Source organism: Lonchura striata, unplaced genomic scaffold (genome assembly GCF_046129695.1).
Source record: "Lonchura striata isolate bLonStr1 unplaced genomic scaffold, bLonStr1.mat Scaffold_106, whole genome shotgun sequence".
In the NCBI taxonomy this organism is placed as follows: domain Eukaryota; kingdom Metazoa; phylum Chordata; class Aves; order Passeriformes; family Estrildidae; genus Lonchura; species Lonchura striata.
In genome coordinates this window covers 435839-988764 of record NW_027461078.1, presented here as the reverse complement: position 1 = coordinate 988764, position 552926 = coordinate 435839, and the positions used below count along the sequence as shown (strand labels likewise).

Here is a 552926-nt window from a genome sequence, read left to right as displayed (position 1 = left end):
CGGGGCCCGGAGGGGCGGCGATCGGCCGGGCCCGAGCCCCTCCCGGAGCCCCGGGACCCCCGGCGGGCCCTGCCCCGGAGCGCGGCCGCCGCACGGGACGGGAGCATGCGGATCCTCCTCCTGTGCCTGCTGACTCTCGCCGGGACCCGCGGGCAAGGTGGGCACCGCCGCGGGCACGGGACCGGGCGCTGGACACCGGGAGCGGCGCCGGGAGCGGCACCGGGAGCGGCACCGGGAGCGGCACCGGGAGCGGCACCGGCGGCGGCGCCGTTCCCAACTCCGCGGGCATCGCTCCAGCCCCGCTCGCCGCCGGTCCCGCCCGTTCCCGGAGGGATGAGAGCGGCTCCGGCCGGGCCCGGGGCTCGGGGGTACCGGGGGGTACCGGGGGGTACCGGGGGGTACCGGGCGGTGCTGGCGGGCCCGGGCTCGGTGCTTCTGGAGCCGCCGTTGTGGTACCGGAGGGTTCGGATGCAATCGCGGCCGGTTCGCCTCCGTCGCGGGCCCGGTTTTACCAAATCCCGGGGTGGGTTCTCGTGGGTTCCCCCGATCCAGGACCGGGAGATCCCGGTGGAACCGGGCCCGGTTCTCCCAAACCCCAGGGTTGCTCCTCGAGGACCCCCCTTCGGTACCGGGGGGCCCTGATGGAACCGGGCCGATCCTCCTGGATCACCCCCTCCGGTACCGGGGGGTCCCGGTGGAACCGGGCCCGGTTCTGCCAAACCCCGGGGCTGCTCCTCGTGAGCCCCCCCCTCGGTACCGGGAGATCCCGGTGGAACCGGGCCCGGTTCTCCCCGGTCCTGGGACTGCTCCTCGTGGACCCCCGTTCCCTACCGGAGGGTCCCGATGGAACCGGGCCCGGTTCTCCGGGACCACCCCGCTCCGGTACCGGGGGTCCCGCCGGAACCGGGCCCGGTTCCATCGGTTCTCCCCGCCCGGTGCCGCTCCGTTCCGCCCGGTTCCGGTCCTGCTGGAGCCCCCGGGGCGGCACCGGGGTTTCGGGCCCCCATCCCGGTGCCCGGGGCCGGTTCCGGGGGGGGTTCGGGGACCCGGGGGTCAAACGGGACCCCCGGGGGGGGCACGGGGGGACGGGGCTGGGGGTGATGGGGGGGCTTGACCCGGCCGGGGGGGTCTGACCCCAAATCCGTCCGTCCGTCCGTCCGTCCGTCCGTCCGTGGCGAGAGCAGGGGCCACCTCCGGGGGGCCCCAGGACCCCAGTCCAGCCGTTCCTTGGAAATGGGTCTGGGGGAGCCCGGAGCTGCCTTGGCCCACCCCGTGCCCACCCCGTGCCCACCCGGAGCCCCCACCCGGCGTGGGGGTTCGGAGCAACCCGACCCCCCCCCCCCCACGACCCCCCAAAACCCGCGCCGTGCCCTCCCCGGGGGAAACTGAGGCACGGGGAGCTGCTCTGCCAAGGTCACGCTGAGGAAAAGCTGCGAGCCTGGGGAGGGGGGCTGGGGGTCCCCAAAACCTCTCGGAGGGAAGGGTGGGGGGCACCCCCATCCCCGCGGGATTTTGGGGGGTCTCCCCCCGTCCGCGGGGCCGGGGCCGGGCTGTGCCCCCCGCCCGGGCAGCCCCGGCGCGGCCTCCGGCGCTTCCCAGCTCCAAAATCCAATCTAATTTTTAATTAAGGGGGCGGCGTTGCTAAGATGCCGGGAGGAGAGAGGGGAAGGGAGAGAAAAGGGGGAAAAAAGGAAAAAACACCAAAAAAAAAACCGCCGGGACCGCGGTTTGAGGAGGAGCGAGCGGAGGGGTCGGGGCAGCACCGGGACCCCCGAGGGGCCGCGACCCCCGGGACCCCCGAGGCCCGGGGCAGCACCGGGACCCCCGGGAACAAAAAGCGGCCGCGCTCCCGCCCCGGGGCCACGCGGGGAGCGGCGGGAGCGGCGCCGAGCGCCGGGGGGCTCCGGGAGCCCGGTGTGGGGAGGGGGCTCCGGTGTGGGGCGGGGGGCTCTGGTTTGGGGTGAAACGGGTCTGGTTTGGGGTGGGACGGCTCCAGTTTGGGGTGGGAGGGATCCAGTTTGGGATCAATGGCTCCGATTGGGATCGATGGCTCCGATTGGGATGGGAGGGATCCGGTCTGGGATCAATGGCTCCGATTGGATGGGACAGGGCTGTTTTGGGATCAATGGCTCTGTTTGGGATCAATCAATCCAGTTTGGGGTGGGAGGGATCCGGTCTGGGATCAATGGCTCCGATTGGGATGGGAGGGATCCGGTCTGGGATCAATGGCTCCGATTGGGATGGGACAGGGCTGTTTTGGGATCAATGGCTCTGTTTGGGATCAATCGATCCAGTTTGGGGTGGGATGGCTCCGATCGGGATGGGAGGGATCCAGTCTGGGATCAATGGCTCCGATCGGGATGGGAGGGATCCGGTCTGGGATCAATGGCTCCGATTGGGATGGGAGGGATCCAGTTTGGGATGGGATGGCTCCGATTGGGATCAATGGCTCTGTTTGGGATCAATGGCTCCAGTTTGGGATGGGACAACTCCAGTTAGGATGGGAGGGATCTGGTTTTGGATCAATGGCTCCGATCGGGATCGATGGCTCCGATCGGGATCGATGGCTCCGATTGGGGTGGGCCAGGGCTGCTTTGGGATCGATGGCTTCGGTTTGGGACGGCTCCAGTTTGAGATGGGAGAGATCCGGTTTGGGGTGGGAGGGATCCGGTTTGGGATCAATGGCTCCGATTGGGATCAATGGCTCCGATTGGGATAGGAGAGATCTGTTTTAGGATCAATGGCTCCAGTTTGGGATGGGAGGGATCCGCTTTGGGATCAATGGCTCCGATTGGGATCAGGGCTCAATGTCCCTACGTGACAATCCCAGTGATCCCCAAACCCATCCCAAACCCAAACCCATCCCAAACTCATCCCAAACCCATCCCAAATCCATCCCATCCCAAATCCATCCCATCTCTTCAATCCCAACCCCAAATCAATCCCAAATCCATCCCAAACCCATCCCATCCCATCCCATCCCAAACCCAAATCCATCCCATCCCAAATCCATCCCATCCCATCCCATCCCAAACCCAAATCCATCCCATCCCATCCCATCCCATCCCATCCCATCCCAAATCCATCCAAATCCATCCCAAACCCATCCCAAACTCATCCCAAACCCATCCCAAATCCATCCCATCCCAAACCCATCCCAAACCCATCCCATCCCAAACCCAAACCTATCCCAAACCCATCCCATCCCAAACCCAAACCCATCCCAAATCCATCCCAAACCCATCCCATCCCATCCGATCCCAACCCATCCCAAATCCATCCAAATCCATCCAAACCCATCTCAAATCCATCCAAACCCATCCCAAACCCATCCCAAACCCAAACCCATCCCAAACCCATCCCAAACCCAAACCCATCCCAAACCCATCCCAAATCCATCCCATCTCAAATCCATCCCATCTCTTCAATCCCAAACCCAAATCCATCCCAAATCCATCCCAAATCCATCCAAACCCATCCCAAACCCAAACCTATCCCAAACCCATCTCAAATCCATCCAAACCCATCCCAAACCCATCCCAAACCCATCCCATCCCAAACCCATCCCAACCCATCCCAAATCCATCCCAAATCCATCCCATCCCATCCCATCCCATCCCATCCCAATCCCCCTTTTGCTCCTCCATCACCTCTGAGACGAGCCTGGCTCCCAACGCGCCGGGCCAGAATTTGCGGGTTTTTTTTCAGGAAAATTTGTTTTTTTCAGGAAATTTTTAGGGTTTTTTTTTCAGGAAAATGTGGGTTTTCAGGCAATTTTGGGGATTTTCCGGGAAATGTTGGGGATTTCAGGCAAACATGGGGTTCCCACTCGGGCCAGGCCGGGATCTGGGGTGGCTCCGGCCGGGCTCTCGTTCAATCCTTTCCTGGATCCGAAAGGAAGCCGCTCGTCCTCGCCGGGATTGCGCCCCAGACCAAATATCCAATGGATATTCCAAATATCCATTCGTTCCTGGGCCGCCCTCTGCCTCCTGCGGGGCTTTTATTGATCTCATTGGGCCTTTTCTTTCATTTCTTCTTTTCTTTAGTTTTTATTTTATTTCTTATTTTGGTTTTTTAATTTTTTTAATTTTTATTTGATATTTTATTTTATTTTATTTTACTTTATATTTTTAATTTATTTTTTTTATTATTTCATATTTTATTTTATATTTACATTTTCTTTTCTTTTCTTTTGGTTTGGTTTGTTTTACTTTGTTTTATTTTATTTTATTGTATTATATTGCATTGTATTGTATTGTATTATATTTTATTTTCATCTTCCCACCTTTTCCTCCTTCCCTCGCATAAGAGAGGTGACATTTGGGATCCCAGAGATTTGGGATTTCAGAGGATTTTGGATCCTGTGGGATTTGGGATCTCAGAGATTTGGGATCCGGGGGATTTGGGATCTGGAGGATTTGGGATCCGGGGGATTTGGGATCTGGAGGATTTGGGATCCCATAGGATTTGGGATCCCAGAGGATTTGGGATCCCAGAGGATTTGGGAACCTGTGGGATTTGGGATCTGGGGGATTTGTGGCCCCTTTGGTCAGGGACTTGTCCAGGATGAACTGGGATGGACTGGGATTGAACTGGGATGGACTAGGATGGACTGGGATGGACTGGGATGGACTGGGATTGAACTGGAATGAACTGGGATTGAACTGGGATTGAACTGGGATGGACTGGGATTGAACTGGGATTGAACTGGAATGAACTGGGATTGAACTGGGATGGACTGGGATGAACTGGGATGAACTGGGATGGACTGGGATTGAACTGGGATTGAACTGGGATGGACTGGGATGGACTGGGATTGAACTGGGATTGAACTGGGATGGACTGGGATGGACTGGGATGGACTGGGATGGATTGGGATTGAACTGGGATTGAACTGGGATTGAACTGGGATGAACTGGGATTGAACTGGGATGGACTGGGATTGAACTGGGATTGAACTGGGATGGACTGGAATGAACTGGGATTGAACTGGGATGGACTGGGATTGAACTGGAATGAACTGGGATGGACTGGGATTGAACTGGAATGAACTGGGATGGACTGGGATTGAACTGGGAGGGACTGGGATGAACTGGGATGGACTGGGATTGAACTGGGATTGAACTGGGAGTGAACTGGGATGAACTGGGATGGACTGGGATGGACTGGGATGGACTGGGATTGAACTGGGATGTGACCCTTGACCCCAGGTTCGGTTCTGGGGGGCGGGGCCAGGGCCCGGGAACTGAGGGGGGGGGCTGCTGATTTTGGGGTGATTTGGGAGATTTTGGGGTGATTTGGGCCAGTTGGGAGATTTTGGGGTGATTTGGGGTCATTGGGGGTTTCCTTGGTGAGTTTTGGGGTGATTTTTGTGATTTGGGGTGATAATGGGGTGGGTTTGGGCTGATTTTGGGGTGATTTGGGTGATTTTGGGGTGATTTGGGCCAGTTGGGAGATTTTGGGGTCATTTGGGGTCATTGGGGGTTTCCTTGGTGAGTTTTGGGGTGATTTTTGTGATTTGGGGTGATAATGGGGTGGGTTTGGGCTGATTTTGGGTGATTTGAGGGGATTTCAGCGTGATTTCATGTGATTTTGTGAATTTGGGTGATTTGGGGTGAATTTTTGTGATTTCAGGATGATTTTGGAGTGTCCCTGAGCTCATTAATGGCCCAGCTCATTAATTCATTAATTTATTCATTTACTCATTCATTCCTTCAGTCATTAATGGTTTCCTCAGTTCACGCCCCCGATTTGTGGGAATTATCGGGTATTTTGGGGAATTCTCAGGAGTTATCAGGAATTCTCAGGAATTATTGGGAATTAATATCCCAAATTACTGGGAATTTGGGGAATTCTTGGGAGTTATTGGGAATTTTGGGGAATTCTTGGGAGTTATGAGGAGTTATCAGGAATTCTCGGGAATTCTCAGGAATTATCAGGAATTCTGGGGAATTATTGGGAATTTTCATGAATTCTCAGGAATTTTTGGGAATTCTCCCCCTCCCCCCGCTGCCGCCAAGCCCCGCCCCTTTTCCCTCTCCCGGCTCCTTCTCTCTTCATTATCTTCTAATTAATCGCTCTGGTTTTAGCGTTAATTGCGCTCTCTTGGGCACGCGGCTCATTTGCATAAAGCGGGGGTTTGGGATTTGGGATTTGGGATGGGGATTTGGGATTTGAGGTCCGGGATTTGAGGTTTGGGGTTTAGGATTTGGGATTTGGGATCAGGGGTTTGGGGTTTGGGATTTGGGATCAGGGATTTGGGGTTTAGGATTTGGGATTTGGGATCAGGGGTTTGGGGTTTGGGATTTGGGATTTGGGGTTTGGGATTTGGGATCAGGGATTTGGGGTTTGGGATTTGGGATCTGGGATTTGGGGTTTAGGATTTGGGATTTGGGATCAGGGTTTTGTGGTATGGGATCTGGGATTTGGGATCAGGGGTTTGAGGTTTGGGATTTGGGATCAGGGGTTTAGGATTTGGGATTTGGGATCAGGGTTTTGTGGTATGGGATCTGGGATTTGGGATCAGGGGTTTGGGGTTTGGGATTTGGGATTTGGAATCAGGGATTTGGGGTTTGGGATTTGGGATCTGGGGTTTGGGATTTGGGGTTTGGGATTTGGGATCAGGGATTTGGGGTTTGGGATTTGGGATCTGGGATTTGGGAAAAGCCACACCGGGAGCCCGGGCAGGGAGGGAGGAGGGGAAAAATGGGGGGAAAAGGGGGGGAAATGGGAAAAAATGGGGGGAAATGGGGAAAAATGGGGGAAATGGGGAAAAATGGGGAAAAAAGAGGAAAACATGGGGGGAAAGGGGGGGGAATGGGAAAAAATGGAGGGGGAAATGGGAAAAAATGGAGGGAAATGGGAAACAATGGGGGGAAATGGGGAAAAATGGGGGGAAATGGGGGAAAATGAGGAAAAATGGGGAAAAAAGAGGAAAACATGGGGGAAAAGGGGGGGGAATGGGAAAAAATGAGGGGAAATGGGAAAAAATTGAGGGGAAATGGGGGAAAAGAAGGGAAGATGGGGAAAAGGGGGGAAAGGGGGGCGGAAAAAAGGAGGAAAAATGAGAAAAAAGGGGGAAAAGGGGGAAAAGGGGAAAAAGGGAAGGAGCCGTGTCTGCACGGGCTGGCCGGGAAGGCTGGCGGCGTTGCCATGGCAACGGGCGGATTATGATCCAAATGGAAATCAAAATCCGGGGGGGTTTGGGATGGGAATGGGAAGGGAAGGAGGAAAAGGAGGAGGAGGAGGAGGGGGGAAGGAAAAAACAACTTTTATTTCCAAGGCGAGAGCGCTCGGAGGCGTTGCCATGGGAACGGGGGGGGGAAAAATTTAATTTTTGTAATTTTTTTTTTTTTAATTTAAATTAAACGCGAATGGGAAGGGGCGGGCAGGGGGAGGAGGAGCGCGAGGAAGGCTCCGGGATCGGGATCGGGATCGGGATCGATCCTTGGGGTGTCCCGTGGGAGCCTTGCCCGGCTGGATTTTCCCCCAAAAAATTCACATTTTCACCCTTCAGCCAGGTGAGGTTTTCCCAAAAATCCACCTTTTCCCCCCCAAAATCCACATTTTTCTTCTTTCCCCAGTTGTATTTTCCCCAAAATCCACTTTTTTCCCCACCCCGAGGTGCATTTTGCCCAAATTCCACTTTTTTCCCCCTTCCTCCAATGGATTTTCCTCAAAATTCACATTTTCCACCTTTCCCCATGCGGATTTTTCCCAAAATCCACGTTTTCCCCCAAAAATCCACATTTTTCCCTTTCCCCAGTTGGATTTCCCCCAAAATCCACATTTTCCCCATCTCCAGTTGGATTTTGCCCAAATTCCACTTTTTTTTCTCCTTTCCCCACTTGGATTTTCCCCCCAAAATTCACATTTTTCCAACTTTTCCCCCTCTCCGGGGCTGGAAATGGGAATATCCCGATGCTGGGGCCGCTCTGGGGGGGACAATTCCAGGCCCTTTTTTCTTCCTCTTTTCCCTTATTTTGGTGAAATTTCAATTAAAAAAAAAAAAAAAAAAAAAAGAAAGGAAAGAAAAAGAAAGAAAGAAAGAAAGAATTCAGAGCGGATTTAATTTAAGTAAAGTTGGGGAAAAGGGAATTTCCCACCCAAATTGGGATTTGGGATGGGCAGAGCTCCCCCGGGGCGGTTTTTGGGGCGGTTTTTGGGGGTTTTTAGGTGGATTTGGGGCAGGAACGGAACCCTTGGGATCAAGGAGAGGGAAACTGAGGCAGGAATTGTCGGGTTTTCCATGGACAGCGGCGATCCCCGCCCGGAAAATCGGGGAAAAATCCGAATTGATCCTCAGAGGGACGCGAGGGGCCGGCCCGGCGCGCAGGGGGTTAAAAATTCGGCGTTTTTGCCTTTCCAGAGGAGCCTTGGCAGGAAATTCCTGAAATTCCAGGAGTGTGGGATCATCGCGCGGCGGGAGGGGAGCGGGGCGGGAGGGCTCGGGACACCCCGAAAAACCCGGAGCCCACCCCAAAAAAAGCGAATTTCACCCCAAAAAAATTCCCGAATGCAACCCCAAACAAACCCCGAGTTCCACCCCAAAAAATCCCACCCGAAAAAACCCGAATTCCATCCCGAAAAATCCCGAATCCAACCCCAAACAAACCCCGAGTTCCACCCCAAAAAATCCCGAATCCAACCCCAAACAAACCCCGAGTTCCACCCCAAAAAATCCCGAATCCAACCCCAAACAAACCCCGAGTTCCACCCCAAAAAATCCCACCCGAAAAACCCCGAATTCCACCCCAAAAAAACCCGAATTCCACCCCAAACAAATCCCAAATCCCACCCCGAAAAACCCCGAATTCCACCCCGAAAAACCCCGAATTCCACCCCAAATAAATCCTGAAATCCACCCCAAACAAATCCCAAATCCCACCCCGAAAAATCCCGAATTCCATCCCGAAAAATCCCGAATTCCGTCCCGAAAAATCCCGAATTCCACCCCAAACAAACCCCGAATTCCACCCCAAAAAATCCCACCCGAAAACTCCCGAATTCCACCCCAAGAAATCCTGAAATCTCACCCCAAAAAAACCCGAATTCCACCCCAAACAAATCCCAAATCCCACCCCGAAAAACCCCGAATTCCACCCAAAAAAAAAAACCCGAATCCCACCCCAAAAAAACCAGATTCCCATCCTAAAAAATCCTGAACCAAACCCCCCGAAAAAACGCCCTGACCCCCCAAATTCCCCCTGACCCCCCCAAACTGAGTCCCCCGCAGGCCCCCAGGACCCCTCCCCAAATCAGAGCCCCCAAAACTGCCCTGACCCCCCCAAAATTTGGACCTGACCCCCCCAAATTCCCCCTGAGCCCCCAAAACTGAGCTGCCAGAGGCTCCAGGGACCCCTCCCCAATTTGGAGCCCCCAAAACCACCCTGACCCCCCAAAAACTGCCCTGATCCCCCAAAATTGCCCTGACCCCCCAAAAAACGCGGACCTGACCCCCCCAAATTCCCCCTGAGCCCCCAAATTCAGCCGCCCAGAGGCTCCAGGGACCCCTCCCCAAATCTGAACCCCCAAAACCGCCCTGACCCCCCAAAAAACGCGGACCTGACCCCCCCAAAACTGCCCAGACCCCCCAAAAAACGCGGACCTGACCCCCCAAAACTGCCCTGACCCCCCCAAAAACCGCCCTGATCCCCCAAAACTGCCCTGACCCCCCAAAAAACGCGGACCTGACCCCCCAAATTCCCCCTGAGCCCCCAAATTCAGCCGCCCAGAGGCTCCAGGGACCCCTCCCCAAATCTGAGCCCCCCAAACCGCCCTGACCCCCCCAAAACTGCCCTGACCCCCCAAAACTGCCCTGACCCCCCAAAAACACGGACCTGACCCCCCAAAACTGCCCTGACCCCCCAAAACTGCCCTGACCCCCCAAAAACACGGACCTGACCCCCCCAAATTCCCCCTGAGCCCCCAAAATTGAGCTGCTAGAGGCTCCAGGGACCCCTCCCCAAATCTGAGCCCCCAAAACCGCCCTGACCCCCCCAAAATTTGGACCTGACCCCCCAAACCGCCCTGACCCCCCCAAAATTTGGACCTGACCCCCCAAACCGCCCTGACCCCCCCAAAAACCGCCCTGACCCCCCCAGAATTTGGACCTGACCCCCCAAATTCCCCGTGACCCCCCCACCCGCCCCTCCCCCCGCCCCTCGCGCTCCCACTGGCGCCGTTTCATTAATTAGCGCAGGAACAATCTCTAATTAAGACTTTTGTTCGTTCGCTTGAGCGGGGGGGGGATGGGGAGATTTTTTGGGACGAGCGGGGGGGGGGAAATAAAAAATTAAAAAAAAAAAAAGAAATAAAAATCCCGAATTTAATGAGAGGGAAACTGGAGAAAATTAAAAAATAAAAATAATAAATTTTAAAAAAGCGCTGGAACCGTTCCCCCCCCTCCCCGCCCCCCCGGAGCTGCGGCCTCGTTAGCAGATGTCTTAATGAGACAGCGCTAATTAATGGCAATAACGGCCCCGGGTCGCGGCAGAGGCGCCCCGGGGCCGCGGGGGGAGGAGCGGCACCGCCCGTGCCTCAGTTTCCCCCACGGAATAACCCCCGCCGTGCCTCAGTTTCCCCCATGGAATGACCCCCTCCGTGCCTCAGTTTCCCCCACGGAATAACCCCAGCCGTGCCTCAGTTTCCCCCATGGAATAACCCCCTCCGTGCCTCAGTTTCCCCCATGGAATAACCCCAGCCGTGCCTCAGTTTCCCCCACGGAATAACCCCCGCCGTGCCTCAGTTTCCCCCATGGAATAACCCCAGCCGTGCCTCAGTTTCCCTTTAGAAATCCCCTCCGTGCCTCAGTTTCCCCCATGGAAATCCTCTCCGTGCCTCAGTTTCCCTTTGGAAATCCCATCTGTGCCTCAGTTTCCCCCATGGAATGACCCCAGCCGTGCCTCAGTTTCCCCCATGGAAATCCCCTCCGTGCCTCAGTTTCCCCCATGGAATAACCCTAGCCGTGCCTCAGTTTCCCCCATGGAATAACCCCAGCCGTGCCTCAGTTTCCCTTTGGAAATCCCCTCCGTGCCTCAGTTTCCCCCACGGAATAACCCCAGCCGTGCCTCAGTTTCCCTTTAGAAATCCCCTCCGTGCCTCAGTTTCCCCCACGGAATAACCCCCGCCGTGCCTCAGTTTCCCCTATGGAAATCCTCTCCGTGCCTCAGTTTCCCCCATGGAATAACCCCAGCCGTGCCTCAGTTTCCCCCATGGAATAACCCCAGCCGTGCCTCAGTTTCCCCCACGGAATAACCCCCGCCGTGCCTCAGTTTCCCTTTAGAAATCCCCTCCGTGCCTCAGTTTCCCCCATGGAAATCCTCTCCGTGCCTCAGTTTCCCTTTGGAAATCCCCTCCGTGCCTCAGTTTCCCCCATGGAAATCCCCTCCGTGCCTCAGTTTCCCCCATGGAATAACCCCAGCCGTGCCTCAGTTTCCCCCATGGAAATCCTCTCCGTGCCTCAGTTTCCCTTTGGAAATCCCCTCCGTGCCTCAGTTTCCCCCATGGAAATCCCCTCCGTGCCTCAGTTTCCCCCATGGAATAACCCTAGCCGTGCCTCAGTTTCCCCCATGGAAATCCTCTCCGTGCCTCAGTTTCCCCCACGGAATAACCCCAGCCGTGCCTCAGTTTCCCCCACGGAATAACCCCCGCCGTGCCTCAGTTTCCCCCATGGAATAACCCCAGCCGTGCCTCAGTTTCCCTTTAGAAATCCCCTCCGTGCCTCAGTTTCCCCCATGGAATAACCCCAGCCGTGCCTCAGTTTCCCCATGGAATGACCCCCTCCGTTTCCCCTCATGGCAGGGACGGGGCCACGGGGCCAGGGACGGGGCCACGGCGGGACCGGCCGTGCCCGGTGGCACCGCGGGGACACCGCCCGGGCCGGCCCGGCGGGGATCGGGGCTGCGGCCGCAATTAAGGAGGAATTAAGGCTGGAATATTTAATGACGGCGGGATTGGGGACGGCGATTGCGGCCAGAGCGGCGAGGGGGAAAAAGGGGGGACACCGGGGCCGGGGGGACACCGGGGGCGCGTCCAGCACCGGGGGCTGGACCCCCGAACCCCGAAATTCACGGGATCCCGAAATTCCCCGAACCCCGAAACTCCCGGGATCCCTGAAATTCCCGGGATCCCCGAACCCCGAAACTCCCGGGATCCCCGAAACTCCCGGGATCCCCGAAACTCCCGGGATCCCTGAAATTCCCGAACCCCGAAATTCCGGGATCCCCGAACCCCGAAATTCCCGGGATCCCCGAAACTCCCGGGATCTCCGAAACTCCCGGGATCTCCGAAACTCCCGGGATCCCCGAACCCCGAAATTCCCGGGATCCCCGAGCCCCGAAACTCCCGGGATCCCCGAAACTCCCGGGATCCCCGAAACTCCCGGGATCCCCGAAACCCCGGGATCCCCGAACCCCGAAATCCCCGGGACAGACGGGCGGCATCACCCGGCTGCTGACAAGGCGGGGACAGTTTGGAACCCGGAATTCCTTCCCCAGCTCAGAAAATCCTGGAATTCCGTGACCCCACAGCTCCCCCCGGGCGCTTTTCCAGAGGGAAGAGGCGCCGGGAATCTCCCGGGGCCGGGAATTTTGGGAAGCGGGGAGGGACCGGGGCTTTCGGGGGCGCCCCCAAGGCCGGGATGCGCCGTTTCCCTCTGGAATTCTCATCCCGGCGGGCTTGGGTGGAACGGGGAGCCCGGGACGCGGCCGTGGCTTCGTGTCCCCGCCCGGAGCCGAGCTGGAATCCCAAATTCCGCATCCCAAAATAGTTCCCGGCGGGGCGGGGGAGCGCGGATGTGCCAGGGCTGATCTCGTCTGCGAGCCCGGGCGGCGCGGGGCGGATTCCCGGGAAACGGGGCCGGGATTGCCGGGAAAACGGGGCTGGAAATCCTGGGAAAACGGGGCTGGAAATCCTGGGGAAACAGGGACAGAATTCCCGGGAAACGGGGCCGGGATTCCCGGGAAAACAGGGCTGGAAATCCTGGGAAAACGGGGACAGAATTCCCGGGAAAATAGGGCCGGGATTGCCGGGAAAACAGGGCTGGAAATCCTGGGAAAACGGGGCTGGAAATCCTGGGGAAACAGGGACAGAATTCCCGGGAAAATAGGCCGGGATTCCCGGGAAAACGGGGCTGGGATTCCCGGGAAAACAGGGCCGGAATTCCTGGGAAAACAGGGCTGGAAATCCTGGGGAAACAGGGCCGGAATTGCCGGGAAAACGGGGCCAGAATTCCTGGGAAAACAGGGCCAGAATTCCTGGGGAAACAGGGACAGAATTCCTGGGGAAACAGGGACAGAATTCCTGGGGAAACAGGGACAGAATTCCTGGAAAAACAGGGCTGGAAATCCTGGGGAAACAGGGCCGGAATTCCTGGGAAAACAGGGACAGAATTCCTGGGAAAACGGGATCGATCCCTGCTAAAATGGGATCCCAAATCCCGGCCGAATGGGGGCCAGAGTTACCGAGAATTCCCCGGCAGGGTGGGACCCCAAATTCCCATCGGGATGTCGTCCCCCATTCCCAGCAGGATGTGATCCCGCTCTTCTGTCAGGGTGGGACCCCAAATTCCCATCGGGATGTCGTCCCCCATTCCCAGCAGGATGTGATCCCGCTCTTCTGTCAGGGTGGGACCCCAAATTCCCGGCAGGACGGGACCCCCACTCCCAGCCCTGCCGGGGTCTCCAGTTTGGGATCCCTCCGCATCCCATCAATCCCATGGATCCCATAAATCCCATCCCATCCCATCCCATGGATCCCACTGATCCCACCCCATCCCTTGGATCCCATAAATCCCACCCCATGGATCCCATAAATCCCATCCCCTGGATCCCATAAATCCCACCCCATGGATCCCATAAATCCCATCCCCTGGATCCCATAAATCCCACCCCATGGATCCCATAAATCCCACCCCATGGATCCCATAAATCCCACCCCATGGATCCCATAAATCCCATCCCATGGATCCCACTGATCCCATCCCATAAATCCCATCCCCTGGATCCCATAAATCCCATCCCCTGGATCCCATAAATCCCACCCCATGCATCCCATAAATCCCACCCCACGGATCCCATAAATCCCACCCCATGGATCCCATAAATCCCATAAATCCCACCCCATGGATCCCACTGATCCCATCCCATCAATCCGATCCCATGCATCCCATAAATCCCACCCCATGGATCCCATAAATCCCACCCCATGGATCCCATAAATCCCATCCCATGGATCCCATCCCATAAATCCCATCCCATGGATCTCACTGATCCCATCCCATCAATCCCATCCCATAAATCCCATCCCATGGATCCCACTGATCCCATCCCATAAATCCCATCCCCTGGATCCCATAAATCCCATAAATCCCACCCCATGGATCCCATAAATCCCATAAATCCCACCCCATGGATCTCACTGATCCCATCCCATAAATCCCATCCCATGAATCCCATAAATCCCATAAATCCCACCCCATGGATCTCACTGATCCCATCCCATCAATCCCACCCCATAAATCCCACCCCATGGATCCCATAAATCCCATCCCATGGATCCCATAAATCCCATAAATCCCATCCCCTGGATCCCATAAATCCCACCCCATGGATCCCATAAATCCCACCCCATGGATCCCATAAATCCCATCCCCTGGATCCCATAAATCCCACCCCATGGATCCCATAAATCCCATAAATCCCATCCCATGGATCCCACTGATCCCATCCCATAAATCCCATCCCATAAATCCCATAAATCCCATAAATCCCACCCCATGGATCCCACCGATCCCGCCCCATCCCCTCGCTGTCCCCGCCCCGCGGTGCCACCCCCGGAGGTGCCCCCGGTGTCCCCTGGGGACACGAGGGGACTCGAGGGGACACGATGGACACGAGGGGACACGAGGGGACACGAGTGACTCGAGGGGACAGCGGCGGCACCCGCAGCAGCCCCGGCCTCTTCCCTTCCCAAATCCTCTTTCCTTCCCCGCAGAAAGGGGGAAAAACCTGGATTTTTTATTTCATGATTGGATTTTTTAGCGCTCCCCTCCCTCCTCGCCTGCTTCGGGGTTTGGGTTGAGTTGGGTTTTATTTGAATTTTTTTGTTGTTGTTTCACGTAAAAATAGCAGCGAAGAACTCGGGAAGGGAAGAGGGGAAAGGATTCAGATCTGAAAGGAGAGGGGAGGGACGAGGGAGGGATAAAATAAGGATGGGAGGATGGGAAAAAGGGGGGAAGAGAATGGGGAAAATGGGGAAAAATGGGGGGAAAAGGGAAAAAACAGGGAGAAAAGGGGGAGGAATGCGGGAAGCGAGAGCTCCGACGGGCCGGGGGACACGGGGGGACACGGGGACACGGGGGGACACGGGGGGACACGGGGGCACGGGGACACGGGGACAGACACGGGGGGACACGGGGACACGGGGGGACACAGGGAGGGACATGGGGGGACACGGGGACACGGGGACACGGGGAAACGGGGAAACGGGGACACGGGGGGACACGGGGACACGGGGAGGGACATGGGGGGACACGGGGACACGGGGACACGGGGAAACGGGGACACGGGGGGACACGGGGACAGACACGGGGAGACACGGGGACACGGGGGGACACGGGGGGAAACGGGGACACGGGGGACACGGGGACACGGGGGGACACGGGGACACGGGGGGACACGGGGACACGGGGACAGACACGGGAGGGACACGGGGGGACACGGGGGGGTGGCACTGGATGGTGGCACTGATGGTGGCACTGGATGGTGGCACTGGATGGTGGCACTGGATGGTGGCACCGGGGGTGGTACTGGAGGTGGCACTGGGGGTGGCACTGGATGGTGGCACTGGGGGTGGCACCGGGGGTGGCACTGGATGGTGGCACTGGATTGTGGCACTGGATGGTGGCACCGGGGGTGGTACTGGAGGTGGCACCGGGGGTGGCACTGGATGGTGGCACTGGATTGTGGCACTGAATGGTGGCACTGGGGGTGGCACTGGATGGTGGCACTGGATGGTGGCACTGATGGTGGCACCGGGGGTGGCACTGGATGGTGGCACTGGATTGTGGCACTGAATGGTGGCACTGGGGGTGGCACTGGATGGTGGCACTGGATGGTGGCACTGATGGTGGCACCGGGGGTGGCACCGGGGGTGGCACTGGATGGTGGCACTGGATGGTGGCACCGGGGGTGGCACTGGCACTGCGGGGACCCGGCGCTGCCGTTCCGGGGTTGGGGACAATGTGTGGGGACAAAGGGATGGTGGCACGCCGGGCGGGTGCCACCAGTGCCAGTTCGGGTTGGAATTTGGCCGGGCAGGGGACGGTGACACGGGGAATGGTGGCACGGGTGGCGCAGGGCACGACTTCCCGAGCTGTGCCCGTTTTCCCCTCGATGTCCCCAAAATCCCGGTGCCAGCCCGGTGCCCGTTTCCCCTCGGTCTCCCCGAAATTCCCGTGCCATTCCCATGCCATTCTGTGCCATTCCCGTGCCATTCCCATGCCATTCCCGTGCCATTCCCATTCCCTTCCGTGCCATTCCCATGCCATTCCCATGCCATTCCGTGCCATTCCCGTGCCGTTCCGTGCCATTCCCGTTCCCTTCCGTGCCATTCCGTGCCATTCCCGTGCCATTCCCATTCCCTTCCGTGCCATTCCCGTGCCATTCCCATGCCATTCCCGTGCCGTTCCGTGCCATTCCCGTTCCCTTCCGTGCCATTCCGTGCCATTCCCGTGCCATTCCCATTCCCTTCCGTGCCATTCCCGTGCCATTCCGTGCCATTCCCGTGCCATTCCCGTGCCATTCCCGTGCCGTTCTGTGCCGTTCCGTGCCGTTCCGTGCCGTCCCGTGAATATTTATTGCCGTTATTCCAGAACTAAAGCCTGGGCTGGGAGCGGGGGGGGCGGGGGTCGCGCTGTCCCCTCCCCGTCCCTCCCCCCGTCCCTGTCCCGGTCACGTCCCGCTCGATCCCCGCGGGCCGCGTGACAGCGGAGCGGGGCCGGTATCGATCCCCGACCGGCACCGATCGATCCCCGGGAGCCGCCGGCAGCAGCGGCGGGGCCGGGCTGGGGCGGCTCCGGGGGTCCCGGGGGGATCCTGGGGGGATCCTGGGCAGATCCCGGGGTCCCGGGGGGATCCCGGGGGGATCCTGGGCACCTCCAGGAGGATCCGGGCAGCTCTGCAGGATCCTGAGAAGCTCCAGGAGATCCTGGGGGATCCTGAGGGGTCTCGGGGGGTCCTGGGGGGGTCTCGGGGGGATCCTGGGGGGATCCTGGGCAGATCCCGGGGTCCCGGGAGCTCCGGGGGGACCCGGAGAGGATCCTGGGCACCTCCAGGAGGATCCGGGCAGCTCCGCAGGATCCTGAGAAGCTCCAGGAGACCCTGGGGGATCCTGAGGGGTCTCAGGGGGTCCTGGGGGGGTCCTGGGGGGATCCCAGCGGATCCTTGGGGGTCTCAGGGGGTCCTGGGGGGATTCCAGGGGATCCTGAGGGGTCTCAGGGGGTCCTGTGGGGGTCCTGTGGGGATTCCAGGGGATCCTTGGGGGGTCTCAGGGGGTCCTGGGGGGTCTTGGGGAGATCTCAGGGGATCTTGGGGGATTCCAGGGGGATCTCAGTGGATCTCAGGAGGTCCTGGGGGGGATCTTGGGGGATTTCAGGGAGGTCCTGGGCGTTCTCAGGGGGTTCTTGGGGGGATCTCAGGGGGATCCCGGGGGTTCTCGGGGGGATCCCGGGGTTCCCGGGATGGCGGGGCACGCGGCGCCGCGGTGCCGGGCGCCGGGCGGTGACGGCGGCGCCGTGGCCGCAGCGGTGCAGACGCGCTTCGTGGAGGAGCCCGAGGACCGGACGGTGGTGGCCGGGCAGAGAATCGTCCTGTCCTGCGTGGTGCTCAACTACTCCGGCATCGTGCAATGGACCAAGGACGGGCTGGCCCTGGGCATGGGCCAGGGCCTCAAAGGTGCCACGGGGGCTGGGGGCTGCGGTGGGGACGGGTGGCTTGGGGGACACCACTGGGGACGGGTGGCTTCTGGGGACACCACTGGGGACGGGTGGCCCTGGGGGACACCACTGGGGACGGGTGGCTTCTGGGGACACCACTGGGGACGGGTGGCCCTGGGGAACACCACTGGGGACGGGTGGCTTTGGGGGTGGCACCCCAGGGCAGGGGCTGAAAGGTACCCGGGAAAGGGAGGGTGGCCCTGGGGGTGTCCTCGTGTGACTCCCCAGTGCTGTCCCCACAGCCTGGGCGTGGGATTGGGGTGTCCCCGTGTCGTTGGGGTGTCCCATGGGTGACCCATGGGATTGGGGTGTCCCTGTGAGATTGGGATGTCCCTCCATGCCCGCGGTGTCCCTCTGGGTTTATGGTGTCCCTGTGGGTCTGTGGTGTCCCTTTGTGCCTGCGGTGTCCCTCTGTGCCCATGGTGTCCCTCTGGGTTCATGGTGTCCCTTTGTGCCCGTGGTGTCCCTGTGGGTTTGGGCTGTCCCTCCGTGCCCGCGGAATCCCTCCGTGCCCGCAGTGTCCCTCCGTGCCCACGGTGTCTGTCCATGCCCATGGTGTCCCTCCGTGCCCGTGGTGTCCCTCCACGCCCGCGGTGTCCGTGTGGGTTTGGGCTGTCCCTCCGTGCCCACGGTGTCCCTCCATGCCCACGGTGTCCCTCTGTGCCCGCGGTGTCCCTCCGTGCCCATGGTGTCCCTCCGCGCCCGCGGTGTCACTCTGGGTCCATGGTGTCCCAGTGGGTTTGGAATGTCCCTCCGTGCCCACGGTGTCCCTCTGGGTTCATGGTGTCCCTCCACGCCCGCGGTGTCCCTTTGTGCCCGCAGTGTCCCTTTGTGCCCGCAATGTCCCTCCATGCGCACGGTGTCCCTCTGTGCCCATGGTGTCCCTGTGGGTTTGGAATGTCCCTCCGTGCCCGCGATGTCCCTTTGTGCCCGTGGTGTCCCTCTGGGTCCATGGTGTCCCTGTGGGTTTGGGATGTCCCTCCGTGCCCACGGTGTCTGTCCGTGCCCGCGGTGTCCCTCTGTGCCCGTGGTGTCCCTCTGGGTCCATGGTGTCCCTCCGTGCCCGTGGTGTCCCTCCGTGCCCGCGGTGTCCCTCCGTGCCCGTGGTGTCCCTTTGTGCCCGTGGTGTCCCTCCGTGCCCGCGGTGTCCCTCCATGCCCGTGGTGTCCCTCCGTGCCCGTGGTGTCCCTCTGTGCCCACGGTGTCCCTCCATGCCCGTGGTGTCCCTTTGTGCCCACGGTGTCCCTCCATGCCCGTGGTGTCCCTCCGTGCCCGTGGTGTCCCTCCGTGCCCGCGGTGTCCCTCCGTGCCCGTGGTGTCCCTTTGTGCCCGTGGTGTCCCTCCGTGCCCGCGGTGTCCCTCCATGCCCGTGGTGTCCCTCCGTGCCCGTGGTGTCCCTCCGTGCCCGCGGTGTCCCTCCATGCCCGTGGTGTCCCTTTGTGCCCGCGGTGTCCCTCCATGCCCGCGGTGTCCCTCTGTGCCCGCAGTGTCCCTTTGTGCCCGCAATGTCCCTCCATGCCCACGGTGTCCCTCCGTGCCTGCGGTGTCCCTCTGTGCCCGTGGTGTCCCTCCGTGCCCACGGTGTCCCTCCATGCCCGTGGTGTCCCTCCGTGCCCGTGGTGTCCCTCCGTGCCCGCGGTGTCCCTCCGTGCCCGTGGTGTCCCTTTGTGCCCGCGGTGTCCCTCTGTGCCCACGGTGTCCCTCTGTGCCCGCGGTGTCCCTCCATGCCCGCGATGTCCCTCCGTGCCCGCGGTGTCCCAGTGGGTTTGGGCTGTCCCTCCGTGCCCGCGATGTCCCTCCGTGCCCGCGGTGTCCCTCCGTGCCCGTGGTGTCCCTCCATGCCCACGGTGTCTGTCCGTGCCCACGGTGTCCCTCCGTGCCCGCGGTGTCCCTCCGTGCCCGCGGTGTCCCTCCGTGCCCGCGGTGTCCCTCCGTGCCCACGGTGTCCCTCCATGCCCGTGGTGTCCCTCCGTGCCCGTGGTGTCCCTCCGTGCCCGTGGTGTCCCTCCGTGCCCGCGGTGTCCCTCCGTGCCCGTGGTGTCCCTCTGTGCCCACGGTGTCCCTCTGTGCCCGCGGTGTCCCTCCATGCCCGCGATGTCCCTCCGTGCCCGCGGTGTCCCAGTGGGTTTGGGCTGTCCCTCCGTGCCCGCGATGTCCCTCCGTGCCCGCGGTGTCCCTCCGTGCCCGTGGTGTCCCTCCGTGCCCACGGTGTCTGTCCGTGCCCACGGTGTCCCTCCGTGCCCGCGGTGTCCCTGTGGGTTTGGGATGTCCCTCCGTGCCCACGGTGTCCCTCTGCGCCTGCGGTGTCCCGGTGGGGCCGGGCTGTCCCCGGTGACGCGCCGTGTCCCCGCAGCGTGGCCGCGGTACCGCATCGTGGGCACGGCCGACTCGGGCCAGTACAACCTGGAGATCCGCGACGCCGAGCTCTCCGATGACGCCGTCTACGAGTGCCAGGCCACCGAGGCCGCGCTGCGCTCGCGCCGTGCCAAGCTCACCGTGCTCAGTGAGCCTGTCCCGCCGGCCCCACGGCTCCCGGTGCCCCACGCGCTGCCCGGTGCCCCACGCATGTGCTCCCCGGTGCCCCACGCGGTGCCCGGTGCCCCATGCGCTTCCCGGTGCCCCACACGGTTCCCGGTGCCCCACACGGTTCCCAGTGCCCTACACGGTTCCCGGTGCCCCACGCGCTGCCCGGTGCCCCACGTGCTCCCGGTGCCCTACATGGTTCCCGGTGCCCCACACGGTTCCCGGTGCCCCACGCGGTGCCCGGTGCCCCATGTGCTCCCGGTGCCCCACGCGGTGCCCGGTGCCCCATGCATGTGCTCCGGTGCCCTACACGGTTCCCGGTGCCCCACGCGGTGCCCGGTGCCCCACGCATGTGCTCCCCGGTGCCCTACATGGTGCCCGGTGCCCCACGCATGTGCTCCCCGGTGCCCCACACGGTCCCCGGTGCCCCACACAATCCCCGGTGCCCCACATGGTCCCTGGTGCCCCACACAATCCCCGGTGCCCCACACGGTTCCCGGTGCCCCACACTCTCCCCCGTGCCCCACACGATTCCCAGTGCCCTACACGGTTCCCGGTGCCCCACACTCTCCCCAGTGCCCCACACTCTCCCCGGTGCCCTACACGGTTCCCGGTGCCCCACACTCTCCCCAGTGCCCCACACTCTCCCCGGTGCCCCACACAGTTCCCAGTGCCCCACACTCTCCCCGGTGCCCCACACTCTCCCCAGTGCCCCACAAAGTCCCACATCCCCTGTGCCCCCCCTGTCCCACCCCTGTGCCCTCCAGGGCCTCTCATGCCCCCTCACCATTCCCCAGTGCCCCACATGTTCCCCAGTGCCCCTCACGGTCCCATGTCCCCCCTGTCCCACCCCTGTGTACTTCTGGGCTTCCCATGTCCCCTCACCCTTCCCATGTCCCCTCACCCTTCCCATGTCCCCTCACCCTTCCCTGGTGCCCCACACAATCCCCGGTGCCCCACACAATCCCCGGTGCCCCACACGATTCCCGGTGCCCCACACGCTTCCCGGTGCCCCACACGGTCCCCGGTGCCCCACACAATCCCCGGTGCCCCACACGGTTCCCAGTGCCCCACACAGTCCCCGGTGCCCCACACGGTTCCCGGTGCCCCACACAGTCCCCGGTGCCCCACATGGTTCCCGGTGCCCCACACGCTTCCCGGTGCCCCACATGGTTCCCAGTGCCCCACACAGTCCCCGGTGCCCCACACTCTCCCCAGTGCCCTACACGGTTCCCGGTGCCCCACACTCTCCCCAGTGCCCCACACTCTCCCCGGTGCCCCACACAGTTCCCAGTGCCCCACACTCTCCCCGGTGCCCCACACTCTCCCCAGTGCCCCACACAGTCCCACATCCCCTGTGCCCCCCCTGTCCCACCCCTGTGCCCTCCAGGGCCTCTCATGCCCCCTCACCATTCCCCAGTGCCCCACATGTTCCCCAGTGCCCCTCACGGTCCCATGTCCCCCCTGTCCCACCCCTGTGTACTTCTGGGCTTCCCATGTCCCCTCACCCTTCCCATGTCCCCTCACCCTTCCCTGGTGCCCCACACAATCCCCGGTGCCCCACACAATCCCCGGTGCCCCACACGATTCCCGGTGCCCCACACGCTTCCCGGTGCCCCACACGGTCCCCGGTGCCCCACACAATCCCCGGTGCCCCACACGGTTCCCAGTGCCCCACACAGTCCCCGGTGCCCCACACGGTTCCCGGTGCCCCACACAGTCCCCGGTGCCCCACATGGTTCCCAGTGCCCCACACGCTTCCCGGTGCCCCACATGGTTCCCAGTGCCCCACACAGTCCCCGGTGCCCCACACTCTCCCCAGTGCTCCACACAGTGCCCGGTGCCCTACACGGTTCCCGGTGCCCCACACAATTCCCGGTGCCCTGCACGGTTCCCGGTGCCCCACAGGATTCCCGGTGCCCTACATGGTGCCTGGTGCCCCACACACTCTCCAGTGCCCCACACTCTCCCCAGTGCCCCACACAGTCCCCGGTGCCCCACACGGTCCCCGGTGCCCCACACGGTCCCCAGTGCCCCACGCGGTGCCCGGTGCCCCACATGGTTCCCAGTGCCCCACACAGTCCCCGGTGCCCCACAAAGTCCCCGGTGCCCCACAAAGTCCCCGGTGCCCCACACGGTTCCCGTTGCCCCACACAGTCCCCGGTGCCCCACACGCTTCCCCGGTGCCCCACACTGTCCCCGGTGCCCCACACGGTCCCCGGTGCCCCCTCCCCGCCCCCAGGCCGTGCCCCCAAGCCGGTGTCCCCTCTGTCCCCCCGCAGTCCCCCCGGAGGACCCCACCATCGACGGCGCCCCCGAGATCCTGCTGCGGGCGGGGACCCCCTACAACCTGACGTGCCGCGCCCGCAGCGCCAAGCCCGCGGCCACCATCGCCTGGTTCCGCGACGGGCTGCAGCAGGACGGCGCCGTCACCAGCACGGTACGGCGTCCCCGCGCTGTGCCCGCGGGCACGCGTCCCTGTGCCCGCTGCCACCACCCCGTCCCTGTGCCCGGTGCCACCACCCTGTGCCCGCTGCCACCACCCCGTCCCTGTGCCCACTGCCACCACCCCGTCCCTGTGCCCGGTGCCACCACCCTGTGCCCACTGCCACCACCCCATCCCTGTGCCCACTGCCACCACCCCGTCCCTGTGCCCGCTGCCACCACCCTGTGCTGTCCCCGCAGGCACCCGTCCCTGTGCCCGGTGCCACCCTGTCCCTGTGCTCACTGCCACCACCCCGTCCCTGTGCTCACTGCCACCACCCCGTCCCTGTGCTCACTGCCACCACCCTGTGCTCGCTGCCACCACCCTGTGCCCACTGCCACCCCGTCCCTGTGCCAGCTGCCACCACCCCGTCCCTGTGCCCACTGCCACCCCGTCCCTGTGCCCGCTGCCACCACCCTGTGCCCACTGCCACCCCGTCTCTGTGCCCACTGCCACCCCGTCCCTGTGCCCACTGCCACCACCCTGTGCTGTCCCTGCCACCACCCTGTCCCTGTGCCCGTTGCCACCACCCATCCCTGTCCCCGCGGCCACCCTGTCCCTGTGCCCCCGGCCACCACCCTGTGCTGTCCCCACAGCCACCCTGTCCCTGTGCCCACTGCCACCCTGTCCCTGTGCCTGCTGCCACCACCCCGTCCCTGTGCCCACTGCCACCCCATCCCTGTGCCCGCTGCCACCACCCTGTGCTGTCCCTGCTGCCACCACCCTGTCCCTGTGCCCACTGCCACCACCCTGTGCCCACTGCCACCACACTGTCCCTGTGCTCGCTGCCACCACACTGTCCCTGTGCTCACTGCCACCACCCTGTGCTGTCCCTGCTGCCACCACCCTGTCCCTGTGCCCGTTGCCACCACCCATCCCTGTCCCCGCGGCCACCCTGTCCCTGTGCCCACGGCCACCACCCTGTGCTGTCCCTGCTGCCACCACCCCGTCCCTGTGCCTGCTGCCACCCGCCCCGTGCTGCCCCTCTGTCCCCCACCCCGTGCTGTCCCCAGCCCCTCTGGAGCTGTCCCTGTGTCCCCAGCCCCTCTGGAGCTGTCCCCAGCCCCGCTGGAGCTGTCCCCATGTCCCCAGCCCCTCTGGAGCTGTCCCTGTGTCCCCAGCCCCTCTGGAGCTGTCCCCAGCCCCGCTGGAGCTGTCCCCTCCCCGTGTCCCCAGCCCCACTGGAGCTGTCCCCATGTCCCCAGCCCCTCTGGAGCTGTCCCCAGCCCCGCTGGAGCTGTCCCCTCCCCGTGTCCCCAGCCCCTCTGTCCCCCTCCCCGTGTTCCCAGCCCCGCTGGAGCTGTCCCCTCCCCGTGTCCCCTCCCGTGTCCCCCGCGCAGGAGCTGCTGGCCGATGGCAAGCGCGAGAGCACCACGAGCCTGCTGGCCATCAACCCCACGGACCTGGACATCGGCCGCGTCTTCTCCTGCCGCAGCTCCAACGAGGCCGCGCCGGCCGGCAAGGAGACCTTCGTCCGGCTGAACGTGCACCGTCAGTGGGGACGGGGACGGGGACAGGGGACAGGGGGACAGGGACAGGGACAGGGACAGGGACAGGGACACGGGGACATGGGAGACCTTCGTCCGGCTGAACGTGCACCGTCAGTGGGGACGGGGACGGGGACAGGGACAGGGGGACAGGGACAGGGGGACAGGGGACAGGGACATGGGACAGGGACATGGGGACATGGGAGACCTTCGTCCGGCTGAACGTGCACCGTCAGTGGGGACGGGGACGGGGACAGGGGACAGGGACAGGGACAGGGACAGGGGGACAGGGGACAGGGACAGGGGGACAGGGGGACATGGGAGACCTTCGTCCGGCTGAACGTGCACCGTCAGTGGGGACGGGGACGGGGACAGGGGGACAGGGACAGGGACAGGGACAGGGGGACAGGGGGACATGGGAGACCTTCGTCCGGCTGAACGTGCACCGTCAGTGGGGACGGGGACGGGGACAGGGGACAGGGACAGGGACAGGGACAGGGGGACAGGGGGACATGGGAGACCTTCGTCCGGCTGAACGTGCACCGTCAGTGGGGACGGGGACGGGGGAACACGGGGACAGGGGGACACGGGGACAGGGACAGGGACAGGGGGACACGGGGACATGGGAGACCTTCGTCCGGCTGAACGTGCACCGTCAGTGGGGACGGGGACGGGGACAGGGGGACAGGGACAGGGACAGGGACAGGGGACAGGGACAGGGACAGGGACAGGGACATGGGACAGGGACAGGGGGACAGGGACAGGGACAGGGGGACAGGGGAGACCTTCGTCCGGCTGAACGTGCACTGTCAGTGGGGATGGGGACGGGGACAGGGACAGGGGACATGGGACAGGGACATGGGACAGGGACATGGGGACATGGGAGACCTTCGTCCGGCTGAACGTGCACTGTCAGTGGGGACAGGGACAGGGACAGGGACAGGGACATGGGACAGGGACACGGGGACATTGGGGACAGGCTCAATGTCCACTGTAAATGCGGACAGGGACAGGGGACACCAGGGCTGGATGGAGATTTTGGGGGATTTTTAGGGACTTTGGGGGGATTTTTGGGGTGCCACAGGCGGGAGCGGTGCCGGTGGAAGGGATTTGCTGGAGGGGGTGGAGGAGGAGGAGGAGGAGGAGGAGGAGGAGGAGGAGGCAGGGCCGGGACTCGCTGGCTGCTGCGGGCAGGGGCGGCCCCCAGCGGGTGACAGCCCGGGGCGGGCGCTGCCCCAGCCCGGAGCTTTGGGGACCCCCCGCGCCCCCCTGAGCCCGGCCGGTGCCCGCAGATCCCCCGACGGTCACCCTGTCCATCCAGCCGCAGACGGTGCAGGAGGGCGAGAGGGTCGTGTTCACCTGCATGGCCACGGCCAACCCCGAGATCAAGGGCTACAGGTGACCCCGAAACCGCCGCGACTGCGCCGGGGCCACCGGGGGTCACCTGGGGTCACCTGGGGCCACCTGGGGTCACCTGGGGTCACCTGGGGTCACCTGGGATCACCTGGGGCCACTTGGGGACACCTGGGGTCACCTGGGATCACCTGGGGTCACCTGGGGTCTCCTGGGATCACCTGGGGTCACCTGGGGTCACCTGGGGCCACCGGGGGTCACCTGGGATCACCTGGGGCCACTTGGGGACACCTGGGATCACCTGGGATCACCTGGGGCCACCTGGGGTCACCTGGGATCACCTGGGGCCACTTGGGGACACCTGGGGTCACCTGGGACCACCTGGGATCACCTGGGGCCACCTGGGGTCACCTGGGGTCTCCTGGGACCACCTGGGATCACCTGGGACCAGCTGGGATCACCAGGGATCACTCGGGATCACCTGGGACCACCTGGGGTCACCTGGGGTCACCTGGGATCACCTGGGGCCTCCTGGGGTCACCTGGGATCACCTGGAGTTGGGTCACCTGGGGCCACCTGGGATCACCTGGGATCATCTGGGGTTACCTGGGATCACCTGGGGCCACCTGGGATCATCTGGGGCCACCTGGGGTCACCTGGAGTTGGGTCACCTGGGATCACCTGGGATCACCTGGGATCACCCGGGACCACCTGGGGTTACCTGGGGCCACCTGGGGTCACCTGGGATCACCTGGGGTCACCTGGGGCCACTTGGGGACACCTGGGGTCACCTGGGGTCACCCGGGGTCACCTGGGATCACCTGGGGTCACTCAGTGTCCCCCCATGGCTCTGCGTCCCCTCCCCACCCCAAACCTCCTGGGACTGGGAATTGGGATTGGGAATTGGGATTGGGAATTGGGATTGGGAATTGGGATTGGGATTAGGGTCAAAGGTCCCCACCATGGCTCTGAGTCCCCTCCCCAAAACCCCCTGGAAATGGCAATGGGGATTGGGAATTAGGATCAGGATTGGGATTTAGGATCAGGATTGGGAATTAGGATCAGGATTGGGATTTAGGATGGGGATGGAGATTTAGGATCAGGATTGGGAATTAGGACGGGGATTGGGAATTAGGATGGGGATCAGGATTTCGGATGGGGATTGGGATTTCGGATGGGGATCGGGATTTCAGATGGTGATCAGGATTTAGGATGGGGATCAGGATTTTGGATGCGGATCGGGATTTCGGATGCGGATCGGGATTTCGGATGCGGATCGGGATTTCGGATCAGGATCAGGAATTAGGATGGGGATCGGGATCTCGGACGGGGATCGGGATTTCGGATGCCGATCGGGATTTCAGATGGGGATCAGGATTTAGGATGGGGATCGGGATTTCGGATGGGGATTGGGATTTCGGATGCGGATCGGGATTTCGGACGGGGGCCGGGGTGCCACGGTGTCCCGGCTGTCCCAGGTGGGCCAAAGGGGGGGTGATCATCGAGGAGGCCAAGGAGAACAGGTACGACACGCAGGTGGACTACACCTTCTTCACGGAGCCCGTGTCCTGCGAGGTGCACAACGACATCGGCAGCACCAACGTCAGCACGCTGGTGGACGTGCACTGTGAGTGAGCCCGAAGCGCCCCGAACCCCGAAACCGGCCCCAAAACCGGCCCCAAACCCCAAAAGTGACCCAAATCCCCCAAAACCGGCCCAAAACCCCAAAACCGGCCCCAAAACCGGCCCCAAAAGTGACCCCAAACCGGCCCAAACCCCAAAACCGGCCCCAAAACCGGCCCCAAAACCGGCCCAAATCCCCCAAAGCGCCCCGAACCCCGAAACCGGCCCCAAAACCGGCCCCAAACCCCAAAAGTGACCCAAATCCCCCAAAACCGGCCCAAACCCCAAAACCGGCCCCAAAACCGGCCCCAAAACTGGCCCCAAACCCCAAAACCGGCCCTAAAACCGGCCCCAAAAGTGACCCCAAACCGGCCCAAACCCCAAAACCGGCCCCAAAACCGGCCCCAAACTCCAAAAGTGACCCCAAACCGCCCCAAACCCCGAAACCGGCCCCAAACCCCAAAAGTGACCCAAATCCCCCAAAACCGGCCCCAAACCCCAAAACCGGCCCCAAAAGTGACCCCAAACCGCCCCAAACCCCAAAACCGGCCCCAAAACCGGCCCCAAACCCCAAAACCTTCCCTAAACCCCAAAACTGGCCCCAAACCCCAAAACTGGCCCCAAACCCCAAAACCGGCCCCAAACCCCAAAACTGGCCCCAAAACCGGCCCCAAAAGTGACCCCAAACCGGCCCAAACCTCAAAACCGGCCCCAAAACCGGCCCCAAAACTGGCCCCAAGCCCCAAAAGTGACCCAAATCCCCCAAAACTGGCCCCCAAACCGGCCCCAAACCCCAAAACTGGCCCCAAACCCCAAATCCGGCCCTAAAACCCCAAAACTGGCCCCAAACCCCAAAACTGGCCCCAAAACTGGCCCCAAACCCCAAAACTGGCTCCAAACTGGCCCCAAACCCCAAAACCGGCCCCAAACCCCAAAACCAGCCCCAAACCCCGAAACCGGCCCCAAAACCAGCCCCAAACCCCAAAACTGGCCCCAAAACTGACCCCAAACCCCCAAAACTGACCCCAAACCCCTCCCACCCGCTCCTCGGGTGTCCCCGCAGTCGCGCCCCGGATCGTGGTGGACCCCAAGCCCACGGTGACCGACATCGGCTCCGACGTCACCCTGACCTGCGTGTGGTCGGGGAACCCCCCGCTGACCCTCACCTGGACCAAGAAGGAATCCAACATGGTAGGACCCCCTTCCCGGGGATTCCGGAACGTTCCCCATCCCCTCGGGGTCAGGGGCACTCCGTGTGTCCCGAAATCTCCAAAAAAAAATCCCAAAAGAAATCCACAGAACTATCGGAAAAGAAATTCCAAAAGAAATCCCAAAAGAAATCCCGGATTGGGATTGGGGTTGGGATTCGGGATTGGGGTTGGAATGGGGATTGGGATTCAAGATTGGTGTTGGGATTGGGTTGGGATTGGGGATTGGGGATTGGGGATTGGGGATTGGGGATTGGGGATTGGGGATTGGGTTTGGGGTTGGGGTTGGGATTCGGGATTGGGGTTGGGATTCGGGATTGGGGTTGGGTTGGGATTGGGGTTGGGGTTGAGATTGGGATTCGGGATTGGGGTTGGAATGGGGATTGGGATTCAAGATTGGTGTTGGGATTGGGTTGGGATTGGGGATTGGGGATTGGGTTTGGGGTTGGGGTTGGGGATTGGGGATTGGGGATTGGGGATTGGGGATTGGGGATTGGGGATTGGGGATTGGGTTTGGGGTTGGGGTTGGGATTCGGGATTGGGGTTGGGATTCGGGATTGGGATTGGGGATTGTTTGGGGTTGGAATTTGGGATTGGGGTTCGGTTTGGGATTGGGGTCAAACGTGACCCCAGAAGTTCCCCACCGTTCCTCCGTGCCCCCTCCGCACCCCAAATCCCCCCAAAGCCGGGCCCGGGACTGGGATTCCCCCGGGAACGACTCCGGGCGGGCTGCCGGGCATTGGGGTGTCCCCAGTATCCCCCGGGTGTCCCCAATGTCCCCCAGGTGTTCCCTGGGGTGTCCCCAATGTCCCCCGGGTGTCCCCAATGTCCCCAGTGTCCCCCGGGTGTCCCCAGTGTCCCCCGGGTGTCCCCAATGTCCCAATGTCCCAATGTCCCCAGTGTCCCCCAGGGGTGTCCCCCGGGTGTCCCAAATGTCCCCAGTGTCCCCTTGGGGTGTCCCCAGTGTCCCTCGGGTGTCCCCCGGGTGTCCCCAATATCCCCCGGGTGTCCCCAGTGTCCCAATGTCCCCAATGTCCCCTTGGGGTGTCCCCCGGGTGTCCCCCAGGTGTCCCCAGTGTCCCTCGGGTGTCCCCAATGTCCCCCGGGTGTCCCCAATGTCTCCTGGGTTTCCCCAATGTCCCCCGGGTGTCCCCAATGTCCCCAGTGTCCCCCAGGGGTGTCCCCAATGTCCCCAGTGTCCCCTTGGGGTGTCCCCAGTGTCCCTCGGGGTGTCCCCAATGTCCCCAGTGTCCCCTTGGGGTGTCCCCAGTGTCCCTCGGGTGTCCCCCGGGTGTCCCCAGGGGTGTCCCCGGGGTGTCCCCAATGTCCCAATGTCCCCGTGTCCCCCGGGTGTCCCCAGTGTCCCCTTGGGGTGTCCCCAGTGTCCCCAGTGTCCCCGTGTCCCCCGGGTGTCTCCAATGTCCCAGTGTCCCGCTCGGGGTGTCCCCAGTGTCCCCCAGGGGTGTCCCCAGTGTCCCCGTGTCCCCCAGGTCCTGAGCAACAGCAACCAGCTGTACCTCAAGTCGGTGACGCAGGCCGACGCCGGCCAGTACGTGTGCAAGGCCATCGTGCCACGGATCGGCGTGGGCGAGAGGGAGGTCACCCTCTTCGTCAACGGTCAGCCCAAAAAAACCCCAAATCCCCCCAAAAAACCCAAATCCCCCCCAAAAAAAACCCAAATCCCCCCAAAAAACCCAAATCCCCCCAAAAAACCCCAAATCCCCCCCAAAAAACCCCAAATCCCCCCAAAAAACCCCAAATCCTCCCCAAAAATCCCCAAATCCCCCCCCCAAAAAAACCCAAATCCTCCCCAAAAAACCCCAAATCCTCCCAAAAAACCCCAAATCCTCCCAAAAAACCCAAATCCCCCCCCCAAAAAAACCCAAATCCCCCCCAAAAAACCCCAAATCCCCCCAAAAACCCCAAATCCCCCCCCAAAAAACCCCAAATCCCCCCCCAAAAAAACCCAAATCCCCCCCAAAAAACCCCAAATCCCCCCAAAAAACCCCGAATCCTCCCAAATAAACCCAAATCCCCCCCAAAAACCCCAAATCCCCCCTGTCTCCCCACAGGGCCCCCATTCCCCATTCCCAATTCCCCATTCCCAATTCCCCCATTCCCCATTCCCAATCCCCCAAATTCCCAAATTCCCATTCCCATTCCCGTCTCCCCGCAGGGCCGCCATTCCCCATTCCCAATCCCCAAATTCCCCATTCCCCATTCCCAATCCCCATTCCCCATTCCCATTCCCATTCCCATTCCCGATCCCCATTCCCGATCCCCCAGATTCCCAAATTCCCAATCCCAATCCCATTCCCATTCCCCATTTCCCATTCCCATTCCCCATCCCCATTCCCATTCCCCATTTCCGATCCCCCAGATTCCCAAATTCCCAATCCCCATTCCCATTCCCCATTCCCAATCCCCCAAATTCCCCATTCCCATTCCCGATCCCCCAGATTCCCAAATTCCCAATCCCCAATCCCCATTCCCATTCCCCATTCCCCATTCCCCATCCCCATTCCTGATCCCCCAAATTCCCAATCCCAATCCCCCAATTCCATTTCCCATTCCCATTCCCCATTCCCGATCCCCCAGATTCCCAAATTCCCAATCCCAATCCCATTCCCATTCCCATTCCCAATCCCCATTCCCCATTCCCATCCCAATCCCCATTCCCAATCCCCATTCCCCATTCCCATTCCCCATTCCCATTCCCCATTCCCATTCCCATTCCCATTCCCAATCCCCATTCCCCATTCCCATTCCCAATCCCCATTCCCGATCCCCCATTCCTGATCCCCCAGATTTCCAAATTCCCATTCCCCATTCCCATTCCCATTCCCATTCCCCATTCCCCATTCCCAATCCCATCCCATTCCCCATTCCCCATTCCCCAATTCCCATTCCCCATTCCCATTCCCATTCCCAATCCCATCCCATTCCCCATTCCCGATTATTCCCCATTCCCCATTCCCATTCCCATTCCCCATTCCCGATTATTCCCCATTCCCCATTCCCGATTATTCCCCATTCCCCATTCCCGATTATTCCCCATCCCAATCCCGTTCCCGTGTCCCCGCAGGGCCGCCCATCATCTCGAGCCGGCCGGTGCAGTTCGCGGCGCGCGGCGGCCGCGGTTCGGTCGAGTGTTTCATCGGCAGCACGCCGCCGCCCGACCGCATCGTGAGTCCCGCCCGGGCACCACCACGGGAACCCAAAGCTGACGGTTCAAATCCAAAATACAGACATTCAACATTCAACATTCAACATTAAAAACGAAAAATTAACCATTAAAAATTAAACATTAAAAATTAAACATTAAACATTAAAAATTAAACATTAAAAATTAAACATTAAAAATTAAACATTAAAAATTAAATATTAAAAATTAAATATTAAAAATAAAAGTTAAAAAATTAAGAATTAAAAATCAAAAATTAAACATAATTAAAAATTAAACATAATTAAAAATTTAACATTAAAAATTAAAAAGATAAAAATTAAAAATTAAAAATATAACAATATAAAAATTAAAAATTAAAAATGGAAAAATTAAAAATAAAAATAAAAAATTAAAAATTAAAAATATAAAAATTAAAAATTAAAAATTAAAAATAATAAAATAAAAATAAAAATAAAAATATAAAAATTAAAAATATAAAATATAGAAATAAAAATTTAAAATTTAAAATTTAAAAATATAAAATTATAAAAATTAAAAATTAAAAATATAAAAATTAAAAATTAAAAATTAAAAATATAAAAACTAAAAATTAAAAATTAAAAATAATAAAATACAAATAAAAATAAAAATAAAAATAAAAATAAAAATAAAAATAAAAATATAAAAATTAAAAATATAAAATATAAAAATAAAAATTTAAAATTCAAAAATTAAAAATATAAAATATAAAATTATAAAAATTAAAAATTAAAAATATAAAAATTAAAAATATAAAAATTAAAAATTAAAATATAAATAATATATAATATAGAATACATAATATAGAATACATAATATATAACGTATTAAAAATATAATAAATAAATAATAAAGATAAAAATAAAAGAAATTAATAATAAAAATCATATTTAATAAAAATAATATAAAATAACATAAGAAATACATAATAAAATAATATTCAATGACATAAATATCTAATAATAATAGTACAAAAATTAAATAAAATAAATATTGACTACAAACATTATCAACTGAAATGATAAATAAACAATCACACTAATAGAAAACAAAACACCAATAATCGCCGTAGCAGCACCAAATCAATCCCCAAGAGCCAATCAAAGGCCAGGGCCCGGAATCGTTAATGACCCGCCCAGGCCCCGCCCCTGACGCGGCCCCGCCCCGCAGGCCTGGGCGTGGCAGGAGAACGTTCTGGAAGCCGGCACGCTGGAGCGCTACACGGTGGAGAGGAGCAGCACGGGCAGCGGCGTCCTGTCCACGCTGACCATCAACAACGTGGTGGACGCCGACTTCCAGACGCGCTACAACTGCACGGCCTGGAACAGCTTCGGGCCCGGCACGGCCATCATCCAGCTCGAGGAGAAAGGTGACACCAAAAGGGACCTTGGGGACAGCTTTGGGTTGGGCATGGCCATCATCCAGCTCGAGGAGAAAGGTGACACCAAAAGGGACCTTGGGGACAGCTTGGGGACAGCTTGGGTTGGGATGGGACAGCTTTGGGTTGGGAACGGCCATCATCCAGCTCGAGGAGAAAGGTGACAATGGAAGGGAGCTTGGGGACAGCTTTGGGTTGGGCACGGCCATCATCCAGCTCGAGGAGAAAGGTGACACCAAAAGGGAGCTTGGGGACAGCTTTGGGTTGGGCATGGCCATCATCCAGCTCGAGGAGAAAGGTGACACCAGCACGAAGCTTGGGGACAGCTTGGGGTGGCCTTCGGTTGGGATGGGACAGCTTTGGGTTGGGCATGGCCATCATCCAGCTCAAGGAGAAAGGTGACACCAAAATGGAGCTTGGGGACAGCTTGGGGTGGCCTTGGGTTGGGATGGGACAGCTTCGGGCCCGGCACGGCCATCATCCAGCTCGAGGAGAAAGGTGACAATGGAAGGGAGCTTGGGGACAGCTTGGGGTAGCCTTGGGTTGGGATGGGACAGCTTTGGGTTGGGCACGGCCATCATCCAGCTCGAGGAGAAAGGTGACACCAAAAGGGACCTTGGGGACAGCTTGGGGTGGCCTTGGGTTGGGATGGAACAGCTTTGGGTTGGGCATGGCCATCATCCAGCTCAAGGAGAAAGGTGACACCAAAAGGGACCTTGGGGACAGCTTGGGGACAGCTTGGGCTGGGATGGGACAGCTTTGGGTTGGGCACGGCCATCATCCAGCTCGAGGAGAAAGGTGACACCAAAAGGGACCTTGGGGACAGCTTGGGGTGGCCTTGGGTTGGGCACGGCCATCATCCAGCTCGAGGAGAAAGGTGACACCAAAAGGGACCTTGGGGACAGCTTGGGGTGGCCTTGGGGTGGGATGGGACAGCTTTGGGTTGGGCACGGCCATCATCCAGCTCGAGGAGAAAGGTGACACCAGCACGGAGCTTGGGGACAGCTTGGGGTGGCCTTGGGTTGGGCATGGCCATCATCCAGCTCGAGGAGAAAGGTGACACCAGCACGGAGCTTGGGGACAGCTTGGGGTGGCCTTGGGTTGGGTTGGGACAGCTTTGGGTTGGGCATGGCCATCATCCAGCTCGAGGAGAAAGGTGACAATGGAAGGGAGCTTGGGGACAGCTTGGGGTGGGATGGGACAGCTTTGGGTTGGGCATGGCCATCATCCAGCTCGAGGAGAAAGGTGACACCAAAAGGGACCTTGGGGACAGCTTGGGGTGGCCTTGGGTTGGGATGGGACAGCTTTGGGTTGGGCACGGCCATCATCCAGCTCGAGGAGAAAGGTGACACCAAAAGGGACCTTGGGGACAGCTTTGGGTTGGGCATGGCCATCATCCAGCTCGAGGAGAAAGGTGACACCAGCACGGAGCTTGGGGACAGCTTGGGGTGGCTTTGGGTTGGGATGGGACAGCTTCGGGCCCGGCACGGCCATCATCCAGCTCGAGGAGAAAGGTGACACCAAAAGGGACCTTGGGGACAGCTTGGGGACAGCTTGGGTTGGGATGGAACAGCTTCGGGCCCGGCACGGCCATCATCCAGCTCGAGGAGAAAGGTGACACCAAAAGGGACCTTGGGGACAGCTTGGGGACAGCTTGGGTTGGGATGGGACAGCTTTGGGTTGGGCATGGCCATCATCCAGCTCGAGGAGAAAGGTGACACCAAAAGGGACCTTGGGGACAGCTTGGGGTGGCCTTGGGTTGGGCATGGCCATCATCCAGCTCAAGGAGAAAGGTGACACCAAAATGGAGCTTGGGGACAGCTTGGGGTGGCCTTGGGTTGGGATGGGACAGCTTCGGGCCCGGCACGGCCATCATCCAGCTCGAGGAGAAAGGTGACACCAAAAGGGACCTTGGGGACAGCTTGGGGACAGCTTGGGTTGGGATGGGACAGCTTTGGGTTGGGAACGGCCATCATCCAGCTCGAGGAGAAAGGTGACACCAAAAGGGACCTTGGGGACAGCTTTGGGTTGGGCACGGCCATCATCCAGCTCGAGGAGAAAGGTGACACCAAAATGGAGGTTGGGGACAGCTTTGGATGGCCTTGGGTTGGGATGGGACAGCTTTGGGTTGGGAACGGCCATCATCCAGCTCGAGGAGAAAGGTGACACCAAAATGGACCTTGGGGACAGCTTGGGGACAGCTTGGGTTGGGATGGGACAGCTTTGGGTTGGGAATGGCCATCATCCAGCTCGAGGAGAAAGGTGACACCAAAAGGGACCTTGGGGACAGCTTGGGGACAGCTTGGGTTGGGATGGAACAGCTTCGGGCCCGGCACGGCCATCATCCAGCTCGAGGAGAAAGGTGACACCAAAAGGGACCTTGGGGACAGCTTTGGGTTGGGCATGGCCATCATCCAGCTCGAGGAGAAAGGTGACACCAGCACGGAGCTTGGGGACATCTTGGGGTGGCCTTGGGTTGGGATGGGACAGCTTTGGGTTGGGAACGGCCATCATCCAGCTCGAGGAGAAAGGTGACACCAAAAGGGACCTTGGGGACATCTTGGGGTGGCCTTGGGTTGGGATGGGACAGCTTTGGGTTGGGCACGGCCATCATCCAGCTCGAGGAGAAAGGTGACAATGGAAGGGAGCTTGGGGACAGCTTGGGGTGGGATGGGACAGCTTCAGGCCTGGCATGGCCATCATCCATCTCGAGGAGAAAGGTGACAATGGAAGGGAGCTTGGGACACCTTGGGTTGCGTTAGGACACTGATCATGGCCATCATCCAGCTGGAGGAGAAATGTGACCCGGGACACAGCTCGGGGACAGTCTGGGTGGCCTCGAGCTGGAAGTTTGCAGGAATTCCTCTGGGAAGGGCGGTCAGGCTCAGAAGGGGTTGGGTTCTCCATCCCCGGAGTGTCCGAGGAATTCCCGGAATTCCGGGTGACCACCTGGGGACGGGCCCCTCTTGGTGACCCCACAAATCTCCTCGGGGCCGCTCCGTGGGGGTGCCGGGACGAGGGCCCCGGCGCCACCCCAAGCTCCCGTGTCCCCGCAGAGGTCCTGCCCGTGGGCATCATCGCCGGGGCCACCATCGGCGCCAGCGTCCTCCTCATCTGCTGCCTGGTGGCCCTCGCCTGCTTCCTCTACCGGCGCCGCAAAGGAAGTGAGTGAGGGACAGCGGGTGGCCTGGCGGTCACTCCGCGGTCACTCCGTGGTCACTCCATGGTCACTCTGGGGGTTTCTGTGGGCGTCACTCCATGGTTTACTCTGGGGGTCTCTGTGGGCATCACTCCATGGTCACTCACTGGTCACCTTGGGTGTCTCTGTGGGGGTCACTTCATCGTTATTCTGTGGTCACTTCATGGTCACTCATTGGTCACCTTGGGTGTCTCTGTGGGGGTCACTTCATCGTTATTCTGTGGTCACTTCATGGTCACTCTGTGGTCACTCTGGGGGTCTCTGTGGGCGTCACTCCATGGTCACTCTGGGGGTCTCTGTGGGCATCACTCCATGGTCACTCATTGGTCACCTTGGGTGTCTCTGTGGGGGTCACTTCATCGTTATTCTGTGGTCACTTCATGGTCACTCATTGGTCACCTTGGGTGTCTCTGTGGGGGTCACTTCATCGTTATTCTGTGGTCACTTCATGGTCACTCTGTGGTCACTCTGGGGGTCTCTGTGGGCATCACTTCATGGTCACTCATTGGTCACCTTGGGTGTCTCTGTGGGGGTCACTTCATCATTATTCTGTGGTCACTTCATGGTCACTCTGTGGTCACTCTGGGGGTCTCTGTGGGCATCACTCCATGGTCACTCATTGGTCACCTTGGGTGTCTCTGTGGGGGTCACTTCATGGTCACTCTGTGCTCACCCAGTGGTCACTCCATGGTCACTCTGTGGTCACTCAGGGTGTCTCTGTGGGGGTCACTTCATGATCATTCTGTGGTCACTCCGTGCTCACTCACTGGTCACTCAGGGGTCACTCAGGGGTCACTCTGGGTGTCTCTATGGGGGTCCCTCCATGGTCACTCTGGATGTCTCTATGGGTGTCACTCAGTGGTCACTCAGTGGTCACTCTGTGGTCGCCTGGCAGGCCGCAAGGACGTCACGCTGCGCAAGCTGGACATCAAGGTGGAGACGGTCAACCGGGAGCCGCTGACGCTGCACGCGGACAGGGAGGAGGACACGGCCAGCGTGTCCACGGCCACCCGCGTCATGAAGGCCATCTACTCGGTGAGGGACAGCGGGGACAGCGGCCGGGGACCTGGGAGGGAATTGTCACCTGGGATGGTCGGGGAATTGTCACCTGGGATGGCCGGGATGGGACCTGGGAGGGAATTGTCACCTGGGATGGCCGGGATGGGACCTGGGATGGCCAGGGAATTGTCACCTGGGCCAGGCCAGGGAATTGTCACCTGGGACAGCCGGGATGGGACCTGGGAGGGAATTGTCACCTGGAATGGCCGGGATGCAACCTGGGAGGGAACTGTCACCTGGGCCAGGCCAGGGAATTGTCACCTGGGACGGCCGGGATGGGACCTGGGATGGCCAGGGAATTGTCACCTGGGATGGCCGGGATGGGACCTGGAGAGGGAATTGTCACCTGGGATGGCCGGGATGGGACCTGGGAGGGAATTGTCACCTGGGATGGCCGGGATGGGACCTGGGAGGGAATTGTCACCTGGGCCAGGCCAGGGAATTGTCACCTGGGATGGCCGGGATGGGACCTGGGAGGGAATTGTCACCTGGGCCAGGCCAGGGAATTGTCACCTGGGATGGCCGGGATGGGACCTGGGAGGGAATTGTCACCTGGGATGGCCAGGATGGGACCTGGGAGGGAATTGTCACCTGGACCAGGCCAGGGAATTGTCACCTGGGACGGCCGGGATGGGACCTGGGAGGGAACTGTCACCTGGACCAGGCCAGGGAATTGTCACCTGGGACGGCCGGGAGCTGCTGGCAGAGGTTGTCCCCAGCCCTGGGAGTGTCCCCAGGGACTGGCTGGAGGCACCTGGGATGGTGGGAACGTCCCTGCCCCGGATCTTTGGGGTTTTTCCCATCCCAAGGAATTCCAGTGTCCCTGATCCCACAGGTTCCCCATCCCTGGGAGCGCCCAACTCCACCTTGGGTCCACCTGGGCTAGCGGGAGCCGCCCCTTCCCACCACGGGATGGCTCTCAAGGTTCCTCCCCGCCCATCCCATTCCGTAATTCCATAATTCCATAACTCCGTAATTCCATAACTCCATAATTCCATAATCCCACGGGTTTTGCAGTCGTTCAAGGACGACGTGGACCTGAAGCAGGACCTGCGCTGCGACACCATCGACACCCGCGAGGAGTACGAGCTCAAGGTCCGGTCCCGCCGGGGTTTGAGGGTGGGAAAAGAGGCAGATCCCAAATTTTTCTTTTTTCCCCCTGGAATGGGTGGAAAACTCCTGGGATTTCAGGCGTGGGGAGCTGGAATTGTTGGGATGGAGAGGAGATTTTGGGAATGTGCAGCTTGGATCTCCAGGATCAGGGATGAGATTGCAGATGGAGATGTTCCAGGGAGGGATTTGGGATGGATTTTAGGGAAAAAAGCGCGGTCGGGCTCTGGAGCAGCTCCCAGGGGAATGGGCACGGCCCCAAAAATTCCGGGAGCGTTTGGACAAGGCTCCCAAGGGACAGGGTGGGACTTTGGACTTGGATGGTCTTGGCGTGTTCCATTCCAACCTCGATATTCTGGGATTCCAAGAGATCCGGAATTCCATGAAATCCAGCCCTGCCCTAGTGCTGCCTCCCAGGAAATCCCCAAGGATTCCCAAGGAATGCCAAGGAATTCCCACCCTCCCAAGGAATTCCCACCCTCCCAAGGAATCCTAAGGAATTCCCATCCTCCCAAGGAATGCCAAGGAATTCCCACCCTCCCAAGGAATCCTAAGGAATTCCCATCCTCCCAAGGAATGCCAAGGAATTCCCACCCTCCCAAGGAATCCTAAGGAATTCCCACCCTCCCAGGGAATGCCGAGGAATTCCCACCCTCCCAAGGAATCCCAATTCCCACCCTCCCAAGGAATGCCAAGGAATTCCCACCCTCCCAAGGAATCCCAAGGAATTCCCACCCTCCCAAGGAATGCCGAGGAATTCCCACCCTCCATTCCCGCCGCCCCACGCGCCTCCACGTCCTCTCCCGAGTCCAACCCCAGAATTCCCGGATCCCGCCGGACCTTTCCCCCGTCTCCTCGCAGGACCCCACCAACGGCTACTACAACGTCCGCGCCCACGAGGAGCGGCCGGCCTCGCGCTCCGTCCTCTACGGCGACTACCGCGTGCCGGGCCCCGGCCGCTTCGAGGCGCGGCCGCCCTCGCGGCTCTCGCACTCCAGCGGCTACGCCCAGCTCAGCTCCTACCCCCGCGGCGGCCCCGAATTCCCGGCCGAGGCGGCGGCACCGGCACCGGCACCGGGGGACACGGCCAGCCAGCTCTCCTACGAGAACTTCGCGGGCGGCGGCGGCGGCTTCGCGGGCGGCGCCGCGTTCCCGCCCTACCGGCTGGGCTTCGGCGGCGCGGCCGCGGGGCTGGAGCGCGGCGCCTACGAGCCCTTCGACGTGGCGGGCAAGTTCGGCGGCGCGGCGCGCTTCTCGTACACCTCGCAGCACTCGGACTACGGGCAGCGCTTCCAGCAGCGCATGCAGACGCACGTTTAGGGCGGGGAGGGCTCCGCGGGTACCTCACGAGCGTCCCCCTGATATTCAGGGGTTCGCCCCGATTTCCCCCCCGGCCTCTCCTCGGAGCTTCCGTTCGTCGCCCCGGTTCTCTCGCCGGTACGTTCCCGTCCCTGCGGGGCGCGGGCAGGGGTCGGCGCCGCGCTCCTCGTGCCCCTTGCGGCCCCGGCGCCGTTCCCGGAGCTTTCCCAGGGAGCAGCTCTGTGCCAGATCCAGAGGGGCGCGTGAACCCCAAAACCAGCCCAACCCGAACCATTCCCACTGGGATCTGCGTGTTCCCAAATCCAGAGGGGCGCGTGAACCCCAAAACCAGTTCCATCCAAACCATTCCCGTTGGGATCCGTGTGTTCCCAGATCCAGAGGGGCGCGTGAACCCCAAAACCAGCCCTATCCTGAACCATTCCCATTGGGATCCGTGTGTTCCCAGATCCACAGGGGAGACACAAATCCCAAAAAAACCCATCCCGAACCATTCCCGTTGGGATCCGTGTGTTCCCAAATCCAGAGGGGCACGTGAACCCCAAAACCAGCCCAACCCAAACCATTCCCACTGGGATCCGTGTGTTCCCAAATCCAGAGGGGCACGTGAACCCCAAAACCAGCCCAACCCGAACCGTTCCCACTGGGATCCGTGTGTTCCCAAATCCAGAGGGGCGCGTGAACCCCAAAACCAGCCCCAACCCAAACCATTCCCACTGGGATCCGTGTGTTCCCAGATCCAGAGGGGAGACACAAATCCCAAAAAAACCCAACCCGAACCATTCCCGTTGGGATCCGTGTGTTCCCAGATCCAGAGGGGCGCGTGAACCCCAAAACCAGCCCAACCCGAACCATTCCCATTGGGATCCGTGTGTTCCCAGATCCAGAGGGGCACGTGAACCCCAAAACCAGCCCTATCCTGAACCATTCCCGTTGGGATCCGTGTGTTCCCAGATCTAGAGGTGAGACACAAATCCCAAAAAAACCCAACCCGAACCATTCCCGTTGGGATCCGTGTGTTCCCAGATCCAGAGGGGAGACACAAATCCCAAAAAAACCCAACCCGAACCATTCCCGTTGGGATCCACGTGTTCCCAAATCCAGAGGGGCACATGAACCCCAAAACCAGCCCAACCCGAACCATTCCCATTGAGATCTGTGTGTTCCCAAATTCAGAGGGGCACATGAACCCCAAAACCAGCCCAACCCGAACCATTCCCACTGGGATCTGCGTGTTCCCAAATCCAGAGGGGCACATGAACCCCAAAACCAGCCCCATCCCGAACCATTCCCACTGGGATCCGTGTGTTCCCAGATCCAGAGGGGCACATGAACCCCAAAACCAGCCCAACCCGAACCATTCCCGTTGGGATCCGTGTGTTCCCAGATCCAGAGGGGAGACACAAATCCCAAAAAAACCCATCTTGAACCATTCCCACTGGGATCCGTGTGTTCCCAGATCCAGAGGGGCACGTGAACCCCAAAACCAGCCCAACCCGAACCATTCCCACTGGGATCCGTGTGTTCCCAGATCCAGAGGGGCACACCAATTCCAAAAAAACCCATCCCGCACCATTCCCGTTGGGATCCGTGTGTTCCCAGATCCACAGGGGAGACACAAATCCCAAAAAAACCCATCTTGAACCATTCCCGTTGGGATCCGTGTGTTCCCAAATCCAAAGGGGCACGCCAATCCCAAAAACGGCCCCATCCCGAACCATTCCAATTCCTCAAACCATTCCCCAAACCATTCCCGTTGGGATCTGTGTGTTCCCAAATCCAGAGGGGCACACCAATCCCAGAACCAGTTCCATCCCGAACCATTCCCGTTGGGATCCACGTGTTCCCAGATCCACAGGGGAGACACAAATCCCAAAAAAACCCATCTTGAACCATTCCCATTCCTCAAAGCATTCCCACTGGGATCAGCATGCTCCCAAATCCAGAGGGATGTGCAAATCCCAGAACCAGCCCCATCCCAAACCATTCCCATTGGGATCCGTGTGTTCCCAGATCCAGAGGGGCACACCAATTCCAAAAAAACCCAACCCGAACCATTCCCGTTGGGATCCGTGTGTTCCCAAATCCAGAGGGATGTGCAAATCCCAGAACCAGCCCCATCCCGAACCATTCCCATTGGGATCTGTGTGTTCCCAGATCCACAGGGGAGACACAAATCCCAAAAAATCCCAACCCGAACCATTCCCATTGGGACCCGTGCATTCCCAAATCCCGAGGGATGCGCCAATCCCAGAACCAGCCGCATCCCGAACCATTCCCATTGGGATCCGTGTGTTCCCAAATCCAGAGGGGCACACCAATCCCCAAAAAACCCATCCCGAACCATTCCCATTCCCTGTGCCTTGATTTTGGGGCCGCCCCTGGCTCAGGGCCGGCTCCCCTCGTTTTCCCTCGGCGCCGGGAATTTGGGGTTTTCGGGAGCCGCCCCGCACGCACAGCGATCCCCCGGGAGAGGCAGCGCGGGATCCCAGAGCTGGGATCGGGGTCCCCCCTGAACCCCCGCGTTCCCGGGAATTCCGGGAATTCCGACCAAAACTTTGGGATCGGGAGCTCGGCCCTGCCCCGAATCCCAGTTCCGGGCACCGGGGGGAACCGGGGACCCCAGCGTGGCGTGGGGGAATTTGGGGGATGAGTTTTGGAGGGAATTCCCAGCCCCAATTCCCAAATTCCCAAAGGGGTCCCAGTTTGGGATGGGGGAATTTTTGGGGGATGAATTTTTGGGGGAATTCCCAGAGGATTCCCAGCCCCAATTCGGCATGGGGGAATCTGGGGAGGAACAATTTTGGGGGGATGAGTTTTGGAGGGAATTCCCAGCCCCAATTCCCAAATTCCTGAAGGGGTCCCAATTCGGGATGGGGGAATTTGGGGAGGATGAATTTTGGGGGGATGAATTCCTGGCTGATTCCCAAAAACCCCTCAAGGATTTGGTACGAGACCCCTGCCCACCCCTCCGGGGGCTGCCTCGGGATCAGGATCTTCCCCAAAATCCCCCAAATCCCCAAATTCCCGAATTCCCAGTGGCCAATCCCGGTACGAGCCGTGGGATCTCATTTCCCTCTGCCGAAATTCCCCAAAACCAACACAGAAGGTCCCGAAAGGCCCAAAGGTGCCTGAATTCACCCCAAAAGCCCCGAGGGGGGAGGGAATTCCCGCTCCAGGTGCTGCACCCCAAATTCCAGAGCAATATCCCGCGGGAAAAGGGGGAGCCCCGCCCGGCCACGGGAAGCTTTAACATTCCAACCCCACTTTGGGGCTGGAAAATGGAATTTCCCCCTTTTGTTTTTTAGCACAGGTTGGTTTAGAGACCCTCCCCCGTCCCTTTCCCCCCAAAATTCCGCCATTTCTCCCCGATTTTTTTTTTTTTATGTTGCATTTTCCTTTTTTGTTTTTTTAAATATTCTGTACTATATTTTTAGTCTTAAACATGATATATTATATATATTTAATTTTTTTATATATATATATATAAATATAAATGGTTAAAAAAAAGAAATTAAAGCAGCTCAGAGTTTTCCTTTTAACTTTTTGGGGGAGTTTTACCTAAAGAAGGGGGATTTTTGTCATCCCTCGATAGTTTTTCTGGGAGAATTGAGGAACGGATGGAGGGAGGGAGGAATATTTTCCTTTTCCATCCGTAATTCCCACAATTCCAGCATTCCCAAATCCCTGGAGGGATTTTGGTGGCAACCACATTTCCAAACAAACAGATTTCCATTTATTCCAGGGATTTATCTGATTTATTCCTGCCTTTATCCCGATTTATTCCCCGGGAATTTTCACCACAAATCCCTCGCCTCATCCTTCCTTGTGCTTCCTTTTATACAAAAACGGTTTTAATCCAAAAATTAAATCGGGATTCCCTCACGGAATCCGGAATTTGGCTTAAGAAGCAAAATTCCCTTTTTTTTTCCCCCCCATCCCGCTGGAATTTCACCTTCCAGCCCTTCCATTCCCCGCCTTGGAGACAAATTCATTAATTTTATTGGAATCCTCCTCCAGCCGGGAGCTGCTGGAAGGGGACAAGGAGGAATCGGGCGGGATTTGTCCCGGATTTCATCGAAAGAATGGAAAAGCGGGATCCACCGTGCCTCAGTTTCCCCCGGCCAGCGACCCCCGAGGCGGGGCACGGCGGGACAGGGGCACAGCGGGGTGGCTCCGAGGAGGAATTCCCGAATTCCTGGAGCGAATTCCCGAATTCCCGGAGCGAATTCCCGGGATTTGGCCGCCATGAGGGGCCTGCCCGGCCCCGCAGCGCAGCACCGCCCCCCCCCCCCGCGCCCGCCCCCGGCTGGGCGGGCTCTGAGCGCCGCGGCCTCAGGCGGGGCTATTTATAACCTCGGCGACCCCGCGGATCTCGCGAGATTTCCCGGCCCGCCGGCGCGTCGTGGGCGTGGCTCCGCCCCCGTGACGTCATCGGGGGTTTGGGGTCCCGAGGGGATTTGGGGACCCCGGGAGGGGCCGGGGGTGACAAAAAACCCCAAAAAACACCAAAAATTCCCTTTTTGTCCCCCTTGGGACCCCCGCGTGCGGCCCCGGCAGCGCCGCGGCCTCGGGGAGCGGCCCCGGGGGGGTTTGGGGGTCCCCCCAAATTCTGGGGGTTTGGGGGTGTCCCCCCCTTCCCGGGGTTTGGGGGCCACTCCTGGTCCCGGGTTCCAAAACCTAAATTTGGGGTCCCCATCCCGAAATATGGGGTCCCCCATTCTTGGATTTGGGGTTCCCGCTCTTGGATTTGGGATCCCCATCCCTAAATTTGGGGTCCCCGTTCCCTGGGTTTGGGATTCCCAAACTCTGGATTTGGGTCCCAAACCCTCGATTTGGGTTCCCTAAAAATCCCTTAGAATTCCTGAAAACACCTGAAAATTCCTGAAAATCCCTGAAAGTCCCTGAAAGTTCCCAAAAATCCCTTAGAATCCCTGAAAATTCCCTAAAACCCCTTGGAATTCCTGAAAACACCTGAAAATTCCCTAAAATCCCTGAAAACTCCTGAAAATTCCCTAAAATCCCTGAAAATTTCCTAAAAGCCCTTAGAATTCCTGAAAACACCTGAGAATTCCCTAAAATCCCTGAAAATTCCCTAAAATACCTGAAAACTCCTGAAAATTCCCTAAAATCCCTTAGAATTCCTGAAAACACCTGAGAATTCCCTAAAATCCCTGAAAATTCCCTAAAATACCTGGAAACTCTTGAAATTTCCCTAAAATCCTTTAGAATTCCTGAAAATTCCTTGAAATCCCTGAAAACTCCTGAAAATCCCTTAAAATTTCCTGAAATTCTTTTAAATGCCTCCGAATTCCATAAAATCCCCTAAAATCCCTTAGAACTCCTGAAAATCCCTGAAAATCCCTGAAAATTCCTGAAAATCCCCTCATTTCCACATGACCGGGTCGCCCACCAGCGTGATCCAAGGAAACGGGGCTGGAAAAAGTCGGGAATTCCTCAAAATTCCTCAGAATTCCTCAAAATTCCTCAAAATTTCTCAGAATTCCTCAGAATTCCAGCTGGGAGCATCCCGGGCCGCCGGGACTCTCCCTGCCCATGGAATTGCGGCTCCTTCCAACCCAAATTATTCCAGCATTCCCTAAAAATCCGGGATACTCCTGGCCCTGGGAGGGAACTTTTCCCTGGATCCTTTTCTGGTTTCCCTGTTTTTTTCCGGCTCTGATCCAATAAAATCCCAAAGAATTCCCAATTTCCTGTGTCCTTCCACCTCAGGATCCCTGCAAATTTTTGGGAAAATTTTCAATTTTCCTTCCAGGAATTCTCCGCATCCCGAATTTCCCAGGCTGGGTTTGGCTCCAAACCCTTCCCTTTAATTCCAGAGGTTTTATTCCCCCTTCATTAACCCTTAATTGCTGTTAATTAACCCGCTCATTAAGGCAGGACCCCTCGGGCCCGTTTTCCCGGAGATTTTTCCCGTTTTCCTGGAGTTTTTTTTGGGATGAGAAGTGGAAAAGGGGAATCCCGCAGGGATTGGGGCACCCAAAGGCGCCAAAAATCGACTTTTTGGCAGCCCTGGATGCTCCCGTGGGAATTCCTCAAAAAAATCCGGGAAAAAAGGAAAAAGACGGATGGGATTAACCCCTTGGGTGCCAACCCGCGATTCCCTATTTTCCATTCCCGCTGGGAATTCCAGCCTGGATAAATGGGATTCCCAAATCCCCCACCGGGAATTCTACCCAGGATAAATGGGATTCCCAAATCCCCCACCGGGAATTCCAGGCAGGATCAATGGGATTCCCAAACCCATTCCCTATTTTCCATTCCCACCGGGAATTCCAGGCAGGATCAATAGGATTCCCAAAACCATTCCCTATTTTCCAGTCCCACCGGGAATTCCAGGCAGGATCAATGGGATTCCCAAACCCATTCCCTATTTTTCATTCCCAGCGGGAATTCCAGGCAGGATCAATGGGATTCCCAAACCCATTCCCTATTTTCCAGTCCCACCGGGAATTCCAGCGGGGACAAACGGGATTCCCAAGCCCATTCCCTATTTTCCAGTCCCACCGGGAATTCCAGCCGGGACAAACGGGATTCCCAAACCCATTCCCTATTTTCCAGCCCCACCGGGAATTCCAGGCGGGACAAACGGGATTCCCAAGCCCATTCCCTATTTTCTATTCCCACCGGGAATTCCAGGCAGGATCAATGGGATTCCCAAACCCATTCCCTATCTTTCCTCCCCACCGGGAATTCCAGGCGGGACAAACGGGATTCCCAAACCCATTCCCTATTTTCCAGTCCCACCGGGAATTCCAGGCGGGACAAACGGGATTCCCAAACCCATTCCCTATTTTCCAGTCCCACCGGGAATTCCAGCGGGGACAAACGGGATTCCCAAACCCGGCTGGAAAAGCGGCAGCAGGGAGGGAGGGAGGGGGGCAGGGATGGATTCCGGCTTCTCTCCCCCCAAACCTCCCGCGGCCCCGGGGGCTCTGGAGCCGCGGGAATCGGGATCGGGAATCCGGGAATCGGGAATCGGGAATCGGGAATCCGGGAATCGGGAATCGGGAATCCGGGAATCGGGAATCCGGGAATCGGGAATCGGGAATCGGGAATCCGGGAATCTCCGCGGGCCGTGCCCGGCGCGGCCGCCGCTGATCCGGGCTCCGCTCCGGGCGGGGTCGGGGGTCAGCGCGCTCCGCCCGCCCGCGAGCCCGGATTTTCTTCCCCATTCCCGGATTTTCCCCCTCATTCCCGGATTTTTCCCCCCTTCCCATCGTTATCCCCCCCCCCATTCCCGGTTTTTTCCGCCCCCCGTTCCCGTTTTTCCCCCCCGTTCCCGGGTTTCCCCATGGGGAGCCGCTCGCTCTGAGCCCCGCGATGCTCCGCGCCCCGGGGTGGTCGCTCCTCCTTCCTCCTCCTCCTCCTCCTCCTCCTCCTCCTCCTCCTCCTCCTCCTCCTCCTCGCCGCTCCGGCCGCTGATTCCCGCTCCGAGCCGAGCCGAGCCGAGCCGAGCCGAGCCGAGCCGAGCCGAGCCGAGCCGAGCCCAGCGAGCAGCCGGGATGGGGCGGGAGCGGCGGGGCCGAGCGCGGCTGCCCCCGCTGCTCCTGGCGCTGCTGGGGCTCGGCCCAGGTGAGTGCGGGGAGCCCCGATCCCGGGAAACCTCTGGAATTCCTCCCGCCGGGCTCTGCCCGCCCCTCCCGACGCGGATTTTGGGGGGGTTTCATTGGATTTGGGGGGCGCTGCGATTTTTTTTTTCCTCCCCTCGCCCGGGGTTGCGAAGCGGCTCCTTACGTAAAGCCCGGGAGCGAGGGATCCCCTCCCGGAATTCCCAAGCATTCCTGAATTCCCGCAAATCCCCTCCGGCGGGATTCCTGCGGGCAAAGCGTCCCGCCGGACGGGCAGGTTAATTAAGGGTTCATTAGCCTCGGCGATTAATCGGCCTCGCGGGGCCGGGCGCCGATGCTGCCGCCAGGTGATGCCCCCAAATCAGGCCGGGAGAAGTGGGAAAAGCGCGAATTCCCGGGATTTGGAGCGCCGGGATCGCAGCCCGGAGCGTGGGAAGCGAGGAAAAGCAGAACCCGGCCGGGGGGGACGAGGCGCGGGGCTGAGAGCGAGGCTGGAGTTGGGAATTTGGGAATGCGGGGCGCTCTGGGAGGCAGCGGGAGCAGGGATGGATCCCGCTGCTCCTCCTCCCTCCTCCCCGTGCTCCCAAAAACCATCAAAATCTGGGATAAACAGCCTGAGCGGGGAGGCGCTTGCAGCGGGAGGGGCCCGGACCCCCCCGGCCGCTTTTCCCGGCCTGGGAAAAGGGAAAATCCCGGGAAAGGCTCCGGGAGCGCCGGAGACGATCCCCGAGGGGGAGCGAGGGCGCCGATTTTGGAATTGCGGGGGGATTTGGGGATTTTGGGAAGCCCCTCCCCAGCCCCTCCCCGCTCTCAGCATCCCCCCCCGGGGTCGGGGGGTGCTGCACCCCCAAAAAACTTCACCGAGCGCCGAAAAATCCCCTCAGATCTAAGGTGGAAAAGCGGGAATCAAACCCTGGAAAAGCAGGAGTGAAAGCCGGGAAAAGCAGGGATAAAAGCGGGATGAGCAGGGATCGATCCCGGGGTGAGCAGGACTCAAATCCCGGAGAAGTGGGAATGAAAGCCGGGAAAAACGGGAATCAAAGCCAGGATGAGCGGGAATGAAACCTGGGAAAAGCAGGAATCAAAACAGGGAAAAGCGGGAATGAAACCTGGGAAAAGTAATGAAACCCGGGATGAGCAGGAATAAAACCTGGGAAAAGCAGGAATCAAACCAGGGAAAAGCGGGAATGAAACCTGGGAAAAGCAGGAATAAAACCTGGGAAAAAGCAGGAATCAAACCAGGGAAAAGCGGGAATGAAACCTGGGAAAAGCAGGAATAAAACCTGGGAAAAGCAGGAATCAAACCAGGGAAAAGTGGGAATGAAACCTGGGAAAAGCAGGAATCAAACCAGGGAAAAGCGGGAATGAAACCTGGGGAAAAGTGGTAATGAAACCCGGGATGAGCAGGAATCCAATCCTGGAAAAGCAGGAATCAAACCAGGGAAAAGTGGGAATGAAACCTGGGATAAGCAGGAATCCAATCCTGGAAAAGCAGGGATCAAACTCAGGAAAAGCAAACCTCAAGCCAGGGAAAAGCGGGAATGAAACCTGGGAAAAGCAGGAATTAAACCTGGGAAAAGCAGGAATCAAACCTGGGAAAACCGGGAATGGAGCCCGGGAAAAGCGGGAATTAAACCCGAGAAAAGCGGGAATGGAGCCCGGGAAAAGCGGGAATTAAACCCGAGAAAAGCGGGAATGGAGCCCGGGAAAAGCGGGAATTAAACCCGAGAAAAGCGGGAATGGAGCCCGGGAAAAGCGGGAATTAAACCCGAGAAAAGCGGGAATGGAGCCCGGGCCAAGCGGGGCTCGCAGCGAGCGCCGCCCGGGTGGAACCGGGACAGGACCGGGACAGGACCGGGACAGGACCGGGAGGGGACACCGGGAATGTCCCCACGGCGGGAGGGACCCGGGAGGGACCCGCCCCGTCCCCGCTGGTCCCGAAATCCCGAAAAATTCCCGAAATCCCGAAATTCCCGAAATCCCGAAACTCCTGAAATCCCCAAACCCCGAAAAATTCCCGAAATCCCGAAACTCCCGAATCCCGAAATTACTCCAGAAACCCCAAAACTGAAATCCCGAACTCCCGAAATTCCCAAAATCCCGACAAATTCCCGAATTCCCAAAGTCCCGAAAAACCCGAACTCCCAAAAATCCCGGCAGATTCCCGAACTCCCAAAATCCTCACAGATTCCCGAATTCCCCAAATCCCGGCAGACTCCCAAATCCCGACAGATTCCCGAATTCCCCAAATCCCGGCAGATTCCCAAATCCCGACAGATTCCCGAATTCCCAAATCCCGGCAGATTCCCGAATTCCCCAAATCCCGGGGGTGGCGCAGGTGGCAGCTGGGGGGGGAGGCGGCGCCGAGCGGAATTTTTCCAAGGAAATGCCAAAAAAAAGGGAAAAAAATCCCAACTGGAATCTCAGGAGCTTCCCCTGGGGCTGCGATCAGGCCCCATCCCGGGGGGAATCGCCGATCCCAAAATTTTGGGGTTTTGTCCCTGCCTGGAGCTGCCCAGCGGCTCCGGGGAGCAGGAATTGGGCAGAAACTGCCCAAAATGCCAATTTTGCAGAAATTCTGCCCCCAAACCCCAATTTTGCAGTAATTCTACCCAAAAAACCCCATTTTTGCAGAAATTCCGCCCCAAAACCCCATTTTTTCAGAAATTCTACCCCAAAAAAACCCCAATTTTTCAGAAATTCTACCCCAAAACCCTAATTTTGCAGAAATTCTGCCCCAAAACCCCAATTTTGCAGAAATTCTACCCCAAACCCCAATTTTGCAGAAATTCTGCCCCAAAACCCCAATTTTGCAGAAATTCCGCCCCAAAACCCCAATTTTTCAGAAATTCTACCCAAAAACCCCAATTTTGCAGAAATTCCGCCCCAAAACCCCAATTTTTCAGAAATTCCGCCCCAAAACCCCAAATTTTTCAGAAATTCTACCCCAAAACCCCAATTTTGCAGCAATTCTGCCACCAAACCAGATTTTGCAGCAATTCTGCTCCAAAAAAAAAACCCCAATTTTTCAGCAATTTTACCCCAAATCCCCAATTTTGCAGCAATTCTACCCAAAAAACCCCAATTTTTGGCAGAAATTCTGCCCCAAACCCCAATTTTGCAGTAATTCTACCCAAAACCCCAAATTTTTCAGAAATTCCGCCCCAAAACCCCAAATTTTTCAGAAATTCTACCCCAAAACCCCAATTTTGCAGCAATTCTGCCACCAAACCAGATTTTGCAGCAATTCTGCTCCAAAAAAAACCCCCCAATTTTTCAGCAATTTTACCCCAAATCCCCAATTTTGCAGCAATTCTGCTCCAAAAAAAACCCAATTTTTCAGCAATTTTACCCCAAAATCCCCAATTTTTCAGCACTTCTACCCAAAAAAACCCCCAATTTTTCAGCAATTTTACCAAAAATCCCCAATTTTGCAGCAATCCTACCCAAAAAAGGAAAACCCCCTCTCGGTTTCCGCAGGGCTGCTGCAGGAGGCGCCTTTTGAGGCAGAAAAGGAGGTTTTGGAAATTCTGGCTGGGAATTCCACCCAGTCCCTGCTGGAGCGTTGTTCTGGTGAGAGCCCCGAGCTCCGCTGGGGCCGCAGCTGAACCTGTAGCTTTTAGGTTTTGACCTTTTTGGCCGATTTTTCCCCCAAAAAAATCTCCGTTTCCCCCTCTCTTTTTCGGAGGAAATCCCTTTCCTGCAGTCAATTCACCTTTTTAGCTGATTTCCCCCCAAGATTTCCATCCTTTTCCTCGCTTTTTTGGGGTTCACCTCAGAGCCAAACCCGTAGTTTTTAGTTTTTGACCTTTTTGGCTGATTTTTTCCCCCAAACCTCTGCTTTCCCCTCTCATTTTTGGAGGCTCAGAGACCCCACATTTGTTAATTCACCTTTTTTGCTGATTTCCCCCCAAAATTTCTGCTTTTCCCTCTTTTGCTCGCCAGACGCTCCAATCCCGCAGTGATTTCCCTTTTCAGCCGCTTTTTCCCCCAAAATTCCCGTCCTTCCTTCTCGTTTTTGGTGGGAATTCCTCTCCTGGCACCGATTCACCTTTTTGGCTGCTTTTTCCCCCAAAATTTCTGCTTTTCCCTCTTTTTTAAGGACACAAACGGCTCCGAGCCCGGCCAAGGCCGCTGCCAGGACGCTCCTCCTCCTCCTCTTCCTCCCCAAATGTCCCCAGATGTCCCCAAATGACCCTAAAATGGCCCCAAATGACCCAAAAATGGCCCCAAATGACCCAAATGGCCCCAAATGTCCTAAAAACGTCCCTAAAATGTGCAAAGTGTCCCAAAAACGGTCCCAAAACATCCCCAAGCATCCTCAGAACGCTCTCCAAATGTCTGGAAAAGGTCCCCAAGTGTCCCCAAAATGTCCCCAAACATCCCCAAACATCTCCAAAATGTCCCAAAATGTCCCCAAATTGTCCCCAAACATCCCCAAATTGTCCCAAATTGTCCCAAATTGTTCCCAAATTGTCCCAACACCCCATTTTCTGTCCCAGAGCTGCTCTTTGGTCATGCCCGTGCTGTTGGGCCACGGCCGGTGCATGGTGTGCTCGGCGGCTCGGTGCTGCCGTCACCCCAAAAACCATCCCCAAATGTCCCCAAACATCCCCAGATTGTCCCCAAATGTCCCAAATTGTCCCAAATTGTCCCAACACCCATTTCTCTGTCCCAGAGCTGCTCTTCGGCCATGCCCGCGCCGTGGCGCCGCGGCCGGTGCACGGCGTGCTGGGTGGCTCGGCGCTGCCATCACCCCAAAAACCATCCCCAAATGTCCCCAAACATCCCCAAATTGTCCCCAAATGTCCCAAATTGTCCCAACACCCATTTCTCTGTCCCAGAGCTGCTCTTCGGCCATGCCCGCGCCGTTGGGCCGTGGCTGGTGCACGGTTTGCTCGGTGGCTCGGTGCTGCCATCACCCCAAAAACCATCCCCAAACATCCCCAAATTGTCCCCAGATTGTCCCCAAATGTCCCAAATTGTCCCCAAACATCCCCAAATTGTCCCCAAATTGTCCCAACACCCATTTCTCTGTCCCAGAGCTGCTCTTCGGCCATGCCCGCGCCGCGCCGCCGCGGCCGGTGCACGGCGTGCTGGGCGGCTCAGTGCTGCCGGCACCCCAAAAACCATCGCCAAACATCCCCAAACATCCCCAAAATGTCCCCAAATGTCCCAAATTGTCCCAACACCCCATTTTCTGTCCCAGAGCTGCTCTTCAGCCATGCCCGCGCCACGGCGCCGCGGCCGGTGCACGGCGTGCTGGGCGGCTCAGTGCTGCCGTCACCCCAAAAACCATCCCCAAACATGCCCAAACATCCCCAGATTGTCCCCAAATGTCCCAAATTGTCCCCAAATTGTCCCAACACCCATTTCTCTGTCCCAGAGCTGCTCTTCGGCCATGCCCGCGCTGTTGGGCCGTGGCCGGTGCACGGCGTGCTTGGTGGCTCGGCGCTGCCGTCACCCCAAAAACCATCCCCAAACATGCCCAAACATCCCCAGATTGTCCCCAAATGTCCCAAATTGTCCCCAAATTGTCCCAACACCCATTTCTCTGTCCCAGAGCTGCTCTTCGGCCATGCCCGCGCCGCGGCGCCGCGGCCGGTGCACGGCGTGCTGGGCGGCTCGGTGCTGCTGGCACCCCAAAAACCATCCCCAAACATCCCCAAACATCCCCAAACATTCCCAAATTGTCCCAAATTGTCCCCAAATTATCCCCAACACCCCATTTCTCTGTCCCAGAGCTGCTCTTTGGTCATGCCCGCGCCGTTGGGCCACGGCCGGTGCACGGCGTGCTCAGTGGCTCAGTGCTGCCGTCACCCCAAAAACCATCCCCAAATGTCCCCAAATGTCCCAGATTGTCCCCAAATGTCCCAAATTGTCCCAAACACCCATTTTCTGTCCCAGAGCTGCTCTTCGGCCATGCCCGCGCCGCGGCGCCGCGGCCGGTGCACGGCGTGCTGGGCGGCTCGGTGCTGCTGGCACCGGCGCTGCCGCCCAACCGGACGGTGAAGGAGATCGAGTGGAGCTTCTCGGGCGGCACCGGCGCCACCATCCAGGTGGCCGAGGTGGGCCCGGGCGGCTTCGAGCGGCCGGACCCCCGCGACCGCTTCGGCCGGCGCCTGGAGCCCGTCAACGGCACGGCGCTGCGGCTGCGGCAGCTGCAGCGCGGCGACAGCGGCGTCTTCGGCGCCAGGATCAAGCTGCAGCCGGCCCTGGTGGACGACCAGGCCTTCAACCTCACCGTCCACGGTGCGCCGGGCTCGCGCGGTTAATTAATCCCTTAATTAGTTCGGCGCTCGTTCGGTTCGCTTGGGTTTTTGGGTGGGGAAACTGAGGCACGGGGCAGGAGTGGGGTCTTAGGCGGCGCCGGTGGGCGATCAGCCCTGCGGCCTGCGTGTCTGTGGTGGTGGGGCTTGGTTAATTAATGCAGTTTGTTAATTAGCTAATTCATCATGGAGTTAAGGCAGGTTTTGGGTGGGGAAACTGAGGCACGGACCCCAGATTCCCTTCACCGGAGCCGTTTCGGCCCTGGGGGGATTTGGGGTGAATTTGGGGTGATTTTGGATGATTTGGGGTGATTCGGGGTGATCTGGGGTGATTTTGCTGGATTTGGGGTGATTTTTGCTGATTTTGGGCTGCTTCTGGCTGATTTGGGGCTGATTTCGGACTGATTTTTGGGCTGATTTGAGGCTGATTTTGGGCTGATTTTTGGGCTGATTTGGGGCCGATTTTTGGGCTGATTTGGGGCTGATTTGGGGCCGATTTTTGGGCTACTTCTCGCTGATTTTGGGCTGATTTTTGGGCAGATTTTGGGCTGATTTTAGATGACTTTTTGGTGATTTTTTGGCTGATTTGGGCTGCTTCTGGCTGATTTGGGGCTGATTTTGGGCTGATTTTTGGTCTGATTTGGGGCTGATTTTGGGCAGATTTTGGGCTGATTTTAGCTGATTTTGGGCTGATTTTTGGGCTGATTTGGGGCAGATTTTGGGCTGATTTTAGCTGATTTTGGGCTGATTTTTGGGCTGATTTGGGGCAGATTTTGGGCTGATTTTAGCTGATTTTTGGGCTGATGTTTGGGCTGATTTGGGGTGATTCTGGCTGATGTTTGGGCTGATTTGGGGTGATTCTGCCTGATTCTCTCTGATTTTAGCTGATTTTTAGCTGATTTGGGGCTGATTTTGGGCTGATTTTAGCTGATTTTAGCTGATTTTGGGGCTGATTTTGGGCTGATTTTAGCTGATTTTAGCTGATTTGGGGCTGATTCCGGGTGATTCTGGGCTGATTTTAGCTGATTTTGGGGCTGATTTTAGCTGATTTTAGCTGATTTTGGGCTGATTTTAGCTGATTTTAGCTGATTTTAGCTGATTTTGGGGCTGATTCCGGGTGATTCTGGGCTGATTTTAGCTGATTTTGGGGCTGATTTTAGCTGATTTGGGCTGATTTGGGGCTGATTCCGGGTGATTCTGGGCTGATTTTAGCTGATTTTGGCTGATTTTGGCTGATTTTGGCTGATTTGGGGCTGATTCCGGGTGATTCTGGGCTGATTTGGGCTGATTTTGGGGCTGATTTCAGCTGATTTTGGCTGATTTTGGCTGATTTGGGGCTGATTCCGGGTGATTCTGGGCTGATTTGGGCTGATTTCAGCTGATTTGGGCTGATTTTGGCTGATTTGGGCTGATTCCGGGTGATTCTGGGCTGATTTGGGCTGATTTTGGCTGATTTGGGCTGATTCCGGGTGATTCTGGGCTGATTTCAGCTGATTTCAGCTGATTTTGGCTGATTTGGGGCTGATTCCGGGTGATTCTGGGCTGATTTTAGCTGATTTTGGCTGATTTGGGGCTGATTCCGGGTGATTCTGGGCTGATTTGGGCTGATTTTAGCTGATTTCAGCTGATTTTAGCTGATTTTAGCTGATTTTAGCTGATTTGGGGGCTGATTTTAGCTGATTTGGGGGCTGATTTTAGCTGATTTGGGGGCTGATTTTAGCTGATTTTGGCTGGTTTTGGCGGATTTGGGGCTGATTCCGGGTGATTCTGGGCTGATTTTAGCTGATTTCAGCTGATTTTAGCTGATTTGGGCTGATTTGGGCTGATTCCGGGTGATTCTGGGCTGATTTGGGCTGATTTTGGCTGATTTGGGCTGATTCCGGGTGATTCTGGGCTGATTTTGGCTGATTTGGGCTGATTTGGGCTGATTCCGGGTGATTCTCTCTCACTGGGGCCAATCCCGCGTGCCTGGGCGCAGAGGCGGTGCCCAGCCCGCGCACCCGCAGCCAGCTGCTGGCCAGCACCCTGCACTGGTGCAACCTGACGCTGCAGTGCCAGGGCAGCGGGCACGGCGCCGTCAACGTCAGCTGGGCCTGGGCCGAGCCGGGCCCCGCGTGGCACCGGCTGTCCCCCGACGGCACCACGCTGCGCGTGGCGCTGCCGCCCGCCGCCACCAACGCCACCTACGCCTGCACCGTCAGCAACCCCGCCGACAGCAAGGTCGCCCTGTTCCACCTGCACAGCCTCTGCCAGGGCGCCGGTGAGCCGGGCACGGCTGCGGGCACGGGTGACATAGGACACGGGTGACACGGGACACGGCTGGGGACACGGCTGGGGACACGGCTGCGGGCACGGGTGACGGGGGACACGGGTGGGGACACGGGTGATGTGGGACATGGGTGATGTGGGACACGGCTGGGGGCACGGGTGATGGGGGACACGGGTGACATGGGACATGGGTGACACAGGACACGGCTGGGGGCACGGGTGATGGGGGACACGGGTGACATGGGACATGGGTGACACAGGACACGGCTGGGGACACGGGTGACGGGGGACACGGGTGACATGGGACACGGCTGGGGGCACGGCTGGGGGCACGGGTGACGTGGGACACGGGTGATGTGGGACACGGGTGACACAGGACACAGGTGACACAGGACACGGCTGGGGACACGGGTGACGTGGGACACGGGTGATGTGGGACACGGCTGGGGGCACGGGTGACGGGGGACATGGGTGACATGGGACACGGGTGACACAGGACACAGGTGACACAGGACACGGCTGGGGACACGGGTGACGTGGGACATGGGTGACATGGGACACGGCTGGGGGCATGCATGGGGGCATCGGTGACACAGGACACAGCTGGGGACACGGGTGGGGACACGGGTGGGGACACGGCTGGGGACACGGGTGATGTGGGAAATGGGTGACATGGGACACGGATGGGGACACGGATGGGGGCACAGGTGACACAGGACACGGGTGGGGACACGGGTGATGTGGGACATGGGTGACGTGGGACACGGCTGGGGGCACGGCTGCGGGCACGGGTGACACAGGACACGGGTGGGGACACGGGTGACATGGGACACGGGTGACACAGGACACGGCTGGGGACACAGGTGACGTGGGACATGGGTGACATGGGACACGGCTGGGGGCACGGATGGGGGCACGGGTGAGGGCACGGGTGACACAGGACACAGCTGGGGACACAGGTGGGGACACGGCTGGGGACACGGGTGATGTGGGACATGGGTGACGTGGGGACACGGCTGGGGACACGGCTGGGGACACGGCTGGGGACACGGGTGATGTGGGACATGGCTGACGTGGGGACACGGCTGGGGGCACGGGTGACGGGGGACATGGCTGGGGACACAGATGGGGGCACGGGTGACGTGAGACACGGGTGATGTGGGACACGGCTGGGGACACGGCTGGGGACATGCCTGGGGACACGGCTGGGGGCACGGGTGACGTGGGACACGGCTGGGAGCACGAGTGGGGACACGGCTGGGGACGGGTGGGGACACGGCTGGGGACATGCCTGGGGACACGGGTGGGGACACGGGTGACGTGGGGACACGGCTGGGAGCACGGGTGGGGACACGGCTGGGGACACGGGTGACGTGGGACACGGGTGATGTGGGGACACTGCTGAGGGTGGCACAGGTGACACGGGGACATGGCTGAGGTGACACAGCCAGCGGGACAGGGCTGGGTGGCACTGCTGGGGTGGCACAGGTGGGTGGCACGGCCGGGAGTCACGGCTGGGTGGCCCAGGTGGGTGGCACACGTGGGTGTCACAGGTGGGTGGCACAGGTGGGTGGCACAGGTGGGTGGCACGGCCGGGAGTCACGGCTGGGTGGCCCAGGTGGGTGGCACACGTGGGTGTCACAGGTGGGTGTCACAGGTGGATAGCACAGGTGGGTGTCACAGGTGGGTGTAGGTGGGTGTCACAGGTGGGTGTCACAGGTGGGTGTAGGTGGGTGTCACAGGTGGGTGTCACAGGTGGGTGGCACAGGTGGGTGGCACAGGTGGGTGGCACAGGTGGGTGGCACGGCTGGGTGGCACTGCCAGGGGGACAGGGCTGGGTGTCACAGGTGGGTGTCACAGGTGGGTGTCACAGGTGGGTGGCACAGGTGGGTGGCACAGGTGGGTGGCACTGCGGGTGGCACTGCGGGTGGCACTGCGGGTGGCACAGGTGGGTGTCACAGGTGGGTGTCACGGCCGGGTGGCACTGCGGGTGGCACTGCGGGTGTCACGGCCGGGTGGCACTGCGGGTGGCACAGGTGGGTGGCACAGGTGGGTGTCACAGGTGGGTGTCACTGCCGGGTGGCACAGGTGGGTGGCACAGGTGGGTGGCACAGGTGGGTGTCGCGGCCGGGTGGCACTGCGGGTGGCACTGCGGGTGGCACGGCCGCGAGTCAGGCGCGTCCCTGGCGGGCAGGGGGGCACTCGGCTTTCTCCACCTCGGGCTACGTGGTGCTGGCGCTGGTCCTGGTGGCCGTGAGCCTGGGCGGCGCCTTCTGGTGCTGGAGGGTCAACAGCGAGAAGGCGGCACGGGCAGGTGGGCACGGGCACGGGGGTGGGCACGGGCAGGTGGGCACGGGCACGGGGGTGGGCACGGAAATGGGGGGAACCAGGGCAGGGGGACAAGGAAACGGGGGGTGGGCACGGAAACGGGGGGTGGGCACGGAAACGGGGGGTGGGCACGGGCACGGGGGGTGGGCACGGAAATGGGGGGTGGGCACGGAAATGGGGGGTGGGCACGGAAACGGGGGTGGGCACGGAAACGGGGGGTGGGCACGGAAACGGGGGGTGGGCACGGGCACGGGGGTGGGCACGGAAACGGGGGGTGGGCATGGAAACGGGGGGCACCGGGGCAGGGGGTGGGCACCGGGGCAGGGGGGCACCAGCCCCACACCAGTTCCCAGTTCCCAATTCCCAATTCCCAGTTCCAATTCCCAATTCCCCAGTTCAAAGTTCCTGTTCCCATTCCCAGTTCCAGTTCCCAATTCCCAATTCCCAGTTCCCAGTTCCCAATTCCCAATTCCCAGTTCCCAGTTCCCAGTTCCCAATTCCCAGTTCCCAATTCCCAGTTCCCAACTCCAGTTCCCAGTTCCAGTTCCCAGTTCCCAGATCCAGTTCCCAATTCCCAATTCCCAGTTCCCAGATCCAGTTCCCAATTCCCAATTCCCAATTCCCAATTCCCAGTTCCCAATTCCCAGTTCCCAATTCCCACTCTCCAATCCTCGGTTCCCCAATTCCCAATCCCCCCTTTTTCCCCCATTTCCCCTGTTGTTTTCCCCGGATTTTCCCCCATTTCCCCAGGATTTTTTCCCCACTTTCTCCGTTTTTCCCAATTTCCCCGTTTTTCCGCCCGTTTTCCGCAGCCACCACGCCCACGGCGCCGCCCGAGGAGAGCCCCGGGGAGCCCCAATACAGCGACATCGTCTGCAGGAGCCCCCCCGAGGGCAACGACCAGGTGGGGACCCCAAAAACTGCGGGGAGACCCCAAAAACTGCGGGGAGACCCCAAAAACTGCTGAGAGACCCCAAAAACTGCGGGGAGACCCCAAAAACTGCTGAGAGACCCCAAAAACTGCGGGGAAATCCCAAAAACTGCGGGGAGACCCCAAAAACTGCGGGGAGACCCCAAAAACTGCTGAGAGACCCCAAAAACTGCGGGGAGACCCCAAAAACTGCGGGGAGACCCCAAAAACTGCGGGGGGACCCCAAAAACTGCTGAGAGACCCCAAAAACTGCGGGGAGACCCCAAAAACTGCTGAGAGACCCCAAAAACTGCGGGGGGACCCCAAAAACTGCGGGGAGACCCCAAAAACTGCGGGGAGACCCCAAAAACTGCGGCGGGACCCCAAAAACTGCGGGGGGACCCCAAAAACTGCTGAGAGACCCCAAAAACTGCGGGGAAATCCTAAAAACCGCGGGAAATCCTAAAAAAAAGTGGGAGTCCCAAAACCGCCGCGGGAAATCCTAAAAGCCGCGGGAAATCCTAAAAGCCGCGGGAAATCCTAAAAAAAAGAGTGGGAGTCCCAAAACCACCGCGGGAAATCCTAAAAACCGCGGGAAATCCTAAAAACCGCGGGAAATCCTAAAAAAAAGTGGGAGTCCCAAAACCACCGCGGGAAATCCTAAAAACCGCGGGAAATCCTAAAAAAAAGTGGGAGTCCCAAAACCGCCGCGGGAAATCCTAAAAGCCGCGGGAAATCCTAAAAGCCGCGGGAAATCCTAAAAAAAAGAGTGGGAGTCCCAAAACCACCGCGGGAAATCCTAAAAACCGCGGGAAATCCTAAAAACCGCGGGAAATCCTAAAAAAAAGTGGGAATCCCAAAACCACCGCGGGAAATCCTAAAAACCGCGGGAAATCCTAAAAAAAAGAGTGGGAGTCCCAAAACCACCGCGGGAAATCCTAAAAACCGCGGGAAATCCTAAAAACCGCGGGAAATCCTAAAAAAAAGTGGGAGTCCCAAAACCACCGCGGGAAATCCTAAAAACCGCGGGAAATCCTAAAAAAAAGAGTGGGAGTCCCAAAACCACCGCGGGAAATCCTAAAAACCGCGGGAAATCCTAAAAAAAAGTGGGAATCCCAAAACCACCGTGGGAAATCCTAAAAGCCGCGGGAAATCCTAAAAACCGCGGGAAATCCTAAAAAAAAGTGGGAGTCCCAAAACCGCCGCGGGAAATCCTAAAAAATGTGGGAATCCCAAAAACCGAGGCAGGATCCCAAAAAACCAAGGGAGGATCCCCAGAAGAATCACGAGAATCCCAAAAAACCGTGGGGAGATCCCCACAGAACCCGCGGAAATCCCAAAAAACCTCGGAAATCCCAAAAGCTCGGGAATCCCAAAAACCACGGGGGGACCCCAAAAAATGCATGAATCCCAAAAACCGTGGGGGGACCCCAAAAACCCCCGGGAATCCCAAAACCGTGTGAATCCCAAAACCTCGGGAATCCCAAAAACGGGACCCCAAAAACCTCGGGGACCCCAAATTTCGCCCCGCAGGGTCCCAGCCCCCCTGAGGCCCCACAGGAGCCCAGCGCACCCCAAAAAGCCGAGGCCAAGGAACCCCAAAAGGCCGAGCCCAAGGAACCCCAAAAATCCGAGCCCGGTGAACCCCAAAAATCCGAGCCCAGCGCACCCCAAAAATCCGAGCCCGACGAACCCCAAAAATCCGAGCCCGACGAACCCCAAAAATCCGAGGCCAAGGAACCCCAAAAATCCGAGCCCGACGAACCCCAAAAATCCGAGGCCGCGGCCCAGGAGGTGACATAGGACAGGTGAGGGGACCCCAAAAACGGGGCACGGCCGGGACACCCCAAAACCGCCCGGGGGAGGGGGAAAGGGGAGCGGTGTCCCCAAAAAGGGACATTTGGGGACCCCAAAAGAGTGAGGGATAAAGGGTTGGGGTGTCCCCAAAAAGGGGACCCCAAAAGAGCCGGGGTTAAAGGGTTGGGGTGTCCCCAAAAAGGGGACCCCGAAAGAGTGAGGGATAAAGGGTTGGGGTGTCCCCAAAAACGGGACCCCAAAAGAGCCGGGATTAAAGGGTTGGGGTGTCCCCAAAAAGGGGACCCCAAAAGAGCCGGGGGTAAGGGATTGAAGGGGTTTTTTGGGAGGGGTGTCCCCAAAAAGGGACATTTGGGGACCCCAAAAGAGCCGGAGTTAAAGGGTTGGGGTGTCCCCAAAAACGGGACCCCAAAAGAGCCGGGGTTAAAGGGTTGGGGTGTCCCCAAAAACGGGACCCCAAAAGAGCCGGGGGTAAAGGGTTTCTTTTGGGAGGGGTGTCCCCAAAAAGGGACATTTGGGGACCCCAAAAGAGTGAGGAATAAAGGGTTGGGGTGTCCCCAAAAACGGGACCCCAAAAGAGCCGGGGTTAAAGGGTTAAAAGATTCATTTTTTTGGGAGGGGTGTCCCCAAAAAGGGACATTTGGGGACCCCGAAAGAGCCGGGGTTAAAGGGTTGGGGTGTCCCCAAAAACGGGACCCCAAAAGAGCCGGGGGTAAAGGGTTGGGGTGTCCCAAAAAGGGACATTTGGGGACCCCGACCCCCAAATCGGGGCCTGTCCCGCAGGTCCCGCAGCGCCGGGACCCCGCAAGGGCTGGGAAGCGTCGAGTGCCAAACCCCGACCCCAAACTGCGGGACCCCCGACCCAAATCCGCGGGACCCCCGACCCAAAACTGCGGGACCCCCGACCCAAAACCGCGGGACCCCCGACCCAAACTGAGGGACCCCCGACCCAAAACCCGCGGGACCCCCGACCCAAATCCGCGGGACCCCCAACCCAAAACTGCGGGACCCCCGACCCAAAACTGCAGGACCCCCGACCCAAAACTGCGGGACCCCCGACCCAAATCCGCGGGACCTCCAACCCAAAACTGCGGGATCCCAGACCCAAAACCCGCGGGACCCCCGACCCCAAAACCGCGCCCCGACCCCAAACTGCGGGACCCCCGACCCAAAACTGCGGGACCCCCGACCCAAAACCCGCGGGACCCCCGACCCAAAACTGCGGGACCCCCGACCCAAATTGCGGGACCCCCGACCCAAATCCACGGGACCCCCGACCCAAACTGCGGGACCCCCGACCCAAATCCGGCCCCGCGGGACCCCCGACCCAAATCCGCGGGACCCCCGACCCAAAACCCGCGGGACCCCCGACCCAAACTGCGGGACCCCCGACCCAAAACTGCGGGACCCCCGACCCCAAAACCGCGCCCCGACCCCAAAACTGCAGGACCCCCAACCCCAAACCCGGCCCCGCGGGACCCCCGACCCAAACCCGCGGGACCCCCGACCCAAAACTGCGGGACCCCCGACCCAAAATCCGCGGGACCCCCGACCCAAAACCCGCGGGACCCCCGACCCAAATCCGCGGGACCCCCGACCCAAAACCCGCGGGACCCCCGACCCAAATCCGCGGGACCCCCGACCCAAAACTGCGGGACCCCCGACCCAAATCCGCGGGACCCCGAACCCAAACCCGCGGGACCCCCGACCCCAAACCCGCGGGACCCCCAACCCAAAACTGCAGGACCCCCGACCTCAAATCCGGCCCCGCGGGACCCCCGACCCAAAACCCGCGGGACCCCCGACCCAAACTGCGGGACCCCCGACCCAAACCCGGCCCCGCGGGACCCCCGACCCAAACCCGCGGGGCGGATTTCCCCTTCCCGACCCCAAACCCCTCGGCTTTGTCCCCAATTCCTGCCTGGGACTGTTTTGGGGAGGGGGCTTCGGGCGGGGGGGGTCGCGGCTGGGCCCTGGGGGGGTTTTTGGGGTCCCCGGGGGGGTTTTGGGATCCTTGGGGGGTTTTTGGGTCCCCGGGGGGTTCTGGGGTCTCGGAGAGGCTCCCCTGGGGGTTTTTGGGGGTCCCAGGGGGTTTTTGGGGTCCCTGGGGGTTTCTGGGGGTCCCGGGGGGATTTTTGGGTCGCCGGGGGGATTTTTGGGGGTCCCGGAGGGATTTTTGGGGGCCCCCGGGGGGTTTTTGGGTCCCCGGGGGGATTTTTGGGGTCCCTGGAGGGGTTTTGGGTCCCCGGGGGGTTTTGGGGTCCTGGGGGATTTTTGGGGTCCCCGGGGGTTCTGGGGTCCCTGAGAGGCTCCCCTGGGGGTTTTAGGGGGTCCCGGGGGGTTTTTGGGGTCCCTGGGGGTTTCTGGGGGTCCCGGGGGGATTTTTGGGTCGCCGGGGGGATTTTTGGGGGTCCCGGAGGGATTTTTGGGGGCCCCCGGGGGGTTTTTGGGTCCCCGGGGGGATTTTTGGGGTCCCTGGAGGGGTTTTGGGGTCCCGGGGGGTTTTGGGGGGTCCCAGGGGGTTTTTGGGGTCCCAGGGGGTTTTTGGGGTCCCTGAGAGGCTCCCCTGGGGGTTTTTGGGGGTCCCCGGGGGGTTTTTGGGGGGTCCCAGGGGTTTTTGGGGTCCCTGGGGGGTTTTTGGGTCCCGGGGGGTTTTTGGGTCCCGGGGGGATTTTTGGGGTCCCCGGGGGTTCTGGGGTCCCTGAGAGGCTCCCCTGGGGGTTTTTGGGGGCCCCCGGGGGGTTTTGGGGTCCCCGGGGGGTTTTGGGGTCCCTGGAGAGGTTTTTGGGGTCCCCGGGGGGATTTTTGGGGGTCCCGGAGGGATTTTTGGGGTCCCCGGGTGGGTTTTGGGGTCCCCGGGTGGGTTTTGGGGTCCCCGGGGGGGGTCCCCGCCTGTTTTGGGGTTCTCCGGGACCGAGGGACAATCGGGAATTCTCCGACCCCCCAAAATCCCGCGCGGGGGCGGCGCCCGCGGCAGCTCCTCCCCCCCGTGTAAATACCAAATAAATGTGGATGTTCGCCCACTTTGGGGCATCTGGCCGGTTTTGGGGCGCTTTGGGCCGGTTCCGGCTGCTTTTGGGGCGCTTTGGGCCGGTTCCGGCTGGTTTTGGGGCGCTTTGGGCCGGTTCCGGCTGCTTTTGGGGCGCTTTGGGTGTTTTGGGCCGGTTTCAGCTGGTTTTGGGGCGCTTTGGGCCGGTTCCGGCTGGTTTTGGGGTGGCTTGAGGAAATTTGGGGCGGTTTCAGCTGGTTTTGGGGTGCTTTGGGTGTTTTGGGGTGGTTTCAGCTGGTTTTGGGGTGGTTTGGGTGCTTTGGGGCGGTTTCAGCTGGTTTTGGGGCGCTTTGGGTGTTTTGGGGCGGTTTCAGCTGGTTTTGGGGTGGTTTAGGATGAGTTTTGGGGTGGTTTGGGTGTTTTGGGGCGCTTTCAGCTGGTTTTGGGGCGGTTTGGGTGCTTTGGGGCGGTTTCAGCTGGTTTTGGGGTGGCTTGAGGAAATTTGGGGTGGTTCCAGCTGGTTTTGGGGTGGTTTGGGTGTTTTGGGGCAGTTTCAGCTGGTTTTGGGGTAGTTTAGGGTGAGTTTTGGGGCGGTTTGGGTGTTTTGGGGCAGTTTCAGCTGGTTTTGGGGCGGTTTGGGTGTTTTGGGGCAGTTTCAGCTGGTTTTGGGGCGGTTTGGGTGTTTTGGGGCAGTTTCAGCTGGTTTTGGGGTGGTTTAGGGTGAGTTTTGGGGCAGTTTCAGCTGGTTTTGGGGTAGTTTAGGGTGAGTTTTGGGGCGGTTTGGGTGTTTTGGGGCGGTTTCAGCTGGTTTTGGGGTGGTTTAGGGTGAGTTTTGGGCCGGTTCCGGCTGGTTTTGGGGCAGTTTGGGTGAGTTTTGGGGCGCTTTCAGCTGGTTTTGGGGTGGTTTAGGGTGAGTTTTGGGGCGCTTTCAGCTGGTTTTGGGGTGGTTTAGGGTGAGTTTTGGGGCGCTTTCAGCTGGTTTCGGGGAGGTTTAGGGTGAGTTTTGGGGTGTTCTGGGCTGGTTTTGGGACCGGTTTCGGGGCTATTTGGAGCCAGGTTTGGCCCTGGGATTGGGGCTCCATTTTGGGGCCATTTTAGCTCAATTTTGGGGCCGTTTTGGCTCCGTTTTAGCTCCATCTTTGGGCCGTTTTAGCTCCATTTTGGGGCCGTTTTAGCTCCATTTTTGGGTCTGTTTTAGCTCCATTTTTGGGCCATTTTAGCTCAATTTTGGGGCCATTTTAGCTCCATTTTTGGGTCTGTTTTAGCTCCATTTTTGGGCCATTTTAGCTCCATTTTTGGCTCTGTTTTAGCTCCATTTTTGGGCCATTTTAGCTCCATTTTTGGGCCATTTTGGCTCTGTTTTGGGTCGGTTTCAGGCCCGCAGCCGTTCCCTCTGTTCACGCCGGGCTCGGCGCCGCTTTTTGCCTCCTCCAGCCCCGTTGGTGCCACGGCTGCTCTTACCCCGCTTTACCCCTTTTATTATTCCCTGTTCACTTCCCAACTTCAGCCCCGTTTACCCCGCTTTTGGTGGCTTTTACCCTAATTTCCCCATTTTCCCATTCCCAGCCCGCTTTTGGTGGGTTTTACCCCAATTTCCCCATTTTTCCCCATTCCCGGCCCGCTTTTGGTGGCTTTTACCCCAATTTCCCCATTCCTGGCCCGCTTTTGGTGGCTTTTACCCCAATTTCCCCAATTTCCCCATTCCTGGCCCGCTTTTGGTGGCTTTTACCCCAATTTCCCCAATTTCCCCATTCCCAGCCCGCTTTTGGTGGCTTTTACCCCAATTTCCCCATTCCTGGCCCGCTTTTGGTTGGTTTTACCCCAATTTCCCCATTTTTCCCCATTCCCAGCCCGCTTTTGGTCGATTTTACCCCAATTTCCCCATTTTCCCCCATTCCCGTCCCGCTTTTGGTCGGTTTTACCCCAATTTCCCCATTTTTCCCCATTCCCGGCCCGCTTTTGGTGGCTTTTACCCCAATTTCCCCATTCCAGGCCTGCTTTTGGTGGCTTTTACCCCAATTTCCCCATTCCCGGCCCACTTTTGGTCTGTTTTACCCCAATTTCCCCATTTTTCACCATTCTTGTCCCGGTTTATGCTGGTTTGGCTCTGTTTTAGCTGGGTTTTCCCGGTTTTTTTCCGGCTTTCCCCCGTTTTTCCTCGTTTTACCCCGTTTTTTCCCGGTTTTCCCCCGTTTTTCCCCGATTTTTCCCCGTTTTACCCGTTTTTTCCCGTTATTCCCCGTTTTCCCCCGTTTTTTCCCGGTTTTCCCCCGTTTTTCCCCGTTTTTTTCCCGGTTTTCCCCCGTTTTTCCCCGATTTTTCCCCGTTTTACCCCGTTTTTTCCCGGTTTTCCCCCGTTTTCCCCCGTTATTCCCCGTTTTTCCCCGTTATTCCCCGTTCTCCCCCGTTTTCCCGGCCGCTCTCCGTGAGGGGCGGCGCCATTTCCCGCCCCCCCGGCCCCGGCGGGACCGGAAGCGGAAGCGCGTGGGCGCGCGCGCTGCCCGGAAGCGCGTGGGCGGCGGCGGCGGTTCCGGTTCCGGCGGCGGCGGCGGCGCGGGGGAGGCACCGGGAGAGGAGAGGGAGAGGAGGAGGAGGAGGGAAAGGGGAAAGCGAACGACGAGAAGCGGCGGCGCCGCCGACAACACCGGCAGCGGCGCCAGCAGCGGAAGCCGAGCCGCTCCTCTCCCCCCCCCGCCCCGCGCTACCGGGGACGATCCGCCCCCCGCCCCCCCCTCCCGGTCCCCGCCCGCCTCCTTCCCCGTTTCCCCCCTCCCTTCCCGTCCTCCTCCTCCTCCTCCTTCTCCCGGAACCCGCCTCGCTCCTCCCGGCCCGCGCCGCCCCCGCAGGTTCGTCCCGGGGGGATCCCGGTGTGTGGGGGGGCGGAATTACCGAATTACCGGGGGTTACCGGAGCGGGGGGAGCGGCTCGGGATGAAGGCAAAGCCCCGCAGGCCGCCGGGGAGGGGCCGCGGGGGCTGCGCGGCGCTGCCCGGTGGGCGGCGAGGGCCGGAGCGCGGCCCCGGTAACGGCGGGGGGGTCCCGGTAACGGGGGAGGGGGAGGGAAGGGGAGGGGGCGTTGGGTAAACACGGAGCGGCCGCACGGGCGGCTCCGGGCGGGCGGGGGCTCCGCAGCACCGCCCCGCCCGGCGGGGGTGAGCCAACACCGAGCCCCCCCGCCGGTCCCGGGGGCACCGGGAGCGGCACCGGGAGCGGCACCGGGGCCGGGCCCCCCCGTGGCGGCGGCGTGGGAGGCCCCGGCCGCGCTCCGGGGCCGGCGGGGCGGGCGCGGCGCCGCCCGGGGCCGGGCCGGGCAGGCCGGGGCAGGCTGGGACCGGCGCTAACGGAGCGGGGCAGCCCCGGGCACGGCCCCGCCGCCGCCCCGGCGCCGCTCGGCCCCTCCCGGCGGCCATTTGGGGCCTTTGAAGCGGCTGCCGGGAACCGGGAACCGGGATGGGCCCGGGGGGCGTCAACGGCACCGGCCGGGGGCTGCGGTGCTTCCCCGGGGGGCGCCGGTTCCCTCCGGGGGGCTCCGGTTCCCTCCGGGGGGCTCCGGTTTCTCCCGGGGGGCTCCGGTTCCCTCCCGGGGGTCTCCGGTCCCTTCCCGGGGGCTCCGGTTCCCTCCGGGGGGCTCCGGTTTCTCCCGGGGGGCTCCGGTTCCTTCCCGGGGCTCAGATGTGAATTCCAGCCCCGGAAATTTCCCTTTTCCCCGCTCCTTTTCCCGGTTTATTTTGGTTTTCTTTCCCCTTTTCCCGGTTTATTTTGGTTTTTTTTTCCCTTTTCCCGGTTTATTTTGGGTTTCTTTCCCCTTTTCCCGGTTTATTTTGGGTTTTTTTCCCCTTTTCCCGGTTTATTTGGGATTTTTTTCCCCTTTTCCCGGTTTATTTTGGGTTTTTTTCCCTTTTCCCGGTTTATTTTGTTTTTTTCCCCTTTTCCCGGTTTATTTTGGGGTTTTTTTCCCCTTTTCCCGGTTTATTTTGGGTTTTTTTCCCCTTTTCCCGGTTTATTTGGGATTTTTTTTTCCCTTTTCCCGGTTTATTTTGTTTTTTTCCCTTTCCCCCTTCCTCTTTCCCCCTTTTTCCTCCTTTTCCCCATTTTTCCTCTCTTTACCCCCTTTTTTCCACCTTTTCCCACTTTCCTCCCCGTTTTCCCATTTTCCTCCCCATTTTCCCCCTTTTTTCCCCATTTTCCTCCCTTTTTTCCCACTTTCCTCTCCCTTTTCCCCTTTTTCCCCCTTTTCCCCCATTTATCTCCCCCTTTCCCCATTTTTCCCGTTTCCCCCATTTTTCCCTGTTTTTTCCCTATTTTTCCAATTTTTTCCCTATTTCCCCCCATTTTTCCCATTTTTTTCCTATTTCCCCCTGTTTTTCCCCTATTTTTTCCCTATTTCCCCCCTGTTTTTTCTCTATTTTTCCCTGTTTTCCCCCTGTTTTTTCCCTATTTTCCCCTGTTTTTTTCCTATTTTCCCCATTTTTTTCCTATTTCCCCCTGTTTTCCCCGTGTTTTTTCCCTATTTTCCCCTTTTTTTTCCCTATTTTCCCCATTTTCCCCCTGTTTTTTCCCTATTTTCCCCATTTCCCCGTTTTCCCCCTGTTTTTTCCCTATTTTCCCCATTTCCCCATTTTCCCCCTGTTTTTTCCCCATTTTCCCCCTGTTTTTTCCCTATTTTCCCCATTTCCCCATTTTCCCCCTGTTTTTTCCCTTTTTTCCCCATTTTCCCAATTTTTTCCCTATTTTCCCCCTGTTTTTTCCCATTTTCCCCCTGTTTTCCCCCGTTTTCCCTCCCTCCCTCCTCCCTGGCACATCTGGGCGCGCTCCCAGCTGTGGATTTTGGCAGCCGAGCCCGTCTGGAGCTGAGCTGGGTTTGTTTTGTCTCCTCCCTGCACCTCCAGCCAGGGAAATTTCCCTTTTTCCCCCTTTTTTGCCTCCTTTTCCACATTTCTCTTCATTTCCCCCCTTTTTCCCCCTATTCCCCCCCCTTTCCCCCCCTTTTTTCCCTTTTCTCTCATTTTTGCCCCCTTTTCCCATTTTCTCCCATTTTCCCAACTTTTCTTCCACTATTTCCCCCCTTTTCCCCCATTTTTCCTCTTTTCCCCATTTTTCTCCCATTTTTCCAACTTTCCCCCCCATTTCCCCTAATTTCCTCCAATTTCCCCCAATTTTCTCCCATTTTTTCTATTTCCCCCCCTTTCCCCTCATTTTTCTCCCATTTTTCCCCCATTTTTCCCCCATTTTTCCCATTTCCCCCCCTTTCCCCTCATTTTTCTCCCATTTTTTCCCTTTTTTCCCCCATTTTTCCCCCATTTTTCCCATTTTTCCCCCTTTTCCCCCATTTTTTCCCCATTTTTCCCCTTTTTCCCCACCCCGGGGTCTCTGAGCTCTCTCTCCCCACAGGAGGAAGAGGATGAAGGCCGGCTGCAGCATCGTGGACAAGCCCGAGGGAGGAGGGGGTAAGGGACCCCAAAATCCCAAAAATCCCAGAAATCCCAATTCCCATGAAGGATAAAAGCATTCCCTGATTTTCCCAAAAAAAAAAAACAACACTCCAAATCTGATTTTTCCCAAAAAAACCCCGACCCCAAACTAGATTTTTCAAAAAAAAACCCACCCAAAATCAGATTTTTCCCAAAAAAAATCCAACCCCAAACCAGATTTTTCTCAAAACAACCCCAACCCCAAATTAGATTTTCCCAAAAAAACATCCCCAAATCAGATTTTTTACCAAAATTTAAAAAAAAAAACAAAATCCCACCCCAAATTGGGTTGTTTGGGTTTTTTTTCCCTAATTCCGTCCCTGGGATTTTGGCTGGAATATTGAGTGGGATTCCAGGCAGGTTTTATCAATTTTTGGGATTTTTTTGGTGATTAGTGGAATTCCAGTCCAGTTTTTTGGTGGTTTTTTGGTGGGTTTTTTTGTGGGTTTTTGTGGGGTTTTTTGGGGTTTTTGTGGGTTTTTAGTGGTTTTTTTTGGGGTTTTAGTGGTTTTTTTGTGGGTTTTTAGTGGATTTTAGTGATTTTTTGGTGTTTCTTGGGTGGATTTTTAAAGAAATGGGTCTGAAAGGAGTCAGAAGCAAAGAGCTGGATGGGAAACCTGGAATTCCCTGCTCCCACGTGGAATACTGAGCGGAATTCCAGGCCCCAGTGATTAATGGAATTCCAGCCCAGTTTTCCCGATTTTTTGGTGGGTTTTTGTGTTTTTTTTCACAGGTTTTAGTGGGTTTTTTGTTAGTTTTTCACGGATTTTAGTGGGTTTTTTTTGGCGTTGTTTGGGTGGATTTTCCATGGAAATGGGGCTGAAAGGAGCAGCTGGGTGGGAAATCTGGATCTGCCTGCTCCCACACGGAATATTGAATTCCACCCAAGTTTTACAATTTTTCTGTGGTTTTTCACGGGTTTTAGTGGGTTTTTTGTGACTTTGAGTGGTTTTTTTGGTGATGTTTGGGTGGATTTTCCATGGAAATGGGGCTGAAACGATTCAGAAGTGAGCAGCTGGGTGGGAAACCTGGAATTCCCCACTCCCACAGGGAATATTGAGTTCCACCCGAGTTTTAAATTTTTTTGGTGGGTTTTAGTGTTTTCTTTTTGGGTTTTAGCGGGTTTTTGGGTGGTTTTTGGGTGGATTTTCCACGGAAATGGGGCTGGAAGGAGTCAGAAGCGAGCAGCTGGGAGGGAAACCTGGAATTCCCCACTCCCACAGGGAATATTGAGTTCCACCCGAGTTTTAAAATTTTTTGGTGGGTTTTAGTGTTTTCTTTTTGGGTTTTAGCGGGTTTTTGGGTGGTTTTTGGGTGGATTTTCCATGGAAATGGGGCTGGAAGGAGTCAGAAGCGAGCAGCTGGGAGGGAAACCTGGAATTCCCCAATCCCACAGGGAATACCGGATGGAATCCCACCTCCAGCCCCATCCCCACTGATCCCCCATCGTTCCCTAAACAACATTTCCCATTTCCCTCCATTCCCCCCCATTGTTTTTCCCCATTTCCCCCCCTTTTCCCAGCATTTCTTCCCCCATTTCCCCCCATTTTTTCACTATTTCCCCCCATTTTTCCACCACATTTCCACCATTTTTTTGCCATATCCCCCCGCTTCCCCCTCATTGATCCCACAGTTTCCCCCCATTTTTTCACCATTCTCCCCAATTTTTTCACCATTGATTCCCCCCTGTTTTCCCCTCTGTTTCCGCCCCATTTCCCCCCCATTTTCTCACCATTTCCCCCCCATTTTTTCACCATTCCCCCCCATTTTTTCACCATTCCCCCCCATTTTCTCACCATTTTCCCCCCATTTTTTCACCATTTTCCCCCAATTTTCCCCCCATCTCCCCCCCCATTTTCCCCCCATTTCCCCCCATTTTTTCCCCATCTCCCCCCCATTTTTCCCCATTTTCCCCCCATTTTCCCCCATTTCCTCCCCATTTCCCTCCCATTTTTCCCCCATTTCCCCCCATTTTCTCCCCATTTCCCCCCATTTTTTCCCTATTTCCCCCCATCTCCCCCACCATTTTCTCCCCATTTCCCCCCATTTTTCCCCCGTTCCCCCCATATCCCCCACCATTTTCCCCCCATTTCCCCCCATTTTTTCCCCATTTTCCCCCCATTTTTTCCCCATTCCCCCCCCATTTTCCCCCCATTTTTTCCCCATTCCCCCCCCCATTTTCCCCCCATTTTTTCCCCATTTCCCCCCCCATTTTCCCCCCATTTTTTCCCCATTTCCCCCCAATTTACCCCCATTTTCTCCCCATTTCCCCCCCCATTTTCCCCCCATTTTCTCACCATTTTCCCCCCATTTCCCCCCAATTTCCCCCCCATTTACCCCCATTTTCTCCCCATTTCCCCCCCATTTTCCCCCCATTTTCTCACCATTTTCCCCCCATTTCCCCCCAATTTCCCCCCCATTTTCCCCCCATTTTCTCACCATTTCCCCCCCATTTCCCCCCAATTCCCCCCCATTTACCCCCATTTTCTCCCCATTTCCCCCGCCAGGCTACCACTTCCCGGAGTGGGCGTACAAGACGGAGTCGAGCCCGGGCTCGCGGCAGATCCAGCTGTGGCACTTCATCCTGGAGCTGCTGCAGAAGGAGGAGTTCCGGCACGTCATCGCCTGGCAGCAGGGCGAGTACGGCGAGTTCGTCATCAAGGACCCCGACGAGGTGGCACGGCTCTGGGGGCGCCGCAAGTGCAAGCCCCAGATGAACTACGACAAGCTCAGCCGTGCCCTCAGGTGACTTAATTTGGGGTTTTTTCCCTTTTTTTTCCATGAATTTTGGGGTTTTCCAGCTGGCATCATGCTGGTGTTGGCTCATCCATCAGGGTTTTGGTGGCACGGCTCTGGGGCCACCAGAAATGGAAGCCCCAGATGAACTACGACAAGCTCAGCCGTGCCCTCAGGTGACTTAATTTGGGGTTTTTCCCTTTTTTTCCCATGAATTTTGGGGTTTTCTAGCAGGGTGTCATACTGGTGTTGGCTCGTCCATCAGGGTTTTGGTGGCACGGCTCTGGTGGCACCACAAGTGCAAGCCCCAGATGAACTAGGACAAGCTCAGCCGCGCCCTCAGGTCAGCCAAATTGGGGTTTTTTCCCTTTTTTTTCCATGAATTTTGGGTTTTTCCCCATGAATTTTGGTTTTTTTTGGCGGGGTGTCACAGTGGTGTTGGCTCGTCCATCAGGGTTTTGGTGGCACGGCTCTGGGGGCGCCGCAAGTGCAAGCCCCAGATGAACTACGACAAGCTCAGCCGTGCCCTCAGGTGACTTAATTTGGGTTTTTTCCCTTTTTTTTCCATGAATTTTGGGGTTTTCCCCATGAATTTTGTTTTTTTTTGGCAGGGTGTCACGGTGGTGTTGGCTCGTCCATCAGGGTTTTGGTGGCCTGGGCCTGGTGGCACCACAAACTACGAGAAGCTCAGTGGCGCCCTCAGTTCAGCCAAATTTGGGGTTTTCCACTTTTTTTCCCATGAATTTTGGGATCTTTTTGCCTTTTTTTCCCATTAATTTTGGGGGTTTTTTTCCTCGTGAATTTTGGGGTTTTAGGTGGGATGTCGTGCTGGTGTTTGCTCATCCCTCAGGGTTTGGGGTTGGGGTGTGGTTTAAGGTCCTTTTCCACCCCAAAAATATCCCAGGATTCCATCAGGTGGGATTTTAGGGATGAATCTCTCCCTGCTCTGGGTGATTCCAATGGATTTCCCATCCCTGGGAATGCCCAATTCCAGCTTGGAGCCACCTGGGGAGGTGGGAACTGCCCCAGCCCTGCATTTTTAAGGATATTTGGGCAGGAAATTAGGAAGGAATTCCTCAGGAATTCTGGATTTTTCAGGATATTTGAGCTCATTCCAAACCAAACCATCCCAGAATTCCATATTTTGGTTAAACAGGATATTAGGAAGGATCCCTGAGGAATTAGGAAGAAATTCTGGATTTTTGAGTGCTTCGATCCATTGTTTGTTTTTTTTTTCCCCACTTAAAAAAACCAATTTATTTGCAGATATTACTACAACAAGAGGATCCTGCACAAGACCAAGGGCAAAAGATTCACCTACAAATTCAACTTCAACAAACTGGTGATGCCCAATTATCCCTTCATCAACATCCGGCCCAACGGTGAGCCTCAGGAATTTGGGAATTCCGGGTGGGAATGGGGCAGAAAAACCAAAAAAAAACCCAACTCGAGGATGTGGAATATTGTTTTTTCCCCAGCCAGCCTGGATAAAATAAAAAAAGCAAAACCTGGGAGCAAATCCCCGCTGTGGAGGGGGATGAGGGGTCGGGTTTATCTTTCCCCGGGGATTTTTGGGATTTGTGGGATAAGAGGATCAGCCTCGGGATGCAGTCCCGGGGTGGCTCAGGTGAGTTTATGGTGTAAAAATCCACGGCTTTTTCTCCCTTCTCTCCCCCTTTTTCCCGCTCCTTTTCACCCCAAAATTGCAGGTTTTTAACCCATTCCTGCCCCAGGGTTGGGAGGGATTCCGTAGGGACGCGGCAGGAATTCCTTGGATTTTGGTTAAAAATCAGAAATTCTTCCCTGGAGGAGAGAGGATAACGAGGAAGGGTTTGGGAATGGAGCATAAATGTCCCTTTTTTACCCTAAAATGGTTCTGCCAGGTTTATCCTGGAATCAGCAGCGGTTTCCTGGGAAAAGGGTCTTTCCAAGGGGATTTTTAAAGGAATTAAACCTCTAAGAGCCAAATTCCCATAGCTGAGGGATTGTCCTCATCAGGCACAGTGGGAAAATGAATCCATAAAAACAGAAAACCCCTCTGGAAGTCAATATTCCCAGAAATTCCAAACTTTTCTCCTCACAAAATCTCAATTTAGAGGAGCCGGGCCTAGCAGGAGCTGCTCCAGTGGAAAGCCTGGATGGCAAATCCAGCAGGAAAAAAAGCAGGAAAAGTGGGGAAATTGGTGATTATTTAATTCAAAAAGATAGAAAACCCCTCTGGAAGTTGATATTCCCAAAAATTCCAAACTTTTCTCCTCACAAAATCTCAATTTAGAGGAGCTGGGCCTAGCACGAGCTGCTCCAAGGGGAAAGTGTGGAGCCCCAATCCAGCAGGAAAAAAAAAACAGGAAAAGTGGGAAAATTGGGGATCATTGAATCTAAAAAGATAGAAAAACCGCTTGGAAGTTGATATTCCCAGAAATTCCAAACTTTTCTCCTCACAAAATCTCAATTTAGAGTTGACCAGCCCGGCACACTCTGCTGCAGGGCAAAGCCTGGAAAGCCAATGCAGCAGGGAACAAAACAGGAAAAAAAGCAGAAAAAGTGGGGAAATTGGTGATTATTGAATCCATGAAGATACAAAACCCCTCTGGAAGTTGATATTTCCAAAAATTCCTAACTTTTCTCCACAAAAAGTATAAATTTAGAGTAGCTGGGCCTAGCAAGAACTGCTCCAGGGGAAAGTGTGGAGCACCAATCCCTTAGGAAAAAAACAGGAAAAAATTGGGAAACTGGTGATTATTTTAATTAAAAAAGATAGAAAAACCCTCTGGAAGTTGATATTCCCAGAAATTCCAAACTTTTCTCCTCACAAATTCTCAATTTAGAGGAGCTGGGCCTAGCATGAGCTGCTCCAGGGGAAAGTGTGGAGCTCCAGTCCAGCAGGAAAAATGGTGATTGTTGAATCCATAAAGATAAAAAAACTGCCTGCAACTCGTTGTTCCCAAAAATCCCAAGCTTTTCTCCACAGAAAAGTCCTGATTTGGAGGGTCCTGATCCAGCTTCCAGGGCAAAGCCTGGAACAGCGACCCAGGAGGGAAAAAAGCAGGGAAAATAGGGATAAAAGCAGGGAAAATAGGAATAAAATCAGGTTCTGTGTGAGGGAAAAAGGGATTTTTCCAGGCTCCGGCGCCGCCGCCTCCCCTCCCTGAGGGAATCTCCGAGGTTTTGTTTTTCCAAGGCTCCGGGAAGGCCAAAAAACAAAAACAAAAAGGGAGAAATTCCTCCAGGTGTTGCTGTCTCCTTCACCTGTGTGGGCCCTTCTGGGGTTTGTTTTATTTTCTTTTTTTTTTGTTTGTTGGGAGAGGGGAATGTCTTTTCCAAGCCAAGGAACGGGGGTGGGAAGATGTGTCTGGAGCTGTAATTCCGTAATTAACTGGGAGCAAACGAGTTCGGGCAGTTCCCAGCTCCTGCTCCCTCCTGGCCCTGGGGCGCTGGGGAACAAAAATAATTTGGGAGAATTTGGAAGGCTCCTGGTTAATCCCAGCCCCTCTCATTCCCGCCCCCGTGGGGGTTGGGGTAGCAAACCTGGAATTTGGGGTTTTTCTCCAGGATTTCCCCTCCCTCACCGAGATTTTGGGTGGGAATTTGAGGGATTTGGGGTGGGAATTTGAGGGATTTGGGTGGGAATTTGAGATATTTCTGTGGATCTTTGAGATATTTCCATGGATTGATGAGATTTCCCCCCTCAGAGGTCAGATTTTGATGAATATCCAGGTATTTCCATGGATATTTGGGATATTTGAGACATTTCCATGGATTGATAACATTCCCCCTCAGAGAAGATGTTTCCATGGACATTGGAGATATTTCCATGGATTTTTGAGATATTTTTATGGACGTTGGGAGACATTTCCATGGATTGATGAGATCCCCTCTCAGATGAGATATTTCCATTGATATTTGGGTCTTTTCCATGGGTATTTGAGACATTTCCATGGATATTTGAGGTTTTTGCATGGCTTTTTCAGCCATTCCCACAGATATTTCAGCCATTTCCATGGGTATTTGAGGTTTTTCCATGGATATTTCAGACATTTCCATGGACATTTGAGTTTTTTCCATGGATATTTCAGCCATTTCCATGGACATTTGAGTTTTTTCCATGGACATTTGAGTTTTTTCCCATGGATATTTCAGCCATTTCCATGGACATTTGAGTTTTTTTCCATGGATATTTCAGCCATTTCAATGGACATTTGAGCTTTTTCCATGGACATTTGAGTTTTTTTCCCATGGATATTTCAGCCATTTCCATGGACATTTGAGTTTTTCCCATGGATATTTCAGCCATTTCCATGGACATTGGAGTTTTTTCCCATGGATATTTCAGCCATTTCCATGGACATTTGAGGTTTTTCCACGGATATATCAGCCATTTCCATGGACATTTGAGTTTTTTCCCATGGACATTTCAGCCATTTCCATGGACATTTGAGTTTTTTCCACGGATATATCAGCCATTTCCATGGATGTTTGAGTTCTTTCCATGGACATTTCAGCCACTTCCATGGACATTCGAGTTTTTTCCATGGATATTTAATTTCTCTCCATGGATATTTCAGCCATTCCTGCAGATATTTCAGCCATTTCCATGGACATTTGAGTTTTTTCCATGGATATTTCAGCCATTTCCATGGACATTTGAGTTTTTTCCATGGACATTTGAGTTTTTTCCCATGGATATATCAGCCATTTCCATGGACATTTTTTTTGAGTTTTTTCCATGGACATTTGAGTTTTTTCCCATGGATATATCAGCCATTTCCATGGACATTTGAGTTTTTTCCATGGACATTTGAGTTTTTTCCCATGGACATTTCAGCCATTTCCATGGACATTGGAGTTTTTTCCATGGATATTTCAGCCATTTCCATGGACATTGGAGTTTTTCCAATGGATATTTAATTTCTCTCCATGGATATTTCAGCCATTTCCATGGACATTTGAGTTCTTTCCATGGACATTTCAGCCACTTCCATGGACATTCGAGTTTTTTCCATGGATATTTAATTTCTCTCCATGGATATTTCAGCCATTCCTGCAGATATTTCAGCCATTTCCATGGACATTGGAGTTTTTCCAATGGATATTTAATTTCTCTCCATGGATATTTCAGCCATTTCCATGGACATTTGAGTTTTTCCCATGGATATTTAATTTCTCTCCATGGATATTTCAGGCATTCCTGCAGATATTTCAGCCATTTCCATGGACATTGGAGTTTTTCCCATGGATATTTAATTTCTCTCCATGGATATTTCAGCCATTCCTGCAGATATTTCAGCCATTTCCATGGACATTGGAGTTTTTCCCATGGATATTTAATTTCTCTGCATGGATATTTCAGCCATTTCCATGGACATTTGAGTTTTCCCCATGGACATTTCAGCCATTTCCATGGACATTTGAGTTTTCCCCATGGACATTTCAGTCATTTCCATGGACATTGGAGTTTCCCCCATGGACATTTAATGTTTTCCCCCAGATATTTCAGCCATTCCCATTAATGGATGCGACCCCGGCTCGGCTCAGAGCTTCAGCCGGACATCTCAAACCCTCCCCGCCATCCCCGGGGATTTCAGCCAGCTCCTCCCCGATCCCCAGACGCTCAGTGCCTGTTTTCCCCGTCTCCCCGCAGGCGTGGTCCCGCAGAGCGCGCCGCCGGTGCCCACGGCCTCGTCCCGCTTCCACTTCCCGCCGCTGGAGCCGGCGTCGCCGGGCGAGGAGGCGGCGGCGCGCTTCGGGCCGGGCGCGCTGCTGCCGCCGCCGCGCGCCGAGGCGCCGCCGGACGCCGAGAGGAAGCCGGAGCCCGCCGAGCCGGAGGAGAGCGGGCCGGACTGGCGCCGGGAGCTGCTGGCGCCGGCGCACGCGGCGGCCGGCGGCGCGGCGCCCAAGCGCAAGCCCGAGGTGGTGCTGCCGCTGTTCCCGCGGCCCGGCGTGTTCCCCGAGCACCCGCACAGCCCCTTCGCCGCGTCGCCGCTGCCGGGCCGCCCCGGCGTGCTCAACGTGCCCATCTCGCCGGCGCTGTCGCTGACGCCCACGCTCTTCTCCTACAGCCCCTCGCCGGGGCTCAGCCCCTTCGCCGCCGCCGGCAGCAGCTGCTTCTCCTTCAACCCCGAGGAGATGAAGCACTACCTGCACTCGCAGGCCTGCTCCGTCTTCAACTACCACCTGAGCCCGCGGACGTTCCCCCGCTACCCGCTGGTGGTGCCGCCGCTGCAGTGCCCGGTGCCGCTGGAGGAGCCGCCGCAGTTCCCCATCAAGCTGCAGCCGCCGCCCGCCGGCCGCAAGAACCGCGAGCGCCTGGAGAGCCCCGAGGCCGCCGGCCCGCCGCGCGTCAAGGTGGAGCCGGCGGCGCCCGACAGGGAGGACGAGGAGGAGGTCCCGCGGAAGGAGGAGGAGGAGGAGGAGGAGGAGAAGGCGGCGGTGTTCGCCCGCCCCGCGGCCCCGGCGCGGGCGCCCGGCGCGGCTCAGCCCGGCGCGTGCGGAGAGGAGAGCGCCGAGAAGGCGCCGCGGGAGTGGCCCGGCGAGGCCGGCGGCCAGGAGCGCCGGGAGGACGCCCTGATGCCGCCCAAGCTGCGGCTGAAGCGCCGCTGGAACGGAGATTCCCGGCAGGAAGCGGCCGAGGATTCCCGGCCCAACGGGATCTGGCACCTGCCCAAAGCCGTGGCCGCCGCCTCCGACACCTAAAGGCGGCCGGAGCGCCGGAGCCGGCCGGAGCGGCGTCCGTGTATTTATGTAGCAAGGTTGCCGAGCAGTTCGGGGTCCAGGCGGGGAGGGGGGCGGGCCAGGCCTGGGAATTTTTAGGGAATTTCGGGGGTGGGAGAAGGGAGGGGGGTGCGGGAAGCTTCGGGCTTTGTGTTGTTTCTGTTGTTGACTTGCAGGTGCAGACGCCGCAATTCCCGCTCGCTTTTCCCGGGAAAAGCCGGCTCCAGCTCCAGGACTGGCGCGGAGGAATTCCAGGCGCGGCCTCGGGGCCGCTCCCGGGCCTTTCGGGACACCGGGAATCTCCAGATCCGAGGACGGGGGGGGGGGATTTTTTTGGGATTTTTCGGGGTTTTTTTACGGATGAGAGGTTTTCCCGGCCATCCAGGAGCTGGTTTGGTTCTTCTTTTTTTTTGTTTTGGTTTTTTTTTGGTTTTTTTTTTGGGAAAAGGAGGAGCTTGGGAATTTTGCATCGGGAATTTTGCACTGTCCACGGAGCGGGGCTGGGGCGGGGGGGAAAAGGATTCAGGAAAACTCTCGGAGAATCGGGATGGAGGCCGCGTCGTTCCCGGCGGATTTCCGGGGAAAATTCCCCTTTTCCCGCCTTTCTTTCTCTCTCTCTTTCTCTCGCAGAAGCCATGAGCAAAACTCCAAACTTTTTCAGGGAATGGGAACGGGAATAACACAAAATTAACCGGATGCCTTTAATCCTAACGCATTAAAAATGTTGGGGTTTGGTTTTTTTTGTTTCTGTGTGCCCGGAGCGGGGATTTTTTTCCCGCTCCGGAATCCGTGTGGGTGGAATTTTTGGGAATGCTTGGAAGGAGCGCTGGAATGATTGTGGTGAGTCCCGGGAACGCCGGAATTCCCGGCGCCATTCCCAGATTTTTGGACCCTCCCCCCCATTTTTCTCCCCGTTTGACTCATGCCTTAAAGAAAAAAAAAAACACAAAAACCAACAAACCACGTTTGGACTTTTTCTGGGAATTTTTTCCGGGAGCGCTCGGATGTCGTGGATCCTTCCTGGTTCTTGGGGGGAAATGCCAAACGCCGCCGTGCCCCCGCGCAGCAGCGGAATTCCGAAGGCTCCGGCTTGGCTCCCAGCGGGATCGACCCTCGGGAAGCGCCGGGAGCTGCCCAGGATTCGCTCTCGGAGCTCGGATTTTGGGAATTCCGGGCTGGGGGAGGAAATTCCCCGCCGGGATCCCGGGAGCGATTCCCAGATCCCAGCCCGGCCGGGCGTGGGACCCTTGGAATGTGGAGTTGGGGTGGAGAAGCCCTGGATGATCCCAAAAAACGCGACCGGAGAGGCGCCAGGACGAACTCAGGAATCACACGAGGGGCCTTGCCCGGAATTCCCGCCGATCCCAAATCCCAGCGCCGGAACCGTCGGGAGAAACAAAAACAAAAAACGGGGGGAAAATCCCGGATTTTCCCCACCCCTCCTCTCCAGTCCTTTGGAATCGGAATCCCACGGGAAGAGAAGGAACAAAAAAAAAAAAAAAAAAGTTGGAATTTTTGTGGCTTTAGAAAAGGATTTTTTGGGATTGGGAGTTTTTTGGGAAGGGTGGGAATGTCGGGGTTTCCTGTCACAGCCATTGCACTGCAAAAAAAAAGGAAAAAAAGAAACCCAAGATGAAAAGTGGAAATGAAAATAAAAAACTTGGGAGAGTTCAGGGAATTCCGGACTCAGGACGACGGATCCGGCGCCTCTCGGGAATTCCAGAATTCCCAACGGAGCCCGGGAGGAGGAAAAACAACGAAAGAAAAAGCAGGAAGAGGAGAAGGAAAAGGTCAAAAAAAACAAAAACAAAACAAAACAAAACAAACGGATTTAAAGGAAAAAAACCAAAACAACCAGATCAAAATTTTGTGGAAAAAAATCGGAAGTTTCAAGGAAAAATTCCTAAAATTCCACCGTGCCAAACCATTGAACAACAAACAAACCCTCGGGAAGTTGGGAATGGTTGGAATTCTCTCCCGGATGAATTTGCCCCGGAGCATGATCCCGTTTTTTCCAGCAGTTCTTTTTTTTTTTTTTTCGTTAATTTTGCTTCTTTTTCGTAGCAAATCCGTAGGAAAAATGTTTAAAAAATTAAAAAATTAAAAAAAAAAAAAAAGACTTTTTGATGGGACAGCCCCAAACGGGGGGAATTTCTGGGGAGGAATTTCCCCAAAAAAGGAGGAAAAGGAGGAAAAATCCAACAGCATTAATGGGGTTGTCCCGGATTTTTTTATTTATTCCATAATTATGTTGAGGTTTTTTATTATTTTAAGCTGTTTTTCCGTTGGTTTCTTTCTTTTTTTTTGCGTCTCAGCATCCTGGTGGGATTAAAAAGAAAAACCCAGGAATTTTCTCTCGGTTGAAATCATCAGAACTCCGGAAAAACTTTGGATTTTCCGGGAAATACTTTGATTTTTTAGCGCTTTTTAAACCGATATTTACGCTTTTGTTTTCGGGTTGATAAAACCCCTTTTTCGAGGGATTTCGAGGGATTTGAACTCTCCCCGGTGGGAATCCGGCAGGAATCCTTCGGGAAAATCGATGGAATTTGGGACGGGGAGCGTGGCTTTGTACATAGGGTGTAAAGTAGAGGGGCAAAAAAAAAAAAAAAACAAAACAAAAAAAAAAGACAAAAAATCCGAAATTTGTGCCTTTAAAATTAAATTCCGATTTCTATAAAAATCAGATTTAAGAAAGGGTTGCATATATATATTATATATATATATGATGGAATGCTAGAGAAATTTATGGATAATATACATATTTTTTTCCAGGGGTATCCCATAGCTCCGTATTTTGTTATGGAAGTTGAAAAAAAAAAAAAAAAAACACGGAAAAAAGGAAAAAAAAAAGCGAAAAATAAAAGTATTTTACCTCGAATTCAGAACGTTAAATAAAAACCTTTTAACAGAGAGGCGCCGCTGCTTTCTTTGGGGCTTTTCCCGGGGTTTGGGATTTTTGGGAAGGGATTCCCGGGATCCCGGAAATTCCCCAGTTCCCGCTGCTTCTGTCTTTGGGGTTTTTGGGTGTCACCAAACCCTCACTGTCCCCAAACCCTCAGTGTCCCCAAATCTTTGATGTCCCCAAACCCTCACTGTCCCCAAATCTGATGTCCCCAAATCCTCAGTGTCCCCAAATCTTTGATGTCCCCAAATCCTCACTGTCCCCAAATCTGATGTCCCCAAATCCTCAGTGTCCCCAAATCTTTGATGTCCCCAAATCCTCACTGTCCCCAAATCTATGCTGTCCGCATGTCCCCAAACCCTCTGTCCCCATGTCCCCAAATGTTCCATGTCCCCAAACCCTCAGTGTCCCCATGGGTGTCCCCAAATCTTTGGTGTCTCCAAATGTGCGCTGTCCCCATGTCCCCAAATCTTCCGTGTCCCGAAATCCTCAGTGTCCCCAAACCCTCCCTGTCCCCACACCCACACTGCCCCCATGGGTGTCCCCAAACCTTCCCTGTCCCCATGGGTGTCCCCAAACCCTCCCTGTCCCCATGGGTGTCCCCAAACCTTCCCTGTTCCCATGGGTGTCCCCAAACTCTCAGTGTCCCCATGGGTGTCCCCACACCCTCCCTGTCCCCATGGGTGTCCCCAAACCTTCCCTGTCCCCATGGGTGTCCCCAAACCCTCCCTGTCCCCATGGGTGTCCCCAAACCTTCCCTGTTCCCATGGGTGTCCCCACACCCACACTGTCCCTGTGTCCCCCTCCGTGTCCCCATGGGTGTCCCCAAACCCTCCCTGTCCCCAAACCCACACTGTCCCTGTGTCCCCTCCCTGTCCCCGTGTCCCCCACACCCGAGGTCTCTCTGTGTCCCCGCGGGCGCTGCCGGGCTCTGAGGGCCGGGCCGGGGATCAGAGCGGCCCCGGGGCTGTGCGGGCTGAACGAGCCCGGGGGTTGGAGCTGCCCCAGGGCCGGGGTTGGAGCTGCCCCGGGCCGGGATTGGAGCTCCGGTGCCGGGGTTGGAGCTGCCCCAGGGCCGGGGTTGGAGCTCCGGGGCCGGGGATTGGAGCTCCGGGGCCGGGGTTTGGAGCTCCGTGGCCGGGGTTGGAGCTGCCCCGGGCCGGGGTTGGAGCTGCCCCGGGCCGGGATCGGAGCGGCCCCGGGGCTGTGCGGGCTGAACGAGCCCGGGGATTGGAGCTCCGGGGCCGGGGTTGGAGCTCCGGTATCGGGATTGGAGCTCCGGGGCCGGGGTTGGAGCTCCGGGCCGGGATTGGCGCTGCCCCAGGGCCGGGGTTGGAGTTCCAGGGGCTGAACGAGCCCGGGGATTGGAGCTCCGGGCCGGGGTTTGGAGTTCCCGGACCGGGATTGGAGCTCCGGGGCCGGGGTTGGAGCTCCGGGGCCGGGATTGGCGCTCCCGGGGCTGGGCCAGGCCGGGATTGGAGCTCCCGGACCGGGATTGGAGCTCCGGGGCCGGGATTGGAGCTCCAGGGCCGGGGTTGGAGCTCCCGGGGCTGAACGAGCCCGGGGATTGGAGCTGCCCCGGCCGGGGATTGGAGCTCCGGGGCCGGGATTGGCGCTGCCCGGGGCTGAACGAGCCCGGGGATTGGAGCTCCGGGGCCGGGGATTGGAGCTGCCCCGGCCGGGGATTGGAGCTCCGGGCCGGGGTTGGATCTCCCGGCGCTGTGGGGGCCGGGCCGGCCGGGATTGGCAGCAGCCCCGGGCCGGGATTGGCGCTGCCGGGCCGGGGCTGGAGCTGCTCCCGGGGCTGGAGCTGCTCCCGGGGCTGGAGCTGCTCCCGGGGCTGGAGCTGCTCCCGGGGCTGGAGCTGCTCCCGGGGCTCTCCGCAGCCCGGCCCCCGGCGGGAGGGGCCGCGCCCCAGAGCCGGGCCGGGCCGGGCCGGCACCGAGCGCTCCGGGACAAGCACCGAGCGCTCCCGGACCGGCACCGAGCGCTCCGGGCCCGGCACCGAGCGCTCCCGGACCGGCACCGAGCGCCCCGGGACAAGCACCGAGCGCTCCGGGACCCGCACCGAGCGCTCCGGGACAAGCACCGAGCGCTCCGGGACAAGCACCGAGCGCTCCGGGCCGGGGCTCGCTCCGGGCCGGTACCGAGCGCTCCGCCGGGGCTCGCTCGGGCCGGGGCTCGCTCGGGCCGGTACCGAGCGCTCCGCCGGGGCTCGCTCGGGCCGGGGCTCGCTCGGGCCGGTACCGAGCGCTCCGGGCCGGGGCTCGCTCGGGCCGGGGCTCGCTCGGGCCGGGGCTCGCTCGGGCCCCGCGGCCGCCGGGCCGGGGATGGTGGCGGGGCCGGGGCGGCGGCGCCGGGCCCGGCCCTGAGGGAGCCGCGCCATGAGCGTGCGGCCTCCGCAGGCCCCGGACAGGTACGGCCGGGGGAACCCGGGGGAACCGGGGCTTGGGGAAACCCGGGGAACCGGGGGGTTGGGGGGAAATCGGGGGAACCCGGGGAACCGGGGCTTGGGGGGAACCCGGGGGAACCCGGGGTTTGGGGGGAATCGGGGGAACCGGGGGGAACCCGGGGTTTGGGGGGAACCCGGGGAACCGGGGCTTGGGGGGGAATCCGGGGAACCGGGGCTTGGGGGGGAATCCGGGGAACTGGGGCTTGGGGAAATCCGGGGCTTGGGGGGAAATCGGGGGAACCGGGGTTTGGGGGGGAATCCGGGGGAACCCGGGGGTTTGGGGGAACCCGGGGTTTGGGGTGAAATCCAGGGGTTTTGGGGCTGTGGGAGCGGGTGAGGGGTTTGGGGGGAAATCAGGGGGTTTGGGGGAAATCGGGGGGACCCGGGGTTTGGGGGAAATCCGGGGGTTTTGGGGTGAAATCCAGGGGTTTGGGGCTGTGGGAGCGGGTGAGGGGTTTGGGGGGAAATCAGGGGGTTTTGGGCTGAAATCCGGGGGTTTTGGGGGGAAACCTGGGGGTTTTGGGGCTCTGAGAACGGGTGAGGGGTTTGGGGTGAAATCCGGGGGTTTTGGGGCTGTGGGAGCGGGTGAGGGGTTTGGGGTGAAATCCGGGGGTTTGGGGGCAAATCCGGGGCTTTGGGGGGAAATCCGGGAGGTTTGGGGTGAAATCCAGGGGTTTGGGGGCTCTGGAAGCGGGCGCGGGGCTTTGGGGTGAAATCCTGGGATTTTGGGGCTCTGGGAGGAGGCTCCGCTGCTCCGGGAGCTGCCAGGGCGGTCCTGCGGGGAAAAGCAGCAGTTTGGGGTGAAATGCCGGGATTTGGGGTGAAATCCTGGGATTTGGGGTGGTTTGGGGTGAAATCCTGGGATGTGGGGTGGTTTGGGGTGAAATCCTGGGATGTGGGGTGGTTTGGGGTGAAATCCTGGGATTCGGGGTGAAATGTCAGGATTTGGGGTGTTTTGGGGTGAAATTCTGGGATTTGGGGGCTTAGAGGAGGGGGCTCAGCTCATCCGGGACTCCGCACTGGGTCCCTGCGGTGTTTTGGGGTGAAATGTCAGAATTTGGGGTGAAATGTCAGAATTTGGGGTGTTTTGGGGTGAAATTCTGGGATTTGGGGGCTTAGAGGAGGGGGCTCAGCTCATCCGGGACTCCGCACTGGGTCCCTGCGGTGTTTTGGGGTGAAATGTCAGAATTTGGGGTGAAATGTCAGAATTTGGGGTGAAATGTCAGGATTTGGGGTGTTTTGGGGTGAAATTCTGGGATTTTGAGGCTCTGGGAGGGGGCTCCGCTCGCCCTGTAGCCCTCACCCCATTCCTTAGGGGGAAAGACGGGAATTTGGGATAAAATTCCAGGATTTTGGGAATGGTGGGACTCAGCCCATCCCGTATTTCCATGAATCCCTCAGGGGAGCAGCGTTTTGGGATAAAACTCCCGGATTTGGGGAGTGGGGGGGAATATCCCGAACTTCCCTGATTTTTGGGATATTTCCAATATCCACCACCAGGGATTGGCTTTTTCCCAGTTTGTTTGGCTCCATTTTACACCAAATTTGGGGATTTTTTTTGGTGGGATAAACCCTTGGAAAACCCTGGAGCTTTTTCTGGGATAAATTCAGGAATTTGGCCGAGAATTCTTGGATTGGGATCTTTGCTCCAGCCACGGCATTTCCCACGTGGATTTGGGTGGGAAATGAGGGATTTGGGGGCCTGGGAGAGAGGCAGATCCCGGGAATTTCAGGGATCGTTTTCCCACCAGATCCTGGGGATTTTTCCTGCTTTTCCCAGCCCAGAGAATTCCAGGATTCCCTGGGCTGGTTCATTTGGGATTCCAGGGCCCATTCCTGGATCCTGCCCAGGTTATTCCATGGATTCCCCATCCCTGGAAGTGCCTCATCCCGGGGATTTCAGGATCCTCCCAGCTGCGAATTCTGCGGGAATGGGGAGAGGATCCCCCCGGGACAGGGAATTCCAGGAGCCGGAATTCCGGCCCAACCAGCTCTGCCACTTCCCACTTCCCCAGGAGCGGCTCCGTTAATCATTACCCCGCCGGGAATTCTTCCTGGAGAATTCCCGTGGAGAATTCCCGAAAAAACCCCGACCAACTGAAAAAAAAAACGGGAAAAACTCCCGTTTTCCCAACATTTGGGATCGCTCCGGACGGTGGCGTTCCGTTGGGATCCCCTTCCCAAAAAAGGCTTTGGGATTCCCAGCTGGAAAATCCCATGGAAATCTGGGATAAATCAGGGTTTCAAGCGGGAAAAATGGGGAAAAAACCCGTTTCCCAACATTTCTGACCCCTGGCCTCCTTCCCATCTCTTCCCACAGCAGGATTGGAATTCCCAGCTGGAAAATCCCATGGAAACCAGGGATAAACCCGGGTTTAAAGCAGGAAAAATGGGAAAATATTCCCGTGTTTCTCCGGTCTCTCCGTGGTTTTCCTGGTGTTTTTCCAGGGAGAGCAGCGGAGCCGCAGCCCCCGGCAGGGAGGGAACCAAATGTTGCAAATCCGAGGAGAAATTCCAGCGGGATCCAAACTCCCGGAATTCCTCCCAGGACTCGGCGGCCGCCCTCGGAATGTGGGAAAGCAAAAACTTTCCCTGAGATCCCGAGTTTTTTGTTAATTTGGGAATGGAAGGCCAAAGTTGTGTGGGAAAGGGGTTTGGGAATTCGGGGTTGTTCCCGTGAAATTCGGTGGCGGCTCCTCGGAGATCCCGGATTTCCTGGGGGACATTCCCAAAAAACAACCCGGGAATGAACGGCAGGGTTTGGGGTTGAGGGAAGAGCCGGGAATTGCGGCTTTGTCCTGCAGCATTCCCGATAAAAACACTCGGGAATTTTCTGGGAAGAGCCCTCCAGGTCCTCCCAGCTGCCCCTGGAATTCTGCTTTTCCTTGGAAAGCCACGGCGTGGTCAGAAAAGTCGGAAAATGGGATTTCCCCCCTTTTTTCCTGCTTTCAACCCTGGTTTATCCCAGGTTTCCGTGGGATTTTCCAGCTGGGGATTCCAAACCTGTCTCCGGAGGGAACCCGGTGGGCAGAAATGTTGGGAAAAGGGAATTTTTTCCCATTCCAAGCTTCGGTTTTTTGGGAATTTTGAATTTTTGGGACTTGGGAAGGGAGAGCGGGGCTGGGTCCTTCCGGAGGTGCCGCTGGAATGGGAATTGTGGGAATTGCCCTGGCTCGGCCGCCCCCGAGGCAATTAAGGAGCTTTAATTAAGCCGAATTAAATGACTTTTTTATAGCCTCGTTAAGCCCTGGCTGCTTCCAGAGGGGCAGGAGAAGCCTCTGGATCCCTTTGGATCCCCTGGCTGGGATTTGGGCATTCCTGGAATTGCGGTTTTGAAGGAAAAGCGTCTCGGGAATGCCGCGGATCCCGGAATTTGGGGATTTTTGGGGAAAAACAAGGGATTTTGGGTGGATACAAAGGGCTGACCTGGGCTGGGCCCTGGATAATCCCGAGGGTTAATCCCGATTTTCCTGCGGATTGGCCGGGAATGTCCAGGGCAGGGCCCAGCTCTGCGGCTGCTCATGGAAAAGGGGCTGGAAAATCCTGAGGGGCTTTTCCAGGGATTTTTTCCTTAGGGGGAGCTGATCCCGGAGAAAAGGGGGATCCAGGGGGAATTTGGGATCTGCCAGGGGAATTTGGGATCTGATCCCAGGGGGAATTTGGGATCTGATCCTGGGGGGATTTGGGATCTGATCCCGGGGGGATTTTGGGATCTGATCCCAGGGGTGTTTGGGATCTGCCAGGGGAATTTGGGATCTGATCCCAGGGGGGATTTGGGATCTGCCAGGGGAATTCGGGATCTGATCCTGGGGGGATTTGGGATCTGATCCTGGGTGGATTTGGGATCTGCCAGGGGGATTTGGGATCTGCCAGGGGGATTTGGGATTTACCAGGGGGATTTGGGATCTGATCCCAGGGGGGATTTGGGATCTGCCAGGGGGATTTGGGATCTGATCCCAGGGGGAATTTGGGATCTGCCAGGGGGATTTGGGATCTGATCCCAGGGGGAATTTGGGATCTGCCAGGGGGATTTGGGATCTGCCAGGGGGATTTGGGATTTACCAGGGGAATTCGGGATCTGATCCTGGGTGGATTTGGGATCTGATCCCAGGCAGATTTGGGATCTGATCCTGGGTGGATTTGGGATCTGCCAGGGGGATTTGGGATCTGCCAGGGGGATTTGGGATCTGCCAGGGCTCCTCTCCGGCTCTCTGGGGGTGACCGGGGGTCGTGTCCGGCGTTCCCGAATTCCCGAATTCCCGAATTCCCGAATTCCCAGGCTGAGCGGCCTCTCCTCGGCCCTGGGCGATTCCCCCTCGGAGCGAAGATCCCCCGGCCACGGCCGGCAGCCCTCGGACGCCTCGGAATCCACAGGTGGGAACTGCCCGGGAATTCCGGGAATTCCGGCACTCGGGGGCACTCGGGGTCACTCGGGGTCACTCGGGGTCACTCAGTGGTCACTCAGGGTCACTCAGTGGTCATTCAGTGGTCACTCAGGGTCACTCGGGGTCACTCAGCAGTGACTCAGGGTCACTCATTGGTCACTCAGGGTCACTCAGTGGTCACTCAGGGTCATTCAGTGGTCACTCAGGGTCACTCGGGGTCACTCGGGGTCACTCAGCAGTGACTCAGGGTCACTCATTGGTCACTCAGGTCACTCATTGGTCACTCAGTGGTCACTCAGGGGTCACTCAGGGTCACTCGGGGTCATTCAGTGGTCACTCAAGGTCACTCATTGGTCACTCAGGGTCATTCAGTGGTCACTCGGGGTCACTCAGGGTTACTCAGGGTCACTCAGTGGTCACTCAGGGTCACTCAGGGTCATTCAGTGGTCACTCAGGGGTCACTCAGGGTCACTCAGTGGTCACTCAGGTCACTCATTGGTCACTCAGGGTCACTCAAGGTCACTCATTGGTCACTCAGGGGTCACTCAGGGTCACTCAGGGTCATTCAGTGGTCACTCAGGGTCACTCAAGGTCACTCATTGGTCACTCAGGGTCATTCAGTGGTCACTCGGGGTCACTCAGGGTTACTCGGGGTCACTCGGGGTCACTCATTGGTCACTCATTGGTCACTCAGGGTCACTCAGTGGTCACTCAGGGTCACTCAGGTCACTCAGTGGTCACTCAGGGTCACTCATTGGTCACTCAGTGGTCACTCAGGGTCACTCAGGTCACTCAGGGTCACTCGGGGTCACTCACGGCCAGGATGCGGATCCAGACCTTCCGTTGGGATTTGGGGTCCCACAAGGGACAATGCAGTGACCACGAGGCCAGGGCTGGACAGTGGGTGGCCAGAGGAGCTGGAGGTCAGGGCTGGACAGTGGGTGGCCACAGGGGCTGGAGGCCAGGGCTGGACAATGGGTGGCCACAGGGGCTGGAGGCCAGGGCTGGACAATGGGTGGCCACAGGGGCTGGAGGCCAGGGCTGGACAGTGGGTGGCCACAGGGGCTGGAGGCCAGGGCTGGACAATGGGTGGCCAGAGGAGCTGGAGGTCAGGGCTGGACAGTGGGTGGCCACAGGAGCTGGTGGCCAGGGCTGGACAGTGGGTGGCCACAGGAGCTGGTGGCCACAGGAGCTGGACAGAGGGTGGCCACAGGAGCTGGTGGTCAGGGCTGGACAATGGGTGGCCACAGGAGCTGGTGGTCAGGGCTGGACAATGGGTGGCCACAGGAGCTGGTGGTCAGGGCTGGACAGTGGGTGGCCACAGGAGCTGGTGGTCAGGGCTGGACAATGGGTGGCCACAGGAGCTGGTGGTCAGGGCTGGACAATGGGTGGCCACAGGAGCTGGTGGTCAGGGCTGGACAGAGGGTGGCCAGAGGAGCTGGAGGTCAGGGCTGGACAGTGGGTGGCCACAGGGGCTGGAGGTCAGGGCTGGACAATGGGTGGCCACAGGAGCTGGTGGCCACAGGAGCTGGTGGTCAGGGCTGGACAATGGGTGGCCACAGGAGCTGGAGGCCACAGGAGCTGGAGGTCAGGGCTGGACAGAGGGTGGCCAGAGGAGCTGGTGGCCAGGGCTGGACAATGGGTGGCCACAGGAGCTGGAGGTCACAGGAGCTGGAGGTCAGGGCTGGACAGTGGGTGGCCACAGGAGCTGGTGGCCAGGGCTGGACAGTGACCCCAAGGCCTTGCAGGCCCCGGTACCGGGGGTTCCTCAGGGCCAAAGCCGGACTGCAGAGCCTCATTCCTCACCTTGCTCCTGTCCCTCTGTCCCCTGTCCGTGTGTCCGTGTCCCGTGTCCGTGTCCCGTGTCCGTGTGTCCGTGTCCGTGTGCGCAGGGCTGGTGCAGCGCTGCGTGATCATCCAGCGGGACCAGCATGGCTTCGGCTTCACCGTCAGCGGCGACCGCGTCGTGCTCGTGCAGTCCGTGCGGCCAGGTGGGCGCCGCCGGACACGGGGACGGACAGACGGACACGGGGATGGACGGACGGACACGGGGATGGACACGGGGACGGACAGACGGACACAGGGACGGACAGACGGACACGGGGATGGACACGGGGACGGACAGACGGACACGGGAATGGACACGGGGATGGACACGGGGATGGACAGACGGACACGGGGATGGACAGACGGACACGGGGATGGACAGGGGGATGGACATGGGGATGGACAGACGGACACGGGGATGGACAGACGGACACGGGGATGGACGGACAGACACGGGGATGGACAGGGGGATGGACATGGGGATGGACAGACGGACACGGGGATGGGCACGGGGATGGGCACGGGGATGGACAGACGGACACGGGGATGGACACGGGGATGGACATGGGGATGGACACGGGGATGGACACAGGGATGGACAGACGGACACGGGGGGGACACGGGGATGGACGGACGGACACAGGGATGGACACGGGGATAGACAGTGGGATGGACAGACGGACATGGGGATGGACACGGGGATGGACAGACGGACACGGGAATGGACACGGGGATGGACACGGGGATGGACAGACGGACACGGGAATGGACACAGGGATGGACAGACGGACACGGGGATGGACACGGGGATGGACACAGGGATGGACAGACGGACACGGGGATGGACACGGGGACGGACACGGGGATGGACAGACAGACACGGGGATGGACACGGGGATGGACATGGGGATGGACAGGGGGATGGACACGGGGATGGACACAGGGATGGACAGACGGACACGGGGATGGACACGGGGATGGACACGGGGATGGACAAACGGACACGGGGATGGACACAGGGATGGACAGACGGACACGAGGATGGACAGACGGACACGGGGATGGACAGACGGACACGAGGATGGACAGACGGACACGGGGCTGGACACAGGGATGGACACAGGGATGGACAGACAGACACGGGTTGGACATGGGGATGGCCAGACAATGCCCAGGGGTGCCCTCATCCATCCCCAGCCTCAGCTTGGGGGAGAAAATGGGGGAAAAAGGAGGAAAATGGGGGAGAAAATGGAGAAAAATGGCGGGAAAACAAAGGAGAAAATGGCGGGAAAACGGGGGAGAAAATGGCGGGAAATTGGAAAAATGGAGAGAATGAGGGAAAAACGGGCAGAAAATGAGGGGGAGGTGGAGGGAAAACAGAAAAAATGGGGGAAATGTGGGAAATTGTGGGGAAAACCGCAGGAAAATTCAGAAAATGGGCAAGTGTGGGGAAAACGTGGGAAAACTGGGGGAAACGACAGGAAAAAGGCGGGAAAATAGAGAAAATGTGGGAAAATGAGGGAAAATGTGGGAGAAATGGGGTTTTTCTTGGGAAGTGCTCCGGGTTTGGGGGTTTTGCTTTGGGATTGGCAGGGATGGGGATGAGGGGGCGGCGGGTCCCTGTGGAATATTCCGGAGGAAATGTGGGAAAATGGTGGGGAAATAGAGAAAATGAGGGAAAAGCATGGGGAAATGTGGGAAAATGGCGGGAAAATAGAGAAAATGTGGGAAAATGAGGGAAAACGTGGGAGAAATGGGGTTTTCCTTGGGAAGTGCTCCGGGTTTGGGGGTTTTGCTTTGGGATTGGCAGGGATGGAGCCGAGGGAGTGGGGGGTCCCTGTGGAATATTCCGGAGGAAATGTGGGAAAATGTCGGGGAAATAGAGAAAATGTGGGAAAATGATGGAAAAGCGTGGGGAAAATGTGGGAAAAGCGTGGGGAAAATGTGGGAAAATGGCGGGAAAATAGAGAAAATGTGGAAAAATGTAAGGGAAATGTGGGAGAAATGGGGTTTTCCTTGGGAAGTGCTCCGGGTTTGGGGGTTTTGCTTTGGGATTGGCAGGGATGGGGCCGAGGGAGTGGGGGGTCCCTGTGGAATATTCCGGAGGGAATGTGGGAAAATGGTGAGGAAATAGAGAAAATGTAGGAAAATGAGGGAAAAGCGTGGGGAAAATGAGGGAAAAGCGTGGGGAAAATGTGGGAAAATGGCGGGAAAATAGAGAAAATGTGGGAAAATGAGGGAAAATGTGGGAGAAACGGGGTTTTCCTTGGGAAGTGCTCCGGGTTTGGGGGTTTTGCTTTGGGATTGGCAGGGATGGGGCCGAGGGGGCGGCGGTCCCTGTGGAATATTCCGGAGGAAATGTGGGAAAATGGTGGGGAAATAGAGAAAATGTGGGAAAATGAGGGAAAAGCATGGGGAAAATGAGGGAAAATGGCGCAAAAATAGAGAAAATGTGGGAAAATTAGGGGAAATGTGGGAGAAATGGGGTTTTCCTTGGGAAGTGCTCCGGGTTTGGGGGTTTTGCTTTGGGATTGGCAGGGATGGAGCTGAGGGAGTGGGGGGGTCCTTGTGGAATATTCCGGAGGAAATGTGGGAAAATGGTGGGGAAATAGAGAAAATTTGGGAAAACGAGGGAAAAGCGTGGGGGAAATGAGGGAAAATGGCGGGAAAATAGAGAAAATGTGGGAAAATGAGGGAAAAGCGTGGGGAAAATGAGGGAAAAGCATGGGGAAAATGGTGGGGAAATAGAGAAAATGTGGGAAAATGAGGGAAATGTGGGAGAAATGGGGTTTTCCTTGAGAAGTGCTCCGGGTTTGGGGGTTTTGCTTTGGGATTGGCAGGGATGGGGCCAAGGGAGTGGGGGGGTCCTTGTGGAATATTCCAGAGGAAATGTGGGAAAATGGTGGGGAAATAGAGAAAATGTGGGAAAATGAGGGAAAAGCGTGGGGAAAATGAGGGAAAAGTGTGGGGAAAATGGCGGGAAAATAGAGAAAATGTGGGAAAATGAGGGAAAATGTGGGAGAAATGGGGTTTTCCTTGGGAAGTGCTCCGGGTTTGGGGGTTTTGCTTTGGGATTGGCAGGGATGGGGCCGAGGGGGCGGCGGTCCCTGTGGAATATTCCGGAGGAAATGTGGGAAAATGGTGGGGAAATAGAGAAAATGTGGGAAAATGAGGGAAAAGCGTGGGGAAAATGAGGGAAAATGGCGGGAAAATAGAGAAAATTTGGGAAAATGAGGGAAAAGCGTGGGGAAAATGAGGGAAAATGGCGGGAAAATAGAGAAAATTTGGGAAAATGAGGGAAAAGCATGGGGAAATGTGGGAGAAATGGGGTTTTCCTTGGGAAGTGCTCCGGGTTTGGGGGTTTTGCTTTGGGATTGGCAGGGATGGGGCCGAGGGGGCGGCGGTCCCTGTGGAATATTCCAGAGGAAATGTGGGATGTGCTCCTGACCCCTGCCCGTGTCCAGGTGGGGCTGCCATGAGGGCCGGGCTGCAGGAGGGCGACCGGATCCTCAAGGTGCGCGTTCCCGACTCCCGCGTTCCCGGCGGCCTCCCCGCGTTCCCGGGGAAAATTCCCGTTTCCCGGCCCTTGCCCAGCCCTGTCCCGGCTCTTCCAGGTGAACGGGACCATGGTGGCCAACAGCTCCCACCTGGAGGTGGTGAAGTTGATCAAGTGTGAGTTTGGGCTGGAATTCTGGGAATTCTCGTCCCGTTCCGTGGGGAAAGGCGGGGCTGTGGGAAGGGGAGAGGGTTTTCCATCCTTTGGGAATTTGGGGGGAGCCTGGAGGTGTTTCCAGCCCCTTTTTCCCCGCGTTTTTTTAATCCTTCTTGTCCCTCATCCCAAATTCTCCCTGGAAATGCTTCCCACTCCCAGTTCTCCTGGAAATATTTTCCTGGAAATTCTCCCTGGAAATCCTTCTCGCCTCTTTTCCCAAGTTTTTCCTGGGAATCTTTCTCACCCCCTTTACCCCAGGTATTTCCTGGAAATCCTTTTCCCCCCATTTTCCTGGAGATCCTTCTCACTCCCTTTTCCAAGCTGATTTTTGGAATCCCCCTCATCACCCCAAATTTTTCCAGGAAATCCTTCTCCTGGAATTTTTTGCCTGGAATTTCTTCCTGTGTCAGTTTTCCCTGCGAGCCCCGCTCCCAGCCCCTTTATCCCAGACTTTTCCTGGAATTCCTGCTGACGTTCCCGTGTCCCGTTCTGTTTCCAGCCGGCGCCTACGTGGCCCTGACCCTGCTGGGATCCGCGCCCGGACCCGCGGGAATTCCGGGATCCCAGCCGGAGCCGGAGCCCTCGGGGTGTCCCCAGGGGCCCCCCCAGCTCATCACGGAGCCCAGGCCCCTCCAGGTGAGCCCCGCAATTCCAGAGGGAGCCCAGAATTCCGGAGGGAGCCCGGAATTCCAGAGGGAGCCCGGAATTCCGGAGGGAGCCCAGAATTCCAGAGGGAGCCCGGAATTCCCTCAAGTGACCCCAAAACTCCCCCAGGAGATCCCGGGATTCCCTGAGCGGATCCCAACCCCCTCATACCCGTTCCCATTGCCATCCCATTCCCATTATTCCCATTATTCCCATTATTCCCATTATTCTTGTTCCTGTTCCTGTTCACATTCCCATTATCCCATTCCCACTATACCCATTAATTCCACCCTTCCCCCCATTCCTGTTATTCCCATTATCCCGTTATCCTATTATTCCCATTATCCCACCATTCCTGTTATTCCCATTATCCCATTATCCTGTTATTCCCATTATTCCACCATTCCTGTTATTCCCATTATCCCGTTATCCCATCATTCCCGTTTCATCCCCCCATTCCCATTGTCATTCCCGCCGTCATTCCCGTCGTTCCCGCCGTTATTCCCGTCGTTCCCGCTGTCATTCCCGTCATTCCCGCCGCATTCCCGCCGTCATTCCCGTTAATCCCGTTGTTCCCGCTGTCATTCCCGTCATTCCTGTTATTCCCGCTGTCATTCCCGCTGTCATTCCCGCTGTTATTCCCGCTGTTATTCCTGCTGCCATTCCCGTCATTCCCGCTGTCATTCCTGCTGTCATTCCTGCTGTCATTCCCGCCGTCATTCCCGTTATTCCCGCCGTCATTCCCGTTATTCCCGCCGTCATTCCCACCGTCATTCCCGCTGTCATTCCCGCTGTTCCTGTCGTCATTCCCGTCATTCCCGCCGTCATTCCCGTCATTCCTGCCGTCATTCCCATTGTCATTCCCGTTATTCTTGCTGTCATTCCTGCTGTCATTCCCATTGTCATTCCCGTCATTCCCATTGTCATTCCCGTTATTCCCGCTGTCATTCCCGCTGTTCCTGTCGTCATTCCCGTCATTCCCACCGTTCCCGCTGTCATTCCCGCTGTCATTCCCATTGTCATTCCCGTCATTCCCATTATTCCCGCTGTCATTCCCATTGTCATTCCCGTTATTCTTGCTGTCATTCCTGCTGTCATTCCCACTGTCATTCCCGTTATTCCCGCTGTCATTCCCATTGTCATTCCCGTCATTCCCGCTGTCATTCCTGCTGTCATTCCCATTGTCATTCCCGTCATTCCCGCTGTCATTCCCGTTATTCCCGCTGTCATTCCCGCCGTCATTCCCGCTGTCATTCCCACCATCATTCCCGTTATTCCCGCCGTCATTCCCGCCGTCATTCCCATCATTCCCACCGTCATTCCCGTTATTCCCGCCATCATTCCCATTGTCATTCCCGCCGTTCCCGCAGGACCCGGAGGTGCGGAGGCACGCGGCGCAGATCCTGCGGAAGATGCTGCGCCAGGCCGAGGCCGAGCTCCAGGTGCCGCCTCGCTTTCCCTCTTCCCGCTCCTCTGGCGCCTTCTGGGGAATTCCCTGGGAATGTCCTGGGGGTTTTCACTTTTTTTGGGATTTCCTGGGGTGTTTTTTCTGGGATTTCCTGGTGGTTGTTTATTTGCTTCTGGGGATTTCCGGGTGACTGTTGTGTGTCATTCCCGTGTTCCCTGGATTTCCCAGTGAGTGTCCTGTCCCATTTTCCGTGTTTTTTGTTGTTTCCCGGGTTTCCCGGTGACTCTTTCCGGGTTTCCCGGTGACTGTTGTGTGTCATTCCCGGGTTTCCCGGTGACTGTTGTGTGTCATTCCCGGGTTTCCCGGTGACTGTTGTGTGTCATTCCCGGGTTTCCCGGTGACTCTTCCCGGGTTTCCCTGTTGTGCCTCATTCCTGCCTTTCCTGCTGACTGCTGTGTCTGATTCCCGTGTTTTCCCGGATTTCCCGGTGCCCGTTCCGTGTCCCATTCCCGAATTCCTGGTTCCCTCTGTCCCATTCCCACATTCCCGGTGCCCATTCCCGTGTCCCATTCCCGGTTCCCGTCTCTCATTCCCATGTCCCATTCCCGCATTCCCGGTGCCCGTTCCATGTCCCATTCCCACATTCCCGGTGCCCATTCCCGGTGCCCATTCCCGAATTCCCGGTGCCCGTTCTGTGTCCCATTCCCACATTCCCGGTGCCCGTTCCCGTATCCCATTCCCTTATCCCATTCCCACATTCCCGGTGCCCATTCCCGGTGCCCATTCCCGGTGCCCATTCCCGAATTCCCGGTGCCCATTCCCGGTGCCCATTCCCGTGTCCCATTCCCGAATTCCCGGTTCCCTCTGTCCCATTCCCGGTTCCCGGTGCCCATTCCCTTATCCCATTCCCACATTCCCGGTGCCCATTCCCGGTGCCCATTCCCGGTTCCCGGTGCCCATTCCCGGTGCCCATTCCCAATTCCCGGTGCCCATTCCCGTGTCCCATTCCCGTATCCCATTCCCACATTCCCGGTGCCCATTCCCGTATCCCATTCCCACATTCCCGGTGCCCATTCCCGGTGCCCATTCCCGGTTCCCGGTGCCCATTCCCGGTGCCCATTCCCGGTTCCCGGTGCCCGCAGCGCTGCCAGGCGGGCGCGGCGGGGCAGGAGCAGCTGGAGGCGGCGCGGCGGCGCCTGGGGCAGCTGCAGCTCAAGGTGCTGCAGGAGGTACGGGGAACCGGGAATACCGGGAATTCCGGGAATACCGGGAACGCCGGGAACGCCGGGAACACTGGGAATACCGGGAATGCCGGGAGTGGGCCGGGAATGTGTGTGGGAATAGGCCAGGAATGCTGGGAGTGGGCTGGGAATTCCAGGAGTGGGTACGGGAATGGGTACGGGAATGGATCTGGGAATGCTGGGAATGGATACGGGAATTCTGGGAGTGGGTACGGGAATGGGTCTGGGAATTCAGGAGATGGATATGGGAATTCTGGGAGTGGGTGTGGGAATTCTGGGAGTGGGTCTGGGAATTCCGGGACTGGGTACGGGAATGGGTACAGGAATGGATCTGGGAATGCTGGGAATGGATACGGGAATTCTGGGAGTGGGAATACGGGAATGGGCTGGGAATTCTAGGAATGGGTACGGGAATGGGCCGGGAATGGGCCAGGAATGCTGGGAATGGGCTGGGAATTCCGGGAGTGGGAACGGGAATGGGTGTGGGAATTCAGGAGATGGATATGAGAATTCTGGGAGTGGGTGTGGGAATTCCAGGAGTGGGTCTGGGAATTCCGGGAGTGGGTGTGGGAATTCCGGGAGTGGCTCTGGGAATTTTCCCATCGCTGCCTTTCCGGGAGCTCCCGGAATTGCCCATTCCTGCATTGGGAATTCCCGGAGCTCCCCTTTCCTGCCTTTCCCACCTGCGCGTTTCCCGGGAATTCCCCATTCCCGCCGTTCCCATTCCCAGGATTTGGGGTCCCGGCCCCTGGAAGGGGAATTCCTGCGGAGCCTGGCGGGGTCCCCGCAGCTCCCGGGGCGATTCCCCCGGGATTCCCGGGATTCCCGGGATTCCCGGGATGGGGACCCGGGGCTGGAATCCGGCCCCGAGCGGCTCCCGGCCCTGGCAGAGGTGAGGCGGAAATCCGGGAAAAATCCGGGAAAAATCCTGGAAAAGAGGGAGGAACTGCAGGGAAAATCTGGGGAAATTCTGGGAACAACTGGGAAGTGACAGGGGAAATTCGGGAAAAGGTGGGGGGTGAAAATCCCAAGGAAACTTCGGGAAAGTTCCAGGTAAGGTTTGGGGAAATGGGGGAAAACTCAGGGAAAAGAAGGAGAAATAATTCCAGGAAAAATGTGGGAGAGGGGATGAAAATTCTGGGAAAAACTCCATGAAAAGTTTGGGAAAAGTGGGGGGGAAATTCCAGGAGAGGGAGAAACTCCCCCCGGAATTTGGGATCCCCCAGAATTCCCGGCTCTTTTTCCTTCTCTGGGCGTTTTCCCTGGGAATTCTGAGGGAATTTGGGATTCCCGCCTGCCCTGGGGGGTTTTTGGGGGTCCTGATCCCGAAATTTCTCTCCCCAGGTATCCCGGAATTCCGGCTTTTCCCAGCCCGGCAGCCCCCGGAGCTCCCCCGTGCTCGGCCTCGCCACAGATCCGGTGGGGCTGGAAAATCCCGGGAGAATCCCAGGAAATCCCGGGAATCCCCACGGGGACCCCCCAGAGCCCTTCCCCGGAGCGTGATCCCGGTTTTTTTTTTTGGGATAGGGATCGGGGAGGCCCCAAATCATCGGCCCCGAGGAGGATTGTGACCCCGGGAGCGGCAGCACCGAGGTGGGAATCCCGGGAAAAGTGGGAATTCCGGGGGGTCTGGGAATTCCGGGGGGTCTGGGAATTCCGGGGGGAATTTGGGAATTCCGGGGGGATTTCTGAGGGGATTTCGGGATTTCTGAGGGGATTTCGGGATTTCTGAGGGGATTTCGGGGATTTCTGAGGGGATTTCGGGATTTCTGAGGGGATTTCGGGATTTCTGAGGGGATTTCGGGGATTTCTGAGGGGATTTCGGGGATTTCTGAGGGGATTTCGGGAATTTCTGAAGGGAATTTCGGGATTTCTGAGGGGATTTCGGGATTTCTGAGGGGATTTCGGGGATTTCTGAGGGGATTTCGGGGATTTCTGAAGGGAATTTCGGGATTTCTGAAGGGGATTTCGGGATTTCTGAGGGGATTTCGGGATTTCTGAAGGGGATTTCGGGATTTCTGAGGGGATTTCGGGATTTCTGAGGGGATTTCGGGATTTCTGAGGGGATTTCTGGGATTTTGGGGATTCCGGGGGGATTTCTGAGGGGATTTCGGGAATTTCTGAGGGGATTTCGGGGATTTCTGAGGGGATTTCGCGGATTTCTGAGGGGATTTCGGGGATTTCTGAGGGGATTTCGGGAATTTCTGAGGGGATTTCGGGATTTCTGAGGGGATTTCGGGATTTCTGAGAGGATTTCGGGATTTCTGAGGGGATTTCGGGGATTTCTGAGGGGATTTCGGGATTTCTGAGGGGATTTCGGGATTTCTAAGGGGATTTCGGGAATTTCTAAGGGGATTTTGGGGATTTTGGGGATTCCGGGTGGGATTTTTGGGATCCCAGCACAGCCGCCACTTTTCCCTCTCCGTGTTCCCAGATCGACTCCGTGTTCCAGGATTTGGGAATTCTCAAATCCCGCCCGGCCCATTTGGGAGTTTTCCTGAGGTTCCTCTTCTCCCAGGCCGACCCCACTCCTCTGGTGAGCAATTCCCAAAATTCCCGGGATTTTCTCCATCCTGGGATCCCATTCCCAAGCCCTGGCGCCTCCCAGGGTGTTCCCAGGGGTCCGGATGGAGGCGAATTCCCGGGAATTCCTCAGCATTCCCGGAATTCCCGCTTTTCCCGCAGCTGTTCCACCTGTGCTCCGAGGTTTGCTGCCAGCAGAGCAATTCCAGGGATTCCCGAGCCCTGGGAAGACACATCTGGAACATCTTCCTGGACAGGAGCGCGGTCAGCAAATTCCCGGGATTTCCCCGCAATTCCTGGGATTTTTGGGGGATTTAAAGAGATTTTGGGAGGATTTCCCAGGATTTTGGGATGGATTTCCCAGGATTTTGGGATGGATTTCCCAGGATTTGGGATGGATTTCACGGGATTTTTGGGATGGATTTTCCAGGATTTTGGGATGGATTTCCCAGGATTTGGGATGGATTTCCCAGGATTTTGGGATGGATTTCCCAGGATTTTGGGATGGATTTCACGGGATTTTTGGGATGGATTTCTGGGATTTTGGGATGGATTCCCCAGGATTTTTGGGATGGATTTCTGGGATTTTTGGGATGGATTTCACGGGATTTTTGGGATGGATTTCTGGGATTTTGGGATGGGATTTTGGGATGGATTCCCCAGGATTTTTGGGATGGATTTTTGGGATGGATTTCCCAGGATTTGGGATGGATTTCCCAGGATTTTTGGGATGGATTTCACGGGATTTTTGGGATGGATTTTTGGGATTTTGGGATGGATTTTGGGATGGATTCCCCAGGATTTTTGGGATGGATTTCTGGGATTTTTGGGATGGATTTCCCGGGTTTTTGGGATGGATTTCTGGGATTTTGGGATGGGATTTTGGGATGGATTCCCCAGGATTTTTGGGATGGATTTCCCGGGTTTTTGGGATGGATTTCCCGGGTTTTTGGGATGGATTTTGGGATGGATTCCCCGGGATTTTTGGGATGGATTTCTGGGATTTTTGGGATGGATTTCCCGGGTTTTTGGGATGGGATTTTGGGATGGATTCCCCGGGATTTTTGGGATGGATTTCCCGGGTTTTTGCGATGGATTTCCCGGGTTTTTGGGATGGATTTCTGGGATTTTGGGATGCTTTCCCCTCTTTTCCAGCCCCTGCGGGTGAAGGTGCCGGAGCAGCTCCTGGCCGAGATCGGTGAGTTCGGAATTCCGGGAATTTCCCCTGGGAAAAGGAGCCCAGGGCCGGGTTCGGGAATCCCAAACTTTTCCCGGAGCCCAGGAAAGTTGGGAATGAGAGAGGAGCACCCGGAGCATTCCCAAAACCTGGAGAATTCCCAAAAGAACTCCAATTGGGATCCCAGAATTCCCAGACTTTTCCTGGAATCCCAGGACACCGGGAGAGGTTTGGGGCTGAGCCCCGGGAATTCCCGAATTCCCGAATTCCCGGATTTCCCCATTCCCAGAGCTCCGCCTGCGGAACGGCGACGAGCTGCAGCCGGCGCTGCTGGAGGCGCAGGAATTCGTCATCCCGGAAATCCAGGAGCAGCTCCAGGACTACAGGTGGGAAAACCCGGGAAAAATCCCAGGAAAATCCCAGGAAAACTCTGGGAAAAGCCCAGGAAAAATCCCAGGAAAAATCCTGGAAAAAATCCCAGGAAAACTCTGGGAAAAGCCCAGAAAATCCCAGGAAAATCCCAGGAAAACTCTGGGAAAACCCCAGAAAATCCCAGGAAAAATCCTGGAAAAAATCCCAGGAAAACTCTGGGAAAACCCCAGGAAAATCCCAGGAAAAGTCCTGGAAAAAATCCCAGGAAAACTCTGGGAAAATCCCAGGAAAAATCCTGGAAAAAATCCCAGGAAAACATCCCAGGAAAACTCTGGGAAAACCCCAGAAAATCCCAGGGAAAATACTGGAAAAAATCCCAGGAAAACTCTGGGAAAACCCCAGGAAAAATCCCGGAAAAAATCCTGGAAAAAATCCCAGGAAAACTCTGGGAAAACCCCGGGAAAAATCCCAGGAAAAATCCTGGAAAAAATCCCAGGAAAACTCCCAAATTTTGGGAATTTTGGGACTTTTTGGGTGCTGCTAATCCAGTTTTTTTTTTTTGCTTTTCCCAGAGAAGCATGTGGCAGACCTGGCATTTTGGAAATTTTGGGAATTTTGGGACTTTGGGAGATTTTTGGGATCTCCCCATTCCCGTTTTTTTGGCATTTCCCGGCAGGGCCAAGCAGCAAATCCTGCATTTTGGGAATTTCGGGAATTTTGGGAATTTTTGGGCGCTGCCATTCCCGGTTTTTTGGCATTTCCCAGGGCCAAGCGCACGCTGGGGCTGGGCGGGCTCTACGGGGAGAACGAGCTGCAGCAGCTGGAGCAGCTGGAACAGCTGGAAAAACACCTGGAAAAACACCTGGAAAAACACCTGGAAAAGGCTCCGGAGCCGCGGGAATCCCGGGAATCCCGGGAATGTCGGGAATCCCGGGAATGCCGGGAACGGGCGGCGGCCGAGCGGCAGCTGGGGCACCTCGGGGACATCCTGTGAGTGTGGAGCAGCCGGAATTCCCGGGGATTTGGGAATTCTGGGATTTGGGAATTCCCGGGGATTTGGGAATTCTGGTGGGATTTGGGAATTCCGGTGGGATTTGGGAATTCCGGTGGGATTTGGGAATTCAGGTGGGATTTGGGAATTCTGGGTGGGATTTGGGAATTCCGGTGGGATTTAGGAATTCCCGGGGGATTTGGGAATTCCGGTGGGATTTGGGAATTCCTGGGGGATTTGGGAATTCCGGTGGGATTTGGGAATTCCGGTGGGATTTGGGAATTCCCGGGGGATTTGGGAATTCCGGTGGGATTTGGGAATTCCGGTGGGATTTGGGAATTCCCGGGGGATTTGGGAATTCCGGTGGGATTTGGGAATTCCGGGGGGATTTGGGAATTCCCGGTGGGATTTGGGAATTCCGGTGGGATTTGGGAATTCCGGTGGGATTTGGGAATTCCCGGGGGATTTGGGAATTCCGGTGGGATTTGGGAATTCCCGGGGGATTTGGGAATTCCGGATGGGATTTGGGAATTCCGGTGGGATTTGGGAATTCCGGTGGGATTTGGGAATTCAGGTGGGATTTGGGAATTCAGGTGGGATTTGGGAATTCAGGTGGGATTTGGGAATTCAGGTGGGATTTGGGAATTCCCGGGGATTTGGGAATTCCAGGGGGATTTGGGAATTCCGGTGGGATTTGGGAATTCTTGGGGGATTTGGGAATTCCTGGGGGATTTGGGAATTCAGGTGGGATTTGGGAATTCTGGTGGGATTTGGGAATTCCGGTGGGATTTGGGAATTCCGGGGGGATTTGGGAATTCCCCACGGGATCGGGGGCTGGAATGGAAATTTTGGGATTGGGATTGGAAGAATCCAAGGAATTCCTTTTCCCGCAGCTCCAAGTACGAGGAGGAGCGGAGGTGAGCGGATCCAGCGGGGAAAAATCCGGGAATTTGGCCCATTCCCGATTTTCCCTGTGGAATCTTTTCCCTTTTTCCCTTCCCTCTTTTCCCTCCCATTCCCAGTTTTCCCTGTGGATCCTTTCCCTGGAATTCCCAGTTTTCCCTCTTTCCGCTCTCCCGGCGGATCCCCTCGGAATCCCGGGATTTCTGGGAATTCTGCCCTTCCCACCCTCTGGAATTCTCTTCCCAGCGCTCCCATGGCCTTCGCCCTCAGCACCTTCATGGCCCACGCCGGGATCCAGCCCCGGGAATTCCGGGAATTCCGGGAATCTCGGAATCCCGGAGCCTCCGAGAAGATCCCGGACAAGGACAAGTGGCTGCCCTTCTTCCCCAAGGCCAAAAAGGTGGGAATTGCCGGGAATTCCCGGGAATTGCCGCGGATTCCCGGGAAAAGCTCCGGGGGGAGACCCCGGAGTGCAGCCCGGGGCTTTTGGAGGGAATCCCGGGAATTTTCTGGGAATTTTCACCCAAGTCCTGGGAATTTTAGACCTGAATTCCAGGATTTTTGGAGCCAAATCCTGGGATTCGGGATTTGGGATGGGGAATTCGGGATTTGGGATGGGAAAATCGGGATTTGGGATGGGAAAATCGGGATTTGGGATGGGAAAATCGGGATTTGAGATGGGAAAATTGGGATTTGGGCTGGGAAAATCGGGATTTGGGATGGGAATTTGGGATTTGGGCTGGGAATTTGGGATTTGGGCTGGGAAAATCGGGATTTGAGATGGGAATTTGGGATTTGGGCTGGGAATTTGGGATTTGGGATGGGAAAATCGGGATTTGAGATGGGAATTTGGGATTTGCGCTGGGAATTTGGGATTTGCGCTGGGAAAATCGGGATTTGGGCTGGGAAAATCGGGATTTGAGATGGGAATTTGGGATTTGGGCTGGGAAAATCGGGATTTGGGATGGGAATTTGGGATTTGGGCTGGGAATTTGGGATTTGGGCTGGGAAAATCGGGATTTGGACTGGGAATTTGGGATTTGGGCTGGGAAAATCGGGATTTGGGCTGGGAAAATCGGGATTTGGGCTGGGAATTTGGGATTTGGGCTGGGAATTTGGGATTTGGGCTGGGAATTTGGGATTTGGGCTGGGAAAATCGGGATTTGGGCTGGGAATTTGGGATTTGGGCTGGGAAAATCGGGATTTGGGCTGGGAAAATCGGGATTTGGGCTGGGAATTTGGGATTTGGGCTGGGAAAATCGGGATTTGGGCTGGGAATTTGGGATTTGGGCTGGGAATTTGGGATTTGGGCTGGGAATTTGGGATTTGGGCTGGGAATTTGGGATTTGGGCTGGGAATTTGGGATTTGGGATGGGAATTTGGGATTTGGGATGGGAAAATCGGGATTTGGGCTGGGAAAATCGGGATTTGGGCTGGGAATTTGGGATTTGGGCTGGGAATTCCCGGCATTCCGAGCGCTTCCAGGACTTTTTCCCAGCAGAGCAGCAGCTCCAGGAAGGAGAAGGAGCAGAGGCAGAACCCGATCCTGAAATACATCGGGAAACCCCGGAGCTCCTCCCAGAGCAGTGAGTGCTCCGCAATTCCCAAATCCGGGAATGCCGGCGGCCGCCTGGAATCCCCTGGGAATTTCCTGGGAATTTCCTGCCATTTTCCTGGGAATTTCCTGCCATTTTCCTGGGAATTTCCTGCCATTTCCTGGGAATTTCCTGCCATTTTCCTGGGAATTTCCTGCCATTTTCCTGGGAATTTCCTGCCATTTTCCTGGGAATTTCCTGCCATTTTCCTGGGAATTTCCTGCCATTTTCCTGGGAATTTCCTGCCATTTTCCTGGGAATTTCCTGCCATTTTGTGGGAATTTCCTGCCATTTCCTGGGAATTTCCTGGGGATTTCCCCTGGAATTCCCTCAGCTCCCCTGGAATTCCCAGATCCTGGCCTCATTCCCGCGTTCCCATCCCGTTTTTTTCCTGTTCTCATCCCATCAGCATTCCCTAATTCCCGGTTTTTCCCTGGGATTTTGGGAATTTTGATATCTCCTCTTTGTTTTCCAGCATTTCATGTCCCCCTGTCCCCCACGGAAGGTAAAAATTCCCAAATTTTTGTTGCTTTTCCTTCATTTTTTCCTCATTTTTTTTTCCTCTCTTGCTTTTGGGGCTTATTCCCATTCTTTCTTCCCCGATGAAATTCCTGAGAATTTGGGGGAGTTGGGATTTGGGATTTAGGATCAGGATTTGGGATTTAGGATCAGGATTTGGGATTCAGGATCAGGATTTGGGGGAGTTGGGATTTGGGATTTAGGATCAGGATTTGGGATTCAGGATCAGGATTTGGGATTCAGGATCAGGATTTGGGATTCAGGATGGATTTGGCAATTTGGGATTTAGGAGGGAAATTGGGGGTTTAGGATTCAGGGTGGAAACTTCGGGATTTAGGAAGGGAAATTCAGGAATTAGGATCAGGTTTGGGATTTGGGAATTTGGGATTTGGGAATTTGGGATTTGGGAATTTGGGATTTAGGGGGGAAATTGGGAGTTTAGGATTTAGGATGGAAAGTTCGGGAACCAGGATCAGGTTTGGGATTTGGGAATTTGGGATTTAGGATCAGGATTTGGGAATTTGGGATTTGGGAATTTGGGATTTAGGAGGGAAATTGGGGGTTTAAGATTTAGGAACCAAAATTTGGGAAGCAGGATCAGGTTTGGGATTTGGGAATTTGGGATTTAGGGTCAATATTTGGGAATTTGGGATTTAGGGTCAATATTTGGGAATTTGGGATTTGGGGAAGCAGGATCAGGTTTGGGATTTGGGAATTTGGGATTTAGGGTCAATATTTGGGAATTTGGGATTTAGGGAAGCAGGATCAGGTTTGGGATTTGGGAATTTGGGATTTAGGGTCAATATTTGGGAATTTGGGATTTAGGGAAGCAGGATCAGGTTTGGGATTTGGGAATTTGGGATTTAGGGAAGCAGGATCAGGTCTGGGATTTGGGAATTTGGGAATTCGGGCGGGGAGTTTGGGCTTTGGGCCTGGGCAGTGGGGCTCATCCCGGCCGGAATTCCCGCTTTTCCAGCCGGGAAGCCGGGCAGCGTCCGGACCATGATCCGGCACTTTGAGAACGGCGAGCGGCCGGAGCCGGGCCCGGCGCAGCGCCGCTCCACCGGCAGCGTCCCCGAGGGGCTGCTGGAGGCCAGGTACCGGCCCGGATCCCGGGAATCCCGGGGGTCCGGAATTCTGGGGGGATCCGGAATTCTGGGGATACCGAATTCTGGGGATCCGGGATCCTGGGGGTCCGGAATTCTGGGGGGATCCGGAATCCTGGGGGGATCCGGAATTCTGGGGGGATCCGGAATTCTGGGGGGATCCGGAATTCTGGGGGTCCCGAATTCTGGGGGTCCGGAATTCTGGGGGTCCGGAATTCTGGGGGTCCGGAATTCTGGGGGTCCGGAATTCTGGGGGTCCGGAATCCTGGGGGTCCGGAATTCTGGGGGTCCCGAATTCTGGGGGTCCTGAATTCTGGGGGTCCTGGATCCCAGGGATCCGGAATCCTGGGGGTCCGGAATTCTGGGGGTCCTGAATCCTGGGGGTCCCGAATTCTGGGGATACTGAATTCTGGGGGTCCGGAATTCTGGGGGTCCAGAATTCTGGGGGTCCTGGATCTCGAGAATCCCAGATCGCGGGAATCCTGAATTCTGGGAATCCCGGATCCCGGGGATCCCGGATCCCGGGGATCCCTGAATTCTGGGGATCCTGAATCCCAGGAATCCCTGAATCCTGGGGATCCCGGATCCCGAGGAATCCTGAATTCTGGGGATCCTGAATCCCAGGAATCCCTGAATTCTGGGGATCCCGGATCCCGGGGGGTTCCTGAATCCTGGGGGGTGTTCCCTAAATCCTGGGGGGTTCCCGAATCGCGGGGGGGTTCCCGAATCCTGGGGATCCCAAATCCCGGGGATCCCGAATCCCGAAGGGTGTTCCCTAAATCCTGGGGGGTTCCCGAATCCCGGGGGGTTCCCAAATCCCAGGGGGTTCCCAAATCCTGGGGGGTTCCCCAAAATCCTGGGGGGTTCCCTAAATTCTGGGTTTTTTTTCCCTAAATTCTGGGGTTTTCCCTAAAATTCTGGGTTTTCCCCTAAAATCCAGGGGTTTTCCCCAAAATTCTGGGCTTTTCACCTAAATCCCATGGGGGTTCACCTAAATCCCAGGGGGTTTCCCTAAATCCCGGGGGTTTCCCTAAATCCCAGGGGTTTCACCTGGAATCACGGGATTCCTGCTGTAATTCCTGGAGAGTTTTGCCTGGAATCGTGGGATTTTTTTTTTTTTTCCGGAATTCTTGTGGAATTCCAGAATTTTCCCTGTTCCCAGCACCTCCCGCTGCGAGGTGCAGCTGATCTGGGGGTTTCCCTCTAATTCCTGGGGATTTTTGCCTGGAATCCCGGGATTTTTGCCTGGAATCCCGGGATTTTTGCCTGGAATCCCGGGATTTGTGCCGGAATTCCGGGATTTTCCCCGTTTCCCAGCAGCTGCCCGCCCGAGGTGCGCCTGGGCCGCTCGGAGTCGCTGAAGGGGCGGGAGGAGCTGCGGCGCTCCCGGCGCGCCGAGCCCGTGCCGCGATCCCGCAGCGACGTGGACATGGACACCGGGAATTCCGGGAATTCCGGGAATTCCGGGAGCACCGGGAGCGACACCCCCCGGCTGCACTCGGCCTCCTCCTCCGCCTCCAGCCTCTCCAACAGGTGGGAAATCCAGAAATTCCCAAAATTCCCACAATTCCAGCCCCGGGTTTGGGGATTGGGATGGAGGTCTGGGAAAGGAGGGGAAATTGGGATGGGGGAATGTTTGGGATTTGGGGTTTTCTGGGAATTTTCGCACCTCCGGCCTCTCCAACAGGTGGGAAATCCAGAAATTCCCGAAATTCCAGGCCCAGATTTGGGAGTTGGGATGGAGGTCTGGGAAAGGAGGGGAAATTGGGATGGGGCAATGTTTGGGATTTGGGGTTTTTCGGGAATTTTCGCACCTCCGGCCTCTCCAACAGGTGGGAAATCCAGAAATTCCCAGAAATTCCCAAAATTCCAGCCCCGGGTTTGGGGATTGGGATGGAAGTCTGGGAAAGGAGGGGAAATTGGGATGGGGGAATGTTTGGGATTTGGGGTTTTTCGGGAATTTTCGCGCCTCCAGCCTCTCCAACAGGTGGGAAATCCAGAAATTCCCAAAATTCCAGGCCCAGATTTGGGGATTGGGATGGAAGTCTGGGAAAGGAGGGGAAATTGGGATGGGGGAATGTTTGGGATTTGGGGTTTTCTGGGAATTTTCGCACCTCCGGCCTCTCCAACAGGTGGGAAATCCAGAAATTCCCAAAATTCCCACAATTCCAGCCCCGGGTTTGGGAGTTGGGATGGAAGTCTGGGAAAGGAGGGGAAATTGGGATGGGGGAATGTTCGGGATTTGGGGTTTTCTGGGAATTTTTGCACCTCTGGCCTCTCCAACAGGTGGGAAATCCAGAAATTCCCAAAATTCCAGGCCCAGATTTGGGAGTTGGGATGGAGGTCTGGGAAAGGAGGGGAAATTGGGATGGGGGAATGTTTGGGATTTGGGTTTTTTCGGGAATTTTCCCGCCTCCGGCCTCTCCAACAGGTGGGAAATCCAGAAATTCCCAAAATTCCCACAATTCCAGCCCCGGGTTTGGGGGTTGGGATGGAGGTCTGGGAAAGGAGGGGAAATTGGGATGGGGGAATGTTTGGGATTTGGGGTTTTCTGGGAATTTTCCCACCTCCGGCCTCTCCAACAGGTGGGAAATCCAGAAATTCCCAAAATTCCCGGCTCAGATTTGGGAGTTGGGATGGAGGTCTGGGAAAAGAGGGGAAATTGGGATGGGGAAATGTTTGGGATTTGGGGTTTTCGGGAATGGGACTGAGGGGGATGGATGGAGGGTTTTTTTCCCTTCGGGTCCCAAATTCCTGCGGAATCCTTGGAAAAATCCACGGACTGTAATGGGGTTTGGGGTTGAATCCCTGGATTTTGAGGGTGAACTCGTCAGGATGGGGAAAAATTGGGAATTTTGGGACACCCCAGGGGGATTTTTCCATTCTTTTTCCAGATCCCTGGAAAATCCCACCCCCCCTTACACGCCAAAGATGGGGCGCAGGTGAGCGACCCCCCCAGAATTCCCATTCCCAGTTTTCCCATTTTCCCCTCCTTTTTTCCCCATTTTTTCCCTATTTCCCCCATTGTTTCCCATTTCTCCCTTTCCCCCCCTTTCCCTCTCTTTTCCCCCCCCAATTTTTCCCGATTTTTCCCAATTCCAGGAGCATGGACTCTCCCTTCGGGGCCGACCCCCTCCTCCCGCACCTCCTGGAGGACGAGCAGGGCCCCGTCCCCGACCTGGAGGCGGATCCCGAATCCCAAAATCCCCCGAATTCCCAGAGCTGGCAGCAGAATTCCCCAAATTCCCAGAGCTGGCAGCAGAATTCCCCAAATTCCCAGAGCTGGCAGCAGAATTCCCCAAATTCCCAGAGCTGGCAGCACTCGGTCGGCCGGGAGCTCCTGGCCAGCCTGAGCCAGCGCGAGGTGGATCGGCAGGAGGTCATCAACGGTACCCAAATCCCGGAATTCCCGGAATTCCCGGAATTCCGGGGTGGTCCCGGGACCTGGGGAGGCTGGAAATGCGGGCAATGCTTTTGGGGGGCTGATTCCTGGGATTTGGGGGCTCATTCCTGGGATTTGGGGGCTCATTCCTGGGATTTGGGGGCTGATTCCAGGGATTTGGGGGCTGATTCCTGGGATTTGGGGGCTGATTCCTGGGATTTGGGGGCTGATTCCTGGGATTTGGGGGCTGATTCCAGGGATTTGGGGGCTCATTCCTGGGATTTGGGGGCTGATTCCTGGGATTTGGGGGCTGATTCCTGGGATTTGGGGGCTCATTCCTGGGATTTGGGGACTGATTCCAGGGATTTGGGGGCTGGTTCCTGGGGTTTGGGAGATCATTTCTGGGATTTGGGGGCTCATTCCTGGGGTCTGGGGACTGATTCCTGGGATTTGGGGACACATTCCTGGGATTTGGGGACTGATTCCTGGGATTTGGGGGCTGATTCCTGGGATTTGGGGGCTGATTCCTGGGATTTGGGGGCTCATTCCTGGGATTTGGGGGCTCATTCCTGGGGTTTGGGGGCTGATTCCAGGGATCTGGGGGCTCATTCCTGGGGTTTGGGGACTCATTCCTGGGATTTGGGGGCTCATTCCTGGGATTTGGGGGCTGATTCCTGGGATTTGGGGGCTCATTCCTGGGATTTGGGGGCTGATTCCTGGGATTTGGGGGCTCATTCCTGGGGTTTGGGGACTGATTCCTGGAATTTGGGGGCTCATTCCTGGGATTTGGGGACTGATTCCAGGGATTTGGGGACTGATTCCTGGGGTTTGGGGGCTCATTCCTGGGATTTGGGGACTGATTCCTGGGATTTGGGGACTGATTCCTGGGATTTGGGGGCTCATTCCTGGGATTTGGGGGCTCATTCCTGGGATTTGGGGGCTCATTCCTGGGGTTTGGGGACTGATTCCTGGAATTTGGGGGCTCATTCCAGGGATTTGGGGGCTGATTCCTGGGATTTGGGGGCTCATTCCTGGGGTTTGGGGGCTGATTCCTGGGATTTGGGGGCTCATTCCTGGGATTTGGGGGCTCATTCCTGGGGTTTGGGGACTGATTCCTGGAATTTGGGGGCTCATTCCAGGGATTTGGGGGCTCATTCCTGGGGTCTGGGGGCTGATTCCTGGGGTTTGGGGACTCATTCCTGGGATTTGGGAGATCATTCCTGGGGTTTGGGAGATCATTCCTGGGATTTGGGGGCTGATTCCTGGGATTTGGGGGCTGATTCCAGGGATTTGGGGGCTCATTCCTGGGATTTGGGGGCTCATTCCTGGGGTCTGGGGACTCATTCCTGGGATTTGGGGGATGATTCCCGAGATTTGGGGTCTCACTCTTGGATCTGGGATCTCATTCCCGTTTTTTTCCTGGGATTTGGGGCTGGTTCTGGGTGTCGGGTTCTGCTCCGGGGGCGGCTTTTGGAATCGGATGTCCCCAGTGTCCCCAGTGGTGTCCTCGATGTCCCCAGAGCTGTTTGTCCCCACTGTCCCCAATGTCCCCAGTGTCCCCACTGTCCCCATTGTCCCCACTGTCCCCAGAGCTGTTTGTCACCGAGCTGTCCCACTGTCCCCACTGTCCCCACTGTCCCCAGAGCTGTTTGTCCCCACTGTCCCCACTGTCCCCAGTGTCCCCACTGTCCCCAGTGTCCCCACTGTCCCCTGAGCTGTCCCCACTGTCCCCACTGTCCCCAGAGCTATTTGTCACCAGTGTCCCCTGTGCTGTCCCCACTGTCCCCACTGTCCCCATTGTCCCCAGAGCTGTTTGTCCCCACTGTCCCCACTGTCCCCAATGTCCCCTGTGCTGTCCCCAGAGCTGTTTGTCACCAGTGTCCCCATTGTCCCCACTGTCCCCAGAGCTGTTTGTCACCGAGCTGTCCCACTGTCCCCACTGTCCCCACTGTCCCCAGAGCTGTTTGTCCCCACTGTCCCCACTGTCCCCACTGTCCCCAGAGCTGTTTGTCCCCACTGTCCCCAGTGTCCCCAATGTCCCCTGTGCTGTCCCCAGAGCTGTTTGTCACCGAGCTGTCCCCAATGTCCCCTGAGCTGTCCCCACTGTCCCCACTGTCCCCAGAGCTGTTTGTCACCGAGCTGTCCCACCTGCGCATCCTGCGTGTCCTGGACTCGCTGTTCCTGCAGCGCCTGCGCCGGGAGCAGCTCCTGAGCCGGGAGGAGCTGGGGCTGCTCTTCCCCAACCTGCCCGAGCTCATCGGCGTGCACGGTGAGCGGCCCAGCCCCACATCCCGAAATCCCAAAATCCCAAAATCCCAAATCCCAAATCCCCAAAATCCCAAATCCCAAAGCTGCTGACCTCTTTGGTTCCCAATGGGATCCCGCTCTTCCCCAACCTGCCCGAGCTCATCGGCGTGCACGGTGAGCGGCCCAGCCCCACATCCCAGATCCCAGATCCTGAAATCCCAGATCCCGAAATCCCCAAAATCCCAAATCCCAAATCCCAAAGCTGCTGACCCCTTTGGTTCCCCACATCCCGGTGGGATCCCGCTCTTCCCCAACCTGCCCGAGCTCATCGGCGTGCACGGTGAGCGGCCCAGTCCCACATCCCAAATCCCAGATCCCTGAAATCCCAGATCCCAAAATCCCAGATCCCCAAATCCCCCAAATCCCCCAAATCCCAAATCCCAAAGCTTCTGACCCCTTTGGTTCCCCACATCCCGGTGGGATCCCGCCCTTCCCCAACCTGCCCGAGCTCATCGGCATGCACGGTGAGCGGCCCAGCCCCACATCCCAGATCCTGAAATCCCAAATCCTGAAATCCCAGATCCCAAATCCCAGATCCCGAAATCCCAGATCCCAAAATCCCAAATCCCAAATCCCCCAAATCCCAAAGCTGCTGACCCCTTTGGTTCCCCACATCCCGGTGGGATCCCGCTCTTCCCCAACCTGCCCGAGCTCATCGGCGTGCACGGTGAGCGGCCCAGCCCCACATCCCAGATCCCGAAATCCCAGATCCCAAAATCCCAAATCCCCAAAATCCCAAATCCCAAATCCCAAAGCTGCTGACCTCTTTGGTTCCCCACATCCCAATGGGATCCCGTCCTTCCCCAACCTGCCCGAGCTCATCGGCGTGCACGGTGAGCGGCCCAGCCCCACATCCCGAAATCCCAGATCCTGAAATCCCAAATCCTGAAATCCCAAATCCTGAAATCCCAAAATCCCAAATCCCACATCCCAGATCCTGAAATCCCAAATCCCCAAACCCCCAATTCCCAGAATCCCAAGCCCCAAATCCCAATCCCAAACCCCGGTCCCCGGAGGCGGCGGCTGATCCCGCTCTTCCCAGATTCCCTCTGGGAATCCATGCGGCGCCTGCGGGAGGAGCAGGGCCCCGTCATCGGCGCCATCGGAGACCTCATGCTGGCCCGGGTGAGCCCGGGAATTTCGGGAATTTCGGGAATTTTGGGAGTGCTGGGAATGCTGGGAGTTTTGGGAATGCCAGGAGTGCTGGGAATGCCGGGAATTTTGGGAATGCAGGGAGTGCCTGGAGTTTCAGGAACACCAGGAATTCCAGGAATTGTGGGGATCTGGGGAATCCCAAGGAATTTTGGGAACGCCGGGAATTTCGGGAATGCCGTTTCCCGTTCCCAGTTCGAGGGCGCCGCCCAGGAGGAATTCCAGCGCGCCGCCGCCGCCTTCTGCTCCTCGCAGTCGATGGCGCTGGAGCTGATCCGCAGCAAACAGCGCAAGGAGGCGCGATTCCAGAGCTTCATCCAGGTACGGATTGGGAATGGGATTGGGATTGGGGATTCGGGACTGGGATTGGGATTTGGGATCTGGGATCTGGGATTGGGGATTGGGGATTGGGGATTGGGGATTGGGGATTGGGGATTCCAGAGCTTCATCCAGGTACGGATCTGGGATCTGGGATCTGGGATTCGGGATTGGGGATTCCAGAGCTTCATCCAGGTACGGGATTGGGATCTGGGATTGGGGATTCGGGATCGGGACTGGGGATTCCAGAGCTTCATCCAGGTACGGATCTGGGATCTGGGATTGGGGATTTGGGGTTGGGATTGGGGATTCCAGAGCTTCATCCAGGTACGGATCTGGGATTGGGATTGGGATTGGGATTGGGATTGGGATCTGGGATTGGGGAGCGGGATTGGGGATTCCAGAGCTTCATCCAGGTACGGGATTTGGGGTTTGGGATTTGGGGTTTGGGGAAGCAGTGAGGTCAGGAATTCTGGGATTTCAGGATTCCAGGAACCAGAGAGATGAGGAACTCTGGGGTTTGGGGCACCAGAGGAAGGGTCAGGAATTTTGGGATTGGGGGAAGAAGAGGGGTCAGGAATTCCGGGATCTGGGGGCTTGGGGAACCAAGGAGGTCAGGAATTCCGGGATTTTGGGACTGGGGGAAGCAGTGAGGTCATGAATTCCAGGATTTCGGGGTCTGGGGAAGCAGGGAGGTCAGGAATTCCGGGATCTGGGGGCTTGGGGAACCAGGGAGGTCAGGAATTCCGGGATTTTGGGACTGGAGGGACCAGGGAGGTCAGGAATTCTGGGATTTTGGGACTGGGGGAAGCAGTGAGGTCAGGAATATCGGGATTTTGGTGTCTGGGGAACCAGGGAGGTCAGGATTTCTGGGATTTTGGGACTGGGGGAAGCAGGGAGGTCAGGAATTCCGGGATTTCGGGGTTTGGGGCAGCAGAGGGCTCAGGAATTCCGGGATTTCGGGGTCTGGGGCAGCAGAGGGCTCAGGAATTCCGGGATTTCGGGGTCTGGGGCAGCAGAGGGCTCAGGAATTCCGGGATTTCGGGGTTTGGGGAAGCAGAGGGCTCAGGAATTCCGGGATTCGGGCCCGTCCCTCTCGCAGGAGGCCGAGAGCCAGCCGCAGTGCCGGCGGCTGCAGCTGAAGGATCTGCTGGTGGCCGAGATGCAGCGCCTGACCAAGTACCCGCTGCTGCTGGAGAACATCCTCAAGTGCACGCCGGGTACGGCCGGCGCCGCGGGAACGGCCCCGGAGCCTCATCCCTGCATCCGGAATGTTCCGGGAACGGCCCCGGAGCCTCATCCCTGCATCCGGAACGTTCCGGGAACGGCCCCGATCCCTCATCCCTGCATCCGGAACGTTCCGGGAACGGCCCCGGAGCCTCATCCCTGCATCCGGAACGTTCCGGGAACGGCCCCGGAGCCTCATCCCTGCATCCGGAATGTTCCGGGAACGGCCCCGGAGCCTCATCCCTGCATCCGGAATGTTCCGGGAACGGCCCCGGAGTGTCACCCTGCTTCATCCGGAACGTTCCGGGAACGGCCCCGGAGCGTCACCCTGCTTCATCCGGAACGTTCCGGGAACGGCCCCGGAGCCTCATCCCTGCATCCGGAATGTTCCGGGAGCGGCCCCGATCCCTCAGCCCTGCTTCATCCGGAATGTTCCGGGAACGGCCCCGATCCCTCATCCCTGCATCCGGAACGTTCCGGGAATGGCCCCGGAGCCTCATCCCTTCTTCATCCGGAACGTTCCGGATCCCTCATCCCTTCCCCTGCCCCGATCCCTCATCCCTGCTTCATCCGGAACGTTCCGGATCCCTCATCCCTTCTTCATCCGGAATGTTCCGGGTTCCTCATCCCTGCTTCATCCGGAACGTTCCGGGAATGGCCCCGATCCCTCATCCCTTCTTCATCCGGAACGTTCCGGGAATGGCCCCGGTGCCTCATCCCTTCCCCTGCCCGGATCCCTCATCCCTGCTTCATCTGGAACGTTCCGGGAGCAGCCCTGGAGCGTCACCCTGCTTCATCCGGAATGTTCCGGGAATGGCCCCGATCCCTCATCCCTGCTTCATCCGGAACGTTCCGGGAACGGCCCCGATCCCTCAGCCCTTCCCCTGCCCGGATCCCTCATCCCTTCTTCATCCGGAACGTTCCGGGAATGGCCCCGATCCCTCATCCCTGCATCCGGAACGTTCCGGGAACGGCCCCGATCCCTCAGCCCTTCCCCTGCCCGGATCCCTCATCCCTTCTTCATCCGGAACGTTCCGGGAATGGCCCCGATCCCTCATCCCTGCATCCGGAATGTTCCGGGAACGGCCCCGATCCCTCATCCCTTCTTCATCCGGAACGTTCTGGGAATGGCCCCGATCCCTCATCCCTTCCCCTGCCCCGATCCCTCAGCCCTGCTTCATCTGGAATGTTCCGGGAGCCTCATCCCTGCATCCGGAACGTTCTGGGAACGGCCCCGGAGCGTCACCCTGCTTCATCCGGAATGTTCCGGGAATGGCCCCGGTGCCTCATCCCTGCTTCATCCGGAACGTTCCGGGTGCCTCATCCCTGCTTCATCCGGAATGTTCCGGGAACAGCCCCGATCCCTCATCCCTTCTTCATCCGGAACTTTCCAGGAACGGCCCCGATCCCTCACCCCTTCCCCTGCCCGGATCCCTCACCCCTCCTTGTAAATCCCACCCTTTTCCCTGTAAATTCCACGTTTTTCCCTGGGTTTTCCCTATTTTCCCTCCCATTTTTCTCCCCGATTTTCCCTGGATCTTCCCTTGGATTTCGCCCCGTTCCTCTGTGGATTTCCCCCGTTATCCCCTGGATTTCCCCCGTTACCCCACGGATTTTCCCACGGATTTTCCCCATTACCCCATGGGATTATCCCGTGGATTTTCCCCGTTATCCCATGGACATTCCCGTTTTCCCCGTTCCCAGCGGGCGGCGCGGAGCAGGAGAAGCTGCGGCGGGGCGGGCTCAGTGCCATTGATCCCGTTATTCCCGTTGTTATTCCCGTTGTTCCCGTTCCCAGCGGGCGGCGCGGAGCAGAAGCTGCAGCGGGCTGGGCTCAGTGCCATTGATCCTTTTATTCCCGTTATTCCTGTTATTCCTGTTGTTATTCCCATCCCAGCGGGCTGGGCTCAGTGCCATTGATCCCGTTATTCCCGTTGTTATTCCCGTTGTCATTCCCGTTGTTATTCCCGTTATTCCCGTTGTTATTCCCGTTGTTATTCCCGTTGTTATTCCCGTTTTCCCTCATTCCCAGCGGGCAGCGCGGAGCAGGAGAAGCTGCGGCGGGCGCGGGATCAGTGCCATTGATCCCGTTATTCCCGTTATTCCCGTTTTGCCATTCCAGCGGGCTGGGCTCAGTGGCGCTGATCCCGTCATTCCCGTTATTCCCGTTGTTATTCCCGTTGTCATTCCCGTTGTCATTCCCGTTTTCCCTCATTCCCAGCGGGCAGTGTGGAGCAGGAGAAGCTGCGGCGGGCGCGGGCTCAGTGCCATTGATCCCGTCATTCCCGTTATTCCCGTTGTCATTCCCGTTATTCCCGTTGTCATTCCCGTTGTCATTCCCGTTGTCATTCCCGTTGTCATTCCCGTTGTCATTCCCGTTTTCCCTCGTTCCCAGCGGGCACGGAGCAGGAGAAGCTGCGGCGGGCGCGGGAGCGCAGCCGGGCGCTGCTGCGGGCGGTGGACGAGGCCGTGCGCCGCGCCGAGAACCGGCAGCGCCTGCGGCAGCACCAGCGGCGCCTCGACGCCTCGGCGCTGGAGCGCTGCAGCAACCCGCTGGCCGCGGAATTCCGGGTACGCCGCGGCTCGGGACGGCCGGAATTCCGGGTGGGCCTGTTCCCCGGGGCTTGGCACGGGCGGAATTCCGGGTGTTCCCACTTTCCTGGGATTGGCACGGCCGGAATTCCGGGTGGTCCCGCTTCCCGGGGATTGGCACGGCTGGAATTCCAGGTGGGCCCATTTCCCAGGGATTGGCACGGGTGGAATTCCGGGTGGTCCCTTTTCCTGGAGATTGGCACGGCCGGAATTCCGGGTGGGCCCTTTTCCCGGGGATTGGCACGGGTGGAATTCCAGGTGTTCCCACATTCCCGGGGATTGGGACGGGCGGAATTCCGGGTGGTCCCTTTTCCTGGCGTTTGGGACGGGTGGAATTCCGGGTGTTCCCGTTTCCCAGGGCTTGGGACAGGTGGAATTCCGGGTACGCTGCGCCCCACAGCTTGGCATGGCCGGAATTCCGGGTGTTCCCACATTCCTGGGGTTTGGGACGGGCGGAATTCTGGGTGTTCCAGCTTTCCTGGGGTTTGGCACGGGTGGAATTCCGGGTGTTCCCGTTTCCCAGGGCTTGGGACGGGTGGAATTCCAGGTGTTCCCTCTTTCCTGGGGTTTGGGATGGGCGGAATTCCGGGTACACCCGTTCTCCGGGGCTTGGCACGGGTGGAATTCCAGGTACTCCCATTTCCTGGGGTTTGGGACCGGCAGAATTCCAGGTGTTCCCACATTCCTGGGGATTGGGACGGGTGGAATTCCAGGTGTTCCCGTTTCCCGGGGCTTGGGATAGGCGGAATTCCGGGTGTTCCTGATTTTCTGGGGTTTGGGATGGGCAGAGTCCCGGGTGTTCCCATTTTTCTGAGGTGAACGACCGGAATTCCGGGTGTTCCCGCTTTTCCCAGGAGGGACGAGCAGGATTCCGGGTGTTCCCGCTTTTCCCAGGATTTTGGGTTGCTTCCCTGGATTTTGGGCTGTTTCCCTGGATTTTGGGGTGTTTCCCATGCGTTTGCAGTGTTTTCCCAGGATTTTGGGTGTTTCCCGTGGATTTTGGGTGTTTCCCGTGGATTTTGGGGTGTTTTCCATGGATTTTGGGTGTTTTCCCTGGATTTCGGGGTGTTTTCCATGGATTTTGGTCCCACAGAACCTGGACCTGACCTCGCACCGGATGATCCACGAGGGACCCCTGGCCTGGAGAGTGGGGAAGGACAAAAGCGTGGGTACGGACTGGGAGGGACTGGGAATGGACTGGGAATGGACTGGGATAGACTGGGATGGACTGGGAATGGACTGGGAGGGACTGGGATAGACTGGGAATGGACTGGGAATGGACTGGGAGGGACTGGGATGGACTGGGAATGGACTGGGAGGGAACTGGGATGGACTGGGAATGGACTGGGAGGGACTGGGATGGACTGGGAATGGACTGGGAATGGACTGGGAGGGACTGGGATGGACTGGGAATGGACTGGGAGGGAACTGGGATGGACTGGGAGGGAACTGGGATGGACTGGGAGGGACTGGGATGGACTGGGAGGGAACTGGGAGTCACTGGGATGGACTGGGAGGGACTGGGGATGGACTGGGAGGGACTGGGAGGGAACTGGGATGGACTGGGATGAACTGGGAGGGACTGGGAGGGAACTGGGATGGACTGGGAATGGACTGGGATGGACTGGGAGGGAACTGGGAATGGACTGGGAATGGACTGGGATGGACTGGGACATACTGGGACAAACCAGGTTCAAAAGATCCCCAAAAAAACCCTCCAAAAACTGTAAAAAAAAGCCAAAAAATCCCCTAAAAATTAAAATAAAAAACCCCCAAAGCCCCCAAAACCCCCCAGCCCCCCAAACCCCCAAAACCCCCCAAACCCCCAAAACCCCCAAGCCCCCCCAAACCCCCCCAGCCCCCCAAACCCCCCAAATCCTAAATCCCCCCCACACCCCCCAAACCCCCCAAATCCCCCAAAACCCCCCAAACCCCAAACCAGCTCCCCCAGCCCCCCAAACCCCCCCAAACCCCCAAACCCCCCAAACCCCCCAAACCCCCCCAAACCCCCCACACCCCCAAACCCCCCAAACCCCCCCAAACCCCCCCAAATCCTAAACCCCCCAAACCCCCCCAAACCCCCCAAACCCCCCAAACCCCCCCAAATCCTAAATCTCCCCAAACCCCCCAAACCCCCGCAAAACCCCCCAGCTCCCCCAGCCCCCCAAACCCCCCAAACTCCCCAAACCCCCCCAGGCCCCCAAGGCCCCCCAAACCCCCCCCAGCTTCCCCAGCCCCCCAAACCCCCTCCAGCCCCCCCAAACCCCCAAATCCTAAACCCCCCCAAACCCCCAAACCCCAAACCCCCTCCAGCCCCCCCAAATCCTAAACCCCCCCACACCCCCCAAACCCCCAAACCCCCCCCAGCCCCCCCAAATCCTAAACCCCCCCACACCCCCCAAACCCCCCAAACCCCCAAACCCCAAACCCCAAACCCCCCCAGCCCCCCCAAACCCCCCCAAATCCTAAACCCCCCCAAACCCCCCAAACCCCCCACACCCCCCAAATCCTAAATCCCCACAAACCCCCCCAAACCCCCCAAACCCCCAAACCCCCCAAATCCCCCAAACCCCCCAAAACCCCCCCAGGCCCCCAAGGCCCCCCAAACCCCCAAACTCCCCAAACCCCCCCAGACCCCCAAGGGCCCCCAAACCCCCCAAATCCCCCCAAACCCCCCAAACCCCCCCAAACCCCCCCCAGCTCCCCCAGCCCCCAAACCCCCTCCAGCCCCCCAAACCCCCCAAACCCCCCCAAATCCTAAACCCCCCAAACCCCCCCAAACCCCCCAAACCCCAAACCCCCAAAACCCCCCCAAAACCCCCCAGCCCCCCAAACCCCCCAAACCCTCCCAAATCCTAAATCCCCCCAAACCCCCCAAAACCCCCCAGCCCCCCAAACCCCAAACCCCCAAACCCCCCAAAACCCCCCAGCCCCCCAAACCCCAAACCCCCAAACCCCCCAAACCCCCCAAACCCCCCAAACCCCCCAAACCCCAAACCAGCTCCCCCAGCCCCCCAAACCCCCCAAACCCCCCCAAAACCCCCAAACCCCCCAAACCCCCCCAAATCCTAAATCTCCCCAAATCCCCCCAAAACCCCCCAGCCCCCCAAACCCCCAAAACCCCCGCCACGCCCCCCCAGCCCCCCAAGCCCCCAAACCCCCCCAAACCCCCCCCAGCTTCCCCAGCCCCCCAAACCCCCTCCAGCCCCCCAAACCCCCCCAAATCCCAGCCCCCCAAACCCCCCCGTGTCCCGCAGAGCTGCACGTGCTGCTGCTGGAGGAGCTGCTGGTGCTGCTGCAGCGGCAGGACGAGCGCTGGCTGCTGCGCTGCCACAGCCGCGGGCTGGCGGCCGACACCAAGCAGAGCTTCAGCCCCGTGCTCAAACTCAGCTCGCTGCTCGTGCGCTCCGTGGCCACGGGTGGGCAGGGAAAAATCTGGGAATTCCGGGAAATTCGGGAATTCTGGGAGTGGAGCGGGGGTTTGGGGAAAAAACGGGGGGTTTGGGTAAGAAAATGGGGTTTTTTTGGGGGGAAATGGGGGTTCAGCCCCATGCTCAAACTCAGCTCGCTGCTCGTGCGCTCCGTGGCCACGGGTGAGCAGGGAAAAATCTGGGAATTCCGGGAAATTCGGGAATTCTGTGAGTGGAGCAGGGGTTTGGGGGAAAAACATGGTATTTTATGTAAAAAAATGGGGTTTTTTGGGGGGAAATGGGGGTTCAGCTCCACACTCAAGCTCAGCTCGCTGCTCGTGCGCTCCGTGGCCACGGGTGGGCAGGGAAAATCGGGAATTTTGGGATATTCAGGAATTCTGGGAGTGGAACGCGTTTGGGGAAAAAAACGGGGGGTTTGGGTAAGAAAATGGGGTTTTTTGGGGGGAAATGGGGGTTCAGCCCCGTGCTGAAACTCAGCTCGCTGCTCGTGCGCTCCGTGGCCACAGGTGAGCAGGGAAAAATCTGGGAATTCCGGGAAATTTGGGAATTCTGGGAGTGGAACGCGGGTTTGGGGAAAAAAACGGGGGGTTTGGGTAAGAAAATGGGGTTTTTTGGGGGGAAATGGGGGTTCAGCCCCGTGCTCAAACTCAGCTCGCTGCTCGTGCGCTCCGTGGCCACAGGTGGGCAGGGAAATCCGGGAATTCCAGGAATTCCAGGAATGAAATTAAGGGAAAATTGGGGTTTTCTGTAAAAAACTGGGGGTTTTGTGTAAAAAAATGGGGGTTTTGTGTAAAAAAATGGGGGTCTTGGGTAAAAAAATGGGGGTTTTTTTTCAGGAAATGGGGGTTCAGCCCCGTGGCCACAGGTGGGCAGGGAAAACCTGGAATTTCATTAATTCTGGGAAAAAAATGGGGAAATGGGATTTCTGTGTAAAAAATGGGGATTTTGTGTTGACAAAAAGGGATTTTTAGTGGAGGGAAAAGGGGTGTGGGCATGGGGGTTCAGCTCAGCTTGGTGCTCATTGCTCCGTGGCCACAGGTGAGCAGGGAAATCCCGGAATTCCGGGAATTTTGGAATGCTGGGAATGGGAATGGGAGGAAATTTGGGAATTCTGGGGCTGGGAATGGGAGGAAATTTGGGAATTTTGTCCCCCCCTCCCAGACAAGCGCGCCCTGTTCATCATCTGCACCTCGGAGCTGGGACCCCAAATCTACGAGCTGGTGGCGCAGACGTCCTCGGAGAAGAACACGTGAGGGAAATCCTGGAAAATCCCTGGGAAGGGCTGGAAAATTCCTTGGGAAGGGCTGGAAAAGACCCTGAGGGGTGAAATCCATGGGATGAGAGGGAAAATCCCTGGGAAGGGCTGGAGTTCCTGGCTGGGATGGAGTTCCCAGTTGGAGTTCCCATCTGGAATTCCCATCTGGAGTTCCCGGCTGGAGTTCCCGGCTGGGATGGAGTTCCCACTGGAATTCCCGCTGGAATTGCAGGTGGATGCAGCTGCTGGAGCAGGCCGTCCAAGGGGCCACCAGGAGCCTCCCGGGGCCACCGAAAGAGGAGCAGAGCGAGGCCGGCGGGGACGGAGGCGCCGGGTGGGAGCGGCGGCCGGAGCAGTGGGATGGCGGGAATGGCGGGATCGTGGGAATGGGATCATGGGATCATGGGATCATGGGATCATGGGAATGGGAATGGGGATGGGGTCGGGAATGGTGGGATCATGGGATCATGGCAGTGGGAATGGGGATGGGGTCGGGAATGGTGGGAATGGCGGGATCATGGGATCATGGGAATGGGAATGGGATCATGGCAGTGGGAATGGGGATGGGGTCAGGAATGGTGGGAATGGTGGGATCATGGGAATGGGATCATGGCAGTGGGAATGGGGATGGGGTTGGGAATGGTGGGATCATGGGATCATGGGAATGGGAATGGGATCATGGCAGTGGGAATGGGGATGGGGTCGGGAATGGTGGGAATGGTGGGATCATGGGATCATGGGAATGGGATCATGGCAGTGGGAATGGGGATGGGGTCGGGAATGGTGGGATCATGGGATCACGGGAATGGGATCATGGCAGTGGGAATGGGGATGGGGTCGGGAATGGTGGGATCATGGGATCATGGCAGTGGGAATGGGGATGGGGTCGGGAATGGTGGGAATGGTGGGCTCATGGGATCATGGGATCATGGGATCATGGGATCATGGGATCATGGGATCATGGGAATGGGATCATGGCAGTGGGAATGGGGGGAGCTCAGGAGGTTCCTGGTGGCCCCAGAGGGTCCCTGGGACGGGGACTCGGGGCTGCCTGTCCCTGTCCCTGTCCTGATGGCAGCCATGTCCTGTTCCCATTCCCATTCCCATTCCCATCCCGTTCCCATTCCCATTCCCATCCCATTCCCATCCCATTCCCATCCCATTCCCATCCCATTCCCGTTCCCATTCCCATCCCATTCCCATTCCCATCCCATTCCCATCCCGTTCCCATTCCCATCCTGTTCCCATTCCCATCCCATTCCCATCCCATTCCCATTCCCATCCCATTCCCATCCCGTTCCCATTCCCATCCCATTCCCATCCCGTTCCCATTCCCATCCCATTCCCATTCCCATTCCCATTCCCATTCCCATCCCATTCCCATCCCATTCCCGTTCCCATTCCCATCCCATTCCCATTCCCATCCCATTCCCATCCCGTTCCCATTCCCATCCTGTTCCCATTCCCATCCCATTCCCATCCCATTCCCATTCCCATCCCATTCCCATCCCGTTCCCATTCCCATCCCATTCCCATCCCGTTCCCATTCCCATCCCATTCCCATTCCCATTCCCATTCCCATTCCCATCCTGTTCCCATTCCCATCCCGTTCCCATTCCCATTCCCATCCCATTCCCATTCCCATCCCATTCCCATCCCGTTCCCATTCCCATTCCCATTCCCATCCCATTCCCGTTCCCATCCCGTTCCCATTCCCATTCCCATCCCGTTCCCATTCCCATTCCCATTCCCATCCCGTTCCCATTCCCATCCCGTTCCCGTTCCTGTTCCCAGCCTGCTGCTGCCAGACCCCGCCGTGTCCCCGGAGCTGGCCCGGGACACCGAGCCCGAGGATTGTTCCTCAGGTACTGCTGGGCCTGTCCCCGCTGTCCCCGCTGTCCCCACTGTCCCTGTCCGTCTGTCCCTGTCCTGTCCCTGTCCCTGTCCCTGTCCCTGTCCCCACTGTCCCTCTGTCCCTGTCCCTCTGTCCCCCTGTCCCTGTCCCTCTGTCCTGTCCCCACTGTCCCTGTCCCTGTCCCCACTGTCCCTGTCCTGTCCCTCTGTCCCTCTGTCCTGTCCCCACTGTCCCTGTCCCTCTGTCCCTCTGTCCCTCTGTCCCTCTGTCCTGTCCCCACTGTCCCTGTCCCCACTGTCCCTGTCCCTGTCCGTCTGTCCCTGTCCTGTCCCCACTGTCCCTGTCCCTGTCCCCACTGTCCCTGTCCCTGTCCCCACTGTCCCTGTCCCCACTGTCCCTGTCCCTCTGTCCTGTCCCCACTGTCCCTGTCCCTGTCCCCACTGTCCCTGTCCCTCTGTCCCTCTGTCCCTGTCCCCACTGTCCCTGTCCCTCTGTCCTGTCCCCACTGTCCCTGTCCCCACTGTCCCTGTCCCTCTGTCCTGTCCCTCTGTCCCTCTGTCCCTCTGTCCTGTCCCCACTGTCCCTGTCCCTGTCCCTGTCCGTCTGTCCCTGTCCCTGTCTCTCTGTCCCCGTCCCTGTCCCTCTGTCCTGTCCCCACTGTCCCTGTCCCTCTGTCCCTGTCCCTCTGTCCGTGTCCCCTCTGTCCCTGTCCCTCTGTCCCTGTCCCTCTGTCCCTCTCTCCCTGTCCCTGTCCCCTCTGTCCCTGTCCCTCTGTCCCTGTCCCTGTCCCTCTGTCCCTGTCCCTCTGTCCCTGTCCCTCTGTCCTGTCCCCACTGTCCGTGTCCCCGTCCCACAGCCGGCAGTGACCCCGAGCCCCCGGGACGGGCCCGAGCCCTGCAGGAGCTGCTGGAGGAGCCAAGGGGGGCCGGGCCGGGGGACCCCGACCCCATCCCGGGAATCCCCGACCCCATCCCGGGAATCCCCGACCCCATCCCGGGAATCCCCAAATCCCCGGGAAGCGCCGGAGTGGCTGAGGCAGCGCTGCAGGATGGTGAGAACTCGGGAGAACCCCGAATCCCCAAATATCCTCTGCCCATTCCCTGGGGAAACCCAAATCCCCAAATATCCTCTGTCCATTCCCTGGAAAAGCCCAAATCCCCAAATACCCTCTGTCCATTCCCTGGAAAACCCCAAATCCCCAAATATACTCTGCCCATTCCCTGGAAAAGCCCAAATCCCCAAATACCCTCTGTCCATTCCCTGGAAAAGCCCAAATCCCCAAATATCCTCTGTCCATTCCCTGGAAAACCCCAAATCCCCAAATATCCTCTGCCCATTCCCTGGAAAACCCCAAATTCCCATTCCCCATTCCCTGGAAAACCCCAAATTCCCAAATATCCTCTGCCCATTCCCTGGAAAACCCCAAATCCCCAAATACCCTCTGCCCATTCCCTGGAAAACCCCAAATACCCATTCCCCATTCCCTGGAAAACCCCAAATTCCCAAATATCCTCTGTCCATTCCCTGGAAAACCCCAAATCCCTTCTCCCACCCCAATCCCAGTGGAGACCCTGCGGCTCCTGATTGTCCGGAGGCTCCGGCCGGGCCGGGACCCCGACGTGTCCAGCTGGGAATTCCCGATGTCCAGCCAGGATTCGGTGATGTCCAGCCAGGAATTCCCAAAGTCCAGCCGGGAATTCCCAATGTCCAGCCAGGATTCCAGGATGTCCAGTCGGGAATTCCCAATGTCCGGCCAGGAATTCCCAATGTCCAGCCAGGAATTCCCAATGTCCAGTCGGGAATTCCCAATGTCCGGCCAGGAATTCCCAATGTCCAGTCGGGAATTCCCAATGTCCGGCCAGGAATTCCCAATGTCCAGTCGGGAATTCCCAATGTCCGGCCAGGAATTCCCAATGTCCGGCCGGGAATTCCCAATGTCCGGCCAGGAATTCCCAATGTCCGGCCGGGAATTCCCAATGTCCAGTCGGGAATTCCCAATGTCCGGCCGGGAATTCCCAATGTCCAGCCAGGAATTCCCAGTGTCCAGTCAGGAATTCCCAATGTCCAACCAGGAAGGGCCGGAGGGGCTGGAGCCCAACGGGATCCGAATCAACCGGAAAGGTAAAAGGGGATTTTGGGCAGGAATTTGGGATGGATTTGGGGCAGGAATCTGGGATGGATTTGGGGGGATTTGGGGGAATTTGAGGCAGGAATTGTGGTGGATTTGGGGTGGATTTGGGGCAGGAATTTGGGGGGATTTGGGGCAGGAATTTGGGGGGATTTGGGGCAGGAATTTGGGGGGATTTGGGGCAGGAATTTGGGGGGATTTGGGGGAATTTGAGGCAGGAATTGTGGTGGATTTGGGGCAGGAATTTGGGGGGATTTTGGGGGGATTTGGGGCAGGAATCTGGGATGGATTTGGGGGGATTTGGGGCAGGAATTTGGGGGGATTTGGGGCAGGAATTGTGGTGGATTTGGGGCAGGAATTTGGGATGGGTTTGGGGGCAGAAATTTGGGATGGATTTGGGGCAGGAATTTAGGGCAGGATTGGGAGAATTTTGGGGGATTCTGATGGGATTTGTGAGGGAACCCCCGGGAATTCCCTGCGTTCCTGATGGGATCCCTGCTGGGATTTGGGGTCTCTCTCATTCCCAGGATTTGGGGGCTCGTTCCCCGCCCCTCTCTGGGGTTTGGGGTTTTGTTCCCTGCTCCTTCCCGGATTTGGGGTCTCCTTCCCTGCTCCTTTTTGGGATTTGGGGTCTCATTCCCTGGGTGCTGATTTCGGGTTCCCGATTTCGGGTTCTGGGCCTTGGTGCTGATTTTTGGGTGTTGATTTCGGGATTTTTGATTTTGGGATTCTGGGTTTTGGTGCTGATTTTTGGGTGTTGATTTCGGGGTGTTCATTTGGGATTTTTGATTTTTGGGATTTTTGATTTTGGGATTCTGATTTTGGGATTCTGATTTTGGGATTCTGGGTTTTGGTGCTGATTTTTGGGTGTTGATTTTGGGGTGTTCATTTGGGATTCTGATTTTTGGGATTTTTGATTTTGGGATTCTGATTTTGGGATTCTGGGTTTTGGTGCTGATTTTTGGGTGTTGATTTTGGGGTGTTCATTTGGGATTCTGATTTTTGGGCGTTGATTTTGGGATTTTTGATTTTGGGATTCCGATTTTGGGATTTTGATTTTGGGATTTTGATTTTGGAATTCTGATTTTGGGTCTTGCTGCTGGGTGCCAATTTTGGGGCGCTGCTTTGGGGTGCTAATTTTGTCTCCCAGTTTTGGGTGCTGGGTGCTAATTACTTTCGAGTGCTAATTTGGGGTTCTGGATGCTGATTAATTTGGGGTGCTGATTTTGGGGTGCTAATTAATTTCAGATTCTGATTAATTTTGGGTTCTGATTTGGGGTTCTGAATTCTAATTTTGGTCATTTGGGGTGCTTCTTTCCAGTGCTGGCTGTTAATTAATTTCAGTAGCTAATTTTGGGTGCCGATTTTGGGGTGCTGGGTGCTAATTAGGGGCGCTAATTAACTTTGGGGTTCCTATTTGGGGTGCAAATTAATTTCGGGTGCTAATTGGGGGTGCTAATGAACTAATTGAGGTGCTAATTAACTAACCGGGGTGCTAATTGCCGCATTGCGGTGGCGGGGCCGCTCCCCCCCTTCCCCTCCCCCCCCATTTTTGGGGGCCCAGCCCAGGAGGAGGGGCCGGAGGAGGCCACGCCCCCGCGCGGCTGCAGCCAATCAGAGCCCGAGCTGCGGGAAGGAGGCGGAGCCAGCGCCGAGGGTAACCGGCCCCTCCCCCACCCCAAAAACCCCGAAAGGGCCCCAAAAAAGGGGCACCCAAAAAGGGCCACCAAAATCACAAAGGGGCCACAAAAAAAACACCAAAAATCCTTTGGGGCCACCAAAAACCCAAAAAAGCCACCAAAAACCCAAAAAGGGCCCCAAAAACCCAAAAAGGGCTCCAAAAACCCAAAAAGGGCCCAAAAACCCAGGAAGGGCCACCAAAAACCCAAAAAAGGGCAACCAAAATCACAAAAAAGCCACCAAAAACCAAAAAAAGCCACCAAAAACCAAAAAAAGCCACCAAAAATCCTTTGGGGCCACCAAAAACCCAAAAAGGGCCACAAAAACCCAAAAAGGGCCCAAAACCCCAAAAAGGGCCACAAAAAACCCAAAAAGGGCCCCAAAAACCCAAAAAGGGCCCAAAAACCCAGGAAGGGCCACCAAAAACCCAAAAAAGGGCCACAAAAAACCCAAAAAGGGCCCCAAAAACCCAAAAAGGGCAACCAAAAACCCAAAAAAGGGCAACCAAAATCACAAAAAAAGCCACCAAAAACCAAAAAAAGCCACCAAAAATCCTTTGGGGCCACCAAAAACCCAAAAAGGGCCCCAAAACCCCAAAAAGGGCCCCAAAAACCCAAAAAGGGCCCCAAAAAACACCACCAGGAGACACCAAATGCCCACCTGGGGCCACCAAAAATCCTCTGGGGCCACCAGAACCTCCCCTGGGGCCACCAAATCCCCTCTGGGGACACCAGAACCTCCAGCAGGGCCACCAGGAGTCCCCGGGGCCACCAAGGGCCTGGCGGGGGCCACTGAGGTGCCCCCGTCCCTTTGCAGGGAATTTCTTCTACCTGAGCCTCCCCAGGGGCCACCCCCGGCCGGGAGGGGACGTCGGGGACACCCCCGGGGACGTCGGGGACACCCCCGGGGACACGGAGCTGATCCTGGGCACCCTGGAGGAGCTGCGGGGGAAACTGCTGAGCCTCAGGGTGAGACTGGGGACACTGGGGACATCACTGGGGACACTGGGGACACCACTGGGGACATTGGGGACACTGGGGACACCACTGGGGACACTGGGGACACCACTGGGGACACCACTGGGGACACCACTGGGGACACTGGGGACATCATTGGGGACATTGGGGACACTGGGGACATTGGGGACACTGGGGACACCACTGGGGACACCCGTGAGAAACTGCTGAGCCTCAGGGTGAGACTGGGGACACTGGGGACACTGGGGACATCACTGGGGACATTTGGGACACTGGGGACATCACTGGGGACATCACTGGGGACACTGGGGACATCATTGGGGACATTGGGGACACTGGGGACATCACTGGGGACATTGGGGACACCACTGGGGACACTGGGGACACTGGGGACATTGGGGACATCACTGGGGACATCACTGGGGACATTGGGGACACCACTGGGGACACTGGGGACACAGGAGACATCACTGGGGACACTGGGGACATCATTGGGGACATTGGGGACATCACTGGGGACACTGGGGACATCACTGGGGACACCCGTGAGAAACTGCTGAGCCTCAGGGTGAGACTGGGGACACTGGGGACACCACTGGGGACACAGGGGACATTGGGGACACTGGGGACATCAGTGTGGACATGGTTGGGGACACCGCTGGGAAGCTGCCGTGGCTCAGGGTGAGGGGACGTTAATGGGGACACGGAGGGGACACCAAGGAGGGGATGGGGACATGGAGGGGACACTCGGGTGTCCCCGGGGCTGGCCCAGTGTCCCCCTGTCCCAGTGTCCCCCTGTCCCAGTGTCCCCATGTCCCAGTGTCCCCATGTCCCCTGTCCCCCAGGCCCTGGAAGCCGCTCACCGGCAGCTGCTGCGCTCTCTGCGGGGGGACAAGGCCACCGTCCCTGGCGTCCCTGGTGTCCCCGGTGTCCCCGGCGTCCCCGGTGTCCCCGGTGTCCCCAGCCCCGTCCCCAGGCGGGCCCCGCCGCCCCCCGGCCCCCCGGGCACGGCCCAGGCCCCGCGGGGACACGGTGCCACCCACAGCGCTGGCAGTGCCACCAAGGGCACAGGTGAGAGCCCGCCACAGCCCCGGTGTCCCCGGGGTGTCACCCGCCAGTGTCCCTGCGTGTCCCCCACGCCCCCGGTGCCCGGCGCTGCCGTTGGCCCACGTTATTTCCCATTCATTTCCCATTTCCCCCATTATTCCCATTATTTCCCATTAATGTCCCATTTCCCCCATTATTTCCCCATTATTTCCCATTCATTTCCCATTTCCCCATTTTTGCTGTTATCCCCCATTATTTCCCCATTATTTCCCATTAATTTCCCATTTCCCCCATTATTTCCCCATTATTTCCCATTAATTTCCCATTTCCCCCATTATTTCCCCATTATTTCCCCATTATTTCCCATTTCCCCCATTATCCCCCCATTCATTTCCCATTTCCCCATTATTGCTGTTATCCCCCATTATTTCCCCATTATTTCCCCATTATTTCCCCATTATTTCCCATTAATTTCCCATTTCCCCCATTATTTCCCCATTATTTCCCATTAATTTCCCATTTCCCCCATTATTTCCCCATTATTTCCCATTTCCCCCATTATCCCCCCATTCATTTCCCATTTCCCCATTATTGCTGTTATCCCCCATTATTATTTCCCCATTATTTCCCATTAATTTCCCATTTCCCCCATTATTCCCATTATTTCCCATTAATGTCCCATTTCCCCATTATTTCCCATTCATTTCCCATTTCCCCATTATTGCTGTTATCCCCCCATTATTTCCCCATTATTTCCCATTAATTTCCCATTTCCCCCATTATTCCCCCATTCATTTCCCATTTCCCCATTTTTGCTGTTATCCCCCCATTATTTCCCCATTATTTCCCATTAATTTCCCATTTCCGCCATTATTCCCATTATTTCCCCATTATTTCCCATTAATGTCCCATTATTCCCATTATTTCCCCATTATTTCCCATTTCCCCCATTATCCCCCCATTATTCCCCCATTCATTTCCCATTTCCCCATTATTGCTGTTATCCCCCCATTATTTCCCATTAATTTCCCATTTCCCCCATTATTCCCATTATTTCCCATTAATTTCCCATTTCCCCCATTATTTCCCCATTATTTCCCATTTCCCCCATTATCCCCCCATTATTTCCCATTAATTTCCCATTTCCCCCATTATTTTTCCCATTATTTTCCCCATTGTTTTCTCCATTAATGTTCCCACTTCTCCCATTATTTCCCCCGTTAATTTTCCCATTCCCCCATTAATTTTCCCTGTTAATTTTCCCATTTTCCCCATTATTTCCCCCATTTTCCCCCTTTTCTTCCAGGCTCCGAGACCCCCGCCCACCTTTAACCCGGGAGGGGGGGGATGGGCTGGAATTTCCCTCCCCTCCCCGAAACCCCCGGAAGATTTTCCAGGGAATTCCGGCCGGGAATTCCCCCGGACAGCCGGACAAATGCACTTTGTTGGGAATTCCCCCTTTTTCCCCAAAAAAAATCCTATAAATATGTACGTACGCCCCTCCCCCACGCTGTAAATACCCCCGGGTGTCCCCTCCCCCCCCCCGGTGACAATTGGGGGTGACACGGTGACAATCGGGGGGTGGCACCCCCAAAACCCCGGGATTTCCCCCAAAATCCCGGGATTTCCCCCCAAAATCCCGGATTTCCCCCCAAAATCCCGGGATTTCCCCCCAAAATCCTGGATTTCCCCCCAAAATCCCGGGATTTCTCCCCAGAACTCCGGGATTTCCTCAAAACCCTGCGTTTTCTCCCCCAAATCCCGGATTTCCCCCCAAAATCCCGGGATTTCTCCCCAGAACTCCGGGATTTCCTCAAAACCCTGCGTTTTCCCCCCCAAATCCCGGATTTCCCCCCAAAATCCCGGGATTTCCCCCCAAAATCCCGGGGTTCCACATATAAATATTATAAATAACAGAGCCCGGGCGGGCGCTGGAAGCTGGGAAGAATTCCTGGATTTTGGAGTCGATTTTTGTGGGATTTGGGGAATTTTTTTAATGGGATTTGGGGTTTTTTTTTCCATGGGGGAGGGGGGATTTACGGGGAGTTTGGGAGGGGCGCCAATCCTGGGACGGGGATTTGGGATTTGGGGATTTCTGGGATTTGGGAATTTGGGATCCACGTTCTCCGAGGCACAGGGAGGTTCCCAAATTCCTGCCCCTGCTGGGGTTTGGGGTTTGAAGTTTGGGATTTGGAGTTTGGGATTTGGGGTTTGGGGTTTGGAGTTTGGGATTTGGGGTTTGGGATTTGGGATTGGGGTGGGGAATTTTGGCATCCGGATGCTCCCCAGGGATTTGGGAATTCCGGGATCCAGCCCCGCGCCGGCGCGGTGTCCCAAGTGCTGCGCTGTCCCCAAACGCCCCTGGGGGTGTCACAGTGTCCCCAGGGGTGTCACAGTGTCCCCAGGGTGTGTGACCCTGTCCCCAGGGGTGTCACAGAGTCCCCAGGGGTGTCACAGTGTCCCCAGGGTGTCACAGAGTCCCCAGGGGTGTCACAGTGTCCCCAGGGGTGTCACAGAGTCCCCAGGGTGTCACAGAGTCCCCAGGGGTGTGACCCTGTCCCCAGGGGTGTCACACTGTCCCCAGGGTGTCACAGAGTCCCCAGGGGTGTGACCCTGTCCCCAGGGGTGTCACACTGTCCCCACGGGTGTCACAGTGTCCCCAGGGTGTCACACTGTCCCCACGGGTGACACAGAGTCCCCAGGGTGTCACACTGTCCCCAGGGTGTCACACTGTCCCCAGGGGTGTCACAGAGTCCCCAGGGTGTCACAGAGTCCCCAGGGGGTCACAGTGTCCCCAAGGGTGACACACTGTCCCCAGGGGTGTCACAGAGTCCCCAGGGTGTGTGACCCTGTCCCCAGAGGTGTCACAGTGTCCCCAGGGTGTCACACTGTCCCCAGGGTGTGTGACCCTGTCCCCTGGGGTGTCACAGAGTCCCCAGGGTGTCACACTGTCCCCTGGGGTGTCACAGTGTCCCCAGGGTGTCACAGAGTCCCCAGGGGTGTCACAGTGTCCCCAGGGGTGTCACAGTGTCCCCAGGGTGTCACAGAGTCCCCAGGGGTGTCACAGTGTCCCCAGGGGTGTGACCCTGTCCCCAGGGTGTCACACTGTCCCCAGGGGTGTCACAGTGTCCCCAGGGTGTGTGACCCTGTCCCCAGGGTGTCACAGAGTCCCCAGGGGTGTCACAGTGTCCCCAGGGGTGTGACCCTGTCCCCAGGGTGTCACACTGTCCCCAGGGTGTCACACTGTCCCCAGGGTGTCACAGAGTCCCCAGGGTGTCACAGTGTCCCCAGGGTGTCACAGAGTCCCCAGGGGTGTCACAGAGTCCCCAGGGGTGTCACAGTGTCCCCAGGGTGTCACAGAGTCCCCAGGGGTGTCACAGTGTCCCCAGGGGTGTGACCCTGTCCCCAGGGTGTCACACTGTCCCCAGGGGTGTCACAGTGTCCCCAGGGTGTGTGACCCTGTCCCCAGGGTGTCACAGAGTCCCCAGGGGTGTCACAGTGTCCCCAGGGGTGTGACCCTGTCCCCAGGGTGTCACACTGTCCCCAGGGTGTCACACTGTCCCCAGGGTGTCACAGAGTCCCCAGGGGTGTCACACTGTCCCCAGGGGTGTGACCCTGTCCCCAGGGTGTCACACTGTCCCCAGGGGTGTCACACTGTCCCCAGGGGTGTCACAGTGTCCCCAGGGTGTCACACTGTCCCCAGGGTGTCACAGAGTCCCCAGGGGTGTCACAGTGTCCCCAGGGTGTCACAGTGTCCCCAGGGTGTCACACTGTCCCCAGGGGTGTCACACTGTCCCCAGGGGTGTCACAGTGTCCCCAGGGTGTCACACTGTCCCCAGGGTGTCACAGAGTCCCCAGGGGTGTCACAGTGTCCCCAGGGTGTCACAGAGTCCCCAAGGGTGTCACACTGTCCCCAGGGTGTCACACTGTCCCCAGGGGTGACACAGTGTCCCCAGGGTGTCACAGTGTCCCCAGGGTGTCACAGTGTCCCCAGGGTGTGTGACCCTGTCCCCAGGGTGTCACACTGTCCCCAGGGTGTCACAGAGTCCCCAGGGGTGTCACAGTGTCCCCAGGGTGTCACACTGTCCCCAGGGTGTCACACTGTCCCCAGGGGTGACACAGTGTCCCCAGGGTGTCACAGTGTCCCCAGGGTGTCACAGTGTCCCCAGGGGTGTGACCCTGTCCCCAGGGGTGTCACACTGTCCCCAGGGGTGTCACAGTGTCCCCAGGGTGTCACACTGTCCCCACGGGTGACACAGAGTCCCCAGAGGTGTCACACTGTCCCCAGGGGTGTCACAGTGTCCCCAGGGGTGTCACAGAGTCCCCAGGGTGTCACAGTGTCCCCAGGGGTGTCACAGTGTCCCCAGGGTGTCACAGAGTCCCCAGGGGTGTGACCCTGTCCCCAGGGGTGTCACACTGTCCTCAGGGGTGTCACAGTGTCCCCAAGGGTGACACAGAGTCCCCAGGGGTGTCACACTGTCCCCAGGGTGTCACAGTGTCCCCAGGGTGTCACACTGTCCCCAGGGTGTCACAGTGTCCCCAGGGGTGTGACCCTGTCCCCAGGGGTGTCACACTGTCCCCAGGGGTGTCACAGTGTCCCCAGGGTGTCACAGTGTCCCCAGGGGTGTCACAGTGTCCCCAGGGTGTCACAGAGTCCCCAGGGGTGTCACACTGTCCCCAGGGGTGTGACCCTGTCCCCAGGGTGTCACAGAGTCCCCAGGGTGTCATACTGTCCCCAGGGGTGTCACAGAGTCCCCAGGGGTGTCACACTGTCCCCAAGGGTGTGTGACCCTGTCCCCAGGGGTGTGACACTGTCCCCAGGGTGTCACAGTGTCCCCAGGGGTGTCACACTGTCCCCAGGGGTGTGACCCTGTCCCCAGGGGTGTCACACTGTCCCCAAGGGTGTCACACTGTCCCCAGGGGTGTCACAGTGTCCCCAGGGGTGTGACCCTGTCCCCAGGGGTGACACAGCCCAGCCGGGTGACAATGCTCCGGTTTATTTACAAGCTGTCGGGGGGAGGTGGCACCGTCCCTGTCCCCGTCCCCGTCCCCAGTGGCTCCCAGTATCTCCCAGTTGCCCCGGGAGTGGCCCTGCGGCCCCAAGGGGGACAGGGAGGGGACACCAGGACACCTCCCCGAAGTCCCCGTGTCCCCTCGGGCTCCACGGCCGGGAGGAGCGGTGGCACCTCTGGTGGCACCTCTGGTGGCACCTCCTGGGTCACCTCCTGGTGTCTTCAGTGTCACATCCTGGGTGTCCCCAGCGCCAGGTTCTGTCTGTCCCCTGGCTGTCACAGGGTGAAGATCTCGTCCTGGATGTCCCCAGTGTCCCATTCCAGTGTCCCCAATGTCCCCACTCTGTGTCCCCTGGCTGTCACAGGGTGAAGATCTCATCCTGGTGTCCCCAGTGTCCCATTCCAATGTCCCCTGGCTGTCACAGGGTGAAGATCTCGTCCTGGTGTCCCCAATGTCCCATTCCAGTGTCCCCTGGCTGTCACAGGGTGAAGATCTCATCCTGCTGTCCCATTTCAGTGTCCCCAATGTCCCCTGGCTGTCACAGGGTGAAGATCTCGTCCTGGATGTCCCCAATGTCCCATTCCAGTGTCCCCTGGCTGTCACAGGGTGAAGATCTCATCCTGGTGTCCCCAGTGTCCCATTCCAGTGTCCCCAATGTCCCATTCCAGTGTCCCCAGTGTCCCCTGGCTGTCACAGGGTGAAGATCTCATCCTGGATGTCCCCAATGTCCCATTCCAGTGTCCCCAATGTCCCATTCCAGTGTCCCCAATGTCCCATTCCAGTGTCCCCAGTGTCCCATTCCAGTGTCCCCTGGCTGTCACAGGGTGAAGATCTCGTCCTGGTGTCCCATTCCAGTGTCCCCAATGTCCCATTCCAGTGTCCCCTGGCTGTCACAGGGTGAAGATCTCGTCCTGGTGTCCCCAATGTCCCCTGGCTGTCACAGGGTGAAGATCTCGTCCTGGTGTCCCCAATGTCCCATTCCAGTGTCCCCAATGTCCCATTCCAGTGTCCCCTCACTGTCCCTGCTGTCACAGGGTGAAGATCTCGTCCTGGTGTCCCATTCCAGTGTCCCCAATGTCCCATTCCAGTGTCCCCAATGTCCCATTCCAATGTCCCCTGCTGTCACAGGGTGAAGATCTCGTCCTGCTGTCCCATTCCAGTGTCCCCAATGTCCCATTCCAGTGTCCCCAATGTCCCATTCCAATGTCCCCTGCTGTCACAGGGTGAAGATCTCGTCCTGCTGTCCCATTTCAGTGTCCCCAATGTCCCCTGGCTGTCACAGGGTGAAGATCTCGTCCTGGTGTCCCCAATGTCCCCTGGCTGTCACAGGGTGAAGATCTCGTCCTGGTGTCCCATTCCAGTGTCCCCAGTGTCCCATTCCAGTGTCCCCAGTGTCCCCTGGCTGTCACAGGGTGAAGATCTCATCCTGCTGTCCCATTCCAGTGTCCCCAGTGTCCCGTTCCAGTGTCCCCTCGCTGTCCCTGCTGTCACAGGGTGAAGATCTCGTCCTGGTGTCCCCAGTGTCCCATTCCAGTGTCCCCTGGCTGTCACAGGGTGAAGATCTCGTCCTGGTGTCCCCAATGTCCCATTTCAGTGTCCCCAATGTCCCCTGGCTGTCACAGGGTGAAGATCTCATCCTGCTGTCCCATTCCAGTGTCCCCAGTGTCCCCTGGCTGTCACAGGGTGAAGATCTCGTCCTGGTGTCCCCAATGTCCCCTGGCTGTCACAGGGTGAAGATCTCGTCCTGGATGTCCCCAATGTCCCATTCCAGTGTCCCCAATGTCCCATTCCAGTGTCCCCTGGCTGTCACAGGGTGAAGATCTCGTCCTGGTGTCCCCAGTGTCCCCTGGCTGTCACAGGGTGAAGATCTCGTCCTGGATGTCCCCAATGTCCCATTCCAGTGTCCCCTGGCTGTCACAGGGTGAAGATCTCGTCTTGGTGTCCCCAATGTCCCCTGGCTGTCACAGGGTGAAGATCTCGTCCTCGGCGTCGCGCAGCGCGGCCGCCCGCGGGCTCCGGCTCAGGGGCCGGGGTCCCAGGCGGGCGCCCCGGGGGGACGCGGGGCCGGGGCCGCCCCCGGCGGGCGCGGGGCTGCGGGGACAGCCGGTGACACCGGGGTGGCACCGCCACCCGCCCCCCGCCCCTGCCGGGCACCTCCGCTCCGCCCGCGCCTTCTCCCGTTTCACCCCAGTTCCCCCAGGTTTTCCCCCCCACATTTTCCTTCCATTTTTACCCAATTTTTCCCAAATTTTCCTCCAATTTTCTCCCTATTTTTCTCCCAGTTTCATCCCAATTTCCCCCCTCCCCCCCAGTTTTTCCCAAATTTTTTCCTCGAGTTTTTCCCCAATTTCCTCCCAGTTTCCCACCGATTTTTCCCCAGCTGTCTCCCTGTTTCATCCCAATTTCCCCCCAATTTTCTCCCAGTTTTCCCCCAGTTCTTCCCGAATTTTCCCCCCATTTAACCCCAATTTCCCCACCAGCTCTCCCCTATTTTTCCCCCAATTTCACCCCAAATTTTTCCCCAATTGTCTCCCATTTTCATCCCAATTTCCCCCCAGATTTTCCCCAATTTTCTCCCAGTTTCACTCCAATTTTTCCCCCAAGTTTTCCCAATTTTTTCCCCAATTTCTCCCAGTTTCACCCCGATCTCCCGCCCAGTTTTATCCCGGTTTTTCCCGGTCCGCACCCGGAGCTGCGGCCCCGCAGCCGCTGCGCCGCCGCCTCCTTGGAGCGGCCGATCTCGGCGTCCAAGCGCCGCAGGAAATCCGAGCACGACAGCTCGCGGCGGGGGGGTCCGGGCCGGTCACCGGGGCTGTCACCGGGGCTGTCACCGGGGGTGTCACCGGGAGGGTCCCCGGCCGTGTCCCGGTGTCCCGGGATGAGCAGCGTGGCTCGCAGGAAGATCGAGTCCGAGGAGTAGAGGCGGTTGGCGCGCTGGATCTGCTCCATCTGCGGGGCGGGACCGGGATGGCAACGGGACCGGGACCGGGACCGGGATGGGACCGGGAACGGGATGGGACCGGGAACGGGATGAGACCGGGATGAGACCGGGACCGGGAACGGGATGGGACCGGAAACGGGATGGGACCGGGACCGGGATGAGACCGGGATCGGGATGGGACCGGGACCGGGATGAGACCGGGAACGGGATGGGACCGGGACCGGGATGAGACCGGGATCGGGATGGGACCGGGACCGGGATGAGACCGGGAACGGGATGGGACCGGGATGAGACCGGGAACGGGATGGGACCGGGATCGGGATCGGGATGAGACCAGGACCGGGACCGGGACGAGACCGGGAACGGGATGGGACCGGGATCGGGATCGGGATGAGACCGGGAACGGGATGGGACCGGGATGAGACCAGGACCGGGATCGGGATGAGACCGGGAACGGGATGGGACCGGGATGAGACCAGGACCGGGACCGGGACGAGACCGGGAACGGGATGGGACCGGGATCGGGATCGGGATGGGACCGGGACCGGGACCGGGACGAGACCGGGAACGGGATGGGACCGGGATGAGACCGGGACCGGGACCGGGACGAGACCGGGAACGGGATGGAATTGGACCGGGACCGGGACGAGACCGGGAACGGGATGAGACCGGGACCGGGACCGGGATGGAACTGGACCGGGATCGGGATGAGACCGGGACAAGAACGGGACCGGGATGAGACCGGGACCGGGACGGGGATGGGACCGGGACCGGGATGGAATGGGACCAGTATAGGGACAGGGATGGGCACAGGGATAAGGACATGAAGCGGGCAGCGGACGCGAACCGGGCCAGCACGAGCCCGACAAGACCCCTGGGGACCTCCCCTGCCCCCGGTGTCCCCCCGGTGTCCCCGGCGCCGCTCACCGTCACCCCGTAGCGCAGCGCCAGCCCCGGCAGGGTGTCCCCGGGCTGCAGGCGGTGCTCCCGCGGGGCCGCCCCGGCTCCGCCGCTCCCCGCCATGGCCCGCCCGGGGGTCCCGGCCCGGGGGTCCCGGCCCGGCCCCGCCGCTCACGGGGAGCGCTCGGCCCGGGCCCCGCCGAACCGGCGCGGCCTCGCGGCTCCTTCTGGGAGTTGTAGTTCCGCCCTGGCCATCTCCGCCGCCATTTCCACGAGAGCTTCCCGCGCTCGAACTACAACTCCCATGGCGCCGCGGGGCCCGCGCCGAGCGCTCGCTGATTGGTGGTTCCCCACCCCGGCTGCCGGCCGGGAAGCGGAACCCGGAAGCGGCGGCGGCGGCGTTGCCATGGCGACCGCGGCCTAGCGGGGCCCGCCATGTCCTTCAAGCGCGACGAGAGCGACCCGGGGCCGCTGCGGGCGCTGCAGGTGGGGCCGGCACCCCCGGGACCCCTCCCCGGGCACCCCCGGGACCCCCGGCACGGCCAAGCCCAGCCCCGCCATCCCCGGGCCTCGGCAGGAACCCCGCGGGTCCCCCGAGGCCTTCCCGGACCCCTCAGTGTCCCCTCAGTGTCCCCTCAGTGTCCCCTCAGTGTCCCCAGGCCCTCCTCGGTCCCTCAGTGTCCCCTCAGTGTCCCCTCAGTGTCCCCAGCCCCTCCTCGGTCCCTCAGTGTCCCCTCAGTGTTCCCAGACCCTCCCTGGGTCCCTCAGTGTCCCCCCCAACCCCTCCTCGGTCCCTCTGTGTCCCCTCCAGGTCCCCAGAACCTCCCTGGGTCCCTCTGTGTCCCCTCTGTGTCCCCTCAGTGTCTCCTCAGTGTCCCCAGCCCCTCCTCGGTCCCTCAGTGTCCCCAGACCCTCCCTGGGTCCCTCTGTGTCCCCTCTGTGTCCCCTCAGTGTCCCCTCAGTGTCCCCAGCCCCTCCTCGGTCCCTCAGTGTCCCCCCCAACCCCTCCTCGGTCCCTCTGTGTCCCCTCAGTGTCCCCAACCCCTCCTCGGTCCCTCTGTGTCCCCTCTGTCCCCTCCAGGTCCCCCCGGCCCCACTTTGTCCCCTCAGCCCTTCCCAGGGCTGTCCCCGGGTGGCTTTGCCGTGCGGGGACGGTCTGGGCACAGTCTGGGGATGGTTCGGGGCCGGTTTGGGGACAGTTTGGGGACAGTTTGGGGACAGGGGTGACCTGGTGGCCGCGCTGTCCCCAGAGGCGCCGCGTGGCCGAGCTGCTGGCCAGTGCCATCCCCGAGGACGAGGCGCTGCTGCTGCGCGACGGCCGGTGAGTGTCCCCAGGGTCCCTCAGTGTCCCTGCTGTCCCCAGGGTCCCTCAGTGTCCCCTGATGTCCCCAGGGTCCCTCAGTGTCCCCAGGGTCCCTCAGTGTCCCCGCTGTCCCCAGGGTCCCTCAGTGTCCCTGCTGTCCCCAGGGTCCCTCAGTGTCCCCTGATGTCCCCAGGGTCCCTCAGTGTCCCCAGGGTCCCTCAGTGTCCCTGCTGTCCCCAGGGTCCCTCAGTGTCCCCTGATGTCCCCAGGGTCCCTCAGTGTCCCCAGGGTCCCTCAGTGTCCCTGATGTCCCCGCTGTCCCCAGGGTCCCTGATGTCCCCGCTGTCCCCTGGTGTCCCCACTGTCCTCTCTGTCCCTGCTGTCCCCAGGCTGGCGTGCTCGCTGTGTCCCCAGGGGCCCTGCTGTCCCCAGGGTCCCTCAGTGTCCCCTCTGTCCCCGCTGTCCCCAGGGTCTCTGATGTCTCTGCTGTCCCCTGGTGTCCCCGCTGTCCCTGATGTCCCTACTGTCCCTGATGTCCCCTCTGTCCCCGCTGTTCCCAGGGTCCCTGATGTCTCTGCTGTCCCCTGATTTCCCCTCTGTCCCCGCTGTCCCCTCTGTCCCCGCTGTCCCCAGGGTCCCTGATGTCCCCGCTGTCCCCAGGGTCCCTGGTGTCCCCGCTGTCCCCTCTGTCCCCGCTGTCCCCAGGGTCCCTGGTGTCCCCGCTGTCCCTGATGTCCCCTCTGTCCCCGCTGTCCCCAGGCTGGCGTGCTCGCTGTGTCCCCAGCGCCCCGTGTGTGACACTCTGCAGACGCTGCTGCTGCACCGGGCGGGCCGCAAGCACCTGGACAGTGAGTGCGGTGTCACCTGTCACCTGTGTCCCTGTGTCACCTGTGTCCCTGTGTCACCGGTGTCCCCTGTCACCTGTGTGTCCCTGTGTCACCTGTGTCCCTGTGTCCCTGTGTCACCTGTGTCCCTGTGTCACCGGTGTCCCCTGTCACCTGTGTACCTGTGTCACCTGTGTCCCTGTGTCACCTGTGTCCCTGTGTCCCTGTGTCCCCTGTCCCCGTCCCTGACGCCGTCCCCGTCCCGTTCCAGACCTGCGCCGTTCCTTCGGGCGGCCGCGCTGCCCCCAGGTGACCCCGCAGGAGGCGCCGGGCGTGGCCCCCGCCGAGCAGGTGCGCGTGGCCACAGGGGGCGTGACCAAAGTGGGCGTGGCCTCTGTGGGCGTGGCATCTGTGGGTGTGGTCTATGTGGGTGTGGTTTCATGTGGGCGTGGTCTATGTGGGTGTGGTCCCTGTGGGTGGGGTCTCTGTGGGTGTGGTCTCTGTGGGTGTGGTCCCCGTGGGCGTGGTCTATGTGGGTGTGGTCCCTGTGGGCGGGGTCTATGTGGGTGGGGTCTCTGTGGGCGTGGTGCCTGTGGGCGGGGTCTATGTGGGTGGGGTCTCTGTGGGTGTGGTTACTGTGGGTGGGGTCTCTGTGGGTGTGGTCCCTGTGGGTGTGGTTACTGTGGGTGTGGTCACTGTGGGTGTGGTTTCATGTGGGCGTGGTCTATGCGGGCGGGGTCTATGTGGGTGGGGTCTCTGTGGGTGTGGTTACTGTGGGTGGGGTCCCTGTGGGTGTGGTCTCTGTGGGTGTGGTCTCTGTGGGTGTGGTCTCTGTGGGTGTGGCATCTACAGGTGTGGTGTCCATGTGGGCGTGGCTCATGGTGTCCCCAAGTGGGTGTGGCCTATGCGGGTGTTGTCCCAAGTGGGTGTGGTCTATCTGAGGCTGTGGTCAGTGTGGGCGTGGTCAGTGTGGGCGTGGCCTGAGGCGGGCGTGGTCAGTGTGGGCGTGGTCAGTGTGGGCGTGGTCAGTGTGGGCGTGGCCTGAGGCGGGCGTGGCCTGAGGCGGGCGTGGTCAGTGTGGGTGTGGTCAGTGTGTGTGGGGTCAGTGTGGGTGTGGTCAGTGTGGGTGTGGTCAGTGTGTGTGTGGTCAGTGTGGTCGTGGTCAGTGTGGGCGTGGCCTGAGGCGGGAGTGGTCAGTGTGGGCGTGGTCAGTGTGTGTGTGGTCAGTGTGTGCGTGGTCAGTGCGGGTGTGGTCAGTGCGGGTGTGGTCAGTGTGGGCGTGGTCAGTGTGGGTGTGGTCAGTGTGTGTGGGGTCAGTGCGGGTGTGGTCAGTGTGGGTGTGGTCAGTGTGGGTGTGGTCAGTGTGGGCGTGGCCCGTGTGGGTGTGGCCAGTGTGGGCGTGGTCAGTGTGGGCGTGGCCAGTGTGGGCGTGGCCTGAGGCGGGTGTGGTCAGTGTGGGTGTGGTCAGTGTGGGTGTGGTCAGTGTGGGCGTGGCCCGTGTGGGTGTGGCCAGTGTGGGCGTGGCCTGAGGCGGGCGTGGCTGTCCCCAGGCGCCGCTGCTGGCCCGGACGCGCCGCCTGGCCCGGAGCGCGCTGCTGCCGTCGGCGCCGTACAGCGGCTGCTGCCGGAGAGCGTGAGGCACCGGGCACGGGGAAATGGGGAAAAATGGGGGGAGATGGGGGGAAATGGGGGGAAATGGAGGGAAAATGGGGGGAAATGGGAGGAAAATGGGGAAAAATGGGGGAAAAGTGGGGGAAAATGGGGGGAAATGGGGGAAAATGGGGGGAAATGGGGGAAAAATGGGGGAAAAGTGGGGGGGAAATGGGGAAAAATGGGGGGGAAATGGGGGAAAAGTGGGGGGAAATGGGGGAAAAATGGGGGAAAATGGGGGGAAATGGGGGAAAAATGGGGGAAAAGTAAGGGGAAATGGGGAAAATGGGGGGAAATGGGGGGAAAATGGGGAAAAATGGGGGGAATGGGGAAAAATGGGGGGAAAAGGGGAGAAAATGGGGGGAAAATGGGGGGAAATGGGGAAAAATGTGAGGAAATGGAGGGAAATGGGGGAAATGGGAAATGGGGAAAAAATGGGGGGAAATGGGGAAAAATGTGAGGAAATGGAGGGAAATGGGGGAAATGGGAAATTGGGGAAAATGGGGGAAATGGGGGGGGAATGCGGAAAATGGGTAAAAAAAGAGGGAAGATGGGGAAAACTGGGAAAGATGGGAAAGGAACTCAGGGATACCAGGAAAAACCCAGGAAAGGGACACAGGAAAAGCAGGGAAAAGTCCTGGGATTCCCAGGAAAGGGCCTGGGAAGGATGGGAAAAGCTCTGGAATTCTTGGGACAGGGATGGGTGGGATGAGGAGAACTGGGGAAAAACCCCGAAATTCCAGGAAAGGGAAAGTTTTGGGATTCACCCCCTCTCCCTTCTCCCTCCCAGGACGAAGGGCAGCAGCTCCCAGGCCGGAATCCCCAGGATGATCCCGAAAAATTCCCAGATGCTGCCAGAGTCCTGCCAGAACCCCGGGAACTCCGGGAATTCCGAAACCCCCAGCCCCGCACACACAGAGGGTGAGAGCCCGCCCGTGCCAGGGGGTTTTCCCGGGAATTCCCCATTCCTGGAATTCCCAGCAGCCCCTCCCTCGCTCCCGCAGGCGTTCCCAAGGACAGGAAACAGGGAAGGAAAGGAAATTCCCGGATTTCCCAAGGGCCGGAGGGAAATTCCCGATGTTCCGAAGGGCCGAGCCCGGAGCGCCTGCGGATCCTGCGGCACCACCTGCACCTGCGCAGGTGGGTTGGGATCTGGGAATTCGGGGAAAAATCCCAAAAATGTCCCCCAGAAGCATCCCTACAAAGATCCCCACAAAAATATCCCCCAAAAAATCCCCACAAAAATCCCCCAAAATATCCCAAAATACTTCCCAAAAAAAAAAGCCTCAAAGAAACCCAAAGAAACCCCCCAAACCTACTAAAAACACCCCAAAAAATCCCCAAAATCCCCGAAAAACCCCTTTCCCTGCGTCCCAGCCGGGGCTGGCTCCAGGATCCCGCTGGGAATTGGGTGAAGAATGGGAACGCCGAGTTCGACTCCGACGAGGAGGAGCCGCCCCCGCTGCCACCGGCCTGACGTCCCCAGGCGTCCCCAGAGCCCCGGGAATAAAGGGGGAATTTTTTGGGAAAATTTTTCCGCTTTATTCCCAGCGGCTCCTGAGCTCGGGGCGGGCACGGGGGAATTTTTAGGATTTCTTCTGTTGGCGACCTGAGGGGACAGAAAAGGGGAGGGTCAGGGGTGGGGAGGGGACACCTGGGGACACTGAGGGGCTGACTCTGAGCTGGGGACACTTGTGGGGACCCCTGGGTGGCCCCGGGGACCCCCGGGCACTCACGGAGCTCGCTGTTGCGGGTGAGGGCGGCGGCGGCGCGCGCCCGCGGGCCCTGCTGGCTGAAGGTGTAGCCGAAGCGCAGCAGGGACGGGCACTGCTCCAGGGTGGCCGCCATGGCCATCTCCACCGTGTCCCCCAGGCGCTGGCACTGCGGGGACATTGGGGACAGGGGCAGGGTCAGTGTCACAGCCCCGTCGCCACCGTGTCCCCCAGGCGCTGGCACTGCGGGATTGGTGACAGTCAGGTCACTGTCACCTCCCCTGCTGTCCGCCTGTCACCTGGCTGTCCACACAATGTCCCCGCTGTCCCTGTCCTGCTGTCCCCCTGTCACCTGGCTGTCCACACAATGTCCCCGCTGTCCCTGTCCCTGCTGTCCCCAATGTCACCTGGCTGTCCACACAATGTCCCCCTGTCACCTGGTTGTCCACGCGCAGCCCGCTGTCCCTGTCCCTGCTGTCCCCAATGTCACCTGGTTTTCCACACAATGTCCCCACTGTCACCTGGCTGTCCACACAATGTCCCCGCTGTCCCTGTCCCTGCTGTCCCCAATGTCACCTAGCTGTCCACACAATGTCCCTGCTGTCCCTGTCCCTGTCCCTGTCCCCCTGTCACCTGGCTGTCCACACAATGTCCCCGCTGTCCCTGCCCTGCTGTCCCCCTGTCACCTGGCTGTCCACACAATGTCCCCGCTGTCACCTGGCTGTCCACACAATGTCCCTGCTGTCCCTGCCCTGCTGTCCCCCTGTCACCTGGCTGTCCACACAATGTCCCTGCTGTCCCTGCCCTGCTGTCCCCCTGTCACCTGGCTGTCCACACAATGTCCCCGCTGTCACCTGGTTGTCCACGCGCAGCTCGCTGAGCGTGGGGCAGTGCCCGATGGCGGCCAGCAGCCGCAGCATGCCCGCGCTGGTGATGAAGTTGGACTCGAGGTTGAGGCTCTGCAGGCTCCGGTTCTGCTCCAGCATCTCGGCCACCGCCTGGGGACACCGCGGTGGCACCAGGGTGGCACCGCGGTGGCACGGTGGGGACAGCCCCCCCGGTGTCCCGGGCGTGGGCGGGCAGGCGCGGGGACATTTGGGGACATTGGGGGGGGGACTCACGTTGGCCACCAGGTCGTTGCTGCGCGTGGCCACCAGGCTGAGGCTGCGCACGTGCGTGTTGGTCTTGATGGCCTCGCAGATGGCCTCGAGCGTGGCCACGGGGATGTCCTGGGGACGGGTGGGGACACGGCGTCACCCGGCTGGGGCTGGCACCTCGGGGACACGCCGGGGACAGGGACCAGCCTCGGGTGCTGGCCCTGGGGACCATGGGGACGTGGGGACACGGCGGCAGCGCGGTGTCACCTTGATGTTGTTGAGGTTGACGTCCTGCAGCTCGGGGTCGTTGTCCTGCAGCCGCCGCAGCGTCTCGGCCACGTCCGTGGGGTTCGGGGGCTCGTCCGGCACCGGGCGGTACCGGTCCGGCTGCACCACGCCTGGGCAGCGCGGGGACGGCGTGGGGACGGCGTGGGGACGGCGTGGGGACATGGGGACGGCGTGGGGACAGCGTGGGGACATGGGGACAGCGTGGGGACAGCGTGGGGACATGGGGACAGCATGGGGACATGGGGACGGCGTAGGGACATGGGGACAGCATGGAGATGGCGTGGGGACGGCGTGGGGACAGCGTGGGGACAGCGCTCAGGGACATGGGGATGGCATGGGGACAGCGTGGGGACAGCATGGGGACGTGGGGACGGCGTGGGGACATGGGGACAGCGCTCAGGGACATGGGGACAGCGTGGGGACATTGGGACAGCATGGAGATGGTGTGGGGACAGCGTGGGGACATGAGGACAGCGTGGGGACAGCGTCGGGACATGGGGACAGCATGGGGACGGCGTGGGGACGGCGTGGGGACATGGGGACAGTGTGGGGACATGGGGATGGCGTGGGGACATGGGGACAGCATGGAGATGGTGTGGGGACAGCGTGGGGACATGGGGACAGCGTGGGGACATGGGGACGGCGTGGGGACGGCGTGGGGACATGGGGACAGTGCTCAGGACACGGGGAAACACGAGTTTGGTCCCCAAATGCTGCCCCAGTCACCCCGTGGAGGCGCTTGTCCCTCTGTCCTTGTGTCACCCACTGTGGATTCCCTGTCCCCTGTCACTCCCTGTCCCTGTCCCCTGTCACTCCCTGTCCCCTGTCACTCCCTGTCCCCTGTCACTCCCTGTCCCTGTCCCCTGTCACTCACTGTTGATGCCCTCGGTGTTGCAGATGTTCCCGCTGCAGATGGCATCGTAGTACTGCTTGTTACTCATCAGCGTGTACATGCCCAGGATGGCTGCGGGGACACGGGGACATCAGGGGACATCAGGGGACATCAGGGGGACACGGGGACCCCGCTGTCCCCCCAGGGGGGTGGCACTGGGAGCCAAAGGTGGGGATGGAGCCACTTTAACTGAGGGGACACAGAGGGTGAGGGGGGACAGAGTGTGACACTGTGGGACAATGTGTGGGACACTGGGGTGTGTGACAGTGACACGAGGACAGCTGTGCTGTGCTGTGCTCGGTGTCCCTCCCGGGTGACACCGTGTGACACTCAGGTGTGTGACACTGGGGTGTGTGACAGTGACACGAGGACAGCTGTGCTGGGCTGTGCTCGGTGTCCCTCCCAGGTGACACTGTGTGACACTCAGGTGTGTGACACTGGGGTGTGTGACAGTGACACGAGGACAGCTGTGCTGTGCTGTGCTCGGTGTCCCTCCCGGGTGACACCGTGTGACACTCAGGTGTGTGACACTCGGGTGTGTGACAGTGACACGAGGACAGCTGGGCCGTGCTGGGCTGTGCTCGGTGTCCCTCCCGGGTGACGTGTGACACTGTATGACACCGAGTGACACCGTGTGACGCCGTGTGACACGCGCAGCCCCTCGGGGACAGCGTTACCCTCGGCCAAGGCCCTTCCTGGTGCCGCTCCCGGCCCCGCGGGGATCCCGGCCTGCGCAGAGTCCGGCCTCGTTCCCATCCCATGGGAATGCCATGGAGATCCCATCCCATCCCAATCCCATGGAAATCCCATCCCAACCCCATCTCATCCCATCCTTTAGAAATCCCACCCCCATTCTAACCCCATCCATGTCCCCATTCCCAATCCCGATCCCATTCCCATCCCGCTCCTGGTCCCATCCCATTCCCATCCCATTCCCATCCCATTCCCATCCCATTCCCATTCCCATCCCATCCCGTCCCGCCGTCCCCACGCACCGGCGATGTCGCACATCTCAGCCTCGGTGGCGTTGGCCAGCGCCTCCTCCAGCTCCGGCTCCAGCGTCACCTGCTCCTCGCGCGGCAGCGCCGGCCCCGCCGCCTTGGGGACAAACGGCTTCCCTGGGGACAGGGACAGGGAGCTTGGGGACACGGGGACACCGACAGCTTCCCTGGGGACAGGGACGGGGAGCTTGGGGACACGGGGACCTTCCCTGGGGACAGGGACGGGGAGCTTGGGGACACGGGGACACCAGCGGCTTCCCTGGGGACAGGGACGGGGAGCTTGGGGACACGGGGACACCGACAGCTTCCCTGAGGACAGGGACGGGGAGCTTGGGGACACGGGGACCTTCCCTGGGGACAGGGACGGGGAGCTTGGGGACACGGGGACACCGACAGCTTCCCTGGGGACAGGGACAGGTCACAGGGAGCTTGGGGACACGGGGACACCGACAGCTTCCCTGGGGACAGGGACGGGGAGCTTGGGGACACGGGGACCTTCCCTGGGGACAGGGACAGGTCACAGGGAACTCGAGGACATGGGGACACTGGGCATGGGGACAAACAGCTTCCCTGGGGACAGGGGACACGGGGACAAACAGCTTCAGGTGGCATCATCGGGGCGGCCTCCCTGAGGCTGGCACTGCTGTCCCTGGGTTGTGACCATCCCGGGCTGGCACTGCTGTCCCTGGGGGTGACACTGCCAGGGCTGGTGGCCGTGCCCGGGGCTGGCGGGGGCCCAGCTCGCCCAGGACACCCGAGCCGCTGGCGAGGCCGAGCTAAATATACCCGAGCCTGGGGGCCCGGTCCCCTGGGTGTCCCCACGCTGTCCCCAGACTGTGCCCAGCCCATCCCCACACTGTCCCCACGCTGTCCCCTCGGTATCCCCAGCTCGTCCCCACGCTGTCCCCCCACTGTCCCTGCTGTCCCCAGCCCATCCCCACGCTGTCCCCGCTGTCCCCACGCTGTCCCCACGCTGTCCCTGCTGTCCCCGCGCTGTCCCTGCTGTCCCCAGCCCATCCCCACGCTGTCCCCGCTGTCCCTGCTGTCCCCACGCTGTCCCCAGCCCATCCCCACGCTGTCCCCACGCTGTCCCCGCTGTCCCCACACTGTCCCCGCTGTCCCCAGCCCATCCCCACGCTGTCCCCACGCTGTCCCCGCTGTCCCCAGCCCATCCCCACGCTGTCCCCACGCTGTCCCCGCTGTCCCCACTGTCCCCAGCCCATCCCCACGCTGTCCCCACGCTGTCCCCGCTGTCCCCATGCTGTCCCCGCTGTCCCCAGCCCATCCCCACGCTGTCCCCACGCTGTCCCCGCTGTCCCCAGACCTTTTTTCTCGCCGGTGAAGGGCACGAGGTCCTGGCGCTCCTCGGCCTCCAGCGCCTGCCGCTCCAGGTGCTGCAGGAGCGCCTCGCGGTCCAGCGGCCCCGTGGGGCTCTTGCGGGTCTGGTCGCGCTGGCGCAGCCCCGCGGGCAGCAGCACGTTCTGGGCAGGAGGCACCGCGCCGTCACCCCGTGCCGCCCGCGGGGACCCCGCGCCCCCGGCCCGCGCCCACCTCGGGGTCCATCTCGGCCAGCTCGGCGTCCAGCTGCGCCAGCTCCTCCGGGGACAGCTCCTGCAGGATCTTGTCCTCGTCGATGTCGCGGTACTTCTCCAGCTCCTGCCGGTACGGCGTCATGGCCGCGGGGACCTGCGACAGCGGGGTGGCACCGTGGGGACAGCGGGGGGACAGTGGGGTGGCACCGTGGGGAACGCGGGAGGACAGCGGGGACAGCGGGGGGACAGCGGGGACAGCGGGGACAGCGGGGACAGCGGGGACAGCGGGGGGACACCGGGGACAGCGGGGACAGCGGGGGGACAGCGGGGACAGCGGGGTGGCACCAGTGGGGACAGCGGGGACAGCGAGGACAGCTGGGTGGTACCGTGGGGACAGCGGGGGGACAGCGGGGACAGCGGGGGGACAGCGGGGACAGCGGGGGTACACCGGGGTGGCAGCATTGGGGACAGCGGGGTGGCACCGTGGGGACACCGGGGGGACAGCGGGGACAGCGGGGACAGTGGGGGGACAGCGGGGTGGCAGCAGTGGGGACAGCAGGGGACAACGTGGGGACAGCAGCGAGGCACCGGTGGGGACAGGGGGTGGCACCGTGGGGAACGCGGGGTGGCACCGTGGGGACAGCGGGAGGACACCGGGGACAGCGGGGGGACAGCGGGAGGACACCGGGGACAGTTGGGGGACAGCGGGGGACAGCTGGGTGGCACCGTGGGGAACGCGGGGTGGCACCCAGTGGGGACAGTGCCGGGACAGCAGGGGGACAGTGGGGTGGCACCGTGGGGACACCGGGAGGACACCGGGGTGGCACCGTGGGGACAGCGGGAGGACACCGGGGACAGTGGGGGGACAGCTGGGTGGCACCGTGGGGAACGCTGGGTGGCACCCAGTGGGGACAGTGCCGGGACAGCAGGGGGACAGTGGGGTGGCACCGTGGGGACAGCGGGGGGACAGTGGGGCGGCACCGTGGGGACACCGGGAGGACACCGGGGTGGCACCGTGGGGACACCCTGGACACGGGGGGACCCCTCCGTGCCGCCCTGAGCAGGGATCAGCGCTTGGGGACACCGAGCGCACCCCAGGAGCGTCCCCAGAAGTTGTCCCCAACCTTTGTCACCTGCCAGGGTCACACCCCGCCGCGGGTGACAGCGGGGACGAGCCGCGCGTCCCCAAATGTCGCGACCCCCGCTGTCCCCGGGGCGGCGGTGGGGACGCACCTGCCGGCCCACCCCCGTCGGAGCGGGGGAATTCCTTTGGGAAGGGGGAATTCCTTTGGGAAGCGGCTCCGGGACCCCCAGACCCCAAAATCCCTGTGGGGGAGGGGGAGGTGACAGCGGGGACAGCGCGGGGACAGCGCGGGGACAACGGGGGGACAACGCGGGGACAACGGGGGGACAACGGGGCCGTACCTGGGGCCGATCCCGCGGCCGATCCGAAAGCCGGGGGGGATCCTAAAGGCGATCCCGGAGCCCCGGGGCCGATCCCAAAGGCGATCCCAAAGCTGCGGGGCCGCGCGGGGCATGAGATCAGCGCTTTCCTGGGGCCGGAGGGGCGGATCCGCCGCCCGGCCCTTATCGGGAACGGGGGGCCCCGCCCCGGCCCCGCCGACCCCAAAAACAGCCAGGGGAACACGGCAGAGCGGATCCTCCCCGATCCTACAGATCCCACAGGGCTCCGACCCCAAAAACAGCCAGGGGAACACGGCAGAGCGGATCCTCCCCAAATTCCATAAACCCCACAAAGCTCAAGGAGGTTTTGGCCCCACAAGCCCCGAATTCGGGGGGTGGAGGGGGTTTGGGGGAGCTAGGAATTAATTTTGTAGGGTTTTCTGGAAAAGAGAATCCCATGAAGTTTATTTTAGGCTTCTCTGGTGAAAGGAATCCCACATTATGGTGGGACCGTGTGGAAAATAATGGGTTTGTGAACCTTGTTTATTGTAGGATTTCTTGGAAAAAGGGTTCCCAGCCTGTATTTTCTGTAGAATTTCCTACGAAAAGGTGCTCTCACTCCCTATTTTTTATAGGATTTCTGGGAAAGGGTTCTGCAAGCTACTTTATTTATTGAATCCTGAAGAAAGGGGCTCCCACCCCGAATTTTTGTAGGATCTCCCACCACCTCACACAAACCAACCCCCAAATCATCTTTATTCCCTCCTCCAACACCTTTTGAGCAGTGACCCCAAAACAACATCCCTCCAGGTGATCCCACATCCCTAAATCCCAAATCCCAACACCCCAGTATCCCAAAATCCCAGGATTCCGGGCAGTGCCGACACTTTGCTGAGGAGGATTTTCTGCTGCTCTGGGATGGAGCCCCTCAACAAAACCCTCACCGCTGTCAACGCCAAAATCCCGACATCCAAACCCCAAATCGGGATCTCAGGCTGGGGATGCTCTGCCTGATGACGATTTTGGGAGGAACACTCCCACACCCCAAATCCCAAATCTCAGGCACTGGGAATGCTCTGATGATGATTTTGGGAGGGACATTCCCAAATCCCAAATCCCAAATCTCAGGCACTGGGAATGCTCTGATGATGATTTTGGGAGGGACATTCCCACACCCCATATCCCAAATCCCAAACCCCAAATCTCAGGCACTGAGGACACTCTGTTTGATGACAATTCTCTGCTATTTTGGGAAAGACACTCCCATACCCCAATACCCAAAATCTGAAATCCTAGGCACTGGGAACACTCTGCTTGACAATCTTCTGCCATTTTGGGAAGGACTCTCCCACAACCCAAATCCCAAATCCCAAACCCAAAATCTCAGGCACTGAGCACACTCTGCTTGATGACGATTCTCTGCCATTTTGGGAAGGACTCTCCGGTACCCCACACCCCAAATCCCGAATCTCAGGCTGGGGACACTGTTTGATGACGATTTTGGGAGGAACACTCCCACACCCCAAATCCCAAATCCCAAATCTCAGGCACCGAGCACACTCTGTTTGGTGACAATTTTCTGCCATTTTGTGAGGAACACTCCCACACCCCAAACCCCGAATCTCAGGCACTGAGCACGTTCTGCTTGATGACAATTTTCTGCCATTTTGTGAGGAACACTCCCACACCCCACACTCCACACCCCAAATCTCAGGCACCGAGCACACTCTGTTTGATGACGATTTTCTGCCATTTTGTGAGGAACACTCCCACACCCCAAATCCCAAATCCCAAATCTCAGGCACTGAGCACGTTCTGTTTGATGACGATTTTCTGCCATTTTGGGAGGAACACTCCCACACCCCACGCCCCACAGCCCAAATCTCAGGCGCTGGCGACGCTCTGCTTGATGACGATCTTCTGCCGGCCGGGCCGCGCGGCGGGGCCGTCGGCGGGCGCGGCGGCGGCGGCGGCGGCGGCGCTGGGCAGCCCGTGCGCGGTGACGTACTTGCGGTAGGCCTCGCGGATGATGCGGAAGGCGCGGGCGTTGGAGTAGGGGATGTCGGTGATGGGGTCGCGGTACAGGGCCGGCTTGTGGGTGACGGGGCACAGCTCCCGCACCGGCAGCCGCGGCGCCTTGGCCCGCGGGAAGCAGCGCTCGAAGGTGGCGTCGTCGCTGAAGGAGATGAAGGTGCGCGAGCACTTCCCCGGCGATGGCGGCGCCGCGGCGGCGCCGGGCTGCGCCTCGGGGTCCAGCCTGCAACGGCACCGGGACCGGCATGGGGGGAGCCGCGGGGCCGGGGCGGCGCAAAGCTCTGAGCCCAGAGGGGTTCGGGGGCTCGGGAGCTGCGGCTCCAATGGGGGATTTGGGGTTTGTGGTGGCGCCCAAAAACTGCAACTCCCATGGGATTTGGGGCCTCAAAAACTGCGGCTCCAATGGGGGATTTGGGGTTTGTGGTGGCGCCCAAAAACTGCAACTCCCACGGGATTTGGGGCCTCAAAAACTGCGGCTCCAATGGGGGTTTGGGAGTTGTGGTGGCGCCCAAAAACTGAGACTGCCACGGGATTTGGGACCTCAAAAACTGCGGCTCCAACGGGGGATTTGGGGTTTGTGGTGGTGCCCAGGAACTGTGACTGCCATGGGGGATTTGGGAGTTGTGGTGGTGCCCAAAAACCGAGACTGCTACGGCATTTGGGGCCTCAAAAACTGCAGCTCCAATGGGGGATTTGGGGGTTGTGGTGGCGCCCAAAAACTGAGACTGCCATGGGATTTGGGGCCTCAAAAACTGCGGCTCCAATGGGGGATTTGGGGCCTCAAAAACTGCGGCTCCAATGGGGGATTTGGGGCCTCAAAAACTGCGGCTCCAACGGGGCATTTGGGGTTTGTGGTGGTGCCCAGGAACTGTGACTGCCATGGGGGATTTGGGGTTTGTGGCGGTGCCCAAAAACCGAGACTGCCACGGGATTTGGGGCCTCAAAAACTGCGGCTCCAATGGGGGATTTGGGGTTTGTGGTGGTGCCCAGGAACTGAGACTGCTACGGGATTTGGGGCCTCAAAAACTGCGGCTCCAATGGAGGATTTGGGGTTTGTGGTGGTGCCCAGGAACTGTGACTGCCATGGGGGATTTGGGAGTTGTGGTGGTGCCCAAAAACCGAGACTGCCACGGGATTTGGGGCCTCAAAAACTGTGGCTCCAACGGGGGATTTGGGGTTTGTGGCGGTGCCCAAAAACCGAGACTGCCATGGGGTTTGGGGCCTCAAAAACTGCGGCTCCCGACGGGGGATTTGGGGTTTGTGGTGGCGCCCAAAAACTGCAACTCCCACGGGATTTGGGGCCTCAAAAGCTGTGGTTCCCATGGGGGATTTGGGGTTTGTGGTGGTGCCCAGGAACGGTGACTCCCATGGGATTCGGGGCCTCAAGCCTGCCACCTGAGCTGTTCCTCCTGTGGGGTTTGGGGGTTCCAAGGTGGTGCTCAGGAAATGCTTTTCCAGCGGGATTTGGGGCTCCAAAGTGCTTTCCCCCTCCCCAAGTGGGACAAAGCCAAGGGAAGGCTCCAGGCTGGGATTCAGGGCCCAAATCCACCCACCCGAAGTGGAATTTGGGGATTTGGGAGCTCTGCCCAGCCCCTCCGGGGCTGCTCCAGGGGAGGCTCCAGGCTGGGCTTTGGGGTTCTGGTGCCACTCACCCCTCGACGTCCACGGGGTCGTCGCGGCTGGGCTCGGGCAGGAGGGGCATGGTCAGGGACCAGTAGCGGATCACGGGGCCCACGATCTTCCTCTTCTTCTGCACCTGCTTCTTCTTGTCCGCCTCCAGCCGCTCGTAGTTCTCTGGGGCGGGGAGCGGGGTCAGGAGCGGGGCAGGGAAAGGGACAGGGAATGGGATCAGGGAATGGGGCAGGGAATGGGATCAGGAACGGGGCAGGGAACGGGGCAGGGAATGGGATCAGGAACGGGATCAGGAACGGGGCAGGGAATGGGACAGGGAACGGGGCAGGGAATGGGGCAGGGAAAGGGGCAGGGAATGGGGCAGGGAACGGGGCAGGGAATGGGGCAGGGAACGGGGCAGGGAATGGGGCAGGGAATGGGATCAGGGAATGGGATCAGGGAATGGGATCAGGGAATGGGGCAGGGAATGGGATCAGGGAATGGGGCAGGGAAAGGGGCAGGGAATGGGATCAGGGAACAGGGCAGGGAATGGGGCAGGGAATGGGGCAGGGAATGGGATCAGGGAATGGGATCAGGGAATGGGGCAGGGAATGGGGCAGGGAATGGGATCAGGGAATGGGGCAGGGAACAGGGCAGGGAATGGGGCAGGGAACGGGGCAGGGAATGGGATCAGGGAATGGGATCAGGGAATGGGGCAGGGAATGGGGCAGGGAACGGGGCAGGGAATGGGATCAGGAACGGGGCAGGGAATGGGATCAGGGAATGGGGCAGGGAATGGGGCAGGGAACGGGGCAGGGAATGGGGCAGGGAATGGGGCAGGGAATGGGATCAGGGAATGGGGCAGGAACAGGGCAGGGAATGGGGCAGGGAATGGGGCAGGGAATGGGATCAGGGAATGGGGCAGGGAATGGGATCAGGAACGGGGCAGGGAATGGGATCAGGGAATGGGGCAGGGAATGGGGCAGGGAACGGGGCAGGGAATGGGGCAGGGAATGGGGCAGGGAATGGGATCAGGGAACGGGATCAGGAATGGGGCAGGGAATGGGGCAGGCAATGGGATCAGGGAATGGGGCAGGGAATGGGGCAGGGAACGGGGCAGGGAATGGGGCAGGGAATGGGGCAGGGAATGGGATCAGGGAACGGGATCAGGAATGGGGCAGGGAATGGGGCAGGGAACAGGGCAGGGAATGGGGCAGGGAATGGGGCAGGGAATGGGGCAGGGAACAGGGCAGTCCCAGTATCCCAGTCCCAGTCCCAGTATCCCAGTCCCAGTCCCAGTATCCCAGTCCCAGTCCCAGTATCCCAGCCCCAGTATCCCAGTCCCAGTCCCAGTATCCCAGCCCCAGTATCCCAGTCCCAGCCCCAGTATCCCAGTCCCAGTATCCCAGTCCCAGCCCCAGTATCCCAGTCCCAGTATCCCAGTCCCAGCCCCAGTATCCCAGTCCCAGTATCCCAGTCCCAGTCCCAGTATCCCAGTCCCAGTACCCCTCACCCAGGGAGCGCAGGTTGATCTCCTCGGTGATCTTGGCCTCCTCCAGCAGCTCCTCCTGGGTCAGGGGCCGCTCGTGGCTGGTGCCTCCCTTTTTCCTCTTGGACTGCACCTGGCGCTCCTGCAGCCGCAGGAACGTCTGCCGCGTGTGCTCCGTGGTGGACTGCCGCATGTGCTTCCGGCCTGCGGGCACGGGAGCTCCGGGATCCATCCTGGCACTGGGATCCGGCCCAGCTCCGGGATCCATCCTGGCTCTGGGATCCAGCCCAGCTCCGGGATCCCATCCCAGCCCCTGGGATCCCATCCTGGCACTGGGATCCAGCCCAGCTCAGGGATCCAGCCCAGCTCAGGGATCCCATCCCAGCTCCGGGATCCCATCCCAGCTCCAGGATCCCATCCCAGCTCCGGGATCCAGCCCAGCTCAGGGATCCCATCCCAGCTCAGGGATCCATCCCAGCTCAGGGATCCATCCCAGCCCCTGGAACCCCATCCCAGCACTGGGGATCCCATCCTGGCACTGGGATCCGTCCCGGCACTGGGATCCATCCCAGCCCCTGGGATCCCATCCCAGCTCCGGGATCCAGCCCAGCTCAGGGATCCATCCCAGCTCCGGGATCCCATGCCAGCACCAGGATCCAACCCAGCTCCTGGGATCCTGGCCCAGAGCACTGGGATCCATCCCAGCCCCTGGAACCCCATCCCAGCACTGGGGATCCCATCCCAGCTCCGGGATCCATCCCAGCACCAGGGATCCCATGCCCAGCCCTTGGAGAACCAGGGGCACTCCCCTGGGATCGCATTCCCAACCCCTGGAGCACCCATCCCGTCCATCCCCACCCATCCCACCCCATTCTCACCCTATCCCACCCCATTCCAACCCCATTCCCACCATCCCCACCCCATTCCCAGCATCCCCACCCCATCCCACCCCATTCCAACCCCATCCCGTCCATCCCCACCCATCCCACCCCATTCCCACCCCATTCCAACCCCATCCCGTCCATCCCCACCCCATCCCACCCCATTCCCACCCTATCCCACCCCCTCCCACCCCATTCCAACCCCATCCCACCCCACTCCCACCCCATTCCCACCATCCCCACCCCCTCCCACCCCATCCCAACCCATTCCCACCATCCCTACCCCATCCCCACCCCATCCCACCCCCACTCACTGTCTGCCCCATCCTCCTGCAGCTCCAGGGCCGGGGGTTTCACCTCCCGGCCCCTCTGGCTCGCTGCCCGCGGCCCCTCCGCCTTCCTGGCCCGGAGGCTCCTGAGCGGCTCCTGCGGGGCGGAGCGGCTTTGAAGGCGCCGGACTTTGGGGATTTGGGGTTTTCGCCCCAAAAGGGCCGGGCGGGGCTCGCTACCCGGTAGGCCTTGGTGAGCACGCGGCGGCGGCGCCGGGGCTCGGCCTCGTCCTGCTCCGAGCCCGGCTCGTCGCCCTCGTCGATGTCGAAGTCCGAGTCCACCTCGTCATCGCTGTCCGAGTGCTCCCCGCGGTACTCGTCGTCCCCAGATTCCTGGGAATGTGGGAATGGTGGGAATGTTGGGAATGTGGGAATGGTGGGAATGTTGGGAATGTGGGAATGTGGGAAAATAAAACTGGGAACCAGGGAACCCCAGCGAGTGCTCCCCGCGGTACTCGTCGTCCCCGGATTCCTGGGAATGTGGGAATGTTGGGAATGTGGGAATGTGGGAAAATAAAACTGGGAACCAGGGAACCCCAGCGAGTGCTCCCCGCGGTACTCGTCGTCCCCGGATTCCTGGGAATGTGGGAATGTTGGGAATGTGGGACTGGGAACTCCGGAATCCCACCCAGGGAACATCGGGAATGTGGCAATATTGGGAATATTGGGAACGTTGGGAATGTGGGAGTGGGAACTGTGGGATCCCACTGAGTGCTGCCCCTGGTCCCCACTGTCCCGGGACTCCTGGGACAGGGAACATTGGGAATGTGGGAACATCAGGAATGGGGACAGCCCCATTCCCTGAACACCCCCCCGTTCTCAGGACAGCCCCATTCCCGGTGCCCATTCCCAGTTCCCCATTCCCGGTGCCCATTCCCAGTTCCCCATTCCCGGTGCCCATTCCCGGTTCCCTGCCCCATTCCCGTGCCCATTCCCGGTTCCCCATTCCCCGTGCCCCATTCCCAGTGCCCATTCCCAGTTCCCCACTCCCAGTTCCCCATTCCCGGTGCCCATTCCCCATTCCCAGTTCCCCATTCCCGGTGCCCCATTCCCGGTGCCCTTTTCCAGTGTCCCCATTCCTGGTGCCCCATTCCCGGTGCCCATTCCCGGTTCCCTGCCCCATTCCCGGTGCCCATTCCCGGTTCCCCATTCCCGGTGCCCATTCCCGGTGCCCATTCCCGGTTCCCATCCCCGGTGCCCATCCCCGCCGCTCCCCGGTCCCGGTTCCCATTCCCGGTTCCCATTCCCGGTGCCCATTCCCGGTGCCCATTCCCGGTGCCCATCCCCGGTTCCCCATCCCCGGTGCCCATCCCCGGTTCCCTGCCCCATTCCCGGTGCCCATTCCCGGTGCCCATCCCCGGTTCCCTGCCCCATTCCCGGTGCCCATTCCCGGTGCCCATTCCCGGTGCCCATCCCCGGTTCCCTGCCCCATCCCCGGTTCCCCATTCCCGGTGCCCATCCCCGGTTCCCCATCCCCGGTGCCCATCCCCGGCCCTCCCCCGTCCCGGTGCCCATCCCCGGTGCCCATCCCCGGTTCCCTGCCCCATTCCCGGTTCCCCATTCCCGGTTCCCATTCCCGGTGCCCATCCCCGGTTCCCCATTCCCGATGCCCATCCCCGCCGCTCCCCGGTCCCGGTGCCCCCGGCCCTCCCCCGCTGCGCTGCCGTTTCCCGCGCTGCGCTCCCGCCCGGCGCCGCTCGGTGCCTCGTTGAAGCCGCCGTAGGTGGTCTGGTAGAACTCGTCGTCGTCGTGCGCCAGCAGCAGCCCCGGGAGCCGGTTCCCCGCCGTGCGCCGCGGGGCGCGGCCCTCGGCCAGGCTCATCTCGGCGATCCGCGCGCCGCCTGCCGCCCGCCCGCGCGGCCGAGCGCCGAAACATCGATCGTGACGTCACCGGCCGGCTCCGGCGCGGCGGGCGGAGTGACGTCACGCGCCATGGGCGGAAACCGTAACGCGCGCTGTGACGTCATGGGTGCGATTGCCTCGCGTGTGCGGTGACGTCATGGGTGTGACGATACTATGCGCATGGTGGCATCAGATGTGTGGTGACGCCATGGGTGCGCTGATGTCACGGGGCGGGTGAGCTGTGACGTCACAGGCAGGGCCGGAGCTCTGTGACGTAATAGGGCAGAGGTGCAAGAGCCTGCGCTGTGACGTCACAGGACGGGGGTGTGTTCCCGTGACGTCACTGACTGGGAGTGTGGTGCAGAACGGTGACGTCATTCAACATGTGACGTCACCCCGACCCACGCGCCGCCCGCCACGCGACCCAGCGGGGCCCCGAGCTGCGCATGCGCCGTGCGGGCCCGCCCGCGTGGCCCCCGCTCCCCCCCACACCGCCCGCGGCCGCGTGGGGCGCGCCGCGAGGGGCGGGGTTTAGCACAGAAAGGGGCGTGGCCGCGCCTGATTGGCGGCGCTCAGCGCGGAGGGGGCGTGGTTTCGCGCCGAGAGGAAGAAGAGGCGTGGTTTAGCCGCGAGGGGCGTGGCCTCGCCGCGGGTGGGCGTGTCCGTGCCCGCACACAAAGCCTTGTCAATGGGCGGGGGGCGTGGTCTGCGCGGAAAGGGGCGGGGCCCGCGGGGCGGGGGCGGGGCCGGGCGCGGCGGGCGGGGGCGCAGCGCGCGCTCCAAGATGGCGGCGGCGGGGCCCGAGCCCGGCGGCAGCGGCGGCGGCCCCGGCGGTACCGGCCGGGAACGGGGCCCGGAGCGGGGGCCGGGGCCCGGGGAGGGGCCTGGGCGGCTCTGGGGGCGCCGGGGCATGCGGGGGGAGCGCGGGGGCGAGGGGGCTCTGAGGGCGTGGGGGGCTGAGGGGGGCTCTTGGGGGGTCGTGAGGGGGATTTGAGGTGTTTTGAGGGGGATTTGGGGGTAATGAGGAGGCCTGGAGGGGTTCTGAGGGGCATTTGGGTGGTAATGAGAGGTCTGGGGGGTTTTGAGGGGGATTTGGGGGTTTATGAGGGGGATTTGGGGATTATGAAGAGGATTTGAGGGGTTATGAGGGGTCTGGGTGGGGGTTATTGGGGGATTTGGGGGTAATGAGGGGGATTTGAGGGGTTCTGAGGGAGATTTGGGGGGTTATGGGGGAATATGGTTGTAATGAGGGGGATTTGGGGATTATGAAGAGGATCTGAGGGGTTATGAGGGGTCTGGGTGGGGGTTATTGGGGGATTTGGGGGTTATGAGGGGGATTTGGGGGTTATGAGGGAGATTTGGGGGGTTATGGGGGGATATGGGTGTAATGAGGGGGATTTGGGGGGTTATGAGGGAGATTTGGGGGGTTATGGGGGGATATGGGTGTAATGAGGGGGATTTGGCGGGTTATGAGGGAGATTTGGGGGCTTTGAGGAGGATTTGGGGGTTATGAAGTTGATTTGAGGTGTTCTGAGGGGGATTTGGGGGTTATGAGGGGTCTGGGGTCGTGAGGGGTTTTTTGGGGGGTCTTTGGGGTTGTGGGTGGGTTATGGCTGGGAGACTGAGGGGGTTTTGGGGGTCTCTTTTGGGGGTGTAGAACTGTGGGGCTGAGGGGGATTTTTGGGGGTCTTCAGGGTTTTTTGGGGCATAGAGCTCAGGGGCTGAGGAGGATTTTTGGGGGTCTTTAGGGTTTTTTGGGGGATGTAGAACTGTGGGGCTGAGGGGGAGTTTTGGGGTCTTTATGAGGTTATTTTGTGGGGGAACTTTTTTGGGGAGGGGGCTTGGAGCTTCCTGAGGGAATTTTGGGGGATCTGGGGGTGTCTGAGGTGCCGTGGGGGGTGGCTGGGCCCAGATTTTCCCTGGAAAATCCGAATTCCGAGCTTCCCTTTCCCTGTGGAACACCCGGGAACGCACGGGGGGCACTCCAGAGGCCCGAAATTCCCAAAAAAAAAGGAAAAGCAGAGTGGGACTGGGGCGGGGAGGGAGAAGTTTGTTGGTGCCAGGGAAATCCGATTCCCGTTCCCGTCCGGTGACTCACGGGGGTGGGCAGGGCTCGCGGGGATCCCGAATTCCCAGAAAAATCCCGGGAAGAGCCGGGAATGGGCAGCAGACCCGCGGGGTTTGTCTGGCTCAGCGGGAAAAGCAGCCAGGGAAAGGGCTGGAAAAGAAAAATCAGGAATTCGCCGGCTCGGAGCCTTTTTTCTGGGATAAAAAAGCAAACTTTCGGCTTTTAGAGCCGGCGTTTTTCCTTTTCCTGCCTTTTCCTGAACTTGGCGGGGTTCCTGGGGGAATCCAGCCCTTTATCCCACTTTTTCCAGCTCCAAATCTCCTTTTCCACCTTAAGTGTTGGGCCCAGGTCCATGGAGATTCCATCTGGGAAGGAGTTCCCTGCTCCTCGGTTTTCCCTGGAAGGATCTGTGGCCTGATCCCTGATTTTCTGGCTCTGCATCCGTGGGGTTTTTTGGGAATTTGGAGTCATGAACCCCAGGAGAGCAGCGTATGTGGGCGGGATAATTGTGTTTTTGTGTTTTGTAGGGTTTTTCCCAGTTTTTGTGGGATTTTTCCTGGGGTTTTGCTGGGATTTTCCCCTGCTTTCCTGGGATCGATCCTCTCTGAGCGTGGATTTTCCCTTTCTTTTGGCAGGATCCAACACCTTCAAGAAATCCCTGACTCCTGAGGTGAGTTCCAGCCTGGAAAATTCCCAAATTCCAGCTTTTCCTGCTCTTTTATGCAAGCCTGCCTGACCCTGGCAGCTTCTCCCATGGGAATTTTGGGGATTTACCCTTCCCAAGGGAATTCCTGCTCCAAAACCCAAATTTATCCTGGAACCACCTCCAAAATCCTTGGAAAAATTCAATTTTACAACTCCTGGATGAATCCTTGGATCCCTGGGCCAGGAATCACCGGATTTGGATTCTCAGCTTTCCTAAAATTCCTTCTGGAACCTTGGAATTACCATGGGGGGAAACCCAGCCTAGCTTTCCATGGATTCCAGGAATAAAACCAAACTTTTCCAGGAGGTTTTGGATGGGAAAAATCCTGGAAGAAATAAAATTTTCTCATTTTTCTCTCTCTTCCCATTTTTTCTTTTCCCAAGATGCCGGGAGGATCCCAAACCATCCGGAAAGGCCACAGAGGAGTGGATTCCACAGGGGAGACCACCTACAAAAAGGTAAATTCCCACTTTTTATTCGCTTTTCCCAAGGAATTTTGCCCAGGATTGCTGTGGGAATGAGAAGAGATTCCACGGAAACAACGGAAGTGACAGAAGAAGGGAATTTTTGGGGCTTTTTTCCGATTTTAATTGCCATTGAATTCCTCCTGTTCCCACTGAATTCTGTCTGTTCCTGTTGGATCCTTCCCATTCCCACTGAATTCCCACTGAATTCCCACTGAGCTCCTGTTACCATTCCCATCAAATCTCTCCCATTCCCATCCTGTTTTTCCTGTTCCTGCTGCACCCCGGCCATTCCCAGCCCCATTCCCACTGTAGTTCCCACTCTTGCTGTAATTCCCGTTCCCAGCCCCATTCCTACTGCAATCCCATTGTTCCCATTCCCATTCCTGCTGTAACCCTTGTCCGGTCCCATTCCATTCCCATTCCCACTCCCATTCCCATTCCCATTCCTGCTGTAATCCCCTCCGTTCCCATTCCCGCTGTAACCCCGTTGTCCCTGTTGTGCCCATTCCCGCTGTTTCCCTGTTGTTCCCGTTTTCCCGTTCCCGCTGTAACCCTGTTAGCCCCATTCCCATTCCCGCTGTTATTCCCATTTTTCCTGTTGTCCCCATTCCCATTCTCGCTGTTTTCCCGTTTTTCCCGTTTCCCCATTCCCACTGTAACCCTGTTACCCCATTCCCATTCCCGCTGTTTTCCTGTTGTTCCCGTGTCCCCGTTCCCACTGTCACCCCATTGTCCCCATTGTCCCCGTTCCCATTCCCGCTGTTATTCCCGTGTCCCTGTTCCTGCTGTAACCCCATTGTCCCCGTTCCCATTCCTGCTGTTTTCCCGTTGTTCCCGTGTCCCCCTTCCCACTGTCACCCCGTTCCCATTCCCGCTGTTGTTCCCGTTGTTCCCGTTTCCCTGTTCCCGCTGTAACCCCATTGTCCCCATTGTCCCTGTTCCCATTCCCGTTCCCATTCCCGCTGTTTTCCTGTTGTTCCCGTGTCCCCGTTCCCGCTGTAACCCCATTGTCCCCATTGTCCCCGTTCCCATTCCCGCTGTTTTCCCGTTATTCCCGTGTCCCCGTTCCTGCTGTTACCCCATTCCCATTCCCGCTGTTGTTCCTGTTGTTCCCGTGTCACCGTTCCCGCTGTAACCCCATTGTCCCCATTCCCATTCCCGCTGTTGTTCCCGTGTCCCCGTTCCCATTCCCGCTGTTGTTCCCGTGTCCCCGTTCCAGCTGTCACGCCGTTCCCGTTCCCATTCCCGCTGTTGTTCCCGTGTCCCCGTTCCCATTCCTGCTGTTGTTCCTGTGTTCCCGTTCCCATTCCCGCTGTTGTTCCCGTGTCCCCGTTCCCATTCCTGCTGTTGTTCCTGTGTTCCTGTTCCCATTCCTGCTGTTGTTCCCGTGTCCCCGTTCCCATTCCCGCTGTTGTTCCCGTGTCCCCGTTCCTGCTGTCACCCCGTTCCCATTCCCGCTGTTTTCCCGTGTCCCCGTTCCTGCTGTCACCCCGTTCCCATTCCCGCTGTTTTCCCGTGTCCCCGTTCCAGCTGTCACCCCGTTCCCATTCCCGCTGTTTTCCCGTGTCGCCGTTCCCGCTGTCACCCCGTTCCCATTCCCGCTGTTCTTCCCGTGTCCCCGTTCCCATTCCCGCTGTTTTCCCGTTGTTCCTGTGTCCCCGTTCCCACTGTCACCCCATTACCCCGTTCCCATTCCCGCTGTTTTCCCGTGTCCCCGTTCCCATTCCCGCTGTTTTCCCGTGTCGCCGTTCCCGCTGTCACCCGTTCCCGTTCCCAGACCACGTCGTCGGCGCTGAAGGGCGCCATCCAGCTGGGCATCACCTACACCGTGGGCAGCCTGAGCACCAAGCCCGAGCGCGACGTGCTCATGCAGGACTTCTACGTCGTGGAGAGCATCTTCTTCCCCAGGTGGGCGCTCCGGGGCCAGCCCGCCTCCGGAATGTCCCATCCCTTCAGTCCCATCCCATCCCATGGATCCCATCCCATGGGTCCCATCCCATGGAACCCATCGCATGGATCCCATCCCATCCCATTGATCCCATCCCTTCAGTCCCATCCCATCCCATCCCATCCCATCCCATCCCATCCCATCCCATCCCATCCCATCCCATCCCATCCCATCCCATCCCATCCCATCCCATGGATCCCATCCCATGGAACCCATCCCATGGAACCCATCCCATGGAACCCATCCCATTGATCCTATCCCATCCCATCCCATGGATCCCAGCCCATCCCATCCCATCCCATCCCATCCCATCCCATCCCATCCCATCCCATCCCATCCCATGCCATGGATCCCATCCCATGCCATGGATCCCATCCCATGCCATGGATCCCATCCCATCCCATGGATCCCATCCCATGCCATGGATCCCATCCCGTGGATCCCGTGGATCCCATCCATCCCATCCCGTGGATCCCGTCCCGCGGATCCCGTCCGGAACGTTCCGTGTCCCCGCAGCGAGGGCAGCAACCTGACCCCCGCCCACCACTACAACGATTTCCGCTTCAAGACCTACGCGCCCGTGGCCTTCCGCTACTTCCGGGAGCTCTTCGGGATCCGCCCCGACGACTACCTGGTGAGCTGGGCGCCGAATTCCCTTTGCCTTCCCCTTTTCCCTTCCCTGGAATTCCCTTTTCCCTTTTTCCCTTCCCTAAAGTTTCCTTCTCCTTTTCTGGTTTCCTTTTTTCCTTCTCTGGACTTCCTTGAAATTCTCTTTTCCGCTTTTCCCAGCCCAACCCCAGACCATTTCCAGCCCATGCCCAGCCCAATCCCACCCCATTTTCATCCCAATCCCTATTCCTGTTCCCAATCCCCAATCCCATTCCCAGTCCCATCCCTGATCCCGTTCCCAACGCGCTGTCCCCGCAGTGCTCGCTCTGCAGCGAGCCCCTGATCGAGCTCTCCAACTCGGGCACCAATCCCCGTTCCCAATCCCGTTCCCAATCCCATTCCCAGTACCCAATCCCATTCCCAGTACCCATTCCCGTTCCCAATCCCAATCCCATTCCCGTTCCCTGTCCCCACAGTGCTCGCTCTGCAGCGAGCCCCTGATCGAGCTCTCCAACTCGGGCGCCAATCCCCATTCCCAATCCCATTCCCAATCCCCGTTCCAATCCCCGTTCCCAATCCCATTCCCAGTACCCAATCCCATTCCCATTCCCAGTTCCCAGTACCCATTCCCAATCCCAGTCCCAATCCCATTCCCATTCCCAATCCCATTCCCGTTCCCTGTCCCCACAGTGCTCGCTCTGCAGCGAGCCCCTGATCGAGCTCTCCAACTCGGGCACCAATCCCTGTTCCAATCCCATTCCCAATCCCATTCCCAATCCCCGTTCCAATCCCATTCCCAGTACCCAATCCCATTCCCAGTTCCCAGTACCCAATCCCATTCCCAGTACCCATTCCCGTTCCCATTCCCATTCCCGTTCCCTGTCCCCGCAGTGCTCGCTCTGCAGCGAGCCCCTGATCGAGCTCTCCAACTCGGGCGCCAATCCCCGTTCCCAATCCCGTTCCCAATCCCATTCCCAGTACCCATTCCCAATCCCAGTCCCAATCCCATTCCCATTCCTAATCCCATTCCCGTTCCCTGTCCCCGCAGTGCTCGCTCTGCAGCGAGCCCCTGATCGAGCTCTCCAACTCGGGCGCCAATCCCCGTTCCCAATCCCGTTCCCAATCCCATTCCCAGTACCCATTCCCAATCCCAGTCCCAATCCCATTCCCATTCCTAATCCCATTCCCGTTCCCTGTCCCCGCAGTGCTCGCTCTGCAGCGAGCCCCTGATCGAGCTCTCCAACTCGGGCGCCAATCCCCGTTCCCAATCCCATTCCCAATCCCATTCCCAGTACCCATTCCCAATCCCATTCCCATTCCCATTCCCGTTCCCTGTCCCCGCAGTGCTCGCTCTGCAGCGAGCCCCTGATCGAGCTCTCCAACTCGGGCGCCAGCGGCTCGCTCTTCTACGTCTCCAGCGACGACGAGTTCATCATCAAAACCGTGCAGCACAAGGAGGCCGAGTTCCTGCAGAAGCTCCTGCCCGGGTACTACATGGTGAGAGCTCGGGAATGCCAGGAATCCCCCGGGAAATCCTCGGGAATTCCTTGGGAATTCCCAGGAAATCCCTGCAAACTCCTTCACATGGCTGGAGGCAGCAGTCTTGGGCTGGCGGCTCTGGGTTGGGGCCCTTTCCAAGCCCAAAACACCAGGAATCCATGGAAAACCTCCAACGGTTCATGGGAAACCCCAGCAATCCATGGAAAACCCCAACAATCCATGGAAAACCCCAAAAACCCATGGAAAACCCCAAAAACCCATGGAAAACCCCAACAATCCATGGAAAACCCCAACAATCCATGGAAAACCCCAAAAACCCATGGAAAACCCCAAAAACCCATGGAAAACCCCAACAATCCATGGAAAACCCCAGCAATCCATGGAAAACCCCAACAATCCATGGAAAACCCCAGCAATCCATGGAAAACCCCAACAATCCATGGAAAACCCCAACAATCCATGGAAAACCCCAAAAACCCACAGAGCGGAATTAGAAATCATAGGAATTTCTCTAGGAATTTTAATATACATTTCTGTAGAAATTTTAGTAGAAATTTTCATAGAAACGTCAGTAGAAATTTTAGTAGAAACTTCTGTAGAAATTTTAGTAGAAATTTCTATAGAAATTTTAGTAGAAATTTTGGTAGAAATTTTTGTAGAAAGAGATTTTAGTGGAAATTTTAATAGAAACTTCTGTAAAATTTTCAGTACAAATTTTAGCAGAAGAAACTTCAGTAGGTGTTTCTTTAGTACAAATTCCAGTAGAAACTTCAGTAGGAATTCCTTTGGTACAAATTCTCATAGGAACTTCAGTAGAAACTTCTTTAGTACAAATTCCAGTAGGGATTTCTTTAGTATAAATTTCAGTAGGAATTTCTTTAGTACAAACTTCAGTGGTAATTTCTGTAGTACAAATTTCAGTGGCAATTTCTTTAGTACAAATTTCAGCCACGGAAACTTCAGTAGGAATTTCTTTAGTACAATTTTCAGTAGGATTCTTTAGTACAAATTCCAGTAGGAATTTCTTTAGTACAAATTCCAGTAGGAATTCCTTTAGTACAACTTTCAGTAGGAATTTCTTCAGTACAAATTTCAGCAGAAACTTCAGTAGTAATTAATTTAGTCCAAATTCCAGTAGGAATTTCTTTAGTACAAACTTCAGTATGGATTTCTTTAGTTCTCATAGGACCTTCAATAGGAATTTCTTTAGTACGAATTCCAGTAGGAATTTCTTTAGTACAAATTTCAGTGCTAGTTTCTTCAGTACAAATTCCAGTTGGAATTCCTTTAGTACAAATTCCAGTAGGAATTTCTTTAGTACAAACTTCAGTAGGAATTCCTTTAGTACAAATTCTCATAGAATCTTCAGTAGGAATTCCTTCAGTACAAATTCTCATAGGAACTTCAATAGGAATTTCTTTAGTAAAAATTCTCACAGGATCTTCAGTAGGAATTCCTTTAGTACAAATTCCAGTAGGAATTTCTTTAGTACAAACTTCAGTAGGAATTCCTTTAGTACAAATTCTCTTAGGAACTTCAATAGGAATTTCTTTAGTAAAAATTCTCACAGGGTCTTCAGTAGGAATTTCTTTAGTACAGATTCCAGTTGGAATTTCTTTAGTACAAACTTCAGTAGCAATTCCTTTAGTACAAATTCCGATAGGATCTTCAGTAGGAATTCCTTTAGTGCAGATTCCAGTCGGAATTCCTTTAGTACAGATTCCAGTGGTAGTTCCTTCAGTACAGATTCCAGTGGTAGTTCCTTCAGTACAGATTCCAGTCGGAATTCCTTTAGTACAAACTTCAGTATGAGTTTCTTTAGTACAAATTCTCATAGGATCTTCAGTAGGAATTCCTTTAGTACAGATTCCAGTTGGAATTTCTTCAGTACAAACTTCAGTAGGAATTTCTTTAGTTCAAATTCTGATAGGATCTTCAGTAGGAATTCCTTTAGTACAAATTCTCATAGAATCTTCAGTAGGAATTCCTTCAGTACAGATTCCAGTCGGAATTCCTTCAGTACAGATTCCAGTGGGAATTCCTTTAGTACAAACTTCAGTATGAGTTTCTTTAGTACAAATTCCGATAGGATCTTCAGTAGGATTTCCTTCAGCACAGATTCCAGTCGGAATTCCTTTAGTACAGATTCCAGTGGTAGTTCCTTCAGTACAGATTCCAGTGGTAGTTCCTTCAGTACAGATTCCAGTCGGAATTCCTTCAGTACAGATTCCAGTGGTAGTTCCTTCAGTACAGATTCCAGTCGGAATTCCTTCAGTACAGATTCCAGTGGTAGTTCCTTCAGTACAGATTCCAGTCGGAATTCCTTCAGTACAGATTCCAGTGGTAGTTCCTTCAGTACAGATTCCAGTCGGAATTCCTTTAGTACAGATTCCAGTCGGAATTCCTTCAGTACAGATTCCAGTGGTAGTTCCTTCAGTACAGATTCCAGTGGTAGTTCCTTCAGCACAGATTCCAGTCGGAATTCCTTCAGTACAGATTCCAGTCGGAATTCCTTCAGTACGGATTCCAGTCGGAATTCCTTCAGTACAGATTCCAGTCGGAATTCCTTTAGTACAAACTTCAGTAGGAGTTCCTTTAGTGCAGATTCCAGTCGGAATTCCTTCAGTACAGATTCCAGTGGTAGTTCCTTCAGCACAGATTCCAGTCGGAATTCCTTCAGTACAGATTCCAGCAGCCATCCCTTTAGTTCAAACCTCACCAGAACCTCCACTCGGAATCTGTCCCCGCTCTGCCACGCCGCCCCTGACCCGTCCCCATCCCCATCCCCGCAGAACCTGAACCAGAACCCGCGCACGCTGCTGCCCAAGTTCTACGGGCTGTACTGCGTGCAGGCGGGCGGGCGCAACATCCGCATCGCCGTCATGAACAACCTGCTGCCGCGCTCCGTGCGCATGCACCTCAAGTACGACCTCAAGGGCTCCACCTGCAAGCGCCGCGCCTCGGCCCGCGAGCGCGACAAGCCCTGCCCCACCTTCAAGGACCTGGACTTCCTGCAGGACCTGCCCGACGGGCTCTTCCTGGACGCCGACATGCACAGCGCCCTGTGCAAGACGCTGCAGCGCGACTGCCTGGTCCGCGGCGGGCTCGGGCGCGTGCCGGGGGGAGTCGGGGGGTTCTGGGGGTTTGTTATTGGGTTTTGGGGGGGAATCGGGGGGTTCTGGAGTTCTGATATTGGGTTTTGGGGGGGAATCGGGGGGTTCTGGAGTTCTGTTATTGGTTTTGGGGGGAAATCGGGGGGTTCGGAGGGTGTTCGTGGGGTTTTCAGGGGAATTGGGGGGGTCTGGGGTTCTGTTATTGGGTTTTGGGGGGGAAATCGGGGGGTTCTGGAGGTTTTCATGGGGTTTTCAGGGGAATTGGGGGGGTCTGGGGTTCTGATATTGGTTTTGGGGGGGAATCGGGGGGTTCTGGAGTTCTGATAGTGGTTTTGGGGGGGAATCGGGGGGTTCAGGGGGTGTTCATGGGGTTTTGGGGGGGAATCGGGGCGTTCTGGGGTTCTGATATTGGTTTTGGAGGGAAATCGGGGGGTTCAGGGGGTGTTTGTGGGGTTTTGGGGAGGAATCGGGGGGTTCTGGGGTTCTGATATTGGTTTTGGGGGGGAAATTGGGGCATTCTGGAGGTTTTCATGGGGTTTTCAGGGGAATCGGGGGGTTCTGGAGTTTTGATATTGGGTTTTGGGGGGAAATTGGGGGGTTCGGGGCATGTTCATGGGGTTTTGGGGAGGAATCGGGGGGTTCTGGAGTTCTGTTATTGGTTTTAGGGGGAAATCGGGGGGTTTGGGGGGTGTTCATGGGGTTTTCAGTGGAAATCAGGGTGTTCGGGGGGCTTTCATGGGGTTTTGGGGGGGAATCAGGGGGTTCTGGGGGCTCTCATGGGGTTTTCAGTGGAAATCGGGGCGTTCTGGAGTTCTGTTATTGGCTTCTGGGGGAAATCAGGGGGTTCAGGGGGTGTTTGTGGGGTTTTTGGGGGAAATTGGGACGTTCTGGGGTTCTGATATTGGTTTTGGAGGGGAATCAGGGTGTTCGGGGGGCTTTCATGGGGTTTTAGGGGTGAATCGGGGGGTTCTGGGGTTTTGTTATTGGTTTTGAGGGGAATTCGGGGTGTTGTGGGGTTTTTTAATCAGTTTTTGGGGGGAATTTGGGGCGTTATGGGGTTTTTAATCAGTTTTTTGGGGGAATTCGGGGTGTTGTGGGGTTTTTAATCGGTTTTTGGGGGGAATTCGGGGTGCTGTGTGGTTTTTAATCAGTTTTTGGGGGAATTCGGGGTGCTGTGGGGTTTCTTCACGGGGCTCGTGCCTCTCCCGCCCTGCAGGTGCTGCAGAGCTTCAAGATCATGGACTACAGCCTGCTGGTGGCCATCCACAGCCTGGAGCAGGCGCAGCGCGAGCGCGCGGCCGCGGGGCAGCGCCCGGGCGACGGGCGCGGCCGGCCCGCGGCGCAGAGAGCGCTCTACTCCACCGCCATGGAGTCCATCCAGGGCGAGGCGCCGAGAGGGGGACCCATCCACACTGACGACCAGTGAGAGGGGCTGGGAGGGGCTGGGATGGACTGGGATGGACTGGGAGTCACTGGGATGGACTGGAGTTTACTGGGATGGACTGGGAGTCACTGGGGATGGACTGGGAGTCACTGGGAGTCACTGGGATGGACCGGGAGTCACTGGGATGGACTGGAGTCACTGGGAGTCACTGGGATGGACTGGGATGGACTGGGAGTCACTGGGAGTCACTGGGATGGACTGGGAGTCACTGGGAGTCACTGGGATGGACTGGAGTTTACTGGGATCCGTTCCCCATTCCCGATCCCATTCCTCATTCCCCGACCCCATTGCCATTCCTGACCCGTTCCCTGCTCCCCGTTTTCCCAGGATGGGCGGAATTCCCGCCAGGAATTCCCGGGGGGAGCGGCTGCTGCTCTTCATCGGCATCATCGATGTCCTGCAGTCCTACAGGTCACTCATCAATGACTGCTTAATTACCTGTTAATTAACCCGCATTTCCCAAGCCTTGGGATCCCCCTGGGTCACGAGTTTCCACTGGGCTCTGAGTCCCGGGAATTCCATGGGAATTTCTGGGAATTTCTGCTCCATTCCCTCCCCACAGGTTCGTGAAGAAGCTCGAGCACTCCTGGAAGGCCCTGGTGCACGATGGGGTGAGTGGAAAACAAATTTCTATGGGAAAAGTGGGAATTTCCATGGAAAAACGGGAATTTCCATGGAAAAATGGGAGTTTTAATGGAACAAATGGGGAGTTTTACAGAAAAGCAGAATCTTTTGAGGGCAAAATGGCCTTTTTAAGGAAAAATGGCACTTTCTCATGGAAAATCCACAATCTTTATGGAAAACTCCCCATTTCAAAGGAAAATCCCTAACTTTTGAGGGAAATTCCATATTTTAAGATTTTTCCCCCCTGAATCCCTGGGATTTCCCACCCTGAATTCCTGGGATTTCCCCCCATGAATTCCTGGGATTTCCCACCCTGAATTCCTGGGATTTCCCACCCTGAATTCCTGGGATTTCCCCCTATGAATTCCTGGGATTTCCCACCCTGAATTCCTGGGATTTCCCCCTATGAATTCCTGGGATTTCCCACCCTGAATTCCTGGGATTTCCCCCCATGAATTCCTGGGATTTCCCACCCTGAATTCCTGGGATTTCCCCCCATGAATTCCTGGGATTTCCCCCCATGAATTCCTGGGATTTCCCACCCTGAATTCCTGGGATTTCCCCCTATGAATTCCTGGGATTTCCCCCCATGAATTCCTGGGATTTCCCCCCATGAATTCCTGGGATTTCCCCCCATGAATTCCTGGGATTTCCCACCCTGAATTCCTGGGATTTCCCCCCATGAATTCCTGGGATTTCCCACCCTGAATTCCTGGGATTTCCCCCCATGAATTCCTGGGATTTCCCCCCATGAATTCCTGGGATTTCCCACCCTGAATCCCTGGGATTTCCCACCCTGAATTCCTGGGATTTCCCCCTATGAATTCCTGGGATTTCCCACCCTGAATTCCTGGGATTTCCCTCCATGAATTCCTGGGATTTCCCACCCTGAATCCCTGGGATTTCCCACCCTGAATTCCTGGGATTTCCCCCCATGAATTCCTGGGATTTCCCCCCATGAATTCCTGGGATTTCCCCCCATGAATTCCTGAGATTTCCCACCCTGAATTCCTGGGATTTCCCCCTATAAATTCCTGGGATTTCCCCCCATGACTTCCTGGGATTTCCCCCCATGAATTCCTGGGATTTCCCACCCTGAATTGCTGGGATTTGTTCCCAAAACCCTGGGATTTCCCACCCTGAATTCCTGGGATTTCCCCCCATGAATTCCTGGGATTTGTTCCCAAAACCCTGGGATTTCCCCCCATGAATTCCTGGGATTTCCCACCCTGAATTCCTGGGATTTCCCCCCATGAATTCCTGGGATTTCCCCCCATGAATTCCTGGGATTTCCCACCCTGAATTGCTGGGATTTGTTCCCAAAACCCTAGGATTTCCCACCCTGAATTCCTGGGATTTCCCACCCTGAATTCCTGGGATTTCCCCCCATGAATTCCTGGGATTTCCCACCCTGAATTCCTGGGATTTGTTCCCAAAACCCTGGGATTTCCCACCCTGAATTCCTGGGATTTCCCACCCTGAATTCCTGGGATTTCCCCCCATGAATTCCTGAGATTTCCCACCCTGAATTCCTGGGATTTCCCCCCATGAATTCCTGGGATTTATTCCCAAAACCCTGGGATTTCCTTCCTTGAATCCCTGGGATTTCCCCCCGCAATCCCCGGGTGGGAAATTCAGGTGGGGAATGTTGGGAATTGATTCCCAAACCCCTGGAGTTTCCCGCGGTTCCTCCCAGAGCCCCCGGGATCCGCCCCGTCCTGCCCGGAATTCCCGGAATTCCCGGATTTCGGGCTCATTCCCGTTCTCCCGGCCCCCAGGACACGGTGTCCGTGCACCGGCCCAGCTTCTACGCCGAGCGCTTCCAACGCTTCATGTGCCACACGGTGTTCCGGCGGATCCCACGTGAGTGCCCGGAATTCCGGCATTCCCAGATTTTTCCTGGCCTTTTTCACCTTTTCTCCCTCTCTATCCCCGAAAAAAAGGCTGGAAAAGTTCTTTTTTAATGGTTTTTTTTTTTCCCCCCTCTTCCTGCTTTTTTATCGCTTTTTCCTGGTTTTTTTTTCAGCTCGTTGTTCTTTTCCATGGCATAAAAATTGCCTGGAAAGGTTGGAAAAGTGCATTTTATATTTTAGGGATTTTTTTTTCCCCCTCCCCACTTTTCCAACCTTTTCCTTCTGCTTCTCTTTCCCTAAAAACTCCCTGGGAAAAAAAAAAAAAAACCCAACAACTCCCTGAAAAAGCGCTTTGATTTCCCTGGGAAACGCTTTCCCTACGGATCTTTTCCTCCTCCGTGGCCCGGAGTGGCGGGAAGATCCCGTTTTCATGGAATTCCCGTTCCCAGTGAAGCCCTCGCCGTCCAAGAAGAGCCGGGGCGGCGGCGCCGTGCCCCGGAGGAGCTGCCAGGGCGGGATCCCGGCCCCGATCCCGGCCCCGATCCCGATCCCGATCCCGATCCCGATCCCGGGGGACGCCGCGGCCCCGCCGGGCCCCGAGGGGGACCCGGAGCAAGGTGAGCTGTCCCAAGATCCCGCTCTTATCCCGAAAATCCTCCTCTTATCCCGAAAATCCCTGCTTCCCTCCCACAGAATCCCCCTTTCATCCCAAAAATCCCGACTCCGTTCCCATTTCCTGAGCCCGGTCCTGCTCCCATTGCAGGTTCCCGTCCCCACTCCCGGTTTCCCGATCGCATTCCCGGTTTCCCATTCCCATTCCTGGTTCCATTCCCATTCCCAGTTCCTGTTCCCATTCCCAGTTCCCATTCCTGTTCCCATTCCCGGTTTCTCATTCCCGGTTTCCCGTTCCCGGTTCCCATTCCCAGTTTCCCGTTCCTGTTCTCGTTCCCATTCCCGGTTTCCCAACCCCGGTTTCCCGATCGCATTCCCGGTTTCCCATTCCCAGTTTCCTGTCCCTATTCCCAGTGTCCCATTCTCAGCTTCCCAATCCCATTCCCAGTTTCCCATTCCTGGTTTCCTGTTGCAGGTTCCTATCCCCATTCCCGATCCCATTCCCATTCCCCATCTCATTCCCATTCCCAATCCCATTCCCAGTTTCCCATTCCCATTCCCGGTTTCCTGTTCCCATTCCTGGTTTCCCATTCCCGGTTTCCCATTCCCGGTTTCCCGTTCCCATTCCCGGTTTCCCATTCCCGGTTTCCCATTCCCATTCCCGGTTTCCCATGCCCGGTTTCCCGTTCCCATTCCCGGTTTCCCGTTCCCATTCCCGGTTTCCCGTTCCCATTCCCGGTTTCCTGTTCCCATTCCCGGTTTCCCATTCCCGGTTTCCCGGCAGGCTCCCGGCCGGACGTGCTCCCGCGCTCGCTGCCCGGCGCTGCCCCGGCCCCGAGCAGGTGGGATTGGGAAAAAAGGGATTTGGGATCATTCCCGGGGTTTGGGATCATTCCCGGGGTTTGGGATCATTCCCGAGGTTCGGGATCATTCCCAAGGTTCGGGATCATTCCCAAGGGTTTGGATCATTCCCGGGGTTTGGATCATTCCCGGGGTTTGGGATCAGGAAAGGGTTCGGGATCATTCCCGGGGTTTGGGATCATTCCCAAGGGTTTGGATCATTCCCGGGGTTTGGGATCATTCCCGGGGTTTGGGATCAGGAAAGGGTTTGGGATCATTCCCGGGGTTTGGGATCATTCCCGGGGTTCAGGATCATTCCCAAGGTTCGGGATCGTTCCCGGGGGGTTTGGGATCATTCCCGGGGTTTGGGATCATTCCCAAGGTTCGAGATCATTCCCAAGGTTTGGGATCATTCCCGGGGTTTGGGATCATTTCCAGGGTTTGGGATCATTCCCGGGGTTTGGGATCATTCCCAAGGTTCGGGATCATTTCCAGGGTTTGGGATCATTTCCAGGGTTTGGGATCATTCCCAGGGTTTGGATCATTCCCGGATTTGGGATCATTCCCAAGGTTTGGGATCATTCCCAAGGTTCGGGATCATTCCCGGGGTTTGGGATCATTCCCAAGGTTCGGGATCATTCCCGGGGTTTGGGATCATTCCCAAGGTTCGAGATCATTCCCAAGGTTTGGGATCATTCCCAAGGTTCGAGATCATTCCCGGATTTGGGATCATTCCCGGATTTGGGATCATTCCCGGGTTTGGGCCCGGCTGATCCCGAATTCCCGCAGGTCCGTGGGGGTGGAAGTTCACCCGGGGCCCGGAGCAGCTCCAGGAGCGTCCCTGCCCAGGTGAGGCCGGATCCGGCGTTTTTACGGAATCTTTTCCAGGAAATCCCGGGATTTGGAGCTTTCCGGGCTCCCTTCTTTCCCAGGGAAATTCCTGGGAAAAATTCCTCAGGAATTTTTGGGAAATTCCCAAAATCCGGGATGTGTTCACGTGTCCTGCTCCCAGCCTGGCCTGGAATTCCCATGGTATTCCCAGGGAATGCTCCCTCCATCCACAAATTCCAGGGAATTCCCAGAAGGAAGTATCCTGGAACATTCCATCTGTCCGTGGGATTTTAGTCTGGGAATTCCCGAGGACCCTCTTGGCTAAAGAATTCCATGGAATTTTCATGGAATATCCTCTTTCTCCACGTTTTCCATGGGAAAAGCCGGATTTTCCAATGCTTTCCAGGGGGGTTTTCCCAGGATTTCCTCGGGATTCCGTGGGAGCAGCAGAGCTCGGGCTGTAGGGCTGGGATTTCCGGGATTTCCCCCCAGAATTCCCGTTTTTCCCGTTGCTTTCCCAGCGGATCCCCCGGGCTCTCCCTGCCCCTGGAGCTGGAGGAGCTGCAGGAGACCGAGATCAGCTTTGTGAGTGTTTTCCATGGAAAAAAAAAAATCCGGGAATTCCGGGGGACTGGGCGGGTGGATCCCGGAATTTCCTGGGAATTTCCAGGCTTTGGGGCCGCCCAGATTCCCGGGAATTGCCCAAAAAGGAGGAAAATCCCTCAGCCTCGGGGTCTGGAGCGTCCCAAATCCCACCCGGAGCATTCCCGGATTTCTCCCTCCTTCCCCAGGGCTGGGAATTCTTGGGATAAACCCCAGACGTTCCACGGGGAGAATTCCCACTTTTCCCTCATTCCCACTTTTCCCTCATTCCCTGTTTCTTTCTCTCTGCAGTGAATCGGCGCCGATGGATCCCAAAATCCCTGGGAATTCCTTTTCCCAGCGATCCCGGAGCTGGAAAACCGGGAATGAGAGCGGGAACGTCGGCATTCCCCCTGGAACCCGAGCACAGGGACAGGAACCTCGGGAAAAGGGACCTGAAATTCCCAGGAATTCCCAGATTTCGGGATGAAACAGTGGGAGAGAACTCCTGGAAAATTCCCAGCGGGAATCGGAGCCGTGCCGAATTTTTCTGGGAAATTTTTGGGTCAATTTTGGCTTTTTTGGGGTTTTTATCCCGATTTGTTTTTTTTTAATTTCATGGAATTTCCATAGGATCTCATCCCGGTTTTCAGCCCTGTGGGAATTCCTGGGATTATTAATTATGAATTATTAATTTTTATTCAGATTTCCTCCAGGTTTCCCGTGGGAAATCCCCTGGAAAAGGGAAAAAAATGAGGAGAAATCCTGGAAAAGCTCCTGGCTCCTCCGCCCTTTTCCCAGCAGGAATTTTGGGAAGCTTTTCCCACAATCCGGGAAGAATTTTTTGGATTTTTTTGGGAATTTTGGGGATTTTTTGCAGATTTTTTGGGGATTTTTTGGGGAATGTTTGGGATTTTTTTGGGATTTTTTTGGATTCTCCGAATCCGAGCCCATCCCGGGATTCCCCCCCGGATTTTTTAAGGATTTCCCTCCAAAATCCCGGCTCAAATCCCACTTTCCCAATCCCTAAATCCCATTTTTTAACAGCTCTTGACAATCCCACAAAATTCCCGGAGCAGATTTTGGGATAGGAAAAAGAAAAAAAAAACAAAAAAAAAACCGGGATGAGGAATTTCCCACCCGGATCCATCCCCAAAATCCCAAAATTCCAGAGCTGGAGCCGATTTCTGCTCCATCCCTGATTTTTTTTAATGGAAAAAACTCCTTTTTTTCCCAAATTCCCGCTGGGGAAATCCCGATTTTTTATCAGAAACTGAGAATTTGGTGCTTTTTGTGCCGAGAAAATCCTGGTTTTTTTTAGGAAAAGCTGATTTGTCCCTCAGCCCGGCTCCAGGGAAATTCCCACCGGGAATTCGGGGACATTCCATGGGATTTCCCCTTTTTCCTTGGAATATTTGTCTATATTAGACAAATTCCCTCCCAGTCCTGGTTTATTCCCATTTTTTATCAGATCAGGAGGGGAAATTTCCCCAATTTTTTCCCAATTTCCCCAGATTTTTTCCCAATTTTTCCCCATTTTTTTCCCAATTCCCGCCCCTCAGAGTGGAATATTTATGAATATTTAACTATTTTTGGGATAATTCCCCTTTTTCCTGGGAATTCTCATCCAGAGGCTGGGGGGGAGGGGTGCCCTTGGAATTTTTGGGATGGGGTTTTGGGCTTTTTTTTTTTGGTTTTGGGGTTTTTTGGGATTTTCCTGTTCCAAAGGGGGAACAGAAAATTTGGGAATTCTGGGGGGGGAATTTTCCAGGAGAAAAAGAGGATTTGGCTCTTCCCGGGATGGAGGGACTGGGAACGGAATTCTGGATTTGGGATGGAATTCATGGAATTCTCCTGGATTGGGACGGAATTTCCCTGGACTGGAGAGGAATTCATGGAATTTTCATGGACCGGGGACAGAATTTGTGGAATTTTCATGGACTCGGAACGGACTTTTTCTGGATTTGGGAATGGAATTTGTGGAATTTTCCTGGATTTGGGAGGGAGTTATCATGGAATTCTCCTGGATTGGGACTGGGACAGAATTTATGGACTTTTCCTGGATTTGGGAATGGAATTTTCCTGGATTTGGGATGGACTCCGTGGACCTTTCCTGGATTTGGGTCAGAATTTATGGGATTTTCCTGGATTTGTGATGGAGTTTTCCTGGGTAGGGAATGGAATTCCTGGAACTTTTCCTGGGATTTTCCTGGCATTTTCCCAGACTAGGGATGGAATTTGCCCAGATTTGGGACGGAATCCATGGAATTTTCCCGGATCTGGGTCAGAATTTATGGAATTTTCCCAGATTTGGGTCAGAATTTATGGAATTTTTCCAGATTTGGGATGGAATGCATGGAGTAGTCCTGGATTTGGGACGGAATCCATGGAATTTTCCTGGATCTGTGTCAGAATTTATGGAATTTTCCCAGATTTGGGATGGAATGCATGGAATTTTCCTGGGTTTGGGATGGAATCCATGGAGTTTTCCTGGATTTGGGATGGAATGCATGGAATTTTCCTGGGTTTGGGATGGAATCCATGGAGTTTTCCTGGGTTTGGGATGGAATCCATGGAGTTTTCCTGGATTTGGGATGGAATGCATGGAGTTTTCCTGGATTTGGGGTGGAATCCATGGAGTTTTCCTGGATTTGGGATGGAATCCATGGAATTTTCCTCGATTTGGGATGGAATTAATGGAATTTTCCTGGATTTGGGACGGAATCCATGGAATTTTCCTGGATCTGGGTCAGAATTTATGGAATTTTCCCGGATTTGGGTCAGAATTTATGGAATTTTCCCAGATTTGGGTCAGAATTTATGGGATTTTTCCAGATTTGGGATGGAATGCATGGAGTTGTCCTGCATTTGGGATGGAATGCATGGAGTTGTCCTGGATTTGGGATGGAATGCATGGAATTTTCCTGGATTTGGGATGGAATCCATGGAGTTGTCCTGGATTTGGGATGGAATCCATGGAATTTTCCTGGATTTGGGATGGAATCCATGGAGTTGTCCTGGATTTGGGATGGAATCCATGGAATTTTCCTGGATTTGGGATGGAATCCATGGAATTTTCCTGGATTTGGCTGGGGGGGGACACTGGGGACAGCGCTGGGGTGGCCCGGCCGCCATGGCGCCCCGCGCGGAACTACAGCTCCCGGCGTGCCCCGCGCCGCGGCGCGCCCATTGGCCGCGGGGAGCGGATGGGGCGCGGGCCAATGGGCGGGCGCGTTGTTGGGCCGGGGCGAGCGGGCCAATGGGCGCGCGCGTTGTTGGGCCGGGGCGAGCGGGCCAATGGGCGGGCGCGTTGTTGGGCCGGGGCGAGCGGGCCAATGGGCGCGCGCGTTGTTGGGCCGGGGCGAGCGGACCAATGGGCGGGCTCGTTGTTGGGCCGGGGCGAGCGGGCGGCGCTGAGGGCGGCGGGGCGGCAGGATGGTTCTGGAGAGCACCATGGTGTGGTGAGAGGGGGAGACGGGAGACAGCCCGGGACAGCCCCGGGACAGCGCCGGGACAGCGCCGGGAAACCGCGGGGACAGCCCCGGCACAGCCACGGCACCTCCCGGGCGGCCCCGGCCCGCCCGGCCGCTTCCCCTGAGTCATGGCGGGGGGGACGGAGCGGGCCCGGCCTGAGGGGAGCGGGACAGGGGGGACAGGGACGGGAGAGAGGGACAGAGGGACGGGGGGACAGGGGGACAGGGAGGGACAGAGGGGAGAGGGGGAGAGAGGGACAGGGGGACAGGGAGGGACAGAGGGACACAGAAGGGACAGAGAGGACAGGGAGAGTCTGAGGGGACAGGGAGGGACAGGAGGGACAGAGGGGAGAGAGAGATGGGGGGACAGGGAGGGACAGAAGGGACACAGAGGGGACAGGGAGGGTCTGAGGGGATAGGGAGGGACAGGAGGGGACAGGAGGGGACAGGGAGGGTCTGAGGGGACAGGGAGGGACAGAGGGGAGAGACGGATGGGGGGACAGGGAGGGACAGAAGGGACACAGAGGGGACAGGGAGGGTCTGAGGCAGAGACAGGTCAGGTTGTGTGGGTGAGCTTCAGCTGTTCCCCAAAAAACCCCGGATTTTGTGGGGACAACGTCAGCGATTCCCAGAAAGTGACGGATCCGGGGGGTGGACCCCGGCTGGCCCCAAAAATGAGAGTTTAGGGATAAACCTCGCAGTGCCCATAGAAACCCATTTCACATGGAAACAAATCTCCTTTTGCCCTGAAATAAAGCAGATTTTAGGCAGCTAAACCCCAGCCACCCCGGCAGAGGGAATTCCCAGGATTGCCCCGAGCCATTCCCATTTTTTTTTTGGGAATTGCAGCGTGGACAACAGCGAGTACATGCGGAACGGGGACTTCCTGCCCACGCGGCTGCAGGCGCAGCAGGACGCCGTCAACATCGTCTGCCACTCCAAGACCCGCAGCAACCCCGAGAACAACGTGGGGCTCATCACCCTGGCCAAGTGCGGCGGCGGGCTCGGCGTTTGGGATCGGCGTTTGGATTTGGGATTGGGATTTGGGAGCTGGGATCTGGGATTTGGGATCGGCATTTGGGAGTTGGGGTCTGGGATTTGTGAATTGGGATCGGCATTTGGGAGCTGGGGTCTGGGATTTGTGAATTGGGATCGGGATTTGGGACCAGGGGTCTGGGATTTGTGAATTGGGATCTGGGATTTGGGAGCTGGGGTCTGGGATTTGGGATCGGCATTTGGGATGTGGGATCTGGGATTTGGGACCTGGGGATTCCCTGCCCAATTCCCAGGAATCGTTCCCTGCCCAGTTCCCAAGGGAACTCCCTGTGCGGTTCCCAAGGAATTCCCTGCCCCATTCCCAAGGGATTCCTTGTGCACCTTCCAAGGAATTCCCTGCCTGTATCCTGAGGAATTCCCTGTACAGTTCCCGAGGAATTCCCTGCCTGGTTCCTAGGGAATTCCCTGTCCAATTCCTGAGGACCCTGCCCATTCCCGAGGAATTCCCTGCCCATTCCCGAGGAATTCCCTGCCCCATTCCCTGTGGGAATTCCCTGCCTGTATCCTGAGGAATTCCCTGTACAGTTCGAGAGGAATTCCCTGCCTGGTTCCTAGGGAATTCCCTGCCCCATTCCCGAGGAATTCCCTGCCCATTCCTGAGGAATTCCCTGCCCCATTCCCGAGGAATTCCCTGCCCATTCCCTGTGGGAATTCCCTGCCCATTCCCGAGGAATTCCCTGCCCATTCCCGAGGAATTCCCTGCCCATTCCCGAGGAATTCCCAGGCATTCCCGGCTCTCTCCCGCAGTAACTGCGAGGTGCTGACCACGCTGACGCCGGACACCGGGCGCATCCTGTCCAAGCTGCACACGGTGCAGCCCAAGGGCAAAATCACCTTCGGCACCGGCATCCGCGTGGCCCACGTGAGTGCCCCGGGAATTCCCGGGAATTCCCGGGAATCCCCTGGGATTGAGGGCGGGAGGTGGGAATGCGCTTCTCCCGGTTCTCAGCCGGGGGCAGTTCGGGTTTTCCGTCGGTGCTTGGGGTGGGAATGGTGGGGGAGGTTTTAAGAGCAGAAATCCGTGGGAATGGCGCAGAAATTCCCTGGAAATCGACCATAAATCCATGGGAATGGCACAGAAATCCAGGGAAATCCACCATAAATCCACGGGAATAGAGCAGAAATCCAGGGAAATCCACCATAAATCCATGGGAATGGCACAGAAATCCAGGGAAATCCACCATAAATCCACGGGAATAGAGCAGAAATCCAGGGAAATCCACCATAAATCCATGGGAATGGCACAGAAATTTCCTCAAAATCGACCATAAATCCATGGGAAAGTCGCAGAAATTCCAGGGAAATCCACCATAAATCCATGGGAATGGCACAGAAATCCAGGGAAATCCACCATAAATCCATGGGAATGGCACAGAAATCCAGGGAAATCCACCATAAATCCATGGGAATGGCACAGAAATCCAGGGAAATCCACCATAAATCCATGGGAATGGCACAGAAATCCAGGGAAATCCACCATAAATCCATGGGAATGGCACAGAAATTTCCTCGAAATCGACCATAAATCCATGGGAATAGAGCAGAAATCCAGGGAAATCCATCATAAATCCATGGGAAAGTCACAGAAATCCAGGGAAATCCACCATAAATCCATGGGAATGGCACAGAAATTCCCTGGAATTCTACCATAAATCCATGGGAATAGAGAAGAAATCCATGGGAACGTCACAGAAATTCCCTGGAAATCTACCATAAATCCATGGGAATAGAGCAGAAATCCGTGGGAATGTCACAGAAATTCCCTGGAAATCCACCATAAATCCATGGGAATGGCACAGAAATCCAGGGAAATCCACCATAAATCCATGGGAATGGCACAGAAATTCCCTGGAATTCTACCATAAATCCATGGGAATAGAGCAGAAATCCATGGGAATGTCACAGAAATTCCTTGGAAATCTACCATAAATCCATGGGAAAGTCACAGAAATCAGGGAAATCCACCATAAATCCATGGAAATTTCACAGAAATTCCCCCTGAATTCAGTATAAATCCGTGGAAATCCACCATAGATCCATGGAAATGTCACAGAAATCCAGGGAAATCAACTACAAATCCCTGGAAATGTCACAGAAATCCAGAGGAATGTCACAGAAATCCGGGGAAATCCACCATAAATCCCTGGAAATCCACCGTAAATCCAGGGGAATGTCACCGAAGCTCCCCCTAAGTCCCAGATCCTCCGCCCAGCCCCGCTGTGCCCCCCCCGGTGCCGGGATGGGGGCGCGGGGGTCCCGGTTTTCCCGGGAATGGCCCAGCCGGGATGGGGGGGATGGGGTCCCGGTTTTCCCGGGAATGGCGCAGCCGGGATGGGGGCGCGGGGGTCCCGGTTTTCCCGGGAATGGCACGGCCGGGATGGGGGGGATGGGGGCGCGGGGGTCCCGGTTTTCCCGGGAATGGCACGGCCGGGATGGGGGAGATGGGGGCGTGGGGGTCCCGGTTTTCCCGGGAATGGCGCGGCCGGGATGGGGGCGCGGGGGTCCCGGTTTTCCCGGGAATGGCGCGGCCGGGATGGGGGCGCGGGGGTCCCGGTTTTCCCGGGAATGGCACGGCCGGGATGGGGGAGATGGGGGCGTGGGGGTCCCGGTTTTCCCGGGAATGGCGCAGCCGGGATGGGGGGGATGGGGGCGCGGCGGTCCCGGTTTTCCTGGGAATGGCCCGGCCGGGATGGGGGCGTGGGGGTCCCGGTTTTCCCGGGAATGGCCCAGCCGGGATGGGGGGGATGGGGGCGTGGGGGTCCCGGTTTTCCCGGGAATGGCGCAGCCGGGATGGGGGCGCGGCGGTCCCGGTTTTCCCGGGAATGGCGCAGCCGGGATGGGGGATGGGGGCGCGGTGGTCCCGGTTTTCCCGGGAATGGCGCAGCCGGGATGGGGGATGGGGGCGCGGGGGTCCCGGTTTTCCCGGGAATGGCCCAGCCGGGATGGGGGGGATGGGGTCCCGGTTTTCCCAGGAATGGCGCAGCCGGGATGGGGGGGATGGGGTCCCGGTTTTCCCAGGAATGGCGCAGCCGGGATGGGGGCGCGGGGGTCCCGGTTTTCCCGGGAATGGCCCAGCCGGGATGGGGGGGATGGGGGCGCGGGGGTCCCGGTTTTCCCGGGAATGGCGCAGCCGGGATGGGGGCGCGGTGGTCCCGGTTTTCCTGGGAATGGCGCGGCCGGGATGGGGGCGCGGCGGTCCCGGTTTTCCCGGGAATGGCGCAGCCGGGATGGGGGGGATGGGGGCACGGCGGTCCCGGTTTTCCCGGGAATGGCGCAGCCGGCGGTTTCGGTGCAGCTGGCGCTGAAGCACCGGCAGGGCAAGAACCACAAGATGAGGATCATCGCCTTCGTGGGCAGCCCCGTGCACGACAGCGACAAGGACGTGAGTGGGGCGGGGGGACCCCGGGCCCCCCAGGATCCGCGGCCCCGGCCCGCTGATCCCGCGGAATTCCCGCTTTTCCCAGCTGGTGAAGCTGGCCAAGCGCCTGAAGAAGGAGAAGGTCAACGTGGACATCATCAACTTCGGGGAGGAGGTGAGGATCCCGGGAGCTGCCGCCTTCCAGAGGGGAGGATTCTGGGGCCGGAAGATCCTGGCGGGTGTTTTTGGGAATGAGGGCATCCGTGAGGATTCTGGGGGCTTTTCCGAGGTTGACATTCCAAGGAAATCCCCAATTCCCAGCCTTTCCCTGGAGCCCAGTCCCTCCCCATCGCCGAATTCCCGCCGGGAGTTGGCGTTCCCAGAGCCCTCTCCTGCACAAGCTCCTGGGGAGTTCCCTTGGAGCCTCGGGATTCCTGGAATTCCGGAGGTTCCGTGGCTCGGAGATGGGATTGCCACGCTGCCAAACCGGCAGTTTATTGATTTTCTGACAAAGAGGAGCACGAAACAATCGTTATTGATGCGAATACTCGCGAGAGCTCTGGTAGAAACTCCAAACGTTACCGGCTGGCCGAAGCGGTTCTGTGAGAACTTCCCAACCTTGGGAAGAGCCAGGAAGGAAAAGTTAAATGTAAAAAGCCCCACGGCTGCCCCAATCCCGGCCCGCAGGAGGCCAACACGGAGAAGCTGACGGCGTTCATCACGGCGCTGAACGGCAAGGACGGCAGCGGCTCGCACCTGGTGACCGTGCCGCCGGGGCCCAGCCTGGCCGACGCCCTCATCAGCTCGCCCATCCTGGCGGGCGAGGGCGGCGCCATGCTGGGCCTGGGCGCCTCCGACTTCGAGTTCGGCGTGGATCCCAGCGCCGACCCCGAGCTGGCCCTGGTAGGGATCCCGTGGTTCCTGGAATTCCCAAATTCCCGTCCCAGAGAGCCCAAATCCGGCACAGTGCTGGCCCTGGTAGGGATCCCAGAGCTCCTGGAATTCCCAAATTCCCGTCCCACAGAGCCCAGATCCGGCACAGCACCGACCCCGAGCTGCCCTGGTAGGGATCCCATAATTCCCAGCAATTCCTGGCAATTCCCAAATTCCCGTCCCACAGAACCCAAATCCAGCACAGTGCAGGCTCTGGTAGGGATCCCAGAGCTCCTGGAATTCCCAAATTCCCGTCCCACAGAGCCCAGATCCGGCACAGCGCCGACCCCGAGCAGGCCCTGGTAGGGATCCCAGAGCTCCTGGAATTCCCAAATTCCCATCCCACAGAGCCCAAATCCGGCACAGTGCTGGCCCTGGTAGGGATCCCAGAGCTCCTGGAATTCCCAGCAATTCCCGGCGTTCCCATGCTGCGGAGCCCCAGTCCAGCCCGGGAATTCCGGGGCGGGGGCAGCTCCGCGCATCGGGATCCCCTGAGGGCCGGGCTGTGTCCCGAGGGCTCCCGGCCGTTCCCGGATCCCAGGCTCCGGTGGTTTTCCAGGCGCTGCGGGTGTCCATGGAGGAGCAGCGGCAGCGGCAGGAGGAGGAGGCGCGCAGGGCGGCCGCCGCCTCGGCTGCCGAGGCCGGGATCGGCGCCACCGGCGGGGACGGTGAGGGGCCGGAGCGGGGCTGGGAACGGGGCTGGGATGGGAATGGGATTGGAGTGTTGTTGGGATGGGAATGGGGTGGGAATGGGATTGGAATGGGGTTGGGGTGGGGTTGGGAACGGGGTTGGGGTGGGAATGGGATTGGGGTTGGGACGGGAATGGGATTGGGGTGGGAATGGGATTGGGGTTGGGACGGGAATGGGATTGGGACGGGAATGGGGTTGGGATGGGGTTGGGATGGGAATGGGATTGGAATGAGGTTGGGAATGGGATTGGGATTGTGATGGGATTGGGGTGGGAATGGGGTTGGGGTGGGAATGGGATGGGAATGGGATTGGGATGGGGTGGGAATGGGATTGGGATTGTGATGGGATTGGGATTGTGATGGGATTGGGATGGGAATGGGGTTGGGGTGGGAATGGGATGGGAATGGCATTGGGATGGGGTTGGGGTGGGAATGGGGTTGGGATTGGGATGGGAATGGGATGGGAATGGGATTGGAATTGGGTTGGGATGGGGTTGGAATGGGGGTGGGAATGGGATTGGGACGGGATTTGGGGTGGGAATGGGATTGGAATTGGGGTTGGGAGTGGGATTGGGAATGGGATTGGGGTGGGGTTTGACGGGATTTGTGGGATGGGATTTATGGGATCAATGGGATGGGATTTGAGGGGAAAGGATGGAATGGGAATGAGGAGGAACCAAAAGCAGGATGGGTTTGGGATGAACCCTTCCCTGGGTGGGTGGGGACACCCCCTGGATTCCCGGGACACCCCCTGGATTCCCGGGACACCCCGAGCATTCCCGGGACGCCCCCTGGATTCCCGGGACGCCCCGAGCATTCCCGGGACACCCCGAGCATTCCCGGGACACCCCCTGGATTCCCGGGACGCCCCGAGCATTCCCGGGACACCCCGAGCATTCCCGGGACACCCCGAGCATTCCCGGGACGCCCCGAGCATTCCCGGGACACCCCCTGGATTCCCGGGACGCCCCCTGGATTCCCGGGACGCCCCGAGCATTCCCGGGACACCCCCTGGATTCCCGGGACGCCCCGAGCATTCCCGGGACACCCCGAGCATTCCCGGGACGCCCCGAGCATTCCCGGGACGCCCCGAGCATTCCCGGGACGCCCCGAGCATTCCCGGGACACCCCCTGGATTCCCGGGACGCCCCCTGGATTCCCGGGACGCCCCGAGCATTCCCGGGACGCCCCCTGGATTCCCGGGACGCCCCGAGCATTCCCGGGACACCCCCTGGATTCCCGGGACACCCCCTGGATTCCCGGGACACCCCCTGGATTCCCGGGACACCCCGAGCATTCCCGGGACACCCCGAGCGCTCCCGCAGAGTCGGACGAGGCGCTGCTGAAGATGACCATGGGGCAGCCGGAGTTCGGCCGCGCGGGGCTGCCGGACCTGAGCTCCATGAGCGAGGAGGAGCAGATCGCCTACGCCATGCAGATGTCGCTGCAGGGCGCCGGTGCGTGCGCCGGGGACCCGGGAAACAACGGGAAACACCGGGAAACAACGGGAAAAACACCCGGGAAACAACGGGAAAAACACCCGGGAAACAACGGGAAACAACGGGAAAAACCCCCGGGAAACAACGGGAAAAACCCCCGGGAAACAACGGGAAACAACGGGAAAACACCGGGAAAAACCCCCGGGAAACAACGGGAAAATACCGGGAAACAACGGGAAAACACCGGGAAACAATGGGAAAAACCCCTGGGAAACACTGGGAAACACCGGGAAAAACCCCCGGGAAACAACAGGAAAAACACCCGGGAAACCCCGGGAAAAACCCCCGGGAAACAACAGGAAAATACAGGGAAAAACCCCTGGGAAATGCCAGGAAAAACCCCTGGGAAATACCAGGAAATCCCCTGGGAAACACCAGGGAAATACTGGGAAAACCCCTGGGAAATGCTGGGAAAACCCTGGGAAACACCAGGAAAGCCCCTGGGAAATACAGGGGAAAACCCCTGGGAAATATAGGGAAAAACCAGGAAAATTCTCAGGAAATACCCTTGAGAAACACCAGGAAAACACTTGGGAAACACTGGGAAAACCCTTGGGAAATCCCTGGGAAAACCCTTGGGGAATACCTGGAAAACCCTGGGGGATATCCCTTGAGAAAACTCTCAGGAAATCCGGGGAAATTCCATGGAATTTTGGGATTTTGCAGAGTTCGCCCAGGCTGAGGCGGCCGAGGTGGACAGCGGAGCGGCCATGGACACCTCGGAGCCCGCCAAGGTGGGGCTCGGAATTCCGGGATTCCCGGGATTCCCGCGCTGGGAACGGGATCATCCCCCGGGCTCTCCCATTCCAAACCATTCCGGGATTCCCGGGATTCCCGTGCTCTCCCATCCCAAACCATTCCGGGATTCCCGGGCTCTCCCATCCCAAACCATTCCGGGATTCCCGGGCTCTCCCATCCCAAACCATTCCGGGATTCCCGGGCTCTCCCATCCCAAACCATTCCGGGATTCCCGGGATTCCCGGGCTCTCCCATCCCAAACCATTCCGGGATTCCCGGGATTCCCGGGCTCTCCCATCCCAAACCATTCCAGGATTCCCGGGCTCTCCCATCCCAAACCATTCCAGGATTCCCGGGCTCTCCCATCCCAAACCATGCCGGGATTCCCGGGCTCTCCCATTCCAAACCATTCCGGGATTCCCGGGCTCTCCCATTCCAAACCATTCCGGGATTCCCGGGCTCTCCCATCCCAAACCATGCCGGGATTCCCGGGCCTGCTTCCTCTGGGATTCCGGGAATGGATCCCGGATCCTGTCCCGGTTATTCCGTGGGTTCCCCATCCCGTGCTCCAGGGATCCCAGTCCCTCCGGAACCCTCTGGAGTGGGACGGTCCCAAATCCCCTGGGCTGATCCCAAATCCTCCTGGGCAGATCCCAAATCCCCTGGGCTGATCCCAAATCCCCTGGGCTGATCCCAAATCCTCCTGGGCTGATCCCAAATCCTCCTGGGTGGATCCCGAATCCCTTGGGCTGATCCCAAATCGCCCAGGATGATCCCAAATCCTCCAGGATGATCCCAAATCGCCCGGGATGATCCCAAATCCTCCAGGATGATCCCAAATCGCCTGGGATGATCCCGAATCCCCTGGGCTGATCCCAAATCCTCCTGGGTGGATCCCAAATCCTCCTGGGTGGATCCCGAATCCCTTGGGCTGATCCCAAATCCCCTGGGCTGATCCCAAATCCTCCTGGGCTGATCCCAAATCCCTTGGGCTGATCCCAAATCCTCCTGGGCGGATCCCGAATCCCCCTGGGACAATCCCAAATCCCCCAGGACAATCTTGAATCCCCTGGGACAACCATGAATCCCTGAGGATGATCCCAAATCCCCCTGGGACAATCCCAAATCCTCCAGGATGATCCCAAATCGCCTGGGATGATCCCAAACCCCCCAGGAATGACCTCAAACCCCCCTGGAATGCCCCAAATCCCCTCGGAATGCCCCAAACCCTCTGGAATGCCCCCAATCCCCCTGAAATTACCCCAAATCCCCTGGAATGCCCAAAACCCCCTGGAATGCCCCAAACCCTCTGGAATGCCCCCAAATCCCCCTGAAATTACCCCAAAACCCCCCGGAATGCCCCAAATCCCCCTGGAATGCCCCAAACCCTCTGGAATGCCCCCAAACCCCCTGGAATTCCCCTAAATCCCCTGGAATGCCCCCAAACCCCCTGGAATTACCCCAAATCCCCTGGAATTACCCCAAAATCCCTGGAATGCCCCAAATCCCCTGAAATTACCCCAAACCCCCTGGAATTACCCCAAATCCCCCTGGAATTACCCCAAACCCCCTGGAATTACCCCAAATCCCCCTGGAATTACCCAAAACCCCCTGGAATTGTCCCAAATCCCCTGGAATGCCCCAAACCCCCTGGAATGCCCCAAACCCTCTGGAATGCCCCCAAACCTCCCGTGCTGACCCCAAACCCCCTGGAATTGCCCCAAATCCCCTGGAATTTCCCCAAACCCCCTGGAATTGCCCCCGCAGGAGGAGGACGACTACGACGTGATGCAGGACCCCGAGTTCCTGCAGAGCGTCCTGGAGAACCTGCCCGGCGTGGACCCCAACAACGAGGCCATCCGCAACGCCATGGGCTCGCTGGCCTCGCAGGCGGCGCGCGCCGAGGGCCGGGAGAACCGGGAAAACCGGGAAAACCGGGAGAACCGGGAGAGCCGCGAGGGCAAGGAGCAGGACAAGAAATGAGAGCGCAGCCAACGGAACCCCCGCGGAGTAAACGGGGTTTCTGGGGAAGAAACGGGATTTCTGGGGAAGAAACAGAAATTTCTGGGGAATAAAAGGAATTTTTTGGGGAATAAACAGAATTTCCAGGGAATAAATGGAGCTTCTTGAAAATAAATGGAATTTCCAGGGAATAAACGGGATTGCTTGAAATTAAATGGAGATTCCAGGGAATAAACAGGATTTCCAGGCAATAAATGGAAGTTCTGGGGAATAAATGGAATTTTTGGGTAATAAATGGGATTGCCAGGGAATAAGTGGAATTTTTGGGGGACTTCTGGGGAATAAAAGGAATTCCTTGGGAATAAAAGGAATTCCCGGGGAACGGCGGCGGTGATCAAAGGGATTTCACGGGCATTGTGGGAATAGCAGCAGTTCCCCGTGCTGGCGTTGCTGGGAGCGGGAATTCCCCGGAATTCCCGGGAATTGGAGAATTGGGAATTCCCGCAGCAGCTCCCGGCATGCCCCGCGCGCTGTTTACCCTCAGTCTGGGGCGGGGCCGAACTGTTGATTGACATAATAATCAACCAATCACCGAATGGAAAGGGCGGATCTTGTCGTTGCGGTGGCCAATACGATGGGGGGAAGGCGGGGTTAAATATGAGTGGCAGCTCTGCGGACCAATGAGCGGCGAAAACTGGCTTGGCGGCCTTTTGGGCACGCCAGCCAATGGGAGAGCGAAGAGACAAAGGCGGCCTTGAGTGACAGCTCTATGCACCAATGGTATCGCGCAACATTCGGGCGTGGGCGGGACATGCCCTCAGACGCCTCCGTGAGTGACGGCGCTGGCAGCTAATGGGTGGAGGGGGTTGAAGTCATTCCGGGCCCGGGGTGGGCGGGCTCCGGTGCTGAGGGGAGAATCCCGCGGCCAGTGGAAACCCCGGCTGGGAGACGCCGCCATGGACGCTACCTGAGGCCAATGGCGGCCGGAAGCCGCGCTTGATAAACAGTGCGCTCTGACCAATGAGAAGCGAGATCAGGCCGGAGTTAATTGATAGACAGCGCTTTCAACCAATCGGCAGCGAGATGCGCCAGCGCTGGCATTTAATAGGAAACGAGGACCTCGCGGTGGGCGGGGCTTTGCGGGTTGAATGACACCCGCGCTTCCCAATCAACACGCCCGGCGTGGGGCGGGTCCCGCTCAGCCAATGGGGAGTGCGGACGGCCGCGCTTAGCATTGAGCGACAGCGGAACGAACCAATCGAAATGTGGGTTTTGTTGAGTGACGGTCCGTGCGGCCAATGGGAACGCGCCGCGGGGGCGGGGCCGCGCGGCGCGAGCGGCCGGCGGGGCGGGGGGGGCCAAGCAGGAAGTGGCGGAGGGGAAGCGGCGGCGCTGAGGGGCCCGAGCGGGACCGGGCCGGGAACCGGGAACCGGGAACCGGGATCGGGATCGGGAATCGGGACCGGGACCGGGAATCGGGCCCGGCAGCCGGAGCCGGCCGCAGGAGCGCCCCCCGCGCCCCCCGCAGGTAGCGGGGCCCGAGCGGCCTGAGGGGGTCAGGGCCTGGGGGGGGCGAGGCCCGGGCGGGAAGCGCGGCCTGAGGGGGCCCCGAATCCCGGGATTCAGGGGGGTCACGGTCACCCCCTCCCATCCCAAATCCCGGGATTCTGGGGGGTCACGGTCACCCCCTCCCATCCCAAATCCCGGGATTCTGGGGGGTCTGGAGTCCCCCCCCTCCCATCCCAAATCCCGGGATTCTGGGGGGTCACGGTCACCCCCTCCCATCCCAAATCCCGGGATTCTGGGGGGTCTGGAGTCCCCCCCCTCCCATCCCAAATCCCGGGATTCTGGGGGGTCTGGAGCCCCCCCCTCCCATTCCAAATCCCGGGATTCTGGGGGGTCACGGTCACCCCCTCCCATCCCAAATCCCGGGATTCTGGGGGGTCACGGTCACCCCCTCCCATCCCAAATCCCGGGATTTGGTGGGGTCTGGAGCCCCCCCCTCCCATCCCAAATCCCGGGATCTGGGGGGGTCTGGAGCCCCCCCCCCCTCCCATCCCAAATCCCGGGATTCTGGGGGGTCTGGAGCCCCCACCTCCCATCCCAAATCCCGGGATTCTGGGGGGTCTGGAGCCCCCCCCTCCCATCCCAAATCCCGGGATTCTGGGGGGTCACGGTCACCCCCTCCCATCCCGAATCCCGGGATTTGGGGGGGTCTGGAACCCCCCCCCCTCCCATCCCAAATCCCGGGATTCTGGGGGGTCACGGTCACCCCCTCCCATCCCATATCCCGGGATTTGGGGGGGTCTGGAACCCCCCCCTTTTCCCATCCCATATCCCGGGATTTTGGGGGGGTCAGGGTCACCCCCTCCCATCCCAAATCCCGGGATTTGGGGGGGTCGTGCTCACGTTTTCCTACAAAAAATACCCCGGGATTTGTGGGGATTGGGATCATCCCCCCCATCCTGAAATTCTGGGGGGTCACAGTCAGTCCTTCCCCATCCCAAATCCTGGGATTGGGAGAGGTCACGGCCATCCCCTCCATCCTGGAATTTTGGGGAATTTGGGATCGGTGTGGGGGAGTTTGGGGTGGGAATGGGCAGTTTGGGATGGGGAATGTGGGATTGGAAGCTTGAGACTGGGATAGGGGCTTTGGGATCCTGGATATTTGGGAAAACCCCGAAATCCCACGGAATCCCTGCCCGGACACCCCCAGCCCTTGTGGGAATCCTGGGAAAATCGGGAATGCCGAGAAAATCGGGAATGCCGAGCCCTCCTGGCGGGGCTGGAGCTGTTCTTTTTCCTTTCGGGATTTTCGGGATCCCTCGGGATCGGGGCCGGCAGATGGCCGGGAATTAATTCCCTCCAAATCCCGGGAATTTAATCCCGGCTGCGGGGATGGGGGCGGGAGCGGGACGGGGCTTTTGGGGCGATCGGGGATTTGGGATCGGGGATTTGGGGTCGGTTTGGAATTTGCCACAGGTGGAATTTTGGGATAATCCCTCCCTGCTTTCCCCGCCTCCTTTTCCCTGGCGAACTGAGCCGGGCAGGATTTTCCAAACCCTGATCCCAAACAGCTCCTCCCGGATTTTCCAGGCCTGGCTGGGTTTATCCCCAGGAAGAAGCCGGGATCGGGATCCGGGAGTCGGGGTGGGGAAATCCGGGATCCATCCCGAGGATTTGGATGTGAATGGGAAAGGACAAAGAGCGCGATTCCCCCCCTGGAAGACAATTCCCAGCTTTTCCAAAGGATTCATTCCCTGCCTGGGGAGGCTTTCCAGGGGATGAAAGGGCAGGAAAAGGGGGATTTGGGAAGGAAAAGGCCTCTCCCATCCCGAGGCACATTCCAGAGGGAAAATGAATGGAATCCCACCTGCTTGGGGTTTCCTGGGAGCCTCAGATCCAGAGGCAGTTTGGGGCTGGAATTGAGGTTGGATCCACGGCTCTTTCCCCTTTTTCCCAGTTTCCAAGCTGGAAAACCGTGGGATCAAAACCCCTCCTCATGAAAGGAATTTTTTCCCTAAAGAAACAAAAAATCCTTGGAGCTCCCGGGGCTGCTGGAAGTGCCGGGATTCCAGGGGATAACGGGAATTGTTGTGCCCGGGATGTGGCAGGTCCTGGGCCCGGCTCCAGGTCGGGAACAGGGCTGGGATTGAGCTGGGATGGGGCCGGAATTGCCGGGGTGGGCTCGGATCCTGCGGCTTTCCCGGCAGTTCCGGGAATTTAGGGGATGGACCGGCAGCAGGGCTGGGGTGGGAAGGGGATTTTTGGGATGGGAGGGGGATTTTTGGGCTAAAAGGGGGAATTTTTGGGGTGGAGAGGAACGTTTGGAGTGGGAGTGGGAATGGAAAAGGCTGCGGAACATCAGGATACCCAGGAGTTTGTCGGGATGGAAACCCGGGAATTCCCAGTGGGAAACCCCAAAGGAACATCAGGGTTCCCTGGGGTTTGTCGGGATGGAAACCTGGGAATTCCCACAGGGAAACCCCAAAGGAACATCAGGATCCCCCGGGGTTTGTCGGGATGGAAACCCGGGAATTCCCACAGGGAAACCCCAAAGGAACATCAGGATTCTCTGGGGTTTGTCGGGATGGAAACCCGGGAATTCCCAGTGGGAAACCCCAAAGGAACATCAGGATTCCCCGGGGTTTGTCGGGATGGAAACCCGGGAATTCCCAGTGGGAAACCCCAAAGGAACATCAGGATCCCCTGGGGTTTGTCAGGATGGAAACCCGGGAATTCCCACAGGGAAACCCCAAAGGAACATCAGGATTCTCTGGGGTTTGTCGGGATGGAAACCCGGGAATTCCCAGTGGGAAACTCTAAAGGAACATCAGGATTCTCTGGGGTTTGTCAGGATAGAAACTCGGGAATTCCCACAGGGAAACCCCAAAGGAACATCCGGATTCCTTTGGCGTTTGTCGGGATGGAAACCCGGCAATTCCCAGTGGGAAACCCCGAATTCCCTGCACCCCTTTCCCGTTCCCAGCCATGGGGGACATGAAGACCCCGGACTTCGACGACCTCTTGGCCGCCTTCGACATCCCCGACATCGACGCCAACGAGGCCATCCACGCGCACCACGAGGAGCCCGAGGCGCACGCCAAGCCGCTGCCGGGCGAGCCGGGCGCGGTGCCGGCACCGGAGCACGCGCTGCCGCACGCCGACATCTCGGCCGTCAGCGTCATCGTCAAGAACACCGTGTGCCCCGAGCAGCCCGAGGGCGCCGAGCCGCGCGGCAAGGACGGGCACGGCGCCGCGCCGCGCCTGCTGCACAACGGCTTCGGCGCCCCCGACGCGCCCCGCTCGCCCGGCGCCGCCGACGCCGCTTCCAACGGCGACTGCTGGGCCAAGGAGAAGAATTCCAAGGCGCTGGAGCTCTTCTCCCATTTCAGCCCCGATCCCGGCGAGGACGGCGCCGATCTCATCGACGACAAAGCCAAGGAGAAGTCGCCGGCCGGCCCGGCCCTGGACTGCAAGGAGCCCCTGGGGCAGCGCGCGGAGAGCCCGGGGCTGCGGCACGCCGAGCCGGCGTTCCCGGCGCCCTTCCGGGCGGGAGCGGCCGGCGACGGAGCGCACGGCCCGGCCCGCGTCAAGAAGGAGGAGGCGGACGCGGAGGAGGCTCCGGCCAGGGGCTGCGGCCCCAAGGGGCTGCTGCTGGATCACCTCAAGTCCGTCACCGTCCGCTTCTCGGCCGAGGGATCTCCCTGGCCGGCGGCCGAGCCGGCAGCGCCGGACGGCGGCAGCGGCGCCGCGGCCGAGCTCAAGCGCTCGCCCGGGAGCCCTCGGGAGCCCTTCTCCTCCCCGGGAATTGCCATCCCGCCCTCCCCCAGGCAGCTGTCCCTGAAGGAAGAGCGGGAGATGCTGGGCAAATCCCTGGGGAGCCCTCCGAGCGTTTCCAGCGGCGAGGAGGACGAGGAGGAGGAGGAGAACGCCAACTCGCCGTCCTCCAGCTCCTCGCGGCCGCTCAAGGTGCGCATCAAAACCATCAAAACCTCCTGCGGCAGCATCACCAGGACGGTCACCAGGGTGTCCTCGGACTCGGAGCCGCCCTCCGCCAGAGCCCCCGGCGAGCAGAATTCCCAGGAGCCCTCGGAATGCCCGGCCGGCGGCGCGGCGGAGCGGTCGGAGCTCTGCGGGCCCCCGAAGGGCGCGGAGGGGCCCAAGATCGTCAGCGTGCAGCTGGGCAACGGCGCCAGGCTGAAGGGCACCGTGCTGCCCGTGGCCACCATCCAGAGCGCCAGCAGCGCCATGCTGATCGCCGCCAGCGTGGCCCAGCAGAAATCCGTGGTCCTGCCGGGAAAATCCGGGAAATCCGTGGCTAAAAACATCCTCAGCCTGGTGCCGCAGCCGCTCCCCAAGGGGGACGGCGGCGCCAAGGCCGGTGGCGGCGCGGCGGCGCCCAAAGCGGCGCCCGGCGTGGCCGGCACCGTCATCTCCCGCAGCCAGTCCAGCCTGGTGGAGGCCTTCAACAAGATCCTCAACAGCAAGAACCTGCTGCCCACCTACAAGCCCAACCTGAGCCCGCCGGCCGAGTCCAGCCTGGCGCTGCCGCCCGCCGGCTACCGCTGCCTGGAGTGCGGCGACGCCTTCGCGCTGGAGAAGAGCCTGGCGCGGCACTACGACCGGCGCAGCATGCGCATCGAGGTCACCTGCAACCACTGCACCAAGCGCCTGGTGTTCTTCAACAAGTGCAGCCTGCTGCTGCACGCCCGCGAGCACAAGGACAAGGGGCTGGTGATGCAGTGCTCGCACCTGGTGATGCGGCCCGTGGCGCTGGAGCAGATGATCGGCCAGCCCGACGTCGCCCCGCTGGCCTCGCTGGCCCTGCCGCCCGCCAAGGCGGCGCAGGACGGCGGCGGCGCGGCGCAGGAGCCGCCGGTGCTGCCGCTGGGCGCCGAGCAGAGCAGCTACAGCTGCTTCAGGTGCCTCGAGTGCAAGGAGCAGTGCAAGGACAAGGCCGGGCTGGCGGCGCATTTCCAGCAGGTCGCCGTGGCCACCGGCAGCAGCAGCACGGTGAGAGCGGGGAGGGGCTGGGAGGGGATTGGGATGTGCTGGGAGGGACTGGGAAGGGCTGGGAGGGGATTGGGATGTGCTGGGAGGGGCTGGGAGGGGATTGGGATGTGCTGGGAGGGACTGGGAGGGGATTGGGATGTGCTGGGAGGGACTGGGAGGGGATTGGGATGTGCTGGGAGGGACTGGGAGGGGATTGGGATGTGTTGGGAGGGACTGGGATGTGCTGGGAGGGACTGGGAAGGGCTGGGAGAACACTGGGAAGGGCTGGGAGAGACTGGGAGGGGCTGGGAGGGGATTGGGATGTGCTGGGAGGGACTGGGATGTGCTGGGAGGGGCTGGGATGTGCTGGGAGGGGCTGGGAGGGGATTGGGATGTGCTGGGAAGGGCTGGGAGGGGATTGGGATGTGCTGGGAGGGACTGGGATGTGCTGGGAGGGACTGGGATGTGCTGGGAGGGACTGGGAAGGACTGGGAAGGGCTGGGAAGGCACTGGGAAGGGCTGGGAGGGACTGGGAGGGGATTGGGATGTGCTGGGAGGGACTGGGAGGGCACTGGGAAGGGCTGGGAGGGGATTGGGATGTGCTAGGAGGGCACTGGGATGTGCTGGGAAGGCACTGGGATGTGCTGGGAAGGGCTGGGAGGGCACTGGGAAGGGCTGGGAAAGCACTGGGATGTGCTGGGAGGGCACTGGGAGGGACTGGGAGGGGATTGGGATGTGCTGGGAGGGACTGGGAAGGACTGGGAAGGCACTGGGAAACGGTGGGAGATGGATCCGTGCATCCCCTCCCATCAATCCTGATCCTTGCGGAATTCTCCCAGAACTGGTTGGGATCCTGATCCCTGCTGGAATTTTCCCACAACTGATCCTGATCCCTGCAGAGTTTGCTCACAATTCTTTGGGATCCCAATCCCAGCTGGAATTCTCCCAGAATTCTTTGGGATCCCAATCCCAGTTGGAATTCTCCCAGAATTCCTTGGGATCCCAATCCCAGCTGGAATTCCCAGGACCCCAGCCCCGTTCCAGCCCCGTTCCCTGGCGGAGCCGCCCCCGGGCGGGGGGGACGCCGTTCCCAGCCCCGGCGGTGCCCCCGGTGCCTCCCGGTGCCCCCGGTGCCTCCCGGTGCCTCCCGGTGCCTCCTAGTCCTTCCCGGTGCCTCCCGGTCCCTCCCGGTGCCCCCGGTGCCTCCCGGTGCCTCCCGGTGCCTCCTAGTCCTTCCCGGTGACTCCTGGTGCCTCCCGGTCCCTCCTGGTGCCTCCTGGTGTCTCCTGGCACCTCCCGGTGCCTCCCGGTGCCCCCGGTGCCTCCCGGTGCCCCCGGTGACTCCCGGTGTCCCTGGTGCCCCTGGTCCCTCCCGGTCCCTCCCAGTCCCTCCCAGTCCCTCCCGGTGAGTCCCGGTCCCTCCCAGTGCCCCTGGTGAGTCCCGGTGCCCCCAGTGACTCCCAGTCCCTCCTGGTGCCCCCGGTGAGTCCTGGTGCCCCCGGTGACTCCCAGTTCCTCCCAGTCCCTCCCGGTGAGTCCCGGTCCCTCCCGGTGCCCCCAGTGCCTCCCGGTGCCCCCAGTGAGTCCCGGTGCCCCAGTCCCTCCCGGTGCCTCCCGGTGAGCCCCGGTGCCCCCGGTGCCTCCCGGTGCCCCTGGTGAGTCCCAGTCCCTCCCGGTCCCTCCCGGTGAGTCCCGGTCCCTCCCGGTGCCCCCAATGAGCCCCGGTGAGCCCCGGTGCCCCCGGTGAGTCCCGGTGAGCCCCGGTGCCCCCAATGAGCCCCGGTGCCCCTGGTGAGTCCCAGTTCCTCCTGGTGCCCCTGGTGAGTCCCGGTGCCCCCGGTGACTCCCAGTTCCTCCTGGTGAGTCCCAGTCCCTCCCGGTGAGTCCCGGTGACTCCCAGTCCCTCCCGGTCCCTCCCGGTGAGTCCCGGTCCCTCCCGGTGCCCCCGGTGCCCCCGGTGAGCCCCGGTGCCCCCAGTGACTCCCAGTCCCTCCCAGTGCCCCCGGTGCCCCCGGTGCCCCCGGTGAGTCCCAGTCCCTCCCGGTGAGTCCCGGTGCCCCCGGTGACTCCCAGTCCCTCCCAGTGACTCCCAGTCCCTCCCGGTGTCCCCGGTGCCCCCGGTGCCCCCGGTGAGCCGCGGTGCCCGCCCGCAGGTGTGCTCGGCGTGCCCCATGATGCTGCCCAACCGCTGCAGCTTCGGCGCGCACCAGCGCATGCACCGCAGCCGCCCGCCGCACGTCTGCCCCGAGTGCGGCGGCAACTTCCTGCTGGCCAACTTCCAGAGCCACCTCCGGGACTCCTGCCTGCACTTCTCCCGCAGGGTGGGCTACAGGTACGGCCCGGGAATCCCGGGAATCCCGGGAATCCCGGGAATTCCCGAGGGGGAACTGGGGGGATCCAGAAATGGGGTTTGCCCACGGTGCGCGGCAGGAATTCCCTGCTGGAAAACTTGGGATTGCCACCGCGAGGGCTCCGCAGGGTGGGATGCAGGTACGGCCCGGAGCCCCGGGAATCCCGGGAATCACAGGAATTCCAGGAATTCCAGAGGGGGAACTGGGGGGAATCCAGAAATGGAGTTTGCGCACGGAGCGCAGCAGGAATCTCCTGCTGGAAAACTTGGGATTGCCACCGCGAGGGCTCCTCAGGGTGGGATGCAGGTACGGCCCGGGAATTCCAGGAATTCCAGAGGGGGAACTGGGGGGATCCCGAAATGGAGTGTGCCCAAGGAGCGCGGCAGGAATCTCCTGCTGGAAAACTTGGAATTGCCACCGCGAGGGCTCCTCAGGGTGGGATGCAGGTACAGCCCGGGAACCCCAGAAATCTGGGAAAGCTTGTTTGGGATCCCGGTTCCAGTTGGAATTTCCCCAGAACTGCTCTGGATGCCGGTCCCCAGTTGGGATTCCTGGAGCCACTCTGGATCCCGGTTTCCATTCGGAATTTCTGGAGCGGCTCTGGATCCTGGTTTCCATTGGGAATTCCCAGAGCTGCTCAGCATCCCAGTTTCCATTGGGAATTCCTGGATCTGCTCTGGGTCCCGGCCCCTGTTGGAATTCCCAGATCCATGCCAGTTTCCACTGGGAATTCCCAGATCCGCTCTGGATCCCAGTTTCCATTGGTAATTCCCAGATCCATGGCGGTTTCCATTGGGAATTCCCGGATCCGCTCTGGATCCCAGTTTCCATTGGGAATTCCCGGATCCATGGCGGTTCCCATTGGGAATTCCTGGATCCATGGCGGTTTCCATTGGGAATTCCCGGACCCATGGCGGTCCCCATTGGGAATTCCCGGATCCATGGCCGTTCCCATTGGAATTCCCGGATCCATGGCGGTCCCCGTTGGAATTCCCGGATCCATGGCCATTCCCGTTGGGAATTCCCGGATCCATGCCGGTTTCCATTGGGAATTCCCGGACCCATGCCGGTCCCCATTGGGAATTCCCGGATCCATGGCCATTCCCGTTGGTAATTCCCAGATCCATGGCGGTCCCCATTGGGAATTCCCGGATCCATGCCGGTCCCCATTGGGAATTCCCAGACCCATGGCGGTTTCCATTGGTAATTCCCGGATCCATGGCGGTCCCCGCTGGAATTCCCGGACCCATGGCGGTCCCCGTTGGGAATTCCCGGATCCATGGCAGTCCCCATTGGTAATTCCCGGACCCATGGCGGTTCCTGTTGGAATTCCCGGATCCATGGCGGTCCCCGTTGGGAATTCCCGGATCCATGGCGGTCCCCGTTGGGAATTCCCGGATCCATGGCAGTCCCCATTGGTAATTCCCGGACCCATGGCGGTTCCTGTTGGAATTCCCGGATCCATGGCGGTCCCCGTTGGGAATTCCCGGATCCATGGCGGTCCCCCTGGGAATTCCCGGACCCATGCCGGTCCCCCTGGGAATTCCCGGATCCATGGCGGTCCCTGTTGGAATTCCCGGAGCCGCTCTGGATCCCTGTCCCCGTTGGAATTCCCGGATCCATGCCGTTCCCACGGGATTGCCAGGTGCCCCAGCTGCTCGGTGGTGTTCGGCGGCGTCGGCTCCATCAAGGCGCACATCCAGGGCTCGCACTGCGAGGTGTTCCACAAGTGCCCCGTGTGCCCCATGGCATTCAAATCCGCGCCCGGCGCCCACGCCCACGGCCACGCGCAGCACCCCGGCCTCGGCAGCCAGCCCGCCAAGTCAGCGCCACGGACCCAGCGGGAATGCCGGGGAACGGGGTGGGAGGGGTGGGAACGGGGTGGAATACCGGGAATGGGGTGGGAATGGGGATGGGAGAGAGGGGAATGGGGATGGAACACCAGGAAACGGGGTGGGAGGGGTGGGAATGGGGATGGGAGAGGTGGGAATGGGGTGGGAGAGAGGGGAATGGGGTGGGAGAGAGGGGAATGGGGTGGGAGGGGTGGGAACGGGGATGGAACACCGGGGAATGGGGTGGGAATGGGGATGGAACACCGGGGAATGGGGTGGGAGGGGTGGGAACGGGGTGGGAGAGGTGGGAATGGGGATGGAACACCGGGGAACGGGGTGGGAATGGGATGGGAGAGAGGGGAATGGGGTGGGAGGGGTGGGAACGGGGATGGAACACCAGGGAACGGGGTGGGAATGGGGATGGAACACCAGGGAACGGGGTGGGAATGGGGATGGAACACCGGGGAATGGGGTGGGAGGGGTGGGAATGGGGTGGGAGGGATGGGAACGGGGGTGGAACATCGGGGAATGGGGATGGAGAGAGGGGAATGGGGTGGGAGGGGTGGGAATGGGGGTGAGACACCAGGGAATGGGGATGGAGAGAGGGGAACGGGGGTGGAACATCGGGGAACGGGGTGGGAGGGACGGGAGCGGGGTGGAATACCTGGGAATGGGGATGGGAGAGAGGGGAACGGGGTGGGAGAGGGGAACAGGGATGGGAGAGGTGGGAATGGGGATGGAAAACCAGGGAACGGGGTGGGAGGGATGGGAATGGGGATGGGACACCAGGGAATGGGGTGGGAGAGGTGGGAATGGGGGTGGGACACCTGGGAATGGGGTGGGAGGGACGGGAATGGGGTGGGAGAAGTGGGAACGGGGATGGAACACTGGGGAATGGGGATGGAACACCTGGGAATGGGGTGGGAGAGATGGGAATGAGAGATTGGGATGGGAGAGTTGTGAAATGGGATGGGAGAGTTGGGAATTGCGATGGAGAGTTGGGAATTGGGATGGGAAATTTGGGAATTGGGATGGGAGACCTGGGCGTAAGAAGCTGGGATGGGAGAGTTGGGAATGTTTTGTTGTGGGAACAGAGAATTGGCTGGTATTGAACGGAGAATTTGCTGGAAAATTTGGGAATATTTGACACTTGGGAATGAGGGATGTGGTGATCCCAGAGGGCTTTCCCTGCCTGAGCATTCCAGGACTCCAGGACTGGGAGGACTGGGAATATTCCATGCTGGGCAGAACCTCCTCCGTGCTGGGATGAGCTCAGCTCCCGCCTTCCTTTTCCCACCCCCTTTTCCCTCTTTTTCCTCTTTCCTTCCCTCCTTTTCCCCCTCCCTTTTTCCCGTCCTCCCCCTCCTTTCTCACTTCCTTTCCCCTCGCTCTCCCGCCTCCCCCCGTCCCGTTTTTTCCCGTTTTTCCCCGTTTTCGCCCCAGGATGATCTACAAGTGCGCCATGTGCGACACGGTGTTCACGCACAAGCCGCTGCTGTCGTCGCATTTCGACCAGCACCTGCTGCCGCAGCGCGTCAGCGTCTTCCGCTGCCCGCAGTGCCCGCTGCTCTTCGCCCAGAAGCGCACCATGCTCGAGCACCTCAAGGTCAGGCGGGATTCCAGCTGGGAACGCCGGAATTCCCAGCGGGAATGCCGGAATTCCAGCCGCTCACAGTGGGACTGTCCTCCCACTTTGGCCAAGTGGGAGTGGGGAGCGCTCGGGGCACAGAAATGCTCGAGCACCTCGAGGTCAGGCGCCAGCCCGGATGGAATTCCGGCCAAAAAAGGCAACATTCCGGCCAAAAAAGGCAAAATTCCGGCCAGAAAAGGCAAAATTCCAGCCAAGAAAGGCAAAATTCCGGCCAGAAAAGGCAAAATTCCGGCCAAAAAAGGCAAAATTCCAGCCAAAAAAGGCAAAATTCCGGCCAAAAAAGGCAAAATTCCGGCCAGAAAAGGCAAAATTCCGGCCAAAAAAGGCAAAATTCCAGCCAAAAAAGGCAAAATTCCAGCCAAAAAAGGCAAAATTCCGGCCAAAAAAGGCAAAATTCCGGCCAAAAAAGGCAAAATTCCAGCCAAAAAAGGCAAAATTCCGGCCAGAAAAGGCAAAATTCTGGCCAGAAAAGGCAAAATTCCAGCCAAAAAAGGCAAAATTCCGGCCAGAAAAGGCAAAATTCCAGCCAAAAAAGGCAAAATTCTGGCCAGAAAAGGCAAAATTCCGGCCAAAAAAGGCAAAATTCCGGCCAGAAAAGGCAAAATTCCGGCCAAAAAAGGCAAAATTCCGGCCAGAAAAGGCAAAATTCCGGCCAAAAAAGGCAACATTCCGGCCAGAAAAGGCAAAATTCCGGCCAAAAGTGCCAAAATTGCAGCCCCAGTCGGGTGGGGAGTGGAGGAAATGGGAGCTGTGCTCTTGGGGGGTTTCAGGATCTTTCCAGCCCCATTGCAGGATTCCCTGTCCTGGTTCCTTTGGGATTTTCAGGACGAATCCCAGACCCCGTCCCGGGTTATTCCGCGCGGGAACGTCCCTCCCGGCCCGAAATTCCCGAATCTCCCTTTCCCAGAACACCCACCAGCCGCAGAAATCCAAGGAGGACTCTTGCGCGAAATGGCCGGCGCTGCTGGCGCCCAAGGCGGAGCCGCTGGAGGCTCCGGTGTCCCGGAACTCGGAGGAGTCCTCGAGCTCCACGGAGGAGGAGGAGGAGGAGGAGGAGGAGGCGCCGAGCTCGCCGGAGCTGCGCCGGGCCAAGCGCAGCCGCTTCCCGCGCGAGGCCGGCGCCGCGGCGCGGGCCGGCGGCTGGAGCTGCGGCGCGTGCCGCGCGCGCTTCGCCGAGCGCGACGAGTACGTGGCGCACATGAAGAGGGAGCACGGCAAGGTCAGGGCCCGCGGCCGCTCCCGGCGATCCCGGCGATGCCGGCGATCCCGCGGCGCTGAGCCGGGCTGTCCCCGCAGTCGGTGAAGAAGTTCCCGTGCCACCTGTGCGAGCGCTCCTTCTGCTCGGCGCCCAGCCTGCGCCGCCACGTCCGCGTCAACCACGAGGGCATCAAGCGCGTCTACCCCTGCCGGTACTGCCGGGAGCCCGGCGGGCGGGAGCGCCGCGGCTCCGGGGGAGCGGGGCGGGCTGGGGCGGGATGGGGTGGGATTGGGGTGGGTTGGGATGGGATGGGATGGGATGGGATGGGATGGGATGGGATGGGATGGGATGGGATGGGATGGGATGGGATGGGATGGGATGGGATGGGATTGGGATGGGATGGGTTGGGATGGGATGGGATGGGATGGGATGGGATGGGATGGGATGGGATTGGGATGGGATGGGATGGGATGGGATGGGATGGGATGGGATGGGATGGGATGGGATGGGATGGGATGGGATTGGGATGGGATGGGATGGGATGGGATGGGATGGGATGGGATTGGGATCAATGGGATGGGTTGGGATGAGGTTGGAATAGGTTGGGATGGATTGGGATGGGATGGGGCTGGGATGGGATGGGATGGGATTGGGATGGCCGGGAGCTCAGAGGGAGCGGGCAGGACTGAGCGCGGTGGGGCTGCGGAGGGAAGGGGGGGAGTTCCCAGGGAATCAGGGTTAATTCCCAAGGAATCAGGGTGTAATTCCCAGGGAATCAGGGTGTAATTCCCAGGAAAATCAGGGTGTAATTCCCAGGAAAATCAGGGTGTAATTCCCAGGAAAATCAGGGTTTAAATCCCAGGGGATAATCGGGGTTTAATTCCCAGGGAATCAGGGTTTAATTCCCAGGAAAATCGGGGTTTAATTCCCAGGGAATCAGGGTGTAATTCCTAAGGAATCAGGGTTTAATTCCCAGGGAAATCAGGGTTAATTCCCAAGGAAAATCAGGGTTTAATTCCCAGGGAAATCAGGGTGTAATTCCCAGGGAAATCAGGGTGTAATTCCCAAGGAATCAGGGTGTAATTCCCAAGGAAAATCAGGGTTTAATTCCCAGGGAAATCAGGGTGTAATTCCCAGGGAAATCAGGGTGTAATTCCTAAGGAATCAGGGTTTAATTCCCAGGGAAATCAGGGTTAATTCCCAAGGAAAATCAGGGTGTAATCCCCAGGGAACCAGGGTGTAATTCCCAAAGAATCAGGGTGTAATTCCTAAGGAATCAGGGTGTAATTCCCAGGGAAATCAGGGTGTAATTCCTAAGGAATCAGGGTTTAATTCCCAGGGAAATCAGGGTGTAATTCCCAAGGAATCAGGGTGTAATTCCCAAGGAATCAGGGTTTAATTCCCAGGGAATCAGGGTGTAATTCCTAAGGAATCAGGGTGTAATTCGCAGGGAACCAGGGTGTAATTCCTAAGGAATCAGGGTGTAATTCCTAAGGAATCAGGGTTTAATTCCCAAGGAAAATCAGGGTGCAATTCCCAGGAAAATCAGGGTGTAATTCCTAAGGAATCAGGGTGTAATTCCCAAGGAATCAGGGTGTAATTCCCAAGGAAAATCAGGGTGCAATTCCCAGGGAAATCAGGGCTCAATTCCCACCTGCTCCGCCCAGGATGGGAACTGAAATTCCGGGGATGAGCAGGATTTGGGGAAGGACTCCAGGCTTCGCGTCCCTCCCGTTTGGGGTTGGGATCGGGCAATTCCGGGCTGCAGAATTCCCGGGAAAACGGGGCTGCCGCGCCGCAGGTACTGCACGGAGGGGAAGAGAACCTTCAGCAGCCGCCTGATCCTGGAGAAGCACATCCAGGTGCGCCACGGCATCCAGGGGACCGACCCCGCCCGCAGCCAGGAGGTCCTCATCGCCCGCGGCCCGCCCGGGCCCGCCCAGGTGGGATGATCCCAAAATTCCCGCTTTTCCTGGGAGTTTCAGGGGGTTGGGGCAGGTTTTTATCCTGGAATTCCTGCTGGGAACGCACAAATCCAGCCCTAAACTTTACCCAAGTGGGGAGGTTTTGGGTCCAGGACTGCCCAGGTGGGATTATCCGGGAATTCCCGGGGTTTCTTGGAATTCCAGTGTTTGTGGCAGGATCAGAGGCTCCTCATCCCAGAATTCCTTCTGGGAGCTGCCCCAGTTCCCCAGGAATTCCCAGGCAGCCGTTCCCAGCCCGGGCCTTCCTGGAATTCCTGGGAATTCCCAGGGGGGTGTTCCCAGGGGGGTGTTCCCTTACTGGAATTCCCGGGAATCCCCAGGCGGTGTTCCCATCCCGGCCCTTCCTGGAATTCCCAGGGAATTCCCAGGGGTGTGTTCCCAGGGGTGTGTTCCCAGGGGGTGTTCCCATCCCGGCCGTTCCCGGAATTCCCAGGGGTGTGTTCCCAGAATTCCCAGGGGGGTGTTCCCATCCCAGCCATTCCCAGAATTCCCAGGGAATTCCCAGGGTGTGTTCCCCGGGGTGCATTCCCAGGGGTGCGTTCCCATCCCGGCCATTCCTGGAATTCCCAGGGGTGTGTTCCCAGGGGGTGTTCCCATCCCAGCCATTCCCAGAATTCCCAGGGAATTCCCAGGGTGTGTTCCTCGGGGTGCATTCCCAGGGGTGCGTTCCCATCCCGGCCCTTCCCGGAATTCCCAGGGGAGTGTTCCCAGGGGTGTGTTCCCGGAATTCCCAGGGGTGTGTTCCCGGAATTCCCAGGGTGTGTTCCCAGGGGTGTGTTCCCGGAATTCCCGGGGGTGTGTTCCCGGAATTCCCAGGGTGTGTTCCCAGGGTGCATTCCCAGGGGGGTGTTCCCATCCCGGCCATTCCCGGAATTCCCAGGGGTGTGTTCCCCGGGGTGCATTCCCATCCCAGCCATTCCCAGGGAATTCCCCGGGGTGCGTTCCCATCCCAGCCATTCCCAGAATTCCCAGGGGTGTGTTCCCATCCCAGCCATTCCCAGGGAATTCTCCGGGGTGCGTCCCCGGGGTGCGTTCCCATCCCGGCCCCTCCCGGAATTCCCAGGGTGTGTTCCCAGGGGTGTGTTCCCAGGGAATTCCCCGGGGTGTGTTCCCAGGGGTGTGTTCCCGGAATTCCCAGGGGTGTGTTCCCAGAATTCCCAGGGGTGCGTTCCCAGGGGGGCGTTCCCATCCCGGCCCTTCCCGGAATTCCCCGGGGTGCGTTCCCCGGGGTGCGTTCCCGGGGTGCGTTCCCATCCCGGCCCCTCCCGGAATTCCCGGGAAGGCGCGGGCGGGATCCCGGCCGTCCCCGCAGGCGCCGGGCCGCCGGCCGAGGCCGTCGTCGGAGGAGTCGTGCGGCGAGGAGCCGGACAGCACCACGCCGCCGGCCCGGGGCCCGCGGGGCCGCGCCGCGCGCCGCCGCCGCTGCGGCTTCCAGCCGCAATTCCAGCCGCAATTCCAGCCGCAATTCCAGCCGCAATTCCAGCCGCAATTCCAGGCGCGCGTCCCGCAGCAGCGCGCCGCCGGCGCCCCGCAGTGCCGCGAGTGCGGCCTCTGCTTCGCCTCGCCCGCCGCGCTCGGCCGCCACCGCTTCATCTCCCACAAGAAGAAGAAGGGCGCCGAGCCCGAGGATTCCTCCGGGAGCGCTTCCCGAGGCGGCGACGGGAGCGCCGGGAGCGCCGGGAGCGCCGGGAACACCGGGAACGCCGAGGGGAAGCTGGAGTGCAAAGTCTGCGGGAGGACCTTCGACACCCAGCTCACCCTCAAGACGCATTTCCGGACCCACGGGATGGCGTTCATCCGAGCCCGGCAGGGAGCCGAGGACAACTGAGCCCTGCCGGCATTCCCGGGAATCCCGGGAGCCAGCCGGCACGGCGGAGCGTTCCCGGGGATCTCAGCATTCCCGGAATTCCAGGATGAGACCCGAGAACTGAGCCCTCCCGGCCATCCCGGGAATCCCGGCATTCCGGGATCCAGCCGGCACAGCGGAGCGTTCCCGGGGATCTCAGCATTCCTGGAATTCCAGGATGAGACCCGAGGAGAACTCCAGGATCCACCTGGCACAGCAGAGCATTCCCAGGAAGCTCAGCATTCCCGGAATTCCAGGATGAGACATCAGCCCCGGCACGGCGGAGCGTTCCCGGGGATCTCAGAATTCCCGGAATTCCAGGATGAGACCCGAGGAGAACTCAGCCTTCCCGGGAACATCAGAATTCCCAGAAATCCAGGATCAGCCCCGGCACAGCGGAGCGTTCCCGGGAAGCTCAGCATTCCTGGAATTCCAGGATGAGAAGCAAGGAGAACCGAGCCTTCCTGGGAATCTCAGAATTCCCGGAATCCTGGGATCAGCTCCGAGGCCGGGAATCGGCACCGTGTACATAAAACACCCCCAGAGCCCTTCCCGGTGTCCGAGGGAAAGTTGGGAATGGGACTGGGATTGGGATGATCCCAAATCCCACTGGAAATCCCCTGGGAATGTTGGATTTTGGGGGAATTTGGGTTTTCCCAGAAATTCCCGGATGCGGATGGGGCAGGGGAAGCTTTTCCAGCAAAATCCACCTTTTTTCGTTATTATTTTTTGGGTTTTGTTTGTTTTTCCTGGACTTTTTCCCCTTTGGGAACGTTCCCGGTGTGTTTTGGTGGGAAGGAGGCGATTCCAGAGCCCTGGAATTCCCAAGGTCCTGGGAAGGACACTGGGACACGCGGCCGAGGAGCAGGAGGAGGAAAAAGGCTGGAAAAAAGCAGAGAAAAGAAGGAAAAGAGGAGATTTTTCCTTTGGCAAAGGAATAACGACCCAAAAAAAAACCAGGATTGGGAAGGGATCCCTCAGATCCCAGCCAGGACCCTTTTCTGAAGGAAAAGTGGGAAAACGCTCCCAGATTCCAGGCTGAGGGTGAGGTCTGGGGACTTTTCCAGCTTTTTCCAGCTCCTCCTTCCCCTCAGCTTCCGGGACATTTCCCACTTCCAATCCCCCAAAAAAATCCTCTGGAAAAGCCCCTCCGGCCCCGCTGTTCCCAGAATTCCTGGAAGAATTCCCGGGATTCCCTGTGGACAACGTGCCCTTTCCCTGTAAAGCTGTATCGTACACTAAACTCCACGAGTCCCACCAACTGCTGTGCTCATTCTGGGATGTGGTTTGCTTTTCCAAGGGGTTTTTTCCCGGTTTTTTGCGTTTTTCGGGATGGCAGAAGTTGCTTTGGGGTTGATTTTTTTTTTTTTTTCCCCCTGGGTTTTTATTCCCGGTTTTTCTGACTTTTTCCAAGCAGGAATGAGGGGTTCCCCCTTTTTTCCCTGCAGGTGGATGGATGGAAAAAACTGGGAAAAATCAGGTGGAATCGGCCATTCCCAAAAATCTTCCGGGCCGGGTGTAAATATAGAGAAGGAATTAAAGTTTCTACGAGATTTAGAAGGAAAAAAAATTCCCCCCCCCCCCCAAAAAAAAAAAAAAAAAACTATGGAAAAATGGCTTTGGACCCACGGTTTTCCAGCATTTCAGTGCCTTGAGCTGGATTGGGGTGGAGGGAGGGAGGGGCCGGAATTTCGGGGATGTTCCCCCCGGAATTTCGGGAATGTCTGCCGGGATTTTGGGAATGTGCTGATGGAAAGCCGCGGGCTCGAGAGGCTCTCAGGAATTCTTTATTCTGTAGGAATCGACTCCATTAAACTCCAGTGGTTTCACCCTCTGTGCCAGCCTCGGCTCCTCCCGGGATTTCGCTTTTCCCAGGAAAAGCTCCCGGGAATGGGAATGGGGAGGGGGGGGGGGGGCTCCGGCTGCATCCCCAAATTTTGGTCCTGCCCCCCAAAAAAGGGGCTTGGGAAGGGTCGGGGTCCCCCCTCTGTCCCCTCCCGGTGTCCCCCTCCCCCGGGGGGCTGAAAATCCAAATTTTGGGGTTTTTTAACGCTAAAAATGGGAAAAAAAAAAAAAAGAAAAGAAAGGGGGACACTGAGGGACACGGGGGGACATTGGGGGACACCCGGGGGACACCCAAGGGACACGGGGGGACACAGGGGGACACCCAAGGGACACGGGGGGACACCCAAGGGACACGGGGGGACACCCAAGGGACACCCCACAGGTCCCACAGGCCGGGCCTGGGGAAATCCCAGGAAATTTTCCTTCCCTGGGAAGCTCCGGATCCTCCCCGATTTGGGATTTGGGATCCCCCAAACCGCCCCCACCTCGTATCCGACACTCCAGCCCGGAATTCCCGGCGGGAATTCCCCGGGAAACGGGGAGGGACAACAGCGGGAATCCCGCCCGGAATTCCCCACCTGGAATTTTCACCCGGAATCCCGCCTGGGAATTCCGGCTGGGAATCTCAGCTGGAATCCCCCCCAGCCACCCCCGCGTGTCCCAGGAGTGGGAAGGACCCCACAGGGCCGGGAATTCCAGGAATTTCGGGATTTGGGGATTCCCAACCTTCAGGAGACCCCTCCCCCCTCCCATCCCACACATTCCACGGGATTGGGGGGGCAAATTCCAGGGAATTCCAAGCAGAGGGAAGGGGGAGCTCCCCGCATTCCCTCCCCGTTCCCATCGGGCTTCCTCTTCCTGCCGCTTTTCCCGGCTTTTCCATGGAATTCTGTCCCATTTTCCAGCAGAGTCTCAGCCCCGAGGTCGCTTTCGGGGCAGGGCAGAAAAAACGGGAATTTTGGAATCCTCCCGTTTCCTCCTGGCGGGGGGCGGGGGGAAGGAAATATTTTTTTGTTTTGGTTCGTTTCGGTTTTTTCCCGGGAATTTTTTCCCGCTGGAATTTCACATGATGCCGTTGGTGAGGTACTGGAAGCCGTCGTAGAGCTTGGTGGTGATGGAGCGCATGGAGCCGTCCACCAGCTGCTCCACCAGCAGCTGCAGCTGCTCCTCCGTCAGGTTCATGTGGAAACGCTCCTTGAGGTGCCGGATGGTGGAGGAGCCGTGGAAGCACGGCAGCTGGGAGCCTGGAAATGGGGAAAAAACGGGGAAAATGGGAAAAACGGCAGCGGGAAACGGGGAAACGGGGAAAAAATGGGGAAATGGGAAAAACGGCAGCTGGGAGCCTGGGAAACGGGGGAAAAAGGGGGAAAATGGGAAAAACGGCAGCTGGGAGCCTGGAAATGGGGAAAAACGGGAAAAATGGGAAAAACGGCGGCGGGAAACGGGGAAAAAACGGGGAAAATGGGAAAAACGGCAGCTGGGAGCCTGGAAAACGGGGAAAAAATGGGAAAAACGGCAGCGGGAGACTGGGAAACGGGGAAAATGGGAAAAACGGCGGCGGGAGACTGGAAAACGGGGAAAAACGGGAAAATGGGGAAAACGGCGCCTGGAGACTGGGAAAATGGGGAAAAAACGGGGAAAATGGGAAAAAGGGTGGCTGAGAGCCTGGAAAAACAGGAAAAACTGGGATGGAATATCGGGAATCTGGGTTTGGAATGGGGGGAATGGGATCAGGGAGCTGCGAGCCTGGGAAAGGGGAAATTCAGGATGGGGTGAGGGGAAAAGGGATTCAGGATCCCGGCGAAGGGAGGAACGGGGGAATCCAGCAGCGGGTTTGGGGCGGGAGGAGTCCCCGGAATCCCCGGAATCCCCGGAATTCCCAGAATTCCCGGAATCCCCACCTTGCTGCATGATCTCCACGATCTGCACCACGCGGTCCATGTGCTTGCGGGCCGCGATCAGCCCCTGCAGCATCAGCATCTTGTAGTAGTTGAACATGTCCCCGTCCAGGCCGCCCATCACCTGCGGGAATTCCCGGGATCAGCTCCGGGAACGCCGGGAATGCCCCGGGACGGGAACTCTGGGGATCTGGGATGGGAGCTCTGGGAATTCTTCCAGGATGGGAACTCTGGGAACCCCCTGGGAATCCAGGATGACAACACCTGGAATCCCTCCGCCCGGGATGGGAATCCCCCCCTGGAATCCCCCCTGGAATTCCCTGGAATGCCGGGAATGCCGCACTCACGTCCACGAACTCGGAGGTGAGTTTGAAGGCCGAGGTCTCGAAGCCGAGGTTCCGCGGCGAGCTGGACAGGATGAAGCCAAAGTCGATGTGGATGATGTGGCCCTCGGCGTCCAGCAGGATGTTCCCGTTGTGCCTGGGCAGAATTCCAGGGAATTCCCTCAGGACCACGTGGAATCCCACGGGATTCCAAGAAAACCCCAGGGAAATTTAAAAAAAATCCAGTAAAATTCACATTAATCCTGCTAAAATCCCTCAGAATGCCCTCGGCATCCAGCAGGATGTTCCCGGGCAGAATTCCAGGAATTCCCTCAGGATCCCGTGGAATCCCACAGGATTCCAAGAAAACCCCAAGGAAATTTAAATAAACCCAGTAAAATTCACGTTAATCCTGCTAAAATCCCTCAGAATGCCCTCGGCGTCCAGCAGGATTGTGCCTGGGCAGAATTCCAGGAATTCCCTCAGGATCCCGTGGAATCCCACGGGATTCCAAGAAAACCCCATTGGAATTTTAAAAAATCCAGTAAAATTCACGTTAATCCTGCTAAAATCCCTCACAATGCCCTCGGCGTCCAGCAGGATGTTCCCGTTGTGCCTGGGCAGAATTCCAGGGAATTCCCTCAGGATCCCGTGGAATCCCACAGGATTCCAAGAAAACCCCAAGGAAATTTAAATAAACCCAGTAAAATTCACATTAATCCTGCTAAAATCCCTCAGAATGCCCTCGGCATCCAGCAGGATGTTCCCGGGCAGAATTCCAGGAATTCCCTCAGGATCCCATGGAATCCCACAGGATTCCAAGAAAACCCCAAGGAAATTTAAATAAACCCAGTAAAATTCACATTAATCTTGCTAAAATCCCTCAGAATGCCCTCGGCGTCCAGCAGGATTGTGCCTGGCCAGAATTCCAGGGAATTCCCTCAGGATCCCGTGGAATCCCACGGGATTCCAAGAAAACCCCATTGGAATTTTAAAAAATCCAGTAAAATTCACGTTAATCCTGCTAAAATCCCTCAGAATGCCCTCAGCATCCAGCAGGATGTTCCCGGGCAGAATTCCAGGAATTCCCTCAGGATCCCGTGGAATCCCACGGGATTCCAAGAAAACCCCATTGGAATTTTTAAAAATCCAGTAAAATTCACGTTAATCCTGCTAAAATCCCTCAGAATGCCCTCGGCATCCAGCAGGATGTTCCCGGGCAGAATTCCAGGAATTCCCTCAGGATCCCGTGGAATCCCACGGGATTCCAAGAAAACCCCAGGGAAATTTAAATAAACCCAGTAAAATTCACATGAATCCTGCTAAAATCCCTCAGAATGCCCTCGGCATCCAGCAGGATTGTGCCTGGGCAGAATTCCAGGGAATTCCCTCAGGATCCCGCAGGAATCCAGAGAGTCCCAGAAACACCACGGGAATTTAAAAAAAACAACAATGAAAATGAAATCCTGCTCAAATTCCTCGGAATGGCACAAATTCCCTCGGCTCTGCCACCGTGCCCTGAGGAAAAAATCGCAAAAATCCAGAAAAGAACAAAAAAAAAATATAGAAAAACACTGAAAAAAATTCTTCAAAACTTCCCAGACCCTGAGATGCACCAATCCTTGAGGCGCAGCCATCCCGACTGGGTTAATTAGCCGTTAATTACCTGTCCTTGACCTGCAGCAGGTAGCAGACCAGGCAGTAGCCGGCGCAGCTGCGGACGAAGTTGCGCTGCGCCGACAGGAAGCTCTCGCTGTTGGCGCAGCCGTGCTCCTGCAGGAAATAATCCTGCAGCGCCAGCTGCGACTGCTTCTTGATCTGGTGCAGCGAGACGGCGCTGAGCACCGGCTCGATCATCCCGCTGTCCGCCGACACCACCAGGATCTTGTAGGGCCGCACCCACAGCGGGACGCGCTCCTGCTCCCAGATGGACTGCGGGCAACGAGGGGTTAATGGGGATTGCAGAAATCACAGAGAAATCACAGAAAATCTGAGTGAAATGGGGTGGGATTGCAGAGACCCACAGCGGGACGCGCTCCTGCTCCCAGATGGACTGCGGGCAACCAGGGGTTAATGGGGATTGCAGAAATCACAGAGAAATCACAGAAAATCTGAGTGAAATGGGGTTAAATGGGATTGCAGAAATCACAGAGAAATCACAGAAAATCTGACTGGAATGGGGTTAAATGGGGATGAGAGAAATCCCAGGGAAATCACAGAAAATCTGAGTGAAATGGGGTGGGATTGAAGAAACCCACAGCGGGACGCGCTCCTGCTCCCAGATGGACTGCGGGGAACCAGGGGTTAATGGGGATTGCAGAAATCACAGAGAAATCACAGCAAATCTGAGTGAAATGGGGTTAAATGGGATGAGAGAAATCCCAGTGAAATCACAGAAAATCTGAGTGAAATGGGGTTAAATGGGATGAGAGAAATCCCAGGGAAATCACAGAAAATCTGACTGGAATGGGGTTAAATGGGATGAGAGAAATCCCAGGGAAATCACAGAAAATCTGACTGGAATGGGGTGGGATTGCAGAAATCACAGAGAAATCACAGAAAATCTGAGTGAAATGGGGTGGGATTGCAGAAATCCCAGGGAAATCACAGAAAATCTGACTGGAATGGGGTGGGATTGAAGAAACCCACAGCGGGACGCGCTCCTGCTCCCAGATGGACTGTGGGGAACGAGGGGTTAACGGGGGAAATTACAGAAATCCGGGATAAAATCACAGAAAATCTGACTGGAATGGGGTGGGATTGCAGAGACCCACAGCGGGACGCGCTCCTGCTCCCAGATGGACTGCGGGGAACAAGGGGTTAAATGGGGATTGCAGAAATCCCAGAGAAATCACAGCAAATCTGAGTGAAATGGGGTTAAATGGGATTGCAGAAATCACAGAGAAATCACAGCAAATCTGAGTGAAATGGGGTTAAATGGGATTGCAGAAATCACAGAGAAATCACAGCAAATCTGAGTGAAATGGGGTTAAATGGGATTGCAGAAATCCCAATGAAATCACAGAAAATCTGAGTGAAATGGGGTTAAATGGGGATTGCAGAAATCCCAGGGAAATCACAGAAAATCTGACTGAAATGGGGTTAAATGGGGATTGCAGAAATCCCAGTGAAATCACAGAAAATCTGACTGGAATGGGGTTAATGGGGATTGCAGAAATCCCAGTGAAATCACAGAAAATCTGAGTGAAATGGGGTTAAATGGGGTGAGAGAAATCCCAGGGAAATCACAGAAAATCTGACTGGAATGGGGTTAAATGGGGATTGCAGAAATCCCAGTGAAATCACAGAAAATCTGACTGGAATGGGGTTAAATTGGGTGAGAGAAATCCCAATGAAATCACAGAAAATCTGACTGGAATGGGGTTAAATGGGGATTGCAGAAATCCCAATGAAATCACAGAAAATCTGACTGGAATGGGGTTAAATGGGGATTGCAGAAATCCCAGTGAAATCACAGAAAATCTGAGTGAAATGGGGTTAAATGGGGATTGCAGAAATCCCAATGAAATCACAGAAAATCTGACTGGAATGGGGTTAAATGGGGATTGCAGAAATCACAGAGAAATCACAGAAAATCTGAGTGAAATGGGGTTAAATGGGGATGAGAGAAATCCCAATGAAATCACAGAAAATCTGAGTGAAATGGGGTTAAATGGGGATGAGAGAAATCCCAGGGAAATCACAGCAAACCCCACTGAAATGGGGTTAAATGGGGTGGGATCACAGAAATCCCATTAAAATTCCATCAAATCCGAGTGAAATGGGGTTAAATGGGGTGGGATTGCAGAAATCCCAGTGAAATTCCATCAAATCCGAGTGAAATGGGGTTAAATGGGGTGGGATTGCAGAAATCCCAGTGAAATTCCAGCTGAAATGGGGTTAATGGGGTGGAATTTCAGAAATCCTGGTAAAATTCCATCAAATCTGCCTGAAACGGGGCTAAATTGGGCAAAATTACAGAAATCACTCTTAAAATCCCGGCAAATCTGAAATGCTGTTAGAATGATGTGAAATTTTTAAAAATCCCATTAAAATCCCAGCAGATCTGACTGAAACGGGATTAAATTGTGTGAAATAACAGAAATCCTCTTAAAAAACTATCAAACCTAATTGAAACGCTCGTATAATCCCATTAAATTTTTTTTTTTTTAAATCCCGTTAAAGACCTGTAAAATGTAAAAAAAACCCCAAAAAAACAACACAATAAAATGTTTTAAAATTGAAATCCCAAAAAAATAACCATATTAAAATGGCAGGAAATGCCATTCAATCCTAGTGGAACGCTGGTTGAAATGCCCATTGGGCCGTATCAAAATTCCAGAAATGCCCGTTAAAAAGGCACCGCAGCCCCGGGGAGCAGCGGGACGCTCCCGGGCTCGGGTTTTCCCGGAATTCCGGGATGGCGCACCTGGAGCTGTCTGAGCACCTGGAACGCCAGCAGCTCCTGCCGCAGGTCGTCGCCGCACTTGACGATGACGGAGACGAGGCGCCACGAGGGCAGGTGGCCGTAGGGAGACGCTTCCCGGATCCGCCTGCGGAAAAACGGGAAAAACGGGAAAACGGGATCACCGGAGCCTTCGGCTCGGGAGGAGACCCGGGAGCTCCGCGGAATTGTCTTCGCGCCGTCCGATCCCACTAAAATCGCAAGAAATCCCGTTAAAATCCCATCAAAACACGTTAAAATCCCATCAAAACACGTTAAAATCCCATCAAAACCCCATCAAATCCCATCAAAATCCCATTAAAATCCCATTAAAATCCCAACAAATCTCATCAAAATCCCATTAAAATCCCATTAAAATCTCATCAAAATCCCATTAAAATCCCATTAAAATCCCAACAAATCTCATCAAAATCCCATTAAAATCCCATTAAAATCCCAACAAATCTCATCAAAATCCCATCAAAACCCCATCAAATCCCATCAAAATCCCATTAAAATCCCATTAAAATCCCAACAAATCTCATCAAAATCCCATTAAAATCCCATCAAAATCCCATCAAAACACGTTAAAATCCCATTAAAATCCCATTAAAAGCCCATTAAAAGCCCATTAAAAGCCCATAGAAATCCCATTAAAATCCCATCAAATCCCATCAAAATCCCATTAAAATCCCATTCAAATCCCATCAAATCCAATTAAAAGCCCATTAAAAGCCCATTAAAATCCCATTCAAATCCCATCAAATCCCATCAAATCCCATCAAAATCCCATCAAATCCCATTAAAAGCCCATTAAAATCCCATTAAAAGCCCATTAAAATCCCATTAAAATCCCATCAAAATCCCATTAAAAGCCCATTAAAATCCCATCAAATCCCATCAAAATCCCATTAAAATCCCATTCAAATCCCATCAAATCCAATTAAAAGCCCATTAAAAGCCCATCAAAATCCCATCAAATCCCATCAAATCCCATCAAAAACCCATTAAAATCCCATCAAATCCAATTAAAAGCCCATTAAAATCCCATCAAATCCCACCAAATCCCATCATATCCCACCAAATCCCATCAAATCCCATCAAAATCCCATCAAATCCCATCAAATCCAATTAAAATCCCATCAAATCCCATCATATCCCATCAATTCCCATCAAATCCCATCATATCCCATCAATTCCCATCAAAATCCCATCAAATCCCATCAAATCCAATTAAAATCCCATCAAATCCAATTAAAATCCCATCAAATCCCATCATATCCCATCAATTCCCATCAAATCCCATCAAATCCCATCAAATCCAATTAAAATCCCATCAAATCCCATCATATCCCATCAATTCCCATCAAAATCCCATCAAATCCCATCAAATCCAATTAAAATCCCATCAAATCCCATCAAAATCCCATCAAATCCCATCAAATCCAATTAAAATCCCATCAATTCCCATCATATCCCATCAATTCCCATCAAATCCCATCATATCCCATCAATTCCCATTAAAATCCCATCAAATCCCATCAAATCCAATTAAAATCCCATCAAATCCAATTAAAATCCCATCAATTCCCATCAAATCCCATCAATTCCCATCAATTCCCATCAAATCCCATCAAATCCCATCAATTCCCATCAATTCCCATCAAATCCCATCAATTCCCATCAGGACAAGCCGGCACTCCCCAGAACTCCTCAGCCCCAGGGCTTTTCCCAGGAGGAACTCCGGCCTCGGAATTCCAATGGCCTCATCCCAGGAAAAGAGCCAAAACCCTTTGGAGCTCAGAGCTGCCTGAAAATCCGGGAATTCGGGCAAAGCCCCGGATTTGGGCAGGGCCGCAGGGGATTCCTGGGGGAGATTTGCCTGGAATTCCCGGCAATTCCCGGGAATTCCGCGTCCCCACCTGACTTTCTCCTGCCAGGGCTCCTTGAGGGCCACGGCCGACGGATCCTCGGGATCCCTGCGGAACGCCGTGGGCGTGTGGGCCAGCTGCTCCGACAGCCGCCGCCTGCGGGACGGGACGCGGGATTCCGGCTTTTCCACGGAAAACCCACGGAAAACCCATGGAAAACCCCGAGTTCCAGCATTGCCAGGGAAAAACCCCACGGAAAAACCCTGCGTTCGGGATTTTCCACGGGAAAACCCCGTGGAAAAACCCTGCGTTCTGGATTTTCCATGGAAAACCCCACGGGAAAACCCATGGAAAACCCCGAGTTCCAGCTTTTCCACGGAAAAACCCCACGGAAAAACCCTGCGTTCTGGATTTTCCATGGAAAAACCCACAGAAAAACCCATGGAAAACCCCGAGTTCCAGCATTGCCAGAGAAAAACCCCATGGAAAAACCCTGCGTTCAGGATTTTCCATGGAAAAACCCACGGGAAAACCCCACGGGAAAACCCCACATTCCAGCTTTTCCACAGAAAAACCCCATGGAAAAACCCTGCGTTCTGGATTTTCCATGGAAAAACCCACGGGAAAACCCCACATTCCAGCTTTTCCACGGAAAAACCCCATGGAAAAACCCTGCGTTCAGGATTTTCCATGGAAAAACCCACGGGAAAACCCCACATTCCAGCTTTTCCACGGAAAAACCCCGTGGAAAAACCCTGCGTTCCCAATTTTCCATGGAAAACCCCACATTCCAGCTTTTCCACGGAAAAACCCCACAGAAAAACCCTGCGTTCCGGATTTTCCATGGAAAACCCCATGGGAAAACCCCACATTCCGGCTTTTTCACGGAAAAACCCTGTGGGAAAACCTTGCCTGCTCTGGCAACGCTAGAATTCCAGGGTTTTATCATGAAAAATTTCTGCATTTTTGCTCCAGGAAATATTGGAATTCCAGGGTTTTATTGAGGGGAAATTCCTGCATTTCTGTTTTTGGGGAATGTAGGAATTCTGTGGGTTTTACCAGGGAAAATTCCCGCATTTTTGCTTTGGGGAATGTTGGAATTCCGGGGTTTTAAAAATTCCTGCATTTCTGCTTTGAGAAATGTCGGGATCCTGGGGAATTTTCGAGGGAAAATTCCTGGAATTCCGCTCTGGGAAGTGCCATAATTCCGGGTTTTTTTGTGGAACAGCTCCCGGTTTTCCCAGAGCTCACCGGATGTCTCCGGCGGCGATGAAGACGGGCTCCCGGCTCTCCTGGCTGGTGATGGAATCCACGGAAAACTGGGAGATGTTGTCACAGCTGTTGGTGTGCATCTCCGGGAGCTGCGGGAATCCCGGGAAAACCCCGTAAAATTCCATGAAATCCCACCAAATCCCGTTAGAATCCCATTAAAACCCTGTTAAATCCCATTAAAATCCCATTTAAATGCCCATCAAATCCTATTAAAATCCCATTCAAATCCCTTCAGATCCCATTAAAATCCCATCAAAATCCCATTAAAATCCCATTAAAATCCCATCAGATCCCATCAAAATCCCATTAAAAGCCCATCAGATCGCATTAAAAGCCCATTAAAATCCCATCAGATCCCATTAAAATCCCATCAAATCCCATTCAAAGCCCATTAAAATCCCAATAAGAGCCCGTTAAAAACCCAATAAAATCCCATCAGATCCCATTAAAAGCCCATTAAAATCACATTAAAATCCCAATAAAATCCCAATAAGAGCCCATTAAAATCCCAATAAAATCCCATCACAATCCCATTAAAATCCCAATAAAATCCCAATAAAATCCCATCAAAGCCCATTAAAATCCCAATAAAATCCCAATAAAATCCCAATAAAATCCCATTCAAAACTCATCAAAATCCCAATAAGAGCCCATTAAAATCCCAATAAAATCCCATTCAAAGCCCAACAAAATCCCAATAAGAGCCCATTAAAATCCCAATAAAATCCCATCAGATCCCATTAAAATCCCAATAAAATCCCATCAGATCCCATTAAAATCCCATCCCAATCCCACCCAACTCCATCAAACCCCCGAGACCCCGGGGAGGAGGCGGCCGCGGCTCCCACAGGATCCCGGGAACCCTCCGGAGGAGGGGGCTGCCAGAGCACCCACAGGATCCCAGGGCGGCTGCCAGAGCACCCACAGGATCCCAGGAACCTTTTGGATGAGGAGGCTGCCAGAGCTCCCACAGGATCCCGGGAACCCTCCGGAGGAGGGGGCTGCCAGAGCACCCACAGGATCCCAGGGTGGCTGCCAGAGCACCCACAGGATCCCAGGAACCCTCTGGAGGAGGCCACTGCTGGCTCCCACAGGATCCCAGGGCAGCCGCGGCTCCCACAGGATTCCCAGGAACCCTGGGGAGGAGGCGGCTGCCAGAGCACCCACAGGATCCCAGGGCGGCTGCCAGAGCACCCACAGGATCCCAGGAACCCTCCGGAGGAGGGGGCTGCCAGAGCACCCACAGGATCCCAGGGCGGCTGCCAGAGCACCCACAGGATCCCAGGGTGGCTGCCAGAGCACCCACAGGATCCCAGGGCGGCTGCCAGAGCACCCACAGGATCCCAGGGCGGCTGCCAGAGCACCCACAGGATCCCAGGGTGGCTGCCAGAGCACCCACAGGATCCCAGGGCGGCTGCCAGAGCACCCACAGGATCCCGGGAACCCTCCCGAGGAGGCGGCCGCAGCTCCCACAGGATCCCAGGGTGGCTGCCAGAGCACCCACAGGATCCCAGGAACCCTCTGGATGAGGGGGCTGCCAGAGCACCCACAGGATCCCAGGAACCCTCCAGAGGAGGCGGCCGCAGCTCCCACAGGATTCCCAGGAACCCTCTGGAGGAGGTGGCTGCCAGAGCACCCACAGGATCCCAGGAACCCTTCGGAGGAGGTGGCTGCCAGAGCACCCACAGGATCCCAGGGTGGCTGCCGTGGCACCCACAGGATCCCGGGAACCCTCCGGAGGAGGCGGCTGCCAGAGCACCCACAGGATCCCAGGGTGGCTGCCAGAGCACCCACAGGATCCCAGGAACCCTCTGGAGGAGGGAGCTGCCAGAGCACCCACAGGATCCCAGGGCGGCTGCCAGAGCACCCACAGGATCCCAGGGCGGCTGCCAGAGCACCCACAGGATCCCGGGAACCCTCCGGAGGAGGCGGCTGCCAGAGCACCCACAGGATCCCAGGAACCCTCCGGAGGAGGTGGCTGCCAGAGCACCCACAGGATCCCAGGAACCCTCTGGATGAGGCTGCCAGAGCACCCACAGGATTCCCGGGAACCCTCTGGAGGAGGCGGCCGTGGCACCCACAGGATTCCCGGGAACCCTCCGGAGGAGGCGGCCGTGGCACCCACAGGATCCCGGGAACCCTGGGGAGGAGGGGGCTGCCAGAGCACCCACAGGATCCCAGGGCTGCCGTGGCACCCACAGGATTCCCAGGAACCCTCCGGAGGAGGCGGCTGCGGCTCCCACCTCCACCTGGAGCTCGCCGATGTCGTCCACGGCCCAGGCGTCGTCGTCGTTGTCGCAGCCGGGCGCGGTGCCGAAGCCGCCGGCGCGCTGCTCCGCGCCCAGCCCGCACTCGGGCAGGTTCTCGGCCGAGCGCGTGCTCCGCATGCGGTTCTCCGGGATGCGCGCCGGGACGCTCGCCGTGTCCAAGTTGTCGCATTCCAGGACCTCCACGTAGATCAGGTAGGGAGCCTGGGGAAAGCGGGAACGGCGGAGGGCTGAGCGGCGGCCCCGGAGATTCCCGGCGCCGGGCTTTGGGGGAAATCCCGGGGATTTTAGGAAAAGGCTGGGGATTCCAGAGGGGCTGGAAGCTGGAGGGGCCCGACTCCAGCTGTGCCGGCATTCCCAGTGCTGGAAGTGACACCTGCAGCTCTGCCAGCATTCCCAGCATTCCCACACCACCCCACACCCCCTTTCCCATCCCAAACCCCCTTTCCCAAATCCCAAACCCCCTTTTCCATCCCAAACCCCCTTTCCCAATCCCAAACCCCATTTCCCAATCCCAAACCCCCTTTCCCAAATCCCACACCCCCTTTCCCATCCCAAACCCCCTTTCCCAAATCCCAAACCCCCTTTCCCAAATCCCACACCCCCTTTCCCATCCCAAACCCCATTTCCCAAAGCCCAAACCCCCTTTCCCAATCCCAAACCCCCTTTCCCAATCCCAAACCCCCTTTCCCAAATCCCAAACCCCCTTTCCCAAATCCCAAACCCCCTTTCCCAAAGCCCAAACCCCCTTTCCCAAAGCCCAAACCCCCTTTCCCAAAGCCCAAACTCCCTTTCCCAATCCCAAACCCCCTTTCCCAAATCCCAAACCCCCTTTCCCAAACCCCAAACCCCCTTTCCCAAATCCCAAACCCCATTTCCCAAATCCCAAACCCCCTTTCCCAAACCCCAAACCCCCTTTCCCAAATCCCAAACCCCCTTTCCCATCCAAAAGTCCATCTCCCAAATCCCAAACCCCATTTACCAAATCCCAAACCCCCTTTCCCACTCCAAATCCCATCTCCCATCCCAAACTCCTTTCCCAAACCCCAAACCCCTTTCCTTTCCATCCCACCTTGTCCTTGGAGTTGAGGACCACATGGTGCTGGAATCCCACAGATCACCACCACCATTCCCAGCTCTCCCACCATTCCCACACCATCCCAAACCCCCTTTCCCAAACCCCAAACCCCCTTTCCCATTCCAAACCCCCTTTCCCAATCCCAAAGCCCCTCCTTGCCATCCCACCTTGTCCTTGGAGTTGAGGACCACGTGGTGCTGGAATCCCACAGATCACCACCTCGGGTTCTCTCACCATTCCCAGCTCTCCCACCATTCCCACACCATCCCAAACCCCCTTTCCCAATCCCAAACCCCTCTCCTTGCCATCCCACCTTGTCCTTGGAGTTGAGGACCACGGCCTGCGAGTGGGGCACGCGCACCACGTGGTGGGGGAAGGCGGCGGTGGGCAGCCAGGCGCGCGCCGGCAGCTTGTGGTTGAGCAGGGAGAGCTCCGAGATGAGGCGCTGCGTCTTCTGCTCCTTGGTGGGCAGCGTGGCCAGGCGCCGGCCGATGGCCATCAGCGACTTGATGAACTCGCGCTCCGGGGCCAGCCGCGCCGGCTGCCGGGCCGGCGGCGCCGGGACGAGGGAACGGACAGCATGGCACCCGGCCCGTGGGGAAGGGTCTTCACTGACCCCAGCCCACTGAGCCCAGCCCATCCGTCCCATCGATCCTATCAATCCCATCAATCCCATCCCATCGATCCCAAACCATCCCATCCATCCCATCCCTTCAATCCCATCCAACCCATCCCACTGACCCCAGCCCATTGATCCCATCAATCCCATCGATCCTATCAATCCCATCCCATCGATCCCATCGATCCCATCGATCCTATCCCTTCAATCCCATCCAACCCATCCCACTGACCCCAGCCCATCCGTCCCATCGATCCCATCGATCCCATCCCATCCATCCCAAACCATCCCATCGATCCCATCCCTTCAATCCCATCCAACCCATCCCATCGATCCTATCAATCCCATCCCATCGATCCCATCGATCCTATCCCTTCAATCCCATCCAATCCATCCCACTGACCCCAGCCCATCGATCCCATCGATCCCATCAATCCCATCCCAACCCATCCCATCCATCCCAACCTATCCCATCCCTTCAATCCCATCCAACCCATCCCACTGATCCCATCCCATTCCACCGATCCCATCCCATTGATCCCATCCTATCCCTTTAATCCCATCCCAACCCATCCCATCAATCCCATCCCATCCCTTCAATCCCATCCCAACCCATCCCATCCATCCCAACCCATTCCATTGATCCCATCCCTTCAATCCCATCCAACCCATCCCACTGACCCCAGCCCATCGATCCCATCAATCCCATCGATCCTATCAATCCCATCCCATCGATCCCATCGATCCCATCGATCCTATCCCTTCAATCCCATCCAACCCATCCCACTGACCCCAGCCCATCAATCCCATCAATCCCATCAATCCCATCCCATCCCTTCAATCCCATCCCAACTCATCCCATCAATCCCATCCCAACCCATCCCATCCATCCCAACCCATCCCATTGATCCCATCCCTTCAATCCCATCCAACCCATCCCACTGACCCCAGCCCATCGATCCCATCGATCCCATCCCTTCAATCCCATCCCATCCATCCCAAACCATCCCATCGATCCCATCCCTTCAATCCCATCCAACCCATCCCATTGATCCCATCCCATCCAAACCCATTCCACTGATCCCATCCCACTGACCCCATCCCATCGATCCCACTGATCCCATCCCATCCCATCCCTTCAATCCCATCCAACCCATCCCATCCACCCCATCCCATCCAAACCCATTCCACTGATCCCATCCCATGGGATCTTCCCACCCCTCGCTCCTCCCTGCTCTTCCCGGCTGCGAAAGGCTTGGGAAGGCTCAGGATGAAAAAGAAAAAGTTGGGGGAGAAAGGAGAAAAATGGAGGTGATGCCGGTGGGATCCATTTCCTGCTTTTCCCTCTTCCCTGCCCTTCCCTCTTCCCGCTCTGGAGCCAGCCAGGACAGCTGGAAAAGGGCCGGGATCCCAGGGAAAAGGTTGGGAAAAGGGGAAAACGGGAGGCGATGCCGGTGGTTTGTTAGCGGGAGCAATTTCCCGATCTCTGCCCTTCCCTGCTCATCCCTTTTCCCGTTCCATCCCGAAGGATCCGCAGCCCAGCCTCCCCTTTCCCTGCTCATCCCTTTTCCCGTTCCATCCCGAAGGATCCGCAGCCCAGCCTCCCCTTTCCCTGCTCATCCCTTTTCCCATTCCATCCCGAAGGATCCGCAGCCCAGCCCTCCCCTTTCCCTGCTCCGGAGCCCGCCAGCTGGAAAAGGAGCTGGATAAAAATAAAAACTCTGGGAAGAAGGAGGAAAACGGAGGCGGTGCCGGTGGTGTTCCAGTGGGATCAAATTCCTGCTCCTCCCTCTTCCCGCCCTTCCCTCTTCCCAGCTCCTGGAAATTTGGGAGTCCCGTCCATCCCCCAGCAGAGCAGGATCCCGGGGCCTTTTCCTGCCCCCCAGAATTCCAGAGCCAACGTTCCCGGAGGGATCTCCCAGTCCCGCTGGATTCCCGGGATTTGGGAGGATCCTCCCCCCGCCCCTCCCTGGTGTCCCAATCCAACAATCCCACGGGAATTTGGGATTTCCCCTTGGATGCAGGAGCCCCTCCCGGCGCGGATCCCGGATTTCCGCTCCACGTTCCCAAAACTCGGGAATAACCGGGGGCTGATTTCCGGGATCACCGAGCGCTCCGACCATGCTGAAACGGCGCATGCAGAAAGCCACGGATCGGGACGAGGGAAGCAACGGAAAACGCCGGAAAAGTCGGGAAGATCGCAGAGCAAGAGGAAAAGATAAGGAAAAACCAGGGAAGGAAGGATCGGGATGGGCATTCCCGGCTGGGAATCCGTTGGATTTGTAGTCCACGTCCAAAAATTCCCTCAGGAATTCCAGGATAACGCTCGGCTCCCCTGCCCCACCAGGCTCCAGGCACAGGAGGAATATTCCAGAGGCTCCCGATCCCAGCCGGATCCCAAAAATTCCCTCAGCTCTCCATGGACTGAATCCCATTCCTGCAAAAACCGGGATGTCCCATGGATGCTTCCCGGCTTTTCCCGTGGAATTCCGGTGGTTCTGATATTCCTGCTCCTCCCATGCAGGTTTTCCACGGATGTTGTCCCCTTGGAACACCAGGAAATGCTTTTCCCGGCGGAATATCCCGAGGAATTTGGGAATCTGGGATCAATCCAGGGATCCCTCTGGATCAGCCCCGCCTCGATCCAGGGGAGCTCCTGGATTTTCCAGGGATCCCAAAATGCTTCCTAAGGATCTTCTCCCAAGCTCAGGAATATTCCAGCGGCGCCAGGATCCGTTCAGAGCCTCTGGAATTCTGGGCCCGCTGGGAACTTTGGAGCTCTGGGATCTTCCAGCCACAGGGCTTGGGAAATTCCATCACATTCCAGAGGGAAATTCCTCTTCCTCCCATTCCAAAGGAGAATCTTCCTCTTCATCCCATCCCGTTCCAGAGGGGAATTTTCCTCATCTCATTCCAACGGGAATGTCTTCTCCACCCCATTCCAGAGGGAAAATTCCTCTTCTTCATCCCACTCCGAAGGGAAATTCCAGAGGGAATCTTCCTCTTCTTCATCCCATTCCAGAGGGGAGTTCTTCACTTCTTCCCATTCCAAAGGGAAATCCCAGAGGGAATTTTCCTTTTCATCCCATTCCTTATGCCAGCATTCCCAAGATTCCCCACTCCAGCAGAACATTCCACAGGGAAGGAGGAGTTATCCCTGTTTTCTGTCGATTCCCAAAAAAAACCTGGAGAGGAGCTGTTGGCTGGGGTGGGAGGAGCAAGAATGGGTGGAAATCAAGGAATTCCTGGAATTTTGGGCGGGAATTTGGGGCTTGGAGCTCATCCCAAGCATCCCGTCATCCCTAAAAGCAGCGGGATTTAGGATGAGCCTGAAATTTGGGATCAAATCCTGAAAAAATTCCCAAATCCAGGCGTGGGAATAATGCCTGGGAATTCCCAGCAGGATCAGAGCTGGGTTGGAATCCAGGAATTCCCAGAAAAGCCTAAAAAAATTCATGGAATTCTTCCCAAACTCCCCATCCTGGAGGGAATCATGGACTACACATTCCCACCGGGAAAAGAGGGAAAGATTCCCAAAAAAAAAAAAAAAAACAATGGAAAAAACAGGGAAAGGGTTCATTCGGGAGAGAAAAATCAGGGAAAACGCCAGGATTCGATTGGAATTTTCATGGAAAAAAAGAAGGAGTTAAAAGAATGGAATCAAGGAATGATTGGCGGGAAAAAACCATGGAAAAAAAAAAGCAAATTAATCCCATCCGGCCGAGAATTTTGGGAGCCAAATTCCAAGGGAAAACAGCATTTCCTCTTCCACCTGCCACAGAAATGCAGGAAAAGCGGGAATCCCCTCATTCCCGGATGGAATTTGGTGGGAAAATGAGATTTTCCTGGATTTTATCCAACTGGAACGAATTTTCCTGGAATTCCCATTCTGAGGAAGCATCGCTGTGGCAATGCCAGGATTTTTTGGGGGTTTTTTTGGGAATATTTGGGGAACGCCAGGAAATTCCAGAGGGGTGGAACTGAGGAAATGCTGCGGTGGGAAGAGGGAGCCTCCGGAAAACGGGATTGGAACTTACGGGAGCCAGGGATTTATCCAGGCTTTCCGTACTCGAGGAGAATTCCTGGGAAAAGCAGGAAAAGGGGGATTTGGGGCAGTTTTTTGGGGATTTTTTTTCCATAGGAAAGAGAGGAAGGAGCAGGGAAAACGGGGAGAAAAAGCAAAGTTTAGCTCCCGCTTCACTTCCAGCGATTCCCAAGTTTTTTTTGGTCCCGTCCTCTTGGAATTGCCAGAAAAATTCCAGGAAGGAAAATTCTACGGGATTCTCAAGCAGGATGGGACCAAAGCGGAGCAGATCCTAGCGCTGAATTCCCGGGATTTTCCCGGTTTTCCTCCTCTCTGGGATTCCTCATCCCGGCCCAGAAGGACCAGGATGGATCCAGCTCCGAATTCCTTGGATTTCTGACCTTTTCCATCAACAAACCCACGGTTTTTTCCCTTCCCTGGATTCCGGTTTCTCCCGAATTTCAGCACATCAAACGAATCCCACGGAAACGATCCTGAAAATTCCCAAAATCCCAATTTTTTAGGCCCTTTTTATCACGGAGAAATTCCTGCTCTATCCCAGGTTTTCCTGCCATTCCCACATCGCCCTCCAAGCTCCATCCCAAGCAATTCCCATCCCAAATATCCCGGAATTCCAGCGCTTGGGGTCCATCAATTCATTCTTTTCTTCCTAAAAGGGATCCATTTTCCCTTCCCTGATGAATCCTGGGATCATTTCCCACCAATTTTCCCCATTTTTTTCCGAGAATCCCTGGATTTGGAGGGAAAAACACCCAGCGCTTCCAAGAACTCCAGGATTTTTGAGGGACAGTCGGGATCCAGGGCTGGAGCCTCCCTGGTTTTGTGCTTTCCCAGCTTTCTCAGGGTCGTTTCCAGGAGTTTCCTCATCCATAATTTATGGAAAAGCTCCGGTTTCCACCTCCTCCTTTTCCATATTAAAAATTCATCCCGGCGGGAACGGCCCCGGATTTTTCCGGGGTGTTTTGATCCCGAATCCGGCCTGGAAAATTCCATCCCAATCCTTCCTTCCATCCTTATCCCAATTCCCAGAGCTTGGAACAATCCTTGGCTCCTTCCAAGGATTCCCAGTGGAATTCCCAGTGGAATCAAAGCTTTGATTTCTGATCCATTTCCCAGGAACTCCTGGGAATTCCCAACCATCCCCAGGCATTCCCAGTTTTCCCGGGGTTCATTCCACCCTCTGGAGGATTAGTTTTTCCCGGATTTGGGAAGCGCCGCTCCCAAAATCTGCTTCCAGCACCAGCTCGGGGCTCCTTTCCTGCTTGGAATTCCCAGCTGATGCCAGGGTGAGCCTTGGAGCACAACCCCGATCCCAGAGGAGATCCGGGATGAATCCCAAGGAATGATCACATCCTTGGAGCACAACCCCGATCCCAGAGGAGATCCGGGATGAATCCCAAGGAATGATCACATCCTTGGAGCACAACCCCGATCCCAGAGGAGCTCCGGGATGAATCCCAAGGAATGATCACATCCTTGGAGCACAACCCCGATCCCAGAGGAGCTCCGGGATGAATCCCAAGGAATGATCACATCCTTGGAGCACAACCCCGATCCCAGAGGAGATCCGGGATGAATCCCAAGGAATGATCACATCCTTGGAGCACAACCCCGATCCCAGAGGAGCTCCGGGATGAATCCCAAGGAATGATCACATCCTTGGAGCACAACCCCGATCCCAGAGGAGCTCCGGGATGAATCCCAAGGAACAACCACAGGATTTTCCCAACACCCCGATCCTTGGAGCACAACCAGATGGAATTCCCTCGGGAACATCCCAGCTTTACCTCCTCCTCGCTCTCCATCGGGGGCTGAGCCTTGGAGCTCGATCCCAGCCCCACAATTCCCACGGAATTCCTTCAGGAACATCCCAGCTTTACCTCCTCCTCACTCTCCACCTTGGGGTTGCTGCTGAGCCTTGGAGCTCGATCCCAAACCCACAATTCCTACGGAATTCCCTCGGGAACATCCCAGCTTTACCTCCTCCTTGCTCTCCACATGGGGCTGAGCCTTGGAGCTCGATCCCAAACCCAGAATTCCCTCGGAATTCCCTCGGGAACAGCCCAGCTTTACCTCCTCCTTGCTCTCCACCTTGGGGTTGCTGCTGAGCCTTGGAGCCCGATCCCAAACCCACACTTCCCACGGAATTCCCCCGGGAGCAGCCCAGCTTTACCTCCTCCTCGCTCTCCACCTTGGGGTTGCTGGCTGAGCTCCATCCCAGCCCCACAATTCCCACAGAATTCCCTCGGGAACATCCCAGCTTTACCTCCTCCTCGCTCTCCACCTTGGGGTTGCTGGCCGTGCGCTTCAGGTTGCTGCTGAGGCTGATGGACGCCGTGGCGTCCGACTTGGACCTCTGGTGAGTCCGCTTGGAGGGCGAGAGGCCGGCGTCGGCGCCCGGCAGCTCCCTCCTCCTGCCCGCCGGCTTCAGCTCGTCGGAGAGGATGAGGCGGCGCAGCTTGGTGCCGCGCGAGTGCCGCTGCGTGGAGATGTGCATGTCCGAGGAGTAGGCGCCCAGCAGCAGCGCGCAGCGCAGCGAGAAGTCGACGCTCTGGCGGCAGCGGTGCACGATGTAGGGCTTGATGGCGTCGCCCACGTCCTCGTCCATGTGGATGTACATGTTGAGCAGCTGCGGCAGGTAGAAATCCACCTCGTCGTCGCGGAAGCAGAACAGGCGGTTCCCGATGTAGGCCTGCACGCCGGGCTCCTTGGAGTTGTACAGGTAGGAGATGGCCATGGAGATGTCGAAGAGCTTGGACTCGAAGAGGCGCAGCAGCCACGACTGCTTGGCCTGGTGCTGGCGCTTCCGCGCCGTCCTCGCCGCGCCGGGGCTCTCCTCCTCTTCCTCGCGGATCCGCGAGCCGGGCGGGTCGTCCAGGCAGCGCGCGGAGCAGCTCTCCCCGTTGGCCACGGCGTCGGGAACGCCGCGGAGCTGCTTGACCTTCTCCAGGACCTCCTCGCAGGCCTTCTTGGCCACCTCGGCGTCGATGAGGGCCAGCTCGCCCACGCCTTCCGAGATGACGCTCAGCGACGAGCCCCCGGCGCCGCTCCCCTGGGAATTCCCCGCATCCGGGGGGCTCTTCCCAGCCGGAGAGTCGCCCATGGTGGAGGAGGGCGGCGGCTCAGAGCTGGAAAAAGAATTGGGAGAATTGGGATTAGGGATGGGATTTGGGAAGGGATTCAAGGGGGGGAGCAGTGAGGGGCTGCAGGAATCAATGATGGGGGAAAACGGGGAAAATTGGGATTAGGGACGGGATTTGGGAAGGGATTCAAGGGGGGGAGCAGTGAAGGGCTGCAGGAATCAATGATGGGGAAAAAAAAAGGAAAAATTGGGATTAGGGATGGGATTTGGGAAGGAATTCAAGAGGAGGAGCAGTGAGGGGCTGCAGGAATCGATTATGGGAAAAAAAAAAAGACAAAATTTGGATTAGGCATGGGATTTGGGAAGGGATTCAAGGCGGGGAGCAGTGAGGGGCTGCAGGAATCGATGATGGGACAGGAATCAATGATGGGGAAAACTGGGAAAATTCTGGGATTGGGGACAGGATTTGGGAAGGAATTCAAGAGGGGGAGCAGTGAGGGGCTGCAGGAATCGATTATGGGGGAAAATGGGGAAAATTGGGATTAGGGACGGGATTTGGGAAGGGATTCAAGGGGCGGAGCAGTGAGGGGCTGCAGGAATCGATTATGGGGAAAAATGGGGAAAATTCTGGGATTGGGGACGGGATTTGGGAAGGAATTCAAGGGGGGGAGCAGTGAGGGGCTGCAGGAATCGATTATGGGACAGGAATCAATGATGGGGAAAACTGGGAAAATTCTGGGATTGGGGACAGGATTTGGGAAGGAATTCAAGGGGGGGAGCAGTGAGGGGCTGCAGGAATCAATGATGGGAAAAACTGGGAGAATTGGGATTAGGGATGGGATTTGGGAAGGGATTCAAGGGGGGGAGCAGTGAGGGGCTGCAGGAATCGATTATGGGAAAAAACGGGGAAAATTTGGATTAGGGATGGGATTTGGGAAGGGATTCAAGGCGGGGAGCAGTGAGGGGCTGCAGGAATTGATGATGGGAACAAAAAAGGAAAAATTGGGATTAGGGATGGGATTTGGGAAGGGATTCAAGGGGCGGAGCAGTGAGGGGCTGCAGGAATCAATGATGGGGAAAAAAAAAGAAAAAACTGGGATTAGGGATGGGATTTGGGAATGAATTCAAGGGGGGGAGCAGTGAGGGGCTGCAGGAATCGATTATGGGGGAAAACGGGGAAAATTGGGATTAGGGATGGGATTTGGGAAGGGATTCAAGGGGGGGAGCAGTGAGGGGCTGCAGGGATCGATTATGGGGGAAAACGGGGAAAATTGGGATTAGGGATGGGATTTGGGAAGGGATTCAAGGGGGGGAGCAGTGAGGGGCTGCAGGAATCAATGATGGGGAAAAACGGGGAAAATTTGGATTAAGGATAGGATTCAAGGGGAGAAACCCAGGATACACCTGAAGGAAAGATGGACGTGAATTTTCTTCCCTGCTAATTCAAGGATTTTTCCCTGCTAATTTCAGATTTTTCCTTGTTAATTTAAGGATTTGCTCTACCCCTTCATTTTTCCAACTCCCAAAGAAAGGAGGAAAAAAACTCTCAGGAATTCTCCCTAAATATTCCAAGTGAGTCAAACCTAAGTCACCTCCCAGATACCACTTCTCCTTTTTTTTCCCCTCTTCTTTTCCTCTTTTTTTTTTCCCCACTTCTTCTCCAAGAAATCCCAGATGCCCAAATCCTGACCAAAGTCTGAGAGTTTGGCTCAGTTCTGTCATTCCCAGCACTCCAAATCCCACATTCCTGAGATTTTTGTGGCTCTTAGATCCCAAAAACCCCACGAGAACTGGAAAAAATCCCTGATGCTCCCACTTCTCAATGAATCCCAAAAAAATGGGGGTGGAAATTCAGGCTTCCACTCTTCCCCACACTTCCCATCCCAGTTTTTCCACATATCCCAGACTTTCCTCTTCTATCCCAATCCCAAATCCCTATACGGCTCCAAGCCAAAAATTCCAGGGATTCCTTCACTTCCCAAGGTGTTTGGCTCATCCAAAGCTTTTCCCTCTTCCCAGAAATGCCACAGGATTCCAAAGCCTGGAGCGATCCCACAGTCCTGGAATTCCCTCCTCCCGTGATCCGTACACAAATTCCCACTTTTTGAGGTTTTCCAAGTTTTTGCTTTTCCCAAAGGTTGGAAAATAAACTGGGAAAAGGCAGGGACAAAAAAAAGCAGGAATCCACATTCCCACCTGGATCCCAAGGGCAGCTCCTGGGCTGATCCAAGCATGAACCCTGAACTTTGGGATCATAAATTAACCGGGAAATCCGGAGCAGGGATCGCCCAGGAATTCGGGAGCAGAAATCACCCAGAATTTCAGGAGCAGGGATCATCCAGGAATTCCAGGCGGAATTCCAAGAGCAGAGCCCTGAAATCCCATTCATGATTCCAAGGAAGAAAGGGATCCAAGGGATCGTTCTCAGCAGATCCACGGGATCCACACCAGGAATGTCACCAAAACCTCAAAAACTCTTCCAGCACTGGGAAGAAAACAGCTGGAAAATCCCCTTTTCCACCCCGTTATTCCCTCCTGGGTTCCAGGGAAGCGGAGAGAATAAAAAGGGAAGGATTAAACGCAATTATTTCTCATTATTCAACTTCCCACCAACTCCAAGCAAAGTTTTCCAGGGACAGCATTCCCGAGGGGACGAGTGACCCCGCCGAGCCGGATTTGTCGCAATCCGTGGGATTTCAGAGGGGATTTTGGGCAGTTCCACAGCTCCCGGAGGCACCAGATGGCCCCGGGAGGGAGCGAGGGGGAGGAGGGGTTGGGAAATTCCAGATGGGGGAGGATGGGGAAGGATTGGGATGGATTGGGATGGATGGGGATGGATGGGGATGGATTGGGATGGATTGGGATGGATTGGGATGGATGGGGAAGGATGGGGATAGATTGGGATGGATTGGGATGGATGGGGATGGATGGGGAAGGGTGGGGATGGACTGGGATGGATGGGGATGGATTGGGAGGATGGGGAAGGATGGGGAAGGATTGGGATGGATGGGGAAGGCTGGGGAAGGATTGGGATGGATTGGGATGGATTGGGATGGATGGGGAAGGATTGGGATGGATGGGGAAGGATTGGGATGGATGGGGAAGGATGGGGAAGGATGGGGAAGGATGGGGATGGATTGGGATGGATGGGGATGGATGGGGAAGGATTGGGAAGGATGGGGAAGGATTGGGAAGGCTGAGGAGGCTGAGGAAGGCTGGGGAAGGATGGGGAAGGCTGGGGAAGGATTGGGGAAGGATTGGGGAAGGATTGGGGAAGGATTGGGAAGGCTGAGGAGGCTGAGGAAGGCTGAGGAAGGCTGGGGAAGGATTGGGGAAAGCTGAGGGAGGCTGGGGAGGCTGAGGAGGCTGAGGGAGGCTGGGGAAGGCTGAGGGAGGCTGGGGAAGGATTGGGGAAGGCTGAGGGAGGCTGGGAAAGCTGAGGAGGCTGGGGAAGGATTGGGGAAGGATGAGGAAGGATTGGGAAGGCTGAGGGAGGCTGGGGAAGGATTGGGGAAAGCTGAGGCAGGCTGGGAAGGCTGAGGAGGCTGGGGAAGGATTGGGAAGGATTGGGGGAAGCTGAGGGAGGCTGGGGAGGCTGAGGAGGCTGGGGAGGCTGGGGAGGCTGGGGAAGGGACCCGCGGCCGTCCCGGGAAGGCCGGCAGCGGTACCTGCAGCGATCCCGTCCCGCGCGGCTCCGCTCGGCCGGCGCGGCCCTGCGGCCGCCGCGGGCGGCTCATCCCGGGCACCGGCGGCTGCGGCGGCGAAAGGCGCAAAAACGCCCCGAAATCACCCTCCAAAAAAACAAAACAAACCCTCCGCCGCGGAAAAGGCCAGCCCCGTCCCGGCTGCTGCGCCACGAAGGCCGCGGGGGAACCGGAGGAGGAGGAGGAGGAGGAGGAGGAGGAGGAGGAGGAGGCGCGGCCGGACGCGGAGCGGCCGCGGAACCGCCGGGGGACGGGGCCGAGCGGCGGAGAGGCCGCGGCGGGGCCGGGCTGAGCTCGGCGGAGCGGCGGAGCGGCCCGAGCGGAGCGCGGCCCGAGCCCCGGGCTGAGCTCAGCGGAGCGGCGGGCGGAGCGCGGCCCGAGCCCCCGGCGGAGCTCCCGGGCGGAGCGGCCCGAGCCCCGGCGGAGCTCCCGGGCGGAGCGGCCCGAGCCCCGGCGGAGCTCCCGGGCGGAGCGGAGCGCGGCCCGAGCCCGAGCGGAGCGGCGGAGCGCGGCCCGAGCCCGAGCGGAGCGCGGCGCAGCTCCGGGCCCGGCGCAGCTGCCCCGGCCCGGCGCCGCCTCACGGCGCTGAGGGGCGGCCCCGCCGCAGCGCCCCCTGCCGGCCCGGCGGCGCGCGCGGGCTCCGCCGGGGCGGGGCCGGGGGCGGGGCCTGGGCTGGTTGCGCGCCCGTGAGCGCGTGGGGGCGTGGCCTGTGTGGGGTGTGGGCGTGGCTTGCAGCGACGAGGGGCGTGGTCTATACATATATGGTAAAAGGGGCGTGGTCTCGTGCAGCTGGGGGCGGGGTCTCCCCACGGGACAAGCCCCGGGCGCCCCGCGGGTTCCGCGTTCACCAAAATCGGCGATTTCGGGGGAAAATCGCCCCGCATGTCGCTGCCACCGCCCGGGGGGCTGCGATGGGGTGTCCCACCCCTGTCAGTGTCCTCTTCCACACTTCCTGCCATGTCCCTTCCACAGTTCCAGTGTCCCCTCCCCATTCCCAATGTCCCCTCCCCATTCCCAATGTCCCCTCCCCACTCCCAGTGTCCCCCTTCCCACTCCCCATGTCCCCTTCCCACTCCCCGTGTTCACTCCCCATTCCCAATGTCCCCTCCACAGTTCCAATGTCCCCTCCCCACTCCCCGTGTTCCCTCCCCACTCCCAATGTCCCCTTCCCACTCCCCATGTCCCCTCCCCACTCCCAGTGTCCCCCTTCCCACTCCCCGTGTCCCCTTCCCACTCTGCCATGTCCCCTCCACAGTTCCAATGCCCCCTCCCCACTCCCAGTGTCCCCCTTCCCACTCCCCGTGTCCCCTTCCCACTCCCAGTGTCCCCACCCAGTGCCCGCGCTCACAGACACGACAGCCACACCGCAGTGACTGGTTTTTACTGGTTTTTACTGGTGTGGCGCAGGGGACCCCCTCCCTGTGCCCGCCCTCGCGTGTGCCTCGCGGTGCCCGGAGCAGGGCTGTCCCTGCGTGTCCCCCAGGGGGGACCCGGCCTGGCTGTGCCCCCGCCGTGCCACGGCCTCCGGTGCCACCCTGGTGCCCGTCCTGCCGTCCCTGATGACGCTGACGCGGACGGGAGTGACGGGCCTGGCGGGCGCGGTGGCACTGCCAGGCCTGTCCCCAAGGGCGCCACTGCCACTGCCAGGGATGTGCCTGTCCCCAAGGGTGGCACTGCCCCTGGACGGGCAGTCCCTGACAGGGATGGTGGCACTGCCACTGACTGGCGTGTCCATGACAGGGGGAGTGCCAGTGACGTGCCTGTCCCCAAGGGTGGCACTTCCCCTGGACGGGCAGTCCCTGACAGGGAGGGTGGCACTGTCCCTCGATGGGCAGTCCCTGACAGGGACAGTGCCACCGTCCCTGGACGGGCAGTCCCTGACAGGGATGGTGGCACTGCCACTGACTGGCGTGTCCATGACGGGGGGAGTGCCAGGGACGTGCCTGTCCCCAAGGGTGGCACTGTCCCTCAATGGGCACTCCCTGACAGGGACGGTGGCACTGCCACCCCCTGCCCCGGCCCCAGCAAGGAGGGTGGCACTGTCCCCAGACGGGCAGTCCCCGATGGGGACGGTGGCACCGTCCCTGGACGGGCACTCCCTGACAGGGACGGTGGCACTGCCACAGGCCAGCGCGTCCCCGAGGGGGAGGAAGGCATGGGCGGGCACCCTGGATTCCACGATGGTGGCAGTGACCCTGGGGATGGAGTCCCCAACGAGGACGGTGGCACTGACGTAGACGGGCGTGTCCACGAAGGTGACAGTGCCCCTGGCCAGGCTGGCCTTGACGGGGACGGTGACGCTGCCCAGGATCCTCCTGTCCATCACGGTGCCGCTGAGCGTGACCAGCGCGTCCACGATGGTGGCAGTGCCCCTGGACGGGCAGTCCCTGGTGGGCACGGTGGCACTGCCGGCCAGCGCGCCGTCCCCAGGGGTGCCACGGGCCCAGAACGGGCTGTCGCTGACGGGGACGGTGGCAGTGCGGGTGACACTGCTGGTGACGGGCGTGTCCACGATGGTGGCAGTACCCCTGGACAGGCTGTCCCGGACAGGGACGGTGGCACTGCCAGAGAGCAGCCTGTCCCCAGCGGTGCCACTGTCCCTGGAGGGGCAGTCCCTGCCAGGAGGGGTGCCACTGTCAGTGCCCAGCCTGTCCCCAGCAGTGCCACTGACCGGCCTGTCCTCAACGGGGACAGTGGCACTGCCCCTGGATGGGCTGTCCCTGGTGGGGACAGTGGCAGTGCCAGAGACTGGCACGTCCCTGACCGTGCCAGCTGGGCTGTCCCTGGTGGGGACAGTGGCACTGCTCCTGCCCAGCCTGTCCCCAGGGTCAGAGGCCCTGGGTGACCTGTCCCTGATGGGGACAGTGCCACTGGCCCTGGGTGACCTGTCCCTGACGGGGACGGTGGCACCGTCCCTGACCAGCCTGACCCCGCTGCCACTGGCCCTGGCTGCGCTGTCCCTGCTGGGGACACTGCCCCTGGCAGTGCCCGGCCTGTCCCCAGTGGTGGCACTGCCCCTGCCCGGCCTGTCCCCTCTGCCACTGTCTCTGGGTGACCTGTCCCTGGTGGGGATGGTGGCACTGCCCCTGCCTGGCCTGTCCCCTGTCGTGGCACTGCCCCTGGCTGCGCTGTCCCTGGCAGGGACAATGGCCCTGCCACTAACTGGCCTGTCCCCAGTGCCACTGTCCCTGAGTGACCTGTCCCTGGTGGGGACAGTGGCACTGGCCCTGCTCGGCCTGTCCCCAGTGCCACCGTCTCTGGGTGACCTGTCCCTGGTGGGGACACTGCCACTGCCCCTGCCCGGCCTGTCCCCTGTGGTGGCACTGCCCCTGCTCAGCCTGTCCCCACTGCCACTGTCCCTGGGTGACCTGTCCCTGGTGGGGACAGTGGCACTGCTCCTACCTGGCCTGTCCCCAACAGCAGTGGCCCTAGGTGACCTGTCCCTGGTGGTGGCACTGCCCCTGCCCAGCCTGTCCCCAGTGCCACCGTCCCTGGGTGACCTGTCCCTGGTGGGGACACTGCCACTGCCCCTGCTCAGCCTGTCCCCAGTGCCACCGTCTCTGGGTGACCTGTCCCTGGTGGGGACACTGCCACTGCCCCTGCCCAGCCTGTCCCCAGTGCCACCGTCCCTGGGTGACCTGTCCCTGGTGGGGATGGTGGCACTGCCCCTGCCCAGCCTGTCCCCAGTGCCACCGTCTCTGGGTGACCTGTCCCTGGTGGGGACACTGCCACTGCCCCTGCCCAGCCTGTCCCCAGCGGTGGCACTGCCCCTGGAGGAGCTGTCCCTGGCAGGGATGGTGGCACTGCTGGTCACCGCTTTGTCCCCAGTGCCACCCCCCCTGGGTGAGCCATCCCTCCTAGGGACAGTGGCACTGCTGGAGACTGGCTTGTCCCTGGCAGGGACGGTGGCACTGCCACTGACTGATCTGTCCCCAGTGGTAGCAGTGCCCCTGGCTGAGCTGTCCTTAACAGGGACAGTGGCACTGCCCCTGCCTGGCCTGTCCCCAGCGGTGCCACTGCCCCTGCCCGGTGTGTCCCCAGTGGTGACACTGGCTCTCACTGACCTGTCCTTAACAGGGATGGTGGCACTGCCACCATCTGAGCTGTCCCTGATGGGGACAGTGCCACTGCCAGCAACTGGCCTGTCCCCAGTGGTGGCACTGCCCCTGGCTGCGCCGTCCCTGACAGGGACGGTGGCACTGCTCCTGCCCGGCCTGTCCCCACTGCCACTGTCCCTGGGTGACCTGTCCCTGGTGGGGATGGTGGCACTGCCCCTGCCCAGCCTGTCCCCAGCGGTGGCACCGCTCCTCACTAGCCTGTCCCCAACAGCAGTGGCCCTGGGTGACCTGTCCCTGGTGGGGACACTGCCACTGCCCCTGCCCAGCCTGTCCCCAGCAGTGGCACTGCCCCTGGAGGAGCTGTCCCTGGCAGGGACGGTGGCACTGCTGGTCACCGCTTTGTCCCCAGTGCCACCACCCCTGGGCGAGCCGTCCCTCCCAGGGACAGTGGCACTGCTGGAGACTGGCTTGTCCCTGGCAGGGACGGTGGCACTGCCACTGACTGATCTGTCCCCAGTGGTGCCACTGCCCCTGGCCAGACTGTCCTTGACTGGTGCAGTGGCACGGCCACCAGCTGGGCTGTCCCTGACAGGGACGGTGGCACTCCTGGTGACCGGCCTGTCCCCAGTGGTGGCACTGGCCCGGGGTGAGCTGTCCTTGATGGGAATGGTGGCACTGCCACTGACTGGCTTGTCCCTGGCAGGGATGGTGGCACTGCTGGTCACCGCTTTGTCCCCAGTGCCACCGCCCCTGGGTGAGCCGTCCCTCCCAGGGACAGTGGCACTGCTGGAGACTGGCTTGTCCCTGGCAGGGACGGTGGCACTCCTGGTGACCGGCCTGTCCCCAGTGGTGACAATGCCCCGGGGTGAGCTGTCCCTGACAGGGACGGTGGCACTGCCAGGACCTGGCTTGTCCCTGGCAGGAATGGTGGCACTGCCACCGACTGGCCTGTCCCCAGTGGCACTGGCCCTGGGTGAGCTGTCTTTGCCAGGGACAGTGCCACAGCCACCAGCTGGGCTGTCCCTGGCAGGGACGGTGGCACTCCTGGTGACCGGCCTGTCCCCAGTGGTGACACTGGCCTGGGATGAGCTGTCCCTGGCAGGGACGGTGGCACTGCCAGGGCCTGGCTTGTCCCTGGCAGAGATGGTGGCACTCCTGGTGACCGGCCTGTCCCCAGCAGCGTCACTGCCCCGGGATGAGCTGTCCTGCCTGGGGACAGTGGCACTGTCCCTGGCCAGACTGTCCTTGACGGGGATGGTGCCACTGCCACCAGTCGTGCTGTCCCTGATGGTGCCACCACCCCTGACTGGCCTGTCCCCACTGGTGGCACTGATCCTGGAGGGACTGTCCTTGACAGGGATGCTGGCACTGCCACCAGCGGTGGGGACAGTGGCACTTCTAGCAACCGACCTGTCCCTGGTGACACTGGCCCTGGAGGGGCTGTCCTTACTGGGGACAGTGGCACTGCCAGGGGCTGGCTTGTCCCTGACAGGCTTGATGGCACTGCCACCAGCTGGGCTGTCCCGGATGGGAATGGTGGCACTCCTGGTGACCGGCCTGTCCCCAGCAGTGGCACTGACCCGGGATGAGCTGTCCCTGACAGGAACGGTGGCATTGCCACTGACTGGCCTGTCCCCAGTGGCACTGGCCCTGGGTGAGCTGTCCTTGACAGGGATGGTGGCACTGCCACCAGCTGGGCTGTCCCTGATGGGAATGGTGGCACTCCTGGTGACCGGCCTGTCCCCAGTGGTGGCACTGGCCTGGGATGAGCTGTCCCTGACAGGGACGGTGGCATTGCCACCAACTGGCCTGTCCCCAGTGTCACTGCCCTGGGATGAGCTGTCCTTGACAGGGATGGTGGCACTGTCAGTGACAGACCTGTCCTCCATGGTGGCACTGCCAGCGTCCAGCCTGTCCCCAGTGTCACTGCCCTTGGGTGAGCTGTCCCTGACAGGACTGGTGTCATTGCCAGCGTCCAGCCTGTCCCTGACGGGGACAGTGGCACTGCCAGCGTCCGGCCTGTCCCTGACGGGGACAGTGGCACTGCCAGTGTCCGGCCTGTCCTCCATGGTGTCATTGCCAGCGTCCAGCCTGTCCGTGACGGGGACAGTGGCACTGCCAGCGTCCGGCCTGTCCTCCATGGTGTCATTGCCAGCGTCCAGCCTGTCCCTGACGGGGACAGTGGCACTGCCAGCGTCCGGCCTGTCCTCCATGGTGTCATTGCCAGCGTCCGGCCTGTCCCTGACGGGGACAGTGGCACTGCCAGTGTCCAGCCTGTCCCTGACGGGGACAGTGGCACTGCCAGCGTCCAGCCTGTCCCTGATGGGGACAGTGGCACTGCCAGCGTCCAGCCCATCCTCCATGGTGTCATTGCCAGTGTCCGGCCTGTCCCTGACGGGGACAGTGGCATTGCCAGCGTCTGGCCCATCCTCAGTGGTGGCACTGCCAGTGACGGGTTCGTCCTCCATGGTGACACTGCCAGTGTCCCACCCGTCCTCAGTGTCACTGACCATGGGTGAGCTGTCCCTGACAGGGACAGTGGCACTGCCACCACCAGGATAGCCACCACCGGGGAAGCTGGCACTGCCACTGACCGGGCTGTCCCCAAGGGGGACAGTGGCACTGCCACTGACCGGGCTGTCCCCAAGGGGGGTGGTGGCACTTCCCTCAGCTGGGTTGTCCCCAACGGGGACAATGGCACTGCCAGTGACCAGGCTGTCACTAACGGGGACAGTGGCACTGCCATTGACTGAGTTGTCACTAATGGGGACAGTGGCACTGCCACCACCAGCAGACGCACCACCAAAGACGCTGTCACTGACTGGGCTGTCACTAACAGAGACAATGGCACTGCCACTGACAGAGCTGTCCCCAAGGGGGACAGTGACACTGGCACTGACAGAACTGTCTCTAACAGGGACAGTGGCACTGTCATTGACTGAGCTGTCCCTAACAGGGACAGTGGCACTGTCACTGACTGAGCTGTCACTAACAGGGACAGTGGCACTGTCACTGACTGAGCTGTCACTAACAGAGACAATGGCACTGCCACTGACCGAGCTGTCCCCAAGGGAGACGTTGGCACTGCCACTGACTGGGCTGTCCCCAATGGGGGTGGTGGCACTGCCATTGACTGGGCTGTCCCCAAGGGGGGTGGTGGCACTGCCACTGACCGAGCTGTCCCCAGAGGGGACAGTGGCACTGCCATTGACTGGGCTGTCCCCAATGGGGGTGGTGGCACTGCCATTGAATGGGCTGTCCCCAGGGGGGACAGTGGCACTGCCACTGACCGAGCTGTCCCCAGAGGGGACAGTGGCACTGCCACTGACCGGGCTGTCCCCAGGGGGGACAGTGGCACTGCCACTGACCGGGCTGTCCCCCCCAGCCGCCGTGTCACTGTCCACCTCCATGCTGTCCCCAGCAGCCTCAGCAGCACCGCCCGCGACCCCCCTGTCCCCACCGGGCACGGTGGCACTGCCACCCCCGGGTGACCCCCCCGGGCCCGGCGAATCCCCTCCCTCGTCCCCCCTGGGGACCTCCGCGTCCTCGGGCGACATCGCCGCGTCCCCGGGCCGCTTGCGGGGCCTCCCGCGCCGCCTCTTGTGCGCGCCGCCGTCGCCGGCCGCCTCCGGCGCCCGCTTGGTGCCCTTGCCGCGCTGGGCATCGCCGTCCCCCGCCGCCCGGGCGCCGCCGCCGGGGGTCTCGGCCGCGGGGACCCCCACGCCGGGCAGCAGCACGTTGAGCACGGGGATGGCGGCGGGGCCCGGGGCCAGCGCGGTGCCCACGGGCAGCGGCAGCGCCACCTTGACCGTGCCACCCAGCCGCGGCACCAGCAGCGGCGGCGCCGGGCGGGCCGGCGGCGCGCCGGGGCCCGGCGGCCGCTCCGCCGCGGGGACGCGCGGCAGCAGCAGCGGCAGCCGCGCCACCAGCGCCGTCACCTGCGGGCTGCTGCCCGGCCGCGGCGGCTCCGCCGGCCTCTTCTTGTCCGGCCGCGGAGAACACACGGGGCCCTTGGGGACCGCGTCCTTCTTGGCCTGCGCCGAGGGGCTGCGCTCAGGGCTGCGGGCAGCGCCGAGCGCCCGGCGGGCTGGGGAGGGGGCCGGGGGGTCCTCACCTGCTCCTGGCCGCTGTCCGAGGGGTCCGGGCCGTTCTTCTTGGGGGCTGCGGCTGGCCGAGGCTCCTGGGGGGGCTTGTCCGTGTTCTCTGGGGGAGGAGGGGATGTGACCGGGGGGGCAGGGGACACGGGGAGTGGGGAGGGACACTGGGAGTGGGAAGGGGATGATGGAACTGTGGAAGGGACACTGGAACTGTGAAGGGGACATTGGAACTGTGGAGGGGACACTGGGAGTGGGGAGGGGATGCTGGAACTGTGGAGAGGACATTGGGAGTGGGAAGGGGACATTGGGAATGGGGAGGGGACACTGGGAGTGGGGAGAGGACACTGGAACTGTGGAGGGGACATGGCAGAGTGCAAGAGGACACTGACAGGGGTGGGACACCCCATCGCAGCCCCCCGGGCGGTGACAGCGACATGCGGGGCGATTTTCCCCCGAAATCGCCGATTTTGGTGAACGCGGAACCCGCGGGGCGCCCGGGGCTTGTCCCGTGGGGAGACCCCGCCCCCAGCTGCACGAGACCACGCCCCTTTTACCATATAGGGACATCGACCACGAGGCCACGCCCACCCCAATCCCCGTTCATGTCCAACCCACGACCCCAGGGGGGTGGCAGTGTCCCCAGGGGGGTGGCAGCATCCCCAGGGGGGTGGCAGTGTCCCCAGGGGATGTCCCCAAGGGGGTGGCAGTGTCCCCACAGGGATGGCAGTGTCCCCAGGGTGGTGGCAGTGTCCCCAGGGGGATGGCAATGTCCCCACGGGGGTGGCAGTGTCCCCAGGGGGGATGGCAGTGTCCCCAGGGGGGTGGCAGCATCCCCAGGGGGGTGGCAGTGTCCCCAGGGGATGTCCCCAAGGGGGTGGCAGTGTCCCCGCTGTCCCTGGCTGACCTTGGACCACCATGGCCATGAGCAGGTCGGCGTGGGCCGAGCGGGGGCTGATGATGTGCTGCTGCAGCAGGAACTGCGCCACCTCCACGATGTTGTTGAAGGAGCGGCGCAGGATCTTCTCGGCCCAGTCGCACGTCAGGGCACACGCGGCCTCCGTCACCTCGCTGCTGTAGGAGTGCGCCAGCTCGGCCAGCTCCGCCTGCGGGGACAGCAGGGGACGTCAGAGAGGGACAGGGATGGCACAGGGACAGGGACAGGGACAGCAGGGGACAGGGACAGGGACAGGGACAGGGACAGGGACAGCAGGGGACGTCAGAGAGGGACAGGGATGGCACAGGGACAGGGACGGCAGGGGACGTCGGAGAGGGACAGGGATGGCACAGGGACAGGGACAGGGACAGGGACAGGGACAGCAGGGGACAGGGACAGGGATGGCACAGGGACAGGGACAGCAGGGGACAGGGACAGGGACAGCACGGGGACAGGGACAGGGATGGCACAGGGACAGGGACAGGGACAGGGACAGGGACAGCAGGGGACGTCAGAGAGGGACAGGGATGGCACAGGGACAGGGACAGGGACAGGGACAGCAGGGGATGTCAGAGAGGGACAGGGATGGCACAGGGACAGGGACAGCAGGGGACAGGGACAGCACAGGGACAGGGACAGGGACAGGGACAGGGACAGCAGGGGACAGGGACAGGGATGGCACAGGGACAGGGACAGGGACAGGGACAGGGACAGGGACAGCAGGGGACAGGGACAGGGACAGGGACAACACGGGGACAGGGACAGCAGGGGACGTCGGAGAGGGACAGGGACAGGGACAGGGACAGGGACAGCAGGGGACAGGAACAGGGACAGCAGGAGGGTCATGGTGTTGAGCAGGACACGGGAATGAGCTCACGGAGACTGATGGGGACAGGATGGGATTCATGGAGCAAAGCAGGACCTGCATCCCACCCTTCCCTCCCCTCCCCTCCCCTCCCCTCCCCTCCCCTCCCCTCCCCTCCCCTCCCATCCCATCCCATCCCATCCCATCCCATCCCATCCCATCCCATCCCATCCCATCCCATCCCATCCCATCCCATCCCATCCCATCAGCTCTCACCGTCTCGGTCACTTTGAGGTCCAGGCTGGGCAGGGGAGGAAGGCTGACCACGGTCTTCCTCCGGATCCCGCCATAGCAGTACGTTGGGAGGGTCAAGGATTTTTTCCCAAGCCCAAAAAACCGGGAACCAACCCCTGAAGAACCCTCAGGAATGGGAAAAACTGGGGAAAACCGGGAAAACCAGAAAAAGAATAGGAAAAATGGGAAAAAAACAAGAAAAAAACCAGGAAAAAACGTGAAAAAGAGTAGCTGGCACCAGGAATTCCAGCCTGGGGAAGGATATTTGGATTGTCCGCGGCCTCCCAGGCGCCGGGCTTTGATGTTGGGGAAGATTTCCCGGATGATCTTCCCGAAGTTGGCCGTGCTCAGCGGGCGGCAGCCGAGGTTGTCGCAGTAGCGCCTGCGGGGAGGGGCCTGGCGTCACCGGGAATGCCGGGATAGTGCCAGGGAATCCCAGGATAGTGCCAGGAAATCCCGGGATAGTGCCAGGGAATCCCAGGATACTGCCAGGGAATCCCGGGGTATTGCCAGGGAATCCCGGGATAGTGCCAGGGAATCCCAGGGTATTGCCAGGGAATCCCGGGATAGTGCCAGGGAATCTCGGGATAGTGCCAGGGAATCCCGGGGTATTGCCAGGGAATCCCGGGATAGTGCCAGGGAATCCCGGGATAGTGCCAGGGAATCCCGGGATAGTGCCAGGGAATCCCAGGGTATTGCCAGGGAATCCCGGGATAGTGCCAGGGAATCCCAGGGTATTGCCAGGGAATCCCGGGATACTGCCAGGGAATCCCGGGATAGTGCCAGGGAATCCCAGGGTATTGCCAGGGAATCTCGGGATAGTGCCAGGGAATCCCAGGGTATTGCCAGGGAATCCGAGGATACTGCCAGGGAATCCCGGGATAGTGCCAAGGAATCTCGGGATAGTGCCAGGGAATCCCGGAGCAGCAGGGCTCCCAGGATGGGGAGACATGGGACACCAGGAAAGAGAACATGGGACACCAGGACAGGGTGATGTGGGTCACCAGGAGAAGGACATGGGACACCAGGACATGGGGACATGGGACACCAGGACATGGGGATATGGCACACCGGGACAGGGTGATGTGGGACACCAGGAGAAGGACATGGGACACCCAGGACATGGGGATATGGGACACCAGGACAGGGTGATGTGGCACACCAGGACAGGGTGATGTGGGACACCAGGACAGGGTGATGTGGCACACCGGGACAGGGTGATGTGGGACCCCGGGACAGGGTGATGTGGGACACCAGGAGAAGGATATGGCACACCGGGACAGGGTGATGTGGGACACCGGGACACGGGTCCCCGGGCACACGGGCCATGGGGACACGGTGCTGTGGGACACCCCGGCTCACTTGTAGGCGTCGTAGACGTCCTGCTTGGGCAGGCAGGTGTCCGTGTGCTCCTCCAGGTGGTTGCGGATCCAGCTGCAGGCGTGCATGTGCTCGGCCGTGCCCAGCGCGCTCAGCTCCAGCGAGGAGCCGCTGCTGCTGCTCCGCGGGGATCCCGGGCCAGGCGAGCCGCAGCAGGGACCGGAGGCACGGCCGGGGACCGGAGGCACGGCCGGGGACGGGAGGCACGGCCGGGGACCGGAGGCACGGCCAGGGATGGGAGGCACGGACAGGGAGGGGAGGCACAGGGAGAAGAGGCAGTCGGCATCTCTGTCCTGGCTCTGGTCCGACAGATCCACCCTGGAGCATCCCTGTCTGTGCCATCCCATCCCATGGATCCCACCCCACCTCATCAGCTCCATCCTGATCCAGTCCTGTCCCAGCTTCATTCCATTCCACCTCCATCCCAAACCCTCCCACTCTCTCATTCCCATCCCACCTCACCTCACCCCACAGATCCCATTCCCAGGGATCCCACCCCACGGATCCCCCCTCACCTCTTCTCGCCCAGGCTGGGCCCCGAGGGCAGCTGCAGGTACAGGTAGAGTTTGTCGCTGTCCGAGAACTTCTGCACGTCCTGCTGCGCTCCCGGGACAAGGACAAGGTGACGGATCCACCGGGATGAGCCCGAGGAACAACGGGATCAGCCAGCAGACGTGGGAATTCCCTGCCCTCCAGCCCAGCATTCCAGGGGAACACTCACCAGGATGGAGTCCACCTTGCTCTGCACGGATTTGCTGCGTGGGACAGAGGCCGCGACGAGTCAGGGATGAGCCCAGAAAATCCTGGGATCGCAATTCCGGCTCTTCCCAAGACTCCTTCCAGAGCTCAGAGATCCAGGACGGATCCAGGATGGATCCCACCGCACCGGGGGCGTGCTGGACTGCTTTGGCACCAAAAGGGGCACCTCTGTCCCCACCTCTCCTCCCTCCAGCGCCCAGGGCTCCGAATCCCCGGTCCCCATCCCCTGGGCCCCGCCTGGGGCGCCCTGGGGGAATTCCCGAATTCCCGGGGCCCCGCCCTTACGAGATGTTGCCCCGGAGCTCCTGGAGCAGCGTGCTGGACTCGGTGGCACCGCCGCGGGCGCTGCCCGGGGACAAAGTGCCCCTCCTGGTAGCTCTGGGCCCCAGCTCCTCGTCAGCCATGGCAGCCGCGTCCCGCCGGGAGCAGGACCCAGCGGGAATTCGCTTTAAGGGCAGGACAGACGCATTAGGGATTCTCGGCGCACGTGTGGGCAGCGGGAATTCGCTTTAAGGGCAGGACAGACGCATTAGGGATTCTCAGCGCACGTGTGGGCACCGACACGAGCCGCCGGCGGCCCGGGGACGCGGACATCGGCAGCGACCCGGGCTGGGGCGCCGGGACACCGGGACAGGCGGTGCCCGGGGACACAGCGAGGAGACCCGGGGGACACGGGGCCACGAGGCCGCCGGAACCAGCCCCGGGGCCGCCGCAGCCTCCGCGCCCTCCCCCGCGGCCCGGGGCGGCACCGGGGGCCGGGACCCCCGTCCCGCGGCCGAGCCCGCGGTGTCCCGGGGTGTCCCGCGTGTCCCGGGGTGTCCCCCCGGTGTCCCCCCAGTGTCCCGGGGTGTCCCCCCGGTGTCCCCCCGGTGTCCCCGCATGTCCCCCGCGTGTCCCCCCGGTGTCTCCCCGGTGTCCCCGCGGTGTCCTCCCGGTGTCCCGGGGTGTCCCCGCGTGTCCCGGGGTGTCCCCCGATGTCCCCCCGGTGTCCCCGCGTGTCCCGGGGTGTCCCCCGGTGTCCCCCCGGTGTCCCCGCGTGTCCCCGCGTGTCCCGGGGTGTCCCCCGGTGTCCCCCCGGTGTCCCCGCGTGTCCCCGCGTGTCCCGGGGTGTCCCCCCGGTGTCCCCGGGTGTCCCCCCGGTGTCCCCGGGTGTCCCCGCGTGTCCCCCGCGTGTCCCGGGGTGTCCCCGCGTGTCCCCCCGGTGTCCCCCCGGGTGTCCCCCCGCCCACCCCCCCACCAGCCCCGCACCCACCTTGTCCCGTCCTGCTCGGGGGGTCCCGGGGGGGGGTGGGGGGGGGGGGGAGGGGAGGGGTCCCGCCACGTGCCCCGCGCCCCCCGCGCGAACCGAAAGTGGACGCGCCCCTCGCCCGCCGCGCGCGCCCCTTCTTTTTTTCTGATTGGCCGCGGCGCCGCTGGTCTGCCCGGATACGGCGGCGGCCGCGGCTGTGATTGGCTGAGCCCGCGCCCCGCCCGCCCGCCGGCGAGCGGTGAGCGCCCGGATGTGGCGGGGCGGGAGGGGCTGAAATCTGCCTGGCAACAGCGATCTGATTGGTCGGGCCGGGCGGCGCGAGGGGAGACGGGTGTGCGCTGAGTGTGCAAGCGGGTCACGTGGGGAGGGTCCCGCGCGTGGGGGCCGTGCAACGGGGGGGGGAGGTCACGTGCGCGAGTCACGTGCGAGTGTGCAAGGGGGGTGAGCGTGCAAGGGAGGGTCACGTGGGTGTGTCACGCGTGCAAGGAGTGTGCGAGCGGGTCACGTGGGTGTGTCACGCGTGCAAGGAGTGTGCAAGCGGGTCACGTGGGTGTGTCACGCGTGCAAGGAGTGTGCATGGGAGGGTCACGTGGGTGTGTCACGCGTGCAAGGAGTGTGCAAGCGGGTCACGTGGGTGTGTCACGCGTGCAAGGAGTGTGCAAGGCGCGTGCGAGGAGCAGGGAAAGGAAAAGGAAAAGAATTTTCCTTGGATTGATTTCATCCCGCGGGTCACGTGCATCCCGCAATTCCCGAATTCCCAAATCCCAGAATTCCTGAATTCCCGAATCTCGGAATTCCCAAATTCCGAAATTTCAAACTCCAAATCCCCAACTCCCGGAATTCCCAAATCCCAGAATTCCCAAATTCCCTACTCTTGGAATTCCCAAATCCCAGAATTCCCGAATTCCCCACTATTGGAATTCCCAAATCTCGAATTCCCGACTCCCGGATTTCCCAGGGGGATCACAGCCAGTTCCCACATTCCCAAATTCCTAGGGGGAGGGGAAATAAATCGGGAAGCAGATTTAAAAGACAGCATTTAAATCAATTTTTTAATATAAATCCCTGCTCCCACCGGCTGGGAATTCCAAGGAAAAAGCTTTGGAACAGCTGGAAAATTTCGGGGGAAAGGGATTTGAATGGTTCAAATTCCACGGAGGAATTCCAGCCTCTCCCTGAGGGGAAGGATTTCTTTCACCGTGGATTTCCCCGGGATTGGGTTTGGGATCGTTATTCGCAAAAAATGCCCCTTTTTCCACCCAAAAATTCCACTTTCTGGGAATAACCGGTTGGGAATTTGCCCGGAAAAAACCCCAAAGGATCCTTTTTTCCCAGGAAAAAAAAAAAAAAAAGACACCAAACCCAGGGAGACGAGGGGAGGATCCTCAAACCCCAAAATCCCAAAATCCCAAAATCCCGGGGTGAGGGAAGAGGACCTGGAGCTTCCCGACTTTTCCAGGGGCTCCTTTGGAAAGGAGTGCCGAGGGTTTTTGGGGAAGTTGCAGATTTTTACTGGGAAGGGGGAAGAGTGGAAAACTTTTAATTGAAGTTAAATTAACGGGACTGGGGTTTTAATTGCAGGGGGCGAGGCTTCGGAACGCGGAGTTGGGGATTGTGGGATTCTTTGAGATTTGGGGATTGTTTTGGGATTTTGGGATGGATGGGACCTTAAAGCTCATCCCGTTCCACTGGCCCCGGTGGCTGCAGGAGCTGCCCAGGCTGGGCTTGGGCAATTCCAGGGATGGGAAATCCATGGAAAAACCTGGGCCAGGGAAGGATTGATCCCAATTATTTCACTTTATTTCTGGGCAAAACCTTCCCCGGGAGCCCCCAGGGATAAAACAAGGGGGGAAAAGAGATGGGGGGAGAAAAAAGGATAAAAAAGGGAATACAAGAGGGATAAAACAGTGATGAATTCCACCCCTGGAAGCAAACCCCCGGGAAAAGAACCAGCGCCGGGAATTTCTCCCGGACACTTCCAGCGATCCCCGCCCGGCCCCGCCCGGCCTGGCCCGGGGAATTCCCGGCGCCGCTGCCGCCCGCAGCCCCCGCCGGGATTGGTTTGTCCCGGGATTTTTCCGGGAATGAGCCTCGGGAAGCTGCGGCTGATGCAGGGAAAAACTTTATTGATTGACTGCAGGGAAAGCAGAGCAGCCCGGGGAGCGGGACGGGAGCGGGACGGGAGCGGGACGGGAGAGGGATGGCCGGGAATGGCAGGGGGGTCCCAAACCTGAAATCACCCAGGGCACCCCAAATCCCCCCGAGCCATCAGCCAGGGCACCCCGAATCCCGAATCTCCCCGAGCCATCACCCAGGGCACCCCAAATCCCCCCGAGCCATCACCCAGGGCACCCCAAATCCCGAATCCCCCCGAACCATCACCCAGGGCACCCCAAATCCCCCCGAGCCATCACCCAGGGCACCCCAAATCCCGAATCCCCCCGAACCATCACCCAGGGCACCCCAAATCCCCCCGAGCCATCACCCAGGGCACCCCGAATCCCCCCGGAGCCCGAGCCCCGCAGCCGAGGCCGGCGCTGCCGGGGCCAGCGGCGCTGCCGGGCTCCCTCAGGGCAGGGTCACGGATTTGGAATCGCCGCCGGGGAAGCGAATGGCGTGCGCCAGGCACGGCCCGTTGGGCTCCTTGCCGAAATCCACCAGGAAGTTCTTGTTGACGCTCAGGCCGCCCTTGTCCGTGTCCACGTCGAGCTGCAGCATCACCGAGCCCTCCCTGCGCGGGGACAGCGGCGGCTCGTGGCGACAGCGACCGCGGGGCCGCCGGAGCCGCCCGGGGCTGCGGCGGGGCCGCCCGGGCCCGGGGCCAGCGGGACGGGCCGGGGGCGCCTGCGGCTGCCGGTTCCCGGAGCGGGGGCAAACCCGAGACAGGACGGGCACAAACCCGAGACAGGACGGGCACAGACCCGAGAGCAGGAGGGCACAAACCCGAGAGCAGGACGGGCACAAACCCGAGCCCAGCACAGGCACAAACCCGAGAGCAGGACGGGCACAAACCCGAGAGCAGGACGGGCACAAACCCGAGAGCAGGACGGGCACAAACCCGAGAGCAGGATGGGCACAAACCCGAGAGAAGGACGGGCACAAACCCGAGCCCAGGACGGGCACAGACCCGAGCCCAGCACGGGCACAAACCCGAGAGCAGGACGGGCACAAACCCGAGAGAAGGACGGGCACAAACCCGAGCCCAGGACGGGCACAAACCCGAGCCCAGGACGGGCACAAACCCGAGAGCAGGACGGGCACAAACCCGAGGGCAGGACGGGCACAAACCCGAGCCCGGCACGGGCACAAACCCGGGACAGGACGGGCACAAACCCGAGCCCAGCACGGGCACAAACCCGAGAGCAGGACGGGCACAAACCCGAGAGCAGCACGGGCACAAACCCGAGAGCAGCACGGGCACAAACCCGAGAGCAGGACGGGCACAAACCCGAGAGCAGGACGGGCACAGACCCGAGAGCAGGACGGGCACAAACCCGAGAGCAGGACGGGCACAAACCGGAGCCCAGCACGGGCACAAACCCGAGAGCAGGACGGGCACAAACCCGAGAGCAGGACGGGCACAAACCCGAGAGCAGACGGGCACAAACCCGAGAGCAGACGGGCACAAACCCGAGCCCAGCACGGGCACAAACCCGAGCCCAGCACGGGCACAAACCCGAGCCCAGGACGGGCACAAACCCGAGCCCAGGACGGGCACAAACCCGTGCCAGCACGGGCACAAACCCGAGCCCAGGACGGGCACAAACCCGAGAGCAGGAGGGCACAAACCCGAGCCCAGCACGGGCACAAACCCGAGCCCAGCACGGGCACAAACCCGAGCCCGGCACGGGCACAAACCCGAGCCCAGCACGGGCACAAACCCGTGCCAGCACGGGCTCCGCGCCTCTTTCCCCTCCCCAGCTCCCCCTGCAGCGGCTCCGGCCGCGCCCGGCCAGGCCGGACCCGCTTGGGCCGAGCTCAGCCCGGGCTCGGCTCAGTCCCGGCCCCGCCGGGGCTCGGCCGGGAGCGGCTCCGGGGCAGCCCCGAGGGGTCGCGGCCCCTTCCCCACGGCCGCCCGGGCCCGGGAGCCTTTGGCAGCCGGGAGTGGCTCACTTGATCAGGCTGGGGTAGAACTGCTGGTCCCAGGTGCTGTAGAAGGAGTTGGTCACGTAGAGCCGCTTCCCGTCCAGGCTCAGCTGCAGCGAGGCGGGGCCGCCGTACACGCGCTTGCACTGGGACATGGGACTGGGTTACTGGGGGCACTGGGACACGGGACCGGGGGCACTGGGGGCACTGGGACACGGGACTGGGGGTACTGGGGGCACTGGGACACGGGACTGGGGGCACTGGGGGCACTGGGACACGGGACTGGGAGCACTGGGACACGGGACTGGGGGCACTGGGGGCACTGGGACACGGGACTGGGAGCACTGGGACACGGGACTGGGTTACTGGGGGCACTGGGACACGGGACTGGGGGCACTGGGACACGGGACTGGGGGCACTGGGGTGCTGGGACACGGGACTGGGAGCACTGGGGGCACTGGGACACGGGACTGGGAGCACTGGGACACGGGACTGGGTTACTGGGGGCACTGGGACACGGGACTGGGAGCACTGGGACACGGGACTGGGGGCACTGGGACACACGGACTGGGTTACTGGGAGCACTGGGACACGGGACTGGGAGCACTGGGACACGGGACTGGGGGTACTGGGGGCACTGGGACACACGGACTGGGTTACTGGGGGCACTGGGACACGGGACTGGGGGTACTGGGGGTACTGGGACATGGGACTGGGGGCACTGGGAGCACTGGGGCTGTGTGCCATCACGGGCAGTGACAGCCAGCAGAGGTTCACCCGCACACTCAGGTGAGCACACACCCACACTCAGGTGAGTACACACCCACGCTCAGGTGAGCACACACCCACGCTCAGGTGAGCACACACCCCCCCACGCCCCCCACGCCCCCCCACGCCCCCCACGCCCCCCACAGCCCCAGCCCCGCTCCCCCGGCCCGCCCGGCGCTGCCGGCCCTGCGGCCGCTCACCTTGAGCACCAGCGGCTCGGGCTGGCCCTTGAGCTCCTCGTCCCTGCACACGGTCACGGGGCCCCCTCGCAGGATGCTGCCGCCCACGAACACCTGCAAGGGCCGCGCTGGCACACGAGCGTTCCGCGGCCGCGGCCCCGCTCCCCCCGGGCCGGGCGCTGCCCCTCACCTGCCCCACCAGCCGGGGCTTGCAGTTCCTGGCCAGCTCGTACTGCCGGATGTCCCCGTGCCACCAATTGCTCACGTACAGGAACCGGTCGTCCGGGCTGATGACGAGGTCGGCGATGAAGGCTGCGGGCAGAGCCGGGGCTCAGGGCACGGGCAGAGCCGGGCCAGGGCACGGGCACCTGGCCCGAGCTGGCCTTGAGCAGCGATGGGGAAATCGGGCTCGGCCAGGATGGGGGTTCGGCCGGGATTCGGGGTCACCCAGCCGGGTCTGGGACCACCGAGCCGGGCTCTGGGACCACCGAGCCGGGCTCTGGGGTCACCCTGCAGGGCTGTGGGACCACCCAGTTGGGCTCTGGGGTCACCCAGCCGGGTCTGGGGTCACCTGCCCGGGCTGTGCCCGGCTGCAGAACGCGCCGAGCCCACAGCAATGCCAGCCCCGAGGGCACACGAACCTGGCATGGTGGGCATGATCCAGCCCCTCACGTCCTTGGCCGGGATCCGGATCACTTCCTCCACGGCCCAGTTGTCTCTCTGCACAGGGACACCGAGCCCGGCTCAGCCCGCGCTGCCCCGGCCCGAGCCGAGCCGAGCCGAGCCGGGCACAGCGGGCTCATTGCCCCGCTGCCCCGCCAGCCCCGGACCCGCGGCTCCCTGGCCCCGCCTCCTCCTCCTCCTCCTCCTCCTCCTCCTCGTCCTCCTCCTCCTCCTCCTCCTCGTCCTCCTCCTCCTCGTCCTCCTCCTCCTCCTCCTCCTCCTCCTCCTCCTCGTCCTCCTCCTCCTCCTCGTCCTCCTCCTCCTCCTCCTCCTCCTCCTCCTCCTCATCCTCCTCCTCCTCCTCCTCGTCCTCCTCCTCCTCTCCTCCTCCTCCTCCTCCTCCTCCTCCTCCTCCTCCTCCTCCTCCTCCTCCTCCTCCTCCTCCTCCTCCTCCTCCTCCTCCTCCTCCTCCTCCTCCTCCTCCTCCTGCACTCGCCTCGCAGGCTCTGGAGAGGCGGAAGATGGCCCCGCTCAGGGCACAGCCCACGTAGCCCTCGGCGGCCTCGGGGCTGTGCAGGAAGCGCACGGTCAGCGGCAGCGAATCCTCGCCCAGGTCGAAGCACTGCGTGAGGCTGCGGCACGACAAGTTCCACACGTTCAGGCGGCGGCCGAAGAGCCCTGCGGGACACGGGGGAAAGGCTCGGGGGCGCCCGGGGACGGGCACGGCTCCCCGGAGTCAGAGCTGGGCACAGGCAGGAAAGGGCAGGGCTGGGGAGGCGACACTGGGACAGGCAGGAGCTGGGGAGGACACAGAGAAATGCGGGATTTGGGGAGAGCACAGAGAAATGCAGGATTTTTGGAGAGCACAGAGAAATGCAGGATTTTTGGAGAGCACAGAGAAATGCAGGATTCTTGGAGAGCACAGAGAAATTAAGGATTTTTGGAGAGCACAGAGAATTGCCGGCCTGGGAGCAGCCCGGCCCTGCCCGCCCTGGGTTCCAGCCCTGCCCATGCTCAGCCCGAGCCTGGCAAAGGCTCCGGGGCACAAATCGCCTCTCGGGGGCACCGAGCCGTGCCAGCCCCGCGCTCGGCGCTGCCATCGCTGCCCCCGCGGGTCCCCACCTTTCTTGAGGTCCTCGGGGTTGAAGCCACGCCCGGCCACTCTGGGCACCAGCCCGGCCGAGCTGACCAGGACGTTGTGCTGGGCCTGGTACCAGAAGTCGTGGCCGCTCGGGGGAACCTCACACTCGTTCTCCCAGTTGCCCTTCAGGCCGTAGGTCTCTCCGTCCAGCAGCACGAAGCCACCTGGGCCACGCGAGGGACGCGGCGGTGACAAGGCCAGGCTCCCGCGTCCCCAGCGGGACTCCCGGGATGGGAGTTTGGGCCGGGAGATTGGAGTTTGGGCAGGGAAACGGGCACCGGGGCAGGGAAACGGGTATTGGGGCAGGGAAACGGGTATTGGGGCAGAGAAACGGGTATTGGGGCACGGAAACGGGTATTGGGGCATGGAAACGGGCATTGGGGCACGGAAACGGGCACCGGGGCAGGGAAACGGGTATTGGGGCACGGAAACGGGTATTGGGGCACGGAAACGGGTATTGGGGCATGGAAACGGGTATTGGGGCACGGAAACGGGCACCGGGGCAGGGAAACGGGTATTGGGGCACGGAAACGGGCACTGGGGCAGGGAAACGGGCATTGGGGCATGGAAACGGGCACTGGGGCACGGAAACAGGCATTGGGGCACGGAAACGGGCACTGGGGCATGGAAACGGGTATTGGGGCATGGAAACGGGTATTGGGGCACGGAAACGGGCACTGGGGCATGGAAACGGGCACCGGGGCATGGAAACGGGCACTGGGGCACGGAAACGGGTATTGGGGCATGGAAACGGGTATTGGGGCATGGAAACGGGTACTGGGGCAGGGAAACGGGTATTGGGGCATGGAAACGGGCACCGGGGCACGGAAACGGCCGTTCCGGGAGGCAGAATTCACCTTTGCCGTTGCCGGCGGCGTCGCCCGTGTTGGCGATCAGGATGTCCCCGTTGGGCAGCGGGTGGGTGACGGCCAGGTAGCCCTTGTTGCACTTCCAGAACACATCCACGGGCTCGATCGTCTGCAAAGAGCAGCGCAGATTCGGCCTCCGCCCGCCCGGCGCCTTTCCCGGCCTCGCGGAATCCTCCCTCCGAGCCTCCCTCCGGAGCCCCCCGCCCTTCCCGGCCCTCGCTGCCGCCCCGGGCTCGCCCCGGCCGTACCTTGCAGATCCGCGGCGCCCGGCACTGGGAGCCCACATCCACCACGTAGATGCGGGAGGAGACGAGGCAGGGCAGGACCAGCCGGCTCCTTCTGGCCGCGGCGCCGCTGTCGAAGCAGCCGCAGGCGGGGCCCCAGCCCGCGCAGTGCAGCTCGTCCTTGAGGTTGGGCATGGGCAGCCGGTGGATCACCTGGGCACGGCCAAGGCAGCTCAGGCCGGGCCGGGCCGGGCCAGCCCCGCGGGGAGCGGCCCCGGGTTTTGGGGGGCTCGGGAGAAGGACCGGGAGCGGCCCCGGGTTTTGGGGGGCTCGGGAGAGGGGCCGGGAGCGGCCCCGGGCTTGGGGGGCTCCGGAGAAGGACCGGGAGCAGCCCCGGGGCTTTGGGGGGCTCGGGAGAGGGACCGGGAGCGGCCCCGGGTTTTGGGGGGCTCCGGAGAGGGACCGGGAGCGGCCCCGGGCTTGGGGGGCTCCGGAGCGGGGCCGGGAGCGGCCCCGGGCTTTGGGGGGCTCGGGAGAGGGACCGGGAGCGGCCCCGGGCTTTGGGGGGGCTCCGGAGAGGGGCCGGGAGCGGGCCCGGGCTTTGGGGGGCTCAGGAGAGGGGCCGGGAGCGGCCCCGGGGCTTTGGGGGGCTCGGGAGAGGGGCCGGGAGCGGCCCCGGGCTTTGGGGGGCTCCGGAGAGGGGCCGAGAGCGGCCCCGGGCTTTGGGGGGCTCCGGAGAAGGACCGGGAGCGGCCCCGGGCTTTGGGGGGCTCGGGAGAGGGGCCGGGAGCGGCCCCGGGCTTTGGGGGGCTCCGGAGAAGGACCGGGACCGGCCCCGGGCTCCGGGGGGCTCGGGAGAGGGACCGGGACCGGCCCCGGGCTCCGGGGGGCTCGGGTGAGGGACCGGGAGCGGCCCCGGGAGCAGAGGGCACGGGGAGAAGGTGCTCCCCGGTTTTTTCCCGGTAGGAAGCGCTGCCCGGGCGGCCCCGGAGGGCGCGGGGAGCGCGGCCCCGCAGCGGTCCCGCCCCGGGCCCGGCGGGGCCGGTACCTGGCCGTAGCTGCAGGAGCGCGGGTTGAGGTCCACGGTGGCCAGGAAATCGGGCTGCTCGCTGCAGGTGCACCTGTAGGTGCAGGTCACGTAGGCGACCTCCTCCCGCGGCGCTGCGGACACAGAAGCGCGCTCAGACCGCGCCGGGAAGCCCCGAACGGCCCCGGGGGAGCTCCGGGCAGCTCCCGCGAGTGACCGCCGGGATTCCCGGGCTGCTGCGATTCCCTCCGGCGCCCCCCGGCCGGGCCTGGGGCCGCTCCTGACCCGGGAACAACCGGGAGGAATCTCCGGCAGCTCTGGGAAAGGGGCTCAGCGCCGACGCTGGGCTCAGGGGGACCCCCGAAAACCCGCAGCCCCCCGAGGCAGCCCAGCCCCGTGGGCAGCACTCGCCTTTCAGCACTTCGGGACACGCGGGGTACTCGTAGCACGGAGCTCTGCACCTGTCTGGGGAGCGGAGGGGACACCGTGAGCCCGGGCCGGGCCCCGCACCCCGAGCCCGTTCCGAGGGTCCCTCCGTCCCGCGGGACCCCCGGGGCCGCCCCGGGGCCAGCCCGGCCCTCCCCGGGCCCCGCAGCGAGCGCTCGGGGTGGCGCTGCCCCTCCCGGCTGCGGGACAGGGACCCCGGGACAGCGCGGGGCCCGGCCCGGGACAGCGGAGCCCGCGGGGACCCCTCCCCGCCGCGGCGACGGGACCGAGCACGGACGGCACGGGGACAGAGAGGTGTCCGCGGGACGGGCACGGCGGGGACAGAGCTGTCCCGCAGAGCCGGGACACGCTGGGAGCTCCGGCACGGACAATTCCCCGGGATGCCCGGGGCTGCGCCCGAGCCCGCGGGGGTCCCTTACCCATGGCTGCAGCTTCGGGGGTCGCGCTGCTGGCGGCGGAGGAGCCGGAGCCGAGGGGCAGCTGCTGCTGGCTCGGGGCTGGAGCGGCTGTGCCGTGCCCTGCCTGCTGCCGGGGGCCTTTTATCCCCGCCGAGGGCTGGGGGAGCGCGGCCGAGCCCGGGGAGGGGCTGCCCAGCGCCTGGGAGGTGCCGGCCGGCGCTGCGGCTTCTCTCCTCCTCCCCGCCGCCAATCTGGGCCCAAATCTGCTGCTCCCTGCAGCTCCCGAACCTCAAACCCCGCCGGCCCCGCCTGCTCCCGGCCTCGCTCCGCACGGAGCGGCCTCCGCCGAGCCGGGCCCGTGCCCGGGGCACCCCGCACCGGCTCCCGGTCCTCGCAGGGGCAGCCCGGTCCCCGTCCCCATCCCAGGGATCAGCCGGGGGCTCCCGGGGATCCCGCGCTGGCCCCGCAGCGTCCCCGAGCTCAGCCTGGAGGAAAGCGCGATCCCGGCGAATTCCGGGTCTGCCTGGAGGGATTTGGGGTCTGATCCCAGGAACAGGTCCAGGACAAGAGGGAACGGCCTCGAGCTGTGCCAGGGGAGGCTCAGGGTGGGAAATCTGGGGAAATTCTCCCTGCAAACGGGAAAATGCCTCTCCCTGCCCGGTGAGATTTGGAGTGGCCGCCCCTGAAGAATTCCCGGACGTTTTTCTGGTTGATCGGGGGGGATTGACCCATCTTGGACTCGGTGATCCTGGGTGGATTTTCCAGCTTCAAAAATCCTGAAATTCTCGGAAATGTCCCTTTAAAACTCGGTGCAATTTCCAAACCCAAATAATCCTGGAATTCTCTGAAAGGTCCCTTTAACACTCAGCGCTATTTCCAAACATGAAACCCAGCTCCTAAATTCCCCCAAAGTGAGCGAATCCTACAAAAACCACAGCAAATGAACGTTTGGAAGAGCTCGACATTCCCGTGCTGAGCCTGGCCGGGAGGACATAAAGCTGCGGCTGATAAGATAAGGGTGCTGATAACAGCCGCGATATTTCCTGCCCCTCCCTGCGCCCGGGTGAGCTGGGCTGGTTCTCCCTGTGCTCCTTGCGGCTTTTCCATGACCACAGGTGGGGGCAGCGTCCCTCCAGCCCGGCTCGGGAAGTTTCCCGGCTTCTCCTGCTCATCCCCACTTCCCATAATCCAGGGAAAATCAGATTTCTCCCGTTCCTGACACTGCAGATCGCGTTTATCTCCCCCGATTTGGAAGGGATTCACCTGGGATCTGTCCCGCCCGTCCCTAAAAGCCTCTGGAGCTGGACATTCCTGCCCCGTGGAGGGAGGAAAGGCCACCCGGAGCCCTTCAACTCCCTCATTCCAAGCGGATCCAGAGGAGCGAGAGGCGCCCTGGAATTTCCTCAGGCTTTGGCGGCTCCTCGGGGGCCGCTCGCCCAAAAAGCTTCAAAGCGTTGGGAATTTTGGGATCCAGCCCAGGGCAGCGGCTCCTCCTCGCCGGCTTTTGCTGTTGGTTTGGGGGTCCGGGCGTTCCCTGGAGCAATCCCGATCCCGAGGGAATTGGGGGCTCCCCGCGTGTCCCCCTCGGCAGGGACAGGGACAAATCTCCTCCCTCGGTCCCGTTCCAAGTCCCGCTCCGTGCTGCAGCGGGGCCCTCGCGGAGTCTGGGGCTGTGGCACCGAGGAAAAGGAGCTCGCGGGTTCCCCCGAGTGTGATTTTTTCCTGGGTTTTTTTTTGGGTGGTGGAGCGGGGAACAAGCTCCCGAGCTCATCCATTGCCACCTGCCTTCCACTGGCCGTGGAATTTCGGATTTTGTCACACTTTCAGGTGAACTCGGGAGCCAGCTCCCAAAAACCACCCTTTTCCCACCGAGTCATCAGAAAATCTGGGAATTCTTGGCTTGGGAGGGAATTTATGCTCAAGGCTTTCTCCCTGTTCGGTGCCCGCGGCTGATGGGAGAGCCGGGAGCGCTGCGCAGCCCCGGGAGCGGCTCGTGGATGGAATTCCAGCCGGGACAGAATGGCCGGTGGGATTTGGGGCTCGCTCCATGAACGGAAACGTTTTCCCAAAGTCTGCCGCTGCTCAGTGCCCGGCCGAGGGGTCGGGACGCTGCGAAGGGGGACGGAGAGCTCAGGAAATCGGGATTTAGGAACGGGAGGTGCTGAAGGAGCCCCGGCCCCGCTGGGGCAGAGCTCGGGGGAAGCCGAAGCCTCGCCGGGAGCTGCGGGCGGCCGGAGCCGGGAACTGTCCGAGGCGGCGGCGGAGCCGCGGCTCGTCCCGCAGCCCCAAATCCCGGCGTGTCGCTCCCGGGGGCCGGAGGAGCCGGTGACGAGCGGGCAGGAGCGGCCGGCGGGGCGGGGCAGTGCCGCAGGGTGCCGGGGCTTGTCCTGCGGCCACGGGAGCTGCGCTGGGCCGGCGCTTATCTCGCTCTTATCAGCGCCGAGCGGGGACAGGCAGGGACACGGCGACGTCAGCACGGGAAGCCACCGGGAGCAGCGCGGCTCCTTAATGAGGGGCGGGCTAATGAGCCGGCTAATGAGGGGCGGGCTAATGAGCCGGCTAATGAGCGGGTGTACAGTGCCAGGGGAAGGAGCAGGTGGGGACAGCAGGGGCAGCGCGGGGGACACCGGCCCGGCCCAGGGGGGACCAAAGCGGAGCTGGAGGCCAAGGGCGGCCCCGGGACAGAGCCCGGGAGCGCTGCCGGAATTCCCGGAATTCCCGGAGCTTCCCAGCGGGAAGCGGCTCCGCGGCCGGGCTGGAGGAGCTGCGGCTGCGGGAGGGGTCCCTGCCCCGGGAGGGGTCTCTGCCCCGGGAGGGGTCTCTGCCCCGGGAGGGGTCCCTGCCCAGGGAGGGGTCTCTGCCCCGGGAGGGGTTCCTGCCCCGGGAGGGGTCTCTGCCCCGGGAGGGGTCCCTGCCCACGGCACGGGGGCACGAGCGGAGTTCTGGGCTCCATTCCCTGACCGTGCCGCGGTGTTGGGGATGGGAGCTGGAGCCGTTCCCTTGGCTGCGGCGGGGCCGGTGCCGCCCTTGCCTGGCCCGGGGGGCTCCGAGCCCCGGTCGGGCCGGCACAGCCCCAGGGATGGGGCGGCTCTGGGGTCCTTGGCTGTGCCCCCTTCTTCGGGCTTTTCCCAACATCCCAGAGGGGTTCCCGTGCTGGGATCTGCCCGATCCCAGGGAATCCTGAGCTCCGTCCTTCTCTTGGTGCTGCTTTCGCCCAGATCTCGGCTTCTTTCCGGACATCGGCCTCAGAGCCGCTTTTTCCAAGATTTCTCCTCACCTTCAGGATTTAGTTGAAGCCTTTCCTGTCCCAGAGTGTCGCTGGCTGTCCCTGGGTCACCGCTGGGTTTGCCCTGGTGCCTGGGCAGGTCCTGGTTGGGCTCGGTGCCGATCCCAGGTGTTGGCCCTGCCCTGGAAGTGGTTTTTTGTACTTTTCCACCCCAAAACACAATCGTTTTTGTGACTTTGCTGCTCGCTCAGTGCAGAGAAGGCCTGCAAGGCTCTGGCCGCTGTCCTTTCGGCCCCAGTTCCCAGCGCCGAGCTCCCCAAATCCCCGAGTCCGCAGCGGGCCCCACGTCCCCAGCCTCAGGTGCCACCCTGGGAGGCTGCCCCGAGTCCTGCCCTGGCTGCTGCTGCCCCCGGGGGGCTCAGGGAGGATTTCCTGAGGGTCCCCGGTGTCCCTTGGGTCGGTCCCAGTTCCCGGGGAAACTCCAAGCAGCTCCCCGAGCTCATCCCGGTGTCCACGAGCTCCCAGGCCCCCGTCCCTGTGCAGAGCCCGCTCGGGGACGCTGCGGGGCCAGCGCGGGATCCCCGGGAGCCCCCGGCTGATCCCTGGGATGGGGACGGGGACCGGGCTGCCCCTGCGAGGACCGGGAGCCGGTGCGGGGTGCCCCGGGCACGGGCCCGGCTCGGCGGAGGCCGCTCCGTGCGGAGCGAGGCCGGGAGCAGGCGGGGCCGGCGGGGTTTGAGGTTCGGGAGCTGCAGGGAGCAGCAGATTTGGGCCCAGATTGGCGGCGGGGAGGAGGAGAGAAGCCGCAGCGCCGGCCGGCACCTCCCAGGCGCTGGGCAGCCCCTCCCCGGGCTCGGCCGCGCTCCCCCAGCCCTCGGCGGGGATAAAAGGCCCCCGGCAGCAGGCAGGGCACGGCACAGCCGCTCCAGCCCCGAGCCAGCAGCAGCTGCCCCTCGGCTCCGGCTCCTCCGCCGCCAGCAGCGCGACCCCCGAAGCTGCAGCCATGGGTAAGGGACCCCCGCGGGCTCGGGCGCAGCCCCGGGCCTCCGGGGGAATTGTCCGTGCCGGAGCTCCCAGCGTGTCCCGGCTCTGGGGGACAGCTCTGTCCCCGCCGTGCCCGTCCCGCGGACACCTCTCTGTCCCCGTGCCGTCCGTGCTCGGTCCCGTCGCCGCGGCGGGGAGGGGTCCCCGCGGGCTCCGCTGTCCCGGGCCGGGCCCCGCGCTGTCCCGGGGTCCCTGTCCCGCAGCCGGGAGGGGCAGCGCCACCCCGAGCGCTCGCTGCGGGGCCCGGGGAGGGCCGGGCTGGCCCCGGGGCGGCCCCGGGGGTCCCGCGGGACGGAGGGACCCTCGGAACGGGCTCGGGGTGCGGGGCCCGGCCCGGGCTCACGGTGTCCCCTCCGCTCCCCAGACAGGTGCAGAGCTCCGTGCTACGAGTACCCCGCGTGTCCCGAAGTGCTGAAAGGCGAGTGCTGCCCACGGGGCTGGGCTGCCTCGGGGGGCTGCGGGTTTTCGGGGGTCCCCCTGAGCCCAGCGTCGGCGCTGAGCCCCTTTCCCAGAGCTGCCGGAGATTCCTCCCGGTTGTTCCCGGGTCAGGAGCGGCCCCAGGCCCGGCCGGGGGGCGCCGGAGGGAATCGCAGCAGCCCGGGAATCCCGGCGGTCACTCGCGGGAGCTGCCCGGAGCTCCCCCGGGGCCGTTCGGGGCTTCCCGGCGCGGTCTGAGCGCGCTTCTGTGTCCGCAGCGCCGCGGGAGGAGGTCGCCTACGTGACCTGCACCTACAGGTGCACCTGCAGCGAGCAGCCCGATTTCCTGGCCACCGTGGACCTCAACCCGCGCTCCTGCAGCTACGGCCAGGTACCGGCCCCGCCGGGCCCGGGGCGGGACCGCTGCGGGGCCGCGCTCCCCGCGCCCTCCGGGGCCGCCCGGGCAGCGCTTCTTACCGGGAAAAAACCGGGGAGCACCTTCTCCCCGTGCCCTCTGCTCCCGGGGCCGCTCCCGGCCCCTCTCCCGAGCCCCCCGAACCCCGGGGCCGCTCCCGGACCCTCTCCGGAGCCCCCCAAAACCCGGGGCCGCTCCCGGCCCCTCTCCCGAGCCCCCCGAACCCCGGGGCCGCTCCCGGTCCTTCTCCGGAGCCCCCCAAAGCCCGGGGCCGCTCCCGGTCCCTCTCCCGAGCCCCCCAAAGCCCGGGGCCGCTCCCGGCCCCTCTCCCGAGCCCCCCGGAGCCCGGGGCCGCTCCCTTTCCTTCTCCCGAGCCCCCCAAACCCGGGGCCGCTCCCGGCCCCTCTCCGGAGCCCCCCAAGCCCGGGGCCGCTCCCGGCCCCTCTCCCGAGCCCCCCAAGCCCGGGGCCGCTCCCCGCGGGGCTGGCCCGGCCCGGCCCGGCCTGAGCTGCCTTGGCCGTGCCCAGGTGATCCACCGGCTGCCCATGCCCAACCTCAAGGACGAGCTGCACTGCGCGGGCTGGGGCCCCGCCTGCGGCTGCTTCGACAGCGGCGCCGCGGCCAGAAGGAGCCGGCTGGTCCTGCCCTGCCTCATCTCCTCCCGCATCTACGTGGTGGATGTGGGCTCCCAGTGCCGGGCGCCGCGGATCTGCAAGGTACGGCCGGGGCGAGCCCGGGGCGGCAGCGAGGGCCGGGAAGGGCGGGGGGCTCCGGAGGGAGGCTCGGAGGGAGGATTCCGCGAGGCCGGGAAAGGCGCCGGGCGGGCGGAGGCCGAATCTGCGCTGCTCTTTGCAGACGATCGAGCCCGTGGATGTGTTCTGGAAGTGCAACAAGGGCTACCTGGCCGTCACCCACCCGCTGCCCAACGGGGACATCCTGATCGCCAACACGGGCGACGCCGCCGGCAACGGCAAAGGTGAATTCTGCCTCCCGGAACGGCCGTTTCCATGCCCCGGTGCCCGTTTCCCTGCCCCAATACCCGTTTCCCTGCCCCAATGCCCGGTTCCGTGCCCCAGTTCCCGTTTCCGTGCCCCAATACCCGTTTCCGTGCCCCAGTGCCCGTTTCCGTGCCCCAATACCCGTTTCCGTGCCCCAGTGCCCGTTTCCGTGCCCCAGTGCCCGTTTCCGTGCCCCAGTGCCCGTTTCCATGCCCCAGTGCCCGTTTCCCTGCCCCAATGACCGTTTCCCTGCCCCAATACCCGTTTCCATGCCCCAATACCCGTTTCCGTGCCCCAGTGCCCGTTTCCCTGCCCCAATACCCGTTTCCCTGCCCCAATACCCGTTTCCATGCCCCAATACCCGTTTCCGTGCCCCAGTGCCCGTTTCTGTGCCCCAGTGCCCGTTTCCGTGCCCCAATACCCGTTTCCGTGCCCCAATACCCGTTTCCCTGCTCCAATACCCGTTTCCGTGCCCCAGTGCCCGTTTCTGTGCCCCAGTGCCCGTTTCCGTGCCCCAATACCCGTTTCCGTGCCCCAATACCCGTTTCCCTGCCCCAATACCCGTTTCCCTGCCCCAGTGCCCGTTTCCCTGCCCAAACTCCAATCTCCCGGCCCAAACTCCCATCCCGGGAGTCCCGCTGGGAACGCGGGAGCCTGGCCTTGTCACCGCCGCGTCCCTCGCGTGGCCCAGGTGGCTTCGTGCTGCTGGACGGAGAGACCTACGGCCTGAAGGGCAACTGGGAGAACGAGTGTGAGGTTCCGCCGAGCGGCCACGACTTCTGGTACCAGGCCCAGCACAACGTCCTGGTCAGCTCGGCCGGGCTGGTGCCCAGAGTGGCCGGGCGTGGCTTCAACCCCGAGGACCTCAAGAAAGGTGGGGACCCGCGGGGGCAGCGATGGCAGCGCCGAGCGCGGGGCTGGCACGGCTCGGTGCCCCCGAGAGGCGATTTGTGCCCCGGAGCCTTTGCCAGGCTCGGGCTGAGCATGGGCAGGGCTGGAACCCAGGGCGGGCAGGGCCGGGCTGCTCCCAGGCCGGCAATTCTCTGTGCTCTCCAAAAATCCCGCATTTCTCTGTGCTCTTCCCAAATCCTGCATTTCTCTGTGCTCTCCAAAAATCCCGCATTTCTCTGTGCTCTCCAAAAATCCTGCATTTCTCTGTGCTCTCCCCAAATCCTGCATTTCTCTGTGCTCTCCAAAAATCCCGCATTTCTCTGTGCTCTCCCCAAATCCCGCATTTCTCTGTGCTCTCCCCAAATCCCGCATTTCTCTGTGCTCTCCCCAAATCCCGCATTTCTCTGTGTCCTCCCCAGCTCCTGCCTGTCCCAGTGTCGCCTCCCCAGCCCTGCCCTTTCCTGCCTGTGCCCAGCTCTGACTCCGGGGAGCCGTGCCCGTCCCCGGGCGCCCCCGAGCCTTTCCCCCGTGTCCCGCAGGGCTCTTCGGCCGCCGCCTGAACGTGTGGAACTTGTCGTGCCGCAGCCTCACGCAGTGCTTCGACCTGGGCGAGGATTCGCTGCCGCTGACCGTGCGCTTCCTGCACAGCCCCGAGGCCGCCGAGGGCTACGTGGGCTGTGCCCTGAGCGGGGCCATCTTCCGCCTCTCCAGATCCTGCGAGGCGAGTGCAGGAGGAGGAGGAGGAGGAGGAGGAGGAGGAGGAGGAGGAGGACGAGGAGGATGAGGAGGAGGAGGACGAGGAGGAGGACGAGGAGGAGGACGAGGAGGAGGAGGAGGAGGAGGAGGACGAGGAGGAGGAGGAGGAGGAGGAGGAGGAGGAGGAGGACGAGGAGGAGGAGGAGGAGGAGGAGGAGGACGAGGAGGAGGAGGAGGAGGAGCGGGGCCAGGGAGCCGCGGGTCCGGGGCTGGCGGGGCAGCGGGGCAATGAGCCCGCTGTGCCCGGCTCGGCTCGGCTCGGCTCGGGCCGGGGGCAGCGCGGGCTGAGCCGGGCTCGGTGTCCCTGTGCAGAGAGACAACTGGGCCGTGGAGGAAGTGATCCGGATCCCGGCCAAGGACGTGAGGGGCTGGATCATGCCCACCATGCCAGGTTCGTGTGCCCTCGGGGCTGGCATTGCTGTGGGCTCGGCGCGTTCTGCAGCCAGGCACAGCCCGGGCAGGTGACCCCAGAGCCGGCTGGGTGACCCCAGACCCAGCTGGGTGACCCCAGACCCGGCTGGGTGACCCCAGAGCCCGGCTGGCTGGTCCTAGAACCCGGGCAGGTGACCCCAGAGCCCCACTGGGTGGTCCCAGACCCGGCTGGGTGACCCCAGACCCCGGGCAGGTGACCCCAGACCCGGCTGGGTGGTCCCACAGCCCTGCAGGGTGGTCCCAGAGCCCGGCTCGGTGGCCCCAGACCCCGGCTGGGTGACACCAGACCCGGCTGGGTGACCCCAGACCCCGGGCAGGTGACCCCAGACCCGGCTGGGTGACCCCAGAGGCCGGGCAGGTGACCCCAGACCCGGCTGGGTGACCCCAGACCCCGGCTGGGTGACACCAGACCCGGCTGGGTGACCCCAGAGCCCAACTGGCTGGTCCCAGACCCGGCTGGGTGGTCCCACAGCCTTGCAGGGTGGTCCCAGAGCCCGGCTCGGTGACCCCAGAGCCCGGCTCGGTGGTCCCAGAGCCCGGCTGGGTGACCCCAGAGCCCGGCTCGGTGGTCCCAGACCCGGCTGGGTGGCCCCAGAGCCCGGCTGTGTGACCCCGAATCCCGGCCGAACCCCCATCCTGGCCGAGCCCGATTTCCCCATCGCTGCCCCAAGGCCAGCTCGGGCCAGGTGCCCGTGCCCTGGCCCGGCTCTGCCCGTGCCCTGAGCCCCGGCTCTGCCCGCAGCCTTCATCGCCGACCTCGTCATCAGCCCGGACGACCGGTTCCTGTACGTGAGCAACTGGTGGCACGGGGACATCCGGCAGTACGAGCTGGCCAGGAACTGCAAGCCCCGGCTGGTGGGGCAGGTGAGGGGCAGCGCCCGGCCCGGGGGGAGCGGGGCCGCGGCCGCGGAACGCTCGTGTGCCAGCGCGGCCCTTGCAGGTGTTCGTGGGCGGCAGCATCCTGCGAGGGGGCCCCGTGACCGTGTGCAGGGACGAGGAGCTCAAGGGCCAGCCCGAGCCGCTGGTGCTCAAGGTGAGCGGCCGCAGGGCCGGCAGCGCCGGGCGGGCCGGGGGAGCGGGGCTGGGGCTGTGGGGGGCGTGGGGGGCGTGGGTGGGTGAGTGTGGGGGAGTGTGTGCTCACCTGAGCGTGGGTGTGTGCTCACCTGAGTGTGCGGGTGAACCTCTGCTGGCTCTCACTGCCCCTGATGGCACGCAGCCCCAGTGACCCCAGTGCCCCCAGTCCCGTGTCCCAGTGCCCCCAGTAACCCATTCCCATCTCCCAGTGCTCCCAGTACCCCCAGTCCCGTGTCCCAGTGCCCCCAGTCCCATGTCCCAGTGCTCCCAGTAACCCAGTCCTGTGTCCCAGTGCCCCCAGTACCCCCAGTCCCGTGTCCCAGTACCCCCAGCCCCGTGTCCCAGTACCCCCAGTCCCGTGTCCCAGTACCCCCAGCCCCGTGTCCCAGTACCCCCAGTCCCGTGTCCCAGTGCTCCCAGTCCCGTGTCCCAGTACCCCCAGTCCCGTGTCCCAGTACCCCAGTACCCCCAGTCCCGTGTCCCAGTGCTCCCAGTCCCGTGTCCCAGTGCCCCCAGTAACCCAGTCCCGTGTCCCAGTGCCCCAGTACCCCCAGTCCCGTGTCCCAGTGCCCCCAGTAACCCAGTCCCATGTCCCAGTGCAAGCGCGTGTACGGCGGCCCCGCCTCGCTGCAGCTGAGCCTGGACGGGAAGCGGCTCTACGTGACCAACTCCTTCTACAGCACCTGGGACCAGCAGTTCTACCCCAGCCTGATCAAGTGAGCCACTCCCGGCTGCCAAAGGCTCCCGGGCCCGGGCGGCCGTGGGGAAGGGGCCGCGACCCCTCGGGGCTGCCCCGGAGCCGCTCCCGGCCGAGCCCCGGCGGGGCCGGGACTGAGCCGAGCCCGGGCTGAGCTCGGCCCGAGCGGGTCCGGCCTGGCCGGGCGCGGCCGGAGCCGCTGCAGGGGGAGCTGGGGAGGGGAAAGAGGCGCGGAGCCCGTGCTGGGCTCGGGTTTGTGCCCTCCTGGGCTCGGGTTTGTGCCCGTGCTGGGTTCGGGTTTGTGCCCGTGCTGGGCTCGGGTTTGTGCCCGTGCTGGGCTCGGGTTTGTGCCCGTGCTGGGCTCGGGTTTGTGCCCTCCTGGGCTCGGGTTTGTGCCCGTGCTGGGTTCGGGTTTGTGCCCGTGCTGGGCTCGGGTTTGTGCCCGTCCTGGGTACGGGTTTGTGCCCGTGCTGGGCTCGGGTTTGTGCCTGTGCTGGGCTCGGGTTTGTGCCCGTGCTGGGCTCGGGTTTGTGCCCGTCCTGCTCTCGGGTTTGTGCCCGTCCTGCTCTCGGGTTTGTGCCCGTCCTGGGCTCGGGTTTGTGCCCGTCCTGCTCTCGGGTTTGTGCCCGTGCTGGGCTCGGGTTTGTGCCCGTGCTGGGCTCGGGTTTGTGCCCGTCCTGCTCTCGGGTTTGTGCCATTCCTGCTCTCGGGTTTGTGCCCATCCTGGGCTCGGGTTTGTGCCCGTCCTGCTCTCGGGTTTGTGCCCGTCCTTCTCTCGGGATTGTGCCCGTCCTGGGCTCGGGTTTGTGCCCGTCCTGTCTCGGGTTTGTGCCCGTCCTGCCCTCGGGATTGTGCCCGTCCTGGGCTCGGGTTTGTGCCCGTGCTGGGCTCGGGTTTGTGCCCGTGCTGGGCTCGGGTTTGTGCCCATCCTGCTCTCGGGTTTGTGCCCGTGCTGGGCTCGGGTTTGTGCCCGTGCTGGGCTCGGGTTTGTGCCCGTGCTGCGCTCGGGTTTGTGCCCGTCCTGCTCTCGGGTTTGTGCCCGTCCTGCTCTCGGGTTTGTGCCCGTCCTGGGCTCGGGTTTGTGCCCGTCCTGCTCTCGGGTTTGTGCCCGTCCTGCTCTCATGTTTGTGCCCGTGCTGCTCTCGGGTTTGTGCCCGTCCTGTCTCGGGTTTGTGCCCGTCCTGCTCTCGGGTTTGTGCCCGTCCTGCTCTCGGGTTTGTGCCCGTCCTGCTCTCGGGTTTGTGCCCGTCTGCTCTCGGGTTTGTGCCCTCCTGCTCTCGGTTCTGTCCCCCGCTCCGGGAACCGGCAGCCGCAGGCGCCCCCGGCCCGTCCCGCTGGCCCCGGGCCCGGGCGGCCCCGCCGCAGCCCCGGGCGGCTCCGGCGGCCCCGCGGTCGCTGTCGCCACGAGCCGCCGCTGTCCCCGCGCAGGGAGGGCTCGGTGATGCTGCAGCTCGACGTGGACACGGACAAGGGCGGCCTGAGCGTCAACAAGAACTTCCTGGTGGATTTCGGCAAGGAGCCCAACGGGCCGTGCCTGGCGCACGCCATTCGCTTCCCCGGCGGCGATTCCAAATCCGTGACCCTGCCCTGAGGGAGCCCGGCAGCGCCGCTGGCCCCGGCAGCGCCGGCCTCGGCTGCGGGGCTCGGGCTCCGGGGGGATTCGGGGTGTGGGGTGCACTGGGTGATGGCTCGGGGGGATTCGGGATTCGGGGTGCCCTGGGTGATGGCTCGGGGGGATCCGGGATTTGGGGTGCCCTGGCTGATGGCTCGGGGGGATTTGGGGTGTGGGGTGCCCTGGGTGATGGCTCGGGGGGATTCGGGATTCGGGGTGCCCTGGGTGATGGCTCGGGGGGATTCGGGGTGTGGGGTGCCCTGGGTGATGGCTCGGGGGGATTCGGGATTCGGGGTGCCCTGGGTGATGGGCCTGGGGGATTCGGGATTCGGGGTGCCCTGGCTGATGGCTCGGGGGGATTTGGGGTGCCCTGGGTGATGGCTCGGGGGGATTCGGGCTCTGGGGTGCCCTGGGTGATGGCTCGGGGGGCTCTGGGGTGCCCTGGCTGATGGCTTGGGGGGATTCGGGGTGCCCTGGGTGATGGCTCGGGGGGATTCGGGGTGCCCTGGGTGATGGCTCGGGGGGATTCGGGGTGCCCTGGGTGATGGCTCGGGGGGATTCGGGGTGCCCTGGGTGATTTCAGGTTCGGGACCCCCCTGCCATTCCCGGCCATCCCTCTCCCGTCCCTCTCCCGTCCCTCTCCCATCCCGCTCCCGTCCCTCTCCCGTCCCGCTCCCCGGGCTGCTCTGCTTTCCCTGCAGTCAATCAATAAAGTTTTTCCCTGCATCAGCCGCAGCTTCCCGAGGCTCATTCCCGGAAAAATCCCGGGACAAACCAATCCCGGCGGGGGCTGCGGGCGGCAGCGGGGCCGGGAATTCCCCGGGCCAGGCCGGGCGGGGCCGGGCGGGGATCGCTGGAAGTGTCCGGGAGAAATTCCCGGCGCTGGTTCTTTTCCCGGGGGTTTGCTTCCAGGGCTGGATTTCATCACTATTTTATCCCCATTTCATCCCTATTTTTTCCGTATTTTATGGTAATTCTTTTCTGTTTCCTCCTCTATTTTCCCACACTTTACCTCTATTTCATCCCTATTTAATTTATATTTTATTTCTATTCTGTCCCTTTTTTATCCCTATCTTATCTCTATACAAGAGAAAAATGTAAAAATGTCTGATAATGACATGGTTGTTTAAGCCAAAAAATGCCAAAAATTCCCAATAACCCTAAGGAAATGAAATTCATCTGCTGCAAGGGGAAATTTATTGGGATTTTTGATTAGCAACATCCGATGTGATTTTTAGGAGGGGCTGATCTGGCATAGGAATTTTGGGAGTGGATAAAATCCTAGGCACCCCAAATTCCCTGGGAAATGGATGGAGAGAGGAAAGGATGGGGGAAAAATGGGATAAATCCTGAATTTCCTGGGATCAGAAATTCACTGCTGGGTGTGCAGTCCCTGAATTCCCAAATTCCCAAATTCCCTGGATCACAGACGGGTGTTGGAGGTGCAATCCCCCATTCCCACATTCCCAAACATTCCTGGAATTCCAGTGGGATCACAGCCAGATGTCGGAGGTGCAGTCCCCATTCCCAGAATTCCCAGAATTTTGGGAATTCCCGGATCACAGCCAGATGTCGGAGGTGCAGTCCCCATTCCCAGAATTCCCAGAATTTTGGGAATTCCCGGATCACAGCCAGATGTCGGAGGTGCAGTCCCCATTCCCAGAATTCCCAGAATTTTGGGAATTCCCGGATCACAGCCAGATGTCGGAGGTGCAGTCCCCATTCCCGGAATTCCCGGAATTCCCGGAATCCCGGGATCACAGCCAGATGTCGGAGGTGCAGTCCCCATTCCCAGAATTCCCAGAATTCCCGGAATTTTGGGAATCCCGGGATCACAGCCAGATGTCGGAGGTGCAGTCCCCATTCCCAGAATTCCCGGAATCCCGGGATCACAGCCAGATGTCGGAGGTGCAGTCCCCATTCCCGGAATTCCCGGAATTTTGGGAATCCCGGGATCACAGCCAGATGTCGAGGTGCAGTCCCCATTCCCAGAATTCCCGGAATTTTGGGAATCCCGGGATCACAGCCAGATGTCGGAGGTGCAGTCCCCATTCCCAGAATTCCCGGAATTTTGGGAATCCCGGGATCACAGCCAGATGTCGGAGGTGCAGTCCCCATTCCCAGAATTTTGGGAATTCCCGGATCACAGCCAGATGTCACAGGTGCAGTCCCCATTCCCGGAATTCCCGGAATTTTGGGAATCCCGGGATCACAGCCAGATGTCGGAGGTGCAGTCCCCATTCCCGGAATCCCCAGAATTCCCGGAATTTTGGGAATCCCGGGATCACAGCCAGATGTCGGAGGTGCAGTCCCCATTCCCAGAATTCCCGGAATTTTGGGAATTCCCGGATCACAGCCAGATGTCGGAGGTGCAGTCCCCATTCCCGGAATTCCCGGAATTCCCGGAATTCCCGGATCACAGCCAGATGTCGGAGGTGCAGTCCCCATTCCCAGAATCCCCGGAATTCCCAGAATTTTGGGAATCCCGGGATCACAGCCAGATGTCGGAGGTGCAGTCCCCATTCCCAGAATCCCCGGAATTCCCAGAATTTTGGGAATCCCGGGATCACAGCCAGATGTCGGAGGTGCAGTCCCCATTCCCAGAATTCCCAGAATTCCCGGAATCCCGGGATCACAGCCAGATGTCAGAGGTGCAGTCCCCATTCCCAGAATCCCCGGAATTCCCGGAATTCCCGGATCACAGCCAGATGTCGGAGGTGCAGTCCCCATTCCCAGAATCCCCGGAATTCCCGGAATTCCCGGATCACAGCCAGATGTCGGAGGTGCAGTCCCCATTCCCAGAATCCCCGGAATTCCCGGAATTCCCGGATCACAGCCAGATGTCGGAGGTGCAGTCCCCATTCCCAGAATTCCCAGAATTCCCGGAATCCCGGGATCACAGCCAGATGTCGGAGGTGCAGTCCCCATTCCCAGAATTCCCAGAATTCCCGGAATCCCGGGATCACAGCCAGATGTCAGAGGTGCAGTCCCCATTCCCAGAATCCCCGGAATTCCCGGAATTCCCGGATCACAGCCAGATGTCGGAGGTGCAGTCCCCATTCCCAGAATTCCCGGAATTCCCGGAATTCCCGGATCACAGCCAGATGTCGGAGGTGCAGTCCCCATTCCCGGAATTCCCGGAATTTTGGGAATTCCCGGATCACAGCCAGATGTCGGAGGTGCAGTCCCCATTCCCGGAATTCCCGGAATTTTGGGAATCCCGGGATCACAGCCAGATGTCGGAGGTGCAGTCCCCATTCCCAGAATCCCCGGAATTCCGGGAATCCCGGGATCACAGCCAGATGTCGGAGGTGCAGTCCCCATTCCCGGAATCCCCGGAATTCCCGGAATTCCCGGAATTCCCGGATCACAGCCAGATGTCGGAGGTGCAGTCCCCCCCCGGGTAGCGCACCTCGTGCGCCAGGCAGGGCCCGCCCGGCTCCTTCCCAAAATCCAGCAGGAATTCGGGATTCACAGCCAGCCCCCCCCGCTCCGTGTCCACGTCCAGCTGCAGCAGCACCGAGCCCTCCCTGCGAACACCAGGAAAAGGGAAAAATGGATCGGGAAAAGACTAAGGAGCTGGGAAAAGCCTTGGCTGATGTGATGACAACGGAATCAATCATCAATCAATAACAAGTTATCATTGGCAATAATGCAATAATGAGCAATATTGCAATAACCAGCGATGTTGCAATGATTAGCAATCAATTAACTGCCATTTAACAATCAACTAATAACCACTGAATTACCGACTAACAACCAATTAATAATGAATAATCAATAATAATCAGTAACCAATGATAACCAACAGGCTGTTATTGACTGCTCAGTCGATCAGCAATTGATGCCTGATCGGTAATCAGTAATCAGATCAGTAATCAATAACTAGATCAGTAATCAATAATCAGATCAATGATCAATAACCAATAATCAGATCGGTGATCAGTAATCACTAATCAGTGATCAGTACTCCCACAATCAGGCTGGGGTAGAACTGCTGGTCAATAATTGCATCAGTAATCAACAACCAGCTCGACGATCAATAACCAATACCCAATAATCAATAGCTGATAATCAATACCCAATAATCGATACTCACTCGATGAGGTCGGGGTAGAACTGCCGGTCCCAGGCGCTGAACAGCGACGTGGTCACGTAGAGGCGCCGCCCGTCCAGGCTGAGCTGCAGCATCTGCGGCCCCCCCGGGATCCGCTTCCCCTGGATCCCGAAAATCCGGGAAATCCGGGAAATCCCGGAAAATCCCGGATCAGGAGCGGCCCATCCCCCCCCGGGATCCGCTTCCCCTGGATCCCGAAAATCCCGGAAATCCCGGAAAATCCCGGAAAATCCCGGAGTCAGGAGCGGCCCATCCCCGGGATCCGCTTCCCCTGGATCCCGAAAATCCGGGAAATCCCGGATCAGGAGCAGCCCATCCCCGGGATCCGCTTCCCCTGGATCCCGAAAATCCCAAAAATCCGGGAAATCCCGAAAATCCCGGAGTCAGGAGCGGCCCATCCCCGGGATCCGCTTCCCCTGGATCCCGAAAATCCCGAAAATCCGGGAAATCCCGGAAAATCCCGGAGTCAGGAGCAGCCCCTCCCCCCCCCGGGATCCGCTTCCCCTGGATCCCGAAAATCCCGAAAATCCCGGAAAATCCTGGAGTCAGGAGCAGCCCCTCCCCCCCCCGGGATCCGCTTCCCCTGGATCCCGAAAATCCCGAAAATCCGGAAAATCCCGGAGTCAGGAGCGGCCCATCCCCCCCCCCGGATCCGCTTCCCCTGGATCCCGAAAATCCGGAAAATCCCGGAAAATCCTGGAGTCAGGAGCGGCCCATCCCCCCCCATCCCCGGGATCCGCTTCCCCTGGATCCCGAAAATCCCGGATCCACTTCCCCTGAATCCTGGAAAATCCCATCCCCAGCTTTGGGGAGAAAATGGAAGTTTTTGGGAATTTTCACCTCGGGACGGGAGCACTGGAGTGGTTGGAGATGAGTCAGGGAATACAGGAGGAAGGGTTTGGAATTCTCCGGGATTTTTTTAGAGGATTCTGGAGTTATTAAGGTTGGGAAAACCCTGTGGGAGAATCATCAAATCCAAGGGTTTTTCCCAATTTTTGGCATGAATTCTCTTTTCTGGTTCTTTTTTGTCCCATCCTCACTCCCCAAAAGATTTTCCAACAATTCCAGGGGTGAAAATTCCAGCATTTCCTTGCCCTGGGGGTGTCCAAGAGATTTTTGATTCCCCATCCCAGAATTTTCCATGAAAATCTATCAATTAATAGTTGAAGTGGGAAATCTGGGAATATTTCCCCAAATTTCTTAATTTCTATTTTTTTCCAAGGGAAAATCGGGATTTCAGGGACGAAACCCATCCCTAAGGAAGGAAAACCCAGGTGAGAACAACCTCAGGAGGGATGTTGAGTGTTGGGAATTTCCAAAAATCTGGGAAGAATCGGGAAGAAAGTTTGGGAATGTTCACCTGGATCACGCACGGCTCGGGCTGATCCTGCAATTCCTGATCTTCCAGCACGGTCACAGCTCCCCCTTTGGAGATGCTGCCTCCCACAAAAACCTGGAAAACCATGGAAAAAAATCCATGGAAAATCGGAACGAATCCCTTCAAAGCCACGGGAGTTGGGTTTTTTGGGAATTTTTCCCTCACCTGCCCCACCAGTTTGGGATTTTTGGGGTCGGAGATGTCGTACTGCCGCACGTCCCCGTGGATCCAGTTGCTGAAATACAGGAATCTGTCGTCCAGGGAAATCAGGATATCCGTGATCAGCCCTTCCCAAGGGAATTCCAGAGGAAAATCAGGGAATGGGAGCAGAGAGAATCCCAAAAGTCCCCAAATTCCCATGTGGAAATGCCAAGAAATGGGGTTGGGAAGGAGATGGGAGGAACAACGTCAACCTTGGGAATTACTCCGGAATTCCTGAGGGAATTCCTACAATTCCTGAGGAAATCCAGACCCAAATTCCAGGGACTTTATGGAGAGAAAAAAAGGATGGAACCAATTCAGATGCAAATTCCAAGGATTTTTGTGGAACATCAACCTTGGGAATTGTTCCAAGGCTCTCCAGCATTCCCAGGACCATTCCTGAGCAAATCCAGGCTCAAATTCCAAGGATTTTCCTGGAAAATCCCACCCCCAAGCACAGAGCAGATCCCACTCTGGGGTTCCTTTGCTCATCCTAAAATTCTCCCCCCAAAAAACCCCAATATTTGGAATTTTTGCCATTTAAGGATAGAACTCTGCCAAAATCCCCTCTGGATCTGTGAGAAGATTCCCAAATTCTTCCCAAATTTCTCCCACTGACCTGGCATTTCTGGGAGGAGCCATCCTTGGACTTTCTTGCTGGGCACCTCTATCACCTTCTCTGCTTCCCATTTTCCTTCCTGAGCGACAGAAAACATGGAATTATTATCCCAAAATTCCCCAAACCCATGGAATATCCACCCCGTCCCATGGCGATAAAACCTGGGAGATTCCCCTGAAACCCCAGGAATTCCATGGAAAAAGCCCCAGGTCCTGCAGGTTCTGCCCGAATTCCCGGGGATTCGCTGAATTTTTGTGGCACCTGTGGATGTCCTCGCTCAGAGCAAGGAAACCACGGAAAAATCCCCGGAAATTCCAGGAACCCCAGGGAAAAGAGCCCCGCTCGGGCCGGAATCCCGGGAATTCACCGAGTTCCTGTGGAAGCGCTGGATGTGGCCGCTCAGGGCGCAGCCCACGAAGCCCTGGGCCGCGCCGGGCTCGTGCAGGAAGCGGATTTCCAGCGGGATGGATCCCGGGCCCAGATCCAGCTCCTGCTCCAGGCGCCGCCCGCTCCAGTCCCACACGTTGATGCGGCGCCCGTAGTGCCCTGGAAAAGGGGAGACCTTCCCAGAATCCCGAGGTTCCACGGGATTTGCAACGGCTGGGAGGTGAAACGGGGGTAAAAGCAGGATTTATAAAAAAAAAAATTGGGATTTTTTAAAGGGTTTTAGAGGTGGGAAATTGAATTTTGGAGGGGTTTGTAAGGTCAAAGTTCGGATTTTTTTTTTTTTTAGGAATTTCCACCCGAAATGTGGACTTTTTTTAGGAGTTTTGACTGTCAAAAATTGGATTTTTAATGAGTTTCTGCTCTCAGAAATGGATTACTCGCACCTCCATGCGGAGCACAGACAAGGTATTGTTACGTCTCCATTTTGTTGTTGCTTTGTGCTGTACCTTGTTTTACTCTGAATATATTTCCCAGATTTCCCACTGACCTTTCTCCACATCCCTGGGATCGAATCCCTGGGCCAGGATTTTGGGAACGCCCCACTCGGTGCTGAGCAGGACGTTGTGCCGGGGCTGGTACCAGAAGTCGTAGCCCAAACTGGGGATTTTTCCTCCTTTTTCCCAATTTCCTTTCACTTCGAAGGTTTCTCCATCCAGGAGGATGAAAGTGCCTGGAAAAAATTCCCAAAAAAAGGAGTTTGGAGAGATTTATAGAACTTGTAATAAAGCAAATGTTTTATTTACACATTATTATTATTATTATTATTATTATTATTATTACTATTATACTCACCAATAATAAAAATAGTTCCTAAAATTATTTCCCATTATTTTATTATTGGTAATAAAAATAATTTCCTAGGATTTTATATTTTTCTATAATAATAATAATAATAATAATTCCTCAAACTATTTTGCTTTAACTAAAGCAAATTATTTATATTAACTTTCCTTTTTTATTAAACAAAACATATAAACAGCCTGGGAAATCAATAAAAACCTGTAGGAATGTGCTAAAAATTTCAGGAAAATTCCAGATATTCCATGGATTTTGCAGAATTTTGCAGGGAAGTGAATCCCTGGGGGTGTTTTTATGGAATTTGGAGGAATTCCAAACCTTTTCCGTTGCCATCAGGATCCCCCAGGCAGCTGATGAGGATTTCCCCGGAGCCCAGGCAGTGGGAAGTGTGTGGGAATGCAGCGTTCCCCTTCCGGGCCAGCTCCTCGGCTTCCACCACCTGGAATGGGGAAAAATGGGAAAAATGGGAAAAATGGGAAAAATGGGGAAAAATCCTCAGCTTCCAGCACCTGCAATGGGGAAAATGGGAAAAATGGGGAAAAATCCTCAGCTTCCACCACCTGCAATGGGGAAAAATGGGAAAAATGGGGAAAAATCCTCAGCTTCCACCACCTGCAATGGGGAAAAATGGGGAAAAATGGGAAAAATGGGGAAAAATCCTCAGCTTCCAGCACCTGCAATGGGGAAAAATGGGAAAAATGGGGAAAAATCCTCAGCTTCCACCACCTGCAATGGGGAAAAATGGGAAAAATGGGAAAAATGGGGAAAAATCCTCAGCTTCCAGCACCTGCAATGGGGAAAAATGGGAAAATGGGGAAAAATCCTCAGCTTCCAGCACCTGCAATGGGGAAAAATGGGGAAAAATCCTCAGCTTCCACCACCTGCAATGGGGAAAATGGGGAAAATGGGAAAAATGGGAAAAATGGGGAAAAATCCTCAGCTTCCACCACCTGCAATGGGGAAAATGGGGAAAATGGGAAAAATGGGAAAAATGGGGAAAAATCCTCAGCTTCCACCACCTGCAATGGGGAAAAATGGGAAAATGGGGAAAAATCCTCAGCTTCCAGCACCTGCAATGGGGAAAAATGGGGAAAATGGGGAAAAATCCTCAGCTTCCACCACCTGCAATGGGGAAAATGGGAAAAATGGGGAAAAATCCTCAGCTTCCAGCACCTGCAATGGGGAAAAATGGGAAAAATGGGAAAAATCCTCAGCTTCCACCACCTGCAATGGGGAAAAATGGGGAAAATGGGGAAAAATCCTCAGCTTCCAGCACCTGCAATGGGGAAAAATGGGGAAAAATCCTCAGCTTCCACCACCTGGAATGGGGAAAAATGGGAAAATTCCTGGAAATCAGGCTGGGGGGGAAATGGGGATTTGTGGGCAAAGGTTTGTGGGAATGTTTGAAGGGAAAAGAGGGGAAAAAAGGGGAAAAAAGAGAAAAAATGGAAAAGAATTGAAAAACCAGAGAATAAACCAGGAAATAAAGAGGGAAAAGAGGAAGCAATTGGGATAAAAGGATGAAATGAGGGAAAAAAAAGTGGGGGAAAAGCAGGAAAAAAGGGGGAAATTCCAAACCTTGTGGAGTTTGGGAGCCCTGGGATCGGCTCCCACGTCCACGATGTAGATGCGGGAGGAGATGAGGCTGGGAAGGATCAGGAAATTCCTGGATTTTGTGGGATCGCTGTGGCAGCTGCTGCAGGCGTTCCAGCCCGAGTGGTGCAGCTCGTCCCCCACGTTGGGCATGGGCAGGCGGTGGATTACCTGGAAAAGCAGGGATCCAGCTCCTGGATTTTCCTGGAATTCTGGGGATTTCCAGTGCTGGGGGAGGATTTGAGGTCCTGGTTTTTCCCGAGTTTGGGATGCCAGGTTCTCCCGGATTCCCCCAGATTCAGGATCCCAGATTCCCAGATCCCCCCAGATTCAGGATCCCAGATTCCCTGATTCCCCCAGATTCAGGATCCCAGATTCCCCCAGATTCAGGATCCCAGATTCCCAGATCCCCCCAGATTCAGGATCCCAGATTCTCCCAGATTCAGGATCCCAAATTTCCCAGATTCAGGATCCCAGATTCCCCAATTCTCCCAGAGTCAGGATCCCAGATTCCCCCAGATTCAGGATCCCAGACTCTCCCAGATTCAGGATCCCAGATTGTCCCAAATTTCCCAGATTCAGGTTCCCAGATTCCCCCAGATTGAGGATCTCAGATTTCCCAGAGTCAGGATCCCAGATTCCCAGATTCCCCCAGATTCAGGATCCCAGATTGTCCCAGATTCCCCCAGAGTCAGGATCCCAGATTCCCCCAGATTCAGGATCCCAGATTCTCCCCGATTCAGGATCCCAGATTCCCAGATTCAGGATCCCAGATTCCCCCAGATTCAGGATCCCAGATTCCCCCAATTCAGGATCCCAGATTCCCAGATTCCCCCGATTCAGGATCCCAGATTCCCCCAGATTCAGGATCCCAGATTCCCAGAGTCAGGATCCCAGATTCCCAGATTCCCCCGATTCAGGATCCCAGATTCCCAGATTCCCCAGATTCAGGATCCCAGATTCCCCCAGATTCAGGATCCCAGATTCCCAGAGTCAGGATCCCAGATTCCCCCAGAGTCAGGATCGCAGATTGTCCCAGATTCCCAGAGTCAGGATCCCAGATTCCCCCAGATTCAGGATCCCAGATTCCCAGATTCCCCCGATTCAGGATCCCAGATTCCCAGATTCAGGATCCCAGATTCCCCCAGAGTCAGGATCCCAGATTGTCCCAGATTCCCCGATTCAGGATCCCAGATTCCCGATTCAGGATCCCAGATTGTCCCAAATTCCCCCGATTCAGGATCCCAGATTCCCCGATTCCCCCAGAGTCAGGATCCCAGATTGTCCCAAATTTCCCCGATTCAGGATCCCAGATTCCCCGGTTCCCCTGGGCTCTCCCGCCCCATACCTGGCAGTACCGAGGGGATTTGGGATCCACATCCACGGTGGCCAGGAAGTCGGGAATGCCGATCCCGGTGTTCCGGTAGATGCAGGGCAGGTAGAGCAGCCGCTCCCGGGGTCCTGCGGGCACACTTTGGGATCAACCGCCCGGAATTCCGGCTTCTCCCGCTTCCCATCCATTGCCTCTGCCCCGATCCCAAAGCAATTCCAGCATTTGGGAATGCTGGCCCAGCACTTGCCTTTCATGGCCTCCAGAGGGCTGGCGTAGCCCGGCCCGCACGCTCCGCACTTCCCTGCTGGAAAAGAGCGAAATTCCATCGTTCCCGCAGCCCAAACTTCCTGGAAAATTCCTGGGAATTTGGGGCCTTCCATTGGTTCCTCATTGCCAATCCCCCGTTCCCACTTCCCAGCCTTAAATCCACGGAATTCTCCATTCCCAACTCCTCGTCCCCAGTTTTTGTGCCATGGATTTGCTCATTCCAGGGGGGAAAAAACCCTGGAATTTATCCCAATTTTTGTGCTTTGGATTTGCTCTTCCAGGGGAAAGAAACCACTGGAATTTATCCAAACTTTTAGCTCCCTGAGTTGTCCCAAAGTGTCAGATTAGGAGGGATAAATTTGGGACTTTAGCAAGGGCTGCAAAAAATGGGAATTTCTTTGGAATTCCAGGGTTTAAAATCAGAATATTCCAAGTTTTAGGGATGCAAATCCAGATTAAATTTGGGAAAAAATTGAAACTAAAATGAAAACAACAGAGAAACCAATGGAAAAAATCCAGGAATTTCAGGAATCTTCTCCCAAAAAACCAAATTCCCAAGGAAATGTATGGAGTTAATTTTTCAGAGCATATTAAACATATAATTCCAGGATTTATTTCCTTCCACAATTCCCGAGTTTTTGGAGCTCCCAGGTCCTTCCAGGTGTGTTAATCATTCCCAAAATTTTTTATTGACTTCCAGGAACTTGGAGCCAAAAAACATTCCTCAAAATATTCCACTTGGGAATGAAAAATATCCAGGAAATTCAGGACAGTTTTGGTTAGAGTATTGATACTTTTGGGCTACACTTTCCTGCTAAAAGTTCCTCATTTTTGGGTGGGTTTGATCCCAACATTCCTGATATTTTCCCTCAGTTTTGAACTCCCAATATTTCCCATGGAAGCAGTTTCCAAGTTTTTGGGCCCTCCTACTTTTTCCTCAGAGCCAAAAGTCAAAGTTCCTGGAAATCCGAGGTTTTATCCTCAAAAAAAAAAAAAAAAAAAAAAAAAAAATCAGGAAAAATATCCTGGAAATCAAAGATTTATCCCAAAAATATGGAATATGTCAGGGAAAAGCTCAAATCTGATCCTTAAGGATTTTTCCAAGGGTTTTTCCTGTTCTTGAGCAGCAAAACCAGGAGCTTCTCCCAGTTTTTAGAAGTTTAGGGATTTAAAATTCCCAATTAATTCCAGGGAAAATGGATTTTAATGAAGGAATTCAAGGTCTTAATTAAAGCCCACGGGGTTTTCAGTGAATATTTAAATATTTAAATGCAGGGAAAAGCTGGACTTTCACCCCCCCCCCCCCCCACCCTCGGGAAGCCAAAAGCAGCAAATCCCGGGATTTTGGGATTTTTTTGGGATTGCTGGGGATTTTGGGATCTCTTACCCATCCTGGATCGGGCTGGGAATGGGAACTCCAGGAATTCCGTGGGATTTTTGTGGCTAAACAGCCGGGGAAGGGTCGGAAATCCAGGGAAAAGGGAGGGGTTTGGGAGAGGAGGAGCCAAGGGGAGGATCCAGGGCCCGGAAAAAAACAAAATTCCAAAATTCCACCTTAAAATTCCCAAGGGAAACTTCCGAACTTCTCGCACCTTGGAATTCCTGCTTCCCTACCCACCCACCCCCCGAATATCTCCTTTTTATTTCAAATTTTCCTGGGTTTTTTTTTTTTTTTTTTGTTTTTGTTTGTTTGGTTTTTTTTTGTTTTTTTTCCAGCCTGGAGAAGGAATTTGGGAATAGCAAAGGAGGGAGGAGTTTTGGCTGAAAAAAATCGGGATTTTGGGAATGCTTCTAGGAGGAGTTTTGATTCAAAACCTCGTGATTTTGGGAATATTTCCAGGGAATTCTCTCCCAAGAGACTGCAGCAACTTTTAAAAATATTTTGTGGCTTTTCTGTGTGGAAAAAAAAATTTAAAAAATCCAAAGACATAAAGTTTTTTCCCTCTGGAAAATCAGGATCTCACTCCTAATTCCTGGGTTATCCCTAATGTGAATTAATATATTAATTAACGATTATTTATTTCTTTAGTATAGAATTTTAAAGGAATCTGCCTTTTTTCCTCCTTCCAGGAAATTTCCAAAATATTCCTATTTTTTAACATCCGTGCTTTTTCCATGAACCACCAAGAAATACAGGGGAGGAAAAAACCCCAGATTTTTCTGCTATGAATAAAGAGATTTTAATGATGATTTCTGGATTGTTCTCTTATTATTGAAAACATTTAAATTATTTATTTTTCCAATTTTTGCTGTTTCTCACTCACTTTTTGGGCTGTTTCCCCCCTTTTTGGGATGCTTTACCTCATTTTTGGGGCTGTTTCCGCCCATTTTGGGCTGTTGTACTTCATCTTGGGGCTGGCTCAGGTGGACAGTTTTTGGTCTCAGGTGAGAGATTTTGGCCAGGGCCCCGCCTGGGGTTTTCAGGGAGGGCTGACCCCAAAACCCATCCAGGTAAGGCCAACACCTGCCCCAGGTGGGAGATTTTTGCCCTCAGGTGGAGAATTTTCGCCGTCAGCTGGACGATTTGGCCTCAGGTAGGAAATTTTGTCCGGGGAACCCCGAGCACCCGTCAGCTGTGTGGGCTGGCCGCTCCTCACAGCCCGCCCGGCCCTGAGGGGCTCTCGGGCCGCCCGCTCCCAGCGCGGGGCGCCGGCCCGCAGCTCCCGCTCGGCAGCGCTGGCCGCTCCTCCCGCCGCTCCCCAAGGCCTCAGCCCTCGGAGCCCGCTCGGCACCGCGGCAGCGGCGGCTCCGTGAGGGGAGGACCCGCGGGGAGCGGGCGGGGGTCGCGACCCGGCGCCGCCATTTTCCCGCCCGTCCCCTTCCCTCCCTCAGCCGCCCCAGGGCCCGGCCCCGTGACGTCACTGCGCGCAGCAGGAAGTGACGTCAGCGGTATCCCTCCGCCGGCCAGGTCCCCTTTTTGTGTGTGTGTGGTGTGTGTGGTGCGGCTGCGGGCGCCGCGCGCCTGTATCAGCCCGCCGGGCCCGACGACCTTTTTTTTCTTATCCCCCCCTTTTCCGTGAGGGGGGAAGTAGAGGAGGGGAGGGGGGCGGAAAAAACCCACACGCACGCCAAGCACGGAGCCGCCCCCCGGCAGAACGTACAGAGGGCGAGCATAGCCAGGGATAATTCCTCCTTCTTCATCACCGTCTTCATCCTCCTCCTCAGCATCCCGCCAAGTGGGGGGGGGAAGGGGGGGTCTCATGCCACCTGCCCCCGCGCCCTGCGGGTCGCCTCGCCCGGAGAGCGGCGGAGCCCCGTAGGAGCGAGCGGCGGCAGCGCTGAGGAAGGTGAGGCGGGGGGCGCGGGGAAGGGGGGTGGGGGGATGAAGGCGGCGGAGCCCCCCGGGAGTGGCGGCGGTGTGGACGGGGATGAAGGGAGAGGGGGGGATCGGAGACGGTGGAACCGGCTGGAGCCGCCCGGGAATGGGGGAGAAGGGGGGAATGAAGTGCGGGGGGGCGGCAGGGCCGGAGCGCGCCGTACACAAAGCGGTGGCGGCGGGAGGAGGAGGAGGAGGAGGAGGAGGAGGAGGGAGGGCTGGCGGTGCCGAGGAGGGGCCGGGGAGGAGCCGCGGCCGCTCCCGCCGGGCCCGGGCGGGCGCGGAGGGGCGCGGAGGGATCCGCGCGCAGCCCGGGGGGCGCGGTGAAGCGGCCGCGCTCAGGGGAGGGGGCGGCGGTGATGCGGCCGCGCCGCCGCTCCCTCCGCGCACCCTCCCCACGCCGCACCGGCGTCCCCTCACGGTCCCCTCACGGTCCCCTCACGGTTTCCTCACGGTCCCCTCACAGTCCCCTCTCGGTCCCTTCACGGTCCCCTCACGGTCCCCTCCCGGTTCCCTCACAGTCCCCTCCCGGTCCCTCACGGTCCCCTCCCGGTTTCCTCACAGTCCCCTCACGGTTTCCTCACGGTCCCCTCACGGTTTCCTCACAGTCCCCTCACGGTCCCCTCACGGTTTCCTCACAGTCCCCTCACGGTTCCCTCACGGTTTCCTCACGGTCCCCTCACGGTTCCGTCACAGTCCCCTCCCGGTCCCCTCCCGGTCCCCTCAGGGTCCCCTCCCGGTCCCCTCACGGTTCCGTCACGGTCCCCTCCCGGTCCCCTCCCGGTCCCCTCAGGGTCCCCTCACGGTCCCCTCCCGGTCCCCTCCCGGTCCCCTCAGGGTCCCCTCCCGGTCCCTTCACGGTCCCCTCCCGGTCCCCTCACGGTTCTCTCACGGTCCCCTCACGGTTCTCTCACGGTCCCCTCCCGGTCCCCTCCCGGTCCCCTCAAGGTCCCCTCACGGTTCCCCCACGGTTCCCTCCCGGTCCCCTCCCGGTCCCCTCACGGTCCCCTCCCGGTCCCCTCCCGGTCCCCTCACGGTTCCGTCACAGTCCCCTCCCGGTCCCCTCAGGGTCCCCTCCCGGTCCCCTCCCGGTCCCCTCCCGGTCCCCTCACAGTCCCCTCCCGGTCCCCTCACAGTCCCCTCCCGGTCCCCTCCCGGTCCCCTCCCGGTCCCCTCCCGGTCCCCTCACGGTTCCCCCACGGTCCCCTCCCGGTCCCCTCACGGTCCCCTCCCGGTCCCCTCACGGTTCCCCCCGGTCGCCACCGCCGCGATGAGGAAGGGGCGGTCGTGTCCGTCCTTTCCCGGTGCTGCCGCCCCCTCCTCTCTTTGGCGGCGCCGCTTGGCTGGTGGGCGGCCATGTTGGGCACGGGGATTATTTTTCGCTCTCTTTCTTAGCCGCCACAATACGCTGAGGGTGTGTGTGTGTGTGTGTGTGTGTGGCTTTTCCCGGAGTTCTCGGGAGAAACGGCCTTTTCCCGGTTTTTAGGGGAGGTTAAGGAAAAGGGGAGGGTCTGGGCTCAGCGGTTTGCAGGGTGAGACCACCCCCCATCATCCTTGGCCTGCTGGTGCTTCACCTTCGCTGAGTGAGTGCCCCTGTCCAGCGCCGGGAGCGGGGGGAGCCCGCGGCCGCAGGGATGTGGGATCCCAGCCTTCCATTCCGGGGATCTGGGATCGGGATCCCAGCCTTCTACCACGGGATCTGGGATTGGGATCCCAGCCTTCTACACTGGGGATTTGGGATCGGGATCCCAGCCTTCCATTCCGGGGATCTGGGATCGGGATCCCAGGCTTCTATTCTGGGATTGGGATCGGGATCCCAGCCTTCTACACTGGGGATTTGGGATCGGGATCCCAGCCTTCTATTCTGGGATTGGGATCCCAGCCTTCCACCCCGGGATCTGGGATCGGGATCCCAGCCTTCCATCCCGGGATCTGGGATCGGGATCCCAGCCTTCCATTCCGGGATTTGGGATTGGGATCCCAGCCTTCCATCCCGGGATTTGGGATTGGGATCCCAGCCTTCTATTCTGGGATTGGGATCCCAGCCTTCCATCCCGGGATCTGGGATCGGGATCCCAGCCTTCCATCCCGGGGATTTGGGATTGGGATCCCAGCCTTCCACCCCGGGATCTGGGATCGGGATCCCAGCCTTCCACCCCGGGATCTGGGATCGGGATCCCAGCCTTCCACCCCGGGATATGGGATCGGGATCCCAGCCTTCCATCCCGGGATCTGGGATCGGGATTCCAGCCTTCTATTCTGGGATTGGGATCCCAGCCTTCCATCCCGGGGATTTGGGATTGGGATCCCAGCCTTCCACCCCGGGATATGGGATCGGGATCCCAGCCTTCCATCCCGGGATCTGGGATCGGGATCCCAGCCTTCCATCCCGGGATCTGGGATCGGGATCCCAGCCTTCTACACCGGGGATTTGGGATTGGGATCCCAGCCTTCTACCCTGGGATTTGGGATTGGGATCCCAGCCTTCCATCCCGGGGATTTGGGATTGGGATCCCAGCCTTCTACCCTGGGATTTGGGATTGGGATCCCAGCCTTCCATCCCGGGATCTGGGATTGGGATCCCAGCCTTCCATCCCGGGATTTGGAATTGGGATCCCAGCCTTCTACACTGGGGATTTGGGATTGGGATCCCAGCCTTCTACACCGGGGATTTGGGATCGGGATCCCAGCCTTCCATCCCGGGATCTGGGATCGGGATCCCAGCCTTCCATCCCGGGATCTGGGATCGGGATTCCAGCCTTCTACACTGGGGATTTGGGATTGGGATCCCAGCCTTCCATCCCAGGGATCTGGGATCGGGATCCCAGCCTTCCATCCCGGGGATTTGGGATTGGTGTTCCAACCTTTTCCTGAGAGATCCAGGATTGCCATCCCACCGCTCTTCCTCAGGGATCTCACCTATCTCTTCAGGGATTTGGGATTGGGATCCCAGCCCTCCTCCTCGGGGATTTGGGATTGGTATTCCAACCCTCTCCTCAGGGTTCTGGGATTTCCATCCCATCCATTTCCTCAGGGATCTGGGATTGGGATCCCAACCTTCTCCTCAGGGTTCTGGGATTTCTGTCCCATCCATTTCCTCAGGGATCTGGGATTGGGATCCCAACCTTCTCCTCAGGGATTTGGGCTCACCATCCCACCCCTCTTCCCAGTTTTTCCCGTCCCTGTCCTGTCCCTCCAGTGTCACCCTCAGGAACGGCTCCATCCTCTCATCCTGCCCGGATCCAAGCAGCAAAAAATGGGAAAACTCCTCATTTTCTCCCCTGCCCCAGCCAGGATCCCAGAACTCCTGGGAGAGGCTCAGGAGAACAGGAGTTCCCCCCCTCCAGCAGGATTTGGGATTCCATCCCAAAAATCCCCCGAGGCTGCTGCTCTGATAATTCCCAGTGTTTGAGGTTTTCCTGGAATTCACTGTGGCTGGGATGTGCCAGGGAGCTGGGGAGGGATGGGATCCTGCTTCCCAAAACCACAATTTTATTGGAATTCACTGGATTTTATTGGGATTAAGCTGATCCCAGCGTGGGCAGAGGGTGGGAGGGATCTCACCAGAACAATTCCCAAAGGTGCTGAAAAAAGAAAATTTAAAGACAAAAATGAAGCATTTTAGAGGCTTTTAATGATTAATTGGCACAAATTAAATCTGATTAATTAATAGGATGAAGTTTTTCATGTTTTTTTAATGGATGGGAAGGTGAAGGGGAAGTGCCAAAGGAAATTTGCTTTTTGTTTCCTAAATTCCTCAAAATTCCCAGAATTTCCCAAATTCCTGGATGTTTTAGGGCTGTTAATTAAACAGAATTAGTAATTATTATTAACATTTATTTTGGGTCTTGTATCCACCTCAAAGCCAAGGAAAACCATCCATTCCTGATATTTTTGGGATTATTTTTCCAGCTTCCCGAGGCCTGGAGGTGAGGAGTGCTTTGGGAAGAGGCAGGAGAACATTCCAAGGTTCTGCCTGTGGGATGGGAGACAACAAAATCCCATTTTTTCCCCCATTCCAGGAAAATTTTCCACAATTCCCCCCATCCCCAGCTGAAGCAATGGAGAGAATTCCTGGGGTGGGAAGCTCTGGTTAATTTTTGGTTTTATCCCTGCAAATTTTTCTTTTAATACCAAAATTCTTGGAATTCTCCAAGTGTTTTAATTTTGATTTTTAATTTTTTTTTGTTCTAATTTTAATTAAAAGCCTCCAGACCGAAGCTCCTGCTTCTCATTCCAAGTGGGGAATTTTGGGATAACCAAAAATCCTTTGGGATTTTTTAAAATCTTAATTTTTTTGGATTTAAAGTTTTTAAAACCATGAAGTTACCTGAAATTCCTCAGTGGGAGAGGCAAAATACTCCATGAGTCAATCCTGGGGATTTTAATCCCAAATTCCACATATTCCCTTGGAAAGATACAGAGATTTTAAACCAGAGAAATAACCTGGAATTCCGTAGTGGGAAAGGAGGGGAAAACCAATTTTGAGTCAAATCCAGGAATTTTCCTCAGATTTCCCTGGGAAAAAAAGAAATAACCTGAAAATTTTCATCTCCTTTTGTTTTCCCTTGGAATCTTGGGATCTAAAACCGATCCAAACCCATTATTCCCATTCCTCCCCTTGGGAAAGAAATCCCTCTGAGTTTTTTAGTGCCAAATTCCCTTTTCCCCCCCATTTTTCCAGGATGGCAGACACGGATCTTTTCATGGAATGCGAGGAGGAGGAGCTGGAGCCATGGCAGAAAATCAGCGACGTCATCGAGGACTCCGTGGTGGAGGATTACAATTCCATGGAAAAAACTCCCACAGGTCATTTCCCCCTTTTCCCTCCTCACTGTCCCCCTTTTCCCACTGATGTTTCCCATTTTCTCACTGACTTTTCCATATTTCCCACTTACATTTCCCCATATTCTCATGGATTTTGCCCCCATATTCCCATGGATTTTCCGCCCTTTCCCCACAGATTTCCCCCCACATTCCCCTGGCTTTTCCCCCTTTCCCCACGGATTTTCCCCCCACATTCCCCTGGCTTTTCCCCCTTTCCCCACAGATGTCCCCCCACATTCCCTTGGCTTTTCCCCCTTTCCCCATGGATTTTCCCCCCACATTCCCCTAATTTTTCCCCCTTTCCCCAAAGATTTTTCCCCCACATTCCCCTGGCTTTTCCCCCTTTCCCCACAGATTTCCCCCCACATCCCAAGGGTTTTCGCCCTTTCCCCACAGATTTCCCCCACATCCCCAGGGTTTTCCCGCTTTCCCCATGGATTTTCCCCCCACATTACCCTAATTTTTCCCCCTTTCCCCAAAGATTTTCCCCCCACATTCCCCTGGCTTTTCCCCCTTTCCCCACGGATTTCCCCCACATTCCCTGGCTTTTCCCCCTTTCCCCACAGATTTTCCCCCACATCCCCAGGGTTTCCCCCTTTCCCCACAGATTTCCCCCCACATCCCCAGGGTTTTCCCCCTTTCCCCATGGATTTCCCCCCACATCCCCAGTGTTTTCCCCCTTTCCCCACAGATTTCCCCCCACATTCCCCTAATTTTTCCCCCTTTCCCCAAAGATTTTCCCCGCACATCCCCCTGGCTTTTCCCCCTTTCCCCACGGATTTCCCCCCACATCCCCAGGGTTTTCCCCCTTTCCCCACGGATTTTCCCCCCACATCCCCAGGGTTTTCCCCCTTTCCCCACGGATTTCCCTCCACATCCCCAGGGTTTTCCCCCTTTCCCCACAGATTTCCCCCCACATCCCCAGGGTTTTCCCCCTTTCCCCACGGATTTCCCCCCACATTCCCCTAATTTTTCCCCCTTTCCCCAAAGATTTTCCCCCCACATTCCCCTGGCTTTTCCCCCTTTCCCCATGGATTTTCCCCCCACATTCCCCTGGCTTTTCCCCCTTTCCCCACGGATTTTCCCCCCACATCCCCAGGGTTTTCCCCCTTTCCCCACGGATTTCCCCCCACATCCCCAGGGTTTTCCCCCTTTCCCCACGGATTTCCCCCCACATCCCCAGGGTTTTCCCCCTTTCCCCACGGATTTCCCCCCACATTCCCGTGGCTTTTCCCCCTTTCCCCACGGATTTCCCCCCACATTCCCCTGGCTTTTCCCCCTTTCCCCACGGATTTCCCCCCACATTCCCCTGGCTTTTCCCCCTTTCCCCACGGATTTCCCCCCACATTCCCCTGGCTTTTCCCCCTTTCCCCACGGATTTCCCCCCACATTCCCCTGGCTTTTCCCCCTTTCCCCACAGATGTCCCCCCACATTCCCCTAATTTTTCCCCCTTTCCCCAAAGATTTTCCCCCCACATTCCCCAGGGTTTTCCCCCTTTCCCCACAGATGTCCCCCCACATCCCCAGGGTTTTCCTGCTTTCCCCACAGATTTCCCCCCACATCCCCAGGGTTTTCCCCCTTTCCCCACGGATTTCCCCCCACATCCCCAGGGTTTTCCCGCTTTCCCCACGGGTGTTCCTGGTTTTCCAGGCGGGAACGCCGCAGTCCAGCCGGGCGGGCAGTCCCTGCTGCTGGCGCAGAGCCCCGCGCCCAGCCTGGGGGCAGTGGTCACTCAGCCCCTGCTGCGGCCGGTGCAGCTGATGCAGAATGCCAACCACGGCACCAACCCCCCCGCGGGCACCCAGCCCATCTTCATCACCACCCAGGTGAGCTCCCCAGCCCGGAATGCTGCGGGAAATCCCTGGAAAACCGCGCTTTCCTGGGAAAATTCACGTTTCTCGCTCCCTTTTTGCTGCTGCTTTTCCCGTCGTGCCAAAATCCGCCTGGGTTTGTGGGATGGGGGTTTGCACTTCATTGCTTGGTTTGATTTTTCTGGGAGTTTTCCAGGAATTCTGTGGAAAATCCATGGAAAACTGCTCTTTCCTGGGGAAAGAAATCCCATTTTTCAGTGTTTTTTTAATGCTGGTTTTCCCCCGGGGTTGTGGGATGGGAGTTGGACCCCATTGAGTGTTTGGCTCAACAAAACTGCAAACCTCGAGAGGTTTTGTTTTCCTGGGAAGAGCCCCTTCCCTCAAATTCAATGGAAAATCCAGGGGGGAAACCTGTTTTTGGGCTGCTTTGGGGTGGTTTTGGGTTGATTTGGGACGGTTTTGGGGCTGATTCACCCCTTGGTTCCAGGGGTTCCCGGTGCAGAACGTCCGGCCCGTGCAGAGCCCCATGAACCAGGTGGGCATCGTGCTCAACGTCCAGCAGGGCCAGACCGTCCGGCCCATCACCCTCGTGCCAGGTAATTAATTCATTAATCAAATAACAGCCATTCAGCAATAGCTAGTAACGGGAATAATGCTAATAATGATGATGGTGGTGGGGTGTGGCCAGTGTAGAGCCCCATGAGCCCGTCCCCCTTTTTTGTGCCAGGTAATGTTATTATTATTATTCAATAATAATAACAGTAAAACCAAAAATAACAAAACAACAGCAACATTAACACTTAATACTAATGCTAATAATACTACTACTAATAATAATAATGTCAAGTGGCCAGTGCAGAACCTCATGGGCCAGGTGGGCTCCATTACCCTTGTGCCAGGTGATCATCATTAATAATGTTAATAATCATCATCATTAATAAAGATAAAAGCTGTAAATCCCAAATAAAGCTGTAAAGCCCATATTTCATGGGACTGGGGTCGGATCACAGCTCTCTGTTTGTCTTTAAGCCCCAGGTACCCAGTTTGTTAAACCAGCAGTTGGGATTGACTAATTCCAGATACAGTTTGATAACCCAGGATTACTTGCACCTGGATTAAAGCTGTAAATCCCAAGTTTCTCCTGGATTTCTTTGTTGGGACTGGGGTCGGATCACGGCTCTCTGTTTGTCTTTAAGCCCCAGGTACCCAGTTTGTTAAACCAGCAGTTGGGATTGACTAATTCCAGATACAGTTTGATAACCCAGGATTACTTGCACCTGGATTAAAGCTGTAAATCCCAAGTTTCTCCTGGATTTCTTTGTTGGGACTGGGGTCGGATCACGGCTCTCTGTTTGTCTTTAAGCCCCAGGTACCCAGTTTGTCAAACCAGCAGTTGGGATTGACTAATTCCAGATACAGTTTGATAACCCAGGATTACTTGCACCTGGATTAAAGCTGTAAATCCCAAATTTCTCCTGGATTTCTTTGTTGGGACTGGGGTCGGATCACGGCTCTCTGTTTGTCTTTAAGCCCCAGGTACCCAGTTTGTTAAACCAGCAGTTGGGATTGACTAATTCCAGATACAGTTTGATAACCCAGGATTACTTGCACCTGGATTAAAGCTGTAAATCCCAAATTTCTCCTGGATTTCTTTGTTGGGACTGGGGTCGGATCACGGCTCTCTGTTTGTCTTTAAGCCCCAGGTACCCAGTTTGTTAAACCAGCAATTGGGATTGACTAATTCCAGATACAGTTTGATAACCCAGGATTACTTGCACCTGGATTAAAGCTGTAAATCCCAAATTTCTCCTGGATTTCTTTGTTGGGACTGGGGTCGGATCACGGCTCTCTGTTTGTCTTTAAGCCCCAGGTACCCAGTTTGTTAAACCAGCAGTTGGGATTGACTAATTCCAGATACAGTTTGATAACCCAGGATTACTTGCACCTGGATTAAAGCTGTAAATCCCAAATTTCTCCTGGATTTCTTTGTTGGGACTGGGGTCGGATCACGGCTCTCTGTTTGTCTTTAAGCCCCAGGTACCCAGTTTGTTAAACCAGCAGTTGGGATTGACTAATTCCAGATACAGTTTGATAACCCAGGATTACTTGCACCTGGATTAAAGCTGTAAATCCCAAATTTCTCCTGGATTTCTTTGTTGGGACTGGGGTCGGATCACGGATCTCTGTTTGTCTTTAAGCCCCAGGTACCCAGTTTGTTAAACCAGCAGTTGGCGTTCCCCAGGTGTTCTCGCCGGTGGCGCAGGTGCGGCCGGGCAGCGCCGGGCCCGGCCGACCGGCCACCAACGCCTTCGCCACGGTCATCCCGGCCACGCTGACCCTGCGCAGCACCGTGCCCCAGGCCCAGGCGCCCCAGCAGAGTGAGTGACCGAGTGCCCATCCCAGCCCAAATTCCTGCAGGAATTCTCATGGAAAAATAAATCCGCGGGAGCCGGGGGGCGGCGTTGGGAGCTGGCCCCGAGTTCGCTTTTGGGTCAGAGTTTGTTTGCAGATGAGGAGAATCTGGGGCAGTTTGGGTAAAAAAGTGGTTCAGTTTGGGAATTCCTGGCTGGAATTTCACTGGAATTTTGTCCACACCATTTTTGGTGAAGTCTCAAGGAGGGAGCTGGAGGAGGCGGCTGGATTCCCACCGCAGTTCCCGCTGGGAATTCCATGGAATCCCCTCTCCCCCCGCAGTGAGCATCGCCAGCTTCGTGACGGTGAAGCGCCCGGGCGTGCCCGGCGATGGCGGCGGCAGCGCCGGCGGCCCCGAGGTGGCCAAGCTGGTGAACACGCTGGGCACGGTGCCCTCGCTGGCCCACGGCCCCGCCGCGCTGGCCGTGGCCAACAGCAGCCCTGGCACTGCCCAGCGTGGCACCGCCAGCGAGGCCACGGCCTCGGCCGCGCCCCGGAAAGGTAAATCCCGGGAATTCCCTGCTGTCGGGAGGCAGAACTTGGATTTAAGGGGCGTTCCAGGTTCTTGGGAGGCAAGAGTTGCTTTTGGGATAAAGGGTAGAAAAGAGAAAAATGGGGAGTTTTGGGAGGCTTTGTGGGACAAAGGCTGTGAAAAGGCAGGAATCTGGGATTTTTTGGCGGGATTAGCGAGTGTCTGGGGCAGGGGAGAAGTGGGAATTGTGGGGCTGGGAGCTGATCCGTGTTTGTCCCGCTGCAGGCAGCTCCTCTCCCATTCCCAGCCTGGATTTCCAGGATGGGGGCCGCAAGGTCTGTCCCAAGTGCGACTCGCAGTTCCGCGTCACCGAGGCGCTGCGGGGCCACATGTGTGTAAGTCATCATCCCGGACTGGCGAGCTCTAGGCCCGGCTTAACGAGTGGGGATTCCTTCCACACCCACTCAAATGTTTTGGGATTCATTCTAGACCCATCTTAATGAGGGGATTCGTTGCAGACTCAGTTTAATGAGTGGGCATTCATTCTAGACCCATCTTAATGAGTGGGGATTCATTCTAGACCCAGTTTAACAAGTGGGGATTCATTTTAGACCCAGTTTAACGAGTGGGGATTCTTTCTAGACTCAGTTTAACAAGTGGGGATTCATTCTGGACACAGTTTAATGAGTGGGGATTCATTCTAGACCCAGTTTAACAAGTGGGGATTCATTTTAGACCCAGTTTAATGAGTGGGGATTCATTCTAGACTCAGTTTAACAAGTGGGGATTCATTCTGGACACAGTTTAATGAGTGGGGATTCATTCTAGACACAGTTTAATGAGTGGGGATTCATTCTAGACCCAGTTTAATGAGTGGGGATTAATTCTAGACTGTCTCAATGAGCGGGCATTCATTCTAGACCCAGTTTAACAAGTGGGGATTCATCTTAGACCCAGTTTAACAAGTGGGGATTCTTTCTAGACACAGTTTAAATGAGTGGGGATTAATTCTAGACTGTCTTAATGAGTGGACAGTCATTCTAGACCCAGTTTAATGAGTGGGCATTCATTCTAGACCCAGTTTAATGAGTGGGGATTAGTTCTATATTGTCTTAACGAGTGGGGATTAATTCTAGACCCATCTTAATGAGTGGGTATTGGTTCTAGACCCAGTTTAACAAGTGGGGATTCATTCTAGACCCAGTTTAATGAGTGGAGATTAATTCTAGACCCAGTTCAATGTCTCCACATTCATTATCCCAGCCCCACTTTAATGAGCAGGGGTTAATCCCAGCCCCAGCTCTCTGTGTCTCATTAATTACCCCAACCCCAATTAACAAGCAGCCATTAATTACCCCGTTTCCGCAGTACTGCTGCCCAGAGCTGGTGGAATTCCTGAAGAAACGCAAATCCCTGGATTCGGAGCCTGCCCCGCCCTCGGCCAAGGCCCCCTCCCCTGCCCAGGGCGCGGCCCCAGCGCCGCCCCCGACCCCGCCCAAGGCCGCACCTGAGCCAGGTGAGGGTGGGGCTGACCCCGCCCAGGCCAAGCTGATCATGCTGGTGGATGAGTTCTACTACGGGCGGGACGGGGGCAAGGGCGCAGCCGTGCCGCCCTGCCCCAGGGTGCCCACGTCCTTCCGCTGCCCCCACTGCACCAAGCGCCTCAAGAACAACATCCGGTGAGCCATCAGCCCCTCATTATCCATTCATTATCCGGGAATAGCCCAGAAATGGGATGGGAATGGTGTGGGAGTGATGGGCAGGGGGATGGCAGCACCGCTGCCCCCACTGCACCAAGCAGTTTAAGAACTGGTGAGCTGTTATCCGTTAATTATCCATTAATTATCTGGGAATAGCCCAAAAATGGGATGGGAATGGTGTGGGAGTGATGGGCAGGGGGATGGGGGCACCACTGCCCCCACTGCACCAAGCAGTTTAAGAACTGGTGAGCTGTTATCCGTTAATTATCCATTAATTATGTGGGAATAGCCCAAAAATGGGATGGGAATGGTGTGGGAGTGATGGGCAGTGGGATGGGGGCACCGCTGCCCCCACTGCACCAAGCAGTTTAAGAATATCTGGTGAGCTGTTATCCCTTAATTATCCATTAATTATCTGGGAATAACCCAAAAATGGGATGGGAATGGTGTGGGAGTGATGGGCAGGGGGATGGCAGCACCGCTGCCCCCACTGCACCAAGCAGTTTAAGAATATCTGGTGAGCTGTTATCCCTTAATTATCCATTAATTATGTGGGAATAGCCCAAAAATGGGATGGGAATGGTGTGGGAGTGATGGGCAGGGGGATGGGGGCACCGCTGCCCCCACTGCAGCAAGCAGTTTAAGAACATCTGGTGAGCTGTTATCCGTTAATTATCCATTAATTATCTGGGAATAGCCCAAAAATGGGATGGGAATGGTGTGGGAGTGATGGGCAGTGGGATGGGAGCACCGCTGCCCCCACTGCAGCAAGCAGTTTAAGAATATCTGGTGAGCTGTTATCCCTTAATTATCCATTAATTGTCTGGGAATAACCCAGGAATAACCTGGGATTGTGGGAGTTATCTGGGAATGGGCTGGGATTGTGGGAATGACGGGCAGTGGGATGTGGGTGCTGCTGCCCCCACTGCCCTGAGCGCCTCAAGAGCAACCCCCAGTGAGGAATTATCCAGGAATTACCCAGAAATAATCCGTGAATAACCCAGAACCGAGTTGGGAACAACGAGCAGAGGGCATTTTCCTGGGATGAGGAACGGGAATCTCCGGGAATTCCATCCCTGCAGGTTCATGAACCACATGAAGCACCACGTGGAGCTGGACCAGCAGAACGGCGAGGTGGACGTGCACACCATCTGCCAGCACTGCTACCGCCACTTCAGCACCCCCTTCCAGCTGCAGTGCCACCTGGAGAACGTGCACAGCCCCTACGAGTCCAGCAGTCAGTGCTTTTCCTGCTTTTCTGTGGCATTCACTTGGGAATTTCCTCTTGGATTCGTTGGGATTTCGGGCAGGGAAAATTGTCGCTCCTCCCTCGCCCCTTGCTTGAGGTCACCACAAAATCCACCCGAAATTCCAGCCAAGTTTCACTTCTCCAGCCCCAATTCCAGCTGGAGAACGTGCACAGCTCCTAGAGGTCCACTAGGCCATGCTTTTCTGGGAATTTTTTATCCTAAATTGGGATTTTCCTCCCGGATTTAGTGGGAATTTCTGGAAGGAAAGTTGCTCAAGGTCACCACAAAATCCACCCCAAATGCTAGCCAAGTTTCACTTCTCCAGCCCCGGTTCCACTTTCTCCCTTTTCCCTCTTCTTTTCCCTCTTTTTTCCCCCTTCTCCCTTTCCCCTCGCCTCCAACTCCCACATTTTTCCCAACTTCTGCTCGTTTTTCCCTGTTTTTTGGGGCAGCCAAGTGCAAGATCTGCGAGTGGGCGTTCGAGAGCGAGCCGCTCTTCCTGCAGCACATGAAGGACACCCACAAACCTGGGGAGATGCCCTACGTCTGCCAGGTATGGGAAGCTCCCACCTGGAATTCCCAGTTCCGACCCCAGAAATCCCAGAGTAATTCCCTGTGCGTGCCAGGTATGGAAAAATACGGAATTTTTCCCTGTTAATTGGGATTTTCCCACACTTGCTGCCGAAATGCCCCGAACCGCGGGATTTTTTCCCCGTTTTCCTGTTCAAAGGCCCCAAGTCCCTGGATTTTCCCGCCCCCCATCCCGGGTTTTTCCGGATTTTCCAGGTGTGCCAGTACCGCTCGTCGCTGTACTCCGAGGTGGACAGCCACTTCCGGCTGATCCACGAGGACACGCGGCACCTCCTGTGCCCCTACTGCCTGAAGGTGTTCAAGAACGGCAACGCCTTCCAGCAGCACTTCATGAGGCACCAGGTGAGCCAGAATTCCCAGAAAAAACGGGAATTCCCTGGGGAAGAACGGGATGTTGGGGATGCTGAGCAAGTGGGAATCTGTTAACTGAGTTTGGGTGGGAACTGGGAATGAGAAAAAATGGGATTTGGGAATTGCCTCAAGATGTTCAAGAATGGCAGCGCCTTCCAGCAGCACTTCATGAGGCACCAGGTGAGCCAGAATTCCCAGAAAAAACGGGAATTCCCTGGGGAAGAACGGGATGTTGGGGATGCTGAGCAAGTGGGAATCCGTTCACTGATTTGGGTGGGAACTGGGAATGGGAAAAAATGGGATTTGGGAATTGCCTCAAGATGTTCAAGAACGGCAGCGCCTTCCAGCAGCACTTCAAGAGGCACCAGGTGAGCCCAAATTCCAGGGGATTCCTTGGAAAATATACCTATTAATAACTAATACCTATTTAATAACTAAGAAATCATTAATACCTACTTAATAATTATCAACTAATTAATAATTTCCAGAAGAGGAGCATGTACCACTGCAACAAGTCCCGCCTTCAGTTCTAATAGCCATTCAATACTCAATAAACAATTGATAGCCACTTAATAACTATTAAATTAATAATTAATAACGAATTAATAATTACTGCTTTTTCCCAGAAGAAGAGCACGTACCACTGCAACCAGTGCAGTTTTCAGTTCTAATACCCATTCAATACTCAATAAACAATTGATACCTATTCAACAACCAATAATCAATTAATACCTAATGAAGCAGTTAGTAATTAATTAACGCTAATGAATTTTTTCCAGAAGAAGAGCGTGTACCACTGCAACAAGTGCCGCCTGCAGTTCCTGTTTGCCAAGGACAAGATCGAGCACAAGCTGCAGCACCACAAAACCTTCCGCAAGCCCAAGCAGCTCGAGGGGCTCAAACCCGGCACCAAGGCATGCAATTCCCGGGAAAATTCCCGGGAAAATTCCCGGAAAAATTGCCAGAAAAATTCCCAGGGCTTTTGTTGGCTGGGGGTGGTGGGGATGGGGAAAGGGGTGGGATTAAGCAGGAGAATTTTTTTTTGGGGGGGTGTTCATGGGATTGAGTGGGTGTTTTATGGAGTTTGGTGGGATTCATTGGGAATTTACTGGGATTCCTTGGGAATTTATTGGGATTCATTGAATTTTGTGGGATTAATTGGGAATTTCCTGGGATTCGTGGGGTATTTCCTGGAATTAATTGTGTTTTTCATAGAACTAATCGGGTATTTCGTGGCGTTGATTGGGAATTCATCCAAAGCCCGGATTCCCTGTGGAAAACCCGACCTTTCCCCAATTTCTGTGCTGCCGCAGGTGACGATCCGCGCGTCCCGGGGCCAGCCCCGCTCGCTGCCGCTGGAACCTTCCCACGGGATGGGCCCGGATCCGGCTCCCCTGGGACCCTCCTCCGACCCCCAGCCCCTCTTCCTGTGCCACCGCAACGCCCCGCGCAGAGCCGGCAAAAAAACGTCAGCGCTTTCCCGGGAAAAATGGGAAAAAACGGGAATTCGGGGGGAAAAACAGGAATTCTGGGGAAAACTCGGGAATTCTGGGATTCCCCAGCCACCATGGGATCCTCAAGAGAGCCAGGAAAATAAAGTCAGTGCTTTTCCTGGAAAAAGTAGGAATATTTGGAAAAGTCGAGGGAAAAGCAGGAAAAAGACGGGAATTTGCGGAAAGAATTGGAATTTTGGGGTTCCCCCGCCACTGTAACGTCCCCAAGAGAGCTAGGAAGAAAACATCAGTGATTTTCTGGGAAAGAGTTTGGAAATTTTGGGAGAAAATCGTGTCATTATGGGGAAAAAAAAAGTGAATTCTGAGGTTGCTTTGGAAAGGTGGAGCTGGAAACCAGGGAATTAAAGCTGCAATTCCGTCCTGGAATTTATTGACACTATTGGTAATTTAATATTGGTTCGCTAATATAGATTAGTTGTAAATAATAATTCACTGTAGCAAAACCCCATCCCAAATCCTGCCATCCCCTTTCCTCCCCGCCTCCCCCATCCCACAGGCGCCTTCCCAAAGCCGCGTTTTTGGGGAATTTTGAGGGATTTTGCCGTTTTTTGCCCCAGGGGCGGCCTGGGCCGGCAGACGTGCCTGGAGTGCAGCTTCGAGATCCCCGACTTCCCCAACCACTTCCCCACCTACGTGCACTGCTCCCTGTGCCGCTACAGCACCTGCTGCTCCCGCGCCTACGCCAACCACATGATCAAGTACGGCTTTTGGGGGGAAAACGGGGGAATTCGGGAAAAAACGGGGGGATTTGGGAAAAAAACACAGGGATTTGGGAAAAAAACACAGGGATTTGGGAAAAAAACGGGGCAAAAACGGCGAGAAACGGGGGGAAAATGGGAGATTCCTGCTGCTCCCGCGCCTACGCCAACCACATGATCAAGTACGGCCTTTGGGGGGAAAACGGGGGAATTTGGGAAAAAACACGGGGATTTGGGAAAAAACGGGGCAAAAACGGCGAGAAACGGGGGGAAAATGGGAGATTCCTGCTGCTCCCGCGCCTACGCCAACCACATGATCAAGTACGGCTTTTGGGGGCAAAACGGGGGGATTTGGGAAAAAACGGGGGGATTTGGGAAAAAACAGGGCAAAAACGGTGAGAAACGGGGGGAAAATGGGAGATTCCTGCTGCTCCCGCGCCTACGCCAACCACATGATCAAGTACGGCTTTTGGGGGCAAAACGGGGGGATTCGGGAAAAAACGGGGGGATTTGGGAAAAAAACGGGGGGATTTGGGAAAAAAACACAGGGATTTGGGAAAAAACGGGGGGGAAATGGTGAGAAACGGGGGAAAATGGGAGATTCCTGCTGCTCCCGCGCCTACGCCAACCACATGATCAAGTACGGCCTTTGGGGGGAAAACGGGGGAATTTGGGAAAAAACGGGGGAATTTGGGAAAAAAACACAGGGATTTGGGAAAAAACGGGGCAAAAACGGCGAGAAACGGGGGGAAAATGGGGAGAGGGTGGGGGAAAATGGGAGATTCCTGCTGCTCCCGCGCCTACGCCAACCACATGATCAAGTACGGCTTTTGGGGGCAAAACGGGGGAATTCGGGAAAAAACGGGGGGATTTGGGAAAAAAACACAGGGATTTGGGAAAAAACACAGGGATTTGGGAAAAAACACAGGGATTTGGGAAAAAAACACAGGGATTTGGGAAAAAACGGGGGAAAATGGTGAGAAACGGGGGGAAAATGGGAGATTCCTGCTGCTCCCGCGCCTACGCCAACCACATGATCAAGTACGGCCTTTGGGGGGAAAACGGCGGAATTTGGGAAAAAACGGGGGAATTTGGGAAAAATCAGGGGGATTCGGGAAAAAACACAGGGATTTGGGAAAAAAACGGGGGGATTTGGGAAAAAAACACAGGGATTTGGGAAAACGGTGAGAAATGGGGGGAAAATGGGGAAAGGGTGGGGGAAAATGCTGCTCCCACGCCTACAGCAACCACATGGTCAAGGATGGAAAAAATCTGGGATTTGAGAATAATTGTGGGCTCCAGAACAGTTTTCCAGTGTTTCGTAGGGGATTTTTTATGGGTTTATATGTGATTTTTATGGGTTTTTTTAAAGATATTTTTAATGGATTTATGGAGGATTTTATATTATTTCATAGGGGATTTAATGGAGTTTCATTGGGAATATTATAGAGTTTTACATGAGCTTTTGTGTGGCTATTATAGGGGAATTTGTATGGATTATATAGGCTATTTTCAATGGATTTATACGTTATTTTATAGGATATGTGACGTAATCTTCTAGGGAACTTTATACTAATTTTTAGGGTATTTATATGAATTTTATAGGCTATTTTATATGGATTCATTGTGTGTTTTATCAGATTTTTATTTTTTTATTATTTGTGGAGTGTTTTCTTTGATTTTACAGCCCTTTCTCCAGATTATCCCTGACTTTTCCATCTTTTTCCCTCTCCAGCAACCACGTTCCCCGGAAAAGCCCCAAATATTTGGCTTTGTTCAAGAACTACACGGCCAGGTATGGAAAAAAATTCCCAAAATCCCAATTTCAGCCCCTGGGAATTCCTGACCGTTTTCATTCTGGGGGAAGTTCAGGGATTTTGGGATTTATGGGTCCCATTCCTATTATGCTCCAGAATGGGGGAGTTTTACATTTTAATTATTAATAATTATTATTTAATATTTAATTATTAGAAATCTCAGTATTAACAATAAGTCATTGATAATAGTGATTTAGTTAGCAATAATTTGGTTATTAATGAGGGGTTGGACAAATTTTTATATCTGAAATTAAAGTTTATTTCTTTTTCTTCCTCCTCCTCTTTTCCTCCCTTTTTCTTTCCCCTCATTTTCTCTTTTTTCCCTTTTTCCTCCCCTTTCCCCCTATTTTTCCCCCTTTTCCCCTTCCTTTTCCCCCCTCCCACATTTTTCCTTCTTTTCCCCCTTTTCACATTTTTCCCTCCCATTTTTCCCCTTTGTCTGCCATTTCCCCCCCTTTTCAACCCCATTTCCCCCTTCTTTTTTCCCCCTTTTTCCCATTTTTCCTGTTTTTCCCCCATTTCCCAGCGGGGTGAGGCTCTCGTGCTCCTCCTGCCTCTTTGTCACCTCCGAGGGCGACTCCATGGCCAAACATTTGGTCTTCAACCCCTCCCACGAGTCCAGCAACATCATTGTCCAAGGTAAAACCGGGAAAAAAACCGGGAAAACGGGAAAAAAAACAGAACTCCCACCAAAATCCAAGAAATATTCATATTCTAGAGCTTGGGAATAAACTGAATTAATTTTGCCCTTTTTTTTAATGGGATGGAAGTTCAGAATTCATTCCTGAGGGAGCTTGGTTTGATTCCAGCTCTTCCAGGAATTCCCACAAATCCCAAACTCCTCTGAAATAAAATTAAATAGAAGTAAAAACCTAAAATACCTCAAATGAATCGGAATAAAAACCTTACATATTCTGTGTTATTCCAGGGCCTTCTTGGATATCACATTCCAGGTAAGCCAAAAATTCCTGTTTATCCTCATGCCTCCTAATCCATGAATTTTTTTCTGATTTTTTTCCCCCTTTCCTTTTTCTCTTTTTGTTTCTCCTCTTGTTTTCCTTTTTCCTTCCCTTTCCCACCCTGTTTCCCCTTTTATTCCCTTTTTCTTCCCCATGTTTTTTCCTTAACCCCTTTTCCCCCCTTTTTTCCTCCTTTTCCTCCCTTTTTTCCTCCTTTTCCCCTTCTTTTTTCCTCTCCGTATTCATCCCCCCTTTTCCCCATTTTTTTCCTTTTTTCCCTTTTTTCCTCCTTTTCCCCTTTTTTTTTTCCTCTCTGTATTCATCCCCCTTTTCCCCATTTTTTTCCTTTTTTCCCCTTTTTTCCTCTCTGTATTCATCCCCCCTTTTCCCCATTTTTTTTCCTCTTTTTTCCTTCTTTTCCCCTTCTTTTTTCCTCTCCGTATTCATCCCCCCTTTTCCCCATTTTTTTTCCTCCTTTTTTCCTCCTTTTCCCCTTCTTTTTCCCCTTTTTTCCTCTCCGCATTCATCCCCCCTTTTCCCCATTTTTTTCCTTTTTTCCTCTCTGTATTCATCCCCCCTTTTCCCCATTTTTTTCCTCTTTTTTCCTTCTTTTCTCCTTCTTTTTTCCTCTCCGTATTCATCCCCCCTTTTCCCCATTTTTTTCCTTTTTTCCCCTTTTTTTCCTCCTTTTCCCCATCTTTTTTCCTCTCCGCATTCATCCCCCCTTTTCCCCATTTTTTTCCTCTTTTTTTCCTCCTTTTCCCTTTCTTTTTCCCCTTTTTTCCTCTCTGTATTCATCCCCCCTTTTCCCCATTTTTTTCCTTTCCCCTTCCCACCCTTCCCTCCCCTCATTTTCCCCATCTTCCCCCTTTTCTCCCCTCCCCTTTCCCCCCAAAATTCCCCTTCTCCCGTCTCCGTCTCCTCCAGGCGCGCCGCGGCCGAGCCGCGCTGCCGGTCGCCGTCCCCGCCTCGCCCCGCCGAGGCGCCGAGCCCGCCCCGCGCCCCCCTGGGACCCCCGGCCCCGCAGCCCCCTGAGCCCCCGCAGCCCCCCGAGCCCCCCGAGCCCCCCGAGCCCGGCAGGAAGGAGCCGCTGTCCGTCAGGAAGCTGCGCGTGGTGCTCTTCGCCCTGTGCTCCAGCACGGAGCAGGCGGCCCGGCATTTCCGCAACCCTCCGCGCCGCATCCGCCGCTGGCTGCGGCGCTTCCAGGCCGGCCGCGAGGAGCGCGCCGAGCTGCCCGAGGGCAAGTACCTGAGCCTGGAGGCCGAGGAGAAGCTGGCCGAGTGGGTCCTGACCCAGCGCGAGCAGCAGCTGCCGGTCAACGAGGAGACGCTCTTCCAGAAGGCCACGAAGATCGGGAGGTCTCTGGAAGGAGGCTTCCAGATCTCCTACGAGTGGGCCGTGCGGTTCATGCTGCGCCACCACCTCAGCAGCCACACGCGCCGCGGCGTCGCCCACCCGCTGCCCAAGGAGATGCAGGGCAACGCCGGGGCCTTCATCGAGTTCGTGCAGCGCCAGATCCACGCGCAGGAGCTGCCGCCGGCCATGATCGCCGCCGTGGACGAGATCTCGCTCTTCCTGGACGCGGAGGTGCTGGGCGGCGGCGAGCGCAGGGAGAGCGCGCTGCAGACCGTGGGCAACGGGGAGCCCTGGTGCGAGCTGGTGCTGACCGTGCTGGCCGACGGCGGCGTCCTGCCCGCCCTGCTCATCTCCAGAGGCCGCCTGCCCCGCCCGCCCGCCGTTCCCGAATCCATCCTGCTGGAATCCAAGGAGAGCGGCTGCGGCGACGACGAGATCATGGAGCTGTGGGCGGCGCGGGTGTGGAGGAAGCACGCGGAGTGCCGGGGCGGCGCTCCCAGAGGCATGCTGGTGCTGGATTGCCACCGGACGCACCTGTCCGAGGAGGTGCTGGCCGTGCTCAGCGCGGCCGGAGCGCTGCCGGCCGTCATCCCGGCCGGCTGCAGCTCCCGCGCCCAGCCCCTGGACGTGTGCGTCAAGAGATCCCTGAAAAACTTCCTCCACAAAAAGTGGAAAGAACGGTCGAGAGATCTGGCCGATTCCGACTCCTCCGCGCTGCTCCAGCTGCTGCTGGGCTGGCTGGGAGAAGCTTTGGAAATCCTCGGGAATTGCCCGGAATTGATCCGGAAATCTTTCCTGGTGGCCAGCGTCCTGCCGGGGCCGGCCGGAGACTCGGGATCGCCGCGGCGCAACGGCGACGAGCAGGAGGAGCTGATCGCCGCCATGGAGGAGAGGCTGAAAATCGCCAAAACCCGGGAATCGTCCCCGGAATTCCCGGAAAACGACGACCCCGAGGCCGACCCCGACATCCTGCACCGGCTCTTCGAGGGGGAGAGCGAGGCCGAGTCCTTCTACGGCTTCGAGGAGGCGGATCTGGAGCTGATGGAAATCTGAGAATTCCCAGGAAAAAAGAAAAAAAAAACAAACAAAAAGTTGGACGGATTCATCCCGGAATTTCCTGGGGCTGGAGAGGCCGAGGAGCGCGCGGAACGGACAGCGGCGTTCCCTGGTTTTGGGCCCGAAAATTGACCGATATTCCGAGTTTTTGGCCACAGAAACGGAAGACTGTTCCCAGTTTCTGGCCCCCAAAACGCAAAGGATATTCCCTGTTTTCGGAGATCCAAACACATCCCAGAAATAGAAGGCTATTCCCAATTTTCTTCCCCAAAGGTTGAAGGATATCCCCTATTTTTGCCTGGCAAAAATTAAAAAAAAAAATTCCCTGTTTATGGTCCCAAAAATCAAAGGATGCTCCCTGTTTTCGGAGAGCCAATTATTAAAAAATAACAGCAATTATACCGGAAATTAAAGGATATTCCCATTTTTTAGCCCCAAAACCCCAAGGATATTCCCAATTTTTGGCCCCAAAATCAAAGAATGTTCCCAAATGTTTTGCCCCAAAACAAAGGACATTCCCAGTTTTCGGAACAAACAGATGAGATCCCAGTTCCCAGCGGATTTCTGGGATTTTTCTGGATTTTCCATTTCCACTGATTTTTTGGGAGGATTTTCGTGGCTTTTTTTTTTTTTTCTGTTTTTTTAAATCTAAAAAAAAAAAAAAACCTGAAAGAAAAAAAACAAACTTGGATTCACTGTGTTGGTATTTCCTTGGAATTCTCTCTCGTGGGTGGATATTTTTTGGGAATTTTCTTTACCTCACTTGTACCATAATTCCTGGTTTTTAGCGGTGGGAATTTGACGTCGTTTGTGCCCAGTTTTTTTTCCAAGAAGACAAAAAAAAATCCTTGGGTTTAACTCGCAAAATAATTTGGGGAATTTTTCGTTCTTTTTTTCCTTGATTTTTTTATTTTTGGAATTTAACCCAGAAAATCCCCGTTTTCACGGAAAGTTCCTTCAGATTGGCCGTGAAGACTCCGTTATTTTGGGGTTTTTTAAATGGAAATCAGGAATTTCGATGGAATTTTGGAGGGATTTTAGGGAGTTTTGAGGAAGTTGGCTTGGGAATTGTGACTCTACCATTCCACGCCAGCAATTCCTGGGATTGGCGCTGCTTTTCCTGCCCCCGACCTCGATTTTCCCAATTTCTCCCCCAAAAAATTCCCATTGGAGGGGCAGAAACCCCCAGCTCTTCCTTGGATTTCCCCCTTCTGGATCGTTAATGATCAACTTTATTTTAAAAAAGAGCCATCCTGGAAAACCCTGCCTTCCGTAGGATCGGAAAATCCGGGATCTGGGACTGAGACTGATGGAAAACCCAAAAAATTCATTAAAAAAAAAAGAATTTGGGTTGATTTTTCACTGCCAGCTCCGATTTTTTACTGAAATTTGCATGTTTTTTGGGAAAATGATTTTTTTTTTTTAATTTTAAGAATTCTTGGAATTCCCAAATTCCAGAGGCACCTGGCACCTGTTTTTCCATAAGATTTGTGGAGTTTTTGTTTCTTTTTTTTTTTTTTTTTTTGTTTTTTCCCAAAGGAAAACAGGAAAAAAAAATTTTAAAATTCAAAATAAATAAAATCAAAAAATAAAAAAAATATTGATCAGCTTGGAATTGTACAGGAGTGGAAAATGTGGAATAAAAGCAGGGAAATGGATTTATAAATAAACGGTGTTTTTATTGTGGAAAAAAATCATTCCCATGGGATTTGGGTGGGAAAATCATGGATTTAATTAATTCTTCAGGGTCAGAATTGGTTTTTTCCACAGAAAATTCCTGGGTTTTTTTAAGTCAAAGGTGGGAAAATGCTGCTGGAGGAATTTTGGGAATGGGCAGGGGAAAAATTCCGTTTTAATTGGATTTCTGTGGCCTTGGTTGCTGAAATATTCCAAGGTTTTAGTGAAATATTCCAACATTTTATTTTTGTTGAAATACTCCAGTATTTTATGGACATCATCAAAACTTTATGGAAAGATTCCAATATTTTATCGAGATTTTATGTAACTTTATGGAAACATTCCAGGGTTTTACAGAAACATCCCAGTATTTTATTGAAATGTCCTTCATTTACTGAACTATTCCATAACCCCAGAATTCCCAGAAAAACCACTGCGGGTCCATTTGAAGCAGCAGAAATTCCCCAAAATTTGGGATTTTAACCCAAAGGGGGTTTGGGACCATCTCAGAATTCCCCAGAAAAGGATTTGGGGCAAATTTGAGCCATTTTGGGTTCAACAGATCCTGACCCATCCTAGAATTCCCAGGCTTGGGAATGACCTTGAAATCCCCCTGGATTTGGGATTTTGGGGAAAAAATCCCACGGAGCGCCCCAAAATCGTGGACAGGGTTTAGGGATTCCCAGGCTCCATGCCACCTCAGAAATTCCAGTTTCAGAAGGAATTGGGATCTGGGGCCACAGCATCCATCCGGAATTCCGGAACTCCCCGCGATCTTCGAGGATTCCCAAAGAACAAACACACGGACTGGTCTTAAACACTGGATTTTATTCCCAAAAAACACCAGATTTTTGCCATTCCAGAGGGGAAGAAGGGATGGGATAAAAACGGGCTGAGGCCGGAGCAGCTCCTGGAGATCACTCGAAACCTCTGGAAAAATGGGAAAAAAGGGAAAAACGGGGTTAGAGGGGCAGGAAAAACAGCTGGATGTCCCCAGGAACAGCTGGATGTCCCTCTGGAATGACCAATCCCGCTGTATCCAGGTGGGAATTCCGTGGATGTCCCCGGAATTCCCAGATGCCGATATTCCAGGTGGGAATTACCTGACGGCGTGGGCGATGTCCCAGTTGGCCTCCAGGGTCAGGGGTCCCTCCAGCTCCACGCCCTTCTCCGTCACCGTGGCGACCTCGTACTGCGGGAAAACCCGGGATTCGGGAATTCCACAGGGAAAAGCCCGGAATTCCACAGGGAAAACCCCGGAATTCCTCAATCCCCGCCTGGAATTCCATGGGAAAAACCCTGGAATGCCTCGATCCCAGGCCTGGAATTCCACGGGAAAAACCCCGGAATGCCTCGATCCCAGCCCTGGAATTCCATGGGAAAAACCCTGGAATGCCTCGATCCCAGCCCTGGAATTCCATGGGAAAAACCCTGGAATGCCTCGATCCCAGCCCTGGAATTCCATGGGAAAAACCCTGGAATGCCTCGATCCCAGCCCTGGAATTCCATGGGAAAAACCCTGGAATGCCTCAATCCCTGCCTGGAATTCCATGGGAAAAACCCTGCCATTGGGATGGGTTTGGGCTGGCTCCCACCTATTTGGGGATGGATTTTGGGACAAATTCCCGGGATTTGGGATACAAACCCTATTAAATGACCGAGCATCCCTGTAGTAGAGCACCCTCAGGCAGCGCTCCAGCAGCTCCCGGGACTGGGATGGGTTTGGGGCGGATCCCATGGATTTGGGATGGATTTGGGGCGGATCCCATGGGTTTGGGATGGGTTTGGGATGGATTTGGGATGGGTTTGGGATGGGTTTGGGATGGGTTTGGGATACAAACCCTATTAAATGACCGAGCATCCCTGTAGTAGAGCACCCTCAGGCAGCGCTCCAGCAGCTCCCGCGCCTCCTCCCGCGTCGGGAGCCGATCCTGATTCCGCTCCAGCTCCGCCCGCAGCAGCGGCTGCGCACGGATTGGGAATAAAGGGACAAATTAATTAAAATCAGATCGAAAATCAAAATATTGATTAAAAAGTGACGAGCTAGAAAATAACGAGCCAAAAGAGGTTTATAATCCATTAAAAAAAATTATAAACTAAGTAAAGAAAATTATCAACGAATAATTTAACAAACTGAAGACCCGAGCCCGGGCTCACCTGGGCCAGGTAAGCCCCGAATCCCGTGGCCAGCGACGGCGCCTCGTAGGCCACGCCCAGCATGTCCACGTATCCCAGGAAACTGCAGGAATGGGAGAGCGGGAATCACCTGGGGAACCGGGAATTCCCTGGGAAGGAGGCGGGAATTCCCCTGGGAAAGAACAGGAACCACCCCAGGAAAAGCAGGAATTCCCTGGGAAGGAGGAGGAGAAACCAGCCCAGGAAAAGCAGGAATTCCCTGGGAAGGAGGAGGAGAAACCACCCCAGGAAAAGCAGGAATTCCCTGGGAAGGAGGAGGAGAAACCACCCCAGGAAAAGCAGGAATTCCCTGGGAAGGAGGAGGAGAAACCAGCCCAGGAAAAGCAGGAATTCCCTGGGAAGAAGGAGGAGAAACCACCCCAGGAAAAGCAGGAATTCCCTGGGAAGGAGGAGGAGAAACCAGCCCAGGAAAAGCAGGAATTCCCTGGGAAGGAGGAGGAGCAACCACCCCAGGAAAAGCAGGAATTCCCTGGGAAGGAGGAGGAGAAACCAGCCCAGGAAAAGCAGGAATTCCCTGGGAAGGAGGAGCAATCCCTGGAAGCCCCAGGCGCGGGATCGCTCACGTCTCCCCGCCGTAGACGCCGGCGATGAGCACGGTATTCCAGAGGGGATTGATCTTGGAGCGCCGGTTGTACAGGACCCGCGTCAGCCACGAGTGCAGCGCCCGCGGGCTGTAGCTGTGCCCGTCCCCCAGCAGCTCCTCGTCGATCCTGAAATTCCACGGAATTCCATGGAAGTCCGGCCTTGGAGACCAGGGATTCAGGGGCTGCAGATCGGGGATTCGGGGATTGGAGCGGAGCAAGAAACGCCGCGGAATTTGGGGATGGAATGACGAGGAATCCAGGGATTTGTGCTCAAGGAATTCAGGGATTTGTGCTCAAGGAATTCAGGGATTTGTGCTCAAGGAATTCTGGGATTTGTGCTCAAGGAATCCAGGGATTTGTGCTCAAGGAATTCAGGGATTTGTGCTCAAGGAATTCAGGGATTTGTGCTCAAGGAATTCTGGGATTTGTGCTCAAGGAATTCAGGGATTTGTGCTCAAGGAATCCAGGGATTTGTGCTCAAGGAATTCAGGGATTTGTGCTCAAGGAATCCAGGGATTTGTGCTCAAGGAATCCAGGGATTTGTGCTCAAGGAATTCTGGGATCGCAGCAGAGAAATTCTGGGGATTGGCGCACCAAAACCACTGGGGATGGGAAATTCCCAAATCCCCAGGAATCAATCCAGAATTTTGGGGTGGGGACTTCGCGGGAATCGACTGAGGATCGTGGGATGGGGAATCTCGGAATTCCCAAGGGAATTTGGGCTGGGAATTCCCGGGAATCTTACACCATCTGCTCCAGGAGCTGCCGCAGGTGCTGGAAATCCGCCAGGTCACCGGAGGCTCCGAGCACGGTGGAGTCGTTGACCTTGAGGAGCCGGGAGATTCCCCGGAATCGCGCCAGGGATCCGTAGGATCCCACCGTGTCCGCGGCCAGCATCACCCCCCCGGAGAACTTCAGGCCCAGCACCGACGTGCCGGTCACCATCGGGCTCCTGGCACGCCGAGATCCCAGTCACACCAGTTCGGATCCCAGTCACACCAGTTCGGATCCCAGTCACACCAGTTCGGATCCCCGTCACACCAGTTCGGATCCCAGTCACACCAGTTTGCATCCCAGCGTGTCCATTCTGCGCCCCTGGAGTCTCCCCGGCATTCCCGGATTTTCTGCTCCTTCCCTTTCCCCCTTTCTCCCTCCCAGTTCCCCCCAGTTTGCCCCCCCAGCCCTCAGAGACCCTCCCCAAATCCCCCCATTTCCTCTCCCCCACCCCAAATCCCCCAGTCTCCCCAGTTCTCTCCCACTCTCCCCAGTTCCCCCCCAATTCCCTCAGGAACCCCCCCACTCTCCCCAATTCCCTCCCAGTCTCCACAGTTCCCCCCCATTTCTCCCCAGTTCCCCCCCAGTTCCCTCAGGGACCCCCCAGTCTCCTCAATTCTCTCCCAGTCTCCCCAATTTCCTCCCAGTTCTCCCCAATTCCCCCCCAATTCCCTTAGGGACCCCTCCACTCTCCCCAGTTCCCCCCCAGTCTCCCCAGTTCCCTCCAATTTCCCCCCCAGTCTCTCCCAATTCCCTCAGGGACCCCCCAGTCTCCTCAATTCTCTCCCAGTCTCCCCAATTTCCTCCCAGTTCTCCCTAGTTCCCCCCCAATTCCCTCAGGGACCCCCCAGTCTCCCCCAATTCCCTCAGGGACCCCCCCACTCTCCCCCAATTCTCTCCCACTCTCCCCAGTTCTCTCCCAATTCCCTCAGGGACCCCCAGTCTCCCCCAATTCCCTCAGGGACCCCCCCACTCTCCCCAATTTCCCCCCAGTCTCCCCAGTCTCCCCCAATTCCCTCCCACTCTCCCCAGTCTCCCCCAATTCCCTCAGGGACCCCCCAGTTCCCTCAGGGTCCCCCCAGTTTCCCTCAGGGACCCCCCCACTCTCCCCAGTCTCCCCCCATTTCCTCAGGGACCCCCCAGTTCCCTCAGGGACCTCCCAGTCTCCCCAATTTCCCCCCCACTCTCCCCAGTCTCCCCCAATTCCCTCAGGGACCCCCCAATTCCCTCAGGGACCCCCCCACTCTCCCCAGTCTCCCCCAGTTCCCTCAGGGTCCCCCCAGTTTCCCTCAGGGACCCCCCCCACTCCCCCATCCCCACCCCGCGCTCCCGCTGCCCTCACAGGGTGCGGCCGGCGGGCAGCGCGGCGGGCGCGGTGCCGGTGCCCCGGGAGGCGCGGGGGGCGGTGCCGGTGTGCCCCAGGGCCCGGGGGATGTAGGTTTGCCCCGGGGCCGGGCCCCCGGCCCAGAACGGCGGCGGCGCTGCCCCGGCCTCCATCTTAGTCACGGCGCGACTGCGCCTGCGCGGGGGCGGCCCCGCCCCCGCAGCGGGGGGCGTGGCCACAGTCCCGCCTCAAGATGGCGCCGCCCCCGCCCCACGTGACGCAGCACCGGTGCGGCGGTGGGCGGGGCTTGGCGCGCGGCGCCGCGCCCGGTGGGCGGGGCTTGGGGCGGCGCTGGCCAATCGGCGGCGAGGGGCGGGGCTCGGGCGAAGGTAACAGGTTGCGGCGGCTGCGGCGGGAGCGGCGGTGAGTGGGGGGGGCACCGGGAAACGGGGCTGGGGACACGGGAAAACGGGGATGGGGACACGGGAAACGGGGCTGGGGATACGGGAAATGGGGCTGGGGACAGCGGACAGGGCTGGGGACACGGGAAAACGGGGATGGGGATACGGGAAATGGGGCTGGGGACACGGGAAAACGGGGCTGGGGACACGGGAAATGGGGCTGGGGACACGGGAAACGGGGCTGGGGACACCGGGCAGGGCTGGGGACACGGGAAAACGGGGCTGGGGATACGGGAAATGGGGCTGGGGACACCGGGCAGGGCTGGGGACACGGGAAATGGGGCTGGGGACACCGGGAAATGGGGCTGGGGACACCGGGCAGGGCTGGGGACACGGGAAATGGGGCTGGGGACACCGGGAAATGGGGCTGGGGACACCGGGCAGGGCTGGGGACACGGGAAAACGGGGCTGGGGATACGGGAAAACGGGGCTGGGGACACGGGAAATGGGGCTGGGGACACGGGAAATGGGGCTGGGGACACCGGGCAGGGCTGGGGACACGGGAAAACGGGGCTGGGGACACCGGACAGGGGTGGGGACACCGGGAAACGGGGCTGGGGACACCGGACAGGCGCTGGTGGCACGGGGGTGGGGGGTGTTGGCACGGGACAGGGCGCAGGTGACACCGGAGGAGGTGCAGGTGACACCGGGCAGGGCTCTGGTGACACCGGGCAGGGCTCTGGTGACACCGGAGGAGGTGCCGGTGACACCGGAGACAGTCGTGGTGGCACGGGTGACACCGGGAGGGGATCTGGGGGCACGCAGAGGTCGCTGGTGACACGGGACAGGCTCCGGTGACACGCAGAGGGGTCTGGGGACACCGGGGAGGGCGCTGGGGACACTGGAGAGGGTCCTGAGGACACGGAACAGGGTCCCGGTGTCCCTTTAAGGGGTCCCGGTGTCCCTTTAAGGGGTCCCGGTGTCCCTTTAGGGGGTCCCGGTGTCCCTTTAAGGGGTCCCGGTGTCCCTTTAGGGGGTCCCGGTGTCCCTCCACGGGGTCCCGGTGTCCCTTTAAGGGTCCCGGTGTCCCTCCACGGGGTCCCGGTGTCCCTCCACGGGGTCCCGGTGTCCCTTTAAGGGTCCCGGTGTCCCTTTAAGGGTCCCGGTGTCCCTTTAGGGGGTCCCGGTGTCCCTCCACGGGCTCCCGGTGTCCCTCCACGGGGTCCCGGTGTCCCTCCATGGGGTCCCGGTGTCCCTTTAAGGGTCCCGGTGTCCCTCCATGGGGTCCCGGTGTCCCTTTAGGGGGTCCCGGTGTCCCTTTAAGGGGTCCCGGTGTCCCTTTAGGGGGTCCCGGTGTCCCTTTAAGGGTCCCGGTGTCCCTCCATGGGGTCCCGGTGTCCCTTTAGGGGGTCCCGGTGTCCCTCCACGGGGTCCCGGTGTCCCTTTAAGGGGTCCCGGTGTCCCTCCACGGGGTCCCGGTGTCCCTCCACGGGGTCCCGGTGTCCCTTTAAGGGTCCCGGTGTCCCTTTAAGGGTCCACGGTGTCCCTCCACGGGGTCCCGGTGTCCCTCCACGGGGTCCCGGTGTCCCTTTAAGGGTCCCGGTGTCCCTTTAAGGGTCCCGGTGTCCCTTTAAGGGTCCCGATGTCCCTCCACGGGGTCCCGGTGTCCCTTTAAGGGGTCCCCGTGTCCCTTTAGGGGCTCCCGGTGTCCCTCCACGGGGTCCCGGTGTCCCTTTAGGGGGTCCCGGTGTCCCTTTAAGGGTCCCGGTGTCCCTTTAAGGGTCCCGGTGTCCCTTTAAGGGTCCACGGTGTCCCTCCACGGGGTCCCGGTGTCCCTCCACGGGGTCCCGGTGTTCCTTTAAGGGGTCCCGGTGTCCCTTTAAAGGTCCCGGTGTCCCTCCACGGGGTCCCGGTGTCTCTCCACGGGCTCCCGGTGTCCCTCCACGGGCTCCCGTCCTTCGGGATCCCCTCAGAAAACCCTTCCCGACCTTTCAGGGCGGCGCGACTCCCGCCTTTTATCCCTCCAGGAATTTGGGGGAGATCCGGGTGGGTTTTGGAGCCGCTTCCCGGAGCCGGCGGATCCCAAACTCCAGGGATCCCAAATCCAGGAGGTTTTGTCCCGTTTCGTTCCGGGTTTCTGGGACGGCTCCGGGCGCTCCCGGAGCGGTCGGGCCGGTTCGGGATCCGAATTCCCTTTCCCCGGGCGGGATTTGGGGTTTTGCGGCTCTTTGGGATCAGGGAGGGAATTCCTGGGGGAATGAATGTGGGATTGAATTCCTCAGGGAGGGAATTCCTGGGGGAATGAATGTGGGATTGAATTCCTCAGAGAGGGAATTCCTGGGGGAATGAATGTGGGATTGAATTCCTCAGGGGGGGAATTCCTGGGGGAATGAATGTGGGATTGAATTCCTCAGGGGGGGAATTCCTGGGGGAATGAATGTGGCATTGAATTCCTCAGGGAGGGAATTCTGGGCTGAAATCTGGGACGGGATCCAGGGCAAACCAAATCCTGCAGGGATTTCAGTGTCCAGGGAATGGGATCATTCCCAGTTATCCCAAAGGAATGGGATCATTCCTGGTTATCCTAAAGGAATGGGATCATTGCAGGTTATCCCAAAGAAATGGGATCATTCCCGGTTATCCCAAAGGAATGGGATCATTCCCCATTATCCCAAAGGAATGGGATCATTGCCGGTTATCCCAAAGGAATGGGATCATTGCAGGTTATCCCAAAGGAATGGGATCAGTCCCCATTCCCAGTTATCCCATTCCCGGTTATCCCATTCCCCATTCCCGGTTATCCCGAGGCTTTTCTGCACTCGGGAATTGCATCCCGAGGGCTCCGGTTCCAGGGGCTCAATTTCCCTGGAAACCGTCACCGGATCCCGGCGGCGACGCGCTGGGAACGAGATCGGGATTCCCAGGAGGGCTGGAATGGGATTTCCCGGGATTTGGGGTCGATTTCCCGGGATCTGGGCTCGATTTCCCGGGATTTGGGGTCGATTTCCCGGGATTTGGGCTCGATTTCCCGGGATTTGGGCTCGATTTCCCGGGATTTGGGCTCGATTTCCCGGGATTTGGGGTCAATGGTTAACCTGGGAACTCTGCCCGAGGTTGGGCTGGAATTCCTGGAATTCGGCTCCGGAGGGAGCAGCGCCTGAGGGATGATCCCAATCCCAAATATTCCCGATCCCAAATGTTCCTGTCCCGATCCCAAATGGAAATCCCTCTCCCGACCCTTTTCCCAGGTGAAAGATCCCATTTTCCCAGGTGGCAAATTCCACTCCTGACCCTTTTTCCGGGTGAAAATTCCCATTTTTCCGGGTGAAAATTCCCATTTTTCCAGGTGCAATCCCCTCTCCCCCCCATGATCTCCGCCCCTCCCCGGTTTCGGGTTCCCAGGAAAAGCGGGAAAAACTGGAAAATCCGGAACAGCCGCTCCTGGTTTTTGGGCGCGGCTCCAAATTCCCGGACTTTGGCCCCAAACAACGCCCGGGGGAGGAGCCGAGGGCGGAAGTTTGGGAAAGATCCCAAAAAAAAAATCCTCCTGGAGGCAAAAAACCCCAGGATGGTTTGGGATAATTAATTCGGGGTAATTTGGGATAATTAATTTGGGATCATTTGGCATAATTTGAGATGATAACTTGGGATCATTTGCGAGAATTCATTTGGGATAATTCAGGATCATTTGGGATAATTTGGGAATTCTTTGGGATCATTTGGAGCTCAATTTAGGCCCCAGGGACTCGGGAACGAAGCAGAATTTTGGGAAAACCTCACTGGGACCATCCTAAATATTGGATTCCCAGCAATTTTGGGAATATTTTGGGAAAATTGGGGATTTTTCCCTTCCTTTCCCACCCTTGACCAGCCGGATTTTTCCCTCCGTTTCTCCATTCTCAAAATCCCAAGTTCCCTTTCCTCCTTAAGGAAAAAAAAAAGGGAAAAAAATCCTGGAAAAGCAACTCCAGTTTTTTTTTTCCCCTCGGATTTTCCGGCTACTCCAGGAATTACGAAACGACTTTTTCTGGGTCGGAGCCACAAAGGCTCTTTGTGCTTCCATGGATCCCGGCCAGCCGGAGAATTCCCAAAATTCCGCCCTTCCAGAGGGTCAGGATGGCCTCTCCTGATTTTTCCCGACCCCATCCACAGGGAAAATTCCCATTTTTGGTTTTTTTTAGACTCTAATTTCCCTTTTCCTGCTTTTCCCCTCCCAGTTTTCCAAGGAAATTCCTGAAATTCTGGTTTTTCTCAGGCCCAAAATTTGCATTTTTCTGTTTCTTTTCCCAGTTTTTCAGCCCCCAAATCCCCTTTTCCCTGTTTGTTCCTTTCAGTTTTCCAATGAAATCCCAGAAATCCTGGATTTCCTCATTTTGGGAATATCCAATCCTCTCCCGGATTTCTGGAAATTCCAAATCCTCTCCCGGTTTTTGCAGCCCTCCCCCCTTCCCGGTTTTTCTGGAGCCATCTGGGAACATTCCCAACCCCCTCCCCCCCCATGGATTCTCCACCTGCTCTGGGATGGATCCGGGATGGATCCTGGGATTTGGGATGGATCCTGGGATTTGGGATGGATCCAAGGGTTTGGGATGGATCCAAGGGTTTGGGATGGATCGTGGGATTTGGGATGGATCCTGGGATTTGGGATGGATCCTGGGATTTGGGATGGATCCGGGATGGATCCTGGGATTTGGGATGGATCCTGGGATTTGGGATGGATCCAAGGGTTTGGGATGGATCCAAGGGTTTGGGATGGATCCAAGGGTTTGGGATGGATCCTGGGATCCGGGATGGATCCGGGATGGATCCTGGGATTTGGGATGGATTCTGGGATTTGGGATGGATTCTGGGATTTGGGATGGATCCCGGGATTTGGGATGGATCCTGGGATCCGGGATGGATCCAAGGATTTGGGATGGATCCTGGGATTTGGGATGGATCCTGGGATTTGGGATGGATCCTGGGATTTGGGATGGATCCAGGATCCGGGATGGATCCTGGGATTTGGGATGGATCCGGGATGGATCCAAGGGTTTGGGATGGATCCAAGGGTTTGGGATGGATCCAAGGGTTTGGGATGGATCCTGGGATTTGGGATGGATCCAAGGGTTTGGGATGGATCCTGGGATCCGGGATGGATCCTGGGATTTGGGATAGATCCTGGGATTTGGGATGGATCCAAGGGTTTGGGATGGATCCTGGGATTTGGGATGGATCCAAGGGTTTGGGATGGATCCTGGGATTTGGGATGGATCCAGGATGGATCCAAGGGTTTGGGATGGATCCAAGGGTTTGGGATGGATCCAAGGGTTTGGGATAGATCCGGGATGGATCCTGGGATCCGGGATGGATCCTGGGATTTGGGATGGATCCAAGGGTTTGGGATGGATCCTGGGATTTGGGATGGATCCTGGGATCCAGGATGGATCCTGGGATTTGGGATGGATCCTGGGATTTGGGATGGATCCTGGGATTTGGGATGGATCCAAGGGTTTGAGATGGATTCTGGGATTTGGGATGGATCCCGGGATCCGGGATGGATCCAAGGGTTTGAGATGGATTCTGGGATTTGGGATGGATCCCGGGATCCGGGATGGATCCAAGGGTTTGGGATGGATCCTGGGATTTGGGATGGATCCAAGGGTTTGGGATGGATCCTGGGATCCGGGATGGATCCTGGGATTTGGGATAGATCCTGGGATTTGGGATGGATCCAAGGGTTTGGGATGGATCCTGGGATTTGGGATGGATCCAAGGGTTTGGGATGGATCCGGGATGGATCCTGGGATTTGGGATGGATCCAGGATGGATCCAAGGGTTTGGGATGGATCCAAGGGTTTGGGATGGATCCAAGGGTTTGGGATAGATCCGGGATGGATCCTGGGATCCGGGATGGATCCTGGGATTTGGGATGGATCCAAGGGTTTGGGATGGATCCTGGGATTTGGGATGGATCCTGGGATCCAGGATGGATCCTGGGATTTGGGATGGATCCTGGGATTTGGGATGGATCCTGGGATTTGGGATGGATCCTGGGATTTGGGATGGATCCAAGGGTTTGAGATGGATTCTGGGATTTGGGATGGATCCCGGGATCCGGGATGGATCCAAGGGTTTGAGATGGATTCTGGGATTTGGGATGGATCCCGGGATCCGGGATGGATCCAAGGGTTTGGGATGGATCCTGGGATCCGGGATGGATCCAAGGGTTTGAGATGGATTCTGGGATTTGGGATGGATCCCGGGATCCGGGATGGATCCAAGGGTTTGGGATGGATCCTGGGATCCGGGATGGATCCTGGGATCCGGGATGGATCCCGGGATCCGGGATGGATCCTGGGATCCGGGATGGATCCAAGGGTTTGAGATGGATCCTGGGATCCGGGATGGATCCTGGGATCCGGGATGGATCCCAGCCCTTCCCGGTGATCCCGACCCCTCCTGGCCCTTCCAAAGGTTTCTCCCGATCCCGGAATTCCCATCGGGATCGCTCCCGGCCCCGCCCTGGCCTCGGCCCCGCCGCCCTTTGGCCACCTGGAAAAATTCCCGATTTTCCGCCGGCGCCGCTCCCTGCTCAGGTCGGTTCCTGGATTTCCTGGGGACTCCGGTCCCAGGGATTTGGGGATTTGGGAATTCCATTCCTGTGGTCCTTCCCCTGCCATTCCAGGGATTTTGAGATTTCTGGGATTTGTAGTGATTCCAAAGGGACGGTAGAATATAGGGATTTGGGAATTCGGGGATTTGGGGATTCAGGAATTTAGGGATTTGGGCATTTGGGGCTTTAGGGATTGGGGAATTCTGCTCCCAGGATCCTTCCCCTGCCATTCCAGGGATTTGTGGGAATTCTGGAGGATTTGGCTTGGGATCCTTTTTCCCACCCCCATCCCGTGCTCTGCTCCTTCCCTTTGGGAATTTTTTGGGATTTTCCCGGCACTTCAGCCCCATCCCCAAATCCCAACAAACATCCCAAATTCCCCCGCTCATTCCGCAGCTCGATGTGTCATTCCCGATTTATTCCCGCAAAAAAACCCCGGGATTTGGGGCGGAATCGCGGCTTTTCCAATCCTGAATTCCCGATTTTTTTTTTCCCGGGGCTTCCAGGGGATTTCTGGGATCGAGGGCGGCGGGGTGGAGGTTCCCAAAATGTCACCTCTCGTCCGAAAAACTGGGGAAAAAACCGGGAAAATCAGGAGAAATGGGGGAAAACGGGGGAAAAAAAAGTGGGGAGAAGGGGGAAGACAAGTGAAAAAAGGGGAACACCGGGAAAAAATAGGGAAATCGGAGAAAAAACAGGAAAAAAAGGGGAGAAAAAGGGGAAGAAACTGGGAAAAATAGGGAAATAATGGTGAAAAAGGGGAAAAAATGGGGAGAAAAAGGGGAAGAAACTGGGAAAAATAGGGAAATAATGGTGAAAAAGGGGAAAAAAATGGGGGGAAATGGCGAGAAATGCGGGGGGGAGGGGGGAGGGCGAGGGAAGAGGAAAACCGGGAGGAAAAACGATGGAGAAAAAGAGAACCGGGAAAAACCCGCACAAAATGGAGGGGAAAGGGGGAAACTGGGGGGGAAATGTAGGAAAAACTGGAAAAAAACGGGGAAAAGTGGGGAAAACTGAGGGGAAATGTGGGAAAAACGGGGGAAACGGAGGGAAAATGGGGGGGAAACGGGGGAAATGGAGGGAAAATGTGGGATGAATGGGGAAGGGAAGGGAAAATGTGGGAAAAACGGGGGAAACTGAGGGGAAATGTGGGATGAACGGGGGAAAGGAAGGGAAAATGCGGGACGAACGGTGGAAATGAAGGGAAAATGCGGGACGAACGGGGGAAGGAAGGGAAAATGTGGGATAAATGGGGAAAGGAAGGGAAAATGCGGGACGAACGGTGGAAATGAAGGGAAAATGCGGGACGAACGGTGGAAATGAAGGGAAAATGCGGGACGAACGGTGGAAAGGAAGGGAAAATGCGGGACGAACGGGTGGAAATGAAGGGAAAATGCGGGATGAACGGGGAAGGGAAGGGAAAATGCGGGATGAACGGTGGAAATGAAGGGAAAATGCGGGACGAACGGGGGAAGGGAAGGGAGAATGCGGGACGAACGGGGGAAGGGAAGGGAGAATGCGGGATGAACGGGTGGAAATGAAGGGAAAATGCGGGATGAACGGGGGAAAGGAAGGGAAAATGCGGGACGAACGGGGGAAGGGAAGGGAGAATGCGGGATGAACGGGGGAAATGAAGGGAAAATGCGGGATGAACGGGTGGAAATGAATGGAAAATGCGGGATGAACGGGGGAAAGGAAGGGAAAATGCGGGATGAACGGGGAAGGGAAGGGAAAATGCGGGACGAACGGTGGAAATGAATGGAAAATGCGGGATGAACGGGTGGAAATGAAGGGAAAATGCGGGATGAACGGGGGAAAGGAAGGGAAAATGCGGGACGAACGGGTGGAAATGAAGGGAAAATGCGGGATAAATGGGGAAGGGAAGGGAAAATGCGGGATGAACGGGTGGAAATGAAGGGAAAATGCGGGATGAACGGGGAAGGGAAGGGAAAATGCGGGACGAACGGTGGAAATGAATGGAAAATGCGGGATGAACGGGTGGAAATGAAGGGAAAATGCGGGATGAACGGTGGAAATGAAGGGAGAATGCGGGATAAACGGGTGGAAATGAAGGAGCGGCTTGTCCCGCAGCCATGGCGGAGCAGCCGCTGGACCACGGCGTCCAGATCCGCTTCATCCGCGAGCTCGGCGAGGCGCGGCGCGCCCCGCGCCCCCCGCGCCCCCGCGGCGGCTCCTACGGCGTGGCCGTGCGGGTGCGGGGCATCGCCGGGCAGCCCTTCGTGGTGCTCAACGGCGGCGGCGGCGGCGGCGACAGCTTCGGCGTGCGCATCCAAGGGGCGCGGCCCCAGGCGCCCCCGAATCCCCCCGCAGCCCGGGCCCCGGGGGGATTTTGGGATGCGGGGATGCGCGGGGCGCCCGCGTTCGCAGAGCGGGACGGTTCCCGGGGGGGGCCCGAGTTTGTAGATGAGGAAGGTTCGGGGGGGTCCCCGGGGGTCCCCAAGTCCTGGGATGAGGAGCGAAGGAAGGGCCCCAGATCCTCGGAGCACGAAATTCCAGGGGGGTCCCCGGGGGTCCCCAAATCCTGGGATGAGGAGCTAAGGAAGGGCCCCAGATCCTCGGAGCACGAAATTCCAGGCGGGACCCCGGGGGTCCCCAAATCCTCCTGGGATGAGGAAACTTCGGGGCGATCTCGGGGCATCCCCAAATTCTCGGATCAGGACCCGGGAAGATCCCGAGATGCCCCAAAATCCTCGGATCAGCAGCCGAAAATCCCCAAATGCTCGGAGGAGCTGCGCCGATCCCAATCCCACGGGGACCTCAGCGCGCCTCTCCCCAGGAGCGGGGAGAAATTGGGAAAAAAGGACGCGGAAATTCCCAAAATCCCTGGCGACGTGGACACGGAGCCGCTGCGCTCCGTGGATTCCCTGATCACGAAATTCGACGGGAATTTGCCCCGCGGGCGAGCGGCGCGGAGGTTCCGCGGCCCCGCGGCGGCTCCGAGGAAACGCTCGCAGAGTTTGGAGGCGCGGAATTCCCGGGAATCCGCCGCGATCCCGCCCCCGAGTCCCCAAATTCCCGCCGGCTTTGGGGGCGTGCAGGAGCAGAGCGTGGAGATGCAGGTACCTGGGGGAAAAAATTCCTGAAAAAATGGGGGGTTTATATGAAAATTGGGGGCTTGCCTAAAAAAAATTGGGGTTTTCCTAGAATATTTAAGGGGTTTTTCCCATTAAGTTTGGGGGGTTTTCCCATGAAATTGGGTTTTTTCCTACAAAACTGGGATTTTTTTTTTTTTCCCATAAAACTGGCGAATTGTTTCCTAGAAAATTGTGGTTTTCCCCTATACAGTCATGTTTTTTCCTGTAAAATTGGGGTTTTTTCCCCTCTAGAATGAGGGATTTGGGGGTTTTGTTGGAATTGAGGTTTTTTTCCCTCCCGGAAGCTGAAATCCACCCCGGACCTGCTGCGGGATCAGCGGGAACTGGGGGGCAGCGAAAACCCCACCGAGCTCATCTACAGCATCCTAAAGGAGGGGTGAGCCCCAAACCCCCAAATTCCCCAAAATCCCCCAAAACCACCCTAAAATTCCCACTCCATGACCTCAGTTCCCAAATACTTTCTCCAAATTCGGGATTTGGGGGAATCCCAGCCGTTCCTGCCCTTTCCCTTTTTCCATGACTTCCTTCCCAATTTTTTCCCCCCAAATCCAACCCCAAATTCCAGGAGCTCTGAGAGTGAAATTTCCCTGAAAAGGAAAACCTCGAGGCTGCTGGGGAAATTCCAGGAGCTGGCGGTGAGCGGGAAAACTCCTGGAGTATGGGATGGCTTTGGGATTTGGGATGGCTTTAGGATTTCTGGATGGGTTTGGGGTTTGGGATTTAGGATTTGGGATGGGTTTGGGATTTGGGATTTAGGATTTGGGATGGGTTTGGGATGGGTTTGGGATTTGGGATGGGTTTGGGATTTGGGATGGATTTGAGATGGGTTTGGGATTGGGATGGCTTTGGGATTTGGGATGGATTTGGGATTTCTGGATGGGTTTGGGATTTGGGATGGGTTTGGGATTTGGGATTTAGGATTTGGGATGGATTTGGGATGGGTTTGGGATTGGGATGGCTTTAAGATTTCTGGATGGGTTTGGGATTTAGGATTTGGGATGGATTTGAGATGGATTTGAGATGGGTTTGGGATTGGGATGGGTTTGGGATTTGGGATGGATTTGGGATGGGTTTGGGATGGGTTTGGGATTTGGGATGGGTTTGGGATGGGTTTGGGATTGGGATGGGTTTGGGATTTGGGATGGATTTGGGATGGCTTTGGGATTTGGGATGGGTTTGGGATGGGTTTGGGATTTGGGATGGGTTTGGGATGGGTTTGGGATGGGTTTAGGATTTCTGGATCGGTTTGGGATTTGGGATGGATTTGGGATGGGTTTGGGATGGGTTTGGGATTTGGGATGGGTTTGGGATTTGGGATGGGTTTGGGATTGGGATGGGTTTGGGATTTGGGATGGGTTTGGGATTTGGGATGGGTTTGGGATTTGGGATGGGTTTGGGATTTGGGATTTGGGATGGGTTTGGGATTTGGGATGGGTTTGGGATGGGTTTGGGATTTGGGATGGGTTTGGGATTTGGGATTTTAGGATGGGATGTCTCCAACATCCCAAATGTCCCGAATTCCCCAGAGTTCCGTGGGGGCTCCGGCCTCGCCCCAATCCCGAATCCTGCGGGAGGCCCTGGACAGGAAATCCCAGGAGCTGCAGCGGAGCCAGGCCCAGTAATGGGGTCACCAACGGCGGGATGGGTTTGGGGTCACCCCCATTGTCCCTTTGGGGTGTGGGGTCACCCCCAGGGGTGTGGGGTCACCCCCAGGGATTTGGGGTCACCCCCATTGTCCCTTTGGGGTGTGGGGTCACCCCCAGGGTTGTGGGGTCACCCCCAGGGGTTTGGGGTCACCCCCAGGGGTTTGGGGTCACTCCCGGGGGTCTGGGGTCCCCTAAAGGGTTTGGGATGGGTTTGGGGTGGCCCTTTGGGGTTTGGGGTCCCCTAAAGGGTCTGGGGCAGGTTTGGGGTGACCCTTTGGGGTTTGGGGTCCTCCCTGATGTCCCTTTGGGTTTTGGGGTCCCCTAAAGGGTCGGGGGCAGGTTTGGGGTGTCCCTTTGAGGTTTGGGGTCACTGTGGGTCCCCCTTTGTCCCTTTTGGGGTTTGGGGCCCAAAGACCCTTTGGAGACCCTCTGGACCTCCCTTAATCCCCCCAGACACCTCCAAACCTCCCCTGATCCCACCCAGCCCCCAACAAATCCCCTCTGGGCCCCCCAAAAACCCCCAAACCCTTGATTTCCCCATTAACCCTTCGTTGCCCAGGCTGAGCGAGCTGCGAGCTGCCAAGGAGGCGCTGGAGGCGCGGCTGGGCCACCTCGAGGGGCAGCTGCTGCCCACGGACCCCAAAAGTGACCCCGAAGCACAGGGCCTCTACCAGGTACCCCGAAAAACCTCCAAAATGGGCAAAAAAACACAAAAACCGCCTAAAACCTCAAAATCTGAAAAATCCCAATAAAAAACTCACAAAGAAATGAACCCCAAATCCCCAGATCCCGAATTTGCCGTTCCCAGGAACTCCTGGAATCCTGGGTAGACTTGAGGAGGCTTTGGGATTTTTTGCCATCCCCAAGTACCAATTTCCCCATTCCCAGGATTTCCAGGAATGCCAGGAGCAGCTGGAAGAGGTTTTGGGGTCACAGCCACATCCCAAGTCCCAATTTTCCCATTTCCCCAACTTTTCCCATTGCCAGGAGCTGCAGGAGTGTCGGGAGCAGCTCCAGGAGCTTGTGAGGGTTTTCACATCCCAAATCCCAGATTTCCCATTCCCAGCAGCTTTTGATGGTTTTCCCCATCCCAAATCCCAGATTTCCCATTCCCAGCAGCTTTTGCAGGTTTCCCCCATCCCGAATCCCAGATTTCCCATTCCCAGCGGGTTTCCCCATCCCGAATCCCAACTTTTCCCACCCCAGGAGCTGCAGGAGTGCCGGGAGCAGCTGCGGCGCCGGGAGCGGGAGCTGCAGGCGCTCCGGGGCGCCCTGAAGGCCGAGGTGGCCGCGCACGATTCCCACCTGGAGCGGCTCCGGAGCGAGGTGGAGGCGCTCCGGGCAGAAACGGAGCGAGCGGCACAGGTGGGAATTCGCGACGGGAATTCGGGATGCTGCTGGGAATTCCAGCCTTCCCCCCGTGTTCCAAACCTCTGAAATGCGGGAAAAATCCCCGGCGGAACACGGGAAAAACTGGGAGGAATCGCTCTGGGATTTCCACGGACTCGGCACCGATTCCGTGGATATTTTGGCTCGAATTCCCAGGGAATTCTTTTTGGAGAATCTTGTAAATTCCTTGCAGGAGAAATCCAGCCTGGAGCAGGAACGGGAAAACTTGGGAATGCAGCTCCGGAATCTGCGGCGGGAGCTGGAGGAGAGCACAGAGGAGACGGAGCAGTGGCGGGAAATGTTCCAGAAAAACAAGGAAGAACTCCGGAATTCCAAGCAGGAGTGAGTCTTGTGCCTTGGGGAGACCCGAAATTTGGGATTTTCTGAGGTTTTCCAAGCCGTATCCCAAAAAAATTGGGAATTTTCTGGGGTTTTCCACTCTGAATCCCAAAAAACTGGGCCTGGGGAGTGCTGCGGGATTTGGGAAGCCTCAAATATGTGAATTCTCTGGGATTTTCCACCCCCAAACCCCAAAAAAGGGGGATGGGGGCGGATCTGGAGCTCCCAGTTCTGGGATTTCCCAGGATTTTCCACTCCAAATCCCAACGAAACAGGGTCGGGGATTTTGGGATGGAGGGGATTTTGGGAATTGTTGGGTTTTCCAGGCTGCTGCAGGTGCAGCTGGAGCGGGAGGAGTTGGAGGAGGAGCTCCGGGAGCTCCGGGAGCGATTCCAGGCGGCGCGGGAGGATCGGGATCGGAGCGACCCCCAGGAGCTGGAAAAGCTCCGGAAGGTGGGAGAAATCCGGGGAGTTCTATCCCCAAATCTGGGATTTTTTTGCCCAAAATTTAGGAATTTTTTTTCCCCCAAGATTCGGGATTTTTCCCCAAAAATCCATTATTCTTCCCCCAAAATTTGGGATTTTTCCCAGGAGCTGGAGCAGGGCCGGAAGGATCTGGAAAAGCTTCGGGGGGAGCGGGACGAGGCTGCCCAGGTAAGAGGAGGAAATCCCAGGAATCGGGAAGTTTTTGGAAATTTTGGGGGAATTTTTCAGAATTTGGGGTCGCAGATTCGCTCATTGTGGGCTCTGCCAAAATTGCCCCAAGAATTTAAAAAGAATTCCCACAAAATCCCCCCAAAAAGCCTGCAAAATCCCCCAAAATTCCTCAAAAATCCCCCCCAAAATTCCCCCAAACCCCCAAGGCCCAGATTTCCCTTGGATCGGCACTGGAGGCATCAGAGGAGGCACGGAAAGTTCTGGAATCGCAGCTGGAGGAATCCCAGGAAGAGCGGGAAAAGTGGGAACAGCTCCGGGAGAAAGCGGCCGAACTGGAGGTACTGGGAATTCCCAAAAATCCAAACTGGACGGACTGGGAATTCCCAAAAAAATCCAAACTGGAGATTCCCAAAAATCCAAACTGGAGGTACTGGGAATTCCCAAAAATCCAAACTGGAGGTATTGGGATTTCCCAAAAAAATCCAAACTGGAGATTCCCAAAAATCCAAACTGGAGGGACTGGGAATTCCTGAAAATCCAAACTGGAGATTCCCAAAGATCCAAAGGGGAGGGACTGGGAATTCCCAAAGATCCAAAGGGGAGGGACTGGGAATTCCCGAAGATCCAAACCTGGAGATTCCCGAAGATCCAAACGGGACGGACTGGGATTTCCCAGAGATCCAAAGGGGAGGGACTGGGAATTCCCAAAGATCCAAACTGGCTGAACTGGGAATTCCCAAAGATCCAAAGGGGAGGGACTGGGAATTCCCAAAGATGATTCCCAGAGATCCAAAGGGGAGGGACTGGGAATTCCCAAAGAGAGATGATTCCCAGAGATCCAGCCTGGCGGGACTGGGAATTCCCAAAGATCCAAACTGGCGGGACTGGGAATTCCCAGAGGTGATTCCCAGAGATCCAGCCTGGCGGGACTGGGAATTCCCAGAGATCCAAACTGGCGGGACTGGGAATTCCCAGAGATCCAAACTGGCGGGACTGGGAATTCCCAAAGATGATTCCCAGAGATCCAGCCTGGCGGGACTGGGAATTCCCAGAGGTGATTCCCAGAGATCCAGCCTGGCGGGACTGGGAATTCCCAAAGATCCCGCCTGGCGGGACTGGGAATTCCCAGAGATGATTCCCAGAGATCCAGCCTGGCGGGACTGGGAATTCCCAGAGATCCAGCCTGGCGGGACTGGGAATTCCCAGAGGTGATTCCCAGAGATCCAGCCTGGCGGGACTGGGAATTCCCAAAGATCCAAACTGGCGGGACTGGGAATTCCCAGAGATCCAGCCTGGCGGGACTGGGAATTCCCAGAGATCCAAACTGGCGGGACTGGGAATTCCCAGAGATCCAAACTGGCGGGACTGGGAATTCCCAAAGATGATTCCCAGAGATCCAGCCTGGCGGGACTGGGAATTCCCAGAGGTGATTCCCAGAGATCCAGCCTGGCGGGACTGGGAATTCCCAGAGATCCAGCCTGGCGGGACTGGGAGTCCCGGTGCCAAGCGGAATGCGGGCGCAGGCGGAGCGCGCGGCGCTGGCCGGGGCGGCGGAGCGGGAGCGGGAGCTGCGGCGCCGCCGGGATTCCCTGGAATCGCGCCTGGAGCGGGCCCAGCGGGAGCTGCGGGATTTGGGATCGGAGCTGGGCCAGGAGCGCCGGCGGCGGGAGCGGCTCAGCCACGAGGTGCGGGAAGAGATTCCCGGATTTCCCCGGAATTCCACGGAGCGGGGCGTTTCAGGCTTGTTTTTTTTTTTTTGGGATTTGGGGGTAATTTGGGTTTTTTTTATTTTCGTGGAATGACGGGATTTTTAATGGAATTTTAGGTTATTTCCTGGAATTTTGTCTGGGTTTTTTTTTTTTTTAATGGAATGTTTGGGTGTTTTTTTGTGGAATTTGGGAATTTTTTATTTTTTTGCTAAGTTTGGGAGTTTTTTCATGGAATTTCAGGACTTTTAAATGGAATTCTGGGTTTCTTTTAAAATGGAAATTTTTGGGTGGAATTTTGCTTTTTTTTTTTTTTTAATGGAATTGTGGCATTTCTTCATCCCAAAATCTTCGTCTTGTGGGATTGGCACCTCTTGAGAGGTTTGGGAAGAGATTCCAGGGGTTTTTCCCAGAAAATCCCTGGATTTTTCAGGGCATTTTGGGTTTTTTTCATGGAATTCTTGGGTTTCTTATGGAATTCTGGGTTTTTTTTCCATTGAATTCTGGGCTTTATCCATAGAATTTTTAGCTTTTCTCATGGAATTCTGGGATTTCCACCCCAACCCCCAGATCCCATTTTTGGCACCATCCCACAGAATTCCCCATCCCGAAATTCCCATTTTTTCAGCTGGAGCAGATGACAGCGGAGTCCCAGAGCTCCCTGGCCTCACTGAGATCCCAACTGGAAGAATTCCAGGAAAAATCCCGCCGGGAACTCATGGATTCCCAAAAAATCGCCCAAGACCGCGAGACCGAGGCGGAAAAATTCCAACAGGACCTTGGGAAGCTCCAGGACGAGGTTTGTTGGGAATTCCAGCTGATTTTTCCCAGGAATTCTGTGGATTTTGAGGGAAAATCCAGCTGGGAATCTGGGGGATTTTGGGGTTTTTCTGGCAGATTTCCCAGCTGAAGGAGACGATCCAGGAAAAGCGGGAAGAGCGGGATCGGATCCTGCTGGACAAGGAGCTGCTGCTCCAGAGGCTCCAGGAGCTGGAGCAGGAGCTGGAAAATGGGAAGAGATCCCAGGAGGAGCGAGCCCGGCATTCCAAAGCTCTGGAGGTGGGGATTCCTGAAAAAAAAAATCCTGGAAAACTCTCCAAGAAATGAAAAAAAAGATTCCCGTGCCGCTCCCAGAAAATTCCTCCCAAAAAAATAACGGAAAATTCCTAAAGAAGTCCCGGAAGATTCCCAGAAATTTCTCCCCCAAAAAAATTTTTCCAAAATTCCCAGAAAATTCCCCCAAAATTCCATGCCAAATTCCCATCAGGAAAAGTCCAAACGTTTGGAATTGGAGCTGGACGAGGAGCGGAGCTCGGTGGAGCTGCTGAGCGAGAGGGTGACCCGGAGCCGGGACCAGGTAAAATCCTGGGAATTTTGGGAATTCTCGGCAGAAACGCAACTCTCCCAGAATTCCAACCCCTCCCTCCAGGGATCCAGCTGGGAATTCCAGCTGGGAATTGTCAGTTGGGGCAGGAGTGGGGATCGGAAGAGGCTGGGAAGAGGGATATAGAATTCCTAAAGGAATTCCGGATTTTTGGTGCTTGGGTGGAATTTTGGGGGTTAAATCCCAGCGTATTCTGAGCTCTTCCCAAACTTTATTCCCTCCTTTTCCCCCCAAAATTACGAGGCATAAGTGGCATAAAATGAAAAATTTTCCCCAATTTTTCCAATCGGGAATAATCCCAGGGATACATTTCCCAGAATTCCCAGAGAATCCCAGTGCCTCCTCCAATCCCGGAAATCCATGGAAAAGTCCATGGAGAATCTGTGGAAAATCTGTGGAAATCAACGGAATTCCATGGAAAAATCCATGGAAGTATGTGGAAAATCATAGGAAAAATCGATGGAAATCCATGGAACGTCCTGGAAATCCCTGGAGATTCCCAGATTTTTCCGTTTTTCTTCCCAGATCGAGCAGCTGCGGGCGGAGCTGCTCCAGGAACGTTCGAGCCGCCAGGACCTGGAATGTGACAAATCCTCCCTGGAGCGCCAGGTGCGGGAAATCCCGGGAAAATTCCCCCAAAATTCCCTGGGAAAATCCTGGGGAAATCCCGGGAAAAACTCAGGAAAAATCCCACGAAAAAATCCCTGGATCTAGCCTCTAATCCTGGCGGGAATGGCCCCAGGGAGAACCCAGATTTCATGAGGAATTCTGGGAAAAGAATCCTTGGGAATGGGGTCATCATTCCAAGGAGTTTTCCCAGTTTTTTCCTGCTTTTTATCCCGCCTTTTCTGGTTCTTTCCTGGTTTTTTCCAGCTTTTCCTGCTTTTCCTTTGGTTACCAGTCCCAGTTCTGGGGTCCTCTGCCCTCTCCCAGTGCGGTTTTCCTGCAGAATTCCAACGGAATTCCCACTTTTCTGTGCGGAATTCCCACTTCTCCCTGAAGACAAGTCCCAGAATTCCCACTTTTCCCACCTTCCTGACTCCTGGAATCCTGCAAAGAATTCCTGGAATTCCTCCCCATTGGGAAACTTGGCAAAACCAGGAATTTCCGGGGGCTCAGGGGGATTTTTGGGAATTTTTCCCAGAACAGGGAGCTGAAGAACCGGCTGGCCACTTCCGAGGGGCAGCAGCGGAATTCCGGGAACAGCCGGAATTCCCAGCTGGAATCGCAGCTGGAAGAGCTCCGGGAGCAGCTCCAGGCTGAGGAGAGGTGCCCCATCCCAATTCCCAAATTTTTCCAATCCCACTTCCCAAATTTCAAATCCCTGATCCCAAATATCAATTCCCGTATGATCCCCACTTCCCAAATCCCAAATTTTTCCAATCCCAGTTCCCAAATTTTTCCAACCCCAAATCCCAGTTCCCAAATCTCAAATCTCAATTCCCAAATTTTTCCAAATCCCGAATCCCTTAAAAATTCCTTGGCAAATGTCTTAAAAATTCTTAAAAATCCCTTAATATCCTTGAAATTCCTTAAAATTCCATAAAAATCCATACAAATCCCGTTGTCAGGCCGCTCCAAAGGGCGGGGAATCCATGGAATTCCCGTTTTTCCGTAGGGAAAAGAGCGTCCTGCTCTCGTCCAACCGGAAGCTGGAGCGGAAAATTAAGGAATTGTCGCTGCAGCTGGACGAGGAGCGGCAGAGCAGCAGCAGCCACAGGGACCAGGTGGGGCTGGAATTCCTGGAATTCCATGGAAAAACCTGGGATAGGATTCAGGGTTTGTCCCAGAAATCCCATCTGAGCCACGACGGGGAATCCTGGAATGGTTTGGGCTGGGAAAGATCCCAAAGAACCTTAAAAATTCCTTCCGAATTCCTTCAAAATCTGAGGCTGGGGACATTCCCACCATCCCCGGGATGGGAATCCATGGGAATAATGGAGCTTGGATCCTGAAGATCCCTAAAATCCCACCCAAGGAATTCCTGGAATGATTTGGGATGGGAAAAAAACCCCCAACAATCCTTAAGAATTCCTTCCAAATCCCTGACAAGTCCTTTAAAATCCTTAAAATCCCGAGGCCAGGGCCATCCCCTGCAGCCCAGGATCCTCCCAGAATTCCCAAATCCCAAATCCGAGCCCGAATCCTGGGAATTCCCAGCTGAGCCTGCGGGTGAAGGCCCTGAAGCGCCAGGTGGATGAATCCGAGGAGGAAATCGAGCGCTTGGAAAACGCCCGGAAAAAATCCCAGCGGGAGCTGGAGGAGCAGCAGGAGCTCAACGAGCAGCTCCAGCGGCGCCTGAAATCCATGGAAAAGGAGGCCTGGTAAGGAATTCCCAGCTGGAAAATTCCAGGATCCGTGGGAAAGGTTCCTAAAGCCATGCAAAGTCCATGGGAATGCCCCAAATCCCAAGGAAAAAGCCCAAAATTGATGGGAAAGGGTCTAAAGGCATGGAAAAGGAGCCCTGGCAAGGGAATGCTGACCTGCAAAGGGCCGGGAATTCCATGGAAAGGGCTGGAATTCCATGGAAAGGGTCGGGATTCCATGGAAAAGTTCGGGAATTGCATGGAAAGGGTTGGGAATTCCATGGAAAGGGCTGGGAATTGCATGGAAAGGGCCGGGATTCCATGGAAAGGGCCGGAATTCCATGGAAAGGGCCGGGATTCCATGGAAAGGGCCGGGATTCCATGGAAAGGGCCGGGATTCCATGGAAAGGGCTGGGATTCCATGGAAAGGGAGGGATTCCATGGAAAAGTTCGGGAATTGCATGGAAAGGGCTGGGAATTCCATGGAAAGGGCCGGGATTCCATGGAAAAGTTCGGGAATTGCATGGAAAGGGCCGTAATTCCATGGAAAGGGCCGGAATTCCATGGAAAGGGCTGGGAATTGCATGGAAAGGGCTGGGAATTCCATGGAAAGGGCCGGAATTCCATGGAGAAGTTCGGGAATTGCATGGAAAGGGCCGTAATTCCATGGAAAGGGCCGGAATTCCATGGAAAGGGCCGGGAATTGCATGGAAAGGGCCGTAATTCCATGGAAAGGGCCGGAATTCCGTGGAGAAGTCCGGGAATTGCATGGAGAGGCGGGAATTCCGTGGAGAAGTCCGGGAATTCCATGGAAAGGGCCGGAATTGCATGGAAGGGCCGGGAATTCCATGGAAAGGGCCACAATTCCATGGAAAGGGCCGGGATTCCATGGAAAGGGCCGGGAATTGCATGGGAGAGGCTGGAATTGCATGGAAAGGGCCGGAATTCCATGGAGAAGTCCGGGAATTGCATGGAAAGGGCCGGAATTCCGTGGAGAAGTCCGGGAATTGCATGGAAGGGCTGGGAATTGCATGGAAAGGGCCGGAATTCCGTGGAGAAGTCCGGGAATTGCATGGAGAGGCGGGAATTCCGTGGAGAAGTCCGGGAATTCCATGGAAAGGGCCGGAATTCCATGGAGAAGTGCGGGAATTGCAGGGAGAGGCGGATTTTCTCCGGCAGGCGCCGCGCCGTGGACTCGGCGCTGCGGGACGAGCGGCTGAGCTCGGATGAGGAACTCGGATCCGCCGCCATCGCCTCCCTGCTGAGCGAGGCCAGCCTGCAGGCCAGCTCCTGCTGACTCCGGGAACCCGGGAATGTGGGAATGCCGGAATACCAGGAATCTGGGAATGTGGGAATGCGGGAATGGGGGAATGGGGGAATCCGGGAACGCGGGAACGCGGGAACGCGGGAACGCGGGGATCCGGGAATCCGGGAATGTGGGAATGTGGGAATGCGGGAATCCGGGGATCCAGGAATGCGGGAATCTGGGAATGTGGGAATGCGGGAATGGGGGAATCCGGGAATGCGGGAATCCGGGAATGTGGGAATGCCAGGAATCCGGGAATGCGGGAATGCGGGAATCCGGGAATGCCAGGAATCTGGGAATCCGGGAATGCGGGAATACCAGGAATCCAGGAATCCGGGAATCCGGGAATGCGGGAATACCAGGAATCCAGGAATCCGGGAACGCGGGAATCCGGGAATGTGGGAATGCCAGGAATCCGGGAATACCAGGAATCCGGGAATGCGGGAATGCGGGAATGCGGGAATGTGGGAATGCGGGAATACCAGGAATCCGGGAATCCAGGAATACCAGGAATCCGGGAATCCGGGAATACCAGGAATCCGGGAATGCGGGAATACCGGGAATCCGGGAATACCAGGAATCCAGGAATCCGGGAATGCCGGAATATGGGAATGTGGGAATCCGGGAATGCAGGAATGCGGAAATACCAGGAATCTGGGAATGCGGGAATCCGGGAATGCGGGAATACCAGGAATCCGGGAATGCAGGAATCCGGGAATATCCGGGAATGCGGGAATGTGGGAATGCGGGAATCCGGGAATGCCGGAATCCGGGAATACCAGGAATCCGGGAATGCCAGGAATGCGGGAATGCCGGAGTCAGCGCTGAGGCCGGGACTGGTTCCAGGATTGCTCGTCCGGGGATCAGCCTGGGACCGTCCCTGGGATCGGCCCCCTCCTGCCGATTCCCGGGAATTCCAGAGCCGGGAGCGAGTCTGGGATCAGCCCCGGGATCCCTGGAATTCTGGATGAAGGAATTCTGGAATGAAGGAAAAAGGGCCGGGACCCCGTGGGAATCCCGGGATTTCCTGGACCCCGTGGGAATCCCGGGATTTCCTGGACCCCGTGGGAATCCCGGGATTTCCTGGACCCCGTGGGAATCCCGGGATTTCCAGGGATTTCCCAGCTCCTGGGAACACTTTGGGGGAATCCTGGGGTTTCCCGATTCCAGTAATTTTTATTCTGCTCCCGAAGATGTTTGCAATAAAATCCATCGGTTTAAGGGCAACAGAGTCTGGAGTTTTTGGGAATTCTGGGTTGGAATTCTTGGCGGGAATGTTCAGGAATTTTCAGGAATTCTGGGTGAGAAATTATTGTGAATTTTCAGGAATTCTGGGTGGGACTTGGGAATTCTCAGGCAGGAATTCTTGGGAATTCTGGGTGGGAATTCTCAGGAATTCTTGGTGGGAATTTTTAGGAATTGCGGGGTGGGGGGGATTGTTGGAAATTCCTGGGAATGGTTGGGAATTCTCAGGAATTTGTAGGGGGAGCTTTTGGGAGTTCTGGGCGGGAATTCTCGGTTGGTAATTCTGGGTGGGATTTGGGAATTCCGGGTGGGAATTCTCGGGAATTCTGGGCGGGAATTCTCGGTTGGTAATTCTGGGTGGGATTTGGGAATTCCGGGTGGGAATTCTCGGGAATTCTGGGCAGTGCCACCACTGTCCCCACACCTCCGTGCCTCAGTTTCCCCCAAGCCTTGGGGACATCCCAGGGACAGAGTGGCCGGAATTCCCTTTTCCCCCAATTCCCTTTTTTCCCAATTTCCCCCTTTTCCCCCAATTCCCTTTTTTCCCAATTTCCCCCTTTTTCCCCAATTCCCTTTTTTCCCAATTTCCCCCTTTTTCCCCAATTCCCTTTTTCCCCAATTTCCCCCTTTTTCCCCAATTCCCTTTTTCCCCAATTTCCCCCTTTTCCCCCAATTCCCTTTTTCCCCAATTTCCCCCTTTTTCCCAATCCCTTTTTCCCCAATTTCCCCCATTTTTTCCCCAATTTCCCCTTTCCCCCCCCCCCCCTTCCCGCAGTGGTCTCGCCCCGCCCCGTTCCCTCCCATGGGCGCGGCCGCTCTCATCTCGGCCCGGGGGGGGCGCGGCGCTCACCTGGCGGCGCTCACCTGGCGCAGGGGCGGCGCTCACCTGGCGCAGGCGCTCACCTGGCGCAGGTGCGGAGCTCACCTGGCGCAGGAGCGGCGCTCACCTGGCGCAGGTGCGGAGCTCACCTGGCGCGGCGCTCACCTGGCGCAGGGGCGGCGCTCACCTGGCGCAGGTGCGGAGCTCACCTGGCGCAGGGGCGGCGCTCACCTGGCGCAGGTGCGGAGCTCACCTGGCGCAGGGGCGGCGCTCACCTGGCGCAGGCGCTCACCTGGCGCAGGGGCGGCGCTCACCTGGCGCAGGGGCGGCGCTCACCTGGCGCAGGGGCGGCGCTCACCTGGCGCAGGAGCGGCGCTCACCTGGCGCAGGGGCGGCGCTCACCTGGCGGCGCTCACCTGGCGCAGGCGCTCACCTGGCGCAGGTGCGGAGCTCACCTGGCGCAGGTGCGGAGCTCACCTGGCGCGGGCGCTCACCTGGCGCAGGTGCGGAGCTCACCTGGCGCAGGTGCGGAGCTCACCTGGCGCAGGGGCGGCGCTCACCTGGCGCGGGGGCGGAGCTCACCTGGCGCAGGTGCGGAGCTCACCTGGCGCAGGGGCGGCGCTCACCTGGCGCGGGCGCGGCGGAAGCGGCGGGGCCATGGCCGCGCTCCCGGGGCCGCCGGTGAGGATCCGACCCTTCCCAATCCCTGATCCCTGATCCCAATCCCTGATCCCAAATCCTGATCCCAAACCCCAAATCCCAAACCCCAAATCCCCAAAACCTCCCCAAAAGCTCCCCAGCATTTCCTGCGGCGTTCCCAAAAACTTCCCGAATCTTCCGCCAAAATCCCTGGGCTCCTCCCGGAACTCCCGGGATTTCTTTCTTCTCCTTTTGGAATCCCTTTGGAATTCCCGGGATCCCGCCCCGAATTCCTCGATCCTTCCCAAAGTTCCTGGATCTCTTCCCTAAAAATTTCAGGACCCTTTCCCGAAATTCGGTCCCCAAAATTGCCGGGCCTCTCCTTGATCCACTCCCGGAACTCCCGTGCTCTTCCCGCCCTCCTGGGAGGAGTTTGGGGGATCCCAAATCCTCTGGAATTCCCGGGACCTCTTCCCAAAATTCCCCAAATCCTTCCCACAATTCCCGAAGCCCTTAACCAAAATCCCCGGGACCCCTCCCTAAAATTGCCGCGTCCCTCCCTTTCCTCATTCCGGGAATTCCCGGGATTCCCGGGATTCTCCCTCCCTCTGGAACGACTTTCGGGGCATCGCAAATCCCTTTGGAATTTCCGGGACCCCTCCCAAAATTCCCTCGGGATCCCTTCCCTAAAAACCCCGGACTGCTCCCCACAGTTCCCGGGTCCCTTTTCCTCATTCCCGGAATTCCCAAAGTTTTGGGCGATCCCAAATCCCTTTTTCCCACCTTCCAACCCCAAACCCGTGCTGGAGTTTTCGGGATCTTCCCGGCTCCGTTTTCCCATGGAATTGCCGGGAATCCCTCCCCAAAATCCCGATTTTTTTGGGAATTCCGAACTCCAGGTGGGCGGGGCCATCCCGGCATTTTCCAGTTGGGATTTGAGGAGTTTTCCCAATTTTTTTCCCGATTTTATTTTATTTTATTTTATTTTATTTTATTTTATTTTATTTTATTTTATTTTATTTTATTTTATTTTATTTTATTTTATTTTATTTTATGTTTTTATTCTTGCTTTTCCCAGCCAGGCCTTGAGGCGGGACTGGTACATTCCCAAAACTCCAACCCCGCCCCAAATCCCGGGAAATTTGGGAATTTTGTGTCTCAAATCCCACCAATCACAGGGTTTTTTATGGATTTGGCAAACTCTGGGAGTTTTCCTGGGATTCCAGGCTCCTTTTCCTGCTTTTCCAGAGGCAAATTCCTCATTCCCAGCATTTTAAGGAGCAGTTTGGGATTTCTGGGAATTCCCAAAATTCCCCACTCATGAAGTTTTGGGATTCCCGATTCCAGAATTTTTGGGATTCCCTCCCCATCCTTCCAAGCTTTTTGCAAAAAACCCTTTAGCATTATGGAAAAACCTTGGAAAAATTGGAAAACTCCCCTTTGAAATTTGGGGATGGGGTCACCTTGAAATTCTGGGATGGAGTTGGGATTTTGGGATTCCTCATCCCAGGATTTTTGTGATTCCCAAAATTCCCATTCTTGGTGAATTCCCCAAAAATCCCCCCTGGGGCTGGGCTGGGCAATGAAAATTTAGGAATTTTGGGAATTTTCCAGTTCAGGGCAGATTTTTCCCAGCAGGAGCTGAGCATGAGGCGCCCCACGGAATTCCCAGAATTTCCCAGCCTGGAAGATTCTGGAGGAGGCCCCAAATCCAGCTGGAATCCAGAGGTGAGTCCTGGAATTTTTGGAAAATTCCCCCCCCCAAAATCCAAATCTGGTGTCGCTTTTCCTCCTCTTTGTCCTTCCTGATCCCAGTGGAGAAATCTGGGAAGGGTGGGATTAATCCCGGATTTTTCCTGGATTTGTTCCCATTTTTATCCCAGATTCTTCCGGGATTTATCCCAAATTTTTTGCCCCAAATGCCGATTTTTGGCCTCGGTTTAACCCTTAGGAGGCCGGGCCGGTGCCCAGTGGAGAAATCTGGGAAGGGTGGGATTAATCCCGGATTTTTCCCGGGTTTGTTCCCATTTTTATCCCAGATTCTTCCGGGATTTATCCCAGATTTTTTGCCCCAAATGCCGATTTTTGGCCTCGGTTTAACCCTTAGGAGGCCGGGCCGGTGCCCAGTGGAGAAATCTGGGAAGGGTGGGATTAATCCCGGATTTTTCCCGGGTGTGTTCCCATTTTTATCCCAGATTCTTCCGGGATTTATCCCAGATTTTTTGCCCCAAATGCCGATTTTTGGCCTCGGTTTAACCCTTAGGAGGCCGGGCCGGTGCTGAGGCTGCGCCTGCCCCGAGACCCCCCCGGGGAGCCCCGGCCCAAACAGAAGGTGTGGAAAAAGGGAATGGGGGGAAATCTGGGAATTCCGTGGGGGAAATCCTGGGAATTGCAGGGGAAAATGAGAATTCTGGCGGGAAATGTGAGATTTTGGGGGAAAATCTGGGAGTCGGGGGCGGGGGGAGGGAGGGAAAGGGAATTTTTGGGAGGAAAACGGGAAAATTTTGGGGGAAAAATGTGGGGTTTGTGATCGTGCTGGGAAATTTGGGGGGAATTGTGGTGGAAATTCTGGATTTGGGTGGGAAGTGGGAATTTTTTTGGGGAAAAGGGGAATGTTGGGATGATTCTGAGAATTTTTGTGGGGAATTTTTGGGTGAAAATCAGGACTTTGAGGGGGGAAAGCCAAATTTGGGATTTTTCTGGGAATTTTGGGGGAAATTCTGGGAAAAAACAATTTGGGGTCTTGGGGGGAAGTTTGGGAATTTGGGGGGGTAAAACCAGGAATTTTGGGGAGGAAAATGGGAATTCTGGGAGAATTCTGGGATTTTGGGGGTGATAATTCAAGATTTTGCGGGGGGGAAATCTGGGATTTTGTGGGAAAATCCAGGATTTTTGGGATCATTTTGGGACAGGGAACGGGCTCGTGCTTTTCCCAGATTTATCTGCAGCAGGAAACAACTGAAAATCCTGGATTTTCCATGAAAATCCTGGCATTGTCCCTCCAAATCTGGGACTTCCGGGACAATTCCTACCCAGCCACCACACTTGGGGTGGCAAATCCCAGTTCCGGGATTTCCCCAGGAATTTTTTCCCAAAATCGCCGCGTTTTCCCCCAAAGCCGGTGGGCAGAGCCTTCGCCATGGTGGCCAAGAGATCCGATGGGAATTCCTTGGCCTCGGAGTGCGTCAAATCCAAGGACGGCGACGAGGAGATCATCAAGGTGCCCCAAATCCTGGGATTTTTGGGGCTTTTGGGATCGTTCCGAGGGAGAAAAGGGGGTGGTGAAATTCCCATCGAAATTCAGGAAAAATTCCAGCAAAAACGGCCCCAAATTCCCCGAGTATTCTCCCAAAATTCCCACAAAATCCCCCGCAAAGTTCCCCTGAAATTCCCCAAAAGTTCCCACAAAACGACGCAGGAATTCACTAATTTTGGCCTCAGAATTCCCAAAATCCGGGAACGGGGATGAGGAGATCCTCAAGGTGCCCCAAATCCCAGGGTTTGAAGGGTTTTGGGATTGGGGGAAAAGGTGCCTGGGATGGTTTGGGAATTTTATCCCAAATTCCAATCAAAATCCTAGCAAATTTGTCCTCAGATTGTCCCTAAATTTCCCGAAAATTCCTGAGAAATTCCCCACAACTTGTCCCCAAGTTCACTGCAATTCCAAAAAAAATTCCCCAAAACGACCACAAAATTCCCCAATATTTTCCAAAAACTTCTCCCAAATTCCCCTAAAATTGCCCCAAAAAGTGACCAAAAAATTCTCACAAAATTCCCCACAATATTCCCTTCAAGTTCCCACATTTTCCTTGGATCTGGGGATGGATTTGAAGGGTTTTGGGGAATTCCAGGTGGATTTCCTGGGATTCAGTTTGGATTTTGGGAAATTCTATGTGGAATTTTGGAAATTCCGTGTGGAATTTCAGAGCATTCCAGGTGAATCTGGAGGAAAATCCCGTGTGGAATTTTAGAGATAAAATACGGATGGTTTTGGATTTAGTGGGAATTCGAGGGACCCCAGGTGGAATTTCGGGAATTCCTTGTGGATTTCAGGGAATTCCACTCCCTGGGAGCAACACAGGCGGGGAAACCCCTCCCAGAAAAAAACCCAGAAAATTCCAATTTAACGGGAAAATTCGGGGACAAAAAATTCCAGGAAATGTTGGGAAGCGTTGCCCCGACCCCTCCGGATCCGCTGGAATTCCTGGAGAGGTTCAGGAAATTCCCAATCCCGTTTTTATTCCCGTTTTCCCTCCCAGGTTTATCTCAAGGCTCGCGCCGACCACGAGGAGCCGGTGACGCAACTCAAGAGCGAAGTCCGGCACATCCAGGAGGTGAAATTCCCAAAATTCCACCAAATTCCCTGAAAATCCTGCAAAATCCCTGCAAAGTCCCCCAAATCCTCCCGAATTCCCATGAAATTTCAGCAGAAAATTCCCCTGAATTAAAAAAAAAATTCCCATAAAATTCCTCCCAAAATCCCCCTCAAAATTCCCCCCAAAATATGCCAAAATTCCCAAAAAGTTACTACAAAATTCTTTTTCAAATTCCCTGATTTTCCCACAAAATTCCCTGAGTTCACGGAAAATTCACAAAACATCTTCCCAAAATTCCCGAGAAGTCTTCCCACAGTTCTCCAAATCTTGGCCCAAATTCCCCCAAAAACTCCCAAAATGTTCCCCTCAAAATTTCCCCAAATTTCCCCCAAAATTTCCACAGATGCCCCCGAATTCCACCAAAATTTCTCTGAATTCCCCTGAAATTTCCACAAAATTCCTTCAAATTTTCCCCGAATCATCCCAAAATTCCCCAAAAATTCCTGTAGAATTCCCCCCAAAATTTTTCCTGCATTTTCTCCAAATTCCCAAAAAGTTCCCCGGACTTCCGAATTTTATTTGAATTTATTTTAATTTCATTGGATTTCCCCCCATTTCTATTTGGATTTTTTTCCCTTTTTTTTGCCCCCTCCCAATTCCCTGGAAGTTCCCAAATTTCACAAAAAACCCCAAATTTTCCCTTCTTTTCCCCATTTTTCCCAGGTTGGGAGTGCCCTCAAAAAACTCCGGGAAGATTTGAACACCAAACTTCAGGCCCATACGGAATTTCGCGAATTCCGGGAATTTCACGAATTCCAGGAAAGCTCAGAGGTAAAAAATTAGGGAATTACAAAGAAAAAGTGTGGAATTTTCCCCTGAAAAAACAATCCCAGAGGGATTTTGGGTAGAAAAAGTGGAAAAATCCCAATTTTTCTCATGGGAAAAGGGGAAATACCCATTTTTTTTTGAGGGGAAAAAGGGAGGCATTCCCATTTTTGAGGTGGTAAAAGGGAAACATTCCAATTTTTTGTGATGGAAAACAGGAAAATTCCAATTTTGGGGTGAAAAATGTGAAATTTGGGATTTTCTGGAGGGATTTCAGGACTCCCAGGGATGATCCTGAAATTTTGGAGCTGCTACATTGCCAAAATTCCCAAATTTTGCCCGAAATTGGGAAGCAGGAGCAGGTCCAAGAAATAAAAAAATGGGAATAAATCCATTGAAATTTAGGAATAAATGGACTTAAAGAGGGAATAAATTTGTTGAAACATGGGAAATGGGACAAAATTCTTGGATTTAAAAATGTGGAAAAAATTTGGGAATAAACCTATTAAAATTGGGAAAAGGGCTTTGAAAAAATAGGGGAATAATGGGAATACATCCGTTGAAATTAGGGAGAAGGAAACTGGGAAATTAGAAATCCTGGGAGTTAAAAAAGTCTGGGATAAATCCCGATTTTCCCCCTTTTTTCGTGGATTCCAGGTGGTGCTGGAGAAGCGGAACCAGAGCTGCTCCTGCCGGGGAAATTCCCAGGAAAACCCGGTAGGGAATGGAAAAAATCCTGGAGTTTTCTGGGATGGGATTTAGGATCAGGGTAAAAACATGTAAGAAACCCTTTTTCCACCCAAAAATGGGGAACACTTGGGATTAATTTGGGATTTTTGGCGTTTTCCACCAAATTTCAAGTCCTGAAATTCTGAGCTTTAACTGGGATTTGGTTCTGTTTTTAGCTAAAAATCCCAACTTTTGGGAATTTTTGAGCCTTTGGAAAATTCAAACGTTGGGATTCTTGACCTCTGGGAAAGCTCAGAAATGTGGGAATTTCCGACGTCTCGGGAACGCCAGATTTGGGGGATTTTGGAGCTCTTGGAAAAACACGGAATTTGGGAATTTGGGGCCGTTTGGGAATTTTTGGGGCCGTTCCCACAGGAGGACCCCGAGGCCCCGCAGCTCCTCTGGAGGCTCCAGGAGGCGGAAAAGCGGCACCAGCTGGAGCGGGACGGCCTCGAGGTGAGCCTGGAATTCCAGCCGAAAATCCCGAATTCCACCCAGATTCGGGAATCTCGGGGGAGGGCTTTGCCCGAATTCCGGGATTTCCGGGGCGGTTTTGTCCAAATGTTGGAATTTGAGAGGAGATCTTGGTTTTTTTTTGAGGGACTGTTCCCCCTGGGGCTCTTGGAGGGATGTCCAGGCCAGTTGGGAATGTGTCCTGAGAGGCGGAATTCCCGGAATTCCCGGAATTCCCGGAATTCCCGGGTCTCCCGTTGCAGAGGGCGCTGCTGCGGTGTCAGCAGGACGTGGAGCGGGCGAATTCCGCCCGCAGCCGGGCGGAGGCGGAGGCGGAGCGGCTCCAGAGGCTCCTGGCAGGCATGGAGAAGGTGATTTGGGATCGGGACTGGGGACTCTGGGATGTGGATTGGGATTGGGAGGAGCTGGGGCCATTCCCTGTATCCCACTAGCCCATTCCTGAGATCTTGAGCCATTCCTGGTTTCCCGCGATCCCATCCCTGGATCCCATTCCTGGATCCCACTATCCCATCCCTGGATCCCACTATCCCATTCCCAGATCCCAATCCCGTATCCCATTATCCCATCCCTGGATCCCATTCCTGGATCCCATTATCCCATTCCTGGATCCCATTATCCCATTCCTTTATCCCATTATCCCATCCCTGGATCCCATTCCTTTATCCCATTATCCCATCCCTGGATCCCATTCCTGGATCCCATTATCCCATTCCTGGATCCCATTATCCCATTCCTTTATCCCATTATCCCATTCCCTTATCCCATCATCCCATTCCTGGATCCCATTCCTGGATCCCAATCCCGTATCCCATTATCCCATCCCTGGATCCCATTCCTTTATCCCATTATCCCATCCCTGGATCCCAATCCCGTATCCCATTATCCCATCCCTGGATCCCATTCCTTTATCCCATTATCCCATTCCTTTATCCCATTATCCCATTCCCTTATCCCATTATCCCATTCCTTTATCCCATTATCCCATTCTTGTATCCCATCATCCCATTCCTGGATCCCATTCCTGGATCCCATTCCCGTATCCCTTTATCCCATTATCCCATTCCTGGATCCCAATCCCGTATCCCATTATCCCATTCCTGTATCCCACTATTCCATTCCTGGATCCCATTCCTGGATTCCATTCCCTTATCCCACTATCCCATTCCTGTATCCCATTATCCCATTCCTGTATCCCCTTATCCCATTCCCTTATCCCATTATCCCATTCCTGTATCCCATTATCCCATTCCCGGATCCCATTCCCAGATCCCATTCCCTTATCCCACTATCCCATTCCTGGATCCCATTCCCGTATCCCATTATCCCATTATCCCATTCCCGGATCCCATTCCCAGATCCCATTCCCTTTTCCCATTATCCCATTCCCAGATCCCATTCCCTTATCCCACTATCCCATTCCTGGATCCCACTATCCCATTCCCTTATCCCATTATCCCATTCCCTTATCCCACTATCCCATTCCTGGATCCCATTCCCGGATCCCACTCCTGGATCCCATTTTCCCATTCCCAATCCGCAGGATCACCGGGATCTGCTGGCGCAGATGGAGTCGGGACAGGCGGAGCTGGAGCGGCTCCGGAAGGAGGAAGGGGAGAGAGCGGCACAGCAGGAGCGGTGGGAATCTGGGAATGGGAATTCTGGGAATGGGGAATCTGGGAATGGGAATCTGGGAATGGGAATCTGGGAATGGGAATTCTGGGAATGGGAATTCTGGGAATGGGAATCTGGGAATGGGGAATCTGGGAATGGGAATTCTGGGAACGGGGAATCTGGGAATGGGAATTCTGGGAATGGGAATTCTGGGAATGGGAATTCTGGGAACGGGGAATCTGGGAATGGGAATCTGGGAATGGGGAATCTGGGAATGGGAATCTGGGAACGGGGAATCTGGGAATGGGAATTCTGGGAATGGGAATTCTGGGAATGGGAATTCTGGGAATGGGAATTCTGGGAATGGGGAATCTGGGAATGGGAATTCTGGGAATGGGGAATCTGGGAATGGGGAATCTGGGAATGGGAATTCTGGGAATGGGAATTCTGGGAACGGGGGAATCTGGGAATGGGGAATCTGGGAATGGGGAATCTGGGAATGGGAATCTGGGAATGGGAATTCTGGGAATGGGAATTCTGGGAACGGGGAATCTGGGAATGGGAATCTGGGAATGGGAATTCTGGGAATGGGAATTCTGGGAATGGGAATTCTGGGAACGGGGAATCTGGGAATGGGAATCTGGGAATGGGAATTCTGGGAATGGGAATTCTGGGAACGGGGAATCTCGGAATGGGAATTCCGGGAATGGGAATCTGGGAATGGGAATTCTGGGAACGGGGAATCTGGGAATGGGAATCTGGGAATGGGAATCTGGGAATGGGGAATCTGGGAACGGGGAATCTGGGAATGGGAATCTGGGAATGGGAATTCTGGGAACGGGGGAATCTGGGAATGGGAATCTGGGAATGGGAATTCTGGGAACGGGGGAATCTGGGAATGGGGAATCTGGGAACGGGGAATCTGGGAATGGGAATCTGGGAATGGGGAATCTGGGAATGGGGAATCTGGGATGGGAATTCTGGGAATGGGAATTCTGGGAATGGGGAATCTGGGAATGGGAATTCTGGGAATGGGGAATCTGGGAATGGGAATTCTGGGAACGGGGGAATCCTGGGATGGGAATGCTGGCAATGAGAAAATCCCAGGAATGCCCAATTCCTGGGATCCGGACTCCTTCCCAATATACAATGGATTTTTGGGATGGGCATTCACAGTTTTTTGGGGGGATGGACATTCCCACATTTTTTTGGGATGGGCATTCCCAGGTATTTTTTTGGGTGAGCATTCCTGGTTTTTTTCGTGGTGGACATTCCCAGGCTTTTGTTTTGCAGGTGGGCATTCCCTTTTTTTTTTTTTTTGAGTGGGAATTCCAGAGTTGTTTTGCTGTGAACATTCCCAGTTTATTTTAGGTGAACATTCCCATTTTTTTTTTTTTTTGGGATCAGCATTCCCAAGTTTTTTTTCTGTGAGCAATCCCAGTTTTTTTAGCTGAACGCTCCCATTTTTTTTTTGGATGTGACCATCCCCAGGCTGTTTCGGGAGTAGGAATTCCAGGTTTTTTTTTGTTTTTTTTTGATGTGGGCATTCTCAGTTTTTTTGGAGGCATTCCTGGAGATTTTTCCTGGTATTTTCTCAGCTCATCCCAGCTGGAGAAGGAGGTGGCAGCGCTCCGGGAGAAAATCCATCACCTGGACGACATGCTCAAGAGCCAGCAGCGCAAAGTCCGCCAGATGATCGAGCAGGTGATGGGAAAACTGGGAAAAAGCCCAGGGAATCCAGGGAAAAATTCTGGGAAAAAAAGAGGAAATGCAGGGAAAAACAGGGGAAAACACCAGGAAAAACTGGGGAAAAATCTGGGGAAAAAATGGGGGAAAAATTTTTAAAAATCGGAGAAAAACTTGGGGAAAAACCAGAGGAAAACCCAGGAAAATTCTGGGAAAACCTAAGAAAAAAAACTGGGAAAAACCATGAAAAAATCTGGGAAAAACTGGGAAAAAAAACCCAGGAAAAAACAGGAAAAAAATATGGGAAAAATCCAGGCAAAACCAGGAAAATATCCAGGAAAAAACAGCGGGGAAAAGGGAAAAACCAGGAAAAACCCAGAAAAAATGGTGGAAATTGCCAATCCCTTGGGAATGTGTGGTTGCAGCTGCAGAATTCCAAGAGCGTGATCCATGCCAAGGACGCGGCGATCCAGGAGCTGAAGGAAAGGGTTTCCTACCTGGAAGCAGAGGTGGGGCCCGGAATTCCGGCGGCTCAATCCGACCTTGGACCTGTTTGGAATGTTGGGATTGGGGCTGGGCGCCTCCTGGGGGTGCTTGGGGAACTGGGAATGGGGGAAAAGCGGGAAAAATGTGGGAAAAGGGAGGGAATCAAGGCTTAGAAAATCTCAAAAGACCAAAAAAAAACCCAGAGAAAACCTGAATTCCCAATCGGAGCCGGACCGTTTCCACCAGGATTTGGGGAATTCCTGGGAATTCCCAAGGCAAAAGTGAGATTGAGGATTTTGAGAGGGGAAATTCCCCCTGATCCTCATTTTTCCTGGGACAAACCTTCCCAAATAACTCAGGAACTCCCCAGTCCATTCCCACGCTCCAAATTCCCCCAAATCCCAAAAATTCCTGTTCCGGGCACCGCAGGACCATCCCAAGGCAGCTCCCCAGGCTTGGAAAACCCTTTCCCGATCCCAAATCCCATTTTTTTCACCAGAATCTGGAGATGCACGACCGGATCGAGCACCTGATCGAGAAACAAGTGAGCCGGGGCGGGAGCAGCGCCCGCGCACGCTCCAAGTCGGAATACGTCAGCAGGTGCTCGGGAATTCCGGGAATTCCGGCATCAGGGTCGGGAATTCCGGGATTTGGGTCGGGAATGCCAGGATCTCTTCTGGATTTGGGGATTCTCCTTGGATTGGGCAACGAACTTTTTCAATTCGGGGCTGCAGTTTTGGAAGTGCCCTGTGGAGTTTGGAATTTTCTTACGGATTTGGGGATTTTCTTTGGGATTTTGGGATGAACTGTTGGATTTTGGGATTCTCTTCTGGATTTAGGGACCAACTTTGGGAATTTTGGGATGTCTTTCACATTTGGGGGTAATTGAAATCTCCCCTAATTTTTCCACGTCTCCAGCAGATTCCAAATCCCTCCTGCAGGAATTTTTGGGAATCCAATCACCCCAAAACCCTTTTCCCTGTTTTTTTTTTTTTTCTTCCTCCTGAAAATTCTTTTTTTTCCCTTCTTTTTTCCCTTTTTCCCAGCAAACGCCTCCCGGGCCCGAAGCCGCTGCCCCTGATCCGAGTGGTGGAAACCTGAATTTCGGGATCCGGGCCCAGCTAGACCCTTCCCTTCTGGAATGATCGGAATTCCCAGCTGGACTCAGAGCCCTTCCCGAGGGAAGAGGTTTGGGATTGCCTAGGGCACGATTCCAGGTTGGAATCGGGAAATTTTCCCCTTTTTCCCAGCGATTTTCCGGCTCTTGCCATTCCTGTGTGGATTCCAGAGGTATTTCCCAACTGGATTCGAGATTTCACCTTTTTTTTTTCCTGGGAGTTTCCAAATCAAAATCTTGGATTCTGCTTTTTTCCTGAAGAAAAATTCCAAAAATCTGGGAGCCACCACCTCCGACCTCCAGCACCACTCTTGGACTTGGAAAATGCTCTCCCAACCCTAAAAATTCCATGTTTTCCCCTCAGAATCCTGTGTTTTTCTGACAGAATTCCGGGGTTTTCCTGCAGAATTCCATGCTTTTCCCCCCCACATGATTATTGTTGGAATTCCCGTGATTTTTGGGATTTTATTCCCTGTATTTATTTCCCTAAATTATCAGAGTCTCCTGGTGAGGTGGGGAATGGGCACAGGCCAGAATTCCTGGGAATTTTGGCCCAGGACTGTCCCAGTCCCACGTTTGACCCTGGAGGCTCCAACCGGGATCCCTCGGGATTCCCTTAGAATTTTTTAATTCCCGCTTTTCGTATTAAAAATAAAAAATTCCATCTGCTTTAAATCCCAGAAGTTTTGGTTGGTTGGAAAATATTTAGAATTTTTGGGGGGAAGTTGGGGTTTTTTGGCTTTTTGGTTTTTCCAGGTCCTGATTCCATGGGAATGGAGAAACTTTGGGATTAGGATTTTCCCAGGACTGGGATTTTCCCAGTTTTCAAAACCAGGGCGGCTCAGGCTGGGAATTTGGGGATTTTTCCAGGATTTTTTTTTTTTTTTTTTGGCTTTTGGGGTTTTTCCATGTCCTGATTCCATGGGAATAGGGTAATTTTGGGATTGGGATTAGGATTTTTCTGGTTCCCAAAACGTGGGCAACTCAGAATGGGATTTGAGGGGTCTCGGATTCACCTCTGGATGCCCAAAATTCCTCTCCAAAGGGACCCCCAAGATCCATGGATTTCCTGGGAGCACCTGAGACCCTCGGGAATGACCAAGAGAGGACTCCAAGGACAACTGGGAAAGGCCAAGGGATTACTGGGAATGACCAAGGTAGAAAATGAAAAAGGGAGGGAGAAATGAAAATAAAAACACAGAAAAATACAGGGAAATAGAGAAAAAAAAAAGATAAAAAGGAGTAAAGGAAAAAGAGAGAAAAAAGGAAAGCAAAAGAGAGAAAAATAAATGGAAAAAAAAAGAAAAAATGAGAAAGAGTGGAAAAAAGAGGAAAACAAAAAAGGAGAGCAAAAGAGAGAAATGGAGGAAGAAAAAGACACACACAAAAAACAAAACAGAAAAGAAGAAAAGGGGAAATTTGGGGTTGATTTTAGGGAGGACTTGGGTGATCTTGGGGATTTTTTGTGGAATTTTTCAGGGGATTTTTCGGTCCCCCTGGGCCGCCCAGGGATTTGGGGACATTTAAGGGGATTGAGGGGTGATTTGGGGTGATTTTCAGGGGATTTTCAGTGATTTTTTAACCCATTTTTATACCTACTTTAACTCCCTTTAATCACTATTTTTATTCCTATGTATTTCCCAGTTTCCAATTTTTATGCCCATTTTTGTTCTTTATATACCTGTTTTTACTCTTTTTATCCATATTTGAACCCATTTTATCCCAATTTTTAACTCTTTAAAAACTATTTTATTCCCATTTATTACCAATTTCCTCCCGCATTTTAATCTATTTTAGCCATTTTTATACCCATTTTTACCCAATCCCACTGGATTTTGGGACCCAAAATGATTCCAGCAGAAGCTGAAGCACTCCTAAAACGGGGAAGATTCCCCTAAAAAAAATCGCAAATGCTCCCAATTTTTTATTATTGATTTTTTCATTCCAGGCAATTTGTTATCCTTTCCCCATTTCTGGGCAATTTCCACCAAAAAATTTTGGAATTCCGGGAATTTTAGGGAACAATTTTTAGGGGCAATCGCCAAACTGTGGCCAACGAGCACCAGCCAGGGCCAGGGGCCCCTGGGCACGAACTCCGGCCCTTTTCCCTGGGAAAGCAAACTCGCCAGTCCCGGTTCCTGACGTCAGTTTGCGATTTTTGCTTGGGTTCATCCAGGCAACCCCTCATTGACATGAAAGCAGCTTGGGTCCACAACACATCCTTCTCCATTCAGATTTTAAAGGGGCAACCCTTTTTTCATGGCTTCTGGCTCTTGGACTCTGTCGCTGGCCCTATTCTGTGTGAAACATGGCTCTCCCTCTTCACTTCCTGATGTCAATTTTGAGGAGGTCCTTGTCTCTTCCAGGACAGGCAGAATTCTTGCTGTCAGCAGTTTTGCTGCTGGATAAATCCTGTGCCATTCAGAACAAAAAGATGTAGAAAGTCACCTGGAGCCACAGGCCTTGTGACCCGACCTCTGCCCTTTTTCCGTGTAAAACCTACCTCACCCTCCCTGTGTGTTGATGTGTGTTCACTGGAGGCGTGCTGCTCTCCAAAGGCAGTGAGAGTTCCTGGTGTTGGCAGCTGGTGTCTGCGAGAAATCATTCACTGTTTGCAATTTTGGAAGCACAATTCCTGTTTGGCCAGGGGAAAGACTGTTAATTATCTTGGCAATGAAAATCTGGCACCGCATTGTTGAAGGGTCTGGCAAAGGCCTGCGTAGGGAAGGGAACACCCCACAGGACCTTTCTTCACCTCATCCCCCACTCCTAGGTGTAGCAGCTCCCCGTGTGAGCAGCTGCTTTCAGTGCAGCTACCTGGGCACACCTGCACAGGGAGCTGCTAATCCCGAGGGGCTAACAGGGGTATCCCAAGTGTCCCTCCAGGAGCTATGGCTGGAACATCCAGCAGGGATCGGGGAGCAGCCGGACCCACCCGGGCACGAGCATCCCTTTGAGAAAATGCCAAGGGAAGAGCCCTCTTGCCAAGGGGCAGCACCTGAGCAGGCCGGGCAGCATGTGGGGTTCCACGGGAGAGCTTTCAACTTTCCCCTTTTATTGTGTCAGTCCCTCCTTAGAACCCCCAGACCTTCCACAGCGCTCCCAGAAAAAAGAGGGGTTATGGAGAGAAAAGGGGTTTAAATTGTGGGAAAAAGCTTCCTTTTCCATTATTTCTTGTGTTCAAATCATGAGGGAATCCACTTCCCCTGCAATTTGTAATGCAGGGTGTATTCAATATATATTCAAGTATTGTTTATAGAAAGATTTTTGTGTTTTGTTTTTGTTTTTATTTGGTTAGAGGCAGGGCATTAATGGAAAAAATATGAATATACATTTTATTTTGATATCGTTCTAAATATGGAAATATATATTCAATATATACAGATATATATAAAATATAAAATAGAAATAAAAATAGTATTAGGAAGAGATAGACTATAAATAACACCATACATCAATCTACATTTAAAATGTAAATTTGACTATAAATGCGAAAAATAGAAATAAATTTAAATGGAGTTTAAATAAAGGGTTTTTTAAAAAGATTTTTACTTGGATAGAGTCAAGTTTTTATTTTAATCAATATAAACCTTTTAGAACTCTAAATCTAACTATAGAAATATGTAAGCAATCTATTAAGATATGTATAAAAATATAAAATATAATAAAATATAATAAATGGAATAAATGTAAGGAATTATGAAAATACAATTATATATCAATATACATTATAAATCCGAATGTGAATATAAATGTGAAAAATGTAAAAATAAACTCTGTTGAAATGCAGTTTAAGAGGAAAGGTTTTTTCTTTCGGTTCCTATCGGGTCAGAGGCAGGTTTTATGTTCCGTTCTTTCCCGCGCAGATCTTTGGGGCATTCGCTGCTGACGGCGCAGTGCTGCCGCCGTGTGGGCAGAGAGCGGCACTGCAGCCCGCCGCCCGCGGCCGCCATCTTGGGAGTGGCTTGGCGCGGACTCGCTTGACCTTCTCGAGAGGGCGCGAAAACGAGGACGTTGAAATTCGAGGACCCGTGTCTGTTTTTTACACTGCCTGAATTGCCCGCACCGCCGGCGCCCCGCGACGGGATTTTCCGCGGCGTTTCTGGTATCCTGCACACGGGCTGTGGGGTCAGGAGCGCCGCGAGCGTGCGGGTTTTTGGTGGGAGCCGACAGGCATCAGCAGAAACGCCTGTCACCATCAAGGTCCCCACGGACCGCCATCTTGTCGCGGACTCACTTGACAAGTGCTGCCTCCTTGTGGACACAGGGCGGTACTGCAGCCCCGCAGCCAGCGCGACACCAAAACCACCGGGACGGGGCGGGAGGGGCGAGGGCGGCCCCAAAAACCACCGGGACGGGGCGGGAGGGGCCAGAGCGGCCCCGAAACCACCGGGACGGGGCGGGAGGGGCCAGAGCGGCCCCGAAACCACCGGGACGGGGCGGGAGGGGCGAGGGCGGCGGCGAGCGGCGAGCGGGGCGGTGTCCGAGTGAGGGCGGCTGCCGCCGTCCGTTCCAGAACGCTTTGTGCCTTTCTGCCCCGCGCCGGCCGCTCCCCGGGACCCCCCCAAAAATAACCAGGACCCCCCAAAAAATAACCGGGACCCCCCAAAAATAACCCGGACCTCCCAAAAAATAACCGGGACACCCCCAAAAATAACCGGGACCCCCCAAAAAATAACCGGGACCCCCCAAAAAATAACCGCGACCCCCCAAAAAATAACCGGGACACCCCCAAAAATAACCGGGACACCCCAAAAATAACCGGGACCTCCCCAAAAATAACCGGGACCCCCCAAAAAATAACCGCGACCCCCCAAAAAATAACCGGGACCCCCCCAAAAATAACCGGGACCTCCCAAAAATAACCAGGACTCCAAAAAGAACCGGGACCCCCCAAAAAGAACCGGGACCCCCCAAAAATAACCGGGACCCCCCAAAAAATAACCGGGACCTCCCAAAAATAACCGGGACTCCAAACAGAACCGGGACCCCCAAAAAATAACCGGGACCCCCCAAAAATAACCGGGACCCCCCCGGTCCCGCAGGGAGAAGGCGCTGGCGCTGACCGGGAACCGGGGAGTGGAACCGGCCATGGACGGATGAGGGGGGACCCCAAAAACACCCCCGGGACCCCCCAAAAAACCCAGCGGGATCCCCCAAAAACACCCCCGGGACCACAAAAAACCCCCACCCGGGACCCCGAAATCCCCCTGGGACCCCCAAAATCCCCCATGGGACCCCAAAATGATCCCCAGGACACCTAAAATTCCACCTAGCATGCCCAAAAACCCCCTGAGACCCCCACAATTCCCTTCACAACCACAAAATCCCCCCTGAGACCCCAAAAATTCTACTCGGGACCCCCAAAATTCCTCCTGACACCCCCCCAAAACCCCCTGAGAGCCCCAAAATTCCCTTCAGGACCCCAAACCCTCCCCAGGACCCTCAAAATTCTACTCGGGACCCCCAAAATTCCTCCCAAAACCAACTGAGACCCCCAAAATTCTCCTCAGGACTCCAAAACCCCACCTGGGACTCCCAAAATTCCCATCAGGGAGCACAAAACACCCCCTGGGACCCCCAAAATTCCCTTCAGGACCCCAACCCCCCCCCCCAGGAGCCACAAAATTCTACTCGGGACCCCCAAAATTCCTCCCAAAAACCACCTGAGACCCTCAAAATTCTCCCCAGGACTCCAAAAACCCCCCTGGGACCCCCAACATTCCCATCAGGGTCCCCGAAATCCACCTGGGAACCCCAAAATCCCCCCTGGAACCCCAAAAATTCTACTCGGGACCCCCAAAATTCCTCCCAAAACCAACTGAGACCCCCAAAATTCTCCTCAGGACTCCAAAACCCCACCTGGGACTCCCAAAATTCCCATCAGGGACCACAAAACACCCCCTGGGACCCCCAAAATTCCCATCAGGGTCCCCGAAATTCCTCCTGGTACCCCCAAAAACTCCACTGAGACCCCCAAAATTCCCTTCAGGACCCCAAAGCCCCCCCCCAGGACCCACAAAATTCTACTCGGGACTCCCAAAATTCCTCCCAAAAACCACCTGAGACCCTCAAAATTCTCCCCAGGACTCCAAAATCCCCCCTGGGACTCCCAAAATTCCCTTCAGAACCCCTAAATTTATCCTGGGACCCCCACAATCCCCCTTGGGACCCCAAAATTATCCCCAGGACACCTAAAATTCCACCTAGGACGCCCAAAAACCCCCGGAGACCCCCACAATTCCCTTCAGAAGCCCAAAATCCCCCCTGGGACCCCAAAAATTCTACTCGGGACCCCCAAAATTCCTCCTGGGACACCCAAAAAATTCCATGAGACCCCCAAAATTCCCTTCAGGACCCCAAACCCTCCCCAGGACCCACAAAATTCTACTCGGGACTCCCAAAATTCCTCCCAAAAACCACCTGAGACCCTCAAAATTCTCCCCAGGACTCCAAAATCCCCCCTGGGACTCCCAGAATTCCCTTCAGAACCCAAAAATCCCCCCATGGACCCCAAAAATTCTACTCAGGACCCCCAAAATTCCTTCCAAAAACCACCTGAGATCCTCAAAATTCTCCCCAGGACTCCAAAACCCCCCCTGGGACTCCCAAAATTCCCTTCGGGACCACAAAAACCCCCCTGGGACCCCCAAAATTCCCATCAGGGTCCCCAAAATCCGCCTCGGACCCCCAAAATCCCCCCTGGGACCCCAAAAATTCTACTCGGGACCCCCAAAATTCCTCCAGGGACACCCAAATATTCCATGAGACCCACAAAATTCCCTTCAGGACTCCAAACCCTCCCCAGGACCCTCAAAATTCTACTCAGGACCTCCAAAATTCCTCCCGGAAACCCCCTGAGACCCTCAAAATTCTCCCCAGGACTCCACAAGCCCCCCTGGGACCCCCAAAATTCCCATCAGGGACCACAAAACACCCCCTGGGACCCCCAAAATTCCCATCAGGGTCCCCGAAATTCCTCCTGGTACCCCCAAAAACTCCACTGAGACCCCCAAAATTCCCTTCAGGACCCCCAAGCACCCCCTGGGACCCACAAAATTCTACTCGGGACTCCCAAAATTCCTCCCAAAAACCACCTGAGACCCTCAAAATTCTCCCCAGGACTCCAAAACCCCCCCTGGGACTCCCAAAATTCCCTTCAGGACCCCAAACTCCCCCCTGGGACTCCCAAAATTCCCTTCAGAACCCCTAAATTTATCCTGGGACCCCCACAATCCCCCTTGGGACCCCAAAATTATCCCCAGGACACCTAAAATTCCACCTAGGACGCCCAAAAACCCCCTGAGACCCCCACAATTCCCTTCAGAAGCCCAAAATCCCCCCTGGGACCCCAAAAATTCTACTCGGGACCCCCAAAATTCCTCCTGGGACACCCAAAAAATTCCATGAGACCCCCAAAATTCCCTTCAGGACCCCAAACCCTCCCCAGGACCCACAAAATTCTACTCGGGACCCCCGAAATTCCTCCCGAAAACCCCGAGACCCTCAAAATTCTCCCCAGGACTCCAAACCCCCCCTGGGACTCCCAAAATTCCCATCAGGGTCCCCAAAATTCCTTCTGGGACCTCCCAAAAACTTCATGAGACCCCAGAATTTCCTTCAGGACCCCAAACACCCCCTCAGGACCCACAAAATTCTACTCGGGACGCCCAAAATTCCTCCCAAAAACCACCTGAGACCCTCAAAATTCTCCTCAGGACTCCAAAACCCCCCCTGGGACTCCCAAAATTCCCATCAGGGTCCCCAAAATTCCTTCTGGGACCTCCCAAAAACTTCATGAGACCCCAGAATTTCCTTCAGGACCCCAAACACCCCCTCAGGACCCACAAAATTCTACTCAGGACCCCCAAAATTCCTCCCAAAAACCACCTGAGACCCTCAAAATTCTCCTCAGGACTCCAAAACCCCCCCTGGGATGCCCAAAATTCCCTTCAGGGTCCCCGAAATCCGCCTGGGACCCCCCCCAAAACTCCTTGAGACCCCCAAAATTCGCTTCAGGACCCCAACCCCCCCCAAAACCCACAAAATTCTACTCGGGACCCCCAAAATTCCTCCTGCGACACCCAAAACCCCCTGAGAGCCCCAAAATTCCCTTCAGGACCCCAAACTCCCCCCTGGGACCCCCAAAATTCCCTTCAGGGTCCCCGAAATTCCTTCTGGGACCCCCCAAAAACTCCATAAGACCCCCAAATTTCCCTTCAGGACCCCAAACCCTCCCCAGGACCCTCAAAAGTCTACTCGGGACCCCCAAAATTCCTCCCAAAAAACAGCCACGGGTCCTCGAATTTCAACGTCCTCGTTTTCGCGCCCTCTCGAGAAGGTCAAGAGAGTCCGCGCCAAGCCACTCCCAAGATGGCGGCCGCGGGCGGCGGGCTGCAGTGCCGCTCTCTGCCCACACGGCGGCAGCACTGCGCCGTCAGCAGCGAATGCCCCAAAGATCCGCGCGGGAAAGAACGGAACAAAAACCCTGCCTCGGACCCGATAGGAACCGAAAGAAAAAACCTTTCCTCTTAAACTGTATTTCAACAGAGTTTATTTTTACATTTTTCACATTTATATTCACATTCGGATTTATAATGTATATTGATATATAATTGTATTTTCATAATTCCTTACATTTATTCCATTTATTATATTTTATTATATTTTAGATTTTATACATATCTTAATAGATTGCTTACATATTTCTATAGTTAGATTTAGAGTTCTAAAAGGTTTATATTGATTAAAATAAAAACTTGACTCTATCCAAGTAAAAATCTTTTTAAAAAACCCTTTATTTAAACTCCATTTAAATTTATTTCTATTTTTCGCATTTATAGTCAAATTTACATTTTAAATGTAGATTGATGTATGGTGTTATTTATAGTCTATCTCTTCCTAATACTATTTTTATTTCTATTTTATATTTTTATATATATCTGTATACATTGAATATATATTTCCACATTTAGAACGATATCAAAATAAAATGTATATTCAAATTTTTTCCATTAAAGCCCTGCCTCTAACCAAATAAAAACAACAAAAAAAAGCCCTTTCTATAAATGATACTCGAATATTTATATATTTTTCATCATTATAGTTACATTTGCATTTCTGCTTTATATTGATGTCTTTATAAATGTATATATAATTTTTTATTTAAATTCTATTTCGTACATACTGCTAATACTTATATTTACTCACATTTGAATTTTTATATAGATCTTAACGTATTTAGGATATATTTCTATACAAAGATTTCTAATTCTATTTTAATTTTATTCATAATTTTTATAATAAAACCCCTACCTACTACCAAATAGAAAATAAAATCCCCTTTATTTTAAACTATATTTAAATATTTCTTTATTTCTATTATTGTTTTTTACAAGTACTTATATATTCTATCACAACATATCAAAGTACTATATTTCGATATATAATATTTATGACGTGTAATGTGTTGTAATAAGACATATACAGTAAAATATGCATTATGTACTATATTTATTCCTATTATTTTGTAATTTTTATATTTATATATCCACATGTATTAATGATACATCTCTATATGGATATTTAATTATATAATTATATAATTATATCTATATGGATATTTTATTATATAAGTCCTGTCCCAGCGGGAGGCTTCCGGTGTGGTCTCGCTGTCAGGCTTGCTGTGCTGTGCTGCTGTTGTTGGGGTGAAAAGGGAAAAGGCTGCTTAGGGTGAGGTTAGGGCTGGGTGAGGGGTGCTGCACCTGTACCCTAACTTGCCTCCTAAGCTGTACGCTGTAGCCCTGATCTCCACTGGACTGTCCAGCCCTCAGACCCTCTCCCTTCACCCCTGACCCCTCCCTCAGCCCCCCAGCCTCAGGCTCTGGCTGTCACCCTCGAACCCCCCCCTGCCCCTCAAGCCCCCTCTCAGCTGCCCCTCAGCTCCTGTGTGCCACCCTTAATCCCTCTCCTCTGCCCCTCAGCCCCTGTGTGCCACCCTTAATCCCTCTCCTCTGCCCCTCAGCCCCTGTGTGCCACCCTTAATCCCTCTCCTCTGCCCCTCAGCCCCCAGCTTCTCTGTGTCACCCTCCAGCTGCCCCTGCCCCCCTCAGCATCTCTCTGTGTCACCCACTGTCCCCTCCCCTGTTCCCCCCTCAGGCCCAGCCTCTGTCACCCTCAAGCCCCACAGTGCCCCTCAAGCTGCCCCTCAGCCTCTATGCCATGAAAAGACCCTAAAAACCCATAAAAATGCCCTAAAAAACCCCTCAACTTCAAAATGTCTTAAAACCCCCACAAAAACATTTAAAATAGCCTCAGAATGCCCTTAAAATACAATATAATTACCCTGCTTTAAAAAGCCCCTAAAACACCCCTAAAAATCCCCATAGAACCTTTAAAAATCCCCAAATATTCCTAAAAATAGCCCCAAAATCCTTAAAATACACTAAGACCCCCAAAAACCATAAAACTTCCCTCAAAACACCTAAAAATACCCTAGTCCTAAGACTCCTCTACATACCTCCAATAATCCTAAAAAAACCCTAAAAATTTTTAAATACTCCTAAAAAAGCCCCAGGAACACCCAAAAAACACCCCCTAAAAAGTCTATTAGTACTAAGAAAGCCCTTAAAGTACCTTAAAAAAAATCTTTTAAAAACCCTGAAAAAACCCTAAAAGTAGCCTAAACATTCCCAGAAAGTTCCTAAAAAGCTCCTGTGAGAAAACCCCTCAAATATCCTTTAAAAACACTAAAAAAAAACCTAAAGAAGCGCTTACTCCCCAACCCCTACGAGTTGCTCTCTAACCAGCAAACGCCATCCCGACCTTTTAATTAAAGTCACTGTCTGCAGCTTCTGGGAGGGGTCTGGGGCTGTCCCAGCATTGGGGGCAGTGCCCGCAGCTGCTGCTGGGGAAAGCTGCTGTTCCAGGGGTGCTGTTTGGGGTGGGCTTAGGGCTGGCTCACCTGTCACCCTCAGGCACCCCCACTTTGTCCTCAAGGCACCCTCAGCCTCTCAGCCTCCTTGTGTCACCCTCTGGGTCCCCACCTCAGCCTCTCAGTGTTCCTGTGCCCCCTTTTTACTCCTAAATACTCCTTCTGCCCCTCAGCCTCCTTGTGTCCCCCTCCAGCTCCCCACCGCAGCCTCTCAGTGTCCCTGTGCCCCCTTTTTACCCCTCCAGACCCTGCTGCCTCTCAGCTGCCCCCACCCTCTGTGCCACCCTCCAGCCCCCTGCCCTCAGCCCCAGGTCTCTTTGTGACACCGTCTGGGAGTCCCGGGCACCCCTCTGGCTGCCCTGGCAGGTCTGGGACCCTGGCAGGGCTCAGGAACCCCCTGGACAGAGCCCCAGAGACACTGGCTGTGATCTCTGGCCATGGAAAAGAGTTTTCAGTCTTACAGCATGAAGTACCAGCTCTGAGTGTTTGATATCAGTAATAATTAGTGTGGCAGGGGTGCAAAAGTAGAATTTTAGGAATCTAGATTAGGGGTTGAAAGGAGGCAAGATGGAGGAAATTGGGTGTGCCTTGTCCTTTTTCTCCTTCTTCATGCCCTCCATGTCTCACTGTGGTGTTGGCATTTTTCTGTTGGTTCAGGCTGGGGACACACTGTCCAACGTAGGTGACAGATATTGGCACGTTATTGTAAATCCAGTCCAGGGAGTTTCTGGTATTGAATGTTTGTCACATCCCACTGAGGGCAGAGCCCCACACGCTGCCCTGCAGGACAGAGCTGGGCAGGGCAGCAGAACATGTGAGAGATAAACAGAATAAACAAATTTGAAAACCAGCAGAGACTAATTATGACCCCTTCTTTGGCAGCGGGGCTCAGAGACTTTCTACGATCTCGGAATCATCAATGCCACAGATTCCCACAGAACCCTGCAGCCCACAGACGTCGTCCCTGCCTGTTTTATTTCGGTGCTGTCCTCCATCCAGGGCTGCACTATCCCCACGAGTTCGGGCTCCCATGTGGGGCTGCATGGAGCCAGAGGTGGGCGGTGGGGGCAGTGAGGGATGGGGCAGGGGCGGGATGGAGAGGAGTGACGGGTGGAGAGAGGGCGGGAGAGGGGCAAGGTGGGCTGGAAGAACAGACAGGGGTGAGAGGGGGAGACAGGGACAGAGAGGAACAGGGCTGAGGAGAAGATGTAAATTTGGAGGGGGCACCACAGATCTCCAAAACCAAAGCTGCAGCAAAATACAATTCAGGTTGCTGGGGAAATGCCAAGCACAGACATCAGGAACCTGGACTGCTGAGTTTTCTTTCGCAGGGAAAACGGCCAAAGGATGTGCCCAGGGGCCCCTGGCCCTGACTGCAAAAAATTCTTATATCGAAGGATGGACCCGAGACCGAAGTTGTCCCCACCTCAAACTTGTGCTGCCCTGATAGACCCAAGGGAGCCCTACAAACTGACATCAGGAACCTGGACTGCTGAGTTTTCTTTCCCAGGGAAAATGGAAAAAGGATGTGCCCAGGGGCCCCTGGCCCTGACTGCAAAAAATCCTATATAGAAGGATGGACCCCACACCGAAGTTGTCCCCACCTCAAACTTGTGCTGCCCTGATAGACCCAAGGGAGCCCTACAAACTGACATCAGGAACCTGGACTGCTGAGTTTTCTTTCCCAGAATAAATGGAAAAAGGGATGTGCCCAGGGGCCCGTGGCTCTGGGCTGGGCCTGACTGCAAAGAATCCTTATATCGAAGGATGCACCCCACACCAAAGTTGTCCCCACCTCAAACTTGTGCTGCCCTGATAGACCCAAGGGAGCCCTACAAACTGACATCAGGAACCTGGACTGCTGAGTTTTCTTTCCCGGGGTAAATGGACAAAGGATGTGCCCAAGGGCCCCTGGACCTGACTGCAAAAAATCCTTATATCGAAGGATGGAGCCCAGACCGAAGTTGTCCCCACCTCAAACTTGTGCTGCCCTGATAGACCCAAGGGAGCCCTACAAACTGACATCAGGAACCTGGACTGCTGAGTTTTCTTTCCCAGGGAAAATGGCCAAAGGTTGTGCCCGGGGTCCCCTGGCCCTGACTGCAAAAATCCTTATATCGAAGGATGGACCCCACACCGAAGTTGTCCCCACCTCAAACTTGTGCTGCCCTGATAGACCCAATGGAGCCCTACAAACTGACATCAGGAACCTGGACTGCTGAGTTTTCTTTCCCAGGGAAAATGGAAAAAGGATGTGCCCAAGGGGCCCCTGGCACCGACTGCAAAAAATCCTTATATCGAAGGATGGACCCCACACCAAAGTTGTCCCCACCTCAAACTTGTGCTGCCCTGATAGACCCAAGGGAGCCCTACAAACTGACATCAGGAACCTGGACTGCTGAGTTTTCTTTCTCAGGGAAAATGGAAAAAGGTTGTACCCGGGGTCCCCAGGCCCTGACTGCAAAAAATCCTTATATCGAAGGATGGACCCCACACCAAAGTTGTCCCCACCTCAAACTTGTGCTGCCCTGATAGACCCAAGGGAGCCCTACAAACTGACATCAGGAACCTGGACTGCTGAGTTTTCTTTCCGAGGGAAAATGGAAAAAGGATGTGCCCAGGGGCCTCTGGCACTGGGCTGGGCCCTGACTGCAAAAAATCCTTATATCGAAGGATGGAACCCACACCGAAGTTGTCCCCACCTCAAACTTGTGCTACCCTGATAGACCCAAGGGAGCCCTACAAACTGACATCAGGAACCTGGACTGCTGAGTTTCCTTTCCCGGGGGAAATGGAAAAAGGATGTGCCCAGGGGCCCCTGGCCCTGACTGCAAAGAATCCTTATATCGAAGGATGCACCCCACACCGAAGTTCTCCCCACCTCAAACTTGTGCTGCCCTGAGAGACCCAAGGGAGCCCTACAAACTGACATCAGGAACCTGGACTGCTGAGTTTTCTTTCCCAGGGAAAATGGAAAAAGGATGTGCCCAGGGGCCTCTGGCACTGGGCTGGGCCCTGACTGCAAAAAATCCTTATATCGAAGGATGGAACCCACACCAAAGTTGTCCCTACCTCAAACTTGTGCTGCCCTGATAGACCCAAGGGAGCCCTACAAACGGACATCAGGAACCTGGACTGCTGAGTTTTCTTTCCCAGGGAAAATGGAAAAAGGATGTGCCCAGGGGCCCCTGGCCCTGGGCAGGGGCCTCACTGCAAAAAATCCTTATATCGAAGGATGGAGCCCAGACCGAAGTTGTCCCCACCTCAAACTTGTGCTGCCCTGATAGACCCAAGGGAGCCCTACAAACTGACATCAGGAACTTGGACTGCTGAGTTTTCTTTCTCAGGGAAAATGGAAAAAGGTTGTACCCGGGGTCCCCAGGCCCTGACTGCAAAAAATCCTTATATCGAAGGATGCACCCCACACCGAAGTTGTCCCCACCTCAAACTTGTGCTGCCCTGATAGACCCAAGGGAGCCCTACAAACTGACATCAGGAACCTGGACTGCTGAGTTTTCTTTCCCAGGGAAAATGGAAAAAGGATGTGCCCAGGGGCCTCTGGCACTGGGCTGGGCCCTGACTGCAAAAAATCCTTATATCGAAGGATGGAACCCACACCAAAGTTGTCCCTACCTCAAACTTGTGCTGCCCTGATAGACCCAAGGGAGCCCTACAAACTGACATCAGGAACCTGGACTGCTGAGTTTTCTTTCCCAGGGAAAATGGAAAAAGGTTGTGCCCAGGGGCCCCTGGCCCTGACTGCAAAAAATCCTATATAGAAGGATGGACCCCACACCAAAGTTGTCCCCACCTCAAACTTGTGCTGCCCTGATAGACCCAAGGGAGCCCTACAAACTGACATCAGGAACCTGGACTGCTGAGTTTTCTTTCCCAGAATAAATGGAAAAAGGGATGTGCCCAGGGGCCCGTGGCTCTGGGCTGGGCCTGACTGCAAAGAATCCTTATATCGAAGGATGCACCCCACACCAAAGTTGTCCCCACCTCAAACTTGTGCTGCCCTGATAGACCCAAGGGAGCCCTACAAACTGACATCAGGAACCTGGACTGCTGAGTTTTCTTTCCCGGGGTAAATGGAAAAAGGATGTGCCCAAGGGGCCCCTGGCCCTGACTGCCAAAAATCCTTATATCGAAGGATGGAGCCCAGACCGAAGTTGTCCCCACCTCAAACTTGTGCTGCCCTGATAGACCCAAGGGAGCCCTACAAACTGACATCAGGAACCTGGACTGCTGAGTTTTCTTTCCCAGGGAAAATGGCCAAAGGTTGTGCCCGGGGTCCCCTGGCCCTGACTGCAAAAATCCTTATATCGAAGGATGGACCCCACACCGAAGTTGTCCCCACCTCAAACTTGTGCTGCCCTGATAGACCCAATGGAGCCCTACAAACTGACATCAGGAACCTGGACTGCTGAGTTTTCTTTCCCAGGGAAAATGGAAAAAGGTTGTGCCCAGGGGCCCCTGGCCCTGGTCTGGGACCTCTCTGCAAAGAATCCATATATCGAAGGATGGACCCCACACCAAAGTTGTCCCCACCTCAAACTTGTGCTGCCCTGATAGACCCAAGGGAGCCCTACAAACTGACATCAGGAACCTGGACTGCTGAGTTTTCTTTCCCAGGGAAAATGGAAAAAGGATGTGCCCAGGGGCCCCTGGCCCTGACTGCAAAGAATCCTTATATCGAAGGATGGACCCCACACCGAAGTTGTCCCCACCTCAAACTTGTGCTACCCTGATAGACCCAAGGGAGCCCTACAAACTGACATCAGGAACCTGGACTGCTGAGTTTCCTTTCCCGGGGGAAATGGAAAAAGGATGTGCCCAGGGGCCCCTGGCCCTGACTGCAAAAAATCCTTATATCGAAGGATGGAGCCCAGACCGAAGTTGTCCCCACCTCAAACTTGTGCTGCCCTGTTAGACCCAAGGGAGCCCTACAAACTGACATCAGGAACCTGGACTGCTGAGTTTTCTTTCTCAGGGAAAATGGAAAAAGGATGTGCCCAGGGGCCTCTGGCACTGGGCTGGGCCCTGACTTCAAAAAATCCTTATATCGAAGGATGGACCCCACACCGAAGTTGTCCCCACCTCAAACTTGTGCTGCCCTGATAGACCCAAGGGAGCCCTACAAACTGACATCAGGAACCTGGACTGCTGAGTTTTCTTTCCCAGGGAAAATGGAAAAAGGATGTGCCCAAGGGGCCCCTGGCACTGACTGCAAAAAATCCTTATATCGAAGGATGGACCCCACACTGAAGTTGTCCCCACCTCAAACTTGTGCTGCCCTGAGAGACCCAAGGGAGCCCTACAAACTGACATCAGGAACCTGGACTGCTGAGTTTTCTTTCCCAGGATAAATGGAAAAAGGATGTGCCCAGGGGCCCGAGGCCCTGACTGCAAAGAATCCTTATATCGAAGGATGGACCCGAGACCGAAGTTGTCCCCACCTCAAACTTGTGCTGCCCTGATAGACCCAAGCGAGCCCTACAAACTGACATCAGGAACCTGGACTGCTGAGTTTTCTTTCCCAGGGAAAATGGAAAAAGGATGTGCCCAGGGGCCCCTGGCCCTGACTGCAAAGAATCCTTATATCGAAGGGTGGACCCGAGACCGAAGTTGTCCCCACCTCAAACTTGTGCTGCCCTGATAGACCCAATGGAGCCCTACAAACTGACATCAGGAACCTGGACTGCTGAGTTTTCTTTCCCAGGGAAAATGGAAAAAGGATGTGCCCAAGGGGCCCCTGGCCCTTACTGCCAAAAATCCTTATATCGAAGGATGGAGCTCAGACCGAAGTTGTCCCCACCTCAAACTTGTGCTGCCCTGATAGACCCAAGGGAGCCCTACAAACTGACATCAGGAACCTGGACTGCTGAGTTTTCTTTCCCAGGGAAAATGGAAAAAGGATGTGCCCAGGGGCCCCTGGCCCTGGGCAGGGTCCTCACTGCAAAAAATTCTTATATCGAAGGATGGAGCCCACACCAAAGTTGTCCCCACCTCAAACTTGTGCTGCCCTGATAGACCCAAGGGAGCCCTACAAACTGACATCAGGAACCTGGACTGCTGAGTTTTCTTTCTCAGGGAAAATGGAAAAAGGTTGTACCCGGGGTCCCCAGGCCCTGACTGCAAAAAATCCTTATATCGAAGGATGCACCCCACACCGAAGTTGTCCCCACCTCAAACTTGTGCTGCCCTGATAGACCCAAGGGAGCCCTACAAACTGACATCAGGAACCTGGACTGCTGAGTTTTCTTTCCCAGAATAAATGGAAAAAGGGATGTGCCCAGGGGCCCGTGGCTCTGGGCTGGGCCTGACTGCAAAGAATCCTTATATCGAAGGATGCACCCCACACCAAAGTTGTCCCCACCTCAAACTTGTGCTGCCCTGATAGACCCAAGGGAGCCCTACAAACTGACATCAGGAACCTGGACTGCTGAGTTTTCTTTCCCGGGGTAAATGGACAAAGGATGTGCCCAGGGGCCCCTGGACCTGACTGCAAAAAATCCTTATATCGAAGGATGGACCCCACACTGAAGTTGTCCCCACCTCAAACTTGTGCTGCCCTGATAGACCCAAGGGAGCCCTACAAACTGACATCAGGAACCTGGACTGCTGAGTTTTCTTTCTCAGGGAAAATGGAAAAAGGTTGTACCCGGGGTCCCCAGGCCCTGACTGCAAAAAATCCTTATATCGAAGGATGCACCCCACACCGAAGTTGTCCCCACCTCAAACTTGTGCTGCCCTGATAGACCCAAGGGAGCCCTACAAACTGACATCAGGAACCTGGACTGCTGAGTTTCCTTTCCCGGGGGAAATGGAAAAAGGATGTGCCCAGGGGCCCCTGGCCCTGACTGCAAAGAATCCTTATATCGAAGGATGCACCCCACACCGAAGTTCTCCCCACCTCAAACTTGTGCTGCCCTGAGAGACCCAAGGGAGCCCTACAAACTGACATCAGGAACCTGGACTGCTGAGTTTTCTTTCCCAGGGAAAATGGAAAAAGGATGTGCCCAGGGGCCTCTGGCACTGGGCTGGGCCCTGACTGCAAAAAATCCTTATATCGAAGGATGGAACCCACACCAAAGTTGTCCCTACCTCAAACTTGTGCTGCCCTGATAGACCCAAGGGAGCCCTACAAACGGACATCAGGAACCTGGACTGCTGAGTTTTCTTTCCCAGGGAAAATGGAAAAAGGATGTGCCCAGGGGCCCCTGGCCCTGGGCAGGGGCCTCACTGCAAAAAATCCTTATATCGAAGGATGGAGCCCAGACCGAAGTTGTCCCCACCTCAAACTTGTGCTGCCCTGATAGACCCAAGGGAGCCCTACAAACTGACATCAGGAACCTGGACTGCTGAGTTTTCTTTCTCAGGGAAAATGGAAAAAGGTTGTACCCGGGGTCCCCAGGCCCTGACTGCAAAAAATCCTTATATCGAAGGATGCACCCCACACCGAAGTTGTCCCCACCTCAAACTTGTGCTGCCCTGATAGACCCAAGGGAGCCCTACAAACTGACATCAGGAACCTGGACTGCTGAGTTTTCTTTCCCAGGGAAAATGGAAAAAGGATGTGCCCAGGGGCCTCTGGCACTGGGCTGGGCCCTGACTGCAAAAAATCCTTATATCGAAGGATGGAACCCACACCAAAGTTGTCCCTACCTCAAACTTGTGCTGCCCTGATAGACCCAAGGGAGCCCTACAAACTGACATCAGGAACCTGGACTGCTGAGTTTTCTTTCCCAGGGAAAATGGAAAAAGGTTGTGCCCAGGGGCCCCTGGCCCTGACTGCAAAAAATCCTATATAGAAGGATGGACCCCACACCAAAGTTGTCCCCACCTCAAACTTGTGCTGCCCTGATAGACCCAAGGGAGCCCTACAAACTGACATCAGGAACCTGGACTGCTGAGTTTTCTTTCCCAGAATAAATGGAAAAAGGGATGTGCCCAGGGGCCCGTGGCTCTGGGCTGGGCCTGACTGCAAAGAATCCTTATATCGAAGGATGCACCCCACACCAAAGTTGTCCCCACCTCAAACTTGTGCTGCCCTGATAGACCCAAGGGAGCCCTACAAACTGACATCAGGAACCTGGACTGCTGAGTTTTCTTTCCCGGGGTAAATGGAAAAAGGATGTGCCCAAGGGGCCCCTGGCCCTGACTGCCAAAAATCCTTATATCGAAGGATGGAGCCCAGACCGAAGTTGTCCCCACCTCAAACTTGTGCTGCCCTGATAGACCCAAGGGAGCCCTACAAACTGACATCAGGAACCTGGACTGCTGAGTTTTCTTTCCCAGGGAAAATGGCCAAAGGTTGTGCCCGGGGTCCCCTGGCCCTGACTGCAAAAATCCTTATATCGAAGGATGGACCCCACACCGAAGTTGTCCCCACCTCAAACTTGTGCTGCCCTGATAGACCCAATGGAGCCCTACAAACTGACATCAGGAACCTGGACTGCTGAGTTTTCTTTCCCAGGGAAAATTGAAAAAGGATGTGCCCAGGGGCCCCTGGCCCTGGTCTGGGACCTCTCTGCAAAGAATCCATATATCGAAGGATGGAGCCCACACCAAAGTTGTCCCCACCTCAAACTTGTACTGCCCTGATAGACCCAAGGGAGCCCTACAAACTGACATCAGGAACCTGGACTGCTGAGTTTTCTTTCCCAGGGAAAATGGAAAAAGGATGTGCCCAGGGGCCCCTGGCCCTGACTGCAAAGAATCCTTATATCGAAGGATGGACCCCACACCGAAGTTGTCCCCACCTCAAACTTGTGCTACCCTGATAGACCCAAGGGAGCCCTACAAACTGACATCAGGAACCTGGACTGCTGAGTTTCCTTTCCCGGGGGAAATGGAAAAAGGATGTGCCCAGGGGCCCCTGGCCCTGACTGCAAAAAATCCTTATATCGAAGGATGGAGCCCAGACCGAAGTTGTCCCCACCTCAAACTTGTGCTGCCCTGTTAGACCCAAGGGAGCCCTATAAACTGACATCAGGAACCTGGACTGCTGAGTTTTCTTTCTCAGGGAAAATGGAAAAAGGATGTGCCCAGGGGCCTCTGGCACTGGGCTGGGCCCTGACTTCAAAAAATCCTTATATCGAAGGATGGACCCCACACCGAAGTTGTCCCCACCTCAAACTTGTGCTGCCCTGATAGACCCAAGGGAGCCCTACAAACTGACATCAGGAACCTGGACTGCTGAGTTTTCTTTCCCAGGGAAAATGGAAAAAGGATGTGCCCAAGGGGCCCCTGGCACTGACTGCAAAAAATCCTTATATCGAAGGATGGACCCCACACTGAAGTTGTCCCCACCTCAAACTTGTGCTGCCCTGAGAGACCCAAGGGAGCCCTACAAACTGACATCAGGAACCTGGACTGCTGAGTTTTCTTTCCCAGGATAAATGGAAAAAGGATGTGCCCAGGGGCCCGAGGCCCTGACTGCAAAGAATCCTTATATCGAAGGATGGACCCGAGACCGAAGTTGTCCCCACCTCAAACTTGTGCTGCCCTGATAGACCCAAGCGAGCCCTACAAACTGACATCAGGAACCTGGACTGCTGAGTTTTCTTTCCCAGGGAAAATGGAAAAAGGATGTGCCCAGGGGCCCCTGGCCCTGACTGCAAAGAATCCTTATATCGAAGGGTGGACCCGAGACCGAAGTTGTCCACACCTCAAACTTGTGCTGCCCTGATAGACCCAATGGAGCCCTACAAACTGACATCAGGAACCTGGACTGCTGAGTTTTCTTTCCCAGGGAAAATGGAAAAAGGATGTGCCCAAGGGGCCCCTGGCCCTTACTGCCAAAAATCCTTATATCGAAGGATGGAGCTCAGACCGAAGTTGTCCCCACCTCAAACTTGTGCTGCCCTGATAGACCCAAGGGAGCCCTACAAACTGACATCAGGAACCTGGACTGCTGAGTTTTCTTTCCCAGGGAAAATGGAAAAAGGATGTGCCCAGGGGCCCCTGGCCCTGACTGCAAAGAATCCTTATATCGAAGGATGCACCCCACACCGAAGTTCTCCCCACCTCAAACTTGTGCTGCCCTGATAGACCCAAGGGAGCCCTACAAACGGACATCAGGAACCTGGACTGCTGAGTTTTCTTTCCCAGGGAAAATGGAAAAAGGATGTGCCCAGGGGCCCCTGGCCCTGGGCAGGGTCCTCACTGCAAAAAATTCTTATATCGAAGGATGGAGCCCAGAACGAAGTTGTCCCCACCTCAAACTTGTGCTGCCCTGATAGACCCAAGGGAGCCCTACAAACTGACATCAGGAACCTGGACTGCTGAGTTTTCTTTCTCAGGGAAAATGGAAAAAGGTTGTACCCGGGGTCCCCAGGCCCTGACTGCAAAAAATCCTTATATCGAAGGATGCACCCCACACCTAAGTTGTCCCCACCTCAAACTTGTGCTGCCCTGATAGACCCAAGGGAGCCCTACAAACTGACATCAGGAACCTGGACTGCTGAGTTTTCTTTCCCAGGGAAAATGGAAAAAGGATGTGCCCAGGGGCCCCTGGCCCTGACTGCAAAGAATCCTTATATCGAAGGATGGACCCGAGACCGAAGTTGTCCCCACCTCAAACTTGTGCTGCCCTGATAGACCCAAGGGAGCCCTACAAACTGACATCAGGAACCTGGACTGCTGAGTTTTCTTTCCCAGGGAAAATGGAAAAAGGATGTGCCCAGGGTTCCCTGGCCCTGGGCTGGGCCTGACTGCAAAGAATCCTTATATCGAAGGATGCACCCCACACCGAAGCTGTCCCCACCTCAAACTTGTGCTGCCCTGATAGACCCAAGCGAGCCCTACAAACTGACATCAGGAACCTGGACTGCTGAGTTTTCTTTCCCAGGGAAAATGGAAAAAGGATGTGCCCAGGGGCCCCTGGCCCTGACTGCCAAAAATCCTTATATCGAAGGATGGAGCCCAGACCGAAGTTGTCCCCACCTCAAACTTGTGCTGCCCTGATAGACCCAAGGGAGCCCTACAAACTGACTCAAGGAACCTGGACTGCTGAGTTTTCTTTCCCAGGGAAAATGGAAAAAGGATGTGCCCAGGGGCCCCTGGCCCTGACTGCCAAAAATCCTTATATCGAAGGATGGACCCCACACCGAAGTTGTCCCCACCTCAAACTTGTGCTGCCCTGATAGACCCAAGGGAGCCCTACAAAGTGACATCAGGAACCTGGACTGCTGAGTTTTCTTTCCTGGGAAAAATGGAAAAAGTTTGTGCCCAGGGGCCCCTGGCCCTGACTGCCAAAAATCCTTATATCGAAGGATGGAGCCCAGACAGAAGTTGTCCCCACTTCAAACTTGTGCTGCCCTGATAGACCCAAGGGAGCCCTACAAACTGACATCAGGAACCTGGACTGCTGAGTTTTCTTTCCCAGGGAAAATGGAAAAAGGTTGTGCCCAGGTGCCCCCGGCCCTAGGCTTGGCCTGACTGCAAAGAATCCTTATATCGAAGGATGGAGCCCAGACCGAAGTTGTTCCCACCTCAAACTTGTGCTGCCCTGATAGACCCAAGGGAGCCCTACAAACTGACATCAGGAAACTGGACTGCTGAGTTTTCTTTCCCAGGGAAAATGGAAAAAGGATGTGCCCAGGGGCCCCTGGCCCTGACTGCCAAAAATCCTTATATCGAAGGATGGAGCCCAGACCGAAGTTGTCCCCACCTCAAACTTGTGCTGCCCTGATAGACCCAAGGGAGCCCTACAAACTGACTCAAGGAACCTGGACTGCTGAGTTTTCTTTCCCAGGGAAAATGGAAAAAGGATGTGCCCAGGGGCCCCTGGCCCTGACTGCAAAGAATCCTTATATCGAAGGATGCACCCCACACCGAAGTTGTCCCCACCTCAAACTTGTGCTACCCTGATAGACCCAAGGGAGCCCTACAAACTGACATCAGGAACCTGGACTGCTGAGTTTCCTTTCCCGGGGGAAATGGAAAAAGGATGTGCCCAGGGGCCCCTGGCCCTGACTGCAAAAAATCCTTATATCGAAGGATGGAGCCCAGACCGAAGTTGTCCCCACCTCAAACTTGTGCTGCCCTGATAGACCCAAGGGAGCCCTACAAACTGACATCAGGAACCTGGACTGCTGAGTTTTCTTTCTCAGGGAAAATGGAAAAAGGATGTGCCCAGGGGCCTCTGGCACTGGGCTGGGCCCTGACTTCAAAAAATCCTTATATCGAAGGATGGACCCCACACCGAAGTTGTCCCCACCTCAAACTTGTGCTGCCCTGATAGACCCAAGGGAGCCCTACAAACTGACATCAGGAACCTGGACTGCTGAGTTTTCTTTCCCAGGGAAAATGGAAAAAGGATGTGCCCAAGGGGCCCCTGGCACTGACTGCAAAAAATCCTTATATCGAAGGATGGACCCGAGACTGAAGTTGTCCCCACCTCAAACTTGTGCTGCCCTGATAGACCCAAGCGAGCCCTACAAACTGACATCAGGAACCTGGACTGCTGAGTTTTCTTTCCCAGGGAAAATGGAAAAAGGATGTGCCCAGGGGCCCCTGGCCCTGACTGCAAAGAATCCTTATATCGAAGGGTGGACCCGAGACCGAAGTTGTCCACACCTCAAACTTGTGCTGCCCTGATAGACCCAATGGAGCCCTACAAACTGACATCAGGAACCTGGACTGCTGAGTTTTCTTTCCCAGGGAAAATGGAAAAAGGATGTGCCCAAGGGGCCCCTGGCCCTTACTGCCAAAAATCCTTATATCGAAGGATGGAGCTCAGACCGAAGTTGTCCCCACCTCAAACTTGTGCTGCCCTGATAGACCCAAGGGAGCCCTACAAACTGACTCAAGGAACCTGGACTGCTGAGTTTTCTTTCTCAGGGAAAATGGAAAAAGGTTGTACCCGGGGTCCCCAGGCCCTGACTGCAAAAAATCCTTATATCGAAGGATGCACCCCACACCGAAGTTGTCCCCACCTCAAACTTGTGCTGCCCTGATAGACCCAAGGGAGCCCTACAAACTGACTCAAGGAACCTGGACTGCTGAGTTTTCTTTCCCAGGGAAAATGGAAAAAGGATGTGCCCAGGGGCCCCTGGCCCTGACTGCCAAAAATCCTTATATCGAAGGATGGACCCCACACCGAAGTTGTCCCCACCTCAAACTTGTGCTGCCCTGATAGACCCAAGGGAGCCCTACAAACTGACATCAGGAACCTGGACTGCTGAGTTTTCTTTCCCAGGGAAAATGGAAAAAGGATGTGCCCAGGTGCCCCCGGCCCTAGGCTTGGCCTGACTGCAAAGAATCCTTATATAGAGGGATGGAGCCCAGACCGAAGTTGTCCCCACCTCAAACTTGTGCTGCCCTGATAGACCCAAGGGAGCCCTACAAACTGACATCAGGAAACTGGACTGCTGAGTTTTCTTTCCCAGGGAAAATGGAAAAAGGATGTGCCCAGGGGCCCCTGGCCCTGACTGCCAAAAATCCTTATATCGAAGGATGGAGCCCAGACCGAAGTTGTCCCCACCTCAAACTTGTGCTGCCCTGATAGACCCAAGGGAGCCCTACCAACTGACATCAGGAACCTGGACTGCTGAGTTTTCTTTCCCAGGGAAAATGGAAAAAGGATGTGCCCAGGGGCCCCTGGCCCTGACTGCAAAGAATCCTTATATCGAAGGATGCACCCCACACCGAAGTTGTCCCCACCTCAAACTTGTGCTACCCTGATAGACCCAAGGGAGCCCTACAAACTGACATCAGGAACCTGGACTGCTGAGTTTCCTTTCCCGGGGGAAATGGAAAAAGGATGTGCCCAGGGGCCCCTGGCCCTGACTGCAAAAAATCCTTATATCGAAGGATGGAGCCCAGACCGAAGTTGTCCCCACCTCAAACTTGTGCTGCCCTGATAGACCCAAGGGAGCCCTACAAACTGACATCAGGAACCTGGACTGCTGAGTTTTCTTTCTCAGGGAAAATGGAAAAAGGATGTGCCCAGGGGCCTCTGGCACTGGGCTGGGCCCTGACTTCAAAAAATCCTTATATCGAAGGATGGACCCCACACCGAAGTTGTCCCCACCTCAAACTTGTGCTGCCCTGATAGACCCAAGGGAGCCCTACAAACTGACATCAGGAACCTGGACTGCTGAGTTTTCTTTCCCAGGGAAAATGGAAAAAGGATGTGCCCAAGGGGCCCCTGGCACTGACTGCAAAAAATCCTTATATCGAAGGATGGACCCCACACTGAAGTTGTCCCCACCTCAAACTTGTGCTGCCCTGAGAGACCCAAGGGAGCCCTACAAACTGACATCAGGAACCTGGACTGCTGAGTTTTCTTTCCCAGGGAAAATGGAAAAAGGATGTGCCCAGGGGCCCGAGGCCCTGACTGCAAAGAATCCTTATATCGAAGGATGGACCCGAGACTGAAGTTGTCCCCACCTCAAACTTGTGCTGCCCTGATAGACCCAAGGGAGCCCTACAAACTGACATCAGGAACCTGGACTGCTGAGTTTTCTTTCCCAGGGAAAATGGAAAAAGGATGTGCCCAGGGGCCCCTGGCCCTGACTGCAAAGAATCCTTATATCGAAGGATGCACCCCACACCGAAGTTCTCCCCACCTCAAACTTGTGCTGCCCTGATAGACCAAAGGGAGCCCTACAAACTGACATCAGGAACCTGGACTGCTGAGTTTTCTTTCTCAGGGAAAATGGAAAAAGGATGTGCCCAGGGGCCTCTGGCACTGGGCTGGGCCCTGACTGCAAAAAATCCTTATATCGAAGGATGGAACCCACACCAAAGTTGTCCCCACCTCAAACTTGTGCTGCCCTGATAGACCCAAGGGAGCCCTACAAACTGACTCAAGGAACCTGGACTGCTGAGTTTTCTTTCCCAGGGAAAATGGAAAAAGGATGTGCCCAAGGGGCCCCTGGCACCGACTGCAAAAAATCCTTATATCGAAGGATGGACCCCACACTGAAGTTGTCCCCACCTCAAACTTGTGCTGCCCTGATAGACCCAAGGGAGCCCTACAAACTGACATCAGGAACCTGGACTGCTGAGTTTTCTTTCTCAGGGAAAATGGAAAAAGGTTGTACCCGGGGTGCCCAGGCCCTGACTGCAAAAAATCCTTATATCGAAGGATGCACCCCACACCGAAGTTCTCCCCACCTCAAACTTGTGCTGCCCTGAGAGACCCAAGGGAGCCCTACAAACTGACATCAGGAACCTGGACTGCTGAGTTTTCTTTCCCAGGGAAAATGGAAAAAGGATGTGCCCAGGGGCCTCTGGCACTGGGCTGGGCCCTGACTGCAAAAAATCCTTATATCGAAGGATGGACCCCACACCGAAGTTGTCCCTACCTCAAACTTGTGCTGCCCTGATAGACCCAAGGGAGCCCTACAAACTGACATCAGGAACCTGGACTGCTGAGTTTTCTTTCCCAGGGAAAATGGAAAAAGGATGTGCCCAAGGGGCCCCTGGCACTGACTGCAAAAAATCCTTATATCGAAGGATGGACCCCACACTGAAGTTGTCCCCACCTCAAACTTGTGCTGCCCTGATAGACCCAAGGGAGCCCTACAAACTGACATCAGGAACCTGGACTGCTGAGTTTTCTTTCTCAGGGAAAATGGAAAAAGGTTGTACCCGGGGTCCCCAGGCCCTGACTGCAAAAAATCCTTATATCGAAGGATGCACCCCACACCGAAGTTGTCCCCACCTCAAACTTGTGCTGCCCTGATAGACCCAAGGGAGCCCTACAAACTGACATCAGGAACCTGGACTGCTGAGTTTTCTTTCCCAGGGAAAATGGAAAAAGGATGTGCCCAGGGGCCTCTGGCACTGGGCTGGGCCCTGACTGCAAAAAATCCTTATATCGAAGGATGGAACCCACACCAAAGTTGTCCCTACCTCAAACTTGTGCTGCCCTGATAGACCCAAGGGAGCCCTACAAACTGACATCAGGAACCTGGACTGCTGAGTTTTCTTTCCCAGAATAAATGGAAAAAGGGATGTGCCCAGGGGCCCGTGGCTCTGGGCTGGGCCTGACTGCAAAGAATCCTTATATCGAAGGATGCAGCCCACACCAAAGTTGTCCCCACCTCAAACTTGTGCTGCCCTGATAGACCCAAGGGAGCCCTACAAACTGACATCAGGAACCTGGACTGCTGAGTTTTCTTTCCCGGGGTAAATGGAAAAAGGATGTGCCCAAGGGGCCCCTGGCCCTGACTGCCAAAAATCCTTATATCGAAGGATGGAGCCCAGACCGAAGTTGTCCCCACCTCAAACTTGTGCTGCCCTGATAGACCCAAGGGAGCCCTACAAACTGACATCAGGAACCTGGACTGCTGAGTTTTCTTTCCCAGGGAAAATGGCCAAAGGTTGTGCCCAGGGTCCCCTGGCCCTGACTGCAAAAATCCTTATATCGAAGGATGGACCCCACACCGAAGTTGTCCCCACCTCAAACTTGTGCTGCCCTGATAGACCCAATGGAGCCCTACAAACTGACATCAGGAACCTGGACTGCTGAGTTTTTTTTCCCAGGGAAAATTGAAAAAGGATGTGCCCAGGGGCCCCTGGCCCTGGTCTGGGACCTCTCTGCAAAGAATCCATATATCGAAGGATGGACCCCACACCAAAGTTGTCCCCACCTCAAACTTGTGCTACCCTGATAGACCCAAGGGAGCCCTACAAACTGACATCAGGAACCTGGACTGCTGAGTTTCCTTTCCCGGGGGAAATGGAAAAAGGATGTGCCCAGGGGCCCCTGGCCCTGACTGCAAAAAATCCTTATATCGAAGGATGGAGCCCAGACCGAAGTTGTCCCCACCTCAAACATGTGCTGCCCTGTTAGACCCAAGGGAGCCCTACAAACTGACATCAGGAACCTGGACTGCTGAGTTTTCTTTCTCAGGGAAAATGGAAAAAGGATGTGCCCAGGGGCCTCTGGCACTGGGCTGGGCCCTGACTTCAAAAAATCCTTATATCGAAGGATGGACCCCACACCGAAGTTGTCCCCACCTCAAACTTGTGCTGCCCTGATAGACCCAAGGGAGCCCTACAAACTGACATCAGGAACCTGGACTGCTGAGTTTTCTTTCCCAGGGAAAATGGAAAAAGGATGTGCCCAAGGGGCCCCTGGCACTGACTGCAAAAAATCCTTATATCGAAGGATGGACCCCACACTGAAGTTGTCCCCACCTCAAAGTTGTGCTGCCCTGAGAGACCCAAGGGAGCCCTACAAACTGACATCAGGAACCTGGACTGCTGAGTTTTCTTTCCCAGGATAAATGGAAAAAGGATGTGCCCAGGGGCCCGAGGCCCTGACTGCAAAGAATCCTTATATCGAAGGATGGACCCGAGACCGAAGTTGTCCCCACCTCAAACTTGTGCTGCCCTGATAGACCCAAGCGAGCCCTACAAACTGACATCAGGAACCTGGACTGCTGAGTTTTCTTTCCCAGGGAAAATGGAAAAAGGATGTGCCCAGGGGCCCTGGCCCTGACTGCAAAGAATCCTTATATCGAAGGGTGGACCCGAGACCGAAGTTGTCCACACCTCAAACTTGTGCTGCCCTGATAGACCCAATGGAGCCCTACAAACTGACATCAGGAACCTGGACTGCTGAGTTTTCTTTCCCAGGGAAAATGGAAAAAGGATGTGCCCAAGGGGCCCCTGGCCCTTACTGCCAAAAATCCTTATATCGAAGGATGGAGCTCAGACCGAAGTTGTCCCCACCTCAAACTTGTGCTGCCCTGATAGACCCAAGGGAGCCCTACAAACTGACATCAGGAACCTGGACTGCTGAGTTTTCTTTCCCAGGGAAAATGGAAAAAGGATGTGCCCAGGGGCCCCTGGCCCTGACTGCAAAGAATCCTTATATCGAAGGATGCACCCCACACCGAAGTTCTCCCCACCTCAAACTTGTGCTGCCCTGATAGACCCAAGGGAGCCCTACAAACGGACATCAGGAACCTGGACTGCTGAGTTTTCTTTCCCAGGGAAAATGGAAAAAGGATGTGCCCAGGGGCCCCTGGCCCTGGGCAGGGTCCTCACTGCAAAAAATTCTTATATCGAAGGATGGAGCCCGGAACGAAGTTGTCCCCACCTCAAACTTGTGCTGCCCTGATAGACCCAAGGGAGCCCTACAAACTGACATCAGGAACCTGGACTGCTGAGTTTTCTTTCTCAGGGAAAATGGAAAAAGGTTGTACCCGGGGTCCCCAGGCCCTGACTGCAAAAAATCCTTATATCGAAGGATGCACCCCACACCGAAGTTGTCCTCACCTCAAACTTGTGCTGCCCTGATAGACCCAAGGGAGCCCTACAAACTGACATCAGGAACCTGGACTGCTGAGTTTTCTTTCCCAGGGAAAATGGAAAAAGGATGTGCCCAGGGGCCCCTGGCCCTGACTGCAAAGAATCCTTATATCGAAGGATGGAGCCCACACCGAAGTTGTCCCCACCTCAAACTTGTGCTGGCCTGATAGACCCAAGGGAGCCCTACAAACTGACATCAGGAACCTGGACTGCTGAGTTTTCTTTCCCAGGGAAAATGGAAAAAGGATGTGCCCAGGTGCCCCCGGCCCTAGGCTTGGCCTGACTGCAAAGAGTCCTTATATCGAAGGATGCACCCCACACCGAAGTTGTCCCCACCTCAAACTTGTGCTGCCCTGATAGACCCAAGGGAGCCCTACAAACTGACATCAGGAACCTGGACTGCTGAGTTTTCTTTCCCAGGGAAAATGGAAAAAGGTTGTGCCCAGGGGCCCCTGGCCCTGGCTGCAAAGAATCCTTATATCGAAGGATGGAGCCCACACCGAAGTTGTCCCCACCTCAAACTTGTGCTGCCCTGATAGACCCAAGGGAGCCCTACAAACTGACATCAGGAACCTGGACTGCTGAGTTTTCTTTCCCAGGGAAAATGGAAAAAGGATGTGCCCAGGGGCCCCTGGCCCTGACTGCAAAGAATCCTTATATCGAAGGATGGACCCGAGACCGAAGTTGTCCCCACCTCAAACTTGTGCTGGCCTGATAGACCCAAGGGAGCCCTACAAACTGACATCAGGAACCTGGACTGCTGAGTTTTCTTTCCCAGGGAAAATGGAAAAAGGATGTGCCCAGGGGCCCCTGGCCCTGACTGCCAAAAATCCATATATCGAAGGATGGAGCCCACACCGAAGTTGTCCCCACCTCAAACTTGTGCTGCCCTGATAGACCCAAGGGAGCCCTACAAACTGACTCAAGGAACCTGGACTGCTGAGTTTTCTTTCCCAGGGAAAATGGAAAAAGGATGTGCCCAGGGGCCCCTGGCCCTGACTGCCAAAAATCCTTATATCGAAGGATGGACCCCACACCGAAGTTGTCCCCACCTCAAACTTGTGCTGCCCTGATAGACCCAAGGGAGCCATACAAACTGACATCAGGAACCTGGACTGCTGAGTTTTCTTTCCCAGGGAAAATGGAAAAAGGATGTGCCCAGGGGCCCCTGGCCCTGTGCTGGTACCCCACTGCAAAGAATCCTTATATCGAAAGATGCACCCCACACCGAAGTTGTCCCCACCTCAAACTTGTGCTGCCCTGATAGACCCAAGGGAGCCCTACAAACTGACATCAGGAACCTGGACTGCTGAGTTTTCTTTCCCAGAATAAATGGAAAAAGGGATGTGCCCAGGGGCCCCTGGCCGTGACTTCAAAAAATCCTTATATCGAAGGATGGAGCCCAGACAGAAGTTGTCCCCACTTCAAACTTGTGCTGCCCTGATAGACCCAAGGGAGCCCTACAAACTGACATCAGGAACCTGGACTGCTGAGTTTTCTTTCCCAGGGAAAATGGAAAAAGGATGTGCCCAGGTGCCCCCGGCCCTAGGCTTGGCCTGACTGCAAAGAATCCTTATATCGAAGGATGCACCCCACACCGAAGTTGTCCCCACCTCAAACTTGTGCTGCCCTGATAGACCCAAGGGAGCCCTACAAACTGACATCAGGAACCTGGACTGCTGAGTTTTCTTTCCCAGGGAAAATGGAAAAAGGATGTGCCCAGGGGCCTCTGGCCCTGGTCTGGGACCTCACTGCAAAGAATCCATATATCGAAGGATGGACCCCACACCGAAGTTGTCCCCACCTCAAACTTGTGCTGCCCTGATAGACCCAAGGGAGCCCTACAAACTGACATCAGGAACCTGGACTGCTGAGTTTTCTTTCCCAGGGAAAATGGAAAAAGGATGTGCCCAAGGGGCCCCTTGCCCAGACTGCCAAAAATCCTTATATCGAAGGATGGACCCCACACCGAAGTTGTCCCCACCTCAAACTTGTGCTGCCCTGATAGACCCAAGGGAGCCCTACAAACTGACATCAGGAACCTGGACTGCTGAGTTTTCTTTCCCAGGGAAAATGGAAAAAGGATGTGCCCAGGGGCCCCTGGCCCTGACTGCAAAAAATCCTATATAGAAGGATGGACCCCACACCAAAGGTGTCCCCACCTCAAACTTGTGCTGCCCTGATAGACCCAAGGGAGCCCTACAAACTGACATCAGGAACCTGGAATGCTGAGTTTTCTTTCCCAGGGAAAATGGCTAAAGGTTGTACCCGGGGTCCCCAGGCCCTGACTGCAAAGAATCCTTATATCGAAGGATGCAACCCACACCGAAGTTGTCCCCACCTCAAACTTGTGCTGCCCTGATAGACCCAAGGGAGCCCTACAAACTGACATCAGGAAACTGGACTGCTGAGTGTTCTTTCCCAGGGAAAATGGAAAAAAGTTGTGCCCAAGGGGCCCCTGGCCCTGACTGCAAAAAATCCTTATATCGAAGGATGGACCCCACACCGAAGTTGTCCCCACCTCAAACTTGTGCTGCCCTGATAGACCCAAGGGAGCCCTACAAACTGACATCAGGAACCTGGACTGCTGAGTTTTCTTTCCCAGGGAAAATGGAAAAAGGATGTGCCCAGGGGCCCCTGGCCCTGACTGCCAAAAATCCTTATATCGAAGGATGGAGCCCAGACCGAAGTTGTCCCCACCTCAAACTTGTGCTGCCCTGATAGACCCAAGGGAGCCCTACAAACTGACATCAGGAACCTGGACTGCTGAGTTTTCTTTCCCAGGGAAAATGGCCAAAGGATGTGCCCAGGGTTCCCTGGCCCTGGGCTGGGCCTGACTGTAAAGAATCCTTATATCGAAGGATGAACTCGAGACCGAAGTTGTCCCAACCTCAAACTTGTGCTGCCCTGATAGACCCAAGGGAGCCCTACAAACTGACATCAGGAACCTGGACTGCTGAGTTTCCTTTCCCGGGGGAAATGGAAAAAGGATGTGCCCAGGGGCCCCTGGCCCTGGGCAGGGACCTCACTGCAAAAAATTCTTATATCGATGGATGCACCCCACACCGAAGTTGTCCCCACCTCAAACTTGTGCTGCCCTGATAGACCCAAGGGAGCCCTACAAACTGACATCAGGAACCTGGACTGCTGAGTTTTCTTTCCCAGGGAAAATGGCCAAAGGATGTGTCCAGGGGCCCCTGGCCCTGACTTCAAAAAATCCTTATATCGAAGGATGGACCCCACACCGAAGTTGTCCCCACCTCAAACTTGTGCTGCCCTGATAGACCCAAGGCAGCCCTACAAACTGACATCAGGAACCTGGACTGCTGAGTTTTCTTTCCCAGGGAAAATGGAAAAAGGATGTGCCCAGGGGCCTCTGGCCCTGGTCTGGGACCTCACTGCAAAGAATCCATATATCGAAGGATGGACCCCACACCGAAGTTGTCCCCACCTCAAACTTGTGCTGCCCTGATAGACCCAAGGGAGCCCTACAAACTGACATCAGGAACCTGGACTGCTGAGTTTTCTTTCCCAGGGAAAATGGAAAAAGGATGTGCCCAGGGGCCCCTGGCCCTGACTGCAAAAAATCCTTATATCGAAGGATGGACCCCACACCGAAGTTGTCCCCACCTCAAACTTGTGCTGCCCTGATAGACCCAAGGGAGCCCTACAAAGTGACTCAAGGAACCTGGATTGCTGAGTTTTCTTTCCCAGGGAAAATGGAAAAAGGATGTGCCCAGGGGCCCCTGGCCCTGACTGCAAAGAATTCCTATATCGAAGGATGGACCCGAGATCGAAGTTGTCCCCACCTCAAATTTGTGCTGCCCTGATAGACCCAAGGGAGCCCTACAAACTGACATCAGGAACCTGGACTGCTGAGTTTCCTTTCCCAGGGAAAATGGAAAAAGGATGTGCCCAGGGGCCCCTGGCCCTGACTGCCAAAAATCCTTATATCGAAGGATGGAGCCCAGACCGAAGTTGTCCCCACCTCAAACTTGTGCTGCCCTGATAGACCCAAGGGAGCCCTACAAACTGACATCAGGAACCTGGACTGCTGAGTTTCCTTTCCCGGGGGAAATGGAAAAAGGATGTGCCCAGGGGCCCCTGGCCCTGACTGCAAAAAATCCTTATATCGAAGGATGGAGCTCAGACCAAAGTTGTCCCCACCTCAAACTTGTGCTGCCCTGATAGACCCAAGGGAGCCCTACAAACTGACATCAGGAACCTGGAATGCTGAGTTTTCTTTCCCAGGGAAAATGGCTAAAGGTTGTACCTGGGGTCCCCAGGCCCTGACTGCAAAGAATCCTTATATCGAAGGATGCACCCCACACCGAAGTTGTCCCCACCTCAAACTTGTGCTGCCCTGATAGACCCAAGGGAGCCCTACAAACTGACATCAGGAAACTGGACTGCTGAGTGTTCTTTCCCAGGGAAAATGGAAAAAAGTTGTGCCCAAGGGGCCCCTGGCCCTGACTGCAAAAAATCCTTATATCGAAGGATGGACCCCACACCGAAGTTGTCCCCACCTCAAACTTGTGCTGCCCTGATAGACCCAAGGGAGCCCTACCAACTGACATCAGGAACCTGGACTGCTGAGTTTTCTTTCCCAGGGAAAATGGAAAAAGGATGTGCCCAGGGGCCCCTGGCCCTGACTGCAAAGAATCCTTATATCGAAGGATGGACCCGAGACCAAAGTTGTCCCCACCTCAAACTTGTGCTGCCCTGATAGACCCAAGGGAGCCCTACAAACTGACATCAGGAACCTGGACTGCTGTGTGTTCATTTTCCCAGGGAAAATGGAAAAAGGATGTGCCCAGGGGCCCCTGGCCCTGGGCTTGTGCCTCACTGCAAAGAATCCTTATACTCAAGGATGGACCCCACACCGAAGTTGTCCCCACCTCAAACTTGTGCTGCCCTGATAGACCCAAGGGAGCCCTACAAACTGACATCAGGAACCTGGACTGCTGAGTTTCCTTTCCCGGTGGAAATGGAAAAAGGATGTGCCCAGGGGCCCCTGGCCCCGACTGCAAAGAATCCTTATATCGAAGGATGGACCCCACACCGAAGTTGTCCCCACCTCAAACTTGTGCTGCCCTGATAGACCCAAGGGAGCCCTACAAACTGACTCAAGGAACCTGGACTGCTGAGTTTTCTTTCCCAGGGGAAATGGAAAAAGGATGTGCCCAGGGGCCCCTGGCCCTAGGCTGGGCCTGACTGCAAAGAATCCTTATATCGAAGGATGGACCCCACACCGAAGTTGTCCCCACCTCAAACTTGTGCTGCCCTGATAGACCCAAGGGAGCCCTACAAACTGACATCAGGAACCTGGACTGCTGAGTTTTCTTTCCCAGGGAAAATGGAAAAAGTGTGTGCCCTTGTGCCTCACTGCAAGGAATCCATATATCGAAGGATGGACCCCACACCGAAGTTGTCCCCACCTCAAACTTGTGCTGCCCTGATAGACCCAAGGGAGCCCTACAAACTGACATCAGGAACCTGGACTGCTGAGTTTTCTTTCCCAGGGAAAATGGAAAAAGGATGTGCCCAGGGGCCCCTGGCCCTGACTGCAAAAAATCCTTATATCGAAGGATGGACCCCACACCGAAGTTGTCCCCACCTCAAACTTGTGCTGCACTGATAGACCCAAGGGAGCCCTACAAAGTGACTCAAGGAACCTGGACTGCTGAGTTTTCTTTCCCAGGGAAAATGGAAAAAGGATGTGCCCAGGGGCCCCTGGCCCTGACTGCAAAGAATTCTTATATCGAAGGATGGACCCGAGATCGAAGTTGTCCCCACCTCAAATTTGTGCTGCCCTGATAGACCCAAGGGAGCCCTACAAACTGACATCAGGAACCTGGACTGCTGAGTTTTCTTTCCCGAGGGAAATGTAAAAAGGATGTGCCCAGGGGCCCCCGGCCCTGGGCTGGGCCTGACTGCAAAGAATCCTTATATCGAAGGATGGACCCCACACCGAAGTTGTCCCCACCTCAAACTTGTGCTGCCCTGATAGACCCAAGGCAGCCCTACAAACTGACATCAGGAACCTGGACTGCTGAGTTTTCTTTCCCAGGGAAAATGGAAAAAGGATGTGCCCAGGGGCCCCTGGCCCTGACTGCAAAGAATCCTTATATCGAAGGATGGACCCCACAACAAAGTTGTCCCCACCTCAAACTTGTGCTGCCCTGATAGACCCAAGGGAGCCCTACAAACTGACATCAGGAGCCTGGACTGCTGAGTTTTCTTTCCCAGGGGAAATGGAAAAAGGATGTGCCCAGGGGCCCCTGGCCCTGGGCTGGGCCTGACTGCAAAGAATCCTTATATCGAAGGATGGACCCCACACCGAAGTTGTCCCCACCTCAAACTTGTGCTGCCCTGATAGACCCAAGGGAGCCCTACAAACTGACATCAGGAACCTGGACTGCTGAGTTTTCTTTCCCAGGGAAAATGGAAAAAGGATGTGCCCAGGGGCCCCTGGCCCTGACTGCAAAGAATCCTTATATCGAAGGATGGACCCCACACCAAAGTTGTCCCCACCTCAAATTTGTGCTGCCCTGATACACCCAAGGGAGCCCTACCAACTGACATCAGGAACCTGGACTGCTGAGTTTTCTTTCCCAGGGAAAATGGAAAAAGGATGTGCCCAGGGGCCCCTGGCCCTGACTGCAAAAAATCCTTATATCGAAGGATGGACCCCACAACAAAATTGTCCCCACCTCAAACTTGTGCTGCCCTGATAGACCCAAGGGAGCCCTACAAACTGACATCAGGAACCTGGACTGCTGAGTTTTCTTTATCCGGGAAAATGGAAAAAGGATGTGTCCAGGGGCCTCTGGCACTGGGCTGGGCCCTGACTGCAAAAAATCCTTATATCGAAGGATGGACCCCACACCAAAGTTGTCCCCACCTCAAATTTTGCTGCCCTGATACACCCAAGGGAGCCCTACCAACTGACATCAGGAACCTGGACTGCTGAGTTTTCTTTCCCAGGGAAAATGGAAATAGGATGTGCCCAGGGACCCCTGGCCCTGGGCTGGGACCTCACTGCAAAGAATCCTTATATCGAAGGATGGACCCCACACCAAAGTTGTCCCCACCTCAAACTTGTGCTGCCCTGATAGACCCAAGGGAGCCCTACAAACTGACATCAGGAACCTGGACTGCTGAGATTTCTTTCCCAGGGAAAATGGAAAAAGGATGTGCCCAGGGGCCCCTGGCCCTGACTGCAAAAAATCCTTATATCGAAGGATGGACCCCACACCGAAGTTGTCCCCACCTCAAACTTGTGCTGCACTGATAGACCCAAGGGAGCCCTACAAAGTGACTCGAGGAACCTGGACTGCTGAGTTTTCTTTCCCAGGGAAAATGGAAAAAGGATGTGCCCAGGGGCCCCTGGCCCTGACTGCAAAGAATTCTTATATCGAAGGATGGACCCGAGATCGAAGTTGTCCCCACCTCAAATTTGTGCTGCCCTGATACACCCAAGGGAGCCCTGCCAACCGACATCAGGAACCTGGACTGCTGAGTTTTCTTTCCCAGGGAAAATGGACATAGGATGTGCCCAGGGACCCCTGGCCCTGACTGCAAAGATTCCATATATCGAAGGATGGACCCCACACCGAAGTTGTCCCCACCTCAAACTTGTGCTGCATTGATAGACCCAAGGGAGCCCTACAAACTGACATCAGGAACCTGGACTGCTGTGTGTTCATTTTCCCAGGGAAAATGGAAAAAGGATGTGCCCAGGGGCCTCTGGCACTGGGCTGGGCCCTGACTGCAAAAAATCCTTATATAGAAGGATGCACCCCACACCGAAGTTGTCCCCACCTCAAACTTGTGCTGCCCTGATAGACCCAAGGCAGCCCTACAAACTGACATCAGGAACCTGGACTGCTGAGTTTTCTTTCCCAGGGAAAATGGAAAAAGGATGTGCCCAGGGGCACCTGGCCCTGACTGCAAAGAATCCTTTTATCGAAGGATGGACCCCACACCAAAGTTGTCCCCACCTCAAACTTGTGCTGCCCTGATAGACCCAAGGGAGCCCTACAAACTGACATCAGGAACCTGGACTGCTGAGTTTTCTTTCCCAGGGGAAATGGAAAAAGGATGTGCCCAGGGGCCCCTGGCCCTGGGCTGGGCCTGACTGCAAAGAATCCTTATATCGAAGGATGGACCCCACACCGAAGTTGTCCCCACCTCAAACTTGTGCTGCCCTGATAGACCCAAGGGAGCCCTACAAACTGACATCAGGAACCTGGACTGCTGAGTTTTCTTTCCCAGGGAAAATGGAAAAAGGATGTGCCCAGGGGCCCCTGGCCCTGACTGCAAAGAATCCTTATATCGAAGGATGGACCCCACACCAAAGTTGTCCCCACCTCAAATTTGTGCTGCCCTGATACACCCAAGGGAGCCCTACCAACTGACATCAGGAACCTGGACTGCTGAGTTTTCTTTCCCAGGGAAAATGGAAAAACGATGTGCCCAGGGACCCCTGGCCCTGGGCTGGGACCTCACTGCAAAGAATCCTTATATCGAAGGATGGACCCCACACCGAAGTTGTCACCACCTCAAAGTTGTGCTGCCCTGATAGACCCAAGGGAGCCCTACAAACTGACATCAGGAACCTGGACTGCTGTGTGTTCATTTTCCCAGGGAAAATGGAAAAAGGATGTGCCCAGGGGCCTCTGGCACTGGGCTGGGCCCTGACTGCAAAAAATCCTTATATAGAAGGATGCACCCCACACCGAAGTTGTCCCCACCTCAAACTTGTGCTGCCCTGATAGACCCAAGGCAGCCCTACAAACTGACATCAGGAACCTGGACTGCTGAGTTTTCTTTCCCAGGGAAAATGGAAAAAGGATGTGCCCAGGGGCCCCTGGCCCTGACTGCAAAGAATCCTTATATCGAAGGATGGACCCCACACCAAAGTTGTCCCCACCTCAAACTTGTGCTGCCCTGATAGACCCAAGGGAGCCCTACCAACTGACATCAGGAACCTGGACTGCTGAGTTTTCTTTCCCAGGGAAAATGGAAAAACGATGTGCCCAGGGACCCCTGGCCCTGGGCTGGGACCTCACTGCAAAGAATCCTTATATCGAAGGATGGACCCCACACCGAAGTTGTCACCACCTCAAAGTTGTGCTGCCCTGATAGACCCAAGGGAGCCCTACAAACTGACATCAGGAACGTGGACTGCTGTGTGTTCATTTTCCCAGGGAAAATGGAAAAAGGATGTGCCCAGGGGCCTCTGGCACTGGGCTGGGCCCTGACTGCAAAAAATCCTTATATAGAAGGATGCACCCCACACCGAAGTTGTCCCCACCTCAAACTTGTGCTGCCCTGATAGACCCAAGGCAGCCCTACAAACTGACATCAGGAACCTGGACTGCTGAGTTTTCTTTCCCAGGGAAAATGGAAAAAGGATGTGCCCAGGGGCCCCTGGCCCTGACTGCAAAGAATCCTTATATCGAAGGATGGACCCCACAACAAAGTTGTCCCCACCTCAAACTTGTGCTGCCCTGATAGACCCAAGGGAGCCCTACAAACTGACATCAGGAGCCTGGACTGCTGAGTTTTCTTTCCCAGGGGAAATGGAAAAAGGATGTGCCCAGGGGCCCCTGGCCCTGGGCTGGGCCTGACTGCAAAGAATCCTTATATCGAAGGATGGACCCCACACCGAAGTTGTCCCCCCCTCAAACTTGTGCTGCCCTGATAGACCCAAGGGAGCCCTACAAACTGACATCAGGAACCTGGACTGCTGAGTTTTCTTTCCCAGGGAAAATGGAAAAAGGATGTGCCCAGGGGCCCCTGGCCCTGACTGCAAAGAATCCTTATATCGAAGGATGGACCCCACACCAAAGTTGTCCCCACCTCAAATTTGTGCTGCCCTGATACACCCAAGGGAGCCCTACCAACTGACATCAGGAACCTGGACTGCTGAGTTTTCTTTCCCAGGGAAAATGGAAAAAGGATGTGCCCAGGGGCCCCTGGCCCTGACTGCAAAAAATCCTTATATCGAAGGATGGACCCCACAACAAAATTGTCCCCACCTCAAACTTGTGCTGCCCTGATAGACCCAAGGGAGCCCTACAAACTGACATCAGGAACCTGGACTGCTGAGTTTTCTTTATCCGGGAAAATGGAAAAAGGATGTGTCCAGGGGCCTCTGGCACTGGGCTGGGCCCTGACTGCAAAAAATCCTTATATCGAAGGATGGACCCCACACCGAAGTTGTCCCCACCTCAAACTTGTGCTGCCCTGATAGACCCAAGGGAGCCCTACAAACTGACATCAGGAACCTGGACTGCTGAGTTTTCTTTCCCAGGGAAAATGGAAAAAGGATGTGCCCAGGGGCCCCTGGCCCTGACTGCAAAGAATCCTTATATCGAAGGATGCACCCCACACCGAAATTGTCCCCACCTCAAACTTGTGCTGCCCTGATAGACCCAAGGGAGCCCTACAAACTGACATCAGGAACCTGGACTGCTGAGTTTTCTTTCCCAGGGAAAATGGAAAAAGGATGTGCCCAGGGGCCTCTGGCACTGGGCTGGGCCCTGACTGCAAAAAATCCTTATATCGAAGGATGGACCCCACACCAAAATTGTCCCCACCTCAAATTTGTGCTGCCCTGATACACCCAAGGGAGCCCTGCCAACCGACATCAGGAACCTGGACTGCTGAGTTTTCTTTCCCAGGGAAAATGGACATAGGATGTGCCCAGGGACCCCTGGCCCTGACTGCAAAGATTCCATATATCGAAGGATGGACCCCACACCGAAGTTGTCCCCACCTCAAACTTGTGCTGCATTGATAGACCCAAGGGAGCCCTACAAACTGACATCAGGAACCTGGACTGCTGTGTGTTCATTTTCCCAGGGAAAATGGAAAAAGGATGTGCCCAGGGGCCTCTGGCACTGGGCTGGGCCCTGACTGCAAAAAATCCTTATATAGAAGGATGGAGCCCAGACCGAAGTTGTCCCCACCTCAAACTTGTGCTGCCCTGATAGACCCAAGGCAGCCCTACAAACTGACATCAGGAACCTGGACTGCTGAGTTTTCTTTCCCAGGGAAAATGGAAAAAGGATGTGCCCAGGGGCACCTGGCCCTGACTGCAAAGAATCCTTTTATCGAAGGATGGACCCCACACCGAAGTTGTCCCCACCTCAAACTTGTGCTGCCCTGATAGACCCAAGGGAGCCCTACAAACTGACATCAGGAACCTGGACTGCTGAGTTTTCTTTCCCAGGGAAAATGGAAAAAGGATGTGCCCAGGGGCCTCTGGCCCTGGTCTGGGACCTCACTGCAAAGAATCCATATATCGAAGGATGGACCCCACACCGAAGTTGTCCCCACCTCAAACTTGTGCTGCCCTGATAGACCCAAGGGAGCCCTACAAACTGACATCAGGAACCTGGACTGCTGAGTTTTCTTTCCCAGGGAAAATGGAAAAAGGATGTGCCCAGGGGCCCCTGGCCCTGACTGCAAAAAATCCTATATAGAAGAATGGACCCCACACCAAAGGTGTCCCCACCTCAAACTTGTGCTGCCCTGATAGACCCAAGGGAGCCCTACAAACTGACATCAGGAACCTGGAATGCTGAGTTTTCTTTCCCAGGGAAAATGGCTAAAGGTTGTACCCGGGGTCCCCAGGCCCTGACTGCAAAGAATCCTTATATCGAAGGATGCACCCCACACCGAAGTTGTCCCCACCTCAAACTTGTGCTGCCCTGATAGACCCAAGGGAGCCCTACAAACTGACATCAGGAAACTGGACTGCTGAGTGTTCTTTCCCAGGGAAAATGGAAAAAAGTTGTGCCCAAGGGGCCCCTGGCCCTGACTGCAAAAAATCCTTATATCGAAGGATGGACCCCACACCGAAGTTGTCCCCACCTCAAACTTGTGCTGCCCTGATAGACCCAAGGGAGCCCTACAAACTGACATCAGGAACCTGGACTGCTGAGTTTTCTTTCCCAGGGAAAATGGAAAAAGGATGTGCCCAGGGGCCCCTGGCCCTGACTGCCAAAAATCCTTATATCGAAGGATGGAGCCCAGACCGAAGTTGTCCCCACCTCAAACTTGTGCTGCCCTGATAGACCCAAGGGAGCCCTACAAACTGACATCAGGAACCTGGACTGCTGAGTTTTCTTTCCCAGGGAAAATGGCCAAAGGATGTGCCCAGGGTTCCCTGGCCCTGGGCTGGGCCTGACTGTAAAGAATCCTTATATCGAAGGATGAACTCGAGACCGAAGTTGTCCCAACCTCAAACTTGTGCTGCCCTGATAGACCCAAGGGAGCCCTACAAACTGACATCAGGAACCTGGACTGCTGAGTTTCCTTTCCCGGGGGAAATGGAAAAAGGATGTGCCCAGGGGCCCCTGGCCCTGGGCAGGGACCTCACTGCAAAAAATTCTTATATCGATGGATGCACCCCACACCGAAGTTGTCCCCACCTCAAACTTGTGCTGCCCTGATAGACCCAAGGGAGCCCTACAAACTGACATCAGGAACCTGGACTGCTGAGTTTTCTTTCCCAGGGAAAATGGCCAAAGGATGTGTCCAGGGGCCCCTGGCCCTGACTTCAAAAAATCCTTATATCGAAGGATGGACCCCACACCGAAGTTGTCCCCACCTCAAACTTGTGCTGCCCTGATAGACCCAAGGCAGCCCTACAAACTGACATCAGGAACCTGGACTGCTGAGTTTTCTTTCCCAGGGAAAATGGAAAAAGGATGTGCCCAGGGGCCTCTGGCCCTGGTCTGGGACCTCACTGCAAAGAATCCATATATCGAAGGATGGACCCCACACCGAAGTTGTCCCCACCTCAAACTTGTGCTGCCCTGATAGACCCAAGGGAGCCCTACAAACTGACATCAGGAACCTGGACTGCTGAGTTTTCTTTCCCAGGGAAAATGGAAAAAGGATGTGCCCAGGGGCCCCTGGCCCTGACTGCAAAAAATCCTTATATCGAAGGATGGACCCCACACCGAAGTTGTCCCCACCTCAAACTTGTGCTGCCCTGATAGACCCAAGGGAGCCCTACAAACTGACATCAGGAACCTGGACTGCTGAGTTTCCTTTCCCAGGGAAAATGGAAAAAGGATGTGCCCAGGGGCCCCTGGCCCTGACTGCCAAAAATCCTTATATCGAAGGATGGAGCCCAGACCGAAGTTGTCCCCACCTCAAACTTGTGCTGCCCTGATAGACCCAAGGGAGCCCTACAAACTGACATCAGGAACCTGGACTGCTGAGTTTCCTTTCCCGGGGGAAATGGAAAAAGGATGTGCCCAGGGGCCCCTGGCCCTGACTGCAAAAAATCCTTATATCGAAGGATGGAGCTCAGACCAAAGTTGTCCCCACCTCAAACTTGTGCTGCCCTGATAGACCCAAGGGAGCCCTACAAACTGACATCAGGAAACTGGACTGCTGAGTTTTCTTTCCCAGGGAAAATGGAAAAAGGATGTGCCCAAGGGGCCCCTTGCCCAGACTGCCAAAAATCCTTATATCGAAGGATGGACCCCACACCGAAGTTGTCCCCACCTCAAACTTGTGCTGCCCTGATAGACCCAAGGGAGCCCTACAAACTGACATCAGGAACCTGGACTGCTGAGTTTTCTTTCCCAGGGAAAATGGAAAAAGGATGTGCCCAGGGGCCCCTGGCCCTGACTGCAAAAAATCCTTATATCGAAGGATGGACCCCACACCGAAATTGTCCCCACCTCAAACTTGTGCTGCCCTGATACACCCAAGGGAGCCCTACAAACTGACATCAGGAACCTGGAATGCTGAGTTTTCTTTCCCAGGGAAAATGGCTAAAGGTTGTACCTGGGGTCCCCAGGCCCTGACTGCAAAGAATCCTTATATCGAAGGATGCACCCCACACCGAAGTTGTCCCCACCTCAAACTTGTGCTGCCCTGATAGACCCAAGGGAGCCCTACAAACTGACATCAGGAAACTGGACTGCTGAGTGTTCTTTCCCAGGGAAAATGGAAAAAAGTTGTGCCCAAGGGGCCCCTGGCCCTGACTGCAAAAAATCCTTATATCGAAGGATGGACCCCACACCGAAGTTGTCCCCACCTCAAACTTGTGCTGCCCTGATAGACCCAAGGGAGCCCTACCAACTGACATCAGGAACCTGGACTGCTGAGTTTTCTTTCCCAGGGAAAATGGAAAAAGGATGTGCCCAGGGGCCCCTGGCCCTGACTGCAAAGAATCCTTATATCGAAGGATGGACCCGAGACCAAAGTTGTCCCCACCTCAAACTTGTGCTGCCCTGATAGACCCAAGGGAGCCCTACAAACTGACATCAGGAACCTGGACTGCTGTGTGTTCATTTTCCCAGGGAAAATGGAAAAAGGATGTGCCCAGGGGCCCCTGGCCCTGGGCTTGTGCCTCACTGCAAAGAATCCTTATACTCAAGGATGGACCCCACACCGAAGTTGTCCCCACCTCAAACTTGTGCTGCCCTGATAGACCCAAGGGAGCCCTACAAACTGACATCAGGAACCTGGACTGCTGAGTTTCCTTTCCCGGTGGAAATGGAAAAAGGATGTGCCCAGGGGCCCCTGGCCCTGACTGCAAAGAATCCTTATATCGAAGGATGGACCCCACACCGAAGTTGTCCCCACCTCAAACTTGTGCTGCCCTGATAGACCCAAGGGAGCCCTACAAACTGACTCAAGGAACCTGGACTGCTGAGTTTTCTTTCCCAGGGGAAATGGAAAAAGGATGTGCCCAGGGGCCCCTGGCCCTAGGCTGGGCCTGACTGCAAAGAATCCTTATATCGAAGGATGGACCCCACACCGAAGTTGTCCCCACCTCAAACTTGTGCTGCCCTGATAGACCCAAGGGAGCCCTACAAACTGACATCAGGAACCTGGACTGCTGAGTTTTCTTTCCCAGGGAAAATGGAAAAAGGATGTGCCCAGGGGCCCCTGGCCCTGACTGCCAAAAATCCTTATATCGAAGGATGGAGCCCAGACCGAAGTTGTCCCCACCTCAAACTTGTGCTGCCCTGATAGACCCAAGGGAGCCCTACAAACTGACATCAGGAACCTGGACTGCTGAGTTTTCTTTCCCAGGGAAAATGGCCAAAGGATGTGTCCAGGGGCCCCTGGCCCTGACTTCAAAAAATCCTTATATCGAAGGATGGACCCCACACCGAAGTTGTCCCCACCTCAAACTTGTGCTGCCCTGATAGACCCAAGGCAGCCCTACAAACTGACATCAGGAACCTGGACTGCTGAGTTTTCTTTCCCAGGGAAAATGGAAAAAGGATGTGCCCAGGGGCCTCTGGCCCTGGTCTGGGACCTCACTGCAAAGAATCCATATATCGAAGGATGGACCCCACACCGAAGTTGTCCCCACCTCAAACTTGTGCTGCCCTGATAGACCCAAGGGAGCCCTACAAACTGACATCAGGAACCTGGACTGCTGAGTTTTCTTTCCCAGGGAAAATGGAAAAAGGATGTGCCCAGGGGCCCCTGGCCCTGACTGCAAAAAATCCTTATATCGAAGGATGGACCCCACACCGAAGTTGTCCCCACCTCAAACTTGTGCTGCCCTGATAGACCCAAGGGAGCCCTACAAACTGACATCAGGAACCTGGACTGCTGAGTTTCCTTTCCCAGGGAAAATGGAAAAAGGATGTGCCCAGGGGCCCCTGGCCCTGACTGCCAAAAATCCTTATATCGAAGGATGGAGCCCAGACCGAAGTTGTCCCCACCTCAAACTTGTGCTGCCCTGATAGACCCAAGGGAGCCCTACAAACTGACATCAGGAACCTGGACTGCTGAGTTTCCTTTCCCGGGGGAAATGGAAAAAGGATGTGCCCAGGGGCCCCTGGCCCTGACTGCAAAAAATCCTTATATCGAAGGATGGAGCTCAGACCAAAGTTGTCCCCACCTCAAACTTGTGCTGCCCTGATAGACCCAAGGGAGCCCTACAAACTGACATCAGGAAACTGGACTGCTGAGTTTTCTTTCCCAGGGAAAATGGAAAAAGGATGTGCCCAAGGGGCCCCTTGCCCAGACTGCCAAAAATCCTTATATCGAAGGATGGACCCCACACCGAAGTTGTCCCCACCTCAAACTTGTGCTGCCCTGATAGACCCAAGGGAGCCCTACAAACTGACATCAGGAACCTGGACTGCTGAGTTTTCTTTCCCAGGGAAAATGGAAAAAGGATGTGCCCAGGGGCCCCTGGCCCTGACTGCAAAGAATCCTTATATCGAAGGATGGACCCGAGACCAAAGTTGTCCCCACCTCAAACTTGTGCTGCCCTGATAGACCCAAGGGAGCCCTACAAACTGACATCAGGAACCTGGACTGCTGTGTGTTCATTTTCCCAGGGAAAATGGAAAAAGGATGTGCCCAGGGGCCCCTGGCCCTGGGCTTGTGCCTCACTGCAAAGAATCCTTATACTCAAGGATGGACCCCACACCGAAGTTGTCCCCACCTCAAACTTGTGCTGCCCTGATAGACCCAAGGGAGCCCTACAAACTGACATCAGGAACCTGGACTGCTGAGTTTCCTTTCCCGGTGGAAATGGAAAAAGGATGTGCCCAGGGGCCCCTGGCCCTGACTGCAAAGAATCCTTATATCGAAGGATGGACCCCACACCGAAGTTGTCCCCACCTCAAACTTGTGCTGCCCTGATAGACCCAAGGGAGCCCTACAAACTGACTCAAGGAACCTGGACTGCTGAGTTTTCTTTCCCAGGGGAAATGGAAAAAGGATGTGCCCAGGGGCCCCTGGCCCTAGGCTGGGCCTGACTGCAAAGAATCCTTATATCGAAGGATGGACCCCACACCGAAGTTGTCCCCACCTCAAACTTGTGCTGCCCTGATAGACCCAAGGGAGCCCTACAAACTGACATCAGGAACCTGGACTGCTGAGTTTTCTTTCCCAGGGAAAATGGAAAAAGGATGTGCCCAGGGGCCCCTGGCCCTGACTGCAAAGAATCCTTATATCGAAGGATGGACCCCACACCGAAATTGTCCCCACCTCAAACTTGTGCTGCCCTGATAGACCCAAGGGAGCCCTACAAACTGACATCAGGAACCTGGACTGCTGAGTTTTCTTTCCCAGGGAAAATGGAAAAAGGATGTGCCCAGGGGCCCCTGGCCCTGACTGCAAAAAATCCTTATATCGAAGGATGGACCCCACACCAAAATTGTCCCCACCTCAAACTTGTGCTGCCCTGATAGACCCAAGGGAGCCCTACAAACTGACATCAGGAACCTGGACTGCTGAGTTTTCTTTATCCGGGAAAATGGAAAAAGGATGTGTCCAGGGGCCTCTGGCACTGGGCTGGGCCCTGACTGCAAAAAATCCTTATATCGAAGGATGGACCCCACACCAAAGTTGTCCCCACCTCAAATTTTGCTGCCCTGATACACCCAAGGGAGCCCTACCAACTGACATCAGGAACCTGGACTGCTGAGTTTTCTTTCCCAGGGAAAATGGAAATAGGATGTGCCCAGGGACCCCTGGCCCTGGGCTGGGGCCTCACTGCAAAGAATCCTTATATCGAAGGATGGACCCCACACCAAAGTTGTCCCCACCTCAAACTTGTGCTGCCCTGATAGACCCAAGGGAGCCCTACAAACTGACATCAGGAACCTGGACTGCTGAGATTTCTTTCCCAGGGAAAATGGAAAAAGGATGTGCCCAGGGGCCCCTGGCCCTGACTGCAAAAAATCCTTATATCGAAGGATGGACCCCACACCGAAGTTGTCCCCACCTCAAACTTGTGCTGCACTGATAGACCCAAGGGAGCCCTACAAAGTGACTCGAGGAACCTGGACTGCTGAGTTTTCTTTCCCAGGGAAAATGGAAAAAGGATGTGCCCAGGGGCCCCTGGCCCTGACTGCAAAGAATTCTTATATCGAAGGATGGACCCGAGATCGAAGTTGTCCCCACCTCAAATTTGTGCTGCCCTGATAGACCCAAGGGAGCCCTACAAACTGACATCAGGAACCTGGACTGCTGAGTTTTCTTTCCCGAGGGAAATGTAAAAAGGATGTGCCCAGGGGCCCCCGGTCCTGGGCTGGGCCTGACTGCAAAGAATCCTTATATCGAAGGATGGACCCCACACCGAAGTTGTCCCCACCTCAAACTTGTGCTGCCCTGATAGACCCAAGGGAGCCCTACAAACTGACATCAGGAACCTGGACTGCTGAGTTTTCTTTCCCAGGGAAAATGGAAAAAGGATGTGCCCAGGGGCCCCTGGCCCTGACTGCAAAGAATCCTTATATCGAAGGATGCACCCCACACCGAAATTGTCCCCACCTCAAACTTGTGCTGCCCTGATAGACCCAAGGGAGCCCTACAAACTGACATCAGGAACCTGGACTGCTGAGTTTTCTTTCCCAGGGAAAATGGAAAAAGGATGTGCCCAGGGGCCTCTGGCACTGGGCTGGGCCCTGACTGCAAAAAATCCTTATATCGAAGGATGGACCCCACACCAAAATTGTCCCCACCTCAAATTTGTGCTGCCCTGATACACCCAAGGGAGCCCTGCCAACCGACATCAGGAACCTGGACTGCTGAGTTTTCTTTCCCAGGGAAAATGGACATAGGATGTGCCCAGGGACCCCTGGCCCTGACTGCAAAGATTCCATATATCGAAGGATGGACCCCACACCGAAGTTGTCCCCACCTCAAACTTGTGCTGCATTGATAGACCCAAGGGAGCCCTACAAACTGACATCAGGAACCTGGACTGCTGTGTGTTCATCTTCCCAGGGAAAATGGAAAAAGGATGTGCCCAGGGGCCTCTGGCACTGGGCTGGGCCCTGACTGCAAAAAATCCTTATATAGAAGGATGCACCCCACACCGAAGTTGTCCCCACCTCAAACTTGTGCTGCCCTGATAGACCCAAGGCAGCCCTACAAACTGACATCAGGAACCTGGACTGCTGAGTTTTCTTTCCCAGGGAAAATGGAAAAAGGATGTGCCCAGGGGCACCTGGCCCTGACTGCAAAGAATCCTTTTATCGAAGGATGGACCCCACACCAAAGTTGTCCCCACCTCAAACTTGTGCTGCCCTGATAGACCCAAGGGAGCCCTACAAACTGACATCAGGAACCTGGACTGCTGAGTTTTCTTTCCCAGGGGAAATGGAAAAAGGATGTGCCCAGGGGCCCCTGGCCCTGGGCTGGGCCTGACTGCAAAGAATCCTTATATCGAAGGATGGACCCCACACCGAAGTTGTCCCCACCTCAAACTTGTGCTGCCCTGATAGACCCAAGGGAGCCCTACAAACTGACATCAGGAACCTGGACTGCTGAGTTTTCTTTCCCAGGGAAAATGGAAAAAGGATGTGCCCAGGGGCCCCTGGCCCTGACTGCAAAGAATCCTTATATCGAAGGATGGACCCCACACCAAAGTTGTCCCCACCTCAAATTTGTGCTGCCCTGATACACCCAAGGGAGCCCTACCAACTGACATCAGGAACCTGGACTGCTGAGTTTTCTTTCCCAGGGAAAATGGAAAAACGATGTGCCCAGGGACCCCTGGCCCTGGGCTGGGACCTCACTGCAAAGAATCCTTATATCGAAGGATGGACCCCACACCGAAGTTGTCACCACCTCAAAGTTGTGCTGCCCTGATAGACCCAAGGGAGCCCTACAAACTGACATCAGGAACCTGGACTGCTGTGTGTTCATTTTCCCAGGGGAAATGGAAAAAGGATGTGCCCAGGGGCCTCTGGCACTGGGCTGGGCCCTGACTGCAAAAAATCCTTATATAGAAGGATGCACCCCACACCGAAGTTGTCCCCACCTCAAACTTGTGCTGCCCTGATAGACCCAAGGGAGCCCTACAAACTGACATCAGGAACCTGGACTGCTGAGTTTTCTTTCCCAGGGAAAATGGAAAAAGGATGTGCCCAGGGGCCCCTGGCCCTGACTGCAAAGAATCCTTATATCGAAGGATGGACCCCACACCAAAGTTGTCCCCACCTCAAACTTGTGCTGCCCTGATAGACCCAAGGGAGCCCTACAAACTGACATCAGGAACCTGGACTGCTGAGTTTTCTTTCCCAGGGAAAATGGCCAAAGGTTGTGCCCGGGGTCCCCTGGCCCTGACTGCAAAAGATCCTTATATCGAAGGATGCACCCCACACCGAAGTTGTCCCCACCTCAAACTTGTGCTGCCCTGATAGACCCAAGGGAGCCCTACAAACTGACATCAGGAACCTGGACTGCTGAGTTTTCTTTCCCAGGGAAAATGGAAAAAGGATGTGCCCAGGGGCCCCTGGCCCTGACTGCAAAAAATCCTTATATCGAAGGATGGACCCCACACCAAAATTGTCCCCACCTCAAACTTGTGCTGCCCTGATAGACCCAAGGGAGCCCTACAAACTGACATCAGGAACCTGGACTGCTGAGTTTTCTTTCCCAGGGAAAATGGAAAAAGGATGTGTCCAGGGGCCTCTGGCACTGGGCTGGGCCCTGACTGCAAAAAATCCTTATATCGAAGGATGGACCCCACACCAAAGTTGTCCCCACCTCAAATTTTGCTGCCCTGATACACCCAAGGGAGCCCTACCAACTGACATCAGGAACCTGGACTGCTGAGTTTTCTTTCCCAGGGAAAATGGAAATAGGATGTGCCCAGGGACCCCTGGCCCTGGGCTGGGACCTCACTGCAAAGAATCCTTATATCGAAGGATGGACCCCACACCAAAGTTGTCCCCACCTCAAACTTGTGCTGCCCTGATAGACCCAAGGGAGCCCTACAAACTGACATCAGGAACCTGGACTGCTGAGTTTTCTTTCCCAGGGAAAATGGCCAAAGGTTGTGCCCGGGGTCCCCTGGCCCTGACTGCAAAAAATCCTTATATCGAAGGATGGAGCCCAGACCGAAGTTGTCCCCACCTCAAACTTGTGCTGCCCTGATAGACCCAAGGGAGCCCTACAAACTGACATCAGGAACCTGGACTGCTGTGTGTTCATTTTCCCAGGGAAAATGGAAAAAGGATGTGCCCAGGGGCCTCTGGCACTGGGCTGGGCCCTGACTGCAAAAAATCCTTATATAGAAGGATGCACCCCACACCGAAGTTGTCCCCACCTCAAACTTGTGCTGCCCTGATAGACCCAAGGCAGCCCTACAAACTGACATCAGGAACCTGGACTGCTGAGTTTTCTTTCCCAGGGAAAATGGAAAAAGGATGTGCCCAGGGGCCCCTGGCCCTGACTGCAAAGAATCCTTATATCGAAGGATGGACCCCACACCAAAGTTGTCCCCACCTCAAACTTGTGCTGCCCTGATAGACCCAAGGGAGCCCTACCAACTGACATCAGGAACCTGGACTGCTGAGTTTTCTTTCCCAGGGAAAATGGAAAAACGATGTGCCCAGGGACCCCTGGCCCTGGGCTGGGACCTCACTGCAAAGAATCCTTATATCGAAGGATGGACCCCACACCGAAGTTGTCCCCACCTCAAACTTGTGCTGCCCTGATAGACCCAAGGCAGCCCTACAAACTGACATCAGGAACCTGGACTGCTGAGTTTTCTTTCCCAGGGAAAATGGAAAAAGGATGTGCCCAGGGGCCCCTGGCCCTGACTGCAAAGAATCCTTATATCGAAGGATGGACCCCACACCGAAGTTGTCCCCACCTCAAACTTGTGCTGCCCTGATAGACCCAAGGGAGCCCTACAAACTGACATCAGGAACCTGGACTGCTGAGTTTTCTTTCCCAGGGAAAATGGAAAAAGGATGTGCCCAGGGGCCCCTGGGCCTGACTGCAAAGAATCCTTATATCGAAGGATGGACCCCACACCGAAGTTGTCCCCACCTCAAACTTGTGCTGCCCTGATAGACCCAAGGGAGCCCTACAAACGGACATCAGGAACCTGGACTGCTGAGTTTTCTTTCCCAGGGAAAATGGAAAAAGGATGTGCCCAGGGACCCCTGGCCCTGGGCTGGGACCTCACTGCAAAGAATCCTTATATCGAAGGATGGACCCCACACCGAAGTTGTCCCCACCTCAAACTTGTGCTGCCCTGATAGACCCAAGGGAGCCCTACAAACTGACATCAGGAACCTGGACTGCTGAGTTTTCTTTCCCAGGGAAAATGGCCAAAGGTTGTGCCCGGGGTCCCCTGGCCCTGACTGCAAAAGATCCTTATATCGAAGGATGCACCCCACACCGAAGTTGTCCCCACCTCAAACTTGTGCTGCCCTGATAGACCCAAGGGAGCTCTACAAACTGACATCAGGAACCTGGACTGCTGAGTTTTCTTTCCCAGGGAAAATGGAAAAAGGATGTGCCCAGGGGCCGCTGGCCCTGGGCTGGGGCCTCACTGCAAAGAATCCTTATATCGAAGGATGGACCCCACACCAAAGTTGTCCCCACCTCAAACTTGTGCTGCCCTGATAGACCCAAGGGAGCCCTACAAACTGACATCAGGAACCTGGACTGCTGAATTTTCTTTCCCAGGGAAAATGGAAAAACGTTGTGCCCAGGGGCCCCTGGCCCTGACTGCAAAGATTCCTTATATCGAAGGATGGACCCCACACCGAGGTTGTCCGCACCTCAAACTTGTGCTGCCCTGAGAGACCCAAGGGAGCCCTACAAACTGACATCAGGAACCTGGACTGCTGAGTTTTCTTTCCTTGGCTAAATGGAAAAAGGCTGTGCCCAGGGGCCCCTGGCCCTGGGCTGGGGCCTCACTGCAAAGAATCCTTATATCGAAGGATGCACCCCACACCGAAGTTGTCCCCACCTCAAACTTGTGCTGCCCTGATAGACCCAAGGGAGCCCTACCAACTGACATCAGGAACCTGGACTGCTGAGTTTTCTTTCCCAGGGAAAATGGAAAAAGGATGTGCCCAGGGACCCCTGGCCCTGGGCTGGGGCCTCACTGCAAAGAATCCTTATATCGAAGGATGGACCCCACACCGAAGTTGTCCCCACCTCAAACTTGTGCTGCCCTGATAGACCCAAGGGAGCCCTACAAACTGACATCAGGAACCTGGACTGCTGAGTTTTCTTTCCCAGGGAAAATGGAAAAAGGATGTGCCCAGGGGCCCCTGGCCCTGACTGCAAAAAATCCTTATATCGAAGGATGGACCCCACACCAAAGTTGTCCCCACCTCAAACTTGTGCTGCCCTGATAGACCCAAGGGAGCCCTACAAACTGACATCAGGAACCTGGACTGCTGAGTTTTCTTTCCCAGGGAAAATGGAAAAAGGATGTGCCCAGGGGCCGCTGGCCCTGGGCTGGGGCCTCACTGCAAAGAATCCTTATATCGAAGGATGGACCCCACACCAAAGTTGTCCCCATCTCAAACTTGTGCTGCCCTGATAGACCCAAGGCAGCCCTACAAACTGACATCAGGAACCTGGACTGCTGAGTTTTCTTTCCCAGGGAAAATGGAAAAAGGATGTGCCCAGGGGCCCCTGGCCCTGACTGCAAAGAATCCTTATATCGAAGGATGGACCCCACACCAAAGTTGTCCCCACCTCAAACTTGTGCTGCCCTGATAGACCCAAGGGAGCCCTACAAACTGACATCAGGAACCTGGACTGCTGAGTTTTCTTTCCCAGGGGAAATGGAAAAAGGATGTGCCCAGGGGCCCCTGGCCCTGGGCTGGGCCTGACTGCAAAGAATCCTTATATCGAAGGATGGACCCCACACCGAAGTTGTCCCCACCTCAAACTTGTGCTGCCCTGATAGACCCAAGGCAGCCCTACAAACTGACATCAGGAACCTGGACTGCTGAGTTTTCTTTCCCAGGGAAAATGGAAAAAGGATGTGCCCAGGGGCCCCTGGCCCTGACTGCAAAGAATCCTTATATCGAAGGATGGACCCACCACCAAAGTTGTCCCCACCTCAAACTTGTGCTGCCCTGATAGACCCAAGGGAGCCCTACAAACTGACATCAGGAACCTGGACTGCTGAGTTTTCTTTCCCAGGGGAAATGGAAAAAGGATGTGCCCAGGGGCCCCTGGCCCTGGGCTGGGCCTGACTGCAAAGAATCCTTATATCGAAGGATGGACCCCACACCGAAGTTGTCCCCACCTCAAACTTGTGCTGCCCTGATAGACCCAAGGGAGCCCTACAAACTGACATCAGGAACCTGGACTGCTGAGTTTTCTTTCCCAGGGAAAATGGAAAAAGGATGTGCCCAGGGGCCCCTGGCCCTGACTGCAAAGAATCCTTATATCGAAGGATGGACCCCACACCAAAGTTGTCCCCACCTCAAACTTGTGCTGCCCTGATAGACCCAAGGGAGCCCTACAAACTGACATCAGGAACCTGGACTGCTGAGTTTTCTTTCCCAGGGAAAATGGAAAAAGGATGTGCCCAGGGACCCCTGGCCCTGGGCTGGGACCTCACTGCAAAGAATCCTTATATCGAAGGATGGACCCCACACCGAAGTTGTCACCACCTCAAAGTTGTGCTGCCCTGATAGACCCAAGGGAGCCCTACAAACTGACATCAGGAACCTGGACTGCTGAGTTTTCTTTCCCAGGGAAAATGGCCAAAGGTTGTGCCCGGGGTCCCCTGGCCCTGACTGCAAAAGATCCTTATATCGAAGGATGCACCCCACACCGAAGTTGTCCCCACCTCAAACTTGTGCTGCCCTGATAGACCCAAGGGAGCCCTACAAACTGACATCAGGAACCTGGACTGCTGAGTTTTCTTTCCCAGGGAAAATGGAAAAAGGATGTGCCCAGGGGCCCCTGGCCCTGACTGCAAAAAATCCTTATATCGAAGGATGGACCCCACACCAAAATTGTCCCCACCTCAAACTTGTGCTGCCCTGATAGACCCAAGGGAGCCCTACAAACTGACATCAGGAACCTGGACTGCTGAGTTTTCTTTATCAGGGAAAATGGAAAAAGGATGTGTCCAGGGGCCTCTGGCACTGGGCTGGGCCCTGACTGCAAAAAATCCTTATATCGAAGGATGGACCCCACACCAAAGTTGTCCCCACCTCAAATTTTGCTGCCCTGATACACCCAAGGGAGCCCTACCAACTGACATCAGGAACCTGGACTGCTGAGTTTTCTTTCCCAGGGAAAATGGCCAAAGGTTGTGCCCGGGGTCCCCTGGCCCTGACTGCAAAAAATCCTTATATCGAAGGATGGACCCCACACCGAAGTTGTCCCCACCTCAAACTTGTGCTGCCCTGATAGACCCAAGGGAGCCCTACAAACTGACATCAGGAACCTGGACTGCTGTGTGTTCATTTTCCCAGGGAAAATGGAAAAAGGGTGTGCCCAGGGGCCCCTGGCCCTGGGCTTGTGCCTCACTGCAAGGAATCCTTATATCGAAGGATGGACCCCACACTGAAGTTGTCCCCTCCTCAAACATGTGCTGACCTGATAGACCCAAGGCAGCCCTACAAACTGACATCAGGAACCTGGACTGCTGAGTTTTCTTTCCCAGGGAAAATCGAAAAAGGGTGTGCCCAGGGGCCCCTGGCCCTGACTGCAAAGATTCCATATATTGAAGGATGGACCCCACACCGAAGTTGTCCCCACCTCAAACTTGTGCTGCCCTGATCGACCCAAGGGAGCCCTACAAACTGACATCAGGAACCTGGACTGCTGAGTTTTCTTTCCCAGGGAAAATGGAAAAAGGATGTGCCCAGGGGCCGCTGGCCCTGGGCTGGGGCCTCACTGCAAAGAATCCTTATATCGAAGGATGGACCCCACACCAAAGTTGTCCCCACCTCAAACTTGTGCTGCCCTGATAGACCCAAGGGAGCCCTACAAACTGACATCAGGAACCTGGACTGCTGAGTTTTCTTTCCCAGGGAAAATGGCTAAAGGTTGTACCCAGGGTCCCCAGGCCCTGACTGCAAAAAAACCTTATATCGAAGGATGCACACCACACCAAAGTTGTCCCCACCTCAAACTTGTGCTGCCCTGAGAGACCCAAGGGAGCCCTACAAACTGACATCAGGAACCTGGACTGCTGAGTTTTCTTTCCCAGGGAAAATGGAAAAAGGATGTGCCCAGGGGCCCCTGGGCCTGACTGCAAAGAATCCTTATATCGAAGGATGGACCCCACACCGAAGTTGTCCCCACCTCAAACTTGTGCTGCCCTGATAGACCCAAGGGAGCCCTACAAACGGACATCAGGAACCTGGACTGCTGAGTTTTCTTTCCCAGGGAAAATGGAAAAAGGATGTGCCCAGGGACCCCTGGCCCTGGGCTGGGACCTCACTGCAAAGAATCCTTATATCGAAGGATGGACCCCACACCGAAGTTGTCCCCACCTCAAACTTGTGCTGCCCTGATAGACCCAAGGGAGCCCTACAAACTGACATCAGGAACCTGGACTGCTGAGTTTTCTTTCCCAGGGAAAATGGCCAAAGGTTGTGCCCGGGGTCCCCTGGCCCTGACTGCAAAAGATCCTTATATCGAAGGATGGAGCCCACACCGAAGTTGTCCCCACCTCAAACTTGTGCTGCCCTGATAGACCCAAGGGAGCTCTACAAACTGACATCAGGAACCTGGACTGCTGAGTTTTCTTTCCCAGGGAAAATGGAAAAAGGATGTGCCCAGGGGCCGCTGGCCCTGGGCTGGGGCCTCACTGCAAAGAATCCTTATATCGAAGGATGGACCCCACACCAAAGTTGTCCCCACCTCAAACTTGTGCTGCCCTGATAGACCCAAGGGAGCCCTACAAACTGACATCAGGAACCTGGACTGCTGAATTTTCTTTCCCAGGGAAAATGGAAAAAGGATGTGCCCAGGGGCCCCTGGCCCTGACTGCAAAGATTCCTTATATCGAAGGATGGACCCCACACCGAGGTTGTCCGCACCTCAAACTTGTGCTGCCCTGAGAGACCCAAGGGAGCCCTACAAACTGACATCAGGAACCTGGACTGCTGAGTTTTCTTTCCTTGGGAAAATGGAAAAAGGCTGTGCCCAGGGGCCCCTGGCCCTGGGCTGGGGCCTCACTGCAAAGAATCCTTATATCGAAGGATGCACCCCACACCGAAGTTGTCCCCACCTCAAACTTGTGCTGCCCTGATAGACCCAAGGGAGCCCTACCAACTGACATCAGGAACCTGGACTGCTGAGTTTTCTTTCCCAGGGAAAATGGAAAAAGGATGTGCCCAGGGACCCCTGGCCCTGGGCTGGGGCCTCACTGCAAAGAATCCTTATATCGAAGGATGGACCCCACACCGAAGTTGTCCCCACCTCAAACTTGTGCTGCCCTGATAGACCCAAGGGAGGCCTACAAACTGACATCAGGAACCTGGACTGCTGAGTTTTCTTTCCCAGGGAAAATGGAAAAAGGATGTGCCCAGGGGCCCCTGGCCCTGACTGCAAAAAATCCTTATATCGAAGGATGGACCCCACACCAAAGTTGTCCCCACCTCAAACTTGTGCTGCCCTGATAGACCCAAGGGAGCCCTACAAACTGACATCAGGAACCTGGACTGCTGAGTTTTCTTTCCCAGGGAAAATGGAAAAAGGATGTGCCCAGGGGCCGCTGGCCCTGGGCTGGGGCCTCACTGCAAAGAATCCTTATATCGAAGGATGGACCCCACACCAAAGTTGTCCCCACCTCAAACTTGTGCTGCCCTGATAGACCCAAGGGAGCCCTACAAACTGACATCAGGAACCTGGACTGCTGAGTTTTCTTTCCCAGGGAAAATGGAAAAAGGATGTGCCCAGGGGCCCCTGGCCCTGACTGCAAAAAATCCTTATATCGAAGGATGGACCCCACACCAAAGTTGTCCCCACCTCAAACTTGTGCTGCCCTGATCGACCCAAGGGAGCTCTACAAACTGACATCAGGAACCTGGACTGCTGAGTTTTCTTTCCCAGGGAAAATGGAAAAAGGATGTGCCCAGGGGCCGCTGGCCCTGGGCTGGGACCTCACTGCAAAGAATCCTTATATCGAAGGATGGACCCCACACCAAAGTTGTCCCCACCTCAAACTTGTGCTGCCCTGATAGACCCAAGGGAGCCCTACCAACTGACATCAGGAACCTGGACTGCTGTGTTTTCTTTCCCAGGGAAAATGGAAAAAGGGTGTGCCCAGGGGCCCCTGGCCCTGACTGCAAAAAATCCTTATATCGAAGGATGGACCCCACACCAAAGTTGTCCCCACCTCAAACTTGTGCTGCCCTGATAGACCCAAGGGAGCCCTACATACGGACATCAGGAACCTGGACTGCTGAGTTTTGTTTCCCAGGGAAAATGGAAAAAGGATGTGCCCATGGGCCCCTGGCCCTGACTGCAAAAAATCCTTATATCGAAGGATGGACCCCACACCAAAGTTGTCCCCACCTCAAACTTGTGCTGCCCTGATCGACCCAAGGGAGCCCTACAAACTGACATCAGGAACCTGGACTGCTGAGTTTTCTTTCCCAGGGAAAATGGAAAAAGGATGTGCCCAGGGGCCGCTGGCCCTGGGCTGGGACCTCACTGCAAAGAATCCTTATATCGAAGGATGGACCCCACACCAAAGTTGTCCCCACCTCAAACTTGTGCTGCCCTGATAGACCCAAGGGAGCCCTACAAACTGACATCAGGAACCTGGACTGCTGAGTTTTCTTTCCCAGGGTAAATGGAAAAAGGATGTGCCCAGGGGCCCCTGGCCCTGACTGCAAAAAATCCTTATATCGAAGGATGGACCCCACACCAAAGTTGTCCCCACCTCAAACTTGTGCTGCCCTGATAGACCCAAGGGAGCCCTACAAACTGACATCAGGAACCTGGACTGCTGAGTTTTGTTTCCCAGGGAAAATGGAAAAAGGATGTGCCCAGGGGCCCCTGGCCCTGGTCTGGGCCCTGACTGCAAAGAATCCTTATATTGAAGGATGGACCCCACACCAAAGTTGTCCCCACCTCAAACTTGTGCTGCCCTGATAGACCCAAGGGAGCCCTACAAACTGACATCAGGAACCTGGACTGCTGAGTTTTCTTTCCCAGGGAAAATGGAAAAAGGTTGTGCCCAGGGGCCCCTGGCCCTGACTGCAAAGAATCCTTATATCGAAGGATGGACCCCACACCGAAGTTGTCCCCACCTCAAACTTGTGCTGCCCTGATGGACCCAAGGGAGCCCTACAAACTGACTCAAGGAACCTGGACTGCTGAGTTTCCTTTCCCGGGGGAAATGGAAAAAGGATGTGCCCAGGGGCCCCTGGCCCTGACTGCAAAAAATCCTTATATCGAAGGATGGACCCCACACCGAAGTTGTCCCGACCTCAAACTTGTGCTGCCCTGATAGACCCAAGGGAGCCCTACAAACTGACATCAGGAACCTGGACTGCTGAGTTTTCTTTCCCAGGGAAAATCGAAAAAGGGTGTGCCCAGGGGCCCCTGGCCCTGACTGCAAAGATTCCATATATCGAAGGATGGACCCCACACCGAAGTTGTCCCCACCTCAAACTTGTGCTGCCCTGATCGACCCAAGGGAGCTCTACAAACTGACATCAGGAACCTGGACTGCTGAGTTTTCTTTCCCAGGGAAAATGGAAAAAGGATGTGCCCAGGGGCCCCTGGCCCTGACTGCAAAGAATCCTTATATCGAAGGATGGACCCCACACCGAAGTTGTCCCCACCTCAAATTTGTGCTGCCCTGATACACCCAAGGGAGGCCTACCAACTGACATCAGGAACCTGGACTGCTGAGTTTTCTTTCCCAGGGAAAATGGAAAAACGATGTGCCCAGGGACCCCTGGCCCTGGGCTGGGACCTCACTGCAAAGAATCCTTATATCGAAGGATGGACCCCACACCGAAGTTGTCACCACCTCAAAGTTGTGCTGCCCTGAGAGACCGAAGGGAGCCGTACAAACTGACATCAGGAACCTGGACTGCTGTGTGTTCATTTTCCCAGGGAAAATGGAAAAAAGATGTGCCCAGGGGCCCCTGGCCCTGACTGCAAAGAATCCTTATATCGAAGAATGGAGTCCAGACCGAAGTTGTCCCCACCTCAAACTTGTGCTGCCCTGATAGACCCAAGGGAGCCCTACAAACTGACTCAAGGAACCTGGACTGCTGAGTTTCCTTTCCCAGGCAAAATGGAAAAAGGATGTGCCCAGGGGCCCCCGGCCCTGGGCTGGGCCTGACTGCAAAGAATCCTTATATCGAAGGATGCACCCCACACCGAAGTTGTCCCCACCTCAAACTTGTGCTGCCCTGATAGACCCAAGGGAGCCCTACCAACTGACATCAGGAACCTGGACTGCTGAGTTTTCTTTCCCAGGGGAAATGGAAAAAGGATGTGCCCAGGGGCCCCTGGCCCTGACTGCAAAGAATCCTTATATCGAAGGATGGACCCCACACCAAAGTTGTCCCCACCTCAAACTTGTGCTGCCCTGATAGACCCAAGGGAGCCCTACAAACTGACATCAGGAACCTGGACTGCTGAGTTTTCTTTCCCAGGGGAAATGGAAAAAGGATGTGCCCAGGGGCCCCTGGCCCTGGGCTGGGCCTGACTGCAAAGAATCCTTATATCGAAGGATGGACCCCACACCGAAGTTGTCCCCACCTCAAACTTGTGCTGCCCTGATAGACCCAAGGGAGCCCTACAAACTGACATCAGGAACCTGGACTGCTGAGTTTTCTTTCCCAGGGAAAATGGAAAAAGGATGTGCCCAGGGGCCCCTGGCCCTGACTGCAAAGAATCCTTATATCGAAGGATGGACCCCACACCAAAGTTGTCCCCACCTCAAATTTGTGCTGCCCTGATACACCCAAGGGAGCCCTACCAACTGACATCAGGAACCTGGACTGCTGAGTTTTCTTTCCCAGGGAAAATGGAAAAACGATGTGCCCAGGGACCCCTGGCCCTGGGCTGGGACCTCACTGCAAAGAATCCTTATATCGAAGGATGGACCCCACACCGAAGTTGTCCCCACCTCAAACTTGTGCTGCCCTGATACACCCAAGGCAGCCCTACAAACTGACATCAGGAACCTGGACTGCTGAGTTTTCTTTCCCAGGGAAAATGGAAAAAGGATGTGCCCAGGGACCCCTGGCCCTGGGCTGGGACCTCACTGCAAAGAATCCTTATATCGAAGGATGGACCCCACACCGAAGTTGTCACCACCTCAAAGTTGTGCTGCCCTGATAGACCCAAGGGAGCCCTACAAACTGACATCAGGAACCTGGACTGCTGAGTTTTCTTTCCCAGGTAAAATGGCCAAAGGTTGTGCCCGGGGTCCCCTGGCCCTGACTGCAAAAGATCCTTATATCGAAGGATGCACCCCACACCGAAGTTGTCCCCACCTCAAACTTGTGCTGCCCTGATAGACCCAAGGGAGCCCTACAAACTGACATCAGGAACCTGGACTGCTGAGTTTTCTTTCCCAGGGAAAATGGAAAAAGGATGTGCCCAGGGGCCCCTGGCCCTGACTGCAAAAAATCCTTATATCGAAGGATGGACCCCACACCAAAATTGTCCCCACCTCAAACTTGTGCTGCCCTGATAGACCCAAGGGAGCCCTACAAACTGACATCAGGAACCTGGACTGCTGAGTTTTCTTTATCAGGGAAAATGGAAAAAGGATGTGTCCAGGGGCCTCTGGCACTGGGCTGGGCCCTGACTGCAAAAAATCCTTATATCGAAGGATGGACCCCACACCAAAGTTGTCCCCACCTCAAATTTTGCTGCCCTGATACACCCAAGGGAGCCCTACCAACTGACATCAGGAACCTGGACTGCTGAGTTTTCTTTCCCAGGGAAAATGGAAATAGGATGTGCCCAGGGACCCCTGGCCCTGGGCTGGGACCTCACTGCAAAGAATCCTTATATCGAAGGATGGACCCCACACCAAAGTTGTCCCCACCTCAAACTTGTGCTGCCCTGATAGACCCAAGGGAGCCCTACAAACTGACATCAGGAACCTGGACTGCTGAGTTTTCTTTCCCAGGGAAAATGGCCAAAGGTTGTGCCCGGGGTCCCCTGGCCCTGACTGCAAAAGATCCTTATATCGAAGGATGCACCCCACACCGAAGTTCTCCCCACCTCAAACTTGTGCTGCCCTGATAGACCCAAGGGAGCTCTACAAACTGACATCAGGAACCTGGACTGCTGAGTTTTCTTTCCCAGGGAAAATGGAAAAAGGATGTGCCCAGGGGCCGCTGGCCCTGGGCTGGGGCCTCACTGCAAAGAATCCTTATATCGAAGGATGGACCCCACACCAAAGTTGTCCCCACCTCAAACTTGTGCTGCCCTGATAGACCCAAGGGAGCCCTACAAACTGACATCAGGAACCTGGACTGCTGAATTTTCTTTCCCAGGGAAAATGGAAAAAGGTTGTGCCCAGGGGCCCCTGGCCCTGACTGCAAAGAATCCTTATATCGAAGGATGGAGCCCACACCGAAGTTGTCCCCACCTCAAACTTGTGCTGCCCTGATAGACCCAAGGGAGCCCTACCAACTGACATCAGGAACCTGGACTGCTGAGTTTTCTTTCCCAGGGAAAATGGAAAAAGGATGTGCCCAGGGACCCCTGGCCCTGGGCTGGGGCCTCACTGCAAAGAATCCTTATATCGAAGGATGGACCCCACACCGAAGTTGTCCCCACCTCAAACTTGTGCTGCCCTGATAGACCCAAGGGAGCCCTACAAACTGACATCAGGAACCTGGACTGCTGAGTTTCCTTTCCCGGGGGAAATGGAAAAAGGATGTGCCCAGGGGCCCCTGGCCCTGACTGCAAAAAATCCTTATATCGAAGGATGGACCCCACACCAAAGTTGTCCCCACCTCAAACTTGTGCTGCCCTGATAGACCCAAGGGAGCCCTACAAACTGACATCAGGAACCTGGACTGCTGAGTTTTCTTTCCCAGGGAAAATGGAAAAAGGATGTGCCCAGGGGCCGCTGGCCCTGGGCTGGGGCCTCACTGCAAAGAATCCTTATATCGAAGGATGGACCCCACACCAAAGTTGTCCCCACCTCAAACTTGTGCTGCCCTGATAGACCCAAGGGAGCCCTACAAACTGACATCAGGAACCTGGACTGCTGAGTTTTCTTTCCCAGGGAAAATGGAAAAAGGATGTGCCCAGGGGCCCCTGGCCCTGACTGCAAAAAATCCTTATATCGAAGGATGGACCCCACACCAAAGTTGTCCCCACCTCAAACTTGTGCTGCCCTGATCGACCCAAGGGAGCTCTACAAACTGACATCAGGAACCTGGACTGCTGAGTTTTCTTTCCCAGGGAAAATGGAAAAAGGATGTGCCCAGGGGCCGCTGGCCCTGGGCTGGGACCTCACTGCAAAGAATCCTTATATCGAAGGATGGACCCCACACCAAAGTTGTCCCCACCTCAAACTTGTGCTGCCCTGATAGACCCAAGGGAGCCCTACCAACTGACATCAGGAACCTGGACTGCTGTGTTTTCTTTCCCAGGGAAAATGGAAAAAGGATGTGCCCAGGGGCCCCTGGCCCTGACTGCAAAAAATCCTTATATCGAAGGATGGACCCCACACCAAAGTTGTCCCCACCTCAAACTTGTGCTGCCCTGATAGACCCAAGGGAGCCCTACAAACGGACATCAGGAACCTGGACTGCTGAGTTTTGTTTCCCAGGGAAAATGGAAAAAGGATGTGCCCATGGGCCCCTGGCCCTGACTGCAAAAAATCCTTATATCGAAGGATGGACCCCACACCAAAGTTGTCCCCACCTCAAACTTGTGCTGCCCTGATAGACCCAAGGGAGCCCTACAAACTGACATCAGGAACCTGGACTGCTGAGTTTTCTTTCCCAGGGAAAATGGAAAAAGGATGTGCCCAGGGGCCGCTGGCCCTGGGCTGGGACCTCACTGCAAAGAATCCTTATATCGAAGGATGGACCCCACACCAAAGTTGTCCCCACCTCAAACTTGTGCTGCCCTGATAGACCCAAGGGAGCCCTACAAACTGACATCAGGAACCTGGACTGCTGAGTTTTCTTTCCCAGGGAAAATGGAAAAAGGATGTGCCCAGGGGCCCCTGGCCCTGACTGCAAAAAATCCTTATATCGAAGGATGGACCCCACACCAAAGTTGTCCCCACCTCAAACTTGTGCTGCCCTGATAGACCCAAGGGAGCCCTACAAACTGACATCAGGAACCTGGACTGCTGAGTTTTGTTTCCCAGGGAAAATGGAAAAAGGATGTGCCCAGGGGCCCCTGGCCCTGGTCTGGGACCTCACTGCGAAAAATCCTTATATCGAAGGATGGACCCCACACCGAAGTTGTCCCCACCTCAAACTTGTACTGCCCTGATAGACCCAAGGGAGCCCTACAAACTGACATCAGGAACCTGGACTGCTGAGTTTTCTTTCCCAGGGAAAATGGAAAAAGGATGTGCCCAGGGGCCCCGGGCCCTGACTGCAAAAAATCCTCTATCGAAGGATGGACCCCACACCAAAGTTGTCCCCACATCAAACTTGTGCTGCCCTGAGGCACAAAAGGGAGCCCTACAAACTGACATCAGGAACCTGGACTGCTGAGTTTTCTTTCCCAGGGAAAATGGAAAAAGGATGTGCCCAGGGACCCCTGGCCCTGGGCTGGGACCTCACTGCAAAGAATCCTTATATCGAAGGATGGACCCCACACCGAAGTTGTCACCACCTCAAAGTTGTGCTGCCCTGATAGACCCAAGGGAGCCCTACAAACTGACATCAGGAACCTGGACTGCTGAGTTTTCTTTCCCAGGGAAAATGGCCAAAGGTTGTGCCCGGGGTCCCCTGGCCCTGACTGCAAAAGATCCTTATATCGAAGGATGCACCCCACACCGAAGTTGTCCCCACCTCAAACTTGTGCTGCCCTGATAGACCCAAGGGAGCCCTACAAACTGACATCAGGAACCTGGACTGCTGAGTTTTCTTTCCCAGGGAAAATGGAAAAAGGATGTGCCCAGGGGCCCCTGGCCCTGACTGCAAAAAATCCTTATATCGAAGGATGGACCCCACACCAAAATTGTCCCCACCTCAAACTTGTGCTGCCCTGATAGACCCAAGGGAGCCCTACAAACTGACATCAGGAACCTGGACTGCTGAGTTTTCTTTATCAGGGAAAATGGAAAAAGGATGTGTCCAGGGGCCTCTGGCACTGGGCTGGGCCCTGACTGCAAAAAATCCTTATATCGAAGGATGGACCCCACACCAAAGTTGTCCCCACCTCAAATTTTGCTGCCCTGATACACCCAAGGGAGCCCTACCAACTGACATCAGGAACCTGGACTGCTGAGTTTTCTTTCCCAGGGAAAATGGCCAAAGGTTGTGCCCGGGGTCCCCTGGCCCTGACTGCAAAAAATCCTTATATCGAAGGATGGACCCCACACCGAAGTTGTCCCCACCTCAAACTTGTGCTGCCCTGATAGACCCAAGGGAGCCCTACAAACTGACATCAGGAACCTGGACTGCTGTGTGTTCATTTTCCCAGGGAAAATGGAAAAAGGATGTGCCCAGGGGCCCCTGGCCCTGGGCTTGTGCCTCACTGCAAGGAATCCTTATATCGAAGGATGGACCCCACACTGAAGTTGTCCCCTCCTCAAACATGTGCTGACCTGATAGACCCAAGGCAGCCCTACAAACTGACATCAGGAACCTGGACTGCTGAGTTTTCTTTCCCAGGGAAAATCGAAAAAGGGTGTGCCCAGGGGCCCCTGGCCCTGACTGCAAAGATTCCATATATTGAAGGATGGACCCCACACCGAAGTTGTCCCCACCTCAAACTTGTGCTGCCCTGATAGACCCAAGGGAGCCCTACAAACTGACATCAGGAACCTGGACTGCTGAGTTTTCTTTCCCAGGGAAAATGGAAAAAGGATGTGCCCAGGGGCCGCTGGCCCTGGGCTGGGGCGTCACTGCAAAGAATCCTTATATCGAAGGATGGACCCCACACCAAAGTTGTCCCCACCTCAAACTTGTGCTGCCCTGATAGACCCAAGGGAGCCCTACAAACTGACATCAGGAACCTGGACTGCTGAGTTTTCTTTCCCAGGGAAAATGGCTAAAGGTTGTACCCGGGGTCCCCAGGCCCTGACTGCAAAAAAACCTTATATCGAAGGATGCACACCACACCAAAGTTGTCCCCACCTCAAACTTGTGCTGCCCTGAGAGACCCAAGGGAGCCCTACAAACTGACATCAGGAACCTGGACTGCTGAGTTTTCTTTCCCAGGGAAAATGGAAAAAGGATGTGCCCAGGGGCCCCTGGGCCTGACTGCAAAGAATCCTTATATCGAAGGATGGACCCCACACCGAAGTTGTCCCCACCTCAAACTTGTGCTGCCCTGATAGACCCAAGGGAGCCCTACAAACGGACATCAGGAACCTGGACTGCTGAGATTTCTTTCCCAGGGAAAATGGAAAAAGGATGTGCCCAGGGACCCCTGGCCCTGGGCTGGGACCTCACTGCAAAGAATCCTTATATCGAAGGATGGACCCCACACCGAAGTTGTCCCCACCTCAAACTTGTGCTGCCCTGATAGACCCAAGGGAGCCCTACAAACTGACATCAGGAACCTGGACTGCTGAGTTTTCTTTCCCAGGGAAAATGGCCAAAGGTTGTGCCCGGGGTCCCCTGGCCCTGACTGCAAAAGATCCTTATATCGAAGGATGGAGCCCACACCGAAGTTGTCCCCACCTCAAACTTGTGCTGCCCTGATAGACCCAAGGGAGCTCTACAAACTGACATCAGGAACCTGGACTGCTGAGTTTTCTTTCCCAGGGAAAATGGAAAAAGGATGTGCCCAGGGGCCGCTGGCCCTGGGCTGGGGCCTCACTGCAAAGAATCCTTATATCGAAGGATGGACCCCACACCAAAGTTGTCCCCACCTCAAACTTGTGCTGCCCTGATAGACCCAAGGGAGCCCTACAAACTGACATCAGGAACCTGGACTGCTGAATTTTCTTTCCCAGGGAAAATGGAAAAAGGATGTGCCCAGGGGCCCCTGGCCCTGACTGCAAAGATTCCTTATATCGAAGGATGGACCCCACACCGAGGTTGTCCGCACCTCAAACTTGTGCTGCCCTGAGAGACCCAAGGGAGCCCTACAAACTGACATCAGGAACCTGGACTGCTGAGTTTTCTTTCCTTGGGAAAATGGAAAAAGGCTGTGCCCAGGGGCCCCTGGCCCTGGGCTGGGGCCTCACTGCAAAGAATCCTTATATCGAAGGATGCACCCCACACCGAAGTTGTCCCCACCTCAAACTTGTGCTGCCCTGATAGACCCAAGGGAGCCCTACCAACTGACATCAGGAACCTGGACTGCTGAGTTTTCTTTCCCAGGGAAAATGGAAAAAGGATGTGCCCAGGGACCCCTGGCCCTGGGCTGGGGCCTCACTGCAAAGAATCCTTATATCGAAGGATGGACCCCACACCGAAGTTGTCCCCACCTCAAACTTGTGCTGCCCTGATAGACCCAAGGGAGCCCTACAAACTGACATCAGGAACCTGGACTGCTGAGTTTTCTTTCCCAGGGAAAATGGAAAAAGGATGTGCCCAGGGGCCCCTGGCCCTGACTGCAAAAAATCCTTATATCGAAGGATGGACCCCACACCAAAGTTGTCCCCACCTCAAACTTGTGCTGCCCTGATAGACCCAAGGGAGCCCTACAAACTGACATCAGGAACCTGGACTGCTGAGTTTTCTTTCCCAGGGAAAATGGAAAAAGGATGTGCCCAGGGGCCGCTGGCCCTGGGCTGGGGCCTCACTGCAAAGAATCCTTATATCGAAGGATGGACCCCACACCAAAGTTGTCCCCACCTCAAACTTGTGCTGCCCTGATAGACCCAAGGGAGCCCTACAAACTGACATCAGGAACCTGGACTGCTGAGTTTTCTTTCCCAGGGAAAATGGAAAAAGGATGTGCCCAGGGGCCCCTGGCCCTGACTGCAAAAAATCCTTATATCGAAGGATGGACCCCACACCAAAGTTGTCCCCACCTCAAACTTGTGCTGCCCTGATCGACCCAAGGGAGCTCTACAAACTGACATCAGGAACCTGGACTGCTGAGTTTTCTTTCCCAGGGAAAATGGAAAAAGGATGTGCCCAGGGGCCGCTGGCCCTGGGCTGGGACCTCACTGCAAAGAATCCTTATATCGAAGGATGGACCCCACACCAAAGTTGTCCCCACCTCAAACTTGTGCTGCCCTGATAGACCCAAGGGAGCCCTACCAACTGACATCAGGAACCTGGACTGCTGTGTTTTCTTTCCCAGGGAAAATGGAAAAAGGGTGTGCCCAGGGGCCCCTGGCCCTGACTGCAAAAAATCCTTATATCGAAGGATGGACCCCACACCAAAGTTGTCCCCACCTCAAACTTGTGCTGCCCTGATAGACCCAAGGGAGCCCTACATACGGACATCAGGAACCTGGACTGCTGAGTTTTGTTTCCCAGGGAAAATGGAAAAAGGATGTGCCCATGGGCCCCTGGCCCTGACTGCAAAAAATCCTTATATCGAAGGATGGACCCCACACCAAAGTTGTCCCCACCTCAAACTTGTGCTGCCCTGATCGACCCAAGGGAGCCCTACAAACTGACATCAGGAACCTGGACTGCTGAGTTTTCTTTCCCAGGGAAAATGGAAAAAGGATGTGCCCAGGGGCCGCTGGCCCTGGGCTGGGACCTCACTGCAAAGAATCCTTATATCGAAGGATGGACCCCACACCAAAGTTGTCCCCACCTCAAACTTGTGCTGCCCTGATAGACCCAAGGGAGCCCTACAAACTGACATCAGGAACCTGGACTGCTGAGTTTTCTTTCCCAGGGTAAATGGAAAAAGGATGTGCCCAGGGGCCCCTGGCCCTGACTGCAAAAAATCCTTATATCGAAGGATGGACCCCACACCAAAGTTGTCCCCACCTCAAACTTGTGCTGCCCTGATAGACCCAAGGGAGCCCTACAAACTGACATCAGGAACCTGGACTGCTGAGTTTTGTTTCCCAGGGAAAATGGAAAAAGGATGTGCCCAGGGGCCCCTGGCCCTGGTCTGGGCCCTGACTGCAAAGAATCCTTATATTGAAGGATGGACCCCACACCAAAGTTGTCCCCACCTCAAACTTGTGCTGCCCTGATAGACCCAAGGGAGCCCTACAAACTGACATCAGGAACCTGGACTGCTGAGTTTTCTTTCCCAGGGAAATTGGAAAAAGGATGTGCCCAGGGGCCCCTGGCCCTGACTGCAAAGAATCCTTATATCGAAGGATGGACCCCACACCGAAGTTGTCCCCACCTCAAACATGTGCTGCCCTGATAGACCCAAGGGAGCCCTACAAACTGACATCAGGAACCTGGACTGCTGAGTTTTCTTTCCCAGGGAAAATGGAAAAAGGATGTGCCCAGGGGCCTCTGGCCCTGGGCTGGGACCTCACTGCAAAGAATCCTTATATCGAAGGATGGACCCCACACCGAAGTTGTCCCCACCTCAAACTTGTGCTGCACTGATAGACCCAAGGGAGCCCTACAAACTGACATCAGGAACCTGGACTGCTGAGTTTTCTTTCCCAGGGAAAATGGAAAAAAGGATGTGCCCAGGGGCCCCTGGCCCTGACTGCAAAGAATCCTTATATCGAAGAATGGAGTCCAGACCGAAGTTGCCCCCACCTCAAACTTGTGCTGCCCTGATAGACCCAAGGGAGCCCTACCAACTGACTCAAGGAACCTGGACTGCTGAGTTTCCTTTCCCAGGGAAAATGGAAAAAGGTTGTGCCCAGGGGCCCCTGGCCCTGACTGCAAAGAATCCTTATATCGAAGGATGGACCCCACACCGAAGTTGTCCCCACCTCAAACTTGTGCTGCCCTGATGGACCCAAGGGAGCCCTACAAACTGACTCAAGGAACCTGGACTGCTGAGTTTCCTTTCCCGGGGGAAATGGAAAAAGGATGTGCCCAGGGGCCCCTGGCCCTGACTGCAAAAAATCCTTATATCGAAGGATGGACCCCACACCGAAGTTGTCCCGACCTCAAACTTGTGCTGCCCTGATACACCCAAGGGAGCCCTACAAACTGACATCAGGAACCTGGACTGCTGAGTTTTCTTTCCCAGGGAAAATCGAAAAAGGGTGTGCCCAGGGGCCCCTGGCCCTGACTGCAAAGATTCCATATATCGAAGGATGGACCCCACACCGAAGTTGTCCCCACCTCAAACTTGTGCTGCCCTGATCGACCCAAGGGAGCTCTACAAACTGACATCAGGAACCTGGACTGCTGAGTTTTCTTTCCCAGGGAAAATGGAAAAAGGATGTGCCCAGGGGCCCCTGGCCCTGACTGCAAAGAATCCTTATATCGAAGGATGGACCCCACACCGAAGTTGTCCCCACCTCAAATTTGTGCTGCCCTGATACACCCAAGGGAGGCCTACCAACTGACATCAGGAACCTGGACTGCTGAGTTTTCTTTCCCAGGGAAAATGGAAAAAGGATGTGCCCAGGGACCCCTGGCCCTGGGCTGGGACCTCACTGCAAAGAATCCTTATATCGAAGGATGGACCCCACACCGAAGTTGTCACCACCTCAAAGTTGTGCTGCCCTGAGAGACCGAAGGGAGCCCTACAAACTGACATCAGGAACCTGGACTGCTGTGTGTTCATTTTCCCAGGGAAAATGGAAAAAGGATGTGCCCAGGGGCCTCTGGCACTGGGCTGGGCCCTGACTGCAAAAAATCCTTATATAGAAGGATGCACCCCACACCGAAGTTGTCCCCACCTCAAACTTGTGCTGCCCTGATAGACCCAAGGCAGCCCTACAAACTGACATCAGGAACCTGGACTGCTGAGTTTTCTTTCCCAGGGAAAATGGAAAAAGGATGTGCCCAGGGGCCCCTGGCCCTGACTGCAAAGAATCCTTATATCGAAGGATGGACCCCACACCAAAGGTGTCCCCACCTCAAACTTGTGCTGCCCTGATAGACCCAAGGGAGCCCTACAAACTGACATCAGGAACCTGGACTGCTGAGTTTTCTTTCCCAGGGGAAATGGAAAAAGGATGTGCCCAGGGGCCCCTGGCCATGGGCTGGGCCTGACTGCAAAGAATCCTTATATCGAAGGATGGACCCCACACCGAAGTTGTCCCCACCTCAAACTTGTGCTGCCCTGATAGACCCAAGGGAGCCCTACAAACTGACATCAGGAACCTGGACTGCTGAGTTTTCTTTCCCAGGGAAAATGGAAAAAGGATGTGCCCAGGGGCCCCTGGCCCTGACTGCAAAGAATCCTTATATCGAAGGATGGACCCCACACCAAAGTTGTCCCCACCTCAAATTTGTGCTGCCCTGATACACCCAAGGGAGCCCTACCAACTGACATCAGGAACCTGGACTGCTGAGTTTTCTTTCCCAGGGAAAATGGAAAAAGGATGTGCCCAGGGACCCCTGGCCCTGGGCTGGGACCTCACTGCAAAGAATCCTTATATCGAAGGATGGACCCCACACCGAAGTTGTCACCACCTCAAAGTTGTGCTGCCCTGATAGACCCAAGGGAGCCCTACAAACTGACATCAGGAACCTGGACTGCTGAGTTTTCTTTCCCAGGGAAAATGGAAAAAAGATGTGCCCAGGGGCCCCTGGCCCTGACTGCAAAGAATCCTTATATCGAAGAATGGAGTCCAGACCGAAGTTGTCCCCACCTCAAACTTGTGCTGCCCTGATAGACCCAAGGGAGCCCTACAAACTGACTCAAGGAACCTGGACTGCTGAGTTTCCTTTCCCAGGCAAAATGGAAAAAGGATGTGCCCAGGGGCCCCCGGCCCTGGGCTGGGCCTGACTGCAAAGAATCCTTATATCGAAGGATGGACCCCACACCGAAGTTGTCCCCACCTCAAACTTGTGCTGCCCTGATAGACCCAAGGGAGCCCTACCAACTGACATCAGGAACCTGGACTGCTGAGTTTTCTTTCCCAGGGGAAATGGAAAAAGGATGTGCCCAGGGGCCCCTGGCCCTGACTGCAAAGAATCCTTATATCGAAGGATGGACCCCACACCAAAGTTGTCCCCACCTCAAACTTGTGCTGCCCTGATAGACCCAAGGGAGCCCTACAAACTGACATCAGGAACCTGGACTGCTGAGTTTTCTTTCCCAGGGGAAATGGAAAAAGGATGTGCCCAGGGGCCCCTGGCCCTGGGCTGGGCCTGACTGCAAAGAATCCTTATATCGAAGGATGGACCCCACACCGAAGTTGTCCCCACCTCAAACTTGTGCTGCCCTGATAGACCCAAGGGAGCCCTACAAACTGACATCAGGAACCTGGACTGCTGAGTTTTCTTTCCCAGGGAAAATGGAAAAAGGATGTGCCCAGGGGCCCCTGGCCCTGACTGCAAAGAATCCTTATATCGAAGGATGGACCCCACACCAAAGTTGTCCCCACCTCAAATTTGTGCTGCCCTGATACACCCAAGGGAGCCCTACCAACTGACATCAGGAACCTGGACTGCTGAGTTTTCTTTCCCAGGGAAAATGGAAAAACGATGTGCCCAGGGACCCCTGGCCCTGGGCTGGGACCTCACTGCAAAGAATCCTTATATCGAAGGATGGACCCCACACCGAAGTTGTCCCCACCTCAAACTTGTGCTGCCCTGATACACCCAAGGCAGCCCTACAAACTGACATCAGGAACCTGGACTGCTGAGTTTTCTTTCCCAGGGAAAATGGAAAAAGGATGTGCCCAGGGACCCCTGGCCCTGGGCTGGGACCTCACTGCAAAGAATCCTTATATCGAAGGATGGACCCCACACCGAAGTTGTCACCACCTCAAAGTTGTGCTGCCCTGATAGACCCAAGGGAGCCCTACAAACTGACATCAGGAACCTGGACTGCTGAGTTTTCTTTCCCAGGTAAAATGGCCAAAGGTTGTGCCCGGGGTCCCCTGGCCCTGACTGCAAAAGATCCTTATATCGAAGGATGCACCCCACACCGAAGTTGTCCCCACCTCAAACTTGTGCTGCCCTGATAGACCCAAGGGAGCCCTACAAACTGACATCAGGAACCTGGACTGCTGAGTTTTCTTTCCCAGGGAAAATGGAAAAAGGATGTGCCCAGGGGCCCCTGGCCCTGACTGCAAAAAATCCTTATATCGAAGGATGGACCCCACACCAAAATTGTCCCCACCTCAAACTTGTGCTGCCCTGATAGACCCAAGGGAGCCCTACAAACTGACATCAGGAACCTGGACTGCTGAGTTTTCTTTATCAGGGAAAATGGAAAAAGGATGTGTCCAGGGGCCTCTGGCACTGGGCTGGGCCCTGACTGCAAAAAATCCTTATATCGAAGGATGGACCCCACACCAAAGTTGTCCCCACCTCAAATTTTGCTGCCCTGATACACCCAAGGGAGCCCTACCAACTGACATCAGGAACCTGGACTGCTGAGTTTTCTTTCCCAGGGAAAATGGAAATAGGATGTGCCCAGGGACCCCTGGCCCTGGGCTGGGACCTCACTGCAAAGAATCCTTATATCGAAGGATGGACCCCACACCAAAGTTGTCCCCACCTCAAACTTGTGCTGCCCTGATAGACCCAAGGGAGCCCTACCAACTGACATCAGGAACCTGGACTGCTGAGTTTTCTTTCCCAGGGAAAATGGCCAAAGGTTGTGCCCGGGGTCCCCTGGCCCTGACTGCAAAAGATCCTTATATCGAAGGATGCACCCCACACCGAAGTTCTCCCCACCTCAAACTTGTGCTGCCCTGATAGACCCAAGGGAGCTCTACAAACTGACATCAGGAACCTGGACTGCTGAGTTTTCTTTCCCAGGGAAAATGGAAAAAGGATGTGCCCAGGGGCCGCTGGCCCTGGGCTGGGGCCTCACTGCAAAGAATCCTTATATCGAAGGATGGACCCCACACCGAAGTTGTCCCCACCTCAAACTTGTGCTGCCCTGAGAGACCCAAGGGAGCCCTAAAAACTGACATCAGGAACCTGGACTGCTGAGTTTTCTTTCCCAGGGAAAATGGAAAAAGGCTGTGCCCAGGGGCCCCTGGCCCTGGGCTGGGGCCTCACTGCAAAGAATCCTTATATCGAAGGATGGACCCCACACCGAAGTTGTCCCCACCTCAAACTTGTGCTGCACTGATAGACCCAAGGGAGCCCTACAAACTGACATCAGGAACCTGGACTGCTGAGTTTTCTTTCCCAGGGAAAATGGAAAAAAGATGTGCCCAAGGGCCCCTGGCCCTGACTGCAAAGAATCCTTATATCGAAGAATGGAGTCCAGACCGAAGTTGTCCCCACCTCAAACTTGTGCTGCCCTGATAGACCCAAGGGAGCCCTACAAACTGACTCAAGGAACCTGGACTGCTGAGTTTCCTTTCCCAGGCAAAATGGAAAAAGGATGTGCCCAGGGGCCCCCGGCCCTGGGCTGGGCCTGACTGCAAAGAATCCTTATATCGAAGGATGCACCCCACACCGAAGTTGTCCCCACCTCAAACTTGTGCTGCCCTGATAGACCCAAGGGAGCCCTACCAACTGACATCAGGAACCTGGACTGCTGAGTTTTCTTTCCCAGGGAAAATGGAAAAAGGATGTGCCCAGGGACCCCTGGCCCTGGGCTGGGGCCTCACTGCAAAGAATCCTTATATCGAAGGATGGACCCCACACCGAAGTTGTCCCCACCTCAAACTTGTGCTGCCCTGATAGACCCAAGGGAGCCCTACAAACTGACATCAGGAACCTGGACTGCTGAGTTTCCTTTCCCGGGGGAAATGGAAAAAGGATGTGCCCAGGGGCCCCTGGCCCTGACTGCAAAAAATCCTTATATCGAAGGATGGACCCCACACCAAAGTTGTCCCCACCTCAAACTTGTGCTGCCCTGATAGACCCAAGGCAGCCCTACAAACTGACATCAGGAACCTGGACTGCTGAGTTTTCTTTCCCAGGGAAAATGGAAAAAGGATGTGCCCAGGGGCCGCTGGCCCTGGGCTGGGGCCTCACTGCAAAGAATCCTTATATCGAAGGATGGACCCCACACCAAAGTTGTCCCCACCTCAAACTTGTGCTGCCCTGATAGACCCAAGGGAGCCCTACAAACTGACATCAGGAACCTGGACTGCTGAGTTTTCTTTCCCAGGGAAAATGGAAAAAGGATGTGCCCAGGGGCCCCTGGCCCTGACTGCAAAAAATCCTTATATCGAAGGATGGACCCCACACCAAAGTTGTCCCCACCTCAAACTTGTGCTGCCCTGATCGACCCAAGGGAGCTCTACAAACTGACATCAGGAACCTGGACTGCTGAGTTTTCTTTCCCAGGGAAAATGGAAAAAGGATGTGCCCAGGGGCCGCTGGCCCTGGGCTGGGACCTCACTGCAAAGAATCCTTATATCGAAGGATGGACCCCACACCAAAGTTGTCCCCACCTCAAACTTGTGCTGCCCTGATAGACCCAAGGGAGCCCTACCAACTGACATCAGGAACCTGGACTGCTGTGTTTTCTTTCCCAGGGAAAATGGAAAAAGGATGTGCCCAGGGGCCCCTGGCCCTGACTGCAAAAAATCCTTATATCGAAGGATGGACCCCACACCAAAGTTGTCCCCACCTCAAACTTGTGCTGCCCTGATAGACCCAAGGGAGCCCTACAAACGGACATCAGGAACCTGGACTGCTGAGTTTTGTTTCCCAGGGAAAATGGAAAAAGGATGTGCCCATGGGCCCCTGGCCCTGACTGCAAAAAATCCTTATATCGAAGGATGGACCCCACACCAAAGTTGTCCCCACCTCAAACTTGTGCTGCCCTGATAGACCCAAGGGAGCCCTACAAACTGACATCAGGAACCTGGACTGCTGAGTTTTCTTTCCCAGGGAAAATGGAAAAAGGATGTGCCCAGGGGCCGCTGGCCCTGGGCTGGGACCTCACTGCAAAGAATCCTTATATCGAAGGATGGACCCCACACCAAAGTTGTCCCCACCTCAAACTTGTGCTGCCCTGATAGACCCAAGGGAGCCCTACAAACTGACATCAGGAACCTGGACTGCTGAGTTTTCTTTCCCAGGGAAAATGGAAAAAGGATGTGCCCAGGGGCCCCTGGCCCTGACTGCAAAAAATCCTTATATCGAAGGATGGACCCCACACCAAAGTTGTCCCCACCTCAAACTTGTGCTGCCCTGATAGACCCAAGGGAGCCCTACAAACTGACATCAGGAACCTGGACTGCTGAGTTTTGTTTCCCAGGGAAAATGGAAAAAGGATGTGCCCAGGGGCCCCTGGCCCTGGTCTGGGACCTCACTGCGAAAAATCCTTATATCGAAGGATGGACCCCACACCGAAGTTGTCCCCACCTCAAACTTGTACTGCCCTGATAGACCCAAGGGAGCCCTACAAACTGACATCAGGAACCTGGACTGCTGAGTTTTCTTTCCCAGGGAAAATGGAAAAAGGATGTGCCCAGGGGCCCCGGGCCCTGACTGCAAAAAATCCTCTATCGAAGGATGGACCCCACACCAAAGTTGTCCCCACATCAAACTTGTGCTGCCCTGAGGCACAAAAGGGAGCCCTACAAACTGACATCAGGAACCTGGACTGCTGAGTTTTCTTTCCCAGGGAAAATGGAAAAAGGATGTGCCCAGGGGACCCTGGCCCTGACTGCAAAGAATCCTTATATCGAAGGATGCAGCCCACACCGAAATTGTCCCCACCTCAAACTTGTGCTGCCCTGATAGACCCAAGGGAGCCCTACAAACTGACATCAGGAACCTGGACTGCTGAGTTTTCGTTCCCAGGGAAAATGGAAAAAGGATGTGCCCAGGGGCCTCTGGCCCTGGGCTGGGCCCTGACTGCAAAGAATCCTTATATCGAAGGATGGACCCCACACCAAAGTTGTCCCCACCTCAAACTTGTGCTGCCCTGATAGACCCAAGGGAGCCCTACAAACTGACATCAGGAACCTGGACTGCTGAGTTTTCGTTCCCAGGGAAAATGGAAAAAGGATGTGCCCAGGGGCCTCTGGCCCTGGGCGGGGCCCTGACTGCAAAGAATCCTTATATCGAAGGATGGACCCCACACCAAAGTTGTCCCCACCTCAAACTTGTGCTGCCCTGATAGACCCAAGGGAGCCCTACAAACTGACATCAGGAACCTGGACTGCTGAGTTTTCTTTCCCAGGGAAATTGGAAAAAGGATGTGCCCAGGGGCCCCTGGCCCTGACTGCAAAGAATCCTTATATCGAAGGATGGACCCCACACCGAAGTTGTCCCCACCTCAAACATGTGCTGCCCTGATAGACCCAAGGGAGCCCTACAAACTGACATCAGGAACCTGGACTGCTGAGTTTTGTTTCCCAGGGAAAATGGAAAAAGGATGTGCCCAGGGGCCCCTGGCCCTGGGCTGGGACCTCACTGCAAAGAATCCTTATATCGAAGGATGGACCCCACACCGAAGTTGTCCCCACCTCAAACTTGTGCTGCACTGATAGACCCAAGGGAGCCCTACAAACTGACATCAGGAACCTGGACTGCTGAGTTTTCTTTCCCAGGGAAAATGGAAAAAAGGATGTGCCCAGGGGCCCCTGGCCCTGACTGCAAAGAATCCTTATATCGAAGAATGGAGTCCAGACCGAAGTTGTCCCCACCTCAAACTTGTGCTGCCCTGATAGACCCAAGGGAGCCCTACAAACTGACTCAAGGAACCTGGACTGCTGAGTTTCCTTTCCCAGGGAAAATGGAAAAAGGTTGTGCCCAGGGGCCCCTGGCCCTGACTGCAAAGAATCCTTATATCGAAGGATGGACCCCACACCGAAGTTGTCCCCACCTCAAACTTGTGCTGCCCTGATAGACCCAAGGGAGCCCTACAAACTGACTCAAGGAACCTGGACTGCTGAGTTTCCTTTCCCGGGGGAAATGGAAAAAGGATGTGCCCAGGGGCCCCTGGCCCTGACTGCAAAAAATCCTTATATCGAAGGATGGACCCCACACCAAAGTTGTCCCCACCTCAAACTTGTGCTGCCCTGATCGACCCAAGGGAGCTCTACAAACTGACATCAGGAACCTGGACTGCTGAGTTTTCTTTCCCAGGGAAAATGGAAAAAGGATGTGCCCAGGGGCCCCTAGCCCTGATTGCAAAGAATCCTTATATCGAAGGATGGACCCCACACCGAAGTTGTCCCCACCTCAAACTTGTGCTGCCCTGAGAGACCCAAGGGAGCCCTACAAACTGACATCAGGAACCTGGACTGCTGAGTTTTCTTTCCCAGGGAAAATGGAAAAAGGATGTGCCCAGGGGCCCCTGGCCCTGACTGCAAAGAATCCTTATATCGAAGGATGGACCCCACACCAAAGTTGTCCCCACCTCAAACTTGTGCTGCCCTGATAGACCCAAGGGAGCCCTACAAACTGACATCAGGAACCTGGACTGCTGAGTTTTCTTTCCCAGGGAAAATGGAAAAAGGATGTGCCCAGGGACCCCTGGCCCTGGGCTGGGACCTCACTGCAAAGAATCCTTATATCGAAGGATGGACCCCACACCGAAGTTGTCACCACCTCAAAGTTGTGCTGCCCTGATAGACCCAAGGGAGCCCTACAAACTGACATCAGGAACCTGGACTGCTGAGTTTTCTTTCCCAGGGAAAATGGCCAAAGGTTGTGCCCGGGGTCCCCTGGCCCTGACTGCAAAAGATCCTTATATCGAAGGATGCACCCCACACCGAAGTTGTCCCCACCTCAAACTTGTGCTGCCCTGATAGACCCAAGGGAGCCCTACAAACTGACATCAGGAACCTGGACTGCTGAGTTTTCTTTCCCAGGGAAAATGGAAAAAGGATGTGCCCAGGGGCCCCTGGCCCTGACTGCAAAAAATCCTTATATCGAAGGATGGACCCCACACCAAAATTGTCCCCACCTCAAACTTGTGCTGCCCTGATAGACCCAAGGGAGCCCTACAAACTGACATCAGGAACCTGGACTGCTGAGTTTTCTTTATCAGGGAAAATGGAAAAAGGATGTGTCCAGGGGCCTCTGGCACTGGGCTGGGCCCTGACTGCAAAAAATCCTTATATCGAAGGATGGACCCCACACCAAAGTTGTCCCCACCTCAAATTTTGCTGCCCTGATACACCCAAGGGAGCCCTACCAACTGACATCAGGAACCTGGACTGCTGAGTTTTCTTTCCCAGGGAAAATGGCCAAAGGTTGTGCCCGGGGTCCCCTGGCCCTGACTGCAAAAAATCCTTATATCGAAGGATGGACCCCACACCGAAGTTGTCCCCACCTCAAACTTGTGCTGCCCTGATAGACCCAAGGGAGCCCTACAAACTGACATCAGGAACCTGGACTGCTGTGTGTTCATTTTCCCAGGGAAAATGGAAAAAGGGTGTGCCCAGGGGCCCCTGGCCCTGGGCTTGTGCCTCACTGCAAGGAATCCTTATATCGAAGGATGGACCCCACACTGAAGTTGTCCCCTCCTCAAACATGTGCTGACCTGATAGACCCAAGGCAGCCCTACAAACTGACATCAGGAACCTGGACTGCTGAGTTTTCTTTCCCAGGGAAAATCGAAAAAGGGTGTGCCCAGGGGCCCCTGGCCCTGACTGCAAAGATTCCATATATTGAAGGATGGACCCCACACCGAAGTTGTCCCCACCTCAAACTTGTGCTGCCCTGATAGACCCAAGGGAGCCCTACAAACTGACATCAGGAACCTGGACTGCTGAGTTTTCTTTCCCAGGGAAAATGGAAAAAGGATGTGCCCAGGGGCCGCTGGCCCTGGGCTGGGGCGTCACTGCAAAGAATCCTTATATCGAAGGATGGACCCCACACCAAAGTTGTCCCCACCTCAAACTTGTGCTGCCCTGATAGACCCAAGGGAGCCCTACAAACTGACATCAGGAACCTGGACTGCTGAGTTTTCTTTCCCAGGGAAAATGGCTAAAGGTTGTACCCGGGGTCCCCAGGCCCTGACTGCAAAAAAACCTTATATCGAAGGATGCACACCACACCAAAGTTGTCCCCACCTCAAACTTGTGCTGCCCTGATCGACCCAAGGGAGCCCTACAAACTGACATCAGGAACCTGGACTGCTGAGTTTTCTTTCCCAGGGAAAATGGAAAAAGGATGTGCCCAGGGGCCCCTGGGCCTGACTGCAAAGAATCCTTATATCGAAGGATGGACCCCACACCGAAGTTGTCCCCACCTCAAACTTGTGCTGCCCTGATAGACCCAAGGGAGCCCTACAAACGGACATCAGGAACCTGGACTGCTGAGATTTCTTTCCCAGGGAAAATGGAAAAAGGATGTGCCCAGGGACCCCTGGCCCTGGGCTGGGACCTCACTGCAAAGAATCCTTATATCGAAGGATGGACCCCACACCGAAGTTGTCCCCACCTCAAACTTGTGCTGCCCTGATAGACCCAAGGGAGCCCTACAAACTGACATCAGGAACCTGGACTGCTGAGTTTTCTTTCCCAGGGAAAATGGCCAAAGGTTGTGCCCGGGGTCCCCTGGCCCTGACTGCAAAAGATCCTTATATCGAAGGATGGAGCCCACACCGAAGTTGTCCCCACCTCAAACTTGTGCTGCCCTGATAGACCCAAGGGAGCTCTACAAACTGACATCAGGAACCTGGACTGCTGAGTTTTCTTTCCCAGGGAAAATGGAAAAAGGATGTGCCCAGGGGCCGCTGGCCCTGGGCTGGGGCCTCACTGCAAAGAATCCTTATATCGAAGGATGGACCCCACACCAAAGTTGTCCCCACCTCAAACTTGTGCTGCCCTGATAGACCCAAGGGAGCCCTACAAACTGACATCAGGAACCTGGACTGCTGAATTTTCTTTCCCAGGGAAAATGGAAAAAGGATGTGCCCAGGGGCCCCTGGCCCTGACTGCAAAGATTCCTTATATCGAAGGATGGACCCCACACCGAGGTTGTCCGCACCTCAAACTTGTGCTGCCCTGAGAGACCCAAGGGAGCCCTACAAACTGACATCAGGAACCTGGACTGCTGAGTTTTCTTTCCTTGGGAAAATGGAAAAAGGCTGTGCCCAGGGGCCCCTGGCCCTGGGCTGGGGCCTCACTGCAAAGAATCCTTATATCGAAGGATGCACCCCACACCGAAGTTGTCCCCACCTCAAACTTGTGCTGCCCTGATAGACCCAAGGGAGCCCTACCAACTGACATCAGGAACCTGGACTGCTGAGTTTTCTTTCCCAGGGAAAATGGAAAAAGGATGTGCCCAGGGACCCCTGGCCCTGGGCTGGGGCCTCACTGCAAAGAATCCTTATATCGAAGGATGGACCCCACACCGAAGTTGTCCCCACCTCAAACTTGTGCTGCCCTGATAGACCCAAGGGAGCCCTACAAACTGACATCAGGAACCTGGACTGCTGAGTTTTCTTTCCCAGGGAAAATGGAAAAAGGATGTGCCCAGGGGCCCCTGGCCCTGACTGCAAAAAATCCTTATATCGAAGGATGGACCCCACACCAAAGTTGTCCCCACCTCAAACTTGTGCTGCCCTGATAGACCCAAGGGAGCCCTACAAACTGACATCAGGAACCTGGACTGCTGAGTTTTCTTTCCCAGGGAAAATGGAAAAAGGATGTGCCCAGGGGCCGCTGGCCCTGGGCTGGGGCCTCACTGCAAAGAATCCTTATATCGAAGGATGGACCCCACACCAAAGTTGTCCCCACCTCAAACTTGTGCTGCCCTGATAGACCCAAGGGAGCCCTACAAACTGACATCAGGAACCTGGACTGCTGAGTTTTCTTTCCCAGGGAAAATGGAAAAAGGATGTGCCCAGGGGCCCCTGGCCCTGACTGCAAAAAATCCTTATATCGAAGGATGGACCCCACACCAAAGTTGTCCCCACCTCAAACTTGTGCTGCCCTGATCGACCCAAGGGAGCTCTACAAACTGACATCAGGAACCTGGACTGCTGAGTTTTCTTTCCCAGGGAAAATGGAAAAAGGATGTGCCCAGGGGCCGCTGGCCCTGGGCTGGGACCTCACTGCAAAGAATCCTTATATCGAAGGATGGACCCCACACCAAAGTTGTCCCCACCTCAAACTTGTGCTGCCCTGATAGACCCAAGGGAGCCCTACCAACTGACATCAGGAACCTGGACTGCTGTGTTTTCTTTCCCAGGGAAAATGGAAAAAGGGTGTGCCCAGGGGCCCCTGGCCCTGACTGCAAAAAATCCTTATATCGAAGGATGGACCCCACACCAAAGTTGTCCCCACCTCAAACTTGTGCTGCCCTGATAGACCCAAGGGAGCCCTACATACGGACATCAGGAACCTGGACTGCTGAGTTTTGTTTCCCAGGGAAAATGGAAAAAGGATGTGCCTATGGGCCCCTGGCCCTGACTGCAAAAAATCCTTATATCGAAGGATGGACCCCACACCAAAGTTGTCCCCACCTCAAACTTGTGCTGCCCTGATCGACCCAAGGGAGCCCTACAAACTGACATCAGGAACCTGGACTGCTGAGTTTTCTTTCCCAGGGAAAATGGAAAAAGGATGTGCCCAGGGGCCGCTGGCCCTGGGCTGGGACCTCACTGCAAAGAATCCTTATATCGAAGGATGGACCCCACACCAAAGTTGTCCCCACCTCAAACTTGTGCTGCCCTGATAGACCCAAGGGAGCCCTACAAACTGACATCAGGAACCTGGACTGCTGAGTTTTCTTTCCCAGGGTAAATGGAAAAAGGATGTGCCCAGGGGCCCCTGGCCCTGACTGCAAAAAATCCTTATATCGAAGGATGGACCCCACACCAAAGTTGTCCCCACCTCAAACTTGTGCTGCCCTGATAGACCCAAGGGAGCCCTACAAACTGACATCAGGAACCTGGACTGCTGAGTTTTGTTTCCCAGGGAAAATGGAAAAAGGATGTGCCCAGGGGCCCCTGGCCCTGGTCTGGGCCCTGACTGCAAAGAATCCTTATATTGAAGGATGGACCCCACACCAAAGTTGTCCCCACCTCAAACTTGTGCTGCCCTGATAGACCCAAGGGAGCCCTACAAACTGACATCAGGAACCTGGACTGCTGAGTTTTCTTTCCCAGGGAAATTGGAAAAAGGATGTGCCCAGGGGCCCCTGGCCCTGACTGCAAAGAATCCTTATATCGAAGGATGGACCCCACACCGAAGTTGTCCCCACCTCAAACATGTGCTGCCCTGATAGACCCAAGGGAGCCCTACAAACTGACATCAGGAACCTGGACTGCTGAGTTTTCTTTCCCAGGGAAAATGGAAAAAGGATGTGCCCAGGGGCCTCTGGCCCTGGGCTGGGACCTCACTGCAAAGAATCCTTATATCGAAGGATGGACCCCACACCGAAGTTGTCCCCACCTCAAACTTGTGCTGCACTGATAGACCCAAGGGAGCCCTACAAACTGACATCAGGAACCTGGACTGCTGAGTTTTCTTTCCCAGGGAAAATGGAAAAAAGGATGTGCCCAGGGGCCCCTGGCCCTGACTGCAAAGAATCCTTATATCGAAGAATGGAGTCCAGACCGAAGTTGCCCCCACCTCAAACTTGTGCTGCCCTGATAGACCCAAGGGAGCCCTACAAACTGACTCAAGGAACCTGGACTGCTGAGTTTCCTTTCCCAGGGAAAATGGAAAAAGGTTGTGCCCAGGGGCCCCTGGCCCTGACTGCAAAGAATCCTTATATCGAAGGATGGACCCCACACCGAAGTTGTCCCCACCTCAAACTTGTGCTGCCCTGATAGACCCAAGGGAGCCCTACAAACTGACTCAAGGAACCTGGACTGCTGAGTTTCCTTTCCCGGGGGAAATGGAAAAAGGATGTGCCCAGGGGCCCCTGGCCCTGACTGCAAAAAATCCTTATATCGAAGGATGGACCCCACACCGAAGTTGTCCCGACCTCAAACTTGTGCTGCCCTGATACACCCAAGGGAGCCCTACAAACTGACATCAGGAACCTGGACTGCTGAGTTTTCTTTCCCAGGGAAAATCGAAAAAGGGTGTGCCCAGGGGCCCCTGGCCCTGACTGCAAAGATTCCATATATCGAAGGATGGACCCCACACCGAAGTTGTCCCCACCTCAAACTTGTGCTGCCCTGATCGACCCAAGGGAGCTCTACAAACTGACATCAGGAACCTGGACTGCTGAGTTTTCTTTCCCAGGGAAAATGGAAAAAGGATGTGCCCAGGGGCCCCTGGCCCTGACTGCAAAGAATCCTTATATCGAAGGATGGACCCCACACCGAAGTTGTCCCCACCTCAAATTTGTGCTGCCCTGATACACCCAAGGGAGGCCTACCAACTGACATCAGGAACCTGGACTGCTGAGTTTTCTTTCCCAGGGAAAATGGAAAAACGATGTGCCCAGGGACCCCTGGCCCTGGGCTGGGACCTCACTGCAAAGAATCCTTATATCGAAGGATGGACCCCACACCGAAGTTGTCACCACCTCAAAGTTGTGCTGCCCTGAGAGACCGAAGGGAGCCCTACAAACTGACATCAGGAACCTGGACTGCTGTGTGTTCATTTTCCCAGGGAAAATGGAAAAAGGATGTGCCCAGGGGCCTCTGGCACTGGGCTGGGCCCTGACTGCAAAAAATCCTTATATAGAAGGATGCACCCCACACCGAAGTTGTCCCCACCTCAAACTTGTGCTGCCCTGATAGACCCAAGGCAGCCCTACAAACTGACATCAGGAACCTGGACTGCTGAGTTTTCTTTCCCAGGGAAAATGGAAAAAGGATGTGCCCAGGGGCCCCTGGCCCTGACTGCAAAGAATCCTTATATCGAAGGATGGACCCCACACCAAAGGTGTCCCCACCTCAAACTTGTGCTGCCCTGATAGACCCAAGGGAGCCCTACAAACTGACATCAGGAACCTGGACTGCTGAGTTTTCTTTCCCAGGGGAAATGGAAAAAGGATGTGCCCAGGGGCCCCTGGCCGTGGGCTGGGCCTGACTGCAAAGAATCCTTATATCGAAGGATGGACCCCACACCGAAGTTGTCCCCACCTCAAACTTGTGCTGCCCTGATAGACCCAAGGGAGCCCTACAAACTGACATCAGGAACCTGGACTGCTGAGTTTTCTTTCCCAGGGAAAATGGAAAAAGGATGTGCCCAGGGGCCCCTGGCCCTGACTGCAAAGAATCCTTATATCGAAGGATGGACCCCACACCAAAGTTGTCCCCACCTCAAATTTGTGCTGCCCTGATACACCCAAGGGAGCCCTACCAACTGACATCAGGAACCTGGACTGCTGAGTTTTCTTTCCCAGGGAAAATGGAAAAAGGATGTGCCCAGGGACCCCTGGCCCTGGGCTGGGACCTCACTGCAAAGAATCCTTATATCGAAGGATGGACCCCACACCGAAGTTGTCACCACCTCAAAGTTGTGCTGCCCTGATAGACCCAAGGGAGCCCTACAAACTGACATCAGGAACCTGGACTGCTGAGTTTTCTTTCCCAGGGAAAATGGAAAAAAGATGTGCCCAGGGGCCCCTGGCCCTGACTGCAAAGAATCCTTATATCGAAGAATGGAGTCCAGACCGAAGTTGTCCCCACCTCAAACTTGTGCTGCCCTGATAGACCCAAGGGAGCCCTACAAACTGACTCAAGGAACCTGGACTGCTGAGTTTCCTTTCCCAGGCAAAATGGAAAAAGGATGTGCCCAGGGGCCCCCGGCCCTGGGCTGGGCCTGACTGCAAAGAATCCTTATATCGAAGGATGGACCCCACACCGAAGTTGTCCCCACCTCAAACTTGTGCTGCCCTGATAGACCCAAGGGAGCCCTACAAACTGACATCAGGAACCTGGACTGCTGAGTTTTCTTTCCCAGGGAAAATGGAAAAAGGATGTGCCCAGGGGCCCCTCGCCCTGGGCTGGGCCTGACTGCAAAGAATCCTTATATCGAAGGATGGACCCCACACCGAAGTTGTCCCCACCTCAAACTTGTGCTGCCCTGATAGACCCAAGGGAGCCCTACAAACTGACATCAGGAACCTGGACTGCTGAGTTTTCTTTCCCAGGGAAAATGGAAAAAGGATGTGCCCAGGGACCCCTGGCCCTGACTGCAAAGAATCCTTATATCGAAGGATGGACCCCACACCAAAGTTGTCCCCACCTCAAATTTGTGCTGCCCTGATACACCCAAGGGAGCCCTACCAACTGACATCAGGAACCTGGACTGCTGAGTTTTCTTTCCCAGGGAAAATGGAAAAACGATGTGCCCAGGGACCCCTGGCCCTGGGCTGGGACCTCACTGCAAAGAATCCTTATATCGAAGGATGGACCCCACACCGAAGTTGTCCCCACCTCAAACTTGTGCTGCCCTGATACACCCAAGGCAGCCCTACAAACTGACATCAGGAACCTGGACTGCTGAGTTTTCTTTCCCAGGGAAAATGGAAAAAGGATGTGCCCAGGGACCCCTGGCCCTGGGCTGGGACCTCACTGCAAAGAATCCTTATATCGAAGGATGGACCCCACACCGAAGTTGTCACCACCTCAAAGTTGTGCTGCCCTGATAGACCCAAGGGAGCCCTACAAACTGACATCAGGAACCTGGACTGCTGAGTTTTCTTTCCCAGGTAAAATGGCCAAAGGTTGTGCCCGGGGTCCCCTGGCCCTGACTGCAAAAGATCCTTATATCGAAGGATGCACCCCACACCGAAGTTGTCCCCACCTCAAACTTGTGCTGCCCTGATAGACCCAATGGAGCCCTACAAACTGACATCAGGAACCTGGACTGCTGAGTTTTCTTTCCCAGGGAAAATGGAAAAAGGATGTGCCCAGGGGCCCCTGGCCCTGACTGCAAAAAATCCTTATATCGAAGGATGGACCCCACACCAAAATTGTCCCCACCTCAAACTTGTGCTGCCCTGATAGACCCAAGGGAGCCCTACAAACTGACATCAGGAACCTGGACTGCTGAGTTTTCTTTATCAGGGAAAATGGAAAAAGGATGTGTCCAGGGGCCTCTGGCACTGGGCTGGGCCCTGACTGCAAAAAATCCTTATATCGAAGGATGGACCCCACACCAAAGTTGTCCCCATCTCAAATTTTGCTGCCCTGATACACCCAAGGGAGCCCTACCAACTGACATCAGAAACCTGGACTGCTGAGTTTTCTTTCCCAGGGAAAATGGAAATAGGATGTGCCCAGGGACCCCTGGCCCTGGGCTGGGACCTCACTGCAAAGAATCCTTATATCGAAGGATGGACCCCACACCAAAGTTGTCCCCACCTCAAACTTGTGCTGCCCTGATAGACCCAAGGGAGCCCTACAAACTGACATCAGGAACCTGGACTGCTGAGTTTTCTTTCCCAGGGAAAATGGCCAAAGGTTGTGCCCGGGGTCCCCTGGCCCTGACTGCAAAAGATCCTTATATCGAAGGATGCACCCCACACCGAAGTTCTCCCCACCTCAAACTTGTGCTGCCCTGATAGACCCAAGGGAGCTCTACAAACTGACATCAGGAACCTGGACTGCTGAGTTTTCTTTCCCAGGGAAAATGGAAAAAGGATGTGCCCAGGGGCCGCTGGCCCTGGGCTGGGGCCTCACTGCAAAGAATCCTTATATCGAAGGATGGACCCCACACCAAAGTTGTCCCCACCTCAAACTTGTGCTGCCCTGATAGACCCAAGGGAGCCCTACAAACTGACATCAGGAACCTGGACTGCTGAATTTTCTTTCCCAGGGAAAATGGAAAAAGGTTGTGCCCAGGGGCCCCTGGCCCTGACTGCAAAGAATCCTTATATCGAAGGATGGACCCCACACCGAAGTTGTCCCCACCTCAAACTTGTGCTGCCCTGAGAGACCCAAGGGAGCCCTAAAAACTGACATCAGGAACCTGGACTGCTGAGTTTTCTTTCCCAGGGAAAATGGAAAAAAGATGTGCCCAAGGGCCCCTGGCCCTGACTGCAAAGAATCCTTATATCGAAGAATGGAGTCCAGACCGAAGTTGTCCCCACCTCAAACTTGTGCTGCCCTGATAGACCCAAGGGAGCCCTACAAACTGACTCAAGGAACCTGGACTGCTGAGTTTCCTTTCCCAGGCAAAATGGAAAAAGGATGTGCCCAGGGGCCCCCGGCCCTGGGCTGGGCCTGACTGCAAAGAATCCTTATATCGAAGGATGCACCCCACACCGAAGTTGTCCCCACCTCAAACTTGTGCTGCCCTGATAGACCCAAGGGAGCCCTACCAACTGACATCAGGAACCTGGACTGCTGAGTTTTCTTTCCCAGGGAAAATGGAAAAAGGATGTGCCCAGGGACCCCTGGCCCTGGGCTGGGGCCTCACTGCAAAGAATCCTTATATCGAAGGATGGACCCCACACCGAAGTTGTCCCCACCTCAAACTTGTGCTGCCCTGATAGACCCAAGGGAGCCCTACAAACTGACATCAGGAACCTGGACTGCTGAGTTTCCTTTCCCGGGGGAAATGGAAAAAGGATGTGCCCAGGGGCCCCTGGCCCTGACTGCAAAAAATCCTTATATCGAAGGATGGACCCCACACCAAAGTTGTCCCCACCTCAAACTTGTGCTGCCCTGATAGACCCAAGGGAGCCCTACAAACTGACATCAGGAACCTGGACTGCTGAGTTTTCTTTCCCAGGGAAAATGGAAAAAGGATGTGCCCAGGGGCCGCTGGCCCTGGGCTGGGGCCTCACTGCAAAGAATCCTTATATCGAAGGATGGACCCCACACCAAAGTTGTCCCCACCTCAAACTTGTGCTGCCCTGATAGACCCAAGGGAGCCCTACAAACTGACATCAGGAACCTGGACTGCTGAGTTTTCTTTCCCAGGGAAAATGGAAAAAGGATGTGCCCAGGGGCCCCTGGCCCTGACTGCAAAAAATCCTTATATCGAAGGATGGACCCCACACCAAAGTTGTCCCCACCTCAAACTTGTGCTGCCCTGATCGACCCAAGGGAGCTCTACAAACTGACATCAGGAACCTGGACTGCTGAGTTTTCTTTCCCAGGGAAAATGGAAAAAGGATGTGCCCAGGGGCCGCTGGCCCTGGGCTGGGACCTCACTGCAAAGAATCCTTATATCGAAGGATGGACCCCACACCAAAGTTGTCCCCACCTCAAACTTGTGCTGCCCTGATAGACCCAAGGGAGCCCTACCAACTGACATCAGGAACCTGGACTGCTGTGTTTTCTTTCCCAGGGAAAATGGAAAAAGGATGTGCCCAGGGGCCCCTGGCCCTGACTGCAAAAAATCCTTATATCGAAGGATGGACCCCACACCAAAGTTGTCCCCACCTCAAACTTGTGCTGCCCTGATAGACCCAAGGGAGCCCTACAAACGGACATCAGGAACCTGGACTGCTGAGTTTTGTTTCCCAGGGAAAATGGAAAAAGGATGTGCCCATGGGCCCCTGGCCCTGACTGCAAAAAATCCTTATATCGAAGGATGGACCCCACACCAAAGTTGTCCCCACCTCAAACTTGTGCTGCCCTGATAGACCCAAGGGAGCCCTACAAACTGACATCAGGAACCTGGACTGCTGAGTTTTCTTTCCCAGGGAAAATGGAAAAAGGATGTGCCCAGGGGCCGCTGGCCCTGGGCTGGGACCTCACTGCAAAGAATCCTTATATCGAAGGATGGACCCCACACCAAAGTTGTCCCCACCTCAAACTTGTGCTGCCCTGATAGACCCAAGGGAGCCCTACAAACTGACATCAGGAACCTGGACTGCTGAGTTTTCTTTCCCAGGGAAAATGGAAAAAGGATGTGCCCAGGGGCCCCTGGCCCTGACTGCAAAAAATCCTTATATCGAAGGATGGACCCCACACCAAAGTTGTCCCCACCTCAAACTTGTGCTGCCCTGATAGACCCAAGGGAGCCCTACAAACTGACATCAGGAACCTGGACTGCTGAGTTTTGTTTCCCAGGGAAAATGGAAAAAGGATGTGCCCAGGGGCCCCTGGCCCTGGTCTGGGACCTCACAGCGAAAAATCCTTATATCGAAGGATGGACCCCACACCGAAGTTGTCCCCACCTCAAACTTGTACTGCCCTGATAGACCCAAGGGAGCCCTACAAACTGACATCAGGAACCTGGACTGCTGAGTTTTCTTTCCCAGGGAAAATGGAAAAAGGATGTGCCCAGGGGCCCCGGGCCCTGACTGCAAAAAATCCTCTATCGAAGGATGGACCCCACACCAAAGTTGTCCCCACATCAAACTTGTGCTGCCCTGAGGCACAAAAGGGAGCCCTACAAACTGACATCAGGAACCTGGACTGCTGAGTTTTCTTTCCCAGGGAAAATGGAAAAAGGATGTGCCCAGGGGACCCTGGCCCTGACTGCAAAGAATCCTTATATCGAAGGATGCAGCCCACACCGAAATTGTCCCCACCTCAAACTTGTGCTGCCCTGATAGACCCAAGGGAGCCCTACAAACTGACATCAGGAACCTGGACTGCTGAGTTTTCGTTCCCAGGGAAAATGGAAAAAGGATGTGCCCAGGGGCCTCTGGCCCTGGGCTGGGCCCTGACTGCAAAGAATCCTTATATCGAAGGATGGACCCCACACCAAAGTTGTCCCCACCTCAAACTTGTGCTGCCCTGATAGACCCAAGGGAGCCCTACAAACTGACATCAGGAACCTGGACTGCTGAGTTTTCGTTCCCAGGGAAAATGGAAAAAGGATGTGCCCAGGGGCCTCTGGCCCTGGGCTGGGCCCTGACTGCAAAGAATCCTTATATCGAAGGATGGACCCCACACCAAAGTTGTCCCCACCTCAAACTTGTGCTGCCCTGATAGACCCAAGGGAGCCCTACAAACTGACATCAGGAACCTGGACTGCTGAGTTTTCTTTCCCAGGGAAATTGGAAAAAGGATGTGCCCAGGGGCCCCTGGCCCTGACTGCAAAGAATCCTTATATCGAAGGATGGACCCCACACCGAAGTTGTCCCCACCTCAAACATGTGCTGCCCTGATAGACCCAAGGGAGCCCTACAAACTGACATCAGGAACCTGGACTGCTGAGTTTTCTTTCCCAGGGAAAATGGAAAAAGGATGTGCCCAGGGGCCCCTGGCCCTGGGCTGGGACCTCACTGCAAAGAATCCTTATATCGAAGGATGGACCCCACACCGAAGTTGTCCCCACCTCAAACTTGTGCTGCACTGATAGACCCAAGGGAGCCCTACAAACTGACATCAGGAACCTGGACTGCTGAGTTTTCTTTCCCAGGGAAAATGGAAAAAAGGATGTGCCCAGGGGCCCCTGGCCCTGACTGCAAAGAATCCTTATATCGAAGAATGGAGTCCAGACCGAAGTTGTCCCCACCTCAAACTTGTGCTGCCCTGATAGACCCAAGGGAGCCCTACAAACTGACTCAAGGAACCTGGACTGCTGAGTTTCCTTTCCCAGGGAAAATGGAAAAAGGTTGTGCCCAGGGGCCCCTGGCCCTGACTGCAAAGAATCCTTATATCGAAGGATGGACCCCACACCGAAGTTGTCCCCACCTCAAACTTGTGCTGCCCTGATAGACCCAAGGGAGCCCTACAAACTGACTCAAGGAACCTGGACTGCTGAGTTTCCTTTCCCGGGGGAAATGGAAAAAGGATGTGCCCAGGGGCCCCTGGCCCTGACTGCAAAAAATCCTTATATCGAAGGATGGACCCCACACCAAAGTTGTCCCCACCTCAAACTTGTGCTGCCCTGATCGACCCAAGGGAGCTCTACAAACTGACATCAGGAACCTGGACTGCTGAGTTTTCTTTCCCAGGGAAAATGGAAAAAGGATGTGCCCAGGGGCCCCTAGCCCTGATTGCAAAGAATCCTTATATCGAAGGATGGACCCCACACCGAAGTTGTCCCCACCTCAAACTTGTGCTGCCCTGAGAGACCCAAGGGAGCCCTACAAACTGACATCAGGAACCTGGACTGCTGAGTTTTCTTTCCTTGGCTAAATGGAAAAAGGCTGTGCCCAGGGGCCCCTGGCCCTGGGCTGGGGCCTCACTGCAAAGAATCCTTATATCGAAGGATGGACCCCACACCGAAGTTGTCCCCACCTCAAACTTGTGCTGCCCAGATAGACCCAAGGGAGCCCTACAAACTGACATCAGGAACCTGGACTGCTGAGTTTTCTTTCCCAGGGAAATTGGAAAAAGGATGTGCCCAGGGGCCCCTGGCGCTGACTGCAAAGAATCCTTATATCGAAGGATGGACCCCACACCGAAGTTGTCCCCACCTCAAACTTGTGCTGCCCTGATAGACCCAAGGCAGCCCTACAAACTGACATCAGGAACCTGGACTGCTGAGTTTTCTTTCCCAGGGAAAATGAAAAAGGATGTGCCCAGGGGCCCCTGAACCTGGGCTGGGACCTCACTGCAAAAAATCCTTATATCGAAGGATGGACCCCACACCAAAATTGTCCCCACATCAAACTTGTGCTGCCCTGATAGACCCAAGGGAGCCCTACAAACTGACATCAGGAACCTGGACTGCTGAGTTTTCTTTCCCAGGGAAAATGGCTAAAGGTTGTACCCGGGGTCCCCAGGCCATGACTGCAAAAAATCCTTATATCGAAGGATGCACACCACACCGAAGTTGTCCCCACCTCAAACTTGTGCTGCCCTGATAGACCCAAGGGAGCCCTACAAACTGACATCAGGAACCTGGACTGCTGAGTTTTCTTTCCCAGGGGAAATGGAAAAAGGATGTGCCCAGGGGCCCCTGGCCCTGGGCTGGGACCTCACTGCAAAGAACCCTTATATCGAAGGATGGACCCCACACCGAAGTTGTCCCCACCTCAAACTTGTGCTGCCCAGATAGACCCAAGGGAGCCCTACAAACTGACATCAGGAACTTGGACTGCTGAGTTTCCTTTCCCAGGGAAAATGGAAAAAGGATGTGCCCAGGGGCCCCTGGCCCTGACTGCAAAAAATCCTTATATCGAAGGATGGACCCCACACCGAAGTTGTCCCCACCTCAAACTTGTGCTGCCCTGATAGACCCAAGGGAGCCCTACAAACTGACATCAGGAACCTGGACTGCTGAGTTTTCTTTCCCAGGGAAAATGGAAAAAGGATGTGCCCAGGGGCCCCTGGCCCTGGGCTGGGACCTCACTGCAAAGAACCCTTATATCGAAGGATGGACCCCACACCGAAGTTGTCCCCACCTCAAACTTGTGCTGCCCTGATAGACCCAAGGGAGCCCTACAAACTGACATCAGGAACCTGGACTGCTGAGTTTTCTTTCCCAGGGAAAATGGCCAAAGGATGTGCCCAGGGGCCCCTGGCCCTGACTGCAAAAAATCCTTATATCGAAGGATGGACCCCACACCAAAGTTGTCCCCACCTCAAACTTGTGCTGCCCTGATCGACCCAAGGGAGCCCTACAAACTGACATCAGGAACCTGGACTGCTGAGTTTTCTTTCCCAGGGAAAATGGAAAAAGGATGTGCCCAGGGGCCGCTGGCCCTGGGCTGGGACCTCACTGCAAAGAATCCTTATATCGAAGGATGGACCCCACACCAAAGTTGTCCCCACCTCAAACTTGTGCTGCCCTGATAGACCCAAGGGAGCCCTACAAACGGACATCAGGAACCTGGACTGCTGAGTTTTCTTTCCCAGGGAAAATGGAAAAAGGATGTGCCCAGGGGCCCCTGGCCCTGGGCTGGGACCTCACTGCAAAGAACCCTTATATCGAAGGATGGACCCCACACCGAAGTTGTCCCCACCTCAAACTTGTGCTGCCCAGATAGACCCTAGGGAGCCCTACCAACTGACATCAGCAACCTGGACTGCTGAGTTTTCTTTCCCAGGGAAAATGGAAAAAGGATGTGCCCAGGGGCCCCTGGCCCTGGGCTGGGACCTCTCTGCAAAGAATCCTTATATCGAAGGATGGACCCCACACCGAAGTTGTCCCCACCTCAAACTTGTGCTGCCCTGATACACCCAAGGGAGCCCTACAAACTGACATCAGGAACCTGGACTGCTGAGTTTTCTTTCCCAGGGGAAATGGAAAAAGGATGTGCCCAGGGGCCCCCGGCCCTGGGCTGGGCCTGACTGCAAAGAATCCTTATATCGAAGGATGCACCCCACATCGAAGTTGTCCCGACCTCAAACTTGTGCTGCCCTGATAGACCCAAGGGAGCCCTACAAACTGACATCAGGAACCTGGACTGCTGAGTTTTCTTTCCCAGGGAAAATGGCCAAAGGATGTGCCCAGGGGCCTCTGGCAGTGGGCTGGGCCCTGACTGCAAAAAATCCTTATATCGAAGGATGGACCCCACACCAAAGTTGTCCCCACCTCAAACTTGTGCTGCCCTGATAGACCCAAGGGAGCCCTACAAACTGACATCAGGAACCTGGACTGCTGAGTTTTCTTTCCCAGGGAAAATGGAAAAAGGATGTGCCCAGGGGCCCCTGGCCCTGGGCTGGGACCTCACTGCAAAGAACCCTTATATCGAAGGATGGACCCCACACCGAAGTTGTCCCCACCTCAAACTTGTGCTGCCCTGATACACCCAAGGGAGCCCTACCAACTGACATCAGGAACCTGGACTGCTGAGTTTTCTTTCCCAGGGAAAATGGAAAAAGGATGTGCCCAGGGGCCCCTGGCCCTGGGCTGGGGCCTCACTTGTAAGAATCCTTATATCGGAGGACTGACCCCACACCGAAGTTGTCCCCACCTCAAACTTGTGCTGCCCTGATAGACCCAAGGGAGCCCTACCAACTGACATCAGGAACCTGGACTGCTGAATTTTCTTTCCCAGGGAAAATGGAAAAAGGATGTGCCCAGGGGCCGCCGGCCCTGGGCTGGGACCTCACTGCAAAGAATCCTTATATCGAAGGATGGACCCCACACCAAAGTTGTCCCCACCTCAAACTTGTGCTGCCCTGATAGACCCAAGGGAGCCCTACAAACTGACATCAGGAACCTGGACTGCTGAGTTTTCTTTCCCAGGGAAAATGGAAAAAGGATGTTCCCAGGGGCCCCTGGCCCTGGGCTGGGACCTCTCTGCAAAGAATCCTTATATCGAAGGATGGACCCCACACCGAAGTTGTCCCCACCTCAAACTTGTGCTGCCCTGATAGACCCAAGGGAGATCTACAAACTGACATCAGGAACCTGGACTGCTGAGTTTTCTTTCCCAGGGAAAATGGAAAAAGGATGTGCCCAGGGGCCCCTGGCCCTGACTGCAAAAAATCCTTATATCGAAGGATGCACCCCACACCGAAGTTGTCCCCACCTCAAACTTGTGCTGCCCTGATAGACCCAAGGGAGCCCTACAAACTGACATCAGGAACCTGGACTGCTGAGTTTTCTTTCCCAGGGAAAATGGAAAAAGGATGTGCCCAGGGGCCCCTGGCCCTGGGCTAGGACCTCTCTGCAAAGAATCCTTATATCGAAGGATGGACCCCACACCGAAGTTGTCCCCACCTCAAACTTGTGCTGCCCTGATCGACCCAAGGGAGCCCTACAAACTGACATCAGGAACCTGGACTGCTGAGTTTTCTTTCCCAGGGAAAATGGAAAAATGATGTGCCCAGGGGCCCCTGGCCCTGGGCTGGGGCCTCACTGCAAAGAATCCTTATATCGGAGGACTGACCCCACACCGAAGTTGTCCCCACCTCAAACTTGTGCTGCCCTGATAGACCCAAGGGAGCTTTACAAACTGACATCAGGAACCTGGACTGCTGAGTTTTCTTTCCCAGGGAAAATGGCCAAAGGATGTGCCCAGGGGCTCCTGAACCTGGGCTGGGACCTCACTGCAAAGAATCCTTATATCGAAGGATGGACCCCACACCGAAGTTGTCCCCACCTCAAACTTGTGCTGCCCTGATAGACCCAAGGGAACCCTACAAACTGACATCAGGAACCTGGACTGCTGAGTTTTCTTTCCCAGGGAAAATGGAAAAAGTTTGTGCCCAGAGGCCCCTGGCCCTGCCTGCAAAAAATCCTTATATCGAAGGATGGACCCCACACCAAAGTTGTCCCCACCTCAAACTTGTGCTGCACTGATAGACCCAAGGGAGCCCTACAAACTGACATCAGGAACCTGGACTGCTGAGTTTTCTTTCCCAGGGAAAACTGCCAAAGGATGTGCCCAGGGGCCCCTGGACCTGACTGCAAAGAATCCTTATATCGAAGGATGGACCCCACACCAAAGTTGTCCCCACCTCAAACTTGTGCTGCCCTGATAGACCCAAGGGAGCCCTACAAACTGACATCAGGAACCTGGACTGCTGAGTTTTCTTTCCCAGGGAAAATGGAAAAAGGATGTGCCCAGGGGCCCCTGGCCCTGACTGCAAAAAATCCTTATATCGAAGGATGGACCCCACACCGAAGTTGTCCCCACCTCAAACTTGTGCTGCCCTGATAGACCCAAGGGAGCCCTACAAACTGACATCAGGAACCTGGACTGCTGAGTTTTCTTTCCCAGGGAAAATGGAAAAAGGATGTGCCCAGGGGCCCCCGGCCCTGGGCTGGGCCTGACTGCAAAGAATCCTTATATCGAAGGATGCACCCCACACCGAAGTTGTCCCCACGTCAAAATTCTGCTGCCCCTAGAGACCCAAGGGAGCCCTACAAACTGACATCAGGAACCTGGACTGCTGAGTTTTCTTTCCCAGGGAAAATGGAAAAAGGATGTGCCCAGGGGCCCCTGGCCCTGACTGCAAAGAATCCTTATATCGAAGGATGCACCCCACACCGAAATTGTCCCCACCTCAAACTTGTGCTGCCCTGATAGACCCAAGGGAGCCCTACAAACTGACATCAGGAACCTGGACTGCTGAGTTTTCTTTCCCAGGGAAAATGGCCAAAGGATGTGTCCAGGGGCCTCTGGCAGTGGGCTGGGCCCTGACTGCAAAAAATCCTTATATCGAAGGATGGACCCCACACCGAAGTTGTCCCCACCTCAAACTTGTACTGCCCTGATAGACCCAAGGGAGCCCTACAAACTGACATCAGGAACCTGGACTGCTGAGTTTTCTTTCCCAGGGAAAATGGAAAAAGGATGTGCCCAGGGGCCCCTGGCCCTGACTGCAAAAAATCCTTATATCGAAGGATGGACCCCACACCGAAGTTGTCCCCACCTCAAACTTGTGCTGCCCTGATAGACCCAAGGGAGCCCTACAAACTGACATCAGGAACCTGGACTGCTGAGTTTTCTTTCCCAGGGAAAATGGAAAAAGGATGTGCCCAGGGGCCCCTGGCCCTGGGCTAGGACCTCTCTGCAAAGAATCCTTATATCGAAGGATGGACCCCACACCGAAGTTGTCCCCACCTCAAACTTGTGCTGCCCTGATAGACCCAAGGGAGCCCTACAAACTGACATCAGGAACCTGGACTGCTGAGTTTTCTTTCCCAGGGAAAATGGAAAAAGGATGTGCCCAGGGGCCCCTGGCCCTGGGCTGGGGCCTCACTTTTAAGAATCCTTATATCGGAGGACTGACCCCACACCGAAGTTGTCCCCACCTCAAACTTGTGCTGCCCTGATACACCCAAGGGAGCCCTACAAACTGACATCAGGAACCTGGACTGCTGAGTTTTCTTTCCCAGGGAAAATGGAAAAAGGATGTGCCCAGAGGCCCCTGGCCCTGGGCTGGGACCTCACTGCAAAGAACCCTTATATCGAAGGATGGACCCCACACCGAAGTTGTCCCCACCTCAAACTTGTGCTGCCCTGATAGACCCAAGGGAGCCCTACAAACTGACATCAGGAACCTGGACTGCTGAGTTTTCTTTCCCAGGGAAAATGGAAAAAGGATGTGCCCAGGGGCCCCTGGCCCTGGGCTGGGACCTCTCTGCAAAGAATCCTTATATTGAAGGATGGACCCCACACCGAAGTTGTCCCCACCTCAAACTTGTGCTGCCCTGATAGACCCAAGGGAGCCCTACAAACTGACATCAGGAACCTGGACTGCTGAGTTTCCTTTTCCGGGGGAAATGGAAAAAGGATGTGCCCAGGGGCCCCTGCCCCTGGGCTGGGACATCACTGCAAAGAATCCTTATATCGAAGGATGGACCCCACACCGAAGTTGTCCCCACCTCAAACTTGTGCTGCCCTGATAGACCCAAGGGAGCCCTACAAACTGACATCAGGAACCTGGACTGCTGAATTTTCTTTCCCAGGGAAAATGGAAAAAGGATGTGCCCAGGGGTCCCTGGCCCTGGGCTGGGGCCTCACTGCAAAGAATCCTTATATCGAAGGATGGACCCCACACCGAAGTTGTCCCCACCTCAAACTTGTGCTGCCCTGATAGACCCAAGGGAGCCCTACAAACTGACATCAGGAACCTGGACTGCTGAGTTTTCTTTCCCAGGGAAAATGGAAAAAGGATGTGCCCAGGGGCCCCTGGCCCTGGTCTGGGACCTCACTGCAAAGAATCCTTATATCGAAGGATGGACCCCACACCGAAGTTGTCCCCACCTCAAACTTGTGCTGCCCTGATAGACCCAAGGGAGCCCTACAAACTGACATCAGGAACCTGGACTGCTGAGTTTTCTTTCCCAGGGAAAATGGCCAAAGGATGTGCCCAGGGGCCCCTGAACCTGGGCTGGGACCTCACTGCAAAGAACCCTTATATCGAAGGATGGACCCCACACCGAAGTTGTCCCCACCTCAAACTTGTGCTGCCCTGATAGACCCAAGGGAACCCTACAAACTGACATCAGGAACCTGGACTTCTGAGTTTTCTTTCCCAGGGAAAATGGAAAAAGTTTGTGCCCAGAGGCCCCTGGCCCTGACTGCAAAAAATCCTTATATCGAAGGATGGACCCCACACCAAAGTTGTCCCCACCTCAAACTTGTGCTGCCCTGATAGACCCAAGGGAGCCCTACAAACTGACATCAGGAACCTGGACTGCTGAGTTTTCTTTCCCAGGGAAAACTGCCAAAGGATGTGCCCAGGGGCCCTGGCCCTGACTGCAAAGAATCCTTATATCGAAGGATGGACCCCACACCAAAGTTGTCCCCACCTCAAACTTGTGCTGCCCTGATAGACCCAAGGGAGCCCTACAAACTGACATCAGGAACCTGGACTGCTGAGTTTTCTTTCCCAGGGAAAATGGAAAAAGGATGTGCCCAGGGGCCCCTGGCCCTGACTGCAAAAAATCCTTATATCGAAGGATGGACCCCACACCGAAGTTGTCCCCACCTCAAACTTGTGCTGCCCTGATAGACCCAAGGGAGCCCTACAAACTGACATCAGGAACCTGGACTGCTGAGTTTTCTTTCCCAGGGAAAATGGAAAAAGGATGTGCCCAGGGGCCCCCGGCCCTGGGCTGGGCCTGACTGCAAAGAATCCTTATATCGAAGGATGCACCCCACACCGAAGTTGTCCCCACGTCAAAATTCTGCTGCCCCTAGAGACCCAAGGGAGCCCTACAAACTGACATCAGGAACCTGGACTGCTGAGTTTTCTTTCCCAGGGAAAATGGAAAAAGGTTGTGCCCAGGGGCCCCTGGCCCTGGGCTGGGGGCTCACTGCAAAGAATCCTTATATCGAAGGATGGACCCCACACCGAAGTTGTCCCCACCTCAAACTTGTGCTGCCCTGATAGACCCAAGGGAGCCCTACAAACTGACATCAGGAACCTGGACTGCTGAGTTTTCTTTCCCAGGGAAAACTGCCAAAGGATGTGCCCAGGGGCCCCTGGCCCTGACTGCAAAAAATCCTTATATGGAAGGATGGAGCCCACACCGAAGTTGTCCCCACCTCAAACTTGTGCTGCCCTGATAGACCCAAGGGAGCCCTACAAACTGACATCAGGAACCTGGACTGCTGAGTTTTCTTTCCCAGGGAAAATGGAAAAAGGATGTGCCCAGGGGCCCCCGGCCCTGGGCTGGGCCTGACTGCAAAGAATCCTTATATCGAAGGATGGACCCCACACCGAAGTTGTCCCCACCTCAAACTTGTGCTGCCCTGATAGACCCAAGGGAGCCCTACAAACTGACATCAGGAACCTGGACTGCTGAGTTTTCTTTCCCAGGGAAAATGGAAAAAGGATGTGCCCAGGGGCCCCTGGCCCTGACTGCAAAAAATCCTTATATCGAAGGATGGACCCCACACCGAAGTTGTCCCCACATCAAACTTGTGCTGCCCTGATAGACCCAAGGGAGCCCTACAAACTGACATCAGGAACCTGGACTGCTGAGTTTTCTTTCCCAGGGAAAATGGAAAAAGGATGTGCCCAAAGGGCCCCTGGCCCTGACTGCAAAGAATCCTTATATCGAAGGATGCACCCCACACCGAAATTTTTCCCACCTCAAACTTGTGCTGCCCTGATAGACCCAAGGGAGCCCTACAAACTGACATCAGGAACCTGGACTGCTGAGTTTTCTTTCCCAGGGAAAATGGCTAAAGGTTGTACCCGGGGTCCCCAAGCCCTGACTGCAAAGAATCCATATATCGAAGGATGGACCCCACACCGAAGTTGTCCCCACCTCAAACTTGTGCTGCCCTGATAGACCCAAGGGAGCCCTACAAACTGACATCAGGAACCTGGACTGCTGAGTTTTCTTTCCCAGGGAAAATGGAAAAAGGATGTGCCCAGGGGCCCCTGGCCCTGACTGCAAAAAATCCTACATCGAAGGATGGACCACACACCGAAGTTGTCCCCACCTCAAACTTGTGCTGCCCTGATAGACCCAAAGGAGCCCTACAAACTGACATCAGGAACCTGGACTGCTGAGTTTTCTTTCCCAGGGAAAATGGAAAAAGGATGTGCCCAGGGGCCCCTGGCCCTGACTGCAAAAAATCCTTATATCGAAGGATGGACCCCACACCAAAGTTGTCCCCACCTCAAACTTGTGCTGCCCTGATAGACCCAAGGGAGCCCTATAAACTGACATCAGGAACCTGGACTGCTGAATTTTCTTTCCCAGGGAAAATGGAAAAAGGATGTGCCCAGGGGCCCCTGGCCCTGGGCTGGGACCTCACTGCAAAGAACCCTTATATCGAAGGATGGACCCCACACCGAAGTTGTCCCCACCTCAAACTTGTGCTGCCCTGATAGACCCAAGGCAGCCCTACAAACTCACATCAGGAACCTGGACTGCTGAGTTTTCTTTCCCAGGGAAAATGGAAAAAGGATGTGCCCAGGGGCCCCTGGCCCTGACTGCAAAAAATCCTTATATCGAAGGATGGACCCCACACCAAAGTTGTCCCCACCTCAAACTTGTGCTGCCCTGATAGACCCAAGGGAGCCCTACAAACTGACATCAGGAACCTGGACTGCTGAGTTTTCTTTCCCAGGGAAAACTGCCAAAGGATGTGCCCGGAGGCCCCTGGCCCTGACTGCAAAGAATCCTTATATCGAAGGATGGACCCCACACCAAAGTTGTCCCCACCTCAAACTTGTGCTGCCCTGATAGACCCAAGGGAGCCCTATAAACTGACATCAGGAACCTAGACTGCTGAATTTTCTTTCCCAGGGAAAATGAAAAAGGATGTGCCCAAGGGCCCCTGGCCCTGACTGCAAAAAATGCTTATATCGAAGGATGGACCCCACACCAAAGTTGTCCCCACCTCATACTTGTGCTGCCCTGATAGACCCAAGGGAGCCCTACCAACTGACTCAAGGAACCTGGACTGCTGAGTTTTCTTTCCCAGGGAAAATGGAAAAAGGATGTGCCCAGGGGCCCCTGGCCCTGGGCTGGGACCTCACTGCAAAAAATCCTTATATCGAAGGATGGACCCCACACCAAAATTGTCCCCACCTCAAACTTGTGCTGCCCTGAGAGACCCAAGGGAACCCTACAAACTGACATCAGGAACCTGGACTGCTGAGTTTTCTTTCCCAGGGAAAATGGCTAAAGGTTGTACCCGGGGTCCCCAGGCCCTGACTGCAAAAAATCCTTATATCGAAGGATGCACACCACACCGAAGTTGTCCCCACCTCAAACTTGTGCTGCCCTGATAGACCCAATGCAGCCCTACAAACTGACTCAAGGAACCTGGACTGCTGAGTTTCCTTTCCGGGGGGAAATGGAAAAAGGATGTGCCCAGTGACCCCTGGCAGTGGGCTGGAACCTCACTGCAAAGAATCCTTATATCGAAGGATGGACCCCACACCGAAGTTGTCCCCACCTCAAACTTGTGCTGCCCTGATAGACCCAAGGGAGCCCTACAAACTGACATCAGGAACCTGGACTGCTGAGTTTTCTTTGCCAGGGAAAATGGAAAAAGGTTGTGCCCAGGGGCCCCTGGCCCTGACTGCAAAAAATCCTTATATCGAAGGATGGACCCCACACCAAAGTTGTCCCCACCTCAAACTTGTGCTGCCCTGATAGACCCAAGGGAGCCCTACAAACTGACATCAGGAACCTGGACTGCTGAGTTTTCTTTCCCAGGGAAAATGGAAAAAGGATGTGCCCAGGGGCCCCTGGCCCTGGTCTGGGACCTCACTGCAAAGAATCCTTATATCGAAGGATGCACCCCACACCGAAGTTGTCCCGACCTCAAACTTGTGCTGCCCTGAGAGACCCAAGGGAGCCCTACAAACTGACATCAGGAACCTGGACTGCTGAGTTTTCTTTCCCAGGGAAAATGGAAAAAGGATGTGCCCAGGGGCCCCTGGCCCTGGGCTGGGGCCTCACTTGTAAGAATCCTTATATCGGAGGACTGACCCCACACCGAAGTTGTCCCCACCTCAAACTTGTGCTGCCCTTATAGACCCAAGGGAGCCCTACCAACTGACATCAGGAACCTGGACTGCTGAGTTTTCTTTCCCAGGGAAAATGGAAAAAGGATGTTCCCAGGGGCCCCTGGCCCTGACTGCAAAAAATCCTTATATCGAAGGATGGACCCCACACCAAAGTTGTCCCCACCTCAAACTTGTGCTGCCCTGATAGACCCAAGGGAGCCCCACAAACTGACATCAGGAACCTGGACTGCTGAGTTTTCTTTCCCAGGGAAAATGGAAAAAGGATGTCCCCAGGGGCCCCCGGCCCTGGGCTGGGCCTGACTGCAAAGAATCCTTATATCGAAGGATGCACCCCACACCGAAGTTGTCCCCACCTCAAACTTGTGCTGCCCTGATAGACCCAAGGGAGCCCTACAAACTGACATCAGGAACCTGGACTGCTGAGTTTTCTTTCCCAGGGAAAATGGAAAAAGGATGTGCCCAGGGGCCCCTGGCCCTGGGCTGGGACCTCACTGCAAAGAACCCTTATATCGAAGGATGGACCCCATACCGAAGTTGTCCCCACCTCAAACTTGTGCTGCCCTGATAGACCCAAGGGAGCCCTACCAACTGACATCAGGAACCTGGACTGCTGAGTTTTCTTTCCCAGGGAAAATGGAAAAAGGATGTGCCCAGGGGCCCCTGGCCCTGGGCTGGGGCCTCACTTGTAAGAATCCTTATATCGGAGGACTGACCCCACACCGAAGTTGTCCCCACCTCAAACTTGTGCTGCCCTGATAGACCCAAGGGAGCCCTACAAACTGACATCAGGAACCTGGACTGCTGAGTTTTCTTTCCCAGGGAAAATGGAAAAAAGGATGTGCCCAGGGGCCCCTGGCCCTGGTCTGGGACCTCACTTCAAAAAATCCTTATATCGAAGGATGGACCCCACACCGACGTTGTCCCCACCTCAAACTTGTACTGCCCTGATAGACCCAAGGGAGCCCTACAAACTGACATCAGGAACCTGGACTGCTGAGTTTTCTTTCCCAGGGAAAATGGAAAAAGGATGTGCCCAGGGGCCCCTGGCCCTGACTGCAAAAAATCCTATATCGAAGGATGGACCCCACACCAAAGTTGTCCCCACCTCAAACTTGTGCTGCCCTGATAGACCCAAGGCAGCCCTACAAACTGACATCAGGAACCTGGACTGCTGAGTTTTCTTTCCCAGGGAAAATGGCTAAAGGTTGTACCCGGGGTCCCCAGGCCCTGACTGCAAAAAATCCTTATATCGAAGGATGCACCCCACACCGAAGTTGTCCCCACCTCAAACTTGTGCTGCCCTGATAGACCCAAGGGAGCCCTACAAACTGACATCAGGAACCTGGACTGCTGAGTTTTCTTTCCCAGGGAAAATGGAAAAAGGGTGTGCCCAGGGGCCCCTGGCCCTGACTGCAAAGAATCCTTATATCGAAGGATGGACCCCACACCGAAGTTGTCCCCACCTCAAACTTGTGCTGCCCTGATAGACCCAAGGGAGCCCTACAAACTGACATCAGGAACCTGGACTGCTGAGTTTTCTTTCCCAGGGAAAATGGAAAAAGGATGTGCCCAGGGGCCCCTGGCCCTGACTGCAAAGAATCCTTATATCGAAGGATGGACCCCACACCGAAGTTGTCCCCACCTCAAACTTGTGCTGCCCTGATACACCCAAGGGAGCCCTACAAACTGACATCAGGAACCTGGACTGCTGAGTTTTCTTTCCCAGGGAAATGGCTAAAGGTTGTACCCGGGGTCCCCTGGCCCTGACTTTCAAAATCCTTATATCGAAGGATGGACCCCACACCAAAGTTGTCCCCACCTCAAACTTGTGCTGCCCTGATAGACCCAAGGGAGCCCTACAAACTGACATCAGGAACCTGGACTGCTGAGTTTTCTTTCCCAGGGAAAATGGAAAAAGGATGTGCCCAGGGGCCCCTGGCCCTGACTGCAAAAAATCCTTATATCGAAGGATGGACCCCACACCAAAGTTGTCCCCACCTCAAACTTGTGCTGCCCTGATACACCCAAGGGAGCCCTACAAACTGACATCAGGAACCTGGACTGCTGAGTTTTCTTTCCCAGGGAAAACTGCCAAATGATGTGCCCAGGGGCCCCTGGCCCTGACTGCAAAGAATCCTTATATCGAAGGATGGACCCCACACCAAAGTTGTCCCCACCTCAAACTTGTGCTGCCCTGATAGACCCAAGGGAGCCCTACAAACTGACATCAGGAACCTGGACTGCTGAGTTTTCTTTCCCAGGGAAAATGGAAAAAGGATGTGCCCAGGGGCCCCTGGCCCTGACTGCAAAAAATCCTTATATCGAAGGATGGACCCCACACCAAAGTTGTCCCCACCTCAAACTTCTGCTGCCCTGATAGACCCAAGGCAGCCCTACAAACTGACATCAGGAACCTGGACTGCTGAGTTTTCTTTCCCAGGGAAAATGGAAAAAGGATGTGCCCAGGGGCCCCCGGCCCTGGGCTGGGCCTGACTGCAAAGAATCCTTATATCGAAGGATGCACCCCACACCGAAGTTGTCCCCACGTCAAAATTCTGCTGCCCCTAGAGACCCAAGGGAGCCCTACAAACTGACATCAGGAACCTGGACTGCTGAGTTTTCTTTCCCAGGGAAAATGGAAAAAGGATGTGCCCAGGGGCCCCTGGCCCTGACTGAAAAGAATCCTTATATCGAAGGATGCACCCCACACCGAAATTGTCCCCACCTCAAACTTGTGCTGCCCTGATAGACCCAAGGGAGCCCTACAAACTGACATCAGGAACCTGGACTGCTGAGTTTTCTTTCCCAGGGAAAATGGCCAAAGGATGTGTCCAGGGGCCTCTGGCACTGGGCTGGGCCCTGACTGCAAAAAATCCTTATATCGAAGGATGGACCCCACACCAAAGTTGTCCCCACCTCAAACTTGTGCTGCCCTGATAGACCCAAGGGAGCCCTACAAACTGACATCAGGAACCTGGACTGCTGAGTTTTCTTTCCCAGGGAAAATGGAAAAAGGATGTGCCCAAAGGGCCCCTGGCTTTGGGCTGGGGCCTCACTGCAAAGAATCCTTATATCGAAGGATGGACCCCACACCGAAGTTGTCCCCACCTCAAACTTGTGCTGCCCTGATAGACCCAAGGGAGCCCTACAAACTGACATCAGGAACCTGGACTGCTGAGTTTTCTTTCCCAGGGAAAATGGAAAAAGGATGTGCCCCAGGGGCCCCTGGCGCTGACTGCAAAAAATCCTTATATCGAAGGATGGACCCCACACCGAAGTTGTCCCCACCTCAAACTTGTGCTGCCCTGATAGACCCAAGGGAGCCCTACAAACTGACATCAGGAACCTGGACTGCTGAGTTTTCTTTCCCAGGGAAAATGGAAAAAGGACGTGCCCAGGGGCCCCTGGCCCTGGGCTGGGGCCTCACTGCAAAGAATCCTTATATCGAAGGATGGACCCCACACCGAAGTTGTCCCCACCTCAAACTTGTGCTGCCCTGATAGACCCAAGGGAGCCCTACAAACTGATATCAGGAACCTGGACTGCTGAGTTTTCTTTCCCAGGGAAAACTGCCAAAGGATGTGCCCAGGGGCCCCTGGCCCTGACTGCAAAAAATCCTTATATCGAAGGATGGACCCCACACCGAAGTTGTCCCCACCTCAAACTTGTGCTGCCCTGATAGACCCAAGGGAGCCCTACAAACTGACATCAGGAACCTGGACTGCTGAGTTTTCTTTCCCAGGGAAAATGGAAAAAGGATGTGCCCAAAGGGCCCCTGGCCCTGACTGCAAAAAATCCTTATATCGAAGGATGGACCCCACACCGAAGTTGTCCCCACCTCAAACTTGTGCTGCCCTGATAGACCCAAGGGAGCCCTACAAACTGACATCAGGAACCTGGACTGCTGAGTTTTCTTTCCCAGGGAAAATGGAAAAAGGATGTGCCCAGGGGCCCCTGGCCCTGACAGCAAAATATCCTTATATCGAAGGATGGACCCCACACCGAAGTTGTCCCCACCTCAAACTTGTGCTGCCCTGAGAGACCCAAGGGAGCCCTACAAACGGACATCAGGAACCTGGACTGCTGAGTTTTCTTTCCCAGGGAAAATGGAAAAAGGATGTGCCCAGGGGCCCCTGGCCCTGGGCTGGGACCTCACTGCAAAGAATCCATATTTCGAAGGATGGACCCCACACCGAAGTTGTCCCCACCTCAAAATTGTGCTGCCCTGATAGACCCAAGGGAGCCCTACAAACTGACATCAGGAACCTGGACTGCTGAGTTTTCTTTCCCAGGGAAAATGGAAAAAGGATGAGCCCAGGGGCCTGCGGCCCTGGGCTGGGCCTGACTGCAAAGAATCCTTATATCGAAGGATGGACCCCACACCGAAGTTGTCCCCACCTCAAACTTGTGCTGCCCTGATAGACCCAAGGGAGCCCTACAAACTGACATCAGGAACCTGGACTGCTGAGTTTTCTTTCCCAGGGAAAATGGAAAAAGGTTGTGCCCAGGGGCCCCTGGCCCTGACTGCAAAAAATCCTTATATCGAAGGATGGACCCCACACCAAAGTTGTCCCCACCTCAAACTTGTGCTGCCCTGATAGACCCAAGGGAGCCCTACAAACTGACATCAGGAACCTGGACTGCTGAGTTTTCTTTCCCAGGGAAAATGGAAAAAGGATGTGCCCAGGGGCCCCTGGCACTGACTGCAAAAAATCCTTATATCGAAGGATGGAGCCCACACCGAAGTTGTCCCCACCTCAAACTTGTGCTGCCCTGATAGACCCAAGGGAGCCCTACAAACTGACATCAGGAACCTGGACTGCTGAGTTTTCTTTCCCAGGGAAAATGGAAAAAGGATGTGCCCAGGGGCCCCTGGCCCTGGGCTGGGACCTCACTACAAAGAATCGTTATATCGAAGGATGGACCCCACACCGAAGTTGTCCCCACCTCAAACTTGTGCTGCCCTGATAGACCCAAGGGAACCCTACAAACTGACATCAGGAACCTGGACTGCTGAGTTTTCTTTCCCAGGGAAAATGGAAAAAGGTTGTGCCTAGAGGCCCCTGGCCCTGACTGCAAAAAATCCTTATATCGAAGGATGGACCCCACACCGAAGTTGTCCCCACCTCAAACTTGTGCTGCCCTGATAGACCCAAGGCAGCCCTACAAACTGACATCAGGAACCTGGACTGCTGAGTTTTCTTTCCCAGGGAAAATGGAAAAAGGATGTGCCCAGGGGCCCCTGGCCCTGACTGCAAAGAATCCTTATATCGAAGGATGGACCCCACACCAAAGTTGTCCCCATCTCAAAATTGTGCTGCCCTGATAGACCCAAGGGAGCCCTACAAACTGACATCAGGAACCTGGACTGCTGAGTTTTCTTTCCCAGGGAAAACTGCCAAAGGTTGTGCCCGGGGGCCCCTGGCCCTGGGCTGTGACCTCACTGCAAAGAATCCATATATCGAAGGATGGACCCCACACCGAAGTTGTCCCCACCTCAAACTTGTGCTGCCCTGATAGACCCAAGGGAGCCCTACAAACTGACATCAGGAACCTGGACTGCTGAGTTTTCTTTCCCAGGGAAAATGGAAAAAGGATGTGCCCAGGGGCCCCCGGCCCTGGGCTGGGCCCTGAATGCAAAGAATGCTTATATCGAAGGATGCACCCCACACCGAAGTTGTCCCCACCTCAAAATTGTGCTGCCCTGAGAGACCCAAGGGAGCCCTACAAACTGACATCAGGAACCTGGACTGCTGAGTTTTCTTTCCCAGGGAAAATGGAAAAAGGATGTGCCCAGGGGTCCCTGGCCCTGACTGCAAAGAATCCTTATATCGAAGGATGCACCCCACACCAAAGTTGTCCCCACCTCAAACTTGTGCTGCCCTGATAGACCCAAGGGAGCCCTACAAACTGACATCAGGAACCTGGACTGCTGAGTTTTCTTTCCCAGGGAAAATGGAAAAAGGATGTGCCCAGGGGCCTCTGGCACTGGGCGGGGCCCTGACTGCAAAAAATCCTTATATCGAAGGATGGACCCCACACCAAAGTTGTCCCCACCTCAAACTTCTGCTGCCCTGATACACCCAAGGGAGCCCTACAAACTGACATCAGGAACCTGGACTGCTGAGTTTTCTTTCCCAGGGAAAATGGAAAAAGGATGTGCCCAGGGGCCCCTGGCCCTGACTGCAAAGAATCCATATATCGAAGGATGGACCCCACACCAAAGTTGTCCCCACCTCAAACTTGTGCTGCCCTGATAGACCCAAGGGAGCCCTACAAACTGACATCAGGAACCTGGACTGCTGAGTTTTCTTTCCCAGGGAAAATGGAAAAAGGTTGTGCCCAGGGGCCCCTGGCCCTGACTGCAAAAAATCCTTATATCGAAGGATGGACCCCACACCTAAGTTGTCCCCACTTCAAACTTGTGCTGCCCTGATAGACCCAAGGCAGCCCTACAAACTGACATCAGTAACCTGGACTGCTGAGTTTTCTTTCCCAGGGAAAATGGAAAAAGGATGTGCCCAGGGGCCCCTGGCCCTGACTGCAAAGAATCCTTATATCGAAGGATGGACCCCACACCAAAGTTGTCCCCACCTCAAACTTGTGCTGCCCTGATAGACCCAAGGGAGCCCTACAAACTGACATCAGGAACCTGGACTGCTGAGTTTTCTTTCTCAGGGAAAATGGAAAAAGGTTGTACCCGGGGTCCCCAGGCCCTGACTGCAAAAAATCCTTATATCGAAGGATGCACCCCACACCGAAGTTGTCCCCACCTCAAACTTGTGCTGCCCTGATAGACCCAAGGGAGCCCTACAAACTGACATCAGGAACCTGGACTGCTGAGTTTTCTTTCCCAGGGAAAATGGAAAAAGGATGTGCCCAGGGGGCCGTGGCCCTGACTGCAAAGAATCCTTATATCGAAGGATGGACCCCACACCAAAGTGTTCTCCACCTCAAAATTGTGCTGACCTGATACACCCAAGGGAGCCCTACAAACTGACATCAGGAACCTGGACTGCTGAGTTTTCTTTCCCAGGGAAAATGGAAAAAGGATGTGCCCAGGGGCCCCTAGCACTGACTGCAAAAAATCCTTATATCGAAGGATGGAGCCCACACCAAAGTTGTCCCCACCTCAAACTTGTGCTGCCCTGATAGACCCAAGGGAGCCCTACAAACTGACATCAGGAACCTGGACTGCTGAGTTTTCTTTCCCAGGGAAAATGGAAAAAGGATGTGCCCAGGGGCCCCTGGCCCTGACTGCAAAGAATCCTTATATCGAAGGATGGACCCCACACCAAAGTGTTCTCCACCTCAAACTTGTGCTGCCCTGATAGACCCAAGGGAGCCCTACAAACTGACATCAGGAACCTGGACTGCTGAGTTTTCTTTCCCAGGGAAAATGGAAAAAGGATGTGCCCAGGGGTCCCTGGTCCTGGGCTGGGGCCTCACTACAAAAAATCCTTATATCGAAGGATGGAGCCCACACCAAAGTTGTCCCCACCTCAAACTTGTGCTGCCCTGATAGACCCAAGGGAGCCCTACAAACTGACATCAGGAACCTGGACTGCTGAGTTTTCTTTCCCAGGGAAAACTGCCAAAGGATGTGCCCGGGGGCCCCTGGCCCTGGGCTGGGACCTCTCTGCAAAGTATCCTTATATCGAAGGATGGACCCCACACCAAAGTTGTCCCCACCTCAAACTTGTGCTGCCCTGATAGACCCAAGGGAGCCCTACAAACTGACATCAGGAACCTGGACTGCTGAGTTTTCTTTCCCAGGGAAAATGGAAAAAGGATGTGCCCAGGGGCCCCTGGCCCTGACTGCAAAAAATCCTTATATCGAAGGATGGACCCCACACCGAAGTTGTCCACACCTCAAACTTGTGCTGCCCTGATAGACCCAAGGGAACCCTACAAACTGACATCAGGAACCTGGACTGCTGAGTTTTCTTTCCCAGGGAAAATGGAAAAAGGATGTGCCCAGGGGCCCCCGGCCCTAGGCTGGGCCTGACTGCAAAGAATCCTTATATCGAAGGATGGACCCCACACCGAAGTTGTCCCCACCTCAAACTTGTGCTGCCCTGATAGACCCAAGGGAGCCCTACAAACTGACATCAGGAACCTGGACTGCTGAGTTTTCTTTCCCAGGGAAAATGGAGAAAGGATGTGCCCAGGGGCCCCCGGCCCTGGGCTGGGCCTGACTGCAAAAAATCCTTATATCGAAGGATGGACCCCACACCGAAGTTGTCCCCACCTCAAAATTGTGCTGCCCTGAGAGACCCAAGGGAGCCCTACAAACTGACATCAGGAACCTGGACTGCTGAGTTTTCTTTCCCAGGGAAAATGGAAAAAGGATGTGCCCAGGGGCCCCTGGCCCTGACTGCAAAAAATCCTTATATCGAAGGATGGACCCCACACCGAAGTTGTCCCCACCTCAAACTTGTGCTGCCCTGATAGACCCAAGGGAGCCCTACAAACTGACATCAGGAACCTGGACTGCTGAGTTTTCTTTCCCAGGGAAAATGGAAAAAGGATGTGCCCAGGGGCCCCTGGCCCTGGGCTGGGACCTCACTGCAAAGAATCCTTATATCGAAGGATGGACCCCACACCGAAGTTGTCCCCACCTCAAACTTGTGCTGCCCTGATAGACCCAAGGGAGCCCTACAAACTGACATCAGGAACCTGGACTGCTGAGTTTTCTTTCCCAGGGAAAACTGCCAAAGGATGTGCCCGGGGGCCCCTGGCCCTGGGCTGGGACCTCACTGCAAAGAATCCTTATATCGAAGGATGGACCCCACACCAAAGTTGTCCCCACCTCAAACTTGTGCTGCCCTGATAGACCCAAGGGAGCCCTACAAACTGACATCAGGAACCTGGACTGCTGAGTTTTCTTTCCCAGGGAAAATGGAAAAAGGATGTGCCCAGGGGCCCCTGGCCCTGACTGCAAAGAATCCATATATCGAAGGATGGACCCCACACCAAAGTTGTCCCCACCTCAAACTTGTGCTGCCCTGATAGACCCAAGGGAGCCCTATAAACTGACATCAGGAACCTGGACTGCTGAGTTTTCTTTCCCAGGGAAAATGGCAAAAGGATGTGCCCAGGGGCCCCTGGCCCTGGGCTCGGCCCTCACTGCAAAGAATCCTTATATCGAAGGATGGACCCCACACCGAAGTTGTCCCCACCTCAAACTTGTGCTGCCCTGATAGACCCAAGGGAGCCCTACAAACTGACATCAGGAACCTGGACTGCTGAGTTTTCTTTCCCAGGGAAAATGGAAAAAGGATGTGCCCAGGGGCCCCTGGCCCTGACTGCAAAGAATCCTTATATCGAAGGATGCACCCCACACCGAAGTTGTCCCCACCTCAAACTTGTGCTGCCCTGATAGACCCAAGGGAGCCCTACAAACTGACATCAGGAACCTGGACTGCTGAGTTTTCTTTCCCAGGGAAAATGGAAAAAGGATGTGCCCAGGGGCCCCTGGCCCTGACTGCAAAAAATCCTTATATCGAAGGATGGACCCCACACCGAAGTTGTCCCCACCTCAAACTTGTGCTGCCCTGATAGACCCAAGGGAGCCCTACAAACTGACATCAGGAACCTGGACTGCTGAGTTTTCTTTCCCAGGGAAAACTGCCAAAGGATGTGCCCGGGGGCCCCTGGCCCTGGGCTGTGACCTCACTGCAAAGAATCCTTATATCGAAGGATGGACCCCACACCAAAGTTGTCCCCACCTCAAACTTGTGCTGCACTGATAGACCCAAGGGAGGCCTACAAACTGACATCAGGAACCTGGACTGCTGAGTTTTCTTTCCCAGGGAAAATGGAAAAAGGATGTGCCCAGGGGCCCCTGGCCCTGACTGCAAAAAATCCTTATATCGAAGGATGGACCCCACACCGAAGTTGTCCCCACCTCAAACTTGTGCTGCCCTGATAGACCCAAGGGAGCCCTACAAACTGACATCAGGAACCTGGACTGCTGAGTTTTCTTTCCCAGGGAAAATGGAAAAAGGATGTGCCCAGGGGCCCCCGGCCCTGGGCTGGGCCTGACTGCAAAAAATCCTTATATCGAAGGATGGACCCCACACCGAAGTTGTCCCCACCTCAAAATTGTGCTCCCCTGAGAGACCCAAGGGAGCCCTACAAACTGACATCAGGAACCTGGACTGCTGAGTTTTCTTTCCCAGGGAAAATGGAAAAAGGATGTGCCCAGGGGCTCCTGGCCCTGACTGCAAAAAATCCTTATATAGAAGGATGGACCCCACACCGAAGTTGTCCCCACCTCAAACTTGTGCTGCCCTGATAGACCCAAGGGAGCCCTACAAACTGACATCAGGAACCTGGACTGCTGAGTTTTCTTTCCCAGGGAAAATGGAAAAAGGATGTTCCCAGGGGCCCCCGGCCCTGGGCTGGGCCTGACTGCAAAGAATCCTTATATCGAAGGATGGACCCCACACCGAAGTTGTCCCCACCTCAAACTTGTGCTGCCCTGATAGACCCAAGGGAGCCCTACAAACTGACATCAGGAACCTGGACTGCTGAGTTTTCATTCCCAGGGAAAATGGCCAAAGGATGTGTCCCGGGGCCTCTGGCACTGGGCTGGGCCCTGACTGCAAAAAATCCTTATATCGAAGGATGGACCCCACACCAAAGTTGTCCCCACCTCAAACTTGTGCTGCCCTGATAGACCCAAGGGAGCCCTACAAACTGACATCAGGAACCTGGACTGCTGAGTTTTCTTTCCCAGGGAAAATGGAAAAAGGTTGTGCCCAAGGGGCCACTGGCCCTGACTGCAAAAAATCCTTATATCGAAGGATGGACCCCACACCGAAGTTGTCCCCACCTCAAACTTGTGCTGCCCTGATACACCCAAGGGAGCCCTACAAACTGACATCAGGAACCTGGACTGCTGAGTTTTCTTTCCCAGGGAAAATGGCCAAAGGTTGTGCCCAGGGGCCCCTGGCCCTGGGCTGGGACCTCACTGCAAAGAATCCTTATATTGAAGGATGGACCCGACACCGAAGTTGTCCCCACCTCAAACTTGTGCTGCCCTGATAGACCCAAGGGAGCCCTACAAAGTGACATCAGGAACCTGGACTGCTGAGTTTTCTTTCCCAGGGAAAATGGAAAAAGGATGTGCCCAGGGGCCCCTGGCCCTGACTGCAAAGAATCCTTATATCGAAGGATGGACCCCACACCGAAGTTGTCCCCACCTCAAACTTGTGCTGCCCTGATAGACCCAAGGGAGCCCTACAAACTGACATCAGGAACCTGGAGTGCTGAGTTTTCTTTCCCAGGGAAAATGGAAAAAGGATGTGCCCAGGGGCCCCTGGCCCTGGGCTGGGACCTCACTGCAAAGAACCCTTATATCGAAGGATGGACCCCACACCGAAGTTGTCCCCACCTCAAACTTGTGCTGCCCTGATAGACCCAAGGGAGCCCTACAAACTGACATCAGGAACCTGGACTGCTGAGTTTTCTTTCCCAGGGAAAATGGAAAAAGGATGTGCCCAGGGGCCCCTGGCCCTGGGCTGGGACCTCACTGCAAAGAATCCTTATATCGAAGGATGGACCCCACACCGAAGTTCTCCCCACCTCAAACTTGTGCTGCCCTGATAGACCTAAGGGAGCCCTACAAACTGACATCAGGAACCTGGACTGCTGAGTTTTCTTTCCCAGGGAAAATGGAAAAAGGATGTGCCCAGGGGCCCCTGGCCCTGACTGCAAAGAATCCTTATATCGAAGAATGGACCCCACACCGAAGTTGTCCCCACCTCAAACTTGTGCTGCCCTGAGAGACCCAAGGGAGCCCTACAAAGTGACATCAGGAACCTGGACTGCTGAGTTTTCTTTCCCAGGGAAAATGGAAAAAGGATGTGCCCATGGGCCCCCGGCCCTGGGCTGGGCCTGACTGCAAAGAATCCTTATATCGAAGGATGGACCCCACACCGAAGTTGTCCCCACCTCAAACTTGTGCCGCCCTGATAGACCCAAGGGAGCCCTACAAACTGACTGCAGGAACCTGGACTGCTGAGTTTTCTTTCCCAGGGAAAATGGAAAAAGGATGTGCCCAGGGGCCCCTGGCCCTGACTGCAAAAAATCCTTATATCGAAGGATGGACCCCACACTGAAGTTGTCCCCACCTCAAACTTGTGCTGCCCTGATAGACCCAAGGGAGCCCTACAAACTGACATCAGGAACCTGGACTGCTGAGTTTTCTTTCCCAGGGAAAATGGAAAAAGGATGTGCCCAGGGGCCCCCAGCCCTGGGCTGGGCCTGACTGCAAAGAATCCTTATATCGAAGGATGGACCCTACACCGAAGTTGTCCCCACCTCAAAATTGTGCTGCCCTGATAGACCCAAGGGAGCCCTACAAACTGACATCAGGAACCTGGACTGCTGAGTTTTCTTTCCCAGGGAAAATGGAAAAAGGATGTGCCCAGGGGCCCCTGGCCCTGACTGCAAAAAATCCTTATATCGAAGGATGGACCCCACACCAAAGTTGTCCCCACCTCAAACTTGTGCTGCCCTGATAGACCCAAGGGAGCCCTACAAACTGACATCAGGAACCTGGACTGCTGAGTTTTCTTTCCCAGGGAAAATGGAAAAAGGATAGGCCCAGGGGCCCCTGGCCCTGACTGCAAAAAATCCTTATATCGAAGGATGGACCCCACACCAAAGTTGTCCCCACCTCAAACTTGTGCTGCCCTGATAGACCCAAGGGAGCCCTACAAACTGACATCAGGAACCTGGACTGCTGAGTTTTCTTTCCCAGGGAAAATGGAAAAAGGATGTGCCCAGGGGCCCCTGGCCCTGACTGCAAAAAATCCTTATATCGAAGGATGGACCCCACACCGAAGTTGTCCCCACCTCAAACTTGTGCTGCCCTGATAGACCCAAGGGAGCCCTACAAACTGACATCAGGAACCTGGACTGCTGAGTTTTCTTTCCCAGGGAAAATGGAAAAAGGATGTGCCCAGGGGCCCCCGGCCCAGGGCTGGGCCTGACTGCAAAGAATCCTTATATCGAAGGATGCACCCCACACCGAAGTTGTCCCCACCTCAAAATTGTGCTGCCCTGAGAGACCCAAGGGAGCCCTACAAACTGACATCAGGAACCTGGACTGCTGAGTTTTCTTTCCCAGGGGAAATGGCCAAAGGATGTGCCCAGGGGCCCCTGGCCCTGGGCTGGGACCTCACTGCAAAGAACCCTTATATCGAAGGATGGACCCCACACCGAAGTTGTCCCCACCTCAAACTTGTGCTGCCCTGATAGACCCAAGGGAGCCCTACAAACTGACATCAGGAACCTGGACTGCTGAGTTTTCTTTCCCAGGGAAAATGGAAAAAGGATGTGCCCAGGGGCCCCCGGCCCTGGGCTGGGCCCTGAATGCAAAGAATGCTTATATCGAAGGATGCACCCCACACCGAAGTTGTCCCCACCTCAAACTTGTGCTGCCCTGAGAGACCCAAGGGAGCCCTACAAACTGACATCAGGAACCTGGACTGCTGAGTTTTCTTTCCCAGGGAAAATGGAAAAAGGATGTGCCCAGGGGCCCCTGGCCCTGACTGCAAAGCATCCTTATATCGAAGGATGGACCCCACACCGAAGTTGTCCCCACCTCAAACTTGTGCTGCCCTGATAGACCCAAGGGAGCCCTACAAACTGACATCAGGAACCTGGACTGCTGAGTTTTCTTTCCCAGGGAAAATGGAAAAAGGATGTGCCCAGGGGCCTCTGGCACTGGGCGGGGCCCTGACTGCAAAAAATCCTTATATCGAAGGATGGAGCCCACACCAAAGTTGTCCCCACCTCAAACTTGTGCTGCCCTGATAGACCCAAGGGAGCCCTACAAACTGACATCAGGAACCTGGACTGCTGAGTTTTCTTTCCCAGGGAAAATGGAAAAAGGATGTGCCCAGAGGCCCCTGGCCCTGACTGCAAAAAATCCTTATATCGAAGGATGGACCCCACACCAAAGTTGTCCCCACCTCAAACTTCTGCTGCCCTGATACACCCAAGGGAGCCCTACAAACTGACATCAGGAACCTGGACTGCTGAGTTTTCTTTCCCAGGGAAAATGGAAAAAGGATGTGCCCAGGGGCCCCTGGCCCTGACTGCAAAGAATCCATATATCGAAGGATGGACCCCACACCAAAGTTGTCCCCACCTCAAACTTGTGCTGCCCTGATAGACCCAAGGGAGCCCTACAAACTGACATCAGGAACCTGGACTGCTGAGTTTTCTTTCCCAGGGAAAATGGAAAAAGGTTGTGCCCAGGGGCCCCTGGCCCTGACTGCAAAAAATCCTTATATCGAAGGATGGACCCCACACCTAAGTTGTCCCCACCTCAAACTTGTGCTGCCCTGATAGACCCAAGGCAGCCCTACAAACTGACATCAGGAACCTGGACTGCTGAGTTTTCTTTCCCAGGGAAAATGGAAAAAGGATGTGCCCAGGGGCCCCTGGCCCTGACTGCAAAAAATCCTTATATCGAAGGATGGACCCCACACCAAAGTTGTCCCCACCTCAAACTTGTGCTGCCCTGATAGACCCAAGGGAGCCCTACAAACTGACATCAGGAACCTGGACTGCTGAGTTTTCTTTCCCAGGGAAAATGGAAAAAGGATGTGCCCAGGGGGCCGTGGCCCTGACTGCAAAAAATCCTTATATCGAAGGATGGACCCCACACCAAAGTGTTCTCCACCTCAAAATTGTGCTGACCTGATAGACCCAAGGGAGCCCTACAAACTGACATCAGGAACCTGGACTGCTGAGTTTTCTTTCCCAGGGAAAATGGAAAAAGGATAGGCCCAGGGGCCCCTAGCACTGACTGCAAAAAATCCTTATATCGAAGGATGGAGCCCACACCAAAGTTGTCCCCACCTCAAACTTGTGCTGCCCTGATAGACCCAAGGGAGCCCTACAAACTGACATCAGGAACCTGGACTGCTGAGTTTTCTTTCCCAGGGAAAATGGAAAAAGGATGTGCCCAGGGGCCCCTGGCCCTGACTGCAAAAAATCCTTATATCGAAGGATGGACCCCACACCAAAGTGTTCTCCACCTCAAACTTGTGCTGCCCTGATAGACCCAAGGGAGCCCTACAAACTGACATCAGGAACCTGGACTGCTGAGTTTTCTTTCCCAGGGAAAATGGAAAAAGGACGTGCCCAGGGGCCCCTGGCCCTGGGCTGGGACCTCACTGCAAAGAATCCTTATATCGAAGGATGGACCCCACACCGAAGTTGTCCCCACCTCAAACTTGTGCTGCCCTGATAGACCCAAGGGAGCCCTACAAACTGACATCAGGAACCTGGACTGCTGAGTTTTCTTTCCCAGGGAAAATGGAAAAAGTTTGTGCCCAGGGGCCCCTGGCCCTGACTGCAAAAAATCCTTATATCGAAGGATGGACCCCACACCAAAGTTGTCCCCACCTCAAACTTGTGCTGCCTTGATAGACCCAAGGGAGCCCTACAAACTGACATCAGGAACCTGGACTGCTGAGTTTTCTTTCCCAGGGAAAATGGAAAAAGGATGTGCCCAGGGGCCCCTGGCCCTGGGCTGGGACCTCACTGCAAAGAATCCTTATATCGAAGGATGGACCCCACACCGAAGTTGTCCCCACCTCAAACTTGTGCTGCCCTGATAGACCCAAGGGAGCCCTACAAACTGACATCAGGAACCTGGACTGCTGAGTTTTCTTTCCCAGGGAAAACTGCCAAAGGATGTGCCCGGGGGCCCCTGGCCCTGGGCTGGGACCTCACTGCAAAGAATCCTTATATCGAAGGATGGACCCCACACCGAAGTTGTCCCCACCTCAAACTTGTGCTGCCCTGAGAGACCCAAGGGAGCCCTACAAACTGACATCAGGAACCTGGACTGCTGAGTTTTCTTTCCCAGGGAAAATGGAAAAAGGATGTGCCCAGGGGCCCCCGGCCCTGGGCTGGGCCTGACTGCAAAAAATCCTTATATCGAAGGATGGACCCCACACCGAAGTTGTCCCCACCTCAAAATTGTGCTCCCCTGAGAGACCCAAGGGAGCCCTACAAACTGACATCAGGAACCTGGACTGCTGAGTTTTCTTTCCCAGGGAAAATGGAAAAAGGATGTGCCCAGGGGCTCCTGGCCCTGACTGCAAAAAATCCTTATATAGAAGGATGGACCCCACACCGAAGTTGTCCCCACCTCAAACTTGTGCTGCCCTGATAGACCCAAGGGAGCCCTACAAACTGACATCAGGAACCTGGACTGCTGAGTTTTCTTTCCCAGGGAAAATGGAAAAAGGATGTTCCCAGGGGCCCCCGGCCCTGGGCTGGGCCTGACTGCAAAGAATCCTTATATCGAAGGATGGACCCCACACCGAAGTTGTCCCCACCTCAAACTTGTGCTGCCCTGATAGACCCAAGGGAGCCCTACAAACTGACATCAGGAACCTGGACTGCTGAGTTTTCTTTCCCAGGGAAAATGGCCAAAGGATGTGTCCCGGGGCCTCTGGCACTGGGCTGGGCCCTGACTGCAAAAAATCCTTATATCGAAGGATGGACCCCACACCAAAGTTGTCCCCACCTCAAACTTGTGCTGCCCTGATAGACCCAAGGGAGCCCTACAAACTGACATCAGGAACCTGGACTGCTGAGTTTTCTTTCCCAGGGAAAATGGAAAAAGGTTGTGCCCAAGGGGCCACTGGCCCTGACTGCAAAAAATCCTTATATCGAAGGATGGACCCCACACCGAAGTTGTCCCCACCTCAAACTTGTGCTGCCCTGATACACCCAAGGGAGCCCTACAAACTGACATCAGGAACCTGGACTGCTGAGTTTTCTTTCCCAGGGAAAATGGCCAAAGGTTGTGCCCAGGGGCCCCTGGCCCTGGGCTGGGACCTCACTGCAAAGAATCCTTATATTGAAGGATGGACCCGACACCGAAGTTGTCCCCACCTCAAACTTGTGCTGCCCTGATAGACCCAAGGGAGCCCTACAAAGTGACATCAGGAACCTGGACTGCTGAGTTTTCTTTCCCAGGGAAAATGGAAAAAGGATGTGCCCAGGGGCCCCTGGCCCTGACTGCAAAGAATCCTTATATCGAAGGATGGACCCCACACCGAAGTTGTCCCCACCTCAAACTTGTGCTGCCCTGATAGACCCAAGGGAGCCCTACAAACTGACATCAGGAACCTGGAGTGCTGAGTTTTCTTTCCCAGGGAAAATGGAAAAAGGATGTGCCCAGGGGCCCCTGGCCCTGGGCTGGGACCTCACTGCAAAGAACCCTTATATCGAAGGATGGACCCCACACCGAAGTTGTCCCCACCTCAAACTTGTGCTGCCCTGATAGACCCAAGGGAGCCCTACAAACTGACATCAGGAACCTGGACTGCTGAGTTTTCTTTCCCAGGGAAAATGGAAAAAGGATGTGCCCAGGGGCCCCTGGCCCTGGGCTGGGACCTCACTGCAAAGAATCCTTATATCGAAGGATGGACCCCACACCGAAGTTCTCCCCACCTCAAACTTGTGCTGCCCTGATAGACCTAAGGGAGCCCTACAAACTGACATCAGGAACCTGGACTGCTGAGTTTTCTTTCCCAGGGAAAATGGAAAAAGGATGTGCCCAGGGGCCCCTGGCCCTGACTGCAAAAAATCCTTATATCGAAGGATGGACCCCACACCGAAGTTGTCCCCACCTCAAACTTGTGCTGCCCTGATAGACCCAAGGGAGCCCTACAAACTGACATCAGGAACCTGGACTGCTGAGTTTTCTTTCCCAGGGAAAATGGAAAAAGGATGTGCCCAGGGGCCCCCGGCCAAGGGCTGGGCCTGACTGCAAAGAATCCTTATATCGAAGGATGCACCCCACACCGAAGTTGTCCCCACCTCAAAATTGTGCTGCCCTGAGAGACCCAAGGGAGCCCTACAAACTGACATCAGGAACCTGGACTGCTGAGTTTTCTTTCCCAGGGGAAATGGCCAAAGGATGTGCCCAGGGGCCTCTGGCACTGGGCTGGGCCCTGACTGCAAAAAATCCTTATATAGAAGGATGGACCCCACACCGAAGTTGTCCCCACCTCAAACTTGTGCTGCCCTGATAGACCCAAGGGAGCCCTACAAACTGACATCAGGAACCTGGACTGCTGAGTTTTCTTTCCCAGGGAAAACTGCCAAAGGTTGTGCCCAGGGGCCCCTGGCCCTGGGCTGTGACCTCACTGCAAAGAATCCATATATCGAAGGATGGACCCCACACCGAAGTTGTCCCCACCTCAAACTTGTGCTGCCCTGATACACCCAAGGGAGCCATACAAACTGACATCAGGAACCTGGACTGCTGAGTTTTCTTTCCCAGGGAAAATGGAAAAAGGTTGTGCCCAGGGGCCCCTGGCCCTGGGCTGGGACCTCACTGCAAAGAACCCTTATATCGAAGGATGGACCCCACACCGAAGTTGTCCCCACCTCAAACTTGTGCTGCCCTGATAGACCCAAGGGAGCCCTACAAACTGACATCAGGAACCTGGACTGCTGAGTTTTCTTTCCCAGGGAAAATGGAAAAAGGTTGTGCCCAGGGGCCCCCGGCCCTGGGCTGGGCCCTGAATGCAAAGAATGCTTATATCGAAGGATGCACCCCACACCGAAGTTGTCCCCACCTCAAACTTGTGCTGCCCTGATAGACCCAAGGGAGCCCTACAAACTGACATCAGGAACCTGGACTGCTGAGTTTTCTTTCCCAGGGAAAATGGAAAAAGGATGTGCCCAGGGGCCCCTGGCCCTGACTGCAAAGAATCCTTATATCGAAGGATGCACCCCACACCAAAGTTGTCCCCACCTCAAACTTGTGCTGCCCTGATAGACCCAAGGGAGCCCTACAAACTGACATCAGGAACCTGGACTGCTGAGTTTTCTTTCCCAGGGAAAATGGAAAAAGGATGTGCCCAGGGGCCTCTGGCACTGGGCGGGGCCCTGACTGCAAAAAATCCTTATATCGAAGGATGGAGCCCACACCAAAGTTGTCCCCACCTCAAACTTGTGCTGCCCTGATAGACCCAAGGGAGCCCTACAAACTGACATCAGGAACCTGGACTGCTGAGTTTTCTTTCCCAGGGAAAATGGAAAAAGGTTGTGCCCAGAGGCCCCTGGCCCTGACTGCAAAAAATCCTTATATCGAAGGATGGACCCCACACCAAAGTTGTCCCCACCTCAAACTTCTGCTGCCCTGATACACCCAAGGGAGCCCTACAAACTGACATCAGGAACCTGGACTGCTGAGTTTTCTTTCCCAGGGAAAATGGAAAAAGGATGTGCCCAGGGGCCCCTGGCCCTGACTGCAAAGAATCCATATATCGAAGGATGGACCCCACACCAAAGTTGTCCCCACCTCAAACTTGTGCTGCCCTGATAGACCCAAGGGAGCCCTACAAACTGACATCAGGAACCTGGACTGCTGAGTTTTCTTTCCCAGGGAAAATGGAAAAAGGTTGTGCCCAGGGGCCCCTGGCCCTGACTGCAAAAAATCCTTATATCGAAGGATGGACCCCACACCTAAGTTGTCCCCACCTCAAACTTGTGCTGCCCTGATAGACCCAAGGCAGCCCTACAAACTGACATCAGGAACCTGGACTGCTGAGTTTTCTTTCCCAGGGAAAATGGAAAAAGGATGTGCCCAGGGGCCCCTGGCCCTGACTGCAAAAAATCCTTATATCGAAGGATGGACCCCACACCAAAGTTGTCCCCACCTCAAACTTGTGCTGCCCTGATAGACCCAAGGGAGCCCTACAAACTGACATCAGGAACCTGGACTGCTGAGTTTTCTTTCCCAGGGAAAATGGAAAAAGGATGTGCCCAGGGGGCCGTGGCCCTGACTGCAAAAAATCCTTATATCGAAGGATGGACCCCACACCAAAGTGTTCTCCACCTCAAAATTGTGCTGACCTGATAGACCCAAGGGAGCCCTACAAACTGACATCAGGAACCTGGACTGCTGAGTTTTCTTTCCCAGGGAAAATGGAAAAAGGATAGGCCCAGGGGCCCCTAGCACTGACTGCAAAAAATCCTTATATCGAAGGATGGAGCCCACACCAAAGTTGTCCCCACCTCAAACTTGTGCTGCCCTGATAGACCCAAGGGAGCCCTACAAACTGACATCAGGAACCTGGACTGCTGAGTTTTCTTTCCCAGGGAAAATGGAAAAAGGATGTGCCCAGGGGCCCCTGGCCCTGACTGCAAAAAATCCTTATATCGAAGGATGGACCCCACACCAAAGTGTTCTCCACCTCAAACTTGTGCTGCCCTGATAGACCCAAGGGAGCCCTACAAACTGACATCAGGAACCTGGACTGCTGAGTTTTCTTTCCCAGGGAAAATGGAAAAAGGACGTGCCCAGGGGCCCCTGGCCCTGGGCTTGGACCTCACTGCAAAGAATCCTTATATCGAAGGATGGACCCCACACCGAAGTTGTCCCCACCTCAAACTTGTGCTGCCCTGATAGACCCAAGGGAGCCCTACAAACTGACATCAGGAACCTGGACTGCTGAGTTTTCTTTCCCAGGGAAAATGGAAAAAGTTTGTGCCCAGGGGCCCCTGGCCCTGACTGCAAAAAATCCTTATATCGAAGGATGGACCCCACACCAAAGTTGTCCCCACCTCAAACTTGTGCTGCCTTGATAGACCCAAGGGAGCCCTACAAACTGACATCAGGAACCTGGACTGCTGAGTTTTCTTTCCCAGGGAAAATGGAAAAAGGATGTGCCCAGGGGCCCCTGGCCCTGGGCTGGGACCTCACTGCAAAGAATCCTTATATCGAAGGATGGACCCCACACCGAAGTTGTCCCCACCTCAAACTTGTGCTGCCCTGATAGACCCAAGGGAGCCCTACAAACTGACATCAGGAACCTGGACTGCTGAGTTTTCTTTCCCAGGGAAAACTGCCAAAGGATGTGCCCGGGGGCCCCTGGCCCTGGGCTGGGACCTCACTGCAAAGAATCCTTATATCGAAGGATGGACCCCACACCGAAGTTGTCCCCACCTCAAACTTGTGCTGCCCTGAGAGACCCAAGGGAGCCCTACAAAGTGACATCAGGAACCTGGACTGCTGAGTTTTCTTTCCCAGGGAAAATGGAAAAAGGATGTGCCCAGGGGCCCCTGGCCCTGACTGCAAAGAATCCATATATCGAAGGATGGACCCCACACCAAAGTTGTCCCCACCTCAAACTTGTGCTGCCCTGATAGACCCAAGGGAGCCCTATAAACTGACATCAGGAACCTGGACTGCTGAGTTTTCTTTCCCAGGGAAAATGGCAAAAGGATGTGCCCAGGGGCCCCTGGCCCTGGGCTGGGACCTCACTGCAAAGAATCCTTATATCGAAGGATGGACCCCACACCGAAGTTGTCCCCACCTCAAACTTGTGCTGCCCTGATAGACCCAAGGGAGCCCTACAAACTGACATCAGGAACCTGGACTGCTGAGTTTTCTTTCCCAGGGAAAATGGAAAAAGGATGTGCCCAGGGGCCCCTGGCCCTGACTGCAAAGAATCCTTATATCGAAGGATGCACCCCACACCGAAGTTGTCCCCACCTCAAACTTGTGCTGCCCTGATAGACCCAAGGGAGCCCTACAAACTGACATCAGGAACCTGGACTGCTGAGTTTTCTTTCCCAGGGAAAACTGCCAAAGGATGTGCCCGGGGGCCCCTGGCCCTGGGCTGGGACCTCACTGCAAAGAATCCTTATATCGAAGGATGGACCCCACACCAAAGTTGTCCCCACCTCAAACTTGTGCTGCACTGATAGACCCAAGGGAGCCCTACAAACTGACATCAGGAACCTGGACTGCTGAGTTTTCTTTCCCAGGGAAAATGGAAAAAGGATGTGCCCAGGGGCCCCTGGCCCTGACTGCAAAAAATCCTTATATCGAAGGATGGACCCCACACCGAAGTTGTCCCCACCTCAAACTTGTGCTGCCCTGATAGACCCAAGGGAGCCCTACAAACTGACATCAGGAACCTGGACTGCTGAGTTTTCTTTCCCAGGGAAAATGGAAAAAGGATGTGCCCAGGGGCCCCCGGCCCTGGGCTGGGCCTGACTGCAAAAAATCCTTATATCGAAGGATGGACCCCACACCGAAGTTGTCCCCACCTCAAAATTGTGCTCCCCTGAGAGACCCAAGGGAGCCCTACAAACTGACATCAGGAACCTGGACTGCTGAGTTTTCTTTCCCAGGGAAAATGGAAAAAGGATGTGCCCAGGGGCTCCTGGCCCTGACTGCAAAGAATCCTTATATCGAAGGATGGACCCCACACCGAAGTTGTCCCCACCTCAAACTTGTGCTGCCCTGATAGACCCAAGGGAACCCTACAAACTGACATCAGGAACCTGGACTGCTGAGTTTTCTTTCCCAGGGAAAATGGAAAAAGGATGTGCCCAGGGGCCCCCGGCCCTGGGCTGGGCCTGACTGCAAAAAATCCTTATATTGAAGGATGGACCCCACACCGAAGTTGTCCCCACCTCAAACTTGTGCTGCCCTGATAGACCCAAGGGAGCCCTACAAACTGACATCAGGAACCTGGACTGCTGAGTTTTCTTTCCCAGGGAAAATGGAAAAAGGATGTGCCCAAGGGGCCACTGGCCCTGACTGCAAAAAATCCTTATATCGAAGGATGGACCCCACACCGAAGTTGTCTCCACCTCAAACTTGTGCTGCCCTGATAGACCCAAGGGAGCCCTACAAACTGACATCAGGAACCTGGACTGCTGAGTTTTCTTTCCCAGGGAAAATGGAAAAAGGATGTGCCCAGGGGCCCCTGGCCCTGACTGCAAAGAATCCTTATATCGAAGGATGGACCCCACACGGAAGTTGTCCCCACCTCAAACTTGTGCTGCCCTGATAGACCCAAGGGAGCCCTACAAACTGACATCAGGAACCTGGACTGCTGAGTTTTCTTTCCCAGGGAAAATGGGAAAAGGATGTGCCCAGGGGCCCCTGGCCCTGGGCTGGGACCTCACTGCAAAGAACCCTTATATCGAAGGATGGACCCCACACCAAAGTTGTCCCCACCTCAAACTTGTGCTGCCCTGATAGACCCAAGGGAGCCCTACAAACTGACATCAGGAACCTGGACTGCTGAGTTTTCTTTCCCAGGGAAAATGGAAAAAGGATGTGCCCAGGGGCCCCTGGCCCTGGGCTGGGACCTCACTGCAAAGAATCCTTATATCGAAGGATGGACCCCACACCGAAGTTCTCCCCACCTCAAAATTGTGCTGCCCTGATAGACCTAAGGGAGCCCTACAAACTGACATCAGGAACCTGGACTGCTGAGTTTTCTTTCCCAGGGAAAATGGAAAAAGGATGTGCCCAGGGGCCCCTGGCCCTGACTGCAAAGGATCCTTATATCGAAGAATGGACCCCACACCGAAGTTGTCCCCACCTCAAACTTGTGCTGCCCTGAGAGACCCAAGGGAGCCCTACAAAGTGACATCAGGAACCTGGACTGCTGAGTTTTCTTTCCCAGGGAAAATGGAAAAAGGACGTGCCCAGGGGTCCCTGGCCCTGGGCTGGGACCTCACTGCAAAGAATCCTTATATCGAAGGATGGACCCCACACCGAAATTGTCCCCACCTCAAACTTGTGCTGCCCTGATAGACCCAAGGGAGCCCTACAAACTGACATCAGGAACCTGGACTGCTGAGTTTTCTTTCCCAGGGAAAATGGAAAAAGGATGTGCCCAGGGGCCCCCGGCCCTGGGCTGGGCCTGACTGCAAAGAATCCTTATATCGAAGGATGGACCCCACACCGAAGTTGTCCCCACCTCAAACTTGTGCCGCCCTGATAGACCCAAGGGAGCCCTACAAACTGACATCAGGAACCTGGACTGCTGAGTTTTCTTTCCCAGGGAAAATGGAAAAAGGATGTGCCCAGGGGCCCCTGGCCCTGACTGCAAAAAATCCTTATATCGAAGGATGGACCCCACACCGAAGTTGTCCCCACCTCAAACTTGTGCTGCCCTGATAGACCCAAGGGAGCCCTACAAACTGACATCAGGAACCTGGACTGCTGAGTTTTCTTTCCCAGGGAAAATGGAAAAAGGATGTGCCCAGGGGCCCCCAGCCCTGGGCTGGGCCTGACTGCAAAGAATCCTTATATCGAAGGATGGACCCTACACCGAAGTTGTCCCCACCTCAAAATTGTGCTGCCCTGATAGACCCAAGGGAGCCCTACAAACTGACATCAGGAACCTGGACTGCTGAGTTTTCTTTCCCAGGGAAAATGGAAAAAGGATGTGCCCAGGGGCCCCTGGCCCTGACTGCAAAAAATCCTTATATCGAAAGATGGACCCCACACCAAAGTTGTCCCCACCTCAAACTTGTGCTGCCCTGATAGACCCAAGGGAGCCCTACAAACTGACATCAGGAACCTGGACTGCTGAGTTTTCTTTCCCAGGGAAAATGGAAAAAGGATGTGCCCAGGGGCCTCTGGCACTGGGCTGGGCCTGACTGCAAAGAATCCTTATATCGAAGGATGGACCCCACACCGAAGTTGTCCCCACCTCAAACTTGTGCTGCCCTGATAGACCCAAGGGAGCCCTACAAACTGACATCAGGAACCTGGACTGCTGAGTTTTCTTTCCCAGGGAAAATGGAAAAAGGTTGTGCCCAGGGGCCCCTGGCCCTGACTGCAAAAAATCCTTATATCGAAGGATGGACCCCACACCAAAGTTGTCCCCACCTCAAACTTGTGCTGCCCTGATACACCCAAGGGAGCCCTACCAACTGACATCAGGAACCTGGACTGCTGAGTTTTCTTTCCCAGGGAAAATGGAAAAAGGATGTGCCCAGGGGCCCCTGGCCCTGGGCTGGGGCCTCACTGCAAAGAATCCTTATATCGAAGGATGGACCCCACACCGAAGTTGTCCCCACCTCAAACTTGTGCTGCCCTGATACACCCAAGGGAGCCCTACAAACTGACATCAGGAACCTGGACTGCTGAGTTTTCTTTCCCAGGGAAAATGGAAAAAGGATGTGCCCAGGGGCCCCCGGCCCTGGGCTGGGCCTGACTGCAAAGAATCCTTATATCGAAGGATGGACCCCACACCGAAGTTGTCCCCACCTCAAACTTGTGCTGCCCTGATAGACCCAAGGGAGCCCTACAAACTGACATCAGGAACCTGGACTGCTGAGTTTTCTTTCCCAGGGAAAATGGAAAAAGGATAGGCCCAGGGGCCCCTGGCCCTGACTGCAAAAAATCCTTATATCGAAGGATGGACCCCACACCGAAGTTGTCCCCACCTCAAACTTGTGCTGCCCTGATAGACCCAAGGGAGCCCTACAAACTGACATCAGGAACCTGGACTGCTGAGTTTTCTTTCCCAGGGAAAATGGAAAAAGGATGTGCCCAGGGGCCCCCGGCCCAGGGCTGGGCCTGACTGCAAAGAATCCTTATATCGAAGGATGCACCCCACACCGAAGTTGTCCCCACCTAAAAATTGTGCTGCCCTGAGAGACCCAAGGGAGCCCTACAAACTGACATCAGGAACCTGGACTGCTGAGTTTTCTTTCCCAGGGAAAATGGCCAAAGGATGTGCCCAGGGGCCTCTGGCACTGGGCTGGGCCCTGACTGCAAAAAATCCTTATATCAAAGGATGGACCCCACACCGAAGTTGTCCCCACCTCAAACTTGTGCTGCCCTGATAGACCCAAGGGAGCCCTACAAACTGACATCAGGAACCTGGACTGCTGAGTTTTCTTTCCCAGGGAAAATGGAAAAAGGATGTGCCCAGGGGCCCCTGGCCCTGACTGCAAAGAATCCTTATATCGAAGGATGGACCCCACACCGAAGTTGTCCCCACCTCAAACTTGTGCTGCCCTGATAGACCCAAGGGAGCCCTACAAACTGACATCAGGAACCTGGACTGCTGAGTTTTCTTTCCCAGGGAAAATGGAAAAAGGATGTGCCCAGGGGCCCCTGGCCCTGGGCTGGGACCTCACTACAAAGAATCGTTATATCGAAGGATGGACCCCACACCGAAGTTGTCCCCACCTCAAACTTGTGCTGCCCTGATAGACCCAAGGGAGCCCTACAAACTGACATCAGGAACCTGGACTGCTGAGTTTTCTTTCCCAGGGAAAATGGAAAAAGGATGTGCCCAGGGGCCCCTGGCCCTGGGCTGGGACCTCACTGCAAAGAATCCTTATATCGAAGGATGGACCCCACACCGAAGTTCTCCCCACCTCAAAATTGTGCTGCCCTGATAGACCTAAGGGAGCCCTACAAACTGACATCAGGAACCTGGACTGCTGAGTTTTCTTTCCCAGGGAAAATGGAAAAAGGATGTGCCCAGGGGCCCCTGGCCCTGACTGCAAAGGATCCTTATATCGAAGAATGGACCCCACACCGAAGTTGTCCCCACCTCAAACTTGTGCTGCCCTGAGAGACCCAAGGGAGCCCTACAAAGTGACATCAGGAACCTGGACTGCTGAGTTTTCTTTCCCAGGGAAAATGGAAAAAGGACGTGCCCAGGGGTCCCTGGCCCTGGGCTGGGACCTCACTGCAAAGAATCCTTATATCGAAGGATGGACCCCACACCGAAGTTGTCCCCACCTCAAACTTGTGCTGCCCTGATAGACCCAAGGGAGCCCTACAAACTGACATCAGGAACCTGGACTGCTGAGTTTTCTTTCCCAGGGAAAATGGAAAAAGGATGTGCCCAGGGGCCCCCGGCCCTGGGCTGGGCCTGACTGCAAAGAATCCTTATATCGAAGGATGGACCCCACACCGAAGTTGTCCCCACCTCAAACTTGTGCCGCCCTGATAGACCCAAGGGAGCCCTACAAACTGACTGCAGGAACCTGGACTGCTGAGTTTTCTTTCCCAGGGAAAATGGAAAAAGGATGCGCCCAGGGGCCCCTGGCCCTGACTGCAAAAAATCCTTATATCGAAGGATGGACCCCACACCGAAGTTGTCCCCACCTCAAACTTGTGCTGCCCTGATAGACCCAAGGGAGCCCTACAAACTGACATCAGGAACCTGGACTGCTGAGTTTTCTTTCCCAGGGAAAATGGAAAAAGTATGTGCCCAGGGGCCCCCGGCCCTGGGCTGGGCCTGACTGCAAAGAATCCTTATATCGAAGGATGGACCCCACACCGAAGTTGTCCCCACCTCAAACTTGTGCCGCCCTGATAGACCCAAGGGAGCCCTACAAACTGACTGCAGGAACCTGGACTGCTGAGTTTTCTTTCCCAGGGAAAATGGAAAAAGGATGTGCCCAGGGGCCCCTGGCCCTGACTGCAAAAAATCCTTATATCGAAGGATGGACCCCACACCGAAGTTGTCCCCACCTCAAACTTGTGCTGCCCTGATAGACCCAAGGGAGCCCTACAAACTGACATCAGGAACCTGGACTGCTGAGTTTTCTTTCCCAGGGAAAATGGAAAAAGGATGTGCCCAGGGGCCCCCAGCCCTGGGCTGGGCCTGACTGCAAAGAATCCTTATATCGAAGGATGGACCCTACACCGAAGTTGTCCCCACCTCAAAATTGTGCTGCCCTGATAGACCCAAGGGAGCCCTACAAACTGACATCAGGAACCTGGACTGCTGAGTTTTCTTTCCCAGGGAAAATGGAAAAAGGATGTGCCCAGGGGCCCCTGGCCCTGACTGCAAAAAATCCTTATATCGAAGGATGGACCCCACACCAAAGTTGTCCCCACCTCAAACTTGTGCTGCCCTGATAGACCCAAGGGAGCCCTACAAACTGACATCAGGAACCTGGACTGCTGAGTTTTCTTTCCCAGGGAAAATGGAAAAAGGATGTGCCCAGGGGCCCGCGGCCCTGGGCTGGGCCTGACTGCAAAGAATCCTTATATCGAAGGATGGACCCCACACCGAAGTTGTCCCCACCTCAAACTTGTGCTGCCCTGATAGACCCAAGGGAGCCCTACAAACTGACATCAGGAACCTGGACTGCTGAGTTTTCTTTCCCAGGGAAAATGGAAAAAGGATAGGCCCAGGGGCCCCTGGCCCTGACTGCAAAAAATCCTTATATCGAAGGATGGACCCCACACCGAAGTTGTCCCCACCTCAAACTTGTGCTGCCCTGATAGACCCAAGGGAGCCCTACAAACTGACATCAGGAACCTGGACTGCTGAGTTTTCTTTCCCAGGGAAAATGGAAAAAGGATGTGCCCAGGGGCCCCTGGCCCTGACTGCAAAAAATCCTTATATCGAAGGATGGACCCCACACCAAAGTTGTCCCCACCTCAAACTTGTGCTGCCCTGATAGACCCAAGGGAGCCCTACAAACTGACATCAGGAACCTGGACTGCTGAGTTTTCTTTCCCAGGGAAAATGGAAAAAGGATGTGCCCAGGGGCCCCCGGCCCAGGGCTGGGCCTGACTGCAAAGAATCCTTATATCGAAGGATGCACCCCACACCGAAGTTGTCCCCACCTCAAAATTGTGCTGCCCTGAGAGACCCAAGGGAGCCCTACAAACTGACATCAGGAACCTGGACTGCTGAGTTTTCTTTCCCAGGGGAAATGGCCAAAGGATGTGCCCAGGGGCCTCTGGCACTGGGCTGGGCCCTGACTGGAAAAAATCCTTATATAGAAGGATGGACCCCACACCGAAATTGTCCCCACCTCAAACTTGTGCTGCCCTGATAGACCCAAGGGAGCCCTACAAACTGACATCAGGAACCTGGACTGCTGAGTTTTCTTTCCCAGGGAAAACTGCCAAAGGTTGTGCCCAGGGGCCCCTGGCCCTGGGCTGTGACCTCACTGCAAAGAATCCATATATCGAAGGATGGACCCCACACCGAAGTTGTCCCCACCTCAAACTTGTGCTGCCCTGATACACCCAAGGGAGCCCTACAAACTGACATCAGGAACCTGGACTGCTGAGTTTTCTTTCCCAGGGAAAATGGAAAAAGGTTGTGCCCAGGGGCCCCTGGCCCTGGGCTGGGACCTCACTGCAAAGAACCCTTATATCGAAGGATGGACCCCACACCGAAGTTGTCCCCACCTCAAACTTGTGCTGCCCTGATAGACCCAAGGGAGCCCTACAAACTGACATCAGGAACCTGGACTGCTGAGTTTTCTTTCCCAGGGAAAATGGAAAAAGGATGTGCCCAGGGGCCCCCGGCCTTGGGCTGGGCCCTGAATGGAAAGAATGCTTATATCGAAGGATGCACCCCACACCGAAGTTGTCCCCACCTCAAACTTGTGCTGCCCTGAGAGACCCAAGGGAGCCCTACAAACTGACATCAGGAACCTGGACTGCTGAGTTTTCTTTCCCAGGGAAAATGGAAAAAGGATGTGCCCAGGGGCCCCTGGCCCTGACTGCAAAGAATCCTTATATCGAAGGATGCACCCCACACCAAAGTTGTCCCCACCTCAAACTTGTGCTGCCCTGATAGACCCAAGGGAGCCCTACAAACTGACATCAGGAACCTGGACTGCTGAGTTTTCTTTCCCAGGGAAAATGGAAAAAGGATGTGCCCAGGGGCCTCTGGCACTGGGCGGGGCCCTGACTGCAAAAAATCCTTATATCGAAGGATGGAGCCCACACCAAAGTTGTCCCCACCTCAAACTTGTGCTGCCCTGATAGACCCAAGGGAGCCCTACAAACTGACATCAGGAACCTGGACTGCTGAGTTTTCTTTCCCAGGGAAAATGGAAAAAGGTTGTGCCCAGAGGCCCCTGGCCCTGACTGCAAAAAATCCTTATATCGAAGGATGGACCCCACACCAAAGTTGTCCCCACCTCAAACTTCTGCTGCCCTGATACACCCAAGGGAGCCCTACAAACTGACATCAGGAACCTGGATTGCTGAGTTTTCTTTCCCAGGGAAAATGGAAAAAGGATGTGCCCAGGGGCCCCTGGCCCAGACTGCAAAGAATCCATATATCGAAGGATGGACCCCACACCAAAGTTGTCCCCACCTCAAACTTGTGCTGCCCTGATAGACCCAAGGGAGCCCTACAAACTGACATCAGGAACCTGGACTGCTGAGTTTTCTTTCCCAGGGAAAATGGAAAAAGGATGTGCCCAGGGGCCCCTGGCCCTGACTGCAAAAAATCCTTATATCGAAGGATGGACCCCACACCTAAGTTGTCCCCACCTCAAACTTGTGCTGCCCTGATAGACCCAAGGCAGCCCTACAAACTGACATCAGGAACCTGGACTGCTGAGTTTTCTTTCCCAGGGAAAATGGAAAAAGGATGTGCCCAGGGGCCCCTGGCCCTGACTGCAAAAAATCCTTATATCGAAGGATGGACCCCACACCAAAGTTGTCCCCACCTCAAACTTGTGCTGCCCTGATAGACCCAAGGGAGCCCTACAAACTGACATCAGGAACCTGGACTGCTGAGTTTTCTTTCCCAGGGAAAATGGAAAAAGGATGTGCCCAGGGGGCCGTGGCCCTGACTGCAAAGAATCCTTATATCGAAGGATGGACCCCACACCAAAGTGTTCTCCACCTCAAAATTGTGCTGACCTGATACACCCAAGGGAGCCCTACAAACTGACATCAGGAACCTGGACTGCTGAGTTTTCTTTCCCAGGGAAAATGGAAAAAGGATGTGCCCAGGGGCCCCTAGCACTGACTGCAAAAAATCCTTATATCGAAGGATGGAGCCCACACCAAAGTTGTCCCCACCTCAAACTTGTGCTGCCCTGATAGACCCAAGGGAGCCCTACAAACTGACATCAGGAACCTGGACTGCTGAGTTTTCTTTCCCAGGGAAAATGGAAAAAGGATGTGCCCAGGGGCCCCTGGCCCTGACTGCAAAGAATCCTTATATCGAAGGATGGACCCCACACCAAAGTGTTCTCCACCTCAAACTTGTGCTGCCCTGATAGACCCAAGGGAGCCCTACAAACTGACATCAGGAACCTGGACTGCTGAATTTTCTTTCCCAGGGAAAATGGAAAAAGGATATGCCCAGGGGTCCCTGGTCCTGGGCTGGGGCCTCACTACAAAAAATCCTTATATCGAAGGATGGAGCCCACACCAAAGTTGTCCCCACCTCAAACTTCTGCTGCCCTGATACACCCAAGGGAGCCCTACAAACTGACATCAGGAACCTGGACTGCTGAGTTTTCTTTCCCAGGGAAAATGGAAAAAGGATGTGCCCAGGGGCCCCTGGCCCTGACTGCAAAAAATCCTTATATCGAAGGATGGACCCCACACCAAAGTGTTCTCCACCTCAAACTTGTGCTGCCCTGATAGACCCAAGGGAGCCCTACAAACTGACATCAGGAACCTGGACTGCTGAGTTTTCTTTCCCAGGGAAAATGGAAAAAGGACGTGCCCAGGGGCCCCTGGCCCTGGGCTGGGACCTCACTGCAAAGAATCCTTATATCGAAGGATGGACCCCACACCGAAGTTGTCCCCACCTCAAACTTGTGCTGCCCTGATAGACCCAAGGGAGCCCTACAAACTGACATCAGGAACCTGGACTGCTGAGTTTTCTTTCCCAGGGAAAATGGAAAAAGTTTGTGCCCAGGGGCCCCTGGCCCTGACTGCAAAAAATCCTTATATCGAAGGATGGACCCCACACCAAAGTTGTCCCCACCTCAAACTTGTGCTGCCTTGATAGACCCAAGGGAGCCCTACAAACTGACATCAGGAACCTGGACTGCTGAGTTTTCTTTCCCAGGGAAAATGGAAAAAGGATGTGCCCAGGGGCCCCTGGCCCTGGGCTGGGACCTCACTGCAAAGAATCCTTATATCGAAGGATGGACCCCACACCGAAGTTGTCCCCACCTCAAACTTGTGCTGCCCTGATAGACCCAAGGGAGCCCTACAAACTGACATCAGGAACCTGGACTGCTGAGTTTTCTTTCCCAGGGAAAATGGAAAAAGGATGTGCCCGGGGGCCCCTGGCCCTGGGCTGGGACCTCACTGCAAAGAATCCTTATATCGAAGGATGGACCCCACACCAAAGTTGTCCCCACCTCAAACTTGTGCTGCCCAGATAGACCCAAGGGAGCCCTACAAACTGACATCAGGAACCTGGACTGCTGAGTTTTCTTTCCCAGGGAAAATGGAAAAAGGATGTGCCCAGGGGCTCCTGGCCCTGACTGCAAAGAATCCTTATATCGAAGGATGGACCCCACACCGAAGTTGTCCCCACCTCAAACTTGTGCTGCCCTGATACACCCAAGGGAACCCTACAAACTGACATCAGGAACCTGGACTGCTGAGTTTTCTTTCCCAGGGAAAATGGAAAAAGGATGTGCCCAGGGGCCCCTGGCCCTGACTGCAAAGAATCCATATATCGAAGGATGGACCCCACACCAAAGTTGTCCCCACCTCAAACTTGTGCTGCCCTGATAGACCCAAGGGAGCCCTATAAACTGACATCAGGAACCTGGACTGCTGAGTTTTCTTTCCCAGGGAAAATGGCAAAAGGATGTGCCCAGGGGCCCCTGGCCCTGGGCTGGGACCTCACTGCAAAGAATCCTTATATCGAAGGATGGACCCCACACCGAAGTTGTCCCCACCTCAAACTTGTGCTGCCCTGATAGACCCAAGGGAGCCCTACAAACTGACATCAGGAACCTGGACTGCTGAGTTTTCTTTCCCAGGGAAAATGGAAAAAGGATGTGCCCAGGGGCCCCTGGCCCTGAATGCAAAGAATCCTTATATCGAAGGATGCACCCCACACCGAAGTTGTCCCCACCTCAAACTTGTGCTGCCCTGATAGACCCAAGGGAGCCCTACAAACTGACATCAGGAACCTGGACTGCTGAGTTTTCTTTCCCAGGGAAAACTGCCAAAGGATGTGCCCGGGGGCCCCTGGCCCTGGGCTGGGACCTCACTGCAAAGAATCCTTATATCGAAGGATGGACCCCACACCAAAGTTGTCCCCACCTCAAACTTGTGCTGCACTGATAGACCCAAGGGAGCCCTACAAACTGACATCAGGAACCTGGACTGCTGAGTTTTCTTTCCCAGGGAAAATGGAAAAAGGATGTGCCCAGGGGCCCCCGGCCCTGGGCTGGGCCTGACTGCAAAAAATCCTTATATCGAAGGATGGACCCCACACCGAAGTTGTCCCCACCTCAAAATTGTGCTCCCCTGAGAGACCCAAGGGAGCCCTACAAACTGACATCAGGAACCTGGACTGGTGAGTTTTCGTTCCCAGGGAAAATGGAAAAAGGATGTGCCCAGGGGCTCCTGGCCCTGACTGCAAAAAATCCTTATATCGAAGGATGGACCCCACACCGAAGTTGTCCCCACCTCAAACTTGTGCTGCCCTGATAGACCCAAGGGAACCCTACAAACTGACATCAGGAACCTGGACTGCTGAGTTTTCTTTCCCAGGGAAAATGGAAAAAGGATGTGCCCAGGGGCCCCCGGCCCTGGGCTGGGCCTGACTGCAAAAAATCCTTATATCGAAGGATGGACCCCACACCAAAGTTGTCCCCACCTCAAACTTGTGCTGCCCTGATAGACCCAAGGGAGCCCTACAAACTGACATCAGGAACCTGGACTGCTGAGTTTTCTTTCCCAGGGAAAATGGAAAAAGGATGTGCCCAAGGGGCCACTGGCCCTGACTGCAAAAAATCCTTATATCGAAGGATGGACCCCACACCGAAGTTGTCTCCACCTCAAACTTGTGCTGCCCTGATACACCCAAGGGAGCCCTACAAACTGACATCAGGAACCTGGACTGCTGAGTTTTCTTTCCCAGGGAAAATGGAAAAAGGATGTGCCCAGGGGCCCCTGGCCCTGACTGCAAAGGATCCTTATATCGAAGAATGGACCCCACACCGAAGTTGTCCCCACCTCAAACTTGTGCTGCCCTGAGAGACCCAAGGGAGCCCTACAAAGTGACATCAGGAACCTGAACTGCTGAGTTTTCTTTCCCAGGGAAAATGGAAAAAGGACGTGCCCAGGGGTCCCTGGCCCTGGGCTGGGACCTCACTGCAAAGAATCCTTATATCGAAGGATGGACCCCACACCGAAGTTGTCCCCACCTCAAACTTGTGCTGCCCTGATAGACCCAAGGGAGCCCTACAAACTGACATCAGGAACCTGGACTGCTGAGTTTTCTTTCCCAGGGAAAATGGAAAAAGGATGTGCCCAGGGGCCCCCGGCCCTGGGCTGGGCCTGACTGCAAAGAATCCTTATATCGAAGGATGGACCCCACACCGAAGTTGTCCCCACCTCAAACTTGTGCCGCCCTGATAGACCCAAGGGAGCCCTACAAACTGACTGCAGGAACCTGGACTGCTGAGTTTTCTTTCCCAGGGTAAATGGAAAAAGGATGTGCCCAGGGGCCCCTGGCCCTGACTGCAAAAAATCCTTATATCGAAGGATGGACCCCACACCGAAGTTGTCCCCACCTCAAACTTGTGCTGCCCTGATAGACCCAAGGGAGCCCTACAAACTGACATCAGGAACCTGGACTGCTGAGTTTTCTTTCCCAGGGAAAATGGAAAAAGGATGTGCCCAGGGGCCCCCAGCCCTGGGCTGGGCCTGACTGCAAAGAATCCTTATATCGAAGGATGGACCCTACACCGAAGTTGTCCCCACCTCAAAATTGTGCTGCCCTGATAGACCCAAGGGAGCCCTACAAACTGACATCAGGAACCTGGACTGCTGAGTTTTCTTTCCCAGGGAAAATGGAAAAAGGATGTGCCCAGGGGCCCCTGGCCCTGACTGCAAAAAATCCTTATATCGAAGGATGGACCCCACACCAAAGTTGTCCCCACCTCAAACTTGTGCTGCCCTGATAGACCCAAGGGAGACCTACAAACTGACATCAGGAACCTGGACTGCTGAGTTTTCTTTCCCAGGGAAAATGGAAAAAGGATGTGCCCAGGGGCCCGCGGCCCTGGGCTGGGCCTGACTGCAAAGAATCCTTATATCGAAGGATGGACCCCACACCGAAGTTGTCCCCACCTCAAACTTGTGCTGCCCTGATAGACCCAAGGGAGCCCTACAAACTGACATCAGGAACCTGGACTGCTGAGTTTTCTTTCCCAGGGAAAATGGAAAAAGGTTGTGCCCAGGGGCCCCTGGCCCTGACTGCAAAAAATCCTTATATCGAAGGATGGACCCCACACCAAAGTTGTCCCCACCTCAAACTTGTGCTGCCCTGATACACCCAAGGGAGCCCTACCAACTGACATCAGGAACCTGGACTGCTGAGTTTTCTTTCCCAGGGAAAATGGAAAAAGGATGTGCCCAGGGGCCCCTGGCCCTGGGCTGGGACCTCACTGCAAAGAATCCTTATATCGAAGGATGGACCCCACACCGAAGTTGTCCCCACCTCAAACTTGTGCTGCCCTGATACACCCAAGGGAGCCCTACAAACTGACATCAGGAACCTGGACTGCTGAGTTTTCTTTCCCAGGGAAAATGGAAAAAGGATGTGCCCAGGGGCCCCCGGCCCTGGGCTGGGCCTGACTGCAAAGAATCCTTATATCGAAGGATGGACCCCACACCGAAGTTGTCCCCACCTCAAACTTGTGCTGCCCTGATAGACCCAAGGGAGCCCTACAAACTGACATCAGGAACCTGGACTGCTGAGTTTTCTTTCCCAGGGAAAATGGAAAAAGGATAGGCCAAGGGGCCCCTGGCCCTGACTGCAAAAAATCCTTATATCGAAGGATGGACCCCACACCGAAGTTGTCCCCACCTCAAACTTGTGCTGCCCTGATAGACCCAAGGGAGCCCTACAAACTGACATCAGGAACCTGGACTGCTGAGTTTTCTTTCCCAGGGAAAATGGAAAAAGGATGTGCCCAGGGGCCCCTGGCCCTGACTGCAAAAAATCCTTATATCGAAGGATGGACCCCACACCGAAGTTGTCCCCACCTCAAACTTGTGCTGCCCTGATAGACCCAAGGGAGCCCTACAAACTGACATCAGGAACCTGGACTGCTGAGTTTTCTTTCCCAGGGAAAATGGAAAAAGGATGTGCCCAGGGGCCCCCGGCCCAGGGCTGGGCCTGACTGCAAAGAATCCTTATATCGAAGGATGCACCCCACACCGAAGTTGTCCCCACCTAAAAATTGTGCTGCCCTGAGAGACCCAAGGGAGCCCTACAAACTGACATCAGGAACCTGGACTGCTGAGTTTTCTTTCCCAGGGAAAATGGCCAAAGGATGTGCCCAGGGGCCTCTGGCACTGGGCTGGGCCCTGACTGCAAAAAATCCTTATATCAAAGGATGGACCCCACACCGAAGTTGTCCCCACCTCAAACTTGTGCTGCCCTGATAGACCCAAGGGAGCCCTACAAACTGACATCAGGAACCTGGACTGCTGAGTTTTCTTTCCCAGGGAAAATGGAAAAAGGATGTGCCCAGGGGCCCCTGGCCCTGACTGCAAAGAATCCTTATATCGAAGGATGGACCCCACACCGAAGTTGTCCCCACCTCAAACTTGTGCTGCCCTGATAGACCCAAGGGAGCCCTACAAACTGACATCAGGAACCTGGACTGCTGAGTTTTCTTTCCCAGGGAAAATGGAAAAAGGATGTGACCAGGGGCCCCTGGCCCTGGGCTGGGACCTCACTACAAAGAATCGTTATATCGAAGGATGGACCCCACACCGAAGTTGTCCCCACCTCAAACTTGTGCTGCCCTGATAGACCCAAGGGAGCCCTACAAACTGACATCAGGAACCTGGACTGCTGAGTTTTCTTTCCCAGGGAAAATGGAAAAAGGATGTGCCCAGGGGCCCCTGGCCCTGGGCTGGGACCTCACTGCAAAGAATCCTTATATCGAAGGATGGACCCCACACCGAAGTTCTCCCCACCTCAAAATTGTGCTGCCCTGATAGACCTAAGGGAGCCCTACAAACTGACATCAGGAACCTGGACTGCTGAGTTTTCTTTCCCAGGGAAAATGGAAAAAGGATGTGCCCAGGGGCCCCTGGCCCTGACTGCAAAGGATCCTTATATCGAAGAATGGACCCCACACCGAAGTTGTCCCCACCTCAAACTTGTGCTGCCCTGAGAGACCCAAGGGAGCCCTACAAAGTGACATCAGGAACCTGGACTGCTGAGTTTTCTTTCCCAGGGAAAATGGAAAAAGGACGTGCCCAGGGGTCCCTGGCCCTGGGCTGGGACCTCACTGCAAAGAATCCTTATATCGAAGGATGGACCCCACACCGAAGTTGTCCCCACCTCAAACTTGTGCTGCCCTGATAGACCCAAGGGAGCCCTACAAACTGACATCAGGAACCTGGACTGCTGAGTTTTCTTTCCCAGGGAAAATGGAAAAAGGATGTGCCCAGGGGCCCCCGGCCCTGGGCTGGGCCTGACTGCAAAGAATCCTTATATCGAAGGATGGACCCCACACCGAAGTTGTCCCCACCTCAAACTTGTGCCGCCCTGATAGACCCAAGGGAGCCCTACAAACTGACATCAGGAACCTGGACTGCTGAGTTTTCTTTCCCAGGGAAAATGGAAAAAGGATGTGCCCAGGGGCCCCTGGCCCTGACTGCAAAAAATCCTTATATCGAAGGATGGACCCCACACCGAAGTTGTCCCCACCTCAAACTTGTGCTGCCCTGATAGACCCAAGGGAGCCCTACAAACTGACATCAGGAACCTGGACTGCTGAGTTTTCTTTCCCAGGGAAAATGGAAAAAGGATGTGCCCAGGGGCCCCCAGCCCTGGTCTGGGCCTGACTGCAAAGAATCCTTATATCGAAGGATGGACCCTACACCGAAGTTGTCCCCACCTCAAAATTGTGCTGCCCTGATAGACCCAAGGGAGCCCTACAAACTGACATCAGGAACCTGGACTGCTGAGTTTTCTTTCCCAGGGAAAATGGAAAAAGGATGTGCCCAGGGGCCCCTGGCCCTGACTGCAAAGAATCCTTATATCGAAGGATGGACCCCACACCGAAGTTGTCCCCACCTCAAACTTGTGCTGCCCTGATAGACCCAAGGGAGCCCTACAAACTGACATCAGGAACCTGGACTGCTGAGTTTTCTTTCCCAGGGAAAATGGAAAAAGGATGTGCCCAGGGGCCCCTGGCCCTGGGCTGGGACCTCACTACAAAGAATCGTTATATCGAAGGATGGACCCCACACCGAAGTTGTCCCCACCTCAAACTTGTGCTGCCCTGATAGACCCAAGGGAGCCCTACAAACTGACATCAGGAACCTGGACTGCTGAGTTTTCTTTCCCAGGGAAAATGGAAAAAGGATGTGCCCAGGGGCCCCTGGCCCTGGGCTGGGACCTCACTGCAAAGAATCCTTATATCGAAGGATGGACCCCACACCGAAGTTCTCCCCACCTCAAAATTGTGCTGCCCTGATAGACCTAAGGGAGCCCTACAAACTGACATCAGGAACCTGGACTGCTGAGTTTTCTTTCCCAGGGAAAATGGAAAAAGGATGTGCCCAGGGGCCCCTGGCCCTGACTGCAAAGGATCCTTATATCGAAGAATGGACCCCACACCGAAGTTGTCCCCACCTCAAACTTGTGCTGCCCTGAGAGACCCAAGGGAGCCCTACAAAGTGACATCAGGAACCTGGACTGCTGAGTTTTCTTTCCCAGGGAAAATGGAAAAAGGACGTGCCCAGGGGTCCCTGGCCCTGGGCTGGGACCTCACTGCAAAGAATCCTTATATCGAAGGATGGACCCCACACCGAAGTTGTCCCCACCTCAAACTTGTGCTGCCCTGATAGACCCAAGGGAGCCCTACAAACTGACATCAGGAACCTGGACTGCTGAGTTTTCTTTCCCAGGGAAAATGGAAAAAGGATGTGCCCAGGGGCCCCCGGCCCTGGGCTGGGCCTGACTGCAAAGAATCCTTATATCGAAGGATGGACCCCACACCGAAGTTGTCCCCACCTCAAACTTGTGCCGCCCTGATAGACCCAAGGGAGCCCTACAAACTGACATCAGGAACCTGGACTGCTGTGTTTTCTTTCCCAGGGAAAATGGAAAAAGGATGTGCCCAGGGGCCCCTGGCCCTGACTGCAAAAAATCCTTATATCGAAGGATGGACCCCACACCGAAGTTGTCCCCACCTCAAACTTGTGCTGCCCTGATAGACCCAAGGGAGCCCTACAAACTGACATCAGGAACCTGGACTGCTGAGTTTTCTTTCCCAGGGAAAATGGAAAAAGGATGTGCCCAGGGGCCCCCGGCCCTGGGCTGGGCCTGACTGCAAAGAATCCTTATATCGAAGGATGGACCCTACACCGAAGTTGTCCCCACCTCAAAATTGTGCTGCCCTGATAGACCCAAGGGAGCCCTACAAACTGACATCAGGAACCTGGACTGCTGAGTTTTCTTTCCCAGGGAAAATGGAAAAAGGATGTGCCCAGGGGCCCCTGGCCCTGACTGCAAAAAATCCTTATATCGAAGGATGGACCCCACACCAAAGTTGTCCCCATCTCAAACTTGTGCTGCCCTGATAGACCCAAGGGAGCCCTACAAACTGACATCAGGAACCTGGACTGCTGAGTTTTCTTTCCCAGGGAAAATGGAAAAAGGATGTGCCCAGGGGCCCGCGGCCCTGGGCTGGGCCTGACTGCAAAGAATCCTTATATCGAAGGATGGACCCCACACCAAAGTTGTCCCCACCTCAAACTTGTGCTGCCCTGATAGACCCAAGGGAGCCCTACAAACTGACATCAGGAACCTGGACTGCTGAGTTTTCTTTCCCAGGGAAAATGGAAAAAGGTTGTGCCCAGGGGCCCCTGGCCCTGACTGCAAAAAATCCTTATATCGAAGGATGGACCCCACACCGAAGTTGTCCCCACCTCAAACTTGTGCCGCCCTGATAGACCCAAGGGAGCCCTACAAACTGACATCAGGAACCTGGACTGCTGAGTTTTCTTTCCCAGGGAAAATGGAAAAAGGATGTGCCCAGGGGCCCCTGGCCCTGACTGCAAAAAATCCTTATATCGAAGGATGGACCCCACACCGAAGTTGTCCCCACCTCAAACTTGTGCTGCCCTGATACACCCAAGGGAGCCCTACAAACTGACATCAGGAACCTGGACTGCTGAGTTTTCTTTCCCAGGGAAAATGGAAAAAGGATGTGCCCAGGGGCCCCCAGCCCTGGGCTGGGCCTGACTGCAAAGAATCCTTATATCGAAGGATGGACCCTACACCGAAGTTGTCCCCACCTCAAAATTGTGCTGCCCTGATAGACCCAAGGGAGCCCTACAAACTGACATCAGGAACCTGGACTGCTGAGTTTTCTTTCCCAGGGAAAATGGAAAAAGGATGTGCCCAGGGGCCCCTGGCCCTGACTGCAAAAAATCCTTATATCGAAAGATGGACCCCACACCAAAGTTGTCCCCACCTCAAACTTGTGCTGCCCTGATAGACCCAAGGGAGCCCTACAAACTGACATCAGGAACCTGGACTGCTGAGTTTTCTTTCCCAGGGAAAATGGAAAAAGGATGTGCCCAGGGGCCTCTGGCACTGGGCTGGGCCTGACTGCAAAGAATCCTTATATCGAAGGATGGACCCCACACCGAAGTTGTCCCCACCTCAAACTTGTGCTGCCCTGATAGACCCAAGGGAGCCCTACAAACTGACATCAGGAACCTGGACTGCTGAGTTTTCTTTCCCAGGGAAAATGGAAAAAGGTTGTGCCCAGGGGCCCCTGGCCCTGACTGCAAAAAATCCTTATATCGAAGGATGGACCCCACACCAAAGTTGTCCCCACCTCAAACTTGTGCTGCCCTGATACACCCAAGGGAGCCCTACCAACTGACATCAGGAACCTGGACTGCTGAGTTTTCTTTCCCAGGGAAAATGGAAAAAGGATGTGCCCAGGGGCCCCTGGCCCTGGGCTGGGGCCTCACTGCAAAGAATCCTTATATCGAAGGATGGACCCCACACCGAAGTTGTCCCCACCTCAAACTTGTGCTGCCCTGATACACCCAAGGGAGCCCTACAAACTGACATCAGGAACCTGGACTGCTGAGTTTTCTTTCCCAGGGAAAATGGAAAAAGGATGTGCCCAGGGGCCCCCGGCCCTGGGCTGGGCCTGACTGCAAAGAATCCTTATATCGAAGGATGGACCCCACACCGAAGTTGTCCCCACCTCAAACTTGTGCTGCCCTGATAGACCCAAGGGAGCCCTACAAACTGACATCAGGAACCTGGACTGCTGAGTTTTCTTTCCCAGGGAAAATGGAAAAAGGATAGGCCCAGGGGCCCCTGGCCCTGACTGCAAAAAATCCTTATATCGAAGGATGGACCCCACACCGAAGTTGTCCCCACCTCAAACTTGTGCTGCCCTGATAGACCCAAGGGAGCCCTACAAACTGACATCAGGAACCTGGACTGCTGAGTTTTCTTTCCCAGGGAAAATGGAAAAAGGATGTGCCCAGGGGCCCCCGGCCCAGGGCTGGGCCTGACTGCAAAGAATCCTTATATCGAAGGATGCACCCCACACCGAAGTTGTCCCCACCTAAAAATTGTGCTGCCCTGAGAGACCCAAGGGAGCCCTACAAACTGACATCAGGAACCTGGACTGCTGAGTTTTCTTTCCCAGGGAAAATGGCCAAAGGATGTGCCCAGGGGCCTCTGGCACTGGGCTGGGCCCTGACTGCAAAAAATCCTTATATCAAAGGATGGACCCCACACCGAAGTTGTCCCCACCTCAAACTTGTGCTGCCCTGATAGACCCAAGGGAGCCCTACAAACTGACATCAGGAACCTGGACTGCTGAGTTTTCTTTCCCAGGGAAAATGGAAAAAGGATGTGCCCAGGGGCCCCTGGCCCTGACTGCAAAGAATCCTTATATCGAAGGATGGACCCCACACCGAAGTTGTCCCCACCTCAAACTTGTGCTGCCCTGATAGACCCAAGGGAGCCCTACAAACTGACATCAGGAACCTGGACTGCTGAGTTTTCTTTCCCAGGGAAAATGGAAAAAGGATGTGCCCAGGGGCCCCTGGCCCTGGGCTGGGACCTCACTACAAAGAATCGTTATATCGAAGGATGGACCCCACACCGAAGTTGTCCCCACCTCAAACTTGTGCTGCCCTGATAGACCCAAGGGAGCCCTACAAACTGACATCAGGAACCTGGACTGCTGAGTTTTCTTTCCCAGGGAAAATGGAAAAAGGATGTGCCCAGGGGCCCCTGGCCCTGGGCTGGGACCTCACTGCAAAGAATCCTTATATCGAAGGATGGACCCCACACCGAAGTTCTCCCCACCTCAAAATTGTGCTGCCCTGATAGACCTAAGGGAGCCCTACAAACTGACATCAGGAACCTGGACTGCTGAGTTTTCTTTCCCAGGGAAAATGGAAAAAGGATGTGCCCAGGGGCCCCTGGCCCTGACTGCAAAGGATCCTTATATCGAAGAATGGACCCCACACCGAAGTTGTCCCCACCTCAAACTTGTGCTGCCCTGAGAGACCCAAGGGAGCCCTACAAAGTGACATCAGGAACCTGGACTGCTGAGTTTTCTTTCCCAGGGAAAATGGAAAAAGGACGTGCCCAGGGGTCCCTGGCCCTGGGCTGGGACCTCACTGCAAAGAATCCTTATATCGAAGGATGGACCCCACACCGAAGTTGTCCCCACCTCAAACTTGTGCTGCCCTGATAGACCCAAGGGAGCCCTACAAACTGACATCAGGAACCTGGACTGCTGAGTTTTCTTTCCCAGGGAAAATGGAAAAAGGATGTGCCCAGGGGCCCCCGGCCCTGGGCTGGGCCTGACTGCAAAGAATCCTTATATCGAAGGATGGACCCCACACCGAAGTTGTCCCCACCTCAAACTTGTGCCGCCCTGATAGACCCAAGGGAGCCCTACAAACTGACTGCAGGAACCTGGACTGCTGAGTTTTCTTTCCCAGGGAAAATGGAAAAAGGATGCGCCCAGGGGCCCCTGGCCCTGACTGCAAAAAATCCTTATATCGAAGGATGGACCCCACACCGAAGTTGTCCCCACCTCAAACTTGTGCTGCCCTGATAGACCCAAGGGAGCCCTACAAACTGACATCAGGAACCTGGACTGCTGAGTTTTCTTTCCCAGGGAAAATGGAAAAAGTATGTGCCCAGGGGCCCCCGGCCCTGGGCTGGGCCTGACTGCAAAGAATCCTTATATCGAAGGATGGACCCCACACCGAAGTTGTCCCCACCTCAAACTTGTGCCGCCCTGATAGACCCAAGGGAGCCCTACAAACTGACTGCAGGAACCTGGACTGCTGAGTTTTCTTTCCCAGGGAAAATGGAAAAAGGATGTGCCCAGGGGCCCCTGGCCCTGACTGCAAAAAATCCTTATATCGAAGGATGGACCCCACACCGAAGTTGTCCCCACCTCAAACTTGTGCTGCCCTGATAGACCCAAGGGAGCCCTACAAACTGACATCAGGAACCTGGACTGCTGAGTTTTCTTTCCCAGGGAAAATGGAAAAAGGATGTGCCCAGGGGCCCCCAGCCCTGGGCTGGGCCTGACTGCAAAGAATCCTTATATCGAAGGATGGACCCTACACCGAAGTTGTCCCCACCTCAAAATTGTGCTGCCCTGATAGACCCAAGGGAGCCCTACAAACTGACATCAGGAACCTGGACTGCTGAGTTTTCTTTCCCAGGGAAAATGGAAAAAGGATGTGCCCAGGGGCCCCTGGCCCTGACTGCAAAAAATCCTTATATCGAAGGATGGACCCCACACCAAAGTTGTCCCCACCTCAAACTTGTGCTGCCCTGATAGACCCAAGGGAGCCCTACAAACTGACATCAGGAACCTGGACTGCTGAGTTTTCTTTCCCAGGGAAAATGGAAAAAGGATGTGCCCAGGGGCCCGCGGCCCTGGGCTGGGCCTGACTGCAAAGAATCCTTATATCGAAGGATGGACCCCACACCGAAGTTGTCCCCACCTCAAACTTGTGCTGCCCTGATAGACCCAAGGGAGCCCTACAAACTGACATCAGGAACCTGGACTGCTGAGTTTTCTTTCCCAGGGAAAATGGAAAAAGGATAGGCCCAGGGGCCCCTGGCCCTGACTGCAAAAAATCCTTATATCGAAGGATGGACCCCACACCAAAGTTGTCCCCACCTCAAACTTGTGCTGCCCTGATAGACCCAAGGGAGCCCTACAAACTGACATCAGGAACCTGGACTGCTGAGTTTTCTTTCCCAGGGAAAATGGAAAAAGGATGTGCCCAGGGGCCCCTGGCCCTGACTGCAAAAAATCCTTATATCGAAGGATGGACCCCACACCAAAGTTGTCCCCACCTCAAACTTGTGCTGCCCTGATAGACCCAAGGGAGCCCTACAAACTGACATCAGGAACCTGGACTGCTGAGTTTTCTTTCCCAGGGAAAATGGAAAAAGGATGTGCCCAGGGGCCCCCGGCCCAGGGCTGGGCCTGACTGCAAAGAATCCTTATATCGAAGGATGCACCCCACACCGAAGTTGTCCCCACCTCAAAATTGTGCTGCCCTGAGAGACCCAAGGGAGCCCTACAAACTGACATCAGGAACCTGGACTGCTGAGTTTTCTTTCCCAGGGGAAATGGCCAAAGGATGTGCCCAGGGGCCTCTGGCACTGGGCTGGGCCCTGACTGGAAAAAATCCTTATATAGAAGGATGGACCCCACACCGAAATTGTCCCCACCTCAAACTTGTGCTGCCCTGATAGACCCAAGGGAGCCCTACAAACTGACATCAGGAACCTGGACTGCTGAGTTTTCTTTCCCAGGGAAAACTGCCAAAGGTTGTGCCCAGGGGCCCCTGGCCCTGGGCTGTGACCTCACTGCAAAGAATCCATATATCGAAGGATGGACCCCACACCGAAGTTGTCCCCACCTCAAACTTGTGCTGCCCTGATACACCCAAGGGAGCCCTACAAACTGACATCAGGAACCTGGACTGCTGAGTTTTCTTTCCCAGGGAAAATGGAAAAAGGTTGTGCCCAGGGGCCCCTGGCCCTGGGCTGGGACCTCACTGCAAAGAACCCTTATATCGAAGGATGGACCCCACACCGAAGTTGTCCCCACCTCAAACTTGTGCTGCCCTGATAGACCCAAGGGAGCCCTACAAACTGACATCAGGAACCTGGACTGCTGAGTTTTCTTTCCCAGGGAAAATGGAAAAAGGATGTGCCCAGGGGCCCCCGGCCTTGGGCTGGGCCCTGAATGGAAAGAATGCTTATATCGAAGGATGCACCCCACACCGAAGTTGTCCCCACCTCAAACTTGTGCTGCCCTGAGAGACCCAAGGGAGCCCTACAAACTGACATCAGGAACCTGGACTGCTGAGTTTTCTTTCCCAGGGAAAATGGAAAAAGGATGTGCCCAGGGGCCCCTGGCCCTGACTGCAAAGAATCCTTATATCGAAGGATGCACCCCACACCAAAGTTGTCCCCACCTCAAACTTGTGCTGCCCTGATAGACCCAAGGGAGCCCTACAAACTGACATCAGGAACCTGGACTGCTGAGTTTTCTTTCCCAGGGAAAATGGAAAAAGGATGTGCCCAGGGGCCTCTGGCACTGGGCGGGGCCCTGACTGCAAAAAATCCTTATATCGAAGGATGGAGCCCACACCAAAGTTGTCCCCACCTCAAACTTGTGCTGCCCTGATAGACCCAAGGGAGCCCTACAAACTGACATCAGGAACCTGGACTGCTGAGTTTTCTTTCCCAGGGAAAATGGAAAAAGGTTGTGCCCAGAGGCCCCTGGCCCTGACTGCAAAAAATCCTTATATCGAAGGATGGACCCCACACCAAAGTTGTCCCCACCTCAAACTTCTGCTGCCCTGATACACCCAAGGGAGCCCTACAAACTGACATCAGGAACCTGGATTGCTGAGTTTTCTTTCCCAGGGAAAATGGAAAAAGGATGTGCCCAGGGGCCCCTGGCCCAGACTGCAAAGAATCCATATATCGAAGGATGGACCCCACACCAAAGTTGTCCCCACCTCAAACTTGTGCTGCCCTGATAGACCCAAGGGAGCCCTACAAACTGACATCAGGAACCTGGACTGCTGAGTTTTCTTTCCCAGGGAAAATGGAAAAAGGATGTGCCCAGGGGCCCCTGGCCCTGACTGCAAAAAATCCTTATATCGAAGGATGGACCCCACACCTAAGTTGTCCCCACCTCAAACTTGTGCTGCCCTGATAGACCCAAGGCAGCCCTACAAACTGACATCAGGAACCTGGACTGCTGAGTTTTCTTTCCCAGGGAAAATGGAAAAAGGATGTGCCCAGGGGCCCCTGGCCCTGACTGCAAAAAATCCTTATATCGAAGGATGGACCCCACACCAAAGTTGTCCCCACCTCAAACTTGTGCTGCCCTGATAGACCCAAGGGAGCCCTACAAACTGACATCAGGAACCTGGACTGCTGAGTTTTCTTTCCCAGGGAAAATGGAAAAAGGATGTGCCCAGGGGGCCGTGGCCCTGACTGCAAAGAATCCTTATATCGAAGGATGGACCCCACACCAAAGTGTTCTCCACCTCAAAATTGTGCTGACCTGATACACCCAAGGGAGCCCTACAAACTGACATCAGGAACCTGGACTGCTGAGTTTTCTTTCCCAGGGAAAATGGAAAAAGGATGTGCCCAGGGGCCCCTAGCACTGACTGCAAAAAATCCTTATATCGAAGGATGGAGCCCACACCAAAGTTGTCCCCACCTCAAACTTGTGCTGCCCTGATAGACCCAAGGGAGCCCTACAAACTGACATCAGGAACCTGGACTGCTGAGTTTTCTTTCCCAGGGAAAATGGAAAAAGGATGTGCCCAGGGGCCCCTGGCCCTGACTGCAAAGAATCCTTATATCGAAGGATGGACCCCACACCAAAGTGTTCTCCACCTCAAACTTGTGCTGCCCTGATAGACCCAAGGGAGCCCTACAAACTGACATCAGGAACCTGGACTGCTGAATTTTCTTTCCCAGGGAAAATGGAAAAAGGATATGCCCAGGGGTCCCTGGTCCTGGGCTGGGGCCTCACTACAAAAAATCCTTATATCGAAGGATGGAGCCCACACCAAAGTTGTCCCCACCTCAAACTTCTGCTGCCCTGATACACCCAAGGGAGCCCTACAAACTGACATCAGGAACCTGGACTGCTGAGTTTTCTTTCCCAGGGAAAATGGAAAAAGGATGTGCCCAGGGGCCCCTGGCCCTGACTGCAAAAAATCCTTATATCGAAGGATGGACCCCACACCAAAGTGTTCTCCACCTCAAACTTGTGCTGCCCTGATAGACCCAAGGGAGCCCTACAAACTGACATCAGGAACCTGGACTGCTGAGTTTTCTTTCCCAGGGAAAATGGAAAAAGGACGTGCCCAGGGGCCCCTGGCCCTGGGCTGGGACCTCACTGCAAAGAATCCTTATATCGAAGGATGGACCCCACACCGAAGTTGTCCCCACCTCAAACTTGTGCTGCCCTGATAGACCCAAGGGAGCCCTACAAACTGACATCAGGAACCTGGACTGCTGAGTTTTCTTTCCCAGGGAAAATGGAAAAAGTTTGTGCCCAGGGGCCCCTGGCCCTGACTGCAAAAAATCCTTATATCGAAGGATGGACCCCACACCAAAGTTGTCCCCACCTCAAACTTGTGCTGCCTTGATAGACCCAAGGGAGCCCTACAAACTGACATCAGGAACCTGGACTGCTGAGTTTTCTTTCCCAGGGAAAATGGAAAAAGGATGTGCCCAGGGGCCCCTGGCCCTGGGCTGGGACCTCACTGCAAAGAATCCTTATATCGAAGGATGGACCCCACACCGAAGTTGTCCCCACCTCAAACTTGTGCTGCCCTGATAGACCCAAGGGAGCCCTACAAACTGACATCAGGAACCTGGACTGCTGAGTTTTCTTTCCCAGGGAAAATGGAAAAAGGATGTGCCCGGGGGCCCCTGGCCCTGGGCTGGGACCTCACTGCAAAGAATCCTTATATCGAAGGATGGACCCCACACCAAAGTTGTCCCCACCTCAAACTTGTGCTGCCCAGATAGACCCAAGGGAGCCCTACAAACTGACATCAGGAACCTGGACTGCTGAGTTTTCTTTCCCAGGGAAAATGGAAAAAGGATGTGCCCAGGGGCTCCTGGCCCTGACTGCAAAGAATCCTTATATCGAAGGATGGACCCCACACCGAAGTTGTCCCCACCTCAAACTTGTGCTGCCCTGATACACCCAAGGGAACCCTACAAACTGACATCAGGAACCTGGACTGCTGAGTTTTCTTTCCCAGGGAAAATGGAAAAAGGATGTGCCCAGGGGCCCCTGGCCCTGACTGCAAAGAATCCATATATCGAAGGATGGACCCCACACCAAAGTTGTCCCCACCTCAAACTTGTGCTGCCCTGATAGACCCAAGGGAGCCCTATAAACTGACATCAGGAACCTGGACTGCTGAGTTTTCTTTCCCAGGGAAAATGGCAAAAGGATGTGCCCAGGGGCCCCTGGCCCTGGGCTGGGACCTCACTGCAAAGAATCCTTATATCGAAGGATGGACCCCACACCGAAGTTGTCCCCACCTCAAACTTGTGCTGCCCTGATAGACCCAAGGGAGCCCTACAAACTGACATCAGGAACCTGGACTGCTGAGTTTTCTTTCCCAGGGAAAATGGAAAAAGGATGTGCCCAGGGGCCCCTGGCCCTGAATGCAAAGAATCCTTATATCGAAGGATGCACCCCACACCGAAGTTGTCCCCACCTCAAACTTGTGCTGCCCTGATAGACCCAAGGGAACCCTACAAACTGACATCAGGAACCTGGACTGCTGAGTTTTCTTTCCCAGGGAAAATGGAAAAAGGATGTGCCCAGGGGCCCCCGGCCCTGGGCTGGGCCTGACTGCAAAAAATCCTTATATCGAAGGATGGACCCCACACCAAAGTTGTCCCCACCTCAAACTTGTGCTGCCCTGATAGACCCAAGGGAGCCCTACAAACTGACATCAGGAACCTGGACTGCTGAGTTTTCTTTCCCAGGGAAAATGGAAAAAGGATGTGCCCAAGGGGCCACTGGCCCTGACTGCAAAAAATCCTTATATCGAAGGATGGACCCCACACCGAAGTTGTCTCCACCTCAAACTTGTGCTGCCCTGATACACCCAAGGGAGCCCTACAAACTGACATCAGGAACCTGGACTGCTGAGTTTTCTTTCCCAGGGAAAATGGAAAAAGGATGTGCCCAGGGGCCCCTGGCCCTGACTGCAAAGGATCCTTATATCGAAGAATGGACCCCACACCGAAGTTGTCCCCACCTCAAACTTGTGCTGCCCTGAGAGACCCAAGGGAGCCCTACAAAGTGACATCAGGAACCTGAACTGCTGAGTTTTCTTTCCCAGGGAAAATGGAAAAAGGACGTGCCCAGGGGTCCCTGGCCCTGGGCTGGGACCTCACTGCAAAGAATCCTTATATCGAAGGATGGACCCCACACCGAAGTTGTCCCCACCTCAAACTTGTGCTGCCCTGATAGACCCAAGGGAGCCCTACAAACTGACATCAGGAACCTGGACTGCTGAGTTTTCTTTCCCAGGGAAAATGGAAAAAGGATGTGCCCAGGGGCCCCCGGCCCTGGGCTGGGCCTGACTGCAAAGAATCCTTATATCGAAGGATGGACCCCACACCGAAGTTGTCCCCACCTCAAACTTGTGCCGCCCTGATAGACCCAAGGGAGCCCTACAAACTGACTGCAGGAACCTGGACTGCTGAGTTTTCTTTCCCAGGGTAAATGGAAAAAGGATGTGCCCAGGGGCCCCTGGCCCTGACTGCAAAAAATCCTTATATCGAAGGATGGACCCCACACCGAAGTTGTCCCCACCTCAAACTTGTGCTGCCCTGATAGACCCAAGGGAGCCCTACAAACTGACATCAGGAACCTGGACTGCTGAGTTTTCTTTCCCAGGGAAAATGGAAAAAGGATGTGCCCAGGGGCCCCCAGCCCTGGGCTGGGCCTGACTGCAAAGAATCCTTATATCGAAGGATGGACCCTACACCGAAGTTGTCCCCACCTCAAAATTGTGCTGCCCTGATAGACCCAAGGGAGCCCTACAAACTGACATCAGGAACCTGGACTGCTGAGTTTTCTTTCCCAGGGAAAATGGAAAAAGGATGTGCCCAGGGGCCCCTGGCCCTGACTGCAAAAAATCCTTATATCGAAGGATGGACCCCACACCAAAGTTGTCCCCACCTCAAACTTGTGCTGCCCTGATAGACCCAAGGGAGCCCTACAAACTGACATCAGGAACCTGGACTGCTGAGTTTTCTTTCCCAGGGAAAATGGAAAAAGGATGTGCCCAGGGGCCCGCGGCCCTGGGCTGGGCCTGACTGCAAAGAATCCTTATATCGAAGGATGGACCCCACACCGAAGTTGTCCCCACCTCAAACTTGTGCTGCCCTGATAGACCCAAGGGAGCCCTACAAACTGACATCAGGAACCTGGACTGCTGAGTTTTCTTTCCCAGGGAAAATGGAAAAAGGTTGTGCCCAGGGGCCCCTGGCCCTGACTGCAAAAAATCCTTATATCGAAGGATGGACCCCACACCAAAGTTGTCCCCACCTCAAACTTGTGCTGCCCTGATACACCCAAGGGAGCCCTACCAACTGACATCAGGAACCTGGACTGCTGAGTTTTCTTTCCCAGGGAAAATGGAAAAAGGATGTGCCCAGGGGCCCCTGGCCCTGGGCTGGGACCTCACTGCAAAGAATCCTTATATCGAAGGATGGACCCCACACCGAAGTTGTCCCCACCTCAAACTTGTGCTGCCCTGATAGACCCAAGGGAGCCCTACAAACTGACATCAGGAACCTGGACTGCTGAGTTTTCTTTCCCAGGGAAAATGGAAAAAGGATGTGCCCAGGGGCCCCCGGCCCTGGGCTGGGCCTGACTGCAAAGAATCCTTATATCGAAGGATGGACCCCACACCGAAGTTGTCCCCACCTCAAACTTGTGCTGCCCTGATAGACCCAAGGGAGCCCTACAAACTGACATCAGGAACCTGGACTGCTGAGTTTTCTTTCCCAGGGAAAATGGAAAAAGGATAGGCCAAGGGGCCCCTGGTCCTGACTGCAAAAAATCCTTATATCGAAGGATGGACCCCACACCGAAGTTGTCCCCACCTCAAACTTGTGCTGCCCTGATAGACCCAAGGGAGCCCTACAAACTGACATCAGGAACCTGGACTGCTGAGTTTTCTTTCCCAGGGAAAATGGAAAAAGGATGTGCCCAGGGGCCCCTGGCCCTGACTGCAAAAAATCCTTATATCGAAGGATGGACCCCACACCGAAGTTGTCCCCACCTCAAACTTGTGCTGCCCTGATAGACCCAAGGGAGCCCTACAAACTGACATCAGGAACCTGGACTGCTGAGTTTTCTTTCCCAGGGAAAATGGAAAAAGGATGTGCCCAGGGGCCCCCGGCCCAGGGCTGGGCCTGACTGCAAAGAATCCTTATATCGAAGGATGCACCCCACACCGAAGTTGTCCCCACCTAAAAATTGTGCTGCCCTGAGAGACCCAAGGGAGCCCTACAAACTGACATCAGGAACCTGGACTGCTGAGTTTTCTTTCCCAGGGAAAATGGCCAAAGGATGTGCCCAGGGGCCTCTGGCACTGGGCTGGGCCCTGACTGCAAAAAATCCTTATATCAAAGGATGGACCCCACACCGAAGTTGTCCCCACCTCAAACTTGTGCTGCCCTGATAGACCCAAGGGAGCCCTACAAACTGACATCAGGAACCTGGACTGCTGAGTTTTCTTTCCCAGGGAAAATGGAAAAAGGATGTGCCCAGGGGCCCCTGGCCCTGACTGCAAAGAATCCTTATATCGAAGGATGGACCCCACACCGAAGTTGTCCCCACCTCAAACTTGTGCTGCCCTGATAGACCCAAGGGAGCCCTACAAACTGACATCAGGAACCTGGACTGCTGAGTTTTCTTTCCCAGGGAAAATGGAAAAAGGATGTGCCCAGGGGCCCCTGGCCCTGGGCTGGGACCTCACTACAAAGAATCGTTATATCGAAGGATGGACCCCACACCGAAGTTGTCCCCACCTCAAACTTGTGCTGCCCTGATAGACCCAAGGGAGCCCTACAAACTGACATCAGGAACCTGGACTGCTGAGTTTTCTTTCCCAGGGAAAATGGAAAAAGGATGTGCCCAGGGGCCCCTGGCCCTGGGCTGGGACCTCACTGCAAAGAATCCTTATATCGAAGGATGGACCCCACACCGAAGTTCTCCCCACCTCAAAATTGTGCTGCCCTGATAGACCTAAGGGAGCCCTACAAACTGACATCAGGAACCTGGACTGCTGAGTTTTCTTTCCCAGGGAAAATGGAAAAAGGATGTGCCCAGGGGCCCCTGGCCCTGACTGCAAAGGATCCTTATATCGAAGAATGGACCCCACACCGAAGTTGTCCCCACCTCAAACTTGTGCTGCCCTGAGAGACCCAAGGGAGCCCTACAAAGTGACATCAGGAACCTGGACTGCTGAGTTTTCTTTCCCAGGGAAAATGGAAAAAGGACGTGCCCAGGGGTCCCTGGCCCTGGGCTGGGACCTCACTGCAAAGAATCCTTATATCGAAGGATGGACCCCACACCGAAGTTGTCCCCACCTCAAACTTGTGCTGCCCTGATAGACCCAAGGGAGCCCTACAAACTGACATCAGGAACCTGGACTGCTGAGTTTTCTTTCCCAGGGAAAATGGAAAAAGGATGTGCCCAGGGGCCCCCGGCCCTGGGCTGGGCCTGACTGCAAAGAATCCTTATATCGAAGGATGGACCCCACACCGAAGTTGTCCCCACCTCAAACTTGTGCCGCCCTGATAGACCCAAGGGAGCCCTACAAACTGACATCAGGAACCTGGACTGCTGAGTTTTCTTTCCCAGGGAAAATGGAAAAAGGATGTGCCCAGGGGCCCCTGGCCCTGACTGCAAAAAATCCTTATATCGAAGGATGGACCCCACACCGAAGTTGTCCCCACCTCAAACTTGTGCTGCCCTGATAGACCCAAGGGAGCCCTACAAACTGACATCAGGAACCTGGACTGCTGAGTTTTCTTTCCCAGGGAAAATGGAAAAAGGATGTGCCCAGGGGCCCCCAGCCCTGGTCTGGGCCTGACTGCAAAGAATCCTTATATCGAAGGATGGACCCTACACCGAAGTTGTCCCCACCTCAAAATTGTGCTGCCCTGATAGACCCAAGGGAGCCCTACAAACTGACATCAGGAACCTGGACTGCTGAGTTTTCTTTCCCAGGGAAAATGGAAAAAGGATGTGCCCAGGGGCCCCTGGCCCTGACTGCAAAGAATCCTTATATCGAAGGATGGACCCCACACCGAAGTTGTCCCCACCTCAAACTTGTGCTGCCCTGATAGACCCAAGGGAGCCCTACAAACTGACATCAGGAACCTGGACTGCTGAGTTTTCTTTCCCAGGGAAAATGGAAAAAGGATGTGCCCAGGGGCCCCTGGCCCTGGGCTGGGACCTCACTACAAAGAATCGTTATATCGAAGGATGGACCCCACACCGAAGTTGTCCCCACCTCAAACTTGTGCTGCCCTGATAGACCCAAGGGAGCCCTACAAACTGACATCAGGAACCTGGACTGCTGAGTTTTCTTTCCCAGGGAAAATGGAAAAAGGATGTGCCCAGGGGCCCCTGGCCCTGGGCTGGGACCTCACTGCAAAGAATCCTTATATCGAAGGATGGACCCCACACCGAAGTTCTCCCCACCTCAAAATTGTGCTGCCCTGATAGACCTAAGGGAGCCCTACAAACTGACATCAGGAACCTGGACTGCTGAGTTTTCTTTCCCAGGGAAAATGGAAAAAGGATGTGCCCAGGGGCCCCTGGCCCTGACTGCAAAGGATCCTTATATCGAAGAATGGACCCCACACCGAAGTTGTCCCCACCTCAAACTTGTGCTGCCCTGAGAGACCCAAGGGAGCCCTACAAAGTGACATCAGGAACCTGGACTGCTGAGTTTTCTTTCCCAGGGAAAATGGAAAAAGGACGTGCCCAGGGGTCCCTGGCCCTGGGCTGGGACCTCACTGCAAAGAATCCTTATATCGAAGGATGGACCCCACACCGAAGTTGTCCCCACCTCAAACTTGTGCTGCCCTGATAGACCCAAGGGAGCCCTACAAACTGACATCAGGAACCTGGACTGCTGAGTTTTCTTTCCCAGGGAAAATGGAAAAAGGATGTGCCCAGGGGCCCCTGGCCCTGGGCTGGGCCTGACTGCAAAAAATCCTTATATCGAAGGATGGACCCCACACCTAAGTTGTCCCCACCTCAAACTTGTGCTGCCCTGATAGACCCAAGGCAGCCCTACAAACTGACATCAGGAACCTGGACTGCTGAGTTTTCTTTCCCAGGGAAAATGGAAAAAGGATGTGCCCAGGGGCCCCTGGCCCTGACTGCAAAAAATCCTTATATCGAAGGATGGACCCCACACCAAAGTTGTCCCCACCTCAAACTTGTGCTGCCCTGATAGACCCAAGGGAGCCCTACAAACTGACATCAGGAACCTGGACTGCTGAGTTTTCTTTCCCAGGGAAAATGGAAAAAGGATGTGCCCAGGGGGCCGTGGCCCTGACTGCAAAGAATCCTTATATCGAAGGATGGACCCCACACCAAAGTGTTCTCCACCTCAAAATTGTGCTGACCTGATACACCCAAGGGAGCCCTACAAACTGACATCAGGAACCTGGACTGCTGAGTTTTCTTTCCCAGGGAAAATGGAAAAAGGATGTGCCCAGGGGCCCCTAGCACTGACTGCAAAAAATCCTTATATCGAAGGATGGAGCCCACACCAAAGTTGTCCCCACCTCAAACTTGTGCTGCCCTGATAGACCCAAGGGAGCCCTACAAACTGACATCAGGAACCTGGACTGCTGAGTTTTCTTTCCCAGGGAAAATGGAAAAAGGATGTGCCCAGGGGCCCCTGGCCCTGACTGCAAAGAATCCTTATATCGAAGGATGGACCCCACACCAAAGTGTTCTCCACCTCAAACTTGTGCTGCCCTGATAGACCCAAGGGAGCCCTACAAACTGACATCAGGAACCTGGACTGCTGAATTTTCTTTCCCAGGGAAAATGGAAAAAGGATATGCCCAGGGGTCCCTGGTCCTGGGCTGGGGCCTCACTACAAAAAATCCTTATATCGAAGGATGGAGCCCACACCAAAGTTGTCCCCACCTCAAACTTCTGCTGCCCTGATACACCCAAGGGAGCCCTACAAACTGACATCAGGAACCTGGACTGCTGAGTTTTCTTTCCCAGGGAAAATGGAAAAAGGATGTGCCCAGGGGCCCCTGGCCCTGACTGCAAAAAATCCTTATATCGAAGGATGGACCCCACACCAAAGTGTTCTCCACCTCAAACTTGTGCTGCCCTGATAGACCCAAGGGAGCCCTACAAACTGACATCAGGAACCTGGACTGCTGAGTTTTCTTTCCCAGGGAAAATGGAAAAAGGACGTGCCCAGGGGCCCCTGGCCCTGGGCTGGGACCTCACTGCAAAGAATCCTTATATCGAAGGATGGACCCCACACCGAAGTTGTCCCCACCTCAAACTTGTGCTGCCCTGATAGACCCAAGGGAGCCCTACAAACTGACATCAGGAACCTGGACTGCTGAGTTTTCTTTCCCAGGGAAAATGGAAAAAGTTTGTGCCCAGGGGCCCCTGGCCCTGACTGCAAAAAATCCTTATATCGAAGGATGGACCCCACACCAAAGTTGTCCCCACCTCAAACTTGTGCTGCCTTGATAGACCCAAGGGAGCCCTACAAACTGACATCAGGAACCTGGACTGCTGAGTTTTCTTTCCCAGGGAAAATGGAAAAAGGATGTGCCCAGGGGCCCCTGGCCCTGGGCTGGGACCTCACTGCAAAGAATCCTTATATCGAAGGATGGACCCCACACCGAAGTTGTCCCCACCTCAAACTTGTGCTGCCCTGATAGACCCAAGGGAGCCCTACAAACTGACATCAGGAACCTGGACTGCTGAGTTTTCTTTCCCAGGGAAAATGGAAAAAGGATGTGCCCGGGGGCCCCTGGCCCTGGGCTGGGACCTCACTGCAAAGAATCCTTATATCGAAGGATGGACCCCACACCAAAGTTGTCCCCACCTCAAACTTGTGCTGCCCAGATAGACCCAAGGGAGCCCTACAAACTGACATCAGGAACCTGGACTGCTGAGTTTTCTTTCCCAGGGAAAATGGAAAAAGGATGTGCCCAGGGGCTCCTGGCCCTGACTGCAAAGAATCCTTATATCGAAGGATGGACCCCACACCGAAGTTGTCCCCACCTCAAACTTGTGCTGCCCTGATACACCCAAGGGAACCCTACAAACTGACATCAGGAACCTGGACTGCTGAGTTTTCTTTCCCAGGGAAAATGGAAAAAGGATGTGCCCAGGGGCCCCTGGCCCTGACTGCAAAGAATCCATATATCGAAGGATGGACCCCACACCAAAGTTGTCCCCACCTCAAACTTGTGCTGCCCTGATAGACCCAAGGGAGCCCTATAAACTGACATCAGGAACCTGGACTGCTGAGTTTTCTTTCCCAGGGAAAATGGCAAAAGGATGTGCCCAGGGGCCCCTGGCCCTGGGCTGGGACCTCACTGCAAAGAATCCTTATATCGAAGGATGGACCCCACACCGAAGTTGTCCCCACCTCAAACTTGTGCTGCCCTGATAGACCCAAGGGAGCCCTACAAACTGACATCAGGAACCTGGACTGCTGAGTTTTCTTTCCCAGGGAAAATGGAAAAAGGATGTGCCCAGGGGCCCCTGGCCCTGAATGCAAAGAATCCTTATATCGAAGGATGCACCCCACACCGAAGTTGTCCCCACCTCAAACTTGTGCTGCCCTGATAGACCCAAGGGAGCCCTACAAACTGACATCAGGAACCTGGACTGCTGAGTTTTCTTTCCCAGGGAAAACTGCCAAAGGATGTGCCCGGGGGCCCCTGGCCCTGGGCTGGGACCTCACTGCAAAGAATCCTTATATCGAAGGATGGACCCCACACCAAAGTTGTCCCCACCTCAAACTTGTGCTGCACTGATAGACCCAAGGGAGCCCTACAAACTGACATCAGGAACCTGGACTGCTGAGTTTTCTTTCCCAGGGAAAATGGAAAAAGGATGTGCCCAGGGGCCCCCGGCCCTGGGCTGGGCCTGACTGCAAAAAATCCTTATATCGAAGGATGGACCCCACACCGAAGTTGTCCCCACCTCAAAATTGTGCTCCCCTGAGAGACCCAAGGGAGCCCTACAAACTGACATCAGGAACCTGGACTGCTGAGTTTTCGTTCCCAGGGAAAATGGAAAAAGGATGTGCCCAGGGGCTCCTGGCCCTGACTGCAAAAAATCCTTATATCGAAGGATGGACCCCACACCGAAGTTGTCCCCACCTCAAACTTGTGCTGCCCTGATAGACCCAAGGGAACCCTACAAACTGACATCAGGAACCTGGACTGCTGAGTTTTCTTTCCCAGGGAAAATGGAAAAAGGATGTGCCCAGGGGCCCCCGGCCCTGGGCTGGGCCTGACTGCAAAAAATCCTTATATCGAAGGATGGACCCCACACCAAAGTTGTCCCCACCTCAAACTTGTGCTGCCCTGATAGACCCAAGGGAGCCCTACAAACTGACATCAGGAACCTGGACTGCTGAGTTTTCTTTCCCAGGGAAAATGGAAAAAGGATGTGCCCAAGGGGCCACTGGCCCTGACTGCAAAAAATCCTTATATCGAAGGATGGACCCCACACCGAAGTTGTCTCCACCTCAAACTTGTGCTGCCCTGATACACCCAAGGGAGCCCTACAAACTGACATCAGGAACCTGGACTGCTGAGTTTTCTTTCCCAGGGAAAATGGAAAAAGGATGTGCCCAGGGGCCCCTGGCCCTGACTGCAAAGGATCCTTATATCGAAGAATGGACCCCACACCGAAGTTGTCCCCACCTCAAACTTGTGCTGCCCTGAGAGACCCAAGGGAGCCCTACAAAGTGACATCAGGAACCTGAACTGCTGAGTTTTCTTTCCCAGGGAAAATGGAAAAAGGACGTGCCCAGGGGTCCCTGGCCCTGGGCTGGGACCTCACTGCAAAGAATCCTTATATCGAAGGATGGACCCCACACCGAAGTTGTCCCCACCTCAAACTTGTGCTGCCCTGATAGACCCAAGGGAGCCCTACAAACTGACATCAGGAACCTGGACTGCTGAGTTTTCTTTCCCAGGGAAAATGGAAAAAGGATGTGCCCAGGGGCCCCCGGCCCTGGGCTGGGCCTGACTGCAAAGAATCCTTATATCGAAGGATGGACCCCACACCGAAGTTGTCCCCACCTCAAACTTGTGCCGCCCTGATAGACCCAAGGGAGCCCTACAAACTGACTGCAGGAACCTGGACTGCTGAGTTTTCTTTCCCAGGGTAAATGGAAAAAGGATGTGCCCAGGGGCCCCTGGCCCTGACTGCAAAAAATCCTTATATCGAAGGATGGACCCCACACCGAAGTTGTCCCCACCTCAAACTTGTGCTGCCCTGATAGACCCAAGGGAGCCCTACAAACTGACATCAGGAACCTGGACTGCTGAGTTTTCTTTCCCAGGGAAAATGGAAAAAGGATGTGCCCAGGGGCCCCCAGCCCTGGGCTGGGCCTGACTGCAAAGAATCCTTATATCGAAGGATGGACCCTACACCGAAGTTGTCCCCACCTCAAAATTGTGCTGCCCTGATAGACCCAAGGGAGCCCTACAAACTGACATCAGGAACCTGGACTGCTGAGTTTTCTTTCCCAGGGAAAATGGAAAAAGGATGTGCCCAGGGGCCCCTGGCCCTGACTGCAAAAAATCCTTATATCGAAGGATGGACCCCACACCAAAGTTGTCCCCACCTCAAACTTGTGCTGCCCTGATAGACCCAAGGGAGCCCTACAAACTGACATCAGGAACCTGGACTGCTGAGTTTTCTTTCCCAGGGAAAATGGAAAAAGGATGTGCCCAGGGGCCCGCGGCCCTGGGCTGGGCCTGACTGCAAAGAATCCTTATATCGAAGGATGGACCCCACACCGAAGTTGTCCCCACCTCAAACTTGTGCTGCCCTGATAGACCCAAGGGAGCCCTACAAACTGACATCAGGAACCTGGACTGCTGAGTTTTCTTTCCCAGGGAAAATGGAAAAAGGTTGTGCCCAGGGGCCCCTGGCCCTGACTGCAAAAAATCCTTATATCGAAGGATGGACCCCACACCAAAGTTGTCCCCACCTCAAACTTGTGCTGCCCTGATACACCCAAGGGAGCCCTACCAACTGACATCAGGAACCTGGACTGCTGAGTTTTCTTTCCCAGGGAAAATGGAAAAAGGATGTGCCCAGGGGCCCCTGGCCCTGGGCTGGGACCTCACTGCAAAGAATCCTTATATCGAAGGATGGACCCCACACCGAAGTTGTCCCCACCTCAAACTTGTGCTGCCCTGATAGACCCAAGGGAGCCCTACAAACTGACATCAGGAACCTGGACTGCTGAGTTTTCTTTCCCAGGGAAAATGGAAAAAGGATGTGCCCAGGGGCCCCCGGCCCTGGGCTGGGCCTGACTGCAAAGAATCCTTATATCGAAGGATGGACCCCACACCGAAGTTGTCCCCACCTCAAACTTGTGCTGCCCTGATAGACCCAAGGGAGCCCTACAAACTGACATCAGGAACCTGGACTGCTGAGTTTTCTTTCCCAGGGAAAATGGAAAAAGGATAGGCCAAGGGGCCCCTGGTCCTGACTGCAAAAAATCCTTATATCGAAGGATGGACCCCACACCGAAGTTGTCCCCACCTCAAACTTGTGCTGCCCTGATAGACCCAAGGGAGCCCTACAAACTGACATCAGGAACCTGGACTGCTGAGTTTTCTTTCCCAGGGAAAATGGAAAAAGGATGTGCCCAGGGGCCCCTGGCCCTGACTGCAAAAAATCCTTATATCGAAGGATGGACCCCACACCGAAGTTGTCCCCACCTCAAACTTGTGCTGCCCTGATAGACCCAAGGGAGCCCTACAAACTGACATCAGGAACCTGGACTGCTGAGTTTTCTTTCCCAGGGAAAATGGAAAAAGGATGTGCCCAGGGGCCCCCGGCCCAGGGCTGGGCCTGACTGCAAAGAATCCTTATATCGAAGGATGCACCCCACACCGAAGTTGTCCCCACCTAAAAATTGTGCTGCCCTGAGAGACCCAAGGGAGCCCTACAAACTGACATCAGGAACCTGGACTGCTGAGTTTTCTTTCCCAGGGAAAATGGCCAAAGGATGTGCCCAGGGGCCTCTGGCACTGGGCTGGGCCCTGACTGCAAAAAATCCTTATATCAAAGGATGGACCCCACACCGAAGTTGTCCCCACCTCAAACTTGTGCTGCCCTGATAGACCCAAGGGAGCCCTACAAACTGACATCAGGAACCTGGACTGCTGAGTTTTCTTTCCCAGGGAAAATGGAAAAAGGATGTGCCCAGGGGCCCCTGGCCCTGACTGCAAAGAATCCTTATATCGAAGGATGGACCCCACACCGAAGTTGTCCCCACCTCAAACTTGTGCTGCCCTGATAGACCCAAGGGAGCCCTACAAACTGACATCAGGAACCTGGACTGCTGAGTTTTCTTTCCCAGGGAAAATGGAAAAAGGATGTGCCCAGGGGCCCCTGGCCCTGGGCTGGGACCTCACTACAAAGAATCGTTATATCGAAGGATGGACCCCACACCGAAGTTGTCCCCACCTCAAACTTGTGCTGCCCTGATAGACCCAAGGGAGCCCTACAAACTGACATCAGGAACCTGGACTGCTGAGTTTTCTTTCCCAGGGAAAATGGAAAAAGGATGTGCCCAGGGGCCCCTGGCCCTGGGCTGGGACCTCACTGCAAAGAATCCTTATATCGAAGGATGGACCCCACACCGAAGTTCTCCCCACCTCAAAATTGTGCTGCCCTGATAGACCTAAGGGAGCCCTACAAACTGACATCAGGAACCTGGACTGCTGAGTTTTCTTTCCCAGGGAAAATGGAAAAAGGATGTGCCCAGGGGCCCCTGGCCCTGACTGCAAAGGATCCTTATATCGAAGAATGGACCCCACACCGAAGTTGTCCCCACCTCAAACTTGTGCTGCCCTGAGAGACCCAAGGGAGCCCTACAAAGTGACATCAGGAACCTGGACTGCTGAGTTTTCTTTCCCAGGGAAAATGGAAAAAGGACGTGCCCAGGGGTCCCTGGCCCTGGGCTGGGACCTCACTGCAAAGAATCCTTATATCGAAGGATGGACCCCACACCGAAGTTGTCCCCACCTCAAACTTGTGCTGCCCTGATAGACCCAAGGGAGCCCTACAAACTGACATCAGGAACCTGGACTGCTGAGTTTTCTTTCCCAGGGAAAATGGAAAAAGGATGTGCCCAGGGGCCCCCGGCCCTGGGCTGGGCCTGACTGCAAAGAATCCTTATATCGAAGGATGGACCCCACACCGAAGTTGTCCCCACCTCAAACTTGTGCCGCCCTGATAGACCCAAGGGAGCCCTACAAACTGACATCAGGAACCTGGACTGCTGAGTTTTCTTTCCCAGGGAAAATGGAAAAAGGATGTGCCCAGGGGCCCCTGGCCCTGACTGCAAAAAATCCTTATATCGAAGGATGGACCCCACACCGAAGTTGTCCCCACCTCAAACTTGTGCTGCCCTGATAGACCCAAGGGAGCCCTACAAACTGACATCAGGAACCTGGACTGCTGAGTTTTCTTTCCCAGGGAAAATGGAAAAAGGATGTGCCCAGGGGCCCCCAGCCCTGGTCTGGGCCTGACTGCAAAGAATCCTTATATCGAAGGATGGACCCTACACCGAAGTTGTCCCCACCTCAAAATTGTGCTGCCCTGATAGACCCAAGGGAGCCCTACAAACTGACATCAGGAACCTGGACTGCTGAGTTTTCTTTCCCAGGGAAAATGGAAAAAGGATGTGCCCAGGGGCCCCTGGCCCTGACTGCAAAGAATCCTTATATCGAAGGATGGACCCCACACCGAAGTTGTCCCCACCTCAAACTTGTGCTGCCCTGATAGACCCAAGGGAGCCCTACAAACTGACATCAGGAACCTGGACTGCTGAGTTTTCTTTCCCAGGGAAAATGGAAAAAGGATGTGCCCAGGGGCCCCTGGCCCTGGGCTGGGACCTCACTACAAAGAATCGTTATATCGAAGGATGGACCCCACACCGAAGTTGTCCCCACCTCAAACTTGTGCTGCCCTGATAGACCCAAGGGAGCCCTACAAACTGACATCAGGAACCTGGACTGCTGAGTTTTCTTTCCCAGGGAAAATGGAAAAAGGATGTGCCCAGGGGCCCCTGGCCCTGGGCTGGGACCTCACTGCAAAGAATCCTTATATCGAAGGATGGACCCCACACCGAAGTTCTCCCCACCTCAAAATTGTGCTGCCCTGATAGACCTAAGGGAGCCCTACAAACTGACATCAGGAACCTGGACTGCTGAGTTTTCTTTCCCAGGGAAAATGGAAAAAGGATGTGCCCAGGGGCCCCTGGCCCTGACTGCAAAGGATCCTTATATCGAAGAATGGACCCCACACCGAAGTTGTCCCCACCTCAAACTTGTGCTGCCCTGAGAGACCCAAGGGAGCCCTACAAAGTGACATCAGGAACCTGGACTGCTGAGTTTTCTTTCCCAGGGAAAATGGAAAAAGGACGTGCCCAGGGGTCCCTGGCCCTGGGCTGGGACCTCACTGCAAAGAATCCTTATATCGAAGGATGGACCCCACACCGAAGTTGTCCCCACCTCAAACTTGTGCTGCCCTGATAGACCCAAGGGAGCCCTACAAACTGACATCAGGAACCTGGACTGCTGAGTTTTCTTTCCCAGGGAAAATGGAAAAAGGATGTGCCCAGGGGCCCCCGGCCCTGGGCTGGGCCTGACTGCAAAGAATCCTTATATCGAAGGATGGACCCCACACCGAAGTTGTCCCCACCTCAAACTTGTGCCGCCCTGATAGACCCAAGGGAGCCCTACAAACTGACATCAGGAACCTGGACTGCTGTGTTTTCTTTCCCAGGGAAAATGGAAAAAGGATGTGCCCAGGGGCCCCTGGCCCTGACTGCAAAAAATCCTTATATCGAAGGATGGAGCCCACACCGAAGTTGTCCCCACCTCAAACTTGTGCTGCCCTGATAGACCCAAGGGAGCCCTACAAACTGACATCAGGAACCTGGACTGCTGAGTTTTCTTTCCCAGGGAAAATGGAAAAAGGATGTGCCCAGGGGCCCCCGGCCCTGGGCTGGGCCTGACTGCAAAGAATCCTTATATCGAAGGATGGACCCTACACCGAAGTTGTCCCCACCTCAAAATTGTGCTGCCCTGATAGACCCAAGGGAGCCCTACAAACTGACATCAGGAACCTGGACTGCTGAGTTTTCTTTCCCAGGGAAAATGGAAAAAGGATGTGCCCAGGGGCCCCTGGCCCTGACTGCAAAAAATCCTTATATCGAAGGATGGACCCCACACCAAAGTTGTCCCCATCTCAAACTTGTGCTGCCCTGATAGACCCAAGGGAGCCCTACAAACTGACATCAGGAACCTGGACTGCTGAGTTTTCTTTCCCAGGGAAAATGGAAAAAGGATGTGCCCAGGGGCCCGCGGCCCTGGGCTGGGCCTGACTGCAAAGAATCCTTATATCGAAGGATGGACCCCACACCAAAGTTGTCCCCACCTCAAACTTGTGCTGCCCTGATAGACCCAAGGGAGCCCTACAAACTGACATCAGGAACCTGGACTGCTGAGTTTTCTTTCCCAGGGAAAATGGAAAAAGGTTGTGCCCAGGGGCCCCTGGCCCTGACTGCAAAAAATCCTTATATCGAAGGATGGACCCCACACCAAAGTTGTCCCCACCTCAAACTTGTGCTGCCCTGATACACCCAAGGGAGCCCTACCAACTGACATCAGGAACCTGGACTGCTGAGTTTTCTTTCCCAGGGAAAATGGAAAAAGGATGTGCCCAGGGGCCCCTGGCCCTGGGCTGGGACCTCACTGCAAAGAATCCTTATATCGAAGGATGGACCCCACACCGAAGTTGTCCCCACCTCAAACTTGTGCTGCCCTGATACACCCAAGGGAGCCCTACAAACTGACATCAGGAACCTGGACTGCTGAGTTTTCTTTCCCAGGGAAAATGGAAAAAGGATGTGCCCAGGGGCCCCCGGCCCTGGGCTGGGCCTGACTGCAAAGAATCCTTATATCGAAGGATGGACCCCACACCGAAGTTGTCCCCACCTCAAACTTGTGCTGCCCTGATAGACCCAAGGGAGCCCTACAAACTGACATCAGGAACCTGGACTGCTGAGTTTTCTTTCCCAGGGAAAATGGAAAAAGGATAGGCCCAGGGGCCCCTGGCCCTGACTGCAAAAAATCCTTATATCGAAGGATGGACCCCACACCGAAGTTGTCCCCACCTCAAACTTGTGCTGCCCTGATAGACCCAAGGGAGCCCTACAAACTGACATCAGGAACCTGGACTGCTGAGTTTTCTTTCCCAGGGAAAATGGAAAAAGGATGTGCCCAGGGGCCCCTGGCCCTGACTGCAAAAAATCCTTATATCGAAGGATGGACCCCACACCGAAGTTGTCCCCACCTCAAACTTGTGCTGCCCTGATAGACCCAAGGGAGCCCTACAAACTGACATCAGGAACCTGGACTGCTGAGTTTTCTTTCCCAGGGAAAATGGAAAAAGGATGTGCCCAGGGGCCCCCGGCCCAGGGCTGGGCCTGACTGCAAAGAATCCTTATATCGAAGGATGCACCCCACACCGAAGTTGTCCCCACCTAAAAATTGTGCTGCCCTGAGAGACCCAAGGGAGCCCTACAAACTGACATCAGGAACCTGGACTGCTGAGTTTTCTTTCCCAGGGAAAATGGCCAAAGGATGTGCCCAGGGGCCTCTGGCACTGGGCTGGGCCCTGACTGCAAAAAATCCTTATATCAAAGGATGGACCCCACACCGAAGTTGTCCCCACCTCAAACTTGTGCTGCCCTGATAGACCCAAGGGAGCCCTACAAACTGACATCAGGAACCTGGACTGCTGAGTTTTCTTTCCCAGGGAAAATGGAAAAAGGATGTGCCCAGGGGCCCCTGGCCCTGACTGCAAAGAATCCTTATATCGAAGGATGGACCCCACACCGAAGTTGTCCCCACCTCAAACTTGTGCTGCCCTGATAGACCCAAGGGAGCCCTACAAACTGACATCAGGAACCTGGACTGCTGAGTTTTCTTTCCCAGGGAAAATGGAAAAAGGATGTGCCCAGGGGCCCCTGGCCCTGGCTGGGACCTCACTACAAAGAATCGTTATATCGAAGGATGGACCCCACACCGAAGTTGTCCCCACCTCAAACTTGTGCTGCCCTGATAGACCCAAGGGAACCCTACAAACTGACATCAGGAACCTGGACTGCTGAGTTTTCTTTCCCAGGGAAAATGGAAAAAGGTTGTGCCCAGAGGCCCCTGGCCCTGACTGCAAAAAATCCTTATATCGAAGGATGGACCCCACACCGAAGTTGTCCCCACCTCAAACTTGTGCTGCCCTGATAGACCCAAGGGAGCCCTACAAACTGACATCAGGAACCTGGACTGCTGAGTTTTCTTTCCCAGGGAAAACTGCCAAAGGATGTGCCCAGGGGCCCCTGGCCCTGACTGCAAAGAATCCTTATATCGAAGGATGGACCCCACACCGAAGTTGTCCCCACCTCAAACTTGTGCTGCCCTGATAGACCCAAGGGAGCCCTACAAACTGACATCAGGAACCTGGACTGCTGAGTTTTCTTTCCCAGGGAAAATGGAAAAAGGATGTGCCGAGGGGCCCCTGGCCCTGACTGCAAAAAATCCTTATATCGAAGGATGGACCCCACACCAAAGTTGTCCCCACCTCAAACTTGTGCTGCCCTGATAGACCCAAGGCAGCCCTACAAACTGACATCAGGAACCTGGACTGCTGAGTTTTCTTTCCCAGGGAAAATGGAAAAAGGATGTGCCCAGGGGCCCCTGGCCCTGACTGCAAAGAATCCTTATATCGAAGGATGGACCCCACACCAAAGTTGTCCCCATCTCAAAATTGTGCTGCCCTGATAGACCCAAGGGAGCCCTACAAACTGACATCAGGAACCTGGACTGCTGAGTTTTCTTTCCCAGGGAAAACTGCCAAAGGTTGTGCCCGGGGGCCCCTGGCCCTGGGCTGTGACCTCACTGCAAAGAATCCATATATCGAAGGATGGACCCCACACCGAAGTTGTCCCCACCTCAAACTTGTGCTGCCCTGATACACCCAAGGGAGCCCTACAAACTGACATCAGGAACCTGGACTGCTGAGTTTTCTTTCCCAGGGAAAATGGAAAAAGCTTGTGCCCAGGGGCCCCTGACCCTGGGCTGGGGCCTCACTGCAAAGAACCCTTATATCGAAGGATGGACCCCACACCGAAGTTGTCCCCACCTCAAACTTGTGCTGCCCTGATAGACCCAAGGGAGCCCTACAAACTGACATCAGGAACCTGGACTGCTGAGTTTTCTTTCCCAGGGAAAATGGAAAAAGGATGTGCCCAGGGGCCCCCGGCCCTGGGCTGGGCCCTGAATGCAAAGAATGCTTATATTGAAGGATGCACCCCACACCGAAGTTGTCCCCACCTCAAAATTGTGCTGCCCTGAGAGACCCAAGGGAGCCCTACAAACTGACATCAGGAACCTGGACTGCTGAGTTTTCTTTCCCAGGGAAAATGGAAAAAGGATGTGCCCAGGGGCCCCTGGCCCTGACTGCAAAGAATCCTTATATCGAAGGATGCACCCCACACCAAAGTTGTCCCCACCTCAAACTTGTGCTGCCCTGATAGACCCAAGGGAGCCCTACAAACTGACATCAGGAACCTGGACTGCTGAGTTTTCTTTCCCAGGGAAAATGGAAAAAGGATGTGCCCAGGGGCCTCTGGCACTGGGCGGGGCCCTGACTGCAAAAAATCCTTATATCGAAGGATGGACCCCACACCGAAGTTGTCCCCACCTCAAACTTGTGCTGCCCTGATAGACCCAAGGGAGCCCTACAAACTGACATCAGGAACCTGGACTGCTGAGTTTTCTTTCCCAGGGAAAATGGAAAAAGGTTGTGCCCAGAGGCCCCTGGCCCTGACTGCAAAAAATCCTTATATCGAAGGATGGACCCCACACCAAAGTTGTCCCCACCTCAAACTTCTGCTGCCCTGATACACCCAAGGGAGCCCTACAAACTGACATCAGGAACCTGGACTGCTGAGTTTTCTTTCCCAGGGAAAATGGAAAAAGGATGTGCCCAGGGGCCCCTGGCCCTGACTGCAAAGAATCCATATATCGAAGGATGGACCCCACACCAAAGTTGTCCCCACCTCAAACTTGTGCTGCCCTGATAGACCCAAGGGAGCCCTACAAACTGACATCAGGAACCTGGACTGCTGAGTTTTCTTTCCCAGGGAAAATGGAAAAAGGTTGTGCCCAGGGGCCCCTGGCCCTGACTGCAAAAAATCCTTATATCGAAGGATGGACCCCACACCGAAGTTGTCCCCACCTCAAACTTGTGCTGCCCTGATAGACCCAAGGCAGCCCTACAAACTGACATCAGGAACCTGGACTGCTGAGTTTTCTTTCCCAGGGAAAATGGAAAAAGGATGTGCCCAGGGGCCCCTGGCCCTGACTGCAAAAAATCCTTATATCGAAGGATGGACCCCACACCAAAGTTGTCCCCACCTCAAACTTGTGCTGCCCTGATAGACCCAAGGGAGCCCTACAAACTGACATCAGGAACCTGGACTGCTGAGTTTTCTTTCCCAGGGAAAATGGAAAAAGGATGTGCCCAGGGGCCCCCAGCCCTGGGCTGGGCCTGACTGCAAAAAATCCTTATATCGAAGGATGGACCCTACACCGAAGTTGTCCCCACCTCAAAATTGTGCTGCCCTGATAGACCCAAGGGAGCCCTACAAACTGACATCAGGAACCTGGACTGCTGAGTTTTCTTTCCCAGGGAAAATGGAAAAAGGATGTGCCCAGGGGCCCCTGGCCCTGACTGCAAAAAATCCTTATATCGAAGGATGGACCCCACACCAAAGTTGTCCCCACCTCAAACTTGTGCTGCCCTGATAGACCCAAGGGAGCCCTACAAACTGACATCAGGAACTTGGACTGCTGAGTTTTCTTTCCCAGGGAAAATGGAAAAAGGATGTGCCCAGGGGCCCGCGGCCCTGGGCTGGGCCTGACTGCAAAGAATCCTTATATCGAAGGATGGACCCCACACCGAAGTTGTCCCCACCTCAAACTTGTGCTGCCCTGATAGACCCAAGGGAGCCCTACAAACTGACATCAGGAACCTGGACTGCTGAGTTTTCTTTCCCAGGGAAAATGGAAAAAGGTTGTGCCCAGGGGCCCCTGGCCCTGACTGCAAAAAATCCTTATATCGAAGGATGGACCCCACACCAAAGTTGTCCCCACCTCAAACTTGTGCTGCCCTGATACACCCAAGGGAGCCCTACCAACTGACATCAGGAACCTGGACTGCTGAGTTTTCTTTCCCAGGGAAAATGGAAAAAGGATGTGCCCAGGGGCCCCTGGCCCTGGGCTGGGACCTCACTGCAAAGAATCCTTATATCGAAGGATGGACCCCACACCGAAGTTGTCCCCACCTCAAACTTGTGCTGCCCTGATACACCCAAGGGAGCCCTACAAACTGACATCAGGAACCTGGACTGCTGAGTTTTCTTTCCCAGGGAAAATGGAAAAAGGATGTGCCCAGGGGCCCCCGGCCCTGGGCTGGGCCTGACTGCAAAGAATCCTTATATCGAAGGATGGACCCCACACCGAAGTTGTCCCCACCTCAAACTTGTGCTGCCCTGATAGACCCAAGGGAGCCCTACAAACTGACATCAGGAACCTGGACTGCTGAGTTTTCTTTCCCAGGGAAAATGGAAAAAGGATAGGCCCAGGGGCCCCTGGCCCTGACTGCAAAAAATCCTTATATCGAAGGATGGACCCCACACCGAAGTTGTCCCCACCTCAAACTTGTGCTGCCCTGATACACCCAAGGGAGCCCTACAAACTGACATCAGGAACCTGGACTGCTGAGTTTTCTTTCCCAGGGAAAATGGAAAAAGGATGTGCCCAGGGGCCCCTGGCCCTGACTGCAAAAAATCCTTATATCGAAGGATGGACCCCACACCGAAGTTGTCCCCACCTCAAACTTGTGCTGCCCTGATAGACCCAAGGGAGCCCTACAAACTGACATCAGGAACCTGGACTGCTGAGTTTTCTTTCCCAGGGAAAATGGAAAAAGGTTGTGCCCAGGGGCCCCTGGCCCTGACTGCAAAAAATCCTTATATCGAAGGATGGACCCCACACCAAAGTTGTCCCCACCTCAAACTTGTGCTGCCCTGATACACCCAAGGGAGCCCTACCAACTGACATCAGGAACCTGGACTGCTGAGTTTTCTTTCCCAGGGAAAATGGAAAAAGGATGTGCCCAGGGGCCCCTGGCCCTGGGCTGGGACCTCACTGCAAAGAATCCTTATATCGAAGGATGGACCCCACACCGAAGTTGTCCCCACCTCAAACTTGTGCTGCCCTGATACACCCAAGGGAGCCCTACAAACTGACATCAGGAACCTGGACTGCTGAGTTTTCTTTCCCAGGGAAAATGGAAAAAGGATGTGCCCAGGGGCCCCCGGCCCTGGGCTGGGCCTGACTGCAAAGAATCCTTATATCGAAGGATGGACCCCACACCGAAGTTGTCCCCACCTCAAACTTCTGCTGCCCTGATAGACCCAAGGGAGCCCTACAAACTGACATCAGGAACCTGGACTGCTGAGTTTTCTTTCCCAGGGAAAATGGAAAAAGGATAGGCCCAGGGGCCCCTGGCCCTGACTGCAAAAAATCCTTATATCGAAGGATGGACCCCACACCGAAGTTGTCCCCACCTCAAACTTGTGCTGCCCTGATACACCCAAGGGAGCCCTACAAACTGACATCAGGAACCTGGACTGCTGAGTTTTCTTTCCCAGGGAAAATGGAAAAAGGATGTGCCCAGGGGCCCCTGGCCCTGACTGCAAAAAATCCTTATATCGAAGGATGGACCCCACACCGAAGTTGTCCCCACCTCAAACTTGTGCTGCCCTGATAGACCCAAGGGAGCCCTACAAACTGACATCAGGAACCTGGACTGCTGAGTTTTCTTTCCCAGGGAAAATGGAAAAAGGTTGTGCCCAGGGGCCCCTGGCCCTGACTGCAAAAAATCCTTATATCGAAGGATGGACCCCACACCAAAGTTGTCCCCACCTCAAACTTGTGCTGCCCTGATACACCCAAGGGAGCCCTACCAACTGACATCAGGAACCTGGACTGCTGAGTTTTCTTTCCCAGGGAAAATGGAAAAAGGATGTGCCCAGGGGCCCCTGGCCCTGGGCTGGGACCTCACTGCAAAGAATCCTTATATCGAAGGATGGACCCCACACCGAAGTTGTCCCCACCTCAAACTTGTGCTGCCCTGATACACTCAAGGGAGCCCTACAAACTGACATCAGGAACCTGGACTGCTGAGTTTTCTTTCCCAGGGAAAATGGAAAAAGGATGTGCCCAGGGGCCCCCGGCCCTGGGCTGGGCCTGACTGCAAAGAATCCTTATATCGAAGGATGGACCCCACACCGAAGTTGTCCCCACCTCAAACTTGTGCTGCCCTGATAGACCCAAGGGAGCCCTACAAACTGACATCAGGAACCTGGACTGCTGAGTTTTCTTTCCCAGGGAAAATGGAAAAAGGATAGGCCCAGGGGCCCCTGGCCCTGACTGCAAAAAATCCTTATATCGAAGGATGGACCCCACACCGAAGTTGTCCCCACCTCAAACTTGTGCTGCCCTGATAGACCCAAGGGAGCCCTACAAACTGACATCAGGAACCTGGACTGCTGAGTTTTCTTTCCCAGGGAAAATGGAAAAAGGATGTGCCCAGGGGCCCCTGGCCCTGACTGCAAAAAATCCTTATATCGAAGGATGGACCCCACACCGAAGTTGTCCCCACCTCAAACTTGTGCTGCCCTGATAGACCCAAGGGAGCCCTACAAACTGACATCAGGAACCTGGACTGCTGAGTTTTCTTTCCCAGGGAAAATGGAAAAAGGATGTGCCCAGGGGCCCCTGGCCCTGACTGCAAAGAATCCTTATATCGAAGGATGGACCCCACACCGAAGTTGTCCCCACCTCAAACTTGTGCTGCCCTGATAGACCCAAGGGAGCCCTACAAACTGACATCAGGAACCTGGACTGCTGAGTTTTCTTTCCCAGGGAAAATGGAAAAAGGATGTGCCCAGGGGCCCCTGGCCCTGGGCTGGGACCTCACTACAAAGAATCGTTATATCGAAGGATGGACCCCACACCGAAGTTGTCCCCACCTCAAACTTGTGCTGCCCTGATAGACCCAAGGGAGCCCTACAAACTGACATCAGGAACCTGGACTGCTGAGTTTTCTTTCCCAGGGAAAATGGAAAAAGGATGTGCCCAGGGGCCCCTGGCCCTGGGCTGGGACCTCACTGCAAAGAATCCTTATATCGAAGGATGGACCCCACACCGAAGTTCTCCCCACCTCAAAATTGTGCTGCCCTGATAGACCTAAGGGAGCCCTACAAACTGACATCAGGAACCTGGACTGCTGAGTTTTCTTTCCCAGGGAAAATGGAAAAAGGATGTGCCCAGGGGCCCCTGGCCCTGACTGCAAAGGATCCTTATATCGAAGAATGGACCCCACACCGAAGTTGTCCCCACCTCAAACTTGTGCTGCCCTGAGAGACCCAAGGGAGCCCTACAAAGTGACATCAGGAACCTGGACTGCTGAGTTTTCTTTCCCAGGGAAAATGGAAAAAGGACGTGCCCAGGGGTCCCTGGCCCTGGGCTGGGACCTCACTGCAAAGAATCCTTATATCGAAGGATGGACCCCACACCGAAGTTGTCCCCACCTCAAACTTGTGCTGCCCTGATAGACCCAAGGGAGCCCTACAAACTGACATCAGGAACCTGGACTGCTGAGTTTTCTTTCCCAGGGAAAATGGAAAAAGGATGTGCCCAGGGGCCCCCGGCCCTGGGCTGGGCCTGACTGCAAAGAATCCTTATATCGAAGGATGGACCCCACACCGAAGTTGTCCCCACCTCAAACTTGTGCCGCCCTGATAGACCCAAGGGAGCCCTACAAACTGACATCAGGAACCTGGACTGCTGAGTTTTCTTTCCCAGGGAAAATGGAAAAAGGATGTGCCCAGGGGCCCCTGGCCCTGACTGCAAAAAATCCTTATATCGAAGGATGGACCCCACACCGAAGTTGTCCCCACCTCAAACTTGTGCTGCCCTGATAGACCCAAGGGAGCCCTACAAACTGACATCAGGAACCTGGACTGCTGAGTTTTCTTTCCCAGGGAAAATGGAAAAAGGATGTGCCCAGGGGCCCCCAGCCCTGGTCTGGGCCTGACTGCAAAGAATCCTTATATCGAAGGATGGACCCTACACCGAAGTTGTCCCCACCTCAAAATTGTGCTGCCCTGATAGACCCAAGGGAGCCCTACAAACTGACATCAGGAACCTGGACTGCTGAGTTTTCTTTCCCAGGGAAAATGGAAAAAGGATGTGCCCAGGGGCCCCTGGCCCTGACTGCAAAGAATCCTTATATCGAAGGATGGACCCCACACCGAAGTTGTCCCCACCTCAAACTTGTGCTGCCCTGATAGACCCAAGGGAGCCCTACAAACTGACATCAGGAACCTGGACTGCTGAGTTTTCTTTCCCAGGGAAAATGGAAAAAGGATGTGCCCAGGGGCCCCTGGCCCTGGGCTGGGACCTCACTACAAAGAATCGTTATATCGAAGGATGGACCCCACACCGAAGTTGTCCCCACCTCAAACTTGTGCTGCCCTGATAGACCCAAGGGAGCCCTACAAACTGACATCAGGAACCTGGACTGCTGAGTTTTCTTTCCCAGGGAAAATGGAAAAAGGATGTGCCCAGGGGCCCCTGGCCCTGGGCTGGGACCTCACTGCAAAGAATCCTTATATCGAAGGATGGACCCCACACCGAAGTTCTCCCCACCTCAAAATTGTGCTGCCCTGATAGACCTAAGGGAGCCCTACAAACTGACATCAGGAACCTGGACTGCTGAGTTTTCTTTCCCAGGGAAAATGGAAAAAGGATGTGCCCAGGGGCCCCTGGCCCTGACTGCAAAGGATCCTTATATCGAAGAATGGACCCCACACCGAAGTTGTCCCCACCTCAAACTTGTGCTGCCCTGAGAGACCCAAGGGAGCCCTACAAAGTGACATCAGGAACCTGGACTGCTGAGTTTTCTTTCCCAGGGAAAATGGAAAAAGGACGTGCCCAGGGGTCCCTGGCCCTGGGCTGGGACCTCACTGCAAAGAATCCTTATATCGAAGGATGGACCCCACACCGAAGTTGTCCCCACCTCAAACTTGTGCTGCCCTGATAGACCCAAGGGAGCCCTACAAACTGACATCAGGAACCTGGACTGCTGAGTTTTCTTTCCCAGGGAAAATGGAAAAAGGATGTGCCCAGGGGCCCCCGGCCCTGGGCTGGGCCTGACTGCAAAGAATCCTTATATCGAAGGATGGACCCCACACCGAAGTTGTCCCCACCTCAAACTTGTGCCGCCCTGATAGACCCAAGGGAGCCCTACAAACTGACATCAGGAACCTGGACTGCTGTGTTTTCTTTCCCAGGGAAAATGGAAAAAGGATGTGCCCAGGGGCCCCTGGCCCTGACTGCAAAAAATCCTTATATCGAAGGATGGACCCCACACCGAAGTTGTCCCCACCTCAAACTTGTGCTGCCCTGATAGACCCAAGGGAGCCCTACAAACTGACATCAGGAACCTGGACTGCTGAGTTTTCTTTCCCAGGGAAAATGGAAAAAGGATGTGCCCAGGGGCCCCCGGCCCTGGGCTGGGCCTGACTGCAAAGAATCCTTATATCGAAGGATGGACCCTACACCGAAGTTGTCCCCACCTCAAAATTGTGCTGCCCTGATAGACCCAAGGGAGCCCTACAAACTGACATCAGGAACCTGGACTGCTGAGTTTTCTTTCCCAGGGAAAATGGAAAAAGGATGTGCCCAGGGGCCCCTGGCCCTGACTGCAAAAAATCCTTATATCGAAGGATGGACCCCACACCAAAGTTGTCCCCATCTCAAACTTGTGCTGCCCTGATAGACCCAAGGGAGCCCTACAAACTGACATCAGGAACCTGGACTGCTGAGTTTTCTTTCCCAGGGAAAATGGAAAAAGGATGTGCCCAGGGGCCCGCGGCCCTGGGCTGGGCCTGACTGCAAAGAATCCTTATATCGAAGGATGGACCCCACACCAAAGTTGTCCCCACCTCAAACTTGTGCTGCCCTGATAGACCCAAGGGAGCCCTACAAACTGACATCAGGAACCTGGACTGCTGAGTTTTCTTTCCCAGGGAAAATGGAAAAAGGTTGTGCCCAGGGGCCCCTGGCCCTGACTGCAAAAAATCCTTATATCGAAGGATGGACCCCACACCAAAGTTGTCCCCACCTCAAACTTGTGCTGCCCTGATACACCCAAGGGAGCCCTACCAACTGACATCAGGAACCTGGACTGCTGAGTTTTCTTTCCCAGGGAAAATGGAAAAAGGATGTGCCCAGGGGCCCCTGGCCCTGGGCTGGGACCTCACTGCAAAGAATCCTTATATCGAAGGATGGACCCCACACCGAAGTTGTCCCCACCTCAAACTTGTGCTGCCCTGATACACCCAAGGGAGCCCTACAAACTGACATCAGGAACCTGGACTGCTGAGTTTTCTTTCCCAGGGAAAATGGAAAAAGGATGTGCCCAGGGGCCCCCGGCCCTGGGCTGGGACCTCACTACAAAGAATCGTTATATCGAAGGATGGACCCCACACCGAAGTTGTCCCCACCTCAAACTTGTGCTGCCCTGATAGACCCAAGGGAGCCCTACAAACTGACATCAGGAACCTGGACTGCTGAGTTTTCTTTCCCAGGGAAAATGGAAAAAGGATAGGCCCAGGGGCCCCTGGCCCTGACTGCAAAAAATCCTTATATCGAAGGATGGACCCCACACCGAAGTTGTCCCCACCTCAAACTTGTGCTGCCCTGATAGACCCAAGGGAGCCCTACAAACTGACATCAGGAACCTGGACTGCTGAGTTTTCTTTCCCAGGGAAAATGGAAAAAGGATGTGCCCAGGGGCCCCTGGCCCTGACTGCAAAAAATCCTTATATCGAAGGATGGACCCCACACCGAAGTTGTCCCCACCTCAAACTTGTGCTGCCCTGATAGACCCAAGGGAGCCCTACAAACTGACATCAGGAACCTGGACTGCTGAGTTTTCTTTCCCAGGGAAAATGGAAAAAGGATGTGCCCAGGGGCCCCCGGCCCAGGGCTGGGCCTGACTGCAAAGAATCCTTATATCGAAGGATGCACCCCACACCGAAGTTGTCCCCACCTAAAAATTGTGCTGCCCTGAGAGACCCAAGGGAGCCCTACAAACTGACATCAGGAACCTGGACTGCTGAGTTTTCTTTCCCAGGGAAAATGGCCAAAGGATGTGCCCAGGGGCCTCTGGCACTGGGCTGGGCCCTGACTGCAAAAAATCCTTATATCAAAGGATGGACCCCACACCGAAGTTGTCCCCACCTCAAACTTGTGCTGCCCTGATAGACCCAAGGGAGCCCTACAAACTGACATCAGGAACCTGGACTGCTGAGTTTTCTTTCCCAGGGAAAATGGAAAAAGGATGTGCCCAGGGGCCCCTGGCCCTGACTGCAAAGAATCCTTATATCGAAGGATGGACCCCACACCGAAGTTGTCCCCACCTCAAACTTGTGCTGCCCTGATAGACCCAAGGGAGCCCTACAAACTGACATCAGGAACCTGGACTGCTGAGTTTTCTTTCCCAGGGAAAATGGAAAAAGGATGTGCCCAGGGGCCCCTGGCCCTGGCTGGGACCTCACTACAAAGAATCGTTATATCGAAGGATGGACCCCACACCGAAGTTGTCCCCACCTCAAACTTGTGCTGCCCTGATAGACCCAAGGGAACCCTACAAACTGACATCAGGAACCTGGACTGCTGAGTTTTCTTTCCCAGGGAAAATGGAAAAAGGTTGTGCCCAGAGGCCCCTGGCCCTGACTGCAAAAAATCCTTATATCGAAGGATGGACCCCACACCGAAGTTGTCCCCACCTCAAACTTGTGCTGCCCTGATAGACCCAAGGGAGCCCTACAAACTGACATCAGGAACCTGGACTGCTGAGTTTTCTTTCCCAGGGAAAACTGCCAAAGGATGTGCCCAGGGGCCCCTGGCCCTGACTGCAAAGAATCCTTATATCGAAGGATGGACCCCACACCGAAGTTGTCCCCACCTCAAACTTGTGCTGCCCTGATAGACCCAAGGGAGCCCTACAAACTGACATCAGGAACCTGGACTGCTGAGTTTTCTTTCCCAGGGAAAATGGAAAAAGGATGTGCCGAGGGGCCCCTGGCCCTGACTGCAAAAAATCCTTATATCGAAGGATGGACCCCACACCAAAGTTGTCCCCACCTCAAACTTGTGCTGCCCTGATAGACCCAAGGCAGCCCTACAAACTGACATCAGGAACCTGGACTGCTGAGTTTTCTTTCCCAGGGAAAATGGAAAAAGGATGTGCCCAGGGGCCCCTGGCCCTGACTGCAAAGAATCCTTATATCGAAGGATGGACCCCACACCAAAGTTGTCCCCATCTCAAAATTGTGCTGCCCTGATAGACCCAAGGGAGCCCTACAAACTGACATCAGGAACCTGGACTGCTGAGTTTTCTTTCCCAGGGAAAACTGCCAAAGGTTGTGCCCGGGGGCCCCTGGCCCTGGGCTGTGACCTCACTGCAAAGAATCCATATATCGAAGGATGGACCCCACACCGAAGTTGTCCCCACCTCAAACTTGTGCTGCCCTGATACACCCAAGGGAGCCCTACAAACTGACATCAGGAACCTGGACTGCTGAGTTTTCTTTCCCAGGGAAAATGGAAAAAGCTTGTGCCCAGGGGCCCCTGACCCTGGGCTGGGGCCTCACTGCAAAGAACCCTTATATCGAAGGATGGACCCCACACCGAAGTTGTCCCCACCTCAAACTTGTGCTGCCCTGATAGACCCAAGGGAGCCCTACAAACTGACATCAGGAACCTGGACTGCTGAGTTTTCTTTCCCAGGGAAAATGGAAAAAGGATGTGCCCAGGGGCCCCCGGCCCTGGGCTGGGCCCTGAATGCAAAGAATGCTTATATTGAAGGATGCACCCCACACCGAAGTTGTCCCCACCTCAAAATTGTGCTGCCCTGAGAGACCCAAGGGAGCCCTACAAACTGACATCAGGAACCTGGACTGCTGAGTTTTCTTTCCCAGGGAAAATGGAAAAAGGATGTGCCCAGGGGCCCCTGGCCCTGACTGCAAAGAATCCTTATATCGAAGGATGCACCCCACACCAAAGTTGTCCCCACCTCAAACTTGTGCTGCCCTGATAGACCCAAGGGAGCCCTACAAACTGACATCAGGAACCTGGACTGCTGAGTTTTCTTTCCCAGGGAAAATGGAAAAAGGATGTGCCCAGGGGCCTCTGGCACTGGGCGGGGCCCTGACTGCAAAAAATCCTTATATCGAAGGATGGACCCCACACCGAAGTTGTCCCCACCTCAAACTTGTGCTGCCCTGATAGACCCAAGGGAGCCCTACAAACTGACATCAGGAACCTGGACTGCTGAGTTTTCTTTCCCAGGGAAAATGGAAAAAGGTTGTGCCCAGAGGCCCCTGGCCCTGACTGCAAAAAATCCTTATATCGAAGGATGGACCCCACACCAAAGTTGTCCCCACCTCAAACTTCTGCTGCCCTGATACACCCAAGGGAGCCCTACAAACTGACATCAGGAACCTGGACTGCTGAGTTTTCTTTCCCAGGGAAAATGGAAAAAGGATGTGCCCAGGGGCCCCTGGCCCTGACTGCAAAGAATCCATATATCGAAGGATGGACCCCACACCAAAGTTGTCCCCACCTCAAACTTGTGCTGCCCTGATAGACCCAAGGGAGCCCTACAAACTGACATCAGGAACCTGGACTGCTGAGTTTTCTTTCCCAGGGAAAATGGAAAAAGGTTGTGCCCAGGGGCCCCTGGCCCTGACTGCAAAAAATCCTTATATCGAAGGATGGACCCCACACCGAAGTTGTCCCCACCTCAAACTTGTGCTGCCCTGATAGACCCAAGGCAGCCCTACAAACTGACATCAGGAACCTGGACTGCTGAGTTTTCTTTCCCAGGGAAAATGGAAAAAGGATGTGCCCAGGGGCCCCTGGCCCTGACTGCAAAAAATCCTTATATCGAAGGATGGACCCCACACCAAAGTTGTCCCCACCTCAAACTTGTGCTGCCCTGATAGACCCAAGGGAGCCCTACAAACTGACATCAGGAACCTGGACTGCTGAGTTTTCTTTCCCAGGGAAAATGGAAAAAGGATGTGCCCAGGGGCCCCCAGCCCTGGGCTGGGCCTGACTGCAAAAAATCCTTATATCGAAGGATGGACCCTACACCGAAGTTGTCCCCACCTCAAAATTGTGCTGCCCTGATAGACCCAAGGGAGCCCTACAAACTGACATCAGGAACCTGGACTGCTGAGTTTTCTTTCCCAGGGAAAATGGAAAAAGGATGTGCCCAGGGGCCCCTGGCCCTGACTGCAAAAAATCCTTATATCGAAGGATGGACCCCACACCAAAGTTGTCCCCACCTCAAACTTGTGCTGCCCTGATAGACCCAAGGGAGCCCTACAAACTGACATCAGGAACTTGGACTGCTGAGTTTTCTTTCCCAGGGAAAATGGAAAAAGGATGTGCCCAGGGGCCCGCGGCCCTGGGCTGGGCCTGACTGCAAAGAATCCTTATATCGAAGGATGGACCCCACACCGAAGTTGTCCCCACCTCAAACTTGTGCTGCCCTGATAGACCCAAGGGAGCCCTACAAACTGACATCAGGAACCTGGACTGCTGAGTTTTCTTTCCCAGGGAAAATGGAAAAAGGTTGTGCCCAGGGGCCCCTGGCCCTGACTGCAAAAAATCCTTATATCGAAGGATGGACCCCACACCAAAGTTGTCCCCACCTCAAACTTGTGCTGCCCTGATACACCCAAGGGAGCCCTACCAACTGACATCAGGAACCTGGACTGCTGAGTTTTCTTTCCCAGGGAAAATGGAAAAAGGATGTGCCCAGGGGCCCCTGGCCCTGGGCTGGGACCTCACTGCAAAGAATCCTTATATCGAAGGATGGACCCCACACCGAAGTTGTCCCCACCTCAAACTTGTGCTGCCCTGATACACCCAAGGGAGCCCTACAAACTGACATCAGGAACCTGGACTGCTGAGTTTTCTTTCCCAGGGAAAATGGAAAAAGGATGTGCCCAGGGGCCCCCGGCCCTGGGCTGGGCCTGACTGCAAAGAATCCTTATATCGAAGGATGGACCCCACACCGAAGTTGTCCCCACCTCAAACTTGTGCTGCCCTGATAGACCCAAGGGAGCCCTACAAACTGACATCAGGAACCTGGACTGCTGAGTTTTCTTTCCCAGGGAAAATGGAAAAAGGATAGGCCCAGGGGCCCCTGGCCCTGACTGCAAAAAATCCTTATATCGAAGGATGGACCCCACACCGAAGTTGTCCCCACCTCAAACTTGTGCTGCCCTGATACACCCAAGGGAGCCCTACAAACTGACATCAGGAACCTGGACTGCTGAGTTTTCTTTCCCAGGGAAAATGGAAAAAGGATGTGCCCAGGGGCCCCTGGCCCTGACTGCAAAAAATCCTTATATCGAAGGATGGACCCCACACCGAAGTTGTCCCCACCTCAAACTTGTGCTGCCCTGATAGACCCAAGGGAGCCCTACAAACTGACATCAGGAACCTGGACTGCTGAGTTTTCTTTCCCAGGGAAAATGGAAAAAGGTTGTGCCCAGGGGCCCCTGGCCCTGACTGCAAAAAATCCTTATATCGAAGGATGGACCCCACACCAAAGTTGTCCCCACCTCAAACTTGTGCTGCCCTGAGAGACCCAAGGGAGCCCTACCAACTGACATCAGGAACCTGGACTGCTGAGTTTTCTTTCCCAGGGAAAATGGAAAAAGGATGTGCCCAGGGGCCCCTGGCCCTGGGCTGGGACCTCACTGCAAAGAATCCTTATATCGAAGGATGGACCCCACACCGAAGTTGTCCCCACCTCAAACTTGTGCTGCCCTGATACACCCAAGGGAGCCCTACAAACTGACATCAGGAACCTGGACTGCTGAGTTTTCTTTCCCAGGGAAAATGGAAAAAGGATGTGCCCAGGGGCCCCCGGCCCTGGGCTGGGCCTGACTGCAAAGAATCCTTATATCGAAGGATGGACCCCACACCGAAGTTGTCCCCACCTCAAACTTCTGCTGCCCTGATAGACCCAAGGGAGCCCTACAAACTGACATCAGGAACCTGGACTGCTGAGTTTTCTTTCCCAGGGAAAATGGAAAAAGGATAGGCCCAGGGGCCCCTGGCCCTGACTGCAAAAAATCCTTATATCGAAGGATGGACCCCACACCGAAGTTGTCCCCACCTCAAACTTGTGCTGCCCTGATACACCCAAGGGAGCCCTACAAACTGACATCAGGAACCTGGACTGCTGAGTTTTCTTTCCCAGGGAAAATGGAAAAAGGATGTGCCCAGGGGCCCCTGGCCCTGACTGCAAAAAATCCTTATATCGAAGGATGGACCCCACACCGAAGTTGTCCCCACCTCAAACTTGTGCTGCCCTGATAGACCCAAGGGAGCCCTACAAACTGACATCAGGAACCTGGACTGCTGAGTTTTCTTTCCCAGGGAAAATGGAAAAAGGTTGTGCCCAGGGGCCCCTGGCCCTGACTGCAAAAAATCCTTATATCGAAGGATGGACCCCACACCAAAGTTGTCCCCACCTCAAACTTGTGCTGCCCTGATACACCCAAGGGAGCCCTACCAACTGACATCAGGAACCTGGACTGCTGAGTTTTCTTTCCCAGGGAAAATGGAAAAAGGATGTGCCCAGGGGCCCCTGGCCCTGGGCTGGGACCTCACTGCAAAGAATCCTTATATCGAAGGATGGACCCCACACCGAAGTTGTCCCCACCTCAAACTTGTGCTGCCCTGATACACCCAAGGGAGCCCTACAAACTGACATCAGGAACCTGGACTGCTGAGTTTTCTTTCCCAGGGAAAATGGAAAAAGGATGTGCCCAGGGGCCCCCGGCCCTGGGCTGGGCCTGACTGCAAAGAATCCTTATATCGAAGGATGGACCCCACACCGAAGTTGTCCCCACCTCAAACTTGTGCTGCCCTGATAGACCCAAGGGAGCCCTACAAACTGACATCAGGAACCTGGACTGCTGAGTTTTCTTTCCCAGGGAAAATGGAAAAAGGATAGGCCCAGGGGCCCCTGGCCCTGACTGCAAAAAATCCTTATATCGAAGGATGGACCCCACACCGAAGTTGTCCCCACCTCAAACTTGTGCTGCCCTGATAGACCCAAGGGAGCCCTACAAACTGACATCAGGAACCTGGACTGCTGAGTTTTCTTTCCCAGGGAAAATGGAAAAAGGATGTGCCCAGGGGCCCCTGGCCCTGACTGCAAAAAATCCTTATATCGAAGGATGGACCCCACACCGAAGTTGTCCCCACCTCAAACTTGTGCTGCCCTGATAGACCCAAGGGAGCCCTACAAACTGACATCAGGAACCTGGACTGCTGAGTTTTCTTTCCCAGGGAAAATGGAAAAAGGATGTGCCCAGGGGCCCCTGGCCCTGACTGCAAAGAATCCTTATATCGAAGGATGGACCCCACACCGAAGTTGTCCCCACCTCAAACTTGTGCTGCCCTGATAGACCCAAGGGAGCCCTACAAACTGACATCAGGAACCTGGACTGCTGAGTTTTCTTTCCCAGGGAAAATGGAAAAAGGATGTGCCCAGGGGCCCCTGGCCCTGGGCTGGGACCTCACTACAAAGAATCGTTATATCGAAGGATGGACCCCACACCGAAGTTGTCCCCACCTCAAACTTGTGCTGCCCTGATAGACCCAAGGGAACCCTACAAACTGACATCAGGAACCTGGACTGCTGAGTTTTCTTTCCCAGGGAAAATGGAAAAAGGTTGTGCCCAGAGGCCCCTGGCCCTGACTGCAAAAAATCCTTATATCGAAGGATGGACCCCACACCGAAGTTGTCCCCACCTCAAACTTGTGCTGCACTGATAGACCCAAGGGAGCCCTACAAACTGACATCAGGAACCTGGACTGCTGAGTTTTCTTTCCCAGGGAAAACTGCCAAAGGATGTGCCCAGGGGCCCCTGGCCCTGACTGAAAAGAATCCTTATATCGAAGGATGGACCCCACACCGAAGTTGTCCCCACCTCAAACTTGTGCTGCCCTGATAGACCCAAGGGAGCCCTACAAACTGACATCAGGAACCTGGACTGCTGAGTTTTCTTTCCCAGGGAAAATGGAAAAAGGATGTGCCGAGGGGCCCCTGGCCCTGACTGCAAAAAATCCTTATATCGAAGGATGGACCCCACACCAAAGTTGTCCCCACCTCAAACTTGTGCTGCCCTGATAGACCCAAGGCAGCCCTACAAACTGACATCAGGAACCTGGACTGCTGAGTTTTCTTTCCCAGGGAAAATGGAAAAAGGATGTGCCCAGGGGCCCCTGGCCCTGACTGCAAAGAATCCTTATATCGAAGGATGGACCCCACACCAAAGTTGTCCCCATCTCAAAATTGTGCTGCCCTGATAGACCCAAGGGAGCCCTACAAACTGACATCAGGAACCTGGACTGCTGAGTTTTCTTTCCCAGGGAAAACTGCCAAAGGTTGTGCCCGGGGGCCCCTGGCCCTGGGCTGTGACCTCACTGCAAAGAATCCATATATCGAAGGATGGACCCCACACCGAAGTTGTCCCCACCTCAAACTTGTGCTGCCCTGATACACCCAAGGGAGCCCTACAAACTGACATCAGGAACCTGGACTGCTGAGTTTTCTTTCCCAGGGAAAATGGAAAAAGCTTGTGCCCAGGGGCCCCTGACCCTGGGCTGGGGCCTCACTGCAAAGAACCCTTATATCGAAGGATGGACCCCACACCGAAGTTGTCCCCACCTCAAACTTGTGCTGCCCTGATAGACCCAAGGGAGCCCTACAAACTGACATCAGGAACCTGGACTGCTGAGTTTTCTTTCCCAGGGAAAATGGAAAAAGGATGTGCCCAGGGGCCCCCGGCCCTGGGCTGGGCCCTGAATGCAAAGAATGCTTATATTGAAGGATGCACCCCACACCGAAGTTGTCCCCACCTCAAAATTGTGCTGCCCTGAGAGACCCAAGGGAGCCCTACAAACTGACATCAGGAACCTGGACTGCTGAGTTTTCTTTCCCAGGGAAAATGGAAAAAGGATGTGCCCAGGGGCCCCTGGCCCTGACTGCAAAGAATCCTTATATCGAAGGATGCACCCCACACCAAAGTTGTCCCCACCTCAAACTTGTGCTGCCCTGATAGACCCAAGGGAGCCCTACAAACTGACATCAGGAACCTGGACTGCTGAGTTTTCTTTCCCAGGGAAAATGGAAAAAGGATGTGCCCAGGGGCCTCTGGCACTGGGCGGGGCCCTGACTGCAAAAAATCCTTATATCGAAGGATGGACCCCACACCGAAGTTGTCCCCACCTCAAACTTGTGCTGCCCTGATAGACCCAAGGGAGCCCTACAAACTGACATCAGGAACCTGGACTGCTGAGTTTTCTTTCCCAGGGAAAATGGAAAAAGGTTGTGCCCAGAGGCCCCTGGCCCTGACTGCAAAAAATCCTTATATCGAAGGATGGACCCCACACCAAAGTTGTCCCCACCTCAAACTTCTGCTGCCCTGATACACCCAAGGGAGCCCTACAAACTGACATCAGGAACCTGGACTGCTGAGTTTTCTTTCCCAGGGAAAATGGAAAAAGGATGTGCCCAGGGGCCCCTGGCCCTGGGCTGGGACCTCACTGCAAAGAATCCTTATATCGAAGGATGGACCCCACACCGAAGTTGTCCCCACCTCAAACTTGTGCTGCCCTGATACACCCAAGGGAGCCCTACAAACTGACATCAGGAACCTGGACTGCTGAGTTTTCTTTCCCAGGGAAAATGGAAAAAGGATGTGCCCAGGGGCCCCCGGCCCTGGGCTGGGCCTGACTGCAAAGAATCCTTATATCGAAGGATGGACCCCACACCGAAGTTGTCCCCACCTCAAACTTGTGCTGCCCTGATAGACCCAAGGGAGCCCTACAAACTGACATCAGGAACCTGGACTGCTGAGTTTTCTTTCCCAGGGAAAATGGAAAAAGGATAGGCCCAGGGGCCCCTGGCCCTGACTGCAAAAAATCCTTATATCGAAGGATGGACCCCACACCGAAGTTGTCCCCACCTCAAACTTGTGCTGCCCTGATAGACCCAAGGGAGCCCTACAAACTGACATCAGGAACCTGGACTGCTGAGTTTTCTTTCCCAGGGAAAATGGAAAAAGGATGTGCCCAGGGGCCCCTGGCCCTGACTGCAAAAAATCCTTATATCGAAGGATGGACCCCACACCGAAGTTGTCCCCACCTCAAACTTGTGCTGCCCTGATAGACCCAAGGGAGCCCTACAAACTGACATCAGGAACCTGGACTGCTGAGTTTTCTTTCCCAGGGAAAATGGAAAAAGGATGTGCCCAGGGGCCCCCGGCCCAGGGCTGGGCCTGACTGCAAAGAATCCTTATATCGAAGGATGGACCCCACACCGAAGTTGTCCCCACCTCAAACTTGTGCTGCCCTGATAGACCCAAGGGAGCCCTACAAACTGACATCAGGAACCTGGACTGCTGAGTTTTCTTTCCCAGGGAAAATGGAAAAAGGATGTGCCCAGGGGCCCCTGGCCCTGACTGCAAAGAATCCTTATATCGAAGGATGGACCCCACACCGAAGTTGTCCCCACCTCAAACTTGTGCTGCCCTGATAGACCCAAGGGAGCCCTACAAACTGACATCAGGAACCTGGACTGCTGAGTTTTCTTTCCCAGGGAAAATGGAAAAAGGATGTGCCCAGGGGCCCCTGGCCCTGGGCTGGGACCTCACTGCAAAGAATCCTTATATCGAAGGATGGACCCCACACCGAAGTTCTCCCCACCTCAAAATTGTGCTGCCCTGATAGACCTAAGGGAGCCCTACAAACTGACATCAGGAACCTGGACTGCTGAGTTTTCTTTCCCAGGGAAAATGGAAAAAGGATGTGCCCAGGGGCCCCTGGCCCTGACTGCAAAGGATCCTTATATCGAAGAATGGACCCCACACCGAAGTTGTCCCCACCTCAAACTTGTGCTGCCCTGAGAGACCCAAGGGAGCCCTACAAAGTGACATCAGGAACCTGGACTGCTGAGTTTTCTTTCCCAGGGAAAATGGAAAAAGGACGTGCCCAGGGGTCCCTGGCTCTGGGCTGGGACCTCACTGCAAAGAATCCTTATATCGAAGGATGGACCCCACACCGAAGTTGTCCCCACCTCAAACTTGTGCTGCCCTGATAGACCCAAGGGAGCCCTACAAACTGACATCAGGAACCTGGACTGCTGAGTTTTCTTTCCCAGGGAAAATGGAAAAAGGATGTGCCCAGGGGCCCCCAGCCCTGGGCTGGGCCTGACTGCAAAGAATCCTTATATCGAAGGATGGACCCTACACCGAAGTTGTCCCCACCTCAAAATTGTGCTGCCCTGATAGACCCAAGGGAGCCCTACAAACTGACATCAGGAACCTGGACTGCTGAGTTTTCTTTCCCAGGGAAAATGGAAAAAGGATGTGCCCAGGGGCCCCTGGCCCTGACTGCAAAAAATCCTTATATCGAAGGATGGACCCCACACCGAAGTTGTCCCCACCTCAAACTTGTGCTGCCCTGATAGACCCAAGGGAGCCCTACAAACTGACATCAGGAACCTGGACTGCTGAGTTTTCTTTCCCAGGGAAAATGGAAAAAGGATGTGCCCAGGGGCCCGCGGCCCTGGGCTGGGCCTGACTGCAAAGAATCCTTATATCGAAGGATGGACCCCACACCGAAGTTGTCCCCACCTCAAACTTGTGCTGCCCTGATAGACCCAAGGGAGCCCTACAAACTGACATCAGGAACCTGGACTGCTGAGTTTTCTTTCCCAGGGAAAATGGAAAAAGGTTGTGCCCAGGGGCCCCTGGCCCTGACTGCAAAAAATCCTTATATCGAAGGATGGACCCCACACCAAAGTTGTCCCCACCTCAAACTTGTGCTGCCCTGATACACCCAAGGGAGCCCTACCAACTGACATCAGGAACCTGGACTGCTGAGTTTTCTTTCCCAGGGAAAACTGCCAAAGGATGTGCCCAGGGGCCCCTGGCCCTGACTGCAAAGAATCCTTATATCGAAGGATGCACCCCACACCGAAGTTGTCCCCACCTAAAAATTGTGCTGCCCTGAGAGACCCAAGGGAGCCCTACAAACTGACATCAGGAACCTGGACTGCTGAGTTTTCTTTCCCAGGGAAAATGGAAAAAGGATGTGCCCAGGGGCCCCTGGCCCTGACTGCAAAGAATCCTTATATCGAAGGATGGACCCCACACCGAAGTTGTCCCCACCTCAAACTTGTGCTGCCCTGATAGACCCAAGGGAGCCCTACAAACTGACATCAGGAACCTGGACTGCTGAGTTTTCTTTCCCAGGGAAAATGGAAAAAGGATGTGCCCAGGGGCCCCTGGCCCTGACTGCAAAGAATCCTTATATCGAAGGATGGACCCCACACCAAAGTTGTCCCCATCTCAAAATTGTGCTGCCCTGATAGACCCAAGGGAGCCCTACAAACTGACATCAGGAACCTGGACTGCTGAGTTTTCTTTCCCAGGGAAAACTGCCAAAGGTTGTGCCCGGGGGCCCCTGGCCCTGGGCTGTGACCTCACTGCAAAGAATCCATATATCGAAGGATGGACCCCACACCGAAGTTGTCCCCACCTCAAACTTGTGCTGCCCTGATAGACCCAAGGGAGCCCTACAAACTGACATCAGGAACCTGGACTGCTGAGTTTTCTTTCCCAGGGAAAATGGAAAAAGCTTGTGCCCAGGGGCCCCTGACCCTGGGCTGGGGCCTCACTGCAAAGAACCCTTATATCGAAGGATGGACCCCACACCGAAGTTGTCCCCACCTCAAACTTGTGCTGCCCTGATAGACCCAAGGGAGCCCTACAAACTGACATCAGGAACCTGGACTGCTGAGTTTTCTTTCCCAGGGAAAATGGAAAAAGGATGTGCCCAGGGGCCCCCGGCCCTGGGCTGGGCCCTGAATGCAAAGAATGCTTATATTGAAGGATGCACCCCACACCGAAGTTGTCCCCACCTCAAAATTGTGCTGCCCTGAGAGACCCAAGGGAGCCCTACAAACTGACATCAGGAACCTGGACTGCTGAGTTTTCTTTCCCAGGGAAAATGGAAAAAGGATGTGCCCAGGGGCCCCTGGCCCTGACTGCAAAGAATCCTTATATCGAAGGATGCACCCCACACCAAAGTTGTCCCCACCTCAAACTTGTGCTGCCCTGATAGACCCAAGGGAGCCCTACAAACTGACATCAGGAACCTGGACTGCTGAGTTTTCTTTCCCAGGGAAAATGGAAAAAGGATGTGCCCAGGGGCCTCTGGCACTGGGCGGGGCCCTGACTGCAAAAAATCCTTATATCGAAGGATGGACCCCACACCGAAGTTGTCCCCACCTCAAACTTGTGCTGCCCTGATAGACCCAAGGGAGCCCTACAAACTGACATCAGGAACCTGGACTGCTGAGTTTTCTTTCCCAGGGAAAATGGAAAAAGGTTGTGCCCAGAGGCCCCTGGCCCTGACTGCAAAAAATCCTTATATCGAAGGATGGACCCCACACCAAAGTTGTCCCCACCTCAAACTTCTGCTGCCCTGATACACCCAAGGGAGCCCTACAAACTGACATCAGGAACCTGGACTGCTGAGTTTTCTTTCCCAGGGAAAATGGAAAAAGGATGTGCCCAGGGGCCCCTGGCCCTGACTGCAAAGAATCCATATATCGAAGGATGGACCCCACACCAAAGTTGTCCCCACCTCAAACTTGTGCTGCCCTGATAGACCCAAGGGAGCCCTACAAACTGACATCAGGAACCTGGACTGCTGAGTTTTCTTTCCCAGGGAAAATGGAAAAAGGTTGTGCCCAGGGGCCCCTGGCCCTGACTGCAAAAAATCCTTATATCGAAGGATGGACCCCACACCGAAGTTGTCCCCACCTCAAACTTGTGCTGCCCTGATAGACCCAAGGCAGCCCTACAAACTGACATCAGGAACCTGGACTGCTGAGTTTTCTTTCCCAGGGAAAATGGAAAAAGGATGTGCCCAGGGGCCCCTGGCCCTGACTGCAAAAAATCCTTATATCGAAGGATGGACCCCACACCAAAGTTGTCCCCACCTCAAACTTGTGCTGCCCTGATAGACCCAAGGGAGCCCTACAAACTGACATCAGGAACCTGGACTGCTGAGTTTTCTTTCCCAGGGAAAATGGAAAAAGGATGTGCCCAGGGGCCCCCAGCCCTGGGCTGGGCCTGACTGCAAAAAATCCTTATATCGAAGGATGGACCCTACACCGAAGTTGTCCCCACCTCAAAATTGTGCTGCCCTGATAGACCCAAGGGAGCCCTACAAACTGACATCAGGAACCTGGACTGCTGAGTTTTCTTTCCCAGGGAAAATGGAAAAAGGATGTGCCCAGGGGCCCCTGGCCCTGACTGCAAAAAATCCTTATATCGAAGGATGGACCCCACACCAAAGTTGTCCCCACCTCAAACTTGTGCTGCCCTGATAGACCCAAGGGAGCCCTACAAACTGACATCAGGAACTTGGACTGCTGAGTTTTCTTTCCCAGGGAAAATGGAAAAAGGATGTGCCCAGGGGCCCGCGGCCCTGGGCTGGGCCTGACTGCAAAGAATCCTTATATCGAAGGATGGACCCCACACCGAAGTTGTCCCCACCTCAAACTTGTGCTGCCCTGATAGACCCAAGGGAGCCCTACAAACTGACATCAGGAACCTGGACTGCTGAGTTTTCTTTCCCAGGGAAAATGGAAAAAGGTTGTGCCCAGCGGCCCCTGGCCCTGACTGCAAAAAATCCTTATATCGAAGGATGGACCCCACACCAAAGTTGTCCCCACCTCAAACTTGTGCTGCCCTGATAGACCCAAGGGAGCCCTACAAACTGACATCAGGAACCTGGACTGCTGAGTTTTCTTTCCCAGGGAAAATGGAAAAAGGATGTGCCCAGGGGCCCCCGGCCCAGGGCTGGGCCTGACTGCAAAGAATCCTTATATCGAAGGATGCACCCCACACCGAAGTTGTCCCCACCTAAAAATTGTGCTGCCCTGAGAGACCCAAGGGAGCCCTACAAACTGACATCAGGAACCTGGACTGCTGAGTTTTCTTTCCCAGGGAAAATGGCCAAAGGATGTGCCCAGGGGCCTCTGGCACTGGGCTGGGCCCTGACTGCAAAAAATCCTTATATCAAAGGATGGACCCCACACCGAAGTTGTCCCCACCTCAAACTTGTGCTGCCCTGATAGACCCAAGGGAGCCCTACAAACTGACATCAGGAACCTGGACTGCTGAGTTTTCTTTCCCAGGGAAAATGGAAAAAGGATGTGCCCAGGGGCCCCTGGCCCTGACTGCAAAGAATCCTTATATCGAAGGATGGACCCCACACCGAAGTTGTCCCCACCTCAAACTTGTGCTGCCCTGATAGACCCAAGGGAGCCCTACAAACTGACATCAGGAACCTGGACTGCTGAGTTTTCTTTCCCAGGGAAAATGGAAAAAGGATGTGCCCAGGGGCCCCTGGCCCTGGGCTGGGACCTCACTACAAAGAATCGTTATATCGAAGGATGGACCCCACACCGAAGTTGTCCCCACCTCAAACTTGTGCTGCCCTGATAGACCCAAGGGAGCCCTACAAACTGACATCAGGAACCTGGACTGCTGAGTTTTCTTTCCCAGGGAAAATGGAAAAAGGATGTGCCCAGGGGCCCCTGGCCCTGGGCTGGGACCTCACTGCAAAGAATCCTTATATCGAAGGATGGACCCCACACCGAAGTTCTCCCCACCTCAAAATTGTGCTGCCCTGATAGACCTAAGGGAGCCCTACAAACTGACATCAGGAACCTGGACTGCTGAGTTTTCTTTCCCAGGGAAAATGGAAAAAGGATGTGCCCAGGGGCCCCTGGCCCTGACTGCAAAGGATCCTTATATCGAAGAATGGACCCCACACCGAAGTTGTCCCCACCTCAAACTTGTGCTGCCCTGAGAGACCCAAGGGAGCCCTACAAAGTGACATCAGGAACCTGGACTGCTGAGTTTTCTTTCCCAGGGAAAATGGAAAAAGGACGTGCCCAGGGGTCCCTGGCTCTGGGCTGGGACCTCACTGCAAAGAATCCTTATATCGAAGGATGGACCCCACACCGAAGTTGTCCCCACCTCAAACTTGTGCTGCCCTGATAGACCCAAGGGAGCCCTACAAACTGACATCAGGAACCTGGACTGCTGAGTTTTCTTTCCCAGGGAAAATGGAAAAAGGATGTGCCCAGGGGCCCCCGGCCCTGGGCTGGGCCTGACTGCAAAGAATCCTTATATCGAAGGATGGACCCCACACCGAAGTTGTCCCCACCTCAAACTTGTGCCGCCCTGATAGATCCAAGGGAGCCCTACAAACTGACTGCAGGAACCTGGACTGCTGAGTTTTCTTTCCCAGGGAAAATGGAAAAAGGATGTGCCCAGGGGCCCCTGGCCCTGACTGCAAAAAATCCTTATATCGAAGGATGGACCCCACACCGAAGTTGTCCCCACCTCAAACTTGTGCTGCCCTGATAGACCCAAGGGAGCCCTACAAACTGACATCAGGAACCTGGACTGCTGAGTTTTCTTTCCCAGGGAAAATGGAAAAAGGATGTGCCCAGGGGCCCCCAGCCCTGGGCTGGGCCTGACTGCAAAGAATCCTTATATCGAAGGATGGACCCTACACCGAAGTTGTCCCCACCTCAAAATTGTGCTGCCCTGATAGACCCAAGGGAGCCCTACAAACTGACATCAGGAACCTGGACTGCTGAGTTTTCTTTCCCAGGGAAAATGGAAAAAGGATGTGCCCAGGGGCCCCTGGCCCTGACTGCAAAAAATCCTTATATCGAAGGATGGACCCCACACCGAAGTTGTCCCCACCTCAAACTTGTGCTGCCCTGATAGACCCAAGGGAGCCCTACAAACTGACATCAGGAACCTGGACTGCTGAGTTTTCTTTCCCAGGGAAAATGGAAAAAGGATGTGCCCAGGGGCCCGCGGCCCTGGGCTGGGCCTGACTGCAAAGAATCCTTATATCGAAGGATGGACCCCACACCAAAGTTGTCCCCACCTCAAACTTGTGCTGCCCTGATAGACCCAAGGGAGCCCTACAAACTGACATCAGGAACCTGGACTGCTGAGTTTTCTTTCCCAGGGAAAATGGAAAAAGGTTGTGCCCAGGGGCCCCTGGCCCTGACTGCAAAAAATCCTTATATCGAAGGATGGACCCCACACCAAAGTTGTCCCCACCTCAAACTTGTGCTGCCCTGATACACCCAAGGGAGCCCTACCAACTGACATCAGGAACCTGGACTGCTGAGTTTTCTTTCCCAGGGAAAATGGAAAAAGGATGTGCCCAGGGGCCCCTGGCCCTGGGCTGGGACCTCACTGCAAAGAATCCTTATATCGAAGGATGGAGCCCACACCGAAGTTGTCCCCACCTCAAACTTGTGCTGCCCTGATAGACCCAAGGGAGCCCTACAAATTGACATCAGGAACCTGGACTGCTGAGTTTTCTTTCCCAGGGAAAATGGAAAAAGGATAGGCCCAGGGGCCCCTGGCCCTGGGCTGGGCCTGACTGCAAAGAATCCTTATATCGAAGGATGGACCCCACACCGAAGTTGTCCCCACCTCAAACTTGTGCCGCCCTGATAGATCCAAGGGAGCCCTACAAACTGACTGCAGGAACCTGGACTGCTGAGTTTTCTTTCCCAGGGAAAATGGAAAAAGGATGTGCCCAGGGGCCCCTGGCCCTGACTGCAAAAAATCCTTATATCGAAGGATGGACCCCACACCGAAGTTGTCCCCACCTCAAACTTGTGCTGCCCTGATAGACCCAAGGGAGCCCTACAAACTGACATCAGGAACCTGGACTGCTGAGTTTTCTTTCCCAGGGAAAATGGAAAAAGGATGTGCCCAGGGGCCCCCAGCCCTGGGCTGGGCCTGACTGCAAAGAATCCTTATATCGAAGGATGGACCCTACACCGAAGTTGTCCCCACCTCAAAATTGTGCTGCCCTGATAGACCCAAGGGAGCCCTACAAACTGACATCAGGAACCTGGACTGCTGAGTTTTCTTTCCCAGGGAAAATGGAAAAAGGATGTGCCCAGGGGCCCCTGGCCCTGACTGCAAAAAATCCTTATATCGAAGGATGGACCCCACACCGAAGTTGTCCCCACCTCAAACTTGTGCTGCCCTGATAGACCCAAGGGAGCCCTACAAACTGACATCAGGAACCTGGACTGCTGAGTTTTCTTTCCCAGGGAAAATGGAAAAAGGATGTGCCCAGGGGCCCGCGGCCCTGGGCTGGGCCTGACTGCAAAGAATCCTTATATCGAAGGATGGACCCCACACCAAAGTTGTCCCCACCTCAAACTTGTGCTGCCCTGATAGACCCAAGGGAGCCCTACAAACTGACATCAGGAACCTGGACTGCTGAGTTTTCTTTCCCAGGGAAAATGGAAAAAGGTTGTGCCCAGGGGCCCCTGGCCCTGACTGCAAAAAATCCTTATATCGAAGGATGGACCCCACACCAAAGTTGTCCCCACCTCAAACTTGTGCTGCCCTGATACACCCAAGGGAGCCCTACCAACTGACATCAGGAACCTGGACTGCTGAGTTTTCTTTCCCAGGGAAAATGGAAAAAGGATGTGCCCAGGGGCCCCTGGCCCTGGGCTGGGACCTCACTGCAAAGAATCCTTATATCGAAGGATGGAGCCCACACCGAAGTTGTCCCCACCTCAAACTTGTGCTGCCCTGATAGACCCAAGGGAGCCCTACAAATTGACATCAGGAACCTGGACTGCTGAGTTTTCTTTCCCAGGGAAAATGGAAAAAGGATAGGCCCAGGGGCCCCTGGCCCTGACTGCAAAAAATCCTTATATCGAAGGATGGACCCCACACCGAAGTTGTCCCCACCTCAAACTTGTGCTGCCCTGATAGACCCAAGGGAGCCCTACAAACTGACATCAGGAACCTGGACTGCTGAGTTTTCTTTCCCAGGGAAAATGGAAAAAGGATGTGCCCAGGGGCCCCTGGCCCTGACTGCAAAAAATCCTTATATCGAAGGATGGACCCCACACCGAAGTTGTCCCCACCTCAAACTTGTGCTGCCCTGATAGACCCAAGGGAGCCCTACAAACTGACATCAGGAACCTGGACTGCTGAGTTTTCTTTCCCAGGGAAAATGGAAAAAGGATGTGCCCAGGGGCCGCCGGCCCAGGGCTGGGCCTGACTGCAAAAAATCCTTATATCGAAGGATGCACCCCACACCGAAGTTGTCCCCACCTAAAAATTGTGCTGCCCTGAGAGACCCAAGGGAGCCCTACAAACTGACATCAGGAACCTGGACTGCTGAGTTTTCTTTCCCAGGGAAAATGGCCAAAGGATGTGCCCAGGGGCCTCTGGCACTGGGCTGGGCCCTGACTGCAAAAAATCCTTATATCAAAGGATGGACCCCACACCGAAGTTGTCCCCACCTCAAACTTGTGCTGCCCTGATAGACCCAAGGGAGCCCTACAAACTGACATCAGGAACCTGGACTGCTGAGTTTTCTTTCCCAGGGAAAATGGAAAAAGGATGTGCCCAGGGGCCCCTGGCCCTGGGCTGGGACCTCACTACAAAGAATCGTTATATCGAAGGATGGACCCCACACCGAAGTTGTCCCCACCTCAAACTTGTGCTGCCCTGATAGACCCAAGGCAGCCCTACAAACTGACATCAGGAACCTGGACTGCTGAGTTTTCTTTCCCAGGGAAAATGGCTAAAGGTTGTACCCGGGGTCCCCAGGCCCTGACTGCAAAAAATCCTTATATCGAAGGATGCACCCCACACCGAAGTTGTCCCCACCTCAAACTTGTGCTGCCCTGATAGACCCAAGGGAGCCCTACAAACTGACATCAGGAACCTGGACTGCTGAGTTTTCTTTCCCAGGGAAAATGGAAAAAGGGTGTGCCCAGGGGCCCCTGGCCCTGACTGCAAAGAATCCTTATATCGAAGGATGGACCCCACACCGAAGTTGTCCCCACCTCAAACTTGTGCTGCCCTGATAGACCCAAGGGAGCCCTACAAACTGACATCAGGAACCTGGACTGCTGAGTTTTCTTTCCCAGGGAAAATGGAAAAAGGATGTGCCCAGGGGCCCCTGGCCCTGACTGCAAAGAATCCTTATATCGAAGGATGGACCCCACACCGAAGTTGTCCCCACCTCAAACTTGTGCTGCCCTGATACACCCAAGGGAGCCCTACAAACTGACATCAGGAACCTGGACTGCTGAGTTTTCTTTCCCAGGGAAATGGCTAAAGGTTGTACCCGGGGTCCCCTGGCCCTGACTTTCAAAATCCTTATATCGAAGGATGGACCCCACACCAAAGTTGTCCCCACCTCAAACTTGTGCTGCCCTGATAGACCCAAGGGAGCCCTACAAACTGACATCAGGAACCTGGACTGCTGAGTTTTCTTTCCCAGGGAAAATGGAAAAAGGATGTGCCCAGGGGCCCCTGGCCCTGACTGCAAAAAATCCTTATATCGAAGGATGGACCCCACACCAAAGTTGTCCCCACCTCAAACTTGTGCTGCCCTGATACACCCAAGGGAGCCCTACAAACTGACATCAGGAACCTGGACTGCTGAGTTTTCTTTCCCAGGGAAAACTGCCAAAGGATGTGCCCAGGGGCCCCTGGCCCTGACTGCAAAGAATCCTTATATCGAAGGATGGACCCCACACCAAAGTTGTCCCCACCTCAAACTTGTGCTGCCCTGATAGACCCAAGGGAGCCCTACAAACTGACATCAGGAACCTGGACTGCTGAGTTTTCTTTCCCAGGGAAAATGGAAAAAGGATGTGCCCAGGGGCCCCTGGCCCTGACTGCAAAAAATCCTTATATCGAAGGATGGACCCCACACCAAAGTTGTCCCCACCTCAAACTTCTGCTGCCCTGATAGACCCAAGGCAGCCCTACAAACTGACATCAGGAACCTGGACTGCTGAGTTTTCTTTCCCAGGGAAAATGGAAAAAGGATGTGCCCAGGGGCCCCCGGCCCTGGGCTGGGCCTGACTGCAAAGAATCCTTATATCGAAGGATGCACCCCACACCGAAGTTGTCCCCACGTCAAAATTCTGCTGCCCCTAGAGACCCAAGGGAGCCCTACAAACTGACATCAGGAACCTGGACTGCTGAGTTTTCTTTCCCAGGGAAAATGGAAAAAGGATGTGCCCAGGGGCCCCTGGCCCTGACTGCAAAGAATCCTTATATCGAAGGATGCACCCCACACCGAAATTGTCCCCACCTCAAACTTGTGCTGCCCTGATAGACCCAAGGGAGCCCTACAAACTGACATCAGGAACCTGGACTGCTGAGTTTTCTTTCCCAGGGAAAATGGCCAAAGGATGTGTCCAGGGGCCTCTGGCACTGGGCTGGGCCCTGACTGCAAAAAATCCTTATATCGAAGGATGGACCCCACACCAAAGTTGTCCCCACCTCAAACTTGTGCTGCCCTGATAGACCCAAGGGAGCCCTACAAACTGACATCAGGAACCTGGACTGCTGAGTTTTCTTTCCCAGGGAAAATGGAAAAAGGATGTGCCCAAAGGGCCCCTGGCTTTGGGCTGGGGCCTCACTGCAAAGAATCCTTATATCGAAGGATGGACCCCACACCGAAGTTGTCCCCACCTCAAACTTGTGCTGCCCTGATAGACCCAAGGGAGCCCTACAAACTGACATCAGGAACCTGGACTGCTGAGTTTTCTTTCCCAGGGAAAATGGAAAAAGGATGTGCCCCAGGGGCCCCTGGCGCTGACTGCAAAAAATCCTTATATCGAAGGATGGACCCCACACCGAAGTTGTCCCCACCTCAAACTTGTGCTGCCCTGATAGACCCAAGGGAGCCCTACAAACTGACATCAGGAACCTGGACTGCTGAGTTTTCTTTCCCAGGGAAAATGGAAAAAGGATGTGCCCAGGGGCCCCTGGCCCTGGGCTGGGACCTCACTGCAAAGAATCCATATTTCGAAGGATGGACCCCACACCGAAGTTGTCCCCACCTCAAAATTGTGCTGCCCTGATAGACCCAAGGGAGCCCTACAAACTGACATCAGGAACCTGGACTGCTGAGTTTTCTTTCCCAGGGAAAATGGAAAAAGGATGAGCCCAGGGGCCTGCGGCCCTGGGCTGGGCCTGACTGCAAAGAATCCTTATATCGAAGGATGGACCCCACACCGAAGTTGTCCCCACCTCAAACTTGTGCTGCCCTGATAGACCCAAGGGAGCCCTACAAACTGACATCAGGAACCTGGACTGCTGAGTTTTCTTTCCCAGGGAAAATGGAAAAAGGTTGTGCCCAGGGGCCCCTGGCCCTGACTGCAAAAAATCCTTATATCGAAGGATGGACCCCACACCAAAGTTGTCCCCACCTCAAACTTGTGCTGCCCTGATAGACCCAAGGGAGCCCTACAAACTGACATCAGGAACCTGGACTGCTGAGTTTTCTTTCCCAGGGAAAATGGAAAAAGGATGTGCCCAGGGGCCCCTGGCACTGACTGCAAAAAATCCTTATATCGAAGGATGGAGCCCACACCGAAGTTGTCCCCACCTCAAACTTGTGCTGCCCTGATAGACCCAAGGGAGCCCTACAAACTGACATCAGGAACCTGGACTGCTGAGTTTTCTTTCCCAGGGAAAATGGAAAAAGGATGTGCCCAGGGGCCCCTGGCCCTGGGCTGGGACCTCACTACAAAGAATCGTTATATCGAAGGATGGACCCCACACCGAAGTTGTCCCCACCTCAAACTTGTGCTGCCCTGATAGACCCAAGGGAACCCTACAAACTGACATCAGGAACCTGGACTGCTGAGTTTTCTTTCCCAGGGAAAATGGAAAAAGGTTGTGCCTAGAGGCCCCTGGCCCTGACTGCAAAAAATCCTTATATCGAAGGATGGACCCCACACCGAAGTTGTCCCCACCTCAAACTTGTGCTGCCCTGATAGACCCAAGGCAGCCCTACAAACTGACATCAGGAACCTGGACTGCTGAGTTTTCTTTCCCAGGGAAAATGGAAAAAGGATGTGCCCAGGGGCCCCTGGCCCTGACTGCAAAGAATCCTTATATCGAAGGATGGACCCCACACCAAAGTTGTCCCCATCTCAAAATTGTGCTGCCCTGATAGACCCAAGGGAGCCCTACAAACTGACATCAGGAACCTGGACTGCTGAGTTTTCTTTCCCAGGGAAAACTGCCAAAGGTTGTGCCCGGGGGCCCCTGGCCCTGGGCTGTGACCTCACTGCAAAGAATCCATATATCGAAGGATGGACCCCACACCGAAGTTGTCCCCACCTCAAACTTGTGCTGCCCTGATAGACCCAAGGGAGCCCTACAAACTGACATCAGGAACCTGGACTGCTGAGTTTTCTTTCCCAGGGAAAATGGAAAAAGGATGTGCCCAGGGGCCCCCGGCCCTGGGCTGGGCCCTGAATGCAAAGAATGCTTATATCGAAGGATGCACCCCACACCGAAGTTGTCCCCACCTCAAAATTGTGCTGCCCTGAGAGACCCAAGGGAGCCCTACAAACTGACATCAGGAACCTGGACTGCTGAGTTTTCTTTCCCAGGGAAAATGGAAAAAGGATGTGCCCAGGGGTCCCTGGCCCTGACTGCAAAGAATCCTTATATCGAAGGATGCACCCCACACCAAAGTTGTCCCCACCTCAAACTTGTGCTGCCCTGATAGACCCAAGGGAGCCCTACAAACTGACATCAGGAACCTGGACTGCTGAGTTTTCTTTCCCAGGGAAAATGGAAAAAGGATGTGCCCAGGGGCCTCTGGCACTGGGCGGGGCCCTGACTGCAAAAAATCCTTATATCGAAGGATGGACCCCACACCAAAGTTGTCCCCACCTCAAACTTCTGCTGCCCTGATACACCCAAGGGAGCCCTACAAACTGACATCAGGAACCTGGACTGCTGAGTTTTCTTTCCCAGGGAAAATGGAAAAAGGATGTGCCCAGGGGCCCCTGGCCCTGACTGCAAAGAATCCATATATCGAAGGATGGACCCCACACCAAAGTTGTCCCCACCTCAAACTTGTGCTGCCCTGATAGACCCAAGGGAGCCCTACAAACTGACATCAGGAACCTGGACTGCTGAGTTTTCTTTCCCAGGGAAAATGGAAAAAGGTTGTGCCCAGGGGCCCCTGGCCCTGACTGCAAAAAATCCTTATATCGAAGGATGGACCCCACACCTAAGTTGTCCCCACTTCAAACTTGTGCTGCCCTGATAGACCCAAGGCAGCCCTACAAACTGACATCAGTAACCTGGACTGCTGAGTTTTCTTTCCCAGGGAAAATGGAAAAAGGATGTGCCCAGGGGCCCCTGGCCCTGACTGCAAAGAATCCTTATATCGAAGGATGGACCCCACACCAAAGTTGTCCCCACCTCAAACTTGTGCTGCCCTGATAGACCCAAGGGAGCCCTACAAACTGACATCAGGAACCTGGACTGCTGAGTTTTCTTTCTCAGGGAAAATGGAAAAAGGTTGTACCCGGGGTCCCCAGGCCCTGACTGCAAAAAATCCTTATATCGAAGGATGCACCCCACACCGAAGTTGTCCCCACCTCAAACTTGTGCTGCCCTGATAGACCCAAGGGAGCCCTACAAACTGACATCAGGAACCTGGACTGCTGAGTTTTCTTTCCCAGGGAAAATGGAAAAAGGATGTGCCCAGGGGGCCGTGGCCCTGACTGCAAAGAATCCTTATATCGAAGGATGGACCCCACACCAAAGTGTTCTCCACCTCAAAATTGTGCTGACCTGATACACCCAAGGGAGCCCTACAAACTGACATCAGGAACCTGGACTGCTGAGTTTTCTTTCCCAGGGAAAATGGAAAAAGGATGTGCCCAGGGGCCCCTAGCACTGACTGCAAAAAATCCTTATATCGAAGGATGGAGCCCACACCAAAGTTGTCCCCACCTCAAACTTGTGCTGCCCTGATAGACCCAAGGGAGCCCTACAAACTGACATCAGGAACCTGGACTGCTGAGTTTTCTTTCCCAGGGAAAATGGAAAAAGGATGTGCCCAGGGGCCCCTGGCCCTGACTGCAAAGAATCCTTATATCGAAGGATGGACCCCACACCAAAGTGTTCTCCACCTCAAACTTGTGCTGCCCTGATAGACCCAAGGGAGCCCTACAAACTGACATCAGGAACCTGGACTGCTGAGTTTTCTTTCCCAGGGAAAATGGAAAAAGGATGTGCCCAGGGGTCCCTGGTCCTGGGCTGGGGCCTCACTACAAAAAATCCTTATATCGAAGGATGGAGCCCACACCAAAGTTGTCCCCACCTCAAACTTGTGCTGCCCTGATAGACCCAAGGGAGCCCTACAAACTGACATCAGGAACCTGGACTGCTGAGTTTTCTTTCCCAGGGAAAACTGCCAAAGGATGTGCCCGGGGGCCCCTGGCCCTGGGCTGGGACCTCACTGCAAAGTATCCTTATATCGAAGGATGGACCCCACACCAAAGTTGTCCCCACCTCAAACTTGTGCTGCCCTGATAGACCCAAGGGAGCCCTACAAACTGACATCAGGAACCTGGACTGCTGAGTTTTCTTTCCCAGGGAAAATGGAAAAAGGATGTGCCCAGGGGCCCCTGGCCCTGACTGCAAAAAATCCTTATATCGAAGGATGGACCCCACACCGAAGTTGTCCACACCTCAAACTTGTGCTGCCCTGATAGACCCAAGGGAACCCTACAAACTGACATCAGGAACCTGGACTGCTGAGTTTTCTTTCCCAGGGAAAATGGAAAAAGGATGTGCCCAGGGGCCCCCGGCCCTAGGCTGGGCCTGACTGCAAAGAATCCTTATATCGAAGGATGGACCCCACACCGAAGTTGTCCCCACCTCAAACTTGTGCTGCCCTGATAGACCCAAGGGAGCCCTACAAACTGACATCAGGAACCTGGACTGCTGAGTTTTCTTTCCCAGGGAAAATGGAAAAAGGATGTGCCCAGGGGCCCCCGGCCCTGGGCTGGGCCTGACTGCAAAAAATCCTTATATCGAAGGATGGACCCCACACCGAAGTTGTCCCCACCTCAAAATTGTGCTGCCCTGAGAGACCCAAGGGAGCCCTACAAACTGACATCAGGAACCTGGACTGCTGAGTTTTCTTTCCCAGGGAAAATGGAAAAAGGATGTGCCCAGGGGCCCCTGGCCCTGACTGCAAAAAATCCTTATATCGAAGGATGGACCCCACACCGAAGTTGTCCCCACCTCAAACTTGTGCTGCCCTGATAGACCCAAGGGAGCCCTACAAACTGACATCAGGAACCTGGACTGCTGAGTTTTCTTTCCCAGGGAAAATGGAAAAAGGATGTGCCCAGGGGCCCCTGGCCCTGACTGCAAAAAATCCTTATATCGAAGGATGGACCCCACACCGAAGTTGTCCCCACCTCAAACTTGTGCTGCCCTGATAGACCCAAGGGAGCCCTACAAACTGACATCAGGAACCTGGACTGCTGAGTTTTCTTTCCCAGGGAAAATGGAAAAAGGATGTGCCCAGGGGCCGCCGGCCCAGGGCTGGGCCTGACTGCAAAAAATCCTTATATCGAAGGATGCACCCCACACCGAAGTTGTCCCCACCTAAAAATTGTGCTGCCCTGAGAGACCCAAGGGAGCCCTACAAACTGACATCAGGAACCTGGACTGCTGAGTTTTCTTTCCCAGGGAAAATGGCCAAAGGATGTGCCCAGGGGCCTCTGGCACTGGGCTGGGCCCTGACTGCAAAAAATCCTTATATCAAAGGATGGACCCCACACCGAAGTTGTCCCCACCTCAAACTTGTGCTGCCCTGATAGACCCAAGGGAGCCCTACAAACTGACATCAGGAACCTGGACTGCTGAGTTTTCTTTCCCAGGGAAAATGGAAAAAGGATGTGCCCAGGGGCCCCTGGCCCTGGGCTGGGACCTCACTACAAAGAATCGTTATATCGAAGGATGGACCCCACACCGAAGTTGTCCCCACCTCAAACTTGTGCTGCCCTGATAGACCCAAGGCAGCCCTACAAACTGACATCAGGAACCTGGACTGCTGAGTTTTCTTTCCCAGGGAAAATGGCTAAAGGTTGTACCCGGGGTCCCCAGGCCCTGACTGCAAAAAATCCTTATATCGAAGGATGCACCCCACACCGAAGTTGTCCCCACCTCAAACTTGTGCTGCCCTGATAGACCCAAGGGAGCCCTACAAACTGACATCAGGAACCTGGACTGCTGAGTTTTCTTTCCCAGGGAAAATGGAAAAAGGGTGTGCCCAGGGGCCCCTGGCCCTGACTGCAAAGAATCCTTATATCGAAGGATGGACCCCACACCGAAGTTGTCCCCACCTCAAACTTGTGCTGCCCTGATAGACCCAAGGGAGCCCTACAAACTGACATCAGGAACCTGGACTGCTGAGTTTTCTTTCCCAGGGAAAATGGAAAAAGGATGTGCCCAGGGGCCCCTGGCCCTGACTGCAAAGAATCCTTATATCGAAGGATGGACCCCACACCGAAGTTGTCCCCACCTCAAACTTGTGCTGCCCTGATACACCCAAGGGAGCCCTACAAACTGACATCAGGAACCTGGACTGCTGAGTTTTCTTTCCCAGGGAAATGGCTAAAGGTTGTACCCGGGGTCCCCTGGCCCTGACTTTCAAAATCCTTATATCGAAGGATGGACCCCACACCAAAGTTGTCCCCACCTCAAACTTGTGCTGCCCTGATAGACCCAAGGGAGCCCTACAAACTGACATCAGGAACCTGGACTGCTGAGTTTTCTTTCCCAGGGAAAATGGAAAAAGGATGTGCCCAGGGGCCCCTGGCCCTGACTGCAAAAAATCCTTATATCGAAGGATGGACCCCACACCAAAGTTGTCCCCACCTCAAACTTGTGCTGCCCTGATACACCCAAGGGAGCCCTACAAACTGACATCAGGAACCTGGACTGCTGAGTTTTCTTTCCCAGGGAAAACTGCCAAAGGATGTGCCCAGGGGCCCCTGGCCCTGACTGCAAAGAATCCTTATATCGAAGGATGGACCCCACACCAAAGTTGTCCCCACCTCAAACTTGTGCTGCCCTGATAGACCCAAGGGAGCCCTACAAACTGACATCAGGAACCTGGACTGCTGAGTTTTCTTTCCCAGGGAAAATGGAAAAAGGATGTGCCCAGGGGCCCCTGGCCCTGACTGCAAAAAATCCTTATATCGAAGGATGGACCCCACACCAAAGTTGTCCCCACCTCAAACTTCTGCTGCCCTGATAGACCCAAGGCAGCCCTACAAACTGACATCAGGAACCTGGACTGCTGAGTTTTCTTTCCCAGGGAAAATGGAAAAAGGATGTGCCCAGGGGCCCCCGGCCCTGGGCTGGGCCTGACTGCAAAGAATCCTTATATCGAAGGATGCACCCCACACCGAAGTTGTCCCCACGTCAAAATTCTGCTGCCCCTAGAGACCCAAGGGAGCCCTACAAACTGACATCAGGAACCTGGACTGCTGAGTTTTCTTTCCCAGGGAAAATGGAAAAAGGATGTGCCCAGGGGCCCCTGGCCCTGACTGCAAAGAATCCTTATATCGAAGGATGCACCCCACACCGAAATTGTCCCCACCTCAAACTTGTGCTGCCCTGATAGACCCAAGGGAGCCCTACAAACTGACATCAGGAACCTGGACTGCTGAGTTTTCTTTCCCAGGGAAAATGGCCAAAGGATGTGTCCAGGGGCCTCTGGCACTGGGCTGGGCCCTGACTGCAAAAAATCCTTATATCGAAGGATGGACCCCACACCAAAGTTGTCCCCACCTCAAACTTGTGCTGCCCTGATAGACCCAAGGGAGCCCTACAAACTGACATCAGGAACCTGGACTGCTGAGTTTTCTTTCCCAGGGAAAATGGAAAAAGGATGTGCCCAAAGGGCCCCTGGCTTTGGGCTGGGGCCTCACTGCAAAGAATCCTTATATCGAAGGATGGACCCCACACCGAAGTTGTCCCCACCTCAAACTTGTGCTGCCCTGATAGACCCAAGGGAGCCCTACAAACTGACATCAGGAACCTGGACTGCTGAGTTTTCTTTCCCAGGGAAAATGGAAAAAGGATGTGCCCCAGGGGCCCCTGGCGCTGACTGCAAAAAATCCTTATATCGAAGGATGGACCCCACACCGAAGTTGTCCCCACCTCAAACTTGTGCTGCCCTGATAGACCCAAGGGAGCCCTACAAACTGACATCAGGAACCTGGACTGCTGAGTTTTCTTTCCCAGGGAAAATGGAAAAAGGACGTGCCCAGGGGCCCCTGGCCCTGGGCTGGGGCCTCACTGCAAAGAATCCTTATATCGAAGGATGGACCCCACACCGAAGTTGTCCCCACCTCAAACTTGTGCTGCCCTGATAGACCCAAGGGAGCCCTACAAACTGACATCAGGAACCTGGACTGCTGAGTTTTCTTTCCCAGGGAAAACTGCCAAAGGATGTGCCCAGGGGCCCCTGGCCCTGACTGCAAAAAATCCTTATATCGAAGGATGGACCCCACACCGAAGTTGTCCCCACCTCAAACTTGTGCTGCCCTGATAGACCCAAGGGAGCCCTACAAACTGACATCAGGAACCTGGACTGCTGAGTTTTCTTTCCCAGGGAAAATGGAAAAAGGATGTGCCCAAAGGGCCCCTGGCCCTGACTGCAAAAAATCCTTATATCGAAGGATGGACCCCACACCGAAGTTGTCCCCACCTCAAACTTGTGCTGCCCTGATAGACCCAAGGGAGCCCTACAAACTGACATCAGGAACCTGGACTGCTGAGTTTTCTTTCCCAGGGAAAATGGAAAAAGGATGTGCCCAGGGGCCCCTGGCCCTGACAGCAAAATATCCTTATATCGAAGGATGGACCCCACACCGAAGTTGTCCCCACCTCAAACTTGTGCTGCCCTGAGAGACCCAAGGGAGCCCTACAAACGGACATCAGGAACCTGGACTGCTGAGTTTTCTTTCCCAGGGAAAATGGAAAAAGGATGTGCCCAGGGGCCCCTGGCCCTGGGCTGGGACCTCACTGCAAAGAATCCATATTTCGAAGGATGGACCCCACACCGAAGTTGTCCCCACCTCAAAATTGTGCTGCCCTGATAGACCCAAGGGAGCCCTACAAACTGACATCAGGAACCTGGACTGCTGAGTTTTCTTTCCCAGGGAAAATGGAAAAAGGATGAGCCCAGGGGCCTGCGGCCCTGGGCTGGGCCTGACTGCAAAGAATCCTTATATCGAAGGATGGACCCCACACCGAAGTTGTCCCCACCTCAAACTTGTGCTGCCCTGATAGACCCAAGGGAGCCCTACAAACTGACATCAGGAACCTGGACTGCTGAGTTTTCTTTCCCAGGGAAAATGGAAAAAGGTTGTGCCCAGGGGCCCCTGGCCCTGACTGCAAAAAATCCTTATATCGAAGGATGGACCCCACACCAAAGTTGTCCCCACCTCAAACTTGTGCTGCCCTGATAGACCCAAGGGAGCCCTACAAACTGACATCAGGAACCTGGACTGCTGAGTTTTCTTTCCCAGGGAAAATGGAAAAAGGATGTGCCCAGGGGCCCCTGGCACTGACTGCAAAAAATCCTTATATCGAAGGATGGAGCCCACACCGAAGTTGTCCCCACCTCAAACTTGTGCTGCCCTGATAGACCCAAGGGAGCCCTACAAACTGACATCAGGAACCTGGACTGCTGAGTTTTCTTTCCCAGGGAAAATGGAAAAAGGATGTGCCCAGGGGCCCCTGGCCCTGGGCTGGGACCTCACTACAAAGAATCGTTATATCGAAGGATGGACCCCACACCGAAGTTGTCCCCACCTCAAACTTGTGCTGCCCTGATAGACCCAAGGGAACCCTACAAACTGACATCAGGAACCTGGACTGCTGAGTTTTCTTTCCCAGGGAAAATGGAAAAAGGTTGTGCCTAGAGGCCCCTGGCCCTGACTGCAAAAAATCCTTATATCGAAGGATGGACCCCACACCGAAGTTGTCCCCACCTCAAACTTGTGCTGCCCTGATAGACCCAAGGCAGCCCTACAAACTGACATCAGGAACCTGGACTGCTGAGTTTTCTTTCCCAGGGAAAATGGAAAAAGGATGTGCCCAGGGGCCCCTGGCCCTGACTGCAAAGAATCCTTATATCGAAGGATGGACCCCACACCAAAGTTGTCCCCATCTCAAAATTGTGCTGCCCTGATAGACCCAAGGGAGCCCTACAAACTGACATCAGGAACCTGGACTGCTGAGTTTTCTTTCCCAGGGAAAACTGCCAAAGGTTGTGCCCGGGGGCCCCTGGCCCTGGGCTGTGACCTCACTGCAAAGAATCCATATATCGAAGGATGGACCCCACACCGAAGTTGTCCCCACCTCAAACTTGTGCTGCCCTGATAGACCCAAGGGAGCCCTACAAACTGACATCAGGAACCTGGACTGCTGAGTTTTCTTTCCCAGGGAAAATGGAAAAAGGATGTGCCCAGGGGCCCCCGGCCCTGGGCTGGGCCCTGAATGCAAAGAATGCTTATATCGAAGGATGCACCCCACACCGAAGTTGTCCCCACCTCAAAATTGTGCTGCCCTGAGAGACCCAAGGGAGCCCTACAAACTGACATCAGGAACCTGGACTGCTGAGTTTTCTTTCCCAGGGAAAATGGAAAAAGGATGTGCCCAGGGGTCCCTGGCCCTGACTGCAAAGAATCCTTATATCGAAGGATGCACCCCACACCAAAGTTGTCCCCACCTCAAACTTGTGCTGCCCTGATAGACCCAAGGGAGCCCTACAAACTGACATCAGGAACCTGGACTGCTGAGTTTTCTTTCCCAGGGAAAATGGAAAAAGGATGTGCCCAGGGGCCTCTGGCACTGGGCGGGGCCCTGACTGCAAAAAATCCTTATATCGAAGGATGGACCCCACACCAAAGTTGTCCCCACCTCAAACTTCTGCTGCCCTGATACACCCAAGGGAGCCCTACAAACTGACATCAGGAACCTGGACTGCTGAGTTTTCTTTCCCAGGGAAAATGGAAAAAGGATGTGCCCAGGGGCCCCTGGCCCTGACTGCAAAGAATCCATATATCGAAGGA

The 552926-nt window shown here is 56.0% G+C and overlaps 20 protein-coding genes and 1 long non-coding RNA gene across 28 annotated transcripts; 12 read left to right on the top strand and 9 right to left on the bottom strand.

The window, feature by feature from the left end:
* Positions 1-17740: 17740 nt before the first annotated feature.
* Positions 17741-42301, top strand: LOC144248396 (kin of IRRE-like protein 1). The gene is made up of 15 exons (XM_077790562.1): positions 17741-17954; positions 20349-20498; positions 22801-22958; positions 24344-24494; positions 25783-25888; positions 27322-27470; positions 28530-28657; positions 30165-30291; positions 31760-31860; positions 33050-33317; positions 35548-35619; positions 36314-36421; positions 37352-37491; positions 38533-38610; positions 39487-42301. Exons 1-15 carry the CDS (start codon positions 17741-17743, stop codon positions 39943-39945), a joined length of 2409 nt encoding a protein of 802 aa, XP_077646688.1. The 3' UTR covers positions 39946-42301.
* Positions 42302-52393: 10092 nt separating this feature from the next.
* Positions 52394-62321, top strand: LOC144248395 (uncharacterized). The gene is made up of 7 exons (XM_077790561.1): positions 52394-52443; positions 53098-53786; positions 55782-56063; positions 58266-58385; positions 59212-59303; positions 60843-61117; positions 61908-62321. Exons 1-6 carry the CDS (start codon positions 52394-52396, stop codon positions 61110-61112), a joined length of 1503 nt encoding a protein of 500 aa, XP_077646687.1. The 3' UTR covers positions 61113-61117; positions 61908-62321.
* Positions 62322-66885: 4564 nt separating this feature from the next.
* Positions 66886-79012, top strand: LOC144248401 (ETS translocation variant 3-like). Its single transcript, XM_077790573.1, has 5 exons — positions 66886-66959; positions 69504-69559; positions 72091-72328; positions 73586-73701; positions 77961-79012. The coding sequence occupies exons 2-5, from the start codon at positions 69514-69516 to the stop codon at positions 79010-79012; spliced, it is 1452 nt and encodes a 483-aa protein (XP_077646699.1). The 5' UTR covers positions 66886-66959; positions 69504-69513.
* A 5270-nt stretch (positions 79013-84282) lies between these two features.
* On the top strand, positions 84283-130000 carry LOC110476882 (rho guanine nucleotide exchange factor 11; the record flags this gene model as incomplete). The annotated part of the gene is made up of 38 exons (XM_077790560.1): positions 84283-84351; positions 88667-88761; positions 90665-90763; positions 94064-94113; positions 94214-94271; positions 94811-94947; positions 96327-96398; positions 97507-97593; positions 98336-98497; positions 98950-99024; positions 99133-99198; positions 100040-100141; positions 100291-100392; positions 101284-101326; positions 101595-101691; positions 102443-102667; positions 103562-103585; positions 103818-103971; positions 105070-105157; positions 105642-105671; positions 106662-106782; positions 108109-108324; positions 109686-109733; positions 109894-110180; positions 112296-112442; positions 113523-113605; positions 113828-113953; positions 115053-115170; positions 117573-117748; positions 118863-118938; positions 121027-121188; positions 122362-122449; positions 122688-122835; positions 125226-125361; positions 125874-126431; positions 128003-128095; positions 128935-129086; positions 129941-130000. Coding segments are annotated over exons 1-38 (4593 nt in total), but the record flags the coding sequence as incomplete, so codon positions are not given.
* Positions 130001-133896: 3896 nt separating this feature from the next.
* On the bottom strand, positions 133897-135866 carry LOC144248402 (uncharacterized). The gene is made up of 2 exons (XR_013341724.1): positions 135092-135866; positions 133897-133932 (listed from the first exon to the last, which is right to left on the bottom strand). It is a non-coding gene; the product is annotated as an uncharacterized LOC144248402 (long non-coding RNA).
* A 13-nt stretch (positions 135867-135879) lies between these two features.
* On the bottom strand, positions 135880-139125 carry LOC110476925 (lysM and putative peptidoglycan-binding domain-containing protein 1). 4 transcript variants are annotated; one of them, XR_013341723.1, is made up of 4 exons: positions 139024-139125; positions 137842-138104; positions 136503-136639; positions 135880-136464 (listed from the first exon to the last, which is right to left on the bottom strand). XR_013341723.1 is itself a non-coding variant. In XM_077790574.1 (4 exons), exons 1-3 carry the CDS (start codon positions 139117-139119, stop codon positions 137117-137119), a joined length of 489 nt encoding a protein of 162 aa, XP_077646700.1. In that variant the 5' UTR covers positions 139120-139125; the 3' UTR covers positions 136921-136941; positions 137110-137116. The 4 variants fall into 4 exon arrangements, 3 of the variants coding, with proteins under 3 accessions (XP_021397898.2, XP_077646701.1, XP_077646700.1); XM_077790574.1 differs by lacking the exons at positions 135880-136464; positions 136503-136639 and adding exons at positions 136921-136941; positions 137110-137246; XM_021542223.3 differs by having other exon boundaries at positions 135880-137246.
* A 270-nt stretch (positions 139126-139395) lies between these two features.
* Positions 139396-144304, top strand: LOC144248397 (sodium channel modifier 1-like). Its single transcript, XM_077790564.1, has 8 exons — positions 139396-139482; positions 140247-140317; positions 141059-141147; positions 141395-141474; positions 142674-142756; positions 143564-143694; positions 143778-143913; positions 144151-144304. Exons 1-8 carry the CDS (start codon positions 139432-139434, stop codon positions 144248-144250), a joined length of 741 nt encoding a protein of 246 aa, XP_077646690.1. The 5' UTR covers positions 139396-139431; the 3' UTR covers positions 144251-144304.
* Positions 144292-149471, bottom strand: LOC110476881 (tropomodulin-4). Its single transcript, XM_077790563.1, has 9 exons — positions 149315-149471; positions 149088-149244; positions 147758-147880; positions 146745-146834; positions 145850-145980; positions 145607-145714; positions 145340-145483; positions 144510-144654; positions 144292-144382 (listed from the first exon to the last, which is right to left on the bottom strand). The coding sequence occupies exons 1-9, from the start codon at positions 149435-149437 to the stop codon at positions 144360-144362; spliced, it is 1044 nt and encodes a 347-aa protein (XP_077646689.1). The 5' UTR covers positions 149438-149471; the 3' UTR covers positions 144292-144359.
* A 2957-nt stretch (positions 149472-152428) lies between these two features.
* LOC110476880 (vacuolar protein sorting-associated protein 72 homolog) lies at positions 152429-158894 on the bottom strand. Its single transcript, XM_077790579.1, has 6 exons — positions 158748-158894; positions 157224-157376; positions 157029-157140; positions 155858-156037; positions 154386-154527; positions 152429-152956 (listed from the first exon to the last, which is right to left on the bottom strand). The coding sequence occupies exons 1-6, from the start codon at positions 158862-158864 to the stop codon at positions 152584-152586; spliced, it is 1077 nt and encodes a 358-aa protein (XP_077646705.1). The 5' UTR covers positions 158865-158894; the 3' UTR covers positions 152429-152583.
* A 755-nt stretch (positions 158895-159649) lies between these two features.
* On the top strand, positions 159650-175522 carry LOC110476879 (phosphatidylinositol 4-phosphate 5-kinase type-1 alpha). Its single transcript, XM_077790559.1, has 14 exons — positions 159650-159718; positions 161589-161623; positions 162043-162117; positions 163904-164034; positions 164591-164708; positions 166028-166180; positions 168976-169275; positions 170513-170718; positions 171068-171151; positions 171303-171351; positions 173143-173227; positions 173667-173834; positions 174614-174671; positions 175459-175522. The coding sequence occupies exons 1-14, from the start codon at positions 159670-159672 to the stop codon at positions 175520-175522; spliced, it is 1575 nt and encodes a 524-aa protein (XP_077646685.1). The 5' UTR covers positions 159650-159669.
* Positions 175523-179466: 3944 nt separating this feature from the next.
* LOC144248400 (26S proteasome non-ATPase regulatory subunit 4-like) lies at positions 179467-189986 on the top strand. 2 transcript variants are annotated; one of them, XM_077790571.1, is made up of 10 exons: positions 179467-179543; positions 180405-180545; positions 181359-181473; positions 183907-183993; positions 184076-184144; positions 184657-184872; positions 185462-185570; positions 186918-187049; positions 187758-187825; positions 189597-189986. In XM_077790571.1, the coding sequence occupies exons 1-10, from the start codon at positions 179518-179520 to the stop codon at positions 189810-189812; spliced, it is 1179 nt and encodes a 392-aa protein (XP_077646697.1). In that variant the 5' UTR covers positions 179467-179517; the 3' UTR covers positions 189813-189986. The 2 variants fall into 2 exon arrangements, with proteins under 2 accessions (XP_077646697.1, XP_077646698.1); XM_077790572.1 differs by lacking the exon at positions 184657-184872.
* Positions 189987-194282: 4296 nt separating this feature from the next.
* On the top strand, positions 194283-207381 carry LOC144248399 (zinc finger protein 687-like). The gene is made up of 8 exons (XM_077790570.1): positions 194283-196307; positions 198440-198618; positions 200283-200459; positions 201913-202075; positions 203028-203339; positions 203417-203529; positions 205120-205261; positions 206616-207381. Exons 1-8 carry the CDS (start codon positions 194283-194285, stop codon positions 207129-207131), a joined length of 3627 nt encoding a protein of 1208 aa, XP_077646696.1. The 3' UTR covers positions 207132-207381.
* A 1542-nt stretch (positions 207382-208923) lies between these two features.
* Positions 208924-233703, bottom strand: PI4KB (phosphatidylinositol 4-kinase beta). Of its 4 annotated transcripts, none has more exons than XM_077790565.1 (12): positions 233562-233703; positions 228985-229939; positions 226804-226848; positions 222461-222688; positions 221046-221273; positions 218782-218891; positions 217582-217686; positions 215645-215768; positions 212882-213147; positions 211240-211372; positions 210896-211016; positions 208924-210238 (listed from the first exon to the last, which is right to left on the bottom strand). In XM_077790565.1, exons 2-12 carry the CDS (start codon positions 229912-229914, stop codon positions 210057-210059), a joined length of 2472 nt encoding a protein of 823 aa, XP_077646691.1. In that variant the 5' UTR covers positions 229915-229939; positions 233562-233703; the 3' UTR covers positions 208924-210056. The 4 variants fall into 4 exon arrangements, with proteins under 4 accessions (XP_077646691.1, XP_077646692.1, XP_077646693.1 ...); XM_077790566.1 differs by having other exon boundaries at positions 229078-229939; positions 233562-233663; XM_077790567.1 differs by lacking the exon at positions 226804-226848 and having other exon boundaries at positions 229078-229939; positions 233562-233663.
* Positions 233704-234971: 1268 nt separating this feature from the next.
* On the bottom strand, positions 234972-246371 carry LOC144248404 (DNA-binding protein RFX5-like). Its single transcript, XM_077790577.1, has 11 exons — positions 246210-246371; positions 245887-245920; positions 245681-245763; positions 245148-245276; positions 244051-244167; positions 243762-243849; positions 242657-242855; positions 241770-241858; positions 241148-241689; positions 240779-240817; positions 234972-235180 (listed from the first exon to the last, which is right to left on the bottom strand). Exons 1-11 carry the CDS (start codon positions 246326-246328, stop codon positions 234988-234990), a joined length of 1632 nt encoding a protein of 543 aa, XP_077646703.1. The 5' UTR covers positions 246329-246371; the 3' UTR covers positions 234972-234987.
* Positions 246372-249741: 3370 nt separating this feature from the next.
* Positions 249742-255313, bottom strand: LOC144248394 (methanethiol oxidase-like). The gene is made up of 9 exons (XM_077790558.1): positions 255128-255313; positions 254868-254988; positions 253992-254174; positions 253366-253547; positions 252848-252926; positions 252397-252518; positions 252228-252320; positions 251287-251405; positions 249742-249904 (listed from the first exon to the last, which is right to left on the bottom strand). Exons 1-9 carry the CDS (start codon positions 255296-255298, stop codon positions 249742-249744), a joined length of 1233 nt encoding a protein of 410 aa, XP_077646684.1. The 5' UTR covers positions 255299-255313.
* Positions 255314-258994: 3681 nt separating this feature from the next.
* Positions 258995-268516, top strand: LOC144248393 (methanethiol oxidase-like). Its single transcript, XM_077790557.1, has 11 exons — positions 258995-259571; positions 261941-262053; positions 262605-262793; positions 262933-263053; positions 263767-263949; positions 264506-264687; positions 265035-265113; positions 265897-266018; positions 266095-266187; positions 266826-266944; positions 268354-268516. The coding sequence occupies exons 1-11, from the start codon at positions 258995-258997 to the stop codon at positions 268514-268516; spliced, it is 1941 nt and encodes a 646-aa protein (XP_077646683.1).
* A 3294-nt stretch (positions 268517-271810) lies between these two features.
* On the bottom strand, positions 271811-280767 carry LOC144248403 (methanethiol oxidase-like). Its single transcript, XM_077790576.1, has 12 exons — positions 280678-280767; positions 279271-279327; positions 279039-279151; positions 277676-277861; positions 276416-276536; positions 275787-275969; positions 275220-275398; positions 274853-274931; positions 274198-274319; positions 274015-274107; positions 272637-272755; positions 271811-272067 (listed from the first exon to the last, which is right to left on the bottom strand). The coding sequence occupies exons 1-12, from the start codon at positions 280679-280681 to the stop codon at positions 271905-271907; spliced, it is 1419 nt and encodes a 472-aa protein (XP_077646702.1). The 5' UTR covers positions 280682-280767; the 3' UTR covers positions 271811-271904.
* Positions 280768-282189: 1422 nt separating this feature from the next.
* Positions 282190-305080, top strand: LOC110482669 (pogo transposable element with ZNF domain). Its single transcript, XM_077790556.1, is given in 19 exon segments — positions 282190-282577; positions 287291-287415; positions 289085-289260; positions 289733-289841; positions 291444-291698; positions 291907-292147; positions 292419-292524; positions 293498-293808; positions 294912-295066; positions 295532-295632; positions 295866-296012; positions 296801-296935; positions 297335-297489; positions 298093-298233; positions 299969-300028; positions 300577-300689; positions 300979-301003; positions 301937-301991; positions 302064-305080. Coding segments are annotated over 18 exon segments (3765 nt in total). The 5' UTR covers positions 282190-282577; position 287291; the 3' UTR covers positions 303420-305080.
* An 827-nt stretch (positions 305081-305907) lies between these two features.
* On the bottom strand, positions 305908-310156 carry LOC144248398 (proteasome subunit beta type-4-like). The gene is made up of 7 exons (XM_077790569.1): positions 309996-310156; positions 308625-308831; positions 307859-308005; positions 307257-307338; positions 306941-307063; positions 306203-306291; positions 305908-306029 (listed from the first exon to the last, which is right to left on the bottom strand). Exons 1-7 carry the CDS (start codon positions 310148-310150, stop codon positions 306017-306019), a joined length of 816 nt encoding a protein of 271 aa, XP_077646695.1. The 5' UTR covers positions 310151-310156; the 3' UTR covers positions 305908-306016.
* Positions 310157-319066: 8910 nt separating this feature from the next.
* Positions 319067-330813, top strand: LOC110482668 (cingulin). The gene is made up of 19 exons (XM_077790555.1): positions 319067-320053; positions 320374-320465; positions 320655-320724; positions 321616-321707; positions 322295-322409; positions 322942-323100; positions 323318-323466; positions 323790-323916; positions 324055-324117; positions 324327-324458; positions 325644-325805; positions 326455-326625; positions 326724-326885; positions 327094-327183; positions 327736-327819; positions 328355-328479; positions 328829-328937; positions 329371-329534; positions 330696-330813. Exons 1-19 carry the CDS (start codon positions 319067-319069, stop codon positions 330811-330813), a joined length of 3171 nt encoding a protein of 1056 aa, XP_077646681.1.
* A 4360-nt stretch (positions 330814-335173) lies between these two features.
* TUFT1 (tuftelin 1) lies at positions 335174-344754 on the top strand. Its single transcript, XM_077790578.1, has 13 exons — positions 335174-335254; positions 335790-335858; positions 336645-336746; positions 337786-337860; positions 338566-338673; positions 339325-339384; positions 339772-339852; positions 340113-340220; positions 341411-341505; positions 343080-343185; positions 343593-343676; positions 344153-344253; positions 344700-344754. The coding sequence occupies exons 1-13, from the start codon at positions 335174-335176 to the stop codon at positions 344752-344754; spliced, it is 1125 nt and encodes a 374-aa protein (XP_077646704.1).
* Positions 344755-552926: the final 208172 nt, after the last annotated feature.

Bases quoted from the DNA above. Each gene is read 5' to 3' on its own strand.
- LOC144248396 (XM_077790562.1), top strand. From the start codon at position 17,741: ATGGCGGGGCACGCGGCGCCGCGGTGCCGGGCGCCGGGCGGTGACGGC. The intron at 33,318-35,547 runs GTGACACCAAAA...CCTTGGGGACAG, and splicing joins CATCCAGCTCGAGGAGAAAG to CTTGGGGACAGCTTGGGTTG. The intron at 38,611-39,486 runs GTCCGGTCCCGC...GTCTCCTCGCAG, and splicing joins GCGAGGAGTACGAGCTCAAG to GACCCCACCAACGGCTACTA.
- LOC144248395 (XM_077790561.1), top strand. From the start codon at position 52,394: ATGCCCGCGCCGTTGGGCCGTGGCTGGTGCACGGTTTGCTCGGTGGCT. The intron at 52,444-53,097 runs GTGCTGCCATCA...TCTCTGTCCCAG, and splicing joins ACGGTTTGCTCGGTGGCTCG to AGCTGCTCTTCGGCCATGCC. The intron at 59,304-60,842 runs GTGGGGACCCCA...TTCGCCCCGCAG, and splicing joins CCCCCGAGGGCAACGACCAG to GGTCCCAGCCCCCCTGAGGC.
- LOC144248401 (XM_077790573.1), top strand. From the start codon at position 69,514: ATGAAGGCCGGCTGCAGCATCGTGGACAAGCCCGAGGGAGGAGGGG. The intron at 72,329-73,585 runs GTGACTTAATTT...ATTTATTTGCAG, and splicing joins AAGCTCAGCCGTGCCCTCAG to ATATTACTACAACAAGAGGA. The intron at 73,702-77,960 runs GTGAGCCTCAGG...GTCTCCCCGCAG, and splicing joins CATCAACATCCGGCCCAACG to GCGTGGTCCCGCAGAGCGCG.
- LOC110476925 (XM_021542223.3), bottom strand. From the start codon at position 139,119: ATGGCGGGGAGCGGCGGAGCCGGGGCGGCCCCGCGGGAGCACCGCCTG. The intron at 138,105-139,023 runs GTGAGCGGCGCC...CCCGCCCCGCAG, and splicing joins CGCTGCGCTACGGGGTGACG to ATGGAGCAGATCCAGCGCGC. The intron at 137,247-137,841 runs GTGCGGACCGGG...CTGTCCCCGCAG, and splicing joins CTGCGGGGCCGCAGCTCCGG to CCCCGCGCCCGCCGGGGGCG.
- LOC144248397 (XM_077790564.1), top strand. From the start codon at position 139,432: ATGTCCTTCAAGCGCGACGAGAGCGACCCGGGGCCGCTGCGGGCGCTG. The intron at 139,483-140,246 runs GTGGGGCCGGCA...CGCTGTCCCCAG, and splicing joins GGCCGCTGCGGGCGCTGCAG to AGGCGCCGCGTGGCCGAGCT. The intron at 141,148-141,394 runs GTGAGTGCGGTG...GTCCCGTTCCAG, and splicing joins GGGCCGCAAGCACCTGGACA to ACCTGCGCCGTTCCTTCGGG.
- LOC110476881 (XM_077790563.1), bottom strand. From the start codon at position 149,437: ATGACGCCGTACCGGCAGGAGCTGGAGAAGTACCGCGACATCGACGAG. The intron at 145,484-145,606 runs GTGAGTCCCCCC...CGGTGTCCCCAG, and splicing joins GCAACGACCTGGTGGCCAAC to GCGGTGGCCGAGATGCTGGA. The intron at 144,383-144,509 runs GTGAGTGCCCGG...CTGTCCCCTCAG, and splicing joins CACCCGCAACAGCGAGCTCC to GTCGCCAACAGAAGAAATCC.
- LOC110476880 (XM_077790579.1), bottom strand. From the start codon at position 158,864: ATGAGCCTGGCCGAGGGCCGCGCCCCGCGGCGCACGGCGGGGAACCGG. The intron at 156,038-157,028 runs GTGAGTGGGGGT...CCGTGCCCGCAG, and splicing joins GCAGGAGGATGGGGCAGACA to GCCGGAAGCACATGCGGCAG. The intron at 152,957-154,385 runs GTGAGTGGCACC...GTGCCGTTGCAG, and splicing joins GACCCCGTGGACGTCGAGGG to GCTGGACCCCGAGGCGCAGC.
- LOC110476879 (XM_077790559.1), top strand. From the start codon at position 159,670: ATGGCGGCGGCGGGGCCCGAGCCCGGCGGCAGCGGCGGCGGCCCCGGC. The intron at 164,035-164,590 runs GTGGGCGCTCCG...GTGTCCCCGCAG, and splicing joins GAGAGCATCTTCTTCCCCAG to CGAGGGCAGCAACCTGACCC. The intron at 164,709-166,027 runs GTGAGCTGGGCG...CTGTCCCCGCAG, and splicing joins TCCGCCCCGACGACTACCTG to TGCTCGCTCTGCAGCGAGCC.
- LOC144248400 (XM_077790571.1), top strand. From the start codon at position 179,518: ATGGTTCTGGAGAGCACCATGGTGTG. The intron at 179,544-180,404 runs GTGAGAGGGGGA...TGGGAATTGCAG, and splicing joins CTGGAGAGCACCATGGTGTG to CGTGGACAACAGCGAGTACA. The intron at 181,474-183,906 runs GTGAGTGCCCCG...GTTTCGGTGCAG, and splicing joins CCGGCATCCGCGTGGCCCAC to CTGGCGCTGAAGCACCGGCA.
- LOC144248399 (XM_077790570.1), top strand. From the start codon at position 194,283: ATGGGGGACATGAAGACCCCGGACTTCGACGACCTCTTGGCCGCCTTC. The intron at 202,076-203,027 runs GTCAGGCGGGAT...TCCCTTTCCCAG, and splicing joins CCATGCTCGAGCACCTCAAG to AACACCCACCAGCCGCAGAA. The intron at 203,340-203,416 runs GTCAGGGCCCGC...CTGTCCCCGCAG, and splicing joins TGAAGAGGGAGCACGGCAAG to TCGGTGAAGAAGTTCCCGTG.
- PI4KB (XM_077790565.1), bottom strand. From the start codon at position 229,914: ATGGGCGACTCTCCGGCTGGGAAGAGCCCCCCGGATGCGGGGAATTCC. The intron at 221,274-222,460 runs GTGGGATGGCAA...CGCTTTCCCCAG, and splicing joins TCCTCAACTCCAAGGACAAG to GCTCCCTACCTGATCTACGT. The intron at 211,017-211,239 runs GTGAGTGCGGCA...GAATTCCCGCAG, and splicing joins TCACCTCCGAGTTCGTGGAC to GTGATGGGCGGCCTGGACGG.
- LOC144248404 (XM_077790577.1), bottom strand. From the start codon at position 246,328: ATGGCTGACGAGGAGCTGGGGCCCAGAGCTACCAGGAGGGGCACTTTG. The intron at 243,850-244,050 runs ATATCCTTCCCC...GACCCTCCCAAC, and splicing joins GGAGGCCGCGGACAATCCAA to GTACTGCTATGGCGGGATCC. The intron at 240,818-241,147 runs GTCACCCGGGGG...GGTCAGTGGCAG, and splicing joins GATTCGCCGGGCCCGGGGGG to TGCCACCACCCCCCTTGGGG.
- LOC144248394 (XM_077790558.1), bottom strand. From the start codon at position 255,298: ATGCCCAACCTCAAGGACGAGCTGCACTGCGCGGGCTGGGGCCCCGCC. The intron at 254,989-255,127 runs GTACGGCCGGGG...TGCTCTTTGCAG, and splicing joins GGGCGCCGCGGATCTGCAAG to ACGATCGAGCCCGTGGATGT. The intron at 254,175-254,867 runs GTGAATTCTGCC...CGCGTGGCCCAG, and splicing joins CGCCGCCGGCAACGGCAAAG to GTGGCTTCGTGCTGCTGGAC.
- LOC144248393 (XM_077790557.1), top strand. From the start codon at position 258,995: ATGGCCGGTGGGATTTGGGGCTCGCTCCATGAACGGAAACGTTTTCCC. The intron at 262,794-262,932 runs GTACGGCCGGGG...TGCTCTTTGCAG, and splicing joins GGGCGCCGCGGATCTGCAAG to ACGATCGAGCCCGTGGATGT. The intron at 263,950-264,505 runs GTGGGGACCCGC...CGTGTCCCGCAG, and splicing joins CCCCGAGGACCTCAAGAAAG to GGCTCTTCGGCCGCCGCCTG.
- LOC144248403 (XM_077790576.1), bottom strand. The intron at 279,152-279,270 runs GCAAGTGCTGGG...GTGTGCCCGCAG, and splicing joins CCCTCTGGAGGCCATGAAAG to GACCCCGGGAGCGGCTGCTC. The intron at 277,862-279,038 runs GTATGGGGCGGG...CTGCTTTTCCAG, and splicing joins AATCCCCTCGGTACTGCCAG to GTAATCCACCGCCTGCCCAT.
- LOC144248398 (XM_077790569.1), bottom strand. From the start codon at position 310,150: ATGGAGGCCGGGGCAGCGCCGCCGCCGTTCTGGGCCGGGGGCCCGGCC. The intron at 308,006-308,624 runs GTAAGATTCCCG...GTGGAATTTCAG, and splicing joins CAGCTCCTGGAGCAGATGGT to GATCGACGAGGAGCTGCTGG. The intron at 307,064-307,256 runs GTGAGCCCGGGC...ATCCGTGCGCAG, and splicing joins TCGGGGCTTACCTGGCCCAG to CCGCTGCTGCGGGCGGAGCT.
- LOC110482668 (XM_077790555.1), top strand. From the start codon at position 319,067: ATGGCGGAGCAGCCGCTGGACCACGGCGTCCAGATCCGCTTCATCCGC. The intron at 323,467-323,789 runs GTGAGTCTTGTG...TGGGTTTTCCAG, and splicing joins CTCCGGAATTCCAAGCAGGA to GCTGCTGCAGGTGCAGCTGG. The intron at 327,184-327,735 runs GTAAAATCCTGG...TTTTCTTCCCAG, and splicing joins TGACCCGGAGCCGGGACCAG to ATCGAGCAGCTGCGGGCGGA.
- TUFT1 (XM_077790578.1), top strand. From the start codon at position 335,174: ATGAGGCGCCCCACGGAATTCCCAGAATTTCCCAGCCTGGAAGATTCT. The intron at 339,385-339,771 runs GTAGGGAATGGA...CCGTTCCCACAG, and splicing joins GAAATTCCCAGGAAAACCCG to GAGGACCCCGAGGCCCCGCA. The intron at 341,506-343,079 runs GTGGGAATCTGG...GTATTTTCTCAG, and splicing joins AGAGCGGCACAGCAGGAGCG to CTCATCCCAGCTGGAGAAGG.